Consider the following 569,216-nt stretch of genomic DNA (forward strand, 5'->3'; position numbering starts at 1 on the left):
TAATTAGACTGTAACAAGCACATTGCACTGTACAACGTGCAGTGTGATATGCACGTTGTAGACTGGGGCAGTGTACAATGAATGCACTGCCCCAGTCTTATCCTTCACACAACCCAGATGATTTGCACTTGACTCACCCTGTGGTTATTGTGGAGCCCCATAGGGAATATGGGGGGATTTCTTTCTTTTGCATTGTCTCACACAAGTATTGCATTTCTCCACAATACTTGTGTGGTACTTTACCAACGTTTTGTATTCCCTCATACAGAAGTTATGCATTTCCTTGCAATAATGCATCTACTCATCCAGCAGTTCATGCAGCATTTTGAATAGTGAAAGTTTTTTTTCTGCCATATAAGGGCTTTCCCTGAATGTTAGTATCTCATTTGTGAGACATCTGATGATGATGTTTTTGGATACAAAAATATCAATCACTTTTGACACATTTGACATATAGATATTTTGTCTCGTTGCTGTTTCAACAGCAACGAGACAAAGCACTCACTTCTGTGTGTGAACTCCAGTTTTCTAAGAAAATCCTGTCAAATGTTGTGTTCATCTGACATGATGCTGATGTATTTACAAATAGACATCACTCAAAAACAAAAAAAAATCTGAATAAACACAAGACCAAACATTCTTCTCAAGGATTTAGTAATGGGCAGAATAATTCTAGGTTTTCTTAATTCAGTTGCTTAGGTCCTAAACTAATAGACCCATACCATCACTCTCACCTGAAATGCTGAGATATTTTTTACAACATATTTAACAAAAACCAACCGGCAAAAATTTTATTAAACATTATCAAAACTTACATAGGAGGATTATGACCAGAGGATACTGTCATTGAAAAAATTTTCTGTCATTGATCCAGATAATATTGTCCCAAAAGTCTTGTGGACCATGAAGATCTTTTTTTGGCAAATAAGAGAATTGACTTTGTGTTTGTTTTTGGTCAGCACTGCTTCTCACCAATTACCTTCCCCAGATCCTACTTGATGAGTCTTATTGTTGACTCATGAACACTGATCTCAACTAACACAAGCTTAGAAGGTTTTATCTGTTTGTAGAAAATGACTGCATCTGGTTTGCTGAACTTTCTGTTTTAACAATTGCATTGTAACCTTTTGCAGAATTATATTTCTTTGCTTATTTAACCCTCCTGCAATCATAGCTGGATGCTCAGAAACAGTGAGACAGATGTCATAGTCTGAAAATGGGAAAATAACAGGGTTGTCCTGTCAACCTGTCAGATCTCAAAATCACAGAAAAAAGAAAAAGAAACTTGTAAAAGTGCCCATGGTGTCAGTTTTACCTTTTCAAAATGGTAAGGAGGAACAATGCGCAGGGTTGAAAAATCAGTCAGTTATTGTTAAAAGGGAAAAGCATATTAATAGACATGAATATTTAAATTTATTGCAATGTGCAAAACTTAGATGAGACAAATGTTCTACAGTACCAGGTAGGTTTATGGTTTAGAAAAAGGTCTATGTGCTATTCTTCAGTTTTGTCTGTAAAGTATTCTAAGTATGAAAAATAACTTTTCCTACAAGAGATCCAACAGTATCCTCATAATCCTCCTGTGTAAGTTTTGATAATGTTTAATAAAATTATTCAGTGGGGCAGCACCCCAAATGTAACATTTTGTACACTAATGAAATATCAGCAATGCTCCTTATTAGTGTAGATCGGGGTATGATGTGTTTCTTTTTGCTCTGCTTCATGTTGTCAGACAGGTTTTATTTAGGGGAATTCTTTATTTTTTTTTATTCAGGTCTGACAAAAATTATGCCTGGGTTTCAAAAGAATTGGGTTGATCACAATTATTGGAAGTTTTGAATATGGTATTTGATAACTCTTACAAATAGAGTCTACATGCTCTACGTTTAGTTTAGTTGGAATGTTTTTCTTCCATTAGAATATGAAGTCATCATTTGAAAACCACCTTGTGTGTTTACTCAAGTTAGATGTCTAATTGTAGGAACGAATCTGGTGACAAGAAATATGAAAAATAAGCAAATAATAAAAAAAGAGAGGCAGAAAGAAGTCTGTCAGGTGGCAAGTATTTATTCCATATTTGTACTGCTGGAGATCAGTACTGCACATAGATTAAGAATTAGCCATCTCTGAAACCTCACAGCTATTTCTTCTTTGTAGACTGAAAAAGCAAATGCAAAATAAAATGTTAAAAACACAAACAGCAGTGGTTCTTAAAATATTTCTGAATTTATTCGTTCTGACACGATAGAACTATTTCAAACCAAAATTGTAGGTAACATTGCCATTACATTGCATCTTTCACAACAGAAATACTAGATAAACTTTAAGCAAACCAAACATTATCTTATTTGTATTCCCCAGAACTGTCTCATATATTTGCTGTCATCTTTTCCACATAACGCTTGATGTAGAAAAGACAACATAGCATTTATGAAACTATCCCAAAATTCCAAATTATTGACTTTACCAATGGTTGCACAAAGGCGGTTCTAAAGCTGCATGGAAATCTAAATGAATATATAAAGCCTTGACTGTCAGCCTCACTTTCATCTGCTTTGGGACCGCAAGCCCCACAGCGGCAACCATGAAGTGGACAGTGGTGTGGTTGTGTTTCTTCAGTTTTTCTGTTGCAATTCAAGCCAAACATGGTAAGACTTACATATTTTAGATTTTTTTAAGCTGTTTTAAGGACTGCAAAACTTGATATTCGGTTTCTACAACAGTTTGCTCAAGATGCTTGATGTTAAATTTATTTTCCTAAAAAATAACATTTCTTGTTTTTATTTTATGCAGGGGGGAAAAAAATTATCATTTATATTTCTCTTTTTAATTTTCTTTTTCTAGTTCGCAACCATGTCAACAACATCTGCAGCACTTGGGGCACACAGCACTTCAAGACCTTTGATGGCTATGTGTACCAGTTTCCTGGCATGTGTGAGTACAATCTGGCCAAGGACTGCCATGGTTCTGACCCCAAGTTCTCAGTGAACATTAAAAGGGAGGAAAATGATGGAAATATCACAATAAGTTACATAATAATAACTATCAATGAAAATGTATTCAACCTAAACAAGACCCATGTCACTGAAAACAGCAAGCTGTAAGTATAAAAAGAAAAATTGCATATTTTTATGAAATAGAAAAAAGTGAAAATACTTTTGTTCTTTTTTTAATCAGGGTCAGCCTTCCACATTACAGTAGAGGCGTAAGACTTGACGAAAGAACATTTTACATCAGTTTTCAAGCTTCAAGAGTTGGCATCAATGTCATGTGGAACCGTGAAGATGCAGTCATGGTAAGAATTGAAGGTTTGTGGGTAAGAAAACCAAACCAGATCTACAAACAAAAATGTAAACAGGATTTTGGAGCAAAAGTGGAAAATAGCAATACATTTTGTGTTTCCCGTCAATAATATGAAAAACATATCCATCCTTCCATATGCAAACACAGTAAGTTACCACATGCAATGTGATTTACTAAATCTGAACCAAATTGCTAGGTACTCTTTTTGAGTCTGTATTTTGCATGTTTGGAGAAAAAAGGTATAAACTGGCATGCAAAAATGACTATGGTCATTTCAGCAAGCAGTCCATAATGGCAGTCAATAGCACTCACAAAATCTCCATTAAAAGAGGGTGGTGTGCATCACTTTTGCTCCTGGAATCAATTCCAAGCATGAAGCTTTTCTGCTCACACAATTTCTGTTCATTATTTGGAATCCTTGTAGATATTACTTGGTAACACTTTATTTGACGGGTTGTGAATAAGACTGTCATGCCACCATCATAAACATGACAAAACACCTGTCATGATCATGAGTAAGTCTTCACGAATATTTATGAATGTTGTCATAAAGTATCATTTGGTAAATCATGTCACTTTTAATACAAAATTGACATTATTCAAAATGTCTTCTTTATGACAACTTGACATGAACCAAGAAATTATAATCTGATAAAATTTGTTATTGAGATTACTCAGTATTACTGATTAAACTTTAAAAATTATGGAGCTTTATGTTATTAAAGCTAAAGTTTAATCACGTCATCTGCATGACACAAATTCGATCTGATCATTTATTATGCCCAGAATACACATTGCTGTAGAATACCTGAGGTATAATGAGTGTTATTTTAAGTAACAGAAAAAAATATGACTGTCCTTTTCTTCTTTTGTGTGTATTTCAGGTGGAAGTTTCAGAGAACTACAGAAGCAAAACCTGTGGACTTTGTGGAAACTTCAATGGTGATCGAGACAATGATGACTTCATTGTCGATGGTATGTTGTTCAACTAATACAATTTATGATGAAGATGATAATCTATCATCTGTTAATGATCACATTCAGATCTTCTTATATTTTCATTATCGTCATGATCAGGTTTTAAAATCAGCCCCATTGAGTTTGGAAATAAACATAAAATTCATCTACCAAATGATGACTGCAAAGACCCCCATGAAAACGAAGATGAATCATGGAAGTATGGAAAAGTTTCAAGTTCTTGCAAGAATTTTGTGAGTTTTTCACCAAGTACATTTGGTAGAAGACATTGTGTTTTGCTTACAACTAAAAAATGAATATTGTTCCTGTTTTCTGTTCTTTTTCTTTTTTCTTTTTTTTTTTTTTACCAAACCAGCAAACCATCTGTGAAAATGCATTTCTCTCTGAGTCCTGGAGTTCATGCAAAGAACAAATTGACCCTAAAGATTACATTCATGCATGTGTCATAGACATGTGTGCCTGTAACAACGGCAGTAGTGACTTCTGTGTCTGCAGCACAATGTCTGAGTTTTCTCGTCAGTGTTCGCACGCAGGAGGACAGCCACCCAACTGGAGGAGACCTGATTTCTGTGGTATGATTCTTGTTTGTCTCTTTATTTTTTGTTTTATGACTGTAGTTTAATGCTTAGGAGGATACTGGAGTCATAAAATGTTAACATATTGTTCTTACATGACATTTTGCCAAAATGATTCTATGAATTATTACTGTTCATTATTTATGGCACCCAACTGGAGATTTCAATTGTGTGGTATGTTTTATGTTGGACTCTACTTCGTGTCTTTTTGTGAAAATGTTTTTAAACAGCTCAATAACCAGCTTAATAATTCAATGAACCCATTGGACATATTTCTAAAAAAACAAGCAAAACAAACAAACACAACACATAGAAATAGAAAATAATGTTTAGCTTTAATTAAAAACATTTCATACACCGGTTTTTAAGTGGTTAAAATGTTTGGAAGATTAAAGCAATTCTTAATATTTAGCAAAGTGGAATATTTTAATTGAGACTGATAAATGATGACTGAATTGTAATTTAGTAATAAGAGCAGTCTGAGATTTGAAAATCACAAGTCATTTCCTTGTTTTATTTACTGCCTCATAGCATGATTAAATTACTACCTCCCTTTTTTTATTCCACCATCTATCTTCACAGGTAAACAGTGTCCCTACAACATGAAGTTTGAAGAAAGTGCTTTTCCTTGCATGGATACTTGCACACATGAGGAAACAAGATTAATATGCGAGGACCATAAAACAGATGGCTGCTTTTGTCCTTCTGGTTAGTTCTCTTCACATTTAAAATGTATATTGTGCTACTGTTAATTCACCTTCACAGAATAAAACTGTTTTTCTCTCAGGAACGGTGTTTGATGACATTTCTGAGAGGGGCTGCGTCCCTCGGTCTGAGTGTCAGTGCAAGCATGACAAAATCTACAACTCTGGAGAGACTTACCGTCAAGAAAATACAAACTGGTATGCATGTATTAAGGTGTCTAGAGAATAAATTTTTTGCATTGTGTGTTTATCTGGTTTGTCACACAGACAATTGTTTTCTTTTAAAGTACTTGTTCAGAAGGGAGATGGAAATGTGAGAGTTTTGAGACACCTGTTTCCACATGTGCAGTTGAGGAAGGTTCACATTTCACAACATTTGATGGTACACCCTATACCTTTCATGGAAACTGTCGCTATACCCTGGCCCAGGTGGAAAGCAAGGTAAACGCATAATTCATAATTTATTGTTGTTAAAAAGAATGCAGTGTAAGGGTGAACTTTAAAAAATAAGTTGATTTATCTTCTTCATGGAGTATATTCATATGTTTCAGGATGGAGCAAGTCCAAATTTTACCATCCGAGCTTTGCTGGAACCATGTGCCCAAGAAAAGTATGACACTTGTTTGAAGGATTTAAAACTCCATCTGCATGATGGCCATGTAAGTTAAACACTGACATTTTTGTATTCACTTTCTAGATTCACACTGATATTTAAATCTTATTTATGAAACACTATTTCTCTAGGTCTTAATGTTCACATCTGATGGCACAGTTCAGCATGATCAAAAAACCTTGACTTTGCCCTACTTCTCAGGTAGGTGAGACAATTAAAAAACTCACTTTACCATGCGGTTCTGAGCTTATATCAGGACCTGATCTCTCTTACTTCATTTATAGGGGAAATTAGAATATTCCATGCTTCTTCCATTGACATCTTGCTTTATGCCACATTTGGACTGCAAATTCAGATTCAGCATTTACCTGTCATGCAAGTCTACATCAGTTTGGAAAATAGCTACAAAGATAAGACAAAAGGTAGGTTTGATATTACTTTTGAAGTCACCCAACTTTATTTAAGGATCACTTTTCAAATGATGACTGAAAACTCAATCACTTATCCTAACACACTTTAGAGTCCAAGCATTTGATGTTTGAACCATGTCTTTCAGGTTTATGTGGAACCTTCAATGATATCTCTAATGACGACATGATGATTCCACAGGGGGTCACCGAAGGATCTTCATTAACTTTCAGTAACTCTTGGAAGGCTAGCACACAATGCTCAGATACAAAGGAAAGACTCAATGATCCCTGTGATCAGAGTTCAAAGACTGGTAAAGCTTTTCTTTTAGTTGAGCAAGTAACAATATGACTAAAACTTCTTTTAGCATTTTGAAAGTAATTAGACGTGTAAAAAATCTATATGTATTTTTTGTATTTACTCAAAGTGGATTATGCCAAACACTGGTGCGAAATGCTTCAAAATCCAAATGGTACATTTGCAAAGTGTCATTCAGTATTGGATCCTAAACTATACTATCAGGTATAGCATATACCTTTTTTATGGACTTTTACTACCTATTTTGGACTGTAATTTATCGAGTGTATTTGTCTTTATCTGCAGCGTTGCCTTTATTCAACTTGTAACTGTGAAAAGAGTGAGGACTGCTTGTGTGCTGTCCTGACCTCTTATGGTCGAGCTTGTGCAGCAAAGGGGAAGTTTGTGGCAGATTTTGGAAATGTTTGTGGTAAGGTATTTTTAATTTTTATAGGACTGATGACTATTTGATCATTTGTCAACCAGTGAACTCAATTAGTTAACTCTCATTTGTAAGCCACGAAACAGTCCAGTAACTATCCCCATTCTATCCACAAAACAGAGAAACACACAAAGAGCTGTCCATCAACTCAGATCTTCACTTACAACCACCGCAGATGCCAGCTGACCTGTAGGTCACTGAGCTCAGATCAGAAGAGCTGCACTTCAAATTTCTTGCCTGTGGTTGGCTGTTTCTGCCCCGATGGTCTCTACCTGAATGAAAAAGACATTTGTGTACCCAAAGAAGAATGTTCCTGTTCCCATAAAGAAGATTACATTGAAGCAGGAAAGTCTGTCGACATCAATTCTAAGCACTAGTAAGTCAAAATAATTCCCTTGATTTTTATTTAGCATATTTGCTAAGCATTCAATTTCTTTGTTTTCTAATTATTCTTTGTGCTTTTTTAGTGTGTGCACAAATGGAAGACTTGTTTGCCATTCTTCAGAAAACAGCCCCCCAGGTCAGTCGTCAAGCTGCTCATATCTATTCTTGCCCATATCTTTCATATTTAGAAGAAATTCATTTATGTAAATAATTTAGGTAACTATGAATATGTAACATGTTTTTTCTTTTTGTTCAGAATGTAAACATCCAAAAGTGTACTTTAACTGCTCCAATGCTACCCCTGAAAGACCCGGACCACAATGTGCTAAAACCTGTTTAAATTTGGACAATATTTGTGTGAGTTGCCATTATGTTGATCTTCTCTGATTTACACATACCTCTACGCATCCATCAATGACATCATTTCAATACATCTTATAAACATATCTTTCATTTGTTATTTGATCCTCCTATCTCCTAACATATCTTTCATTTGTTATTTGATTCTGCTTTTGTGAAAGAGTTATATGGAAACAATTAACCACACAAAACATAAATTGTACCCAAATATACAATTCTAACACCATAGATATGAAGACCACAAGTATTAAAATACGCCAAGACATCAATTATGGATTCAGTTCAACAGTTTGCTAGTTGGACTCCAAGTTTGTGCTGGAACATTAAAGAACAGTATAATTATAAATGAGTAGATCAATAGGCCTATTTGTCATGTTTCTTGACATAAAAGCAGCTAACCTCCACCATCCAGTTTCCCAAACAATCCATAATAACAAGGCAAGCATTATACAACTTAACAAACAGACTAACATAATTATAATTTTTTTCTAGAAATAAGCATAAAGGAGAAAGTGACAAAGGGCGTAGGAACAAGGATTTAAAAAAATTGGGAATACCTTCTCAATAAAAAAATTAAATAAATCACACAAAAGGTATTTGTGTTTCTATTCCAATTTCTTTTTATTCTTTCAGGACCCATCAGAATGTGAATCTGGCTGCATGTGTCCACCCGGTCACATTGATGATGGCAATAATTCCTGTGTAAAAAATGTAAAAGACTGCCCATGTCAGCATAATGGTCAGTTTTATAATCCTGGCAATCACATTTTTCAAGATTGCAACAGATGGTATGTATACTTTAATACCTATTCTCAATCATTTTAAATTAAAGCTCTTGTAGAAATGAATTTTCAACGCTCCAAGGTGATGGTAATTTTATTTGCTTCCTCTTAATGCATTTAGTACTTGCAAAGGAGGAAAATGGATCTGCACAAATAATAAATGTCCAAAATCCTGCGTTATTTATGGAAGTGGGCATCACAGGACATTTGATGAGAAACAGTATGACTTTCAAGGAAAGTGTTCCTATGTTGCTGTCAAGGTAAATTCATCATGTAACAGTAACTAAAATAACAATTGCTCTCCAGATCTTCAGACAAGCTCCACTAAAAGAGCTTTTTGTTAGGTTTCTTACTGATTTAATAGCACGAAACATTTCCACAACATTTAAAAGCCGTTTTGTTTTAATAACTATTGGGTATGGACAAACTGACTAATTGGAATAGTCAGTAGTATATGTGAGTTTGTGCCAATGGAGTACTGTTCTGTAACAAAAAAGCATATTTATTTTAATTTGTAAAAACGGAAAGGTTAAAAATACACTGTTCCCCACTATTATAATGGTCTGGTGAAAGAAAGCATCTTTACTATTTAGCCATTCATGACTTTGAATTCTATGTGTGTAAATTACGGTAGATTATTTGATCAGTTGATGCTGTTTTTCTGCTGTAGAGAGGCACAATATTTAATTAACTTCTTTTTGTTTAGAACAAATGTTCCAATGAAACAGTAAAAAACAGCTTTCAAGTTATCACACAAGATGAACTATGTGGATCTACAGGCACAACTTGTTCCAAAACTGTAATAATTCAGCTGGGGGTAAGAACAAGCATCTGGGCATGAAACTTAATTTTCAAATGGAAGTTCACAAGCAATTAATATAATAAAAATATAATTACTACAAATATAAATGTATTTCAAAATGACTGAAATCTCCTTGTCATTTTAGACAGCTGAAATCACGCTCTCAGGTGGAAAACTCGAAGAGAAAGATTTGGGAAATAACAGCGAAATATATAGTATACGAAAGCAAGGCTTATATTTTGTGGTGACGTCCGAGATTGGTTTGACGGTGATATGGGATCGCAAAACATTTTTTCTGATCCAACTGGACCCAAGATTCAACGTAAGTCATATTGATTTTTCTATGTAGAGCAGAGGAGGTAAGATTTAGTGAGGATGTGGCTTATTTGGGGACTGTGGTTTGAACAGAGATTTTTTCAAAAGGCATGGTTCAGCTGCAGGAACCCTTTCTGGGTACTGTAGTAGTTTTCTGGGGCCATAATTTAACCCTCTCCGTTTGTCAGAGGAGAACTTTTTCCAAGAAAATCCCACTTAGGGAGGTAGTGCTTTGTCAGTAATTAGAAATATTTGTACTTTTGAGCACACTACTTATAATTATAATCTTTTCAGGATAATAATTTCTGACAAGACATCTCTTAGTAAAATCATCTCATAAAGTCATTTTTTTGCTTAAGCTGAAATAATTTGAAGAACTGTTAAAGCAAGATAATAAATATGTGTTGGGATGTTTAAACTGTTCTGGAAACTAACTTTACTTTTCGAACTATGTTTGAGGGTGTTAACATTTGGGGAATAATCAACACCCAGTTGAAATTCCAACCAGAGCTATGCCACCACTTCTTAGTAAAGTTGCTTTAAAATTTGTCTTACTTTTTGTGGTTTGTTTTTCTAAAAGTCAGAGCTTTTTATTTTAACAAGAGGTGTCTTTCTGTCTAAGCAATTGAAAATGACATAGGGTGACATTGCTGTGCCCACGCATATAATTTAAACACCCAGGGTGAATAAGAAGCTTAAGAAAAATAATAATTCTGGACAAAAATGTCCCAGGGCTAATGATCCTACCTTTGAGCTATTGTTTCAGCTTCAGATATTGGAGCTGAAACTATTTTTAACTTCTACTAAAGAGGCTTAAGGATATGTATGCATCAAAGGTTGGCAAAATGACTGGCATTGTAATGCATGTTTTATATATTATTAGATTTTTTTGCCTACTCTTTTTTTCTTGCTGTCCTTACAAATGTTTGTGGAAAGAATGTTGAAGCTAAGACAACCTATCTAACCTCTGACCCCCCCAAAAAATTGGTTTAAAATGTTTGAGTTTGCAAATCATCAAAGGTCAACCAGCACATTGTACAAAGTTGGGGTCAAAGTGACTGCTGTAAAGTGACTGTTGTGTGTTTGCGCAGGGTGAAGTGTGTGGCCTCTGCGGAAATTTTGATGAAAATAGAAACAACGACTTCACTACTCAGAGTGGGATGTTAGTGACCAGCCCATTGGAATTCGCAAACAGCTGGAAAGTGGATAGCGCAGGCCCAGATGTGGAGGAAAACATTGACACATGTAAAAAAGCACCCCATCGAGAGGCTTGGGCGAAATTGAAATGCAGCATTCTAAAAGATGAATTCAAAGCATGTCATAATGAGGTAATGATGGCACCGTCTTTGCAATAGCAATGTCAATCTGGAATTATGAAACAAATTGCTAATGTTAAAAGGATCACTCTGAATAATTAAACAGGTAGATCCCCATCCATTCTATGACAACTGTGTGAAAGACACATGTGCCTGTGATTCTGGAGGAGACTGTGACTGTTTCTGCTCAGCTGTTGCAGCTTACGCCCAAGCTTGTAATGAGGCTGAAGTATATGTTGCATGGAGAACTCCAGACATCTGTCGTAAGTGGATCTGTTTATATATGTGTGTGTGTGTGTGTGTGTGTGTGTGTGTGTGTGTGTGTGTGTGCGTGTGTGTGCATTTTGAATTTGCAAAGTTATTACAAATATTTTGAGTTAGTTTCTGCAGATTACAAAATACCTGAGTATATTAAGTTGATCTTAAAGTATCAATAATATAGTCTTATTTGAAAAGGAGAGAAACAGATTTTCTTTTTGTTTCATTCTAAAACAAGGTTTGCACCTCTTGTTCACATGAAGGGTTTTGAGATTTTTTTAAAAACACTTTACACAATGGGTAATATTAAAAACTGAATTTGTGGAAAATGTATGTATACTTGGAACACAAAGATTTTAAGACACATCTCTGAGCATTAACCTGTTTTGTGCATATCCACCATTATTGTCTGCATCATTGACTATAAAGAGTTGCCTTAAGGAATTTTTCTAATCTTCTTTGGTTTGGCTTGATACTACCACTATTGATTTCAGGTGTAAAGAAGTTAATAACTGACAGGAAATCGTTAGTTTTACGTCTGTAATAAGGTCTTGTAGAAATAAAATGGGACAATTTCTTGCCAAGCTGACAAACTGTCAAACAAAAGGGAATAAAATCTGTCTTGCTGATGTGATCCGGGCATAACTAACCCCAAACGTGTTAATGACTTATAAACAGATGAATACAGACTCCAGAGGTAAGTTCAGTTGCTGTTTACAATCAGAAAAAGACACAGCAGAGATGGCTAATCACATGTTAAAAACAGCATAATATTGTTTTTGGATTGTATAAACTGTGCTTTTGAGAAGTGCAGAGGACTTTAAATTTAAATGATTACCAAGTGCAGCAATCATTTAAATTAGTTGTGCTGGACCACAAACATATTTAAAAGATCTCTGCTATCAGAAACTTTTCTGTTTGTGGTGATTTTAAAGGAATTTTTGTCAGGAAGACTCTCTCTTGAATCATTTGTACATGGACATTCTTACTACCAACTGGCATGAAGACGGACACTCAGTTAATTTTAAGTATATCAATAAAGCTTTTAATACTAAAACAGACAATAATCTTAGTTAAGAAAGATACAAAGAAGTCAATCCTGAACTTGTGATCAAAATATATAGTACCTGTTTTTGCAGTGACATCTGACAGGACATTTGAAGAAATTTTAAAAGACATAGTCCATTATGTTTTTTATAAGCATTTATTTATATCCCCAAAATTTTTTCAGCTATATTTTGTGATTTCTACAACAATCCAAATGAATGCAAGTGGCACTACTCCAGCTATCCTCCAACGCACTACACGCCCTGTTTGAACGACAGCCAAACTGTGCTAAGACTCGAAGGTGAGATGTTAATTTAACCTGCTTTACGTTAAAGCTATCAATTCAGCTGATTAAACTTTTTAAGTTTAATTAGCAGAAGATTAAATTTATGTTATCATATATTAACATTTTAAAAAAGAATAAATGTATCAAACACTTTTCTTTTTATGTTCTGTTAACTTGGATGATGTTCCAAAGGCTGTTATCCTGAATGTCCAGAAGAAACACAATTTTTTGACGAGAAGAAACAGCAATGTGTTGAAGAATGTGTTCCAACTTCAACAATTGAAATAGCAACTACAACCCCTACAACCACTACCACCACAACTACCACAACAACCACTACAACGACAACTACTACAACAACTACACCAACAACCACAGAATCAACAACGACTGAAACAACTACTCCTACAACCACAGAATCAACAACTGAAACTACGACTGAAACACCAACTACAACCCCTACAACCACTACCACCACAACAACAACTACAACAACTACACCAACAACCACAGAATCAATGACTGAAACACCAACTACAACCACCACTACCACAACGACCACCACAACTACCCCTACAACCACAGAATCAACAACAACTGAAACACCAACTACTACCTCTACAACCACTACTACCACTACCACAACTACCACTACAACTACTCCTACAACCACAGAATCAACGACATCACCTACTACAACCATAACTTCTCCATACACACCATGCACTCCACCCCCATGTAACTGGTCAGATTGGTATAATGTACATGATCCACATGTAGATAGAAATGACTTTGAACATATGATAATATTAGAAAACATGGCAAAGAGGTGTGTGACAATCCTGAAAAAAATTGATTGTAGATCAGTTGAAAACCCTGAGATGGACTTAAAACAATATACGATGTTAAATGACCAAAAGCTTACTTGTAATCTAAGTACAGGTTTAGTCTGTAAAACAGCTGAACAAAAATATAACAAAAAGTGTTTGAATTATAAGATAAGGGTATGTTGTAGTGTATATAACCCATGTGAAAGTAGCACAAGTACAACCACCACAACAACCACAACCACAACGAATACACCACAACCACAGAATCACAACTGAAACTACAACTGAAACACCAAACTACAACCCTAACCACTACCACCACAACAACCACTACAACGACAACTACTACAACAACTACACCAACAACCACAGAATCAACAACGACTGAAAACAACTACTCCTACAACCACAGAATCAACAACTGAAACTACGACTGAAACACCAACTACAACCCTACAACCACAACTACCACAACGACCACCACAACTACCCCTACAACCACAGAATCAACGACAACTGAAACACCAACTACTACCTCTACAACCACTACTACCACTACCACAACTACCACTACAACTACTCCTACAACCACAGAATCAACGACATCACCTACTACAACCATAACTTCTCCATACACACCATGCACTCCACCCCCATGTAACTGGTCAGATTGGTATAATGTACATGATCCACATGTAGATAGAAATGACTTTGAAACATATGATAATATTAGAAAACATGGCAAAGAGGTGTGTGACAATCCTGAAAAATTGATTGTAGATCAGTTGAAAACCTGAGATGGACTTAAAACAATATACAATGTTAAATGACCAAAAGCTTACTTGTAATCTAAGTACAGGTTTAGTCTGTAAAACAGCTGAACAAAAATATAACAAAAAGTGTTTGAATTATAAGATAAGGGTATGTTGTAGTGTATATAACCCATGTGAAAGTAGCACAAGTACAACCACTACAACAACCACAACCACAACGACTACACCCACAACCACAGAATCAACAACTGAAACTACAACTGAAAAACCAACTACAACCCCTACAACCACTACCACCACAACAACCACTACAACGACAACTACTACAACAACTACACCAACAACCACAGAATCAACAACGACTGAAACAACTACTCCTACAACCACAGAATCAACAACTGAAACTACGACTGAAACACCAACTACAACCCCTACAACCACTACCACCACAACAACCACTACTACAACAACTACTACAACAACTACACCAACAACCACAGAATCAACAACGACCGAAACACCAACTACAACCACAACTACCACAACGACCACCACAACTACCCCTACAACCACAGAATCAACGACAACTGAAACACCAACTACTACCTCTACAACTACTACCACTACCACAACTACCACTACAACTACTCTACAACCACAGAATCAACGACATCACCTACTACAACCATAACTTCTCCATACACACCATGCACTCCACCCCCATGTAACTGGTCAGATTGGTATAATGTACATGATCCACATGTAGATAGAAATGACTTTGAAACATATGATAATATTAGAAAACATGGCAAAGAGGTGTGTGACAATCCTGAAAAAATTGATTGTAGATCAGTTGAAAACCCTGAGATGGACTTAAAACAATATACGATGTTGAATGACCAAAAGCTTACTTGTAATCTAAGTACAGGTTTAGTCTGTAAAACAGCTGAACAAAATATAACAAAAAGTGTTTGAATTATAAGATAAGGGTATGTTGTAGTGTATATAAACCCATGTGAAAGAAGCACAAGTACAACCACTACAACAACCACAACCACAACGACTACACCCACAACCACAGAATCAACAACTGAAACTACAACTGAAACACCAACTACAACCCCTACAACCACTACCACCACAACAACCACTACAACGACAACTACTACAACAACTACACCAACAACCACAGAATCAACAACGACTGAAACAACTACTCCTACAACCACAGAATCAACAACTGAAACTACGACTGAAACACCAACTACAACCCCTACAACCACAACTACCACAACGCCACCACAACTACCCCTACAACCACAGAATCAACGACAACTGAAACTACAACTGAAACACCAACTACTACCTCTACAACCACTACTACCACTACCAAACTACCACTACAACTACTCCTACAACCACAGAATCAACGACATCACCTACTACAACCATAACTTCTCCATACACACCATGCACTCCACCCCCATGTAAACTGGTCAGATTGGTATAATGTACATGATCCACATGTAGATAGAAATGATTTGAAACATATGATAATATAGAAAACATGGCAAAGAGGTGTGTGACAATCCTGAAAAAATTGATTGTAGATCAGTTGAAAACCCTGAGATGGACTTAAAACAATATACGATGTTGAATGACCAAAAGCTTACTTGTAATCTAAGTACAGGTTTAGTCTGTAAAACAGCTGAACAAAAATATAACAAAAAGTGTTTGAATTATAAGATAAGGGTATGTTGTAGTGTATATAACCCATGTGAAAGTAGCACAAGTACAACCACTACAACAACCACAACGACTACACCCACAACCACAGAATCAACAACTGAAACTACAACTGAAACACCAACTACAACCCCTACAACCACTACCACCACAACAACCACTACAACGACAACTACTACAACTACACCAACAACCACAGAATCAACAACGACTGAAACAACTACTCCTACAACCACAGAATCAACAACTGAAACTACAACTGAAACACCAACTACAACCCCTACAACCACTACCACCACAACTACCACAACAACCACTACAACGACAACTACTACAACAACTACACCAACAACCACAGAATCAACAACGACTGAAACAACTACTCCTACAACCACAGAATCAACAACTGAAACTACGACTGAAACACCAACTACAACCCCTACAACCACTACCACCACAACAACAACTACAACCACTACTACAACAACTACACCAACAACCACAGAATCAACAACGACTGAAACACCAACTACAACCACAACAACTACCCCTACAACCACAGAATCAACAACAACTGAAATAACAACCACTCCTACAACCACAGAATCAACAACTGAAACTACAACTGAAACACCAACTACAACCCCTACAACCACTACCACAACTACCACAACAACCACTACGACAACTACTACAACTACACCAACAACCACAGAATCAACAACTGAAACTACAACTGAATCTACTACTGAAACACCAACTACAACCCCTACAACCACTACAACCACAACTACCACAACTACACCAACAACCACAGAATTAACAACAACTGAGTCTACAACTAAATCATTGTCTACTACAACCATTCCAACATCAACTGAAACACCAACTATTACTACACCCAGCACATGTGCATGGTGGGGTGTGCAGGTAAGTTGCATCATTTAAAAGCTCTTAAATTAATTTTTTTGGCCTGTAATTATGTATTTATTTTTCTGTCTTTTTTATTGTTTTCTTTTTATTTCTGTTTACATCCTTTCACTGTCTCTCTTTTTTCCCTTGTCTACAGCAAAATGAGACATTTTATTTTTTCAACTGCACCATGGCAAGATGTATTGAAGGCAATAAAATTGAAATAGTGCCATATGAATGTCCAACTATAAATCCCATAACTTGTGCCAATGGGAAAGACCCTGTTCTTGTATATGATGATTATCATTGCTGCCAACATTATGAATGTGACTGTAAGTTTTCTATTTAAAAATTAAGACATTTATAAACATCTAAACATTATGAGCACTGATAGATTAAATTATTCTTGTCCTCCAAGAAAATACCCATGAACATAAAAGTATGAATAGCAACAGTTGATCAATAACAGCCCTGGGTTTCAAAGGCATTTGATATCATAAACAGCTTCCATATCAGGGTGAAAACATTTATTGCCAATGTGCTTTTTCTAGTTGCTTCACTTGTGGGAAATGAAGAACCGAATTGTACTCATGCAAGGAATCATGTTATTGAGACTGTTTAGTGAATCGATTTTGTTTTTATTAACTATTTACATTTCTCTGTCACTGTAGGTGAATGTGAAGGCTGGGGAGATCCTCATTACGTTACTTTTGATGGCAAATACTACACTTACCAAGGAAACTGTACCTATCATTTGATGAAAGAAATTACACCAATGCATGGCTTAGAAATTTTAATTGAAAATGTCCATTGTGACCCTACTGAAGATGTTTCCTGTCCCCGAGCTTTAACTGTAAAATATGGATCACAAAGTATCAAACTGATCAACTTTAATCTTGGTGCACGACCTGATTTGAAGGTAACGTGATGACATTCTTTGAACAATAGCTTTTAAACTACATACACATGGCAGGTAAAATAGGTATTTAACACATCAAAGTTTTTCTCAGAAGGTACATGGAATGACACAAAGAATACGTGTTGAACACACTTGAATAAATATATAAAATATTTTTGGAAAAAGCCCATCAGTATCAGTGTTTTGAGAATGAGGGGCAATTGTGGTTAAGCGAATTACTTGTTATTATTACAGATATTGATATTTCTAGATGTTTCTGAAGTTCTGAGTCTGCCTAAGCTCTTGGGAAAAGACATCATAAGAGGGGCACCTGTCTTGTTACAGCTCAAACAACAGCTAAATGTTCACTATTGTGAACATTTAGAAGTTTATAAAACTATAACTACTGTAAAGATTTATTTTATAATAGATCCACTCTGGAAGGAATAATAAGTTATTCCTTCAATATCTAAATTAATAGATATTGTTGCAAGTTATCAACTGATATTAAAATAAGCTTTATTTGCACATAAGAGGAGGAATGCTTACCATAGATTTCAGGCTTCCTATTGCTTTTTGCATATTACCTTCAGATGTTCAATATTTATCCCATGCTCACTTCATTATATATAAATTTATACACTAATTTATTTAGATTTTATTGTGTGTATATACAAATTACAATACACAATCAAAATATTAGCTTCATACTAGATATTTTTACTATCTGTACTTCTGCTTTTTTCAGGCATTTAAAAATGAAGATGTGGAAAATCTAAGGCTCCCTTATTGGAAAGATGGTGTTAAAGTGATGGGCACTGGTGTTAGCTTGGTGTTAGAGATCCTTCGTCTAAAAGTGGCTGTTAAATTTGGAAGAACTGCCTTCAGTATCAACCTTCCATATAAGTACTTTGGAGGAAACACACAGGGTCATTGTGGTAAGAATGTCCTCTCAGAAAGCATCTGTACCCAGATATACAGATAGCATCTGTATACACCTTTCAGTTTGTATGGAGAAAATGACACTAGGACATTTTTTATAGGAACTTGCTCCAACAATCGAGATGATGACTGCAGATTGTCTGACGGTACAGTAGCAGAAAATTGCGGTGTGATGGCCGACGACTGGCTTGTGGAGAAAGATAAGGGAAAAACTGGCTGCATACCGAAACGTACTCCACAGAAAAAATGCGAATCAAATCCAAATTCTGTTTGTGAATTGCTTAAGGACCCAGCAGGGTATTTTACAAATCATCTTGATCTGTATCATTTTCTTCAGCTTTTTAAAAAGTCTTTTTACTAATGAATTATCATTTTCCACTTTAGTGCCTTTGCTGAATGCCATTCCCGGATCTCTCCAGAAAATTTCTACAGAGGATGTATTTTTGATAGCTGCTATGTTCACAACCGATCAGTGGAGTGCACAAGTTTGGAGACTTATGCTGCTGCCTGCGCTGAGATTGGAATTTGTATTGACTGGAGGAAGTTCACTAATATATGTGGTACAATATTTTTTCTCAATGTAGAAAATTCAAAATAAAAAAACACATTGTGTTTAGTTATCACTTCCTAGGCCTGGAATTTTACATTTTGTTTTCATATCTTTCTGTTCTTTCTGTTTGCTTTTTACCAATAGCCAGCAACTGTCCATCAGGCAAGATTTATAGATCTTGTGGACCTGCAGATCAACCAAGCTGTGAGGACAAGTGAGTTCTAAAAATAGTTCATTTTTTTGTTTTAGCATACAATTAACTAGCAAATGGAAAAAAGAAACACAGGAAAACTAAAGGAACAGTTAAATCAACCCGGTTATGTCACAATGATCCCCTTTAACTCAAAATTAGTTTGAGAAAAACTCAGGTGATCTTTATTAAAGGATGAAATAATATCACATTCAATAGATTAGAATATTAATCCACGTTCCTGTAACTCAGGAACTCAATTTACTCAGCAAAACACATTTATATAGATTTATTATTCTGAAAAATAATTGTAATTTCCACTATTTTCCATTGGGAGATTTTAAAACTAATTCTCAGATATAAATTCTTTGTCCCATTCAGATTAGATCTAAATTATGCCTTTGCTTTTACTTTATATTTTCCATTGGTATGAAATGCTAAGATCAGATGCAACATAAATAACAATTTTAACAATAAAACATGTTTTTTGTGTCTAAATCTTGCAGTCCTAACGATCCTGTCATGAACTATACTACTGAGGGCTGCTTTTGTCCTGAAGGAATGAAACTGTTCCGCAAAGAATCAAATATATGTGTTAAAAGTTGTGGTAAGTATGTAAGAACAATTCTGAACATCTGTTTCATAATTAAGATTCAACATCTTTGGTTCCTTTCATTTGCTTACATTCTGAGGCTGTTCATCAGTGTGTGCAATATGTTCACATTTATGTATTCAAAATATTTTGGTGATTATAAATACTGCTTTCATAGTTATTATAGTAACAGAGCTCAGTTTGTCTTTGAATGAACCAGTGTTTTATGTAAAATCCAAAAAGAGTGTAAACAAATAATTCACCTGCTTAACCAATCATTTGGGTTTCCTCTTCCCAACAAACTATTTCTGACATACAGTTTGCTTACAGCATTTTCAACTATCTGTCAGAGTACTTCTGGGGGATTGTGTCTTTCCTTGAGACATTTTAGGACGTATAAGAAAGCACATGAAGCAATAGTGTATATGTTTGCTATTTCTATGAAACTGTAAATCAAAACCAGTTTCTTTAAGTTCATAAATAAATGTTACTTTATTTATTTACTTTTTGCAGTGATTATATAAGTAAAAGAGTACCACATAGTTGAATCCAAATTAAAAGTAAATTATTCACTAAGCTATTTGGCAAGAGCATTAGCATATAGAGACAACAGAGAGACTCAAATAAATATGTTTGTGTTGTTTAAACAGGCTGTCTTGATCCCAATGGGCAGGCCCGTGAGGTAAGCCACACTTGATGTTCATGTACTGTTCTCTACTTCTTTTTTTATACATTTAAGCCAACATTATCTTCTCTTTTCAGTTCAACGAGACATTTGAATACAAATGTCAGACCTGTGTGTGTGACGAGTCCACCAAAACTGTGATCTGCAAGCCTAAGACGTGCCCACCCACTGCTTTACCAAGATGCATGGGTCCAGGATATGTTATTGTCAATCAAACTGATCCATCAAATCCCTGCTGCAATGTCCATGTTTGCCGTAAGACACAGTAAAGATGCTGATTATTGTTTGCTGCTCGTTAGTGTTTAAATTAGAAATAAACTAAGTTCTTCTTCTTTGTGCAAACAGAATGTCAGAGCCATGCTTGTCCGGAAATAAACATGAACTGCAATGTTGGCTTTATGCCAAACATCAGTATCCCAGAGGGAAAATGCTGTCCAGAACGTAGATGTGGTGAGTCAAAATCAATGTGGGCCAATGTGGGCCAGTGGATAAAAAATCCATTTGAGTGATATTTGTTTTTACATAAATGTCAACTTTCTTTCCTAGAACCCAAAAGAGTCTGTGTGCAAAATTATATTGAATATTGGGTAAGGGATATAGAAAATATATTGAAGAGATAAATATTTCCCTTTTAATATTTATTCATTGTTAGACTAAAATTTGCTGGCTAACAATGAATTTATGTGATTTCTCAGCCTGGTTCTTCTGTGCCTGGTCCAAAATGTGAGAACTGCTTCTGTTCCTCAAATTCTTCATCTGGTGGTCTGATGGAAATAAAATGCGAGAAGCAGCAGTGTGAAGACACATGCAGAAAGGTGAGGATGACAACGTAACATGTATGACAATGTATACATACATACATACTCAACTGGCCCTATATTTCCCAAAAGCCAGTTGGGAATGAAAATAATTGCAAATATTAATGTTTTACTGCCATCAATGTTATTGCATCAACATATATGGCTACCTGAATCAGAACAAGACAATATTCGATACTACAGTTGCCATTAAGTAAACACCAAAAGTGTTGTACATCATTCCTGCACAAACTGTAAAAAAATAAAACACATTCTCCACTAACAGAACAGATTAACAGAAAGGTTCATAACAGCGATTAAAATTTGCAGTTTCAAACGTTTTAAGATTCTCCACTTAACAGATAAAAATCTAGTTTTTACATCTGTTTGGACTACTTAAGATGTAAAATCCTGTTTTATTTATGTTAAAAAAAAAACATTTTGCAAAATGAACTGTTTTTTTAATTACATATTTTGATGAGTAATTTCCAGGAGCCACGTCCACGAGTCCCTCTGGCAATCTATGAAAAGTGTTTAGAATCTCCCGACAGAAACTAATAAGTTCTTTAAGAATGGTGGACACATTTTTTTTAATACTAAAGAAAGAAAAACACAGAAAATCATAATCTATACTGTTTTTAACAGTAATATTGCTATTACATATACATTATTTTCTGATATTGTGCAGCCTCCTTAAAACACTGGCATGTGTATCTAGCAAAAGTGCCTCTGCGAAGCATTAATGTGGGACTGGAAACAAATGCAGCCTTGACAAATTGTCTGATTTAGAAATAAAATATAAAAATTACATCACAAATAGTCACTACATTTGTTGTAATTTATTTTACAGCATACACAAAGAATATTTGGGGTGATAACATAAATGTTGAATGAGTTAATTTATAATTAACAGTTTTTATTATTATTATTATTTTACCATATGGATGCATTGAATTTGCTATTTTTTCTCTCAGGGATTTGAATATAAAAAATACAACGCAGATGATTGCTGTGGGAGGTGTGTGCAGACCCAGTGTGTGTTCATTGTTAATGGCAATGAGACACTCTTAAAGGTAAACCAAATCATCTGTGTGCATGGGTTTGTGTGTATGCGTGTGCATGTGCGTGTGTAGGTGTGTGTGTGTTTGTGTATTCCTTTCTCTAAGTGTAAAAAACCTAAGTATGTGGTTATCTGTGTGATAATTTTCAGGAAGGAGAAACCTGGTCACCACCTGAAAATAAATGTGAAAGTAAGACTTGTGTCAAGAATGGTGAGATTTTTACAGTCTCCAACAAACAGATCATTTGCCCACCATTCCAAGAGAGCAACTGCAAGAATGTAAGTACCTGGTTTAATGCATAAACCCACACTGGATCACATACAAAGAAAAATTCAAACCTTTTGTTGTTTTGTTTTCTATTCAGGACACAATTCAGACTGCAGCAAACGGCTGCTGCAAAATCTGTGAGCATGATTAATTTCTTTACTTTAGAGTTACAGATACTGAAACAAGCACAAAAAACTGACATTTTTCTTTCCTTTCACATTTTAAAAGGTGTAGAGAAAGAGAAGGCCTGCAGACTGGTTAACCAGACAACTCCTATCAACCACAATGGCTGTCAGTCTAAGTTGAATATGCCGTCATGTGAGGGATCATGCGACACTTTCACCAAGTAAGTATGACATTACGTTTAGTTTTGTCTTCCTCTGGAAAGTCATCAACCCATTTGTTAAGCAGTTGTGAAGCACTGAATGTGCTGATTGTTTCTGTCCTTGATCCTTTCAGGTACTCTGAAGCAGCAGGTGCTATGGAGCATTCCTGCTCCTGTTGTAAGGAGAGACGTGCCAGCAACCGCACCGTCACCCTGGCGTGTGAAAATAGTGCTGCGCACGTCCAGTTCACTTATGTGCATGTGGAGGAGTGCGGCTGTGGTCACACAGAGTGCACCACACCTGCTGCACTGCATGTTCGCAGAAAGCGACGCTTCACACTGCAGTGACAGAATGCTCTGTCCTCACATGTGGGATACAGATGTATCTCCAAGAATCATTTAATTAATCATTGAATCTCTATAAGGTATAGCATACTTTGTAGAGTTCATTTATCAGTTGATTGAATAAAAGCATGCATCTAAGTTTCAGTCTCTTGTCTAGTTATTTTGATTGTGGCAGTCATCACATATTCCCTACTTGCTTGTATATATTAATAATAATGAAATGTTTGAAAATTTACAATTTCAGAATAATATCATCAGTTGTTCTATGAACAATAAAAAAATCTTCTTCTCTATAAAACATTGACTCTTTACAGTCCTGCAAGGGTAAGCGTGCTCAATAATGGATGAATGGAAATAAAACATATATAAGAGATACACTTTTTCCCAATCTGATCATTCATTCGGTCATCAAATTTAATTAGTCAATTTTGCGGGGCCTGACCTCTTTACCTACACTAGGAATCCTAATTGCCCACAAAGACCAATCCATGACGATACAATTTCCTTTGTTTCTCTTCCAAAATAAAACTTCAGGAGATCACGGTGAATGTGTGAAAAGATTATGTAAGAAGAGACGTGGCAACAACCGCACTGTTACTCTGGCATATTAAAACACACCATCTTCAAATGCAGATTTATCTCCAAGAATCATTTAATTAATCATTAAACTCTTCAAAATAACTGATATTGTGGAGTTCATGTATCAGTTGATTGAATAAAAAGATGCAAGTGAAATCATGTCTGTCTTTTCTTATTTTGCTTTGGCCAATTATTTCAGTTAATTCTTGCTTTTCTTATTTATTAGAAAAAGTACAATTCATTATTTCTGAACAATAATATCATAATTGCTTCACAAACACAAATCAAAGTTTAAGTCTACTGCTCGATATGAAATTATTTGCTTAATGGTCAGGTTGGGCTCTGCCTTCTCTTCTGTGGTTTGTATGGAATAGTCCTATAACAAAACAGTCCAGAGTACTTGATATAAAGTTGTGTGAATCTACTTATTAGTCTAGGAGAAGGTAATTTACCCTGCTGAGAAAAGAAAGAAAAGGTGCAGAAGTTAATTAGACTGTAACAAGCACATTGCACTGTACAACGTGCAGTGTGATATGCACGTTGTAGACTGGGGGCAGTGTACAATGAATGCACTGCCCCAGTCTTATCCTTCACACAACCCAGATGATTTGCACTTGACTCACCCTGTGGTTATTGTGGAGCCCCATAAGGAATATGGGGGGATTTTTCTTTTGCATTGTCTCACACAAGTATTGCATTTCTCCACAATACTTGTGTGGTACTTTACCAACGTTTTGTATTCCCTCATACAGAAGTTATGCATTTCCTTGCAATAATGCATCTACTCATCCAGCAGTTCATGCAGCATTTTGAATAGTGAAAGTTTTTTTTTTCTGCCATATAAGGGCTTTCCCTGAATGTTAGTATCTCATTTGTGAGACATCTGATGATGATGTTTTTGGATACAAAAATATCAATCACTTTTGACACATTTGACATATAGATATTTTGTCTGGTTGCTGTTTCAACAGCAACGAGACAAAGCACTCACTTCTGTGTGTGAACTCCAGTTCTAAGAAAATCCTGTCAAATGTTGTGTTCATCTGACATGATGCTGATGTATTTACAAATAGACATCACTCAAAAACAAAAAAAAATCTGAATAAACACAAGACCAAACATTCTTCTCAAGGATTTAGTAATGGGCAGAATAATTCTAGGTTTTCTTAATTCAGTTGCTTAGGTCCTAAACTAATAGACCCATACCATCACTCTCACCTGAAATGCTGAGATATTTTTTACAACATATTTAACAAAACCAACCGGCAAAAATTTTATTAAACATTATCAAAACTTACATAGGAGGATCATGACCAGAGGATACTGTCATTGAAAAAATTTCTGTCATTGATCCAGATAATATTGTCCCAAAAGTCTTGTGGACCATGAAGATTTTTTTGGCAAATAAGAGAATTGACTTTGTGTTTGTTTTTGGTCAGCACTGCTTCTCACCAATTACCTTCCCCAGATCCTACTTGATGAGTCTTATTGTTGACTCATGAACACTGATCTCAACTAACACAAGCTTAGAAGGTTTTATCTGTTTGTAGAAAATGACTGCATCTGGTTTGCTGAACTTTCTGTTTTAACAATTGCATTGTAACCTTTTGCAGAATTATATTTCTTTGCTTATTTAACCCTCCTGCAATCATAGCTGGATGCTCAGAAACAGTGAGACAGATGTCATAGTCTGAAAATGGGAAAATAACAGGGTTGTCCTGTCAACCTGTCAGATCTCAAAATCACAGAAAAAAGAAAAAGAAACTTGTAAAAGTGCCCATGGTGTCAGTTTTACCTTTTCAAAATGGTAAGGAGGAACAATGGGCAGGGTTGAAAAATCAGTCAGTTATTGTTAAAAGGGAAAAGCATATTAATAGACATGAATATTTAAATTCATTGCAATGTGCAAAACTTAGATGAGACAAATGTTCTACAGTACCAGGTAGGTTTATGGTTTAGAAAAAGGTCTATGTGCTATTCTTCAGTTTTGTCTGTAAAGTATTCTAAGTATGAACTGCTTAAAATAACTTTTCCTACAAGAGATCCAACAGTATCCTCTGGTCATAATCCTCCTGTGTAAGTTTTGATAATGTTTAATAAAATTATTCAAAACAGCAATTTTCAGCTATCTTTTGTGATTTCTACAACAATCCAAATGAATGCAAGTGGCACTACTCCAGCTATCCTCCAACGCACTACACGCCATGTTTGAACTGCAACCAAACTGTGCTAAGACTCGAAGGTGAGATGTTCATTTAACCTACTTTACATTAAAGCTATAAATTCGGCTGATTAAACTTTTGAAGTTTAATTAGCAAAAGATTAAATTTATGGTATCAGAAATTAATATTTTTTCCAAAGGCTGTTATCCTGAATGTCCAGAAGAGAAACAATGGTTTGATGAGAAGAAACAGCAATGTGTTGAAGTATGTGATGTGGAGACATGTGTTACAACTCCAAACAACACTACAACTCCACGACCAACTACAACCATTACATCAACTGAATCTACAACTACACCTACTACAACAACTACAACCACTAAAACTACAACCATTACATCAACTGAAACACCAACTACTACAATTACAACCACTACAACTGAAACACCAACTACTACAATTACATCAACTGAAACACCAACTACAACCATTACATCAACTGAAACTACAACTACACCACTACAACTACAACTACAACTGAAACACCAACTACTACAATTACATCAACTGAAACACCAACTACAACAACTACAACCACTACAACTGAAACACCAACTACTACAATTACATCAACTGAAACACCAACTACAACGACTACAAGCACTACAACTGAAACACCTACTACCATCACTTCAACCGCAACCACTGCTCCATGTACTCCTGGTTGTAAATGGTCAAAATGGTTTGATGTACATAATCCAACCACAGATAAAAATGACATTGAAACATATGACAACATCAGACACAATGCCAAGAAAATATGCGATAAACCTGAACAAATTGAATGCAGAGCAACCGAAAATCGCAACAAAACCCTAAGTGATTATTTGAATGAAACTGGATAAAGGGTGACCTGTGATGTTAACAGTGGACTAATATGTAAAAAAGAAGACCAGCCAAGACCATACAAGTTTTTTAACTATGAGATACGTGTCTGTTGTAGCACTTGTACCCCCACACCTGGACCGTCAACTAGTACAGCAATCACCACTACAACTAAAACACCAACTACAACCATTACATCAACTGAATCTACAACTATATCCACTAAAACAACTACAACCACTACAACTGAAACACCAACTACAACCATTACATCAACTGAAACTACAACTACACCCACTACAACAACTACAACCACATCAACTGAAACACCAACTACAACCATTACATCAACTGAAACTACAACTACACTCACTACAACTACAACTACAACTGAAACACCAACTACTACAATTACATCAACTGAAACACCAACTACAACCACTACAACTGAAACACCAACTACAACCATTACATCAACTGAATCTGCAACTACACCCACTACAACTACAACCACTACAACTGAAACACCAACTACAACCATTACATCAACTGAATCTACAACTACACCCACTACAACAACTACAACCACTGCAACTACAACTGAAAGACCAACTACAACCATAACATCAACCACTACAACAACTACAACATCAACTAAGACATCAACTGTCCCCTCTACTACGTCAACTGAAACACCAACTCCAACCACATCACCTCACACCAATGGCTGTCCTGACTGGGATAAAATGGTATGCTATTTTACTTTTTTTCATATACTGTTTGGTGTCAGTAATTATTGTAATGTTCTTAAAGTCCTGTTTCTGCAATTCATACATGCAAGGTCCAATTAATTATCTGCTCTTCTCTTTTAGGCAAATGAAACATTTCAGTTTTGCAACTGTACCATGGCCAAATGTATTGGAAATAACACAGTTAAAATAGTTCCCTATGAATGCCCGCCGATACAGAACATAACTTGTACTAATGGCAAAAAACCTGCTGTCAACATTATGTGTGTGACTGTGAGTACATTGGTTAAAAACTATATGAAATGTACACCAATAAGCCATAACATTATGACCACTAACCACAAGTAAAAAGCAAGTTACAAAGAGCATAGGCCAAAGAGTTATAACATGCAATAGCAAATTTGGCAGTCCTCGACTCAACATTATTAGTTGTTCTCTGTCTTTTCCATGTGAAAAGGACATTTTGTTGACAATTCATAAAAAGTTAAATTTATGAAGGTGATAATATTGTGGCTAATCATATGTTACATATGTCCTATTTGAAATTAAGTCAAAATTTTATGTCACTGCAGGTGAATGCGAAGGATGGGGAGATCCTCATTATATTACATTTGATGGCAAATACTACAGTTACCAAGGAAACTGCAGTTATCACTTGATGAAAGAAATTACACCAATGTATCACTTAGAGGTTCAAATTGACAATGTCAATTGTGATCCCACTGAAGATGTTTCCTGCCCTCGATCTTTGACTGTCATTTATAGAACAGAAAATATTAAACTTATAACTCATAATCCCAATGGATGGCCAGATTTGGAGGTAAAACAAGAGATCACTTCAATTTATTTATGTATTTTATCATTTACTTTTTTTTTTTTGCATGAAACACTATTCTATGTTATATGAAGGGATATGCAATAATGTCTTCACAAAGATCATTGTTGCTATTCTGTAAATATATATTCACAGCCATTATTTTGAAAGTATATTTTCTATTTGAAGGAAATGTTCATTTTAATCTCTTAGTGTTATTAATCTATTTCTTAACAGGCACTTAAAGAAGGAGTACGTCTAAAGCTACCTTACTATCATCGTGGTGTTAAGGTGCTAAGCACTGAAATTGACCTAATTCTACAGATCCCTTATCTTGGGGTGATCATTAAGTTTGGAAGAACTGGATTTAGTGTCCTCCTTCCATATGAGAAGTTTGGAAGAAACACACAGGGTCATTGTGGTAAGAACAGCCTTACAAAAAGCCACATTTTTACCTACATTTTTAGGGGTGGAAGTAGGCTTAAGGATGTGTTTTTTTTTTGTGTGCGTGTGTGTGCATGTGTGTAGGAACCTGCACTAATAATCAAGCTGATGACTGTGTGTTGCCAAGCGGTGAGCAAGTTAGTTGTGAAAAAAAGGCAAACCATTGGCTCCTATTGCCATCAGACAAGAAAAAACCTGGCTGCACAACCCCAGAAATTCCAAAATCAACAGTACCACCAAAAACACACACCATTTGTGACCTACTTATGAGCAGGTACTGTAGACAGTCTATTATGTGGTCAGACTTGAGGTGATTCAAATATCCGTATTGCAATAGTCATGCAGATTTAATAATTGATTTGTTATCCTCTACCACAGTGTCTTTGCAGAATGTCATCCACTGGTCTCCCCATCCAACTTCTACAAAGGCTGTGTTTTTGACAACACTCATGTGTCCAACAAAGCAGTGCTGTGCAATAGTTTGGAAACTTATGCTGCTGCCTGTGTAGAGTCTGGAGTTTGTATTCACTGGAAGAATCATACTGAACTATGTGGTACAATATTTTTGATCATTTCTTTACAAACATATATAAACACATTTACCTTTAACTACATTTCTACTTCTATGTTTTATCATCTGTATTGGACAAACTAATTTCTGTTTTTTTTTATCAATAGCCAGCCATTGTGATTCAAACAAAGTTTATAAGCCTTGTGGTCTTGCGGAACAGCCAACTTGTGAGGAAAAGTAAGTTTTTGACAATAATTTATCATTAGGTTTATTACACAGCTGAGCATCTTAGATTGCACATATAATAAATAGGGGAAGTGCAAAACAAAGTAATGTACAGAAAAGAAAATGGAACAATCAGAGAAACAGTGCTAGGAATCCTGTTATTTAAAAACTGGCCTCAAAAACATATACTTCTAAACAGCATAATATATTTAGTTCCAGCAAGATTGTTTTTGGCTTTGGTTATGTTTACATTGTCTTTGTTAAAATCCCATTTTCTCATTTTATTGGCTTTGCTAAAACTAAGCTTGGATAGCTTCAGAAATGAAATTGGACAACAAGAAAAAGGGACTTAAATACATCCTGATGCCCCAAAATGTCATTATCATCTTAATCAGATTTATATTTATTCATATTTTTTGCATATTGTGCTGACTGCTCATCAGAAAGAATTTGATTAAAATACAGGGTTTCTAACAAGAAAATTTCTTCTGGTTGTCTCCAATCAAATAAAATATGGTTTGATGTTTTTTTTATCTTGATGAGGGCTTAAAGGGGCAAAGTTCATCCAATAATTCTTAACTGTGTTCCTCTTATTTCTTATATCATCAACTTTTATTGATGTCTTAATTTTGATTTCATTTCATTTTAAATTTTTACTGTGGAGGTTATGTAGCTACGTGTTTTTAAAGCTCCTCTAAAATGTGTGAATATATTATGACCCCGGTATTGTGCAGAAGCAATATAGATAACAGATAATGCTTTGAGAGAAATAATAGTTTTTATTGATATTTGAACATTGCAGTTCCAATGACCCCAGCATGAATTACACTACTGAGGGCTGCTTCTGTCCCGATGGAATGAAACTGTTTAGCAAGGAATCTGATATATGCGTTAAAAGTTGTGGTGAGTATTTATTTAAATCATACAATGTTGACAGTAAAAAACAGATAGCAAGAACACACATTTTATTCTTTGGATTTGAGGTTCATTGTTTGGGACATATTTGCCATCTTTGAGTCATTTTTGGGTCTTTTTTACCCTGAGGTTGTGCTGTAGTTTTCACCCTGTTCTTTTTAAAAAGGAAAATTCATTTCTGCATTAAAAAACAACACAAGATAGGTGTCTAATGCCACATGTGAAAGAACCTGATGTTTCCCCCCAAAAAATCATTAAATAGTTAAAATTTGCAAATGGGGAAGATGGAGTTTGAAATATATTTCTACTATTCTTCTTTCAACAGGATGTCTTGATCCTGATAAGAAGCCCCGTGAGGTGAGCCAAATAGGATTTTATCCAAAGTCCTTAATTATATTATGAGATATTATAGAATGTTCTTTTTCATGCTTTCAGTTCAACGAGACATTTGAATACCGATGTGAAAAGTGTGTCTGTGATGAGTCCACCAAAACTGTGATCTGTGAACCTAAGGCATGCCCAAGTCAAACTCCAATACTATGCAAGAGTCTAGGACGAGTTCTTGTCAATGTAACTGATCCATCAAATCCATGCTGCACTATTCAGACTTGTCGTAAGTCATTGGTGTTAATTACAGTCTGTTACTGGTAATTCTTGAACTCTAATAAATTGATGTTTTTTTTTCTTCACCTTGTCAGAATGTCAGAAAAATGCTTGCCCAACCAGCTGTCCAGTTGGATTTGAGTATGTGCAACCAAATTCTGATAAAGGTGAATGCTGTGGAAATTGTGTTCAGACACATTGTGTGATCAGTATAAATGGTACTGAGAAACTCTTGAAGGTAAATTGGATGAACGCTTTTGGCTGTTTCTCTTTGTTCTGTTCTTGATTATAAAATCTCTGCGTTAAATGTCTCTATATGCTAATGTTTGTATTTGTGTGCCTGATTTTCAGCCAAAAGATGAGTGGTCACCAACTGAAAATAATTGTGAGCATTACAAATGTGTTAAAAATGGTCAAATTCTCACAGCCATCAGCTTCCGCATTGTTTGCCCCCCCATTCCAAGAGAGCAACTGTAAAAACGTATGTGGCAGTTTGACTGAATTAATTATGTTCAATGATTCACAAACAAGATCTAAAACTTTTTTGTTGTGAATTTTTCTGTTCAGGACACAATTCAAACTTTAGCGGATGGCTGCTGTAAAACCTGTGAGTATTATTTTGAGAATACTGCTTTTCTTTTTAAGTTGAAAGTAGTTAAATCTAAGCCATTTTTATTTAAACTCACTTTTCAAAAGGTGTGACAAAGCCCTGCAAACTAGAGACCATGAAAACTGTTATTAAACACAATGGCTGTAAATCTGAGGTGGTTATGCCATACTGTGAAGGATCATGCAACACATTCTTCAAGTAAGGACATTACTTGTAGTTTTCCTTTTGTCTTTTTATACTTAAATCCTTGTTGTAGGATTTAAATATAATAATACTTTTCCCCGTTTTGTTCAGATACTCTGAAGAGGCAAATGCCATGGAAAATTCATGTTCCTGCTGTAAGGAGGCACGTGCCAGTAACCGTACTGTTGACCTGGCATGCGACAGTGGTGGAACAACACCTTTCACCTATATGCATGTGGAGGAGTGCAGCTGTAGTCACACCCAGTGCACCACACCTGCTAACCAACATGTTCGCAGAAAGCGAAGCTTCACACTGCTGTGATAAAATCATCTTTTCTCGTATTAACAGATGTGGGATACAGATGTTTTTAACATTACCATTTATATAATCATTAAATTTCTCATAAAGTATAATCAACTTTGTGTAGTTCATTTATCAGCTGTGATTAAAAAGATGCAAAGCAGTTCTTGTCTTCTGAGTTTTATTGTCTTGTTTGTGCCAGTTTATTCTGCCAAAGAGCTAACAAAATCACAACTAGGTTTTACTTTAAATTCTTGTCCAAAGTTTAATGTTTAATTTAAAACTAAAATCCAACCATTATAAATGTCTTCAAATTTATTTCCCTCCATTGAATGTTCAGTAACTGGACTTGCAGAATTGCAAAGTTGATGGCAGTCTTAGCATAGCATCCGAAAGGTCAGGGGCTCAAATCCCAACCTTAGGTCTTTCTGTCTTGATCTGAGAGGTTAAATCTTACCATTTGAGTTAATTGGAATTACTCCACTGAATTTACTATGATGCAAGACTATAGTCATGACACTTCAAACTTTAAGATCTTGGAAAATGAAAAAGAAATCATACAAGATATCAGGAGGAGAATTGAAGACATCCAAAACTTTTGTCCATCATTGGGGACAATTTCCAGATGCTAAAAAGTTCCAAGTTCAAACAGTTCCATGTAAGCACAGACAATGTAGAAATGCCCAGCCATAAGGCAGGTCAGGAATGAGACAAGTTCTTTGTCTGCAAACCGAGTATGTTGTGGTGAGAAATGTATGTATCAACGCCAGAAGAAAAGATTAGAAGGAGATGCTGGCTGATTATAGAAAAATTAAGAAAAATAAGAAATTTTTAACTGTCACATTTACCTACCAAGCAGACATCATGCATTTTTATTCAACCAGTACTTTGATTCTTGCAAGAATAAAAAAGAAGTGCCACTAAATGGCCTTAGAAAACCATTTCATATGCAAAGTCCAGGATTGACAGCATCATGTTGTGGGGATGCTTTATTGCAGGAAACAATTGATACAATTAACAAAATAGATTATATGATGATGAACATTATGCAGATATATTGAGGCAACATCTTAAGACATCAATGAGAAGTTGGATTATTGAACTGTGTAAGTTTTCTGCTGAGTAAGACTGTTGTTTTAAACTTCTTAAAAGATTGTGAGGGTTATGATGCAAAAAACGTGCGCTTCCCAAAATATGTGACTGGCCCTGAGCCAGAGTATCCTATTTTCTGTCCATCAGGAGACTGGGCAATTGTTGTCACAAATTAAGCTTGTCACTGGTGCCAACTCCAGTCTCATAACTATATGGCAACATCTGCAAGAGAAGGGTTTTAAGAAAAGAAGATGTCCATGTCTCCTTCAGTTACATAAAACTGCCCTTTCGGAGTTTGTACGAGAGCATCAAACTTGGGACACTATCTTCAGTTGTATTGATTACTGCAACAGTCCCTTCACAGGTCTGCCTAAAAAAATCTATCGGGTCTATCTACATCTAATCCACAAAACTACTACTTGGGTTCTTACTAAAACAAGGAAGGTAGAGGACATCACCCCAGTTCTAAAACCCTTGTAGCTCGTAGAATTTACTTTACAGTTATTAGTTTATAAATCACTTAGAGATTTAACACCAAAATATATTAAAGATCTCCTGCTGTATCAACTTTTCAGATCACTCAAGTTTCTTGGTTCTGGTCTGCTCTGCATTCACAGAACCAGAACCAAACATGGAGAAACAGCATTCGGCTTCAATGCACCACAAATCTGGAACGTCCATAACAACTGACACTGAGTTCATTTAAATCAAGGCTAAAAATCCACCAGTGTAGAGTTACTTTTGAATCTTAATAAATGGAACATTGACCAAAGTATTTGATGTGTATTCATAATTTTGATGATAGCACTAACCAAAATGTAATGTTTGTTACTTGTTTCTCAATTGTCGACAATATGTTATGACTTTTTGTTGTGTTTTTATGTTTTTATGATGTAAAGCACTTTGAACTGTTTTTTTTTTTTTTTTGCTGAAATGTGCAATACAAATAAAATTTGACTGACTGAAAGGCAGAAGAAATTTTTACTCTCTGAGAAAAAAATGATCTTGACAGCCCTGATGGCTTTCAGTGTTATTGGCATGAAAGGGAAACCCCACCTTAAATGTTTTTTACACAGCAAAGGGGAGGGGCATCGTCATGATCTTTTTACTTCAGTGGAATAACAGCTTCAGGTAATGCAGACGCATAACCTGAAACCACGACAGTTAGCAGTTGGTTATGTAGAAATCTTTCTTTGGGGCATCCCTCATGACTGAGGGTAATGTGGTAATGAATTAGTTTTTCAACAGAACAATGCTGAAGTTCACAACACCTGCCTAACAGAGGACTTCTCCCCGGGATCTAAATCTAATTGAGAACACTTAGGGTCAGATGTCCAGGAAGGTTTACGAGAATAAAGATCAGTTGCAGATAGTGGATGCCTTCAGTGAAGCTTTCTTAACTACTTGGAGCAACAATCCCTCTAGATCTCCTGGAAACAAGTCTTTATATAAACAAAGATGGAAAGGTCTTAGTGACTCTAATACCTTTTCGTGGGAGTGATATTCATGAAAACCAAAGTCACAAACGTTGACACCCAGAATATTGTTAACCCCTCCTAAACTGTAAACACCACAGGAGTATATAATATAACTCTAGTGCACTAGTTGGCTCACGTATCCAACACAGGACAGGGACGACTGAGGAAGCATGAGAGGAGTCAGGCTCCTTTTAGGATGGGCGCTACCTTGGCTCATTCTAAGCCTTGGACTATCTGCAGTCGCCTCTGGTACGTAAATTAATAAGAATTGATGAGAGCCCTATACCTGCCAGCGGCTACATAAAACCTTATTCTCATATTAATTTATCATTTTTGTCTAACTGAAAAAAATTCTTTCTTCTTTTTAAAGTAAAAGTTCAAAAAGTGGCAAAAATGGCAGTGATTAAAATGATATATTTTTAATCATATATTAAAAATATATGATTTATCATATATTAAAAATATATGATTTTTAATATATTATTAAAAATCATATATTTTTAATCACTGCCACATAGGCAGGACCTGAAAGATAAAAATATTTGTGTCCTTTGCATTTCTTTATAAAGAAAATTCTGTCCTTAAAAAACCAGAAGAGAGAGGCTCCCACAACCAGTTCTGCAGCACATGGGGGAACTTCCTTTACAAGACTTTTGATGGGACTTTCTTCCACCTTCCCTCCACCTGTAACTACATCTTCACATCCCAGTGTAAGAGCAGCTATGAGAGTTTCAATATTCAGCTCCAGCGACAGGAAGTGGACGGGGAAATCTCCATCACCAGAATTCTGATGAAACTGGATGGGATTGTGGTGGAGTTTGCCAACACTTCGATTAAGGTCATGAATAAACCGTGAGTTCTTTGGGGTTTTTTTTATGTGTTTCTTTTTCCAAATACAAGTTAATCTAAAAGTTTATTCCTATGATTCATGTTTTATCATCACACTCTAATTGCTTATTCTTATTTTCCAGTGTCTCCATACCATTCAGTGAAGGTGGCATTTCAATTATGGAAACCATGTCCTATATTAAAGTTGAGGCTGCGTTTGGTCTGACATTCATGTGGAATCAAAAGGACTCTGTCTGGGTAAGTTTAGTTTGTTTTGTTAAACATTTTTTAAAATCGAGGTAAATTAACTTTTTTTATTATTCAGTTCACCTTATGTACTGCTTACAAGAAATTATTTTGCAAGGCTGGTTGGTTGAATTTGTACTCAGTTATGTATAATCCAAATTATTTCAAACTGACCCAGTAAATTTTAATGCAATACAATTCCACTGTAATTACATTTCATTAGATCTAAAATTAGTTGATTGTAAAGTGCAGAATGGTCAAATATTAGAGAGATTTGAAAATTCTATCTGAAAAACGTTTTTTGGCACGTCTAGAGTCAATTGAAGCTGTGACACTTTAGCGCCTTCATTAGTGACGTGTAAATAATCCTACATTAACCAGATATAAGGCAAAACTCGTGATTATTCATTGACTGACAAAATAGCAAATATATGGCCCATCAAGATCAACCACAAGTCTATAAAATAACGTTAAATCACATCTTCGAATAAAAAACTATAGCACTTTAAAATACATCTCTGTATTTTATGTTTTGCTGAAATATTCGCAATCAATCATTAACATATTCCTTACCAGTTCAAATTCCTTTGTTATTAAGTTTGTAAGATCATAAAAACATCTTCTGATGATCAAGAAACATTTAGAAGCATTTTTAATGAAGATGAAATGTGTTTGAAAAGGAAAAGCAAACTGCTTTTGAATGACAGCATATTAAACAGGTGTCAGAGAATGTTTGTACTGCTGTTTTGTAAATGTTTGCTCTTTGAATTTTTATCCAACTGTGTGCGCTGAGCACTAATAGAAAAGTCAAGCCAGGTGTAAACAGACGGGACAAGATTCTATCTGAAGGTCTGAATTTGACTTAAATCTCAATTTCATATGCATTTAAGGTGGAGCTGAATGCCAAATTCAAGAATCAAACCTGCGGCCTGTGTGGTAACTACAATGAAATCAATGATGAGTTTGTCCAGTCAGGTATGTACTTAATGCAAACGCTTCACACACAAATGGGCATGCATGTATTAAAGTTGACAATCCTGTTTTTCTTCTCAACACAGAGGCTTCCATAAGTCCTGAAGAATATGCGATAAACTGGAAAGTCGATAGTCCCACTGAAACTTGTAAAGTGATTTCTTCCGAGGCAAAGAAGAATTGTTCAGATGGGGTAATTTTAAAAATTTTATATTTTGAAGCTGTTTTAGCTTGATAATTTCATTCAATTAATGCATATGACAAACTTAAACTTACAGATAAAACTCTGCAAGAATTTGCTGTCAGGACCTGAATTTAAAAGCTGTCGCAAACTAATTGACTCTGAGTCCTTCATAAAAGCCTGTGTGAAAGACTTCTGTTACTGCAACAGCAACAGCAGTGCATGCTTATGTTCGACTGTGTCTGAGTACGCCCGGCAGTGCAGTCATGCAGGTGGACACCCAGAAAAGTGGAAGACAAAACAATTGTGTGGTAAGAGATAAAAGAAAAAGTTTTGATCTGTATATTTTGTACTACAGCTACATTAGAGTAATTTAATACATTGTGAGACATATATTTTTTTTATGTTCTGGGTAGAAAAAACATGCTCTTTCAACATGGAGTATAAGGAGTGTGGTAGTCCCTGCATTGATACCTGCAAATACCGGCAGAAAAGTCAGCTGTGTGATGAGCAATGCATTGACGGATGCTTCTGTCCTTCTGGTTAGTTTCACAGTTAATACTGATTTGTAATTTAACTGTTTAACATTTTATAGTGTGATATGTGCACATTTGTCTTGTTATTTATGTTCCATAGTTAGATTGTCTTTGTTAAGCCTTTGTTAAATGTGCACTCTTACCAATATCTAAGCTTTAACAGATGTATTTATTTTGCTAAGTACACAACAGTGCTCTGTTTACAAAATGTTATTTAACAGAGCTCTTACATGTTCTCATCTTTAGCATGCTACCTTATTCAAACAGTAGTTGGCAAACTTTCAGATTAGAAAGATAAGTAAAAACACAGACAGAGCAGTAAAACTATTTTGAGTGTTGAAATATAAAATAGAATAGAAGCTTGTAATAACTTGTACTGTTTGTACAAGTTATTACAATGGGTCACTATACAATCTATTACAAAAAGCTATTCATAACATCTCTAACATTAACATTGTCACTTACAGTAAGATTATAGGATAGTTGGATGACCCTTTTGATTAAAAGAGAATAAAAAAAAACCCAATGTAGCAGCCACTTAAATAAATCTGAACTATCCCTTTAAAATTTCAAAGCTAAAACCATTTAAAAGAAATGTACATCTGTTACAGTCTCATAGTGTCACAACCCAACACTCCAACTTATATAGCACTTAGAGAATTTGATCTGAATTATATTTGTGTCATAATATTGACAATGATAATTACCAACTAATGCTTGTCTCCTCTTAGGAACAATCCTGGACGACATCTCAAACAATGGATGTGTTCCTGCTGAGCAGTGCCCATGTTTCCACAAAGGCAAGATGTACAATACTGGGGAATCAACCACGATGGCGTGTAGAAACTGGTAAAAATAAATAAATAAATGAATATTACAATATGATTTAATATCTGCTTCTGAGATGGGAAATCCAGTGCATTGACAACATGTGTCTTTCTAAAGCACCTGTTCAAAGGGTGAGTGGAGCTGCATAGATGCAAACTGTCCTGCTATCTGTTCCATCAGAGGAGGCTCTCACTTCTCCACATATGATGATAAAACATACAATTTCCATGGAAAATGTTCCTATGTTGTGTCCAAGGTAAAGAGATATTAATAAAAATGCATAGAACTAAATAGAAAATAAATGTTTCTTTTAAGCTGAATTATATTGACTTCCATCAGACAATTATTTGATATCTGAATGTATTTTTCACCTTGTGGCTTTAGATTGAAGAGAATGCTTTTACTGTGCTTGGTGATTTCGACAAATGTGAAAGGTCTGATAAATCAACTTGTCTGTCTGCCGTCACTCTGCTGTATCAAAATCACACGGTAAAATATTTGTCAAACATACATGAGACTATATATTTGGATATCTGTGTGTATGTATATACATAAATTTACTGACTTGTGTTGGTAACTTCTGTTTTCCCAAAGATAATTGAAGTTAAAGACAAAGATCAAGTCTCATATAACCAACAGATCTTTAAACTTCCTTTTTTCCTGGGTGAGAAGATGTTTTTATTAGTGTGCCTTTTTCAGTGAAAATGCAACATAAATTAGTTTTGCTTGGAGTTTCATAAAATGTTTGAGATTTTATAAGTTTCTTTCAATTTGCAGATGACATTAAAATCTTCCGTCCTTCTACATTCTTTACCATAATCCACACAAACTTTGGGCTTGATCTCGAGATTCAGCTCGTACCAATTATGCAGCTCTACATCAGAGCCGACGTCTCACTGAAGAGTAAAGTTATGGGTATGTTTATTCTTTAGGAGTTTCAAGATTGTGTGTTTGAGTTATTAATTGGGCATCAAGTTCAAGTGTTATATTTATGTAGGTCTTTGTGGAGATTTCAATGATAATTCAGAAGATGACTTCAAAACTACAAGTGGACTTCTTGAAAGAACACCAGAGGCATTTGCCAACACATGGCGGACCAAATCAAATTGTCCAGATGTGAAAAATGACCTTGTAGACCCCTGCAGTTTAAACATTGACAAGAGTAAGTCATTGACATAGTTATCCATATATCATCCATAGTGCTCCAATTTACTTTTTTTTTCTTTTGTAGGCAAATTTGCAAAAGCCTGGTGCTCCCTCCTGTCAGACACAAAAGGGATTTTTTCCCATTGCCATTCTAAAATAAACCCAGAAGAATATGTTGCTGTAAGTCTTAAGTTGTTGAAACTTTGGTTTCACATTATCAAAATGAGGGTGGATTTAAAGTGCACATCTAATTTCTATTTCCTTTTTGTTTTGCTCTTCATTTTCCATACCGTATAGTGTGTAATCTAGTCCCATGTCATTTACCTTCACAGACTTGCCTTTATGACACTTGTGCCTGTGAAAACAGCGAGGAGTGCATGTGTGCCGCCTTGTCCTCGTATGTCCATGCATGTGCTGCTGAAGGTGTATTCCTCAAAGGCTGGAGAAAAGATGTTTGCAGTATGTCTAAGATCAAGAAAATAGATAGAAATGCACAGTGTAAATAAAGCAAAAACGCACCCAATAATTCTTTCCTTTTTCAACAGACAAATACAAAACATGCCCTGCGACATTTGTGTACGATTACAAAATGACACACTGCGGTCGAACTTGCCGCTCTCTGAGTCAGTCGGACGTGACTTGCAAGGTTAAGGTTACCCCAGTTGACGGCTGTGGTTGTGCTAAAGGATTTTTCCTAAATGAGAAAGGAGTTTGTGTATCAGCTTCAGAGTGCTCCTGTCATGCAGGAAATCAAGTGATACAACCTGGGCAGAAGGCCAATGTCCAAGGACAAACATGGTAAGGAGATCAAGGTGTCAGCAAACGCCATACTGATATGTCATACTCAAAAGACAAAATAAAATGTAGATAATATTTTGTAGAAATGTAAGACTGCTTATTTTTGCTGCTTCACAAATTAAGTAAAGGTTTTGAAATCACATATTGTTTTCAGGAATATATAATTGGTGTATAATATATAATATAATATATAATATATAAATATACAGAAATAACAAAGTTATTCCTGTATATTTAACTATTATTTGTTATGTATCTGCTTTGAAGTCTAAATAAATACTTTTTGTGGGGGAAAAAGGTATAAAAATAAATTTAAACCCTCTCAGGCTCAAATTACTTGCAAAAGACTGGCAAAGTTGTTGCAAATCTGCAACACCTGCCTGGTTTTTTTATTTTTTATTTTGAATCAATATCAATTTAAAAACTTTGTAATGACACTATTTTAATTTTGTTTAACATGTTTGTTTTTTTCTCTCTCTTCCAATTCAGCACCTGCCACTCTGGAAAGTTAAGTTGTGAAGGAAAGCCAGTAGTTAAGTGTAAGTATAAAGTGCTTCAGTAAAAACAAGTTTAAACACCAGAATGCTTTATATTGCAGTTTCTTTTAACGCTGTATCGTTGTCATCAGCATGCAAGAGTCCCATGGTTTTCTTCAATTGCTCCAAAGCACATGAAAAGGGGTCAGAGTGCCAGAAGAGCTGCAACACAGTGGATTCTGAATGCGTAAGACTCAGATGCTGGCAGTTTAATACTTCTAAATAAAGAGTACTTATATGTTTATGCAACTAAATAAACTGTAAATTAAATTAAATTAACCATTTTGCACAGGTGAGTTCACAGTGTGTCCCAGGGTGTGTGTGTCCTGATGGCCTGCTGTCAGATGGGAAAGGAGGCTGTGTGAAGGAGGTAGACTGTCCTTGCCCCCATGATGGAAAATACTATCAACCAGGAGATAAAATCCAAGTGGACTGTAATACATGGTGAGATTTCATTCGCAGATTTAACACGTATCAGATTTCTACACATTTCACACCATTTTGTCTTTTTTGACTATTAACTTCATATATTGATTAAAATCCTAGCACATGCAAAAACAGGAAATGGAACTGCACAGAAAATGACTGTGGTGCGACCTGCACCATATATGGAGAGGGGCATTACATTACTTTTGATAAAAAGAAGTTTGTCTTTAAGGGGGATTGTGGCTACATCTTCTCTCAGGTATAGTTTGATGTGTTTTTTTTTTTGATAGTTGTTCTTGTGTCAAAGTAAGTTTTGTTGAACTGCCTTCGAATTGTTGCAGGATTATTGTGGAGACGATGTGAACGGTACCTTCAGGGTCCGAACTGAAAACATCCCATGTGTTGAAAGTGAAAGCATTTGCTCCACCAGTATTAAACTATACTTGGGGGTATGTAACTTTGGATAAACACTGCATTGCATTCACAAAATACTAAGTCAGTGCTTACATGCAAGAAAAAGATACTAAACTATAAAAATATAATTTTTTTAAGTTGTAAAAGTAATAGTTTAAACCAAGAGTTTTCAAAGTGTAGGAAATCTAGTTGTATCTATTCTCAATAATTTGGACTCTGGCACAGGCTTGGTGAAGCCTGAGCTTCAGTAAAGCAAACAGTTAATTTGCAGTTAATTTTTCTTGTAAATTTTTTCCCCTCAGTATGACACCCTGAAGAGGTTGTCATGCTGTTTTTCTTTTAACAAATTATAATTTAGAAAGAAAATAACTTTCCTTTAAATTTTCAGATATAACTAGTGTCTCCAGCTGTCCACATAAAGCTTTAAGCGTCTAATTAAGTGTGAATGTTTCATTTGGTGTTTATGTGCTTTATTTATCATTTCAGAGGAAAGAAATTGTTCTGTCAGACGAAAGTGTCAAAGTTATCAGTCAAAGTAAAGGGATCGACATACCTTTTAAAGTCCACACCATGGGTATATATGTTGTCATTGAGGCAAATAATGGCCTTCTTCTCATCTGGAATAAGAAAACAACAATCATGATCAAACTAAGCTCCACATTCAAGGTGAGTGAGGAGGACATCCAGAGTTTCTTGAATAAATACTTAAGAACTTTCAATTCAGAAATGAGCATGCTTTTTATTTTATGGCAGGGCAAAGTCTGTGGTCTGTGTGGAAATTATGATGGAGGTGTCAAGAATGATTTCATTACCAGAAGCAACGAAATTGTAGTTAATCCAACAGAATTTGGAAACAGCTGGAAACTGTCACCCTCCTGCTCAGATGTAAATGCCACACTGAACCCGTGTGCTCTGTACTCTCACAGACGAGCATGGGCAGAAAAACACTGCAACATTATCAAAAGTAAAGTGTTTTCTGCCTGCCATGACAAGGTGAGAAAAACTAAAGATATTAAATACTAAAGATAGTGTAAATAAAAAGATGTTCTTGCGTAACCAACTAGAGAAGAATACTTTTCATTTGTTACCTGCATTTATAATTATGTTTTTCAAAAAAGGTGGAGCCAGAACAGTACTACGAGGCTTGTGTGGCAGATTCTTGTGCCTGCAACACTGGAGGAGACTGTGAGTGTTTCTGCTCTGCTGTGGGAGCATATGCAGAACAATGTAATGAGGTTGGGGCCTGCGTGAAGTGGAGAACCCCCACCATCTGCCGTAAGTTTGGATTGGGTTTCTGAAAAGGCAGAAAATAAATTATCCCTGTTGGTGCTTGGGAACTTTGATGACTTATGGGTAGCAATTCATGTCTGAAAAACACAGTAAAGATAACAAGATTGCTTTTTCTTGTGTGTATGAACTTAAAAATACAGGCTCTTGCTATTTAATTTATTTTCTGAAAATAAATTACAATGTCATATCTTGAACAAATACTTTTGATCTCATCAATGCTACATATATTTGAGTAAAAATACTAACTTGAATTTATATTGTTGATTTCACAGATTCAGTTATGATAAATTTACTTCACCACAGAATTTTTTTTTTCAGTGTGAGTTAAAAACAGACATGTGGAAAAGTTTTTAACAGGAAGTGTTCTGTTGGACCATTAATATCTTCAGTTACTACTGAAGAGTAATGACAGTCAATTAATGAGGATTATGAGTCATTGAACTTATAAATGCCTGTATTACATATTCACACAAAATATTCAATTAACTTTGATTCTGTTTTATCAGCTCTGTTCTGTGACTATTACAACCCTGACGGAGAGTGTGAGTGGCACTACGCTCCATGTGGAAAATCATGCATGAAGACATGCAGGAATCCTTCAGGCAAATGCTACAATAAACTTCCACCACTGGAAGGTATGAATGATAAGAAAGAAAAGCATTTTAAATCTTTAATTTTATTACATTGGTAACAAAGATATTTTATGTCAGATTTTTAAATACACTTCAGTTAAATCCCATTAAATTATCACAGTTAAAATTGTGGACACTTACTGAGATCAATAGAACGTTTTACAAACTTCTACTGCTCCAGAGCCTCTTTTCAAATCATACAAGTGCAAAGAAAACACAAACCCAAAATAAGTAAGTCTCTTCGTGACTTACTTTATTTGCACAATAAATGTCAAATCCCATATTCCAAGACTGTGGTCCCCTTTTGTACTCAATAATGGCAAAGCCCTATTTTGTTGCCTGTCAAAATGCACTAAGTGCTGCAAACAGAAACAAATCTTTATTTCTTCATCTATATCCTCACGCCATGACAGTGCTTTAGCAGATCACCTAGCCATACAGAACACATGAAGATTATCTGAAATCTGAAAAAAGGCTAAAGAAATTACTAAACCTTCTGTGTGCCTTTCTAAATTAATTTACTTTTTAAGGGTGTTACCCATCATGCCCGTTGGAGCAGCCTTATTTTGATGAATTTAGCATGAAGTGTGTGTCTGAGAAAGAGTGTGGCTGCTATGATGAAGATGGAAACCGTTACAAGGAAGGAGAGTCAATGCCTACAAGTGAAAATTGTCACAAGTGGTAGGATCCTTTCGAATATACAACTTTTGCTATGTTTAGTAAATGAACAAGTTTCAAAAACAACTTCTACCTAAAGTTTCAAAATAAACTATTATTTCCCTTTCTCACAGTTCTTGCTCTTCAACACAGCCAACATGTACTTACGATGTAAATGGTAAGGCAAAAATGTGTCCATATGTTTTGCAATCCAGGAGCTAGATTGTAACACTGTCTGCAAACTTACTGAGGACAAGTGATGAGCCATGTCATTATTTTGCAGCTTGCACCTGTGTCTACCTGAATAAAACCTACAAATATGACACTAAGGTCTATGAAACACATGATGGAGATGGAACCTGCATCTATGGTGTTTGTGGACCAAATGGAACCATTATAGGAAAAATGGACAAATGCATTACAACTACAACACCACCTTTTACATTTACCACAACTGGTAAGATAAGACACACTTAAATGCTGTGTAAGGATGAATTTTAGAGTGTTTTGAATGAACTATCTTTAATTTATCTTTGTGATCATGTTTCTTCACAGCAAGTACTCTAGAGCAGTCTGTAACTACAACTGGACCTAATCCTACAGTCACAACTCAGGCAGTAACATCGATTCTGACTTTTTCAACTACAAGAGTTTCAACAAGATCTAAAACTACAACATTGACTTTGTCCTCCATATCTCCATCTTCATCAACCTCTACAATCACTGAAAGCCCCACAACTGAAATAATATCATCCACAATACCTTATATAGAAAAAACTACTCTGACAAAGAGCACTGAAAAACACACAACTACCAAGATAATTACACAAAAATCTACTACAACTTATACAGAAACTCCAAAACAACCTAAAACCACAACCATTATTACAGAAAAGGTCTTCACAACACCCTACATAGAGACACCTACTCCAATTGAAAGTACTACCATCAAAACTGAAGCATACACTACAGCACCCAGTGACTGCTATATTTGCAAATGGTCAAATTGGATTAACAATCACTACCCCGCACCTGATAGAGATGGAGATTATGAAACATTAGCAAATATTTCTGCTCAGATTTGAGTGTTTGTAGAAAACCACTAGAAATTCAATGTCGATCCAAAATATATAAAGATGTGCCTTTAAAAGATTTAAATCAAAATGTAATCTGCAGTCCTACTGATGGTCTAATCTGTCTTAATAAGGATCAAACACCTCCAAAATGTCTAGATTATGAAATTCGGGTAAGATGTTGCACTTACATTGGTGGGCATTGCACAACAACAACTCATACAGAAACTTCAACTACCAGCACTACAACACCTGAAAGCACAACTATTATTACAGAAAGCGTCTCCACAACACCCTACATAGAGACAGCAACTCCAACAATGGAGCCTGAAAAATCCACATCAATAATTACACCAAAACCTACAACACCTCATACAGAAACTGCAACTACTGGCACTAAAACACATGAAGCCACAACCATTATAACAGAAAATGTCTCCACAACACCCTACATAGAGACACCTACTCCAACTGAAAGTACTACCATCCAAACTGAAACATACACTACAGCACCCAGTGACTGCTATATTTGCAAATGGTCAAATTGGATTAACAATCACTACCCCGCACCTGATAGAGATGGAGATTATGAAACATTAGCAAATATTTCTGCTCCAGATTTGAGTGTTTGTAGAAAACCACTAGAAATTCAATGTCGATCCAAAATGTATAAAGATGTGCCTTTAAAAGATTTAAATCAAAATGTAATCTGCAGTCCTACTGATGGTCTAATCTGTCTTAATAAGGATCAAACACCTCCAAAATGTCTAGATTATGAAATTCGGGTAAGATGTTGCACTTACAATATTTTAGATCCGAAATGTCAAATTAGCACAACAACAACAACAATTCATTCAGAAACATCTACCCCAACAATGGAGCCTGAAAAATCCACATCAATAATTACACCAAAACCTACAACACCTCATACAGAAACTGCAACTACTGGCACTAAAAAACCTGAAACTACAACCATAATTACAGAAAAAGTCTCAACAACACCTTACATAGAGACACCCACTCCAACAATGGAAACTGAGAGAAACACAACAATGTTCAGAGAAAAATCCACAACACCTCATATAGAAATTGTAACCCGCACCACTGAGAAACCAAAGACTGCACCAGTAATTACAGGCAAAAAACCAACAACACCCTACGTTGAGACACCCACTCCAACAAAGGAGACTGGAAAACCCACAACAATAATTACACCAAAACCTACAACACCTCATACAGAAACTACTACTACTGGCACTAAAACACCTGAAGCCACAACAATTATAACAGAAAAAGTCTCCACAACACCATACATAGAGACACCCACTCCAACAATGCAGACTGAAAAATCCACACCAATAATTACACCAAAACCTACAACACCTCATACAGAAACTGCAACCACTGGCACTAAAACACATGAAGCCACAACCATTATAACAGAAAATGTCTCCACAACACCCTACATAGAGACACCTACTCCAACTGAAAGTACTACCATCAAAACTGAAGCATACACTACAGCACCCAGTGACTGCTATATTTGCAAATGGTCAAATTGGATTAACAATCACTACCCCGCACCTGATAGAGATGGAGATTATGAAACATTAGCAAATATTTCTGCTCCAGATTTGAGTGTTTGTAGAAAACCACTAGAAATTCAATGTCGATCCAAAATGTATAAAGATGTGCCTTTAAAAGATTTAAATCAAAATGTAATCTGCAGTCCTACTGATGGTCTAATCTGTCTTAATAAGGATCAAACACCTCCAAAATGTCTAGATTATGAAATTCGGGTAAGATGTTGCACTTACATCGGCGGGGATTGCACAACAACAACTCATACAGAAACTACAACTACTGGCTCTACAACACCTGAAACCACAACTATTATTACAGAAAGCGTCTCCACAACACCCTACATAGAGACACCAACTCCAACAATGGAGACTGGAAAACCCACAACAATAATTACACCAAAACCTACAACACCTCATACAGAAACTACTACTACTGGCACTAAAACACCTGAAACCACAACCATTATAACAGAAAAAGTCTCCACAACACCCTACATAGAGACACAACTCCAACAATGGAGACTGGAAAATCCACAACAATAATTACACCAAAACCTACAACACCTCATTTAGAAACTGCAACAACCGGCACCAAAACACCTGAAACCACAATCATAATTACAGAAAAAGTCTTCACAACACCCTACATAGAGACACCATCTCCAACTGAAAGTACTACCATCAAAACTGAAACATACACTACAGCACCCAGTGACTGCTATATTTGCAAATGGTCAAATTGGATTAACAATCACTACCCCGCACCTGATAGAGATGGAGATTATGAAACATTAAAAAACATTTCTGCTCCAGATTTGAGTGTTTGTAGAAAACCACTAGAAATTCAATGTCGATCCAAAATATATAAAGATGTGCCTTTAAAAGATTTAAATCAAAATGTAATCTGCAGTCCTACTGATGGTCTAATCTGTCTTAATAAGGATCAAACACCTCCAAAATGTCTAGATTATGAAATTCGGGTAAGATGTTGCACTTACATCGGTGGGCATTGCACAACAACAACTCATACAGAAACTTCAACTACCAGCACTACAACACCTGAAAGCACAACTATTATTACAGAAAGCGTCTCCACAACACCATACATAGAGACACCCACTCCAACAATGGAGACTGAAAAATCCACACCAATAATTACACCAAAACCTACAACACCTCATACAGAAACTGCAACTACTGGCACTAAAAACCTGAAACTACAACCATAATTACAGAAAAAGTCTCCACAACACCTTACATAGAGACACCTACTCCAACTGAAAGTACTACCATCAAAACTGAAGCATACACTACAGCACCCAGTGACTGCTATATTTGCAAATGGTCAAATTGGATTAACAATCACTACCCCGCACCTGATAGAGATGGAGATTATGAAACATTAGCAAATATTTCTGCTCCAGATTTGAGTGTTTGTAGAAAACCACTAGAAATTCAATGTCGATCCACAAAATATAAATCTTTGCCTTTAAAAAGATTTAAATCAAAATGTTATCTGCAGTCCTACTGATGGTCTAATCTGTCTTAATAAGGATCAAACACCTCCAAAATGTCTAGATTATGAAATTCGGGTAAGATGTTGCACTTACATCGGCGGGGATTGCACAACAACAACTCATACAGAAACTACAACTACCGGCTCTACAACACCTGAAACCACAACTATTATTACAGAAAGCGTCTCCACAACACCCTACATTGAGACACAAACTCCAACAATGGAGACTGGAAAACCCACAACAATAATTACACCAAAACCTACAACACCTCATACAGAAACTACTACTACTGGCACTAAAACACCTGAAACCACAACCATTATAACAGAAAAAGTCTCCACAACACCCTACATAGAGACACCAACTCCAACAATGGAGACTGGAAAATCCACAACAATAATTACACCAAAACCTACAACACCTCATTTAGAAACTGCAACTACTGGCACTAAAAAACCTGAAACTACAACCATAATTACAGAAAAAGTCTCAACAACACCCTACATAGAGACACCCACTCCAACAATGCAGACTGAAAAATCCACACCAATAATTACACCAAAACCTACAACACCTCATACAGAAACTGCAACTACTGGCACTAAAAAACCTGAAACTACAACCATAATTACAGAAAAATTCTCCACAACACCTTACATAGAGACACCCACCCCAACAACAGAGGCTGAGAGAAAAACAACAATGTTTAAAGAAACATCCACAACGATTCATATAGAAATTGTAACCCAGAGCACTGAAAGACCAAAGACTGCACCAGTAATTACAGGTAAAAAACCAACAACACCCTACGTTGAGACACCCACTCCAACAAAGGAGACTGGAAAACCCACAATAATTACACCAAAACCTACAACACCTCATACAGAAACTACTACTACTGGCACTAAAACACCTGAAGCCACAACAATTATAACAGAAAAAGTCTCCACAACACCCTACATAGAGACAGCAACTCCAACAATGGAGCCTGAAAAATCCACATCAATAATTACACCAAAACCTACAACACCTCATACAGAAACTGCAACTACTGGCACTAAAAAACCTGAAACTACAACCATAATTACAGAAAAAGTCTCTACAACACCTTACATAGAGACACCTACTCCAACTGAAAGTACTACCATCAAAACTGAAGCATACACTACAGCACCCAGTGACTGCTATATTTGCAAATGGTCAAATTGGATTAACAATCACTACCCCGCACCTGATAGAGATGGAGATTATGAAACATTAGCAAATATTTCTGCTCCAGATTTGAGTGTTTGTAGAAAACCACTAGAAATTCAATGTCGATCCAAAATGTATAAAGATGTGCCTTTAAAAGATTTAAATCAAAATGTAATCTGCAGTCCTACTGATGGTCTAATCTGTCTTAATAAGGATCAAACACCTCCAAAATGTCTAGATTATGAAATTCGGGTAAGATGTTGCACTTACATCGGCGGGGATTGCACAACAACAACTCATACAGAAACTACAACTACCGGCTCTACAACACCTAAAACCACAACTATTATTACAGAAAGCGTCTCCACAACACCCTACATAGAGACACCAACTCCAACAATGGAGACTGGAAAACCCACAACAATAATTACACCAAAACCTACAACACCTCATACAGAAACTACTACTACTGGCACTAAAACACCTGAAACCACAACCATTATAACAGAAAAAGTCTCCACAACACCCTACATAGAGACACCAACTCCAACAATGGAGACTGAAAAATCCACAACAATAATTACACCAAAACCTACAACACCTCATACAGAAACTGCAACTACTGGCACTAAAAAACCTGAAACTACAACCATAATTACAGAAAAAGTCTCAACAACACCATACATAGAGACACCTACTCCAACAATGCAGACTGAAAAATCCACACCAATAATTACACCAAAACCTACAACACCTCATACAGAAACTGCAACTACTGGCACTAAAAAACCTGAAACTACAACCATAATTACAGAAAAAGTCTCCACAACACCCTACATTGAGACACCAACTACAACAATGGAAACTGGAAAATCCACAACAATAATTACACCAAAACCTACAACACCTCATGTAGAAACTACTACTACCGGATCTAAAACACCTGAAACCACAACCATAATTACAGAAAAAGTCTCTACAACACCATACATAAAGACACCAACTCCAACAATGCAGACTGAAAAATCCACACCAATAATTACACCAAAACCTACAACACCTCATACAGAAACTGCAACTACTGGCACTAAAAAACCTGAAACTACAACCATAATTACAGAAAAAGTCTCAACAACACCTTACATAGACACCTACTCCAACAATGGAGACTGAAAAATCCACATCAATAATTACACCAAAACCTACAACACCTCATACAGAAACTGCAACTACTGGCACTAAAAAACCTGAAACTACAACCATAATTACAGAAAAAGTCTCAACAACACCATACATAGAGACACCTACTCCAACAATGCAGACTGAAAAATCCACACCAATAATTACACCAAAACCTACAACACCTCATACAGAAACTGCAACTACTGGCACTAAAAATCCTGAAACTACAACCATAATTACAGAAAAAGTCTCTACAACACCATACATAGAGACACCCACTCCAACAATGCAGACTGAAAAATCCACACCAATAATTACACCAAAACCTACAACACCTCATACAGAAACTGCAACTACTGGCACTAAAAAACCTGAAACTACAACCATAATTACAGAAAAAGTCTCAACAACACCATACATAGAGACACCTACTCCAACAATGCAGACTGAAAAATCCACACCAATAATTACACCAAAACCTACAACACCTCATACAGAAACTGCAACTACTGGCACTAAAACACCTGAAGCCACAACAATTATAACAGAAAAAGTCTCCACAACACCCTACATAGAGACACCAACTCCAACAACAGAGGCTGAGAGAAAAACAACAATGTTTAAAGAAACATCCACAACGCTTCGCCTTGTAACCCACAGCACTGAAAGACCAAAGACTGCACCAGTAATAACAGGCAAAAAACCCACAACACCCTACATAGAGACACCTACTCCAACAATGAAGACTGGAAAACCCACAACAATAATTACACCAAAACCTACAACACCTCATACAGAACTACTACTACTGGCACTAAAACACCTGAAGCCACAACAATTATAACAGAAAAAGTCTCCACAACACCCTACATAGAGACAGCAACTCCAACAATGGAGCCTGAAAAATCCACATCAATAATTACACCAAAACCTACAACACCTCATACAGAAACTGCAACTACCGGCACTAAAACACATGAAGCCACAACCATTATAACAGAAAATGTCTCCACAACACCCTACATAGAGACACCTACTCCAACTGAAAGTACTACCATCAAAACTGAAGCATACACTACAGCACCCAGTGACTGCTATATTTGCAAATGGTCAAATTGGATTAACAATCACTACCCCGCACCTGATAGAGATGGAGATTATGAAACATTAGCAAATATTTCTGCTCCAGATTTGAGTGTTTGTAGAAAACCACTAGAAATTCAATGTCGATCCAAAATGTATAAAGATGTGCCTTTAAAAGATTTAAATCAAAATGTAATCTGCAGTCCTACTGATGGTCTAATCTGTCTTAATAAGGATCAAACACCTCCAAAATGTCTAGATTATGAAATTCGGGTAAGATGTTGCACTTACATCGGCGGGGATTGCACAACAACAACTCATACAGAAACTACAACTACCGGCTCTACAACACCTAAAACCACAACTATTATTACAGAAAGCGTCTCCACAACACCCTACATAGAGACACCAACTCCAACAATGGAGACTGGAAAACCCACAACAATAATTACACCAAAACCTACAACACCTCATACAGAAACTACTACTACTGGCACTAAAACACCTGAAACCACAACCATTATAACAGAAAAAGTCTCCACAACACCCTACATAGAGACACCAACTCCAACAATGGAGACTGGAAAATCCACAACAATAATTACACCAAAACCTACAACACCTCATACAGAAACTGCAACTACTGGCACTAAAAAACCTGAAACTACAACCATAATTACAGAAAAAGTCTCAACAACACCATACATAGAGACACCTACTCCAACAATGCAGACTGAAAAATCCACACCAATAATTACACCAAAACCTACAACACCTCATACAGAACTACTACTACTGGCACTAAAACACCTGAAACCACAATCATAATTACAGAAAAAGTCTCCACAACACCCTACATTGAGACACCAACTACAACAATGGAAACTGGAAAATCCACAACAATAATTACACCAAAACCTACAACACCTCATGTAGAAAACTACTACTACCGGATCTAAAACACCTGAAACCACAATCATAATTACAGAAAAAGTCTCCACAACACCCTACATAGAGACACCAACTCCAACAATGGAGACTGGAAAATCCACAACAATAATTACACCAAAACCTACAACACCTCATACAGAAACTGCAACTACTGGCACTAAAAAACCTGAAACTACAACCATAATTACAGAAAAAGTCTCAACAACACCATACATAGAGACACCTACTCCAACAATGCAGACTGAAAAATCCACACCAATAATTACACCAAAACCTACAACACCTCATACAGAAACTGCAACTACTGGCACTAAAACACCTGAAGCCACAACAATTATAACAGAAAAAGTCTCCACAACACCCTACATAGAGACACCAACTCCAACAACAGAGGCTGAGAGAAAACAACAATGTTTAAAGAAACATCCACAACGCTTCGCCTTGTAACCCACAGCACTGAAAGACCAAAGACTGCACCAGTAATAACAGGCAAAAAACCCACAACACCCTACATAGAGACACCTACTCCAACAATGAAGACTGGAAAACCCACAACAATAATTACACCAAAAACCTACAACACCCTCATACAGAAACTACTACTACTGGCACTAAAACACCTGAAGCCACAACAATTATAACAGAAAAAGTCTCCACAACATCTTATGTAGAATCACGTAGCACAACAACGGAGACTGGAAAACCCACAACTACAATTGTTATTGAAAAATCTACAACACCTTATATCGAAAAATCTAGCTCCTTCATCACTGGAAAAACCACATCAGAAATCACTGCAAGTCAGTCAACTACTGTGGTAATAACAGAGAAACACAGTTTTGAAACTACAACTAGCAGAACGACTTTGTGCTCTTGCACATACATGAATCAGGCTTTCTCACCTGGTAAGCTTTGTTCTTTTTTCATCATTCATTGTTGCTATACTTGATAGCTATTTAAGTTTAATTAACAAATAATCGAATTGTCATTGGGCCCTGGTGACACTCAGATTCTGTGGTTCTGAGAGCAGAGGGAAAGGGGAATAATTGTAAAAGGGGCTAGGTATTAAAGGATGGGAACTGGGTGAGGTTCATGTCACCCCCCACAAAATGCCAATTTCACCCATATGGAAAATAGCCACTGTACAGATAGTTTCACCTGGTTTTACTCTTGTATTTATTAGCAGAATAAATACAGATGCAAATGATGCTCATTTTGCCATCGTATTCTTACTTGATGAGGGCAATGTTGAACTGTTTATGAAATATTCTATTATGATTTATCAAGAAAATAACATATCAACAATTTCCATTTTTTTCTGGCATAATTTATTAATTTTATCTCAAACTTTTCTTTAAACTGTACATTAGGAAGCTTCATGTACAACAAGACTAATGGAGATGGCTATTGTTTCACTGCATACTGCAGTTTGAACTGTAGTGTTGAAAAGCATGCCAGACTGTGTCACACAACAACTCCGCCAAGTCCTCCACCTTCCACAACGAGGGCTGAAAGTACAAAACACACCGTCAAACCAACACCGACTGTGACAGACTGCCAATTTCTTACACCACCAAGAAAGGTAACCAGCCTTATATACTGTACGTACTAAAAATAGTGTTGATTTAAAAAAATACAGCTGAGAAGATCTGTAAAATTAATTATTAATTAATTTGCTTGACCTTGTTGGCAAATGTTGGCAAAAAAACTTGCTCGATATACTGCAGCAAGCAAAAAATATATTTTCTAGTTTACAATCTCTTCTTCTGATCAGATTACATTGCCTTTAATGGTTTGACCACCATGACCAACTGTTTAATAAAATGTAAACAAGCATTCAAATTAACGCCAATACGATTTTGTATTGTACAACTTGGATGTATGTCTGGAGAGAGTTTAAATATAAAGACAGTGGTTGTATATTGCTGAAAGTATTTATTTTACAGGATGGAGAATCCTGGAATCCAGACAAATGCACCAAAAGCACCTGTGAGAAAGGAAAAGAGGTCAGAGAACATGTGCCATGTAAATCAGTAACCAAACCAGTTTGTGACAATGGTTTTGAACCTGTTAAGGTTTTTGATGAAGGAGGCTGCTGTTTTCACTATGAGTGCAAATGTGAGTTTGATAAAAAAATTTCAGAGCTCCAGATAGCTACATTTTTTTTGTGATTAAACACAATTTAATCTTAATGTAATGTTTTCAGGTCTTTGTACAGGCTGGGGAGATCCCCATTACAATACATTTGATGGCCAATACTACAGTTTCCAGGAAAACTGCACATACGTCCTGGTCAAAGAGATAATTCCCAAATACAACTTAAGAATTCTTATTGACAATGAAAACTGTGATCCTTCTGGAACTGTGACATGCCCCAAAGCTTTGATTGTATATTACAAAAACTATGTAGTAACTCTTACACAGGAGAGAGAGCCAGAATTTCAGAATTTGGTACGTATGGCTATCTCTAACCTTCTCCACATATGTTTGTACTCCATAAATGTAATCATGCTTTTTTTTCACCTGTCATTCATGTTTAGATATATGTTAATGAAAAGAAAGTGACTCCAACCTACTCAAATGAGGACTTCATTATTACAAGCTCAGGAATTTCGATGGTTCTTAAAATCCCAAAAATAGAAGCCGTTGTTTTATTCTCTGGGCTTCAGTTCAGTGTTGAGTTGCCATTTTCATTTTTCCACAACAACACAGAAGGACAGTGTGGTAAGCAACCCTATAACTTGTGACAAACTAAAAATAAATGGTGATTCTTATCGTCTTTGTAGGTAGAAAAATATAATGTAATATAAATATCAATATAATTATCAATGGATAAATGCTTTTAGTTGAAATCACTACACCTCCCAAAGGAAACTTTAATTTCTAGCTTTATGCAAGAGATAATGAGAGGGAAAACTCTCGCTGCACAATACCACAATGAGGAAAACAGTCAATACAAAAGCCTCCTCACCCCTGCCAGTCTTCATGTTTTAAAAACAATGGTCCATAATGAACCCTTTCAGCACCTTTAATGTGATACACATCCTGTACTATTCAACTGAAGAACAAACTAATCTGCCCGAGCTAAAAATGTAAAAATGAAAGAAAGGATAGAGTGTTGAATACCAAGATTACACTTCAAATAAATAGCATGAACATTTATATTAGGGATGTTAGAAATATTTTCTATTTTTGAGTTTGTAATCTATTTCCTGTGGATGTTTCTTCTTTTTAACAAGGCTACTGTGACAATAATAAGACAAATGACTGCAGGTTACCAAATGGTAAAATTCATCCATTATGCTCTGAGATGGCATATGATTGGCATGTAAACGTTAAGAATAAACCATACTGTGAGTCCAAACCTACTCGACCTCCTCCTCCACCACCTGGGCCAACGAAAACACCATGCAAACCTGCCCTCTGTGAAATCATAAACCACGAGTGAGAATTTACAAAAAATTGTTGAACATGTGAAAACATTTTTCTGTAAACCCAATTTAACTTGTTTTATTTTCATTTTCACAATAAGGATGTTTAAAAGCTGCCACAAAAAAATTGCGCCCGATTCATATTATGAGGCTTGTAAATTTGACGTATGCCACATGCCAAATACCACCGTGGGCTGCACCAGTCTGGCAGCATATGCCACGATGTGTGCTGAGGCATCTGTCTGTATAGACTGGAGGAACCTGACTAAAGGAGAATGCGGTAAGACGATTTTGCTTGTGTAGAAATTAATTTCCTTTCAAATGAAATTTTCCATGCATGTTATTGTTAATGGAATATACTTATTTTTGTTGCAGACTATAAATGTCCACCAAATAAAGTATACAAGGCCTGTGGGCCAAGTATCGTTGAAACGTGCAATGCAGGGTAAGGACACTGTTTTTGCAGTTTATAATTGAAAACTGACAAACAACAGTGAAAGGACATTTTTTTGCATTTTAGAATGTCTGTCTGCTTAACATTGACTTATGCAAGCAATAAACCTACTAACACATTCACTTGTCTTTTATAATCAGAATGTACAAATACTGACTAGTGAATTCTCAAATACACTTTTGCTTCAAACAAACCATTCTCAAATTCACATTGACAAGGAACTTTCTATCCATTGTGGCTGCCAACAGTTTTTATCAACACCAACAAAAAATATTTGACAATAAAGTATCACATACAGGTTAAATATTTTCTAATTGTCATTAAGAAAAAAAGTCAAGAACATTGAAGGAACTATCCAATCAACTGATAATCATTCACTTTGCAGTTTCAAAGTCTAGAATTTTTAGCACCAGGAGTGGTGTAATTTGGTTTCTGTCCTGTAATCGGTCAAAACCAGAGAATAGTTCAACACAGATGATGTTTTGTAGGTGATTTAAACAGCACTACCAGCCTGTGATAGAGCTACATCTGACTTCCTTCATATCTGAACCCAGACATATCCCCTCGAAAGGAATAAAACAAACTATGTTGAAATAATACATTTTCAAAGTAATTTTATCTATTGTTATGCCAACCAGTTTATAATATCCCCAAGCGATATTAAATTGAAACATAACTGTGGTCCCAAACACAGTTTATAGTTAGCAGTTATACTGTAAAGCAGAGCAGTTTTCTGAAAGTTATCCATGTAACATGAAGAGTCATCTCTGTGATTGCTTTTGTTCCTAGTGTATTTATAATGTTTGACAAAGTGTTTAACTAAAGCAACATGGTGAACGGTGAATCAGTGGTAACATTTAAGTAAGAGTCCTTGGAAATATTTATTTTTCGTTTGGGATATTTCCTAATGCTTACTTGAATGCACTGAGCTGCATTGTGATTCCATTGTTCTGGACAAGTTGGAAGTTGAATTTTAACTGTCATTTGTTTTACATTCAGATACAATAACAAGCTCAAAAAGCAGTGTGCCGGAGAAGAAGCTATTTGCAATGGATTAGTGGAGGGATGTTTCTGCCCTCAGGGGACGATGCTGTTTGATTCAGGCTCTGATACCTGTGTCTCATCCTGTAAGAAGAGTTTTTGTTCTTTTCCAGAATAATGAACAATGTATTTTTGTTTAATATTCAATTAAACCATTTTATTGTTTATTAAGGTTGCACTGGACCTGCTGGTGAACCTAAAAAGGTATATATTCTCATACACTGTCTTTTTTTTTATCTGTTTGTCTATTGCTGTAATGTATTTTTTTCCTAATATTAACAGATTGGTGACACATGGAAAAGTGGCTGCCAGCAATGCAGTTGTGACAAAAATTCTCTGAGTGTTAAGTGTGAGCCTCTGGTTTGCCCGACACAAGAACCAATAAAGTGCACAGAGGATGGTGAGGTGTTGGTGAACCGAACAGTTAACTGCTGCCAAGAACTGACGTGTGGTAAGCAATTTTAATTCGTAAAACTGCATTGATGACATATAACGTGTTAGCGAAAAGAATCTAAATCAACTAACTGACATTCCCCATGTTCACCAACAGAGTGTGATAGAAAACACTGTTCGTCACAGACACTAAAGTGTGAACTTGGCTTTGAGTTAAATGTCAAAGTTTCCAATGTAAGCTGCTGCCCGGTCTTCACCTGTGGTATGTTTCTTACTGTCACTACTCATCATTATTTATTACTGATAATAGTAACAATTATTTCCCAAAAAGTATGAAAAATCATCTTTATATTGATTTCATCTAGTCAATTATTGTAAATACCCCACACTGTTTAATTCAGCTTTCCATCATTACCTTTTTCCCATGTTAACTTTCTCTCATTAAACAACCCAGCAGTTTTTCAAATGCAAAAACTAATCTTAATATCAACATAATCCCATTTATTTTCTTGTGTAGAACCAAAAGATGTATGTGTCTACAATGATACAGAGTACAAGGTAAAAGCAGTTTTTTTGCTGTTTTAATATGTAGTACCTTGCATGTATAAATACTTTTCATTGTGTTTCCAACAGCCAGGTACAAACTTTTCCAAGAACCCATGTGAACACTGCCACTGCACCAGCAAACAAGACCCAAAGACTAAGCTGAACACCATAGAGTGTCAGCAAGTACAGTGTAACATCATTTGTAAAGAGGTAATTAGATGATGTTAATGCCAGATAAGTTGTATATTGGATAGAAATATTTTACATTATAGAAAACGTTGCTCATAAGATCAGATAAGTAACTTACAAATTTATTTTCTAAATATTAAAAGGTGATGCTCTACGTATGACTATGTGTGTCAGTTTGGTTTTGGTACTAATAGCATCAGCTTTATAATGGCTCAACATTTCTAAGTTATTTCAAGTCATACTCTATAATTTAGATTATTTTTCCTGATACATTTTTTGACAAAATGTGCAATTATCCTGTTCAATAAATTTTGATGCATGTTAGTGTTGCAATGGAATGGATGTTATTTTATATCTTATTGCCAGATAGCATTCCTTTGCTAGAACTAGAAGTTGTTAAAATTACATAGACTAAATTATTTCCAATTAGAAACTTATTAAACTGTATATTTTTATAGGGTTACATGCATGTGGATCAGCCTGGAGAATGCTGTGGATCATGTAAACAGACGCACTGTATTTTTGATGTCCCTGGCTTGAACTCACCAGTGATTCTTAAGGTGATTAAAGTACAAAAAAATGCTTAACAGCTTGCAACCTTCATCTCAGTTGTAAGTCAGTTGTGACAACACTAACCCTACTCTTCTACGCATGTTCACAGCCTTCACAATCGTTTTCACCACCAAACGACAACTGCACCCAATATGATTGCCAGAAGGTGAAGGATGAATTCATAGTTATGAGAAACCAAACTACATGTCCTGCATTTGACCCAGAAAACTGTGTTCCAGTGAGTATTAAGTGGCTTAAAGAAAGTTGATGTCATTGTTTTGGTCTAAGATGACAATATAGTATATAACATTTTTATAAATCTAATTTTTGTTTATGATTAGTTGGCTTAATAGATGCTTAAAATATGGCCAGTTTAATGTGTAAAACAGTAATAGCAATAAAATGTGAGGTGGGTCATCATTATACTTGAGCAAACAATAGGCACTGCACACTTCCAACACAGAAGTGTGACTTTATGAACACAGTCACGTGTAATTTTTTAATGTATTTCAGGGAACAGAAAGAAGTGACATGAATGGATGCTGCAGAACCTGTAAGTATCAGGTTATGGACTTGCAAAATACTACATAATGTTTCAAAAGATGTTAGTTTACAAAAATGTCAGCCTCCATTTACATTTTTCACAACTATAAATACAATTCGGTTTTAATTTTAAACTACTTTTAGGCAATAATTTATTTATTCCCTTAGCTTTCTGCAATAGAACGTGTCAATTGAGGATAATGAGGATGTAAATGCTTAGAATTTTGTCAAGCAGAGTAGAAGCCTAGAAAAGCAGAACATTCTTATTGATCTAATGGCCTTAAGCTCAAGATGGATTCTTTAGGTAGTCCATTATGTTTTCCTTCAAGTGTGTGTTTCTAAAACAAATTATTTGTGGTTCACAGGCACACCTCGCTACAACTGTGAGCTTCACAAGAACACTACCAAATTGTACGTAAACGACTGCGAGTCAGTTGAGCCAGTGGAGATCACATCCTGTGGGGGATCCTGTGAATCATCCTCATATATGTAAGATTTGTAAAACATTTAACTAAAGACTATGCAGCAGAATCTGATAAAAAATAATATGTTGACATGGATGTCTCTATCTTTATTTACAGGTACTCAATGGAGGCCAACAGTCTCATGCACTCTTGTACCTGCTGTCGAGAGATGGTTACCACCAAGAAAGAGGTGGAGATGAAGTGTCTAGATGGCAGCAAAATTAAACAGTCCTACATTACAATTGAAAAGTGTGGCTGCCAACCTGCTAAATGTAAAGAGTGGGGCAAACGTTGACGGGACACACAATTAAGGCAAACAATGGAAATTTTAACTCTATAGGGGAAACAAATTAGTACTTGTTTACAAACACTATGGGTGCTTTCATGCTTTGAAATATGCAGCTCTGTGGATCAAACTGATCCAAAATATTTTTAAAAGCAAGTGCTTATCTGGAAATTGTATTTAGGGTGAAATAGCTTTGGATGTATATTCATCTTTTGAGTAATAGTAAATTGCTGTATCTGCTGTTTCAAACTTCTGTCTTTGGTTCAATAAATTTCTAATGCATCAATGATCTGAGTGTTTTTTTACTATGTTAAATGTGTAACTCTTAGTACAATGCAATAGTTTTTTTTTATTCTTTTGCAATAACAGCATTTTAGTTGTCTGTTTTCAGTTGGCCATTATTACTATTTAGTTTGTTATAATTTGTTAAAACTGCATGATCTCAACATGTGGAGGGAGAATTAAATACTTTTACTTTATACATTCCTAAAAGTATTTTCTCCTTGGGGTACTTCTAAAATTAAAATTAAAATGAAACAAACTAAAATTACCATATTTATGTTCAGTTATTCTGTTTGGTAACTGTTTTGCTATGTCAAGATAACAAGGTCTCTTTCGTGTTTCTGAAAGATCCCCATTTAATAACTTGCACCATATTTTCAGAATGTAGAGTGGGGTTTTTCATTAAATAAAGAGACAAAATACATCAAGGTTTTTTTTTTTCTTCTTTCCAGTAAAATAAAAAAGTGGTTGTGACATAAGGTGCCAACTATTAACTTACCCACTGACTTTCCTAAGAAGTAGTCTTAAGCTTTTGACCACTCGTTTATTGTGTCTTCTTGCTCTCTAAATGGTCCAGAAGAAAAAAAATAACAAAGCTTGTGTACAAACAGGAAGTCTAATTTTTACGTAAATCAGATTAGTCTTGGTTTAAACAAGCTTCGCCGCTATTAAAGTTACTCGGAGTTGGTATAATTATCCAGGAATATAACTAAAGTAAGAATAGCAATACTCATACTAATTAAAAGTGAAACGCATGATGTAGTACATTTTTACATTTTTTTCCCTGTAAACGTAAATACAACAGTATAAGTAAGTTGCTCCTACTCACCTCTGCGTCACGCATTCTCAATTGGAAAAATGTATTTTTCTCAAAACCCCAAATGGCTGCAATTAACTAGAAACATGACTGCTTTCCTAATTATTTATCTCTGAAGACAGCAACATAAAATATTTTTATTGGAACACGTTGCTACGTTGTTTGAAGTTGCAACAAAACATAACGGCTAAATAATATGTTGTTCTGTGGCTCTACCTCTGCGTGGCGCTGAAGTCTTCTGTGGGGGAACGTTTCTGTGTGGAACTGTTTGTTGCCAGTTGTTCATCCGACTCGGAATCTTTTCAGTGTAACACGGCCTCTGGCAGTTATGTCGCCCGCCGGCGCAGGAGTCAGATCGTTGCCTGTTAGAGTAGTTTAAATAAATCTTAAAATTGTTCAGTCTGCAGTTTTGTTAGCCTGAAATACATATTTTCGACATTATGTGTTCCGTTCGAAGGACGTAATCGTTGCAGTATTGATCTATTTTAAGGTAAAGTAAGTTTGCTGCCGACTTCATCCTGAAGCTTTTTCTTTCTCTCTGTTAGCTACCGTCAGTCTGGTTAGCTGCTCTAAGGAGATGAAACTGTACACTTTACAGAGAATATATTAACTGTAAGGGGAAGAACGTATGTATTTAGCCTTTTATCATTTGTTTGACATAAATGTTTTGCTTATAGCTTTAGCACAAAGTTAAGTGCTGTAGTGAAATCTCCAGGCTCTCTTTGTGGCTCTTTGTTAATAAATTGTTCTTTCTAAGCTTTTTTTTCACGCTTTTGCATATGACCTGTTCTACCAGTTACTCTTTTGGGCCATGGCATCTCTGTCAGAGGAGGTTCTGCTGGTGGTGAAGAAAGTCCGTCAGAGGAAGCAGGATGGCACACTCTACCTGATGGCTGAAAGAATAGCCTGGGGTCCAGAAGGCAAAGACCGCTTCACTGTCAGCCATCTGTATTCAGACATCCGCTGTGAGTCCCTGCAGAAGTAAACACAAAACCTCTGTGCGTTTGTGTTGATTTCGAAATGCACTTTACTGTTCCATGTGTGCAGGTCAGAAGATCAGTCCTGATGGTAAAGCCAAGATTCAGCTCCAACTGGTCCTTCACACTGGAGATAGTACCACATTCCACTTTGCCAATGAGAGCACCGCACTTAAAGACCGAGACGCTGCCAAGGAGCTGCTGCAGCAGCTACTGCCAAAGTTCAAGAAGAAGGCCAACAAGGAGCTGGAGGAGAAAAACAGGTAAAAATCCTTCTGCAGTTTCAGACTGATCACATTCATCTAACTGGATTCTTTTAATGTTTCATCCTCTAGCATTCAAGAAGAATAACTCTTAAACATTTATCAATTGGAGACCCTGTGCTAAATATTTTATAAAATCATAATTGCACTCTATTGGGGAAACATTATTACATTGTTGTTTAAGATTGCAATAGTAGTATTGGCTCCAACATCATGGTGTGACCATTTTCAGCTATCTTGAACATCTCAATTAATAAAATGTATGACAGATTTGGGCATGAAAGGTAATAATTGTCAGAATTATATAGAGAATCTGGATGTATATAAATTGGATATTGTATTCAGATTCTCAATTGTTACTGCACTGCTGCACTTATTGATATTGCAATTAAGATTACAGTTTGATGTCTTCTGCTGCTCTAAAGTAAATGCTTTAATAGAACCACTCTGTTGTATGATAACGATTACACACTTAAGAACACTTAATTCTTTATGAACAAATTTTATTTGATGAAATACAATGACTCTTCAGGAAAGGAAGAAAAGTCATTGTATTTAAGTTAAACAGTTTGCTAAATCCTACCTTAAGCCAGTGTTTGTCCCTTTTTTTGTTTTTTGGTTTACTCTGTCCAAGAGAACGTTTTCTGTTGCTAAAGATTGACATGAGGACAAATGAAATACTTGGCAAAAAGTATGAATTGTCAGCAGCACTAAACAAGATTACTAATTAGATATCTAGAGCTGTCCCTTCTCTTTCTAAAATATCTGCCAAATAAATGTGGAGAAGATATTAACTTTCTGTTGGGCTTAAGCTAAATGATTGTGTAATGTTGGCCAGGTATTGCTGAACACTCACCAAACTTTATTTCGAGCTAATAAATGTATTAGCTCGACACTGTGTTGACTAATTTAAAGTGAAATGTGAGTTGGATGTGGGAATATCTGGAGGAATAATTTTTATATTTGCAAAACAGAAATTGTTTCATGTTTTAAGTGAATTTTGGTTGATGAAGATCAGAAGCATTAAATAGCTTTTGAGCATGTTGCAGAAGACAAAATTATCCACAAGACATTTATTTTTGTCACAGGAATTTAACAACTATAACTAATTAGTGTTAACATGGGCAAAGTTTAAATCTGAAACATTTTTTGTGTGATCAAAACAGAATAGAGGGTTGATTTTATGATATATCTGCAGTCATTAATCTTACGTAACATTAATTTGAGAGTGAATTCAGATCAGATTTGCTCTGCAGCTTTGTGTGGGAACTCACTGCTTACCTCTGGTGTTTGCTGCTGCTCCGGCAGGATGCTTCAGGAAGATCCAGTGCTTTTCCAACTGTACAAAGATCTTGTGGTGAGCCAAGTGATCAGTGCTGAAGAATTTTGGGCCAACCGGTTAGGAGGCATGAATAATGGCGAACCTGCACCTTACAACAACAAACAGGAAGTTGGAATATCTGGAGCATTTCTGGTGAGTACATCTAATATGATCCAGAATCACTTTATGCTTCCTTATGACTGTTTTGAGTATGTTTAAAAAAACTGCTGCACTTGAAAGGGCTTTATGTTTTTGCTCTACAGGCGGACATCAGACCACAGACTGATGGCTGCAATGGCTTGAGATATAATTTGACTGCAGACATTATCGAGTCCATATTTAGGACATATCCTGCAGGTAAACAAAAACAATGTCTTGTAAAAGAATCCATACCACTTGAACTTTTCTTATTTTGTCTTTTTTACAATCATAAACTTCAATTTTAACTTATTGGGATTTGATGTGTTAGACTAAAACAACGATGTGGAACAAAAGGATTATCAATATTCTTGACAAATAAAAACCTGAAAGGTGTAGCATTCATTTGCCATCAGCTCCTGTGATTTGGTGCTTTGCATAATTAACTTTCATTACTGTTAAAGCTGCAGTTCTTTCCTGGTAAAGATCAAACGGGTTCAGAGATGTAGAGACAGAAGTTTTTTCTGTAAAATAACTTGAACCCCGATTGATTAAAAGTGGTTGCAATTTTCAAGTCTTGGTCCAGATCCTTAGTTGTATTTTGGACTGAATTTTGACCAGGTTATTCTAAAAAAAGAATACACTTGTGCAAACAGATGTATAGCTCTGGCTTCATATTTAAAGTTAAAGTTGTTATCTTTCTGGATGGTGACCCTCCACCCTAGTCTAAAGTGTTTTGCAACCTGTTAGCAAGTTTTCTTCCATAGCATGACTACTGCATGTTGCTGCCATTATCATATTTCATGGGAGGGACAGAGTGATCATGGTTAGGATTAATACTGAGGTTAGATTACAAACAAGTTGACTCTATTTAGAAATGACATAACTTCTCAACTCAGTTAGTTACTCTAGATTTTACTTAGGGGTAAAAGCCCATTCAGCCCTGAATATAAATCCATCAGACTTTAATTTGTACAAAAAATTTACAAAAAAAAAAAAAAAAAAAACCCTTTCAATCTAAAATAAATTGCTTATTTCTAAACCTGTCTTGCAGTGAAGCAGAAGTATAGTGAAAATGTGCCTCATAACCTGACGGAGAAGGAGTTCTGGACGCGCTTTTTCCAGTCTCATTATTTCCACAGAGACCGCATCAACACAGGTTCACAGGACATTTTCTCAGAATGTGCCAAGCAGGATGAGAAAGGTAGCTGTTGACCACTCACACTGAAAGTGCAGGGTTATATTTTTCTTATTTAGTAATAATATTATACTGTTTTCCTAACATGCAGGGTTAAAATCTCTGGTGACCCAAGGAGTGAAGAATCCATTGGTTGACCTTTTGTCATTGGAGGATAAAACATTAGATGAGGTGAGAAAAATGTCCTATGTATTAACTAGTAACTTTATTCTATGTCCACCTTGAAAATAACGTTTTATTTTGAAACAGGGTTATGGAATAAGCAAAGCCCTACCTTCAACCTCAAATGCAAACAAGTCAGTGAAAGAGAGCAGTAACTCTGCCATTATAAAGCGATTCAACCATCACAGCGCTATGGTGCTGGCTGCAGGCTCACGCAAGGGGTAAACATCAACATTTCAAACAAATTAAATACGTTTGCTCTCTTGTCATTTCCTTTCTGCTAACTTTATTTTGGTTTTAAAGAGATTTTCCCACCGACCAAGCCAGTGAGACCAGCAGCACAGACGGCAACTCCAAAGATTCTGATTTTTTTCAGCCTCCACTGAAGAAGGTATGATGCCTCTATAAACTTCTTACCTATTTTTTCTCCCACAATGATTGCCACTATTAATTGATTTATTTTCTTGGATGTTTCTTAGGTTAAACTACAAGAAGCCATAGAATATGAGGATCTGCAAAGGGAAAATACTCCTAAGACAGTGGCGTTAAATCTGAAGAAGTCTGACAGGTAAAGTCTGTGTGCGTTGTCTGTTTTATTCCATTTTAAACAGGTTGGGTTATAACTTGAAATTGAAAGATGTCAGGACATGGATGCTTTGGAAGTTACGTCTACTATATCATCAGTAAAGCAGCATGGGAAAGGAATAAGACTTTTTTTCCTCAGTAAATAAAAATATTATAAAAGTATCATCTATAGATGATGCTTTAAAATTTTTTATTTATCTTTAAATTACTTCTTTTACCTTTGAAGTTCAAGATTGCAACTTGATTTAAAGTCAACACAACAACAACAACAAAAAACAACAGATAAATGCACAAAAACAAATCATAAGGTCATCCCTCTTAGATCATGGTTTTATACAAGGCCTGTTTAGATTCCAAACAGGGCAGTGACATTTTTATTATTTTGAATTTTTATAAACAGAATGTAACTTCCAGAAATTGATTAAATACTGATTAATATGTTTATTGGTGAGTCCTGGGAATTAATATTAATTGCTGTTGGTTCTTTCTCAGGTATGCTCATGGTCCTGTTCCACTTCAGTCCCAGCAGTATACAACCAGCCAAGACATCATCAACTCTGTTAGCTACATCCAGCAGGAGATGGCCAATTACAAACCCAACCTAACTCGGGTCAGATTATGTTTTCTATTTCTGGGTATTTGTCACACGTTTTGTTGCTAAATGAAAATCACACTTCCCACATCTTTACAAGGTGTTTCAACACAATACCAAAAGACAATAATATAATTGAGCTTAGAACCACCATTCGAGATCATTTACAATTGCCTGTATATTTAGGATGTTTAAAAGCATCTTAGAAATTACAGAACATGAAGTTTCTGAGTTTTAAAACACAATCTGTGTTACTGTACAAATATTTAGGTGTTGTCCAGCAGCACAGCAACCTCTGCCATTGCAGCGCTCTCTCCAGGAGGCGTTCTTATGCAACCTATTGGACAGCAATCCATAAACCGTAAGTATGCAATAAAAATTTGATTTAAAAGATTATTTAATGAGGCAAGGAAATTAAGTTACTCTACTCCTTTAATTATAGTATGTTTTTTTTGTTTTTTTTTTGCCAGAAATGGTGCCCAATGACATCCAAGGAGAGCTGAAGCACCTTTACATTGCTTCAGGGGAGTTATTGAGACACTTTTGGTCCTGTTTTCCCGTAAACACACCATTTTTGGAGGAAAAGGTGACTGATATTAATTTGTTTAAATTCTATATGCTTGTGATTTCTGTCTAATTTGAATTTTTTTTCACTCTTTATTTGTATATTTATACCATACAGGTGACAAAAATGAAGACAAACTTGGAAAGATTTCAATTGACCAAGCTTCGTCCTTTTCAGGAGAAAATCCAACGTCAGTACTTGAGTACAAATGTGAGTCATTTATTGTGACACGGGTTTTTCTACTCAGTACTAATTAAATTCAAAATGTGCCTATACTGTGAAAGAAATCTTGACTATCTGTGAGACAGCCTGTACATATAAAGACCAAGAAAAGGAAAACAAAACAAAAAAAAAACTTAATTAAAACTCTCTGATGTTCCAACAGCTTACAGGGCACCTGGAGGACATGTTTCAGATGGCCTATAGCAAGTTTCATATTTGGCAAACCCGCAGGATGATGAGGAAAACCTGACCTGGGAATTTCTTTGTCAAAGAGAAGACGAGAAAGACTTTTAAAGTTTAGAAGAAAGACTTGGGAAGATCCTCTATGCCGTGAGAAGACCCAGTGGAACATAGTTCACAAAGGGTCATTGAGGATATAGAGGGAAGCTGCTGCAGCCAAAAGTGTTTAACAGAGTGTAACTGCATCTCAGTCACAGATAACTATTAGTTTGTTTTCTTTGTGTTTCCTTAATTGTTGAGCGAACTCTGCTTGTAACGGGTTAGCAGCAGGTCTTTGAAAGTGGTGTAACATGACCAAACTTCAGCTGGAAGTCGGACAGAAGGCTCCCAGGACAACACACTGAGACGAGATGCGGAGGATGGCTGTCGTGCACACGGCAGAGAAAAAATGTTTTGGCACACAAAGAAACCCCATAAAATTGGGGTGAATTGAAAGTATTAAAGAAAATTTGGAGCAAGAAGGTGCGTAAACAAAGCAATACTGTTAAGACAATTCACACTTGAGTGCATTAGTGTGTATGACTCAGTGGAGATTGTCACTGGTTTCTAATGTCTGCAATGAGGACAAAAAAAATAAGAGAATTAAAGTGAGGTATTTGTTCATGCCAGTGTCTTCTCCAAATTGAGTGCTTCATTCTGTTTCTTCATCTGCAGCTTACAGTTTCTGTATTATTAATGTAAAGAGTAATAATTTATCTGTCTGGGAGAGGAGTTTGTCTACAGCCATGGTTCTGAACTGTGGTATAATGGTTGTGGTTGAATTTTCTTTAATGGTTCTGAAAAGAAATGTCAGCACCCGTCATTTATAAGGTTATGAATTAACCATGATGTGGAGTTAAGGTGGTTTTTACATAAATGGCTTCCAGGACAAGTTTGTCTTCCTGTCAACCCCACACTGAACCAAACACATTCCAAGTACAAAGTGCATTTCACGAAGAAAGAAAAATAAAACTTTAACTTATTAAAAAAGATTGACATTTCCCGTTTGGATTTAAAGAAAAATAATATTGAAACGGTTTGTTTATATTGTCATAGCGCCCCCATGTGGTTTTCCTGGCCTGGTCAGAAAGCTCTATTCCCCATATTAAAAGCACTAAAAAAACAATGGACTCATGCAGGCAAAAAAAAAAAAAAGGTTTTAGTACACTGCTGTTGCAGTGTACTAGAACATTTATTTTATATTTTTTACTGCCACTATCAGTAAGCTTTATGAAAGCTATTTGGATATCAATGTTTATGACACCCAACCTATTGTCTCTTAGCAACATGTGTTTCCCCAAATTGACTTAAATAGCAAATGTGTGGTGGATCGTGCTGAAGATTAAGGTGATGGCAAATAAACTTTCCAATCTCAAAGATGTGAATCTCCTAGCTCCAAAGATAAATTATGAAAACAATAATGGAAATATGTTACACATGGTAAGGTTTGATTGCTGGACATATTTTTTCAATTGGTTATTGAAAATGATGACAGAAAAAAAATGACATGCCATTTTAATGAAATATAAATAAAAACCTTTTGTACTCTGTTGTTTTATCTGTTGATGGATATCTGAAACAAACTTTTTCACATTTTATGTCAGGAATAATTTTATTGTGTGAAATAGGCCTAGTTTTGGGAATTAGATTTAATTTTCTGCATAAAATAACGAGAGAGAGAAAAAAGACCCTCTCTTAGGACGTTACATTTTGGTTCTGAGTGTAGACTGTTGGTTTCTGCGCGCCTGTAGGAAGCTGCAGTTAAGACAATTCACACTTGAGTGCATTAGTGTGTATGACTCAGTGGAGAAGCTTTCAGGAAGTGTCAACACATCAGCTGATTTCTGTGGACGGAGCTGTCACGGGCGTCCTGGCTGACCCCCGGTCAGAAGTCAGTGGGGCTGACCACTAACCATCTCCGGGGATGTAACGAGAAGCGCTAACGCCACACAGAGTCGCCCCGTCCATCCATCCGGTGAGTTCGGGTGTAAAAACATCTGACGGTTGATTCCAACGGCTGTGTTTGTGCTAGTAGCATGCTTGCTAACCCGTTGGTATCACGGTTTAAAATGAGACTGCGGGGAGCTGACACTGAGCAGATGTTCACGCTTTCTTCGTGGAAATAAAATGACATTAAGTAGAAAATGTTTGAAAAATCAAAAGCCGTGTTTTTTTTGTTATTTTTTTTTGGTAGCAGTGCTAGCAGCAGAGGTGTCGAATGGGTCTCGTGATCCAAACTGCCTTGAATCAATGGCTCCGTTCTCAGCTCACAGCAAAGTTCAGCTGCCTTTCCACTGAAGACAGTGGACGAAACGAAGACTTCATTTAAAAAGCAGTCATTCTTAATTCTATAGGCAGACCTTTTGTATTTGCTGCGATTTAGACCAAACAAAACTTTTGTTTGTCCTGTTTTTAAGGTTGCAAAATACTTTCTTATAGACAGAATCTGATGTTCATACTTAGTTGATTAAGTCAGCTAAAACACCAAGGTGAAATTATACAAAACCCTTGAAAGTGTGAGATTGATGTTGACTTGCAATGTGATTAAATGCACATTTGTTTTATCTTAAAGGAACATTCAGGACACCTAATCTACAAACACAGAGAGCAGTGACATGGAAAACAAGATGTAAAAAAAACATTTTTCAACTTTTCATGCAATACTTTCCATTCTGGCTTCAAAAGAAACCAGAATCATTACTTTATAGTAATGATGAAGACAGAATTGTAACAAACTTACAATTTCAAGAATTATAAGTATGTTTGAGGAATTTTGTGAACCTCCTTAAAACAAAATGCAATCTTTACTGTATAGTGCTAGCAAACACCAAGAGAGTGGTCGGCGGGGACTTCTTTAGTATCTCCTCAATTGCTTTTTCAACCACTGTGAGTTTAAGACACAGCTGATCAGTGTAATGTTTGTTTTTGAAGCATTTCTCAATTGCTCATTATCAACTGTGTCCCTACAGTACAGGTTAGAATACATGTAGTCGGTCACAGTTTTAGTTTCACTTCTGCTTCCTCATGAATTCATGCAAAATCAAAAGGACTCAATCTAGGACACACTGTATCGGGGTGTAGCTTGTTTGCTGTCACAATGGTGTTAGGTTTTTGTTGATTTCAGGTTCTCCTTTGTGGCTTCGATGAGTAAAAACGTTCCTGGATTGCAAAGAAAGTCTCTACTAGGTCGTGGTTTCTAAACCAGCTCACTGTTTTACACAAGCTGCTTCTCCTCAGGCTGCAGAGTAAACCACAGTCACGGCTGGTCAATTTACCAGGGCAGGACCTCTGGTGAAAGTCATGTGACAACGTCACATGTCTCCATGGCAGCAAAGACACACTCTGACATACCATGTTATTGTTGATGTTGTCACTCTCTTCTCTCTCAGACATTGACTCTATTGTTGTTGGATCTGCAGCAAGGATGCCTGTGATACCGGTTGTTCCTGAGAACCACAGTCACCTCCTGGCAGAGTTTGACTGCCTCGATCCGCTTCTCTCTGCTCTACGTTTTGACTCAGGCAGGCTCAAGGTAGAATCAGCCATCAATCACATGTAATAAATCCAGTTGAAGACTTTATAGTAATGATTTGCCATTCTACAATATTTTTCAGTAATACAGTGATGCTCAATAAATTGATGTATTATTGAAAGGCTCATTTATGTCAGCAACTCAATTTAGATTATGGTTACTGAAACACAGATTAATTGCATACACACTGATGTTTTCAAATGGTTAATTATAATGATTTTCTGCTTACAGCTAGTTTAAAAAATTAATTTTCTTAGAAGATTAAAATATTTACATGAAACAGATAAAAAGCCTTTTAAAGACAGAAAAATGTGAGCTTAATAAAAAATTATGTTTAATATCTGCTTAATGGTAATTCTCAAAAGCTGTTTTTAATCTGACAAGCAGCATCAGACTGCATATTCTAATTTACTCAATATGACTGATTTCTTTTTCCAAATCTACCTCTGCAGTTGAATAAATGTCCAGGCATCAGTGATTTATTCCTATTATGAATGAAAAACATTCATAATAGAAAAAACATGCAATATGTTGGTGACTGTTGTCATAGCAATATATGTTACGACACCTAAATTATTAAAAAGTCTATTCAACTACTGAAATAGAAAAATGTCAAAATTTCCAGCTCAACACCAAGGTTCTATTGAAAGCATTTTCTTCTGGTTTTAGTTGCGGCTATAATTGGGATAAGTTGTTTGAGTTTCTTAATAACTTGACCACTTGCTTATGTCTGGAGCAAAAAAATCCAATGCTGCAGTAAACACTTATTTTTCGCCAAATATGTTAATAGAGACACTTACTGGACAAAAAGCTTACATTGTTCCAGTGCAGGTTATGAAAGAATATATTGCGATTATATTGTGCATCTGTACTGTGAGAATGTTTGGTTGTTTTGGACACTGAACGTCTCGGTTGACTCGTTTTAATGTGACTGTGTTGTATTTCAGTGTACCTGTCTGGCGGTGTCCAGGAAGTGGCTCGCATTGGGAACGTCAGCAGGAGGGTTGCACCTCATCCAGAAGGAGGGCTGGAAACAAAGACTCATTCTGACTCACAAGGTAGATGTTTGAGTTCTTTGCCATTTCAACTCCATATTAAGTTAACTCTGAACTGATGTTCTGTTTGTACACAGATTATGGCTATCGGCAAAATATGAAAAAAAGATTAGTCTTTTTTCATATTTTCTAACATTACTACCACAAACTGTATTTTATGTGATGGACCAACATATAGTAGGGAACAATTCTGATGTAGAGAGAAAAATGCAATCAGTTTTCTTTTGTTTTACTCAGTCTCACTAAAAATTCAATCCAAAAGTATATTTGACGACACTAGTTGTTTAAGGCACCATAATTATGTTTTTTGAGGTTAAGAGGTGATAAAGTTATTAACTATAAGCAAGAAGTTGTTTCATTGCCAAAATAGCAAATGTCAACAAGAAACAGCATCATGTTATGGGGATACTTTATGTACAGTGGCGATAGAAAAGCTGATTATGGTTGATGAGCAGATGGATGAAGAGAAATATGGGGAAATTTTGAAGGAAAACCTGTTGGCATCTGTAAAAAAATTGCAACTGGGGAGAAGTTACAGCTTTACATCGGACAATAGCTCAAATCATAACCAGAGATAAAATGCTATCGATGTCGTCGTATTTATATTACGCTAAAAAAAATTATGAAAACCATGCATCATCCTCCTTCCAGTTTGCAATTATACACTCCTTTGTGTTTGTACAAATAAAACATATTCAAATTCATAGTTAAAGATCAAGCCTAACATTAAGCCATGGGACATAGGAACATTGTATCTAATTTAACCTGGTATAACCTTCCTCTATCTCAGGAGGGATCGATCATACAAGTGGCATGTTGTCCTCATGATGAAGATTTTATTGCCGTTGCAACAAGGTCAGTCCATTTTCATGAGTGAAAATGGAAATAATTTTTTTATTCTTACATTGCCTGTTCTCTGTATTCTGATGGCTGTTGTCCAGTCAGGGTCTGGTGGTGGTGTGGGAGCTGCAGCTGGAGCGGCGAGGTCGTCCAGAGCGCGTCAGCGTGTCGTCGGAGCACAGAGGACAGAACATCACCGCCCTCTGCTGGGATACAAGCACACTTAGGGTTTTTGTTGGGGACTCTGCAGGCAAGGTGTCGTGCCTGCGGGCAGGGTCATCTAAACTGGGCAAGGTACTGACAAGAATTATCTTTTTCTTCTACAAAAGAAACCAAATAAAATGCTCTTATTCATACAACTATAAACCTTCTTTAACTTGGTAGATGCATTTATTATCTTTCTATACCTGTTTGACTGTGATGATTTTCTTGAGCCTACCAAACTGAATTAGTGTTGCTCCAACTTTCTGTGTTTATTGACATTTCCATTTGATTTATTGTAGACTTGTCAATTGTATGGCTAATCTAATTATTTCATATTCTTCCTTTCCTCAAGGGGTCAACATTTGTTATCTTTCCAGTCCAAACTGTTACTACTGTTGACTCCAGAGTGGTTCAGCTTGGATATCAAGATGGGCGCCTCCTAGTGTCTTCTCTCAGTCGCTGCTACCTCTGTGACACAGAGAAGTGAGTATCTTTGAGCTTTTCTCTGTCTTGGGAATCTTTCCTGAATGCAAAAACTGTAATTTTACAAAGATATTGATTCAGTGTCTGAAAATCAGACAATTTTTTTTTTCTGTTTAAGAGCATTGTAGCGCTTGGTTTTACAAAGAATTTTCCATTTGTTGTTTTGACATTTGCCTTTTTTAAATTAATTGGAAACTTTGGTAATCATTTTTTTCTAGTTGTAAAGTTTCAAATATAAAGTCTTTCTCGGATTTATCCTCAGGAAAAATCAGAGAAAGACTAATCTAAGACTTAAAGTAGTATTTGTAGTATTTGATTATTTTTGTCTTTTTGTCTGGCATAAATTAGTAACTTCAGAGGTTTTTTGTGGGTTTTTTTGCTTGGTTTTCTGCCTGTAGGGAGAAATTCTGGCGTGTTGGAAATAAAGAGCGTGACGGGGAATACGGAGCCTGCTTCTTGCCCCAGAGTAGGGGATTATCAGTGGGACAGCCCCCGCTGCTGTACTGTGCCCGGCCGGGGTCCCGAATATGGGAGGCTAATTTTAACGGCGAGGTTCTGAGTACTCATCAATTCAAAAAGCTGCTCGCCTGCCCACCACTCCCTTTAATCACTTACAGGTACATTTTATTTTTAATTTAATGTGCTACAATTAAGGAAGGACTTACAATGTGCATTATCTACCTCTTTCTGCAGAAATGAGCCAAATTATAATCCAGCACAGAGTAGTCCGCAGTCTCTCGGCTTCCCTAAACTGCTTTATTTTGGGTAAGATCCAAAAGCTTTTTAGAGTGTTGGTTTTTATCTGAGTTGTGTTACTTCCTGGAAACCTGTCACTGGGGCTTCATGTGTCTTTACAGAGATCAAAATCTGCTTACTTGGACCGATTCGGCCATTTATATCTTCACACCTCAGAATGGACAGGTCCTGCTGTGGACTGAAGTTAAAGGTTTGTGTTCCCTCCTAAATCGCTGTAGTACCTGTTAGGAGTAACTCAGCTGTGAAATTATTCTTTCACTTCAAACTTTTTATTCAGTGATGGAATTAAATGTCATTTTGACATCCTTATTATCCAGTAATACAGTTCCATTTGATATCATAATCATTAGAAAACAAAATTCAGAATAATCCCTTAAGTCCTTTTGCAAGAACGTCATGCACACTTTGAATATGTTTGAATTTAACTTTTCTTGTAGACTTGGCTGACATTGCAGTCCACCGCAACGAGCTGTTCTGCCTCCACGGCAGTGGCCATCTATCCCACCTGTCTTTGCTGTCTGCGGAGCGCTGTGTGGAACGTCTGCTGCGTAGAGAGTCCTGGACTCTTGCTGCTATCGTCTGCTGCATGTTCCAGCACATGATCACGACAAGCCGGGTAAGACGTACAATGAACGATTTCATCTCTGTGTGAAGTGTAAGAATAGATTACTGTCCAGGCTTTCCTGCTTTTAAATATTTATATTCTTGCTGTTCTGTGCGGCCAAATACAAAGTCTATCTAACTATTAAGCCAAAAAGAAACAATAGACAATTCTATTCAATTGAATAAAGTTTTTCACTTCTAAATCACAACAAAATGTAATCCAGGTGCATCTGTGGGAAAGCTACAATGTCCAAATAAGTTTAATTAACCAGGTGCCATTCGAGGTGTAATTTAAAGAATCTGTCTTATTCAATTCAGGCCAGGAAGTCCATTCCCATTGATCGCCTGGAATACCTGAAGTCTCAGCTCAGTTCCACCGCGCAGACGGAACTGATTAACCAGCTAGAGGAAGTGATCCTGAAGCTGGAACCACTGGATTCTGCATCCAGCAGCCGCAGAAGCAGCATCTCTTCACATGTAAGAACAAATCTGGTTCAAGAGTCCTGTTTATGACAGCAACACACTTCTTTTTAATTTTATGATTTTTCTTGGCTTATTTGCAGTGGGTACTCGTTAGCTAGCAAGTGAAAAAGTCTTTTGTTCTAAACCATTTTGCATCAAATACCAAAATTATACTTGAAAGTTTGATTGCATCACATTTTTGCAACTAGAAACCAATTGTCTAATCTGTCATAACCTAGGAGAGTTTTAATGTCCTGGACTGTGGGATCTACCGTGTGATCAGCCGCAGAGGAAGCCAGTCAGATGAGGAGACCAGCTCCCTCATGAATCAGTCCGTTTCAGAGGAGGAGCGACTGAAAGAGTTCAGCTTTGTCCAGGAGGAAGACCAGGTGGATAATGGTAAGAATTTCAGCTGTTACATCTGGTAGTAATCAGTGTTTGTTAGCTATCGCCATTCTCATCTGCTTTAGATGGTTCAAATTTAACATTTTGACATAGAATCTGGTTCTTGTTGCATATTTTTTAACTTAATTTTGTCTTAATTAGGACATTCTTCTGCACTGACTGAAATCACAGAAAAATCTCTTCACCTAAACATAGACAAAATTAATACTACTAGTGATATCAGGAAGCTTTCAATGTGTCTTAAAGAGAATTTTCTCTAAAAAATAAAAGAGTTAAGGTCATGTATAAATACTAAAAATGGTATCCTGTTATACTTTGTCTCATTTCTTTATTTACTCGTTACTTTTCTCTTTTTATGTCGCCTCTGTATATATAATTGTGATTTGGATGAATGCCTGGAGCAGGAGGAAACTTCTGTTCTGCCTCTAATTACAGTGTTAAAAAAGAGTGAAGTTATTTTCAGTTTTAACACTGTCACACAAAATAACACCAAAACCTTTTTGCTAAATCAGAAATTGGAATTTGAATGAATGACTGTAAAGTGGCTGATAATAACTTGGCTCTTACTTTTTGCAAATCTTTTTTCCTTTACTGTTGCACCTCCTGAGTGTGTTGTAAACAAAGCTGAATAATCACAAAAGGGCCTCATTTCTGCTGAGTTGTTGACGTAAAATGTCTCATCTGTTCCATTGCATCTCACATTTGTTGCCATTTTTGTTCTGTTTTTTGTTTGTTTTCTGCGGTATTTGATTGCAATCTGTCTACAATCTTCCTCCGCTTGCATCGTTGTCCACTGCCTCTCATCATTCCCCTCCAGCACTCCATCCATCTGTGTTTTTCCTCCCACTCCTGCCCCCATCTTTACTCAGATCCACAGAGCAGTGAGCGGCTGGAGGCCGATCGACCTGACCAAGGCCTGCAATTCCACCTCCCACTTTCATTCTGCACCAAACCCTCCCGCATAGCTTTGCAGGCCGTTAAAGACAGGTGAATGAAAACCAAAAGAACGCTTGAGTTATACATTTTCTGGTTTATGATACTGTCATAAATAATTTTTAGCATATCAAGAAATGAAACTATATTGCAGCTGTGCTTTGGGCGGTCTACTTCCTCATTCCAGTGAAAACAAAAATCAGTTGTTTTTTGCCTATTTATTGACACATTTGTCAAATTTCGTTCTGAGCATCCCACTTTCATTCTTCATACGAAACAGTTGGATGATAGTTCTGCTTCTTGTTTAACTGGTGAATAACGTGATTTATTTTTTCTCCTTATTTCTTTTCATTAGTGTTTCTAGTTTTGTCAAGAAGACAACGGAAAAGATCAACACCCTCCAGATGAACTCTGAACTCCGACATCGGCCTGAATTTAAAGAGAGCGCACAGCCTGACACGATAGCCAGCGTAACATCCTACTCGGACAAAATGGAGAATGAGTAAGAGATCTTGTTGTATTAGGCAAGCTTCATTGTGTCTCATTGGGATTTTATGTAATAAACAAACACAGCTGATGAGGCCAAGTCAGAATAGTCGTCTAGTCTGCTTTGAAAATAAATGAGCTTATTTGCACTATGTCAACTTGCCCATATTCCAAAAAAAAAAAAAAACATGACAACATATGTACATATTGTTTCTTTAGCTTGTATTTCTTTCCTCTAATGTTTACAGTATATATTTTGTATTTATCATTTTTAAATTCCTGATATTTTTTTTCAGAGTTTATAACGAAATATCAAATGCAGAGGCTGATATGGATGAACTTCGTTCAGCAACAGAGCAAGCTGTGTAAGTACTACACCACATTTACCATATTATTGGGAGTTTTATGTTATTATTACTAATGGCACCTGTTCTTTGACTAATTATTATGTTTTCCAACCATCAGCTCACAGATACAAGATCCTTTGGTGCTCCTGGATCCAGTCTGCCTTAGAGAAGCTCTGATGGAGTGGCTCCCTGTGTTGGAGAGAATTCTGGGCCCTGCTGTTCTCGTGACTTCGTCTGTAACCAATTCCAGCCTGGATGGATCAGGAGAAGAGAAATGGGACAGGGAATATCTGAGCCCATGCACAGAGCAAGAAAGAGAATCATCAGAAAGTGTTACAGAGGAGGCAGAACCTGGAGAAAAAGAAGTCCTTTGTGAGAAACAGCCGATGGTCGACACGACTGAAAATGTCGCTTCTCTGGAGAATCATCCGGAGCCCATCCGAGTGGCGTCTCCTACACCTTTACCATCAGATCTGGAAGCTAATCTCAGTGAGCTCGCCACTCTTTACACAGAGCTCAGCTGCTTCAGGAACCAGCAGGAGGTGCCGGAAAGCGCAACTTTCCTGCGTCGCTACTTCTTCCTTCTGGACCAGGAGCGAGTGAGAAGAATGTGCCTTCTTTGTCACCAGCAGCGACCCGAGATGATGAGCTCGTTCTCTGAGGCCATGCTAGGTTAGAAACTTGTCTTTAAAAGGGATTGCACCACAAAAAAAAAAAAAACTCTTCAGTTTAATTTATTATTTAAAAAAAACAACTAATGTTATGCAAAATTGTTTTTTTTTCACCCAGCACTCACTCAATCCAGCAAGGTGGTTGAAATTATTCAGAGAGGAGATTTGCTGAAATCTCTACGAAGCCTCAGAGAGCTGCAGCCTTGGGGTGCACCGCATCTCCTTGCTCACTTCCACAGGTACCAATATGTGATTTTAAGGTATTAACGCATCTAATATACAAGGTGTCCATTCATTGTTAAAAATGTAGGTATTTAAAATGAACAACTTAAAATGTCTTTTGTTTAAATTAATTTGCCTTTAATAAGATATCTTAAATGTTATTTTTGCATGACTATATAATAATATAAAGTGTATCATATACTTTATATTGGAGGATTTTGTCACTCAAACCTTTCTGTCAGACAAATACCTAAGTGGCGCACAAACATCATGTTCTGTGACTCGAGGTGGTTGATGCTACTGCTAGCTAGCTGCTAATATACACTTGCTAGCTATCTAGCTGCCTTTTTGGTGTCTGCTATGAGTAAGTTCAGTTTTATCAGCAGTTGATTAGATGATGTTCTGTTGCCCAGGCGAGGCTGGGTGCATTTTGTGCAAAAAACCCCAACAAACTTTAAGCTCTAGCGGTTAAGGCTGTATGTGAAGCACAAAGCTGCTGTTTGCTTGATTGTAACGGAGTTGGACCACCCAAACATCCCCATATTTCTAGTTTTATTGGTCTTAAATTTCATTCAAGGTTCCATTAAAAGGATCTTAAAAAGTCTTAAATTTGACTTACTGCTGAAACTTTCAAATGCCCTGATATATTTACTGACTTGCTGATGTTGATTTTTAAAAAACAAGACAATGTGTTTTAGACATTGTTGAAAAAGGTGGTTTATCCCACCTACAAAACATACATAAAGAACATGAAGCTTCTTTATACTGTACATAAAATGTAAAACTTTTACAGATGAAGTTTTCTCTTATATTCCAGGCTATATGAGAAGCATGGTGAGGCAGCTGTACGCTCATTTTCCCAGTTCTATCCCATTATAACTCCTGCTGACGTGGAGACGGTGGCTCAGCGAAGCCACTTCCTGGCGTACCTGGATAATCTTGTACATTCAAGAGCTAAGGAGCATAGGTGCGTCTTATATGTTTGTGTTTTATGTAGGTTAACAGACACTTTGCTGAGTGAATCTATAATTCAGCAAGTTGTTTCTGTTAGGTTGTCATTTCTTCAGTCACTCCTTGAACCTGAATCACTGAGACAGGATTGGCTGGAGCTGGTCCTGACTCACGATGCCCCTCAACACGCCGATACCCTGACCTCTGATGGAAGGCCCAGGTATTCAGCTTTTATGTATTCAGTCATTGGACCAATCATTTATTTATTTTTTTAAGGTTTTGTTGGCTCTAGAGGCCTTTATTTGAAAGTAGTTCAACAGGAAAGAGGGTAATGAGAGAGGGGGAAGACATGCGGCAAATGTCACCAGGCCGGGAATCGAACCGGCGACCACATGGGTTGTGCTTTTCTCCTGCACCACTACAGCTCCCCGGAAACAGAATTTGTAGAGATGCTGACAGAAATCAACTGGTGTCCAAAGTTAGATGATGTTCAGTTTGATTGACCTTGGTGGGAGACAGTAACACTCTTTGGTTGTGAACTGTGTGATTGAGTGAAGAACATCTAATGTTAGCAATTTTTAGTTTCAGTCATGTTCAGAGTAAAGACAGAAGCACAGGAATGTGAGAAGATGTTAGTGTTTAGCATTTTTTTTTGTTTGTTTTTCAACCTGGTCCAGTTTAAGAAAAGAAAATGAGAGGGTAAAAGTGTGTTTGCTGCTGCAGGTGGCGTTCGCACTGTTTCACCTGGGGCTACGGACGTCTTTTGTCTTTGCTCATTCGTCTTCCTGCAGACATTTCATCTAAAGAGAAGATGAATGAAATGTGCCGCAGTCATGGGTATTTCTGATTATTTTTCATCAGAGGAAAACTGTCTAGTCTTCATGATCTTGGCAGTACACTTCAACATAACATGTCCATGCTTGTGCAGGTATTGGACCGGTTACCTCTACCTCTGCAAAGAGCTGCAGCGTCGCACTGAAGCATTTTCCACCATCTGTCAGCTGGATGACCTCAGCCTCCTGGAGGATCCTGATGGTAAACTGTTAACAATAATTACAAAAATAATCAGCCTTTGGGTTGTTGTCACATGACAAACATCTAAGTTAAGCATTAGAAACCAGCTCTAAAGTGAAACGACCTCAAGAATCCAGAGAAAATCTCCTGTTGCCTTTTATTTAAGTTCAGGGATAACAAAAAGATATTGTTAACCACTTTAGTTTTTTTCTGCCTTAATTCAAATAATTGGTCAAATTAGGCATAGTTGTCACCTAATCTCAAATGTAACAGCAATCAGTGAAACTAATATACATTTAATGGAAAAGTAAAAGGACCTTTAATAAACTTATTTCTCTAGGGCAGAGACTACATGTTTGTTTTTGTGTAGCAATAACTCATTTTTATTTGGGGCCAAAACAAGAATGTGAATATTCTCAAAGAACTGGTTGTGGCAGAATTATTAGCAAACTGGTAACGTACCAATAAATAGCTACCTCTGCGCTTGATGAGTACATCTTGATTTTTTACATTTATGTAATTTGCTTTGATTTCATTGATAAAATAATGTTTTAAGCACACAACTGGTTTTTGAAGGTCTTTTTTTGTGGCCCTCTAGAAGGAAGAGGGCTGCTTAAAAAGCTGCTGTGGGCCAGATTTGGCCCTTGAGCCTTGAGTTTGACACATGAGCCTCTAATCATTCCACACGTTTCCAGGTGTTGAACCTCAGAACCTGGACGAGTGGAAGCTGCTGATCCAGCTCTCTCAGCAGTATTGCCATGTGGCAGATGCACAGCCGGCCACAGATGTGAATGGGAGCAGCTGGTCCAACGGCTCCACAAACTGCGAAGGACGGATCAACCCGGAGAGTGTGACCCTCCTGCTGGCTCGGACGCTGGGGCCTGACCGGGCCCTGGAGCTGCTGCATGAATGTGGAGTGCAGGTGGTCCTTTCAGCCCAGTCCAAGCTGGTGTGTGACCTGCTGAGAGTCGCAGAGAGGAGGCAAAGGTGGGTCAGACTGTTGATAAAATAATGTACAACAAAGCCCCCACTTTTTTGAAACAATTTTTTATTTATATAGAAATAGTCTAGAAAACAAATGTTTATATCCTACTTTGATCCACCTGGTTTTTTTCTTGTTTGGTTGAAGCTAAGAGTAGATATAATCTATTAATTTTTCCCTACTAATTTAAGATAATTCTTTATTAGTGCCCCAAGTGTGACTTTTAAGGCTCTTTTAAAGATATTTTATCATTTTAAGATATGACATGCAGGTTTTGTGTTGTGATTAGAAGCTAAAACACATTTGAAGTGTCTATGGTAACAGGTTGGTGCCTTAAAAGGATCTTTTAAGAGTCAAATATGTTTTTTTCTTGTTTTTGATTTTCAGGGCGATGATTCAGAACATGCTGGAGCGCTGTGATCGGTTCCTCTGGTCTCAGCATGCCTAAAACCTGATTGGTGCATCAATCCCTAGTTTAACACCTTTGTGATTTCTGTCTACACAAAAAAGATACTAAAGCTTCAATTACAAGTGTTGTCTTTTTAACGCCATACCATTGACTATCAGTATTCATGCATTACTTTGCATCATTGTTTCCTGCCTAATATTTCAGACTGTTTTTGCATGCTTGCACATTAATCTATTATATCTATGTATTAAAGGCCAAAGAAATTGTCTTCCTCCTTTGAAAAAACTATACTTGAATTAATTAAATGATTATGTGAAAAGCAGTTTTTATTATTTGAATGAAATTGTGAAAACAGTTTTGTTTGTTTTAGAGAATGAACACTTTTTGTGAAAATGATTGTAACCACATGAAAGTGTTTTGCTTTCATGTGTTAAAGCCACAGAAAATATTCTCTCCCCCATTAAAATTAATCTACTATAAAAAAAATATCTGTTGTTGCGAAAAGGGAACATGAACACAGTGAGCAGAATATCAAATATTACTTCTCTGGCTATATTTTATTAATTTTAAGGCAGTTTGTTTCTCTACTCCCAACATTAGAGGATAGGTAATCTGGGTCAAATGTGATCAAATTAATAACAGAGTAATGAAATGAGGTCAGTGACCCATTTGATGCTATCACACACCTGGAGGATCAAAGAGGTGATTTTTTTTTTCACCACATCACGTTTGACTTTTAAAGGCTCCAAATGGGCAAAGTCGCTGAGTGAAGACTCCCACTGTAATTAACTGATATTGTTACGGATTTTCCCTCCTATTTTTGTAATGTCATGTTCAGCTTCCTCATTATTTCCCAGAATCCCTGCCTCCCTCATCTTCCCGCCCGTCCACCTGTCTGAGTCATTGGCACAGGGATGATGAGATTAATACTAGGAACGACACAAACACGATTGTACTGAACATACAGAGACCTTCAAAGATATTTTGCAACAGTACATCTGATTTCTCCCTTTATTTATTGGGACTTTTTGTGATAAACGTGAGGAAAGAAAAGGTTACGTAGTTTTCTAATATGCTGTGTGCATCTGTTTACTCTGACCCTCATGTAAAGTTATGGTGACTTGAAAAGTTTGTTAGAATTTATTAGTGAACAAACATCATGGATATCTAAGAAACAGCAAATGGAGAAAGAAAGTTGTGGAGAAGTTTAAAGCAGGACTATAACTCAAGCTTTATACATGTCATCATGAAAACTGATATGCAAGATGCGTCACTGGTCACTGTAAAAGAATCCACTCTTTAAAACATGGGACAGTGCCAGAAGAGAAACAACCAATTCAGTGTAAGTACATCAAGAAGACCCCAGAAGAAAAATTTCCTGCAACATGAATTTACATGACTTCAGAATCATCCACTGAAAATGTGGATGAAAAACATGTTCTGTGCTAGAAAAACAAGGTGATGAGGCAGACTGCTTGGAAAAGGAGAATGTCATCTCTCATCCTCAACTGGTCACTGAAAATGAATCCATCTCTAAAAACACAGGAGACAGCAGATGAGCTAGAACAAGAACAAAACAATACAATGTCTAATAGTCTGAACCAGACAACCTCCAGGAGAAGAAGTTAACTGAGGTCTCTAACAACCAAACGCCAGAAGATTCAGACTACAAAAACCAAAATTACAACTCAGTCCCCATCCCTTTACCCTGATCCAACACAACCACCAAATGTATTTAAACTGATTATTGACCTTCAACAACATGTATACATATTTTTACCATTATCTTTTTCCAAAAGACCATGTAATGTTTCTAAATTAGTTTTATTTCACTGGGTGAAAATGGTTCCTTTAGCTATAAATGTATACTGTTTTACTCTAAATTTAATCAAACCATAAAACCTCTGGCTACCTCAGTGTTGCTCTCTGTGTTGTTATGAGTGAAATGTACAGTTCAGGAATTTATTGGAAATGTTAGTTTGACAGAAGGTTTTCATCATGGGCCAGAAGACAGATTTGAAAGGTTTTTGGGTGGAGGTTGGGAGTCTGGTGTTTGATGTTGCTTCGCTGTCACCAGAGGCAGTGATAAGGGGATTCTGCACATACCTGTGATCTCCGCTGCCTGTTTATCCGCGACACTATAACACCCGCTGCCTCCAGGGACGAATAAGAGTGAGGACTGCGAAGATAACAACTCATTTTCCAAGCATTGCTGAGGTTTGACGACTTACTGAACGGCCATAGTGAGTTTCTCTCTTTACTGTTTTTTATCCAACAGCCTCATGCAGTTTGCTTGAATCAACCACGTCTCATTTCAGATGTCAGCATCTCTAATTGGACTTGCTCTTGTCCTGCTTGCCTTTCCGGAGCACACTGTGATGAGTACACCATTTGGCAACAACTCAGGTAAGAGTTTCAATAGATTACTTCTAGAAAGAGCTGCACTAACTGCACATTTCTTCTCAGAAACTGCCTATTTGGGTTCAGCGTACATCCATCAGGCTCTTCAGCGAGCCATTGAGCTGACTGATGCTGCTTATGCCCACACGTCTGAGAGGTAAAACCTCTTGATCGTGGGTTGAGATAAATCTGAAAAAGTCTCATTGGAAAATCATATTTTCAGGGTGAAGAAGTCTTATACTGAAGGTGCCCTCAAACCCAGTGACCTGCTGGCCCAGTTTAAACAAATTGAAACCAGAACCCGGACTCACATTCGAGCTGCTGAGCTGCTGGACATCACAGTGGAGCTGATCCGAGAGATGGTCTACACCAACACGATGACGCAGTCCAAGCCGTATGGTACCAAACCCATTTCAAATCAAAGCATCTGAACCTGCAGCTCAGATTGTTAAATGACTCTGTGTAGTGTAACAGTTGCACATTTTATTGTAACTCGGTTCTAAATGGAGGTTCAGGGAAATTTTTAGTTTTCATAAAATGCTGTTTGTATTTATTTCTTAGAGCTTTTCAGTGAAGGGGATGTGGAGAATCTGCTCCAGGTGACCGGTTGCTCTGCTGAGCTGCACACCCTCAGCTGTCAGACAGACTGCATGTCTGAGCGCTACAGGTCCATCACAGGCGAATGCAACAACAGGTGAGAGTGATATGCAAATCACTCACGCACCTTTAACTTTTTATTTACATTTTAGAATGTTAAAACTACAAACTTCGAGATAGTTTATTTGGATTTCATGTGATAACTTTTACATTTACAGAAAGTAGTGCATAACTGTGAAACTGAAGAAAAAGACAGGCATTCTTTTCTAAATGTTTTACAGATAAAACATTTTGCACATTTAAATACTGAGAATTTTTCAAATTCCTCTTTGCAAAGCAGCTCAATCTAAACCCAACACATTAATATCTAAAACTGATTTATTGCAGTTCGGGGTGTTTATGAGAGCAGATGAGCCTCTGCCCCAGTCTCTTAACAGGGTTTATTGCACTATCGCCCTGCATGTAGCTTCATCCATGTTTCCTGTGACCAGCTTTCTTGTCAGTGCTGAAGAAAAACATCTCCATTGCATAATACTGTCACCACATTGTAGATCAAATTATTTGAGTGTCAACAGATTCTCCCACCTGAGCCGTGGCTCTGCAGCTTTTTCAGCGTTCTTCCGAATTGATGCACTCCCTGTCATTTTGCTCAGTTTCACTTTCCATTTCCACATGATGAATTTAGCAGCATTTTTACAGTGGTCTGTCACATACAGTCCAAATAAATTATGTTTTGTTTCCCGTTGAGACAACATCCAAGATGGGGCGCTGCAAACATCCCATATTCCCGCTGGTTGTCTCCAGAATATGAGGATGTGTGGGGGACGCCCAAAGGCTGGGACCCTGAGCACACCTACCATAACATCAGCCTGCCTCCTGTAAGGCCCCCCACTGCAGCTCACGCTCCCCTCCCTCTTTGCCTCCATCAATCTCCATCTTTTTTATCATCCAGGTGAGGCTCGTGTCGCAGGAAGTGCTGTTTACTCACAACGATAAAATCTCTGTGGACTCCACTCTGTCCCACCTGCTGGTGGACTGGGGTCAGTGGATAGACCACGACATGGTGCTGACCCCTCAGAGCCCCAGCACATCCGTCTTCAAGACAGGCGCTGACTGCACCCGCAGCTGCAGCCGGGACTCGCCCTGCTTCCCCATTCAGGTGCACTTCACTCACTTTTCTAATTTATTTAATAAATTCTAATATGATACATTATGTGAAGTTTTAGAGGATGATCACTAAACGTTTTGAATTATGCTCTGCTTTTGTGCAACATGAACTATTTACTGCTCAGTGTGAAGTATCTCCTGAGAGAACTAGGTTAGAAAAGAGAATTCTGTTCCTCTTTTTAAGCAGTAAAGTTATCCATAAAACATTGAACTCTTTTGCTGTTCAGTAATTTAAACAAGGTCCTTAAACAAGGATATGTTCACATCCCTTAAACTTTTTTGCTATGTATTATTTTACTGAGGTTTTATGTTCTGGGCGAGGCATCTGCACAAATCAAAGAGCCGTTTTTGCACTCAATCCAACTAAATAAAATTCCCTCAAAGTTGCAAACGTCACATAATCTTTTGTGAAAAGAGAAGTTAAAACGTTTTAATGAATGACTACTGTAGGATGCGATGCTTGATTACCAAGCTGTAAAATATCTCAAATGTACGATGTGAGTTTTCATTCAGCCTCCTTTACTCTGATACCCCTAAACAAAATCCAATGCCACCTGAAGTCACTTGAAGTCGTTTTGTGCGTGATCCTGCTGTTGTGCAAATGCCTCAGAGGTTTGTTGGAGACCCAGAAGCAAAGCGGATTGGTCAGGGAAGAACAGCTACATCCACAACTGTGAAAACAAAACTTTGACAGAACATGAGTTAGTTTGCAAAGAAAAATAGGAGTGAATTTTAGTATCTGGATGTGTCTTTCACAAAATCTCAATGAAATATATAAAAGTTTTTCTGTGAGAAATTGTGAGAAATACTGCATACTTTGGCAAGGCTATTTATTTCACATGAGGCAAAGAGTAAACTCATCTAATACTAAGAACAGTCAAAGAATAAATGGAGTCATCACTTTTGTTCATTAGACTTCTGTCATGCTGCTGTTCTACAGTTTAGATGGCTGCCATATTTATTATGGTTAGATGAATTAACATGGAGCAGATTTCTGTGCAGCATTAAAAGTTATCATTTCCCTCTCAGATCCCGCCATCTGATCCTCGCAGCGGCATCCAGAGCTGTATGCCTTTCTTCCGTTCTGCTCCCAGCTGTGATATCGGAGTCCTGCCTCCTCGCCAGCGGGAGCAGCTCAATGCCATCACCTCCTTTGTAGACGCCAGCATGGTGTACGGCAGCTCCCCTGGTTTGGCCTCTGCCCTCAGAAACCACTCGTCTCCTCTGGGCTCCATGGGCCTCAACTCCCAGTACTGGGATGAGGAGCTGCCGTATATGCCATTCCTGTCCCGGGTGCAGGCTCACCTGGACCCCTGCGGTCCCCGTAACTCCTCCTCCGCGGGGGCGTCGAGCAGATCGGCACTCAGGCAGAACACCACTTCATGCTTTCATGCCGGTAAGCAAGTGAATGTTGTGAATTATTCTGCAGACTTGCATGCAGGTAAAACATTTTTATTTATTTATTTTTCCAGGGGATTCAAGAGTCAATGAACATCTGGGACTGATTGTGCTGCACACACTCTTTCTGAGAGAGCACAACCGGCTGGTGAAGGAGCTGCACCAGCTCAACCCTCACTGGAGTCCAGAGACCCTCTATCAGGAAGCGAGGAAGATCATCGGAGCCATCCACCAGGTGTCTGCAGCAGGTCCACCCGGACTGGGCGTCTGCACACTTTACATCCAAACATTCAGTTCAGCTAAACAGAACTCACTTAAAGTCACAAATGTTGCCTTTAAAAAAGTGTTAGGATCATTGATCCAGACACATAATAAGGTCCATAGAATAAAGACAAAACAAACAAGATGATAAAAATATTTAAAGAAAAAAGATTAAAAAAAAAAACAAGACACATAATATTGTTCACTGAGTCACAAATAAATGATGATGCCAATCATATTTAAGATACCAATTTCAAAGTGTCAAATTACAAAGTCACATTTTCTTTTTAAGTTATGTTTATAACATTTACAGTATTTTCTTTAACAATTGAAGGCCACATAGTTAGATTGTGCTATAAAATGGTGCAAAGGGTCTGGAAAAATACATAATAATCCCCTTTAAAACCTGGTTCATCCACATTCGAATCGCTCCAAGCCGGTTTCCCATTTCCTTTTTCAGATCCTAACCTGGGAGCACTACCTGCCACGGGTGCTTGGTGAGAGCGCCATGTCCCGGCTGATGCCCCGCTACCAGAGGTACGATCCAGGCGTTGACCCAAGCATCGCCAACACTTTTGCTACGGCGGCGTTTCGTTTTGCTCACGTCACTGTTCAGCCAGTAGTGAACCGTCTGGGTCCAGATTACACCTTTAACCCCGAGTATCCCCCTCTGCCTCTGCATCACTCACTGTTTGCTTCATGGAGGGTCATACAGGAAGGTAACCAAGGTCCGATCTGAAACCATTTTCGTTAGGTTTTAGTGTTTGCATTTCATTCTCTCTTGTTATTGTTTAGGTGGTATCGACCCAGTGCTGCGAGGCATGCTGCTGTCTCCCGCAAAGCTGCAGACTGCAGGTCAGATGATGGTGGAGGAACTTACAGAAAGGCTGTTTCAGGCACAGGGGGGGATGCCTCTGGACCTCGGGGCCCTGAACCTGCAGAGGGGCCGGGACCACGGCCTGCCTGGTAACCAGCTTCCTCACCTCACAGACACACAGCATGGCTTCTTCATCGCATTACTTTGAGACCAAAATTAAGCAGGCAAAAGTTTAGTCAACATTTAAACTGCTAAATAAGGAGGATAACTATTTCCTCACATGGAAATGTGGAGGAATGCATGATATTATCAGCATGGTATCTGTATTGATGTAAGCTGTAAAATTTAATATCAGACATTGGCCATTCTGTCAAAAATAACTCACTGATAAAAAAGGCATTTTTTTCTACATGACAAACCAGTAAAAATGATGCCTGCAGCACAACATCAAATTGACATTATTTGAGCGTTATGCATAAATGCATTATGTTGCATTAAACATAATGCAAGTTGAAAGAGTTCCATCATTTTCAGTCTTCTTTTTAGCATTTGCATTTGGTAGCAGGCTAAATTGGCAAAGATAATATAGTATTTTAATTCCACATTAGAGAAAGCCATATATTTTCAATAAAAATATTTTAAAAATCAGTTTTGTATGTTATCGGTCGAATGAGTTTTAGTATGTCAGCAAATCGGATAGCAACAAAAAATCTAATATCATGCATCCCTAATTTTAATTTTGTGGGAAAAGTTCATTAGGTATCCACAAATCATGTGTCTCTATTTTGTGTTTGAAATGTATTATTCTCATCTTATGCTCTTCTCATCCATCAGGTTACAGCTCATGGCGCCAGTTCTGTAATCTTTCTGTTCCCAACACAATGTCAGATCTGGCCGAAATTTTGGGGAACTTGACTTTGGCTCGTAAGTTTGAGCTTTTATACGGAACCCCGCACAACATCGACGTGTGGGTCGGGGCCATATCTGAGCCGGCTCTACCCGGAGGACGAGTGGGACCGCTCCTGTCCTGCCTCCTGACCAGACAGTTCAGAGCACTGAGAGACGGGGACAGGTAGGAGTCAAAACAGCTTAGAGTGATTATACAGAAAAGTGGAGAGTGTAATCTGTTCTTGTCCATCCAGATTCTGGTGGGAGAGAAATGGCGTTTTCACCAGAACCCAGAGAAGACACCTGCGCAACGTCTCCCTGTCCCGCATCATTTGTGACAACAGCCACATCAGCCGTGTCCCTGTGGACCCGTTTTCACTCACCGAGAGCCCTGAAGAGATGCTGGCCTGTTCCCACCCACTCATCCCCCATCTTGACCTCGGCCCCTGGAAAGAGCCTCACACAGGTGAGGAAGTGGGAAAAAGAAAATCTGCATTTTTATGTTTATTTTTATACAACTGTCTCCTCCAGATCCCGTCTGTGGCCCGATACCCAGGATTCACTCTGGCTACTCTCTGCTCTGCAACTTCACGATCCTTTATCAGTGTCGGGTTGGATTCAGGCTGCTGGGTTCTGCATCCATCAGCTGTGATGCAGAGAGCCAGAAGTGGAGCTCCCCGCCTCCAACGTGTCAAGGTAGAAGAGACATTTCTGCAAATGGTTCATATAAACCAATAAGAATATTTGTGAGGCCTCTTTAACAAAGTTGATACTTTCCTCAAAACCCTGCTGTGTCTAATTCTGTCGTTAGATTACGTCCTCTGATGGAGGATTGAAGTACTACAGGCAGCAAGTGCCAATTTTACTTTTAAGAAGCAGAATTTTATGTATGCAAAGTCCATTTTTGAAATGGTTACATGGAATAAAATGTAAAATAATAATAGTATTAAAGAGCAAAATAAATTGAATGTTATTGATTGTTTTACAGAGAAAATGTGACAATAATTTCTATCTGTTACAATACACTCTGTAGGCAGGTTTAATTTATAGCTCAGTGCAAAAGTTCTTTTCAGTAGATTTTTTATTTATTCAGTATTTTACATACAAAGATAAAAACTGGACTAAATATATTGTTTCATTTAGATTTGAATGTACTGAAAGGAATGACTGACAGTTTGTATGATGCAAACTGTCACTGTATAATTTTGTTTTGATACGATGCAATATATTTGTCGTAAAATATAAAAAGTACAAGTGTTCATCTATTACATGGTTATATCTTTTTCGTGTAGATATTAATGAGTGTGAGGATCTGATTTCTTCTTGTCCACAACATCTGGAATGCCTGAACACAGCAGGTTCCTTCGTTTGCTCAGGTCGGTTCAGAACAGTGAAAACATGGACATAGCACTGAACATATCAGGAACATGTGTCTGTTCTAATCCCAAATTGGTGTGAAGCAGAGCCCTCCCCGCTGTCTGCTGTCTCCATCGTGGCTGCAGTGATAGTGGTGATGGTTGGTGCGGCCGGCCTGGTGCTGCTCCTCATCTGTTATCGAAGGTGAGCTCGCAAAAATTGAGAAAGAGCTCATATAGTTTTTCTTGCAAAGGTTTTCGAATATTTTTACAGCAAATTACTAGATCAACACAAGATAGAGAACACATGTGAAGTGGGTGGAAAAGGATGCGTGGTTTTAATGTGAAAGTTGAGGGAAGTATTGGGCTCTACTCCACTACATCTGCAGGATTTACAGCAAAATAAACTTCCCTCAGAAATCACAGAATAAAAAATACAATCCACCTGAATGGCTACATCTCTACATCAACCCACTTTACTCTTGTTATAGTACATAATATGCTGAAAGGTTGTTTTTTTCCACCAGGGAGCCATATTAGAGCCAAATAGAAATGGATGGCGCTATTAAAATAGGAATTATTCTGATCCTACGCCTTATTCTAGAAGATATAACCAGTAGATTTAAACATGAAATCTATAATACAAATACTATAATACTAATAGAGATAGAACCAATCAAACCGACTGATCGCCCTGCAACAACTGCCCCGGAAATTTCATTTTTAGGTTATTTTAGACCTGAATCCAGTTGAGAATTATTTTTCAGTCGCTCTCCATCAAATTTGGCTGAACATTTTTTAATTTGCAAAACAGAATAGACAAAAATGACTGCCTGAATGTGCAAAGCAGGCTGAACTCCCCAAAACACTTACAGCTGTAAATGGAGTAAAATATAACTGCATATAAAAAAATGATGAAACCCATTTCCTTCCGCTTCACAAGTGCGTGCTCCTTTGGTCTGTGGCATCAAAGCGCAACAAAATATGAGTTAATAAAATACTATTTAAAATATTGTGTACACTTCTGATTTAATGTGAATCAATTTGTTTCTTGCAGATATTTTCCAAAGTCCGAAGAGTTGATCTCTGCTGAATGTAGGCGGGAGAAGAGCTGACCTCTTTTAATCTTTTTTGATATTAATCTGACTTCTCAGATGTAAAATGTTGTCCCTTTTATAAATAATGTCTTCACTTATTGTCTGAATAAGTTAGCGTTCAACTGTAAGCGCCCTCCCCACATGTGACATCACGTTTTGTCCCCACGTTGTGACACCGTCCGTTCAGAAAACCCCGGGCCAAACCATTCGTACTCGTCTCCGACGGTTTGTGTAAACAAGTCGTGAAAACAGAAGCCGTTTTAATCCGGAAACTGTAAATCTTACAGGAATGATTGCTCTAAAAGCAGATTTCCTAATCTTAGTGTGACTGAGCCTGCTTACCGCTTACAAACTTGTTGGGTAACCGAGGGCCAGAAAGTGTTCCTGTCAGGGTGACCGGAGAGAAGAGGCAGCCTGAGACACCGCAAACATGTCTGCCATATTGTCCTGCATGCCGTCCAGATTTTGGAGCAATCATTCCTGTAAGATTTACTCACAGTTGACTAATGAGCCAACCAATTCACCACTTTCATTTTGCATTATTTATTAAACCATTAGAACTTTGGATGGAGGTATCACACCTGAGTGAAGTTGCCCCCCCACCTTCTTCAAATCAGACAAGATTGGTGTCAAACGTTTGTGCTACGTTTGTGCTGGTTTGTGCAGCAAAAGTTTTTGTTTGTGCTGCTTTGGCTTTGAAGACATAAATGAAAGGTTAAAGGTCAAAAGGTCAACCAGCCCCCCACTTTCATAAAATCAGACATCTTGAGCAGCCTTTTTACTAAATACGAATAATATTCTTGGATGGCTATTTTTTACTTTTTACCCTCCTTTGCAAGCTGTTGAGGCAAAACTACACCTTAATGTTTTGATGTTGTGATATTTAAACGCTCCTCATTGGTGGAGTAGATAAGGTGGGGTGAAAATTAAGTTGCTGTGCTTAAGAGGGGTGAACTGGGAATTAATTACTGATATTCCATATAAACAGTTACACTGTGAATCAAGTGTGACCCAGAGACATTTTTCCTTTGTATGTTCACAGTACATAGTACAAAAAAATTTTTTAATCAATTTTGAAAGTTTATAGTTTTAACAATTTTTCAGGGCAAAAATTCTAGACTTTTCTAAAGATTTCCAGAGCTTGAGGCAAGTCATTTGCACTTACCTCAATATATAACATACAGGTTTCCTGTAAATTCATGGTAAATGTTAGCATCTAATTAAAGTATAAGAAGGGAACGTGGAAGGAGGACACAAGAAAGAAGTGGAGGTGGAAAATAAGAAAGAGAACTAGAACAAAAAAAATGAAAAGGATATATAGGTGCAGGATGGTCACATATGGACAAATAAAAAAAGGAGGAAGGAAACAAGGATCCAACAAAAGGCAGAAGGAAAAGACGTGAAATAGTCACATTAACAATTACATATTTTCCCACACTTTATCGCTTAGTTTGCTTATACCTCTGGCCTGCTCTGACAGGCAGTTCTTACAAATGAACCTGAAAGGAAACCAGGGGCCCATTTCTGAGTATTGCAATTAGAGTGAAATAAACACACATGTAAGCAACAGTGTTTTATGTTTATTGGAGTTTTTTCATCATCATTACATTGACTTTAAAAAAAAACAATAATTTGGCTAAGAAGCAAATATTGCACACTAAATCCTTCATGTTTTGTTCAAAACAAAAGTGGGCTGCAATGAGAAATTTACACTCTGAGGTAAATCATTGTCTAATATGGCTATGTAATTTATGGCGTGTTTATTGTACTGTTCATTGAAGAGTGCAAATGTACATTTGAAGCGTTGTAATTACCTGTAATAAAGCCCTTATCTTCTGTACAATGTAAAGCTGTGACTGCTGAGAGTAAAGGTGTGATTAATGAGAATACATCTGATTAAATGAAGGAGTCACATGGAGCTGCAAGAGGTTGAAGGTGACAGTTTATGATGTTATGAACATGCAGAGCAGGAAGTACATGCACACGAGAGACTGCCAAGACGTAGGAAGACGTGTTGAATTGTATGCCACCTGAATGCAGGCAGGAGTTGAGCTTTATATTTCTGTGAGAAACAAATGTTGCTGAATTTTTCAAGTGAGACAAACTCCATGTAGTGGTTCTGGTCTATTGAGCTCCAATCAGACGTTCTTTAGAATATTTATTTAGAAGATAATATCCTTCCCATTTCCTAATGGAGCTCATAAGTGACGATAACAGGGGGAATCCCACAGCAATATTTCCATAATTATTCTCAGGCCGTAATCCAGCAGGTGGTTTGATTTTCTCATCACCTTCCCAAAATGTAGCACATTTTCTGCTTCCCTTCACTAATGATGTACAATCTGGTCATGAACTGAACTCCCAGACCTGTGACTAATCAGGACTCAGTCTGCCTGGGAAGTCTTTTAGCCCTGATCCGTAAGGTAGAAACCCAGCTTAGCGACAGCCATCTCTCTGCGAAGTCGCATCACCTCCCAGAATATCTGCTCCGCTGAAAGGTGCCGGGAAAATATGCCATCAGACAAGATCAAAGTTAGCAAAACAAAGTTACACAACAGATTCTTACTTTAACTCACCATTTTGTCTCACTAAGCCCTGCAGGATGTACCGAATGTACGTGAAAAAATTACACACAGCCGTGATCTGGAAAGATAAGAAGTGTTTAAACTCTGTAGCTCTCCACGGCAGCAACAGAAAGATTTCTAATTTAGTTCTGAAAATAAAATTACCCGAGCTCGGCTTGATGGAGAGATGTAATAGTAGCTCCCCTTGTCTCCCAGCTTGATGCGATGTTGGCAGACTCGTGACAAGCCACTCAAAGCACATTTTCTACAAACAGAAAAATCAGCTAAGACATTTCTGCTCCAACAGTGTTGACAGTACTTAACAGAGTCAGACTCTGCACTTTTTGACCATTTTGTCACTTTGAAACCACAAATTGAAGAATTAGTGGGATTTTACGAGACAGTCAAAACAAAGTGGAGCATAATTGTGAGGTCGTAGAAAAAAAAGGACAAGTTTTCACAATTTTCTTCTACACCACACTTTTCAGATTTAGAAAAATAAATAAATAAAAAAACTTTTGCTTTGTGTTGGTGTGTCGCATACAATCCCAGTTTAATACAATGAAGTTTGATTGTAAAATGACAAAATGTGAAAAAGTTAAAACAGCACAAATACTTCTGAACAGAGATGAGTTATTTTAAAAGACATTCATGAAAACAATAAACACTTAGAGAGTTAGTCACAGAAGGATAAGGAAATGGTTGTGGATTGCAAAGATATGCAGAGTTTAAAGATTGGATTTTTAACACTTAAATCTGGACAAGACGACAAAAACACAAGTTAGTGCAAATTATATAGTGTGACTGATTACTGAGAGGACTTACGTCTCTACTGAAGCCCTAAATCCACTGGAAAAGACAAAGATTATAGATGAGACAGTGACTATTAGTGTGCCCACGGATTCAACCGCTCGATGAGAACAGAGTGGAAAACTACAGCTATAGGATCAGAAATCATCAGTGAATGAGTCCAAAACAAAAACAGTGAAAATGATTTGACCACCATGTAGTGAAACAGAGGACAGAACAGCAATCGCTACAAACAAGCAAACTCACTTTGGACCTCCACACTCTAAAGCTGACGCTTTGACCAGAGGTAAAGCCGACATGGCCACAGGTTCGATGGTCAGGGAGTTGTTCTCCACTGCTCTCTGGACCAGCTGGGACAGCTGTGGAAAACAGGAAGTTAAACATCCACACACATGCACATATTCATGAGAGGAGCAAGGTTTGGCTTCTGTAAAGGAGGCTCTGACCTCTGATCGTGTGAAGGAGAGACACGGCCCGATGTCTTCGCGGTAAACTCGACTCAGGAAGGCGGAGGATCGGTCCAGGCCCGGATGTTCCCTCCACAACAAAAACTCTGCAAACAGAACCGAGTCCATCTGCAGGGAGAGACCAAACAATCACCAACACAGTCAGTGAACTGAAAATAAAAAATTTAAAAAAGATCACAAAATAATGGCAAAGTCTTGGAAGGACTCAGGGTTCTTGTAGTTCTCAGTTACAGAAACAATAATTAACTTGTTAAAACTGATACAGTCGCCTTCTGGAAAAGAAAATATGAAGTTCAAGAACCACCACATTTGGATTTTTATTTTATGAGAACTTGGTGAAGATTTTGGAATTATTTCTGATAACTTCATTATTTCATTCACTTTACGTAATGCAGCTGCACCGCCAACAGCGGTGTATTTAATTAATGTTTTAATTATACATTTATTTATTTTAATCCCTTTTGACCGCCCATAATATATTAATAATAAAATAATAAAATGCCCTTTAACTTTAACTTACAATAACTTTGTAAGGAAAGTTATTTATGGAGCAGAATTGATATTGTTTCCAAAACTTAAAATTGATTCTACATAAAAATAAGAATCTGGCTTTGCATTGATTCCAGGAGGATGTTCTGCACCATAAACTCCTGAAAGGGTGAAACCTCGTGGAGGAATTTTTTTTTTTTTTACATCAGTCCATAAGCGTGTCTCCTCTTTAATCATGAGATCCTTCACTAGAATCATATGACCTTCATCTCTGCTCAATAGCACTCAGCCTTAGTAGGTATTTTCCAAGTTGCTTTCCACACGACTAACATTACATCTCCTCCTTTTTTCTAATATTTGCGTCTTGTTTTTAGTCGTCGATGTCACAGATCTCTATGACATCAAGGCATCATTAAACTTTTAATGATGCGTTTAAAAACCTGAAACTAGAAAAATTACACTTGCAACGCATGATACGCTAAAGCAGCGGTGTCAAACTAATTTTTGTTTTGGGCCAAATCGTGATCTTAAAGGGCCGGTTGTGCCAGAATGTATTGATAAACCTGTTCACAAGCTGTTAAAATATCAATGAATTCTTCAAATTAAATAATATTATTGAACATCTTTTCAGTCCTTCCAGGATTTTGTGATACTTAATTGTAATTTTTGGCAATAAAAAAAGTCAAAGTGTTTGTGGTATTAATTTGGAAATATGTACACTTATTTATGACAGTAAATGTGACTTTTTACTTTATTACTCGTATAGATCTTGGACTACAATCTGACATCAATTAAGGTGGAGGCAGCTGTTTAGTACAAGTAAGAACATTTTTGACAATTTTTGAGAAAAATCTGCAATAAACTCCCAATTATGTATGTGCAGGGATTTGTTTATTTTGTGTGAATTTCCACTATAGCTCTTAAGAAACTGGAGGGACTGTTTGATATAATTTGGCAGTAGATGGACAAAAACTGCATTGATTTGCTTGGTATTTAAAATCTAAAGGGCCACATAAACAGCTATGATTTCACCCACAGGCCTTGAGTTTGACACAGTACAGTGAATGAACGTCTTGCGCGCAGGTTACCTGTTTGTTATCAGTTCCTATGCCCTCTCCCTGGTCCGGGCCAGCATTTACACTTATTGACTGGCCTGGCAGCAGACAGAGAATCAGAGAGAGGAGAGCAGGAACAGCAGGCTGAGAAAGGAAGAGAAAAACAGCGGCAGACAGGAAGAAAGGGTCAGGGAGAGGTTAGCGGCTACAGAAGGAAATCCGAGAAGAGAACTCAGCTCTCTGCGATGGAGTTCATTGAAAAGCAGATGAAGCTGGAAGAAAAAAGGAATGCGCAATGTCGGGAACAAAAAAAAAGGTTTCTCCCATTTACCTCTCGCTCCTCTGTAGCCACAGACTGAATGGAAACGGTAGAAGGTTCCAGTTTTCCAGATGAGGTCTGGAAGGGCGCGCCGACGCTGTTGGTGCGGATGTGGCCCGCACCGCGCCTGTGGGAACCCCTGGAGCCCGACGACTGCAGCTGGGGGTGCAGCTGCCGGTTCGGTGAGGAAGGTGTGGACGTCAGCACCAGAGTTTTGAGCGCAGTCACCTCGGCTTGCAAAACGTCAATCTGGTAAACAAAATCCAGACAAAATGTTCACTAACTGTGTGAAATAGAAGAGTAAAGTGGACAAAAGAGCTTATTTTTTATGATGTGGAAATAGACAATAACGTAGCACACCTTTCCTTGAGCCTCCTTCAGTTGTTTCTCTGCCCCTGCTTGTTTCACATTAGCTTCACGCACCATCTTATGGGCTTCCTGTCAAAATAAAGTCACCACATGAATAAAATCAAACAATGCATTTCCACATTTTTGCAGCATTTTAAAAATTATGCTGCTACCCCTTTTTTATTCCTGAGAAGTACTAAGGAAATAAATTTATCCAGATTGACACGCAAGCATCTGAGCTCATTCCATAACTAACAGTGCGGCTTCCTGTCAGCAGCTAGCAGAGTTAAAGTCCAGTCAGCAGAAAGCGGCGAACGCTGCTGACCTCAAACAGACTGGCAGTCAGCTCCTCCAGCTCCTGTTCCAGCTGATTCCTGACTTGCGACAGACGTTCGCACTCCTTGTCTTTTAGTTTCAGTTCCTGAGATGCGAAGAAGCAAATGACAGGAACACATTTTACTGCGAAGAACATCTGCATGGTCAGCGTTTTCTTCCCGCCCGTTTTGAACTATATTCAGTATGTTGTGTGTGCAAACACTAAGTAGGTTACGATACCCTCTTTGCTGCGTCTAGCTGTTCCCGGAGGATCTCTGACCCCTTCTCTCTGATTTCCTTTTCTTTAATTTCCAGTGAGGAGCTGCGGAGCCGGCAGAGGTCGCCGTGCGGTCTGCCTGAGATGGGCCCATCCCGGCTTCCTCCCTCCACTGTGGTCACCGGCTCTGGATCCAGATCTACCAACCTGCAAAAAACACAACATCATAAATGTTGTCATCAGAAAAATACTAACATAAAAGAGGAATAGAAAACATATGCTGTTGTGTTGAGTACATGTCATAAACTTGTGCAGAAAGAAATTATGTTATGCTGTTTCAGAAAGATTTTTATTTACCACCTGAACACCTCAAAACATTTGGCATCATTTAATTATTTGAAATACAGAAAACTAACCCCAGTATTCTTATATTTACAGCCATGGAGTTCAATAATTTGTAGAAATCTTTACTGCTCAAAAAGAGGAACGCATTTTTCCTTACTAACCTACTTACATCAACAGATGATATGCAACATTTACTGGGATATCTGGTATAAAGATGTGTAAAAAGCTATAACATAATTACATTTTTATTGCAGTAGTATATTCTCACACTGAACTTTGAGCACATTTATTTAGAGGGGGATTATTTAGACAAAATTATTGCCACAATTGCTCCTCGGAGTTAATAAAAAATGAACAGGGCTGAATTTCTTGGACGTATACTTTAAACTGATTGCTGTATTTAATTAGAAAGCCATGACTTCCTGTTTCCCTGAGAAATAACAATGGCATGATTCAGAGGCGCAGTTCTCTCAGTTTTTAAAATATGAGAAACACAAAAACACAACCTTCTTCAAGGTTCTGATTGAAGGAAACTTTTTTAGAAAATGTCAAGGTTTTGCTTTGTGATAGTATTCTCCTGATTATAAACAATCTACAATACAATCTTGGAGTTTTGGTGCTCTGGTAACAGATGCCTGCTCCTTGTCCTCATCTCACTCCTCTCAGAGTCAACACTAATAGTAATAAGATCGTTAACACCCATAATGTGTCTTCCTTTCATTGTTGGACTAATGGGTCTTTTATGATGTGATTCTGCTCCAGGAGCAGTTTGCACAGTCTGATATCTTCCATTGCACAGTGTGACAAATCCAGCCTTTATCAAGCTCAAAAAGTTTGACTTGTTCTAGTGCTTTACAGTTTTTGAAAATGAACAGTTTGAACAGATATTTAAACATCAGAAAATTGGGACAGGAAAAGAAACGTCTGTAGATTCAACCATTAAAGTGTTAATTAAAAAGATTAAAGAAATTGGAAGTGTGACAAATAAGACTACATGATAAATCTGGTTCATCTCACCACCAAGCATAACGATGAAAATGGTAAGAAAGATTATAGAAAATCTTTAGAAGGTTATATTGAGCCTCCTAGTCTCCATTAAAAGTTATATATTTTAGGAAATTTGTGCATTTATGACACAAAATGAGAGAGTTGTACACGTTTTCCATTGTGATTACATAATTGAACCGATATGTTTTACTATCAGCTTCTTGTGACAGTAAATAAAACTCAGAGCACATTTCATACCATCTGTGAGTTTGCATCTTCAAACTCACAGATGGAACAATAGTAACTCTTTGTTCCAATGTTGACAATCAAAAACCTAAAGGTAATTGTCAGACCAGTGATTATGCTACAGCTGTTGTCCCCCCAAGTGCAAAAATAGAAAAGAAAAAAGGTGATGTGGTATCACGGGCTGCAGTTTCGAATAGTCACACTGAGAATGTATGCATGCACAAAATACCATTTATTTCTTTGTTTTTTCCCATTCCTGTCAATGTCATTGGCTGATTGCTGGCGTTTTGATCCAGTTTAACTTTTTTTTTAATTTGAGGAGCAGAATTTTAAAATCGACAAAAGACAAAGTAGGATGATGATTTTGAGCACCTGTCTACCAAAAACACAACTGAATTGAGGCATTTCAACATGCTTTATTCAAAAATTGTAAGTATGTTCTACCTTTCCAGGCTGATTTATTAAAAAAAAAAAACACCTCATTTAGAAGTAGGTCTGAATGAAAGGAGATCATGGGAATTTTGTGGAAGAGTAGCGAGTTATATGTCACTTCTGATCCACTCCAGTTCTGAATAGTGCATGCATATGGGATCAAGGTTGTGGACTTTTCAGTGTTTTTCTGCATCAGAACTGGCAACATTAATCTCGATGTGATATCACTGACATATCTGTAAACTAATCCTAGAATGATTCTAATTCCGAGTTTAATAAGAAAATATGCATTTCATAACTTTAATATCACACATTGTTACCGTGTTTTGCTCTGGGGTTATAATCTATCACGTTTATAAGAATCAACTGGTCTAAACAGGGATTTAGAGCTAAACTAAATCGAGAATAAAATGTAATATGAAGTTTTCAGACAATGTACGATTTTTCCATGCAGTGAACTTCACTACAAAATAGCCTTTTGTTTGTTACAATTAGAGCAACGATGTTTATGTACAAAGTCCCTATAAAAATAACTGAATTAAGTGTGAGATTTGGGGATATATATATATTTTTAATACAGAATGAAATTTGTAATTTATGTAAGTAGGAAGAGCAAGAAAGTGAATCTCAGTTGGTGGCAATGTGAAGTGACTTTACAGCACCGTAACCGTCTTAATTTTTAACCCGAACACATGATTTCATCATGCATGCATCAGTTGAGCATTTGGATTTCCTTTGAGCATTTTTTAAAAATATTCTTTTGGTGAAACAGCCTGAATCGTTATATATAAACCCCGTGAATTTGCTGACATGTTTTAGCTTTAATATCTGGCCTCCTTTCCCCCAGCCTCGGACCAAAGACGAACCACGAACCATAGTTTGGAAAACTTTGATTTTTGCATTCGCAGCCTTTGGACGTTTTGGTAATATTCGAATTTAAGTTTGAGTCAAAGAATGGACCAATAAGGTTTTTAAGCAGCCTGAGCTAGTTAGCTGTCAATCCCAATTCTTTAATCCTTAATGCCCAGCCTTACCCTGTCAGAGTCCAGGACAGCAGACAAATACCCCCACTGGTGTCCTCACTCGTGTCAGCCTCCCCTTTCCTCCTCTTTTTCCTCCACTCTTCTTGTTGTCAGACAAATAAACGACGGGACAAAGTGAGATAAGAGCAGCGAGTTTCGCTGAAACTAATCCCAGCCGTTTTAAATCACAGCGGAGGAATGCGGACGCTGACGTCGACAAGAAGAAGAAGAAGGACAGCAGCAGCAGCAGCAGTGAAGCAGCAGGACTCAAAAACAAAAAAAAGGGACAGAAAAACTGTGCGGCAGCTTGGTGCTAATATACGTTCCCAGCGTGCCGCTCAGCAGGTCCTATAAAATAATCATTTCCTTAGACAGAAAACAACTTTCTCCTCTTCTTCTGCCCTCCTCCCTGGTCACATGACAGCACCTCCACTCCCAGTTTCCTGTCAGTCTCATCCCAGCAGACAGACACCGTCACAACACAAAACAACTGGACTATAGGCGCACTTTTAAAGCCCCTTTCAAATCCAGGATATGTGTTGTTTAATGCTAAACTTTAATATCAAAGGGAAAACCACAAACATGAGGATTACAGAGCCATAAACTTGATCAATCCTAACTCTATTTGTGTTGGCTTGAGCTGATAAATGGAGGGAAACCTATAGTTGGCATCTCCTTCTGGGGCCCAACACAACAGCATTCAGTAGAAATAAAATCTATTTCATTGTCTTATTTATCAGCAATGTTAACATTTAACCAGAAGGACATAGCCTCTTATGACACTCACTTTCTGTCCTACTTTAAAATCAAAGGTTTATTTCAGAAACTTGGATTCCTACATGTTTTTCCACTGTGCTAAAAAAAAAAAAGCAAGAGGTACTGAGGTTGATTCTTCCCTGAGCAAAGTTGTTTCTGATTTTGAGGTGTGATGTCATTTTGGTTTAAAACGTAGGCCAGAATGTTCAACAATGCAAAGCTCTCCACATGTCACTCACTTTGACGCAGCACAATCTCGCTCTGTTGTGGAACAACAGCACAATAATAGATGCTGTAGCAGTGCACACCGCCCACCACCTGCTACGTGAAAGCATACCTCTCTTGCTGTACAGCAGGATGTCTTTACAGTTCTACATTTTGCCTGACCTTGTGGCATTTTTTTATTTCCACTAACTGAACATCCAAATAACCAACAGAAACTTGCATAACCTTTGTATTTTTTGCAACCATGTGAGATGCCGCCCAGGGCAGAAAGCCACACTGCCTATATCAAATACCATGTTAGAATAGACTTTCAATTTTGGTATTTAAGCCAATGAAAAATGTTCCCTTCTGCAGATTTTTTGCCACTGTTTGCTCACAAAGTGACACTTACTGTCCAACAACACAGCGTTCCTCTGCAGTGATCCTGCTGGACTGGTGTTTGACTGCAGGCACTCTAGATGTCCCAAAGAAAACTGGAGAGGAGTAGACTGATATTCCGGACCGACCTGCCTTCAGGACTTCATACCCTGGGGTGGATGAGGCTGAAGTCGGTGGAGATGAGGAAATATGGACGCTGTGAATTCCCTCCAAAGCATCCATGTGGTTCTCTCTCTTTCTCAAGCAGTCCAAGTGAGAAGCAGCAAATTATCCTTTGTGAAGAATTACTTTGGCAAATTGTTGAAATTGAGCTGGATATACCTGATGTCTGCGTTTTTTAGCACTTGACAGAGAAGAAAGTCAAAAACAATATCTTAAAATCCACACAAGAGGGTGAAATACTTTTTTCTTCACAAGCTATGCTAAAGAAATACATTTTCGTCCAGATAATCAGACGTAAGTTAAGTACCACACTTGTAAAATATTCTAAATCTACATGTTTGAAATAGCTTTATAACTAAAAAATACAAAGTAAATACTCACCAACATGATTTCTTGTTGCCAGAGCACAAAAATCTGCAACACAGCACTTTTCTGCTTAGTTAATCCTGTGAGTTTAGCTCACTAAACTCTCCGCACTTCGCCCTGATCTGACTCTCCTGGTTTGGCAGGAAGGGTTAATCACTAACCTCTGCTGACCAGTAGCAACTCAGCTGTACACATTTTTTCCAGCTGAGGGGGTCGAACATAGTTTTCACCTGAAGGCTCAAAGCCACTTCAGTCAAACAAATCAAGTGTGCTTTTAGAGATAATGATATGTTCTGACAGACTTTTTTTTAGAATAGTACAATTAATATGTGTGCATGGAATAACAACTTGTACGATATGCTCCTCAGATCACAGCACTCAGCATTCATGTCTATCTGAGCAGTATGGTGCTCAGATTTGCTCAGATTAGCAGGATCTGGTCTCACAATGCAGCTTTGTTGCACAGACAGATTAACACATCAAGTGACCAGAGGTGTGGGAGAGCCTTGCTTACTTTTTCCTCTCCTTCTTTGCCGTTTCCAACATTGCCCCTGGGCTCTGCCTTCCCACATCTCGAGCAACAACAAGTAGGATGGCCAGGTGTTTTTTTTTTCCTATTGGTGAGTGCATCAATCAGTTCTGAGCGTTAAATATAAAGACTCTGAAAGGTGAACTTTAAAAGGCAACTTTCAGATTAATTTTAAAAACATTACTGTAAATAAAATCACGTATTTAATGATAGGTTAACTAAATAATATGTGTTTTGCATTAGAGCAATGTGCTAAATGTCAGCTCATAATAATAAAAGTGTCATATAAATCATAAAACTAATCCCTCTGTTCATTTTTGTAGATTTGTTTCCAGGTTGGGCTTATGAGTTCCACTTCAAACACTGAAGTTGAAGCCCAAAAAACAAAGACGCTCCATCGGGTTCTCTCATGTTAGACTACATTCTGCCTACAGCTTGGTCTAGAAGAAGCAGCGACAAACAGCAATGACAGTGACATACTCTCGAAGAGTTGCTGACGCAGGTTTGGGGACCTTTTTTCACCTGCTCCTGCGATGGAAAGGCAGCATCTACAAACTGCTGTACAGGGAGCTCATCATCTTCACTGTACTCTATTACTTCTTCAGCGTTGTTTACAGGTAATCATAGGAGTCGATTAATCATTTAAAACCTTCATTTAAAAAAAGAATGTAGTACGATTCTGTATAAGTGCAGATAAAAGCTCTAATAATCATGTATGATGCTTGGTTATTGAATATGTGTGAGAAAGACAAGGAACAAATGCAACCAGATGGATTCTGCAAAATAATTATTATTGAGTATCTAAGAAAATCAGGTGTTTCCTCTCACATTAACAGAAGCAGTTGTTTTTCTTTTATCCATTTTGGAAACAAGACTAGCTTTTTTTTCAATTTTTTTATGTAGATGTGCTACCTTAAAGCATATTACTGTGAATGAATTAACTTTAATATAATCAGTCAACTATTTGGACTACATGAGCGAAAAAAAAATTCCCGCTGAAGAATGAATTTATTACCTAGCCCACTTAGTGATTACATAAGTTTGTGGAAAAAGAAAAGCAGATTTAGAATATTTCTCTTAAATACTGAAATATAAAAACAATACAGAGTGTATATAGCAGCATAATCAATGATTATATTGATTATTAATCACTTCAATTATTTATTTAATTAAAGAAACAGAAAGCAAACACAAATTCTATCATTTACATCTACACAGTAAATGGAGGATTTCCTAAATAAAAAGTAAAATAAAACTACAAACACAACAAAGAAATATCTATTCTAGTGGGTATTTCAATTTGTAATCATCAAATAAAAATGCAATATTTAGAATTAACTTAAGTTCTTTTTTTATTATTATTTGCTTTTATTCACCTTATCTTTGATTTAAAAATGAGTTTGAAATGTAGAAATGTACATATGAGGAAAAAAAAAACAAGTCTGTAAAGGGGTAAATGCAGATCCACAGGATTGTACTATGACACATATTTACAGGCACTCAGTCAAAACTTCTTTTTCCAAAACACTTCAGGGTTACGGCACAAACATCAGTCAAGGATATTTTGAAGGCCCTCTGGGTGAACAGTCCCTGCAAGTTTAAGGATTAAGAGGCCTTGAACCGACCTGAACGTAAATCGAGTGAATATCTTTCCTAAGCCTCAATAGTCAGTCATTTAATAAGCAGGTTAAAACATTGTTCTGAACAACTGAAGGCAGTTAATAGTTTCATTATTAACCATAAATCTGAGACAACAGTTAATATTAGGTTTTGGCGAACATTTCTAAAAACATTCCTGACACAAAGTAGGAGGATTATGTAGAGAAAAAAGCTTGTTTGTGACCACTTGATATGTTGCTACTTGTGCAAATCTCTTCAAAGGAAAATGATGTTTGACAGAAGCAGTAAGCCTCTTATAAGAGTTTCAGCACACAAACTGAGAACCACTGACAAGAAACTGAAATAACATTTGAAAAGATATTTTGCAGGACTGTTCACATCAAAAAAAGGTTAAAAGCCTAGTTAAGGACTTTCTATGTGGAGTTGACATATGGGTGTATTCTCTCCACAGTCCAAAAACACACATGTTGGGGTAACTGATCACACCCTCACTGCTTATGAATGAACTTTGTTTTTTTTCACCAGGTTTCTACTGAGCAGTGAGCAGAAGAGGCTGTTTGAGAAGCTGTCAATATATTGTGATCGCTATGCAGAACTCATCCCTGTGTCGTTTGTGTTGGGTGAGTTGGTTTTGGTGGTTTTAAAGGTGAACTGTTGTGCTTTCTTGAACAGATGTTTTCTTGAAAATCACACTTTTTTTGCATAAAATCTTTATGCAAACGATTGAATGGATTAAATGAAATTTTAGTCTGCTCAGTTCTAGAACCTCTTGCCACTTCAAATCCAAATAAGCTAATGTTGGCCACGTCTTGCAACTCAATGTTTACACTCCCACATAAATGGCTGCAAAGAGATGGGCAGTTATACAACTGTACATCTTTCAAATGTAGAAATAGAGTTTCCTGCACAACCAACAAGAATGAAGCAATTGGATTCTGGAAGGGAAGTCAATAACAAAGCACCTGTCTTTTCCAGTAGCCATTGTACAGTTCATAAAGCAGTAAAACCATCTGACCAAATATGCTCCAGCACCTCTTGTGGGTAGATATGCTGGGGTTCGCTGCTGTTGCTTTTGTAGGTGAAGGGCACTAACATTACATTTTGAAGGTTTTTAAAATGGCTCATGTTCCAGATAGCAAAAAACATTAACTTATTGCCAAAAAGTGGCTCTGTGTTGTTTTACGTCTGTTTTTAGAAGTAACAGAGATCCAGTGGAAGTGCAAAAACATGCAAAATGTAAATTTTGCATAATACATCCTCTTTAAGTCAAGCAAAATTCTTAAAACTGCGATTCATCCCAGATGTTAAATTGTTTTTGTTTTTAAATAACAGGTTTCTATGTGACTCTGGTTGTTTCCCGTTGGTGGGGTCAGTTTGAGAACATACCCTGGCCAGACCGTTTGGCAGCACTAGTCGGAGGCCATGTCCGTGGAACCGATGACACTGCAAGGCTGACCCGAAGAACACTGATGCGCTATGTCAACCTCTCAGGAGTTCTGATCTATCGCTCTGTCAGTACTGCCGTCTACAAGAGGTTTCCAACCACTGAGCATTTGGTGCAGGCAGGTACGGCAATGCAGTCCAGCAGGCTTACAAATGAAAAACATCCGACGCGTCTTGAAAGTATCTTGGTGTATACTTACCTAAAAAATACAGTCACACACATTTACCTCCATAATATATTTCTTCCTTCCAGGTTTGATGACCTCAGAGGAACTGAGGCACCTGGAGGATCTACCTTCCCCCCATAACAAGTTCTGGGTGCCCTGCACATGGTTTGTCAACTTGGCTTTGAGAGCACGGACGGAGGGTCGCATCAACAATGACGTGGCCCTCACAGCCATTCTCACTGTAGGTCTTTGTTTTACATCAGCCTGTTGGCTAGACATGAATTAACTTATAAACATCCTTCATTTCAAAAAAACACTTTTTAATTTTTTCCATTCAGGAGCTGAACAGCCTGAGGGCAAAGTGTATGAAGTTGTACGGTTATGACTGGATTAGCCTGCCTCTCGTCTACACTCAGGTTGGGGGGATTTATTTTCTACAATGGGGATCTTAATAACAGGTGTAGCAGTTAAATAAATGACTGATGCCTTTGAATTAGGTGGCAACAGTTGCTGTCTACAGCTTCTTTCTGGCTTGTCTGATCGGCCGACAGTTCCTGGATCCTGCGCAGGGATATCCGGGACATGATGTGGATTTCTACCTGCCGGTTTTTACCCTGCTGCAGTTTTTTTTCTATGTTGGTTGGCTGAAGGTGAGACAAAGTTAAAAGATTATTATCACTTCTGACTTTTAGCTTTCAATAACATGATCTGTTGTTCTGATGGTCTCAGGTGGCGGAGCAACTCATAAACCCTTTTGGTGAAGATGATGATGACTTTGAAACAAACTGGCTAGTTGATCGAAACCTGCAGGTGCAAACTATTTCTTAGCTGTATTTTAAATTTTAAACAGACAGCAGCTATTGTGTTTGACTTGTGGAGGTTTCCATCGTGTCTCAGGTGTCTCTTTTGTCCGTGGATGAGATGTATGACAGCCTGCCACTGGTTGAGAGGGACATGTACTGGAATGAGTCAGAGCCCCAGCCTCCTTACACTCCTGCCAGTGCTGAACACCGTAAACCCTCTTTCATGGGTTCTGCTCTAGATATTAGGTAAACTAATGTGTTTATTACCTGGAATACAATCAAAGAACACTTTGCAGCTGGGTAATTATCCACTTGTTGTCCTCTAGTGTTCCTAAGGAGGAGATGGAGTTCCAATCCAACTTGGAACAAATCAAAGAACATGAAGAAGCCAATTATACCACGCCATTACTTGGAGGGTTGGGCCGTCTTTTGGGCGTCCAGTCCCCAAACTTTCCTCGCTCGTCCCGGGTTCCTCTGCTGCGCCGCCGCCCTGGAGCTCCACTGAACCGCTTCCCTCTTTACTTGCACCCTGAAGCACCATTAACTCCTACTCAAACCCGCTACCCTTTGAACCAGGACCGGGATCCGGACTACGCCTTCTCCACTGTTCCCATGTATGAACGGCCAGGATTTTACAGCTGCCCCCAGACACCAATTCACTGTGTGCCCCCCGCAGTGCCTCGCTCTCGGCATCCCCGGCGGACCCAAAACGACTGGGATCGCAGCTGCAGCTCAATGGCCCCTCCGACAGTAGGCTCCCAGTTACTGGCTCCTGACACGCCCAACCATCTCCCACCACCTCCATCCTCTGCATTTCCATGGTTGAGTGGGGAGGGAGATTCACAGAGTGGACCAGCGTTCTCCTTCCCTGACCCAGCACCGGAACTCTGCCCAATATCTAAACTCAGACCAGGACATGGCCTACTGTCCCGACGCCCTCCTCCCCCTCGCCTCACTTTAGAAACCCTCCCAGCTGCTGACAGCCAGCCAGGACCGCTGAGTGCTCGGGCAACGGGAGCTGGAGGTGAACGAGTGTTCTCATTCACTCCCCCCTCTCACACAGCAGCACCAAATCCCTGTAATCCCAACAGTAGCTCCAGCAGCATTAATGCAACAAGCACCAACAGCGCTGCCACAACAGGAAGTCTTTGCAATGGAACAAGCCACAGTGGTTTAAGCAACCATGGAAACTTCACCTCAAATCCGAGGATGAGCAATGGGAGCGGAAGTGCTGGGTCGAGTTCCAACATGAACACGGTTTCTACATCTGCACCTTCACAAGAAGCGAGTCAGCAAAACTCAGCCAATGACTCGGGAATCTCATTGACTGAGGGGGATCTGCTGGGAGTTCTGGTGGACGGTGGGATGAATAAGGAAGAGAAAGGGAGCAGGACTGAGGAAAAAACTAACTAATTTGAAGCCTTTTATATAATTGATTCTGGAACTATGTTTAGTTAATGAAATAACAAGAAACATCATGGTAAAAAAGGAATTAGCTCTTTGTGACTCTTGTTGAATTAGTTTGTTGATGACAAGAGATATTTAATGTTCAGCATGTCTGAGTGCTGGTCATAAAAGTACCTTATTACATATCTAATATGAAATCAATATGTGACACATTGCTGGATTATGTCAAACTCACATCGGCAAATTAAGGACTTTGTGTTAAAGCCTATTTCCTGAATTAGCTCAGAATTGACCTACTTATTATGCAAAAATCGCCTTAAATGAACTGACACTGAGCCACAAAGAAATTTCAGAAACTTGTACACGTCCGCTGAAAACCAAGCTTAACTGTTTATATCCCAATTCTGAGCTTTGTGCCCATCTGTATGCTATTAAATTATATATTAAATAACATGCTGTGATACTTTTATCAGTTTATTTAAATAAAAACAAACCCCACAAATAATTTGAATATTATCGCTTTATTTTCATACGCTTTTTGTACATACAAGACTATTCAATGTTGTACAGTAACTACAGAATACTGAACTCAAACTTTAAAAGTTATGAAGAAACTGACCAAAAATGAGAAAATTATAACAACAAAACAGCTTTTCAATAATGAACAAACATATAATGTAATGGGTGGTCCATCACTTTAAATAATGAAAAGATCAATTTAGAAAAAAATACATATGATCCTTACTATTTTCACAATCTATACTGAGTACAAGTTTATATGGCTTTGTTTGTAGGACTGTAATTCAGTTCTAAGTGCAGGTTATGGCTATAATGCTAGTGAAAGACACCATCATCGGTTATAAGTAAAACAATTTTACAGCTGGAAAATAAGCGTATCTTTCAGCAAGTTCTCCTTCACACTGGTCTGAGACTGCACCACATCCCCAAGAGTCAGTGGTCCCTATAATGCACAATGCAGCTTAGCAATGTTTCTCCAGACATCCTGGTGGTTGGACATTATTTACAAATTCTACAGGAAGGAGCCTGGAAGCAGCATTGCTGCTCTCAAAAAAAGAAATTCACATTACGCTTGTGCATTTTGCCCAGAAAAGTCTTTATGAGTTGTGCTCCTCATGGAGTGTGAACCCTGGCGTTTTAGAAGCAAATAAACTGTGAATATAGGTAAGGAGATTGTTGAAAGTTCATCGTGCATTGATGTCTAACGGTAGTCGTGGTATTGTATTTAGATCTGGAGGGCGGCGAGTAGGATGAGAAGGGTTTCTGAAATAATTTTACAATGAAGACAGCACAATTCTAAAAATAAACTGAAACAGTGATTATAAAAAACCCATCTTGAGGACGTTCTGTGTGGATCCTGCACTTGCGAAGTATCTCAGATAAATATAATTACACATCACAGAGAACCCTTCAAATGCATCCTCTTGTGCTGTCAGAAAGCTGATGAAGATAAAGTTTGTTCCTCTCACGCTGAAACTGATGATTTAGGACCAGAAACTGCATACAATTATAGGTAAATTCTGCAGATTATGAGGGCAAACCATAGTGTGGCGGTATTCCCTGTGGCAACTCCATTGCAGTAGGATAGCCAATAATGGAGCAAGAACAAATACAGCTCTGAAAAAAAAATGAAGAGCCCTCTGGACTGAGCCCTATTTAAAACCTCCTGGTTATTCCACCAAATGTTGATTTCTAAACTCTTCCTGAGTTAAAAAATTGGAATTGTTGTTTCTAAATCAATATGAACTTGTTTTTTTTTCTTCTTTTTTTGCATTATTTGAGGCTTGAAAGCACAGCATCTTTTTCATGATTTTGACCGTTTCTCATTTTCTGCAAATAAATACAAAATCTTTGGTTGGAATCTAAGAGAAATGTAGTCAGTAGTTCATAGAAGAAAACAACAATGTTCATTTTACTCAAACATATACCTATACAGAGTAAAATGAGAGAAACTGATTATTTTAAGTTGTCTCTTAATTTTTTCTGGAGTCATATATGTGACTAACAAGGCAGTATGGCATTGCTTGCCTCCTCGCTACAATGAGGTTTTCTATGATTTGAACGGTTTTGTAAATTCTGGAGAACATAGAGTGGTCTTAATCCAGCTGTGAAGGTGAACTTTCTTTCCCATCATACAACCATTGATAAATGTTACTTTGGCATGGTCTATACTCCAAACACATATTTATCTAAATATTGCCACAGAAGGTTGATTCATAAATAGCTCAATGTCATGAAATGACATTTTGAGAACAAAGAATGCTTCCCTATAGGTGAAGATAGATGATGATTTGCTACTCAGTTTAACTGGCTTCTTCTCCCATGGTGTGTTTGTCAAAGAGGTACTCGGCCATCCCATTCTGAGGAGCGCCCATGCGACGCAGGTTTGAGATCCAGTCTGCCAGCTGCTTGATGGATTTAACCTGCTCATCTAGGAAATGTGTTTCTACAAAGTCACACATCTGTATAGGAAGACAAAAGACATTGTATTGGAAAAATGTCAGATCACAAGGACAGATCTGAAACAGCTTGTTCTTCTTGGCTGTTTCTCACATGAGGATCATTGTGTTCGGCTGCCATTTTCTGCAGGTCCAGCAGGGATTGGTTTACACTTTTCTCTAGCTGCAAAGCACACTCCAAGGCTTCCAGGCCGCTCCCCCACTCGTCTCTATCGGGTTTCTAACACACAAATAATTCATGATGACTCAAAATTGAGTACATATTCAAGAGGACTTTTTTCAACCCACAAAAGTGCACCACTGGTTGTGAAATTAGGTTTTACATTCTAAAACTGACCCAACTGCTGACAATAACAATTTATATCCATTAATTAGTAAAAGTCTCTTTGCGTACCTTAATATCCTGCAGAAAAATTCTGCCTCCACGCTGGTTCTGCAAACTCATCAACTTCTCTGCATGCTCACGCTCCTCTTTTGACTGGGCATTAAAGAACTTAGCAAAATTTTCTAGGGATTTATCATCCCTGTCAAAATAGTATGCCTTAAAGAAAAGAGAAAACAGGATAATAAAGTAGCAACACATTTTCCACTTAATTATAAAATAATACACAGCAAAAGTGGCTTTTAAGTGTTTCTCACCATTGAGAGATAAACATAGGAGGCATACAGCTCCAAGTTGATCTGTCTGTTGATTGCAGCCTCGCAGTCCTGATGGAAGTTTTGTCGGATTTGGGAAGTCATTTCTATCAACGTTACAACTATGAATGAGAAAATGATCGTCAGCGTGTCTGCAGGTCAAATCCAAAACAAAATACACCAGGCTAGAAAAAATTGAAGTTTCCTTTTGAGATGCCATCCAACATTTAAGGGATTAATCTGGAGAAAAGGGTCACTTATCAGTACTGGTGGTGCACACAAACAAATCTCACAGACAGACCATAACATTATTTGCATTGTGGTAAAAGCAGTCTGCACGCAAAAGTATTTACATCCCGTGAACTTTGTCACTTTATAACCACAACCGTCAATTTATTTCACTGAGATTTTATGTTGCGTGCCTGATTGCAAAGTAAGAAACAAAAAATTTTACATGACAAGTGTGGCACGGATTTACATTCACTCCCAGCACCTATTTGTAGAACAATTTCTCTCTGTCATTATTGCTGTAAAGTCTTTGGGAGTATATATCAGCTTTGCATATTTAGAGCCATTCCTCTTTGCAAAATAACTCAAGCTAACGATTGAACAAAAGCAAAGAACATCAGTTTTCAAATCTAACAAAACTTATTCAACGCATAACTATGTGTTGATACAAACTTTGACATGGTGGTTCTGGTTGTACCTTTGGTTTTACTGTCTTATTCAAATCCTCTATGGTGTACAAATCCTCTAACCGTGGACATAGTTAAGTTAAAGTAACTTAACTATGTCCACGGTTGCTTCACCTGAAAACTTCTCCACAATTTAATCCCAGTCTGTTGTGTTGATGCTGTTTGTTCACTTATATGCCCCAACAATCCTTTGAGGCTTTTGCAAAGCATCAGATTTGACTTTTGAGATTAAAACAAAAGTAGGTAGCATTTAAAAGTCTGCTGCACAGGATTTTATTAAGAGGCAGCAGAGAATAGGGGTATAAAAGCACCTGATTGCACGCATCGCCTTAAAGCTTTACTTTTTATTGCCCCGTCTTTTAAAATCCCAAGATAATACAATAACACTTGTGGTTTTAACAGTCACGTCCCTTATTTTATTGCACATTTAGATGCATCCGTATTATTAAGGGATGCATCTGTTAATAAACCGCGTATCAACTATAAATAAACCTTTATGGGATGATTTCTATCTTAAACTTGGAGCTGGTAAATTATTTCAAATCATGTTCATAAATCTCACAGAAACGCCCAGCATTAACGTATGCTAGCTAAACAATGCTAAGCTAGCTAAACAATGCTAAGCTAACCCGCTATTAGCTGTTAATAGGAGCAGAAACCTACCTGTTTCAAATACTTTCAAATCTCCTTTTCACTTTAGTAATAATTACTGACTGTACTGCAGTGCAATATATTTAATATTAAAGGTTTAAGAGATACACGCCACCTGAACGTTACTCAGTCACCGCAACCGTTTAGCAGAGTAGACCACCGTCTAGTGTTGTATTCACTGACAGTAGGAAATAAGCGAAACTCATTCGCAATTCCTCTTCATCGTTCACCCCCATTATTATCGCTCTTTACTAGACATTAACGAATTACATGCATTTTAATCGACAGAGCCTGCCAGCGACATGTAGCATAATATTGTTTCAAAACAAACTAATCAAACAGGGTCACGTATGAGTCTTCCGAGGTGACTGAAAAGCAGCACTAAATCAATTCAGCGTTTTTTCCCCCTTAATGCGCAGTTGTGAAAACTTTGCAGAATAATGTAAAATGTCTAGTTCACACCCTAAAATGAGCAGATCAGATTCTAATATCAAAGGCAACATTAATCAGTGATGTTTATTTTTTTATTTTGAGGTGAAAACGCCACCAAAACCAGACAAAAATAATTTCCACATTTATACAAAACTGACTAGTCTTTTGAAGTTTTACAAACAAAACAAAATTCAACAAATTTTTTCTCCATAAAGTTTGCTATAAGAAAAGAAAAAAAAAACACGCCAGGCACTAGAATCTCCAGATATTTAATGTGAGATCAGTAGGATGTCAACACCACATCAAAGTGTGCAGTAATTCGGTACATTTTCCCATTTTTCTCAGACAAAATGGTCCCAAAGATGTTTTTTGGGTTGAAAATCAACTCCCAAATCTGCTGTTAGTTTTTAGAAGACACTTCTTTCATCAAACAGTGGTGCAAAAAGTCTGTATCTTTCTATAAAACCATGATTTTTATGCTGGGCAATGTTCCATAGCATCCATCAAAGTATCCTACAATGTAATTTTTCCACAGACCTTTTGTGGGCTGTCAGATATGTCAATGGGATGAATTGGCTCTAAAAAGTCAATTTATTTAATGGAAGAATCATAGCAGTGTGTTTTTGTTGTTGTTGTTTTTTTACAGTACTATCTCAAATTGCCACTAAATGGTGTTTTATTAGAAAACCTCAAAGAAAAACAAATTACACTGGAAAAACTTTATTTGAAACATACAAAAAAAAGGATATAATACAGCAGCAAACACCACACTGCTTTCAGTTAAAAGGTCTTACTTCCCTCCAGCTGGAGGCGAGTGCCACACTGCAGAGCTGGTGCGTTTAAAGTAACGTGGTTTGCTTTTGTAAAATATGTTCTCCAGTCTGGGTGGCTCAATTGGCCCAAAGATGGAGTCCACATCAATAGGGTTGAAGTACTGCTTCATAATTAGCTGCTTCAGATTGGAACCTGGAAAAGTAAAAAAATAAAATAAATAGTTTGACAGTTTTTAAATGGCATGCAAGCATGTACAGATGAACATGCACAAACTAATATTTTGAAACCCCTACACTGGAGGGGTTACAAAGAACCCCAGACAAAAAAAATTTTTTTTGACCCTGCAAAATAAATAATCAAACTGCTTCTACACACCTTCGGCCCAGGAGGGAATGGGTTTTCTGGGGGCAGATTCATCATCTGTTGAATCGTCACTGTTCTGGTCCATTCCGTAATCCTCTGGATTCTTTGAAATAGTCAGCGTCTTACTTCCACCGTTAGGAGTGATGGCGTACGACTGAGGTGACATTTCCTGCAGGGAGAAAGTGGAAAGCACACAATGAGGCCTGAGACAAAAAGTAGAAGTTATGCTTTTAGAAAACCTGTGTCAAAAAATGTTTAAAGAAATACCTGTATGTCCACAGTAACATTTAGACCACCCTTTCCTGTTGGCGTTTTCATTACAGATTTCTGGGAAGAAAGAAAACAAACCACAAAATAAAGACAACAGTAGGTCAGGAAAAAAACGTACAGGTAAGTTGCATGAAATCTGACAACATAAACTGGGTTAAAAGAAAAACAAAACATAACTTTGTATACAAGTTTGTTTGCAATCACTGAATGAGTGAATGCAAGCTCTAAATTTGAGTGATGCTTACCTCAAGGTCAACTGTTTTATTCAGCAACTTCTTTAATAGAATTGAGAGGAGAGAGAAAAATGTTGGGTTTTTAAGATCAGACAATAACAAAATACTTAAATGCACAAAAAACATCTGGATTTAATGAATTTTGCATCACAAAAACATAATTTAGAAGGATTTTCCACCAGATTTGTGCCTGTCAGCTTACTTGTGCCTCAGCAGCAACAGCTTCTCTTCGTTTCGCTTCTTCCCTCTCTTTTAGAGCTTTCTCTTTTGCAGCCAGCCTCTGCTGCTCCTCCTGAAATAATTTCCATGATTGTCAAATATTTCCAGTGCACAAAAAAGAAAGCATTTTCCTAGTGCAGAAATTGGAATGCTGATAGTTCAGTCTTCACAATAAAATAATTTTGATTTGGCCTGAAAGCATCACAGCACAGATGAAAACATTTCTTACCAGTTTCCTTTTGTCTTCCAATGCCTTCCTTCGCTCTTCCAGCTCTCTCTTTTCTTTTTCTCTGGCTGCTCTCTCTACCTCTCGCTGTAAAGCAAGAGCCTTTTCTTTTTCTACCCGCTCTCTGCACACACACATTAAAAAAGCAATTATTATAACCTGGCATCGCTAAAATAACTCGGGTAAATGTGACATACATCTTGACCTGTTTGCTCTTTGGCGAATACAATTAAAGTATGTCGGAAAGAAGAGAAGGGGAAAAAAAATAAATATTCAGCACCATCCCTGCCTTACTCTGTGATAGTGCCGTCTTACATACTGTGATAATTGTTGCAGTAATCAATTAACTGCATGATAAGTTCAAATGAGCTCTAATTTCTATTCTGATGTTTAATATTTTTTGAAGAACAATTCTGTTTACCGGATATTTAGAACATCTTCTAGTTCCACTGCTAAAAGTTCTTTACATAATTAAAGTTTATTGGTCTTTTGAGAAGGTAAACCTGCATTATGTCAACCTGAATGTATCAGTTTAAAATGGCCTCTGAACAACATTATTGTTTAGCGCAATTTATCATGCAGCAAAATTTATCGTGACACGCCGATCCCAGAGCAAAGTTGAAATTTTATATCTTTTATTTCACCTATTATATGCTGCTTTAGTTTTTTTTTGCAGTGACTCTCATTTCTAACAGACCTTTCAGCAGCAGCTTGCCGTTCCCGCTCCAGTTCTTGCTCCCTCTGGCGCTCCAGAGCTTTGCGAGCTTGCTCCTCCTCCTCCTCCGCTTTCTTTTTGGCAGCCAGCTCCTGCTGTCGTTTCTCCTCCTCCTGAGTTTCAAGTGCAGGTGAAATTTATAATTTTATGAAATTTATGAAAATGTTGAAGGTGAATAATTAACTTTTGTTATGTGGATTAAATTGTCCATTTTATTTGACTTGCTGTGTGCATGCTTGGCAAAAATAAAATGTTTTTCACCAATGTATTAAAACATGTTTTAATACATTTTGTATACAGTAAGTTTATAAACATTTCAGTTGGGTGATTAAAGGAAAAAAAGACCATATAAAATGGTAAATGAGCAAATTACAGGGATAAAATAGAAAAAACACATTTAAGTTTTCACCTGCTGAATCTTTTTCTTTCTGGCTTCTTCTTCTAGCTTCTTCTTTTGCTCCAGCTCTTCTTGACGCTTTGCTGCCAGTTTCTTTTTAGCTTTCTCCTCGGCCTGACGCTGTGTAGGCAAAGAAATAAATGAAATGAGTATTAATGAACCTATGAGGAAATGGAGAGCCACCAAACCTTTTACATACTTTATCATTTTTCTCATCAATTTGAGCCATCTTTTGTTCAATCTTCTTTTTCTTTTCCTCTTCCCTAAGCTCTTCCTTTACCTTTGCCTCAAACACTCTTTTTATCCTCTCTTCTCTTTTTCTGTGAAAACAGATTTTCGGAGTTAAATTTACATAAAAACATCTTGCCTAAATGCAACAACTACTTTTATTTTTCCCCCCCCAAGTATGGTAAACCTCTTCAGCTCTTCTTGCTTTTTCTTCTTTTCTTCCTCCATTTTCCTCATCCTTTCTTCCTCTTGTTCCTGCTTCTTTCTAAGAGCCTCCAGCTTGTAACGCTCTTTGGTCTGAAAGAAGGGGAAAAAAATATGAAAAACTAATTACCAGAGATGTAAAAGGCAAAAGGTTACAATTAGTTGCAAGTTTTAAAGAGTTAATAATTTTATCGATAAACATTAAGATAGCTGTGAGGAGGGGGACAAAAAATGAGAAACCAGTGAGTTAGAAACACGAGTTGCATTTGGATGCACAAAACTTCTGCGCAACTAAGAGGCATGGTAAAAAGCTACACAGCTTTTTATTCTGCAAAAAAATATGAATTGTTTACAAGCTAAATACTTTAACCATATTGATAAACTTTTTGGGAACAAAAATGTATTGAAAGCACAAACTCCATGAAGGAGTGTTAAATTTGTAGTGATGCATTTTAGCCAATACTAACAACAATCCAAGTGAATGCTTGATATTTATTGTGGGACATTTTCATTTGTAAATAAAATTTCATGACGATTAGCAGGAGAGCCTCACAAAACCCCCCCAAAAAACTATAGATTCTCTTTGATGCTCCATCAACGCCTAGATGGATATTTTACAAGATGGATGGGTAAAAGTCTTTTCCAAAGTGTGAAAAAACAAAATGTGAGATGAATAATCAGCAATTAACAAAAATAATTATAACTTAGAGGCTCACTTCATACTTGATAAATATATATCATGCTAGAAACAACTCAAGAGGAACTGTTGTCTAGACAGATTTAACTGAACTTTAAATGTTAGACTGAAAGAAAACAGCAACAACTACTGAAGAAAACAGTTGTAGCTGTTTTCTTCAGGATTTTATTGTTCCTGTTGACATCGTCTCCACCTGCTGGCACAGAATGGGGACTAAAGCCGATTTAAAAATTAGAATAAAACAAATTCAAAAAACACACACACACCCCAAAAACACCCAGAGTGAACCGATCAAAACAAAATATTGCTAATGTTTGGTAATGGTGAAATATTATCATTTTATAAATCAACCTACTGGAAAAAAAAACAACTTATTTTCAGCCCCTTCCACACCTAAACAGTGTTTCCATTTCACTGTTTGGGATTCACTTTTAGCCTCATTTTCAGAGCATGAATAAACTAGTTTCTTAATTTTTATGAAGTGTTCGCCAAAAACGATATTTGTAAACACTTTTTAGGACACAAGAGTGGGGAAGGATTTTGTTTTTCTGTGCAAGTGAAATTTGATCTTTCACAGTATGGCTGTTAAAAGACACCACCCGATTCCTACAGACAGTGCGTTAGCATGACACTTACCACAGTCCCCATGTTTATCTGAGGAAGAAACAAAAACATTTAAGCCAAAATTTTGCAACTAAAGCAAACTGGCACTAATGTTAATAGGATTTCAAGGTTGTTCTTTTGCCTTGTTTAGGAAACACACAGACTCCAACTTCAGTGATGAGATGCAATTAATTCATAATGAAGAATTTGTGTCATTTCTTCTGACTGGACAAGATGGGATATCACGTCAGAGCCCAAGTTAGAGGGCTACGCAGTTAGTCAAACGTATTAGTAAAAGACTTTTCACAGGTCTGCCTAAATGTCAATCAGAACGCTTCTGTTTGAGTTCTCGTTACAACTATTAAAACATCGGCCCAGTTCTAAAGCCCTCACGCTGGCTCCCTGTATCTCAGAGGACAGACTTTAAAAATACTTTAGCTGGTTTAGAAATCACTGAGAGGATTAGCACTATAATATAACAAAGATCTGTTATTGTATCAACCTTACAGACCATTCAGGTCTTCCGGTTCTGGCCTTCTCTGGATCCCCACAATCAAAACCAAACATGTAAAATCAGCATTCAGCTTACAATACAGCACAAATCTGGAAAAAAAATTCCAGAAAACTGAAAAAAAATGCTTTAAATTGAGGCTAAAATCCAGTTGCTTACAGTTAACTTTGGTTGATAACTGAATCATTAATTTTAGTCTGTTTAGCAAATTTATATTCTTTTCCTTTATTATAATGTTTGCTGTTTTTATCATGTAAGGTTATTTGAAATTCCCTGTTGCAGTAAAGTAATAAATTGATTTGAGAGTCGTTGTTTTTGTAATTCCAAGGACAAGTGAAGCTTTACCAGCTCTTCATACAATCACGACAGTGATGAAACATTTTAGTAGCAACAGTCGATGTATTAATTTGGCAGTCAGTGAGACTGGAACTTACTTTAGGATCAACTTTCAGAGGAGTGGTCTGTTTGATAAAGGATTTTATCACGGCGGTTCGGCCAATGGAGCTTGGGGTCATCATCAGCATCTGATTCTTATTCACAGTGTGAAGAAAAGATCTCATGTTCGGTTTGATGGTCTGTATATTGGAGAAAAGACAATGTTCCACGTATTACTTCAATAATAAACCCACTTAACAGTTTAAAAAATGCCCCAGTAAGATTGTTGTCGTACACTTTGGCTTTTCTTTGGTGGAGAGAAGCGCTTCGAGGGGCTGTCCTCAGTGTCTGGGGCCTTTCGTTTTGTGCTGAGGCTCGATCTAAAGACAGGAAAACATAAATACTAAGTCAATTTGCATATTCATGTATATAATGTTACGCATAGCACTGACATGTCTATTATTGCTAACATGACTGTACTCTTATTTCTTTGCAATTTGGGACAATACCCAAGTCCAAGTGTTAAAAAAAAAACCATCAAACCAAAACTGAACATACACACCTTCGAGTTGCCTGGCTTTGTTTCCTAGCAGCAGCCACTGGAAGAAAAAAAATGCAAACATCAATTTCATACCATCTGAAAAGTTGCATGGTAGTGCAACACTGCAAAAAAAAATAAAATCCTAGTCTTTCAGTATTTTTGGTCTAGTTTCTAGTCCAACTATCTTATTATATCGAAGATACAAATAATGCACAAGTGACTTTTCAACAAGATATAGGAGATTGTTTTGAGCCACCAGTTCTTTACTATTGAGTAACATAAACTAGTTACAGAGGCAGATTATTTCAAGCTTTTTGTAAGTTAGTTTTGTCTTAGTCAATTTCAACATACTTCCACTAGAATATTTTAAGAATTTGTGTTTTTTTGCAGTGAAAATTATAATCAACAGAGTAAAATCAAAAATATGACAGGATCTCATACCAGACTTTTTGGCAGGAGTGCTCATTTTTACCAGAGAGCAAAACAACGGAGGGGGAGCCAGTTTGGGAGAATTAGCAGCTACAGAGCGAGTTACTCGCTCAACAGCATGCACAGGAACATGGCGACTGCTTTCAGGCTTGTTTGAAGGAAAGGGAGAAAGAAATTACATAGAAGACAACTCAAAGGAATAAGTTAAACACACACTAGACAAAGAAAAGCTACCTCTGACGCTTCACTTGCTTTTTCTGACAAGTCATCAACAGTGTCTTCAGTTTCTGCTTCTGTTTTGCTGCAAAAGTGAATAAAATAGTAAAAACACCGGATACTGATTCAAAAATTCAATTGCAGCATCTGGTGGAAGAGGGTAGATTATAAAAAGACAAGTAGAGCCATGGTTCTACTGTACCACTAGTGGTACTTCAGGAATCTTTAAAAAGAATAGAAAGAAAATATAACATTTTAACTATTCATGAGGTAAATCTGATGTAAATAAACTTATCGGTTCTAAACTAGATGCGTTGAATGCATCAATACTAGGACTTTCCACCATTTGCAGTACATAAACACATGTAATATGCACATAAAAATATAAGGTAACTTTCATATCTAGCGTCCTTAGTAAAAAGATTCATTTCCACGAGATGGGTAAAAAAAAGCTCATCTATTAAAATGTTATTTTTTTCTTCTTTTCTTTTTTCATTTTTGTGATTTATTGTGTTATTAACCTTAGAGTTTTCCATTCCTACAACTGCATATGCACAAAAGAATGTAAACTTCCCAAATGAAAAATTGATATTAAATGCAAAGAAAGCGGTTCTACTCACACTTCCTCAATATCCTCATCTGCAGCGTCCATGGAAGAGTTCGCTCCTATGCAAACAAAACAAACGAACAAAAAAAATTAAAGATGAGAAAGAAGTTAAATCAAAGTGAGGAAGAATCGGTTGAAGATGTCTGCATTTGGGAGGTTAAATAACGCACCACCAGTGTTGGTGCTGCTGCTTGTAGAGGTGCCCATTCGAGTAGACATCCTCTTGAGCATAGAGCGGCGTGAAGCCCGGCGGACGGATTCCTGTGTCATACTGTGCCGAAGACCAGCCAGTGAGTGCCGCAGTTTGAGGGAGCAGCGTGCAGAGCTCCGCCTTGACCTCCGATCAGCTGCAGCTATTGCTATCTTTGTAGCTGTACGACCCTGAGACGTCTCTGGCTTACTGGCAAGTTCGGCAGACAAGCGATCCTCTGCTGAGATGTTGACGACCAACTCCGGTGAAAGAATCTTCAGAGGAGCCTGAGAAGTGCTGCTTGCTTCGTCAGATTTGGTTTCTGCATCACTAACTTTTTGAGCTTTGTCCACTTCATCCTCTTCCTTACCCAGCTCTGGCTTCTTGTTCTGCACCTCTTCCTGCTTGCTGCCCTCACTGGATGCCAGGCTCTCATCTACATCTTCAGGCTTTGTCTGTTTGTTTTTACGGGTAGCACGTTTTGGTTTTGGAGGGTTACAACTCTCAGAGGTTGAGACCTCAGAGATCGCTTCTTCTTCAGAAATCAAGTTCAAGGATTTCACAGATGATCCACGAAGATTGCTACGCTTTCCCTTTGAGAACCTGCATCAGACACAAAAAGTTGCCACAGACACAGGTAAAACATAATTGCAGGTATTTACCCTTCATAAAAAGAAATTATCAAACAAACCTCCTTGCTTGACCTTCCTCTTGTCGACCTGCAGACACCCGCCTCCTGCGGCTGTTCTTTTTCTGTGACGGCGTTTTCGGCATCAGTTCTGGTTCAGCATTAAAGTCTCTGAAAAAAAAACAAGAGAGATGTATGTATACATATATATATATTTTAAGAGTCTGGCAAGAATCCACTTAGCAGACCGTCACTGCATTAAGGCAAGCCTACCTAGAGAACATGCGGTTTGCTTCTTGTTGTATTTCTTCCAGCCAAACCATGTGGACATTTTCAATCTCACTGACAAATTCCTGCGTCTTTCCCACAAACATCTCCGTCAGGGAGCGCATCGACGGCAGCACGGAGTTCATGGTGGCAGCTATAGAAAGAAGATCGAGTGATTATTAAACTGTTGACTTGATCGCATATGCTTTCACAGAATGTGAGATTTGTTAGTTTTTGAGAAGACAGCATGTAAGGAAATTCTCTATAATTAAATACTAGCTATCCAGGTCAATGTCTTGCCAAAACTAGTGTGCTGTAAAGCAAGTACAGTACTGTAAGTACTGTAATCAACTGCAATGTTGATTCTATTTAATGCTAAAGCTAATTTACTTCCAGAAATTTAGTTAAGCTGAGGAGTTGCATGTTGGGAGAACAAGCTAGGCCTGTCACAATAAACAATAAATCAATTAATCGGATGTTAAATGAAGATTATTGACCTCATTTTAATTTATTGGCTTTATTGTCTCTTCCTATTGATGACACTGGATGAAAAAGGATTCAACTCTGGTGCTCTCCAGTGATCCCTCCCTTCCCCGTTCCCTTAGCAAAAGGGAGGAATGAACTATTGCATCAGGTAGTCGGATATGCCCATCTTCTCTATACAAATCTAATGATTATTGAAGGGCAATATAGTACACAGACTTCATAACCTGCGCTCTTTTAGTTGAATGTAGTTTTTATTAACACTTTGGTTTTATGTTGCGTTTAGTTTTTATTCAAGTCCATTTTTAGTTAACGGAAACTGAGAGTCCAATTCATTTTTGTTTGTTTTGTTTGTTTTGTTTACCTGTTCTAGTGTTGTGTGTTTTTGAAAATAAAGTGCATTTATGTTTGGCAGGATGTGTTGCATTATTATGTCATTACATCACATCAGTTTAAAATGGTCTTCAAACCATAACATCGTAATCATTTTTGAGACAATTAATAGCTCAACAAAATTTGCTATCGTGACAGACCTGTGATAGCTTTGTTACTTTTAGAGAAGCAAAAATGTTGGATTGAAAGGAAATTCTCTAGAATTACTACCTCTCCAGGTAAGTGTCTTACCAAAAATAGTGTGCTGCAAGTTGGTTTATTGTACATCGCAGTTAAAAACTGCAATGTTTATTCTATTCAATGCTAAATTTGATTTATTTCCAGAAATAATTTAGTTCATCTGAGGAGCTGCATGTTGGGAAACATGTTTTTTTTTTTCTTTTGGAAGTTCATAAAACTTTAAAAACCAATAATAATATGGAGATTTAAATTTAAGAGTGACATTGAATGGGAAAACACAGTTGAAAAACTTAACCTGTTTTTTCATCACCATTTTGTTCCTTTGATTACTGTTATACATATTAATAGCATAATTTAATAATATTGTTATACTTTATATACTACTTTGTTATACTACACTATGTACATTATGCTTTTTGCACTTTTGTAAAACTTCTTCTCTCAATGATAACAGTGATCATGAAACTTCAATGTTGTAAAAGTGGCATTTTACCGTACAGTCAAAATAAACGTTTTAACTAAGCTCTTATGCTTAGTTAATATTTTTTACAATGGTCTATAACTAAGAGATGTGCGTTTATAATTATTAAATTTTAAATTTCCTAAACAAATTATGCAAAATTCCGGAATCGACTATCAGTCAATTCGCACACAGTATGTTCGACGATAACAATACTTGTAATTTTCTGCACTTTCCCCGACAATAACGCGTCGATAGCATCAATAATACATTTGAAACACTCGGGGGGGAAATTACAGTTAACAATAGCAACTACCGGTTTGAAAGTGCAGCATGCTAGCTCGGGGTTGGGGAGGTTTGTAAGAAAATCATAAGGGAAACTACAAACAGCAGCAATTCAACCGGGAACAAAAACAGACCTCGAGTTGTAAGTAACACCAGCATTAACGTTTGAATTTCTACCCACTCCAAAAACCACCAGAAGACTAACGTTAAAATGTTAGCAAGGTAACGTTTACATAGACGAGCATCATTATTTACCTTTAGTATCCGCGTTTCTTTACGTCAACAAAGACCGTTGGTCTGTTAATTATAGTAAAAAAACACACACAACCTAAATCAATCGCATATCTGCACTGAACAAAAACGAACTATTAATAATCCCCACGTTTGCGTGTAAATACTTCGGCCTTGGAAGTGAGGGAAGACAACAGCTATTCTCCCGATAACCCGCTGAAACCGTTTTTAACTTGTTCAAACCGCGGCTCGACAACCAATCACAGAGCAGAACAGCTTTTTCGAGTGGGTCGATGTTTTCACCGGGACATCCAGGACAAGCGGAGTTAACCTTGCAAATGGCAGCGGCGAAGTATGCGGGGAGTGGCAACGGCGGGGTCTGAAGGAATATAATATAAACACTGCGGAAGTTTACGGGTTACGAGTCAGATTTAAATCGACCAATCACTGGTTAGAATTTTTCTTGTTCCTCTTTCGACACCTTTGCCAATGTTTACGGCAAAGTGACAACGTTGTTGTTTTCTCTGATTTTGACCTAACTACTACTTTTATACTATATTAAAATAGTATGCACATTTGGTTGACTATTTAAAGTTAGAAAACAGTCCGTGTTGAGAAAGGTCCAGATGAACACATCCTATTGTGAAAGCAAGATGTGTTACTTTCTCAGAGTTTTAGAGATTTCTATTCTAAAGAGTTCAGTCTGAATGAGTCGTAATGATTAAATGCAAGGAAGTCTATAAATGGGAGAGAAAATTCCCCAAACAGCGGATATTAATAGCCATAATAAAGGCTTTTATTCACGGTAAAATGATCAGCTCTCAGTGAGATAAGCAGAGTCCCTCTAAATGAGATGAACATGGTGACCAAAAAGGAAACCAGAACAGGGTTTTCCTAAAATATAAGTTTTCATAAAGAGAGGCGATCTGCGGTGTCTGCAGGATGTAAATTATTTAATTAGCACAACTGTCAATAGTTTAAATAGTTGAATAGTAGTCTAAAGGCAAGTGGCCAGTAGAGTGGCTGCAAGTCACGGGACTTGTTTGGGTGGGTTTGAGGCCTTTGGTGGCGATGACGTGCAGGGTCTTCATTACTTCATTCTTTTTCTCTAACTGCCACTTTGCACTTGCTGGTCGCAGAGCCCAGATCTGATCTCGTTCTCGCCATTTTAGCAGCATAAACCTGAGAAGCAATGATGCCCAGAAGTTCTCTATCTGCAGAGAGCGTTTCCATTGAAGCCTTGGAGGCGGTGGTCGACCGCGTTTTCATCGACATGACCCCAGAGGATTGGTTGAGACTGGAAGCTGCACCCTGGGGGAGATTTGTGGAGAAATCTTGGACATATTTACATCTAACATTCTGGAAAATCTCCACAAGCAAAAGTTCACCATTGAGGGCTTGGAGGCGGCTTTAGGGAACAAAGTTCCCGAAACCTTTGCAGAAATCATGGACATCGATGGAGACTACCATACCGAGCACACAGAGTACTTAAACCAGCTGATAGTGAAATATCTGTTGGATAAAATTTATCACAGCTTGAACTCAGACAACACGCCAACGAATCACGTCGAGCAGGCACCCTCTATTCGCATAATCATATATATATATATATATATATATATATATATATATATATATATATATATATATATATATATATATATATATATAAGTTTATAAATATGAATATGTACAAAACAGAAGAGGAATGGTTTTTCTTTTTCCTTTCAGTTGACGTTCTTTTTCTTGGGCGAAGTACTGCTTTGAAAATCCATATTTAATTACCCAGCTGGGATTTTTTAATCCTCAGTGTACCTTTGTTCATTAATTTAAAATAAGTATCTTTAAACATAGGTGTAATTGAAGAAATAACATTAAAATATGTTTGCATGGTTCTTTTTTAATGAAACAACCTTACATTTGCAAGATCATTTGTGACAAAGGCAAAAAAAGAGTCCAAAATAGTGTTTTATTGTTTCTTTATAATATTACCAATAATTTTTCATGTTCACTGTTGAAAATTCCAACACATATCGCAGACATAGTAATTTTGCATGTTTGTCTGTGATTGAAATGATGAGGAGGAGTGACAAGGCTCTTGTTTCAAAGCGGCCAGCAGAAAGACGGGGCACCCATTTTACAGATGCAGCCTGCTTCTCGAGGAAAAGTGACCGGCTGTCCTGAAATGACAGATGTGTAGTATTCATTTTATTTTTCTAACTTCAATGTTTCTTTAATGAAGCACAAACTGTGGCTGCATGTCACTGCTTGTGTGTTACCTGGCATTAGAGGGATTTTAGCTCCTGATGCTTTCAGGACAACTTGCAGCTTATGAGGATTAGTGTTTCCAGCTCTGCCAGTCTGTTCTCTGAGTATGACGCAGACATCATCTTTCCTGAGCAGCCAGTCCATCTGATTGCCCAGATAGTTGATGCCACGGACACACAGTTCACAGATCTCATCCGGAAGCAGCGGTGCAAAGGCCAAGCATTCTTTCTGGACTCTAAGAAACAGAGAAGCCTTTCAAACACCGTCGGTAGACATATGATCATCTGAGCATGTTGGAGGGATAAATAACTGACCTGAAACCTGTGTACCCAAACAGCACAGCCTGCAGAAATCCTCCCATACCTGTGAGGAAATTCACCGCCCCAGAGCCATCTGATGATTCACTCCATACCTGTGAAGAGAAGTGATGAAGTGTTCACTGAATCATTGTTGGTGTAAGGAGGGCGTGAGTCCCTCTGCATACCTGAAACGGCCCCTGGATGTTCTTGAAGCACTTTTCAAGTAAGCGTTGAGCTTTTTCTGCTTCGCCCAGCTCCAGCCAGCCTATTGCAAACATACCCTGCAGATGGAAAGGAAAATTAATTTGTTCAAAACTTAGGATGCTATGTTGTGTACGTACTTTTCAACATTTACAGCCACAAATTTTAAAGCATTTTATATTGCATGCCAACATCAAGAAATCCATAATTTCTAAGTGGAAAGAAAATTATATACAAATTTCCCAATTGAATTTAGGTTTGATGTTCTTTAGCTAGAACATCAAATAGGACTGGATATATTCCATTTTATTACAGCTCTGGTTGTGTGTTTAGGATCATTAATATGCTTCAAGGATAACCTCCACCAGAGCCTCGGGTTTTTTTCAGGATTGTCCTACATTCACCTCCATCCCTTGTTTCTCCCTGACCTGTCTGAAGTGTTTAACACAGAGTTAAATTGTAGCTAAATTGTTTTTGAAGGTAACTCGTTGAAGAGGATTTTATATATGGGTCTCAGAGTAAACTGGGGTGAACACAAATGGACCTTTTCTCCAAAAAATACCTTTAAGTTTATGGTTGGAAGATGGAAAAATAAGAAAAACTTCAAAAGGTAAGAATGCTTCTCCAAAACACTGTTCATATTTGTAAAGGAGTTTGTAAATGTGCTGAACGTGCAACTCCTTGCGCCAAACTTACCCACGTCATGGCTGGTCCGTTTGGGTCCGTGACCGGCTCGTAGGCTTCCAGATCAGTCCTCCTAATTTCCGGAGGCATCACCAGGCCAAGGGGATACCCCAGCATCACTGTGTCTGCCTGTTTCACCGGCTGACCTGTGTGGCAAACAGCACAAAGTTTGGATGTTTTCTGAATTCTGGATCCTTTTTTTCAGGTTTGGTGTGAGAGAAGCACAGACTTCAACCTTTACTGTAGCCATCAAACTCCGGATGGTACTGCAACTCTTGGTCAAAAGGTATTTCCATACGCTCGGCCACTTCCTGCCATTCTTTTGGAGCCGAGTGTTGGAGAAGATCAGCCAACTCGACAGCAAACTGCAGACTAAGAGAGGAGAAACCACTTTTTCGAATAACATTCATGACCTAATCTGTAATGTAAAGCAATCTTCACATTCTTTGACTGTCCTGCTAAACATGTGAAAAGAAACCCTATTTTTCTGTTGAAGCAAAATCAGTAGAAATAACTTTTCTTGTCAGAAATGTTCAGTTATGAAGATAAACACACATTTGCCCGATTTTTCTTTCCCATTTTGATCTGTTGACTCATTTGCCACATTATATTTATACACAGTGAAACAGCAAGTCGTGGATTACTAAAACGATTCTGATCAAAATAAAGCTTAAATGGCAAACAGGCTTCAGCTACACTTCATGAAGCTTTTACAGGGAAGCCAATCACTGAGGGAATTTTGAATGAAACAAATGTTTCTTATTTTTCCTCATTTTATATTATATATATATATATATATATAGGTCTTTTATAATGTCTAAACTCTCACATAAATACCTGAGTTTGGCCACTGTGTTGGTGTACACTGAGTTGTTGACGTTGTAGTAATATTCATCTGGTGGCATAACACCTAAATGCAAAAAAGAGAAGCATTTTGCAAGTATTCACTAAATGTATTCTAAGTATCTATGACAATTAATTTATGCTAAGCACCTAAAAATGTGATGAGCATATTTTCTATAACATCTTGAATCTATTAATGCATGCAAAATTGTTTTTTCAGTTGCAATTTTTCTAAGTTCTGAAACCTTCCACAAAAATAAAAAAAAGGCACCCAAATACTTAATTTCTGTTTATGGCCATACGTTGATGAGGATTTGTGTTTTTATTTAATAAATAATATTAGTATTAGTAATAGTAATTTTACATAATCTAGATACAAATATTCAATAGTTAAAAAAATCTTATGCAGAATATTAATGGAGAAAAGGGTCAGAAAAATTTAAGGTAATTTGATTTCATTTATGCTTTTTCTTGTAATTCAAATGAATCGTGATGGGTAGCAGTGAACAGGTTCAGTTTGCATTGGATTCTAGTCCAGTCATCATTTAATTCAATGTATTTAGGTTATCATTCAAGTAGATATGCACATTCACAAATTCTTCACCATTAAAGCAATTGGATGATACGACTGGATACACAACAGACTCAGGAACCCGAGTCCTGATTCTTTTAAAGCAACGTTACTCCAAATAATGATTCTAACACAAAATCACCAGGGCTTCTGTAGTTTGGGCCTCTTTAATGCAGCAGGTAGTTTCTTTATTCTTACCCAACAGGTGATATTTCTGATCGTCAGGGTTCCACTTGACCCTGGAAACCCAGTAATCAGCCACCCCAAAAATCACCTCGCTTCCTCTTCCCTCCATGAACATAGACAGATCCTGCAACAAGCAACTTAGTCAACTTCTCAGAGGCAGAAAACGTGATGGGAAGTAGGGTAAGTGGTCGTTACCTCAGTGAGGTAGAGATAGTGTTGGAAGGCCAGTGTAACATCTCCGTTGATGTGAATCTCTTGTTTCCCATAAATGTCATCCGGACACACCTCTCTCCCTGACACTGCACTTTCCCATGGGAACTTCAGCCCCTGGAAGATAGCATCTGTGCTTTAGAAGACTCAGACAATGTTGTTGTTTTTCATTGTTGAAATCTGGAACCTGAACTGCATTTGGCAGGATTCCTTTGCCTAGAAAAGCTTTGATTTCAGCATTTTCCTTGTCTGAAAATGTGTGAAAAAGTCTGACTTTATTGTCTAAATATTGTCTTTCATCTCTTTAATTTTCATTTTTCCAAAACTTGTCCTCCCTTCTCTACTATTTCCTCCTTCCTTCCTCACATCCCTACTTTCTTACCCATTTATCCTTCCATCCTTCTCCATTTCAGCTAAGTCAATAAAAATGTCTCATTGGTTGAATTTTATTTTATATGTTTTAAGTGAGATTTTAAGCAGGGTTTCCCCCTGTATATTATAAGCCTGGGGGCCACCAGGCTTAGCGTTGCTTAATTATTATTTTTTTATGGTTGCATTTTTTTAAGACTTTGTAGTTGGTGTTTAGATATTAATCTTCAATAACACATAATTATCAAGTGATATTTTCAAATTTCTTGTCAACTTTAAACCTTTTTTTAACTCAAAAACACGGCAGGCTGCTGGATGAATGACTGCCAAGTGCGCAACCACCAGGCTTAGCCTTGTTAGTATTTAATCTATTTGTAAACACAAGATCATTTTTTATGATGTCCTAATAATTCTGTATGTACTTTCTTTCCGTTGTGACTATGTAAGGCATACCCAACATGTCTTTAAAATAGTTTACTTCTTAGTTTTGTAACAGACTGGTACTTTAATACATAATGTGTTCAGTGTGTCATGGTTTACTAGATGAAAACAGAATGGAGAGGCACCACCCTCCTGTTGATCAATTTACCTTGTAGCCTTGCTTCTGGGCATTGTCTTTTGCACCGTCTATCGTCCCAACTCTGTACTCCAGCACGGATCGGGCGAGCTTGGGGTAGAACAGGGCAATTCCTGGATACATCCAAACATCCTGTCAGAAAAATAGAGGTATACTGTGTGATGTAGACTGCATAGCAAATAAACAAGCTGCAATCAATATTCTGGAGCCTCACCTGATCCCAAAAAACATGACCCCAGTAATCCTGTCCGTCCCCGCCGTTAGAGAGCCCTCCTGGACTCAACCCACCAAAATAGCTGGAGGTGTCATGGATGGATGGGAAGGCGCTCAGGAGATAAAACATGCAGCCGACAACAGCTTTGCTGAGGGTTTCAGACCCCGTGACCGCCACCTTGCTCTGCAACCACAACTCCTTCCAGGCCTTCTCGTGAGATGGTCGCAGGTTTCCAGTCGCCATCAGGTTCAGGGCCTCGTCGTAGCTGGACTTGGCAGCTTCCAAGCTGTTGGCCACGACCAGGATGAATCCCCAGCGAGCTTTTGTCTGCTCTGGTGGCAGCGACACAGTGGAAGGCACAGGGGTCCAGATCAGGTGGACTGTGGGACAGACCCCGCCTGGGAATTCAGCTTTAGCCGTTTGTCCTTGAATATGCCTGAAGTGTAAAAAATCTTAAACAACTTGAACTTTTTCATATGATTTTACAACTTCAACATATTTTTACTCAAGTAAGAGTAAAATAGAGCAGTTCAAGATATTATTAAAAGTAAAAAAGCATTTGGTGAAAATGTCTTCTCAGTTACTAATTAACTGTTCAAAACATCAATCACCTAATACTTATAATGACATCATCAGATGACCAAAATGTAAAATTATGTAGAAATGTTGGTGTACTAAAGACCAAAATGAAAGCAATTCATAGAAATAATATAATAAAATGACAAAATCAGGCAAAAATGTTTTCCAAACTAATTTATTTCAATATAAAACTTAAGAAACTTTAACAAAAATTGCATTTGCGTCTCTTAATCTAGCAATAGTTTAAAACAAGATTAAAACAAGCTTGTTCTTCCATTCTTCATTCATTGAAGAACAGAAGTAAAAGTAAAAAGTTATATATTTTTCAAAAATACTCCAAAAGGTAAATATTTTTGAAAAGGTTCTTCAAGTAAATGCAACTGAGTAAATTCATCCAAACAGCCACTAATATGGAGTAAAAACATGCTGAAAGCCTCACCTTCCACCTTTGTAGTCAGGAGAAGACTCAAACTGGATGTCTTTGCTCCGAGGGGCGAATGAACTGACCAAATTAACTATAACTGGCTCCTCTGAGGTCACCTGGCGCTCCAACAGAACCTCCATCACCAAGATGTTGGCATAAAAACGGTGACAGTAGAGAGACTGCGAGGCAGTCACACTGGCTGAGCTCAGAGTGTGGGAGAAAATACCTGAAGATGAGAGGAAAACATTAAAAAAAAGAAACTAACAGCATCACTTCCTGCTGTAGAGACTACCTGTGTGGGTGTCCAGGGTGTAGTTGTGCTGGGCAGGTTCCTCTGTCTCAATCTTCACAGCCAGAGGGCAAGGAACGTCAGCTCTGTGGCAATCTCCAGCCTCCCCATTATAAACACCACCCATGTGCATGATGCTGTCGAACACCTTCCAGCCCAGGAGCCCATTTGCAAGAGGAGGCAGGAAACGAGGGTCGCTGGGAAGGGTGTCGGTGGTGAAGACGTAAGGGTCCGAGTCACAAGACATGCTGTGAAGATGATCCTCTCACAGTCACTTAATGAAAGCGATGCAGAATGATTTTATCTAAAGAAACCACAGTCAAAGTCACTATGTGTTAGGGTTAACACCTGTTAAACATACATTAACAAAGACAGAAAAGACAAAAGAGTTAGATTCTTTTTCACTCGCGAGGAGAACGGACAGAGATGTGCTTCAGTTACAATCTCCTACCGCTCTGAAGCACATTTTGTCTGCTCCTCTATTTTATTGTTTCTAGGATCCCTAATCACAAGGACGCTGTAGCTCTAGAGGGAGGGGGCAAACAGCTACAGCGTCAAATGTTATTCACTAACTAACACACAATCATTCTGTACTAGATAATGTCCTTCCAGGCACAAAGATTAATAAAATATGTAGTGATCTTAGCAATGATGGTTTTATTGGAGGCCAGCAACTCAACCGAAGCAGAGCTCTTCACCAAGAGGTAAACCTGCAGGAAGATTTTGTTTCTACTCTCTGTCAGTGAGGCCTTCTGAGAAAGGAATCAAAGTAAATCAACAATACAAGAAACATTCTTAATTCTATAATGAGATTAACTTTAAGGAAAGCATCAATTAAAGATACATTATAAAGATCAATGAGAATAACAAATAATTGATTAATAATATCACAATTTCTCCAACACTATGATTGACATATGAACAGTTAGGTTGAAAAGTATTTACCAACTAACAGGTTTTACATACAGTTTTGTATATAGTTCAGCTTTTTGCAAAAAAAAAAAAAAAAAAGCTGAAATAAAAGGAAAAAGGTCTTCACATAATTTTTGGAAAAGTCATCAGACTCAGTTACACATCCATTGGATTGCAAGTCTGATATTTTTCTTTGTAATAACTTTGTAATTCTCCATAGGTGTGAGTGTGTGCGTGCATGTCTGTCTAACTTCCTCTAGGAATTCTGGGAATGTTCATCAGTGATCCATGTTATCTTCACGCTCTGGTTCCCTGGAGTCCCAAACCCTTAGAAATTACATTTTAAACCTTTCTAAACTGATTAATGCCAGTTACTATTTTTGCTCATCTTACCTAAATGAATTAAATAACGGTTGAATAACTGCTTTTTTTGTATTTTCTCTGTTTATCTTTGCTTACATTTTGTCAAAAGGTTTGAAATGTCCAAGTATTTATTTGCTTCAAGCTCATAAAGCAAGAAGACACCAAATCAATCAGGGGGCGTGAACTTTGACCCGGTCAATATCACAAGATGACCACATGTAAACTTCAGTTATGAGCTTTCATCAATTGCATACAATGAGACGCAGACTAAGCAATAAGCAGAAGTAGGACAAGGTTAAAGAGTATCTGTAAATTAGCTTGAAGACATTCCTCACAGCTCAGTGATCAAACTATTGTAAACACAGTACATCAGCAAAGTTGCATTGTTTCATTTTCACATAAACAGGAAGGATCTGTTTCTAACACAAACAGGAATGCAGATAAAAAAAAATGGTAAAACAACCTGAAGAAGTTCCCGAAACGACTATTCTTTACATGATGAGTTGAAGAATGCTTCCTCTGTGCTCTGATTTCTCTCAGCTTTTACACAGTCACAAAGAAAAGCAGTGCAGAGATGTTCAGAAAGTGGATCCAAGTTTTTGTTTTTTTTTTATCTCTGCAGAAAGAGGAGGCCTCTCTTCTGTTATTGTGCTGCAGGGAAAATCTGGATGTAGTTTTGGTCTGCTGAAAAACCTGGCATGGATTTCACATAGAGGCTAAACATCAGTCCCGACCCGGCTGTGCAGCAAGGATTCAAAAGTTTACATAGATTTTATTCAAGTTTCCTCCTTTCATGGCTTCTCTGGACTTTAATTGTGTCGTGATCTTAAAAGGCTGCTGTCTGTGTGTTTACAGTTTGAGCAGCAGGATGACATAAATTGGCAGAGGCAGCAGAAATACTCTGCAGGTCACACTAAGAGTATTTCTTTTTCATCTCTTCACTCAGTCTGAACTAAATAATCTCTCCTGTCTGCAGCTAATTAGTGGCTTTGAAGGCCTTAATGGCTGCCACTGCTTTGTTTTGTACTCTGTACTAATAGAGTTTGGCAGCCGTAGAGAATGCTTGAGATCTGTCAAGCACACAAAGTTAGAAAAGGGGGTGCTTTCATGTACATCCTGCTATAGGTTTTAATGTTTCCTGCTGATATGACAGAGAATACATGCAAAACCGCAAGTTTTTACCACCAAATAACATCAGAATATCTTGTGCCGACCTGTTTAGCAAACTGCACACATTTAGCTTTATGTCAGAATGAAAAGTGATTTTTCCTGTTATCACCTGTAACCAAACAGTTTCCTATGAGGAACCACAAACTTTCAGCTCCAGTTCAGAAACTATTGTTATCTATTTCCAGGTCTAAGTCTGAACTTAAAGCCCACGGTGACTGAGCTCTTTCTGAGGTGGATCAGAGACTATAAATCTGCACATAAGGAAATTTCTAATTATTCTTAGAGATTCACTGTTATGAACAGACATTTAGCAGACATTTTATCTTACAGCTATAGTTGTTCTTGTATTTTTAATGCTTTTTATAAGTGATTGTAGCGGTGTTAGTTGCATTTATCTTGTAAAGCTTTTTATTCAGTTTGAGTGATAGAAATATTGTCAAATCAGCCAGATTATAGTGCTGCCATAAAGGGTAATTTCTATAAGCATGGTGTACAACGCTATAACACTGCAAAGCAGCTGGAGTGATTTGCAAGTGTCTGCTTGAGGCACTAAAACATAATTCAACTTTGTTTAGATTGGGATTTTATGACTACAGGTCAACCCATCTGTATAAAACTGACAGTCCTAACTATACATCTTCCCAGTTGGCCTGGAGCATTACATTAGCTGAACCTCTTGGTGGCACCAGGGAGCCATTTTGTGCAGCATCTGGCATCATGCCGGCTGTCAGAGCCACAAACCCTGGGAAAAGCAGCGCTTTGTCCATATAAGGCTGCAATCCATCCGCTTCCCTCTTCCTCCCCAGCTCCCTTCCTATGCCTTTCTCAGACCTGAGGGATATTTACAGAGAGCGCGCCTTGGCCGGCCTGCTCTTCCTTTTTAGGAGCTTCGCCTGCTGTCAGATCTCCTACCATCCAGGACAGTGGTCCATCTCTGCTCTGGATGGGCCAAACAGATGGATAACTTGTGTCAGCGCTGGTGCCAAAAGACATCAGGTCTCACGCAGCTTTGCCCCAGATGTGCTCCTCCAGCACACACACACACTCATTCTGTCCCTCAGACTCCCATGATGAATGGTTCACCTGGGAACAGCAGCAGAGTAATGCAACAGTACAGACATGCTGTAAATACATCTGTGTAGCTCCATTTCCTCTTTTAGTCTCAGTTAGTGCTGCAGCTGTTGTCTTCTTTTTTTCCTCCCACAACTGATACAGGCCATCTGTCCACCATACAGAGAACCTCCGCACTACATGCATGGATGATGCGGTAAACCACTGTCAAAAGGAGCAAACTGATAACCAATACACTTTACAAACACATTTCAACAAATTAAAGTTAATTTTAGACATTTAATTTTGAAAAAGCTCAAACATTTAATTGTATATTCAAATTTTGCAATATCTTTTTTAAATGTTTACTTCGCTATTTTTTATGATTTACATCTGAGAACCCGAATAAGTTCTTGGAAATTTTGATTACATAAAATAAGTCAAATTACCCTTTGGCTTTCAAATGTTAGGTTTACTTACTTATTATTAAAAATAGTTTAGCAGACATTTATTTGCAACAAAAAAAACCCCTCTAAACACCACAACACTGTAAACCTGAAAATTGATCTTAAAGTTTGAAATAAAAATTTATAGTGAATCTGAGGCTAACTTTTTTAACTGAATTATTGAAAAAAAATATATTTGATGGTATTTACAGCAATGAAACTATAAAATAACAGACATCTTGCTTTGAATGCAAACATCTGATGGATAAAAGCAACAAACGTGACATGTTCAGAATAACCAAGCAAACTTTGAAAAACATGTTTTTTTTATTATGGTGCAGAGATCCATATTAGAAAACCAAGATGTGAAGCAAGGCTACATGAAATTGTACTTCAAAGGGTAACATTATAGACTTACATTTACATACATAACCATGCTTCTTAGTAAAAGAGGAAGTGAAAATGAAAAAAAAGAGAAAATAATATCAATGGTAACAATTAAAAACCATTCGTAGCATAACAGATCTGGATAAATTAGTCATTTCAGCAACTGTGCAACCTTTGAACTTGAATATTCTCAGGCTGCATCCTCAGTGAGGATGGCTGCTGTGGTTTAAAATCGTCTTTCTAAAGGACCGGGCAAAAGGTCACAGATTTATTTATTCTTATTGCTTTGCAGAGAGTAAAGTGCTGTGGTCCACTGACCTGGTTCACCTTTAAGAGCATGGAGTATGTCTGTGATTACAGAAATAAAACAAAAAGATGTAAGGAAGTGCATAAGTGGAGAGAGGTAGGTGGGTTCAAACACTTGCATGTGGCAGCAAAACAACCCAACAGAGCTTCACCGACGCCCCTCGCCTTCATGGCATGGTTTAATACCAAAATGTAGAGCCTAAGACGTGCCCTGGAGATAAGTGACAGAAGAAGAAAACACCAAAACACTTGGACCTGGTGAGGGGAAACTTTCTCAACTTGTGACGTGAAATGTGTTCACAAAAGAATACATACAAAGTGGATGCTTTAAGAACCAAGCCAGGTGTGCTCAGTGGAACGTGTATCGTGGGAAGGAAGGAAGGAAGGACGCACTCAGTAGGACGGTGTGTGTGCAGGTTCCCTGACGAATAGTCACAGTACGTCGACATGATGGGAAAGCGCGTGCACAGGTCCCTCCTGTGGCAACTGAGCAATAAGGCACTCAAAAGACACTCCAGCTGTTCATGAAGAGGCATCACAATCCAAGTGAAGCTGCAGTGCTCATGTGCGTAGAACTTTCCATTGCTTCTCTCCCCCCCTCACCATTTGGCACTGAGAGGAAAGGAATGTATGAAAGCTGTGGGATGGATGAAAGGAGTGAGGAGGGGAAGAGTTCCCTGGTGGTCATCTCTCTCAGTCTATTTGGAGAGTTTGCTGATGACGCGGATCAGTGCTCCATTTTCATCTTTAAGACGCTGGTTGTCTGCTCTCAAGTCAACCAAAACCTGCAGGTAGAAGTTAAAGCTCACATTAAATCAAGTCCAAACAGGGAGTATGTAGAGTCAAAGTGTGTCACTTGGTATCTTTCACAGCGATTAATCAGACTCACCATCTACTTTACATGAATAATCCCATCTGGTAGAAGTACAAGATAAGGATCGCAGAACTTTGAAACTTTAGTTTTATTAACAACCAATTATTATGTTTGATAAGAGGATATAAAATAACTAATGGTGGACCGATTGCAGTTTCCTGGCTGATCAGCAATCTTTAAAAAGCCTGATCTGCAGATAATGATTTGGCTGATATAATTTTTTTTTGTGTGTGTGTTATAAGGGCGCAATACACCTTTAATGCACCAATCTTCAACATTGTACAATGACAGTGAAATCAGATTACTCAAAATTAAGGAAATTGGGGCCAATCAATCAACCGGTCGATTGATTGATTAAAAATAACAGCCCCATATTAAAGTGAACAGTAAAATAATAAAAAAATATATATATGCAATGTGATGCCCTTATTTTTTTCGGGAGTGTTCTTGAATTTCTTTAAAATCAGAGCACAATGCTAATTTGTAGTTTATTTCATGTGGTCAGCTGGATTCTGCCTATGTATTCTTAAAAGGTAAAAATTATTATTTCATCCAAAGATAAATGAAGCCAAAGCACTCAAAACTATTTAACTCGTGTTTAAATTGATGGCGTTGAACAAGGAACCCTAACCAACAGCCCATTAAACAAAAGACACAAGCCTGTGTTTTGTTATGTACAGCAATTGTACAAGGGAATTAAATACACCTTGTAAGTAACAAGGATTTCCTAGAAACCAGAAGATCAGAAAAACAAAATCACACCAACCCTGGTAGGACAACAGTGTGTATTCCAGCTGATCATACTGTGCTAAGAGCAAACATTTGAATAAACTACCAGAGATCTCCTGTGGCGCTACTTTAGTTTGAACATAATAACTGTGTGTTTCATGAACAAAAATATTTCAAAACAGCCAAATTTATCTTTCCTGTAAGTAAGGAGGAAGTTGTAACTTCCTTTCAGCCAGCTGACCAGGAATTTGCAGGAACAGGCAGGGGAGGGGTGACACTAGAGCTGGACAAATCATTACTATGACATATTGAGCATTTCACCTCGATAACGATAAATGGATGATGACTACTTCACAGCCAGATGTTTCGATGGTATGATTCTGCTGGAGAGGTTTTTTCGCAATAATTTTTATTGTCACTGTAAATGAATTTTAAAACTACAGTGTCTGAAAATAAATAGAAAATGTATACATTTAATTGTTATTGAATAAATAAAGTCAACTGAACAAGTTTAGAGGGATAAAATACTTAACTTCTGATGTCCTTGCTGAACCCAAAATGTTGCGCCTGTACTGAAGCTCTAATGGAAAATGGTTTTGTTGTGTAACAGACTATGAAACAAACACCACAGGAAGCCAGAAATAACTCAAATTGGCTTCGGCTAAGCCACAACATTCAGTCTAGCCACAACATTTCTTAAGAAATAACTTGCATTGTTTTCCCAGTGGTTTTGCTAAACCGTCATGGCTGTCTCAGCATCTCAGCTCAGAAAACAATCAGGTAAAACTGGGTAGGCAGGTGCCAAACACCAACCTTATCACACCACCTGACCACAGTGAGAGGCAGCTCTCTGCAGCGTGCTCCCACAAGCCAAAGCCAGGCCAGTCGAGCAGAGAAGCATGCAAAGTGTCAGCGGTCCTGATAAGTCTCCCTCCAAACCGTTCCTCACCTTTAGCTCCTCCTCCAGCTCTGCCATGCGCTGCTCCAACATCCTCCGGTCCTGGTGTCGGAAAAAAATGTGAGGGGAAGGGAGGGGACAGAGAGGAAGCGACGCAGAGAAGAAGGACAGAAGTTGAGTGAAAACAAGTGAGGAAGTGGTTTAAATGGGGGAAGAGAGGAGAGTGTGTCAAACGGCAGGGGTGGCACTGGTGAGGCACACGAAGCTACAAAAACTACAAAAATACAAACCAAGCAAGAGAAAATATCGGCAGGAAGGATAGGAGTTAGTTTTACCTTTCTCTCTAGGTCCAGTAGTGCTGAACAGTCAGTGAAGCGTTCTTGTCTCTGTTGGGCAAAGAAAATACTTTTTTTAAATCAACAACACCAAAGATTTTTAAGCAATTAGTAAAAAAAAATTAAGTAAATATGTTACCCTCAGTTGTTATAAAAATGCTATAAGTATTTGACTTTGTAATTTAAGTGGGTCTTGTCTATTTAAAAACTCTTGCTCTTTATGAAACTCTGCCTTCAGGAAGTCAATCACAACAGAGCTCCTCTATTAGGCCTTGAACAACTTCTTTTTTTTAAAAAAAAAAATCAGCTTTGCATTGAGAAGTAGCTCAGTGCAATTCCAAAAGTGGTGTCTACTAATTACTGCTGGCTAGTCTGAAGGAGCCGAGTTGTGGGGGAGGGCTGCTCTGTGAGGCGGAAACGTGGAAACTGCAGCTTTGAGGACGAGCTGCGGCTTGAAGGCGGAGCTACGCCCAGCTAGGCGTTTTGCTCAGCTGAATGCTTACCAAGGGAGATTCAAGGATTTCTCAAACATGAAAGCATAAAAGAATCAAGAAAACACTCCAGATATGCTTCTAATGAGGGAATAACTTTACAACATGATGTAAAGCTCAAAATATTTTACATAGTATTGCCCCTTTAAGAAGGGAATTGAACTACTTCATCACCTGCGTTGCCTTCTCCAGCTCCACCCTGGTCTGACTAATGATCCTCTGTGTGTCCTGCAGTTGAGCTTGGAGCTGGCTGTTTTCTCTGGAAACCTCCTCAAATAGCTGTTACACACACACACGCACACACACACACACACACGCACACACACACCCACACACACACAAAGGCAATTAATAATAGAAGTATTACAATGTAGCAAACCAATCAACTCCAGCTGCTGACCTTTTTAAAATCTTTGCTTTCCGATCCTTCTCTCTGGGTGCGGTTGCTATACGAGGTGTCCAACCTTGAACTCATGTCTTTGTCTTTCTGCATACAGAAAAACAAAACAAAAAAAAGGTAAACATGGCTGCTGTATTCATTTAATTATATTTGATTGCGCACATCAAGTACAACCTGTGGATCCAGCCCACTCCCTGAGAACTCCTCCTCTCCACTGGGCTCAATGTCTTCACCCTGAAGGAGACAGATGGTATAAAACCAGCTTTTAGCTGCTCCAATCCTGCAGCAGTTTTCTCCATGAAAACGGTTTTGTGTTTACCTCCCCGGTTCTCTGTGCCTTCCTCCTGGCTCGGGCCTGCCTCCTCTCTCTGCGCTCTCTGGCCCATTTTTCTGTATCGCTCTCTCCTGTGATGGACTCAACATCTGAGCAGAAACACACAGCATGTCAGATGTGAAAAAGAAAAGAGAAGAATCTAGGCTAAAAAAAAAATTATATCAAGTGAACTTTTTTCACTTGAGAACCCAAAACTTTTATGTGTTTTATTGGGATTTTATGTAACAAAGAAACACAAATTGGTGTGTAACTGGGAAGTAGAACAAAAAGCACACAAGTACATTAGAAATAAGCTAAAATTAAAACAAAAACTAGTTGGAAAACATTTGAGAACACTAATTTTCAAGTCCTGCATAAGATTCTACATTGCCTTTGTGTCTGGACTTTAACTAGGCCATTCTTATGCTTGCAGCTCTGCTTTTAAGTTTAGGGTTCTTATCCTTTTGGAAAGCAAAGTCCCAATTCAGTCTCAAGTGTTTTGAAGCCTCTAAAAAGCTGTTTCGAGCATTGCCCTCCAGTTAGCTCAGTTATGCCATCAACTCTTACCAGCTCTTCTGTCCATGCAGTAGAAAAGCGTTCTTCCAGTATGATTCTAGTTTTCCACAGCAGGTAAGTAGGCCAAAAAGTTTTCATTTTGGGCTCCTCTGACCAAAGAGCTTTCTTCCACATGTTTGCTGTGTCCCTAAACAAAACTCGTGGCCAACTTTAACTGGGACGTCTGATGTCTTTCTTTCTTTCCTTCACATCTTTTTTGCCATTAATCCATAAATGCCAGATTTGTCAATGGCAAAACTAATAGTGCGTTGTTGACAGATTCTCCCTGCCTGAGCTGTGGAGCCTGTAGCGCCTCTGGAGTTAAATTCTGCATTTTCACTTCTTCTATGAATAACATAAATTAATTTCAATGGAATGAAAATAAAGAATAAATCCTGGAGAGAAAATGGGCTGAAAAATTACTTTTTATTTGTCATTATTTTCCTTCCACTTCAAAATTATATTCTTTCTGTTGGTCTATCATATGAAATACCAATAAAATGTATTAAACTTTGTGAATGTAAGATGCTTTTGGAAGGCAGTGACAACCTTTTCTTTCAGACGCCGGAGGACGAGCTGAGCCTGCAGGCTGAGTGAGACCGAGCAGGTCCGACTTCTGCAGGCTGGCAATACGAGATCTCCAGCTCACTTCCTGTAAATGCATCATTTTAGTGTTGCAAGATTACAAAAACATGAACGGCAGAGCCAAACCGGTCTGTAACCATTTCAGAGGGCATTTACCCCTTCATCTGCCTTCTTTTGTTTGGCTTCCTTCTCTTTCTCTTCTTCCTCATTCTTTTCTCTTCCTTTGTTGTCAGTCTTCATGGTTTTAATTGTCTTCTCTGCCTCCTGCAAATCTGTTAGCGTAACTCCCTTTGAATAAAAGAAAACAATGATGAAGCAAACACAAACGGCGCAGCCAAGGTTCAAAAGCAGAGAACAGGTGAGGAGGTAAATCCTGACCTGGGTGGAGCGCCGGGATTGCCGCGCATGCCGGGAGCGGGCTTTTCTCTGCGCTTCCGCTTCCTCGTCTCGTACAGGTGTCAGATACGACCTTTGTGATCAGAATCACTGTCAGTGACAAAGCCAGATCACCGTCTTTGTTTGGTTAGAAGTTTTGTTCTTACTTGCGCCTCTGTTTGCTCTCCTGTTCGCTTGTCGTCGTGCCTTGAGAAATTGAGGTGATGGTGGACGGTGGTTCCTTCTTTTCCGTCTGTTCCTGAGGAGTTCTTTGGGAAAATGTTTTAAGGTATTTATGTTCAAAATTAGGTAAGAAACACACATCTGGTCATATTTTTCACCCATCAAACCCTCAAATATTGAAAGTAGGGATTATAAATAAATCTAACGTGGCCTTTATATTATTCTTAAAAGCAGATTAGTAATTCCAATTCCATTTTGGCAACAAAAAGTCCTCATAACCACTCTTTGTAATAATGCATAGTCATCACCTTGATTGGATGATGATTTGACATCTTCGTTTGCAGTTTTTATTTTACATAAACAACACTATTGTTTTTTAGCAAAAAAAGGTTTCCATTGACTGTCTGGTCAATACTTGATGACTTTTCCTACGAAAGCCATTCATTTAGAAAACCTGTGAGCGCCATGAAAATGAAATGGGTGAAGATTTCCTCTTACCCACCAAACGGCCTCTCTGCTATAAACAACTTTTGCTCTAGAATCATAAAAAATTGGAATCCTGGAAAGAGGGAAAGAACAACCCAAAGCTGAGGGAATAGTAAATAAAGCGTCTCTTGCTGCAGCTACTACAGATTGCTTGAGCAGCATGTAACCAGCCTGAACCCCAGTACAAGCTGTTGTTTATAATCATAAGAAAATATATTTCCCCGCCACTCTTTTTTCCCTCCTGTGTGAAATATCTGCTTATTTCCACAGATTTCATTAAATGAATAACGACTCTCTTTAAACAATCTTCCAACATAATTAGCTTCTAAATACAGTGTTTTTTCCCCTCCCTGTCTGAGCCAAAGTACCCTTGCTATTGCCTTTCTAAGCGATTCTGCCCGATTCTCATCTATCTTCTCTGCTTCGTTTGCAAATTTTCCCATAGAGCTGGATTTCTCCAGTAGACCTGGAGTGTTGAAGTCTAAAGAAGCGGTTACTTGTTTTACAGTCATCTGAAGTCATCTCTGTGGTTTCCACCTATTGCCCTTAATAAGCTAAAGTACCTTTCTTATGGAAGGTTTGGCCCATGATTGGACAAAATGGGCCAATCAGCAAACAGAAAGATGGATTGTAAACAATGACGTCAATTTTCTGTGCTGTTTTAGAAATGTAGTCCATCTATGTTTGTAGTTGCAGCAGAGGAAGTCAATGTAGCCTTTCAGACAGTGTTGACCACACTTCAAAATATAGTGCCATTTAAGTCAGAGACAGAGGAATGTATAAGACATTTTATCGCTGGCAAGAATGTGGTTCGGCTCAGCACTTGGGGATTGGTTGTTTATAGCATGCGCTATTTCTGGTAAGCTTCATAGCATAACTTCTTTTGCAGTCGTTATAGCCAAACGTCAGCAGTTGGGTAAATTAAGATCCAATCATTTAAAACTTCAACAGAGTGCAAGCCCCCAGGAAGCCATCATTTCCTAACAGCCGAGGTTCATGGTGGATGAAGCGGAGAATACAAAAAGGGCTGTTTTTTAAACTAGTCTAGAGCCCAATAAAGGAGAGAGAACTCAGACTGTTGGTAGCATTGGAATATAGTGACCTATGAAGAAACCAACAATAGAGTTCAAGCAGTGTAACGGATGGTGTCCTGTGAATAATGTTTTGCCAGAAACATTACTGTGGTGCAATTAAATATAGGTTAATTGTGTAGACAAAAGTGAGACCAACACAATCACAACAAAGTAGGTTAATATAAAGTAGGCCGTTGACACACTTGTTGGGTGGAAAATGCTGCAGCATGTCTGCAGCATTTTTCACAGATTTTATAAACATTTTAGAAAAATATGCTAACCACCATTAAACATGTCTTTACTTCTATGTTAAAGGAAATCATCGGGGAAAGTGAGATTTCAAGTGTTCCTTCAGAGAAGGTATTGTAGAAAACTCTTTGTAGCACACATGGCAGTGGAGAGGTAGTTTCAACAATTCACTGGAACCTTCTTTAACAGTGACTTTTCCACTTGTTTCAAGCATTTGAATGACATAATCAGAATCAATGAAGTACTCTTCTTGTTTTAAATTGCCTACTTGTTTTAAATTGCTCACCGGTCTGCGTATCGGTGCATGAATGTGTGTGCGTTTGTGAGTGCGAATGGGTGAATGTGACTCGAGTGTAAAGCACTTTGAGCGATCAAAATGACTGGAAAAGCGCTATATAAGTTCAGTCCATTTACCATTCACATCAGAGTAATGATGGTGGTCAGAACTGGAGCAGAAACTGCAATGACTTTTTAAATGCTAACAAATTTCAAGCAATTTGAATATTGTGATTTCATTTACAGGCGGACTAAGAATCAGGTACCAGTTTTTAAGGTCTCCAAAGTACTACCATCAAATACATTTGACTTTCTCCTTCCTGGATAAATAGGCAAATCCATTTTCATTTTAGTCTGAAGACTTAGATGTGGGTATCCCTAACTTTGCCTCGAGTGGACAAAATGTTATTTATTGATGCTTTAGCCAGGCTTTCCAAATGTAACATTATCACTCTTCAGTAACTTTTAACTTATTTTTTGTGGGTTTTGACTTCTCTTTTTAAATATTTCTGATATTAGGCAGAGAAGTGAAGATAGTACTTTGTGGCTAGAAGTCTAAAAAAGAAAAACTTAATATATCTGCAATTTTAAGGTAAAATACCTCTGAGCTAAAAGACTATTAAGGCGGCTGAGAACAGCAGAGCTTGTTCCTGTACTCGATGAGGTCACGTTGGCGTCATCCAGTCTCTTTACATAAGACGAGCTAATAAAAGAACAAAATAGGAAAGGTAAACAAAAGCAGATATTTCACTGTAACTTTTAAACATATATTAGTATTTGCAGCTACAGAGGGAAGGATGGGAGGGTGGGGTTGCTGTTGTGAGCTGTGACAATGCAAGCACACAAACACTTAAATGGCAGAGCAAACACATACGAAACAGGTGGTGAGCAGCGTGACTGACCTGTGCAGCAAAGATGGTGTGGAGCTAGTGAACTCATTCCCTAATTGACTATGAAGTCGTCGAGTGTACGACGAGCTACGGCTTAGCCAACTGAGAGAAAAGGGAGACAGAGTGACAGGGACACATACGCAGTGACTTCAATTCTGCTTCTCTACGTTGGGCCATTAAATCCCACCTGTTGAAGCTGTCAGAGCTGTTATCTGGAATACTGAATAGTCTCCGTGTCGGAGTTGGCGGCACTCGAGCGAGCCTTGGCTCCTGGGAAAATGAAAGAGGGAGACTTTAGTCTGTTTATCAGTTATTTATGCAGCTCAGTGAGAAGAAGCTCTAAACGACGCCTTTATTTGGCTCGTCATGTTCTTGTTAAAGGCAAAATAACCGCAATACTGTCATGGGCGCATAAATTTTGGAAACGATTGCGTACCTTGGTGTCAGCGTCAGAGCTAAGGCGGGGGCTGGAGGCGGAGCGGCTCATTCCGAGTCCAGACTCTGTGACTCTGCTCGGGTCCTGGACGGAGTCCGAGAGCCCAGCTGAGCCCAGAGTCACAGAGCTGCCCGCTTTCCTCAGGGACGTTCTCCATGAGCCGGGGGACTCTGTGGCTGGAGGCTTGCTTGGTTCCTGCCACATGTGCAAAAGACTTGGGTTACAAAACTCTGTAAAGCACAATAAGCACCTGGTATCCATGCAACATCTCTAAAAGCTACCTTCTTTAGCTGGCCTGCAGTGGTAGTCGCTGACATGGAGGTAGAAAGCGCACTGGTGGTATTTCGTTTGTTGTTCAAGTTGTTTATGATTTCTCTGTTTTTTGCTTTCTCTGCAACGGTTAAAACATTATGCAGGTCAGAAATCCTCCATACGGCTTCACAGAGACACTGTCAAAACAAAACACAGCAGCTTCTCCCGTCTCTTTCCTCTCACCTGACTCCGTGTCACTCTCAGACTCGCTCTCCTCCTCTGAGCTGGAGCTGCTGGAGGCTTTCGCCTGGCTCTGCCCCGTTTGGCCTTCCTCCTCCTCGTCCTCGGCCGGACTGCTCGGCAAGGCGGGAGGCGGGTGCTTCTCCCGCTCATGAAGGCATATCTTGTCCCTGCTGCTCATGCGGGAGATAGAGGTCCTGCGGTGCAGAGGGGGTGGAGGGGCGGAGCCCGAGTCGGGGAGGGACGACAGGTGGCATGCAGGGAGCTGATCAGTGAGGGCGACCGTACAACGTGCAGCCAATTAAAGCGAGCAAGCAAGCGTCAGTCGGCACATCAACAGGTAGTACCGCTGGACTCTTTTGGTAGTGCATTGTTTTTGAGTTGTCACCAGATTTCTAATTGCATCTTCAATTTACAATTTCTTTTGCTTCAATTTGTTTTTTTAAATAAAGCAAAAAGGCACTAACTCAAATGAAAAAACAATGCCTGATCTCAGTGTCATGTTAGCCACTTATGATCAACTAAAGTATTAAATTTTTTACATTTCGTCATTGTAGAGCTACGAGTCTTTCCAGAAAAGTATCCCCACAGCATGATGCTGCCGCCAGTTTCCTCTAATGCGAGTGATTGATTTAGTCTTTATTGTGACAGGCCTATGTACAATCTAACCTGGCTGCTTCCACATGTTAAACCTTAACCTGCACATTTCAGCAACAAGGCAGCTTCTCGCCATAAAACCGTTATAAATATTCACAGGAAAAATGAATAAGAATAAGAAATTTACCTTAACCTTACACAACAACTTTGTGCTGGTCTATCACCTGAAACACATTACAGGTTGTGTTCGTAACAGGACAAAATGGTTTGCATAGAGTTTTAGTACAGAGTTTTGTAGAAATAAAACTAAATGCTTTCAGTTTTATGACTTTCAAAGCAATAATTATTGGTAATTACTGGTTGTTAATAGTTGTAGTAAATAAGCTGCTCTCAGGAAGGCTCAGAATGTTAATTTAAATCATTTAAAAAAATGATTTAATCCCTTTTTCTCAACTGAGTCATGTTATTCATAAAGCCGTATAATTAGCATGATTGAAGTTATACTAAGTTAAAACTAAAGAACACTGTGTGCAGCTATAACGTTATAAACAGCAGGCTCTGAGAGGGTGCTTAGTGGTTTTTGGAAAACAGACAAATAATCCCTGTCCAGATTTAAAACACTGATGTAGAGAAAAGTCTAAGAGCCACAAATACTGACAGGAAAGTGGGATGCGCCCTGATCTTATGTAATGGTCACTGAAACGCATTATTCAAAGCATTTCATGTACTGTATGTTGTCATTGCCTAAAGGGCATTGCAAAGCATTAAGACTTTTAAATGGCAACATTTTCAGTATTTAAGACTTTATAGTAGTAGCTTCCATTACTTCTTTCTGACTGCATGTCATGTGGCATGACTATGTTCACTGACACTAGTCAAAAGTGACTAATAGCTATGTGGAAGTACAATGCATTATGTCCAATCACTTAAGCTAAAAGAAACCAAAGAAAGTCAATCATGATGCTTGAATTATTTGGAATTATTAGCGCACTGAGCTGCAGGAAAATAATGTCTCTTACTTTGAAACAAACCACAGTTCTGTGGTTAAACAGAATATAGACCAATCATGTTTTCCATTTCCCTTCATAAAATGTAATTGCTAACCTCAGAAATTAACATTAAACTTGAGATTTTCAAAAAAAATTCACTCTTTTTAAAACTTACATTTGTGAAATCTATTTTTGAGCTATTTTTCTTTACAAAGCATTTCTTTAGAATTGTAAAATATTTACTATGGAGCTTGAGAAACCACTCACTTGACATATAAATAGATGGATCGACAGATAAAAGAATAAAGGGAAGATGGACAAAGTCAAGGATGAATCAACAAACAAAAGGATGAGTGGACAAAAAAATATATGGGCAAAAGGATGGATGAATGGACAGACAGAGGGACAGAGTGAGGGATCAGTAAATACAGACAAACGAATAGATGGATGGATGGATGGATAGATGGATGGATGGATGGATGGATGGATGGATGGATGGATGGATGGATGGATGGATGGATGGATGGATGGATGGATGGATGGATGGATGGATGGATGGATGGATGGATGGATGGTAGAAGAACATACTGATTGACAAAAGGCTGGATGAATGAAAAGATGTATGAGGAAATGGGCAAAAGCATGAACGGATGAGAAAATGGATTGGAGGAAAGACGTTTGGCCAGACAAAATAGACCAATTGATGGACAAAAGGATGTAAAGACCAATGGTTGGGAAAATAAATGGAAAAATGGATGGCCGTGCCAGTGGACAGAGAAAAGAATGGATGGATAGATAAAGACAGATATGGGTGAAGGAACCGATAAATATATGAATATAGATCAATGGACGCACAGACAGACAGATGGACTATTTTTTAAGATTCAGATCTGCAATCTGTCAAGCAGAGTCTCTGACAGGGAGTCCAGATTCAACTTCTGATCCACAATTATCCATATCTGGAAAATACATAAATTGTCTAATTCCCCCAGATTACACTGAAACCCAGTAAATCAGACTAACAGCACAAAGCGTCCTCTGCCTCTTAAAGGTTTGATCTGCAGCTTCGTCCACGACTGCACAGACAGTTCTCAGTACAGGCATCGAAAAGGAGAAAAGCCAGAAGCTTCTGACAGCAATAAGTAGCCACTTTAAAACTGCTGATCTAACACCGATAAAAAAAGAAATGTACCAGATGTTTTACTTAGAAAGTACTTCATACAAAGGTCCTGATTACTTCTACACAAACGAACTTGAAACAGCTATTCAGAATGTTTATGACAGATGAAGGACTTTCCACAATAAAAAGATCAGAACTGCCATTATTTATGTCCAATTTTCCATTTACCTTCTACAAAATCATGTTATAAACTGATTTTTTTTCTTAACTTCTAACTGGCTTAATCCTAAATTACAAATTGAGACCAGTAAGTATGCAGTATGACACTAAGACAGACAAAGTCACTTCAGCAGTACATCAGCTCACAGGTACGCTTGGACCGTTAAAATCAGACTTGCGTGCATGCAGACAACTGGTACTGGGCTTTATGGGATTCAGCTAAGGAAGGGCAAAGTGTGTACCAACAACACACACATATAGTGGCACTAACCTGCGAGTGCGGACTGGTACCATGGAGATAGGTTGATTAGTCTCAATAACAGGATTCTGTTTCTGTTTCTCGCTGCGTAACTGAAGAGGAATATAAACAGACAGACTTTAAACACAGAGAACATTCTGTGCCGCAGCACCATCAATCAGATGGAGTTTATCTGAGCGGGTGATAATAGCTGCAGAGCTCGTTTGAAGGCAGACTTACAGCGTTCTGTTTCTTCTGCAGCTCCTCCAGGGTGTCCACGAGGTTCTCGTCTGCAACATCAAGAGGCGTTTGACCCTATAAGGAAATTAAGCCATGTTTTATCAGCTGCAACCGACGATAAAGCTTCAGCGGCTGATTTAGGAGTGAGCAAAGGTCATTTCAGTCGGCCTCACCACGTTGTTGACGGCGGCCATATCGCACATGTGGTCAACGAGCAGGGTGCACACCTCCTCCTGTCCCCAGTGAGCTGCTGCATGCAGAGGCGTCCACCCGTCTATGTCCCTACAGTCCACATCTACCCTGCACTGTAGCAGTACCCTGAGAAGGTGAGGAAGAACAGGGGGGTGGGGGAGCAGTCATGACCATGAATAAAAGACAAAAACAAAACAAGACAAAAAGTCTGTCATTTGTCTTCTTACTTGAGGACTTCGATGTAACCTTTGGCTGCGGCGACGTGCAGAGCTGTAGCCTTGGTGTTGGGGTGAGGCGTCAGGGAGCCGCCTCCTTCCAGCAGCGCCGTGGCGTCCTGCAGCATGATCCTCTCCTCCTCCTTCCGGGCTTTATCCACATCTATCCCTGTGAGGCGGATGTGAACAACGTGGGAAATCTGTTTTTTTTTTTTTTTTTTATATGCATTTAACTAAAATCGTTTCCAGAATGAAACCATAAAACATTCCAAAGGGAGATTGGACTTGGACTTTTACAGACCTTGATATCGAAATATGATGCATATCTTTTGTAGTTGAGACACAACAGTTCAAATAGAGGTGAAAGTCATGAAGGAAAAAAAGTCTGAAAAATGTGAGTTTATTCAGTATTGACAATATTCAGATGCTTTTCTGCTATCACAGAGCTCTCGTTTATATTTGCATATTTTTATTTATTTATGTGAACTATGATAAAACAAACTGAATTACTTTTGATCAACTTGTGGCAAACTTTTACTTCTTTAATTAATCTACATTTATCCTCAAAATACTTCAACACTGTTCAACTCACAATATTTGAGATGCAATGATAACTTGGCTCGTGACCAGGATTGGTCAAAAAGTTTCAAATGTAATCATTTCCTAGTGACTGAACATACATGTTCATAGATGTCACTGAGGGAAGAACACTCAAAATTACCTGCTAGAAAAATGAAGACAGAGGAAGATGTAATTACATCAGAGGAAGACATAATTAAACACTGAAAAGCTTCAAATAAAGCAATGGGAGTAAAGTGGATCTCTGATTATGATTCACTTTAGGTTCAGAGTGAGCTCCATGACTCAGCAGGGCACCTTTGATGGTGATGTGTTAATGAGCTCACCTTGTTTTTTGATTTCAGCTCTGAGAAGCCTCTCCATTACGTCTTCGTTGGCCACATCCAGAGGAAGCTCTCCTTCGCTGTTGACAGCCCCAACATTAGCACCGTGCTCTATCAGGTACCTTCAAAACAAAGAGATGGTCCGCTAGCAGTTAGAAAAAAATGTAAATACATTAATCTATAATTTACATACTGAAAAAATGTTGATCTGAAACAAAACACAGAGTCTGCAGTAGCCAGGATGATGACAGTGAGGAGGACTCACTTGGTGATCTGGATGAAGCCGCAGGAAGCTGCTGCGTGCAGAGGAGTCCAGCCCTCATTGTCCCCTCTGTTGACGTCGCTCCCGTTTTCCACTAGAAACTGCACCATCTCTGCGTTTTCATCAATGCATGCCTGACAGGAGACAAAGAAACACATCAAAATCACTGTGTTTGATATGTTTAGTTTGATTCATAAAACTTCTGAAGCTGAGAACTCAAACGGATAATGCAGATGTTTGTTTCAGAGGGTCTCCAACTCATTAAAAATCAGTTTACATTTTCAGTGAGAAAAGGGGAAAACTCCAGACATTTCCAAAATCTATTAAACCCAACTAAAGCAGCAGAGCTAAAACAATGACCACACTGTATACTTGCTGTAATGACTTTCTGCTAAGTGGGCTGCTAAAAGCCCTCAAGTAGTTTCTAAAACCGTCAATTTTGTTCCATGAATGAAACAGTGGATGTGTCTGGCATCTTTTCCTGGGGAGAAGTCTATTAAAGATCTCAATGTGACCCAACCAAAGTCCCGAGTTAATCGCGTGTGAATCTCATGGGATTATTTTATGCTTTTTAATATTTATGAATAAAATCACAGATTTACCTATTGTGAAACAATTTGCTTTGTATTAGTCTGTTAGAAGTTGCACACTTAAAGAAAATAAGTAAAGGAAATGCAAACGTGCATAAAATGCTTGAAAAATTACTGTTACCCTAATTGAAACAGATCAATGCGCTGAACTAGTTACAGTCCTGCGTATTTGTATTACAGGTATTTGCCAACATTTATATTTATTTTTGCTTTCTATAAAGCTTAAATGCTTAAGAACTTCAAACCAATTTGGTATAAGATAAAGAGAACCGGATAATTGTAAAATATAATTTCCAAATGTTGATTTTACTTATTAAGGAACAAAAAGAAAGCAATTACTACTTAAAATTTTTAACTTTGGTTCAATTTTACACAGGATTTCTAATATATGTGAATTTCTCCACCTTAAACATTTAAACATGACAAAAAAAAAAAGACAAGAAATTTACAAGTGGGAAATACTTTCAGACCATTTTGTAAACATTCCCATAAAATGAAATGAAACAGAAATGTTAATTGCTTTTCGCACTTCTTTATGCATGAAGACACAGCTACGTCTATATTCATACTTCTGGAAAACCTGACAATCAAGCCAGGCAGGATTCTTGGTGCAAGAAGATAACGTGGATCATAATACTAAAGAGTACTTTAAGACTCTGGTTATTACATTTTCCTTGCGCTTATCGTATGTTTTATTGTGTCCTTTTGTAGTCCAACATTTCTCTGATTAAAACACGGCGGGAGAGAACAAATGCATGACAGAAAGTGTCCAACAAAGATATACTTGTTGGATCCTTAACAGAGATCAGTGCAATGAAATTGAAAATGTGCATTATTTTGATTTAAACTTTGTAAAACATTTTATTTCTTGCTTTGCTGTTGTTAGCCATTGCCAGCGAGCTGGAAAACTGCTTTTGTATATCCAATTTCTATTATTTTCTTTTTTAAAAAACATCACTTTTCCTCCTGTACATAGCCTGTAAATATGTATTACAGAGTGTGCACATTTATTTCAATAACAATATAAGTGTTTTTCGCCCATTACAATGACATTCCCAGTGAACAAGAGACTGTACTGGCTGCTGCAGTCTCCTGTCCAACTATAACATTTAGAGGAAAGTTTATATAATGCATGCTAGTGCTAGTCTCCATTTAAACAAATTGCTCTGGGTGAAAACATTGTCCAGGAGGAAAAAATTCAAACAGAGCGATACTATTCATCTATATTCAGATAGTTCCCATTTTACCTTGAGCACATAAACCTGTGTGTCACCCATTTATCAAGAGAAAAAAAAGATTTGCTTTAACTTTTAACTGTGTACACTGTGGTCCAATCGGAAAAAAACAGAGAAAATTTTATTTGACAAAGTTTTAAAGTTCAGAGTTATTTGATTAAACAAAAAATATAATAACAAATTACTAAATGGGCAAATTAGCTAATAGATATTTTGTTGAATTACTGCACTCGTAAATAATGAGTGTTTAAGGTGGAGTTGTGGCCAAACATGACCATTTGGAGCATTTTTCCATCATTAATCTCTGATGACGTAAATGAGCAATCATGAAATATAATCTACCAGAGGTCACATGGTTGAAGTTGGCTTCCTCTGCTCAGGCTGTTGGATGCAGCGGTTGATCTGCGAGCCACACCTACATGCTGCACTGAATGCCTCACCAGGTGACAAATATTACACACCTAGTTTCACATCATGTAATGTAAAAAAACAGGATTCTTCTTCCACTGAATTGTGCTCTAACTTTTAGTTTGGACTTATTTTTCCATAAAAAATTTGAAAAAAACATACAATGTAGTGCTTTTCTGTGGAACCTTTCCAATAAAACCATCACAAACCTTTCCATTGTACAAAAGCTACCTCTTTTGTTGGCCAACTTGGACGTGCCTTTAGTCCACAAAAGCATCACAATTCGTTTTGTTGGAAAGAGGATATTTGAGACAGGAAGTTTCCTACAAACTCTGGGCTGCTACCCAATCCTATCACAGTGTGGCTCCTTTCAGGTCCAATCCAATATTTACATGTGACATTTTCTCCTGCTTTTAGCAACTGAGTGCAAGTATCTCTACAGAAAGCTGCAGACTGTTTCACACCCACTGCCTTCAGCACTTGCAGCACTGTATAGCCATTAGCAAGAAAATCAAGATTTGTTACTTCTTCTCACAGCGCTCCTAATGCTTTTGCCAACTGAGTACACCTGAGGCAGTTCTTGATTTTCCAAAAAAGGGGCCCATACTTAGTTCTTTCTCTCCGACTGGTTGTATATGTATCCAAATGTATTGACACAAAAAGTGGCAAACAGCTGAATAGAAAGACCAGATTAAGGCGTTTTAATGTCAGTCAGCTGTGTTTTTGTCTTAGCAATGAGTCAGAAATTGGCACTACAAAAGGTTTCAACCAGCCCCAGGAACAAGAACTCTGTCATCGCATAGAAATAAAATCATAGATGAGACAGCCTCCTTGAAGCGCCTTGCAAAAATATTCACTTTCCTTAAACCTTTTTTTTCTGTTTTTCACCTCAAAATAAAATATACAGGAATAATTTAAAGACATCTTATCACAATAACGTCCACTAGTTGGTAAATTAATTGATGAGAAAGAGTATGAGACCTGCAAATTAGGGCTGCAGCTAAATGATTTTAGCATTGATTTTTCTGTCAATTATTCTTACGATTAATTGGATTTAAAAAGTGGCATAGTCTCCAGATTTTCCCATTTGACCACTTAAGCCTATTTATGCAATATTAGATACATGAAAGATACAAATGAAAAAATCTAATTCCTTTTTTAAATAAGAAAATAAACATTTTACTGCCTGAGCTGAAATAAGACAGCGTATGCTTGATCATTTGCAGTGAAAAAAAAACATACTAACAACAAAGTGAAAACCTTAACCCTTTCTGCTTGTCCTAACAGTGTAGGGATGATCTGTTCACTATTGTTTGGGATTTACAAGTTAATAAAATCACAGGAGTAGGTGCTCAAGTGAAGGTGAAGTTAAAATTAAACCACCTGAGGAGTTCGGGGTAGAATACATTCACTGACAATGTTTTTTTTTTATCATTAAGGCAAAATGTGTACATTTTTGCACAGATTTCTCTTAATTACTGCTTTGAAGATGTTGTTCTTTCAACAACTGGCCTTTTCCAATTGTCTATACTCTAGTTAACAATCTATCACTAAATTAGTTGATGATTATTTCAATAATTGATATATCAAGATTAATACCTTTACAGACCAGTGGAAGGAAGGAAGAAACGTGTTGCAGAGAGAAACCCCATGAAAATCTGTGAAGGAATAACACTTCACATCATCCCAACATGCTGTGGGGAAACTTTTCTTCAGCAAAAACAGTGAAGATGGCCAAAGCTGATGATGGAACAAAACGGTTCACAATCCTAATGCTGAGCAGGAGCTTCACTCTGCAGCAGAACAATGATGCAAAAACAATTAATGGCTTACCAGTAATACCTGAATCTACCTGGGAATTTGTCAGAAATTACTCAACATCTTTTTTTTATGACAATTAATCCTTTTGCAATTTCAAACAAACAAACACTAAAATGAATAAAAGAGTGAAAGATAGTTATTTTCATAAGAAACATACTTATGTCATTACAAAAACTGGAGATGAGTCTAGGTTTGTCACAATCATACATTTTACTGAACGATAAATTATCCCAGAAATTATTGCAATAAACAATAATATTGTTTTTTTTAGATAATTTTCAAATAATATATTGATTTTAGCATAATAATGCAAGTGCAAGAAACTAATACACCTTAATTTTGCACAGAACAGCCAACACTGCAATAGGAAGTTATATTAAATGTCCAAAACAAAAGGCAACAACTTAAAGCAATGAATTAAGATAAAATAAAAACCACTTTCAACCAAAACCATAAACAAAATTGATAATAAGACTCTTAGCAAAATTGGCCTTCAAAAGATAATCATCAGAATGAAATTTATGAGGCTCATTTTAATCCATCATGCGATTAATTGATTAACTGCTCATTGCAACAGGATTAGGTAAATCTTATTTAATTTGTTGACTGATCCTTGTAGCACTGACCACCCAGGAAGTTGTGACCGCTCTGGTCTTCGCACCCCACAGATGCATTCTCAAAGTTTTCTAAGCCCATACATAGGCTGCTCTGCTTAAAAATAGCTTGATATCACAAAACGAAACAAAAACAGTGAAGACACGAGGACGCTGTTAGTCTTGCAAATGTTCACTCCTGAACAAATGACATTTTGATCTTCTCCCAGCATCAGATGATAAGTTACGAGATCTCAAAGGTGATTACAATTAATCGTCATGACAACAGAGATGTCTGCAGTAAGTTTTAACATGATAAATATAGAAGTCAAGACTTTTAACTGAAAACCACACATATCAAGCAGTGGCCTGAGAAAAGAATAGGAATCATCTTCTGGGGACATTTTCTGGCAGTTGCTGCTGAGAAACTTCCTCTTTCTCTTTATTTATTTGGATGTGGATAACAGAATGTGCTAACCTGAAGTAAATGCCGTCACATCAAGATCAGTAATTACAACTCCTCAACCTGAGTTGAGCGTAATGAGAATGTTTACATGATGCTAAAGCCTCACACAGAGCCGTTCCCCTCCAGGAGTGACTTAAGCTACCTAAGAGGCTCTTCTTTTGGTCTAAATCAACTGATCGCAAAGCTACTTTCGTTCCTCGCAATATGAGACAATTAGTGGGAAGCCAGGTTGGGGGGATAGAAATTTGCTTGTTGTAAGAACAGAAGATGACGCTTGCAAGCGATGTGTGCCTGTTTGGTGGGAGGGTATCGGAACAAGTAGCTGAATGAAAGAACAGAGGGCACTTCTTGCCCCTCTGAAGGCTTCAGAGGTGAGCGCAGACCCTCCACGCAGAGTCTTTCTCCAAGTCATCAAGTGACTCATTGTGGAAATCGCCTTTGACAGCAGCAGCTTGTGCTGTTTGAGGAATGTTTTCCATTTCTTCATCTGAAATCCCCGAAGTCCCTTCCACAGGGTACTGGCAGAGAGGAAGGAGGAAGAGAAAAAGCGAGCGAGGCAGTCGGAGGAGGAGGAGGAGAAAGACAGCGTTGTGGAGAAAGTCTTTGGTTGGTGGGGACGGAAAATTTGGAAAGAGTGGGCCTATATTTGATTCAAGTAGCCAGGCAACAGATGAGCAACAGGGGAGGAACTGGATGGAGGGATGTATAAAAACCTCACTTGGGTACCACCTGGGGATCAAACTAAAACAGGAACACTTTACACAACTTTTATCTTGGGGTTACTTCCACTTCCTTAAATATAATACCCAGTAGTGCATCACCCCTCCCCATGACAGCGAGTGTAAAAACAAACTTATAGTTCTTCTTTGTGTTAATTTGAGTCAAAAAGATCACACGTTGTGAAGGAGGACCGACATTTGACAAATAATGATTCTAAAAGCATTCAAGTTGTATTTAAATTATAAGATGATTCTGTGTTACATGAGCCAGAATTTGACTCTGCACTGTAAAAAAGGAACCTCAGGGGTTATCACATTAACAAAAGAATATCATGTACTGTTAACTAAATAATTGCATGTTTGAGCCAAAAACATGATACAATCATGTTGCATAAAAGATATTCCACAACTTCAACGTTTATAAAATGTAATCATGTTGAGCGAACATGATTCATTATAGTCAGACCGATCCTATGCTGAAGACCACGAGTGAGATCACGCGATATCACAAGTTCACGCAAGCTTACGAGAAATCACGGGATATCACGCGAGAATACGCGAGACAATCGGTTTTTTCTCGCAAATGGAATAAAATGTATTCAAGGTGAGATAACGTGATTCAATTACGTCAGCTATATCTTCCGCCAAAAAAAAAGAACGTCGGGGCGTATTACATTAACAAAAAAATATCATGTACCTTTCACACAATAATGTTGGGTTTGAAACGAAAACGTGATAAAATCATGTTGGATAAACAAGATATTCCACGACTTCACATTTATAAAATTGAATCATGTTGAGCTAACATGATTCATTATATTTAGACTGATATTGTGCTGATGACAACGAGTGAGATCACGGGATCACGCGAGAAAACGCGAGACAATCGGTTTTTTCTCTCAACTGGACTAACGTGATTGAATGACGTTATCTCAACTTGAATACATCTAATTCCTCAAGCTCCCAGGCTTGAGGGTCCTGCGCAGTATCATATATATATATATATATATATATATATATATATATATATATATATATATATATATATATATATATATATATATATATATATATATATATATATATATATATATTTGAAGAAGGTAAGAGTCAAACTATTTTCCATGCCCACACATAGACTGTCCATGTACTTGTAAGACATGGAATGCTTTGCATATTCATTTAAGTAGAAGGATATAGACTGTGTTGACCATTCTGTACTTTTCACATATTTCTTTGGTGATATATATATATATATATATATATATATATTATATATATATATATATATTATATATATATATTTATATATATATATATATATATATATATATATATATAAAAATATATATATATATATATATATATATTATATGTGTGTGTGTGTGTGTGTGTGTGTGTGTGTGTGTGTGTGTGTGTGTGTGTGTGTGTGTGTGTTTTTATTTTATTCAATATCAATATTTGTCAAAGTTAATCTAATAAAAAAAACCACAGTGACGTCAGTTCCAAAGCGCTATTGTGTCAGACTCATCTCTCGCTGAAGAGGATCCAGCGACATCAAGAGATTACGGAAAATCACGCGAGATAACTGGCTTGCACCTTGTTGGGTTTTTTCAAGGGCAGAGGGGAGATTCCTGGCGTGCATCTACTTAATTTGAAGAAGGTAAGAGTCAAACTATTTTCATCTAAATCCATATAAAAATATGTAACTTAAAATTTCTCCACCATTTGCACCATTTTCTACTTGTTCCATACTTGTGTCACATTATTTCATGTTCTGTAGATTAAGTCGGTTAGGTTAAGGCAGATAGCTTTTTGTTTACATTTATCGCCGCACCATGTTAGGTACATTCTGTGCGAAAAAACTCTGCAGAGCCATATGTAGTGTACAAAGCTGCTGCCAGTGACACAAATGGACCCCAGAAATGTCACAGTTTTGTTCCTCCTGAGCTCCCTGGAGGTTTAGAGGATTTTCAACACACGGATCTAACATCAGTCTATTTCTAACTATTTTAATTCTATTTCAGTAATGTTACTATGGAGGTAAATGTAGATACACACACACACTTTGATACCTTTCTATCATCATCGAGATTCTTAATTAATTATGGTAATAAAAAGTCCTACATTTCAGTCGGTGAAACCTGCAGAAAGCATTGCTTTCTGAGCTTTGTTAAATGTTCCTTAAATACCTGTTAGTTATGGATTTCTAGTATATTTTGTCAGGCTAAAACTCTCAATGGATTATCCATTATTACAGACTTGAGCTTTCTATTTTTTTTCTTTAAAATACATATTCCTCTGCTGTAAAGATGTTGGGGTTTTTTGGACTCTTCTTTGTTGTCCCCAAATAATTGTAGCTCAGAAACAATATTGAAGTTCATTGGTTTAATTTTGAAATGTTGATGTTTTTTGTGTTGATTGTGCTCATTTTGACCTATGTTACTATTACTTTCTACCATGTTCAATTCACCATTGTTCTGCACATATGTGCTTGCATGTGTCCAGTGGTTATATTCATGAGGCATTCAAGGGACTTGTACTAAAAGATACAACTCAGTTCAGTATGAATTGCATATTTTAATGGCTGAAAATATATCTGATCTCTTTCAGAACATCACCTGTCTGTAATCCACCTGCGTAAGTACTGGTCAAGGGGCTCATCGGCTATCAAGTTATAGATTCAGTGGCTAATAGTAAGTTTTGCCAGATCTAAAGTGACTGAATGTAGTGTTAGAGAGCTTATAAAGCTAGGGTTCAGCTAAACATTTATTTGGCCAGTCTGTTTTATTTGTCTTTATTTGCGTGGGGATGTGGAAATGTAAGGAGTGTAGTCTCTTTCTGTCTCGTAGATATGACCTGTTAAAACATTTTACACTTAAACACGGCATATGCGACGTTATCCATGCCCACACATAGACTGTCCATGTACTTGTAAGACATGGAATGCTTTGCATATTCATTTAAGTAGAAGGATATAGACTGTGTTGACCATTCTGTACTTTTCACATATTTCTTTGGTGATATATTCATGTCTTTATTTAAACATCTAACAGCTTCAGTTAGATGTTTAAATGAGATGTTAAACTCAATTTTAGTCATGGCACAATGAAGGGATACTAACAATTTTAAATATCTTTCAAATAGACTGCAAGCCACTGATCACTTTTGTTGTCACTTCCTTTGAATGTAGCTATGTTTTCAAGTGTGTGAACCTATACTGCTGGTTGAGATTGTTCTCATTGTTTTTTGATCTGCATATTTAGGAAGACACTGCTGAGGTCAGACGAGAGTGCATCCTCAAAGGTCTGTGTGTACCTAAATGAAGATCCAGAGAAGCTGGTGAGGGAGTACATGGTATGTTAAATTCTCTTTGTGTTTACAATAGAACTCCTAAGAGTTGTTAAAATACTTTCACCAACTAAGGTCCATGAGTGACTCAATCAATGTCAGTCTTAATTTATTTATTTAATTACATGTGAATTGTCTCCCCCAATACCCTTCCCTAACTCCCTTAGGACGTTGATGAATGAAATGGCCAAAGCCGAGACTGTCCTCGGAATCGTCATTTGAGCAGAGGGTGCAGAGGCTGCCGATGCACATCTGGATGTTGGGATTGTCCTGGAGGAGGTGGAAGTTATGAACAGCTTGGGCAGTGTATCTTCTGCAATAGTGATGCTGCTGGGACTAATCAACGCACTAAACTTGAGCTACCCTCAAGTTTAGTGCGTTCAGCACTCAACTTGCTCAGTAACTCAAGCATATCTTTGAAGTAATACAGAATAATAATGAAATTGGATGGAAAGAACTTATCAAAGAAAGCACAAGTTCTCAATATGAAACTCGCTGCTAAGTTGAGTAAAGTTTCATATGGAAAATGAGTGTTTAAAGTCTGCAGTAGAAAAGATTTATATTGTTACAGTTCTCTAAGTTGAGCAACTATACTGACATGTTTTATGTTGTAAAGAATTGGCTGGGAAATGAAACTGTAACCTTTTTGCAGTTGTTTTTTTATTTCAATGTCCAACTCGGCTGTGTTTTGTGCTGTGTAAAAAAACGATATATAACAATTCTGAAAATACAATTGTGTTGTACCTTTTCTAATTGTTGAGTGTTCTTCCTACACTTTCACCTAGTGCTATCTTAAAATGCTTGATTAACGCTTGAAAATATGTCTTTGAATTAACATCATGAAATAATGGAAAGGATTTCCACACGATTAACTAGCTGTCTTTTAGCATGAAGCATATTTGTTGAGCTAACTTGCTTTTAGTGAGTTGGACCTACTGAATCAGGTAGTGTGAAGGTACCACTGTAAAATAAGGTTTCAACTAGATTTACATTCATCTTAATGAAGTTACATCAATGATTTGGTCCTAAACATTGCAGATTAGTTGGGCGGGCTGTACGCTATAGTAACTGAGTAAAGGAACCTTTAAAACATATGTTGAGTCAACACATTTCATTTGAATTTGAATAACCTTAATGAATGGAGTTGAGCCAACTCATTTGATTTACAATCATCCATTGCATTACCATAATTCTGGTTAAGCCCAACATATTTGGTTTAAATTAGAACAACCTTAATGAATTATGTTTTGCCAACTCATTTTATTTATATAAGAATAACCACAATATATTACGTTGAGCCAACATGTTTGATTTAGAATCACCCATTGAATCACCATTGTAACAAGTTGAGCCAACACATTTGCTTTACATTGGAATAATCTTAATAATTAGGTTGACCTAACACATTTGCTTTAAATAGGAGTAACACAAGTACATGGTGCTGAAATAAAGCAAAGTAATCAGGTGGAAATCCTTTCCATAATTTTTTTATGTTCATCCAATGACTTATTTTTTTCAGTGTGGTGACCCTCAAGTCACACAAGCTGCAGAAAACAGAGGAGGTGAACTTTGACTCTTACAAATCTAGTTCTTTCTATCTAAATTGTATCATGTATTTTGGGGCAAACTGGTAGAATTGAGCTCATTGTGAGTCTTATGGTTTTGCTCACTTTCATCAGATGATGCAGAAGTACGAAGTTTGGATTTGAAAATCATCTCAGTGGAACACAAACAGTGAGTCTGGGAACAAATAATGATTTACAACAAAACGGAAAAAATGAAACCTGTTCTATAGGTAAAAAACTATAAGACGTTTTATTGCTTTCACAGATAAGTCCCACTGGTAGCTTTAAATGACTGGAGCATTTGCAGCTCTTTTGGGAACCTCAAATATGGGGGGAGAAAAACAATGTTTACATCTTCTTAAATATCACATATGACACTTGCTGGCTTTGTCTTCAGCTTGCGTAATGAGACGAGGACGTGTTTGACACCCTGTGTTATAAATGAAGAGGAAATACAGCATCACTGAAGGTCTGTGTGACAGTGATGATGTCCAGAATGCAGCCCACTGATGACACTGAAGTAGAAAAGACAGAAGAATCTCTAAGAGCAGTAATCCTCGGTCAGGGGACAAAAAAAAAAAAATATATAGCTAATTTAATTCCCTCGTCACACAACGCAGGTTTTCCTGAAGATCATGGCACTTCTACTGCTCCTATAAAAATCTTCAATATTCTTAAAAAAAGCCCTCGATAAAAAGCAGTGACATCATACGCAACTGGATTCCTTAAACGCCTCGGATACCAGATTTTTTTAAACAAGCAGTTGGAGGGTTTGCAAATTAGCTTCAAGACAGAACCAAGATGGTTCAGATAAACATGCCAAACATGCAAAAGGGGTTCCACAAGGCTTATTTCTAAGTCCATTATTGTTGTCCATCTAAAAACAACCTAGAGCTCATTCTGAAGTCACTTCAATAACAATGTAATTTCTTGCTCTGCGAAGTCTTCTGAGTAGCTCCAAAAACTTGGTAAAATTAACTTAAACTTCCTTTGCAACAAATCTTTTCAAACGCAGTTGAATTGATCATTAAAATTAATTTGCATTTTTGGAAATGAAGTGTTTCTAATTCGTAACACTTTCTGCTCCTAGGTTAGTTAATACATTTCTTATGACCTCAATGGAACAAACCTAGTGAAATAAATAAAATTAAAAAGTCCACATGCTGAATCTATGAACTGTAATTTGAAGAATACTTTATGGAATAATTTTCTACCCTTCCTGTAGTTATAGATTTTCCACACGAGGAAATGTTTGTTCACTAGATTATTACAATATATTACTACACAGGGAGTGTCTGCCTCAACCCTGCAAGTCTGCGTCTATAAATGAATATCATCCCAGCAGCATTGATATGACCTCATTTTACTGTGTGGCATAAAAGGTTTAAAAACAAAACAAAACAAAACCAAGAAGTATTGAACTAACCAAGGGGTGAAAAATAAAGTGGACGTGTCAGTCTAAAGTAAAGAAACTGTGACACAGGCCAGAAATTCTGCCTAAACTTCCCTGAACAAATCCAAGCATTCCGATGAAGCTGCAGAACCTGCTGCGGTAAATATAAAGCAAATGTTTACTTTGTTTCCTAGAAAGCAACACATTTTACCTAACGAGCTTTGTAACCTGAACGCCTCATTTTGTGAGGCTCATTAACTGATCAATGTCGCGGTAAGTTTAGAGACAATCGGACGCCTGTAAAAAAACCGATCAATTGTGTCCTGATCACAGGCACAAAGTTAAAACTGCTCACCTGGTGAAGCGCTGTCAGCCCGTCTACGTTGGCGTGGTTGATGTCAGCTCCTTGTCGGAGTAGCGCCGCCACCTCCTCCCGGTCCCCGGCGGAGCAGGCGGCCATAAACACAGCTCCCTGCGCGAACTGCACCTTCGCGCGCCGCGTCCCAGAACCGCCCGTGGTTTTCCGAGTGTCCGACCCCGTCCGGTCCGTTTCCGAGCCCAGCCATCGCTGGAGCTGATCCTGCCGTCGCTGTTTGGCAGCTTCGGACCGGGAATGGTCAGTGGCCGCCATCTTCCCCCTGGTGAGTCCACGGACAGATTCAGCTCATGGTACGAGGAGGAGAAGCAGCGGACTGCCGTGTTTAGATTGAGCCTTCTCACCCCCTGCCCGGGCTGCGCCACCTGGTGGACGATCTCTACAATTGAAACCGCAAACTTCGCTGAGAACTTCTACGACAGGCCCCTGGTGCCTTCAGGAATGGCTCGGAATTTACTTACTTACTGCCACACAAGTGTATTAAAGACGCTGAACTTAGTTTGAAATTCGCTACTTCAGCTTCAGCGCTTGACAAAATGTTTTTTTTTTTTTTTTTTACTTCTCGCCACCTTTGATCCACTAAAATAATTAGAATGGACAAAATGTCGAAGTTGGTAGCATTTTGGCCTTGCAAACAAGAAGGTCCTGGGCTCAAATTCCATCCTGGACTATTTCTGCATGGTGTTCAGATGTGGGGATTCTCTCTGGGTACTCCAGCTTCATCACAGCCCAAAAACACGACTATTAAATTTAATGGTCTCTCTGAAATGCTCTTCGATGCGTGTGTGCATAGTTATGTGTTTCTGTGTGGCCTTGTGATTGGCGACGTGTCCAGATTCCAGAGTGTGCATGTATGTGTAGGACTCTCCATGTAATCCTACAGTCCACGACATAACAGTTTGGTCAAAATTGCCCTTAAAATTTAGGCCGATTGACGACATGTCCAGATTCCAGGGTGTGCATGCATGTGTAGGACTCTCTATGTATTCTGGCTGCCTCCTGCAGCATAACAGTTTGGTCTAAATTGCCTTTAAAAGTGAGCAAGGATTGACAGATGTTGCTACTGTTAAAGTCATATCAAAATATTTTTTTTCTTACTCCAAATATAACAACAAAGATCATTATTAAAACAAAAACTTGAGAGATGTAAAAAGTGATACACCTAAAAAAGTACTTTGAAAAATGTATGCTTCATGCCAAATTGCGTCTTAATACGTGGTTTATAATGGAGGAATGATAAATGTAGTTTAACTTTTTTTTAAATGACTGAATTGCTAAAAAGCCACAAACATCTAGCTATGCAATCCAAACCTACCGTGGTTTTAGAGGTCAGGGGAATAAAACTTAGTCTAAATTTGGTGCATGAAAAAACTACTTTTTTCTGTTTTTCTTTTTTACTACTTGACATTTTTACTACTTGACATTTTTGTAATTTTCTACTTAATTGTCATAATAGTTACAAACACAGTTTATGCCAATCCTACACCACGAACAGTGAAAAATCTTCTGTAGTTTATAATTAAACTTGGCTGGTTTGCAGCATATGCCTACTGTTGCTCCTGTTTGTCTTTTTATAAGATGGAAGTTTTTCTGTTGTTGTTCCTGTTGTTGTAGTTATATGCTGTAGTTAATCGTGGGGAGTACCAGTTTATTTTATGATCACAAATTCTAAACATGATGACACCTGGTGACAATATCAGCACACTACATTGACTTGGCAAATAACGTAAGTTTTCAGCATATCAAATGTTCTATTAAAATGAAACACACTGTACATGACGAGTATTTAAAGAGTTTGGTTACTTAAGAAGTAGGAAATGTGCAGATCTGAAAAAAATGATTGACACTGAACAAAACACCAAATATATTTTAAAATAATTAACTAAAGAAAGAAGCAGTGAAAAAAAGAGAAAAATTATAAAAAGTATGATTGGAAATATACATGACAACTACATGACATTCAGGTACTGCATACACATCAATTTATTTTAGCCATTTACATGAGTACATTTGTTAAAAACAAAGTAAGCTTTCTTTAAACATAGTGCATTGGAAATTGCATCACGCAAATGGAGTAAATGTTTTTAACAAACGAACTCTAATGTTTTCCGTTTGTCCAGTGCTTCCTGTGAGCCAAAAGTAATTGCAGGCAGGAAAATGCTGCTTCACTTTGTGGCTGACTGCCTTCCACTAAAACCATCAACACTGTTTTTTTTTTTTTTTTTTTTTTTTTTTTTTTACTGTGCTAAATCTTTGTGACATCCTGTAATTCAAGTTTGTGCATGACTGACTAACTGTGCAAATTTTAAGTGTGCTTCTGTTGATGTAGTACTCCATGAGTGCCTGAAGCTAACGGCTTATTTCTGACTCGGGCATTGGTCCAAGAACGTTGAAAACCCAGTAAATGTTCTTGTGCCTCAAAAAAACTATTTATGGTTCTTGAAGTTTTGTAGATTTTTGCCTCGTTTTGAAATTTTAAGTAGAAAATGAAACAGTCGACCATAACTGTGAAGTAAAAGAAATCTTCAATCTTCAATGCATGGCTTTGAAGATTATTTACAATTAAAGACCTGAAAAGTGTGGTGTATGGCATGTGGCATGCTTCATGCATTTGTAAAAAAAAAAAAAAAACACAGTGTGGCAGAGAATAACCAGACAGACAGTGAAACATTGCAGTACCGTGATGTGGAGATGGTTCTATTCCACCAGGTTAAGAAAGCAGGTCATAAGTTGTAAGACTTGGCTATTCTTGAAGAAAACATGTTAGAGGATGTATTAGACCTAAAACCGAAACATCTTTATGTGTTGGAAAGGCCCAGTCAAAGTCCAGACCTAAATTTGGTTGAGAATCTGAGGAAAGACTTGCTTTTCACGTTCCCTTTCCATCCATTCTGACTGGGGTTGATGAATGGGTGAAAATGTCAGTTTCTGGATATCTAACGCTGTCAGAAACATGTCGCAAAATGCTTCCAGGTATACATGCAGGGAGACGTTGCCCCAGCAGGGATGATTACAAACACAAGCTAAAAAAAGTGAAAATCATAAATTTTTCTTCCATTTCACAATTATGCACAACTTTGTGTTGGTGTAAACTTAAAGGAAGCATCAATTCTTTTTCAAAGTTCTATATCACTGCTTCCAAACAGTACGCAAAGTAGCTGACTGCATTTCAAATGCAATATCGACATTGCAACTTTAACATATCTTAGTGTAATTTTTGTTTTTCACTATTCCAGCATCAGGATTGTGATCACAGCTGAAGCCTACCAAAAGCTCTTAGATCGGCTCAAAGGTTTAGCAGGTTTGCCACCTTGAGGATTATTAAAATAATCTTTATGATCTGCAAAGTCTTGTTGGAAAAAGCTGGCCATGCGGCTGGTCTCTGGTGGGATCTGTCCGGTTTTGAAGGAGCCTTGAAGGTCCACGTCGATGCAGAGAACCCCAGACAGCAGCCGGTTCTTGTACCGGTCGAACACGTCCTGCATTGAAGAGCCACTGCTGTTCATCCAGGTGGGAAATAGGTTGCTGGAGCTGGACTTGGATGAGAGGGACCTGTAATGGTGAAGCTCCAGGTGGCAGAACAGCCTAGTAGAAAAGATTGCAAATGAAAAATTAGCTCAAATAATTGTAAATAAATATAAAATAAAATATATTACTACAATTGAGAAAAGATTTTGTACTGAGCTAACTTTACTCACAAAATGCCATGTTCTGCTTTTCAGCAAAAAAAAAAAAAAGACAGAGAAGCTTTAAACTCCTTCAAATTATCCTAAAAGGAGCAGAGTTTTGCAAGATTTGCAAGACTAAAGTAATATGTTTACTGTCTAAATCTAATGTCATGACAGCAGAATGTACAAAAACGCAACAATTTTTCATCCAGTGTCGGCTTGATTGTTGACATATCAGTCGCTTTGAGTTCCTGCCACCTTCAAAAGGCTAAAATGATATGCTTCTGCAGGTTGTACAAAGCTGAAATCCTGCCAGGATCAAATACTGCAGAGAGAAGCCTCTGTCAGTCCGCTGTGTACAGACATGCCTGACATGTTATGCAACATTAGACTGTGACTGTAACTGTTGATTTTATGAACTACCTGGCAGATATGTGCTGTGAAAAGTTTCTGGACGCCTGACGCAGAAGACGTTGCAGGATTTTCTGTATCTGCTCTCGGATCCAGCCCACATCCTCCTGCACATCTGGAAGCCACTCCAGAAGCCTGTATATGGAAGACATCATCATCAGTCGGTGCACAACCTAGCATCCCCAGTAACAGCGATAGACATTGCCCTCAACTATCAAAATGGTGCACCTGCTAAAGTTTGCAGAAAAGTATTACAGTAAAGTTAAGTTAAGAGACCTGGTGATGAAGAGATGTCATTTTTATGCAGTCCTCACTGTTCATCGTTTTAAGAAAAGCTCAGGTCTTCATCCACCTTGTTTGTGCCAGAATTTAAATATGGACAAATGCATGGAATTATCTTTTTTCTTTTAGCCTTTATCACCTGAACACACATTTTCAAACTGTGAATGAGATGGTCAAATGTCTTTTAAATTTTGAGGTCAGAGAAAAGGGCAACTGTGTCGGAGAAATAGTCCCTTGAGGATTACTAATTCATACGTTTATAAAAATTGTGAACCTGTAAAAGGAGAGTGATATTGCTACAGGTACCAATGAATGTTGCAGCTGTGACAATAAACAAGCATACTTTAGCTAATAGTTGCATTTTTCAAAGTATTCAGTGTGATATTAAGCATCTACATTACAAAAAGCAAGTTATTCTTTCATAAGGGGTGAAAATAATGCTCGCCCAAAAATGGATGAAATAAACTTCAAATCTACAGTTTCAATACTTTCAAAACATTGTTTCCTGAAAAATGGCTTTGATTATAAAACATACAATAAGACACGTACAACATTATCAGAAACAGTAGGAATGAAGTGTAATGTGATGAAGTCACACATCACCTGAGAGTCAAGGACATGGCAGACTCCAGAGGGAGAGTGTAGGGGAGCATCATGGCTGATGCCATCCTGACAGGGAGCAGGTTGCCCAGAGATTGCACCAGGCTCCTCCTCTCTAGGCAGGCCTCTAGTAGAGCTGCAGGGGGCGCAAAACATCAAGTTATGTAACTAAACACTTGCTCAATTTAGTGGATATATTTATACATTTAGTGAATATAGTTTGCCACCGCTGTTAACTTTGGGGTTTTGATGATGCATCTGAAACATATTTTCTCAAGGTGGATGGGTAACACAACTTCATTTTCAAAATAAATAAATACTTGGGTGCATAATTGGATGAATTTCTTGTGAATTTGTTTCATTTCACACCAGCTTAAGTATATTAATACACACTGAATGTAAGCAAGTCTCAGCTTGATCTCAAGTTGTCTTGGCAGAACCGGTAGAGTTCACTCTTTGCAGAGACTTTTAAGCACAGGCCATACATTTTTAGCCACATTTGTTAAGTAGTTTCTTTGGGTTGACTCATTAGAAAACTTAAGGTTGGCGTACAAAACCAGTTTTGATATGTATATGGGATTCTTGTCCAATTAGAACCTATCAAGGAAATAAAATGTTTTTCATCTACAAAGGCATGGATAACAAAGGCTGGAAATGTGTTTTTACAATAGCTGCAATTAAAACAAAAAATGACTTAAGAAAACATGTTTAATAATTGTTTTAAACCTGAAAAAAAGTCTGATGTTAATGAAGCAGAAAAGAAGAACAAAACAAAAAGGCTACTGAAGACTTTCACACAAACTGCAAATAAATATTAAATATGAGACACTGTCAAGTTGAGTGAAATCTTACCTTTGTGCACGGCAGGTGGAAGATACTCGATGATATGCTCATCCAGTGAGGAGCTGGCATGAAGCACCACTTTTGCCTCCACCTGTGGCTTCTCTTCTGCCTCATTGTTTTTCTCAGCCTTCCCTTCATCACAAGCCTTATGTTCTTCTCTGTTGGCCAGCAAAGCTTTGTCTGTTTGAGGCCCGGTGTAATTAAGCAATCCTGAATTTCACACAACACAGATATAAACCTTACTGATTCATCAATATATTCTATGAAAAATATAATATCTTTGGTAAATCTGCTTTTTAACAACCAAATATACATTTCACTGCTTGTGTGTACTTAAATAACTACAGTGAGTAATTTGAGCTTATCACAAGGAAAAAACAGCCAATTGATTTGCTGACATGGTAAAAGGAAGCATGAGTTTTGATAATGTATCAGGATCAACACGCTGTGTACAACCTAAACATTTGTGTTCATGAGACAAAAACAAGGAATCAATAATGCTAGTTCATAGCCAGATTTATTCAAAGTAGCTTTGAATAAAACAAGTCTTACCGTTTCTCTTTAAAAAGTGGAGAGCATCTTTATATCCCTGCTTGCACATGGCCTTCATGACCTGCATTCAAACACACATTTACGTTTATCTTTTATGTGTCAAAGTAGTGCAGTGTGATCTCTTCATCTTACATGCTGTTACATGCAAACATTACCTTTTGTAATGTTTGTAAAATGTTTAAATTGTTGAGGCGGTTGACTTGAATTTTATGTTTTGATTTTGTTTGTGTCCTCAGATATTTCATAATGTATTTTTCTTGTAATTTTTGTAAAAGTATGATTTTATTGTAATGTGTGTGGTGTGAGGGCCCCAAGAGGAATAGTCTCTATTACAGTAGAGACTATTTGGGATTCTTAATAAACACAATAAATAAATAAATAAATGTACAGAAATCTCAAATGCTGCAATCATTAAAACAATTCAACAGCAACAAATACGGACCATAAAACACAGATCAAAACATTAAAAGATTAGAAGATTAGTTGGTTTTTCTCCAACTGCCTTGCACTTGCATGATCACAATCACAAATATCAAAGTTTTAGCATGACAAAATGTGAAAAAACTCTAGGGGTCGGAACATTTTATTAGAGAAAGGCCTACCATTGGATCTGGTGGGAAAAGCGCCCTAGAGACTCTGTATAGGTTGGTGAGGGTGAACTGGATGCTTGTGTTGGTGAAACGTAGCTCGTGGATGTTGGTGGAAGTGTCTCGAGGGCAGATGTCGCTCTCTCCGGAAAAGGGGGAGACTGTGATGGTGTTCTTCAGCTCGTACTGTGGCAGGTTGTCGGAGATTCCCCCGTCAACATATCGCTGAATGGTAAAAGATAAATAGAATCAGAGCAAACAGAGTCAGATCAATGAATCCACAAAGTTTCCACAAACGGAACTGAGGGGGCATTCATCCACAGTGCAGGAACAAAACAGGATGCGATAATAGTGACATCATATCCCCTGTATTGATAAGGCAGGTTTTTCTCAAAGATTATGAAATGTCAAAGCTACAAACCAGGCTTTTAAATGAAATCAATCAAATAAACTTTAGATATTCTCCCCTATAAAACAACATCTTACGTTTATTTTTGTTTTTAATCTTGATTAGATTTTTAGAAATTCACAGGGTTCAATGCAAACAATATTCTTTTAGTAACATTACATGAGGTACAAAGCAGCTGTTCATTTATTATTATTATTTTTAATAATAAATTCTTCATTCTCATGTTTTTTAGCAAATTTCTTCTTCTGGAATGTAATCTTGAATTCTGCAGAGCTGCATTTAAGAACTGGAACCGAGCATGAGAATAAATTTATTTATAATTTAATAAATTAAGAGTCAGAACTCTATCTAACACATAGAATTAGATCATTTGCAACTCTAATTCTGTCAGAATTAGTCAAAAGTTGCTTGTTAACTATAATTTATGCTAATGCCAGAGGATTAGCTGATCCCAACCATCTATCTACACACAAATCAGTTTTTTTCTGCAGGGTGTTTTTCAAAATTGTAGCATTCTGTGAAATCCTGCAGTGCAAACCCATACATTATTGCACAACTATTTTTTATCATCAGTGTACATTTGTGAGAAGAAAAACTAAACCACTGGTTAGTCTCTTTACACAGTGTGTGTGTGTGTGTAAAGAGACTGTGACATCAGGATTTAAGTCATGAGAGGGCAATGAAGAAACATCAAATCACATGAGGCCACCTGATCACATTTTGGCTCTGCCACTCTCTAAGTTTTGCCTCAATCCAAACAGACACACACACACACACACACACGCACGCACGCTCACACACACCCACATACATACACACAGGCACACACACGCTCTCTCTCATGCAGTTATACTCCGAAAAACTTGTCACAAAGTTCACAGTGGAGAGCGATACTGCTTGCATCACTCAGTGATATTTCTCAGAAAAAAACCTTTGCACTAGAAACATGGCGAACAAAACAGAAAAGAGGAAAAAGAAGACTTTCCAACATCCCCCCTGAGAGTAACATTTCAGACAAACACTATCACTAGTGGAATTTTATAACCACTGTTTACACACATGTGCCATTAGGAACAAACACATTCTGAAGGAATGGAGGGCCTCAGTGGGTATGGAGACAGAAAAAGAAAATGTGCTAAAAGCAACAAACATAAAACAAAATTAAGTTAGTTACATCACATTAGAAAAATCAGTTTTAATGTAAATCTTCCCAAACCACAAAGTTAAATTAAACTTAATTAGTCTGAAAACAGAAGAATGGCAACAACAGGAAAAGGAACAGAGAATTTACTCACCACGCCTTGCAGTGTGGGAGGAATGAGGCCACAATACACAGGGATGTAGGCACTGCAGACACATGCCTAATAAAAAACCAAATAATTGCAAGTTAGTTGAGCTGCGACAGGCTGGCGACCTGTCCAGGGTGTACCCTGCCTCTTGCCTCTTAATGTAGCTGGAGATAGGCACTAGCAACTCCCGACCCGCGAGGGATAAAGGTTGAACAGAAAATGGATGGATGGATAAATAGTTGAGACTGTTTTGGAGTGAATTTGTCTGGGCAGAGTAACAGTGTGAGAGTTAGAGGAACTTCACTTGTTTCACTCCAGACGAGTGAGAATAGGGAAGTAGCTGTAAAGAGTGTCTAGTCTTAATGTTATTTAGTATACACCTGAATCAGCTCCTCCTTATTGTTGAAGTGAGACACCAGGACGTTTTCTCCGTCTGCCACTCGGGTCAGAGAGATTCCCAGTCGTCCGTTGGCCCGATGGGGGCTATCGGTGGGCAGAGTCCGCCTCAGGACATGACGGACAATCTTCACTAGATTAAAGGAGGGATGCATGGGTCCGAGGAACCGCTTCCTTGCCTCTTTGGCAACTTCAATTATGCTTGCCCCAGCATCTCCTGCAGTTAATTACAGGAACAAAGGTTCACAATCATGTAGCTCACAAACATCAGGGTTAGACATTTATTTCTTTAGACTGTTTGAATGCTTTTCTTTGTATACAACTTTGTTCATTCTTTTATTACACTATGTTCAATAAAGTCAAACTCTACTCAGCTCAAATAACTCCCAAAATCTTTATTCTTAAGACACTTATGATAATTTAAGGTGACAAGAAGAAAGATTTTATTTGAGCTGAAACTAAAAGTGAAATTAAAATAGGTTACATTCTCATTTGTTTGTGCCGGTTGAATGTTACAATTCATGCAACTATTGCGACTAAAAATTGAAACTGGATGCCATAGTCTTTCCATCCTACGCAGGTGCGCACAGACAACAGCCGGTACATACCAAGACACACTCCAGTGACCAAAGCAGTGGCGGTGAGGGCCCCAGCAGAGGCTCCATAGATGTGTCTGGCGTTCTGCACCAGGAAGGGTGCTTGCTCCTGCAGACAGCTAGCCACACCGATGTGGTAGATCCCCAGGAAGCCGCATCCTGCGAAGGAGATGTTCCAGGGCGAGTCTAACGGGAACATGCTTGTCCAGAGCTGGGACCGGGGACGCAAAAGCTTCACTTTCAATTAAAACGTTCCGAAACAGCTTACACGTTTCTTTTGCAATAACAGACTCTAAAATTTAAATCATTCCCCTTTCGCATGACTTACTCAAAGTACTAAACCTGTACCAGTTAGTATTGCTATTGCCTCAGCAAGCGATTAAAAATGAACGTAGCTTAGAAAGCGACGCGCAAATTCCGTAACACTGAAAGTTCTTAGCAGCTTTTTAAATAAACTAGGTCGGAGGAAATTAATAAATACGTAGTAAACTTTAGGCGATTGTTATTATTTCACATGCTTTGTTTGCGTAACCAAGAGGGAGGATACAGGATGAACAGCTTGACCAATCACATTTTAGCCGGAAAAGGACCTTGACCAATGAGAATTGTACAAAGTTACATTTTGTCCAATCATAGTTTTCATCGCTGAGTTACAGATGAAGTCAGTTTGCGGTCACTTTTTTCTGACATTGTCAAAAGTTATTTCCCCAGGCGGAACTCCACGTTTTGTTTTGCTCAATGTTTATGTTCCTAAATGCAAAAAAAAAAAAAAAAAAAAAAAAAAAAAGATTCAGAGAGCAGATGTCTTATTTTGAGTTTGTTTCACAAAAGGATCTGGAAGAAAGGTCAACTGATTTCTGGAAGCCTCAGTTTACATGACAATAACTGAAATCCACAATGCGCTGCATGAAGCTTTTCATTTCATAATAGAAAAGCTGCACCACCAATAGAAGGTGACTTTAAAAAAAACAGTGCCTGTATATTTCATAAGGGATATGTAACTTTAACATTTACTGTTATTAACAAAAATCTTGGATGTTTTTAACAAAAGGAAATTTGAAGCCCCAAATATAGAAAGTGCACTGTGCAATATCTCTGACTGATCACTTTCTTTGAATAAACTGTTCGCAGAATAAGACAAAATGAAGTCCGTGTTGAGAAAGGTCCAGATGAACACATCCTATTGTGAAAACAAGATGTGTTACTTTCCCTGTGTTTATAGATTTCTATTCTAAAAAGAGTTCAGTCTGAATGAGCCGTAATGATTAAATGCAGGGAAGTCTATGAATGAGAGAGAAAATTTCCCAAACATCAGATATTAATAACAATAATAAAGCGCTTTTATTCAGGGAAAAATGATCAACTCTCAGTGAGTTAAGCAGAGTCCCTCTAAATGAGACGAACATGGCAAACAATAAGGAAACCAGAACAGGGTTTTCCTAAAATATAAATTTTCATGAAGAGAGGCGATCTGCGGTGTCTGCAGGATGTAAATTATTTAATTAGCACAACTGTCCATAATTCAAATAGTTAAATAGTAGTGTAAAGGCGACATGCGCAGTAGAGTGGCTGCTGACGCAACGTGACTTATTACATGAGGAGATAAAAAAGTGTTGTTCGGGTGGGTTTGAGGCCTTTGGTGCCGATGACGTGCAGGGTCTTTATTTGTTCATTCTTTTTTTCTAACCGCCACTTTGCACTTGCTGGTCGCAGAGCCCAGATCTGATTTCGTTTTCGCCATTTTAGCAGCATAAGCTTCCATCGAAGCCTTGGAGGCGGTGGTGAAATAATATCTCATAGCATATAATGAGATAGGATCTCATTACATATCTCATAATATCTATTATAGTGAGATATTGTCTCATAGTATATAATGAGATAGTATCTGATACTATATTGAGATACTATCACAGTACAATGTCATTATAATGAGATAATATTATCATAATTAGTATCTCAATACAGTATATTGAGATACTATATAATTATATACTATGAGATACTATCTCATAATATATAATGAGATACTATCTCATTATATTTAGATCATTGTCTCTTTATCTCATTATCATGAGATAATTTTATTATAATGAAATAGTATCTCATAATATAATTATCTCTTTATAATGATATATATTTTTTTGTATCAGAGTGGCGCCGTCACACTGATCATGTTTCTGCAATAACAAGAGAGCAGCAATTCTTCTGGTCATTAATGTGTGACATAGCCCCACCCCCAAATAAAGTGGGCAACACTGAATTTCCTTTTGGGATAAATAAAGCATTTTTAAGTTTAACTGAAAATAACAAACCTTGTATACAAACAAGAGGTCTCAGATCTGAGACCTCACGTCAATAAAATTTCTGAATTGGTCTACTTTAGTACAGGAAAATGTTTTCTGATCCTAATGTTTTTTTCTTTCTTTTTTTTTGTACAATAGGAAAAGTAAATATTTCATTCAATATCAAAGATCTTGCCAGAATGTGTTCAAATATATTTTGTACATCAGAAAACTTAATATAATTTATTGCAACACAGGCTGAAATAAACATTACATCAAAGATGCCTACTGGTTGGCACAGTAGATTTCCAGAAAACATAGTTGGGGCTCGCAAACTTAAAAAAAAAACAATAAACAAAAACATGTAGCTAAAATTATTAACAAAGATATTTGATAGCTGAATGTTATTCCTGAAAATGCTTCAAAGGTTTTTATTGTTTCAGATTTTTCATGTCATGTTTTGGGACAGCAAGTTTAATCTTGATTAGATAACCTTAAATAATAATAATAAAAAAGCTATGATTTTGGACAAACTATATACAGTGTTTGACTGCTTTTACATAATAGTCTGCTATGGAAATTTAAGTTAATTTGTTATTTATTTATTAAATCACTCATTCTTTCATTCATTTTTCAGTCCCATTTATTTTAATTTCCCTTTAAAACAATATTAAATATTAACATATTCTACCTTAACTTCTGATGGGAACCCTCGCACAAGAAATATAGATTTATGTTTTTGCTTAAAATACCTTTTTCACGCTTCCGGGTTTTAAAGCGGATGTGGAGTTAGACAACTTCCGGTGGCTATAGCGTTAGCATTAGAAGGCTAGGAAAATGGCTCAGTCTCGGCGCAGTTGTTTTTGTTCAGTCCCTGGTTGTTCATGTAGGGCAAGAAAACAGCCTTATCTGTCATATCATGCGTTCCCGACGGACCCGGACCAACGGAGGCAGTGGATCCAAGCGATCCGAAGAGATGAAGGTCCGGACTTTTGCATAAAGACGGGGAGCACTTTCGTATGTAGCCGCCACTTTACACCGGAGGATTTTGTCAGCGGATCCACCACCAGGCGCCTTAAAAGTGGATCTGTTCCTTCCCTGTTTGCCTGGAATAACTTCACTGCACCGACAGTGAGAGAGTCTGTTTTTGAGAGGGCTAAGAAACGGCAGTTTGTCCTCTCTCAGAAAGCTAGCCACGCTGAAGATGCTACTGCGGACCATGACTACACGGCACATCCATCCGCAGGTAAAAGATAGTACATTGTATATATTTTCCATGTAAGATAATTTCAGTAAAATATAACTGTTGCTATAATAATATTATTATTGTTATGATCATATAATAATGAAATTATGAGATTATGTGGTTCTGTATTTTGTGGAGAGATTAAGTCAATGGCTGTATACATACATGCTCTGACTCACAACATGTATTGATCTTCACAGAAGTAATGTTTCAAATATATAATTAAAACTTATTGCTAACCGTATGTTTTGCTATTTTATTTTGTGGTTTTACAGGTGCACTTGATGAAGCTCTGGATTATATTAAGGAGTTTGGAGGCCAGACTTCAAAAAGTGGATTTGTCTGCCACACTTTTTAGCCGCTACTGTGCCTCTGATGACCAGATCCGGTTCTACACCAAATTTCCATCTGAATGTGTGTTCCGGATCTTCTGGGAGTCCATTGCACCCTCTGCATCACACCTGGTGTACTGGACCAGAGCACAGAAACTTGGAGAGGAAGCATGTGCTGAAGCCAGCCCTGCCTGCTGCATGCCTCTGATTGATGAGTTCCTGATGTATCATTCAGGGTAGCAGTGGCATGAAGGAGCAGCTCATTGCTGACATGTTTCAAGTCAGCATAGCTACTGTCAGCCGAGTGACCATCACCTGGGCCAACTACCTCTTCATTGTGTTCTCTTCTATCAACCTGTGGATTAGTCGTGAGAAGGTAAAAGCCAGTATGCCTCAAAAATTTCTGAAGTTCTCTCCAAATGTCCGTGTCATCTTGAACTGCACAGAAGTTGCTCTGGAAATGCCATCATCCCTCACCTTACAGTCTGAAACGTTCTCTGCCTACAAGAACCACCACTCTGAAAGGGCTGATTGGAGTTGCTCCCTGTGGGTTGGTGACATTTATTTCAGCGTTGTACACAGGCTGCATCTCCGACAAAGAAATAACGAAGGTCAGTGGAATCCTTCCTCTGCTTGAGCTGGGAGATGAAGTCATGGCAGATAAAGGCTTCCTCATTCAAGACCTCCTTCATGAAGTTGGAGCCAAACTCATCATTCCACCATTTAGGCATCCTGGTCAAATCAGCAAGGAAGAGACAGAGGAGACCCAGACCATTGCTCGGCTGCGGATCATTGTAGAGCGAGCAATCGCTAGAGTAAAGTGCTACCACATCTGGGATTCCCCAGTGCCTCTCACTTTAATAGGATCTGTCAATCAAATCTGGCACAACTGTTGTGTTTTGGCAAATTACCAAGGCCCATTTTGTGTTGCAGACTAAATTATTTCTGTATGTTAATTGTTGTAATGCTATGTAAAAAGTTAAATGTCTAGACTTTTGCAAAAAATATTCAATTAAAACACACTTTGGCAGCACACTTGACTTTCTCTTTGTATTAAGTTGAATTGCAATGAAAACAAATCAAGTACAATTTACAATATCTAGTAAAAACAAAAAAATCCATAACTATTTCATATTTTATAATTGTACACCATACATTGATTTAAAAAAATACTTAAGGAGAAAAATTTTAAAACATAAGTTTCAAGACAACTGCAGTTAAGAAAACAAATTTTTGTAAATTATCCAACTGCCTTTGCATTTCAAATATCCAATCTCAAGCTGTGTGAATCACTGTAAATAGTTGTTACTCATGAAACATACAGAGACGTGCAAATGTCTTTAAAACTGGGAGTGCTTAATATAAAAAAAAAGTCTTTGTTCAGTTTTGGTTTACCATTAGATAGTGATAGTGAGATGAAGCCACATGAGGCATTGAACCACTTGAGCCAAATGGTTCGAGAAAGGGTTGATTTCTTGAAGCTTCATGTGCACACAAAACCACCGACTGGCCAGTTTGTTATTCTGCCAGAATAAACAGCGACTCCAAGCGCCTAAATGTGAAATAGCATCGACTAGACACGTTGACAACGTTGTCCCGCCCTTAGTTGAAACTTTGGCGGTGCTACTAACTTTACGCTTGTTGTATAATGAAAGAACCAGAGAGAGGGGCGGGACCGTCAGCACCAATTGGATTCTAATATCCGCATTAGTGCCTTCTCTATCCGGAACCCAGCGAAACTTAAAACAAGCGCGCCACAGTGACGCAACGCATTTGCTTTAAAAACGTTCTGGAACCAGGAAATAGCGTCACACAACAATAAGTCAAACCTGATTTTAAAATTTCCCGTTTGTATCCCGGAAAACTGTGATGGCTAGGAGAAAAAAACATATATTTTAAAGTAGTATGCACATTTGGTTGACTATTTAAAGATAGTTATGGCTTATATTTACTTAAGATCGGTGTATGCGACTTTTATACTTACACTTTCTTCGTACATTGAATTTGTCTTGATAAGGGGTTCTCACCACTTATCCTTACTGCCATGAAGTACCAATTTGCCTGTAATCAGTCATGTGACGTATTATGAAAAGCGAGAACCCGAGAAACATCACTGCAGTAGTAAAAGTGTTTTATAAACGCTTTTTATGGAGAGAGCCTCATGAGGAAAGTGGAGACCTTGATCTTCGTTGGACTCTAAAACAAAGCAGGTCAGAAGATGGAGAATAACGCATCCGAAAATCTAAACGTCCCCCCAGCATTGCTGGCTTGTAGGGAATCGGTACCTGGTTTGAGAGAACCACATCATGCGGCTGGAGCTGAGACTGCTGAACCAGAGAGGGAGGCTTTCTCAACGGATCCCAGTGATCGCTCCATCTCAAGCCTCTCTTCTTCTTTCTCGTCGATGTTTCAACCTCTTTCTTCATCTTCATCATCTTCCCGTGGCTCAGTCCTGTCTCTGTCGCCACCCTTGCCTCCTTCTGTGGAGCTTTCTGCAATCATGACAGACACCAGGCTGACCCTGGATGTTTACCTAGGAGGAGCAGCTGCGTTGCCCTTGGTATGGGGGTATGACCCTGATCATCTGAGGGGCATCAAGTACCTCAGACTGGGCTCCGAGGACAAACCTGGGCTTGATGCTGCACTGGATGTCCTTCCCCATATGACAGGGCTTCACTCTTTGGCCATCCGGGGTAACACAAAGCATCACCAACACATTAGCATGCATATTGCCATATTTTAGTATTTAGTTTGGACAAATTCTTCTCATATAATAACTAGCACTGCTTTGAGAAATTGTGATTTCGTCGTCTCTGGCAAGTTGATGTAACACAATCAAATCACAGTCTTGTCTCTACTTATTTTAGGATTTCAGTCGCAACAATCCTTCCTGTTAAAATGACATTGTCTGTTACCAGAGACAACTGAGAATAAAGATATCTAAAACTTTCTGGAACAAACTTCTGGAACAAAGAAGTTTGTTCCAGATATCTACAAGTTTTATCCTAATTATCTAACTGTCAACACATCTAAATTAGAAAAGTGACACCATTTATTATTGTAAGAAATATATAGATGTTTTAAAAATAAATATCAAAAATTGTTTGTAGACTGAACAAAACGTATTTTGGATAGCTAAAATAAAACACCTGCTCTGAAAATATTGCGTTCACTATCTTTTGTATTTACTTTTCTTTCTTAAAGGACATCGTTTTTATGACTCACGAGGTGATCCCCTGCCTGGATTCCTCACCAGTTTGCCAGACTCCACGTCAAATCTGTCTCACCTGAAATATGTGGATCTCTCTTTCAACCAGCTTACCTGTATGCCATCATGCCTGCTCCAACTGCCGGCACTGTCCATGTTGCTTCTCTGCCACAACCACATCTCAGCTTTGCCTCCAAATCTAGGCCAATTATCATCCTTAACCTACCTGTCTCTGATGGGGAATAAATTGGTGTCTGTTCCCCCAAGCGTGGGCCAACTAAAAGCGCTGCAGAGGCTCGATGTATCAAATAATGTTCTCCAGCATCTGCCTGATGAAATTGGTTTCCTGGGGGAGCTTGTTAAGTTGGAATTGTCTCGTAACAAGCTGAAATGGCTTCCAGAGAGCATGGGTAAGAGGTTCAGGGTGAATTACAATTTTAGATGTAGACCACTTTAGAAATAAACAAGACATTCTGTTTACTGGGAGTTAAGTTGTTGACGAGGTTTTATTTATTGCACAGGCTCTCTTGTTTCTCTCAGGGAACTAGTCATTTACAGCAATGAGTTCCGGGTAATTCCAAAATGTCTGAATGAACTCCCTCTGCTTACAATGGACGTTCGCGATAATCCTTTGGGAAAACCTCCGACGCCGCCTCCTTTGCCTCCCGCACCGGGTGAGCAAACATGAATTGGTTTATGCTCAAATTTCTTTTATTGTATCGTCCAATACACTTTTTGTATTGTACTCATTGTAATTGTCTTACCAGATCACCCAAAAATCCCAAAGTTGCATCTTAGATTCAACAAGCACAGGTACAGCTCTGCAGTAACATGATCAAATTTGTAAACTAACACTGTCTGCTTAAGCATTGCAGGAAGAATCCAAACATGTCCCTCTCCTTTGCTCTTTAGCTTCTTTGTTTCGTCTGCTGGTTGCCAAGTGTTTCTCCCAGGAGGGGCTGAGCTGTTGTTCCCCCCTGGATGCCTGATGACAACCACCAAACTCATGTGGGGTGAGAAAAGGCCAAACAGGAAGTGGGTGTGGCTGGAGGAACACGACATCCTCCTGAGTCGGCCCCTGGAGCTTCGTCCTCATGGTGTTACGTTTTTAAAGGTGTGGAAATGATTCGTTATAGTTTATTACATTTACACAAATTTCCAACAGACAAATTTGTTCAATTAGTTTGTACACCCTCTGCAGCTGCACAAAAAAAACATCTTGATTATGATACACTGTATGATGCAAATAAAAGATTTTCTCTTTAAAGAAAAATCTACTTCACACTATTTATTAGGAATGTTTTTGGGTTTCTCAGTTCATGTTTTTGTTGTTCAGCCTGTGGAGGTGTGTGTGCCGTATCATCGGACCAAACGAGGGGAGGTGGTGTTGCGCATGTTTGATGGGCAGACATGGAGCACTCTGCCCACTGAACTCAGGAGAGGAAGTGAGGAGCATTGTTGTCATCCTGGGGGACGTCCAGCCAGGGTAAACGAGAAAATCTGAAATTGATCCGTAAAGCTTGTTTTTCTATTTTAATGCAGATCATAGTGTTACTTGTGGAATAAAATAAGCTTTTATGTTTTTGTAGCTGGCATGTTCCTCTGTGAGCCACTTCTCTTGGTTTATGGCAGTGTCCAGACCGGTAAGGGATACTTGCTCTGTCACACCAGCAGGAGCTCTTCTGGTGTCCAGCTCCAACCCTGGAATAAAGCTTCACTTCCCTCCTGACTCCACTGCACAGACTCGCACTATAACCCTACAGGTGAGGTCAGCAAACAGCAGTGAAAAGAGCACAAACTTCTAAGATCCAAAACCAAAATTATTCCAAGAAAAATCAATGGGTGGCAACAGCCGGTTTGTTTTTGAACGCACTTTTCACTTGATTGTTTGATTTCAGTGTCATTGTGAGTGAAAAGTACAGAGTAAACCTTGTGGGATCCAAATGACCCATCTCTTAAGACCGCAGGAGCGTTAAAAATCCTCCCATCATCACACCGGACATTTGACAAACAAAAAATATCTCTTATAATAACAGGAGTCTCTAAAAGTTACTGAAATAATCATAACAATTCCAAATCCAAAAATTAATTACAAACTTTGGTTCTAAATTGACTTCAGTAGATCCTAAATGCCTAAAGAAAAAACTAAACAATAGAACTTGTGACTTACAAGAATTCAATGTAAATTGCCACAACAAGCTGGAACACCAGTGTTACCATGATCAGTCGTTGATGCGTCTCTCTCTCTCTGTAGGTGCTGCAGGTGTCTGAGTTTGAGGTGCAGGCTCTGTGTGGCGATCCTCAGGCCAGAGTCAGCCCCCTCCTCTGCCTCTCCCAGACTCCTACCTCACAGTTCCTGCAGCCAGTTAAAGTCCAGATCCCTCTGCCACCCGGAATCACAGGTTCCATTGGCCATCATGGTTTTCACATGCGAGCATGATCAGAATATTTTAGCATGCATTAACATTTACTGTGGATCCACAGGGCATGAAGCCGATGTGTCTCAATTACATGTGCTTCACGGAGATCCAGCTGCTCAAACCTGGACTGACATTACATCACAAGTGTCTCTGTATGTTACCCATCTGTACGCCATTTTCTACATTACCCACTTCTCCTGGTAAGCTGCTGTGCTTTGTTATGCAATTTCCAATTGACATACTTCAGATTGTTTGCTGGGGGTGTTGTAACTTTGGTTTATCTGCTCTATTACAGGTACTGGCTGTGGTACACTACGCAGCGTTGTGTTAGCGGGGTGGTCAGGAAGGTTTATCAACGGTTAAAACAATTTAAAGTCCAGTTTCTCGTCCTCCAGCGGAAGACGGATCCCGCTCAGGTTCTGCTGCAGTGCCTGCCTGCTAACAAGGTTTGGCATCTCACCTTTTGACTTTCTTTGGAACCTGAAGTATAGATGCTCAACAGTAATTGTGTGAGTTTTTTGCTCAGATGGAGGGCAGAGTTCAGTCTTTGTCTGAGCAATATGATGGACCTCACCCCTCAGACCTGTGTGACCTGCTGGAAGGAGAGCAGTTCTTCGCTGGTTTTGAGAAGGGCTTAGACATCGTCACAGGTTGGAATTCATCTGGGCTGCCATCAATGTCAAATTATGTGAGATGGGTAACATCTGTAAACATGTTTTTTTTAACATGTTTATTTATTTTCCTCAGACCGGCCGGATTGTGTTGAGGGGCGTCTATGTTTTGTGTTTTACTCCAGTCTGAAAAATGTGAAGGAAGTGTACATTTGTTCTACTCAGGGGCAAAAAGGGCCGGTGAGAGGACAGGTAAGAACCACAGAGCAGTGAATAACAATGAATATTACATTTATTAAAAATTTTTCTTCTATGTGTTTCATATATATCTCAACTTGACTCTGAAAGTGAAAATTTTAGTACAGAAAGGGCTTCAAATTTCAGCTAAAGGTTACTTAAGACTCCTGTGCAATTGTTGTCAAACAGATTTCTTTCTAGATGTCATCTTTACTGAACTTGGATATAATCTGTTTGGTAACCTATGATAGTGTAGGGAGGTGGGTGTTCTAATTGAAATATTTTTGTGTTAAGCTATAGTTGGCTCCCTTCTAAAGTTGTTAGGAAAATAATTTAATATTCTTTTACAAACATTCTGGGAATCCTTCATGCTGTTTGTTTCATTCATTTTCTCAGTGATCTCTGTCATATATTATAAAACTCTTATGCTGACGGTTTGTGCGGAGGATGTGATCTGTAATTCTATGGTACTTTAAACCTACTGAGATTTGCAAGGTGCTATTTTTGCATCTGCACAGATTGCAGGTGATATCGGTGAGGATTGCTGCTCCTGCTGCACATAATAAATCAGATTATGTCATTAAATATGGTGGTGTCCTTACGCTGGGTTTACCTGTACTTCTCCACTGACTGCCATTAGCAGCCAATATGAAACTGATACAATCAACTCATCGAAATGAAGAGAAAACAGGATTAAGCTCAGTCCCACCTCACCTTACATTATTTGGATGACGGGAATAAAGATAGACACTGGTTTTTCTCTTTGGAGTCCTTTCATGATACTTGCTTGCCGAGCCACAAGATAAAAATATATAGTTGCAGCTTTAAAAAACTTTGGACTGCAGGCTGTTTTTCAGTGAAGTCATTCTTGGAAGCTGGAAAGAGCATAAATAAGTGTGCTCTTAGGGTTGTGACTGAAACATGTCGTACTGTCGTTAGTGGGGTAAAGGTTGAAAGAGGATAACTTTCTGTACTTGTTTATAGGAAACACATTGCATAATAGGAAGTAAGTTAGATGAAGTGATTTGAGGCCTTTTGCACAGTTTATGTTCTCACTGAACCTAGTGTCTTTCTCTTATGACTTAATTTTGAATTTAAAGGGAAACAAAAATAGCAGAGTTTGAACAAATAGCTGTGGGGATGTTTGCTGAGCAAGTTGCAGTTTTTCATCTAAATGTTTGTGTTTGTAATTCTTTTTTCAGGTGTCATTCTACAGAGGGGAGATTCCCAGTGATCTGCCAGACAAAGTAGCCAAAAAGAGGAAAGGACTTGACACCCAGTGGCTCGCTACTTTACCATTAAGACTTCCTGTTAGTTAAAATGCCAGACATTGTTGCTTCCCACTTTTCACTTACACTGTTGCTTTTCTTTATCATGTTTCTATCTAAATTTTTTTACCTTTATATGTAAAATATTTGCAAAAATATTCACACTATTGTTTGAGTTGCTCTTCTTGCTTTTTGTTTAATCCACTGACAAAAATACAGCTTTTCTAAACCTTTTTGGCTTCTTTCTATGAATAATAGCACCACCTTAAGGGGAACATTTCCATGTTTCACTTACAGGCACTGAATTCAGACAACAGTTTTAACATGGAGGAGCTTCAATATCCTCCCCTGAACCTGGGTGACCCAGAGAGTGGTTACCTTACAGAAGCCAACCTGCTGTCCATCTCCCTGCAGATTGGACGGGACTGGCGTGTCATTGGTATTAACCTTGGGATGAGCTATGAAGAGTTGGACCGCATAGAGTACAAACATAGGTGAGAATAAATAGTTGTCTTGGATTACTTTAAAAATAGAATTATAATGTGTCTGACCTACAAAGATGTTGGAATTTTGTATTTTTTTTATTTCAGAGCTATGTGATATCAGAAAAATGTTAGATCAAAGCAGATCAGTTTGATTATGGATGATATAGATTTGAGCCTTTTTGGTTGAATCTGATTTATTTATGCACATGCAGATACTTTGTGAAAGTGGGATTGTGTTTCTTTTTTAAGTCAGATCAGTAACTTGTTTTTATGGTGTTTGAGATGTTTTCAATGTGTTTTTGTAAAACAGTGAGACATTTCTCCAGTGTTGGTAAAGGAAAATCTTTTGCTTTTATTTAAGAGATGTTTTGATACCACATCAACTCTTGTGATTGGTTGTTATCTTGCAGTTAGATGTTTAACTTCTCTTTTTAGGCAATATTCTCTTTTTATGCAATATTGATGCATTAAATTAGTTTAATGCATCAATATTGCATCAATATTGATGCAATATTGATTACTCCACTGTTATGTGATATACCCACACTGTTTTGTGTTGGTATGTCACATAAAACAAGTTTTATGTGACATACCAACACAAAACTGTTCAAATTTGTGAATTGGAAGGAAAATGTTTTATAGTTTTAGTAAATGTTTTGAAGTAAAACTCAAACAAGTGTAGTATACATTTGTAATTAACCCTGCTTTATCCTAAATCCAATTACTGCTCTAACTCAAAAGGCTTGCAGCTGTAATTGAGTTCAATAAAAACTCAATCAGAGGTCTGAATAGGCTACTCTTTTAGTTTCCCACCTTGCTCCCAATTACGCACTTCTTTAAGACATTCTATTGCATAAAGTAAAACTGAAATACATTACAGTTTTGAGTTGCAATTAGATAACATGTAAAAATCTTCAATTCACTTTTGCATATTCAAGATAATAATTGGGTAACAAAACGTGTCTTGATTGTGGAAGAGGTTGAAAGTCATTCAAAACTGCAGCTTAAATCTTGCTAGAATTTATAACTGCTGTAAAGGTAATTTATGTAATCAATGTGCAAACATGGTAAAAGAAAACCTCTGGAATCTAGGTAGACTGAGGTGGTATGTAAATACAAGAGAACCAGCAATAGGAGACAATTTTGATTGTTTTAATCTGCACTGTCAGCCATCATTGAGCCATCTGGGACACTGCAGGAGATTACACACAGGCTGTTTACTCATCTGGCCCTCCCCCTTCTCCTAAGCCTAAAAAACCCACTCATGACGCATCATGTAGATGGAAAAAGATGCGTTATGTAAAGTCAATGTACATTCCTGCTGTAATATCCTTACAGCAGGAATTTGGTGGTTATTGTATGGAGATTAAAATTTCTTACTTTTAGGGGGCCGTTTTATTTAATTACACCTCTGACTGCAGATTACACTAAATGATACATTGCTAGTGATTGAGTTGTGGACAGATTTATGCATGCATGGTGTATTTTTACACCATTCTTTTCCACTCAGGCAGCTGCAGCTGGCTGCTTCATAACGCAACATCTCTTGTTTGTGTTACTTGCCAGGGACAACCTGGGTGCCTTAGTGCTGGACATGCTGTTTCACTGGGCCCGAGGACAGAGGAATGCAGGACCTGGGTCAGTGTCCAGGCTCATGGCCGCTATGACAGAAAGCGGCAGGAGGGATCTGGCAGAGGAGATCGAGGACATAGTCAGTCTTGGAAGGAGAAAGTACACAGAGTCGCTGAAGAGAGTAGGTCTGGAAGCAGAGAGCTCCTCTGTTGGGGAAGCACAGCAGTAGATCAGCCCACACTGGGCGCAGATGGCTTCTTTACATTTGAGCAACCTGCTTGTTTACACTGAGGCCCCATCATCCTGTCCGGCTCTCTGATCAACTGTCATAATGTGCAAAACCGTCTGAGATACCAGCCTCCAAATGATGGGGCTTTTATAAGACTTTTTTTTTTTTAAGTCAACAGCATTAGGACCAGTTTCACGGTCGGCTGCCATTTTGAAGATTCAATTTAGAAAGCATAACGCTACTTCTAATGTAATATATTTGTATTTTTAGAATTATCCATAACTTTGTGTAAATATTTTTGACTCGGGGATCAAAATATTTCTGAAGTGCTTTTGACTGGCATCTACAATTGTTGAAGATCATTTGATAGAAAACTGGGATAATTGAGGGGTTTTTTTTGTCCTGAAAATTATGTTGGTAATAAAAAGAAATAATGCTCCAATGCAATTTACAAAATGTGACCATATGTTGTCATTTAATGATAATAAGTAATTTGGTTATTTATTAGCTCCCTATTATTATAGTTTATTAGCCAAATTTAAATGTTATGAATAATGATCACATTCATCTTCTGGAAAAGCCTACTCAAATTTCTTTCATAAATCTGATCGAGAATCTGTGAAGGAAGCTAAAGATTAAAATGATAGCAAGGAGGCCTTCCAACCTCCAAGAGGTAGTCATCACAGATAAATCCTCAAAATTGCATTGGTAACATGTAAAAGCTTTACAGCAATGATTAAAAGTGTTTACAGAAGTGTTTTCATTATTTATTCTACTCCAAACAATTGTCTTGATAATGTTTGTGGTAGATTTTTTTATTTATTTTAACTATTCACTATTGATGAAATAATGATCATCTGAGCTTTACAACATAAATTGTATGAGCCGGGTTTGTTTATAAAGCAAATGCAAAAATAAAAACACTCACTAATTATAAAGGAATTCCCATTAGATCATCAAGATCATCTTATGACATCCTAAATAAAAAAAGCAATTAGCTTTACAAACTTTTTTGTAAATTCTGCCAAGAAACATTGCACACACATCAAAATGAACTGTATGTTTTTGTCTTTGTTCTGTTTTTTTTTTTTTTTTTTACTTTTTAAAGTAAAAAAGATGCACTGACTGGATTGTCAGTGCATCTGTTAGACTAGATCACTGAATAGTCTTGTGAAATCCATGCATTGTTGGGCCGCATTCTCAGTCTCAACACCAATATAGCAGCTCTTGCCATTTTTATATTTTCATCCCACAAGGTCACTGTGCAGCGATGAATCGTCATGATGACGTAGGCTACCATCCCCCTGGCCCCTTACACCTTTACTGCGCTTGTGAAATGAATGTGTAATTCTACTATACGCCACTAGAGGTCTCATTCAATTCCCTGCTATGGTTTGCAGTAGCTTCTCTCTTTATCAGCCAGTCTGCTCCCCTCCCTCCCTGCCTGCCTGTCTGCTTGCCTGCCCGCTTGCTTTCACTCCCACCTCCTCCACTGGACTCAAATGCGAGTAATTCCCGTAGGTTACTGCTATTGGAGTATCAGTCAAATCCACAGAGTGAATCCGCATTGATTTCACCCCAGAATCACCCCGGAGGCACAAGCAGCGGAAACGACTCTGGTATGTACATAACGGGGGATGCTCGTTGACGTTTCCTTTGCAAAAAAATGTGACTGCTCTCCAGTGCAGGGAGTGTATATCTAGAAAATATCACCTGGAGATAACCGAAATACTTAGCCTAAATTTTTAGCTAGGTGTGCAATGAAGATAGCTGCATGAAGCAGTGGCTGGTTCTGCTGGGCTAAGATGCGCCTGACTATGAGGTTGTCATTGAGTAACGGGAAGGAAATCGTTTCCCGTCATGCAGTAAGTGTAGCAATTTTAAGCTAAAGCGGATTAAATATGCATACTCAGCAGCAACGTCGGCTTTAATATTTATCTAGAGAGAAATGGCTTATTAAAGTGTTATACCGGGGCCGTTAGACACGTACAGGTATATTGACTTTCCGTCTATAACACAGGAGCGGCTGTCATCTTTAAGGTTTTGGTTAGGCGTTTTTAGTTCGCTTGTTATCAGCATTAAACTGGCCATTCTTTCGTTTTGGTAGAACAAAAGAGGGAGATACTTTCTGATTGTAAATTAGAGTTCTCCTTTAAGTTGCAAAGTTCTTTCAAAATATACAAAATGAATAATCTCCCTCGGATTGTTTGATATTTTCTCAACATGCATTCATAAATCTCAGTATTTCCTGGACCACCTGACCTGCAAGTCGTTTGCATCATGGAACAGCTGTCTCCATCTTTTTCCATTAACTCTTAGTTTCATCATCTCTGCTGAATGAAAGCCTCTCCACAACATGAAGCTGGCACCGCCATGTCTGATGATGGAAATGACCTATTCAGTGTAACCTGGAGGATCAGTTTTGGGTTTTGATTGTTGGCACATGGATTGTGGCAAATGGGAAATTCTGATTGTTTTCTTTCCACAATTGAGCCCATGTCGGTTGAGTGCTGGTGAATACATCTCCACAGAATTGAAACTCCAGTTACCATAGTCCTGTAATTTTGGAGAGCTTAACTGGACAGCCATGACTTGGTAGGTGCGAAACTTGAAATATTATTTCATAAACTAAGCTTGATTTGAACTTGCGTGATCTTCATGAGGGTCTTTGTTTTCCAACATCTGAGGCCTTCATAGAACAGCAGGAGTTTGCATTGTTGCCTTCTGGATTCAAATCCCAATCCAGGGTCTTTTTGCATGGAACGCTCATGTTCTACCCAAGAATGGTGGTTTCTCTCCAGGTACTCCAGGCCTCCTCCCTTAGTGCAAAAATGAAAGGTTAATTTATTACTCTGTGCTACACAAAGTGTACACAAAGTGTTAGCTCTGTGTGTCTCTGTGTTACCCAATTTGTGACCTGTCTATATTCCACAACCAGCAGCAGCAGCTATATGACTGCATAGAAGATTAATACTAATATAAGCCACACTTCATTTGTAATGTCATTTTTCAGATATGCACTACTTTGCATTGGTGTAACACATAAATACCAGTAGATTACTTAAAAATAAAATAATTTGAAAAAAGTTAAAGTGGCATGCATACTTTTACAAGCTACTGTGCCATGAAGGGTCATTTTTCTGTAACCCAAGGCATCCACTGCAAAGGCTTCAAAGCCTTGTGAAACATACATATGGGAAATTTTTTCAGCTGAGCAGGATGGCAGAGGAACTTGCAAAAAATGATTTATTTTAAAACTGACACTGGGAGCCTTACTTGTACATATATGGAAAAGTTCAGGCTATAAGTGTAATAAAGCATTCTAACTGCTTGGAAATAATTGATGAGGTGAGTCATTCTTAGGTGTTAGGTGACATCCTGCGGTATCTGCTGGAACTGTTCAGCATTTTAGACCAGAGCTTAGAAAACAGCTTTACTATGACTCATCATACAAACCTCGTTTTATTTTACTAGCATGCACTCAAGACCAAAGGGATTTCACAAAAATGTGCTAAGTATCCCACAGGCAGGAGGTTCACTGCAGGAGAAGGATACTTTTGTATCATTCCTGTGTGAGAGTTGTACCTTCATGTTGCAGTCTGCTGCGATCTGCAAGCTGGAAGCAGTTGCAAAAGATCCATCTTTTTTTTTTCCCTCCACAGAATATATCCCCAGATGGTTTACAGAAACAAAGCCTCCATGTACTACCTGTGGAGTCGGAGGAAGGACCAAACTCTTCACCTTTCATCTGCACAAAGAGCCTTTTTCTAAAACATAAAAGCCTGACTCAACCTGATATCATTGGCCCGCAACAGGTGATTTCAAAAAGCACCCTGTTGTACTGTTTTAAAGCCTGCAATATGATCTCAGAGCAGAGAATCAGTGACACACAATGTGTTTCTATGCTCAGATCTCACTCTTTTGGCTCTAACAAAGGGTTGGGAGTGAGCTCTCATAAGTATGTATTAAGTTTATAATCCTGATGGTGTAGGGAAGAGGAAATGTTAATCAGATTTGACATTATAAGTGTTATCCCTTGGTCCTGCACTGCTATGTAAGACTAAAAATATTCAGTATCTCGTAAATATTTGCAGCACTGCAGTAAAGCATTAAAACAGGAGAACACAGATAAAACAGGAGAACACAGATGGATGTTAGTCTGGAGGATTATTAAAAGCATTCCTTTCATAAACAATACGAGCAATATGGACACACTGTCATGAAGCTAAATCAGATAGAAGATTTAGCATGAGTCATTTTATTACAATAGCCCTTTTAGATTACTTTCTGTTTATACCTCATGTCTACATTTTTTGGCCTTGGATCTGAGTAGATTGTGAAACCCTGAATGGTTGCTGTGACTGCCTTTTTATTTATTTTCTTGTACTTTACACATTATTTTATTTTGTATATATTTTTCTTTTTTATTTGTCTTTAAATGTGGAAAATGAAAAAAAAATCTATAATGGTGTAAATCACACTTACATATTTTCTTAAAAATAACGAACTAGTCAAGTCATATTTGCCAGCAAGAGCTGCCAAAAAAAATAAGCTTTGTACGTAATTGTGAAAATATTTTGGTCCTCTTTTCCTTGCAGAATTGTTTTAATTCAGCCACTTAAGTTTGTGGAATATTTTCCCAAAAGATGTGATTTAGGAAAATATGAGAATATGATGTTTGTATTAGTTTTTGCCTGGGAAATATTCCATGAATCACATTTTTGTTAGATCTCTTTCATAAGAATACTGATCTCTACAGAGACAAATAAATCAGACATCGCTTTAGATGTTCTTTTGTGACTTTAGTTAAGTCATTGGTGCGCTCTGTGGTGTAGCCACTACTTGTCCATTTGTAGATAACGGCTTTCAATCGTTTGTCCTGGAGTCCCAAAGTCTTACAAATGACTTTGTTTGTCATCTGTTCTTGAATATCTATAGATTTGATGTGTTTCTTTTACCTCCTTAATTCAGCCTGACATTAAGTGATTTCTTATTGCTAGACATTAGTCAGAAATCAAGCCTGAATTTGACTAAGGAGACTTAACCAAAACATAAAGTTAATCCCAATTATTATTAATTAGTAAGAGGGACAGGGGTGGGGCCTGTTTCTTTAATAAATAAATCATGATCATACTTTTGATTTTTGCTCAGTTATCTTTAATATTGCAAAGCTGACACATTTTTATAACAGTTCATATTATAAACAGTAATAGAAATATTAATAATACAATGTAGCTCTAAACAGATGGAACTTTCCATTAGATCTGACCTCTGTGATCTTGCAGCTCATAGCATTACCCAATATAGCTGCAGAAACACACTTCTGCTGTTGGGAGCTCAGTGTGCAGTGTGTTAATGGAACCAGCTCATGTGAGACAGATGAACTGGCATCTATTGCCTGCAATGAGCTAATGAAGAAGCTGCATTTGCTTTTCATTTTCTGTGCTGTCTTCCTTAGTCACATGGGTTCGTTTATAGTGCTGATTGCAACAAGGCTTTGTTGTCATAGCCACTCACTTCCTTGTGTCTTTAGCCAAACTTGAAAGTCATTCATTCACCAAGACCTTTACTCAGTCGGCACTTAAGAAGAGAGGAGCAGCACTGGAGCTTAGATTGAGAAGGTATTTGCCTCGGGCTGGTTGACTTGTGTGAAATTAAATATAATTTGCATTCAGTTTGTGTTGGAAATAAATCAAGAAGGAGTAGTCTGCAGATTCTTAAAGCTTGATTTCATCTCTTCATGGTGAGATACCTTAAAGCAGTAGCTCTTTCCAAAATTATCCAGGCATTGATCCTGTTTACTTTTCCCTAATGCATCTAAGTGCAGACGTGCATCTGTCCATTTACTTAGCTGCCTCTATTCACGACTGGCAGGCTGCCATAGGTCTTCTGCAATAGTAAGAAAATTAAATAGAGAAATCATCAAACTTTTCTAATAAAATAAGCAAATTATTCCACTTGAAATTAAATATATTTAATTTGAATCCACCTTATTATTCAGACTTAAAAACTGTGAACTTAACTGATGTCCATGAAACATGTTTATGTTTGATATGTTTAATATTAAATGTGTTTGCATGTACAAATTACTGTGTTTTAATCATTGATACTGGATGTTCTCTAACTAGCAGCTACACGTTTTCATATTTAGATGTCATATTATAAAGAAAGAGTTAACAGTCTTTTTGAATAACTTGTTCAGATGAACAAGGGTCACAGACTGAACTGCTATCTTTTTCAGTGCCTTCATTGTGTGTTAGCTCTTTAATCAGCTTCATCCAATAGCTGCTTTAGTAGGTTGGCTAAAGTTAAGTTCAAGGTTCTGGACTGGTTGCATAATCACTTATTGTGTACTCATCAGTACTTATCAGCTCCTGTGGTGCAAACATTAAAAAAATGACCTTTGTTTAGAAATGTTCAAGAAGGTGAGATTTTTTTAGGCCTCACATGAACTGCTCATAATTTTAGGGGCAGATATACACAGTTTTATTAACTGGGTGCAGAATTTGTACTGCAGTTACTTTCCATTCCATTGTCAAAATAGAGACAATATATACAAAAAAAATAAATGAATAGGAATAAAGATAAGACCTGTTAAGAAAGGCTTAATAGGACCCATCAGAAGGTACGTAGTGATCTCATTACATGCTGGAGGTTTTATTTAATGTTATGATGCATTATTTAACATCTTATACACAATAAAGTGGACACCCAAGAAATTTTTTTTTTATTGTGGCACAGACTTTGTCTCGAGTTTGATTTGATAAAGTAAAAATTTCTGTCCGTTTTGAGTGCAATAGCATCAAGATCTATCAAACCGCCACTCTGTTGTTGGTTTTAAAGTGCTGTGTGGTCAGCTCACTGTGCCTGAAGTTTATCTCAGTTTGTCAAAAACTGGATATTTTGCAGCATTCAGCTTGATGTATTTATGCTCCAGTTCTGAGCATCATTGTTACTCTGACACACGTTCAGTTATAAAGCAGTTCAGTGAGATTATAACAGATTCCTTGCAGCCTTGGTTGATGACGAGTTCCTTCTTTTTTTTCTGTAGACACTTCACAGTGGACCTAGTTGTGTCCAAAAACAGAGTCTGATTGTTGTGACAAGATACTGCAGCCAGGCTTGGGGACAGTCCAAGCGCAGATGCAGTCGTGTGGATTAAAGTCGACAAGTAATGTTGATGGCGTGGTGGAGAAGGATGGAGATGTCAGCTTCATGCTGCATCTCACAAGGTGACAGGAATCTGGACTACTGCTACATTTAGTCTTTGGTGCGTGGTTATTCAGTGGTCTAAAAAAATGAAGTGCTGAGTATGGAGTTAACACGTGTTTATTCATGGGGAAGTAATTGTCAGAGAACAGAAACCAAAAGAACATACTGTGAAAGGAAAATTTAGGCTAAATGTCACTGCTATGAGAGAAAACAGAGCTAGATGTGCAGCAGAGACACTCTCTCAGTGACCTCCTCTGAACTGCCTTTCTGCTCCTCCTTCCTCCACCCCTGGAGCAGCCATTAAAAGCCTCCAGTCCCCCATCCACCTAAACACGCCAGATGCTGCTGTGCTCAGTGCCAGCTAAGGTTACCATGAACCTAAAACTTTCACTTCTGCTGTTGAGACTTTCTTGAGAAAGAAGATCTGGGAGAATTTAGGACATTGCAGTTAGCGTGTGCACACATACACTTCACACTGCAAACCCACCAGTCAGCAAAGATCTGAGATGCAAAAGCTGCGTTTACTGAGTCGTGACTCGTGACTGAGAGAGAAACGTTGGGGGAGGGATGGTGGGAAGGAGAGAGGAGGAGAGCAGAGGCAGGTTTTGATTGGTGTATGGAGGGGTGGAGAGGAAAAAAAGGGGAAATTGGAAGCATCTTTTCACAGTAAAGACCCTCTGCGTCAAAAAATAGTGACACACATCTTGGATGTCGTTTTTCCCCCCCCCTGTTTGCTCTGTGCATGCTACATCTGAAGCAGACAGCTTTAGCTGTGCTTGTTTTGCTCCAGTTTCCCAGCGAAAGTGTGTTTGCATAAAGCACGAGGCTTCAAGGTCACATGATGAACAGATGCTGTGGTGGTTAGAGTTGTTTCACCGAAGCCAGTACAGCTTTATGTTAAGAAAACTGTCAGAAACATTTTCTTCTACAGCAGGACTGCTTACAGCGCTCTCTGAACTGTAGATGTTCAGAGAGGAAATTATTCAAAATGTCTTTGTTATGACAATTTGACATGAACCAAGAAATCATAATCTGACATAAATTTTTTATAAAAGTATTTCTGATTAAACTTGAAAAATTATGTAGCTTCATGTTATTAAAGCTAAAGATTCATCAGTAATACTTTTATAACAATTTTATGTCCGATCATAATTTCTTGGTTAATGTCGAGTTGTCATGACAAAGACATTTTGAATAATGTCAACTTTGTATTAAAAGAGTCATGATTTACTGAATGACACTTTATGACAATAGTCATAAATATTCATGAAGACTTACTCATGTTCATGACAGGTGTTTTGTCATGTTTATGACAGTGTCATGACAGTCTTATTCACAACCTGTCAAAAAAAGTGTTACCTAACAATTTTTGTGCATTTTGTTTTTGAGTTTTTCATTACTCCTAGTTGAATAGACTTTAGAATCACTGCCTACTTCGTGCTGTTTTAGTGCTGGTTGCAAAAGAAAATCTCTTTTGAAATGTTTGTTGTCGGTATGCTGGTTCTGTTTTCTGGACCAGCACACCAGCATAGAAGGATATTTCTCTATCAGAATCACTTTACTCAAGCAGGTTTTTCTCTCTTTTCTGTCAGACTCACTTGAAGTAACAACAACTGGAGTAAATCGAGTGGAAAAACAAAGGACCACACCACTTTGTCTCACTTAGATAGCAGAACACCACTGGAATTATCATCTCAAAGAAAATAAACATCTCCAGAGTGAAAAGCTAACCAACGTGTTTTACTACGACCAGCCGGGGGTTCAGATAAATGGCTGATAAAAAAATCAGGTAAAGATAACTGGGAATCATTATATTTTGATGATTTTGTGATATTTTATTTTTCCTTTAATTCTTGTGACTTTTTTTCTTTGGTCATGCAGTTTGCCTGCCAAATTGATCAATGGAGGGATTGCTGGGATTGTCGGAGTGACCTGTGTGTTTCCCATTGACCTGGCCAAGACTCGCCTGCAAAACCAGCAAAATGGATCTCGCCTTTATACCAGCATGTACTGTATAGAAGCTCTTGCCTTAAATCCCAACAGAGTTTACGGTTGTGCCAGCCGTATTCAGAAATGATCAGTGTTGTCTTGCAACTTGCCCAACAGCACATGACCCCTGTCATTGTTGTTGTTTTCTTTCAGGTCAGACTGCCTTATTAAGACCATTCGATCAGAGGGGTATTTTGGGATGTACAGAGGTATGTCGAACACTTTTACTTTGAACTCTGAAACACACAGTTTTTCTTAATGACTTTCTGTTGTTTTTATCCTCCCAGGAGCTGCGGTGAATCTAACACTGGTTACACCAGAGAAGGCTATCAAATTGGCTGCTAATGACTTCTTCAGGCATCACCTCTCCAAGGATGGGTGAGGCATCAAAGAGCCTGACTTACATTCACTTTCTCCTCTAATTCACTCTGAAGATTATTGCCGTGTTTGCTAACATATCTATAGTCGAACATATTAGCTGCCTGCACTTCCACCCCAAGACTCCAGTTAATCCTTTACCTTTTTGTCCTCTTCTTGAATACTCAGAGGAGTTTAAGACTCTATGAACTGTGTGGCTGATAATGTGTCTTATAAAAGACACATTATTTATATCCCTTAAATTGTACCATATTTTGCCACATTACAACTATAAATGTCCATGTAATTCTCTGTAGCATATGACTGTTCATTCCCCTTTACATTTCTGGATTACTTCATGTGGCTTGTCACATAAGTACCCAATAACATACATTGAAAATTGTATTTGTAAGGTGTAGAAGAGTAAATAACCCAAAAGTAGTTAAACAAGTATTAATACATTTGCAAGACACTATTAGTAAAGTCAGATATAATATGTGCCAGAACCTTCTTATCAGAAATCTGGTCACCAAGTGACAAATAATGGTTTCATATCTCAAACATTAGCAACGATGATCTGGTTTTACTGAAAGCAAGAAACCATTGTCCACCCCTAAAAGCTGCATGCACCGATAAACCTGAAGCTTTCAGGACATCTATCTCAATCTCCATGGAAACAAACATGCAGGCTGATGAATGATTGACTTGTCTGGTCCCAGTTGCTCTTCTTGTGAATTATTAATCTGTTCCTGTTTCTGACATGTTGATACAGAAGACAAAGATTAGCATCACAACAACAAGCATTTTTCTGCTTTCAAGGAAGTTAAGAAATAAAGTTGATGTTTGCATTTCATCTTTCTTTTCCTCCTCAGAAAGCTCACTCTGGTCAAAGAGATGCTGGCTGGGTGCGGAGCGGGTTCATGCCAGGTAAATGAGGAATACGCTGGTGTAGCTTAAATTGCACCCTACTTTAGCACACTCAGGTTGTCTTGGGCTGCTGCCTCATTTGTCTCTGTCCCTGCAGCTGCAATCAGCCACAACCACATTATCGCGGGACATGGGAGTCAAAGAAACACGTTTAGAGTCTGTAGATGGTGTGATCTGGGTCTGATAGTGTACTGTAATGTTCTGTTCTAATGAGAGATCTACAGTAAGGCTGTGCTGTGAGCAGGAAGATACACAGCCAGCTGCGTAGATGTGTGTGATCACATAGGAGACATTGTGAGAGTGCTTAGCCGTGTGTGCTGAGTGAGTGAGTCCGAAGGAAATGCTTCTCGTCAATGAGGGCAAAGACTTCAAGCCTTAGGACTGTGATTAGATTAAGAGCAGCAGATCTTGGATTACAATCGCAGCTGAGAATGTGGTCGTCTCACCCTTAATCTAGTTAACTAGTTACTATGGTGTAGCGACAGGGAAGGCCAACGCTTGACATTGAGCCAATTGGTGCCAGTAGATTTACACCAGATTTACACACACTCTTAAATTCATTACTCCTCGTAATGAATTCAGTATTTATCTAAATCGAGCTGAGTGAAAAAAGTGAAAAGTGAAAAAGTCTTCAGACCACATTTGTCATTTTGCAACTATCAAATTTGATCTTTTTAATTAAGATTGTATTTAAAAAACCAACTCTAAGCAGTGCTTAGTTGAAAACTGGAAGGAAAACAGTGAGGGTTTTTCAGAAAGCTTCACAAATAAAACTGTAATGTAGTTTTATTTAAATCTCCTTTATTCCAGTCCACCTAAATAATTTAGTTTAGTTATTTGAAACCTTTCTCAGTATAAATACAGTAGTTTTGTGAAAGTTTTAAAGGATTTCTAGAGTATAATCATGTTAAACAGTAGTGTGAAGACCAAGGAACACAGCAGATAAGTCATGGTTAGAGTTATGAACAAGTTTGAAGTAGGTGTTAAAGGATTATTTTTATTAATCACCAACTGTAGTGCTCTGTTAATCCAAAATTTGAAGAAACCTCAAACATAAATGATTATATGTGCAAAATTATTGGGCAGCTATTATTATACAGAATTATTGCACATCTAAATAAAAAAAAAACACATTTTCTCGCCTCCTATTTTATGTTATAGTGAGAATTATAAACAGCTTAAAGTTTTCCCATAAATATTTTTTACTAAAAAAAAAAGAAACACTGACAAATGTAGCCCTCCTTATCTTAACAGTGATAGGGCTTTTTCATTTATGAAGTTTGTCAATTTTCTTGTTGCTGATCAACGTTTTATTCAGTTACCAAGACGCTTCAGAGAGATTGAACTGCCTAAGGTTTTAGTTAAGTTCAGGTGAGGCAAGAACTGGTCGTGTTATAAGTGTTTCAAATTTGGCGCCTTTAATTTAATTGGGTTCATTGTTTTGCAACAAAATGATACTCTTTTTGAACGATGCAGATTTATTCCTGTCCCTCTGCTTTACGAAAGTGTCTTTTAAAAATTAGCAGTAGGTTTGGGGGTTGATTTTGAATCCATCTTCAAAATCAATCAATCAGAAAAGGTTCCAATAACACATCTTTAATTGTATCACCCCATCCATACCAGTACCTGTAATTTGAAGTGGATCACTGATCCAGTCATGTCTCCATCCTTCTGGTCCGTAAAGAGACATAAAACCTTTGATAAATCTGATATTTCTTGGCTCGGTCTTCATCTTTGTTAGTGGTGGTTGAGTTTCAGCCCACCTGACCATGGCCATGTCTCTGAGCTCTAAACATCTTATACTTCTAGCTATTAGAATCAGATTGTAGTTATAGAAAAGGACAGTGCTAAAAGACAATGGCTTCCTTGTATCTTAACACTTGATTCTTCTTTTCTTTGTCAACATGTTTCTTGTGACCCTGTTGACTATTTGCAACAAGACATCTGATAGTTCTGTGATCACACCCTGATATCTTATACATTTCAAGAGTCTTCACTGCTCTGACAAACGTTTGGTAATGTTTGACTTTTCAGAGTTGGTTAAATCTCTTTTTTGGCCCATTTTGCCTAAAGAAAGGAGCTGCTTAAAAATGATGCACACCTTGATATAAAATGTTGATATCCTTAGGCAACACAATCTTTTATTACGAGGTTACACATCACCTGATATGCTTAAATGCATTAGGCATCCAAGTGTATCCAGCTTGGAGCTAGAAAATATGACATACTGAAAATACTGACTTACTTAATAAATGTTGATATAGTGTATAGTATTAAATCACATTTCAAGGTTTAAAAAATTTAACAGAGCTTCATTAAATCTAGCAATCAAAGAGTATAACACACCTGTTAACACTGCAAGACATGGCCGTCCACCTAAACTGTGAACTACACACATCTGCCCTTAAGAAGAAATATAGTGTTGAAAGAAACCCATCACAATTCTTATAGGGAACACAGCAGATGTAAAAAAGCTCTGGTCAGATGAGACCATAATTTTGCATTGCATGTTTGAAAACTAACTCTGTTCATCGCCCTTAATTCACCACTATGTTCTTGAAATATGGTGATGGTAGCATCTTGTCGTGGGAGTCTTTTCCTTGAGCACTGGGAAATCAGTTGAATGATGTTGAGAAGATGAATGAAACAAAGCACAGGGAAAAGCAGAATACCTGCCACAGCCTACAAGAGACTTAATACTGGGTTGGAGGTTCACCTGCCAACAGAACGACAACCCTAAACACACAGTCCCAGCAACAAGGCTGTGGTCAAAGTCTAAACCTAAAGCCAACTGAAAATTTGATGCTCTCCATCTGTTCAGGTTAAAATTGAGCAAACTTGACAACAAGAAGATGGAAAATGGCAGTTTAAATGTACAGAACTGGTAGAGACGTACCCCAAGACTTGCAGCTGTAACTCTGGTATTAACTCAGGCGGACTTAATACAAACTGATGCCAGACGTAAAAAACATATTACCATACCTGATCCTTTCAGTTCTTGATTATAAGCTGATTTGTTGTGGTCTATCAGGTAAAACTTTAATAAAATAACTTGAGAAATGTGATACTGACTTGACAGAATGAGGAAAAGTTCAAGTAGCACTTCTACTTTTTGAGAGACAAAGCTTGTGGTGCATACGTGGATGCTTTATTTGACACGGTTTATTTCTGATTTTTCACAGGTCATTGTAACAACTCCTATGGAGATGTTGAAAATCCAGCTGCAAGATGCAGGGAGGCTTGGTAAGAGGAAATTAGACATATTTTACAAGATCACAGCTTTAAGTGTCATTAGGAGAGAGCGCCCTCATGTGGTGTTGTTAGAGAATACAAATACACATTTTGTATTGGATAGCATTAGGAGGTTGAGATGTATTTTGCTTCTCATGGACTTCAGCTGCTCAGAGGAAGCTCATGCCAGAGACGGTGGCAGCAGGAACAGTGGAGACAAAGTCCCCGACAGCCATGCAGATCACTAGACAATTACTGAGGGAAAAGGGTATTGCTGGACTCTATAAGGGCCTTGGTGCCACACTGCTCAGGTAAATTAGTGACAGTTTCTAAAACAAACTGTGGCGCATTTTCCTTGTCCAGGCCTGACTCTTCTTTTTGTTGCATAATCAGGGACGTTCCTTTCTCCATCATCTACTTCCCCCTTTTTGCTAATCTGAATAACCTGGGGAAGAAAGACGCCGGGGGCACCGCTCCTTTTTACGTGTCGTTCATATCAGGCTGCGTTGCAGGAAGCACAGCGGCTGTTGCAGTCAACCCTGTTGATGGTGAGCTGCCATGTTTTGAAGCATTTTCAGCAGCATACTCACCGATACTTGACGTTTACAGTCTAACCTGGGCTTCCTGAATTTCAGTGATAAAGACTAGACTTCAGTCCCTGACTCGAGGAAGCACAGAAGACACGTACTCTGGAGTGATCGACTGTATCAGGTGACCTCATTATGTCTGTACAACTTAAGCAAGTGTGAAGTCTTCATCATTATCTCTGCAGGCAGATTATTAATGCTGCTCCTTTGTTCTGGTGCAAGTAATGACTTATGTCTTCTCCAGAAAAATCATGCGCAACGAGGGTCCGTCAGCCTTCCTGAAGGGAGCCTACTGTCGCGCCCTGGTCATCGCACCTCTGTTCGGCATCGCCCAGGTCGTCTACTTTCTGGGTGTGGGCGAATATATCCTCAGCTTCTTGCCTAAGAAAAACAACTAAGACGCACCTCTCTTCTGCCTTCCCTCCCATGATGCATTACATCAGCTCCACGAGGATTCGTCTGATTCTTAGAGGTTTTTATTTTTATTTTTGATCTCATTTATTTTTGTTTTTAAATTGTTGTGCTGAATGTTTAAAAAGTTCAGAGGGGAGCCTTTGTTTTGCCAAGATGCCTGTGGCAGCGCACAAGTTTCCAGTTGGGAAGCTCCGCCACAGCAGCTTTCTGGAAATCATGCTACAAACAGAGGTCTGTAATTAAGTGATTTTATTGTACTTTAAAATATGATTGTCAAACTTAGCAAATTAGATGTACTGCCCTTGGCTGTAGCTGCTTTACAAGCCATTCAGTAATGCTCTTTGGAGGCTTCATTACCCTTTTAATGTCAGAACATCCTGTTTCATTCAATGGGAAATTTCCATTTTCCACTGACCTAAATTGAGCAATAAAGTCAAAATCTTCTGTTAGAAACATATAGAAAATCTGGTGTAGGCATGGGCCAGTATGAAATTCTCATGGTATGACAAAAACCATGTTATTACTGGTTTAGACATAAATTCTGAAACAATTCATAAAATTCTTTTAATTTGAAGTTGAAAATCAAACAAGTATTGCTACTCCTGCTAAAATTATACTACAGTGAGTTATAATATTGTTAAATATCAAATATTTTATGATTAAGAATATTCATATTTTATTGATAAATGGACACAAGCAAATATGCAAGGATTTAGCTTATTATTATGCAGAACATAAATTATACACATACTTTTGTGGTTTTGTTGTTTAGAGAGAAACTATAGGGTCTGATAATGTTATTAGCTGGTTAATTAGATAGCTAGCCTGCAGCCGGCTGCTGAACAGACAAGTGACAGGTGGAAATCAGTTGGCTTTCATGAACAGCAAATTTTGTTCTTTCTTGAACACAAGGGCAAAAGATCATGGCCTTTTTCAGCTAGCTGACCAACAGCGTGCAGATTTAGTTTGGGGAGGAGCTTTGAAAAATGTGTTGTTATTTCCGGTGCTCCTTCTTGACTTTTAGTTGAAATAACTGTAAATCTTCAGTGAGTTTTAAGCTGTAACTTTTTAAAACCATCATAATACATTGATTTTAGTAACCAGCCCATGCCGAATCTGGAGCTTTAGTGGATCACTTAAAAAAAAGCCACACAGTTTTTATGTAATGAGAGAATACTAAACAGTGGGAGTCTGGTTCATGCCAAGTCCCAGGGCAGCGTGTTGATGCGATACCAGCTCACTCCCTGTAATCTTTCCAGGGAATCCACTTCCCTCTCCCTGTACAGTAAGTGGTTGTAATGAACTCAGCGGTTCAGCTCTGAGCAGGCTTTGATTGCCTTGGCTTTTTAAGGAGATCAGGTTCCATTTGATATTTAGCTTAGCCACAGTGGTTCGACTGTTTGGCCTCCGAGAACAATGTCTGTTTTTTGTTCTCACACCATGCAACTTCACACAGTAACTATGTGTTGCTGAAGTTTAAATTTGAAACAAAATCACAGTTGAGTGATCAACGAGGGGATTGCTTTTGAGCTTTAAGACCCTTGTGTGCTGAAATATTCTGCAATCTGTGATTTACTGTGGATTTCTAGCTGGTCAGACATCATGTTGTGAAACCCGTAGGCGCAGACTTATTGTTTTTCTTTTTTTGTTTGTTTGTATACACAAGAGTTTGCTCTTCATTTTCCAGCTTTGTCCAAACTTGCATTCAGTGGCAGGACCCAAAGAGCTAATGAAAAACCTTTTCATTTATTTGAAAAGTCAGACCAGAGCTCTCTCAGTGATGTGCGATTTGTACCAAACATTTCTGCTTGTTTGCTTTAGAGGTTTTGTTTGCTTTAAGCCACCGGGTGTAAAAAAGAACAGTCCTGTCGTATCTTGTTTACGCAGCACAACATTGAGGCGCCCTGCCATTGGTGTATTTAGTCGGAGATCAAGGTGACTTTGATGTGTACTATCCAATCACATTCCTTCCTTGCTCCCACTGGTCAAGCAGCTCTTCACTTGTTCTGTTGCACTTCTGATGCAACGTTTTCAGTGTGATTAAATTTGTGGGAGTGAGCTTTATTTATAGATATTCCCTCCTAGAAGCAGTATGGTGTTTTATATTTGTATGTTTGTTTGTTTTTTTAGTGTTGTATTGTCTACTTTGTTATCTATATTGTACATATTGAGATGAAATGAACTCTGTTTTAGAATTTGTTTTTGTACATTATGGCTTATTTGCACACCTACCTCTCCTCCTCCCCCATTCAATCCATATTGTGGTAATTTTATGTTCGGAACATCAAAGATTTTTTTTATTACTGTGCACCAACACTAGCTGATCTTCAGATGAATTTTTTTTTGGGAGGTGCCATTTTCCCTGGACTATGAGTTGAATCTGTGGGTTCAGCCATTTGTTGTAACACAGGACCAAATGAAGAATCTAACTGCTGAAGTTTAATTTCAAGTGAATGGCATAATGATAAATAAATGCACATGGAGGAAGACGAGCTCGAAGGAAGCTGTTATGTCAACGTCTGAATGGTGCGTCTTCTATGAGGCTGCTGCAATATATGAGAGGCTGCACTAAAAACCGAGGCGGCTAAACTCAGCCTCTCTCCACGTCTTACTGTAACCGAAAGCCATAAATCAGGGAGGAGACCGCTAGACACCAAGTGGAACCTTTCAACAGTGGAAGCAGACAATAGGGAGGTGAAAAGGGCAAAAAGACCCACCAACTCATTTAAACTTGCCTTTATTATTAATATTATTTTCTTTGACATTCCGACTTGATTTTTTATGCATTTCTGTTCAGAAATTTATATGCAGTTATTGGGATGGATTTAATTTAACTTTTCTTTTTCCAGGTTGGAGAGATGATACTTTGTACAACTATGGTTTTTAAGAACAATAATTGGGTGCTTAGTATAGGTATGGGTCTAAATCCACATAGGGTCAAAATTATACATTGCATTGGTTAAATGCTCCATGAGACAAGCAGCAAAGCAGACCCTTACAAAAAAAAATCCCATAAAAATCCCATGTGCCACATGAAAGCCACACATGTGGTTCGCACAACTTTTCACATATGAATCACATGTGAAAGCACATGTATATGTGAGTTTGGAACATTTTGTGGTATGCACATGAACTAAGGCACATGTGATGCACATGGGATACACATGTGATGTCCAAGGGAAAAACATGGGAATCACATGGGTTTTTACCACAAAATATTCCAAAATCACATGTAAACATGTGAAAATTTGTGTGAACCACATGTGCTTTTTTATGAGGTACATGATTTTCAGATGTGATTTTTACATGTAAAATGAATGAGATTTCTTATTACATATTCAGTATAATCACCGAATCTTCACAAACAATCTGATCAGATGTGGTGCACATGTGTGAAATATGTGATCACATGTGATACCATGTTGAATAAACCATGGATCACATGAACAAAATGTAGAAAATGAGAGCCACATGTGGAACATGGGATTTTTTTGAAAGGGGACTCTTAGCATGATGCTGCCTTGGTGCTATCAGGGATGTCACATTGACTCCACCGAGCCTTTTTTTTAGTGTTGTGATAAAACTATACATTTCTGGAAAGGCCTTGATATCAACTCTACTAAAGATATGAGAGTAATTCTTTAATGTGGGAACTTAACAAGCCAATAAGAACATTGATCAGATATCTAGAATTATGCCTGAAGCTTGTTGAAGGTCTTCGAAAACATCTAAGTGACTCAAGACATTTTGCCAAATATACATAATGAGAAACAGAGAAAATTCACGCTGTTTTAAAAACTGTAAAACTAGTTTTGAGATGTATTATTGTTCCAACCTGGAAAAGAGAAGAGCTGAAATGCATCATTAAAAGCCCAACGTTAAACATTTCTGCTCTAAGTAGGTGAATGTAAAGTTCTGTCCAGAACCCGTATGCTGTGATTATGGTGAAATGATCTGTTGTAGTGTTGTTGATATTACTGCTTGATTTATTTTCAAACCTCATCCCTCCTCCTTCTCCCTCTTTAGATTGTTTTCATCAGTTTTCAGCTGAATCTTGAAATTCTTCTTGCTTTCTTTTGTTTTGTTTTTTATGCACCTGTGAATTGTTTCACCGACCTTGTGCATTTGGTTGTGTATGTGCGTGTGTGTTAGTGTTGCGTCTGATAGTGTAGTGCTGTAGTTGAAGTGTAGTTGTTGGTGTGCTATGGTTTCTCTTTTTTTTCTCTCTCTGTTTACTCTCTCTGTGTGTTTTATTTTTGTCACAATCCTCTGCCAGTATGCAGGTTGTGTGCAGAGAAACTTCTAAAAACACCAAATGTACTATTCGGAGTGTGTACAATCGAGAAAGCACAAGGGACTTTTAGGTATAAGATAGCACATGTTTCTCTCTAAATACTCCACAAGCTGTTTTGGAGAACATGTATCAAAGTGATTTATTTCTTTGAATCTGTTGCTATGAATTCCTGTATAAAAGAAACATATTTATCTGCAGTGCTAGTCAGAACTTTGCGTGCACTCATCAAATCATTACACTTAATTATTTGAGTTGAGGTTTTGCCTGGATTCCGAAAGGTAGTGATGCATTGTCATTTGGGTGCACAAGTTTGAATTCAATTTGATTAGGTGACATTTTTAAACCTTTATTTCTGTTAATTGTAAAAGTTGATGAAAGATTGTCCTTTAATTTCTTGCAAGATTAGAACATTACATTGGACCAGTACAAAATGAAGGTGAACTACTTGCAGTAATCAGACGTCTGGCTGAAATCTAAGTGTTTTTGACTATTTTAACAGACACATTAAAACTGTTTTTTAAAGATGTACAGCAGGTTAATGTTAAGTTTTTAGAAATCCTTGACCTCAACTATATAGAAATTTTTTTTGCAGTGCTAATCTTGAAATTAAATAAACATTTAATGACATTGATTTGACCATCATCAAGAAGTGAGGTCAAAAATCTAGGCAGAAACATGTCAGACGCTATAACAGTCATGCTGTCAAGGTGCAAGTAGCGAAGAAGATAATGGGACTCAAATGTAAATTTTTTCACCCTGTGTGGGCTAGAAAAACAATCCATGATAAATTCAAACTTGCTGTTTTTAAAAGACTTTAAAGTTGTATAATTACTCCTCCATGTGCAAAGATTAGTTTCAGTTAATCAGAAAGCGTACCCAAATTATTCGGAGTGTATGCAAACATCTGACCAGCACTCTGTATTTATCTATGTCTGTAAACCTAGAGGGCTGAGACAGAGACCCATATGATAGTGTCCACTATGTTAGCTATAAGCAGTAAGCCACAAGATGTATATCGCCTACATATTCTATATGAATCAGATATAAGAATGTAATATTATGAGATGTATTATAATTATTGTGAAGAGTTTATAACATTTTAATCTAAAGATTTGTGCTTTACACTTTCACTGAACAATTCATGAGCCAGCTTACTGTTATGCAATAAGTAGCCACACACACTTGGTCATTAAGAGAGGAGGCACTGAATACAATCATGTAATCACAGCATCAATACACACAGAGAGTATTATTATTGCAACCATGAAGCTCAGAGGCCGTTTGGACTCTGCGCTCACCTCACCGCCCTTGTTCTCTTCCTCCAAGAGGAACTGTGCAATGAAGCACTTTAAAAAACGAGGACCCCCGCCTTCGATCTGCTAAGCCTCTCTATCACAGAGGCCGTTTATGAGGTAGTGTGGTGAAAGGCACAGTTGTCTGTTAACATTTGTCTGCAACGCAGTGGAAAAGAAAAAAAAATGTGTTCTGTGTCACAATTTACTGTTCAATAAACTGACTGTCCTTAAATTGCCCGTTGTAGTTGTCTGTTCTGAAGGTTGCGAGCCTTCCACTCATCACTGTATCTGCTTTCAAGGTCCAGCAGTTTTTTGACAGAATACAAAAGAACTGACAGAGTGTGTTTGTCTGTAATACTGCTGTGGAAACAGGAAGGGGAATGGTTTTGAGGAGACCAAGGACGACTGTGTGACTCCTCGAGGGCATCTGCAGTAGCTGCCTCATAGCCACTAGGTGTCACTGTGGGACTGCGGAGGAGTTTCTGGGAAGAGAGTGAGCGTCACCATCAGGCACTACAGGTGTCTGCTCATTTTTAGGTGGTGTGACCTGTAAATCACACCTTCTACCTGCTTTCTCTAATTTTGTTCCCTAAAATATGCAAACGTCTACACACTGGAGGATTAAACACAAATGCCCTTCTTACCTGAGCTCCTTGTACTTTTGCTTGATTAATTAAACCTGTCTAAAAACTGAAAATATGCACAAAAATTTGCTTTCCACCACATGTTTGGTTTTTGACTTAACAGATCTCTTAAGAGGGGGTGCTCATTCATTTTTAATCCTGTTTTATTTATTTATTTATTTATCCAGCATTGGTTCATGGTGTTAGCTTGCAGAGTGCTATTTTGCACATCCCTGCAGCATTATTACATCATAGCACTTTCATGTAACCCTGGACGCATACACACACACACACATGCACACGCGCGCTCCCTGCAGTCTCTGTGCGCTTCTGTCTTCCTCATTTCTGTTAGAGTCAGATTTCATATTGAGAGACACCTTTTGTCAGACCATCTACTCCAGTGTTTACTCGTTCACACACAAACACTCACTCACCAGAGAGAGAGAGAAAGAGAGATTAGAGGAAGGCTCAACGAGACTTTGAAATCTGGAAATGAGCAGCAAGCCACTGTTCCTGTGCACACTCAAAATCCTTTTCATGTGTCATGACTTAAGCTTCCACCGTGAACTATTATTAGCCCTTTCTTGCTCTTGGTGGCAAGTGGAAGAGGAAGGGAGAGGCAGTTAAGTTGAGCTGAGTGATGGAGGAGAAGCAGGAAGCAAGAGGTGGAGAAACAGCGCAGGGACCGGAGGAAGTGAGGGGCTGGTGCTGATGTGTATATAGGTCACTAAATCAATGGGAATCAGATTTTTGAAGGTGGTATTTATAGATACCAGTGGAGACAGATGCATCAGTGACAGGCACAATGTTGCTGGCAGTGAGGGGCTGGGCGGGAGGGGAGGATCTGGGAACCGAGTGCGGTCAAATTAGTCTGCTGAGAATTCTGCCCGACCAGCGAGGAAAGATGCTCAGCGGAGTGCAAATAGCACGGAGAGCTCGGTGCACGGCAGAGTATGATCAAATGAAAATCACTACAGGATGCTTGGGGTAAATGACTTTTTCGGCTCTATTGATAAAATGCAGGGAAACTGTTCAAAGCATTTCCATCAACGGCGATGATTTACTCACATCCTACTGAGTTTCTAATCTGCGATATCACATGAGCCACATTATTGAATGGAATATCGGGCCTCTGTTCCGCGAGCTTCAGAGGGAAAAATGTGCAGATTTATGAGTCAAAGTGTCAGAAGTCATTTTGGGATTTCTACTGAGTTTCATATTATAGATTTATTACACAGCATCTGTTTTAACAAGTGGCAAAAGTAGTGAGACATCCTTTTTGCTGAGGTTTTTAATAACTGTCATGCCTCATCTCATTTATTCTCTATTGCTCCATGTCTCTCTCGCGCTCTCCACCAAGAAGTTCCATTACGAATTGGTAATTTGCTCAGAGAACATGAAGGGAAAGAATAATTAAAGAAATTGTTTTAAATTGCTTCCTAAAACTGGCTTTTTCTGGGACTGTGTCAAGGTCAGGGGCAAATCAGTCCTCCTCCACTTCCAGAAGTCTGCCTGAGTGTGATGTAAGACCGCCTGGATACTGAGGGCTTAAATAATCTGCATCTCATTCCTGTAGCTTCTTGGAGGAGATGAAAAGTAACTATTTTCCTTTGCACCAAATGGTGGTTGGCCTATTTGCTTCCTTTCTGGGAGTTCCTGATCTGTTCACCTCCATGCACCTGTGTTTCTGCATGAAGGACAGTCTTGTGCATGCAGGAACACAATAAGTATGAATATATATAGAAGATAATGCAAAATAAGAGATTGTAAGAAAATATGCGTTTAAGTCAACTCATTTTTTACAGAAACTAGCGACCAGACAAATGACAAGAAAGAGATTTGTCTGTTAGATTTGAACAGACAAATCTAGTTCAAATTCATTTTTTAAACTAACTTATTAAATATTTTAACTTGATTATTTAAAAATTCATATTTGGTGGAGAAATCGAGATTTTTTTTATCACATATTTCTTGCATGGTGGCAAGCACCAGATTTTTTTGCTATTTGTCTCACTCCTACTGCTATTTCATACCTACACACTTTAAACACTGAATATCATTTTACTCATCTAGTTGTTTTAATACTTTAATTAATTATTGCGGACATGATTAATAAAAGTTACACAATGCTTTTAATTCATTACATATTCTCTGAAAACATTTAGATACATTTCCATTTATTTTCATTGTAGAGTTTGGTCCCATATAATCTTCTGAAATATTATGTATTTAGATTCCTATCAAAACCAAACAAACTCTAATCAACCTCCTGCTGGTAGATGTTTCCTTACAGTAGACTATGGGTAAATCTTATGAAACTACCATTAATTATCAAAGTGGCTCTTCACCAGTCTGTTGTTGTACTGACAGCTTGTAAATCTTAAAGACAGTTCCTCACAAACCAGATTCAAAATATTCTTTTAAGATCTTAAGTAGAATATGTGCATGTATTGGAATGTTACAGATAGTCGAATTAAATTGTTATTCATATAGAAATGTTTATTTCTGAAAAAAATGTTTTGGTCTCTTGCTTTTTTGCGGGGCTGCAGACAAAAAGAAGGTGAAAAGAAATTGCATAATAGGTCTCAACATGAAACGAAAACACAAGGCCTCCCCAGGTGTTCTCTAACTGAACCATTAAAATGACTCAGTTTTTGCTGTTGCAACAATAACCAAATGATACCAGAGTGTAAACTCCATTCATGTTTTGCACATGGATGTTTTACTTTATGACTACTTACATTTTTACTGAACCACTAATGTAATGTATTTATTTGTTTTTAAATTTGAGGTCAGTCTGCAGTTTTTTTTAAACATGTTTTGAGTTTTACAACACAAACACATTATTGTTCAAACATATAATATTTACACGACATGCCCCCACCTACTAGTTTCTTTATCTATCCATCCTCTTTCGTTACCCACTCGATTCTGGCAGGGTCACAGGGGGGCTGTCGACTTGCTCATGTGGTCAGTGGTCATCAGTCTATAACACAGAGACATGGGACTAATAACAATGTATGCTCAAACTCAAAGCACCTGATATACTGGATTTCATTTTATATTAATTGGGGAAAACACGCACAGGTGGTGTAATAAAAATCCTGGATCTTCTTGCTGTGTGGCAACATAACTGTTCTACCATAGCCACCAGTGTCTTTAGTAATATCATCTTCCAGTTGTTATTTCCCTTTTGATTTACGTTGAAAATGCAATATTATTATTTGGAGTTTGAGCCCCAGCAGAGATTTATGGGTAAAGAGCAGAAAACAAATAAACACACATTGCAAACGTATGCTGAGTGCAAGGAAACAGAAAAACGATTGTCAGAAAGGTAAATAGGACACAGAACAAACGTCCATGCACACACACAGTTTCATCAGAAGACTTCCAGTCTACTTTAAACTGAACTAGGAGGTGCTGCTGTCCATGGTGCTGAAAGGCCAAGTTCACCTAGTAATTAAATAAAATGGTGAATATTGAAACATGTTCCAATAGCATAGTTTTAATAATAATAGAAATGAGCTTTATTAGCAATTCATTCATATCTACGCTGTTTTTCTGATAAAATCAATATTTTAATATTTTATTAGTGTGTTAAAAAAGTGACCAGTAATGAACTGACTAAGGTTTTGTTTAGATTTGGCCCTTAAATAAAACTATAATATACTCCTAAAAATATTGTAAAATACCACAGGTATTTTACAAGTGATAAATGTAGGGACATCTGATAAAAAAAAAATATAATTTAATAGTTGACTTAACAAAATGTTGTTAGAATTAATGAAACAAAGTTATAAATGTTAAATTAAATATGGTGCAATTTGTGTAAACTGGAATTAATTCCAGTAAATTCCTTCGATAGTCATTAAGAGTTTCCACTTTGGAATATTTCCCAAACCCGCCTCCTCCTGGAAAGCTAATACATTTATGTGAAGTCTCTGGAAAGTAGACATTTTCCACTACTTGTTATTCCAGCAGCAGGATTGTAGAATGACAGGAGGGCAAAACTGGTGAAACACAAATACCTGAAATTGAACAGGTCAAGAGACCATGGCTTCCAAATAACCAGTGGAGAACTTGTACAGGTGCAACTGGACATCGCTTTCTTTAACCATTCCTGACACCCCCCTCGTCAATGCTGCCCTGGGTGGTTGTCCATTTCGTCAATGTTAAGAAAAGCCAATTTTTTTTATTATAGTTTTTCTAACAAAAGTGAAGACATTTCAAATTAATCTTGAACCAATTCAACAAGCTGTGACTCCATAACGCACAAAACAAAAATCCAACAATAATATTCAGCAGCAGCAGAGAAAGGAAGCACTGGAGACTTTACGCAGCTGCAAAAGTCACTCTCCCCATTTTGTCCTCTAAGTCACAGTACGGAGAGAGAAGGAGGCAGCGAGAGAGGAGAGAAGAGGAGAGAGGGAGGGAGTATAGTGAGAGTCTCGGACTGGTTAGCCTACCTATCCACTAGGAGGAGAGGAGAGGCAGCCGAGCAGCAGCAAAACAATAAACACCCACTACTACAAATCACATCGGCGGAGTTCACGGCGCACGCAATCAAAAAGAAAGAAAGAAACAGGAGTAATACTAAGAGACAACTGAGACAAAACGCCATTGTGTTCGGCCGGGAGTGAAGTCACACAGCCATGTATCTCAACAGGGAAGAGGACATCAGCAAAGGTAAGGAGATCCTGTCAAGAACTGCCACTCTGTGCTGGGGGAGCGTCCTGACAGTTTCAAGGTGTTTCATTGCTTAACGCGCCTCCTGTGCTGGAGGTGACACCAAAAAAAGGTGGGAATGTTCTGTCACACATCCTCCCCTTTAATGTGGCTCGTACTGGGAAGCCTCGTCCTTTCTGCGCGGACAGGGGATGTTGCTGAAAAGTGTGGGCTGTCATTATGTAATATCGGTGCAGTTAATTGCCCCCTAAGAGGATGCGTATCTGCACGCCCGATCCTGTTTTCTGCTTCTTTACTAAACCGATCATTTGTGAACCTGTTGTGGGCACATCCACTTTAGTCGTGCACGAATTTTGCAAGTGTGCACCGGCTGGATTTGTGCGCTTATTTAATGTTGTGGACGTTACGGGTAACGTAGCACAAGGTCAAAGCCTTGAGCTGCAAAGAAAAACCCCGGTCTAAATAGGTTATTATCTTGTGCGCTCTGCAGCATCCTGCAAAAAAAAAAAAAAAAAAAAAAAAAAAAAAAAAAAAAGATTCAAACGGAGTCGGCTGCAGCTTAATGCTTGTAAGGAGAGATAACCGTGCCGCAGCGAGAGGGGTAAAGAAGGGTACAAAGGAGGAATATTTGAGTAATCTCTCCCACGTGTTTTTGAGGCGTGATTCCCCTCTCTCCACGGCTGCTCAGAAACGCACTCGACTCTCATCCCCTGCTGCTCCCCACGAAGCATAAATAACTCCCCCCGGACTGAGAGGTAACACTAATTACCACCTAAATCTTCAGGTTGTACGGGAATAACACCTGCTGCTACTGGGTACCAGTCGCTGCAGGTGAGGAGGTGAGGGTGGTGAAAGAGGGCGCCAAAGGTGGAGTGGGAGGAGCCGTTTTTGTTCAGTTTCCCCCCGTGTGGTGTGAGATGTGATCTCACACGGACCGCAACACCGTGGATACTGTACGGGGAAGTGTTGAGAGGGAAGCAGCAGCAGATCCGTGAGATGGTGATGGTGGTGGCAGCTGGAGACGGAAACAAGAAGATACACAGAACCAAGATTACAGCACCAAACAATCCTCTCATTGACGTTTTGTCTTTCTTTCTGTCTTTACAAGAACATAAAGGTAAAGACAATTACTTAATAGACAGTAAATACAATAATCCATCACTTCTTAAGGTCCAGGTTCGAGACATGTTATAATTCTTCGCAGCATAAATTCAACAAGCTGTCAGAATTATTGCTGTCCTTATTGACACCATCACACATCTGCGGATTTGCTGTCTGCGTCCCGTTCTGTCACATCCCAGTGGTTATCCCAGTGGGATCTTGTGACTATGGAGACTACTGGAGTACAGTGAACTCATCATCAGATTCAAGATGTCAGTTTGAGATGATTTGAGCCTTGTGACTTGGTGCATTATCCTGTTGCAGGCAGCCATCAGCACACAGAAAGAGATGGATTTGGTCCACATTGAGACTCAGGTAGTCTGTGGCATTTAAACAGTGCTCAAACACTCATTGTCCCCAATGTACCCCCAATGCCAGATGGACCTGTGCTTTTATGTTGTTTATACCTAATTCTTACTGTGGTATATGAATGCTGCAGCTGAAATCACAACTTATTGGACCAGGCTGCGTTTTTTTTTCTAACCTATTATTGTCCTTTTATGATGAGCCTCAGGTTTTTGTACTTAACAGACTGCAGTGACTCCAGATGTGCTGCTCTGGGGGATGAGCTTAATTGAAAAACACAACTTTTAAATTGTGAACATTGTTTTTGCTTTTGATCGGCTCTCACAAGTTCAAATTTTGTATGGTTTGCTTTAAAAAGCTGTAAGTATCTGTCAAGGGAGGTTGCCAGGTTGCCCAGAATAGGACTCGTATCAAATATCTAAACCTTTTAGTTTCAGTCTGATTGAGCAGTTGTAAAACTTGGGGGAGAAAAATATATTTAAAAATCATTTATCCGATGCAGTGCTGCACAGTGGAGCAGATGCGAGCACTGTGTCCATCTGCAAGACAATGGATACAAGACAGTCCTGGATTTGAATCTAGTATCTTTCTGAATAGAGTTAGAGTTTCTCCCTGAGCATGGGTGGTTTCTTTCTGGGTAGTCTCACTTCCACCCACTGTCCAAAAGCATGACTGTTCGGTCAATTCAATATGCTGAATTGTGTCCTCTGTGTTTCTGTGATGAACTGGTGACTTGACCAGCTAGAGATGGGCACCAGTTCCTCCACAAATGGGCACTGAACATAGCTGGACAGATGATAATTCTATACATATGAAACCCTTTTATAATTGTATACATAATAACAACAATTCATGATTTAAAAAAATATGAAGCAGTCTGGTTCTGCTTTTGAAGTTGCAGTATCTTTTGTCTGCTAGTGAGCAGAAGCCTCGGTTCATCCTGGACAAAATCTAGAGATATTCTGCTCCCCTCACTATCCTCTGTTGGGCCCACTTGTCCACCATAATTCAGCTGGAAGACAACACTGAAATGCAATACATCAAAAACACCCAATCACAGCTCTGTAGAAGATTTTTTCTTTAAAAGCTCAGTCTCTGCTGAGTGCTTCACACTCCCTGTGGTGTTCTTCAACCATGGTGGGGTCATCAGAGATCTGCAGTTTTTGGAACTCAGCGTTATCAACTCTTTCTAATTCACGGATGCTGAGGCTGCAGGTTGTGACCTCAGGTCGTAACCTCTGGAAGACGACAATGATCTCCTTTACTTATTCATGTTGAGCACCAGGTTGTTGCTGCTGCAAAGGCTTTCTCGCTGTTTCACTTCTCCTACATATAATTACACTTGATTCCTATTAATGACTTCTAGTACTGTGGGAATATTTTTGCAGAACTCGAAACAAAATGCAGGAGGGAAACTTATGTTTGTGGATGCATTTACAAAAAGGGGAATTTTTTTATCTGTTCAGAAACATTCAAAGAGCAAGAAAAGCATAACTTTGATTCCCAAGTATTTCACTTCTGGAAGGCAGGTTAAAGAAAAACTGGCTAACTATTGTTTCTTAATCTTGTTAACGACTGACTTGATCTCTAAGCTGGTCTGATTCCGAAAGTCAATACAGTATGAGTCAAAATACCACTAAGGCTGTTGACAAATTAATACTGCATTAAAATTTTGACTTAAATTAAAAAAATCTTGATGCTGCCATGATGATTTTTTTCCTTTATGTCAGTGTTCATTCAGAAAACTAAAAGTTGACACCTTAAACTCTATGGTCAAGTTTGGTGTAGTGGCTTATCAGAAGGTAAATACATTCAGAGTTAATTCATGAGTTTGATTAATGGTAAAATTTTCTTCAGAACAGAGCAAGATTTATTTATCCTTGTTTCATTCAGAGTGAACCAGTCAATGAAGCTGGAGACAATAGCTTCTCTTTGACTGACACATTCAGTGTATTCCATAGCTGAGTGGGTTACATCACAATGGATGCATCTTTTACACACAGTCTTTTAGAAATGGAGTTGTTTTCACCTCATCAAACAATCTTTATTGAAATCCGCTGGTGGATTGAAAGCTGGAGGCAGCGTTTTTTGTTTTTATAAATGTCTATGTTGCAATTTTGTCATTTTTAGTAAGTACATTGACTTAATTTCCTCTTTAATGAGTTGAATCTCTCTCTATGTTGTTATTTAGTTCTTATGAGCAAACAACAAAGTTTGTTGACATTGTTAAATTGACATTATTACAAATTTTAGCTGAAAAAAAAAAACATTGTACCAATGCACCCCAAGAGTCTTTTCTGGCATTTAGGCTTGAAAAATGGCCAAGTTTGTTTCTGGTTTCCTGCTTTCCAAAAACACTTTGTGAGAAAAATAATGGACAAAATTGCAAAAGTGAGAAAAAAAAACTGCAACTCTGTCTTCATTTCTGAGCTCAGTATTTTCATTTTTGTCATTTCCTTTTTCTTGAACAGGAATCTCATTCTGAGTAAAACAATCAGTCAAGGTTGTGGCCACAATGCAAGGCTTTATTGAACAAAATACTTGTTTTGTGAGCTGGGTTGAGTTGAGTTGTTTTGAGGTTTTTTATTCATCTGTGTTCTTTAGTCTCTCTTTTTTGTTTCTGTTTATTTAGTTAAATGCTTCTTAGTGTTTCTAGTTCATTTCTTGTCTCTAGTTGTCTCTTGTTACTCTTTTTAATTGTTTTTTAGGTTTAGTCATTCTTTAGTGACTAAAGATTTATTTCCCAGTCCCTGTGTACTCTTTCTCTCTCTCTCTCTCTCTCTCTCTCTCTCTCTCTCTCTCTCTCTCTCTCTCTCTCTCTCTCTCTCTCTCTCTCTCTCTCTTCTGCTACAATCAGCACCACACCTGCAATCAGTTAGCCAATCAGCTCAGCTCCATTGTTCCTCATTCACTCTCTCAGTACTTAAACACTTCAATTCCTCTTGCTCTTTGTTTCTTCCCTGTTTTACACTGCTGGATTTTTTCCCCCCCTTCAATTTAAGTTCTTTTTTTTGCTCTGGTTCCCTGTTGACCCTGTGATTTTTGTAAGTTTGTCCATTATTTTTCTCATTAAGGATTCTTCATTTACTTCACATCTTTGCCTTTCTGCTTTTGGGTCCACCATCAAAACACACATCATGACAACTTGTGCTGTTTATGTTTTCCTTCTGACGAGACAAAAACTATTGATTTCAGTTAAAGCTGCATTGAACTAGAATGGCACAATATCAGGGAAACGTGACTGGGATACTAGACCTAAAAACTGTGATGAAGATATTGATTATGATTAGCCCATTCTGTTTTTTTTCCTCCTTTTTCACAATGATCGCAACACTGTGAGATTCAGGATCTCTGTACTTTCATTCCAATTGACTCCCATGTCAATTCCCATGTAGAGATCATGTTTATTTGTTAAAGCTGACTTCTATTCATCAATAATCCAAAAAATGTCAAATTTTAAGACATACTTCAGTGTTATTCAGACATAGTTTTGGGCAGTTTGTAATTTGCAGCCCGCCATGGACAGTACCTTTCCTTTTAGTTGACTATTTTAAATTTCGATTCATTAAATACATTCTCATAAAATCAACTGCAATATGAAGGAATCGTGTGATTTGAAGGTGTTATGGTCAAGGAGCAGAGCACATATTATGACCCATTGTTGTGCATTGAAACATGTTTCCTCTTAAGCTGTGTTATCCATGCAGCTTATATGCTTGCCAATTTCCCAATGCAACCCCCAAACCTCATTGAAATCGACAATATGACCCCATCAAATTCTGGAAATGCTACCGATAAATGCAGCCTCAACCATATTTGAAAACAGTGAAATATCTCTTAAATCTAGCAGAGGCAGGAAGCCCTGAAGCAGATGCTAACTTTCGGTTAGTTGGCATGGTGTTTATTTTGCCTGTCAATGTTTTCCTTTCTTGCTAAGTGGTATTGCACAAACAATTTAAAAACAGTGGGGGCCTCATTGATGCTTTCTGTGTTGTCAACCAGTCTGATGGAAAATCTTTATAAAACAAAACTGTCAAAACACCAAGACAATTCAAGAACTACTTCCTCTCTTCAAAATAAGAGTCTCAGACGTAGGTACAAGTTGTGAAGCTTTAAGAGCTCACCTTAGTTCTTTACTGGGCTAAGTCAAATATGAAAAGCAACTTGATTACATTTTACAAGACAAACTTTACTTTGACAAGAAACATCCTAAAGTTGTGAGGTCCTGTGTCGCATATTGCTGCATGCTGTCCTTTTGGCTGCCTGAAACATCCTCTGTCTGCTGACCTATTCCCTATTAAGACTTACTGTCAGACACTTCTGCAACTGCCCGATCCCAACACTTTTTGTTGCTGGTTCTAGATATGCCAGTTCTTTGCATCAAATCCTTCATGTGTACATACCTGACTCTGCTTTCCAAGTGTACCAAATTACCCTCCATTTGTACTGTTCTTCTTTGATCCTACAACAGTTTTTGGGAGTAACTGTTGTACTTTTGGCCTTTTAATGTGATTCTCTCTTTAAAATTGGCCAAGAACTTGGTTTACGAAAAAGGATCAAATGGCTGAAGCATTTTTCAAATTTGCCTTTTACAAATTGTTGGCTCTGATGATTATTACGTGCTAAAACAGGCTCAATGTTTTGCTGATGTTTTTACTTGGTTCACATATTGATGACAGAGGATTAGAGGGGAGTCTGGTCAAACAAGTTGGTCATATGTAAGCTTAAAAGTCTGACATGAAGTGCTCCTTGACCAATGCTGTCCTTAGCAAAAACAGTAAATTACAGTTTGTGGAATGATGGGAATGAACAGGATATTGTGGCGTTCCATAATTTACTCAGTCTGATTGTGAAATGGGTTATTATTTATACTCTCGAGAAAACATTCAACAACTACATTGAGAATTATGTAGTCTGTATTCAAAATGTTATTTTGAAATGTCCTGGTTGGAAAACTATTCAGGGCCGACATTCTTCTTGCTACCCTCACTTTCACCCATTGACCACTGAAGGCACTCACCAGTCCCCAGGTGACCCTGCAGGATTAAGTGGGTATGGAAAATTAAAGAATGGATGCACCTAACTGGCCAAGATTTTATTTGACCAAATCAATATTTACTGGAATTCATCAGCATAGGTCAGCTGTGCGCTGGTTTTCTGTGTTGCTTTCCACAGTAGCTGGTGTTTTTCCATTTTAACAACCCCATGCGTGCGTGAAAGTGAGAGTGCAGGAAGTGTCACCGCCCTACACATAACCAGAACTCTGTGCCTGCTCATAAAATGACTGCAATGCTGCCATCACAGGAGGGTTTCTGGCAGCGGAAGACTAATCTCCTCCTAAACAGCAGTGATATTTATTTGCCAAAATGCCACAGGGTTAGAAATATCGGACTTCATTTGTTGATGGCTTTTAATGAACTGATGTTTGTAGGTAAGCAACTTTAGCCTTAAATGCATTTAACCACTGATGGAACAAGGCTGGATTTTGGAAAAAATCACAAGATATGGTGGCTGTGTTTTTTTTGTTTCTGGTGACTTTAGTTTTACTCCAAAATAGAGTGCAATTTAGTGGAGACAAAACTCAATGCTGTTTCTATCTGAGAGCAACAACTCAATGCAATGATTCATACTTTTTGTCTTTTTATCTTGTTCTAACAGAATTTGTGCATGGGGTAAATTTGCCTTAGCTTTATTTACTGTGTGGTCTTGTATTGAATCTGGCAGCATATACAGCTTGAATATGAAATGTTGTAACACCAACAGTTTTGCTATTGATTTAGGTTGATACTTTATTTGGTTTTGGGCCCGAGTTCAAACTTCTGGTCAAGGCCAGCAGTCTAAATGACTTATGTTTGGCATGCATGAGCTGTACTAGAGAGAGCAAGAGGTGGAATCTGTTTGTTTATTTTGACATTTTTGACTTATATGCAACTAGGAAAATATGCAGCAGATGGATGCTATAAGGAATACGTATTGTGAGCTGTCTGTTTTTTCTTTTTCTTTAGAAGAGCTGGAGGTTCCAGTGTTTGTGTTTAGCTCTATTTCTGTCGTCTAGAGAGTCACTGACTGAGCAATTGCTGCCATTAGATTTCTATACTCTCGTTATTTTTCCTACTAGCTCAGTGATTATTTCTTTAACTGTGTTTCTTTCCTGCACAACTATTTTATGCAAGTATTGTTGCCATTAACTCCTTGTTTTGTTTCACATAGAAATTACTCATTAAGTCACTAACATAATTTCAAACTGAACTGGACTATATATAGCTAGATATGAGTTGGATCTGTTAGTCTTTTAAAATACCTTCAGGTAACATTTGTTTTGAATCGGTGCTACTTAATGAAACTGAACTAAAATAAAATAAAAGATGCATGGATCTTTAATAAATCCAGTTGAACATGCAGTATGTTTAGACAGTCAAACCTGTGGATACGGCAAGAACTTACCACTTAATTAGAAGGTCTTCAATGCGCCCCGGGATTTTACACTATCTACTTTCTGGCTTCTGTAAATTGATGGTGAGCATCAAAGGATTTTAACTGTAGAGGAAATGAAATAGAGAACTGAGTGGATTTCTGGGGCGTCTTTAACGTGGTATGAAGTTTAAGTGTGAGCAGAAGATTGTGAGCTCTTAACCTCTTTGTTATTATTGCCCTGTAGAAATTGATGATGTCCCTCTACTTCATGGCTGTTTTACTAATGTGTGATGGGAAATTATTTGGGGGCAATTGCTCCAGCAGTGTTGTAATGTCCACGCCTCTTAGGGCAAGATGAATTGAAACAGAGCTGGATGGCAAGAGAAAAAGGTACTTGGCTTGGCAGCTGGGCTCAACAAGTCTCATTTTCTTTGATCAAAACTTTAAAGGAGGATTAGCCGAGATCTAAATTCATGACTCCCTGACTTAAATTCTTTACAGCACAAAGCAGCTGTGAGCCACCCTGTTGTCCTGTCAGCTTGCTGCATTGATATCAGATGCAAAGCCTGGATTAAACACAACACATTCACCCCTGTGCACATTAAAACGGGGAACACAATCATAACAGAGCCGGTTTGTATAAAAGGAACATAAACTGGCAGAGGAAAAAAAAAACAAAACATTTTGGACACGTTTTTCACCTTGATCAAATGGCTAATGGCTCCAGTTAAGGTTGCAGATGTGGGCTGTGAGTTAAAACCGCAGGGAAAATATGAAGGATTGCAAGAGTAAGAGGAACAGGCTGCAAAAGAGTGCAATTAGATGCTTTTGTAGAAACACCTGCAAAGAAACGTGGGTTTGAACCTGCTGTGTTTGTCGACCCCCCAGTGGAAAGAGGAAGCCAGTCACCTGATTAGAGCAAAGTCTAATCAAAGTTTGAATCGAGTAAAAAGCACCGCACAAGAAAACTGAATTGCATTTGTACCAAGTTCCACTAGTTGTTATTGAGGAAGTGGAAGCCTTTTATACTTCTGTATGCTGGAATCAGTCAGTCGATAAAGAAATACAAGCTAAACGTTTTTTTCCCTATTCATGTCTACAGTGCCTTTCACTACTTTTTCATATTTCATCATGTAAAAACACAAATCTCAATGGATTTTATTTAGATTTTCTGTCATAGACCAGATCTGAGTTGTGTAAAATTTATATTTTCTTTAACAAACACAATGTGGGATTTATTTTTTTATATTTCTTACAATTGAAAGCATGAAAAGTCCGACCTACACCGAAATTATAATTCATTGCAGCTTCTGCCTCCAGAGGTCACCTGATTAGCAAGTAGTCCGCATGAGTGTAATTTAATCACAGTAGAAATCCATTTTTTCTGTGCATCATGTAAAAACTGTAAGGTTATGGGACAACCTGCAAATCCACAGTGATACCTAAACTGTAATAGCCAGTCAAGGAAAGTGTTAGTTGGCAAGAATAAAGCAGTCAGTGAAAGAAAACCATAAGTCTTGCATGCATTTTGGCACAAGATGCTCTGGGCAGATCAGGCCAGAATTGAACATCCTGCTCTGCATGCAAAACACAATGTTTGGCGGATAAGTAATGCTACACATCATCCACAAACTACCGCTGCAGTGACGAGTGAGGGCTCATCATTGTGTTACAAGCATTGCTCAGTTCTGAACAGAGCAATCCTTTTAAAGAGACTGCAAAGACATGGCTAACCTGCCCGGAGGTCATTGACCCTGAAACCAAACTTGTACAACTAGAACTCGAGACTTGAAATCTTGTTCAGAAATCCTCTACATAGAAACGATGGCAAAGCCCTCATTGTCTATGTAAAGCTGACAACAGAGAGATTCCCCATTAATTTTGCAGCTAGAGATGCAGCGAAACAATCTCATTTCAAGCATTGATCAATGGAGACTAAAAACACATCCAAATCATAATTCATAATTTTAAAAGGTTTCCTTTCACTTCAGAATGATGCACTACATTACAATAGACTAGCCCATAACCTTCCTCCACTAACAACTAAACAAAACAAAAAAGTGATTTGCCGTTGTAACATATCAAAATGTGAAATAGTAGAAAGTAGCTTCTGTTCTAATAGCAGACTTGTTGATACAGTATCTGAATACTGGAGTTATTTTTATAGTATTCTCGCTCTGGTGACTCAAGGGGAAGGGGAGGTCCTTCACTTCTCCTTTCTCTGCCATCTTCCATTCCCTTTCTCCTGTGAGTCTCAGGGAGAAGGAGAAAAAGGATTGCGGCGGTTAACATTAGCTAGCCACAGGAGGAGTGATAGACAGGAAAAGCTAGACTGGCATACAATAGAGTGGGGGTGAACTGGGGGGGAAAAAAGAAGCAGAGAATAAGTGAGACGGGAGGACGGGATAAGCAAAGAACAAGCCCCGGAGTGCTAGCAAGTCAAGGTCACACAGAGGATAGCAGGCCCTGTGTGTGTGTGTGTGTGTGTGTGCGTGTGTGTGTGTGTGTGTGTGTGTGTGCGTGGGTGTGTGTGTGTGTGTGCGTGTGTGTAGAAAAGCAAAAGTGCAGAGATGGACAGCTAGTACAGAAATTAGCGACGGGCTAGTGAAAGCCGACTGGTTTAGCTTGGGAAACATGAGGGATAAAAACAGCAAAAGCTGAAGAAACTTAATGCCATACACAACATTACTTAAAAAAAAATCAACATTTTTAGAAAATGTGGTCAGCAGAAATATAAATCCACAACAAGAGATAGTTGTTTTTTTCCTGACCGTTCAACACATACTGGCAAGCCAAACTTCTTAAAAGACATAGGTCTTTAAATTCTTTTAATATTACTTTGTCTGAAGTTGTCTGAAGTGCCATCTAAAAACTTTGTTGTCCTTTTTTATGCCATATTATCAGAATTTATAGCATCTATAAAAAACTTTTAAGTGTTAAGTCAGTTGCCTAATTGAATATTTTGTCTAAATTGTCCATGTTAGCTCTTATTGCATGTTTATGGGACTTTGTCCCACTGGACGGAGAATCAGTCTGAAGTGTACTGCAGCCTCTAACATGGTTTCTTCCAGTATTAAACTGTATTTAGTTTCTGCCTTTTCATAGCAGAAACGATGTGGGGCATGAAGAGATTTTCCCACCAGATCTGTGGATTTATGCAATTCCTTCAGAGTTACTGTTGACCTCCTGGCTGCTTCTCTGCAGCGGACCTGTAGGTTTAGGCGGACGGCCATGACTTGGTAGGTTTATAGGTCTGTCATAAACACTTCATTAGCAAACGGTGGATTAAACAGAAGTTCTTGCTATATTTAAAGCTGCAGATCACACTGCTGCAATAAGTAATAAATCCATTAATTGCACGATAAATTGAATAGTTTGATCATTTCCATTTGCATGATTGTTTGTGTTTCTCGTGTCTGTCCTTCTTTCTACCAAAGACTGGATGACAAATCTTCTGTCTGGTTCAATTGTCTCAACTAGTTATTGTTATTGTTTATCACAATTACTTTTTGCACAATTTTCTATGGTGACAGGCCTGGCTGTGAATATTGTTTTCATTACCTTACCCTGCTTTATACGTCTCCACAGCTTCATCCCTGGCTTGTCTGTTGTGTTCATAAAATCTTGATTCACTAATGATCTCTAACATTTTGTCATTAGACTGATATTAAATTAAACATAGTCTCTAATTACTAATTAAACTAATTACAGGGGGCTAAATACATATGTGTATTTTTTTTTTGTACTTCACAGCTATACATGCTTTGTGCTAGTCTATGACTTATGTTTACCATGATATACATTGATGTATGTTGTTGGATGAAAAAATGAAATAAGTTTCTTGGGATTTTAATGTTGGTTTCATGTTTTGTTTATATACACAGACACAATAAATAAAAGTTTTTGCATATTTTCAGTGCCAATGGATGCTTCACATGTATATCTATCCTTCTCTCCTGATATGGTCTAATGTCTAAATCTCACTATGGTTGACTGGAGTAAGAGGCAGCTGTGGTACATTTGTCCTGTTTATGGTGAAAGGATGTGCGTGCAAGCTCAGTGAGTGTTTACACATCCAGCTCTCACAGTGTTTTTCCATTATGCTCTCTATTCTTCACGTTGCCTTCAGTGACCTCCACCGTCTCATTGTAGGTGCAACTGTCAGTACGTGAATTTGTTTTGAAAATGAATAGTTGTAGCTCTGGTTGTATGTCCCCCTCTTCTGTACTCTAAAAGCAAAGGGGGAAGAAGAAGAGGCTTCTAATCCCAACCTGAAGCCTTGCTATTATTTTGTTTAGTGCTGGTGAAAGACTTGGTGTTTGGCATTTTAGTAATTTTCTTTTATCCACTTACTCGTGCATGATGCTACTTTAGAAGTACAATCTCCGTCTCTTCAAACATATCAGCTTTGTTTATAGTTCACACCCAAGAGAGATTACGCTTGTGAGCTGTTGCCATAGTGTTTTGGAGCACCAATGAAGTGATGCACAACATCTGAGGTTACTCTGGTGCTCTGACATATCTCTAAAGAGCATTAAGCATAAAGTCATGACAGGGTATGATCCGTCTGCGTAGAAGTCACCCCATGCTTGACCTCTGAGATCATGTCCAGCTTTTGCTGCTTTAAAGAAGCTTAAACACTTGCTGCATAGATCTTAGGCATTTTCTTTTTTCCAGTATGTCAGTCTCGCCATTAATCCTTGCATTGAACCTCAAATGGTTACACAATCACATCCGGGTTTGTGGATGTGATTGTGCTGGGTATCATCCGGTTTATGATACCCGGCAAATTATCTGCAAATATTCAGTGTGTGATTAATCTTCTAAACGTAATGATTTCTTACATGTCTTCAGTGGCAGCTTTGTTAAAAAATGGTTCAGGCCACCGAGTTTAATCATGCATATTCTGAACAGACAATGTTCCTGAGAGACAAGGAGCACATGGAGCCGAGTCCGTCAAAGGAAGTGCTTTTCTACATGAGTGTCTACTGAAAGTAGGGAAATTTACACTTGCATATAAAAAATAGAACCACCCAGTAATTATGCAGTTATTTCTGCAGACATATTCACATTTCCCAATCAATTTTTATATATTTTTTGTTTCTGGAAAAATATGAAATAGAATTACAGGCAAATACTTGAAATTAACTTTCTTTACCCCTAACTAGGAGATATCAACAAGAAAGTGTGTTCGAAAAAGTTATGGCAGCCTACCCTGCCTGTGTTTTAGTCCAGCATCTTAGTGCACATCAAAGGAGGAAATGAACCAGAGCTCATTTTAAAATGATTGAAATCCTTAGGTTCAAAGCATGACATGGTAGCTTTTAGTTTTGGTGCATTAACTTTGTGGAAAAATATCAGATTTATTTTAGTTTCCAGAGTCATCCAATCATTGGTCAAGTTTGATCTGTTTTTACTTACCAGCCAATTTCTCACTGCATCTCTCGAGTCAGTCTTGATGTTGTTAGTAATTTTCTGTTGTAAACAACTAACATCATAGGAAACAACAACCAAACATTGTTGGATGTGCGGCCTCAGTTTAGGTTAATATAAGAATAGCACAGAATCTCTGCAGCAGCACCCACCTGGACTCTTCCTCAGTTGTTATGAAAAAACATTAAAAATATTCAAACATTTTTACTCAAACAGTGTTACAAACTAATTCAGTGCAATTGTCACTTTATACTCCACTGCTGTTATTTGTTCTGAAAGTAACTACTGGCTAAAACAGTCAAAAGTGAAGCGTCTCATATCATTGCAGCTTCACACAAGAGGCAACAATAAACAGGTGATGAGTAAAAAAATAAGCAGGTCAAAAATGGTCTATGGTGGAAAGTGAAACACAGAAGAGCTGGGCCAACTTGAACCGTTCTGTTCTCTGGGGCAGAAGAGACTATTTTAGGACTCTGTGTCCTTTGGATGGCTACCATGCAGCTCACCTGCCGTCAAACCACTGCTGTCTTTCAGCTACAGTTTTATGAATTCAAGATATGTAGAAAAAACTGTCAGCATGAAGTGTCAGTGAAATCACAGGATCATATGAGAGCATTTCTGTAAATCTCCCTCATTTGGCTCCGCTCACCAAAAAAAACATGTTTATTGAACTCAAAGAATGTCTGGCTTCTTACATTTCCAATTCATCCAAACTACCAAAAAAAAAATATCTTGCATGTGTTCATTGATATATATTTCAGCACAATCATGATACAACTTTCAGTTATGCAATAGTTTGATTATGTTTATAACTTCCTAAAACTAAAACTATTTTAATATGAGTGTCTGCACACCTTCCTCTTCTGTTCAATATCACCTGAAAACTGGAGCACTACCTCTGTTCCAGTGGACCCTCGTTTGCTCTTGGACCTGAAAATGAGATTCTGGTCTGTTACCACACCTAATTAGCTCCCTGAAATCAACACAGTTGGTTAGAGGCTTTGGACGTTGCCCCAACGTGGCAGTTAAGCTGTGAACTATATTCCAAATGGGCATTCAGTCAAACTGGTCTTCAAAATAGTACCAGTAAGAACGGTTCTGATGTGACTGAGGTGAGTGCTTGGGCCTTGAAATGCATCAGCTAAAATAAATTGTAATCTATGTTTGAGTCAAATATCTTTTGAGATATTTAACTCAAACATAGATTACAATTGAATCCAAAAATATTATTAAACCTCCACAGCAGTTTTTTTCTCCCCCTCTTTTTTATGTTGTAGTCTTAATAGAATTAAAAAAAAGAAAAAAACAGAATATGTTAGAATCATAATGTAAAGGTCAGAGTGAAGGAAGTTGGAAATGGGTATCAGCCAAGAAAAGCCTGATCAGAGCATCTTGTCCAATTAATACAGCAGAATTGAAGTTGCTGTCTGGAGGGTATGAATCTGAAATGCTCACTGACAAAAGTAATGAATGTTGATATATTCAGTGTAACATGTTTGCTGTGGTACACCATGTTCCATGACTTAGTGTGTATGTTGGTTGTTGGAGCATTAATTTCTCTGTTTGTGTATGTAGCAGCAGCCTCTCAGTATTTAGCGGAAGAAAGAAAATAGTGTGATTCTGTGTGAGGCACCCTGTATTTGGCAAGGTACTCAGACTGACAGATTGGGCTATATGAGTGCCATCTCTTCGACTTGGCTGACTGAGCCTTTCTCCCTCATTCCTCTCTCCTGGCTTTCATTTCCTTATATCCCACTTCAGTGGTGATCAGCGAGGGAATGGACAATTTTTCTTTTCCTTCAGGTCATTCAGGTGTATATTTTGAAAAAGGAGGAACCAAATGCAGGCAAACAGGGAAGGCGAGGGACACAAGGTCCAAGAGTCCTGCAAGTCAGGAAGGCAAAATCTAAAATCCAAGTAATCTAAAAAGGTGCTGAAGAACAAAAAGGACAAAACAGGACATGATCAGAAAAGAATACAAAGAAGACAAAAATCAGTAACATGTCAAAGTCTTAAACTGTTTTAATGAACCCCAGACATATACACAAAACCATAAACCATGACAAGAATCCCCCTCTATGGAGTTATTTCCTGTATAAATGTGGCCTTAATTAATGAGTGAACAGCCGTCCCGGCGTGTCTTCCCTGTGGTCGAGCCAGTGAGTTCACTTCTGACTCTGAGGTTAAAGTGTCAGAGAAGACAGCTAGCACACGGCGTGCCCTTGCTTTACTCTCTTCCATTAGCGGCTTTTGGATGTGCATCACGACTGAGTAGAAATTACACACAATATGTAGATGATGAGCCAGAGAGATATTGTTCTACAGCATCTGTTATGAATAGGAGTCGATGGGAGTCATAGTCGTCTCTGTGTGGCTTGTTGTCGCAGATAATGAATGTTGAGAATTTGTTCACAAAAGATTTTCATCAGGAAATTTAACTAAATATATTCCAACAAACAAAGTAATTTCATTGGATTTATCAACACAGTTGTTTTCAAATTTGCACAATGTGGAGTCTTGCAATTTCTCTTGACGTCTTAATACTTTCAGTATTAATACTAACTTTCTAAATTTTGTCATACTGCAACCACAAATTTCAAAGTATGTTTTTGGTCATTCATGTGATTGGCCACCAAAAACCACTGCATAAATATAAAGTGAAACGCAGAAAAGTTTTCAAAATTTACACAAAAAAAATGATAATTTGGGCATTTGGCATGACATGTACTCAGGACATAACCCTAAATCAAAGAACACTTTGAATCTTTGTTCATCAGGTACAAAAGCAAACTTGGATTTGGACATATATATATATATTAAGATTTTTTTTCTTGGTGAAAAAAAATGCTACAGAATACAACATAACATCTTATGTTGTATTAAGTTTTTGTTGTTGCAAAAGCTGCACAACAAAATTTCAGATTTCTTTGCAAACATTATGTAGACAAATATTGACTTTTTTCTGGGGTTCACCCACTTACTTGAAATCTTCACCTTACTGCCATTACAACTGACATTGCTGTCATTCATCTTTGTAAATGATAGCTGTGGAGTTTTTCCTCCACTCTAATGACTCTGGCTCATTGTGAGTTTTCTTCTGGTAATATGCTTCTGTCAAGGAAAATAAGGCAGAGCTTCTTAATGAATTGCTCAGAGAATCCACTGCTGATGTATGAGAGGTCCCTCTTCTCACAATTTTGAGCACCAGCTGAGAATATGATGGAAAGAGTGCAGAGAATTGACTGAGGAGAGGAAGGAGCAGGCAGCAGACAGTAATGAACCCAGGGAGGGGGGAAAGACAACATAAGAAAACCCAACAAATACAAAATAAATGCACAGCGTCGAGTCATATGGAATCTTTGGCTTTTGATTTACAAATGGAGTATTTGCTTCGGACTGGGTATATCCAGTATGAACATAAATAAGAATGCAGGGAGACTTTTTGACTGTTTTGTCTATTTTTGACACTCTCTTTTTCCAAATTACCTGCATGACCTGCTTTTTGTGGCTTTATCTCGACACCTCCACCAGTCTTGGAACTTCGTTGGGGTCACCGGCTCATCATTTGCCGTTTGCCCTGGCAGCAGCCTGAATTTGTGCAGCTGGAGGAGCACAATGAATTGAATTCAAGCAATTGTGCATGCACGGGTGTGAGGCGGCAGAGCTCAGATTTGGACTCAGTGGAGCTGAGACACACCAGATTGGACTGAGTCGTCCGAGCAATGCGATTCTGATTGGCTTGGCCTACGGAGCAGAAATGTGCCTTTTGTGGAAAATGCACTCATATACTGTCACCAGTCCCCCCTTTGTTTACATCCATGGATCATGTTTCATTTACACAACATTCATCGATTAGTGCCAACCGCCCTGAAACCGTTCTCAATGATTATGACTCTCGATGCTTGGGAGGAGCGACTGATATCCGCAATGAGTCATAAAAGGCAACAAATTATGCACTCTGAAAGCCTGGACATTGGGTGATATTTCAATGTTTGGCCACTCACTCTTGGAGTCTATTTGCTCTCGGAGTTGGCACGTGCTCAAATACCCTTCAGACGTGCAGTTGCACAAGTAAACAGTGAAATCTTGACTCTCCAGTCTTATGGTGTGTTTTCTGTGCACCCAAAGGATTGCAGGCAGAATCCTTTTGAACTTCTTGCAATAAAACAAACAAGAGTCAGAGAGAGGTATGTTGAAATACGTCGTGACTCTGGTCAGCTCGTCACCACCAAACTGAAGTGCACAATTACACAATCGGAAAAGGATTCTTGAGTGCAAAGCTCTACTATGTGACATGTCATAGTTAGTTCACTGATGTTTTTGTGAGTCCTGCCTGGGGGGGCCATTTTTTTCACGGTGGTATTTTTTGTCATTATAAATTTTAGGATATTAACCATGTGTTGAGTTACATTACAGTTGATTTTGTGCTTGGTTTTACTCAAAGATATGAGTGTAAAGCAAAAATAAATAAATTGTTCTGTGATAACTCTTGTTTTATTGTAATTTGTATACAATAAAACAAGTGTATGAGCTAAAGAAAAGACAATAAATTATTCATAATTACTTTTTTAAATTAATTAGCTTTTTTTTTGTTTTTTGTTTTGCTGTTCACTGTTTTTACAAGCTGTTGTTTATTTTTTTGTCATGTCCGGGTGTTTTGTGAAGGGTAGAAGTCTGCCAGCCTCTGTTACTCCCTTGGTTCACTAAGCCAGGAAGTCACAGCGCCGCATCAGCTGACTTCCATAGGAGCAGGATCGGCTTTGTGGTCTAAGGGATGATTTCAGTGATGAGGTGCAACCAGGCAGCAGCAGCAGGGTTTACAAGAGTAAACAAGATTCAAGCCATTTACAAGTTGAAAATATCAGGAAAGTGAGAAGTGTGATTTAAATTTGAAGCACCTGCTCAGGCAATGGGATTGCTACACTGAGTTTTGAAAAGAATGGCATGGGGGAGACTTGGAATGAAGATTTCATGCACGATGCTGAGGCTGATGCAACATGACACAGTCTGTCGTCCCACACTGCCCGCTAACTTTTTATTACACTCACAGCTGTGCAGTATATCACCGTATCGCCGTTAGTCTAACAGGGGTCGAGATCAAGTCAGCTTTTTACCGTCCTGTAACAACCGCCCTTCTCAAAAACGTCATGGCTGTTTATGCTAATGCTGTTTTATGAACCCATTAACCAAAATTAGGTTTGCAATGGATTTTTATTTGCACAACACTGCTGATCATTTCCTCATACCCATATCATAATTAGGAAGAATGGTCAAACAATTTTTTCTCAAAAATGTTACATTTGAATGAAAAATCCTGCACAGTTAATATGTTGAAATTAAATGTATTTGTAGAGAGAATAATTACTGACACGTTTTACTGACGCATTTACAGTGCAATGCTGTATGCATTCCCTTATCAATGTAACTTATGAGTAAAACAGGTTTACACGAGCTTCTAGTGGAAAACAATGACATACATCAAATCCTTCATAGATTGCATTTAAGTAAATTTGATAATTATTCAGCATTGGTAATCAACATACTTCTTGTTGAATTGATGGCAATGTGTTATCAATCCTAATTCTAGGATTTCTTTCTTACATCAAGGCAAATTTATGCTTGCTGTTGTTGGCATCCTGAATAATGAGACGTGTTCTGTTCTTTTGGCTGGTTATGCAGATCCCATTTTTGTGAGAAAGCAAGTGGCACTTAGCAGATAGGAAGAGTGATGTCTAAAGGCATAAAGATGCAGCAAAAACAAAATTGGGTTCAGGAGAATAACACAAAAGATTTCAACAATATTTTTCGGATAAATAAGAATACTCTTTTTGTTGCATTCAAGTAAAACTTACTTTCTTTTTTTTTAAAAAATCTAACTGTTTCAAAGAATATGTATTTAATGTAAAATAAACCATTTCAAGTTCATCACCCTAAGTACATTAGAACTTAAAGGTTTTTTAAGTGGGAAATGTGTTAAGAGTCGGTGATGTGATGTTATGAGGATGGAACGTGAAAAGCAAATCCAGTCAGAAAAGTTATGTGAAATAAAAGTAAAACTGTGTGAATAGCCCAAAATATTATAGCTATTGAAGTGACATTATTTTATTGATATATAAACCAGTCTTACTCTATTCTTACATACGTACCCTGTCCATGAAAGCTTCACACACAAAGCTCATGTTTTATAGAGGAAGATTATTGGGCCACATGGCCTCCTAACTCAATTTCCGACATGTTTAATGATTGACTCCTGTGTTGGTAACCACCCAATGTAAATAAGTCAACAGTTTAAAGGTCCATAAACGAGTATTTCTCCAGTTAGATCCGGAGATGGACAGCATCATCCTTTTTCACCTGGCTATTGTGCTAAAGTTAGAAACCAACTTATCTTTTACAGAAAAGTGTATTTATGTATTAAGATAAATGTGTTTTGATGCAAGAAAACTTACCTGAACAATATGCCAGACTCGCCTGCACTTTATGTTTTATAGCTTCTAACTGCAGTAACACTCCTGGTCTCTTGGTGTCCCAACAAAAACCAGTTGTTGTAACTGGGCAATAGCTCAAACACTCCAGGCTGGTAACGCCTTTCCCTGCATGCTAACTATCGTTCATGTCTCGTATGTTTGAGTTGTGTCTTTGGCAAGGGGAAAATTACTAATGGAGCATTCTTTTCAAAATGGAAGTAGGATTATAACATTCTGCTATGTGGACGTGCAAATGTATAGAAAAGGGTCAATAAAAGGACAGTGAAATTCAGTGACAGTGCCTTTCAAGACACTCACAATGATATGATGGAGATCTTCACTTGTTAATTAGCCATCAGAAAGAAAAACAGCATGCATGGGTCATCATAATGAGTCTTTGACACCCTCGTTTTCTAGGGTTAATGTGTTATTGTCTGCCTCTGAGTCCACCGTCCTCTGAAAAACACTTCTTAATTATAGAAGGGAAAGAAAACAGAACAGGGGTGAACAAAATGGGACAAAAGCGGGAAATAAACCCTACAGATTTTAGAAATAGAAATGGATCCGTAGAAGTGGAAGGAGATGGTTTTAGAATACTTGTTAATGTTTGCAGACCAATGCGATTTGAGAAGCCCCACTGACCAAGCTCTCACTGTGACGGAAACGCGTAACGACTGCACATCGGACGTGGCTGAGGGTTGACAGCCATGTGGCTCCCAGCCTTCTTCCGACAATCCTTCCCTTTCTCAAAGCGTCTGACAGTCTTCATTAAGGACAGTTCACACTGAGTCTATTGACAGGAGACATACCAGGACAGTCATGTATAAAACATGAGTTCACCGTCGTCCTATAGAAGAACCCATAGCTGCAGCCGTAGTTCACGGATTCCAAGCGCAGTAACATATTTGACTCATGTTTGGTGTTTACTGCAAGTTAACTGCGTATCTTTAAGGTTGGTTCACATTCGACTTCCTTTTGTACCGAGTCAGTCAAAATTTAGGTCTTGTATGTTGGAGGTTAAAAAAAAATAACGCACCCTTTTTAATTGCCAAGCTTTTGTGAAATGAAAAATAAGACCAAGCTAAAACATTATAACTTTTCTCATCAAATATTCTGGTTGACTCAACTGACAGAGATAAATCTTTGGTGCATGACTGTACACAACCTGAAACCAGTATGGAAAATTCAAGAATTCCTCAAATATGCATGAATGGGTCAAGTCGTCACTCCAGGTATGTGTTTGAAGAGAGAATGGCATTATAACATGATACACAGCTTAAAAAGACTATTTTATACAATACTCATCCTCAATTAACAAAAAAAATATCATTCTTGGTTAAATTGTATGGCATGTATTATCATTCAAGATGTAAGCACAATTAGAATAATTCAACAGTATATATTAAATCGTATAAAAGCGGAAAAGAACTTAAAAATGATTTGTTAGTCTTTTTACTTCAAATAAAGCTTGGCATTTTACCACCATTGGAGACATATTGAGATTCACTGCCCCCTAGCTCCTTAACTATTCTAAAATATTAATATAATATAATAGGCTGTTTGTATTAAATATTTAGCTCTGTGTTATATTTATATCTCATAAGTTGAGGGTCAGTATAGCTGCAGATTACCTTCAGAAATGGAACAGGCAGAGAAGCAGATGATGGCTGTGAGAGGAGACAGCAGTGTGTAGTGTGCAGTGTGTGTTTGGAATTGCTTCAGGAAGTTCGGCGAAAACGCATCTTGTGTCCTTTCAGCTGCTCCATTTTCTTCCTTTTCTCCTAAACACAGAACTGCGCTCTGTTTCCCAGTGTTCATTACCCACTGTTTTCAGGAGCACTTTGTGTTTTGTGCTCTTGAAAGATTTGACAGCCTGGACAGGGACCATACAAAATCCTCTTTAAGTTCACTCTCTAGCAAGAGATCTGAGGAAAATGTTTTGAGTCTCTTAGGTTTTGAAGGAACAGCAGATGTAAATCGCAAACAAATGGAAGAAGCAGGTAAAGTTGCAGAGAATGTGAATCTGGCTCAACTTTCCCTCAAAGTCAAAAATGTAGCTGGGACAAAAATTATTTATGTATTGTGTTCAGCATATAAGACTAATTATTTAACAAATATTTAGAAACGAACAATAGGAGGTTACTAGAAAACCTTAAAACGTAGTAAACATTATTTAGCTGTTTTTAGTTAAGTGATCAAAAAAGGTCTGCAGTTACCTCTGAGTACAGTTTGAAAATAACTTGGGACTGAAGTCAATATATTCAAATCCAATTTGAAAATTAAGTCAAAAGAGTTGAAGAGGAAGGAACAGAATGTAAAAGTGAGAGTTTTCTCTGGCAGCAGTTACTTATGGTGCCTTTACTGGTCAGAATTGGATGTGATATTTGAGTTTCCAACTGGCTAACCAACCAAGTCTGGGTTTGTTGTGGTTGAAAGTGGTTTGTTTCTAGTTACCAGCAGATTATTTCCTTCTTTCTGCAAAATAGGCCGTCCTTTTTGTTATAAATAAATGCAAAAAAACCAAACCAAAACAAAACAAAAAAACAACTCAGTATTTCCTGTATATATGTAGCTCTTTGAAAGATATGTTTCTGAGTTTGACTATCAGGTTTGTTTTTCAGTTTAATTACACTTTGAGGTGACATTAGTAATTTCCCTTTTTATGTTCTGTGTTTTAAGTAATAAGTATTTTCATCTGGTATGTGTTCAGAGAAGCCAGGTCTACTTTGCAGTGGACAAATTTGTGCATTTGGCCATATTTGTAATCCTGACCTGAGGTTATTACTGTGTGCACTCATGGGGAAGGGAAGGCCGATTCCTGGATTCATTTTATCATGCTGTGTCAGTTGTTTGAGGCCTCAGTGTTGGATGTTTGATTGATCTGACATGTACTGTTTATTGCTTACTTAGTTTGCTTTATTCATACCTAGATGCAGAATATGCAGCAACATGCATTGTCCTTAGAAGTGGCTGTGGATGAGAGTTGATCCAGCACATATTCCTTGATTAAACTGAAATTGCAATATTATATTTGGTCCAATATGTTCATAAGATCTTATCCACTGTTACTCTGAGGCCTCTCTTTACTGTGTGCATGCTCATATCTGTGCATGCCCCCCTCATCACCTGGGAGCAGCTACAAATGCAGGTGTTGCTGCCCACAAACCGCTTTTATAGCAGTGATCAGTGATGCACATGGCTGCATATTCAGTGTAGTGTGAAAGCAAGTGTCTGCCTGACTCTGAGCAGGAACTTCAACTTCACCATTTCGTAACCTGCAAAAACATGGCAAGTTATTTGTTCAGTGGAAATAACATGGACAGTTTTGAGACCTCAGTCCATGAATGAATGACTCCAAATGCAATTATTGTCTCAGTGATATGATCATTTTCTTCTCACTGTATACTCGTAGGATTTTAGTTGCAAACAGGTTTAGATTTATATGTATATCCCATTACGCAACGGTTTTTATTATATGAACTTAACTGACATCACTAAATTGGGAGGAAAGTTTTGTTTTTCAATAGGGTTTTGGAAGAATATCAGTGAAACGTGTATTTTGGCTTTGTTGTTTAAGGCTAATGAAAAGCCCTGAGCATTGGCAGTCCTGCAGACTTGCTCAATGTCTGCCTCCAGCCAGGCTGCGTACCCACTTCCAGTCTTATGACCTCCTCCTCCTCCTCTTCGCCCCTTCACAGCCTTCAGCCTTGCCAGCCACCAACTAGCAAAGCCTGGAGGTAGGGCATATTGGCACCCCTCTGAGTTTGATGGTTGCACTTTTCTATTTCGAGTGCTTGTCTTTCAGCAAGGTTCACAAAAATGATTTGATCCAGATGAAGAGACAAAGGGACACTTTGGGACATTTCCCCTCCCCTCTCTGCTATTACATGTTATTGTATAATGTGGTTATGACCACTTCACTGCTCAACCATATTGCCTAGGAATGTTGCTGAAAGTGGTGCCAGTTGTTGCTGCTGCTGCACGTAGGCATACAATGTTCCTGTAAGTGGAAGCAGAGCTCTCTGCATTGTACACTCCATTGTATTTTCCTCCTCCTGTTCCTCTTTACAAATTCTTCTAGTATCAAATCCAATTCTCCATGATAGTGAGCCCACACAGGAATCCTCCAGAACATCCTGGTGAATCACCCTTCATCCGCAGGCTGAACACAGCTGAGCCATGCTTGACTCTAACACTAATAGGCACAGACACATACCCATCCAAACATGTTTTCCTCCTTGAGCCCTATCTTTCGGCCTTGTGTTATTTAGCAGTAAAGGGGTGCTGTTAGCCACTTTATAAACTGTCATTGTGTAATGAATGAGCTAATTTAAACTATTGTTTTTAATGCTGATTACTTGATGTAACATTTATTATGACATAGCAACATTACCCAACATGTTGAAATTACAGGATGATAATTTGTGGGGCTGCAGAGAACCTTTAAACATGCAAGCTCCAGTTTCAGCTTTGAGCTCCCCAGGGCGGCATGCCAAAAGGGGACGGTAAAACAAACAGTAATATCTTACCCCGAGATATTAGGTCAACAACAATGTATATTGTGATATATGAATAGATAATTACTGCTAGATTATTCAGTAACTTTACTAAACTGATCCAGAACTGCACAGCATTCTGGGATGTAGGCAGAAGACTGTTTCAGCTGCTCATCCTCTCACAGCCAGCCAAGCAAGATTGGTGACATCAACTAACTCACTCGCTCTTTGGTTACCTTGCAACAATGTGCTGAGTAACTTTCACAGCAGCAGTTTAAGATTTTCCCTCTGTGCTTCATAACTGCTTAGAAATCTGTGGATGAAACATGAAAGGTCATCCCACCAGTTTGGCAGTATTTCAGATGATAATGGAAAAAAAAAACTAATTAATAAAAATAATAGATACTAACTGATATGGAACGCTTATATTGTGATACATTTTTCAGCTATATTGTTCAGCCCTAGTTGCATCCTGAATGAGTTTTGTTAAAATAACTCATCAAACACTGGAGAATTATAGAAATCAACTGTCTAGTTCATATTTGGGTCACCTGGTGTCATACAGTGTTGTAAGGATGACAAGAGTGATTGTAAGCAATGGGATCCGATGTTTTTGGCTGACTTTAGTAAACGTTATACTGGAGAAATAAGTTCGAACTGATTCTGCCAGAAATTCTGACGCATTTTATTTCAGTCAGATGGACGTTTTACTGAGAAATGTTCAGCTCTGTGAGAGGGAACATTCCTGCTGCAGGCAGTTCTGCTTTTTAATGTTTGAGCAGGAACATAATGTGAGGAAGAGACTGAAACAACGAGGGAAATGTTCACAATCAGTGCTTAAACCAGCATAAATCTATTTATATTCCTGTTTGTTTTTCATTTTACTGATTTCCATATTCTGCTGCTGTCGGCTCAATTATATGACATGCCAGCACAGAAGTCAAAGAGATAACATAAAAACCTACTGTTATACATTCAACACAGAAGTGTATAAACACACATTTATTTTTGTTACTTCTTTATAGCGGACTCAAATAGCTACATAGGAAAAAAAAGACATTTCCAGATTTTCTTTGAGATCTAGCTCAGAGAACCTGAAGGCTCTGGATGTTTATGTAAAACAAGTGGAGTTGGGATAAGAGTGCCAAATACATCAGAAAAGAAGGCAGAACAATATTCTGTCAGTTCCAGACTTATTTTTTAAGACTGATATGAAAAATGTGAGTTTCAATGTTGATGTACAGACACAAAAGGCTGTGGTTTGGGGAGTGTGATGCACTCTCTGCGTATACACACTTGATAGTTGATAAGGATATCTTTTCAGGTGGACGAATCTTAATTAAAGAACAATTAAGGTTAATTCCTAATCTACAGACTCTAAGAGGAACACAATTTAATAGGCTTTACACTGTCATTCTAACACCAAAGGTTTATGTGTGCGAAGTGCAATATCATTTCTTATCTCTTTTGTTTAATAATGTTTCTCTTTTTTTTCTTTCCTTTTTTCAGATGTATTTTTTCACTTTTTGTCTTCTACGTTTATTTCACAATGTGACATTTGTTTTTAGATTCAGCCTCTGTTGTTGGGACTTATGTATTATTCTGGTGAAAAAAGTTAACTGCAAGCAAGACAATAGCAAGACATCACTGCAACCTGAGAAAAAGAAACTTTTCATGGTAGCTAGAAATTCAATATTTATATTTTTTCAAAACTGTGATTGGATGGAGAGAGGGGGGGGGATTTTTCTCTAAGCTTCTGACATAACAGCGGTATTCAGCAATACTTTGACATAGATATAATAAATCAAACACTAAAAGATTAAAATCAGCATTTCTAATATGATAATCATAAATGTCAATTGTCAAGACTTAATTCTGGACTAAAATAAGGGAGAACATCATTCTTCCAGTGACGGGAAATGTACTCTTCTAACTCTGCTCACCACTCTGAGCCCATTCTCAGCCGGAGACCTGAGCTGAAGTGTTTCCCTAAATACAACGACTTGAAGAGCAGAGGAGGTTGATCTAGAAAGGCCTCTGCTCAATTCAATCAAATCTGATTTAACAGGAACCAACGTTTTCAGACTGTTTGTGAAAGTGTTCTCAAGAGCCCCCTCGATTGGCTTAAAGGTCAGGTTGTATATAGATTGCACAGTTTCCCCGTTTGTCCTTTTAGAAATCTAACAGGCCTCATAGAGACACGGAGCTGAGAGGCTGCCTCAACAGCATCACTTGTTCCATCAGGCCCCATTACGCAGGACGAGAATTATAGCCCCTTCAAGTGAGTCAATTAATCAGCCATGGATCAAGTTAGAGCAGAGCTCTTTGTTTTTTTGTTCCTGTTACAATAAATAATAATTGCACTGCTGGGGAGATTGTTTGTGACAAGGTATTTTGCATGTTGCCGGGTCAGAATGAAGTGCCCTCGAGAGTATGTCGAGAAATTGAGGGAGGGATGGAAAGCGAAACTCTATCCACGATTAATTATATATTTGAGGCATTAATACTCTGTTGCTCATTATCACTCCGCCAGAAGAGACGTGTCCGCGGACGTGATTTCCATCTTTTCTCTTTTCTGCCTTAATTCCTCTCTAGGCTGATCTCACACTTCCCTCTATTATTTCCCACCGCCAGCTATGTCAGCAATAGTTAACCAAATGACATCCTTGTCATGATGATATGGTGATAATGTCAAGTAGCCCTGTCTGCCCGTGTGTGTGTATTGCTGTGCTTAATAGTGGTCAATTCTGCCATCAAATCACTCCAGCCTTGCTCGCTAGATGAGAAGCTCTACTGTCTCAGTAGGCGTGACAAACGTTGACACAGGGCACTGCAGTTATCATGTTCACTTCTTTGAAATAATACTGAGATGATACTTATGGCAGCAAGCTTGTCCTGTCTGAATGGCTCCTGTTCAAGAGCTTTTGAGGAAGAATTATTGGGAGGCTTCAAGATTTTTCACATAAAGTTCTGTTGAGAGTTTATTACCTGCATTTAAGATCTGCATCATCCAAGACCAGAGTGGACTTTTAACTTCTTTTACTAACTTCAATCTGAAAAATATTGAAGTGGCTCACACAAAAGTTATTTCATCACTTTGTAATGATGTCCAGATTTGGGTTTAAAGTAATCTTTTAGTTTTAGTGGAGTGTCCTTGTTTGAATCTAACAGAAATGATCAACAGATTTAGATAATAGATAAAAGATAAATCATCAAAATACCAATGAATAAACGCTACAAGCTAGTTGTCAATTATAAGCATAATTGCTATGACTACAATAAAGGTGTTTCTCTTTATTACTGTGAAAGAACTAGATTATTTTCAACAATAACAAAGAAAACAAATCCAATTAAAATACTTTTTTCCCCAAAATGAGACTGTTTTAAATATATTTTTTTTCTTGTGTCCTTTCCTGTCCAAAACAAATCAATTTCTCTCAATGTTGGTGTTTTGGGCCTAACTATTGTAGGTGGTACACAACCATTGATCTTCCTGTGGGAAACATTTACTGAAAACACCAGATTGATCCCTGTCCCATTAGCTTTTAGTTTCAATCTCCAACACCAGCTAATTTGGATTCACTCAATGGTGATGGGCTGGCATTAGATGTGGGCATAATAAATACAGAGATTTCACAGCTTTTTACATAAAGATGTGATGTTTAACACGATTTAACTGCTTTGTTTAAAAACATATGTATGTAAAATTATTTATTCTTTTCTAAAGTATAGTTAAAAATATATATATATACTCTTTGATTTTATACTAAATTTAATTGAAAATACAGAGTAGATGCTTAAGGTAGAAATATTTCCAATCAGGTTTTTTTTAACTAAGAGGCAGATATTAGATTAACTAGTCAGTCTATCTGGTTAGGTCAAGGCTACAGCAGCAGTGCTCAGTCACTGGAGCTGACTAGTGACTGGACTGAGCGTTGGTCAGCTACAGATGGGGGTGGGGCAGCCCTTTGTTACTCCATAGCTTTCTATAGCATCTCACGAAAAGGACTTTTAACAGAAATGACAGAAAATGCTACAAACATTGAAATTGTAACTTTAAAAAACTTTTTGGGCTGAATACAGGTCAAAACTTAAAGTAAAGGAGCCTCACTTTAAAAATCCTGAGCTACCCCTTTAAGACGAGCGAGCCACCACAACCAAAAGCCGGGTTAAAATGTCCTCAGGTGCTGTGTAATAACTGAGTTAATGTGGAAGGAAAATTACAGCATGTGCCCTGCAGAAAGTGAAGGCCACAAGGGCCAGTAGTGGTGGAAAACTATATTTCCCATGGGCTCCAGACTGCATCCTGCTGTGAGCGAGCAGCTGCGTGGCATCATCAATAAGTCTCTGTCTGCTGGGTGCTACCCAGCTGTAAACAGTTGACAGCTATACGAGCAAACACATCAATGAGCTGTCAGGCAATAGACAGCAGTGCTGAAGGCCTCTCCAAGACAAGATGATCCCCATGCTTAGTATTATAATCATTTACTGCTAATAATATTTGAAGAATTACGTTTTATGCTCAGTTGACTTTCTGCTTTTATGTCCGTCTTTGATTATGGAGAATTCAAGTGGGATTAATGTAGGTGGTTGGGTATTTTTCATTACTGGAGTTTGCCCTTCTTTTGACTTTGGTTGATGCTAATGAGGGTTATTTTCTGTGGTGTCACTCCAGCTGGAGTCTAAAAGCAGAGGGATATTTAAATCTTCTCCTGACATGCAGCCAATACATCGTCGTCCCTGGAGACGCTCTTCAGTCCACAGCACTAAAGAGGACAGGACCCGAGCAGTGGTACCTATATAACACCCAGTAAAGTGATGAGATTTGTCACCTGAAGGGATGGGCTGCTTACTGATCTGAAAGTTTATGCGACTACAGTTTCACAAATGCTACAATTTCCCAGTATGAAATCCTATAAATAACAAGCAGGGTTTTTGCTCGGGCAGTAAAGTAGCAAGCAATATTGTCCTGCCCATCCCCAACATGTTGCTGCCCACTGCAGGACAATTGGCTGAAAAATTACTGCAAAAACCAGACAGTATGGCTGAAAAACATATCATGATATATAAAAAGGACTTCTCAGGCTGATAATAGTTAATTGTCAGTATCAATAATTATTTTAGTTTTTTTGTTTTAAATATCTGAAATGCCACCAAACTGGTGACATGACCTTACCAGGTTTACCTATGGGAAGCAAAATAGGGCCAAACGCTATCATCAGTAAAAGTTACTTTAAAAATGATGTTGTGTTGTCAATTTTAAGAATAGCGAATACATCCTCAGAGCAATAAAAGGCTAACAAGCTGTTCAGACTGATCCCACGCTTTAAATGATCTGCTTGACCCGATGTTAAGGTCATTTCTCCAGAGAGGTATTGGCTGTTTTCATCTGGCCCAATCCTTGGATGTTTGATGGTTCCTCTCTGGAATTATGAACCGAGTTAATGACAGCAGCAAAAAACAGCTAGCTCTGTACTGTCTGTACTGCTAAGTAAAATAAATCTCGCTCCAAATGTATTAAGATATAAAACAAAGACAAAATGTTATTGTGGAGAAACTTGCCTCAATGTCCTTGAGTCTGTGTTTTTTAGTCTTGTCTGTCCATCACGCTCTCTGGCTCTCTGATTCAGGATTAAGGCCAGTACAAACACAAACAGAGAAATGTTTTCTCAGTGCTAGCGCTGCAAAAACTCATCATTGTGTTGTTACAGGTCGCTCTTAGAGCTTGTGGTTGACACATTTTCTGGGCAAAACCATTTTATTTGTGGTGTCTGACAACTATTGTGTGATTGGTCTGAAATTTGAAGCATTCCTTGTTACTATCCTGATAAATAGTGCTGGAGGAGGGATTTATGAAGACTTCTCACAAATTCTGCACTTGATTATGAAATGTCATGGCCAGAGAATTTTTTTTTTCTTATTTTTGCCACCTCAGTAACAGAAAACATATTTCTCTGTTGTTGCTGGATACTCTTAGATTGCTCACAGACGTTTCCCCAGCATAATGTTACCTGGTAATGATCACTGACTAGTTTAATAAATGTAACATTACACAATCTAGGTAGAAATATAATCTATCTTTTCCAATCTTTCTGTTTGTCCGAGAGGACAAACTGTTCCAAAACACACAGCAACAATATCACGGAAACCATACAGTCATGAAATGTTCACACATGTATATTCTTTACAGTTTTTAACATTCATAATGTTGTGATATGTTGCATTATTTTTGCAAAAGTATGAATAATATTTGCTTTTCTGTTTTAGATTAAAAGAATTATGTGATTTAGAGATTGTATTTTAAATTCTGTGTAATTTTACCTATACCTTGAGAATACTTTGGAACGTCTGTATTCTGTTTACTGTGTGAGGAAAGCAGGAATCACCATTTATAAAGCCCCATATTCTGGAGTTAATATGTCGTTTCTCGTAAGTTCCAGTTTGGCTGCCTTTTCTACATGCAGTCACTAGATCCAGTTCTCTTTTCTGAACCCTCTTACTCTTTCTCACTAAGCTGTCGCACACTTGTTCATCATCCTCTCATCAGCAATTCCTCCTGACACCAGTTATGAGAAGGTTGTGGTTACAGGCGGGTCGTAGTGATCTCTCCTCACACCATTTTAAGTTAGTCAGTGTGTGGATTTGACTGCAGGGAATGTGTGTAAAAAGACTAAAACACATACACAGGAATGGCGTTGGGTCACTTAAGGTCTGTGTTTTAGTGGATTTTTTATGGACTCCACAGGCAGAGGACTTTGACTGGGCTGTGGCTCAGTCAATATTCCAACCTCCAGCTACTGATTGCAGTTTGCAGGGTTTTTTACTGCCTGCTCTGTCCAGTCTGGTAATAAATTGACTTTTACAAGCTATCTTTATTTGAATTAAGAGGCAAAAGGTAGAGCCCTTTATTTCATCCTGAGTCAAAATTAATTCGTCTGCCATGCCCATATGAACTTTGTTCATTGTTTGGTGGACACCCGTCACTCCTGGAAACTGGATAATCACATGAAACCCCTTGAGCTGTAAGCTCATGCTTCGCTTCTGTTGTGTCTGATGAGACTTCACATAAACCATAATGGATATGCCGAGAATAGGCTGCTTCGCTGTCATTTGACTGTCATTTAGCTGCCGTTCAATTAAAGTTGCACTTGTCCTGCCAATAATTTAATTACACCATTGATAATTGTTTTCCTTTTTTTAAAAGGCAGAGAATATTTAGGCTAATATTTTGCACGTGACCAGAGGGGCAGGAATCAGACATTGATATCTAAGTGCAGGGGCATGCATGCATTCAACTCCGTATCCTCAGGCAAAAACAATTGACTTCGACTTGGATTAGATTTTATTATGCCACCCACATGATACATCTGGAGCATCCGAGACCTCTTTGTCTTGGTTGATGTCACCAGTAGCAAGCAGTTGATGTGGGCAGATGGGGACTGTAGGCCTGTATGCATATGCACAGGCTTCACAAATCGCTTTTCAATAGCATTACAGTTGAGTCCCTCTTCCCTCACTCCCACTCTTTTTTTTCCTGTGCTGCTTTTTCTCCATTTTCTCGTTTTCTTCACATCCCAAAAGTGCTCTGAGAGGATCCCACTCATGTCACTTGGCTTAGGATGTGTCAAGTGGAAGAGTGCGTGACTGTGTGGATGTTAGCAACTCTGAGCATGTGTGTCTACCCATTTTCTGGAAGGCGGTGTCCTTTTTGAAGAGGATAAATTAGAAGTTTGTATTGAGCACATTAGGTGAAAGTGATAAAAAGTTATCACTGGGTGGGTGTCGACAGTTGGATATGCCAGGATTAATAGCTGGCATGCTTTACTCTGCATTTAAACGAGGATAAGGAGAAAATGAATATTTATGGGTTGTTATTGCAGCAATTGTCCACAACTGTTCATACACCTATTAAAAATGTGTATCGTCAGGCCCATGCAAAACATAATCACTTTGATGTAACATTAGATTATAGCATAGCCAGTAAACTTTGTGTTTATGCAGTGAAGCTCATAATAATCCATTCCAATGCAAGATTTAGGATAAAGATCCTATGTTGATTTTACCAACTTGTTGAGGTAACGAGCATCCTGCATGAAATCTAAAACATCTAAAAAAAACCTAAAAATCACAAAACATTTTTTTCAGTGTTTTTCCAAGTTGAGTCATATATATAAACACTGTTTCTGATACAAAAGAGCATTTTGAAGGACGCCCTTCAAAATAGATTTCTAGCTGCTTATTAGTAAAGGATACAGCAAGCACTTTGCTGCAGAGATCGGTTTATGCAGGAAAACTGATGAGCTCCATAGGAGTAAACAGGTGAAAAAGCTTGATTTCTTCTCTCCCACCAGAAACAATTCCTCTGTTGGAAACAGTTTTTGCCTCAGGGTTATGAAGCAACTGAAATATTGGTTCGAATAGACAGAACAACCCAAAGCGGAGAGAGCAGGAAATAAAACACAGTTCATGCCATAGTTAGGACAGATCAGTGCATGTGTTCTAAAAATGGAAAAAAGTGACAAATGTGGTTTCCCGTTAGCTTTTGGAGATAACGAGCATTTGTAAAATGTGTGCAAGAAGACATTAGGGCAGATGTGTGGTTTAACAATTCAGAAGCTGGTTTATTGGAAAGTCTGACCCCGATTAGAACCAATAAAATAGCCAATTTAATGGCCCTGATTCCAGGATCCTGGTAGCCATGACAGACTTAATCTGGAGCTCACAAGCTCATTACTGGGAAAGACACTAGTCCACCTCCAGCATATCAACAGCCACATTGTGGACTTAAATCAACAAAGTCAAAGCCACCAGTGGGACTGGTAAATAATGGCTTATTTGGAGCTGTGTGGAGCAGCCATAATGGCCCAAAACTTGGGGGACACGAGAAGCTCATTCAGCTTGATCAGGTGCCGGTGATATATTGCTTATTTTTCTCTGACACGCAGGAGCTCTAAGGTGATACTTATAAAACAGGGTTAAGTCTGTATTTATCGCCTGTGGGACAGGAAGTCAAAAGTTACAGTTTATTAGAAGTTAAATGCATGATTTACTATTAATTCAGCACAGATGGACTGCACTGACAAATATTAAGATAGCATCCAGGCAGGTACATTAACCTTTGTTAGAGCAACATTTGAAGGGATTCTCTGATATATATCTCTAATCTATTATTGACGTGCGCTTCACTTAAGGCAACAGCACAAATACGTGTTTGCTCATTTGAAGGCGAGGGAAGCTGCCTTTTAATAAATTGGCTGGCTCTATGAGGCTTACACATTAAAGTAATTTATTTCAATCTTGCCGCTTAATTTTGTCATTCTGTGCCAGAGCTAGGGGAAGAAAATTATCCTAGGGACACTGATAGATTATCTGATATATGTTACGGTTTAATGTAACTCTTATCTAAGGCAGGGGAGAGATAGATGCTGCCAGAATGTTAGTTTTATCTCTTGATCAGATGGAATTGAAAGTAGATAATATTCAGTTACCTCCCACTGGGGTTATGACAGTGAATAAACATCGCTAAAAATATCCGTGCTGAGTTTAGGTTTGTGGATATGAAGCTTTGCATTTTTTTTAATTAAACCTCTATGTTTAGGGACATGACTGCTTTTCAAGCAAAGTGAAGTGTTAGGCCTAGTATTAGAGTTAGTATAACTCCTTGTTCAAAGCATTTATACACATTTTGTCACATTTCAATGCTACAATTCTAATGTGAAAGACCATGGAAAAATGCTGCATAACTGAGAAGTGGAAGAAAATCTAAATAGTGAGTTCATGCATGTATTTAGCCCCATTTACTCTGATATCTTTTAATGAAATCAGTGCCACCAGCATCTTTGAGTAGTCTTTTAAATAGAAAATAGGTGTGCAAAGGATTGTTAGAAAAAAATCTCTCTTAATGAACTCAAACTATTTAATAAATTACCTCAAGTTTCTGGGTGAGTGCTTGAATTTGGGGCTCCATAAATACAAATACATTTTCCATCCACATCTCGTATAAGCATTACTTTATGCTAATTTATTTAGCAAAATTCTAAATATAAACACTATGGTTTTTGATTGTAACATCTATGTGAAAAAGGTTCACATGTGTTTTCAATCCAGTTCGTCTCCAAGGCTTGCTTTTGATGCCTTATTTATTATCTGGAGGTTTTCATACAATATTAGCTCCCTTTCTTACCCCGTTTCCTGTGCTTTTGTTTGTCCTGTTTGGATTTTCATATCCCTCAAAAATCAGCTTTTAATGAGAGCTTCCTTTCAAGTTTTACAGCGTTTGCCTGGCATTTGGGCTGGCTTTATAACCAACACAGAACAGATGGTGCCTTTCTAGGTGACGCCGTGCATGTGTCACATGATGCCTTGCTAGTTAAATGCACGCACGCCTTGTTACTCGGACGAGATGGATGTTGTCACTGAACCGAGACGTACAGGAGTGGTGGTCCGCTTACCTTTACTGTGAAGCGGCCTCTGTGAGGGGCACAGCGGTGCTGCAGCTGAGCCTCGGGGAGCATATTGGGACCAGAGAACAGGCAAAGCGCCCTGCAGCCTACAGGAGAAGCAAGAGACACTTGCTCTCACCACAGGTGTGGCCCACCTGTCAAAATTTCACTGATCTGGTACACATCCATGTGATTTCCTGCACATGGAGCTTGAGTATCTGCCGTGGACTCGGATTTCCAAAGCTTCAGCTTGTTTTTTTTTTCTCTGTCTCCTGAAAATAGCCTCTGTTCCTTGTTGTCAGTTCATCTGAAGATGAATTATTATGTAAACAAATCTGTGCCCATACACAATAAGCCTTTGCATTGTAAAACGTGGCATTCCTTATGTCTAAAAGCTGATCTTAACTACAACTCTGGCCACATTATCGGGAAGTTGCAACCTGAATAAAGATTGTCGAATTAATGTTCTATTTCAGTAGCATGAGACACAACCACAAAAAAGGGAAAGAAACAAGTTCTAACTTTACTTTTATTATGCTTATCTAGTGGGGCAAAAATAGTAGTGGAAATATTACCCGACAAAACTACTGATTCTACAAACGCTTCCACAAAAATGAATGTAACTGAGACCGTTAAGATATTAAGTAGAAAAAATGATGGAGGAGTTCAAACAAACCCCAGAACTATAAAAACTGCAGGGTGAGAATGAGCCATTGCACCAAAAGATGGCTTCTTTTTAGATCTTACACACATCTTTTCCAGCAGTGCTGATAAATGTGAGGCGTTCTGCCTGTGTAGCCCCACTGCACATCGTATCTTCCTGTTTTCCTGGGGTTTTTTTTGTGTCCGATTATTTTGGGTGTGATGCTTTAAAGATGGTCTACATCTTTGAGTTTCTTCTGTTTTTTTAAGCTTGGAGCTTCTTAGAAAAGTGTGCCACATTTTTCCTCCAAACCTGATAATAATTTAAATGATTTGCACTTTTGGCCGCCTGCAGTGGGAACCTGTCAGTCTATTTGTGATCAAAGCAAAAATGGCAGTTTGTAAGAAAGGCCAATGAACTGTGCTGGAATGGCAATGTTAAAGCTAAAATGTAGAGCGAATGTCAGAGCAGCAGGTTAGTTTCTGAGAAGATCGGTAAATTAAATGCCACCAAGTCAGCTTGACAAATTTCTTACCTCTAAACTAGACGTCTATCTTTAAAAAAATTAAATTTAAGGTTGCTCTTGCAGTTGCAGCTCAACTTAATACAGCAGAAATAATTCAAATCTGCTGATTGCAATCAGCTATGTATTAGTCCTCAGACTCCAAAGGGAAAAAAAAAATCTATTATGTCAAATTTGACCAGAAAGTAGTCAGAACACATTTGCAAAACTCAGCATTGTGCTTTAGCTGCAGGTAAACAAAATTTTGCTGAAACATCCTATTTCTGCTCCTGAGGCAGAGGAGACGATGGAGTGACATCTGAGGTTTGCCCCGCCGATCAGTGGCTACAAAAAGTGCAGAACCCGGGCTCAAAAAGAAGAAGCAGGCTCTTTGAAGTTACTTATAGGCTACGAGCTTTGAATCCAGATCTCCTGAGGCGCAGTCCTCTCCACTTCACTTAGAGCACACAGATATGCTTTGGCAGTTTTGATGACTGGACACTGCTCCAGATCCGCCTGTCCAATTAGCAAAGCTTTTTCTGCCCCTGAGGACTGGCACCTGCATGTCATTGGGCCTGAGATCACTCCATGGGGACCAGATCACTACACAGTCACAACAATGCTTAATGTCATAAATAGGCATAAGCTAATCATTGCTATCAAGATTTACTAATGCTTCATAAAAGTACAGTTTTAAAGCTGTCATCATGTGGGCCCTGTTTGAAATTATTTAGTGATTTGACAAAGAAAATACTAGTTTTCTTTGGGTTAATGTAACACAACCCTGGTTAGTTGACTGGCCAGAAAAGGCAGCAGCACATTTGCTTAAAATGCAACATAGACAGATTTGGCATTAATAGTCAATACCAGAGATGATCAATCTTTTCTTTTTAAATACTGATTTCTGTTTTTCCTAGAGCTTTAACCTGTTAATTTTGATAGTCATTAAATCTGATAGTCACTAAAAGCATGTTGCATAAATGTACTAAATGTTTCTTACAATTTTGTCTGCTTACATGGCAAGAAAGAAAACATTTTACTAAATTAAAAATAGAAATATGTATTATGTATTATTAGAACAAAAACGGTATGAACTGCTAATGGTGGCATTTGATAAATAGGAAATTCTTTTGGATTTTTCAGTTTTTCATTGATCAAGAAAAAATTGATCATTTTTAATGAATGTATTATGTAATATTTAGCAGCAGTAGGACCAAATACATTTCTGTTTTTAAAAAAGCATAATTAAATGATGTCATATATTTGAATTATTCACGTAAACAACATGAAGCCATGGTGTGTTCACTCAGAGTTTATCATACGGGAGTGAATCCAACGTCAGTCACAACTTCACGCTTCGGCTCCACCTTTCTTGTTGACTGTCCACACTTAACCTCTTGCATGAATTCGGCCTTTGTTTTTCTCTTCAGTGAGACGGGTTTATTACAAGCTCATTTGCAGCATCATTGGAAGCACTTGCCCCAGTACACAAAGCCATTTATTTTCTCTTTTATGAGCATCTGAAAGAGAGAGCCACTGAAATCTAAAACAAGCAAGTGACTTTCAAGTTCAAGAGTGGCCTGACTTCTAAAGGCCTTTGATCAAAGGCTTCAATGGCTTGTTCACCTCACTTGTCATTTCTTACTGAGTAGTGCCATTGTAGATGAGATAAACCACCCTCCCTTTGCTATGATTTCTTTTTTTTTTTTTTTACAGTGCTGGTTTAAGCTATGTGTATGTTAGAATATTGCTTCTCTGTTTACATATTCAGAATGCAAACAACCATTTTAACCTTTCACCCTTCCAAAGCTGCACCTGCTGAAGTATTTCAAGCTGTGAGTTGTGTGCAGTGGGAAGAATAAATTTAATTTACTGAGCACCGTGATGACTAGAGGTTTTGCATGCTTTTCTTCCTCTAATGATGCAGGGTTTTTTTTCCTGCACAGGCGTAGAAGATTTGAATATATCTCTAATACCTCCACACAGTGTATTTCCTTCCTTTTATTCCTTTAGCCAAGTTTTACATGCTACAGATGGCTGTAAAAAAAGGGAACCATGAAATGGGAAGCAGAGTGGAACTGTCTCTTACTTGAAATTACACCTTTTCAGTTGAAAGCCATATGAGTGATACAGCTCATAAACTCTCTCCTAACCACCTGCCACCTCCCCACCTTCTGACCTTCAGAGAAAACACAGGGCTTGATGGCTGTACATCAGCTGCTGGCTTCCATGGATCCTGACACATCCAAACATTCATCTCCGAGCCACTCGGCACCGACTGCCTCTCCCACATGCCCAGAGCTTCGCAACAGTCCGACTCTACTTGTTTAAGATTCATTGCTACTCGTGCTAATGCCATGCTTTCTAATGGACTCAACTTTATTGACCTGCTCTTAGAATACACAAGCAGACCAGAGAGGCTATTTTTGAACATCCGTGAACAGAGATATTCATCATCCAGGAGAAAGCTGAGCTCTACAGACCCTCTCATACTTAGAGCTTGTCTTCTGCTGGGCACCAGATAAAGACAGATAAATAATGGACAAAACGCTTGTAATGAATGTTATGCTGGTTGTAACTTTACAATCAGATAAAGGTCAGGGGAGTACGATCAAGTGTGTTTACTTGGCTGGGTCAACTTCATTTGTAGTCAGGGGATGAATAGAGATAGTGTAGTGTTTGTTTTAGACTTCTTGATCTGCATTGATAGCACTGTTGGATTCTAGAAGCAGCACAGAAAACATCTGAAATGTTCTATCTCTACTGTCTTCTTTGTCTGGCTACAGGCTAACACTTATTGGAGAGGTTGGCAGTTGTAAACCATTGACCAGAGAGACTCCACTCCTTCTACTATTTTATGTAGAGGTTTATCTCCCTGGTTATTCACACCCCTCAGGTTTATAAAATGTTTGACTTCTGCTAAGACTAGAAAAAAAGTATTAGTGTTAAGAACAGCTTTCACATTTTCACAACATCGGAACGCCTGGATCTTTTAGTTGAGGCAAGCAAAAATATGTAACTGCGGTTTCCATAAATTTAGCTGACTGGACTGCAGTATTTCTTTAACTTGCAATGCACAATTAATGCTTCAGTGTTGTCATATGGAGGCCGTTGTTTTCTGCTTATTTAATTGTGCAAAATTGACCAGATTTTTTTAATCTATGTCTTATGTTAAAATATTTGATTTACTTTGATTTTCATGCATGTTTGAGAAGTCCCTTAATTTCTCACAGTAATTACTCTGGGGTGCCTAAGCCAATGGCCTTCCCAGATCATAAGGTTAATACACTGCATTCCCAAAGGCATTTATTCACTTGAGTGGCATCCATTTCGTAAACCATCTAGTTTATTCAGATGACTGTCCACTCTTTACTGCTGCAACAACGTTTGCTCTTTTGGGAAGTATTTGTACAAGGTTTTGGAGTTTATTTACAGAAATTCTTGACCATTCTTCCAGAACCACATTTGTAAAGTCAGACACTGATGTTAGATGAGAAGACCTGGTTTGCAGAGTTCACTCTGATTTATCCCCAAAACCCAGTAGGCTTTAAGTCAGCCAAGTTCTTTACATTCAAGCCAATAGTTCAGTCTTTCTCCTTGATGAAGTGCAACATTTTATGGCAATAAAAAACCTGGGTCTTTAAAAGTACTTAGTAGCTTTGCACTCAGCACCTGTTATAATAACCACTGTTATTTGCACTTGGCACAGTTCAAACAAATGCTGGTAAAATGTTTCCAATGTTTTAAATCCCATCCCATGCAAAATGTGGGTTAATTACAGCAAAGGCACACATTTTGTTCCCAAGACAAGTAATATCTAAAATCTTGTTTATTTTCACACCTGGTGGTTAAAACCAATCAGCGCCAAGTAAAATAAATAATGCTCTGGGATTGGCTGATTTGCAAATCTTGGTATTTCAGCCTCTTGGGCTGCTTTTCTTTATTTTATAATACTTTAGATTGCAAATTGACAGGTTTATAATTAGAAGTTTTGTTCCACAGAAAATACTCAAGTTCATCCTATTCCTGTAAATTTTTAATTCTCATCCGCTTTAAAGTGATAAAGCACTACATAAGTCTGATCTCCTTTCTAAAAATAAAAATTGCTTATCCTTTGTCTAAGAGGACTTGCTGTTTTTGCTCCTAACCAGCTGAATGGTGTCCTTGAAATAAATGTGCACGTTGGTTGAATGTGTGAATTCACGGTTGCTTGCCAAGCAACTGTGTAATCCACCTTCAAAACACAGTTGGTAGATACCGTTATAATGAATAAACACCAACCATAATATAATGAATACAGAGGAGCAAGCCGTGTTATCTATTTACTTACGATTCAATTTCTGCTTAGAAAACATTTACTGCTGGAGGTATTTTTGAAAAAGTATTTCCAAAGATTCTGCTTATGCAGGTCAATGTCTTAATGGTCAATAAGAGCATTTATTTAGGCTTCAATCAGTGGACAGCATCTAAAAGTTTGCCTGAAATATAAATAGGTCTTTAGTAAATATTGAACTCCCATCTGGTAATGAGGGGGCAGGGATATCACAGAATGTGTTATCACTTATTCCCAAACACTTTCGGTTATAATCACTCACTGTGGATGTAAAACAAGCATGAAAAATAGATAATATATTATAAAAATATTGGATTAAAGCACTGAATTGTTAGTGAGGAATATTGGAATGATGCTAAATGCAGGCTTACTGACTGAGATTTGGATAAAAGCTTTATTTCACTTAACAAAAACCCAAAGCAGGGAATCCAAAATCATAAATCCAACAACAAGAGGAACACAAAGAGAAAATCCACTGAGTGAACGAGTTCCAACACTGCTCATGGATTTGAAGAAGGAGCAAGTTTATATGCTGATGGAGTAGATGACGAGAGGAATCCAGAAAGGCCAAGAGATTTATAGAGAAAAAAGCGATAATGGAACATTTTTAACCAAATAAAGCAGCAGATAACAATACTCACCAACTCACATTTAAATAATTTCCATCTTAAAAATCCCCAGCAGGACAAAAAAAAGTGTAAAAATGTAAAAACTCCACATGTTTTTAATAGACTAATAGGTTTGGTATAATAGTATAATAGAGGGCAAAAATAAAGAAAACATGTGGCTTAAAAACGTACCACAATATAAGAGTTTCATGTCAGTCAGTATCAATAAATATTGATAAATGTTTGGTTTTAAATATCTGAAATCTTGCATATTGGTGGTGTGACCTTTCCTTTTCTTTGCCTACATCTCCCAGAATGCTGTGCGGTTCTGGATTAGAGTTTGGTGAAATTAAGCTGTGTGCATAATACTATAGAGAAAAAAAAATCCTCCAGCAAAGAGTTGTGTCCTATTTTTTCCTATTTGTTGTATTTAGTGCAAACTAAAAGTCTTTTTGCTCTTGGGGAAGCTTGTTTGGATCTAGTAGCCTAATTGCTGTGTGCTTCTCATTAATTTCTTCCTCTTTTTTTTTTCATCCATGTTCTGTGCTGGCCTGTGCGGGGTCATGGTTTCTGAAGTGGACTCACGCTGGCTCTGAAACAGAACAGTAGCTGAGGCTGAATAGAAAAAGGCAGCTTTCCCACATAAAACAACTTCACTGCCACTTTTTGCTCCTTTCTGAGCTAATCTGCTCCCACGGGTCTTGGTGTGGAGGAGAATAAATGCAAGGATAGAATGGAGAAATATGAAAAGGCCAGTTGTGACAAGCACAGAAAGGGAGAGAGATAGCTGTTGGGGAAACGAGAACAAACCCAGTTGGTGTAGGAAGGCTGAGCTGTTTGTCGGTTTTTGTCGTTGAGCGGGCTTAGAGGTGTACTCTGGCATATTGCTATTTATTTAGAAACTATTAGGTAATGATATCCCAATTTCCACATATTACCATCTTTCCCCCATCATGTAGGCTGAACATCTCTGTCATCCAAAAAATGAAGATATTAAAATGTGGATTCTAAAAAATTTCACACACCAGGGGAAGCAGTGGATGGTGTTTTTTATCAGTCTTCCAGAGGCACCACATTCCCTGGGCATCCTCTGCTGCCCATTAATCATGAGCTCTCTTGCATTGTCACCCCAGCCTCCCATCCACCCCACCACCCACACCCCACCCTTTCACTCTCAGCCTGTCAGTTAACAAGCCTCGACACCATGACAGTGACGTGTGTGCGGCTGACTGATGAAAAGGTATTGAAATGCTCCTCCACAGAGGCCAGTAAGATTGTATTTCTCAGCTTACGATGGAATGTAAAAAAAAAAAATAAATAAATAAATAAAAAAAAAAAAAAAAAGGAAAAGGCAGCCCGGCTTGGCGATTCAATTAATTGTGCAGGGGAGAAGGTGCAGCTCTATTTTGAGACGCTTTCCGTTTGACAGCATTTACAGTGGCATGTAATCAACCCGTGTTTTCGTTTTAAGCACCTGTATGTCTCCTTTGCCAACCCCCCAAAAAAGACATCACTGATCTTTTTCCTCTCCTGTGTGTTGTTTTGTGTCCAGGCTCGGTGTCCCTCAGTGTGTTCCTGGTCTCCCTCGCAGTGACGGTTTGTGGAGTTTGGCTGGTGGCTCTTTGTGGCGTCTGTGGTTGGTGTCAACGGAAGCTGGTAAGTTTATGAACAAATACAAGAAAAAGCTTTAAATCTACACTGCATTACATTACAACTTGAAGTGTTAAAGCTGAAGATATTGAATAATTTCTTCTTTTTTTTTTTTTTTTTTTAGCTTTGTTTCATGTTAATCCTCATAAAAAACATCCCTTGAGTGAATCTTTCATGCTGCAGTCTCCTAATAGTTCACTAAAGGCCCCTGCTTCCCCCTTTCAGCTCCTCCAGACTAGTGACAGCAGGAATTAGCAAAAACCTGATGGAACTGTGCATCAGATGAACTACTTCTCAACTACTTCTCAGTATGACTCTCTTAAAAATGATTGCGAACGGCATAATGGCTGAACATGGTTGTGAAGGAGGCGTGTCGGAAAGAGTAGGAGTTTCTTAAAGAGATAGAAACCTGATTTCAAGGTGATCAATTGCACAATTGTTTCCAATGTACCTCACAGTAATAAATGGAGGTAACATAGTTACTTGATTGTAATATAAAATTCCACTATGTACCTGAAAAATACATAATTCCATCCCTTTAATACACCTAGATTATCAGTGAAACATTGAAAACAAAAGAAAAAAATTCATGCGCATATTCTGAACAACCTCGTTTATCCTTGATGGATAAATGTGCACATATAGTATTTGTTGATGCATCTTTTAATTTAATTCTAAATTTAAATCTTTTTAATAAGGTCAGCATTGAAGGCTAAAAAAAATGTCCATTTTGTACATTACCCAAACTTGCTGTTTGTGAACTTTAAGCACCAATGGGTACAATGTGAATCTTTCTGGATGACAGAGATTCTGCATTTATTGTTCATAAACAAAAAGTTTTCCATCAGTAAAGTTACGAGCTCATGTTCTTCCTCCCTTCATAATAATTATTGTTGAAATATAGATGATTTAGGCTAACATTAATTTATGGTATAAAAATTGAAAGTTCTCATTTTGGGTAATATCTTTTGTAACATACAGTATATATTAGTCATTATTACACCATTAGCTTGTCAGTATTCCTACATTTGTGATATTTTTCTATTTGTGCAGCTGTGTGAGCTTAATTTTATCAACCCAATTCACATTTATTTACACTTGAGCAGATAAATCCGGTGGCTGCAAACGTAAGCTTTCTGCTGCCTGGATTCATGCCGTCTGTTTAAATGCCTTTGACAGAGGGCTCCAATGTAATGAGCTTATTTCTAAAAGGCATCACAAAAAGGTGTGAAATGCTGGTTCTAATTTCAAAAGGGGTTCTTATGTTACATCAAATGTTTGCGATGCAAAATTTTTCTAAAGATGTTACAGTCAAATAATTATCAGTTGAAGGGATAACTTTTTCTCCTGAAATATTTTTTAAACAAGAACACAAAAGTCATTTGTAGTGCAAAAGAATTTTCCTGTTGTCTCTTTAGGACCAGATATACTTTAGGCTTTGATTTGAATGTTCACATTCACGTGAAGGTTAAAGCTAACAAAGACATGCAGATGTAGTGGGATGCCAAAACGTATGGAGGGCAAATCCTGCCACAATTGGCAAGAAAAACACAGCTTGATAAATTCATCAATGTGGCAAATATTGCATCCAAAAAAATGAGAATTTTCTCAACTTACTTGACTATACAGTGTCAATTTTTCAGAAATTTTAGCAGGATCTCCTGACCAAACACAGCAGCAGTGGGTTCGGGTGCAAGTAGTTTTTAGTTGATTTCTTCAGGTATGAAAGGAGTTGACTGTCACTAAGCTTATTTTTTTCCTCAATTTAATACTAAATAAGATTTGCTTTGGAAACCAGTGATTAAAATTAATGTTCATAGTTTACTACAAGAAAATTAACATACTCAATATCTATTAGCAAGGGATTACCTAAACATACTCCAGTTTAATCAGAAACCAAATCAAATGAAATTGGAAGAGGTATAAAATCTTACTAAATTAATGCAAAATTGAATTTTACTACATAAATGTATAAACCAACATGTGCTTGGATTTTTTTGGGTTTAGCAAACCAGAATGCTCTCTAAGAACTAGCTGTGCATTGACTTTGTCAGTGCAACATCAGAATTAGCATAAGCCAAGCCTCATTGGTGCAACTCTATAGTTTATAGTAGCTGAGTACTTTAAAAACACCTCTTACCTACATGATGTTTACTCTTAGCTACGCTTACCTACATGAGTAAACAGTGCAGGCACAGTGTGTGTGTAAAATTGTCTCTCTGAGCCCAGATGAGGCAGACTGACCTCTGACAGAGGGTGTGTCATTGGAATTATGTGGTATGAAATGTAATTGATTAAAGAGGATCCCCCATTCATCACACAGACAGACCTATAAGCCTGAATGCCACTTCTTCTTAAAGGATTCTTTTCACATTTTTATGCCTGTAAAATTAATTTATTTCTTTTCCACCCTGGTAACACCAACAAAAACCTGCTTCAAGTTTAATATCGCCTCAGTCTCTTTTTCAGCTCAACGTTGCTATGCCAGGTCACTCTAATAACAGAATTTGACAGTACAGCAGGTCCTACACACACTATGCGCCGCTATATACAATCACCAAGAAGGTGGCCGTGCCTGAATTACCTGCTGATGTCATTACAATATATAGGGGGTAAATGATCCTTGCTAAAATGTAAAGGAGGTTCAGGACAAGCTCTGTGTTGTTTCAACATCACATTATATTTGATATTCCACCTTAAAATAAATGGAGCAGTGAATTTCTTCTAGTTTCCTGTGGTGAGGTAGCTCTGCTGCCAGTGTCATGGGAAGTCTCTGAGGTCCTCCTCTGAGCGCCGCTGCAGATGAATCTTATTTTTATCCTCTGATGGTGCTGTGAAGCAGTCCTGCTGCAGCCGCAAGTTGAGATTAAGTGACAATTTTTCTGACCTCACAACACGGTGATGGTTGCCGTCGACCACACAGAACGATTCTCTTCCCTATTCCATGAGACGGCATTTAAAGCAACCTTTTTGTTTTAATATCAGTGGATCTAGTTACCTTCTGGGTTTGTGTTTGTGTGTGTAGTGGACAAGGTGGGAGGAATTAAGACATCAATTAAAGCGCTTTGTAGTCTTTGGACCACTTACTTTGGGGAAAAAATGTCAGCAGCCCACTGGTGTGAAACCACTTTAAACGCAGCTGTTTAATGTACAAAATAATTAAGTGTGACCGAGATGAATCGAGCTCATTTCTCTGATGGGAAATGTGTTATTGATGACATGCTGCAGTTTGAGGAAGCACAAATAGTGTTAATCTGGTTAAAAACAGCTTTTTCACATATCGTGAAAATATTAGTTCATTCAAAAGTATTCATACCTCCTTAAACATTTTGCCTTTTGTAAAACTAGAAGCTAAAACCTGCTTGTGGCAAAGTGCAAGCGACAGTTTTCAAGGCTTTCTTTCAAAAGTGTCTTTCTTCTTTTCACTCTTCCATAAGGGAAAGATGTTCAGAAGTGCACAATAGACACATGTCCTGTTACCAGATTTCCCACCTGAGCTGTGGATGTCAGAGAGCCATGGGCTTCTCTGATTAATGCTCCTCCTTCTCCTTATCTGGCCTATCAGGTTAGATGATTGGACACTGGCTTGTCTTGTTGGGTTTGCTGTTGTTTTACGATCTGTCAGATATGCTTCAAATGGACACGGGGCTGCTTGTTCAGTAATGTTCTGCAGGACTGTGCAGTAAGGTAGCAGAAATCCAATTTGATGTTTGTTTAACAGCTTAACTTTCCAGTAGACAACATCTTACTGACTTCATACAGAATCAAAAAACACACCTGCACTTCACTCATCTGTACCATTTGGAAATAGGTTGAACTAAACAACAAATTTTAAACAAGCAGGAATAAGACTTTTTAAAATCTAATTTACAAATTAATTTACACAACTGAATGTTCTGCAAAATAAAACATTTAATACAGGGCAACTCATATTGTTATTTAAAATAGCAATACAATACAAAAAAAGACAACCCTCTATTTAGTTGCACCCAGTCATGCCATCAGTGACATCATAAACCAGTAGAAAGGGGAGATGCTGCGCCGGCCTTCTCATGCACCAATACCTGAAGGGACAAAAAAGAAACAAACAGAAGTAATTTACCAGAAACTTACCTTTTGACAAAACTTTCATCTAATAGTGAAATAAATTAGAAATATTTTTAAGGGACACGTTGTAAATAAATACAATCTTTACCACTTCAAATGATGGACGGCACTGGTACATTGCAAGGTAGAACTAGCCTGTATGGGCAAACAATTGCTAATGGATGATGATGTTCTTTAATAATCTGAGTTGTTCACATCACAACTCTTTTAAACTTAGATTATAATATTCACATGCAGACTAGTAATTTACTAACTAGGTATATAGAAATGCACCTGTCATGTTTCAGATCTATGTTTGTTCTCTGAGTACATACCATAATTTACATAATCATGCTCGCTTTAAGCTAAACTCTTTTATTATAAAAAGGCTTCTGTATTTCATTTCCCATAAGGAAACATTTGGGAATGTTTATTAACTCATGTCCAAGACATTCGTTTTGGATATTTCCGAGCACACTCTTACACAGCGTCGGCTTTTATAAGAGCAAGCGGCTTGCCTGGAGCCTCACGTGTCATTTGCGAGTGGACCCATTCCAGTTTCTGGTATGATTCATAGGTTAATAGACAAGATGTTTTTGGGCAAGTGTTGCTTTTGGTATTTTAGCTTTGGCAAACTGGTGCAGTGAGTTTTGTTTCAACGGTCCTCACATGAAGTCATCCTGCTTAAAAAAAAAAAAGCTCCTGTTTGAAGTAGAACACAAAGAACACTTTAGATTCATAGGTGTGGTGAATTTCGAACACGTACATAGCGTTGTTTAATGCCTGATTTAATCCCAGTGGAGACTACAGCAAGAAAACAACAAATACTAACACGATAATCTCTTATAATGTGATTATTGAGCTCCTGTGTGGTGGGGCTGATAGGTGTCAGCGGGGGCCTGTGCTGTCGGTAGTGGGAGAGATTTTCAGATTTCAGAAGCGGTGCGGCTCTAACATCTGTTTGAGCAGCAGTGGCCGCTTGGCATTCAGAAACCCCCCACCTGCTCCTGTGTACCTTGTTGCTGTTTGATCCTTGACATAGTTGTGAGTGGGGTTAAGATTGAACAAGACCACATTCACAGCGCTCACTCAAGGTTTCCCTTTCGTATTTTGCCAACGGCTGTCGTATGAGAAAGAAATGTTAGAATTATCAATGAAATGATCATGAATCAAAGACATTTAAAGGAAGATGGTCATGTAGCTATGAAATGGTTCCTGGAGGATGTAATACAACAATAAGTGTAAAACACAACAGCAGAATGCAGGCAAATAAATAGGATTTTGACAGATCCTAAATATAAATAACTTGATTTAACGTCTATTTTAATAGTTGACTCCTATTTAATTGTGAAGGGTTTCTGGTAATATCGAGTGAGCATGTCTACTCTTGTTGCCTGTTAATTCATGGGAAACAAACACAGCTGGGTGTTGGAAGGCGAGTGCACTGCTGGGCGAGACAGAAAGAAAGCCATGCTTTTAACTCTGCCTCCTCTCATGTTGGGACTCTTTCAGAAAACTCTCAGCATCGCCGCAGGCAGTCCAAGACCACATCTCTTCTTACTCATCTGCAGCTCTGCAGCAGTAACTAAACTTCCTGCTTCCTTCAAACAAAGCATTTGCTGACTTTCTGTCCCTTTTATTAAGTCAAAACATCCTCGTCAGTGCCTAAGATTCGGAAAATGTGTTGTGAAGTTTTTTTCTGTATTGCACCATCCTGCTGCTTCCACTTTATTTTCAGAGTCATGAAAGAGGTGTGTGCAATGTGGAAAATGGGAAAATCTTCTGGATGCAGCATCACCTGAAAAACGTTGTTGTCTTAGGTAGCATGAAACTGTATCAATGTTATGTCGGTTTTCCTAACATTTTGAAGCACAGGCAGAAAACCGGCGTCTATATACCAATTTGTTTTAATTGCCAGCCTTGAGACAACCACACCGGTGCTACCTTCGGTAGACAGCAGAGGTGCCAAAACGTGTAATGTTTGTAGTGATTGAACTTTGCAAAAGACTTCTTGATGGTGAATGCTACATAATATCTTCCCCAAAGTCAATACGAAATTGCTTTTCCTTAAAAATAAATAAATAAAACAAACAAATAAGCAGGCAACATCCCTCAGAGATTTTGGTCCAAATTAACTTTAGAACATCAGGCCATTGCTGCAAATTTGTCAGCTGCACGTCTTGATAGAAATTACACAACATCCTGAAGGGATTTGACATTATGCAATGCAATCTCATAACTTCCTTCTCTGTTTCTGTCATGACAAATATTACAGTTAGAAAGTTTTGTCTGTTAAATTTAAGTTGGTTCTTATTTTTGTTATTTTCTAAATCAAGCACTTGTCCAGAGAAACATGCTAAATTCATAATATAAGCACAACTTGTATAAGAAAATGTAGCATAATTTAATACAGCCAATTCAGAACCCGATCAAATATTTATTTTAGTTCATTCATTAAACTAATTTGTTTTCTTAAAACTAATTATTGAATTCTTTCAAAACAAATGCTTTTTTTCTGGGAATTTGTTCGAACTGAATGTGACTAAATGATCTGAGCCTTACTAATTAACTGCAACACTCCCAGCAGAATTTAAGTCATGATATGGTTGATTGCCAGAAAGTATTTTGGGGATTATTTCATTATTTGACCCATTGTTTTGCTGTGAAATTTATTATGAAGTGCTGACTCAAAGCAAGACCTCACTGAAGCCTTCAGTCTGAAAAAAAAAAGCCAGGTGGTGAATTTTATCACCTACTATTGGTTTTCTGTAACCCAGATTTGGAGGTATTGACTTGATTTTCTCCTTTGTTTTCCGTCTTATTTTGTAATAACTGCTCAGCTTTGTCATATCAGCTTTTATAGATTTCTGCTGCCTTGCTGTGTTTAAGGAGAAGAAAATGACTTTTAGCTATCCATTCTTGTGAATGAGCCTGAAGGATGCTGCACAGTAAAGTTCTTTAGTTTTTATTTTTTGAAGCTGTGTGTTCTCTGCGAGTCGGCTGTGTCTCGCTGCAGAATGGATGACTTCTTCCTCGTTTTGAACCCAACCCACTGGGGACCGTCTGTCGCTCACTGTTTCACTCAGTTCTCATTTGCACCTGTCTCTCTCTCCTACTACCTTCCATGCCATTGTTTCACAAGCTGCCCTGCGCCATCATTGTTTTTCACTCCTTGTGGTCAGGCCTCTTTTTTGTTTTTCAATTTGATTTCCATTTTCAGCTTTCGCTCGTCTTTCTTGGCGCGGGTCCTCCGCTCATCTCCTGGGTCCTCCCACAAATTTTACTATTGCAATGAATGAAACATGAGTTTTGTTTGATACTTTGAAAATAAAAGCACAGTTTTGCTCTCCAAAATTATTGGTTGCAGATTGAAGAATTTGTTGTAGATTAACCAAAATGTTTGGAAAAGGGCACTTCTTCTTCTTAAGTTATATCTTCTGCAGTTTTCAGACACATTTTGAGCTCCTGTGGGAGCACACACACAGATACATGCACATTTTTTTGTGTTTTATAAGGAGTTAATTTGAAATTCATAGTGTCATTCTCTGGCCCTTTCTGTTCTGAAGCTTTTTAACTGGTTATTCTGTCATTCTTTATTCATTTGTTGACCTTTCCAGTTTAGATCATATCTGAACACACAAGACTTGAGCGGCTTAATGTCCGTGTATGTATTAGATATGATCCTGTTTGCTACTGGGCTCTTTATCTTTCTTTCTCAGCAGAGCTTTTGTAAACTCTGACTTTGCAACAAAACCAAAATCCAAATAATTCTGGGATTTGGTTGCAGTTTTTGGGTGAGCTTGATTCTCGTAAACACAAACTACAAAATGTGCCGACCAGCAAGAAAGAAAAAGTTTTTAGGAATGAAAAGCATTTGAGAATAAATATTAAAAATGAATAAAATTAAACAACGCAATTAAATTGCCTCTGTGATCGTCATGCATTTTTGCAGCATAATTTATTTCAGTGAACTTATTGCTTTTCAATAAGGTCAGCAAACTTCTTTTTGACTTTGTTTAAGTTGTCCAGACTTTAGTTTTTATAACCTAACTCTGTTCTAAAACATTCCACACTTTATGCCAGATCTTTTATGTTCTCTGATCTTCCTTGTTGCATGTTAACTTATGTGCTTCAGCAACTTTCTGGGACCTTCACAGAGCAGCCATGTTTGAGCTAACATTCAATTGCTCCCTGATGGACTCTGCTTGTGACAAGATTTATGCAAGCAATTGGTTTCACTGGATTTATTCAAGATTGTCAGAGTCAAGAAGGCTAGATTTTTCAGATTTTTATTAGTAAAAACATTTGATCCCCTCATGTCATGACGTGATAAGGCGAGATGGAAATGTGGCGAGAACTTTAGCTATTTTTTGCGCCATAGTCATATGACCCTGGTAACAAGTATGCTGCTTTATGCTACACCAAAATGCCTAAGGCTGTAAGCTCAATTAACTCCCAGTGAAACAACTGAGCTCTGAGATCGTACCTTAAGTCAATATAAAGAGTTGAACTTCTAGCATGGGGGAACGTACCCTCTTCTTTGTGTGTATCAGAGCATCACTGTTAGTGTTACGTTCATGGCTTTTTGTGTGGAAGAGCAGCATTTGATTCCTAACTCGTTCCACTCGTATAAAAGTGTCAGTGGAGATTACCTGCAGCAGGACACGTGCTAGGCGCCTTTAACAGTAATGAGCTTTTCCAGAAGAAAGCGCACAGCAGAACCTACTTTTTGAGCCCTTTAAATTGCCATTATTTCCATGGTTACTGCAGGTCATGCTCCAGCTGTTTGAAATCAGGTTTGTGCAGGACTTTTAGGAATGCCACTCTCCAGGACCCGGCGGATTACCTCAAAGAGGCAATTGGCATGTAAATGTCAGGGTGGTGTGAATGATAATCATAGTCAGAAATGACTCTTCACAGCAGATTTGATTTGACTTTGATTAGTGTAATCAGAGTATCATGAGGAGTGACGGCACAGTGTTTCTGAGATAATGGGAGAGGCATTGACACTTGAAATTAGCACAGCAAAAACACAGCTACAAAGGAGAAATCCAGGCTAACCATTTTGTGTCTTTGTTTTTGTCTTCATCCCGTCCCTTCTCCGTTTGGCTCCAGGGAAAGAGGAACAAGCCGGGAGTGGAAACAGCCGACACTCCAGACTCTGCACGTGGGCGAGGGGAGAAGAAAGCCATCAAGTAAGTGTCTGGTAACTGGTTGGGGTGGAACAGTCTGGTGATAATGAGCTCGATTTGGTTCGGCTTTGAGTCCCCCCAATAAACAACAACGCAGAAAATGAGCATTAATTGTTTTTGTTATGCGACAGTTTCCACAAAGATAGTGCAAAGATAGAGCAGTGTAACACCAGGACAGTGATTTAATCAGTTTAGATTTAATCTGCATTATTTCATATTTGAAGATCTTTGTTGTGGATAAAATCCTTTGACGGCTCAAGAGGCTGCAGGTTCAAGGCAAAAGACGTCTTGTGAAATGCATGAAGTCTGATTGTTTTGGGGAGATATTAATCTCACATTTCTTACAGGAATGAAACTGAGATGAAGGCATTTTATCATCTAGGTAAATGAAGCTGGTTAGGGCAGGTTTATATTCCTGTATGTGCTGCTGTATCCCACGTGATAACCTGCTCGTTCTCTTCTTTAGCCTGGTTTTGCCTCAGCTACATTAAGTGTGTGTTTTATTCATTTCTGTATTGATGGTTTTTAAGCACTGAAATGGGCTTCAGCTTGTAAATGCATTCTAACTCGGTTTGTTGGATCTCTTAAGTTTTTATTTTTTTATTTTTGTTATTTTTTTTCTGACTGGCTCCAGCAGCGTTTGTGTGCTCTGTTGGTCATTTCAGCTTCCAACTCCTTCCTCCTTTCTGCTCTGTCCCTGTGCTACAACTCTGACCGCTGCTGTGTGACTTGTACAATATTAGTGATTCTGCTCACTGCACTCTCTGACTATGTGTGTAATTTCTCTGCACTGTGTTTCTTGCTTTCTTTCTCACTTCTTTTAACACCAAGGTTGGGGTGCAGACTTCACTTCTGCTTCAAGACTTTTCAAATTTTATGTGTCTTTTATTAGTTTGAGTCTTTTTTTTTGCAAATATGTCTGTGCAGTTGGCCACCCTGAATAACCGCCAATGCATTTTTAAATACACCTTCTACGACGACTTATCTGCATCAGGTAGAGAAACAGACTTTAAATCTGGGCCTGCTGTGTTTTCCGTCGATGCAAGAACAACCTTCGTCCTCCAGCCAAGCCCCCGGGACGACCTGTGATGCGAATGCTCGGTTGGTGCCAGGTCTGTCCGTAGTTGTGTTGCTCTGACCTGTCTCTCTCTTTGGTCGCAGTGATCTAGACAGAGACTTTTGGAATAACAATGACAGCAGCACAGTGCAGCAGAGGTGGAGCTCCTATCCGCCCAAGGAGTTTGTACTAAACATTTCTCCCTATGCCCCATATGGAGATCCTCGCCTCACGCTCAAGTGAGTCTTGATCCAAGTTTGGTAAGAGACTTCCCTCTGAGCAGGGCTGTAATGAGGCAGGGGCAGCACTGCTCTCTTTCTATTTCTCATTTCCCTTTTTCTTTTCCTATCTTCTCCTTCCCATATATTCCCTTCACCTGCTTTGCTGTCATGACCATTAGCAAACACATCCAAATTATGATTGGATGTGGATAATTTCCAAACGTAAAGACCAAATCTTCTCACAGATAACGGGATATTTACTGTAACACCCATTTTATAAATGCAATAAAAATGTGCATATTTGTTGACCTGCTTTTGTTACACAACGTCATTTCCATCATCGGTAACAACAACAACAACAACAACAACGATGGTAATAATAACCCGACCACTATTGGCACACTGGAGGGCACAAATGATTGCTAATGATGGCTCTGGTTGGGAAATCTGAGCACAGCAAATGCCACTTATGCACATTATAGCATCCTGTTAAAGGCATTTGTCTATTAGTGCATCAACAAAATAGCACAGTCATAAAGCCCCCCAGCATGTTTCTGCTGCTTCTCTTCATATTGCGCCTCGCAAAAGTATGTACATCCTTTCATATTTCAAAAAATAAAAATAAAAGCAACACAAAATAAAGCATAATTGTGAATTGGAAAGAAAATTATAAATTGTTTTAAAATATTGTGGGAAGAAAAAAAAAGAGTGAAAAGGCAGTTGAGCATTTGAACCCACCCCATTTTACTCTGATGCCTGTATATACATTTTAGTGCAGTCAGTTGTCATCTAATTAGCTTGATGCTTGTTTGTCTCCTTTTTAATGTGAAGACCTGAGAGGTAAACGAGGTCAGACAAGTCAAAGAGCCAAGAGTCCCATGGTAACTATGGAAGAGCTGAGGAGATTCACAACTTAAATGAAATGGAGGATAATGCTTCAGAGGGTCAATGATCTTACACATACAGCCACATTTACAGGGTAGTAGTTTAGATTAACGCATACTCTTGTTTGAATGGACTAGACAAAGTCCAGACCTTCATGAATGATTTATAAAAGATGTTTGCAGATGCTATTCATCTAATCTGGCTGAGCTTCAGCTGCTTGGAAAGACGAATGAGCATAAAATTCAATTTCTTGATGTGCTACACTGATGAAGGTAAAAAGCGATTTTAACAAATGTTGTTTAAATGCAAATCCATGCAACATATTTCAGATTAACAATACATTTTCTGCCACTTTACATATGTTTTATTTAGTGTTGGTCTTTCCCATAAAATCAAAGTAAAACACATTTCAGTTTGCCAGCATCACCCGACAAAGGAGTGTGAATACTTTTGCGAGACCACATGTAATATCACCTTTAAGTGACGTTCAGACGCCCCCTCACTCTCTACAGCCCTGCTGTTCCACACTAACTCCTGACCTATAACCCCGCCCCTCTCTGCCCATGGTGTGACCATGGAGACGGACAACCCTCATTTTCCTCCTCTCGAAAAACACTTTTAACCAACCTTTCTCGATGATGTTTGAAATCTGCCTGTTTCTTATATCTGTGTGGCGTTGTTGTGGTTGCTTTTGTTGTGGAGGGTTGACCGTTACCACCAGGTTGCAGTGTGGTGACAGTTCTCACCTGTACTTAACATCCATTTGTGGCTTACTCTTGAATTCTCCCCCCATTGATGTAATATCAACAGTGTGTGCTGCACTAACATTGAGTCACTTGAACTGCATCTGCTCTCTGTCATTTTTGGGAGACAATATAACACTGTTTTCTTTCTCCTTATTGCTATAAAAGTATCACTTAATTCCAGTGAAACTCCAGCAAGGTCACCTCTGGGCCCTGAGAGGACATTCCAACTCTGGGAACTGATCTGACAAAACTCCTTATAATTTGTCATCTTAACCAGATTGCCCGGAAAAAAATCAGTATTTCAGTATTTGAGAAAGCATTCGAGTTTTTCATTTGTTTCCTATAAACATCTGAGTCATTAGGTCCTGCCTTTATGTGTGAAAAGTGGTGAGTTTTCTCTTCGACACAGTTAGCAGAAATAATCTGCTAAATCACTGGTGTGTGGGCCTGAAAAAAAGTGACATTCAGTCAAAGTGAGACTATATAATGATAAGTTTCTCACAGGGAGAGACGAGGGCGACCTCTTGACTCCCACCAATAATACGTGGCTAAAGCCAACAGACAGCTGGGAAATCATTTCCTTTCTGAGACTCCCTCAAGACGAGCAGCTTTCCGTCATCGTAATGACACCGGGCCTCATTTAGTCAGTCTCCCTGTAAAAAGGATTTAGTGGATTTAATAATAATTTTTAAACATTTTCAACAGCCATAACATTCTCTTCACAAAAGGTTATAGCTACGGAAATATTAAAGTCATAATTTAATAAAACCTGTTCAGGTAAGGAAATTGTATTTTTACTGGCTTCCACTTTTATTGGCAACCCAAGTGGAGCAGTGTAAAAAATAACAATTATTTTAAACGTTTATCGAAGTGACAGACAATAAAAATCAGCAAACCCAGCGTTTATTTTAAGTACTTATAGCCAAACTGTCTAAAAATTGCACAAACACATGCACACACACAGAAAATCATCATTCCGGTGCTGAATTCATAGATCTTGGTTTTACTGCCCTTCAATTTGCCCCTTTTGCAAGTTAGTAACAGTGATTCTTAATGTCTTTCTGTCACTCGCTACCTCCATTTGTACCTTTTTCAAACCCATATGTATTCTAATAGCTTTTGGCTCCAAACCTGGATAGTTTTTATAATAAAATAATAATAATTAAAAAAAACTGTAATATTTATGCAGCAGTCTGTCCACTCTGAGTGAAATTTGGAGACACGAAAGTTATATTTGAATTTCCAAAATAATCCTACTTGTTTCTGCTTGTGTTAAAGAGTAAATATGCATTCACCTTGTGCTCTGCTCAGATGAGGCTTGTGTCCCGTCCTGACCATCGCACGGCTAAAGTTGTGATCGATAATGTATAAATATGCAGGATTGTGGCAGGTAGCGAAAGTCAAATTTGAAAGGTGACCCTGGTGCAAGTTTAATACCCTTAGCTCACAAGCATGCACGGTGAAATGCAAAGTCTTAGGAGCCTGGCGTTTTGTGTCTCCTGGAGCGGAGATGCCATGCATATTAATGAAATGCAGTCATGTCACCAGAGGGCACTAATGTTCTTTTAATTTTGATCACCACTACACCCGTTTTGAGATTAAATTTGAGTTGACATCTGCCTTTAATGGGGACGTTGATTAATTCCGGTACCTTGTGCCTGTTTTTGAAGGCCGGTGTGATTAGCACAAGACTTTCTGCTTTGCGTGTATCTTTCTGAATAATGTCACAGACTCTTAAGTGCTGCCTAAATGACAAGTAGATATTTCAAAAGGGATCTTTTACACATCAAGAGTGGCTTATGAGCACCAAATATTTCTCATGACATTATAGTTTATTTAATAAGTAGCACATCTCAAGGCCTAGAAGCTCAAATTAAATAAAAAGGAATAACTAAAAAGCCAATCTGCTCACTTTTTCTGCTCAAATCTGTGTCCTCTAAGCCCAGAGGAGGAACTTGTTGCTGGTTTTTCATCCTTCACAGGCTACCTCTAAATCCCTCTCCTCCTCCTCTTGCTTCACCTAACCGTCCTCTCCCCATCCCTGTCCTATTCCACGCTGGACTCCAGACCACTTTCATTCACCTGCTTTCTATTTGACCTTGAAACCTGGGTCTGCTCCTTCACACAGTCCACCGATCGGTCTCACCACCTTAACCATGTGGTTTCTCAATCTGTTTTTTTTGTGTGTGTCTGTGTGTCTCTCTCACTCTCTTTGGTCTTTCTCTTCTCTGCCCATCATTGTCCCCCTCTTCTGAACCCTTTGTCAACTTTGGGATCTCTACATCATCTCTTGTCCCTCAGTGGGGCGGTGTCAGGGGGGCAGAAGGGGGCTGCCGCAGCTGGGCATGGGGGTACTAGGGGGGGTCCTTATCGCAGCGACAGCATGAAGAGCATGGTGACAGAGGGAGTGAAGGCTGGGAAGTGGCAGACCGTCCAAAGCCACATGCAGTCCGGAGGATTAAGACCTACCAAGTGAGTTCAGAACCAGAGATTATAAAAATCAACACTTCAGTTGCAAAATGCACACCTGACTCGCAAAAGATTTAGTTCTTTTGGGTTTATCCCTTTAGCTGCATCAATTATTACATGAATGACTTTAATTTGGGAACAAAGAAACAAATGATGTGATATTAACACCCTTCAAGCCCCACTCAGTATGAAGCCACTTTCCTTTCAAGCAAGACAGTTCTTCCTGTTGTTGCTATGCACATTTTTTATTGTGTCATCACTACGTGTTGAAAGACGCATTAACAACTTAGGCAGACATTGAATATGCTAACATTTTCTCAGTAGATATACTTTTAATTGGAGCTATTGATTGGACCGAGAAGCTTTTTATACCTGATGACTGCTTCTTTCTAGATTTTGGGTACATTCGTGTTTTTTTTCATCTTTAGTGGAGTCTTGCGCAGAATTACATTGGAGGTTTTCCTACAATGATTGTGGGAAAACCTTTTCTGCTAATCCAGCTCTTTCTCAAGTGAACCTGAGATGAATAAGGGTAAAACACGCTGAAACAGATAATTGGGATTTGAGGTTAGCCGGAAACCTGATACCGACTTTTTCAGAGCCTTGAGACTGTAACTACTTACAAAAGCATTCTTATATAGACTTAGAGACTCTTTGGGTGTGTGTAATATCTTCATGAGAGTAAAACTTACATGCTGCCAGCAGGTTAAGGTAGCTAGAAATACATAAATCCTCTCTTTCTCCCAAACTTGAATTGTTGCATTATGTTACTTCTCTTTTTAATTTAGACTTGAACTTACAATGTGAACTGTACAAATACATCAGCTGTGACGTGTGATATGATGCCGGGGCTATATTCAGTCTTCTGTAAATGAGGCAGTTAAATGCAGGTGCTGTGATTTTCTTCACATTCCGTTGACACTTCATGCCTGCGATTTCTTCCTCCACAACACATTTACTCTCATCACTACCTCGCTCCCTCCGTTTCTCCTTCTCTCATCTTTCTTTTTGCCCCTGTCTGTAATTGGATTCTATTTTCAGGCCGCCATGAGTGTCTGTGTGTCTCCTGTGTTTGTGTCTCACACCCTGTTTCTTTCCAGCTCCCCTCCATCGTCACCCTATGCTCCCATCGTTCTCCACTGGTGTGTCACCATCTCCTCTGCCCTGCCCGCTCTCCATTGTTTACCTCTTTCTTACTAACTGGTTTACTTTTGCAAGGCATCCATTGAACTTTTTTTCATCCTCTCATGTGTAGCTGTTAGGTACGGCGAATATCACAAGAAAAACTGCATGTAAATTGTGCTGGATGAGGTAATGCAAACGGCACAAACTGATGGGAATAGCTCTCTCATGACCTAGTTCTGGTAGTCTGGGTTACACAGCGATCCAAGAGAGGAAGTTATATTTAGTTTGGAGAACAAAGTAGAAAAAGAGAGGAAGAGAAGTACGGTAGAGTTTGCAAAACACAAGAGTGATGTACATGTAGGCAGACAATAAAATTCTAATTGCATTGTGGGATAGTGGTTTGAGTCATTTTAGGCAAGGCAATTAATCAGTTAAACAGTATTTAAGAAGGGGAGGAGTGGAAATTAGGAGCCTGACAGAGGGAGGGAGTCTTGCTGTAGAAGTTGGTTGGCTGTCAGGATCTCTCTAGAGGTCCTGCATGTGTTTAAAAGACCAAAAATACTTAGAGAGAAATGAGGAGAGGCTATCAGAGGTGGAAATGTTGACAGGCGAGTAGAAGAAATGGGGATTTCTCGTCGGACCACAAAACTCTCGACGGCGAGGCCTGGAAGCAGTAAAACCTCGACGCGCACCCCGCGATGCGGATGCGCCGCTCAGAGCCGCAACACGACTGTACGGACGGTCAACATCCGACCGCTGCCACTGCGAAGCTCACCTCCATACAAACAGCATGCTCAAGCCACACATCCACGCAAGGCGCACTCGCGTCTGACGCAGACTCACTGCTCGACTCAGCACCACGAGCAGCACATGGCGCATGCCGATCATCACTCAGGCTGCACCTTTTACTGCTATTTTTGTTACTGCTGTTACAGCTGCTGCCTCATGTTGCTCTCTTTTTCTCTCCTCCTCCTCCTTTCTCCGCCTCCCAACGCTCCTTTCTCTGATCCCTCCTCCACTTTGACCTCAAATACCATCACACCTCCTCCCTCCTCTCCAATCACACAACTTTCAACTTCCTGTTTGGATGAACTTTCCTGCTTCTGCCCGGATGCCAACCTGACTTTGTCTCCAATACTTCCTCATTGCCCTCGACCTCTTTGTCTAATCTCGGATGATTCCTCACCTCTCCGCCTCACCTCCTGCCCTGCCCCAACCACCTCCGCCTGTCATGGTTCCTCATACTCCTCTACATCGGACTCCCTCCCACGTCCTCACAAACCTATTCTCTGCCGGCCCTGGCCGTCAACCCGCTCTCTTTCCTCGCTACTCCTCTGCCCTCCCAGCTTTGGCGAGCCGGTCTTATCCTATGCCTCCACCCTGGAGCACATTCCCTCCCGGCCTCGGACGCTGCTGCGGCAGCAGAGTCTGCAGCAGCCCCTCATCCACCCACCGGGCCCGGCTCTCAGCCACCCACCTACCACATCCCAAAGCTTGGGACAGTTACACACAGGACCTGGACAGCCTGGGGGAGGTGGTGGGGCAGGGAGAGGAGATGGTGGCGGAAACAGTGGTGAGGGTGGGGGTGCAGGTACACGAGGCAGTGGCCGGGGTGCACGGGGCGGCTCAGCGGGAGCAGCCGCCTCACGTTATAGGGGAGGCGGAGCAGGAGGGCGCACTCGTGGCAATCCAGGCAGCTGGGATTACATGATGGACCAGATGAAGAACCGGGGCCTGGATGTCAAGTCCTTCCTGTAAGTCTCTAAAAGCCTTTCTTTGCTCATAAATAGACAATAATAGCTGTTGTCTGTCAGACTGTGCTATGTATATATTGTTTTATATTTATGTAAGGTATGTCTTTAATGTGTACTTCTTTGCAGAATTGAATAGTTTTCAGAAAAATGACTTTATATGCTTAAGTACTACAGCCTATAGATTCTCATCCTTCAAGTGTTTTCTGTATGTGTGCATCAAATATCCAGGGAAGGATATTACTTGTTTTTCTCTAAATATAATGAATTATATTTGTCTTTGCAAGCCTGCTGAAGTGTGTAAGAGAACATGGCAGTGGAGTTCAGTTCAGAAATTACTTCTTTTGTAACTTTTAGTAGATATCTACAGTTACAGTAATAGATTTAAGATATATGAACTTATCTCCAAAGTATAAAAATGTATTTACAAAATATTTTAGCCTTCTGTTAAAATAATTTTATTAACAAACTCTAACAAAGCTTGTAACAATGAAAGAATAGGGACTAATAAACCAACTAGAGGTAAAACAGCAAAAGGGCCCACAAGAATAAAGCAATAAAATGATGCAGTGATATCAAAGTTCACTGTACGTGTTTACATATACATAATTGAGATTCTTTCTGCAGGAGTTCAGATAAGCTACATTTAGGCCTATTTTTCAGCCTAGTACAGTCACTGGTCACCCATACATTTGGTTTATGGTCATGCTGGAAACTTAGATGAAAATGGGTAAATGCAATTCTTTCTGAAATTCAGTTTTTACCAGTTTCTTTTGTTCAGTATATCATTCATACCCATTTTTCCAGTCATAGCTTGGTAGCACACTTTAGCCATTATTTCCCACTCCAGCATGGAAATAAGTTTAAATTTAAGTTGCTAAGTTGCATGACAGCCTGCCCTTAACACTGGATATTTTTAATGGATAACTGCTAGAATTTGAGGACGATGTTTATTGTGTTGTATTTTGTAACCCTTAGCCTTTTTACTTGAGCGTCTTGAACTGAAATCTTGGGATTTTGAAGGACAGAAACCATTATTTTGGCAACTTTTGCTTTTCAGTTGTGTGTATGCTTCTTACGATAAAGAGTTATGTTGAATTTCTGACAGTATTCAGTTAGACTTTGTAATTTCTGTGCCAGTCTAGCATTCTGACTCTGATATGCACAGACATGTGTCAGCACCTTACTCCCAACAATTTACCAGAATAATTTACCTTATATAAGCTTGACGTGAAGTGTTTAGGCAGCTATCTTCTTATTTTTTTACTTTTAAGCATGTTTTAGTGTTTAGCTGTGCTATTGTGATGTAGCTGTCAAAACATGTTCCTAAGAAACCATTCAAACTCTATCTGCTGTTAGTTTTTCTCGCATTAACTTGGTTTTGCTGTAAGTCACTTCATGCTAACCTTACATGTGGATCAAAAGAGCATTAAAATACTGATACATATATAACCAGATTGAAGTTGTATTGAGACATTTTTTTCATTTTGCTCTGACACTCAGAAAAATTTAAGCTGATGTCTGTGGACATCAGACATTTTTGCACGGACAGAGGACATAGAAAAATAAAAATTGTTGTGGAAGAAGGCATTTTATTACCTGGTTAACTTTATGCTCAGATACAGTCCTTTCACAGTCTCACTGTATTACTGGAGATTTCATTAACTGCTATTTGTCCTTCTGCAGCTTAAGGTTATTCCTTGCTTTAAATCCAGGAATCCAATTGTTTCATAATCTTGTTTCTAACAGAAAGGCTGCTTTTGGGAGGTAGGAAGAAATCTGTCCTCTTGACCTGTTTACTTCCACTGAGCTCACCAATGTTTCCTGCATCGATGATCTTTGTAGAAAAATTGACGCATTGTTTCGAAAATGGTCTGTCTTTTTAATCAAGACAACAGTCCGTACCCCATTCATACAGTTTCGATATTTCCTGGTTTTAAGAGAGCTTACCAAGCATTTTTGTCCAGTTTTTTATAAAAATGTATTGGTCCACCTAAAGAGGGACAAAACCAACTTACAAGTGACCTTTCAGCAAGATATAGAGTATCTTTTAAGTCAATAGTATTGATTAGAAAAATAGTTATAAGTCCACTGGCAGATTTGTCTTCTTATATGTGAAGAAATCTGCCAGTGGAACTAATACTTTTTAAAATTAAGGAATTATTGACTTACAACAAGCTTTTATATCTTTCTGAAAATTAACTTGTAAGTTAGTTTTGGGTTACTTGAAGTGGATCAAAATATTTGCTCCAGAAACTAGACAAAAAAAAAAAATGCCTAGAAAGATTTAATACTTTTGTGATTTCAAATGCATCACAGATAAAAATCTGTGGCAAGAAGAATCGGTATTAAAATAATTCATTCCAGACTTCATCGGTGTAAAGTATTAAAGATTTTGAAAAAAAGCTGGGCTAAGCCCCTGCGCTTCACCCAATTCATTACAGGAGCTGATCATGATAATGTGAGATAATGAAGCTTAAAACAAATAAGGACTCAATAAACGAGGCTATAAAAGTGCAATTAAAAAGGCTAATAAGCATAGAGCAACACATGTAAATATGTAATAAGACGTTAAATTTGAGCTTTATGGTTGTAATATGGATTCTTCCCTTTATTAAAATCAGTTGATTGACTACATTTATTCACCTTAATATTAGATTCCAGGCATACCAGGGAAAGCATTTAAATGTCTCAACAATGTCAGTTTACAACATTCACAGATGATGTGCCTCTAATGAGCAGTGATAAAACAAAAAGCGACTCCTTGAAAACATAAAAAGTGCTATTTTTTTTATTATTTAGAAAGTCCTGCCTGAAGAATGACAGGAAAGTGCGACATACTGTGGGTTCTCGTTCTGTCGGAGGATTGTTAAATGGTTCCACTGCATGCTCTGCTAAACAGTAACATCTGTTTTGTTGGCATTCAGCCTGTCTGCTTGCAATCGCTGCAACAGAATGGCGCTTACTTAATTACATTCCTGAGATGGTGGTAGGAAGAGCTAGAATATATTTATCTTCGCATATATCTCATCCAGTTTGGTTATTTTTATCCACGTTTCATATGAAGCAGAAGTTTAGTTAACCTATCTACTTCTTGTCTCCAATCTGTTCAAACCTTTTGTAGAAGTATCAACACCCACTGAACGTTTCAATTTTCTTCCTCGTCACGATCAGAAGCATCTGTGTTTTGCTAGAAAAAAAAAGTCCTCAAAAAAGCTGCAATCTTGAAAGTTTTTAAACACATAATTTTTCCAACACACCTGAGTAATATGAGTATCTCCATTCCAGGCCTCTGCACATTCGGTATGATAATTTTTCAGTACAGAGTAAAGTTATGTATCCATCCTTTATTTAATCAGGAAAAATATCTCAGGGAGATTAAAAACCACTTCAACAGTGACCTGGCCAAGATAGCAGCATTAAAAATACAATAAATCCCAAAGTACAAGACCAGACATACAAAATGAATAACCAAGAGCAAGCACATCACCAAATATTAAAGCAGTTACAGGAGCAAAGTAATCTGATCTCTTGGTTTTTTTTAGAATTGATTTATGTTGCCCTAAGATATGATGTGATTTTGAATCCTTCTGCAAATTATTCTAGGTGGCTGGGTGGAAAATTTAAAAGGGGTTTTATCCAGTTCAGTTCTGACCTTTTGAAAAATAATGTCCCGAGAGCACGTTTTGCTGTATGAAAAGAGAAATAACACTGTCCATCTAATTCACCCTGTTGTGTGACGATGCACGGTAGTGGCCACATTATGTTGTGGGTATGCTTTCCTTCAGCATGGACAGGGAGGCGGCTCACACTTGAAAATAGATGGAGCTCCAAGTAGAGCAATCTTGGAGGAAAGAAACTGTTAGAACCTGCTGAAGACTCAGGTGACAACAAGAATTACAACCAACCAATGGGATGCTTTAGATAAAAGTACAATACTTTTTCATGTTATAATGGCCCAATGTCCAGAGCTAAATCCAGTGTCAAAACTTGAACATTCACATTTTGGTATCCTAAAGATTTGCTCCTGTAATTGCAATGAAAGATGGTTCAATAAAGTATTGGTTATACAAGGCCAAACAATATATTTTAAAGTTTTATTTGTGAAAATAGAAAAAAAATACAAATAACATTCGTAAGGTATTATGTCCCCTTCACTTTACAGTTATGCGCTACTTAATGTTGGCTCATCAAACCAAATCTTAACAAAAAGCAGAAAAAATGGTTAATTTACCACCAAGGTTTAAAGAGTATCAATGCCTTTGGAAGTCAAAAGGCAGCCTGACACGTCACTGTGCATCAGTTTAGGAACAATGGCTAAGCAGCTGTTGGTAGATTTGAGTTAACCCTCTCGCATTGATCTTATGTCACTAGCACCATTGCTTCTGCAACATATTGTAACTCCTTGCCCGGAGGAGGTGGGAGGGCAGATAAGAGAGGAGGAGTGTGATGAAGGGACAGATGAGCAAGGACACTGTCAAGGTACAGCATGTGTTCAGTGTGCACTGAATCAGCTACACTCTAGCCTCTCTCCATCCATTCCCTCTTTCTTTGTGTTCTCTGAAGCCTTCCCATGGATGTCACAGCTGAGCTAATGCCGGTGGCTGAAGTGGGCATCAGCGATGCAGCACAGCGCGCAGCCTCCAAGGTCACTGACAATATGGTCCATGATCATCAACCGTTGCACTCATTGTTGTAAATGCGAATTTAAGGTCATTGTTGGTGTGTTTCCGCCTCTGGAACATCAACGTCTCGCATGATTGATGGCACAGAGAGGGCAGTAATAGACATGACCCTTCGCTGAAGACAGTTAATTTTAATCTTGGCGAGATTCCCTGTTTGGCTGAATCATTGCCTAATGAAAGTGTTGATGTCATTGACACAGATCTCTTGCCTTTGGAGAACTTGGACTAAATGGATTACTCTGAAGACCTATCTCCATTCTTTTTGGCTGGAAATCAATAATTCACCCCAGCTTCATTGACATCCCCTCCCTCTCTCACCTCAGTTTTCTTAATGTCTGGTGCGTTGAGCAAAGTGCTTTCATGAGAGTCCTCAGTGTAAATGCCCGTACTTAAAGAATAATGAGAAAAGAGGCACGCAACAGCCATTATGCTTACTGTATCAATGTAAGCACCATATCATGTTGCATAATCCGGTGATTTTTAACCAGCACTACAAGTAGTCGGCAAGTGCTTCCCCACAAATAGATGCAGTCAGGTCCATTTGGACCTGGACGCAGGTTTTTGTTGTCTTAGTTATTGATAGTATCAAAACACTTATTATAATTCAGTTATGGGTTTAAAGCACAAAGTTTTAAATGTAATAATAAAGTTTGCAGTTGGAGGACATTTTATGATGCCGTCGCTCAACTTTTTAAGGTGATCAAATCTCTTTTAAATCACACTTTGTCAAAATGTTGAAACGCTTATTAGAATAAATGTCATATTAACGTAAATGTTAGATTTATTTTACTTTTTACTGTAAATTTAAAAGTTTTGAGAAATTTTCTTTAGTATAAAGACATTTCTGACTAAGTTCAAACATTTTAAAACATTTCTCGTGACAGAACCAGCCGTAACAGAGTCCAGTCTGTAGGCTGACCTGATCTCACACACCTTTTTGTCTCTGTCCACAAATTTCCTATTAGACTGAGACCAGAACATTCAAACCCTTAAAAAAAACCTTTTAATTCCTACATTCATGATAATTATTAATAAATGTAAACTTGTCAGATCAAACGGCTTATAAACAAAAGATTAGAGTTGGATAAGTCCTTGCTAGGAACTGTAGCAGTCAATGACCACTTGACATCTTGAATCTACAAAAGACACTCTGACCAATGGGTTTGCATTGTGCAGCTTTGTCATCTTTCATTTCTCTGCCCAGAGTTTTGCTTTGAGCATTTCCATCACACTGGATGAGCTGTTTGGCTCAGCCGTCTCTAGATTATGCCCTATTCTTCTTTTAGAAATCCCGGGCCTACCTTCATAGTATTATTTTGGGTCATTGCCTAGTTAGTTTGCGATCAACTGTCTCATCAACTTTGCAGAATTTAAATTTGAGCAGACACCCCCTCCTTACAAGAAATGGAAACTTAGAATATTATTTACCAGGTAATCAATGAAACCAGCTGGTATTATTTTCTATCTACTCTTGTTCCACTCTATGATCTGTTTTCTTTAAATCAATCTGGTAACTGTTGATAAGCTGTATCTGTCCAGGTATATTGTTCCAGAGCAGGTACGGCTTTTCAATACATCTCTCTTTGGCTGACTATAGCTAAGCTTTTCTATGCTTGAGTTTCATGAATGATTTGCATAGTAGACATTGAAAATGATATGTTTACCTCTTGAAGAGTGTTTTTCACCTGGCTGAATGTTCTCAGGGCTTTATTCATTCATTTTTTACCCTAAAAAACGATGCTATGATCATCTTTGAATGCTGTCTTCAGTGAGAATCCAGACCTTCTCAGAGTTCCTGCCATCTCGCTTGGTTTCTTTTTTTTCTCATTAACTACAGCGCGCCTTGAGCTTCTTAATTGCATATTGTGAGTTCACAGTGACAGCTTCCAAATAAACATATCACACTTCGAATCAGCTTGGACCTTTAATGTGCTTGGGGGCGGAGGAAACAATAACGCAACACACTTGCCTGTTCACAGCTTTTAAATGTTCCAATTTGCCCCTTGAAAAAGAGGGTGCTTCATTGAAACAAAATTTGTATGTGAGCAGCCTGCAATTAGAATTATAGCCTGCACTTTAAACCTACATTCATTATTCAAATTGCATCTAAAATGAACTACTTTTCTAAATAGCAGAAATAGCAAGTTGTGTTTGTAGCAAAGACCCGGTTCTCACCAAATCACACCAAGGCATCAAAAATAAAACTCTTAATAGCCTTCAGAGTTTTGGCTAGGTCATCAAAGGCTCATCAACTCAACTTAATGTAGCGCTTCCAAAATTAGAAATGCCCAAAAAACTCCCCAGGTGGGGACAAACACACACAAAGGAAAGCTGTGCAGATCACATGCAAAAAGTATTTGTATCTTAGGCTAAGGGACACCTCTGAATTATATTTTGCAATGACAAGAGAGAAGAAGTGAACAAACATCCTATCATTTTACAATAGCTGGTAACTCTTAAAAAACAATTTCAGGCTTCAGAGCCGAGGTGTAATTGACTTAATTTTCTGTGCATGATTCTCATTTGCAGCCCTCTTTGAGATATAGATACAAAGAATTGTGATGTGATAGGTTTTCTGAAGGATGTGTGACAGCTCAAAGTATTAACAGAAGATGGAGTTGCATGAGCAGAGACATAAGTGGTTCAGGGAACATTAACAAGCTCATCTCCTACTCAGAAGATGCTAAAAGTTAATTTTTTCCCCTTGTTTCTTTTGTGGTGGTTTTGCTCCTGAACTGATAAATCAACGCATAATCTTGATTTCTTATCTTCCATCACCTGCAAGATAAAAGAAGGTGATAGAACTTAACAAATTTTGAGGTTTTGCCACACTGATAAATTTTAGATTTTCAATCAGTTTTACATGTGGTTCCTTGTTTCTTGATTATTAATCCTTTCTTAGAAATGTTTGTACAGTAGAATTAGTGATGTGTGTGTCGTTGACATTTATTTAGTGTTTTAAATTTTGTTCAGTTTTAGGTAAGCTTTAGTTAGTGGATATAATGTGGCTCATAATGGATTTGACTCTTTCCATTGATTTTATTTCATAATTTTTCGTTGAAATGTTTAGTGCCGACTCCAAATATGTTCTTGAGAGTTGAACATAAATAATATTATTTTAAAATGTGATAGAGATTGGTCTCTGGAGAGAAAAAAAGGTTCATATCCATCAGATATTTTGACAGTTTTTTTGTCAGCTTGTGATTAACTGGTTTCTGAGCATTAATGTCATTTAGCTTAATAGCACTGCAGGTTTAAAGAAGTGTGCTGACTACAGGTAGAGTGTGTATTCACATTTCATAGACAACAAGCTGATTATTTAATGATTCCTAATGGATGTGATATTTAACAGCTTGCATTTTTAAGGCGTCTACACATCCACACACACCTTCAGTAATTTGTCTAGCTGTTTTTTTTAGGTTCCTTCTGCTTTCCCTCCACATTCACCTTTTTACACTGAACATTTGGGGCGTCTTTCTCCACAGTTAAGATTTAATTAAGCCTCATTAGGAAGATCTGGACTAATTGTTTCTATTTGAAAGATGGAGTATCTGGAGGTGTACGCCGTGTGTCATCGTTTTCTGGGTCACTGCTCTCTCACTCTTCTCATTTCATCTTCTATAGACGGCCACAGCTGCTCTACAAATCCTACCACTTTCCCTTTCCTCATCCCCTTACTCCTTAATTCCCTGGCCTCCTAATCATTGCCTTCCTTCTCTGCTTACTGTCATCCAAACCTGCTGTTCTATAGCTTAAGCTCCTCACTGCGTTGCTGTATCTCGGCCGAGAAAATATGTCGCCGTCAAGCTGTGGGGGGATATTAACCTGAACTTCAAAATTTCACCTCTTTTTTTCCGTGAATGAAACGTTTTTGCACATTGACTCTAAGTTTGTTAAATAATCTGCCTGTTATTCATCAAAGACTGTAGTTCCTGAGCTTTATAGGTCTCATAAAAACCTTTCAGATTAACACAAGTTCCTGACACCCATCAAATGCGAAACTTGGTTATTTTGCAAATTATTTTCAAAACTTTTTGGGTAATTTACGCATCACTTCATATATTTATCAATTTTAACTCAATGAATATATTGTGAGCAAACCATATATTTTGTGAGCAAATAGCTCACAAAATGTTTATGCATTTTAACATGTCTACTTTTAGACTTGATCAAATTTTGATCAAAATTTGGTTTAAAAATCTTCAATTCCACTTGCTTTATAGGATCCAACATGTTTTATGTAGTGAGTTCAGACTGTAATGGGAATTACATCTGACGGTTCCTCATATAGTTTCCTGTAAATATGGGATTTTCCTGCACCTCCACCTTATTTAAGTTAGGTGAATGTTGTTTCTTTCAAGCGCTCTGCACAGCTCAGCATGCCATTCTAAAACCTGGCAAAGCCACTAAAAAGAAGCTCCTGTAGGTGAAAAGCCAATTATGAAGTGTGAATCTGTGTGCTGCAAAATTACTTAGAAATTCTTAAATTTGCCCTCTGATTTTCTTCTTAATATCCTTCCCTGGTCAGATTGCTTACTGCAGGGGTGTTTGGTAGTGTTGTGTTTTTTGTTGTTTTGATCGCTTTGTCTGTTTTCTCTGATTTTGGTCTTTTGTTCCACTACCTCTTTCAAACTTCCCTTCTTTCTTCTGCCAACCTAAAATGATCTCTCCTTCTTCTTCATGCTCAATTCCTTTTCTCCGTTGGGCATCCGCATTCTTTTTCTTGCCCCTCTTTCTATCTGCTGTATTTTTTTTGTCTTTACTGGGAGCCAGTGAAGGAAAGCTGGTGGTCCTGGCTTTGGCCATTGGTGTGGCAGAGCAAGATGACTTTGCCAATATCCCTGACCTGCAGGAAACGGCGCAGGCAGCACCACCAGCCAATCAGGAGCCCCCTCCTGAGAAGAGGTACCAGATATTGTATGAGAGAGAGAGTGTTTGTGAGTATGTGTGTGAAGCAATTGCATGAAAGGAAAATGTGACATGATTTCAGAACTTACGTAGAGCAAAATCCTTTTCTTCCCTCAGTGATTGTGCACCTGAAATAGCCTTTCATAGTCTGTCGCAGTTATAAAAATAAGTCGAGACTTTGTAACGTACAACTGAAAACACTCATGTAATGGTGAGATCAGTAAAAGAGATAAAACGTTTCAGGTTTTAGCTGTAAAGAAATAATGAGTTTCTAAACCACTAGAGTGAGATGCTCACAGTCACTAGACTCCTTTATTATGCTTTTAGAGGAAACATTTTAAACAATCAGATAAAACTGTTTTCCCGTACCAGTGGTCTTTCATTTTCCATGATCACCATAATCATTTTCTCTATCACAATGACATTTTCTCTCACCATTTTCCTCCCTATTTTTTTTCTGTCTTTTTACTCCTGTCTGAGACCTCCCGCTGGTAATTGTCGTATTTCCTTTGCATTTTCATGCTTTTTATTATCCAGCCCTTTCCGCGCCTGTGTTCTTCTTTTTCCCTCGTGCTCATTAGCTTCCTTCAATCACCCTCCGCCGCTCTGAGAGTCTCGTCTCTGCAGCTCCGCAGAGGGCCCAGAGAGGCTCCTCATTATTCCACAACACGTTAGTCACTTACATAAACATGCAGCCAAAAATAGCCCCTTTCCTCGTCAGCCAAGTTACACATTCCAAGTCAAAAATATTTCCACTCGTCTGTGAGGATGCACCAGCCTTGCTCGCTTGCAATCTTCCCATCTCCAGAAATAATTATCTCTGGATTCTGTTGTGGAATCGGACCAGTTTTAATAAGCGACTACAGGGGGAGGGCCATGTTAGGCAAATAGCTCACGCCATTTTTTATCCGCTGATGGTTGTCCAGCTTATCTGGATTTTGCACCACAGAGCCGATGTTGAATCCTTTCTTTCCTTCAGCCTTTTTGTGCATGTGAGATGCTCAGTTTTCATCTACAGTCCAGTTAGGTTGATTTAACCTCCATCTGTTTTTGTAATAATTTGGTGACACGCCTTAAAACCAAATGGTAGAAGAGGGTGAATTAATTCTGAAATACATCTTGAATCTGATAATTATGTCTGGAGACGGGAAGAAAATGAGGGTTCTGTCAAAACAGAGTTTTTTGGGGGCGGGATTTGATGTGATTGGCCAACACAAAATCTGATACGTACCACATGGCAATTATTCTTATAAATTTCACTATCGCTGTTTCAAGGAGTCTCTTAAAAAATAGATCTCCCTTCCTTATCATACATTTTTACCTTTAAAGCATCCCTTTGCCAAAATCTGGTTTGCCTTTTCATCACTGTTTTTCAAACTGTTTATTGATCATCATTGCTGCAGCCTACAAACGATTCTCTTCTGTGCAATTTGCCATGCATACGGCATTTGTCTTTTCTAGCTTTTTTGTGTAAATTGAGAAACCTTTACAAATGGATTGTGAAATTTGCTAATAGACTTAACAGCAAGTGGGAAGCAGCGTGTGGCCCCCAGGATCCACCTTGATTATCAGCGACTGAGTGCATTCCGGTATTCGCCGGATTAACCTGTGGCTCATTTAATTTCTTCGACTTGCAAACAGAACGACTGACAGCTTACAGTCTGTGTGCAATAACAAACTGCTGTAGACCCAGTCCATGATTTATTTGAAATGTAAAGTATAAATGTATAGAGAATGTTTTATCCCTCTTGGCCCCAGCGCTGCTTTCACAGATGTCTAAGAATGACATTATCGATCTCCCTTATGGCATATAGAGACAAAACCACAATTTCATTCATCCCCATCCTGTTCACTACTTTTAAACACAAACTGATCACTCATCTCCGCCTGCATTGAGTTCACTGGTTTCAGTTTAAATATATCACTGGTACAGTCAAAAACATAATCTCTGCAGTTAATGTGATTGGATAATGCAACTATAGCATGTTAGTACAGTCAGTGCCAGGGTCAAAATTCAATTTCTCTACTAGCTGATGTATCCAACTAAAACTGGTTGGTCAAGCAGCCAATAGCAACTTTAATATAGTTTATTCAAATATATATGTTGGTTCTTGTAAGCAGCTCTTGCTTCATGCAGCTTTCAAGCAGAACCTCGATAAAAAATGTAAACGAGGCTTTGATGCATGCAAAACCTAAACTTAGTTTTGACATGTCAATTTATTTGTATCAACTGTTGATTTTTAATCCATAGCAGGTCAAATTTATCACTAAAAACTGCACTTACTGTAGATTAATGAATGATGAAATATTTTTACATTGCTGTGTTGGTGCAATAATTCAATTAAATGAGCTTGGAGATTGTTGCTTCACTAATACATTTATTTTATAATGTTACTCATATTATCTAACCTTGGTCACAGTGAAATGTAGGGCTGCAGCTAAAAAATATTTTGGTAATTGATTATTCTATTGGTTATTCTGATGATTCATTGATTAATTGGAAAACAAAAATTTGGTACACTGCAGATTTTTTATTAAGCCATTTTCACACTATATTTAAAAGATACAAATACATAAATAGTTAGATTCTTTTTATGAATAAGAAAATACAATTTAATAAGCGCTCCCTTTCTGTAAGCTTGTAGCAAAGGACGCATTTGCAGAAAAAAAATTACTGACAATTATTATGTCTTTAAAAATTGGATAGCAAAAAGTGCTTAATAAATTTATTTTACAGAATTTGAACTCAGTGAAGCTAAAAATTCCTCTTGAGGAGAATGCAAATGCAAAATACTTTTGCTGTACAGTTAATTACTGCTCTATGTTTTTGTTTTAGCAAATGCCCTTTTTAATATTCTATAGACTCCAGTTAATGATTAATTGATTATTAAATTAGTTACTGATTATTTCAATAACCGATTAATGCCATCAATCGTTTCACCCCTAGTGAAATGTATCTAAAGTTTCTGAGGCCAAAACAAATATAACTCTTTTGTTCATATTTCCGTGTCTGTGGTTAAAGGCAAAATGGCATTGCTGTGTCCAATATTCATAATTCACTGACCTTGTGTGTGCTGTAGCTGGGTGAAAGTGCTCTGTGGTGGCATGTTTATGAAGTGCAGCAGAGCAGACTGACAGTTCGAACTGCAGCAGACCCGGCCCAACTGATAAAGACTTTCTGGCCAGTGACAGGGCGGCAAGGTTGTATGATGAGAGGTTTATCTACCAGGCATCCGTAAGTTGTGTTTTCTAAGAAGGCCCAATTAGTATGCTACAGTTACTGCTTAATGCCTCATTGGTCTTCGCTCAAACAATTCAGTTACAACTCAGTGAACATATTCTGCAGGTTCTCTTCGGCCGCTCATCGCTGTAAAGAGAGCTTTCAGTCCAGATCCCCTCAGAGCAGTGATTGAGCGGTCCAATGAGAACCGGGCCACAGTACCAAGTAGGAGGGATACGCATCTTTGTGCCACATTAACATTCAATCCACTTGCCTGTGGTCCTTTAATTATTCATCCCTGCATGTTACATAATTCTGTGTAAGCCCGTAAAGGCAGTTTTCTCAACCTCACGGATATTATTAGATAGGGATATATATTTGTGTGCCGTAAAGACACGGTGCACTCAGAGAAATTTTATTGCTATATGGGCCGTGTAATATAATTCCATTATTAATGAGCTTAAATTGATCTGAAAGACAGTGGATCGGGATTATGAGTTAAATCAATATTAATGTGTGTTTATTTAAGTTCATAATGGGTAATTAATTTTATTACTCTCATAAAGAGTGAAACCTTTTTCTTCTGTGGAACGCTGTGTGCAGCGTAGCTGTCGGTCATCCCCAGGGGAGCTCGGAAAAACAGAACTAACAAGCAAACAAACAAAAAAAGCATTAAAAATGGAAATAAAATTTACTTTGGGAAATGTTTTCTGCTTTGTGTGTGTGAAGAGAGGTTATTCTCTCCTCTTTTGTTCTATATCTTTATTTTTTATTATTTAATTCTTGATTATTTCCTTGCATTTATTTCAACATTGTGTACATTTTGAATCTGTTTTTTTTATAATAAAATGTCTACCTTGTTTATATATGTATATATTTTTAGTGTTTTTCTACATTATTTTATTTTCTGTTTGGTGAAATATACCTCTTTCTGTTGTTTTTCATCTGAAGCAGTATTTTAATTAGTATTTATTACTTTACTATGGACTGCAATGTTTGTTGTTTTCTTTTTCTTATGTTTTGCTTTTTACTTGTACATGTTGGTCACTGTGTTCTTAGTGGATCTTTACAAAACAGCTTAAATATTCCCCTACAAGCGTTTTTAAATATTACAAGAAAAAAAAAAGGCTTGTAATCTGTATCAGAATTTGTACGTAAACACATAAATTGATTATTCCATGCCTTGCTAGTCTGATGCAGCCGTCCTCCTGTGACAAGGGCTTTCTAAGCCTGACTAATCAACAGGGTCTTCAGGGGCTCTGCTTAAGACTGTCCCCAAGGCAGTGGCTCCCTGAGGCCGCCGCGTTCATCCGGACATCACTGGAGAAATGTCGAAATGTATTCAGCTGCATGCCAAGACAGCGGTAGGAAGATAGCATTTAGCCACGGCAAAAGGAGAGGATGAAGAGGAGGGGGCAGCCTGTTCATACACCAATGCTTACAGTTACAGGCCAGTGGAGAATGGTAGAAAGTTCAAAGTACAAATCCGTCATCCTTCAGAAGGAGCGTTGAGAATTGAGAGAGTCGACTTCACATTTGTGTTTTAGCTGAAGGTGGATCTCCACCCATCATGTTTGTTCAGAACCAGATTCTCACATTTTTTTTTAGCTAGATAGATGGTGAACTGGGAGAGGAGCTATTAGGAGCATTAACTCAGGACTTCTGTGCCCCTTCTCAGAGCAAGTTTGATACATGCAGCTGCCTCATCCTCAGGCAATCTCTGAGATAAATAAGGATTCAAAAAATTTATAGCAACCTCTATTTTGGATCTAAAGTCTTAATGGACCTCTAAAAAATTGTCTTTTTTTTCTCTCACGACTTTGTGTTGCTGATATTGCTTGGGATGAGGAGGTAGTTGCTGTGACAGACTCTGAGGTATGGATGCAAAATTACAGGAAGTATCGGGAGGTTGTGAAAGAAAGCAGAATAGGGAGCTGTGGTACATAAAGAAGGCACGAAACGTTCGTTAAGTTACAAGAGTAATCACACTTACCATTTATGATCAATTTTTGTGTGCTCACTGAACAACTTCAGGTTTGTTGTAAGATCATTAAAGACCCTTAAAAACTCCAATATTTACAGCATTTTACAAAAGTATTAATATTGTTTGAGCATTACCTTATTTTGGCACAGTGCAACACAAAAACAAATGTCAGTGTTTTCTATTGAGAGTCAATATGCTAAACCAACACAAAGTACAATTTTAAATTTAAATAGGAAGAAAAGTTAGGAATTGCCTTCATCTTCTTTTTTCTTTTCTTCTGACCTATAAGAATCTAAAAAGTGTGGCATTGTTCCCTTGTTCCCTATCTGCAACTCACAATAGGAAATTTGTAATTTTTATGTTTTGTGTTTTTGGCTAATCTCCAATAAAAGAATCACAAGTATCTGATGTTTATACTGAAACAGGATTTCACTAAATGAACCTATTTTAAGGTTAATTACCGTTCCAGCATGCAGAAAGTAATTAGGTGAAACTGAAAGTAACCTTATTTATTAAGTCATTCCAAGGATTTGCTGCAGCTTTTAAAGAATGACAGCAGGTCTGACTCTAATGTGAGTGCTGGTGTGGTTCATATGGATGATGACTTACATAAGCAACAACGTGCGGCAGTTCTCACTATGATCCTTGGAAGTGAGCTGCACTCCTAACGCATGATAGATCAAGTGGGTGGCAATGAAATTGAGCATAGATGTTGAAATACTTCACTCCATGGTCTCAGCATGTTTGTTTGAGTGTTTGCAGAAGAGCGGAAGACTGAATGTTTGAAAAAAGAAAAAAAATAAAGAAAGAAGTGGGGGGTGGAGGGTCTGGGTTGGGCTCTCTTTCTCGCGTCTCTCTCCAGCCTAGAAGTGGAGTGTCTTTGCCCCCCTTGCCTCTCTCTTCGAGCTGCTGGCCCTCGGTCAGGTAACGAAACAGGATAGTATCACAGGACGGTGAAACCCAAAGTATGCCTGCCTGCCTCCATATGTCCGTTCACGTGAATATGTGTCTGCGAGGCTCTCACCCGTACCTGTCATATATCCTAAACCTTATCTTCTTTGTTCTCAGTGTGTTTGCTTGTGTGTTGCACCCACCCCTCCCTGTGCCCACCACCCCCTTTTTCAAACACACCCTTGAGTCCACTCCCAACAGCCTCTTGTCAGACACACCCCAAACATCCTCCCAAACCCATATATATTTATATATATGGTCCATATTTCAAGAGTTGTTGCTATGCCAACAGCCCACTTTCTGTGTCTTCGCTGTGGCAGAATCTGATCTGAACCCACTCTGCCTCCCACTGGACACTATAGACTACTGCAGGCTTTACAGAGCCACATCTACCATAGCAGCCCCCTGAAGGGTTGGATGACAAAGAAAGCATTGGCACCAAAATTATATCAGTCGCTGTTCTGCCATCTGCCAAAATTAATATTGCTTTCTTGGAAATATAAAAGAAATTGGAATCAGATCTTATTTTGATGCAGAGTGCAATCTGGAAAAGGAAACTTGGTTCCTCCAGCAGAGCTGCAGCCCCAGCCACTTTGTTTCAACAGCCTGGAGGCAGAGAGCTCAGGACCACCTTTAGCTGCTCTGGCTCTTACCTGAGAATGCACTGAACTCCTGAATGAAGCATGAGAGAGAATTAATAATTGAAGACGTTCAGTCTCCCATCGATACTTGGGAGTCAGAGGAGGCGGGAGGTGCACTGCTTTACTTCAATCCCTGCCGGTCTCTCTTTGCTGTAGAGTAGATTGTCATATCTTCCCCCAGCATCTCCCTCTCGTCTCTCACTTTAGCTTAGATGTAGTGCAAGAAAGTGAAACAAACAAACAAACAAAACACCCCTTGGCAACAAATCCACAATACAGTGGATTTCAAGTGTGCACAGTCTTTTTAAATTCACAGGTGTTGTGATGTGAGCAGTTAAACCAAACCTTTTCCAACTTGTATTTACATCCTGAACTGTTCAACTGAAGGCTGGTTGTAGCACTCTGCACTTCTTTAAAATAATGCTTAATTGAAATACTTTATGATTCAATTTCATAATTTAATCTTCTTGCATTGATACCCGCCATCAATTGTAGTGACTCTGATTAACCAGGAATAAGGTTCTCCTGACACATCAGATTGTTTTTATGTTTTCATCTGCTGTTGAAAATCATAATTTAGAGACAAAACTAAGCAACAGAAACCAAATGTTATTCTCTAAGCTCAATTTAGAGGGACTTAGAACAATAAAAAATTTGCAGTCAACAAGTTCATGTTGTAATAGTTGTAAAGCCTTTTTAAACTCCAGCTTAGCATGTGGGAAAATCTCTAACTCTGAAAGGAGGAAAAATGACATCAGGGTGCAATCCATCCCAGTGGGTTCCTTGTCTTTTAAATTCTCCATAACCTTGAATCTGCCACTGCTCAGTAGAATGAACAATTTGTAGCGGAAGAATTCAGTCTTACTTTTGTCCTGGCAGTGTGATCCAGCATCCCACTGCCTTTTGCTGAGCATCCTTTGAGTTGGCCTTGAGCATCGCTTCAGAGCGTCTGATGGGGATTTCATCCAGAAACGTCCAAGCCTGAGTAAAATCTCCCAAATGCTAGTTTAGATACAGACTAACTAAACTAAAGTTGAAATTTTAAGACATGTTAGACATTCGATGGAAATAGCTGATTTTGCAATCTATTTTAAATAAGAGTTATAATCCACAGCCTTCAGTTGTCTGCTAGAATGCTGAAGGTGATAACACTTCTCGGTGAATCCATACTTCTAGCTCAAATTAGGAATGACTTCAAGGGAGATAAATGAAAGTTTTTGAAATGGCCTCACTGGAATCAAAAAGTAAATTTGGTAGAAAATCTGTGGGATCACACAGGTAAGGTTGTAGACTGTCAGCACCCCCACAATCTGATAGATTTGGAGAACCTTATTTTGACAAAGTCACGACATGCTAATCAACACATAGCAAAGCACACTGACTGAAATTAAATCAAAAGGAGCCTGAAAATGTGAAGAGTGCAGTTATTCAATCATGTTATACCTTTTTTATTCCTTCTATCAGTTTTTTTGTTGTTGCTTTTCAGTTGAATAGCACAGAATAAATGTCACACTAAATGTGGAAAAGGTTGCTTTAACTGGGGCGTGTACATTTTAGAGCTTTTGCTACTAAACCCAATCGCTGAAGAACAACCTCTGTCCTTGAAATTGTAATTTTCCTCCCTTATTTTCCCCCCCTGCCAATTTTTTTGATTTTCTTTGCTGGTTGAAGTGTTTGCTTGTCTTGTTTGCTTGCCTTTTCTGTCTGTCTATTTGTCAGTATACTTTCCTTCAGTCAGTTCTGTCTTTGTCCTTTGCAAAAATGCACACATTATTGCATTCAACATCGATTCTCATCCAAATTTGGAGTTTTTTGGCGCAACCAACAAAGAGCGCGCTCTTCCTCTCAGCAAAAAGCTCGATAGAGAATGCTGGCCAGACAGACAGACGTTTTATGGGCTCCTTGTTTTATGGCCTGTCCAGGGCATTGCCTTCACTCGCTCTGAGTGACAACTACTTGCATATATTTAATATGCACATGTAGCCAATGCCGGTTTGTGCTTTGGCCCCGTGTTCCCACTCCACACTTTTAGAGTGTTGCTAAAATGCTGGAAAATCAGGCTAGTTTAAAAACAACTTGTATCATCTGCTGAATTTTTAATGTCCTCTTTTGTAACACTCTAAATGTGCTCTTCCTATGTTCTTATTATTTGTCCCCTTTCATGGTTTTAGTGAAGTTATAGTTTTGAATGGTATATCACCTTATTTCTCTTTCTATATCTTATTTCTAAGTTATTTTAAACTCTCCGCATCAAAAAACGATATTTCTTGTTCGCTTTATCCTGATAATCAATTGTATTTATTGTCTTTTTCTTTTTTCTTTGTGCTCTCTCTCTCCTTTTAGCATGTTTGTTCCTTTGTCTTCTCTTAAATATATTGTCTGTAGCTCTGTGTTTCATTTTAATTTTTTGTCTTTTATTCTTTGATTCTTATCAGACTGACAAAACTAAGCCTATCTTGTGTTTGCAGGCTTTCCTTCCTTCATTCCCTATCTTTTCTTGCAGCTCTGTTTTTCTCTCTAACGTGCTGGTGTTTGTTATGATCTCACTCTCTTTGGTTTTTGTTTTCATACTGTTCATGCTGGTAATACTTGCTATCTCTTCTAAAACAGATTTCTAAAAATCAGCTTGCTTGTGTATTTCTCTCCTTATTTTTGGTCTTCTTTTCTGTCGAAAGTCTTTATTATTTGTGTCTCTTTGTAATTTGTGAATCTTATATCTGTCTGCTAATTTTTTCTCTTTCTCCATGTTTCTGTCCTCGCTTGTTTGTCACTTAACTGTTTTTCAGTGTTCAACCCCTTCATGTGCCTTGACTAGTCATTTAGGTGTCCATCAATAAGATCCTTTGTATTTTCCTCTATTCATTTCTGTCCTCTCTCATGCTTTTTTGACTTATTTTTCTAAGTCAATTTTTTCTTTGTAATTTCTATTTTCATGATTTATAAACTTAGAGGTTTTGTTTCTCCAAGCGTGTGTGGAAGGGAACTAAATGTAACATCTATTAACATTTGTACCTCAGTGCCAGCCATGCCAGTGAAGATCTCATGTCTCTTCTTTTTTTATTTCCGTAAAATCAACTGTTTGTCGATGCAACTGAGAGATTTAAACATGCAATGTCTGTCCTCTATATGTTGCTATATGTGTTTGTCTGCGGTTTTTATATATCTGTATTTCTGTCATTATACGTGTGTGTCATAAACTCTCAAAGGATTTGGGAAAATAATTTGGTTTCTGTTATTTTAAGTTAATTGATTTTGTGTTTTTTGTCTAAAAATGTGTTTATTATTTTACTAGTGGAGGTAACGTTCTTTTTGAAGATGTACTTACATTTCTTATGAGTTACACCTCTCAGGTCTTGTGCCCATCATTAATCTGTGGAATACCTGGCAGATTTTATTTGGCTTTTGTTAGCAATAGCTGTTAAAAAACAAACCCTGTTTCACTGTGAAGTGACATCAATCCGTAGTGAAACTGGGACTGAACGATCATTTCAGAGAGGCAGTTTGCTGCTAAACAGGTGGAGGCTGGACTCCCTGTGGGCTCAAACGCTTTCTGTAGACGAGTAAACTGCTCATTAATGTTTGAGCTCTTTTACGTTTGTCAACCTGATTTTTTGTTTGCAGGGGCAACAAGCCAGCAAACAGCCCCAAGGGTCACCCTCCTGATGCTGATGGGCACTCTTCTGTAACTGACCTGGCCAACTCGCTCACTGGAGACATGGTGATGGTAAGTTGACCTTGTCCACCTGACATCCTCCCTCACTTCCTTCCTTCCCTCCTGCTTTACGTCTTGGTTTTCCATTCAAAATATGCAGCTAAAAGCAATTTCTGTGAACCAGCCATATGTGATTACTTATTATTACTACTACTGCTTAAACAGGGGGTGAGTATTATTTGATATAAAGCTTTTTTGAGCTTTGTATGATCTAATTACATTTTTCCCTCATCAAAAAATTATCCTGGAGTGTTGCTTTGATTCTTTCATCCATGTTTGAGAAATCCTAGACTCTCACATGACAAACATTCAGCGGTGTCTGAATTCCTGCTCTACAAAGTACTGCCCATTTCCACAAACATTTGCCACAAAGCTGCAAACTCCTCCAGACTAGTGGCAGCAGAAACTTGCAAACTCCTGGTGTAACTGTGAACGACATCATGACTGTTATTTCTGGCTAGTGGTTAGATTGAATGAGGAAAAAATGTATTGCAGAAATGCTTAACACAAAAACAGGAGGAAATGCTAAACACAAAAAGAGGTACAAATCATGGGTTTGATGGTACAACAAAGAGGCTACAGTCCTCGGTTCGATTCCTGGTCCTGGACCATTTGCTGCTTGTCTGCTTGTCTTGTTGTAGAAAGGCCACCAGTGCCACAAAAACCTTTAAAAAACAAATAAGCTCTAGTGTTGGGCAGTAAATAACCTTTAGTGTTATTAAGTTCTGAGTCATGCTGTTTTCAAATTAATCACTGGTGTCTCAAATACGCAGTGACTTGTGTACACTGCTAAATAAATGTTTTGCAAATGTTTTAGGGTTTTTACATTTTATATATTTTTTACAGCAACATTAGGACATTAGTCCTAAATGACCTTTACTCTAAGGTCAGAGGATGAGTCAGGAAAACATAGTTTTGTCAAACTATCGTTCTGGAAGATGATTTTGATAATGGTTAAAAGGCTAAATTGTAGTGTTTGTATGATTTATACAGTACATATAGGCAATATTGAAATTTTATTGCTAATTTGTAGTTACTTCCAAACAAATGATTTTAGAAATTCAACAATACATAGCCTGTTAGCTGTAGTTTAAGCAAATGGGCAGGAAGAAAAGATAGCTTTGTTGGAATCTGTAAGCCAAACCTTTGGAAATTCTGATAAGATATTATTTGATTTGTTCTAAGACATGGAAAGCATTTCAGCTAAGTTACATTTGTCAAGATGAATAAATAAAATTACATTGTTCTGAGGTAATTCTTGCCACCAGCAGGAGTTGTGCTGCAAAGTCATTGTAAGTTTATAAGGCAGGTTGATCTAAAGCTGCGGATGGTAATGAGCGAGTCATAATAGAAAAAAAAATAAAAATAACACACCAGCCGTTCCCACAGTGGCAATCAAGCAAGCCAAGTCATCCAAGGTGACTCATACTGTTTGACAAATTAGAGTTGAAATTCTCCCTCTTTCTGAAACCCGTATTGATGAATCAGAAGTGAGCCTTTGTCATTTTAGTTTTGGATGAAAGCTTTTTTGAAAAGTATTATTTCAGGTAATTCTCTGAGAAACACTTTGCATGCCAAACAGCACCTGAGTTCTTTCACAAAAAGGTTTAGTGCATGCTTCTTATCTCCGCATAACTTATGTAAACTTGTATTGCAATTGTTTTTTATTTGGGAAGGGAAAAAAAAACAAGTAGACAACAACGGTGGGACTAATATGTACAGTTGGGAATGTTTCACGTGCAGAAAGCTGACATTAGTCCATGTTTTACGTCTCACTGAAAGCTTTTTTCCTCCTCTTTCTGTTTCTCTCTTGCCCTCTCTCTTTCCCTCTCGCTGGCTTTTATCAGATATCTGCCTTTTAGTGCAGAGCAATGATAAAGCAGTCAGAGTGGCTGTGAGAGAGCGCGAGTAGTCTAAAGCTCCATATCTTCAATCTGAGCACCTCCTGCCTCTTAAGAACATTAGTAAGGAAATTAAACTCTCAGAGTCTTCTTAACATCGCACCAATCTCTGTCTCTGAGCAGCTGCTCGAGCATGCCATGATCAAAATGTGACTCTGAATTTGTTCCCCCTCACAGCTATTCTCTGTCGAGGTCTGGGTGATGCAGAAAGTCAGTGCCTTTAGGTCTGACTTGTACCTTGTGTGGCTCTTACTGGACACGTGACGGTTTACATTCACTGCTTTGTCTTTTGTGGCCTTGCAGTTGTCCCCAGGTTCAGAGGACGATGACGGTGAAGGGCCCGTCAGCGAAAAACTTGGTCGTATCCAGTTCAGCATAGGCTACAGCTTCCAGAATACGACCCTTACTGTCAAAGTTCTGAAGGGTCAGGACCTGCCAGCCAAGGATTTCTCCGGCACCTCGGACCCTTTTGTCAAAATCTACCTGCTGCCTGACAAGAAGCACAAGCTGGAAACCAAGGTCAAGAGGAAGAACCTCAACCCCCACTGGAATGAAACCTTCCTCTTTGAGGGTTTGTCATATTTCCAAGTTTTAAAGACCTGAAATGTAATGTTAATCCCAACGGATTCTATCATTTTCTCTGGGTTTAAATGTGAATCTTAAAGGGGAAGTATTGCATAAAATTCACATTTTGCATGTTTTTAGGGTCTCAATTGCACAAAAATAAATATTTAAAATATAAGTAAAAACTGATAATTTTAAAAAAAGTCAATTTAATAAGAATATGCCAAATAAGGTAAAGTTAATGCATACATTTTCATCATCTTTCCAGTTAGAAGATGCAGTGACACTTTATTTGGAGGAGTGTGCGTAAGACTGATGTGACAGTCATAAATATGATATAACACCAGATTCATTTCTTCTTAATGAATCTTTCACTGTTGTCATGAAGTATCATTTAGTAAATAATGATGCAAAGTTGTACTAAAACTTGTATTAAAAGTCCAATAAAGTGTTAATTTTGCATTTAAAGTGTCATTATTTACAGAATGACACTTTAAGACAACATTCTTAAACATTCTTGAAGACTTTTTCCACGTTCATGACAGGTATTCTCTCATGCTTATGACATTATGATGTCACTCTTATGCACACCACTTCAAATAAAATCTTATAGAAGATGCACTTTTGGTTATAATTAGTACTGTAACTATGTGAATATGTCTCTATCAAGTTATAATTTCTTTTCATTCTTGCAGCTCAAACTCTGTCAGGTTGTTAGACAGCTCTATTCATGTTTACTAACAAATTCCTGACTAGACTGATATCTGGGCTTTGACTTGGCCACTCCTCAACATTGACTTTGCTTTTTTTGAAAGATATTTCTGTGAAGTTTTGCATCATACTTGAAGTCACTTTTCTAGTTTGGTTATAAACTCAGATCACATGAACTTACGATTTTTCTGGAATTATCTCTTGTGCCTTCAGCTGGATTCCTGACTCGATTTGTACGCTCTTTAGAAATGTTTTTTTTTTTTTCTTATTTGAAATTCTTTGACATTCTGCCATGCAGTTTTGATTTGTAAGAAACCATGAAAAACATTTCTTAAAGCACACTCTCTTCTCTCTGAGCACTGGAACCTTTAACTCCCTCAGATTAGACGTAGATGTCTCTATGGCTTCCCGAACCAGTCTTATATTCTCGGTCGCTCACTTTGTAAGGACAGCCAGCTCTAAAAAGATGTAGACAAGTCCCAAACTTCTTCCATTTTTTAAAAGATGAATTTAACTGAACTCTTTGGTATGTACATTGAGTTAGAAATGATTGTGATTTCTTCAGAGTTATAATTTCCCATTAAATAGCTATGCAAGTTTGTTTAAAAAGTAATAAGGTTTACTAATCGTTTTGACTTTGAGAGCAGTTAAATATTTGATTTTGGAGATTATACAAGCATAATAAAATGCTTGTATATGCTTGTCTAATCACTCTTCTGTGATTAGACTGAGTCACTGTTGAAATATAAAAAAATATATTCATCTTAATTTTGAGTAATTTTATACCCTACGTTGAGTTTTTATTAGATTTTTTTCCTCAGTTTTCTGCTCTTTTATCTCAGGTAATTTCATCTGCAACATTTTATTTCAGAGACAGTTTTCTACCTGATTAAACCATCAAAGACCTTAAAATTACAAAGATAAATGAAGTTCTCTTGTGGAATAAGTGGGTTGTTTGAGGATAGAGTTTTGAAATGAACAGTTTTTGCTGTTAATACTGATTTTTCTTTCTTTAATGTTTGTGTATTGGGGGAAAATGGCAGAAACAAATAAATACTTTACTCTAACCTCTGTATCAAACAACAACAAAACTGACAATAAATTCATGTTTACAGAAAACGTTATAAAAAAAGCTAATCAATTTTAGTTGTTTTATAAACTGGATAGTTATTGTTCGACAGGAACTTTTTGTTTGAACATGTCACTGTTGTATTAAAAATTTACTTTTTATTTTTCTTACAATATAAGCAATAGCAACCTCAATCATGTATATTTTAAACTCAATGTATAACTAAGAAGCTGGCATTGTGAATAGAAATGTAAATATTGTGTTCATTTTCCATCTGTCAGACACCGCAGTTTTCAGACCATGAACATTGCAAAGGTTTCTTTGCTTTTTTTATCAAGCAATACAGAGATAAAGCTCTTTTGCAGCAAGCTTGGCAGATTCCACAAAGACCTGTTTCTCCATTGAAAAGGAGCTTTGTGTTAGTTGTGTGAAAACTCAATAGCAAAGTGTGAAATTAGAGCAAGTTTTTATTGATTAGACCTCCAGCCTAGAAACAGCAGACCAATATTCTGTCTTGCTGTAATAATAATCATCATCTTGTAAGCTGCCGAGGCTGTTTGTCATCGGCAAAGACAAAAGTGCTTTTTTCTTCTGGTGAGGAACATGTTTTTTATGAAAATAGGGCGGAATATTCTCAAAGCTTTTCCAAATCCACAGCCCATTAAGCTTGTATGCGATTAGTTTTGTGACAGGAGTACAGCTTTTGCTCCACACATTGGCATTTTTGTCATATCCTTCCCTGGAAGCATGTTGCACATTTCTGTTCCCTCTGTACTGTCAGGGACATGCCTTTCACAATCTGCCACTTACCTGTGCCTCTGCGCCCACAGTGTCATCTGCTTCCTGTGTCTGCTTTAGGCTTCCCTTACGAGAAGGTGAGAGAGCGCACTCTCTACCTCCAGGTGTTGGACTACGACCGCTTCAGCAGGAACGACCCCATCGGAGAGGTGTCAATCCCCCTAAACAAGGTGGAACTGGGCCAGCTGAAGACCTTCTGGAAGGAGCTTAAGCCCTGCAGTGATGGCAGTGTAAGAGGGCCGTTAGACAGAACCACGGCTGATGCTCACTTTTAATCCCAGTGTAATTTGCTAAAGCAAGTGTGACACGTTTGGTCGCAGCCTTCATCATGTTTGATGTGATTTTTGGGTGAGCAATGATCATAACTAAGCCAGCCCGGTCACTGGACCATCTGTATTTGGCACATGGAGTTAGAGCAGAAAGGGCAGTGATGTAACATTGCACAACGAGGCAGTGAGTAATCTGGAGTTTGATATCCCCTGATGAAATCTGATTTTAGACCAGATGATTCACCCTCCATTGTTTTTTTTTTTTTGTTTTTTTTGTGGGTTCGTTTTTGCAGGGGAGACGAGGCGACCTGCTGGTGTCTCTCTGCTATAATCCCACTGCCAACACCATCACTGTGAACATCATCAAAGCACGCCACCTTAAAGCCATGGATATCGGGGGAACCTCGGGTAAAGTCTTTGCTGTGCTTGTCCCGGTCTTAAATCTGTGGTTTTCAGTTTGGCGCCTTAGCCTTGACTTTCAAAGTTTTGAGGTTTTAGTTTGAATTTGTAGTGACTGACCAGTCAACACAGACGAAAGAGTACCTTGCGAATAATTTCTTTACACCTTTTTCATATTACAGTGTTAGAAGGTCTCCTCACTTTAAGTACTAATAAAATAAATCGAGCGCTTCTACAGATTTGATCAAATCAAGGAAAGTACTTTCGATGCGCACCAATGTTTTCACGTTAAGTGACTGAGGAAATCAGTGACTCAGCATCACTGAGCTGCAGCTCTTTCTGCCTTTGTAAAATTTATGTAAATTTATGGATTTTATTTGGCAAAAGTCTATAATTCCTTTCTTTACAACTTCATAATAATGCTATGCTTTGTATTGCTCTGTCATGTAAAATGCCAACAAAGTACACTGAAGGTTGTAATGTGAATACTTTGGTACTCTGGTTACTGTCCTCAGTTCATAGTCACAGCAGCAAGGTGACATTACATCAAGCATATCTGTTGACCTCTATCTTTCTGTATATCTGAGGATCTTGAACCTCCCAGCTAAATGTGCATCAGTGCACTCTGGTCTCTTCTGGTTAAAAAAGTATGTATCCAGTCCTGCTGTGACACGCTTTCTGTACAATTTTTTTTTTTTTTTTGTAAAATTAGAGTTTCCTACAGTTACTATTAGCAGATATAAAATTGCTCCAGAATTTGCTATATGAATCCCAAGCCCTATTTCCATAAATACTTCCTCATTTGTATGTTTGCTAGCTCAGGGAATAGGTTGACCTTGAACTCAATCGAGGTCTCTGCTTCCCTGCTGCCTTTCTTGTCTATAACAATCAAGAGGGTAATTGCAAAGCTGATCCCAAAAGCAAAAAAAAAAAAAAACAAGAAAAAAAAAACATCCATAGGCATTTTCTTAGTTACCGTAGTGAAAACTTGTATGCACTTTCTGCAGACCCTTACGTAAAGGTGTGGCTCATGCACAAGGACAAGCGTGTTGAGAAGAAGAAGACGCCAGTGATAAAACGCTGTCTGAATCCAGTTTTCAACGAGTCCTTCCCCTTTGATGTCCCTGCCCATGTGCTGAGGGAGACTACCATCATCATCACCGTCATGGACAAGGACAGGCTTAGCCGCAACGATGTCATTGGCAAGGTAATTTATGACATAAGAATCTGCGGGGAGTCTGCAGAGATTTTTAGATCGGTGTCATGGGTTAGCTCCGTGTGTTGTAGAGTGATAGAGCCAATGGTACTTGTGGGCCAAGAAAGTAAAAACAAATTGAAATCAAACTAAGTACAATGACTTATTTTTATTTTTTCTTTCTATAGGAAAGGAATATTATTCAGCGTAGTTTCAAAACTTAAGAGATTGGGCATGTTTGCTCAAATTGACCTGTTATTAGACCAAATCTGGTCTAATAACAGGATTTGGGTCTCTTTTTTTCAAATTGCTTGCCGGATTTAGCAAAGCTTAATTGAATTCACTAAAATCTGACTTGGGTAGTGAGTTGACGTTTCAATCAAAGTCTCTGGATAGACACGGTTCTGTTCATAATAAAAACTTGGTTATAGAAAGATGAATACTTTCGGTTGTACCTTCTGCAAATCATCAATTGCTTGTGTGGAAGGGGTCAAATTTCTGCAAGCAGGGTTGCTGAATAGTGCAGAGGGAAAGTTTAAAAGAAACACCAACGTTGACCGCAAGGCCAAAGCTTCACTCTGCACATCCTGAAACTGTTTCTTCTTTAGACGAGCCACACTTACAAGCTCAGTTGATGTTAAAATTACCTTAAGTCACTAGATGGGGCCTTCTACTGCTGTTAATGGTTCAATTTGGTCTGTGTTAGGAAAATGTCACCCATTGTGAACCTGAACAAACCAGTTTTGTCATGACAACCATGCCACTTTTAAGCAATTTGAACAATTCTATTGAACACCAACCAGCTGTCTCCTCCTATGTGTATGAGTTAGCATTAATCTTGCAGATACTTAAATGAGTAAAAGCTCAACTCTCTCCTTTGTTTGAATACTGACTATTTCAACCTCGAGCTTCATTAATTTAGGCAACAATGGCATTAATAATGCAATGCTATTAGTAATACAGCCTGTGAGTGAACAGGGACAGCTATTACTGCTTCACCTCACAGTTTTTTGACGTGTTGCTGCTCTTTAGCAATAACTGATACCAAATACCATCGTTTCCCATCACAATACACTTATTGACTTGGAAGAGATGGACCATACGATGATTTTTTTATTTTTATGTCATCAGTAGTTTATAAATTTTCATGGAGTGTGCATAATGGCTTCTTTCCCCTCTCTCAGATCTACCTATCGTGGAAGAGCGGGCCAGCAGAAGTAAAGCATTGGAAGGACATGCTCGCCCGGCCGCGTACTAACGTCGCCCAGTGGCACGCTCTTAAGGCCTGATCGCACCACCCAGCTTCCTCCATGGCCACTTCCCTTCTCCTACTTCCCACCCCTCTTCCCTCTCCCCTTCTCCCGCTCCCGTCCTTATGCACAAGACTGACTTGCTGCCAGGCTGCGAAACACGGGTACAATTAGCCATCTGCTCTCTTAAACCTTTAAACTCTTCTCTATTTTCTTTTAGAATCTCAATTTCCTCTTCCACTTCTCTCTGAATTTCTCTCCCCTTGTGCTGTTGTATGTTTTTTTCTGTGTCGCCACTTTGCCAATAGTCCCCCTGTTTCTGACTGTCTGTATGTCTGTCTTTCTGTCCTTATGCAATCGGCCCATGGAAGTCTAATGATCCATTTATTTGTCGCTGCAGTCCCTGACCAGTTAAACAAGTTGGTATCTTACAGAATCATAATAATTTGAACTCATTTAATATTGTTGTATAAATAGTAGTTACACAATATAATACATTAGGCACTGTATGAACATACAAGTTGATGTCAATAAATTACAAAACCATTGTAAAGTTAATTTAGTGATTCAGCTCAAAAAGTGAAACTCACTGCATACCAAGTCAGTAAACTAGAGTATTATATATTTCCAGTCTTTATGTCTGTTAATTTTGATGACTCTGATGTATAGCTAATATGAACCCCAAATTCTGTTTCTCGTAGAAGTAGGTTTTTACATAAGACCAATGAAAAAAAGTAATACAGCATTGTGGTGCTACAATATGTACTGTATGTACCCAGTAATTGACCGGGGCCCCCAGCCTGTGGCTCTGCAGATGTGTGCGCCAGCCTTCAATTCATCCTCATTGTTGGCTCTGGTGCCTCGACAATGTTTGAGCTTCAGACCGGGAGAGTTTGCACTTTTGCCATATTGTGCTGGAAAAATAAAATATGCACTTCTATAAACCTTGTCAGCAGAGTGAAACATGGGGTGCTCAAAAACCTTTTTGGTAAGCTACCCTCCTGACATTGGACTTTATAAAATACAATAGAACAACCTCAACCAGCTTGAAATCCGTGCCTCTTCCCTTTATCTCCAGACTCTGGGACCTTGATTGACCAATGAAAAATAAAATCTGCTTTTCTAATAACAAGAGGACTTTGGACAAGTCCTTTTTAAGAAGAATTTGTCAATGTCTTGCATTCAGCAGTGTCTTAACACAGGGAAGGCAGCAGTTGCAGAATATATTCTGGAAAATAACTGTGTGCTTCGACTCTTAAAACTCTGAATCCAGCCACAGTCAATCCCTTGTTATTCTCACCAAAAATCATAAATGAGTTAGAATCCTCTCAAGGCTTCACTTATCCCTGTTGCCTGTGCCAGACTTTCTGCCACCCTTTTTCCTTCCACTCAACTTTTCAATTAACAGCACACTCTTGTGGTTTGCTACCTTTGTACAGAATGTCAGCTGTTACTGCTCTGTCTGCTGCTACATTCAATTTATTTGAGAAACAGAAATTTGGGTTTTTATTAGTTGTAATTGTTAATGATGAAAATAAACAGACATAAATGCTCCAAATATATGATCTTTGTAGTGAATCTCTGTTAATTATTAATTTTATTAATTAATTAACGTTTCTGTGACGTTAGGATGCACCTGTGCCCATTTTATGAAGCTATAATTTAGCTATGTAGACTGGCAGGGTTTCATCTCTGAAACTTGTTAACTATACCTTAGCCATATTCTGTCATCTGTTTCCCTGTCCCATTAGTCTTTTCATTGACCCTACTGTTCTCGTTATTTGTCTCAAGTGTATTACATTTTTCTCTCATAACAAACCTTCTCTCCTTTACTCAAGAATGGTTTAATGTTCAGCTGAAGTCTTTGAAAGTGATCAATAATAGGTTTGTGATGTAACAAGCTGAACTCAGGATGAATTTGTTCACACTGTTGTCTCTTCTCTTTCTCCTATTTTCCTCTCTGTACTCTTTTTCCCTCTTCTCTTTCTTCTGGCACAATATTAGTGACTTACTTTGCCCCACCACTCCTCTTACAACAACCCTCTTTCTGGAGCCTTCCTTGTCGTCTGTGTGCTGTGGGTGCTGTGCTGTATCTCCAACAAAAATAGAGATTAAAAAAATAGCAACTAAACTTTCCAAAGCTGGGAAAAGAGGGGACACATACTTGTGACATGGATTCGTCCTGATTTTTCCAGAAAGAAAAAAAAAAAGACACGGAGAGAGAAAAAAGAAGATGAAATCCTAGGATGTCACTTTTCATGCATCACCAACCGACGAAACTAATTGAAATCTTCCAATGTTCACAGGAAAATCGAGGATGAAAGCAAAGTTTGTGCACATGGATTCAGCTGTGTGCACACACTTCTCTTCACCCTGTGCTCCTCTGTCATGCTGGTGGGTGTCCACCTCCAGCAGGTTGGACTGTATAGTTAGACTGCTGTGTTAATGTATGCCTTCTGCCAGCTGAGTGTGCATTTACAGGAGCAACAGTCTTTGAACTTTACAGAAATCTTCTTCTCTTTTCTCTTTCTTCTCTCGCGCTCTTCTTGCTCTTCTTACTGCCATTGTTTCCCCATCCTCTACTGCCCTGCCTTCTGAACGAGGGCACAGGGAAGTTCATTTTGCACTTTTTTGAAAATGTAATAAAAATAATAATGATGATTATAGTTTTTGACGATAATGGTGATGATTATAGCTGTGGTGAAAATCAAGGGAGGAGAATCTGGAAGGGTTGGCTGCAGTCGGGGGGAGAGGTGACGTCTGCTTGGTGTTTTCAGGGTTTGGAGTTGAAGCGGAGGACACAAAGGATGCAGGGCTCTCATCCTCTTCTTGGTCTTTTTTGTGCTTTTTTTTCTAAATTTCAGAGTACTTATGTGTGCTTGTGTGTGTATTTGGGAGGAAACTGCAGGACTCCTGGTGGGAGTCCACTGATGTTTGAAATGTCAGGCTGGGATGGAAATGCAAGGCACGTTTGCTTGTCTCACGGAGCCTGGCCAGCACAACACTGCTATTACACAATGTGTCGATTAACATCAAGCTTGTCAGAGCTCAAAGCCACAGCCTGCACATTGTTATTCTGAATGAGTCCAAGAAAGAACAGTTCATATACTTATAAGTATATATGCTGACAGGAAAAGGTAGTTCTTAACCAGGTTCTGAATTTTAGTTGCACTTCATGGGAATTATAAATGATGGACAGCGTGTGTAACATTAGATGATTGGAGTGGATTAGAGGTTATCTAATGCAGTAATAGTTGCCTAATTTTCAGAAACATTCAGCTTAGCTTCATACCTGCGGAAATAAATCTGTCATAAAGCAACAACAATAAAACTTAATTAGATGCTCATAGATACCTAGTTTCCCATTTATCCCATTTGTTTGCAGTTCACCTTTAATACACTCTTGTAAAGTTTTTGCTTAATTCTGTCCCAGGGTTTTCCTATAGTGCTCCCCAATCTTTCTACACTTCTGCACTTTATTCAGGAAGTAGCAAAAATATTTAGTTGAATTATTAGTACTGTGCTTTTCAATTATTTAGAATTTAATGACAAATGTACTCTAATGCCAATACATCTATTTAAACATATTTAAATTTCTAGTATAATATCATAGCTTTCTAAACCAAAAGTATGTATGTTCTAGAAATGACTTGTATTGAGTTATATAAACCTCACTAAAGTAAAAAAAAACTATTTAAGAAGACTCATATCACTGTATATTACTCTATAATACTCTTTTAGAGTAATATACATGTTAAAGTGTTAAGTACATAAGTTGACCAATGTTTCATTGGGGTAAAACATAAGAATACACTATGTTTCAAAGTTTTGTTCTTAAGGTCGTAGGAAAGTAAATTCAGCTTTATTTATATATCATATTTTCACACAGATGTCACAAAGTATATCATAAAAAGATTAACTTTAATAAACCTCACAGAGGTGTACAATACAGAATCCAATCATCTTGTGACAATCTATTATGAGTAAAAGAAAAACACATGTTTTTCTATTTTCTGAAGTATAAACAAATAAAATACTTTAAACTTTACATCTTAACAGGAGAAGGTAGAATATTTTGAAAGTTTTAATTCTGCTGTGATAACAATTACTAACAGCAATACCAAATAAAATATAAAGAAACATTTGTATTTAAAAACTATTGCGGTTATTTGGCTGTTAAAAAATGGTAAATCAGAAAATATACATTTTTCACTTCTGAATTCCAAGCTCAGCTGTTTTGTTTCCATATTTACAGGCTATGAGACAATTTCTATAAACCTCAAATCAACTCAGAAAACTAGGAAACCGTACGTCATAAAATGTAGGCTTAATTGCTAATACTAAGTCTGTAAGCAAATCCAAAACTAATTCTATATAAATACTATTTTTTGAAAGATGATGCTATTGCTTTAATATTGTAAAACCTTCTTTCCTGGAAGTCATCTATCTGCATATATGGATGATCTATTATTATATATTTCAGAAACTTTGAAATGTATCCACAGTATGAACAACTATTAAAGCTGACACAATTTTTATGGCGTTACTGTTCTAATTTCCTGTATCTGCTGACTGTGCTGCTATGCTAATGATAGTTCACACTTAAGAAGGGACAAATAGAGAGGGAGATGGTTCCATTGTGTATTTTTTTTTTTCCTTTGCTTCAAAAATGAAAAACAAATTTCGTCTTTATTCTTAAACTAGGGATATGTAATGCAATGTATGTTTTTGCTGTTTGAGAATATTGATAAAGTTTCATCTTCCTTTAGAGACTAGAGATTAAACAGCAGCTATAAAGAGAGAAGCATTTACTGCATGGCTTGATGCCCAAACAGTAGGAGGATCCCCTATCTGCCTTTACTTAATTACCAATGGCTTCCCACCACCCTGTGTTCAGTTTCCTAGATAACCAAGTGCTTGATTGCTTAATGGTTTAAGGCAGTCCTCTTGAATTCTGTTTACTGTTCAAGATGTAACGCAGATATCGCCCCCAGCATTAGAATATAGATTTTTTTCCCTGACGCACATCTTCTTTGTTGCCTATGTGGAAGGATGTTTGTTCGTAGCATCCAAATGTACATGTTTCTTTTTGACTGTGTCTATAGTGATGTCTCTAGATTAGTTTGCTTTGGAGATGAGCAACTGCATAAAATATATTTAGATGAGATGACAAACAAAAGCACAGCAGTCTGATCTATGAGGGTGTAAATGTTCAAGAAGCTGTAGCCCCACATTTCTTGGGCTAATAGTCATGCACCAGACTAACTGGGAAAAAAGACTGCTGGTCACCTGGGGGCCTTTTTCTGTATGATGTCCACAAACATCCATTGTTAGGCATTGGCTGTCCTTGGCGCCTGTCCAGGCTAATTCTAGCTGGGAAAAGCTCCAAAAGTTGCCAAGATAAACCTGACCAAGCTAACGGATGGGTGACAAGACTTTTACTTGCATGCATGTTAGTTATAAAACCGCTCCATGTCTCTTTTTTCTTAGCCAGAGTTATTTTTGCAGATAGTGAGCCCCCCCAGGTTCAAGGAAGCAGATATTGCTCCTTTCTGACCACCTAATGGGAGTGTAATGTGCTGTGACACTGCAGGCACTGGCTGTCAAAACAGTGAGCCCTGTTCCAGGGATGGCCAATTGTTCTGAAGGGCACTGGACTGGATCAGTGCATCACAGCAGCCAGCACCGAGGCCCACATGAAAGACGGTGCCCAGAACATACTCGGCACACCGCATGCTGTCCAGAAAAGCTTCCCGACACTCATGAGGAGGAGTAGTTATACGGCACTGGCCAGTTTACAACAGCACAGTTGTGTGCTGACACCATCTTTAGCGTGAATCAAAAGAGATAAAAAGGCAGTGCTAGCAGAAGTTGTGCTGTGTATGGACTCGCTTATTAAACAGTCTTTATGCAGTGGGTTTCAAATTAAGTGATTCAGGTCAGCATCGGTGGATAAATGTCAGAAGAATCTCAATGTAGAGAATAAAGAAGAGATTTGAGAAGGAATTAAGCTAACAACTAGTTATGTCAGTGCAAACCGCTGCTCCACCTGGCTTGTCAGGTAAAGACAGAAACTAATCAGTGTAATCAGTCCTGAAGGTGTGAAACCACTTTCTGGACCTATTAAGGCAACAGTTTCTCAGCTATCTATTTCCCTTTGATTGAGCTACATATTGTTCAGAAGGCTAAGCTTTAGAAAGTAGTCCTCAGTCACCATGCGAGCTTGGAGATACTCTGTTATTTTTATAACGAGACGGACTGTGACGTCACTCATCATTGAAAATAGACTGCTGAGAAGACTTTTGGACTTTTAGAAGGATTATCTGCTTTTTAATTCAGATGACTGAATAAAAAAAAATATTGGTCAGTGTTGACAGGTTGCATAAATAACTTAACTGGAAATTTTATAACTTTTCTTTTGACCACAAACTGATTCTTCACATTTATGACTGATGGTATCATTATAGCATACTAAAAAAATTGTTGCTTATTTTTTTAGTGATCTCAGACCTAGATATTTATAAGGATTACTTGTTCAAAACAAGATTCAGCTAAGATTCCTTTAGTGGTTAAAATAGAAGAATCATTGATGCTCTCAGTTGTGACTAAATGTTTGACCTTACTGGTGGGGGAAAATGCTGCGCGTTTGCTATAAGGCCTGTTCCCTCCTGGTATATTTTGTTTGACAACATAGTGTAAATCCATCAGAAAGCTTCTATCTTTAAAATAATAAGAATCCCGACATTTATCTTTGTTTTCTGCTATCAGCTCAACCACCAAAACACTAAAATGGATGGAAAGTTTAAATCTAAACATATGGAGACATTAGTTCCCAAATACCACTTTTTAATTGCACTGCCACCTCTCTCACACCTTTAAATGTGTTGCTCTTTCTCGGCACCAACAATGTCAGCAGTGACCTTCAGCAAGCCAGGGATCATGAATACACCAAGAGAGGATTACAGATGTTCCCAGTCAAGACTTTTCCCCCCTCAGACACATTGGAGTGTTTGTTCAGCCTCAGTTCTGTCTCTCATCATTATATTCAATTCCTGGCAGAATCAATGACCGGGTGCTGGTGTGGGCCCGAGTGAAAAAAGTTTAATTCTGTCCACAACTTCACTGCATATTACTGTAAGTTTATCTCCTTTTTCTGCAATAAGTAGATTTGTTTGTATCTAAAACAATTCTCAGACATAAATTGTCACCTGTAGTCACGGTGTATAAAAGCTTTAAAATAGATTAATCTTTTACTTCTCTGGTTGACAAATATTGAAAAATCTAACATTTAATTTTAAAATATTTGCAAAGTGTAAAAAATAAGCTTTATTTTTAAAATCTATTTGTTTTATGTCCTCTCTTTTAAACTACATAACCTCTCTTGATGTGGTTCACGACTTAGGCTCGGGGACTGGAATGACGATGGTAGAAATCATTTTTGTATTTTAAGTCATTATTATATCATAAACCCAAATTAGAACCCATTTCCAGATTTCTGGCAGAACCCACCAAACTTAGTTCTTAAATGTTCTGGTATTTCAAGCAGTTCCAAGTGGGATTTTGAAGACAAACAGGCCACCGCCATCACAAATCTGCCATACTTAACAGTGGGCCTGAGGCACGTTGCCTCACATTCATCTTTTGTTTCATGACAGGTCAACCTGGACTGTTTGTTGCAGAAAAATCCTGCTCTCTATTTTAAATTTGGCACAGACAATCATAGTTCCCCAAAGATTATCCTAACAGACATATTTATGGCTTTCTTAAAATTAAATAAATTCATGTTAGCTGAGTTGAATTTTAGTTATTCTTTTAACACTAGACTTTGTGCACTAGAGTATAAAACTTACCGCTAAAGTTCAATATCTTGACAACTTATTTTGTACATTTCCATGCATTTTTAAAAATTGATTTACATTTACTAAAGTTATATAATTAGCTTAATTCTCTCACAACTGGAGAGGTCCTACCTGCTCCTTTTGTTCCCTTGAGATTTATGATGATGTTTGTCCTTGTCTCATTCCTCCTTCCCTTAATATTCCATCGTAGTTTTCCTTGATGGATTTCTTAAGTTAAGCATCAGTGACTCACTCTATTGGAAAGGTGCCTGCTCTGCTGTAGTCTTTGCTAAATTAAATTAGGGTTGTTCTTTCTCTTGGAGACCTTAATGTCTGTGAGTGTGGATTAAAGTGAGGCTGTGGTAATCCCATCCTGGAGGAACGTCTTCGCTGCCTGTGCTTTATTCTGCTGAATCATGTCGTGACGCCTGAGTAAGTTCAGGACTTACTTGGCTCACCTTCGCTGTTTGTCTGTGCGTTCGTCCTGCCCTGCACCGACAGACCTCTCCTCTCCCGCCGACTCACCCTTTCAATTGTTTTAAGCATCTGGTGAAAACCAGTGTGACTCCTTCCATTCAGGGTTGTATGAATAGTAACTACACAAATATGAAAAACAATGAGTAATAATTTCCTTTCTGTTCACATTTGACTGTTGGTTAGTGTGTACGTATGTGTGTGCTTGGTGTTCTTGTGTTTTTATTTCTTTACAGAGCATTGTGAAGAATAATTATTTATTTATTTTTTGTTTTTTTAAAAAAAACTTAATGTAAATATTGTTGGTGAAAATTAACATTTATTGTACTCCGAGTTTTCGTTTGTCACTCAAGTCGATGAAGAAAACAACGATACACATGAATAACAATGGTGATGTTGATGATGATGTTGATGATGATGATGATGATGATGATGATGATGAAGCTGATTTTACCTGCCCTTCTTGAATAAGGGCTTTTGATGTCTGCTGTATTTTTGTTGGGGGCGTCGTGAGGTCAAGGCAAGACAAGCGACAGGGAAGGAGTGGTACCCGACACATCCCAGGTTCTTTGTAGCAACACTGCCACAAGTCCCCGAATACACACAGGTAACTCAAAGCGACACAAATTGTAGCCATGAAGCATCATAGCGTTCTTACAGCATGCTTTGCGGTGTGTGAGAACAACACACTCCTCCTTGTTGAGTCACTCTGACCCAGTCGCTTGGCATCACATCCCACCAGTCAGCTTACAGGCTCTGGGATTTACTGAAATGCCATTGTGTTAGATGGGATTGACCCTGTCCTGACACCCATGATGCCTTGCTCATTGAATTTGGAGTCATTATTTGGAGCCATACATAAGGATGGGTACGGCTTCCATCATCCTACAGCAACAAGGGTAATTTGCATGCATGTTTTAGTTCCCAAGTGAGCTTATGTGAACTTTGCCAAATAACTGGCTTGTCGGTTGCTTTGTGAACTATTTGCAAGAGCTCTCAAGCGCCAGCAAGGACAGTCCAGGATTAGAGAGACAGCCGAACCATAAACTGCCATATTGTGATGTAAAAAAACCTCAAATAATACTTGCACCATCTCTCCTCTTTAAAACAGATTTTAGCTGTGCCATATCACAACATATTTCTTTGTTTTCTCCAGGACTCGTCTGCAACATCATGTTAGACTTCAAATCATGTATTATTTGTAGTTTCAGAGAATGCTGAAGGAGCTTTTTTTGTGCTGATTGATCAATAAGTAGTGAGGAGATAAGGTGATGTCACAATCTGTGAGACAGAGAGCAGTTGGTGTTGCATATATCTGCAATTTACCAGGATTTTGGAAATGTGTCAAAACATTTGAAAATATCTTTGCACTTTGAACTTAGCACACTTAGTAAGATTAGCTCACATAGCTTTGCAAACTATGATCGGTTATCATGTGTGCTCCCTGAAGACTGAGCAAAAACTGTGCAGAAGACCAATCCAGCTTGTTCCTCGACAGACAGCGTTGAATTAAAACAGCTATTTTGCTGCAATGCATTCAGCTTTGCTTTTAAAATGCTGGTGCCTCTTGTGACTTCATTTTCAATGCCTCATCTGTGCTGAAAACAGCTAACTTTGCTCAGTAACAACTTCCAAACCAAAGAGAGTTTTTGTCAGTGCGACATGTTGGGCACTTGTGTTTTCTGAGCCTGAAAAAAATTAGATTTTTAAGTTAATCAGTCACTGTTAAGAGCTGGGTAAGTGTAAATTTGAATTCTGGTCGGTAGATGATTTCTCGGTGCATCGCTGCAATTTGTCCTCGTTGAAATAAATGAGGAATTAAAATGCACTTTTATTTATGTTCAAAGCATGCTATAACTTTGTAAAACATTGGTAAAAACAGGATTGTGGTCAACTACCATAAATCCTACTTCATCCACACAGTGCAGCGGCGGAGCTTATCAGTTTCAGGTTTCTTTGAGGAGCGTCTCTGACCTGACATGGTTTAGCAGATACTGCCGGCAGCTGTCTCCAGGAAAGACAGTGGATACAGTTCTACCTTCGTCTGTAATACCATCCCTCTGAGAGAGTCCCACAAGGACACTGAAGCTCCACACGCTAACCAAAAATAAAGCCCAGCTACTTTCTCCTCCAAACTCGATCTGTTGCTGATTGCGAATGAGATGCAGGCCGAGCGGTGTCGAAATCCTGCCATTTATACAGAGATTTTTAAATCAGGGAGGTAATAAGCAATACTCTTAACTGACCTACTGAATCTAAACTGAGAGGGGTTTTATTTTTGCATTGAGGGATGTCCAGGGTAACACTCCTGCTTTTTGGTTGGGTTTTTAACTCCTTTCTCCACTTGCCTTGGCCCGCCTCTTCAACAAAGAGTGCTCTAACTTTAAACACACAATTGTGATGTGTACAATCTGATTCCATGTATTTATTTATGTTTTTTTTTTTTTGCCAACTTTGTATAGTGTACAAATATCTATAAATATACAAACCATGACAGTACTGTATAGATTTTAGCTGCCTGGTAAGGTTAATAGTATATACTTGGTAGACTAAAAGAAAAAGCGTAGAGCTGTTCAAAAGCCAGTTACTGAGAAAAAAAATGCTTTCTGTAAGACCCGATGCCACTGGCTCTTTTTTATATTCTAAGTTTCTGCTTTCTTTTTTTATTGTAGCCAGTGGGATCTTTTTTGTCCATTTGTTTTGCTTTTGTTTTTTTTGTTTTTTTGACAAGACACAGCAAGGTTCTGGCAGCCAGGAGAGTGCAGTGGAACGCAGACTGGAGCCCTGTGCAGTTGTACGTGTTTTTAGGTGTGCGTCCGTCCATCGTAGTGCTTAGTGCTCTTTGTGCAGTGCCTCCCTCCTCCCTCTTTTTCTCTTACGCAGATTGCTCGCTAAGATGCAGGATGATTGTGTTTGCCGAGGCTAGCTGATGCCCTCCTCCTTTTTCTTTTTTCTCCTCACATCCGCTCTGTTTCTTCATTACGCCGCTTAGTTTTAATCCTCCACTAAGTATAGATTTTCACTTCCTCTGCTCGATTGTTCATTTACTATCCCATTCAGATGATAATGCGCACACCACCAGAGTCTAATTTCCTGGTAATCCATTCCATCCCCCATCATCTATCCTGGATTCTTTGTCCATTAGGATCTCCCATTTGTCACCTTCCAGGTTATTTTTTCTATAGAGCTCTGTGGACCAGAGAATAAACAAAAAAAAAGGAGATCCATGATCCTCATCCCAAGTCATAACTACAAACTCAAAGGAGAAGGAACAGTATCAGCTCAGCACGCAGCAACACAAAGCAGCCATATTAAAGTCAAGCACAGATGTGAGCGTTTATGTTGTGGCAGCTTCACTGCTGCCTGTTTGTAGCAAGAGCGAGAGGAAAAAAAAAACGCCTTAAAGATCGGACCAACCACACATATTAAAGATACTGGGATGTGTATATTTGTGGAAACCCTCCCTTTTCCTGCACCACTTTTATTACTTGGTATTCCAGTGAGCTGCTTGGTTGCTCTGTACATATCTGTGTAGTACTTCTGTTGATGTCCCAGTACTGGTATAGTAAAGGGTTCTTACTGGGTGGCCTCGGCTGACGCCCTCCCTCTCCTGTTCTCGTCTCATTCTCCTTAAACGAAAACTTCAAACATTCCATTTGAACCGAATAGCTACTAAAGATGATTGGATCTCACTGGGAGCTAAAGAGAAAGGACCGAACTGCAGACGTCTCTCACCGGAGCCATGTCAATAACCGAGACGCCTTGGTCACGTCCCTCTGAGGGCCGCAGAACCTCCACACATCTGCACGCGACTCTCTGCTCCTTCCAACCCACCTCCTCTCTGGTCGGCCCTGGTTTGCAGCAGAAGGGTCAGACAGCGGGACGGGGTTGGGAGAGCCCTGGGAGGCAGCAGAGAGCCACGTCTCTGCGGTCGCGCCCAGCAAAGGGAGGGAGGGCGTCAAAGGGCAGAGCTCAGTAGCACTTTGGTTTTGCGTTCCATGTTTATTTTTTTCAGCCTCTCCTGTTCTTTGGGCCGAGCGGACTGTGATCTTACTGGGTTGTGTTTTTTTTTTGGTTTTTCTGTTCTTGCTCTCCTCCACTCATCAGTGTTACACAGTGTGCTGAGTGGACGGAGCCTTGGAGCTGAGCTCTGATGTTGTTCCATATTAAAGAATCATTTTTGCTACACTTGTGTTCAGAGCCTCATTGGTCTGTCTCGTCATCCTTTACTCGGTATACTGTAACCAGAACCACACTGCATGGCGAGAACATTATACCTGCTTAACATCTTGTTCTGTAATCAGTAATTATCCTGATTCTGCACCAGAAAGCAGCTGATTATCTGATCGTTTAATCTGCAAAGTTTTGATTGTTCATTAAGCATTTAATCATCTTAATTTCAAGCATTTTCGTCAGGCTGATGCATCCCAACAACTACAAAATGTCCTTAATGTTTGTATAAATATTAAAGGCCAATAGAGGATCTACTATTAGAGAGTTGAAGTCAATTAAAGTAAACCTGCTGTTGTACATATTTTATTGCTTCAATGCCGACAGCAACTTGGAAATGTTTTGCTCCATCACAACCACAAACCTCTGTGTATGAAATTGGCATTTTATTAAGAGAAAGTAGTTCTTAACTATGAAGTGTATCCAAACTCAAACATAATTTTTCAAAATCTCATGATAATTATTTGTGCATTTCTATTCAGCTCCCTCATTCAATGCTTTCTAGAAACCACATTGCTACTATTACAGCTGCAAGGTTATCACAACTCAAAAACTTGATGTTTATAAGAAAAATTCTTGAAACATTTTTCAGCATGCCTGAAAAATGTTTCAATCTTTTTGAAGGCAGCAGATTCTTGCTGATGAAAATAAGAGAACTTTTATTTCGCATGATTGTGTTTTCATTTTCTTTCCTTTCTTTAATGGACTCCTGTTTTAAAAATCACCATAATCTCTTTTGAGCTGAAAACTAAGATTGTGAATAAAAAAAGAATACCTTCATTAGTGAGATACGTCAGCAAAGTGCTATTTGATTCAATACATTCCAAAGGAAACCCTCCACCTTGAACCCCTCCAATCAAAAATATTTTCATCATGGTATTAAAAGTGTAACACATATCTATATACAGCGCCTTGCAAAAATATGGATCCCTTTAGAAGATTTACAGAGATTTTTGTCATAGCAACAAAGTTTATTTTATTTTATTCGGATTCACGATTATGTACATATTTGTATTGGTCTGCAATATCCAATCAATAAAACTTATTCAGTTTTATTGTCACAAAATGAAGAAAAAGTTTAAGATTCATAAATACATTTGCATGTCTCTGCATTCTTGCAAATAAATTTGTTACTGATGGGTCAGAAAGTGATGTTTGGAGGAAAATCAGTTTGATTTAATGGGGACTGCTGTGAAAAGTTTTAACATCATTTGCTGAAGGAAATGGGATTTTGCAAAGGTTGTTTTAGCCTTCAAGACCAATTAAAAATGTGTAGTGGACAGCTTTGGCTCTGAGCAACATATTAGTCAGCATGAAAGAAAATGAATCACACAGTTTCATGCTTTAATCTGGAGGAAACTTTCCTCTGTTTCTTAGAGGTGATGAGAAACTGTTTTTGTAATTGTGGGTGAATTATTTTGCAGGTTTAATTTGTTTTTCTTCTGGAGCATCTTAGTCATCCGTGCACCTCTCAGATAACTGAGATGTGTGTCAAAATGTTTCCCTTGTAGATGTTAGAAATGCTGTTGTTTTCACTCGAAACGTCTTATTTCATGCCTTAATTTTCCACACCACTTTTCGGTCACCCTCCACATATTCACCAAAGCTGAGTGAAACATAGAATGGAAGAAGATGACAGTGCAATTTGCTCCAAACCATGCATGGAAGATTTGTCCAATAAGTACAGAAGTTAGAAAGGAGGCTACAAGGAGATAAGCCTTGCAGAAGTGAAGCAGTGAAGCAGAGGGAGCACCTCCGAGACCCTGGCATCACAAAGACAGGTCTGAGCGCCTGAGCTGGCTCTTTATGTCCTTAAACATTAATTCCATGCTTTTTTATGGCAGACAAAGGGAGCTGGTTATTGAACTGACAGGGAAACCTTGGAGAGCCGCCTCCCAAAGCAGCAGACTATCAGCAGCAGCAGGAGAAACAGGTGAGCCCCTGCAGACAGGGTCTGAACCTCAACAGACGGCTCCGGGCGAGCCGAGTGCATCATCACGACAGGAGACCCTTGCTTGCATCACCTCAGTCTATTTTTAGAACAACTGCATGATCCCCCCCTTTTTTGTCTTTGCACCTTTTCCTCAAGTGCAAGTTGTTTATCTTGAATGTTTTGATCAAAAGCTTGCATGCAGCTGAGTGTTTTGCTGAAGTAGTCACTTTACATGTGAATTATGCAGATGAAGAACAAACACCGGCTGCTGCTTTCGCAGGATGAACAATCAAAGGAAAGCCGAGAGTCTCTGGATCCTCATTCAAATCCAGGACAGCAGGTGTTTTATCTGTTCCCCCACTCTGACTGTCAGATTGAAGTTGCTCAAACAAGTCAAATCATCTGGTGTAATCTTGAACTGGAATGAAAATAGGCATCCGGTCTAACCCTGCTGTGTGGATCCCCCATTGAATTTATAATCATAGATGCCAATAATGTGCACATTGTATTTAGAAGAAAAGAAGCAGGAAATGAGATGTCAGTTTCAATGATGCCAGCATTTCCCCGTAGTTATTTTTTGAAGGAGATAATAAACAGTTCCAAGTTTGGCATGACAGGATGTCAAGCAAGAAAGCCTGCGAAACAGAAAATGCAAGCAACAGCTTGGTAAAGACGGGCTCTATCCATGCACTGCTGGCGTTCAGCAGATGGAGGGAAGGAAAAGAAAGCGAGAAGTTATGCAGCAGAGAGGTGGGAAAAAAAGCCGTGCGAGTCCAAAGAAATTAGACGGCATGAAAAGAAATGGGAGGTGAGAATTAAAGGAAAAGTGTAGAAATAGTGTGATGCTGCAGTTTTGAGCCCAGTTTGATGAATGATGTCTGAAATAACATTGTATTTGAAGAGACACATAAGCAAATAGGATTTGCATATGATTTTCTAATTAAAAGTCATCTTTCTATGTTGCTTTTTCTGAAGTCCAAGAGTCAGTTTTAAATTAAAAAGCTGACATGAATGTATGTTTTCTAAAAGTGTGTATGATTTTTAGACATTTTCTGCTGCTATAAACAGTGAATTATCACATCCTGTCCTGGATGGACTTTTTTTTTTTATCAAGATGTCATGCAAATTTCAAACCATCCATCATTTTTATATAACCTTAGACTGAAGTCAGAGCCATGGTGGCATCACAATGCCATCCAGTGGACACATGGAGAATCAGTCCAGACCGGTTCTGTACAAAAGCTGTTTTGGTTCCTGCTGCTCTTTGCCTGGCTTGTTTTAGTTCATCCTTTCTGCAACCAACAGTATTCAAAGAAATGAATGAAGCTGAACAGAAGGTTATGGAGTTCTGCAAAAATGTGTTAACCTCAATTTAAACCAGATCTTTTAAAGAATATTCTTCTACGCTTGCAGAGCAGATATAGGCTATGCATTGATTTTCCACAGACATCAGGTTTTAAGTAGGCTTGGCATAAGACAAAAAAAAAAAAACTTAAGAGTAACTTTTCAGCAGGTTGCTTGTTTTAAGTAAATAATTATTTAGTACTGATATTTTTTTTAAATTTCTGGTTCCACTTTCAGAGTATTTCAGTTGGACTTTTTCATCCTCTTGTGAAAAAGATTTTGAACTCAGTGGATTTTTAACGAATTAAATAAAGGTTTAATAAAATAAAAATCAATGTTAAGAAATTAACTTGAAACAATTATTTGTAAGTCAGTTTTATCATATTTTACATATACAAAGAAATTTGCACTAGAAGCTAAACTAAAAATGTGTAAGATTTTGTGTTTTTGCAGTGTATTGAGAAAGTGATGTGTGTGTTAATGGTTTCAAACAAAATAAAACACATGAGATTTAACCACATGAATGAGTTCCTCAGCATTGTTTTTTTTTTTATTGAAAGTATGAGTGGCTTTCTGTGCTAAAGAGATAACTACAATGACAAAGTGAAAGTGCTGAAGAATGACATAAATGTCATTCATCTATCGCTTTGATTGGCCTTCAAAAGTAAATTGAATAAAAAGAATAAAGAAGATCCAACTGCTGTGATATTCATTCACATAAAAAACCAGACCTGGAAAAGGAAAGTACAATGTCAGAGACATTTTGTCTGTTCGCTTCTTTTTAAAAGGCACCCGCATAATTTCACCTTTGATATTTACACATTTCAATAATTACATGTGCCTTTTCTTCTTTCTTCACTCTCTAATGGCGCCTATTTTCCTATCTGAAACCTTCCAAGAAGCCTTTGATGGTTCTGTGTAACATCGAGCTGTCTGCAGTGTTTTGTGTTATTACAGTACAAATTGCAGAAAAGGAGCTGAACTGAACAAATTGCAGGAAGGAAGAAAGAGACTCTTAACAATGGATAAGAGTCCTTGTGGAATAGCATTACGCTCACACCTGAAATAATTTCTTTGCACTTCAGTTGTAATGTTCTGCCCTTGTGTCGAATCTCCTAGCAACAGCAATTTGTTTACCTACAAACTGGCTCAGGATAGAGAGACGAAGAAATAACTTAGTGTTTAAACACAGGTGTGTCCTGGGTCGAGCTTTTTTCACACTCACTTTTAACTCATTATATTCAGAGGAAATAAGGTGAGATTGCTACCCTTTTGCTGACTTCAGCTGTCTTTTTAAAAAGGAGATTTCTGTTCTTTATTACAAACTGCTTTTTTTCCCCAGTTGATTGTGCAGTCTGAAAAATGCACTCCTTGCTACATTTATTTCAGATAGCTGCAGTGTCAACATGCCTGAAGGATTTTTTCCAACCATCTCTGTTCATGCCGAAGGTTTCATTTACAGCACACTGCAAAAACACAAAACCTTACCAAATACTTCTTGTGGAACTTCTAGTGCAAATATCTTAGTACACTTAAAGTACGACAAAACTAACTTTAAAGTCAGATACAGGAGCTTGTTTTATTTCAGTAATTCTTAAATATTGATAAAAAGTACGAGTTACACTTATTTCGCTCATAAAAATGTCTTGTTAAAGTGAAAAAAAAAATCTAGTACATTTTTTACTTAAAACAAACTCATATCTTTCTGAAAAGTTACTCTTAAGTTATTTTTGTAGTATTTCATGTGTACTAAGATATTTGCACTAGAAACTAGATAAAAAATACTTGGTAAGATCATATGTTTTTGCAGTGCATAAACAGATGTTTGGAAAGCCGAGGATTGTCATACCACCTCTTGAAGAAACTGAAAAATGGGGGTTACTGAACAAAGCCAGTCTCTCATCCTCTAAAGGTCAGCTGACGATGAAAAAGTCAGAGTGAAAAACTCAAATCGATCTGTTTTAGATTTGTTTTTGGATTATGACAGACACGTTGTTGGTTGCAGTTTCAGGCAGGATGGGTTTCGATTCCTGCATCGGAGCCCCTGTTGCATCCGGCTTTATATCGAACCAAAGACCCGTCCTATCTTATAAGCCCAGTTTGGACCTTGTTGACAACCCTCAGTTTGGGTAAGTGTCAGGGCAGGTAACGACTGTCCGCCACAGCGTCAGCTTTCACTGTCCAGTGTCATCACTGTCCACCGGGAAACACTCAGGCAGAGATGTGAGTCAGGCTTTGGTGAAAGCAAGCTATTTCTCACTCTTGCTCTTACCAAGTGACCAAGTTCTGCTGACTTTTCTTTGAAAAACTTATCCAAAATAGAAAACCAATACCAATTCAAATCAATTTTTATTTAAAAATATATTTATTTGTTTCACTGTGTATTTATTCATTTCATGGCCTGTTTGCACCCTGTGAGGTGTATGATTATGTTTGGTAAAGTCAAATACCAATTTTGATTTATGTCTATGGACATTATTAAAGCACTGTGCTTTGAATCTCATATAGTTTCATCGCTAGTGTTTTAGCTCTTCTCAGACTTACAGAAACTAACATTTTCTACCTTTTGCTTGTGAAACAATTTACTGAAGTGCTGGGCCATGACACCATGGTAAGCTTGATCATTAGAAAAAATCCAGTGAATTTGTTGTTTCGTTCTAAGTTTCCCAAAATACTTTTTTAAACAACCATTACTTCTGATGTGTTTCTTGAGACGCGGTTGTATTTTTTTTTTTTTTCTGTCTCCAGAGTGTCATTAGCCGACAATTTCGTAACTCAAAATATGATGTACTACCAGCGACCCACTTTCTCTGATGGCTCCAAGCCTTTGCCAGGCCTCCTTGACATACCCATGACTAGTGGCTTCCATCAAGTGAGCGCTGTTTTCCACACAGAGCCAGTTCTGGATAAGGTACTAGAGGTTTTCCTTTACATTATCCATACAATTCAAGAGCATGAGCATGAGCTGTCTATCTTCTGCCTTTCTTCAGACAGAGTACCAAAGAGTGTATGTGCCCCGTCGCTTACCACCAGGTAAACACTTAGGTTTTGGCTGCAGACAGATGACAAGATGGGACATGACAGAGACACTAACAGATGTCCTTGCTACAGTTTCTCGCCACATGAATATGGGTCCAAAATTGGAGACTGGATGCACTGAAGGAGAAGATTTACAGTTCATCACTTTTCGGGACAAAAAATTTGCCACCGTGAGTATTATTTAATAGTAAGCAATCATATTAACATGTAAAATACTTAATTGGGATTTCATGTGTTAAAAATCATCATAGCTTTGATGATGATTTAAAAATCTATTCTTTGAGGTAGAAAATTATCCATAGCTTTGAGGTATAAGAGAAGGGATCTTGCATGATGCATGCGTCTACAAATAAAAAAGTGAAATGTATGACACTCATTACAAGCCTCTGGATCAATACTTTGTGGAATCACCTTTTGCTGCAGATACATTCTGTAATAGGCTCTAACAAGCCTCTGAGGCAGAGAACAGAGAATAAATTACATCCAGGTGGACTATATCAACGGAGTTAATTTGATATTTTAAAATGAAGGTGGCTGAATTCATATACATGCCTCACTTTTCAAATTTCTATTTGCAAAGCATTGTATAGCAAATAATATTGAACTTTTATTTCTATTTCACAGTTTAAAAATTATAAATATAATACTATACATACACACACACACACACACACACATATATATATATATATATATATATATATATATATATATATGTATATATATATATATATATATAATATATATCCTACTCTTTGTAGCATATATATGTGCTATACATGCTATATGCATATAGTAGCTATTTGCATATAGTAGCATATATGCTACTATATGCTAATTTGAGAAAAAAATTGAAAAAAAAAGTATATTATAGTATTGAATAAAAAAATCCTTCATTGTCCCAAATGGTAAAATTTCTTAATTTATATTCAATGTTCACAAGCAGATGCTTTCATATTTTTTCCTCACCTGAAGTCTAATGTTACCTTCTGTCACTCCTCTCTGTTCTCCTTCTGGTGCTTTCAAAGCTTAGAGAGTAGACTGACGTAAAAGTAATTTATACATGTCTGAGCTATAATATTTTCCACGAGCTGCAATATTTTGGCGGAAAACAGCTCAAGGAAAAAGTTTCATATGTGGCAAACTACAAGCAACATCACAGAAAAAATGCAGTTTGAAAATGGTATTCAGTCATTCCTCAAGATGACTACATTATTTGGTGGTATATGTGTCCTCCTTTAACTCTGAATGTGACTTTGTCTATTTGTGAAGTGTTTCCCTTTCAAAATGTGGCCAATTTGTCCAGGTGGATCCGCGTCTGACCCGCAGCACAGTGATGATGAGCGACTATCTGTCTCCAACTTTTCCGCAGGTTGAGCCACATTCACTGCAACTCTCTTTATACTGAACAAAAAAACACAAATATGTTTTGATATGAAACATTAACATCTTTTTCAGGGAAATGAACGCTTGCCACGTATATGCGGCTGTTCCTGCAGAGAATCAGGGTATACGCATGGTGCCCAGCCCGTCTTAGTCGACCCAGTAAGTCCATATACTCTCCCTATACTCTGCTATTGTACAGCAGTTTATTTGCACAATATACTGCAGTTATTGTACAAATTTTTGACATGTACTGTTTTATAATATTCTAGCGCCTTCATCTGCCACCAGTGAAACTGAAAAGTTATATACCACTTGTGAAGGCTACTGGAAACAAGGTCAGACTTTTACTTTCTCTTTTTTTGCCAATGAATAAATCATCTCTTTTTGATTACACTTTTTATCTTTACTTTTATTCCTTTCTCCTTTAGGAGCCCTCAGGATTTTGCTTAAATATGCCAAATGAAATTTTCTCAAAGGAACCATTTGATCTGTCACACTTCACTACACATTATAATGACAAGTAAGTGTTTTATTTTTTTATACTTTTGATTGTAGTTTATAATTTTTTTAGACGCTAAAAAGAATTAGTCAGACATGCTGGCTTTGAAATCTTTTGTTGATAAATTTGAATTAGCAAAAAAATCATTTGTTCATCATTATTCATCATTCATATAATTTATTCTTCTACTGTTTAGAGTGATTTGAAAAAGTACAGATTTCTCATGTTTGATCTTTCTCTTGTACAAAGTGAGCTATGGAAATTTAGATTAGATTTTTATTTTTGTAGAATTTTAAAAAGGAAGTTTTTCTTGTTTCTTGTTCATTTGTGGTTTCTCGCTGCCCTCATTTATTTGCGTTGTGCATAAGAGAGAATTTTAACATGACAACAATTATATTACAGCTTCCGTTATGGCCATCAGAAGGACAGGGACACTTTTCATACTTCATCAATTGTCAACGCAAGCCAAACAAAGGACAATGGCTACAACAAACGAAACACAGACAGGTAAGGTTTCTTCACATCTTTCCTTGGATAATATAACATTGTGCTCATTTTTATGATTCATGTGTCCTGTTTTATTTTTTTTATTCCACAGGTTCATATTGAAGCATTAGATGTTTTCACTATTTTAAACTATTCTGCATTTCTTCTCATCTGTAAAATAAAATTCATTATTCAAGCAAATCATTTGGTCTTTTTGATTGTAGCAGAATACAAACTCCAGATATACAAAGAGAAGATGCAAAACTGCATTTTGTTTTTAAATGCATCTTGTTGTCACTGACCCACAGAGAATGAGAAGACTGTAAACTAAAGTGAAAAATGATTCCACTCAGACTCTGATTTGCATGAACCTCTGAAAACTGTCAAGCTGTTGTGCCACCCACGACTGCATGCAAAAAAAAAACGACCAACAAATCTGGACTAAATACAGTCTCCAAGTATGACAAACTGTGTATAATACAACTTTATACCACCGTACTACTGCATTTTCTGTGCTGACATCAGAATATTTGACTTCTTCACATTTTGCAATTCTACAATAACATAGTGCAATTTTTTTTCAGGATTTGTATGCGATAAATGTGAGAAATTTCACTACATAATTCTAATTTTAAAAGTAATTTCACTATTTTTTTTTCAACAAAGCTGACATTTAAAGCTGAAGGGGAGATCAGAGAAGTTAAACACAGGGAAAAATTGGAAGAAAGTTGCAAACACTTCCTGACTAGGGTGGAGGTTCATCTAGGAGGAAAACAACCCTAAATATGAAACCATAGCTATAATAAGTTTAGACAAAAGCATTTAAACATGTAGCTTATTTTGTGCCAACATCTAGATTAAATGAGTGGAAAACATTACTCTCCAATAGTGTGATTTTAAACCAATTTTTAGAGACAAACTGGCAAAAAATCCCAATCTCTAGACAAACAAAGCTGACAGAGACTAACACCCAAAGACTGTTGCCTTGCAGTAATAATGTCCAGGGGTCTTCCTGCATCATGTGCGCTTCTTCTTCCTATGCATGTGTGGTATTTTGGCTTCTTTTTGTTGAGAATGCACAACTGTAAGTTTAATTGGTTTAATTGGTGGAGACACACAGAGACATCCTGTGCGTCTCTGTGTTGTAAATGCTCCTACAAACCTGCAGGGACAAGTAGGCATGGACAACGGATGGAAAGATGGTTTTACAAATTATTGACCAATACAAATGCACACCACACTTCTGTTCACTTCACAGTTATCCACTGCTTGGTGCATTCAGTCCATCAGTTGATCTGAGGGACCAAAATATGAAGTAAAATACATTGATTTTTTTGTCGTTGTACAACAACATGTGCAAGAAATTAAAGTTGAAGAATGCTTCAGCAGTCCCACCTGTCTGAGAGGAGAATCGATCCTGTCATGACACTGAAAAAGCTTTAACCAGTCAGACAGGAGGCCACAAACATCTGAAGAAATTGTAGCAGGATGTTAGCATCAGATCCTTTGGGTCCTGTGGGTTGAGGTTGGGTTACTTCCCACAGATGCCATCAGATTCCTATTAGGGGAATTCTGGAGACCATTAATAGTATTTTGGAGTTCTTTTCTCACATTCCTGCATCTTATCTATTAATACCACCAATGTTATTAGACACAGCGATAGAAACTATTGGTGCATGAAAATTTAAAAGGAGCAGTGTGTATGTTCTGCATTGTCCCAATGCAAATGAAATGAGATACTGTCACATGAGTACACGCATTAATATTCTAACACCAGATCAATATTTCACTCTTTTAATGAGATACGAGGAAAAAGATCTGTGCAGACACAAAGGACTGGATTACGCATGAGCCCTACATGAATAATGTGTTCAGAGATGAGAGGAGAACAAGGGCCTGGCCTGTATAATGTCAAGAAAAAGAGTAATGTCATCGTCTGTGACAAAAAGAAGTGCCACAGCATTCATGACACAGCTGAATTTCTGCTCAGCAGGGTTCTTCAGGTTTGTTGGGGCATTCTGCTTTATCATTTTCCCTGTCCGCTTCATGTTTGAAGCTTCTTTAAGGACTTACCTTTTATGGTCAGGCAGCCCAGCTATTCATCCCTCTAACGCTCTTTCTTGGCACTGACACTCATGTCGTAAATATTTTTTTAAAATCTTTGACCAACACACTCATTTAAATGCAGAGACAGTCGTGCTTTAAAGAAGTAGTGCTGACAAGCACATAACACAGGTACTGACTGTGATGAGCAGAAACGACTCTTGAGTAAACACACTACGTCTTCTGTGACAAAGGACTGGCAGCGGCTTCATTCAGCTGAATATTTAATAGCAAAGAATCAAAATAACCTGATACAGCAACCTGATAATGTGCAGTTGAGAGAGATGACACTGGTATTGCTGCTTTAAAGAAATATAATGTTAAGACAATTGATTTTCACAGTTAATAACAGATCATTAATTAGCAGCACGTCTGAGAATAAGTCGTATTCACATATCTACTGTACTGTCCAACATCTGTTTCCACCTGAAACCAAATTGTCTCGGTGTTAGAGGGGCTTTTTATGCTCCCTCATCTTGTCTTCTTGTGTCTTCCAGCTCCCCCCCATCCTCATACTCATAGTCCATTGGAACGTTCTCATACTCCAACCCTTCTCCTTCATACTCAAACCCTTCTCCCTCACATATCATCTCTTCTGTCTCATATTCAACCAATTCTTCATCATATTCAAGCTCAGCACCATCATACTCTGTCACTGGCACTTCTACACAGTCCTCCTGCTCCTCGTCCTTAACCAATGTTTCTTCTTCTCTAACTTCGGAGTCTTCGATGTTCTCAGCAGCTTGGTCTGTTGCCGGTTTTGAGTTGCTGTTCTTTAGGATCCCATGGATCACTGGTTCCTCTTCAGCCTGAGCCAGCTCCTCAGCTTCTTTCTCTGCTGCTTTGCGAAGTCTCTCCTTCCTGGCCTCACGGATCTCCATGAACTCAGCAGCCCCTTCCCCAACCAGAAATACATCCTCACCTACTTTAGGAGGTTCATTGACGGGATTGTGGTCATAAGAAAATAGGTGAAGGGTCCGGAGACGCTTCAGACTGGGAAGCTCTGTTATTTTGTTTTTATCCAAGTCTAGGATCTCCAGGGACTCCATGCGCAGCAGGACTTTGGGGAAGGTTTCAAAGCGGTTTCCATACAGCCACAATCCCTTTAGTGACTCCATGCGGCAGAAGTCTTGAGGCAGCGCTTTCAGCCGGTTGTCCCCCATTTGAAGGGACTTGAGGTTTGGCAGGTCGTAGAGCTCCCGTGGAAATCTCTGGAAGTAGTTGCTCTCCAGCCAGAAGCACCTTAAATTCTTCAGGTTGGTGAACTCAGGCGGAAGGGTCATGAGTCGGTTGCTGCCGAGGTAGAGGTGGGTGAGGCTGGTGAGCTCGCACACGGCCAGGGGAACGTCTTCCAACTTGTTGAAGTCAAGGGCGAGCGTCCGCAGACCCTGCAGCTGGGAGATGCTGTCAGGCACCTTGCGAAGTCTGTTCCCGCAAACATACAGCTTTTCCAGGTGCATCAGCTCACAAACACGCAAGGGTAATCGCTTGAATTTGCGGTAGCTCAGGTCTAACACAGGATCACCGCTCTCCAACAGCTCCTCCACTCCCAGCGGAAGCTCTTCTTCTTCCTCCTCCACTACTTCCTTCTCCTTTTCCGTGTCCTCTTCCTCCTCACCATCTTTTGCCCCCTCTTGTTCTTCTTCTCCCCCCTCGTCCTTCCTGGAAGAGTTGCCCATGCTGTGCCAAGCAGACCCAGAGTCTGACGTGAGTCAGGGCAGAGTCATTTGATAAGGCAGTGTCTGTGACAAGTGAACTCTCAGTTTGGAAGCTACTGTTGTTTCGTATATGAAACCACAGGCTGCAACCAGCATCATGGTTCAGGCCAGTTAACACTTCTGCAGCCATGCCATGCAACAGCAGTGCCTAAATGCCCCTGTCTCCACTGGTTTATTAGAAAATTATCACATGGTGTCATCTGGCAAACAGAATGAAAAAAAATAATTAAAGGATGAGGTAGAGTTGATAGAGAAAATTTAACTTTATCTTTAGTTTTTTTTTTTGTTTTTTTTTTGTCTTACCGTTGTCTCTTTAACATCCTGGGGACTTTGAAGAGAAAAGTGTCCGGCAGCTTTGAGGTCATGTGATCAAGAAAAGAAAGATTTCCCAACCCCCCTGAAGTCGTTCTTCTGCGCCTCTTAACTCGCCTGCAGATGTCTGTGGATAAACCCAGAGTCGGTGCGCCGCTCAGTGACCTGGCCGGCGGGAAAGAAAATAAGTCACATGAAGGTCCGTGGAAGAGTTAATGCAGCTGCTCCCTATTACAGGCCGGGTCTCACCGCGGGAACTATAATCCGCGCTGGGATAGAAATTGCATGTTGTAAAATTACAGCGCACTTACTGAGTGACTGACGGACCGTTCCTGATGTTGGCTGCTTCTCTCCATTAGTGTGAAGGCTTGCATTCAGCTGAAGCCTCCCTCTCTCTGTAACCCGAACAGGGGGGCATTCACATCACATGGTCAGTCTGTGCGCGTGTAAGAGGAGCGTGAGTAACACTAAGACTCAACTTTTAAAAAAACTTTTTGTAGCTTTTTCAAAAAGTTATTATTATTATTATTATTATTATTATTATTATTATTATTATTATTATTATTATTGGCTGTATTTATCTGGTTGCATTTTTTTTAGTTGAAAATGAGATTATATTTTTATCCACATCTTTATTTGAGAGGTCCCTCCACAGATTTAAATTGGGACTCTTGCTGGGCCACTCAAACATTTTTGCTTGACTTTCTGTATGTTGGTAAAATTACTTTTTAAGTAAAAATATGCAGTGTTTTTTCCCCCACAACTTCTCCATTTGTTGTTATTCAAAGGGTGCTTTTGCAGAAGCTTTGAGAACTGCTGATAATTTAATCTGAAATATCAGTCGTAGCTGAATTTCTCCCGAAAAAGGAGTGCTTCATCCACTAAAGACATCATAGCAGCAGGAGCATTTCATATTAGCAGTTAAGTAAAGCCCAAAAGTTTCCAAATGTACCAAAGTAAATTGAGACTTCTATTAAGTCAATCTTCTGCTGAATCCATCAACTGTTTGACAGTGAGCTTTCCTGGGTGACAGTATTTTTTTTTCCATTGCGATGGAATGAAAAGCCTAAAGAAAGCTGCTGGGGTCAGATTTTTTGGGCTTCTGTCAGCCTGATGACTCATGGCAGAAGAAGCGGACAAACAGGGCCATGGGTCAGCGTGCTGCTTGAGGATAATTCTGTCTGATATGCTGAAGACCAAAAGAGCTGATTTGCACATTTTGGTGTTGCATTCAAGTGACCCTGAAACGACACGATGGACTGGAAGCAGTAGATAGGCAAGCAGACAGACAAAGACCTTGGGTGGAAAAAGGACACAGCTGCCGAGGTTAATGTGTTTCGGAAGCACTGCATGGCCCATGCAGGCAGTACAGGAAACATATGGAAAGAAGAAAGCACAAAATTATATTTGTTTGATGAGGTGCAAAATCATAAAAATGAATAAAATTGTCGGCCTGCATACTGCATTTAGATTTTTTCACATATTAAATACATCATGAAAGAAGCAGAATAGGTCTGCAATAAATTAAGATAAGAGTTGTGTGATTTAAAGAAAAAATAAAACTCTCACTTGCTGGTAGCTATTGGAACTGCAACAGGCATGAAAATAACTTTCAGAACATTTTCAACACTTATTGGCACCTGTGGTGAAGATGTGAAAAAAGCCTTGAAATAAATTCATTTATTGCTGCACCAAGGCAAATTCTGAATGCTTAAAATAAGTAAGTTCAGCACTTTGGGCAATCCTTCTTTTTAAATGTGCTTTATAAATGAAGTGGATTTGGAATTGGATGAGAAAATGAGATAATATAATTAGTAACTTTAACTTGAGTATTTTTGGTAGTAAAGAAACATTCCACATTAAGAAAAATATGCTTTTTTTCACAAAATCCCACTGTCACAATGACACTGATGCTAAAACCTTTTGCAACCTGCTTCCATCAGTAAGACAGCTTTTTATCTTCACCTGTAACATTTCAAGGTTTGATAATACAGAGAGAGTATTATTTGAAAAACAATCTCTATGCACCCTTCATTTTGCCACACAGACTCACTACAGGCTTTAAGCCTGAGGTGGCCATGGGAAAGGATAAATAATGTCAAACTATCACTGTGTTGATGTCACATGCCACATGTTTTTGCTTCATTATCTCCCAATGATGAACCACTCTTAATTTACTCGCAGAAGTCACCAAAATCTCATCTTAAAGTGTCCAGGTATTTCACTGAGTTTGTGTTGATATAAACTCTAATATGGTTCCCAGGCCTTTGGAAAAGAGACCCGTGTCTTCTACATGTCCCTCCTTTGTTTCACAAAGACCTACCTGCAATGTTTATTACTGAACAACTAAATCTTAGTCTCATCTGATCAAAACACAAATGGTTTGTATTTGTGATAGCAGTGATTAGTGAATTCTTTCAGCCATTTAGCAAGACTAGATACCAGTAGATGGTATCTAGTGGTCGTTATGAAGCCTTGGTGACTAAATAGATCTTTCTTTTCTGAAGTTTTATAACATTGAGTGTTGGATATATATATTTTACCTTCTCCTCCTTTCTGACTCACTGTGTGTTGTTCCAATATATTGACCAGTGATTATAAGAAAAAAATGTGTCTGAAAAGTAAGGACACAGATGCTTCACTGAAATTTTATGAAGACTTGTCATTTTTCACCTTATTTAAATAGCTTCACTAATCATACAGATCATTCACAAAGTCTAAGTGAAGGTGCTGGATGTTTTACCCTTTTGCAGTACAGTTTAAGCAGTTAACACATTAAATTAAATTCATTCGGTTTACTGAAAAAAATTCAGTTAGGTGGTCATTGTGTCCGGGTTTCAGACTGGGACCTGGAGAGTTTTGAGATCGAGTCACAGACTTTGATGTTCCTTCAGTCATTCCTCAGCAGGTTTTGTGAGACCAAACACGTAAGTGTCAAAGTAACACCCACGTCAATATCAAATCGCTGCACTGTAAAATGATTAGAAGCATTACTCAGTTTCTCAAAACACACTGTAGCTGCTCATAGGTGTTCATGGAAAAATGTTTTAGGAACTCATGTATTAAACTTACCAGACCTGTGACTAAAGGTGTGTGTGAATGTTTTTGAAGGAAAACCAAAGCTGGCTGTACAAACCAAAGCTGGCTGTTATAAATTTGACATGTTCAAAAATAAAGAAAAATGGCAATGAAGCTAAGTAAATTTCAAGTGCTAAAGACTTTAAATACTGAAGTTATCAAACATAAATAAACTCTAACCTGCCTTAACACTGGTTTTAAAGGCAGGGAGTATTTGTAATGCACTTTTTGGAAACAACAAATCTTTTGTAGCCAACCTTCTCTTTTCTTAAAATGAACAGTGAGGCAGATTATAGTGTTAGTTTATCAAGCTATAAATGTTGCAATTTCTTGCAAGATTCACCACATTCACTTTATGAATTTAGTTTTTACTGAATATACTCAATGTGAGCTTCAGCCCTAAAGACAGCTTGACGTAAAATCGTAATGGGAAACGATAGATATTAGAAATGCAGGTGAAAATACAGATTTTGACAAATAAAAGAAATTACATAAAAACCCAAGAAAATCACGAAAGAAAACACAAACGTAGCTTTGATTTTAATTATTTTATTTTTATAAAAGAACAAGAAAATCACGAAAGTGATAGCAATTTAATTGTAAGAAAGTTTAAAACACACATTTGATAGGAAAGTCGGTCTCACGATTTGAGAAACGTGTATATCCAAATTAACGTCCATCCAAATCAGGATGAACGTGATAAACAGGCTAAGCATCTGTTTATGCTTTCTGAGAATGCCACCGCATCTCCTGCAGTCCGTGCATGGGCCAAACCCACGCCCCCAGACCCAAGCCCACCGAGATCCACGCCCCCCAGCTCAACTTTTTCCAGGATCACGGAGTTGACCCGGTAGTGTCGAGAGGAGCAGTTCTCTGAGCCTATCGCGTATTTAGCAGCGGTTCGGCACCTGAGAACTGCGTGCCGATTGGCCAGAAAGGCTCGAATGATTCGCTCGAAGTTCGTGCACCCGGTGGGGGTGAATGAGACGATGAGCGCAGCCTATGAGGGAAAGAAGCTGGAGAATGGATTTTATGATGCTCGCAGTTAGAAAATGAATTTGTGCTGAGCTGGAGCAAACTTATTTAAACTGATCTGGTGACCAGGGACTTAAATCATCCAGATCTGGTTAATAGCTACAGTAAGTTTTAGACATTTTTCCCGCATTAGGTGTAAGCCATGCTTGAAGTGTTTTTTTGGTTTTTTTGTACAGTCATAAATTTAAAACGACGACAATTCCTTTTTGTTGCTTTACTTAACTTCTGTCTCAGTGTGTTGCAGCGTTTTTAAACAGACTATATTCTAAGGTTGTTGTTTTTCCCCTCCAGGTGTGGCAATCTGTGGTAGAGTGGTCCTGAGCTCCAAGTGAGTCCAAGCAGCATCAGCAGGGACGATGGGAGGTGGAGGACAGCAGACTGAGCCTGCAGAGCCAGGCAGCGGGAAAGCTTCAGGTGTTTACACCTGGGAGGAGGTGCAGAAACACTGCAGCAGAAACGACCAGTGGCTGGTGGTCAACCGAAAGGTTTACAACATCACCCAATGGGCCAAACGGCATCCAGGAGGGTCTCGGGTCATCAGCCACTATGCTGGAGAGGATGCCACGGTAACATCTCTAACCTCTCTTAAAAAAAATTTAATCTTATTGCCTGCAAATAAAGCTGTTTTTTTTTTCTTTTAGTTCCAACTCATCTTGAATATAATCAGATCTTTACTTACTTTCATTAATAGGTCAACAACCTCAGCTAAAGAATAATATATAACACATTACAAGTTCATTATTCATTTTATTGTAAAAAGCACAGAAATGGACAGAAGTAGTCGTCCTCTCTCTGGCATTTTGTTATGAAGAAGCTTTGGTACATTTTTTTCTGTTTTTCATAGTGTCACTCTGAACTTTGAATAATCGCAGCTTTGTGCTTTGGATAATTTTTACAAAGAATGATCCAAACTCTGCCAAGTTTAATTGTCAAACAAATATCTTTACATCTTTGCATCTTTACATGCTTTGTAGAGTTTAGGGTAAAATCAACAGCTTCAAGGTTTTCTCCAAGTCTTGTGGCTGCAAAGCAAGCCCCCATCATCACCCCTCCACTATCATGCTTTATTATTTCACTCAATTCTGTATTCTTTATCATGCCTCAAAATCTCAGTTTTAGACCATATTTCTCTGAACAAAATATTTGTTTGTTTTTATTTCTGTGAGACTTGATTTTCTGACTAAACTTTCATAGTAGTTTTCATGTTTTCCCACCAAAGCTAGGCATTCCCATACACATCATCTAGATGCTGATCTGAAACCACAGACGTCTTTCATGTATGAGCTAATACCTGCCCTGAGACACTGATAAGATAATGACCCAGCTGGCTGCTGCATATTGACTCATTCCTTTGAAAGCAGCAAGCATGTCTCTATTATCCCACACATGGCTTCTGCACTTTGGCTTTGTTTTCTGTTAAATAAATAATGAGACGGTGTAATATGTCATGTCTTGTTTATCTAAAGTTTGGCTGACCTCATTAAGACCATTAAGTATGTCTAGGCTATATATAAAAACCTGGTCTGGCTTAATTTTTCTTTGCCAAAACAGCAAAATTCACAATGCAATGATAGCTAAGCATTCATAAAAGATGGTGAAAACAACAAAAAAATCTTTCTAACACTAAAATTAAATAATAATGTCTCCTAATAAATGCAACTATGATGTTAATAGTGAATGTATCAGCCTGTTGATACATCCAATCCCTGCACATCTTAGATACAGGTCTATCTTAATAAATTAGATCATCCTCGAAAAGCTAAATTATATCATTCATTCAGTTTAAAAAGTGACACTGATATTATGTAGATTTATTACATACAATGATATGTATTTAAGCATGCAAATATCTACAAATTTAGATGATCAACTGATGAAAACCCCCAGAAAAAAACAGTTTATCAAAAGATTAGACCAATGCAAATATTTCTATTGTGAAATTGTCTTATCTTGCATACACAATAGTACGGGGGACTGTTGACGTAACAGTTGTCCAACAGACAGTCATGTGGCTTATTCTCCCTATAAAATGTCATTGCTACAGAAGCTGGCTTCTAGTTCCTCCTGAAAGCATATTCATCTAAAGTTCAGAGGAAGTAGAAAAGTACAAACAACACTGCAGCATAGAGAAGCAAACTTCAGTCAGAATTATAGGGTGAATTCACAAGGCATAAACTGTAATTGCACTCATTCCTTCAGGAGCCACCATATCTCAGAAACTGGCTACAAATGTAGTATTTTTTGCATCAGGCCACTTCTAAACCGCAGATATCATTGGGCTGAGGAGAAAAAAGACTGGACTATCCCTCAGCAATCCACAGAACTACTTTTAGATCAAAGTAATTTTTTTAATTTCACTTAGAAATCAAGGTCAAATAGTCTCCAGGAGGAGTGGAGAAACACAGAATCCAAGTGGTTTGATCTCTAATTTGAAGGTTTCAAGACAGCTGTAATTTGAGGTGCCATGTCATCAGCTACTGTTTTTTTTTTTCTTAAGTCCAAGGTCAGAGCAGTCGTCTACCAGAAAATTTTGCAGCACTTTATGCTTCGTTGTGCTGACAAGCATTTCTGGTTTAAGGACCAAAGAATCACATGCCTGATTGGCCAGCAAACTCTCCTGATCTGAACTCCATACAGGATCTCAGGGATCTTATCAAGAGGAAGACCATGACGATCCAACAATGCAGATTTGCTGAGGGTCATCTTTTATGACATGTGCTTCCTCAATGCCACAGTAGCTCCACACAGTGATCACCTCCATGCCATTCCACATTGATAAAAGGAAGTAATTCAACACTTCTTTTAATAGGTTATTATAATTTACTCTTAAGATGTATTCCTGAATGAATCAGGTTTGATCTTTGCCCAGTCATGTCACGTGAACATTAGTGTGAACTTTAATAAACTCATCACCCCATGGCTAGTATCTCTGAATATGAGTCAGACCAGCTACAGTTTGTTTATGCTCTTCTTTATCGCCAGTCTAGATAGTAAGAAGGAAAACTTACTTAGATATGGATTGTCACCTAACAATAATTGCCAATAGATGTTCTTATTTTTCCTTTCATTAATTATAGAAAGTAAAATCAACTCTATCAAAAACAGGTTTTCACACTCACTTGTTCCTGGCAAAGTTACAAAAACAGAAGATGAGCATTCTGCATTCTTTTGGATATGTCTGTAATTTTATTTTTTTCCATTTTATTCATGTCCTTCATTAAATATTAATTAAATTCCTATTTGAGAAATATTTACATGTATTGTATCTACAGAGTTGACTGATAACGATTCAGTTTGTGTGTGTCTTGTGATACCATTGATGCAAATACACACTAACCAGAACTCTTTAGTCCAAATTCTTCATTCATGACTCATTTCAGAGGTGTTTTGTTAGTTCAATTAATAAACCTCAAGCTCTTTATCTCAAATATGAACAAATTCTGTGTCTTCAAATAGCAAAACATTATAAAAAAATATATAGAAATGTTTCATACACCATAAATATAAACAGTGCTTTGTTTTGTGCAGTCCCTTAGTATATCAGCTCATTTTGGTCACTGTTGGAGGGGTAATCGTGCAAAAAAAAATGTATTTGCTTTCTCTACAGGAGGCTTTTACTGCCTTTCATCCAGATCTGAAGTTTGTGCAGAAGTTTCTGAAGCCTCTGCTGGTTGGAGAGCTGGCGGTGACAGAGCCGAGTCAGGACGGGGAAAAAAACGTGAGTGAAATCTGATCTGAGTTTGCAGCATCAAAACACCATTGTTTCGAACTGAATAACATGTTCTTAATATTCTTATTGCAACTGAAGTTTTTGCTTTAGTTCAACAGTTTTACATCTTAGTATAGCTGTAACAAAAAAACTATTTCATTCTGTGCTTCCAGGCAGCAATCATAATGGATTTTGAGTCTTTACGCTCCCAGGTGGAGAAGGAAGGACTTTTAAAAGCCAAACCTTTATTCTTCTGCCTCCATCTGGGTCACATCCTGTTGCTGGAGGTCCTAGCTTGGCTGATGGTCACGTACTGGGGGACGAGCTGGACGATGACTCTATTGTGTGCAGTGATGCTGGCAATATCTCAAGTGATTTAAACTCATAAATTACTTCAATTTTTTGTGGTTTAGAAACTAAATCTCATGCTAATTTACCTTCTTCTGTGCAGTCACAGGCTGGATGGCTGCAGCATGATTTTGGTCACCTTTCTGTCTTCAAGAAGTCAAAGTGGAATCATTTGGTTCACAAGTTTGTCATTGGACACTTAAAGGTGACTGCATAGGTTTCCGCCCTTTGAATAATTTCTGCATGGATGCTAACAGAGAGATTTTATAGGGAGCTTCAGCCAACTGGTGGAACCACCGACATTTCCAGCATCACGCTAAACCAAACATCATCAAGAAAGATCCCGATGTCAACATGTTGGCTGTCTTTGTACTGGGAAAGACTCAACCAGTGGAGGCAAGCAGCTGAAAGGAAAAATGTTTCACACAATGCAAACTGTCATATAGCTGCTCAACCATCTCTGTCCTTCTCTCTGTCACAGTACGGCATTAAAAAGATCAAACACATGCCCTACAATCACCAGCACAAATACTTCTTTCTCGGTATGCTTGTTGGGAGTCATTAAAAGCTAATTAGAAAATTATAATAGCTTTCCAGGAATAATGAATATTTCTTTTGCAGTGGGACCTCCGCTGCTCATACCGATTTATTTTCACATGCAGATAATGAACACCATGATTACTCGTCGTGACTGGGTGGTAAGAAGCCAGACACCGCGCGGTGCAGAATCATTACATAAGTTGGAATAGGATTTCAATTTAAGCCTACATAAAACACATATTTAGCTACCACACAAGATGAAAGACAAATTATTCTTAACCAGAAACAAGTTTTTAGATGATCTGATTTTTGTTTTGTTTTGCAGGACTTGGCTTGGTCCTTGTCGTACTACTTTCGCTATTTCTACTGTTATTCCCCTCTGTACGGCTTTCTTGGCTCATTTGCACTCATGATGTTTGTCAGGTAAGTATTCTGAAGAAAACTGAAAAGATTTGATGGGTGAGGTCTGATTTTATGTTTGTTTTCTGTTAATTGTAAATGAGACAACCTCTGATTTTAATTTTGTTATATTTATGTTAGTTCCACATAAATATAGTTCTTATTTCTTTCTCAAAAGCATCATTATATACTAATTTGCTATTATAAAATAATTTTCCATTTTGGGCTTTTGGCTCACATGAACGCAGTGTTTGCTTTTCGTTGTTTGTTTTGCAGGTTTTTAGAGAGTCACTGGTTTGTGTGGGTGACTCAGATGAATCACATACCAATGGAAATTGAGTATGAGAAGAACCAGGACTGGCTGACGATGCAGGTGCCTGATTTATGAAAAGAAAACCATATAACTGTCATAATAAAGATTTGTATTCTGCTGATATTGCTCGTCTGCCGAACTCAACCTCCCAAACAATTTGGCGCCTATAATCTGCTGAGCTGCTTCAAACACAGGCTAGATAATAATTTAAATCAGTGGCTTTGTAATGCTAATTTAATGAAAAAAGTTGTAATTATTTTTTTTATTTACAAGCATTTAGAACAGTTTGGATGTTTTACTAAAACTTTGGGTAACATGGCGTATGTTGTAAATTGCCTTGGATGGAACTCTGCAGTTTTTACTGCAGTTCTTCTGAAGCATATGTCTGTTTTTAATGCAATCTTGGCAGCAGGTAATAAACCTAATCTCACCAAATTAAGATAGGAAACTATTGATAAAGTGTAGATATTGCCTGACCAAAAGGTTTCTTGTTCTCTGCTCTTTAGTCCGTCTGTTGCACCCTGTCTGCTGAAGACACCCATCAATACATGATCATTGAGATGTAATCTGTTTACAAAGACTGCACACCCTAAATATTGACTTTTCTCATTCGATCTTTTTCAGTTACAAGCCACATGTAATATTGAGCAGTCCCTGTTCAACGACTGGTTTAGTGGACACCTCAATTTTCAAATCGAACACCAGTAAGTCAAACGATTATGTGCGCGAAATGAGTGTAAGATTTTTCAAACTCATGCAGGAAAATGCTGTGACATCATAAATAAGGACTCATCTGTTATTTACTGTCTTCAGTCTGTTTCCCATGATGCCGCGCCACAACTACCACCTGGTGGCCCCTCGGGTCCGTGCAATGTGCAAGAAGCATGGGGTCCCTTATGAAATTAAGTCTTTGTGGCGAGGAATAGCTGATGTTGTCAGGTAATAATTCACTGGGTGAATCAACAAAATGTGTAAATATAAAAATGTCCTTAATAAATAGAAATGTCATGAGAATAAATGCACAAAACCTTTTTATTACCAGTCTTTATAGAAAACAGCTGCTTGTTAGATATTTTGCAATGTACCAAAATTTTGTTTTGTCTCCTTTTTTTTCTCTTTATTCTTAGCTCATTGAAAACTTCGGGGGAACTCTGGCTCGATGCATATCTTCACAAGTGATGAAATGTTTCTGAATGGACTGAAATTTTTCTCTATCTGATTTGCGTGGCTAAAAGTCAAGATATACCTCTGACTTTGTTGGTGTTAAAATTAGAACTTTAGAGGTTTTTTTTTTTGTTGTTGTAATTTTTAATAACATAGAGGCAATGCTTACCATGAATGAAGCATTTATTATATATTTTTTGATTAACCGTAGTGGAATGTGAACTGGACGATACAGTAATTTTTTTTTCTTGTAAAAAAAATAAATCATTTTTCAGATAGACAAATATAAAAGATTTTTTTCAATCAAAAACATACAATATAAACTTTCTTCTGTCAGTCCTTCAGTTGTAACTGTATGTGATCTTTGAATAAAAAACAAAATGCTGACCTCTTCTTTTTTATTTTAGCTGCTATACTAAACCATGCATCTTTTTTCTTAAGGATGACAGGTGTGCTAGAAATCTGCTTTGTGGCTCTTGCAATGGCTACTTTTACAGAAAAGTATCAAATAATCTTTGAGCTGCATTATAATAGTTTCACATGTGCAAAACTGCATCTGCATCGGAAAGTTAAGAGGTTGAATTACAGTTAGAAGTGTTTTGCTTTTACCATTTCAATAAGAAGCAAAAAAAAATTGCAGTCAGTCTGAATTTTCTTCTGTTTCAACAGAAGTTATTGAAGAAGTTAAAACAAATTACATCTTCTTTAAATATATTTTTTTACAGAAAAGTAAATGGTTGGAGAATTATTTAAAAACACAAAAACAGCACTGACCACACTGCTTGCATTCAAAACATAAAACCTTGCACATTTTATAAAGCTAACATGTTTAAACAACATCAATAAAAGTAACATTGAGGAATGTTTTTTAAATATGTGGACTACATCAGGTGACCACGGTGACCATGGCATGACCGATTGTGCACCAGCCTTATCTTTATTTCTTCAGGAAAGTTTTGCAAAGGATAAAGGTGCACATGTGTACAGTACATGATCTTACTGCATGATAAACTTGTGACCTACGAAAGAACTTTCTTTAGGTCCAGCATGACATGGCACGGTGAGGTAATATTGCTCCTCATTACATTTATTTTGGACTTTGTGAATCTTGCCAACTCAACTTGAGATGGTGCAAAACATCCTCAAAGCATAACTGATAAAACTGTTTGATGAACATAAATTCACATTTTCAGCCATCACATAGTAGTACATAGAGTAAAGTGCACCATCTATACTTTGCAGAACCAACTTATCTTGAAATGTTAGCATAATTTCCATGGTGTTTCTTAAGCCTGCCACAAGCAGATTTTTAGAAATCTATTTCTATTCTCTATTTTGTTTCCTTTTTTAAACCCATTTCTGTTGTAAAGTTGCTCAAGTAAAAACCGACTGAATTCAATCGGTGAATCTCAATTTCCAAATCTTGTGACAGATTCCAAACAGAAGTTTCACAATCCAAAGAGGCATTTTCGCTCTTTATCTTAATGAATAAAATTGTACTAAGAACATGATCCAGTTTTCACGAGAACCTAACATATAAAGTCCTTGTGATTGTTGAATTAAATAATAAATAATGCATATTTCAGAGATTCGGAGCAAATAAAAATGTCCTACTTCTACAAGAACACAGAAGAACAATTTTATTTAAATGGAATGCTCTGTATTTATGGAAAGTGAAGAAATAACAACTTTACAACTTAATGACAAAACAAAAACCTTAAGAAAATATTTTTTCCATCACAACATTATGTTCCCCTGCAATTATCTACAAGTTTCTAGCTTCGCAGCTATTTGTCAAAACTCAACAGCCCTTTGGACTCATTCTTATTATCACTAAAATGCTTTAAACGTGTTAAATGAATAATAAGGAGTCCAACAAAACAAGAGGCTGAAATGCTGCATATCTGTTTATTTCAGTGAGTTACACCCAGCAGTTGCTTCACTGCTTTAGTTTATCTTTTTTCTGGGAAATGTCCAACATCTCCAGAGTTACATGAGACACCACGCCCCTTCTGGTTTTTTTTCTCTTTGCGCTCTCAGACGACCCTGTATGTTTCTTGCGCCCCTAATGGCCCGACCAAACCATCCGAAATGTATGAAAGGTGCGCGCTGATTGGTCAGAAAACCTCGAATGATACGCTCGAAGTTCGTGCTGGGGAAGGGGGATGACTAAACAGAGGGAGCGAGCTGATGGCTTTGTTCTAATTAAAAGTTGGTCTTTTCGTGAACAGGTTTGTGGACGTGACTGAAATCCGGAGAAAAGCAACAGGAGTCCGGATTGTGTAAGTTTACATTTTTCCTCTAATATTGCTTAATAGCCAGATAATGTAAAAAAACAATCTCTATTGCATACCCACAAACCAAATATTTAGAATGTATTATGCATGTTTAAAAAGCACCCAAAAAGGCACATTTTCTTCTCCTGCTTGTGATTTTACACAGATTTCTAGATGCATGTATGCATTATTAATTATGTCGCGCCATTTTTTGTTTAACTTCCCGGATCCAGAGACAGCATTAGCAGCAGAGAGCAGTATGGGAGTTGGAGGCCAGCAGACTGAGGCTGCAGGTGTTTTTTCCTGGGAGGAGGTCCAGAAGCACCGCAGCAGAAATGACCGGTGGTTGGTCATCAGTCGAAAGGTTTACAACATCACCCAGTGGGCCAAAAGGCACCCAGGAGGGTCTCATGTCATCGGCCACTATGGTGGAGAGGATGCTACAGTAATGTCGCTTCTTTAATCAGAATAAAAACAGGATGCATTCATGAACTAACTGTTGACATAAAACCTTATTTAAAAAAATACTGTCTGGTGTTTTGAAGCAGTTTGATATAAACTACTTCAGTTTATATCAATGTGAAATATATTCCAATGTATCCCAATGTAAAACATTACATTGGGATTCAACAAGAATGAGAGAATATGACTGGCTCATACAGTACAGCAACTATTTAATATGATAAAATGTACAGTTACAGAGAATTACAAAATGATTTATTCAGTCTCTGATTGCATGGTATGACACAGTGGACACATTATCTCTGTGTTTCAGGGGAAGACATTCCTCCCATTTGGTGGATTGTATTTACACCTGAAACCTCAAAAGCTGTTTTGTGAAGTGCAATATTCTCACCATTAATTTCTTCCCTCTGCAGGCTATTTGATGCAAAGGAAAGGATTACTTGAGCATTAAATGTTGCTAACACAAGATGGAAATGAATCTATTACATCAATTTGACTGGCAGTGTGAATTAGGCTGAAACTTATATTGGCAGTAAACAAGACCTTTTTTTTCTTTCTTTTTTTTTTACATAGCAAGCTTTCTTAGATTATAAAACTCAATGCCAGGACATCATATTTGTCTGGTCCTTCTGAATACTTTAGAGGGATCAAGTGATGCCTCTGAAAAAATTACATTTTTAAAATTTAATTTAAAAATGAAAGAGTTTTTCAATTAAAGTTTTAAATACAAAAAAAAATCTAATTTAAATAAAAATTAAAAAAATATATTTTGTGCTATTAAATTGTACATTTTTGTATTTTAAAAATGTAAAATGTCCACATAAAGGTTCAAGACCCACCATTTATAAATATTAGCATTTCTAACAAGCTAATGTGCTGTTAAAGTGTCATTGGATCATTTACATGACTGAGGATGATTTTCTTTGCTGACGTTTTAATTTAGCCCTGCATTTGAGCACAAACAAAAAGTAAAAACAAAAACAATCATATTTTCACAACTATACTTCATGAAGAAACATTTTTATCATCAGACTTTACCAGAAAGAACACCAAAGAGAAAACTGAGCTAGTGATGACCACTGAAGGCATCATAATAAAGGACCAACAAAGGGCAAAGAACTGTTTAGTGGCAGATGTTGAATAAGTGAGGAGACACAGTGACCTCCTGGGTTTCAAAATTACAGACTGGTGAAGACGAGTCTTCATATTTTTTGGCGGACATTTATTTATGCACAGAGCCTGAAACTGTAGCTAAAAATGGCCCAATTTGCATACAGTTAGGGCCAGAAATATTTGGACAGTAACACAATATTTGTGAGTTGGGCTCTGCATGCCACCGCATTGGATTTGAAATGAAACCGCTACAACAAAATTCAAGTGCAGATTGTAACGTTTAATTTAAAGGGTTGAACAAAAATATCTGATGAAAATGTAGGAATTGTACACATTTGTTTACAAACACTCCACATTTTAGGAGCTCAAAAGTAATTGGACATATAAACATAACCCAAACAAAAAAGTTTTTTCTCAATATTTTGTTGCGAATCCTTTGGAAGCAATCACTGCCTTAAGTCTGGAACCATGGACATCACCAAACGCTGGGTTTCCTCCTTCTTAATGCTTTCCCAGGCCTTTACAGCCGCAGCCTTCAGGTCTTGCTTGTTAGTGGGTCTTTCCGTCGGAAGTCTGGATTTGAGCAAGTGAAATGCATGCTGAATTGGGTTAAGATCTGGTGATTGACTTGGCCATTGCAGAATATTCCACCTTTTTGCTCTCATGAACTCCTGGGTAGCTTTGGCTGTATGCTTGGGGTCATTATCCATCTGTACTGTGAAGCGCCGTCCGATCAACTTTGCAGCATTTGGCTGAATCTGGGCTGACAGTATATCCCGGTACACTTCAGAATTCATCCGGCTACTCTTGTCTGTTATGTCATCAATAAACACAAGTGACCCAGTGCCATTGAAAGCCATGCATGCCCATGCCATCACGTTGCCTCCACCATGTTTTACAGAGGATGTGGTGTGCCTTGGATCATGTGCCGTTCCCTTTCTTCTCCAAACTTTTTTCTTCCCATCATTCTGGTACAGGTTGATCTTTGTCTCATCTGTCCATAGAATACTTTTCCAGAACTGGGCTGGCTTCTTGAGGTGTTTTTGGGCAAATTTAACTCTGGCCTGTCTATTTTTGGAATTGATGAATGGTTTGCATCTACATGTGAACCCTTTGTATTTGCTTTCATGGAGTCTTCTCTTTACTGTTGACTTAGAGACAGATACACCTACTTCTCTGAGAGTGTTCTGGACCTCAGTTGATGTTGTGAACGGGTTCTTCTTCACCAAAGAAAGTATGCGGCGATCATCCACCACTGTTGTCTTCCGTGGACGCCCAGGCCTTTTTGAGTTCCCAAGCTCACCAGTCAATTCCTTTTTCCTCAGAATGTACCAGACTGTTGATTTTGCTACTCCAAGCATGTCTGCTATCTCTTGATGGATTTTTTTCTTTTTTTTCAGTCTCAGGATGTTCTGCTTCACGTCAATTGAGAGCTCCTTTGACCGCATGTTGTCTGGTCACAGCAACAGCTTCCAAATGCAAAACCACACACCTGGAAACAACCCCAGACCTTTTAAACTACTTACTTGATTACAGGTTAACGAGGGAAAGGCCTTCTGAGTTACTTGCAGCCTTTAGAGTCCATTGTCCAATTACTTTTGGTCCTTGAAAAAGAGGAGGCTCTGCATTACAGAGCTATGATTCCTAAACCCTTTCTCCGATTTGGATGTGGAAACTCTCATATTGCAGCTGGGAGTGTGCACTTTCAGCCCATATTATATATAAATTGTATTTCTGAACATATTTTTGTCAACAGCTAAAATAACAAAACCTGTGTCACTGTCCAAATATTTCTGGCCCTAACTGTATATTGTGACAAGGTTGAAACTCCAGCCAGACTTGTGGCGGGTGGAACAACTTTATGAGGCTAAAAGGTTTTAGAGTCTGGCCTTTTTCAAGGAAGGAAATAAATCAGCCAGGGGCATCCTTCACTTGCAATAGGTTCCCAAGGGAGAACTTGAATGGTGTTGTTGAATTCTTCAATTAGTGGTCATATAACATTTTTCTCATGACATACATCTGACAATTATATAAAAGCCCAATATAATCTTCTTGTCACAGTTTGCCATTACAAAGCATTAAAGGTAAAGGTTTTAGCACAATGAGTTTTGTTTATCATTTCTTTTTATAAATATATCATAAAAGCTGAAAGTGCAAATGAGATTAAATGAACCTAAATCTGAAGATCATATTTTAATTATCTAAGCAGAAGTGAAAATCAGAATGTGATGGTGTATGAAATAACACAAATTTGAGGAAAATATCTTCTGTGTTACAGGACATTTTCTTCTACTCCAAGCTGTACTGATAATATGATTATTCTTTTATATTTTCCAGGAGGCTTTCACAGCGTTCCATCCTGATCAAAAGTTTGTGCAGAAGTTTCTAAAGCCTCTACTGATTGGAGAGCTGGCAGCAACAGAGCCAAGTCATGAGGGAAACAAAAATGTACAAATAGTTCAAGTCTCACAAAGATCTCAGATAACTCTCAATATTTACTCATTGACCTTTTTTTTTTTCAGAAAAGGTATTAACAAAACATTGTTACAGCTTCCCTTTTCTCTTCCACAGGCAGCCATCATGCAGGATTTTGAAACTTTACGCACCCAGGTGGAGAAGGAAGGACTTTTTAAAGCCAAACCTTTATTCTTCTGCCTCCATCTGGGTCACATCCTGCTACTGGAGGCCCTCGCATGGATGATGGTCTGGTACTGGGGGACTAGCTGGACTCTGACCTTACTGTGCGCTGTCATGTTGGCAACATCTCAAGTAAGTTCAACAAAGTGTCCTGTCACATGAAGATTAAATCACCTTAGATAATAGAAAATATTACTTTTTTTTGCCAGGCGCAGGCTGGATGGCTGCAGCATGACTTTGGTCACCTCTCTGTCTTCAAGAAGTCCAAGTGGAATCACCTGGTCCACAAGTTTGTTATTGGACATTTAAAGGTAACCTTTTTAGTTTTGATGTTTTACATTTTTTGGTAATTTTTTCCTGTTTTTAAGAGTCCTATGCTTTACAGGGAGCTGCAGCCAGCTGGTGGAATCACCTGCATTACAATCATCATGCCAAACCAAACATCCTGAGCAAAGATCCTGATGTCAACATGTCGGGCGTCTTTGTTCTTGGATCTGTTCAACCTGTAGAGGCAAGCAGCTGGAAGATTTGTTTTAAGTATTTTAAGAAATTCGTAGCAGCTCACAAACTGTTTTTTTCATCTCTCAGTACGGCATGAAGAAGATCAAACACATGCCCTACAATTACCAGCACCAGTACTTCTTTTTATGTATGTTTGTCAGAAGTCATGAACAATATTTTATGACAAAAATAAATAAATTACTCATAATAATAAACCTCTGTTTCAGTGGGGCCGCCTCTTCTCGTCCCAGTCGTCTTCAACCTGCAAAATCTACACGTCATGATTTCTCGCAGAAACTGGGTGGTAAGATTTTGGACCGTTTGCTTTGCAGTGCATGTAATTATTTACATTTCTAAAAAAGCCACAAATGATAAAGGTTTCTGTAAACATATCACTTTAATGTATTGTATTGGTACAGGCCTACATAAAGTATTTTATCATGGTAAATTGAAAGGAAAATTTTGATTGAATATTTCTTAGAAGCAATAAATTACTTCTTCTGTTGTTAAAAGTCGCACAAGTCCAAACAGTTGCTAATGAAAAATAGAAAAAGTTTAAAGCTGCTATTCAATATTCTATTATATGTAATATCTATTTTTGATCTGTACCTTTTAAAGATAACTAACAAGCTTTAAGTGGAAGAGTTTGAAACAGATTATCATGTAAAAATTTAATAAATAAGACCAAACGTCCAGTAATTTTGAAAATTATTGAATAATCTAAAACATGTTCAAGAGTATTTTTGTCTTTATCAGAATTTGCAAACAAAACTTGAGAAAAAATGTTTTAAACAATGAAATTGTGCTTTTCCTCTTTTTTGTCATTTGAAGGATCTGGCGTGGTATTTGTCCTTTTATATTCGATATTTCTCCTGTTACATGCCCCTATATGGCTTTTTCGGCTCTGTGGCTCTCAACCTCTTTGTTAGGTAAGAATTTGAATTGTTGATTATTTAGTCATTTGTTGCTTGCTTGTTAGTTTCATTCATTTAGCAACTGATCGAAAAGATTCCCAACTGTTTCCAAAAGTTGTTTTATGCGTATGACCTGTGTCTAAAAAACTGTTGAAAACTATTTATATTCTATGAGTAAATAGTACTTTTTATTATGTGTTTCATATTGTTGTCAAGTTTTTTTTTCTGAGCTTAGAGTAATTTAGACTTTCACCAAAGCAGACCATTTCCTAATCATCAACTGAACCACAGTGTAGCTTATTTTTTTCTGCAGAAACATTCTTTTTTTTTTATAATCAAAAAAATTATAATGACAATGCTAATATTTAATTAACAATTCATGTAGATATTAAATATTGTTTGTATTTTGCACACAATTTTCCTAAATTGTGGCTCTGACCCTGGATGGATCAGGCAGTTTTAACTGATTCTGACCTGTGAGTCACATCTTGTTGATGTTTGTTAAATTCTTATAACCTTTATGAGTGCATAATAGACCATTATGTTAGGTTATCTGCCACCAAAATATGTATGTTATTATTAAAGGACATGTCTTAATAAGAAATGTCAAAAACTGTAAATGTATGAAATGCAGAGTCTTTAGATGATATTTTTAAAATTGCTTATTTTTCAGGTTTTTGGAGAGTCACTGGTTTGTCTGGGTGACTCAGATGAACCATCTTCCAATGAACATAGATCATGAAAAGAACAGAGACTGGCTAACTATGCAGGTACATTGTTTTTTTTTTTAATCAAACGTATATTTAAAAAATATATATATCCATAAAATATATTTTTTAGCAAGGAAACATTTAATCTTGCATGTGATAAGAGAGACAGATCAAAAATATTGACATTCTGATGTGTCCAATGCAGACAACTGGCCTTGGCTAGTTTTTATTATCCCTTGTGCTTTATTACTTTGTCTTGCCTGACCTGTAAGGTCAAACTGCCATAAGTTTCAACACAGATAAAGTTAAACCTATCTAGAAACGTACGTATTTTCCTACATTCCAAGTTTTAATTCAGCAAAGGTGTCTCTGTGAATCACTGACTTGGGTGGCCAAACCACAAATGCAGTTCACACATTTTAGATTTCTACCTAACGATTGTTAAACATGTATTACTTTTCTTTTGCACTACTTTGTGCTCCATTATCACATTTTTTTGCCTTCTACCTCATCAGCCAAGCAATTACAGCCTCTGTGATTTACAAATAGATTAAATAAGCCAGAAAATAAGTTGTGTAATTCACAGAGAAAGTTTGAACAGACTCCTCAAATCGTGCATTAAATTGAAAACATTGCCTGTTAACCTATCATTTAAAACACTAAAGACTCAATTTTGTGCTGGTAAACTGAGCATAGTGTGTCATTTGCCATCCAAACTGGCATTTAAGGTCTATAAGCTCATTTCAGAGGCTTCTATTCATCACACTAATTGGGATACATTTATTAAGCAACAAACTTTGTACTAACTCATATTCCCACTGCAGCTACTCAAAAGTTCTTGACTTATTTTAGCTGAAACAATCAACTAAAATGTTAATTATTCAGGATATTATGTTCTCATAAATTTCACAGCAACATTTTTTGCTCTGTTAGTTGTGGAAATGCTCCACTGTGGTTCTAAGAATTGTTTTGAGACATGTAAAGGAGTTTACTGTGTGTTAAAAATCAATGAGTGTATATTAGTTGATTTGAAAGGCCTCATTTGTCTCATCAGAAAAGTGTTTATTGTCATTTTGTCCCTCTCTAAGGGAGGAGCATCGTTAACAAGCTTCTGCACTATTTTCTGTTTCAGTTACAAGCCACATGTAATATAGAAAAGTCCGTTTTCAATGACTGGTTCAGCGGACACCTCAACTTTCAAATCGAACACCAGTAAGTCGACAGCGGTTTATGAAAATGCTGGCCTCTCGTTTGCAAGACAAATCTGGATACTAATACCTTTTTCCTATTAATCTGTTGTTGCCACTCAGATGAAAGACACTGCCAGATATCTTACCTGGCATTAAAAATGTTATGCGTGGCTTTCGCGTTGTTAACACTTTGAGTTCTCTATTGTTTCTGATTTAATAATGCCATTCTTCAGTGGGTGGGGTATGACTTTGGTCTTAAACTATTAGACATTTTAAGCTACTATTAATTAATTAGTTGGTTTGACTTTGATTCTTGTAATAATTTGATTCAAAATTTTTAAGTCTGTTTCCAAGAATGCCGAGGCACAACTACCACCTGGTTGCTCCGAGGGTCCGTGCGCTGTGTGACAAACATGGGATCTCTTACCAGATGAAAACGTTATGGCGAGGCATGACTGATGTTGTCAGGTAAAAACTCAGACAGGACAGGCACTTGAAGCAGAAATCACACTTATTTAAACTAAATTGAAAATAATCCTTCAGCTGATTTAAAATGAATGATGCCAGAGCTAATCTGTCTTTTTCCAGTTCACAGCACACTGCTTGCCTGCTCACCAGCCTGGTTACAAACTGATGTTTTCCCATTTTTTCCCCTTTCTTGCTTTTTTCAGTTCGCTGAAAACTTCAGGTGATCTCTGGCTTGATGCTTATCTTCATAAATGAAGAGCTGCTTATAAATCAAGTGATCTTCTTTTGCATCAAAAACATTGTGTGTGTTGAGAATTAAACAAAACAAACTGAAACCTAACTAATTTATCCACTTTTGAAGATGGTGTAGTTAATTGACTGAAAAACTATTTAAAGCTAATAGGATTTTAAATGTGAAGCTTAAAGATTATTTCAGTTATCTTAATTTAAATAAGATAATTAACTAAATGTTTTTTGGTAAACATTTTCAGTCAGACTGACTGATTGTAAGACAGTTAATATGATGACTTTTTTCCAATAGTAAGAAGTAACTTTACTGATAGAATGATTGTCCTCTTATTTTAATCATTCTGTCATACAAAAGTTAAATATTGTCATTTTGCTTTCTTCAGTTGTAGACCTGCAACCATTTAAATAAGTTTGTTCTTTGTTACACAATAAACAAGTTGTTGTCTATTACAACATTTAGTGTTATTACTGCAGAGGCAAACATAAGAAATATTCGTTAAAAAAATAATAATCAAATTTTTGTTAAATTTTGTAAGTAACTTTCTATTGTATACTTATTGATGGATGTGTTGTAATATGTAGGAACTTATAGAAAGAATTTTAGCAATCATGACCAAAGTTATTGAATGAAATGATTTATGCACCCATAGATGTTGCAAAATATTTTAGAAGTACAAATAAAACATTTTGTATTTTCCTGTTTTCCTATGTGTCAATTATTTTTGTCATAAAACACAAAATCGAGTTCAATGTAACACTGCAGAGTGATAGCCCGTGCTTTAAACGGAGCATATTTTAAGTTGTTGCAAGTTTCAATCAATAACCATGCCTACAAAAATGACAAGTTTAGAAGAAATGCATAAGGAAGGACATTTTGGGGAGGTTCCCTCAAGACAAAACAAAATGAATTATATAGTGGAAAAATAACATTTGACAAGCATTTGTTAATCTGAAAAATATATTGCCTTCAAGACAACAGTTAGAGGAATCACAAGAGGGTGAAACTTTTATAGCACAAAAACCTGTGATTTGTTTGGTGTTTTATAAAAATGATGTATAGTTGAGGAAATGAGCACTTCTCATCTGAAGCTGATATGTTTTTGTTCTATCTTTTTCTCCACTATCATCTCCTCATGGACAGCATGATGTGAAGAGATTAAACACTATGAAGGGACATCAACATCTGCATCACAAAGCAGGTTTAGGAACTTCTCCGCTTTCCAGTTCAGACTGACAAAATTAACTTGAGATAACAAAATTCAGTTTTTCAAGTAGGTTTTCATTTATTAATTTTAAAAGGTCATTCAGAACAAGCTGGCCCTATGTGAAAAGGTAATGTCCCCATTTACATAGTTGCTGGTTGTGCTACCTAGTGTAAGTTTGAATTTATTGTTAATTATTATACCACACTGTTGTAATCACTCTTAACTTTGACTTTGTCACTTCAAAACCTTCAATTTCTTTGGAGGTGGACTTGATAGGGCATTTCAGATTATTGTCCTAGTGCATAACTCAAGAGCATAAAGTTTGAACAGATGGATGGACATTTTTATTTCTGTATTCATGTGCCATCAATCATAGCAAATTATCCACGTTCAGAAGCAAGAAAGCATCCCCAGGCCATCAGACAAATATCAGCATGTTTGATTCTCAACCAGTCTCTAAGGGAGAGCCCAGATGACCTGCAGAGAAAAGGTGTGACCATTGATGACGGTAGAAACATAGATTGATCTGTTAATTGGCAGATTCGCCTTACAGCTCAGCTCTCTTCACCACAGCAGAACGGTATAGCGCTGGCATCACTGCAAACGCCACGCCAATCTGTCTATCGATCGCCTGCTACATTATTTTCCCTCATTTGTGAAAAAGACCTTGAGATGCTTAAACACCTCCAAATGAGGCAGGACCTCATTCTCAACTTGGAAGACAAGTTTCTGGTTACTTGCTAACCTCATTCTTTGAGATGAGGTTACTAAGTAGCCTTTTAGTTACCTTGTCCCAGATGATGAGGTTACTTATATTTTGTTGACAAGAAAGTGTTTAAATAGCAAAAACAAAAGAGATCTGTAAGGACTGTAGTGCTTTTTCATAGTACTATAAGTACATGAAGGCAGTACTATAAGTATAACCATTTGTATAATTATTAGGGTGAAATGTCTGTAAATAAACATCAAATTAATTTGGGGCTCCTGGTGTTTAGAAATACATTATTTACTGAAATATTCTCTTGTGGCGATATGTCTCTTTTAAAGTGAAGGCAAAGCTCACTTTTTCCAATGTAGTTTGGAAGAGAGGATAAAACAATCCCTCAACAATAAAAAAAAACATTACCCATAGTAAATACATGCTTTTTTCACATCTCTTCAGCCACATGAAATGAACATAAATAGCTGATTGTTCACTGTGGGAATCTGGGTCATGCTGCGGCTGCCTGGACCTCCCGATGAATGCATCGTCTCCAGTTACCATTTCTTTATTAGCAGATCGCGTTTCCTTGCAGCACTGACTCTCCACTGAGTAGTAATGTCCATAAAATTTGTATTTTTCCCCACTAATAAATATTTTGCATGATACAATAAGAATTTAATCACATTTTTCTTTAGATTCACAATTTTGCTATAAGACTGTTTTTTATTGATTTGATGTAATATGCGAATCTTAAATGCATGTTTTGATTAGCTGCAGGCAAGAAATCGTCATCATTAATAGAAATGCCCAACTAACAAGCGAATGTTCAAACGATATTTGAAAGTCAAATGCGCTCCTGATCTCCGACTAGAGCTGCGGTTCATTTTTCGGCAGGACTACACAAAACATGCAAAATCTCAAGGGAGTGACTTCTGAACCACTCTGTGAATCTCTGTAGAGATCTGAAAATGGTTGCATGTGCATCTCCCATCCAACCTGATGGAGTTTGTCAAAATGTAGAAAAAGTGAAGAGCTGTGAATGCTTTCCAGATGCACTGTGTCGTGAGTTGAAAGGGGAAAACACTGTCACTGTTCTTAAATAGCACATATCATTAGCCAAATAATCAATAAGTTAACCAAATTCAAACACGAGTAAGGGTTACACTAACCATATTCAAAATGACAGGATTAGGTTTCTATCCTCTTTTTTATAACACCGAAGCTTAGCATTCATAAATATATTAATAGCTTATAATGTGATAGACTAAAAACAGAGAGACCAGTTGGTGAAAGGATCAAATTAAAGTTTTGATTGTATAAGTAAAACAGTGATTAACTGAAAGTTTGTATTGAATTCTGGCAAATCCTATCAGACTTTAATTACTAAGACATCTAATTACGTTTTACCAGATAAAAAATAAAGTGGAAAATGATGGACACACTTCCACACTGTAATTGCAGATCTATCTGCAGTGCTTAAATTAATAGATTAAAGTAATTATTTCACATGATCTGCTTTTAGAACCGCAGTGAGAAAGTGTCAAATAAAATTAAACGCTTTCAAACATGGAGCAAATGCTGAATAACACCTAGGAGACAAAAATTAACAGGAACTTACAGGAGGAAGAGTTGATAAGCACATAAAAGAACTGCAAAGAGACAAAAAAAGACATTAATTGACATTTAGAAAATGTCCAGAAAGACAAGTTTCCACAACTGGACACAAAACTGAAACAAAATGAAAAATGAAACTAAAACTCAAAGTATGTTGTGCATATTATTAGAAAAGGAAAATTTGCCGAATATTCAATTGATCTCAAATGGCACAGCAGATAGAAAATTAGAATATTAGAACAACAAAGCCAGGTGAATTTTTATTTGAAACAAGGTTCTTCTTCATTCATCACAGTTACTCGCTGTGGATAGAGTAGTCAAGAGTAAGAATGTTTTGTGTTGCTAAACAATAACATTTGATATCACACTAAATCTGTCATCATGGTGTGGGAACGCTCTAATTCAGCAGGGATAGGAAAACCAGCCAGTGATGTTAGACATTTACTGCAATGGAGAGCAATTTTAAGTTTCTGGATGGTCAATGCTGAAACAATTTAAGTTGTAGTACATTTTAAGTATTGACTCAGTACTGTAAACATGAATGTATGCAATACTTATAAAAAATTGACCATTTCACTTAATAATTAAGTTATTTTTTATTGTTCTGCCACATAAAAATAATAAATTACATTGAAGTTCAACCAAACAAGGAAACGTCCAAAGGGCATGCATCGCAAGGGAACATTTTATATCCACCATCTGCTGCACAAAGGCTATTAGAAAGACATAAAATGACCACACAGACAAAACCTAGCTCTGTGTGTTGTATTGTTTAGTTATATGTGTTTGGCAGCCAGCGGGGCTCTGGTGCTAAGAAACGAGAGGACTTGTAATCTGCACATTGTGTAACCTGTTTTGTAAGAAATATGTGCAGGCAGTCTGTGGGAAGCTGCCTACTCCTTGTCCATTCTGATCAGAAAAAGTAAAACATTTGCATTTATTGTAAAATTATAAATCATTGCATCATTCTAATAGTCACTACTTTAGATAATCCCTAACCCATTTGTATAATCTGTGTGAACCACAAAGTGTCGCAGCTGCAGCTGGAGCTGAAACACACAAACCGTTATGACCCATGGCCTATTTAATTCACCCCCGTGTTAAACAAGCAGCACTTCCGGGGTTCGGCCTCTAGGGGGTCCCTGCAGCTGATTGTCCATAGTCTGATCCGAACCCGCTCCTCAACATTGGCGTTGCCTGAGCAGCATCTTGTCCCATGGTGCAGAGGCAGCGCTCCAACGAGGCAGAGCTGCTCTTCTCCGATTGGTCAGAAAGCCTCGAAAGATCCGCTCGAAGTTCGCAAGGGACGAAGAAACGTGTTGGGAGGAGGGTGAGTGAGTGAGTGACCGGGGCCTATCAGGGAGGACTGCCAACCTGGTCGGCTTTTATGATCGCCTTCCTGCTTTTATAAAGCAGCTGGACGGCGCTGAAGGTGAAGGGCTTGGTGTATGTGTGTGTGGAAAGCAGATCCGGATCTGGATGCTGTAAGTTACAAATATTTGTTGTAATACACCTGATCGCCGCCATATTTGTGAGTCAAAAGTGAAAGCATCATCTGAGAGGGTTTATGTTAAGCTCAGCCGAACAATGCATGCTTCATTACTGCTAGCTGGATCTATTGTGGAGTTTTTTTTAAGCGCGTTCACACCTGATTAGATTGTGGTTGTATGTTTTTTTTTTTCCTTTTCCCCATCCGTCTGTGAGGGCAGACTGGTCCTCTTGTGAACAGGTGAATCCAGGAAGCAGCAGCAGCAGCAGAGAGGAGGATGGGAGGCGGAGGACAGCAGACGGAGCCTGCAGAGCCAGGCAGCGGGAAGACTGCAGGCGTTTACACCTGGGAGGAGGTGCAGAAGCACCGCAACCGAAACGACCAGTGGCTGGTGGTCAACCGAAAGGTTTACAACATCAGTCAGTGGGTCAAAAGGCATCCAGGAGGGTCCAGAGTCATCGGACATTACGCCGGGGAGGATGCGACGGTAAATACGCTTCCTTCATGCAGGAAAAGATCATTGTTTTGATGCTGATAAATTGCTAAAATACAAATGACAGTTTGTGAATTGCTGATGCTTCGCTATCAGGAAAGTTATGCCAGTCTGTATGCGTTCTACTTTATGGCTTCTGTTATAATGATTCCTTTTGATAAAATGATAAAAATCCACACTTTATTGATTTGAAAGTCATCACTTTAAAATTATGGGAAGTTTTATTTTCCATGCATTTTAGCCCATCAATTGTTGCAACTGGAAAAATAAATCAGTCTTTAAGGTTCAGTTTGTAACTGCTGTGTGGTTTACACACTATGTTCATGTTGGAGGTATGAATAACCTTTAAGTGCAAAGTTACTCAGGCTAAATTTTGCCTAAATATGGATATACAAGTCTATATCAGAAAATATATTTTTTTTGCATTGACTTGAATATCAGTGAGGTTTAACTTAGAGCTTTCCTTCAAAATGGATGTCAAACTAATTGTTATGTTATCTTATTTACATGTTATCACTTTTCAAGTTTTCACATTTTTATTTATTATCCTAATTAATATGAATCACTTTTAAAAACTAAAGAGTTAAAAGTTGTGTCTGATTATTTTTTAACCTTTTTACCCATACTGCACATATGGGTAAAAAAATGGCACTATAAATGCCATTTTTGGTATTTAATGTAGTGAAAATTGCAACATAAAATAAAAAATCTGCTATATTAAAACTTAATATTTAATGTAATAGAGCTACAGGGAATAATTTGGACATCTTTATAAGATTGTGCAGTTGATTTTTCTGTTATTTCATTGTTAATATTTGAAATTGCAGAATGAACCTCGCTGTGACCTTTGAACAGAGTCACTACGTGTAACTGCACATGATCTGTGATAAACATATTACTTAATGCTTCTAAATGCACGACTCTATGTCTCCAGATGTCAGGTTGACATGTCTAAATATAATGTTCTTATCTGTTATTATAAGTACTATAATAGATTAAAAATGTATGAACAGAATTAATGTTTGATTTAAAAAAGATTCAAATTTGACATTGTAAATACTGGATTTTGGAGCAGCTGGAGCGAGCTGGATTACCAATGGCCTCGTTTTTTTTTTTTATTGGGTTAATACCAGATGCCTCTGGCAAAAGGATATCCACATGTATTCATTAATTAATGAACTTTTTCTGAATTTATGTTATTCTCTTTTGTTTTTGACTTCATTACTAACAAATTTCCACAACAAATTCATTACTTGAACTTATAAAAGGTTTTCTTATCATGGAAACCTATAAGATTAAAACTTCCAAATCTTTATTTGAGATCTTTTGATGGATTTTTTTTCTTTGACTTCACTATAATGCACATTTTTCTACAAAAATAGAAGTGAAAAATATTGTACCAGTTGGTTCACACATTTGCACAACCTATGGTTGTAAATAAAGTTGACTTTTTCGGCCCTTAAATACCTCTACTTTGCACTGGTCTCTGCAGATGACTGCAACTGAGTTTGTGGAGTTTTGCAGGTGACTGTGGTGGGAAACAAATCATGAACATGTGGAAAAGCACTTCATGTCCACTGTCTAATATGGCGGAGGGTCAGTCATGCTTGGTTCTGATTACCTTCCACAGTAACCTTTGTAGAGTGCCTACCTGTAACGCTGTTAAAGGTAAGTCAGTAGGTGAAAATTAAGTGAAACAAAGGCCAATAAATTTGGTTCCAGGGATTTTGCATATTTTTACCAGAGATGAGAACAGTTCTGCAGAAGGTAACTTTTATCTGCATGTTATGATCAGCACATTGCTCCTAGACCGCAACATTACAACTAGACATTGTTAGTTGTAATGTTGCCCTCTGTTGGATTCGGCTCAGCTGTGCTCCAATATATATGCAATTTTTTTAACAGCTCTCAACTTTGCTCAGCTTTTATTCTGATTTATGCCTAAAATGTCAAATGTTTCTCTTTCCAGGAAGTTTTTGCTGCTTTTCACCCTGATCAAAAGTTTGTGCAGAAGTTTCTGAAGCCTCTGCTGATTGGAGAGTTGGTGGCGACCGAGCCAAACCAGGATGGAAACAAAAGTGTAAGATTTTACATTTAACCCTCCTCTTGTCTTCGGGTCATTTTGACCCGAAGACAAGAGGAGGTTGTTCTTATTTTTTTCGTCAAGTTCACATTTGAATTGCTGCAGCAGAAAATTCCATCTGAGTTGTGAACACTGTAGGTCTGATTCAGGACTGTTAGATTTCAAGTTTCTGTATGCAGTTGCAATTAAAAAAATGTTTTATAAGGGCTTGTCCTCGGGTCATGTCAACCCGAGGGCAACAGGAGGGGGGAAATTTGAAAAGATATCAGTTTTACGGAGATCAATGATGCCATTCCATACTGTTTGCCTGTCCAGCTGTGATTTCCTTAGTCTTCCGGTCAGTCTGACCTGAGGCCTGGGTTTGGTTATTTTTATTTCTTTTGTAAAGTTCACATTTGGATTGCTTGAGCCTAAACTTCCCCCTGAGTTGTGCACACCATAGTTCTGATGCAGGACTGTTAGATTAAAGTTTCTGTATGCAGCTGCAATTGAAAAACATATTTTTTAAGGGCTTGTCCTCGGTCGACATAAGCCGAGGACAACAGGAGGGTTAACGGTGGTGGGGGATCCCTGCTGGCTGTGCAGTGTTTTCCACAACAAATTTTAATATCCTTGCATACAGCACCCCATGAACACCCAATGTCTGTGGCAAATACATTTTGTAACACACCCTCCTCGTGGAGGTTGTTAATAACAACCCACTGGACTTCAGTCACTCTTTTTATTGCTGCTATATACTTTTAAGTTTTTCTAAGAAACTGAATCTTAGATTTTCATTAACTAAAAGCTACTGTTATCAAGATTTCCAAAAAAACGAGACTTTGAAAAATATCCCCTTCTGTGTAATGGATCGTTAGTTTCGCTTTTGGAATTGAATTTTTTTGGAATAATTTCACATTTGAATTAAACCACTGTGATGCTCAACTCAAGTTCTAAAGAATGCATGCATATTTTAGATGTTTCCTGAGTCAATCTATCTGAATCACATAAATGGTCCATTAAGAGGCCTGTGAATAACTTTATGATGTACTAAGGAAGTAATTAAGCCCTTAATTCTGGAAAATCTAAAACATATAGGGCAACAGCTCTCGAGGGCAGTGTTTGGCTACCCCAGGTCTTTATACCTCCATTCAGGTTTCACTGAGATTTATAATATTAAGGATTGCACAAATGTCAGATTAAATTTTATAGTAAAAGTAACTTTAAGTGTTTTACTTCTCTGCTTGCAGGCAGAACTCATTGAGGAATTTGATCGTTTACGAGAACAGGCAGAAAAAAGAGGCCTTTTTCAAGCGCGGCCTTTATTCTTCTGCCTCCATCTGGGTCACATCGTGCTGCTGGAGGCCCTGGCCTTTCTGCTGCTCTCGCACTGGGGCACAAGCTGGACGATGACGCTGCTCTGTTCAGTACTGCTCGCAACCGCTCAAGTAATTTCAGCAGCACTAAACTGTCCTTATTGTTGTTGAGTAACTTTAAATGGATGAAACAGCTACCTATCCTCTCCATTAGTCGCAGGCTGGATGGCTGCAGCATGACTTTGGTCACCTCTCTGTCTTCAAGAAATCCAAATGGAATCACTTGGTCCACAAGTTTGTAATTGGACACTTGAAGGTAACTCAGAATTTATTCTGTTAACTGTCTGGACTTTTCTAAGATGATTGTTTTTAGGGAGCTTCAGCCAACTGGTGGAACCACCGACATTTCCAGCATCACGCTAAACCGAACGTTTTCAAGAAGGATCCCGACATCAACATGATGGATATCTTTGTACTTGGGAACACCCAGCCAGTGGAGGCAAGTACCTCAATAAAGGAATGCATTTCTAATTCGTTCTGAGCTCTAATGCAGCTTAATAGCTCACTGAACTCTGTGCCTCTCACTGTTGCAGTACGGCATTAAAAAGATCAAACACTACCCCTATAACTACCAACACCACTACTTCTTCCTTGGTATGCTTGCTTTAAGACATTTGGAAAGAATCAAAGAAATCTAAAATTGTTCCAGAACTAACTAGTTTATCTCTTTCAGTGGCACCACCGCTGCTTATTCCAGTTTTCTACAACTACAATATAATGAAGACCATGTTTACTCGACGTGACTGGGTGGTAAGTTAGTTTAGAATAAATATATTTTACATAAAAGGAAGTTGTAACTGATTTTCTTTGTAAAGAAACATAAATAATATATATATATTTTTTCTTTTTGTTTGAAGGATCTGGCCTGGGCTTCCACCTACTACATTCGTTACTTCTACTGCTTTGTTCCACTGTATGGTGTGTTTGGCTCTCTGGCACTCATGATGTTCGTCAGGTGAGCTCATTGGGAAGGATTTAAAATGGTTCACACTCTGACAGCTTCTTTTAAAAATGCATGCGTCTAATTTAGGTTGCAAACATGTTCGGGTTTGTTTTAGTTCTGAAATAAAGAGGAAAAAAGAACAATCATAGCTTGATTATGCATTTGCATTAACTTTTTTTATAAGATTGCCTGCATTCTTTGCCATATGCTTTTTTTACTCTGCTTTCAAACAGAATACAATGCATCGAAATGTGTTGATGTTAAAATCTGCAGGTTTTTAGAAAGTCACTGGTTTGTGTGGGTGACTCAGATGAGCCACTTGCCAAAGGAGATCGATCACGAGAGGCGCCAAGACTGGCTGACCATGCAGGTACCTGCTTTATGATCAACTAATATTAGAGTCTCGTTGTATGTACTGCTTATCAGAGGTGGAAATTAGAGCCAGTGGCTTATCTTAATTGAAAATGAAATTGGATAAAAACCAGATCAACATGTTTCAACACTCCAGATAATTTGATTATTTCATCATAAATTTTATGACATCTTATTCCTGTAAGGTCACACAAATTTGCTACAGATTTTTGTACTTACTGTATTTTGTTTCATAAATACTTTACAGAACAGGATCTTTGTGGTATTTCAAACTTCTTTGTATTACATTGGGACTGGCCAACAGAAAAAAGTGCATAATTACATTTTTTGTCACAATGAGAAATCTGAAAAGTGTGTCATTCTTTTAGAGTCTATCTGTACAAAATGTAATCTCTGTATATTCTGTGAAGGTACTTGAGGTTTGGTAAAGAAAACAATGGTGAACAAGCAGCATTATGAAAACCAAGGTTTATGACACAAATAAAGCTGTGGAGAAGTTTAAAGTAGGGTGAGACTTGGGGAAAAAAAAAAACAAAAACAAGACCGGAGTATTGTCTCACCTTTCCAAATTTTGTGGGGGGAAAAATTGTTTTTAAAAATGTGCCTATCATTTCACATTTCATTTAAAAATGGTGCACTATTTTACATTTGTTTACTACATAAAATAACATACTTTAAGGTTTGTGGTTGTAACTTGACAAAATGTAAAACAGTTCCATGTTGATTCTTGATTCTGTTTCAGTTACAAGCCACGTGTAATATTGAGCAGTCCTTCTTCAATGACTGGTTCAGTGGACATCTCAACTTCCAAATCGAGCATCAGTAAGTCAAAGGATTTAAACTTGGACTTTTAACTTTTTGCAACGCACTGCAATTTGGACAAAGCCAAAGACTGATGAAGAAATAAAACCAAGTCAGTAAAAACATTTATACAATCACAGTACTTGTTTGCTAGGTATTTACTCTGAATCTGCAGTGGATTTGATACTTACAAAGAGAATATATTGTATTCAGAAAAGCTTGTCCTATTCAGCACTTTGTTAAAAATAAGTATTTTAAATTATATTTGCTCGATGTTTTCTGAATGTAATTTTTATTTTTCCTATTTTTAAATTTTTAGTTTACCTCTAAAACTAATGCCTGTTCATTTTTGAGTCCATTATTCTGCCTCTCTTTCAAGTCTGTTTCCCAGGATGCCGCGCCACAACTACCAGCTGGTGGCGCCGCAGGTCCGCGAGCTGTGTGAAAAACACGGGATTCCTTATGAGACGAAAACTTTGTGGCAAGGAATGGTTGATGTGGTCAGGTAATAACATAGAGCCACTGTAATAAAATAAACAACATATTTAGAAGGTAACAAGAGACTCTGGGACATTATATTTCATTAGTTTGAAAGTTGTATTCATTCACTATCCTGAGTTGCTCTACTTTATTTCTCCTAGTCCTCCTTCCAACCCTGATTCTAACCCTCCTTTCAACCCTTCCAACTTAATTCCAGCTTTAATTGGATGTTCCAATTACAGCAGTCACACTGCATTTTCACAGAAAATGCTAATTTTTTTAAAGCTATTAGTCTTTCTTTAAACAGTTATACAAAACAGACTCTTAACTGATGTTTTTCTGTTCTTTTTCAGGTCTCTGAAAACTTCAGGGGAACTGTGGCTTGATGCATATCTCCATAAATGATTATCTTGCTTTTTCACGTTTGTCATATAATATGAAAATCTAACAGACAAAACTGGAACGATCTGTGTTTTTCAGTGTTTAATGTAAAATACTGTTCTAATCTTTAGTGAACACTGGATTTTTGAGGACCAACCATAATTCAATGTTAAAGGTGAAAGTATAAAATGTGACTGACTCATTAAAGACTTTCAACAACAAATAGTGCATCTCTTTTAAACCATTTGAATAATACTCATGGTAACTTGAAACATAAGAAAAGGCCAAAAAATTATGATGAACACAATAAAACATGGACTGGAAACAGCACACAATAACTATAGAAACTGCTGCTGAAATAGTTATTATAGTTTGACATAAATATAAATATGGTAACTTATAAAACTTAGAATAAACCTTGAAACTCATAACTGGGCATTGCATATGTTTTACATTTTCCAGTGAAGCTGTTGGTTCATTAGAGTTATTAAATAGTATTATTAAAAAAGTGTTTGGGGGGGAGGACTACATAAAAATCTGTTGCAGAATATTAATGGTAAATTCTTTAATCATATTACGATACATATTTACACCGAGAACAATTTATATGAATCTTCATGTCATTTTTCATACCAGAGAACAAATTGAGTTTATTCTTCTTAACAGTTTGTGCAGTTTACATTGCAAACACCAGGTTACAACAGACACTAACATACACAAATAATAGAAAATGTGCAAAAGCCCTTAAAATTGATTAATATATTTTTGCTGCAGCATAATTCAACACTAATTAAAAACAAAAAAACTCAGTTGAAAAAAATTCCATCATAGCACTTAATAGCTTTTTAAAATGTCGCCTGTGTCAAATTTATAAGGCCCTAAAGGAGGAGTAATGGATGTTTTGATCACAAAGTTATCTTTCTTTTTTAAGTTGTTCAGTGTTGAGGTTGTTGATTTTGTCATTTAGTATTTTACTGCACTTGGTCATTACAATTTCACTGAGAAAACAAATGATTTAACGGTGCCGTAAAACAGAAAGTCAGATTGTAGAGTGAATGCTTTAGGGTTGATTATGTTAATCCAATAAGAACTGAAGTTCTTGACAATAACAAATTGTGCAGGGGCTGCCTTGGTCTATTTGATTTTGTTCTCTATTTTGCCCTTTTTACTTTTATGAGAAGTAAAGGAGCAACTGGTTCTGTCACAAGTAATCAAATTTAAAAAAATGAAAAGATTATGAAACACTATATGTACAACATAATACTAAGAACTAATGTCTGACTTTTCCATGGAATATGAAAAAGACTTCACTCTTAAAAAGCTCCAGAAAAAGTTTTCAATGTCAAAATATGCTTCAGCAATAAAAGATATGCCAATTAATTTTAGAGGGTGCCGTATAAAAGATCCCACAATTACTGAGAAAGGCATATTGTTTTATTAAGTTGCCAAAATGTCAGATAACATCAAGAAGAATAAGAACATTTATTTTAATACTTGTGAATGATTTATATTTACCAACCAGATACAAACTTCTGCCATACACAACAAAACATATGCGTGCTTTATTTTTTCTGTTAGCATTAACATGAAAATAACTGGCTATGCAATAGAAAATATGTCAAACATCCTGGCACTGATTTTAAAAAGCAACTGCAAAGATTTAAAATTTTTACAGACAAATTTTGTAAACAGTACAAAACAGTATTATTAAGAACATACACTAACCCTGCTCTCTCATGCACACGTATGTTGTATGCATGTCCTGCACATACACCAAACTGTACACGAGTTCCCCTTCTTAGCAGGTCATTTCTTCAATAATTTCATCAATTGAGAAAAATGGAACATAATTTGAAAACACTTGAATAACAAACATCTAACATTTTACAAAATAAATATGCAATTAAAAATAAGTGTATTTAATCTTGTTTGTTTCTTTTTTTATCTGAGGATCACAAGAAAATGTTCACTGATTTAGCGAGCTGCTGCACTTGGAAAGCAGTGAGGAGGGAAAACATCTGCTCCACGTGTTCAGTCGCAGCTGCTTGTGGAGTCGACCTTCTCTTTCCTCCGCATCATGATTTCCTTCAGCTCAGAAGGAGCCTTCTGGAGAGAAAACACATTTGATGCTTTATATCATTTTGTTCTCTGAGGCATTCACATAACACAGCAGCTACTTTGTCCATAAATCTGCAACAACATGTTGCAAAAGTTGAGCAGAGACTATAATATCTTGAGCAGTTCTAGATGTTTATGTTAATAAATACTTTTATAAAAAGGCAAACTTTACCAATCCAGCACTTATCTTTGCTTCGTCGAACATTTTAAAATTTGTATGTATTGTTTATTATATTGTTTATGTTACATCTGAGTGGTCTGAAGAGCGGTGTGATTGCAAGTTGTTTGCTGAACTATTGTTACAATAACTCTCCTGAAGGTGGCAGCAAAGAGAAACTTTAGGAATGACTGGGAACTAAGCAATGTCAGCACAAACTATTAAGCTGCAACATATTTGACCAGATTTCTGCTTCATCAAGATGTCTGCTGTTGAAGCTAACCTATTTTCAAAGTTTACTTTATGTCTATAATAAAACAGAAAATATTTTAAACCAGTTCAGGGTTCAACTTAAGAGTTGTAAAAAAATAAAAAAAACAAAGAACCATCTTGAGTGAGAGTTGAGAATACAATGGCACCAGTCTGTATCATGTGTTGTCAATTTCATTTTCAGTCTATTTGCTATAAAACTTGAGAGCAGAGGTGAATTTGAGTGTCGATGTTGGAAACTTTGATTTTACAAGTGCTGTCAGATAAGTGATTTTAATCACCTCTGAGTCAGTTTTTTTTACTAAACATGTATAAATTTGTTTTTTACTAAACATGTATTAATTTAAGACTATCTCCTGCACTCTGAAAGCTGTTGACAGCTCCTACATTTCTGAATGCACACTTTGTCCCAACTTGCCCAGGTATAGTATGAAGATTTCACACAACATCAATAAAAAGACTCCCAGAAAAACAGGTTTTTAAGCAGGTTGCATGCAGAGGATTGTGACCAACCTCTACTTGTCCTTTCTGCAGAGACACCTGATTGAAGACACGGCCCCCTTCGTCCCCACACACGGCCTTCAGCTCCTCTCTGTTCAGGGAAAACAGCTGCTCTCCTGTCAGGATTCCCAAACATTCAACCGTCCTGCAGAAAGGACAGTAAGACAGTTTAATGTAATAGCATTTGAGATACATCTGTTGCATTTATTAGTGTGATATTGCTCCTAACTGAGGGCACGTTGTTGCCGGTTGAACAGCGGAGAACCAGATACAGTCTTCTCAAGGCTTTGTGGCATGTTGCAGCAGGAAAAAACTTGGTGTCAAAGTGGCATAAGAAACAAGTGGATTCCTCTGAAGTGAGTTTGTTCTGTCCCCTGGGGGGATGCCTCTCGAATATTTCCACATTTAGAAAGGAATTACACCTTCAGCTATGCCTTCTGGTGCCTGATCTCTGAGTCATCTCTTCCTAGCAATATAGTCACATAAAAGCTACCTCTTCAATCTTCAATCAACGATTCTAAAAACTTGCGCAACAGTCATTTAATGACTCTATACTTACTGCATTATTGCAGTTGCAGATGGTGCAGAATATGAAGGCGCTGCAGTTAATTTTCTAAAGTGACTGTGCAGTTGTCCACACTCAAAGTAATTGCTCCTTTCTGATTGCTATCAGCATCAGTAAGATGGAGACCCTTGCCTGACTTAAAGAAAACAGACATGAACCCCAGTTCTTCTGACTCCTCTGACAATTCATCATGCCTCACCTAAAGTGGATACCACGGTCTGCTACATTCGTTAGCCACCTTGGATAAGCACATCTACTGAATGATTAACGTTATGTAAATGTAATGCTGCTGTCATGACTAATGAGAGTCATCTGAACAATAAAATGATCTCACATTCTTGGGCATTAATATACTGTATTTTTACCGTTTATTGTTGCTGAATCCTTCTATTCCCACGTACAGAGCCTGGGAAGGTTTTGATACTTCTTAAGCCTTTTAATTTTTGCCCTTTATATTACAAACTTACAAAAAATTATGTAATTAACTAACACAAACTAGTGCAAAACTGTGAAGTGGGAGGAAAATGAGACATGGATTTAATTTTTTTTTTGACAGATTCTGAAATAGATTTTGGTCTGAACTTTGGCTAGGCCATTCTAACACATGAAAAAAATGTAAACCAATCTACTGTAGATCTTGTTGTATAACTGAGTCCAGTATGCTGCAGTCTGAATGAAATACCTTGTTGATGTTAGCAGTCAGAAGGGAATCCAGAGAGTCCAGATGATAGAAAGGTAACATTATCTCAAATAACTACTCATTACATACAAGGTATGTAATGATGCAGAGGCTATAAGAAAACCTTCTTATAGAAAAATGATATTATTGTAACCTGGAATATAATAGATAAGAAAACCGATTGGTTTGTCCAATCGGTCTCAGTTTCACCTGATTTACAAAATGATATATGATACATCAGTGTTTTACAACTCTGGTCTTCAAGGCACACTACCCTACATGTTTTAGGCATTTCCCAGCTTCAGCACTTATTACCTCTACTGATTGCTGATTAACAGGCGTTTGCTGAGTTGCAGTCATCTGAATTGGGTGTGTTAAAGCACAGAAACATTTAAAACATGCAGGGTAGTGAAGCCCTGAGGGCTGGGGTTGGTATAGATTACAAACATTGCATTCCACTTCCAAATGTGCAGCAGTATTAGTCTAAAACAAAAGTGGTTTGGGAAAACCCCCAGTAATTTTATGACTATAAAGACTAATCAAAAACACTAAAAGCATCACTGCCATTGGGTTTTTAAGTGAGCAAATAGAGGACGTATGCAACGAAGCAAACTTACGGTTTAGAGAAAGCTTTCGCATTGAGCCACATTGTCACCTGCTCTGGAGATGACTGGGAAGTTAATGGCACCTGTGGGGCCGCCGGGCGCTCTACTCGGATCTTTCTGGGTGGCGGGTTTTTGTTTGCTGTGATTTTCATCAGTAGCTCATTATTAACCTCGTCCATCTCTGCAGAACAGAAACATAATAGAAACAGAAGTAAGAACAAGTGTTTTGTTTAAACATTCTTGGTTTGTTGTTTTCGTTTTTGCTGTGCGCATTGACTCACTTTTGTCTTTCTGTATTCCCCCTTTGAAACTATCCCTCTTGTGCAGCGGTTCAGTGGGCGAACTCCTGTAGTCGCTCTGGAATCACACAGCCACACATAGACGCAGTTCAAGACAGAGAAACCACAATGTTATCACAAAAACCGGTTCAGCTTCACTCTTTCGCCGGCCAATTCATTTTTGAATCAAAGCCAGAAGCAAAATATGTGAATGTGTGTTTTGATCAAGGAAGAGGAGCTGCATGCACGAGCTGACGCAGGATCTTTGTTGTCCATGCCGTCTGGAGGAAGTGCAAATTGGAATGTTACGTAGGAAGTGCTGACAAGTTGTGCAGAGCAGCTTGCAGCTAACACTTCGATATTTTGTCTTTTCATTGTTTCAGGTCTATAAGTGTCTAAAATCGCCCCACTTACTTTGTCAGGAGATCCTACAGATTTTCTCTCAGATTTAGTTCTGATCTCCAGCCCAGTCATCCAGAAAACTTTAATTGTGTTCTCATGAAATCATTATTTTGTTTGTTTGGAGGTAAATTTGCACTTCCAGTGATGCTCAGGAATAAAATTTTTTCTAAGCAGATGCTTAAAATTTTGGGGGTGAGAAACTACTCACATTTAGTAAAAAGTGACCCTAAACAGAGTAAAGACATCATATTTGTTTTTTTCTGTAGAATCACGTGGAATATTTATGATATTTCATGTGGAGGTTATGAAATAAATTTAGTCTCTTTTACTCAACAAAAATAACATTTTAACAGTATACACTTTCTGTATACAAAAAAACATTTAGTGAAAGGAAAGTGTGTTTTTCTTGCCCTGGCATAGATGTAGCAGCCTCTGCATCATCTCTCAAAGCCTGAGCCAAAGTATTTAGGAAATCAGAGTGATAATCTGTGTACGAGTTTGCAGTGTCTCTCAATATGTCTTGAACAGAGAGGACTGCAGTAAATGTTGTGCATGCAGAGTTGGCAAGTTACCGGGTAGGGCTCTTCTGGTTCTTCTAGCCTTACAACATCCAGGATGTTATATGGGACGTAGCCGGATTGGCCGCTGCGATTCCGCAGTTTCCACCATTGTTTGTTATCTTCCAACACCTGCGAGAAAGATTCAACAGCTCACGCCACAATACAGGAAGCTGGAGTAGATGTGATACATTATCCCCCTAGATTTTTCTTTAACAAGTCTAGGCCACAGTTCTGATGCAAAAGTAAACATCTCAATTGAAAAAACAGGAAAGTGTTTTGTTACAACCTCAAGGATTTCATCCTGCAGCACTGACAGCTCGTTGGGATTCCGCGCCACAAAATTATAACGGATTTTGGCATATTTGCGGCTACTTTGCATCCCATTTGGTGGGGAATGATTGACGTAATACTAAAAAAAGAAAAAACAAAGAAAACAGATACATATTTAAAGACATAGCTATATGTTTAATAAATCCGAACTGGTGTAGGGAAACAAAAGCATTTTACATCGTCAGGCGAGTGTCTTCTGTAGTCAGGGCTTGTGGGAGATGCAGTTGGACTGGGTGGTCCCTCGGTTTCCCATGGAGAAGTCAAGAAAAACTCTGCAGGTGGCTCCCATCCATTTCGAAACTTGGGGTAATAAGGAGGCGCACACTGATCTCTGGGCCACTCTGCTCTGTAAGAGGAGGATTGTTTAAAAGTGATAATAAGCAGAGAAAACCAGCAGCAGGAGCGGCAGCACTCCACATGTAAACACACCTGGGTCTGGTCCATCCGTCACCAAGCAGCTCAAACATGGTCATCTCTTTGGGGGTGAGGTGTCCGCGTAGGAAGTCGACTGCATCCATCGAAAGATGAGGGGAGATGACGGAACGCACCAGGTCAGGACTTCCACACGTCTGCAGGACCTGAGAATATGGTTTAAAGATTCACAGTTGGACCTGACTGAAAGAGTAGAGCTCATTATCTCCTCTGACTACTCCGAGTTTGGCATGCACTCATCATTTATTGCCGCAATACACCCTACATTTAATACAACATCAAAATTGACCTTGCACAAATCAGAAAACAGTGTCTATTTGTGGACAATTTCAGCTCATAAAAAATACAACTATCCTGTGAACTTACAGCAGCAAACCTATCAAGACATGCCTGTCACTCTGGAGAAGCTGCAGAGGTGCACAGCTCAGGGGAGAGGATTACTACAATTAGTCGAGCATGCTACAAATCTGACATTAATGAACACATTAAGAAAGGTATTCAGATCAAATGATGCCAAGAGTAAACATTCTGGTTAAAGCCCAGAAACAAATCCAAAGGAGAATCTGTTGCTACACTTCAAATTATCTGTTTATAGATGCTCACCATACAATCTGACTAAGCTTGAGCTAGTCTTAAAAAAAAAGCTAAAGTGTTAGTCTATAAGATGTGTGAAGCTGGTAGAAACAAGACAGCATGAATCGCAGAAAACAGTGGTTCTAAAAAGGGTTTTCACTTTTTTTTATTTGTGTCCTTTAAAAACATCTATTTTAATGTGTTAGTTTACCACACAAAATCTCAATAAAATACAGTAATGTTCACAATGTATGGAAACCTTTTGTATTTCTCGACTACATCGCTTTAAAAAAAAAGCTAGTTAATCATATAACTTAAGCTTGTATAAAATGAAACAGTGAAAAGCAATTAATGAACAGCGTTAAAAAACAAGAAGCACATAAAAAACATCTGAATAAAAATCAGTTAGCCACTGCTTTACAAATCCATATACCATCTTGTGCAGCACAGTTTCTGGAGAGACACCCCTGCTTGGGCAATGCTGAAGTCAACTTTCAGGTGAACTTTTCTAAGAAATATCACAGAAATCTCAAGAATTTACAAATCATTTTCTGTCCTGCAGTATCGAAGGAGTGGCTGAACACTCCAGCTTTGAAAGCCATGAATGTCGCTCCAGTTGGATAAGTGTTTGAGCAGAGCACCAAGAGTGGGTGTGGTGCCAAAATAATAATAGTAATAAAAAAAGCAGCAGCAACAACAAAGAAACCACAAATATCTAATGTTAAAAAAATGCAAGCGATGAACTGAATGTGACTGAGGAAAGCCGTCTTTCTCTCACTAAAATATTTGTTTTGGTTAAAATGAAACTTGGATGAGCTGAGAGGCCACAGGCAGACTGCTCATTACTCAAACTCAAACGGGTTATGGTTTTTGACTCTTACCAGCTCCAAAGGTCCAAACAGGAAATGAACCAGCTCTGGAGCACTTGGGTTCTGTAGATGTTTCTTCAGCTTGGCCTGCAGGGGGCAGAGTGGCAAACAATCACTGAAGAGTCGATGACCAGAAAGCGGCCGTTCACCGACGGAAGTTAGAAGCTTTGATATCTCACCAAGAGGTTGAGGGCCAGCTTCAGTTTCTGCAGGCTGTCAATGTACTCTGCTTCAGAGGGGGGCCTGGCCCGCAGGGTCAGCATGCCCTCTGTAAGCAAGAACAACAGTGACCACACACAGAGGCCAGGGTTACCAGCTGCTCCACACCCCTACTGCAGACTACATCGCAGGTTTCACTTTCTTGGCAAAGGATCAAAGTCACAAATGTTTTTTTTTTTTTTTCATGTATTCCAGAACATTTTATAGCTGAAGCGATACAACGACGAAAGGTAATAAACAGCTCACCTTGACCAGGGCAAGAAAAACTCCTACAGAGTTTCATAACCAGTGACTCAGCTGACTGAACAAAAAGTTTATGACGCAGGAAACGTTGGATATAAAATGGGAGTTTGAGATAAATGTTGACCGCTTTCGTAAATTGTCACTTCTGTAGTATTTACTTTTTCGTTGCGTCATTATTTAGGGATGGGAGAAAAATAACAAGCTAGCCGTAATAATTTTACCAGTATGAATGTGAACGAGAAAAGTCTCTCTTCCTCTTGCTGGTTATTGGATCTTTGTAGATTGACTTGCTTTCCATAAATTCTCAACTACAAAGAGTTTCCAAGCTGGTTGTAAATCTCATACTCCTTTTTATGTTTAATGAACCACTCCACATTTCTTTGAAAGGTCTTCAAAAGCATTCAGCAAGAGTCAAAAAATGCAAGCGATGAATTTGCATGATGCTGACATGTTTATGTCTCGTTACTAGTCACATATAACTTCTTTGCATAAGAAACTGTTCACTTGTGGTGTATTCAGACATCATATGCATTTCTTATGGTATTTTTTTTATAAAATGTCAAAAAGATAATCTGGAATAATGAATAAGATTACATTTGAAAATCTGGTTAAATGCAACTGTTTGGACATGATTTTGTAGAGTTGTAGCTATTCATTATTTTGCTTTCAATATCATTTCATGTTTGTTTTCTTTTTTGTTTTTTTTAATTAAAATCTAAAACCTCAAAGCAGATACTAGCTTCAGCCCCTCTAACCAGTCACAGTATTCCAGCAGCGCTTCCACGCTGATCTTCCAAGCTGTCACTGTTTCTTTTTTTAACCGTGATACAAAAAGGTCTCCAAACAGACATTTTAATTGAGACCTTTTCAATACCTACTTAACTGAGTGTGCCAGTCTGATCATCAGTTTTAGTTATAATGACACCTATTGAACTAAATATCTCACACATAACAACTGTGTAGAGCTTCCCTGACAGACAGTTTGATTAGAAGTATTGTTATATTTGAATACTGCAAGATCTTGTCATACTTGATCAAACGAATCTTTGTTTCATCTATAAAATGTTCTACATTTCAAATGTTAAAATTAAAAAACAACCCATAAAACAGGTAAAGTGTAGACAAACATGCAGAAATATGATAAAATGATCAGCACACAGGACACAAAGAGAACCACACATTGCAACGTGAGCAATATGTCCATATTGTCACGCTGATTTAGCCACTGCAGAAGAAGAAAGGTTGACAGACCTGCTGGTCCTTTCTTCTTGTTCTTCTTACTCTTGTTGCGTTGATTGAGCTGATAAAAAGCCTCAGCTGCCTTCTGCAGCCGCGCCACAAAGATCTCAATGTCGTCCAGGGCACAGTTGAGGATTTGCTGAATAATAATAATGAAACATGTATGCTGTAGTTGTTATGATGTCATGAGAAGGACAATGATCACCACCACAGTGGATATCAAAGCTCACCACATCCTTCTCAATGCGCTGGGCCAGCTTTTCATGCGTCTCTCCATCATAAGGATCTGCAAGTGTAGAAACTATCATAAACCACAAAAAAATACTAACACCATAACTGCTAAAATGATGTTGTGTTACTAAAATGTGTGAGTTTGCATAACTCTGCGTGTGTTCTTACCATGAGTGTGTGCAGCGGCTGCTGCTCGTCTATTTACAACAGGTGGCGGGCCCCTGGGGGCCGAGGGAGGGAGGATGGTTTCTCTCTGACGCTTCATTTTTTCCTGGTTCACCCTGAACAGGGAGAATGGGGCAAAATGCATCACTAGCAGTCATTATTGCCACAAAAGTAAAGGTAACTAGTAAAATAAATATATATGTGTGTGTGTATGTACACTTTTGTCCTTACTTGAGGGTTTCCAGCCTCATTTTTTTCCCATGTTTGTTGTCACCAAGTGCACTGTCTATGTCTGCGTGAACCATCTCAGCCTGTACGAAGCAGAAAGAGACACACAGGGAAGAAAATAAATGTTTTTAGAAATCACAGTTCCAGGTGAGTGGTTTTGAAATTATATCTAAACTTCTTTTCTTTTTTTAACAATGACATTGAATGAATTTGCTCAACAAGTTCCATTTTGTAAAAGCTCTTTCACACAAAAGAGTATGTAGCACTAATCTGTGACTTGAAATAGTATTTTCTGTAACAAACTTCTATCTGGAAAAGCATCAGTCAGGTTCTGATTTGTGAGCAGTGAAACAAATAAGTATCTTTTTTCAACAGCCTGATCTTTGATGTGTTTTGTTTTGATGCATAAATAATAATAATTGAATTGGTTTCCTAAGTTTGATTTAAATTTACTACTTCTATCAAGGAAGCTGTGGATTTTTATGGTCCAAATGTGATAATAACATATTTATATTTTTATATTGTTGAAGTAAAACAGAATTTGTATTCTTAAATAGAAAATTAAAATCTGTTTAGACACAAGAAAAGAAAAATCTTTCCTTCCTTCGGCCAGAAAGAAAGAAACTGTAATAATATGATATCAGTTGTATTTCCCATTAAATTATTGGGATTAGAGCCGTTTTAAGACGGTAGAAATATGCTTTTATTTCTGCCCTGGTCTAATTTACAATGTCATCAGCCCTGGTAAAGATCTGATATCTAGTCTCCATAACAGCCATTTATTTTACCACTACTGATGCAGGCCTCATTGTTCCAGTAGTTACACAAAACAAAGAAAATAAATGCTGCACATATGTTGCTTAAGGTCCAAAAGCTCCATTCAAAATTCTAAAGCATCAGTATAACTAGAATTTTGACATTTAATTGAAATGTTTAATGTGTTTTAATTTGATCTAAAGAGTACTTGGTTAAAGAGAGGTGAAGAAAAATAGTTGTATTATTATAGTGACTTTGACAAATGACATTACGGGTTCACTTTATATCTTAAAATGTGATTATTTGTCTAGGAAGTGAGACTCTTTCTACAGTAGGTTAAAACTTATTAAAACATGGAAGTCAAATCTGTCCAAAACAACCAATAAAAATAGCTGAATATATTTTTTTATACCAACAACATTCAAGGGCGCCTGGACAGGAAACAACACACTTCAAGTCTTGGAAGAAAAAAACACTCAGACACACACCTCCACTTGGTCACAATGGAAGAAATGGATGTCGGGTTTGTGTTGGTCCCTGTCTTGACACATGAGCAGCAGCACAGATGGGTAGCGTGTCTGATTCAGCACCGTCTGGCAGAGGAGGACTGTGGTGAGGGGGAAGTTCTCCAGTTCTTCCTGCATAACGACCAGAATGGCATTGTTATTGAGGAAAAAAAAATGTAATTTCTAGAAAGTTTCCAAAATGTATAAATAACTTTATATTTATCTAACAGCTTAGGAAGTCATGCAGAACATCTACATCTGTTTAAATCTGACCTCCTTATGGGAGCAAACTTGATATCAGAGAGACATAGAGACATATGCAGAGCATAATGTGTGAATATGAACAAACCTGAGTGTCACAATCAAGAAGTCTGAGCGCCTTGTCTGTGACCTGCAGCAGCATCTCCTGTGTCCAGATTTTACCCCTGGAGTCCAGAAGAATCAGCTTCTTGATAGCATCATCTACTGTGACAATGGATTCTGTCTTGTCCATAACAAACGTGGAGAGATGCTGAAGAAGAAAAAGAGCTGTTAGTAATTAAAACCTGGAGTTGGGTAAAATAAAATGAAAATGATTCAAATTGGTTAGTTTTCTCCTTTGCCAAGGAACTTTCTGTGTCCTTTACAGCACCTGCAGAGCTACCACTTACCTCTTTGCTGCTTTTCTAACTTATATACCCGCCCAATCTGTTAACTTATGGACAATCACATATCGGTATCTTTGCAGTTGTATTATGTGGAAATTTGTGGATTGAACTGAAAAGTGTTCGGTGAGATGTTCAGAGATTTGTGCAAGGTTTCATAACCTAACCCTGCTTCATTTTCTCACAGGATTCATACACAGATTCAATTACACAGGTGTGGATTTCATTTACGAAGCGAAAGTAAACTTGAAGGGAACTTCAAAGCTTTGTTTACAGGATGAGATAAAGAAAAGATCGGACTGCTCAGCCTGTTACATTTTTTCAGATTTAATAAAGACAGGTTCATAAACTATGTATAATTTTATTTCCACTTCACAAGACATCACAATTTCATGCTATTGAATTAAATAAAATCCAAGTAAATCTATTAAAGTTTGTGGTTGTAACATGTCAAACTTAGACAAAAGTTCAAGGAGCATAAATGTTTGTGGAAGATAAATTTATTCTGTCCAAATGCCTCTCAATTTCAGTTGGTTCTGCATAAAAATTGGCTGAAAACAAGAGATCAAATGAATTTATGTGTTTTATTGATGTGACTGACTTATACATTTTACCAGAATGTGGTAAAACATAAAAGAGCATATATAAAACATATATGTTAGCATATTTTTACAAGCTGAATTTTCACATGATGCTTTTAGATTGAAGAGTTGAAGTATTACTGACACCAAGGTTTCGTTTCTGTGATATTCGAATATCTATATTTTATTGCATCTGATGCAATCCAGTTACAGAGATAAACTGTAAGGTCACAATTAAGCGTCTTTCAAATGAGGGTGTTTCACATCTTAGACCTGCTATCGTGATGAAACATATAAACCTGAAAAATGAAACTTAAAAAAAAATTTAAATGCAAGCTTATTTGTTTTTTTGATTATTAATACTGACAAAAATATGAGCTAAAAATACAGATTGTAGCAGTTCCTTTAGCTAACAGTTAAATCTTATCTTGTGTTTTTTTTATTCCTGCTCTAAAACATTTGGCCCTGCTTCTTTCTGCATTTATTATGTTGGAGTATGTCTTTCAACCTGCCCAGGTGTGATAATGAATGAATTTGGAAAATTATCAAGATTGGCATTGGACACAGTTCAGATCTGATCACTGACCCACAGCACATCTTTCACCTGTGCATATCCGCCCCACATAGCTGCACTCCGAGGGCTGATTGTTTTATCAGAAGATCTCATAATCTACTGAAACTAATCACGATGTGAGCTTTAATCTCTGGTCGAAGGACAACCATGGATAACATCATATTTTGATCTTTATCATTTTCTGCTTCGATCAGGCAGTCTAAACAGCTAAGATATTTAAATAAAAGTCAAATGTTAGCAAGAACAATACTTGCTTCCAAGAGTCACACTATACATAATTAAAATTGGTCTTTTAAGGTTTTCTTTAGACTTGTCCAGAACAAACTGTTTGAGTTTGAGTTTTCTATCATGTTAAAATATAACCTTTGCTTTAAAAGACGGGATTTCAAAAAGGTAGAGGACAGAAAAAATATCAGGTCCCAAATTTTAAAATTACATAAATTCATTTGATATTTTTTTAAAAATGTTTTTAACTGTCAGAAATTTGGAAACAATTTTGCTTATACTAAAATATAAACCTTTGCGCATCATAGTAAGTTTTGTCATTTATGTACTTATTGTAACTTTTACTTACCTCCTACATAATTGTAATTTTAAAACTTTATAATTTTCCAGATTTTGCAAGGTTTATTGGGGCATTAGGGCACAAAAAAATATCTGCCCAGGCTTTATTTTTCTGTATGATGCTAGTTCTGCAGCAACATACTTAATTTTAACTTTTTGACAAACTAAATCAACTCTACCTGAAATCTATAAAGCTTATGATTTGTGAAATCTGGACTAAAGTATTCAAAATAAAATACAAATTCTACACAAGCAACTCGCAGCGTTTTGACATTCTTTTAAATGCACTTTTACCTGTCAAGTATCAGTAACACTTAGAAAAAAGTCAAGTTGAGATTTGGTCATTTGAGATGAAAGAGTTCAAATAAATATAAATCCCTGTAAAAGTCAATTAAACGATTCAACACGATGAAGGAGGGAATATGGATTTACAGATTAAGCTAAAAGTTTTTTCTAGACTAAAACTAGCATAAAATTCATACAATACAAAAGGCTCAAATTGGGACTAAATACTTTTTTACACTTATTACAGATGATTAGATTTTTAAACTTTTGCTTTTTTACAAGAAAAATATTTGTTTCTGTTTTTCCTTTTATTAAATAAAACATATATTTATATGTTATCACTCGTCTCCCCTGTCATGAACCCTGTAGCACACATTGTCTCATGGACTGGAGAGACAATCATATTCTATTACACAGCAACTTCAGAGCACTTTAAAAGATTACAAAGAATGCATGTGGTACAGAGGTTGTCAAATCTAAAAAAAATATATAATTAACCTTTTTTATTCTCTATAAAAAATGTTACAGGTATCAACTATGATGACAACTGTGACTGAGTATCAAAAATGTAGGAAACTTTAAGTTTTTAGTTGTAATTCTAAACTCTTAAATCGAATCATAAAAGAAAGGCTTTACCTCAACGTGGTACTGCGACGTCTCTTGCATGATGAAATTTGAGTTGGAGTATTTTTTCCGCTGCTCTGTAGGTAACAAAAAAAATTATTATTCTATGCAGTCAAAAAGCTAGTGTAAAGTAGATTTCTCCATTAAAAACCAGCTCTGACCGTAAGTCCACATGTTGGCGTTTCAGTAGTGAGTCGAGACGAAGAGGAAAAGTAATGCGTGAGCTTGAAGAGCACACAGCAAATAAGGAAGTGACAGCTTTTTACCTTATGACCTCACAGTCAACAACTCTGCTAATGATTCAGGTTTGTGACACACTTAGCAAGCCAATTACTTTACATTATCTATTTGATAAATGTTTTTGTCCTTAAGCTAAACAAAAACCATGTCAAAAAAATGTGTCATATTAAATATATAAGTCCATATAAGTAAAATAGCCCCAAAGGCACCAAATGTGTACTTTGATTTTCTATTCTGGTACTAGTGGCCTTCATTTCCAATAGATTATACAGGAATTGGGCAGAGAGTGAAAGGGGGAATGCAGCAAAGGTCTCAGGGTCGGAAAACAAACCCCAATCAAGGACTTCAAGCCTCCCTCTACACCGTACGCCACCCCTAAATAAGTTAATCTTAAATCTTATACCGTAGGGTTGCATGTATCTTAATTTCTCCTCCCACGTTTCATAATGTAGTCAGAGTTGGCACGAAACAGCCAGGGCTGGACTCATAAGTCCAGATTTATTAGAGGTACAAAGATCAATGACAGCACCAGGAACGGTTCCACCTCTCTGGCACTTTACCCTCTTGTTGATAGTTGAAGTCTGACTATAAATCTGAGACCAGTTAAAGAATGAGCCTGAGTCTCTACGATAAGAATGATTCTTTGCAAGACAAAACATTTGAAATGTTCAAAAATGTAACTTAGAAAGTTATAATAGGGAAATCTTAAACTTTGCTGATCTTTGTAAATGTTAAGTTTCTTTAATAGGACAGTCTGAAAAACTGAGTTTATATTAACAGGGACTCTATGAATAAATCAATCTGTATAAAATCTATCATGGATCAGGTTTATAAATCCTAATCAATATTTTCAGCTGATCACAGAATCTCATTGCAGCGTGTTCAAATATGGAGATTAGATGTTAATGGCCCAAAAGCTAAAGCTCACTAAGGAGGCCATTGGTCTTCCTGCTGATGCTTGGATTTATTTGGGTCATTCATATTCAGTAGCAGAATAATAAATTATCGACAAACATACAACACAATAAATAGGTAAGAGAAGAAAACAATCAAGGTGGTTTAGTGACGTGCAGCTGCTACACATTGGAGATTCACATAAATAAAAGACTATAAAACACTGATACACCAGAATAGAACGGGACTTATCAGGTCCTATGGATGATAATGGAGTCCAGTGATACAGGTGTTTCTTCAGGTTGTTTTACAGCAGGCTGCATGGACACTTTGTATCACACAACCTCATCTTAGTTTGATTTAATATCTTCTTGATTTAGTATTACAGTTCCTTTTAAAGTCTTACAGTCTTGCAAAAATACACTCCTAAAAGCTCCTAACACCAAACTTTAAGGGTTCTTATGATAAGACTAATACAAAGTATAATTGTGAAATTATATATATAAAAAAAATTCCCTTCTCACCCACCGCGGGTGGTTCTTATCCTCTGAGCTCGGGTCCTCTACCAGAGGCCTGGGAGCTTGAGGGTTCTGCGCAGTATCTTGGCTGTGCCAAGGACTGCACATTTCTGGACTGAGATGTCTGATGTTGTTCCTGGGATCTGTTGTAGCCACTGCTCCAGTTTGGGGGTTACTGCCCCGAGGGCCCCGATGACCACAGGCACCACTGTGGTCTTCACCTTCCAGGCCCTCTCCAGTTCTTCCCTGAGGCCCTGGTATTTCTCCAGTTTCTCGTGCTCCTTTTTCCTGATGTTGCAATCACTTGGTATTGCTACATCTACCACAACGGCTTTCCTCTGATGTTTATCCTCTACGACAATGTCTGGTTGGTTCGCCATTACCATTTTGTCTGTCTGGATCTGGAAGTCCCACAGGATCTTAGCTCTGGCGTTCTCCACCACCTTTGGGGGTGTTTCCCACTTTGATCTCGGGGTTTCCAGTCCATATTCTGCACAGATGTTTCTGTACACTATGCCTGCCACTTGGTTATGTCGCTCCATGTACGCTTTCCCTGCCAGTATCTTGCACCCTGCTGTGATGTGCTGGACTGTCTCAGGGGCCTCCTTGCACAACCTACACCTTGGGTCTTGTCTGGTGTGGTAGATCTGGGCCTCTATTGCTCTGGTGTTTAGGGCCTGTTCCTGGGCGGCCAGGATGAGGGCCTCTGTGCTGTCCTTGAGTCCAGCTTTTTCCAGCCATTGGTAGGATTTACTGATATCAGCCACTTGGGTTATTTGCTGGTGGTACATCCCATGTAGGGGCTTGTCCTCCCATGATGGTATCTCTGGCACCTCAACCTCCGTTCCTGTTGTCTGAGACATTCACTGAGCACATTGTCTGTTGAGGCTTTGTCCCTGATGTATTTATGGATCTTAGTTGTTTCGTCCTGGACAGTGGTTCTCACACTCACTAGTCCTCTGCCTCCGTCCTTGCGGCTCGTGTACAGTCTCAGGGTGCTGGATTTGGGATGGAACCCTCCATGCATGGTTAGTATATATATATGCATGGTTAGTATATATATATATATATATATATATATATATATATATATATATATATATATATATATATATATATATATATATATATATATATATATATATATATATATATATATATACACACACAGAAACAGTAACTAATAGTCAGGAAAGATGGCTTGCCTTTGCATTGAGCTTCCTTCACTTACTTTGTGACTTTGTGAAACCACCTTCACTGTAACCAGTGTAACATGTTTTACAAGCTTTGTGCATCAATACTGTTCTGTCAGAATTTATGAAAAGTGTCTTTGGGAATCATTTTTTTAACTAGACTTTGACTGGAGCGTTCTAATACAAGCAAGCTTTAATCTAATCGCTTGGTTCTGGTTGTTTGCTCAGGGTCGTTGTCCTGGTGGAAGGTGAACCTCCACTACAGTCGCGAGACTTGTGCAGCCACAAGCAGATTCTCTTTGATAATTATTCTTAATTAAATCCACCAGTCTGCCTGTTTGCGTCATTTTCTAATCCTAATAATTATTTTTGTTCACTAACAATCTCTAGAAAACCTCTGAGGAGTCCACAGAACCGAGGTAGTTATGTGGAAATTCAATCACAGAGGAGGTGGACTCCACCTGTTATATAAAAATCTGAAGCAAATTATCTGCAGTGAATTTTATTGCAGGGTATCCAAGTAATGATGACTTAGTAATCCCATACTTTTTATGTTTTTGTTTTTAAAACTAAAAATGATTTACAGCAAATTCAAGACGCACTGCCTTTAAAACTTTCACAGCAAAATATTGTATGGTTGTTTTCTCTTTTTTTTTGTGTTGTTTTAATTTGAGGCCACAGAAAAAGCCAGAATAAAACAGAACAAAAACACATTAATCTTAGCAATTATTTATGTCCACATGTGAGCACCAGATGTCCTCATAGAAGCTTAGTTGATGTTAAATGAGGACACCAAAGTGATTGGACCCGTTTAGCAGATGAACATTATTAAAGGCAACAATTACACTTCAACAACGACATGTTCCTATAAACTCTAGCAGTAGCTTTCATATCAGATCGCTCTAAATTTCCATAGCCCATCTACCAAAGTCAATATTCTGATGTCACACCGAGTTTTGTCTCCATACAGATACATTTCCTATTGTTCACTTTATGTTCACTGCAGCACAAAAGTCATGTTGTTTGCAGAACACTTAAGAAAATGTATGTCAAGGCTCAGTGAGTAAATTCCAATATTTACCATTTTTACCTTCGTGACAAAGAGCTCTTGATGGAGCTCAAGCATAACATTGAGTAAAGATTTAAAAAGGGGACAACTTTATACCGTCCAAATGATGCCACCAATTGTCTTTCCTGTTCCTTCCATTTCCTTCCTGCTTGGCTCTCCGCAGGTGAAACAAAAGCGTCAGGTGTCACTCTGAAAGCCGAGCTCGACTAATGTCTTATTAATGACTGACATTAATTCCAATCAATTCACAGCCCTATGACCGAGTGCAATAAGAGCCACTTAGTCGGCAGATGGGCCGATCTGCAGAACTCTCCAGAGTCAATGGTCGGTGATAAAAACACAGCACCCTGGCAGATTATCAGCCTCTTACATGACCCAGATCTGTCGGACAATCACTTAAACTCCACACAGTTTGATATTTCACCTCAAGCAATTCAATCCTTACAAAACTGGCACTGCTTTCAGAGATAAATGCTTGTTTAATTAGACTATAGAAATAAAACTTGTGCTGCAATGAACAAAAAAGATAAATTATACAGCAATCTGACATTTGATTTTTACTAAACTATTTTGTTCATTTTGACCTTTATGAATAAATGCACCTATTCAAACTTTGAAGCTAATTTCTGATCTCTGGTTTTACAAAGTCTTGATCTGCCAATTTTGGCCACTTCCTTTTGTTCTTCAATAAGATGAAAACAGCCTTAGCAAGTGATCTTTTTACAGCCTTCCTGTCATGAATGACCAATAATTATTTGTATTAGTGTGATGTCACACAGTGTGCATGAGAAAGAAGTTGTAAAACATAATCTTGGATATTTTAAAACAAATACATAATTATTACAAAAAGTGGATAAAAATTATTTTTGGCATCTTATGTTAGCCTGTGTGTATCCCCTCTAGACTGGATATAGTAGATTTACTTTAACTCTGAGGTGTTCTATTCTGGCATGTTTCATGACTGACAGACATTGAAAGCGCATAATAAATACAAATTTAATTTATATAATTGTCTGACTTTCTGCTTCTTTTGAGTTGTAAGTCTTTGCGACTTGGTAAAATCAGAAAAGTTGCAGGTGAAGGCGTGATCTAGAAGAAGATCACGCCTTGAGTTGCCAGCCAATTTTTTGGTTCCCTTCTTTAGATCTGCATCCACAAAGACACCTCACCTGAAAGCGTCACCATCAGCATCCAAAAAATAAAAAGTAAATATGGAAATTAGAAGAGTCAAACCTTTCAGTTAGAGACCTCACATGACAGAGACATTGTCCAGAGAAGCTTCGGTAATTGTCTGAGTGTTTTGGTCTCTCTTTCTGCTTCAGCCCACAGAAGCTGATAACAGATCAGGCAGAAGTACCTGATCTGATTTGCATCACTTTTCTACTGCACTGTTTGAGTTATGGGGGAAATTTGCATATGTGAGATTACTCTGCTGCATGTTTATTAAACACTTTATCCAGGTCTGTTACAGATAGACTTAGTCCACAATATCATCTGAGCAAAGGGAGGACAGGAGATCACCGCTTTGCTGGTAGCGGTGACCATCTGTTGCTCAGTAGGAGCGGAGCAAGAAAACAACAACTAATCACACGTACAGTAGGGTGTCACACAGATCACCAGTGGGTTGCTTGCTCCCTGCGGATATTTGGAAGACAGATGGCTTCATTGTGTTTCAGGTACAGCAAGAAATACTCTGAAGATACTTTGCGGCCGTTCAGCACCATCTCCAGATATTTGAGTCGATTCTAAATATAGAAGAGTGCAACCATGAAAGAGCGTTGCCCCGTTGCACCTTTGTGTTGTTTCTATTTGAGGCGACTCATTGACAGGTTGGAACATTTTTCTCTGTAGAAGGAGGTGCCGACAGGGACCAGTGAGCTCATGTCTGAAGCAAAGAAGGGAGGGTCAATAAGCGAATGAGATGGAGAGTCTGCCTTTTCCTTTCCACTGCTCAATGTGCCTTTTATTCACCTGCCATGCATGGTTATCCCCACCCTGTTCCAGCCGCACAGGAACAGGCACACCCTGCACTTCAGCTCTTACTCCCTCACACACACAAACACTGCGTTTTTCCATCTCCATGAGGACCTTTCACTGACTTCCATTCATTTTTCATTTATTTCTATTGCTTAGCCCTATACTTAGCTCAATTTAAGTCCGTCAAGATAATATGTATTAATTGTCCCGGAAATTATTGCTATAACCGATAATATTGTTGTTTTGAGACCATTTTCAACTAATATAACAATAAAGGTTTAAAAATGCAAGTACATGCTCTCATAATGTCCAGAGAGCATTTAACACTGGAACAGGCAGACATTTTAAAAATACAAAATAAACAATACAATTAAAACAACATATAAAGTGGATTATGAAGTCTCAGCAAAACAAAAAAGCATTTCAAAACATTCATTATTAAGCTCAGACAGGGAAGATATGCAAAACTGGCATATGGCACTAATTTTAATTAATCATTAATTGATTTATTGATTATTGTGATACACTTAATTCAACTCCCCCTGTAGTCTTTAAAAAGAACAGCACTTCTTTTTATGTGGTTTAGGCTGTGGGTCTTCACAAAGTAGTATTCGTTGGCAGAATGGGCCTCACAAGATGAGAAATGCTAAACACACATTATAAAAAACAAACCTTAGGTAAGCAATGGCAATAGTCAGAGATATTTAATCTTATTTTTTTTGCCTGCACAAATATAAATGAATCACATACCACACCCTTGTATTAAAAGAATGCACTAAAACATGAATGCATCCGTTCATATGAGAAGACACACAGAAGTCGATGCATCCCACTGCTAATCCTTGCTGTACCACATGGGGAGCCAAAAAGTCCAGTTTCCTTCAAGAATTCGTTCCCTCCTATTGCCCTCATTTTCTAACTGCGTGTATCCAATGGGACTTTTTTTTTTTACAGTCAGTGATTGTTCACATGTGTTTAATTTGGGAGGGATTGTGTTGGTGCGGTAAGGTCGTAAAACTCCAGTTACACGTCACCCATGGCGACCTCTGGGTTTCCTGATGGGAGTCATTTGCATTACAAGTGCAATAGTATTATGATTTGTGTCCATAGCAGAGCAGAGCTACAGCAACAAAAGGTGTGGAGGATTCAAAAGTGTAAGGAAGGCTATCTTTTGGGACAAGGGACTGATTTTAAAACGTAGCAGGTGTCAAGTTATTCTTTCCAAGTTGATTTATATTGCTAGCACTGAAATATTGTCTTTCATAAGTGTTAGATTTGCTTGGATTCATTCCACATACCTTTCTTTGGCATACCTGCAACTTTTTATCAGTGCAATTTTACACCATTCCTGTCAGGTTTGTTTAATTAACGTCATTCAATGACTCAATGGAACTTGGTGGGTTCAGTGAGAAAACTTTTGAATCTAATTTGAATAATAAACAGAGCTTAATTAATTATTTGACAACTAGGAGGAGCAGTTAGAATGTATGCAAGTTTTTTTTTTTGTTTTTTTTGCAGAGTGCCTTGTAACATTTGTTGTGAAATGACACTGTAAATAAACTGAATTGAAAATGATTCATAGGCAGTGGAAAGACAGTAGAGACGCTATGTAGGTGTATGAAGAGGTTGCTTGTAAATATTCAGATTACTTAAATTACTAGAAAAATGATAGTGTGCTGTATTTACAATATAACAGATCTTGACAAGAAAAATAAAGAAACTTGTTTGTGCTTATTGTTGTTCAGACAGTAATCATTTGCTTAATTAGATGGTGAATAATAAAATAGATAAATTGCAGAACTTGCACGCATATAATGTGCTCGCTTTCACTTAAAAAAGTAAATAATTGTGGCTCATAAAGTAGCACATTTAAATTGATTAAAATAGGCAAATAAAATACAAAATGAAGAGCAATAGTCTTTTCATAGGACTGACCTAAAACTAACCCAAAATCATAAATCACTTAATATTTCAACCAGAGCAACAAGAAGATTCAACTTGTTCTGGATGCGTGAGTTTAATGCTAACAACTGAGGATAGAATAATTTTTTATTCCTAAATAAATTTTTTATTAATACCTAAATCGGGTAGGTTTACAATTTTCAATGCTCTTTGCAACTAGGATGTAAGTTTGCTTAGGTAAAGGAATTCAAGATAAAGTTGTTTTGTTTCTATAAAAACTATTCTTTTTATGGTAAATGTGTGCGCCCCCCTAAATTACAGGTTTTTAGCTGTCAGCAACCTGTTGTGACAACATCCAGCATTAAAGGTAAGCATAGGCACAGGCAAGAGGTGTGTGAAAGCACATTCTTGGAAAAAATCCAACAGTAAAGAAACACCTCTACAAGCTTACCATAGAGGGCCTTGGCGCTGATCTTGCTGTCCGATCTGGCCACTCCACTGCAATGACAAGAGGAGGAAATGGGGTTACGCTGGAAGCCCTTCATCTTCTCTCCCTGAATATCTCGGTCAGATACCCTCAAACGCTTCTGATAAACACTGATACATAGGAGAGGGAGCAGACTAGACTACATTCAAAGTGAAGCATATGGACTGGAGGAGAGAAAGAGAGTGGAAACAGGAGAGAGGGAGGAGAAACAGAGGGGGAGCCCAGGCAAAGCAAATAACTCTGAACAGAGCGGCTCTGTGCCCAAAGTCCCTGACCCACACAACCTTCCACAAACTTTGTTAGTGATTCTCTGCAGCCAACGCAACTCAACTCAGTCTGCACGTAGAAAGGTTTGGAGTGTGTGAAACTCACTTGGCTTGCCTCGACAGAGGACCTGGGGCGTTCATGATTTCAGGCATCCACCTGGGTGAAGAAACAGAGAAGAGGACAGTCAGAATAAAAATAAAAATGAGAGACTGAAGAGAGGACGCATCTGGAAGACAGGGGGGATATTTTCTCAACACAATATTTTCTTAAAAACAACATTCTATAATTTTGTAATCTAATGAAAACACACACACCCAAAATTGGGCATTCCACACTGAACGACCTTCAGCTTTAAGAAATGCTTCATATATCTTTTTAGAGTAAAAACACAACCACAACTTCCATTTAAAGTTTTTCATCTGACTCCTATTTAAATGAAATGACAGTGACATGAGTCACTGACAATAATAACAAAACCTGCTGAATAGTTGTCACATAAAAATTCAATGTTCCATTTTCACTCATTTTGAACTATTTTCAGTTTTTTACATGTAAATATTTCAGACCAAACCAATCTCAATAAATCCCTTACAGAGATATCCAAAGTAACACAAAGTGCAGCTTTTAAATTATGGGAGAAAAGCTCAAATGTGAAAAAAGTAATTAGAAAATGAATTTTGGAAAGCCAAAATTAACACCTAATAACTGTCTGGCATGTGGAATTTGGAAACATTTAGTAGAATCTGTTTGGCAACACAAAGTAGACCGAAAGATGTCAGACAGCAACACATCATACCATATAGTCTAGGAAAATTCAGGAACAAATGGAAAGCAAAGTTAGTTACATCCCTTAGTCTGGAAAGGGTTACAAATTCACTTCCAGGGCTTCTAGCCAATAATTAGCCAGGCGATAACAGCATTAATCCCAAGGAGAAAAGCAAGCTCATCAAAAAGGACAAGAACAACTTTGGCACAAACATGTCCCCAACACAGTAGAAATACTGTAGCATAATACTGTGTACAGTCTAATGTAAAATGTGTTTTCTTGCAGAACTATTTATATCTTTTGAACATTTTCTTATTTTGTGAATTTATAACCACAAACTTCAATGCATTTTATTGGGACAGAATAAAAAGGAGAGCAGAACTATGAAGTGGGCAAAAAATTATACCCATGAATAATTTTCAAGTCTCAATTGGATTTAGGCTTGCACTTTGACTGAGCCATTCAAACACATTAATATGCTTTGTCACAAGAAATACCTAAAAGATCCAACTCTGTGATTGCTTCATGAAGAAAGTATGAAAAAGGTGAATACTTTGGCAGGCTGCTGTCTATTCACAAGTTTTAAACATTATGTTGTAAAAAAGCTGAAGGTGTTTTATCAAGTCAGATCTGAAGTTGAGGTGTGCAGCTTGTTCTTCTGCAGCTGCAGGTGGGGGAGACAACAGCAAACAGCAGGTTGATACAGTCTGTGAAATTAGATCCAGTCCATTGAGGACTATGCGTGCATAACGAAAAGCGCATTAATTTAGACAGATTTTTCACACTCAGACACACAAACTAGTTGTTTGGCATTATTAGCGCGACTTTCAAGAACACAAAGCAATGTGTAACAGAGCCCAGCTCCTAAATCTGAAGGATGAGGAGGAGCAGAGAAGAAGAAAACAAAACCTTCCCACGCCTTTCCTCCTCAGGGCTTTGGCTCAGCTGTGAACACGTGAAGAGACAGGTTACACATAAAACACCAGGTCTACAGGGCTGCGTGAATAGCCTAATTTTCCTTATTTATCATCAACTGAAGCCAATAATATGTGCAGCAAAGCACAAGTGAAGTCTATTAGGTCTTTGCTTTTATTACATTATTTAATACCAATAAACATTTGTTAATGAGAAAGGTGAGCTACAGTTAAGACCGCAGATAAAAATCGTCTTATTTGACTTTTAAACACCAAAGAGCCACATACTGCTGTTGTAAGATAGAAGCTCTGTTTGTATTATTAACAGGTAACAAGAGGTTAGGATCCTGTGTCACCAGCAGATGTTGGCTGAAGGAAACTGGCCTTGTGTTCAACCTTCTAACATTGATCAGCCGTAATGTGTGGCAAATCTTACATTTGCTATACCAAGCAGCTCATGCTGTAGGTGTTGGGAGGCCATAAAAATTCAGTTGGAGGTGTGTTTAAACAACATTCTTCATGGAGATTGTAAGGAAACAGCTTAAAGCAGTAATCTCAAATCCTCTGAAAAACATAAAATGAAAGCTCACACCCATACTTTTCACAGCTTGACCCCCCGCTGTGTGGCTCCATGGCTTAAATCTGCCATGACAAAGAGTATTTACTTTACTATAAGTGAAATCTGCTGCAGACCGCTCTTCCTGCTCTTATCGCTCTGGTCATCACCTTTCCATGCTATTGTTCATGGCTCCGGCCTGCTGCCAGCGTTCAGGAGGCGCTCGAGGCCAGAAGAGGACAGGCTTGGTGTCATGTGTTGTCAACCTCGCACCACAAGGCCATCTGTGCACCTGCATTTGCTTTTTGCTGAACAATGACAGCTTTACCTTTGAAGTACAATGTGCTCCATGATTACTGGAAAGGATCCCAAGACAAAGAAAGAAATGATACAAGAAAAGAAAGACTGAAAAAAGGGAAAAACACAAGGAAGAGAGGCATATGGAAGGAATTAAGAAGAACATTAAGAAGAATCATATCTTGTGTGCACATCTATACCAATAGGTGCCAATGGGTGTGGAAGGCACTGTGAATGCCCAAGATACTAAAGAAAATGGCTTGTGATCCAGATAAGCAGAACTTTACAGTATTTTAAATTTTACTCTTTATCTACTCATGGTTACATCAAGAGGCTAAGTTTAAACTGTTATGTAATAAGGTGATAAGGCAATATAGATTTTATAATCTTCTACCTTTCAAAAATGACAAATTATTTGAGCGAGTATGTGATAAAATGTGACATTAATCACCTTTGGTTGATAATCAGTGTCAAACACCAATATATAACATCTAATTAGTAATGAATTACTTACTAATAAATAGTAAATATATTATACATATGGCATACATATAATTTATATAAATTATTATTATCATTAAAAATAAGAAATTATAAATAATACTATTCATTTCTTATGAATGTACAATGTTCAAGCTCTTACAATTAGACATGAAAAGGCAGGCTATACATATATAAATAATTGATAAATTAATATTAATCACTATATCACATTATTTTAACCTCATTAGGAAAAAACCAAAGAGTAGGTATAATTCAGCCCTTTTCTAGAAAGAATATATCATTTAAAACTGCCACTACCCCATTTGACAAAACAGTAGCGGAGACACAATTGTTAATATCAACCATGGAAGTATGTACCTTTGAATCAGATGTGCAATTATTTTATTTTATTATAAGTGCATATCTTTAGAGATCACCTACAGCAGCTGGTTTGCATGGTATTCCACTGCAGCCTCCAACGCCGTTGAAATTAAGTAGAGGTCCACACTAGTTTGTTTACTTGGTGCACCATCTATTTCTTATGGAACTTTGACAGTTTGAGCTTCGACGTGAACATGCAAGCTTTTGACATAGCACATGAAAGCTGAAAGATGTTCAACTTTTGTTACTGTTGCGACCTTCACTATCGTGTCCCATGTGTTGAGTTTCAACACAATACGATACATTGGGTGGCGAAGACCTTCGTCTGTTGCTATCGTTCATCGCTCGCCGTGTGTTGAGTTCGATATTGTTGCAGTAAGAAGTGCAACAACTTGGGCAAATGTGAATGGGTCAGTCAATATTGACTGGGATGCAAATGAGTATTTTTGGAGAATTCATTATTCTTGTTTTGATTATATCAAAATATCGATTATTTTGAAAACCCTAATCTAAAGGCAGAAATGCAGTACGTTAGCTTAAAACAATGGAAGTCGAGACAGAAAAAGGTCACAGGTCAGTGGTGTGGATAAATGAGGCTGTTTGTAGAAATAATATGAAGAACATTTCAGAGTGCATAATTACTTGCATCGAATCTAGACAAGCATTTTAAAAGACTACGATATTTACAGCTGATGCACTGCAGAGCATGAGCTTTAAGCTAAAACCAAAGTAATAATACTACGGCTATAACCTCATCATAATATGGATTTAAATTCTGAGAATTATACTTCACAACTTAGTCAACACTAAATAAATCATTGCAGTGAAAAATAAGCCAGTACTTACAGCATGTGTTCTTAAGAAGCTTGTTTGTTCAGCCACCCATCAACAACCCTTAACAAAAAGCAGAACCAAAAACAGCTGACAGCGATAACTTGTGTAATCTCCATCAAAATCTAATTTTCTTCTTACATGAGCAATCTGGACTTTGTCCCACAGACCCTGAAAACCATCTGGAAAGAGATAACACATATCTGATCTAAGGCCATTTAACTGAATCAGCTCAGGCTGTTGTAAATGCTGGTGATTTTTCCATTAAAAGCACAGTGTTTCTCACGTCAGTGCTGGAAAATGTGTTGGATACTGGGCAGTTGTATTTACAAAGAGTAAAACCACATGACACCACTTTCCTCTGACCACAGTACTGAATGCTGTAATTAAGACTAAATGTGACACTGAATATCCTGGTGAAATGCTGGAAAAACAGCACCAGATAAATGTCACAACTCCAAAAATAATCACATATGAATAAAATAAGACTTTTTCAGTGTTCTGTGATTGCAAAACAAATCAAGCAGAAGCGTTTCATATGCTCAATGGAGGTTCAAAAGTAAGAGTTTAAAAAACTGAATATATTATTTATATTTCTAATAAATTTTAAACATCTGAGACAAAGACGAAATATACCATAAGATCAAAAATGTATTACAATATATTTTGCTACGTAAATCAGTCAAAAAGCAGATATATTTTTACAGTCAGTCAATTACTGCAGGACATAATTTTATTTCACCTGTCAGAGTTAGGGGCGGGACCAGCACTGCAGAAGATACAGATGATTGGAGTTCCAGTGATCAGATGCCTCTCTCTTTTTTTAACCAAACCTTTTCATCAAACCTTTTCATGGTGCCATGCAGCATGACAACTAAGAAAGATTTGACTAGTACTGAAAAAAATTAATTATTTTCAAAAATATAAACATATATACATATATGTATTTTACATTTAATTATTTTAGATGAGTTATTTAATAAAAACTAACATTTTAACAAAATGGTACTTTTTATGAATTAATCATAGTTATTTGAATGACTGTTTTAGTATATTTTATTGCATCATGAAACTTTTATCAATCAATTTTTTATGAAGCTGCCTTTCTGCAAAATTAGTCAATTGCTTTGTGCTTATTTGGACATATTTTCAATCTATTAAGGTTTTCAGAAAAAGTTAAATTTGCTCCCTTAAAATGCCCTTAAAAAGACCAAAGAAACAAAACAATGAAACTAAGATGGACTCAAATAAAGTCGCCTTATTCCAAACTTGATTAATAGTCAGTTATGTTAATCATTTCTCTATTATATGTTTGGTGTGTTCTATATGCAAAGGTGAACAATGGTCCTTCATCATCATGCTTCATCAGAGTTGGTGATCTTAGCTGAACATTATGTCATAAACACTTGTCTTCAGATTAATTATGGCTTAATCCAAAACTCCAGAGTTTATTCAGGATTACTAGCTGATCAATTATTGCTTGGAGCATTATGTGCAAGCAAAGTTTTTCTAAAGAAAGGGTGTGCCTAAAAGATATCTTAGTGCTGCGTTTAGTGGTACTAAAGGCACTAAATATTATAGTGTGACAATAGTATTGTTACGTTATTTAAAGTAACGATACTTTAAATAGCGTTAAATAAAAGCTGAAGAAACAGTTTCTCTTTGGTTGAACTGTCACAGGAACGGTGCCGTCTCTCGGCGCGGTCCGTTTCCTGGAGTGTTGCCAAATAAGTAGGATAAATACTTTAAACAAGTACTTATCCTACTTATTTAAAGGGTAAGTGTTTTTCTTGCCATTCTAGGCATTCAAGCTCTGTTGTGACCTAACAGAAGATGGACAGTGCAGTGAATTAATAACATTTTTAAAAATGACACGACTTCAAATAGACATCTTAATTAATCCATCTCTGTCTTAAACAGGTGGTAGCCATGTTGGATTTTGAAGCCTCGGTTGATGGAGAAAATGTCCACCTTTGCGACTGGGGATTCCTAATGAGTTCAACTATAGTTGTTAATCAACTAATCAAAGAAGAAACTTTATGTTTAGTTTGTTACATAAAACAGGAACAAATGAAGTTGTACTGTCTCTCATTGTAGTGGCTCTTAAAACTTCCGCTGTTGATTATGTGCAGACATATTTGAATCTTGATGAAACTGTTCATCCTAAACATTCACCATGTTTTCCACTGACATAGCACATCAACAGATTCCGTATCCTGCAGACTAAACAGGGTTTATTTAAACCTTCAGGTGATTATAGTAAACACTTTAAAGGCACAGCGACGTCAGAAGAAAACCAAACACACTAAATGGCGTTTATGATTTCAAACAGTGCATTTGTCACCGCCTTAGCAACTCACGGCGAGGTTTTGCAGACGAGGCGTTTAAGTTGACACACGTGGGTTCAGACAGCGTCAGCCGACCATCCTGAAATCTTCTGTGCAGAACCGCAGAAGGAAAGGTAACTCCGCGGGAGGGGAAAAAAAGCTGCCGAAGCTTTGGTTTAGGAATGAAAAACGAAAACAGGTCCGAATGAACCACCTGTCGGAAGCTGTCACTTCTTAGAAAACAGCAACTGAAGGAGGAGAGGCGGTGCAGGTGAGAGATGGTGACTGAGCAGGTAACTCAACCCAAAGAGGGCGGGACTAACCTCACACCTCACTTTGCTGGTTGACTAGAGGTTAATTCGTCTCAAAATTTACTGACATTTAAAGACATTTTTTCCTCTTTGATAAAACAAAAGTGTGTGCTTTATTTCCTGCATGCTGTTATGTACGTCAACTTGAGGGCGGTTCCAACCCTCCTTGTCTCACGATTTCATTTGAAGAATTTCTGTCGACATGATGGGGAGTTTCCCTTTAAATATAAAAACGATGAGTTTTTTCCACTTTAACTGGAAAACAAGTATAGTATATAATATAAAATAAGTATGTGCAATTAAATTAAATTAAGATATAATATTTTATTCTAAACAGTTTGCTGTAGTTTCATCTGACTATAACCTTTATTTCAAATAAGAAACTAAATCAAGCATACAATAAAACTATGTCTTGCAGGCTTAATAGATCATTTAATTTAAATTAAATTACAGAAGTGGTAATTTAAAATACATTCACAATGATATGTTCAACGTTTACAAAGCAACAGACAATATTAAACAAACAAATAAGTAAAATCACTTCAGAAATGTGTTGCATTGTTTTATTATTCAGAGGCTTCTTTTGTACAGTAAGCAGAGACTGGTCTAAACTGACTGGATTCCTCAGGGTGATTGCATGGATGGCTGCCCAGGTTTCGGTATCACTCACTAACAATGACCTCTCTTTGGTCCCTCCAGAGAAATTCATCCACACAATGCTGTTCTTATGGAGTGCAAATTACATGAACAAGCAGTCATAGTGCTTAAACTAAAAGCCAGAAGAAAAGGGCACCTCTTGGGGCATCAAGGACAGACGTACAACGTGGCCGCCCCACAGTCAGTGTTTATCTGTACTCACTGTTGCTCAACCACAAGCACTCTGATATGTGATTTGTTTGGAAGGTGGTTACTTTAGGAACCTTGTCACTGGGATTGATCATTAACCTTAGCTGTCAGTACTGAGAAATCTGTTTGAGGAAAGTGGAGCCATAAAGGACAAACACTGAAAATGCAGTTGACATTAAATGCAACCAGGAAGGCGTTGTAGAGGACACAGTGTGAAAACATTAAGGCCATTCTTTGGTATTTCATATGGGCCGTGTCACGTTATCTCACAATACTGTTTAGGATTTAGGCTATTATTGCTGTGCATAAATCCAGACTGTGGACTTTCACATTGACTAAAGTGTGACAAAACCTCATTCGAACACTAAAAACAAGCATTATAATAAAAAAAAGGAACTAAGTACTAAAAATCTGTCATTTTATCACATTTTAAAACTATTCTGCCCTCTGCTGGACAAATTAGGTAACACATTGAAACTAATGGTTTGTCCAAGTTCGTTAACTAAATTTTTTATTCATAACCAAAGATTGCTGTGACTTTATGTCAGACATTTTTACAGTGTGTAAATATTGAACCCACAAACCAAGAGACTGGAAAGAGGGACAGAAAGGCAGATGAATGATTGTATGGATGAATGAACAGAAGATGGATTTAGACATGAGGATAATGAATTAAATGTGAAAATGCAAACATTTTCTATATTCTCTCCTGTTTCAACATGTATCCAGACACAGGAATGATTTCAATTAGACTTTTGACTTTTCCTGACTGATCAGAAATCCTGGGTTTGACTTTGAACACAACCAACATTTCTATTACTATTGTTTCACTTCCAGCTGCATACATACTTACAATTAATTAGATTTCAATAAATGTATAATATAATTCACATTTAGTATTTTTTTCATACTTAGCCTGCAAGAATGAAATAATTAAAAAAGAACAAAAGTTTAATAAAAAAAAATTACAATTATAAACACTCAAACTGTCCAAACAACACATTAATTTCATAAATCTTGTTTTCTATCTGTGAAATATTAACTATCTAGTTTGCTGCAGGACAATATGGTGATGAAGTCTTCTTCACAAATACTCTCTGAAACAAGAAAGAAAGAAGATTTTATTAAAACCACTTATACTTATATCACATAATTATGTTTTACCAATAAGGTAAAAAAAGAAAATGCACTATCTAAACAATCCACACTGCAAACAACAGAGCTATTCAGCAACATTTTGGATCCATCTCTGCAGTTCCCACATGATTTAAAATTTATTTTAGAAGGAAAAATACTAAGAATGTGCTGACACTCTATCAGGTATATGTGTCACTGGGATAAATGATATCCATATTAATAATGCAGGTGTGTCTTAAAGGAGCCATACCTGAACAATAGCCTGAGAAACAAAGAAAAGCTCACTGTAGTCAGGTCATTCAAAACAAACATTTGAGATGCTAATTACGTCAGGATATCTTGTCAATCACCATAAATTGAGACCTGGTGTCAATATCAGATAAAGAAGTGTTTTGTCTAATGTTTGACACCAGATATTATAATTTGCCAGACTGTATTTTATTTCTGGTAATAAATAGAACTTCCACGGTCATTTACCAGATAGTTTAAATTTCTGATAGAATAAATTCTAAAGATTTTAAACCAGATCTCAAAAGAGTGACTTGTGTAACCTTAGAATTTTACCAACAACTTCAATACTTAACATATCAGCAAATCTCATATAAGAGTGTAAGGTAAAATATTGTCAACCAGAGGTGGTTCTAGACCAAGTTTACCAGGCGAGCCGGCGTGGGACACGTGTCTTTTTATGAGAGCGCAGGACAAAACAATGAAACAAAACAAATAAAAATCAGGGCACTTATTTGTTGTTTGAGTTCAGAACCTCAAATTCCAGAACCCTGACCTAGAAGATGAAAACTCTAGATCAGAAAAATAAGCTTCAGTCATTTTAAACTGGTCCAAGAGACCAATTTGTAATGAATTCTGTCCCAGTGTTTATCATCATAAGAAATAGATTTAGAATTGTCCCTTCATTCAGGGGTGCAAACATCATCTCAGAAGTGAGGGGGACACATTTTTCACAGTTCAATTTAATGATACGTTGTCTTTTCAGATTCAGTCACACTTCTCCTTAGTAGCTAAAAACACATATAATCACCAACCTGTTTTTAGTTGTTTAAGCTACACATTCCCAAGGTCTAAAGTGTTAGCAGTCAAACTCTGGTTGAATTGAATTTGAATTTACTTTATTCAACAGACTCATGGTCCACAAGATACACAACAACACAACATAAAAAAACAAAAGAAAATGAAAAATAAAATACAATAAGTAGTCATAAAAAATACAAATATAAATCTTATAGAAGACTTGTATACCAATGTTTCCAAAGAGCCGACTGGTATCTTAGCACACTAACAGAAGGCTGTGAGAACATTACAAGAAGATTGTTCGGTGAGTTACCCAAACGACACATAAACTTGTATATCAGATTTCTCAAAAGGGCCTGAAATGTTCTGACATGTGCGTTACAGAACATTTGACTTGCACTGCTGAACCTGGGTTTCCTGATCAAATTCTCAAAGAGTCATTATAAGCAACCTTAAGCTTCTGCATACTAGTTTTTTTAAATTTGCACCACAAAGGAGCTGTATACAAGGATGTACAGTAAGCTTGTACAGGCTTATTTTTACCTCATCAGAGCACATATGAAATTTCCTCCCCAAAACGTTTGCCTGGGCGTATAACATGCGACACTGCCTATAGATGTCATCATCATCAGAGAGCTGGTCTGTGATGTAGTGACCCAGATACTTAGTTTTGGAACAAACATCTAACTTTTGCCCTGACAGAAAAAAATCAGGGAAACAGAGTTGTTTGTCAGCTTTAGTTCTACAAACTAGTACAACTGTTTTCTTAGCATTATACTGCACATCAAATCTCAACCCATAATCAGAGCAGATATTCAATAACTGCTGAAAACCAGCACTACTGGTGAGAGAACAGCCAGGTCATCAGCATACATAAAGTGATTGACCAAAGTATCACCAATCATACACCCGGTTTTACAGAGGTTCATTTCTTTTGATAGGTCATCCATATACAAGTTAAACAGGGCAGGTGAAAGAAGCCCACCTGCCGCACACCATTACTAACACCAAAGGAAGCAGAGATGTTATCTCCCCATTTTACATGCATTTTCTGGTTAGAGCACCAGTAAACTAAAATTCGTATAATAATATCTGAAACACCTCTTTTTTTTAATTTGTCAAATAACTTATTGTGATTAACACGATCAAGGCCTTAGAGGCATCAATAAACCCAAGTAACACAGATGAATTTTTCCTTAAGTATGTTCTTACAGCTTCTTTCAGGCCGTAAATACAGAAATCATTCCCAGCTTGGCTTTAAAACCAAATTGATTATCTGTTGTACTAATAAACTGATTAAGCCGACCAAGCAAAATTTTTTCTAATACTTTAGATAACACACTAGCCAAAGCTATGGGTCTGTAGTTATCAAGGCTGCCAACCTTATTAGTTTTGTCCTTAATTACTGGCACAAGGGTAACAGATAGTAAGGAATCAGGCAACTGCCCATGGGTCATAAACCCAGAAAAACACATTGCAAGCAGCACAGACACTTTTTGGCTAGCATATTTCAAATGTTCTGCTGCAATGCCATCAGAACCGGTTGCTTTATTCTCACACAAATTTACTATAGCCTGCTGAATTTCACTAGGGGTTATTATAACCACATCATTCTTAGCAATGTTTCCCAGTCCATAGGGTTAATTTTGTACACAGTTAAATAAGGCAGAATAGTGCTGTCTCCATAGATCAACTATATTATGAGCCCCAGATATGCCCTCTATGGTATTGGGGAGTAATGCAGCAGACCTGTTTAAGGCTCTAACATCATTCCAAAAGCCAGTGGAGTTATTACAAAGTGTTAACATGGTGGGTGAGTTTCCACATGTTAACAACAGATCATTGTAATTCCCACAACTTTTCCCTCTGTTGGGGAATCAGTGCTGTAAAATAACAAAAGAAAGTAACACCAGAGTCTAAAAATGTATATTATTGAAACCAACCTCCTAAATTTGGCCAGGGTGCTTAAAGCGAGGACTCCATCTGCACCATAGAAAGTGATCAACACACTGCTGATTATTACGTCTGCTCTCATGACGTAGGTCTGCCACACCAGGAAGTACACCGACAATAAGATGGTTGTTACTGTCATAATGAGGTTCCCAAACATGTAGCTGTCACTCTCCGTCAGATTGCCCCGCACACCTGCAGTGGATTCATCCAGTGAGTTTCAAAAATCTTATTAACACGCTGCATGAAAAGTGTGTGTCAAAGTGACTCAGTGTGCAAAGTGTGAACGTTTTCCTCACCCCAGTAGAAATGCAGAAACTCCAGAGCAGCAAAGAGGAGCAGGAGACCTACATCATTTGTCAACGCATCAGAAGGATACGGCAGCTCCAAGCCTAACATGAGCAAATGTTAGTAACTGTCAGTAGTTACATAAAACACGTGCTGGATAGAAATATAAAAGAGTGTCACATGGCATCACGGACTCTTCTTGATAATTAGGCTGAGAGTGAAGAGGAAATAGAAGACGAAGTAGATGCTCGTCAGGTTCAGCAGCAACTGCAGGGTAACAGAGGACAGCTGCAGGCAGAGTTAAGTATTACTGTCTCTTCCAAATATCAGGTTGGACAATGTGTTTTCATTATTTTCGATGTGCATCTCTTTAACAACATTAAAAAGGATACCGAACCCGCAGACAATCCTGCAAATTAAAACACACACGACAAAGTGAAGCAAAACAGGAACAACAAGCTAGCGTATGTAGATACACTATATTCATTTTTATAAAGTTTACGCATGAGAACGGTCTATAACCATAGCAACGCGTCCGCCTACCTGGTCGTGGAATCGCCATTTTGATTTTCCTCCTCGAATTTTCAAAACAAATACGTCTCCATCTGCTGGCTGGAAGACGTACTACAACATGGAGACACTTTCTCCAAATAAAGCTAAAATAATCATGCATTCACAAAATCTATGACTTCTACGAGCCACATTTATCAGAATAAATGTGCTTTAAGATTTAAATAATAACCTTTAACAATACTAAACACACGTTTCACATCTTTTCAATGGTATATTGTAGTATTCTAATCTTAAAATGGGATTTTCCGTATAAATGGAAAATAACAAATAAAAGTTGGCTAAGATAATCAGGCTATGTGTAATGAATCTATATAATGTGTTTAATTTATTGAGATACTAATATTGATTAACTTTCCAGTGATATTCAGAGTTATTGAAAATAACAGTTCATATAAAAATGACAGTTGTAGTAATAAATATAGCTGTGAATCTGCTTATTTGAGAATTGACTGAGATCCTTGTCAATCCATTCAAAGCAATTTTTTATAGTGTACAAGAAAAAACACAAAACAGCAACAATCATTAGAAAAATACAACAATAAAAATAACAGCTGATTATTTCTCTGATGATCCTTTTAACTTTATCCGGAATATAAACTGAAAAGCATGTCCATGTGTTACCCAGGTTTACATGGCTTGTGGCAAAGTTCGAATTAGATTTCTCCTGGCTTTTTTACTAATGATGGCTGTCTTCTTGTGGCATTGGACCACACAACTAACTGCCCTGTGAGCAGCCATGAATTTCTGCAGAATATTTTGTTTGGTTTGTACATTATTATTCTGTCTTGTCATAAACCAAACCATAAACGGAGGTGTGCAAAGGAGAATCTTATTATGCCTTAGTTAAAAGAGCATAGAATCAAACACATCAGGAGAAACGCAATTTACTTCTGCTCCTGCTTACAGTTGCTTGTCTCTATGAGATAAGAAATACAGAATAGCAAAATGAACTGCTTTAGAATATCCAGCTGTTTCATTGTCCTCTGGAGCCTCTGTCTGTTTCTCTTTCTCGCTTGTCCTCTAAAACAATCTGCATAGTGTGGCTGGAAGAACGGAGGCGTTGTTTTGGTTGAATGGAGGAAAAGCAGAGGGGTGGAGGGGTGGACAGCGAAATGCTCCAGCTGTGGGGGGACAAGACAACACAACAGCATCTCACATGTGGGTGACGGAGGGGGTGGGTGTCCAGGCTGCGGGGGATGCACACAGTGGCATTGTTATAGGAGGGTTGGATGTATCTGATAATGTTGCTAGAAATGGATCATTTGCTCAAATGCTCCCTTTAGGAAGCCTTCACACAGAACACTAATGTTGCAATGTCTTTGTCTAAGTTCAGAAAAATTTTCTCCTCCTCCGAAAAATGGACGTGAGGTAACACAAGTATTTTAGTAAAGTTCTGAATTGTGTTAGAATTAGCATAATTAAAATAAAGTGAATTATAATGCAAACAGGCTCAACTGTTAGGTCCTTAAAGATGATTGTTTGTGGGCTTATTGAGAGGTAAACAAGCATTGTCTTCTCTTTTATGATTTTTTATTTATTTATGGTAAAGCATTATTAACTCATACAGGAATAATGGAGATTACTGAAATACTGTGTCCAATATTTGTCTTGGACATTTCTGAAGGCTGTTCACGAAAAATGTAAGTTAATTCTTACCACTACTCATTGGCCATATGTTATTACTTTGAGTCTCATTTTCATAATTTTGCAACCATATCATCATAATGCAGCACAAGTCATTCAGATTATATGACACTATTTGGTCTTTTCCATATCATTTGTTTTTCTGGTGTCAGAGTTTGATTTTGAAGTGAAATCTCTCCTTAGGCACAGATTGTTCCAAATTAATCTTATTTAATACTATTTCTTCTTCAAATCATTAACTTTTTTCTTATTGACTTTGTTGTTGTTGCTATAAGAATAAATTATTCTAGCTTGATTTGCACTGACAGACATTGCCCTGATTCATTTGTCTTTGAAATAATTGTACTTACAGCCAACCTTTGTTGTTTGTAAAAGTTTGCATACATTTTTTTCATGATAAACTGTTTTCCCATATCTGTTCCCTTCATGTATAACTGCATAATATTTTTGCGTTGCACCTCAAAATTACCGGCATTCAACAACTGGCAATGCATTAAAGCTTTCGCCTCTGTTTTCAATATTATTGTGATGCTTAACTACAGTTTATGTTTTATTATCCCCACAGTTTGCGAAATGAGTCATCAGGTCATTGTTCAACAATTGCTCTGGAAAGTCACAGAAGCAGAATCTTGAACCATGAAGACTTTTGAATTTATACATAAAATAAGAGTGACTTTTCATAAACTTTCAAGACTCTTCCCCCCAGATATAATTTTTCAGCAGCAGCAGCAGGCTGTCGGACATCCCTCACCTGCCTCTGCTCCTCTCCTCCGACTCTCCCTGCAGCACACACCCTGTCTGGGAGGGAGAGGCGCAGGAGGGACACAACTGGCCTCACAGACTCCCGGAATCTACTTTAAAGTCATTTTCACGCTTTTGTTTTTGACTCTTATACAAAGAAGAGTTTTATTCCTTCTTTTGCAGGAGTCATACGTTTTAAGGAAGCAGCCGACGTCACATGTTTTTTTTTGTTTGTTTTTTGTTTTTCTTTATTAAGTTTATGAGAACTGAATTTGCGCTGTTGAGGCGACTTTTTGAACGTTATGTTCATGTGGAGCGCTCTTTGTTTTGTTTAATTTTTAAAGTTTTATCCCGTCACGTAGAGGCCTTTAATTCGTGCAACAAGGGAATTTTGAAACTTTAAAACTGGCCCTTTAGATTTGTGCCAAGCTGTTTTACTAAAGCCGAAAAAACTTCAGCGCATTTAAACCGGCATTTGTGCGAAGAAGTGAAGTGAAATAAAATCGGGATTTCGTAATGTATATGTGAAAGTTCCCCCCACACCCCCAAATCCGAATCGGTGTCGTTCGGAAAAGGGGAGAATTTGATGGAGGTTTTATGTGGGACCCGCTAGGATGGACGTAGTAGATGAAACGGAGGCTTTACAAAGATTTTTCGAAGGTAAGATGTTTTCTGATCATCTCATTGACTTTTTACGCATGCGTCACTATCGAAACAAAACAAAACTTACCTTTTTATTTGTAAGAGTTCGGGCTTATAAATTACTTGAAGTCATTTATAAAAAAGACTCTTTTTCTACATTATTTTTTGCGACAGGGGCGTTGCGAAATTTAAAGCTATACCTGGGCTTTTTTAATGTGAAGAAAGTCCTGACCCAAACCTCAACGTATTTGTAAACCTTTGGCCATAAAGTTATAACATTTTTGTTTTCAGGCAAATTCATCTTTGTAAATATAAATATCCACTTTAACAGTTGACAATAAATAATATTGTCACAATCAGTTAATAAGAAAAAGTTTTTTTCAGATAGATAGATAGATAGATAGATAGATAGATAGATAGATAGATAGATAGATAGATAGATAGATAGATAGATAGATAGATAGATAGATAGATAGATAGATAGATAGATAGATTCAATAACGTCTAAATGGTTTGAGATTTATTTAACACAACATAATACTTTTGTTTAGACATTTTAGGTGATGTACATTTCATTTTTGAGAACATTCATCACTTTCTAAATTGCACATTTTTAATAGCCTATACCTAGTTTCATAATTACATCACCTGCTCAAAGAGAACTGTGCATAATTCTTTAGTCTCCTTTAACTTTTCCTTTAAGGAGTAAATATATTTTGGTTCTGGTTTGGGCAGCCACCTCTTCTTAGTGTGAGTGCATGGGCAGCAAAAACAGCAGAAGTAAAAAAAATACATGAACAAATGTCAGGGACAAGACGTGTTGTTCTCATCAGATATCATCTGTAATTTATTTTCAACAGTCAGTGTGCTCTGATTTGTTGCTTTGAAGATTTCTCATTCACTGCTGAAAACAAGGGGATTTCAGAAATGTTAACTGGTGAGGGGAGAAAAAGTGCTGCTGATGGGTAACAGATTGAGGAGAAAAGTAGGAATCCTGAAGGAGGGGGATTAGGTGGAGGAAGGTGGGGCTAAAAGGGTGTAGGAATTTAAGTCAAGATAAATGGTGTGTTTTGTAAGTGCTCTGTTGGACCAGAGCCGGCTTGAGATTTAATGGGACCCTGAGCAGAGTTTAATTTGGGGCCCCAATTTTAATTCACATTATTTATTAAATAAATTACAGTAGTTAAATAGTGCAGAAGAGGTTATTTCTCTGAATTACCTCTTAGTTCTAGAGTACTGTGACTTTTTATAAGCTTGGTAAAGTCAGGAAAGAGGAACCAGTTTACATTTAGTTTGCAGCTACATTGCAGATGAAATATTACTCCAGAAAAATGTTAGTTTCATGTCAATTTTATTAATACAGGATGTTTTAAATAGAGATATTTAGGGTGTAAATAATTAGATTTTTTTTAATTTATTGTCCGCACTAGCAAAAACATAAAACAACTATGATAAAACTAACTAATAACTGGGTAAAACAAGAAGACCCCAGAGGATAAAGGACTTGATAGGACTCGATCTTTGCTGGACTTTGAAGCCAATGTAAAAACAAAAAAGAAGGAAGTTTTTAGTTTAAGACACATTCTGTTTAAGAAGTCAGATGCTATTGGGGTCTGCTACAATTTGAGTCCTAGTTTAAGACTTTTGACGGGAGCAGACCCATCCCAAAGGTCCCATACTGGGGGTCCTTCTCATTTAATACTGAAGCCCCTCGCAAACTCAGATTACAACAACTGATGAGAATGATTATCTAAATACACAAATGACAGAGCTACCAGGTGACTATGAAGACGATGAGCACAGAGCAGATGCAAGTCAATGTGTGGACCTGACATAATGTTCTCCAGCTGAATAGAAACAAAACTGAAGTAATTATTTTAGGACCTTAATAAAGGACGGCCCAGACAACTCTCTTCATGAGTCTGCCTTGGGAAAACAGAATATTCTCAGTCAGAGGCTTCTTCAGATTCGCTGTAATACAAGAGATTTTTCCTGCGAACCACCTACAGTAACTCTGAAGAATCTAAATTAATGTTACATCATTTAATTTCCCTTTGGGATCAATAAAGTCTTTTTTAATTAGAATTTTAGAATTTTGAATTCAATCAGCACACAGCTTGAGCTATTATAATTAGAGATTAGTGAGGCCTGAAATTTTCTATGTTGATGGACCCATACCTGAACTTTCAGAGTCACATAAAGGCAATTGTAAAGTCAGCTTTCTATTATATGAAGAACATTTCCAAGATAAAAGGACTAATGACCCAACAAGATCTTGAGTAACTTATCCTTGCATTTATTTTTAGTCATATTTATGACTGCTAGTGTCTTCACAGGTTTGCCTAAAGAGTCAATCAGACAGCTGTAGCTGATCCATAAAGCTGCTGCTGGCAGTAGAGTGCATCGTCCCAGTTCTGAAGTTCTTAAATGGGATTCCTGAAGCACAGAAAATGAACCTCAAAATACTTTTGTTAGTTTATAAGTCACCAAATGATTAGAACCAAAATACATTAACGGTTTGTTGACATATCAACCTTCCAGATGGCTGAGGTCTTCTCGTCCATTTCTACTCTTTATCATTCAGCATTCAGTTGTTAAGCTTCCAGAAAACTGCAAAAATGTTGAAACACTAAGTTCATCAAATGTTGTCTGTTTTTCAATCTGTCATCGCCTTTCCTTACTTTGCACCTGTGTTATAATATAATGCTTTTGGCTTCTTTGTTGATTTCTTTCTTTCTTATGAAGTAAAACACTTTAAATTAATTTGTTGCTGTATGTAACTGAATTTCATTTATATAGCATCTTTCATAAGTTAGAAAACCACAAAGTGCTTAAGATTAAAAAAATTTGAAAACGCAAAACATAAACTATTACAAATAAAATCGCCTTACCTTGCCTTGCCGTCACCATGCAGGTGACGGCAAGGCACCTGCATGGTTCCTCCTCCTTTTTTTCTCAGTGTATTTTTGACATTTTCACTTTCTTCTGTCTAGTTTTCCTTATTCATGCTCTAAACCTCCTATAAGTCATTTAAACGTGGTGTCAGTCCATAATACACCATGCAATTAACTTTTCAACACCCACTTTACTGATTCAGTTTTTTTTCAAAGTTTTTCAGATGTCAGGTGTGCATAAACACAATCACACCCCAAGAAGAGAACTGTGAGGAAATTTTGACTCTTTATTATTGTGTGCGCAAAACACCGACTGAAATATACACAGCCATCCATGACTGTCAAATGGTTCCTCACTGTTCTGACAGGAATTTAGTGTGTTTACATTCTTGCCTTGGGAGTAAGAGAGATGTTATTTCTTTGGCTTTATTTCAGCCACTATTTCTTGGTTTAAAATGTCAACTTGTTCATGAGAGATACACGTTAGGTGTTTTCCTTGTTTTAATCCTGAGCTCAGGATTTCCTTCAACCAACTTTGTATGGGAGTCAAAAAATGTTTTGTTTTCTTTATAGCTGATCAGTTAAGACAGCTCTGTAGAGAAAAACACTCAGATATGCAGCAATATGATTGATTTGGGTACTGGTAAAGTGCGTTTTAAGGGGTTTAGTGAAATATATATGTGTGCACATTAATGTACATTCCTGGCATAGTCCTGGTGGCTGTTAAAACACTATGAGGTGAGACTGGAGTTACTCTTCGTAGTCTTAGGCCTCTCGCTCTGGCTCTCTCTGACTCCATTAGAGTGACAGTGAGCAGACAGGGTGAGGAGGTGAGATAGTGCAGACTCAGGGTGGAGAGAGGAGCCAACAGCAGATCCCCCTCGAAACTTGACCTTCTCCTCTCTGACTCACTTCGATAGCAACCAGTCCCTCACACAAAGATGGTGTGTGCGCCCACAGAGACTGGAGTCACAGCTGTCTGCAAGTAATCATAACGTCACCAAAGATTTGATGAAAAGAGAAGATGTAATGTAGTTTTTATGATGTTCTTAACACTAATAAGGGAAGAATTTTCACTTAAAATACACAAAATTATCTTTATGAGGGCACACTTTCAAAAACACTAATTGTGGCAGATGCAGATGTTTTTGATGAGCAAGAACTATGTCCTCAGCGAGTTCTGTCCCTGTCTGTCTTTCAATGGGATGTGCCCAAACTACTTTTAAAGGGAGGCACTCATCAGGTCTCCTTATCATATCAGCAAAACTTCTTAATTGACTTCTTTCAGTGCAGAGGAGCTTTCCCCTCACTGAACCTCTAAGTTCAGCCAACCTGAGGAAACTCATTTCACTCACTCTTTCTTTTGGTTATGGTCTATTTGTCGCACGGGTTAATGAATATTACCTTTTTGGTCCGCAAGGTCTCAATCCTTAAATTCATCTCCTTCTGAATCTTCACTCCCTGAGACTTGAGGCAGCGACTGATCCCCAACTTTGAGGGAACAATTGTTCTTTCTTTGGTTGAGAACCATGGTCTCAGATTTAATCTTTAATATACACTGGATGCCCTTAAATTGTTTCATGTGCAACGTCATTATGACTGATCACCATAAACACATTAAAAGATTTTGTTAATCTGTATTTCCTGTACTATACAAGCTGATGGGACAGCAGTAAATCTGTTCTTCCATTACTCAGTTGTCGCCATCTGAATAATTTTATGAAAATTCCTGCTTCTTTACTCCCACAGTAGCTCTGAGTAATGGGTGTAATTGCTGCGACTCATCATGGAAGTCCTGCAATAAGTTTAGCTGAGTTCTCTGATTCATGGGTTCAGCAGAAAGTTACTGTCAGAGCGAAGCATTGTTTCTAGCTTGCAGAACAAAGCAACGTGCTGCAAGCCATCCAGCTCCCCTGCATACATTGATAAACTTGACTTCACTGATTAATTTACTTTTGTTTCCACATTCATTTTCAATGATGTAAAGTCCTGCCAGAAAATTTTAATGACTGTTTTTCATTTTGTTGCATCTTATCAACAGTAACCACTGTAGTCTTGCAGTGCTCTGTATCGTTGTTGTGAAACCAGAAACAACTCTGATCTGTACCAGAACATCTTTTCTTCCTGATTTCCTAAATGTTCCTTTACTTTGTCTCTGATTATGTCCTGTTTAGTTCCTCCTCCTTTTTTTCTCAGTATTGAGTATTTCAGCCATTGGCACTCAGCCTCACATTTTACAGTTTCTCTTTGCATCCAGCTCGCGGCCTGATTTCTGTTGTAATCTCCCTGAGCCAGGGCCACCGGTGCGGCCAGTGCTTGTATGCGACAAGGGCTGTGTGTGGTAGCCTGGTACAGCCCTTTCCCATGACTGGGAACTAATCCTCATTAAAACACTCTATTTCACACATACACATAATATCTTTAGCACACAAAGATACACACACACATTTTTCACACTGTTCTGTGACTCTCAAGACTTCGTTTCAAAGTCTTTGTGCCCGATGGGAGAAACATGTGAAAGATAGACAGGAATTGTTTCTCTCATCTTCTGTTTCAGGTGTTGTCAGCTGAAGAACGTCATCATGCTTTGGCTTCGTCCAGGTACCCTGTGCTGCTCTGTCTGCTCTGCTTCTGTAGATGTGGTTTCTTAGACTTGATGAGTGGCTTTGTGTTTTTATTAATGTGTCAAAGTGATATGCCTCAGCAACTTTGTCATGAGAAAATATGCAAGACATTAGCATTGGCGATGGCTTGGAACATTTTCTGTAATTTTTGCTTTAGTATGTGTGTACTTGACTGAATGCTGTAGACACAGTATGAATGTTTCTAAATTGAGCTGCTGTGAAGGTTGATTACAGTCTTATTTGTCTATGTTGACGTAGATCTTTTTTGGCAATGACAGTTTTAACAAATTTGTAACAAAAAAAAGTTAGTCCCTACTGCTTTAAGATTACTCAGGTTAAAATTGAATCAGTTCATGCTCATACTTTATTAACTGAACTTTCAAATCTAAATTTGCACACAATACAAAATATGGTTCTTGATTATTTAGAATAGAATAGAATAGAATTCAACTTTATTCTCATTGCACTGTCACATGTACGAAGCAACGAAATGTAGTATCAATTTTACAAGCAATAAAGTTATGAAAAATACAGAAAAGTTGGAAGTTATGGGTTAATTAGCAACTTACCATGTTATCATGTAGCTATGGTAACCTGTCCTTTATAGATTAACACTTATTTAATTTTTCTACTATTCTCTTTGTTATCTGCAATCTTGCCTGACTTGCTGTCATTCTGTGACTTAGTTATCAGAAAGTAAAATAAGCCCAACATTTTTATTGAAAATATGTCCATTTAGATAAAGTTTTTAAATTATGGGTAGCTCTTATACCCTCCAAGGTTTCTTTACTCTGTTGTATCTGTAAATCACTCCATTGCTCTCCCTGCCTCCAGCAGGCTATGCACGGTAAGACAAGGCCTGAGGTTACAGAAACCAAGATGAACAAGAAAAATAGTTTGTTTAAGCAGTTACCGTAACTGCTTAAACAAACTATTTTTCTTGTATATGTAGTTAATTTTATAGAGTGGGAAGAGAAAAACATACTGTCAGTAACCGGCGTTTGCTTAGATAGATATTTTCGTTCCAGTTCTTATATACACAAAGGTCACAATTCCCCTACCATTAAGGGAAACACTTTCCTGTAAAAGATGCTAAAATGGTCTTACAACATTTGTTTACCACTGACTGGCAGATCATTTAATGATGCTTGACTCAAGGTCAACATGTAAAAAACAGCTTGGATGTTCAAAGTTCTCCTTAAAAGTTTATGCCACTCATGAATGCACTCATGTAAATGCAATTTATGGTGTGATAAATACAAATAAGAACTTTATGCATTATATAAAATGCAAAGATTACCTTAGGGAACACACTGTATTGCTACATTTTCTACTCATGTCTGGAACTGGACAAATATGTTCTTACTCAAAATAAAACCACATTTTTCTGAATCATATTCATCAAATCATCTTTAATCGGAACTCGCACACTCTGTCCTCTGTGTGACAACCAAGCTATTGAAATGGTGGCATAACACACACACTCACGTAAAAACAAACAAATGCGTGTTCACATGGGCACGCGTATGCTCACACAACCCTTAATCTTTCCAAAGGCACGTCTGTATCGAAGTCAGGCTGACAAGCATTTCACTGTTCCCCGCTGGACACAGCTGGACAGAGAAAAACATAGAGGACAGGGAAATCTACACATTCAGTCCACAGCCAGTTAAGATGATTCAGTAATTTGCATGTTACACATGCTTGATCTACGTTTCTGTCAATCTTCTCTCTAAACCAAATGACATTGGCTCTTTTAATTACTATTATTCATTAAAATAAGCATATAAACAGAAGAATCTTTTATTTAATTTTATTTATTTTTTGCTTTGGTGTGACATAAACCCTTTCTCTTCATTGTTGTATTAAAAAAAGCTATATCACAACAAAATTAGATAACAAAATAACACAACACCAATTAAATAGAGTTTATATGTTTACTGTGAAACTGTACATTTTCACAGTTTTAACTGTGAAACTTCTTTTTTTGGAGTACCCCATTCTTACAAAAGAGCAGTGATCTACCAACAATAACATTTACAACTAGATGGGAAGGACTCAGTTTATTTCCATAGTGAGTTGATTTCTTCAAGATTTGCGTTATTTTACCAATTAATAAAAACAAAAGCAAAAAAACAGCGAGCAGGTTTAAATTCTCTTTGTAAATAATTTATTTCTCAGCTCTTTAATCAAAACCCTTTACGTTTTGAAGCATTTTTTGTATCAAATGGCGTCTTTGACACAAACAGGACATTTTATGCTGAGTTGTACTGAGAAAGAGCAGATCACTGGACTTCAGCCACAGAATGTTTTATTTAAATGGGGTTGACAATAATAGGAGTCACTTATGTCTGTTGTTTTTAATGCTTTTCTGTCACTTTCTGTTGCTGTATGACTCAATAATAATAACATTTCATAATTGTGTTATGATGTGCAAAGGTCCTGTCAACACTGAGGAATATTTACTCAACTCAGCATGCCAAATGCATGAAGTAGCTTCAAAAGAATGACAGTTTGATCTTTTTTAAATTTATTTTTCACTTTTACTGGATTCTGTATGGAATGTTGAGTTATATTTTATATTTGAGGTAATTATTAAGTGTAGGGAAGAAATAAGATGCTGCTGCCACAACAAAAGAAATCGACTTGGTCATGTCTTTATTTTTACTCTCTTCATCCTAAGTGTTTGTTGTCAGGACATTGTTGTAAAAGAGGTCTTTCATCTCAAGGAACTTTATCCGGGTTAAATAAAGGTTAAATTAATGACTTTTTAAACACACTGAACATGACCCAGTTATATGAAAATCTTGACTAAAATACTATGATTTAACTTTTCCCAGAATGAAATCATGGGAAAAGTAAACTAAAATGAAAATAAAAATTAATATCTGCAGTATCTAAGTTTTTTTCTTTCTTTGAATGAAAAACCAACAGTATTCCCACCTAAATGAAATAATATATTGATTATAACTGCAACAAAAATGTTTCCTATAAAATTTGTTATCATTATTTAATTCCTAAATTTTAGCAGAATATAGAATAATAACTCAGTGAATTTAATAACAGTTTTCAGATCCTTAAAAATGCTGTGCAAATTTGCCATTCTGATCTTTATCGAGTTCCACCAATAAGAGACGGGGACATCATTAACAAGTGAATTTGGTCCTTATACTCATCAAACCTTGCCAACTGTAGAATTAAAAAAGCTCTTAAGCTTTTCCCCTCTTTATCTTTTGCAGTAACTGTAAATATTTCATACAGCTGCATTTATATGAGTCGTAAATGATGGGAAATTGTACTAGCCTTTGTTCAGCTGATCAGCAGAACTCAGCAACAGGTGGGGGGAAAGTCCCTTTGCATTCCTGGATGCTATTAATTGGCCAGTGACAGGGCTTAATGTTTTTGTAAAATGCACATTTTGGCTTTGCACTTTGTCTTTTAGGCACATCAACATGGCAAGATAAGCACCAATGTGACAGAAATCTAATTTTAAATACACTTTGGAACATGTCTATATTTACATCTTTGACACTTAATCACAGTGATGGATTGCATGGATACTAACTAGTCATTTCAATAAAAAAATTATAAACCCTATTATTAGTTTTCAATGCCATCTTGTTTTGAATACACGTTTCCTGGGCCACAGTTTTAAGTGTTTTTTTCACTTTCCTTTGTTTGTAAAGTCTTTCCAACCTTGAACATCATACCTTTTTCCTCTCTTTTCATGCCCCAAGCCTTCCTTAGGCCCTATCAATCTTCCCTCCTCTTTCCCCATATCTCCCTATTTTCTGTTATCAGTCCTGCCAGCTTAAATTTACTGCCTCTTTGGGTGGGGTGCACATCTGGATCCTATTTAAAAAGAACCATCTTGCCTTTCTTCCTTCTTTTTTTTTTTTTAACTACCATGCATCAAGAGACATTCACCAGCTGTTTATTTTCTGAGAAGCAAGATTGTTTTTTTGTCATCAAAATGGCAACACAAGGATTTATAACTTTAAATCTTAAATTTAATTTAATTAGTCTGAGACAAGTGCTCAAGTTTGTGGGTTTTTCTGGTTGAAAGATATGCGATATGACTGTTCACTGGAAATGTTCTCAAACGGGGCTTTTTTTTCAGGATGATATAACACATTAGTCACCTTTGTTGCAAACAGTAGATCTCGGTAATAAAATATTATAGGAGCTGCGACTCTAGCAGCATGGAGCAACATTTGTGTTGTGTTTTGATGGCAGTTAGAAATGGATGGAGAAAAGGGAAAAGGTGAAATATTTTCTAATTCTAACACAAAAATTCCTCACATTCCCAAGTTTCGAGCTGAGGACCTTCCTAATCTATTGGAGGAGGAGTGAATGCGTGCGCGTGGGTGCGTGTATGTGTGTGTTTATGGGGGTGGTGTTTGGGCTTTAAAAGAGTGGGGTGTCCCACCTACCCACCCACTTGTAGCAAGTCCGTTTTTTCCTAATTTGTTCTGTTTGCACAATCTTAGAGGTTTTTTAAAAAAATATTTACTTTTCAATTATAACATTTGGACTGATGGTGATTATCTCTATAAGAAATATATTCATAAGCAGGTGTTCATTCTACGTCTGTGTTTTCAAGACTAAGTGAGGTCATGTGTTTGGGATTTGCAAGGCTTTGCCAATCAAAGGCTGAAAATGACCCGGGGGAAAGATTGGGTTGGATTTTGGAAATACTTCTGTGTAGAATTATTTGTAACATTGTCTATATATTTATAGGAAAAATAAGTCAATTGACTAGTGAATACTTTAAATGTGAATACAATAAATAATAGAACTATTTGGAAATATATTGTATTTTTGATATCCTTTTGATAGTTTGGTAGTTTTAGTCATGAAGCTTATAAAACTAAATTCATTTTCATGTGGTTACCCATTTGTGGTTACCCAGAGTTGCCAATTACAGGTTGTAGTTAAAATATTTCACTGAAAAATGAAAAACATAAGATTTCTCTCTGCATTTGTGTCTCAATATGTCCACTTGAAAATGAACATATTTAACCATGAAAACTTTATTTCACAAAAATAGCTGATATGTCATACCCTTTAGGATCTGAAGGTGAGCTCTACCAGTATGGTGCATAGTTTATATTGCTCTAAACTATGTTTAAAAACATTTTAACATATTCTTCTCTTAAACTATGACTGCTTGACTTTTCTTTACTCGTTAGGGGACATGAATAGAAGCCTCCCCCAAAGAAATGTATATATCTCTAGATACAGCAGGAAAGTACTAACTTTATTGAAGATATAAACATCTGTTATGATGTCAAAAATGATACTTTTGGAAATATAGGGTTAATTTAACTCAACATTTTTTCAAGTAGAACAAATGTAGCTTCAGTACAAAACAGTTTGTGTAACAAAGTTGGAGGCTCTGAATCATCACTATGTACACATCCTTTGACTCCTTGTCACATCTGAAATCTTAATCTTTACACTTCCTGTTTGCCAATCACAACCTGCCATTTCACAACATCATAATTAAGTGTTCAAGATAATGTCATCAGGTCTCACTATCACATTTTACACCTTGAAATCAACAGAGCTCTCACAAAGACATTTGTGGGATAAATCTGTCAGGAAATTGTTGCAACACTTGGACTGAGCAGTTGTGGCATTGTGTGGAGCGGCTGATGGATTCCTGTTGCTAATCCCCAGATGCTCTCCATCTTCTCTCTTCACGTTCCCAACCCTCCCTTCTCCACAGGTCATGATATTACCAGTTCTCTGGAGCCAGCCAACATCGACACCAGTATCCTGGAAGAGTACATCAGCAAGGAGGACGATAGCACTGACATGTCAGTAGGGACTCCAGACTAACCCAGCAATGTCAAAACAACATGCCCCAACCAAAGCAAACCATGTTGTTACAAAGGAATTTGTTTTTTCTGATAAGGCTAATCCCTTCTTTCTTCTTTTTTCCCTCTCCCAGCTGTTTCTCAGAGGTCCACAGCACCCCGGGACCAAATTATTCGTCTCCTCAGGCAGGAGTGTCCTCCTCTGGAGGATTGGTGTGTGGTGTGAGTCCCCCTATTCCTCTGCGTCAAGGTGCCCCTCCAGCCGGGCCACCTAGTTGTCAGAACGCCTACCCCCAGGGTCCGTCTCTCGGACTCCGGCACGGTTACCCCTGCCTGGGCCAGCAGCAGCAGCAACAGGCTCACGTCAAGCCAGAGCACCGGGGCCATTACGCTCCAGGGTGAGCACAGTAGTTCAGAAAAAAGACTGGGAATTTATTATCAGAGGGTTGCTTAAGTTATTTGGAAATTATACTTACTTCTTTCCCCAAAAAAAGCAATTCAATTACTTTACTGATTGCTTATCTTCAAAAGTAATTAGTTATTTGAATTAGTTTACTTAGTTTATTAAAAAAAGAATACAGAGCCTGAATACCCTTCAAAGAATAAATTTTTAGCCTAATTCTATTTTTCTGTGTATTTTATCATATCAAATTTAGTCAAATGAAGCTGTTCCCTTTTAAAACTTGTTGATATCTTACCACAGAAAAAGGGGGAATTATCAAAGAAGGCCGACAACCAATCACAAAAACCCCTTGTTTTTGCTGACTTTATCAATATAAAACAAGCTAAACTGAAAGTATAAATTTTCATGAGAACAAAAGACCATGTTATTAGATATTAAGGAACTACATGCTTGTATTTTGTTAAATTTGTTGCTGATTTGCTTCTGTTTCATTGTTTAATTCCACCTGATCATTCAAGCAAACAGCCTTCGTCAAACACAGAAACACAGACATTGTTTGACTCAGTGAACAGTAATGAACTAGCAAGTGTTTCTTCCGATAGCGCTGGTGACGCCACTCTGCTGCATTTCTCATTTTGCTTTATGTTCTGATAAATAATATTCATTTTAGGCATTCTTCAATTTCAGCCATCTCATGATTTCAACATGTATTTATCTTTCTTAAATATCATGTTCTCTTGTCTTTCACATTTTTATAAAAATGGCATTTGGCCTTTTTTACAACTTATATATCAAAGAAATGTAATACCATGGATCATTTATTAAACATTTGTTTAAACTCTGATCAACTTAAAAAAAGTAAAGTATCAATTAAAAATTTTAAAATACTTATTTTATTGGTGGGAAAGAGAGTATGTTTTCATTTACAGAATTAATATAACAAAATTAAATGTTCTCATATTATTCCACAGCTGTACCAGGTTGCTAATAATTGGAATTTTGATTAGTAATACATAATACAATACTCTTACTTTGCCATTACAGACAAAAACCAACTCTTCAAAGTATCATTAACAATGATACTTTAGTCATTTAAAGTGTTAGTCAAGATGAGAGAGATGATAACAGAGATAAAGAGTCCACCTATGTCCTCAAAAACATAAAGTCTGACCTTGCTGGTTATGAGAAAGTGCAGAACAAGAAAAAAGCACAACAGATGAAGTGGTTAATGCTCGATATTTAAATAGATTTAACATTTCTAGAGACTAACATGCCTGTGTTATAAGTTTTAAATTAATTCCCATTATTTTTCTTTTCTTCTTTGAATCTTTGCTGCTAGGACTCTTCCTGAGTCCCCACCAGACTCCAGCTCTGAGCCTTATTCCCCTCAACAGGTGAATGGTGAGTAGCTCGCTTTTTGCTTTAGAAAATAGGACTTCAAACGCCAAACCTTGTGTTGGTTTATTTTATTTTAATTAAACTAGACACCGACTTTTCAGCCAAATATATTGTTTCATTGTTTTATTAATCTCACCTTATTTCAACATTTAGATTATAGTTAGCCTCTTAAATAGTATTCTTGCATTCTCAAATCTTTGGTTTAGATTCTCACATGATCAGAACCATGACTCCCGAGAATATGTGCCAGATGACTCCAACACCGCCTCTCCCACCACACGGCCACTATCCTGGCATGCATCGAGACATGTACCTAAAGCCAGAGCCCATGATATCGCAGTATCATATCGGCCCAGCAACTAGTGGGGGAGGGGAGATGCAGCAGACACAAATGCTCCATCAGCTGCTGCAGCATCCTCAGGGGCAAGAGTGAGTCGGTGGATAAGGTCTTCGCCAGCGTGTGTTGAAACATCAGACACGATCAGTTCTGATTTTGTTTTTGCAGCAGCATCCCTGTTCATCAAACCAAGAAGAGGAAGCACTCTGAATCTCCCAACAGCACCTTGAATTCCCAAATCCTCACAGGTATCATCAAACAGGAACCAGGTAGGCAGGCATCTTTCTTCCCTCCCTCCCTTGCCTCCTCTACCTCACGCTCACCAGCTCTCACTAACTCTTAACACAGATTTACAGAACAGAAAGTTCATTGCATGAAGCTTCAACCCGTTAAAGTCAGCTGTTTTAAACGTGTTTGTCACAGGTTTAATGCAGGATGCAGACAACACCTACCTGGACCCAAACTATCAGTGCATCAAGTGGCAACCCCACCAGCAGAACAAATGGACACCCCTTTATGATGCCAACGGAAAGGACCTGTGCGTGGAATTCATCTTTGCTATATTTTGCAGAAGCAAAAAGAGATTAATGGATTTTTTAGAGTCAAAAATGAACTATGATTTAATTGGTTACTGGTATAATTCAACAAAATGCACGACAGGAGTGGAAAAGTAATGGCTTTCCACAACATTCCTGCGCAGTGAGGTATATGTGGGAGTGAACAAGAGCAGGGTTTCAATTTAGACAGACACCGTCGACGAGGATAAAGTGGGGAAAAAAAATGTGTTGCACCTCGTTGTGCTTTTGCAGTGCCAAACAAGATAGGGAGGGAGGTGGAATGAACTCCCAAGACCTTTGAGATATGTTATCAAAACCACCTGGTTGACCATTGAAGCTCTAAGCACACAATGCTTAAATTATGAAAATATACGGGGGTGATTTTTTTTCAAAGCTACAAAATTTTAAGGGAATGTTTCATCTGAGGTGACCTCCAATTAGCAGACGTATACAGATGAATAGCCATGCTAATGCTTAAACATAAAATTTTCTTGATAGCTTGTGATTTTTCTGGCTGTACAGCTCAGTTTTTCTGAACTTGTATAATTAAATCTATATTTTCCTACGTGGGAAAAATAAAAAAAGTATTTTTGGTCTAGTTTCTAGTGCAAGTATTTCAGTACACTTGACATAAGACAAAACAAACTCTTAAGATATAGGAGCTTGTTTCAAGTCGATTATTCCTTAATATGAATAAAAATGCTAGTTCCACTGGCAGATTTTTCACTTATAATATGTTAATAATTGTTAATCAAGTGAAAAAAAATCTGTCAGGGAAATTAGTAGTTTTACAAAAATCAATATCAAAGAAATTTATTTACTTAAGCTGAAAGAAAATAATTAGTATTTTCTGGAAACATAATTAATAAATTTTTGGAAAGTAACTTTTTATTTTACTAAAAGTAAAATAAACACAGGTTTACATAAAATAATTTAAAGAAAGTCACCTATAACCTACTGAAGTGCAACTTAATTACAAAAAGTAACAAGTTCTGTGAAAATTACCTGTAAATTCAGCAGATTTTCTTCTTCCCTATTTAGACCGATGCCAACCTACCGCGTCGATGCTGACAAAGGCTTCAACTTCTCCTTGGCTGACGATGCCTTTGTATGTCAGAAGAAGAACCACTTCCAGGTCACAGTGTATATTGGGATGCTTGGAGACGCTAAATATATCAAGACGAATGAAGGCCTGCAGCCCATAGACTGCTTTTATCTCAAACTCCATGGAGTGAAGGTGAAGGAAACATGCTGGACAGTCAAAGCATGATTTCAGATGTATGTATGGTACCAACTTGGCTTGATTAGGTCCTTTGATGATGGACAACCTGACATTTATCACTTTCCATATTCTATAAATTGTAGATTTATGAATGTTTTTAAGGAATAATGATATGGAAAAACACTCACACCTTTAATTTGACGCCGAGTATAAGGGTGTGTATTTATTAAGTATTCAATTTTTGTTCTTTGCTGGCAGGTGGAAGCCATGAATCAATCGATCAGTGTGGAACAGTCACAGTCTGACCGCAGCAAGAGGCCTTTCAAGCCAGTGCTGTATGTCCATGCTCCTGAAATCTCTGAATCAATCATGAGCTCAATTATGCCATCATTATATGTGTCTTTGTGTGCCAGGGTCACGTTGCCCCCTGAGCAGGTCACCAAAGTTACAGTGGGACGGCTCCACTTCAGCGAGACCACAGCAAATAACATGAGGAAGAAGGGCAAACCGAATCCTGATCAGAGGTAGAAAAAGTGTGCTACATAAACATTTGTACGCATTTATGACCCTTAGGAGTCTCTTGTTTTTGACTGCATTAATCTTTGCAGATATTTCATGCTGGTAGTGGCCCTGCATGCACAGTCCCACAGTCAGAGCTACACTGTGGCTGCAAATGTGTCTGAGAGGATCATCGTCAGGGTAACGTCTGGCCATGTCTGTTTCCTTCTTACAGCAATCATATCCCGTGTGAATGTGAAACTTTTCTATTGATCAGCTCCTTGGCCCTTTCTAACTGCATCCTCTCCATTCCTTTAACCTGTGTGAATGATCTTACCTTTTCATTTTCGAAAAAAAAAAATTGCTCCCCAGAGCTCAGATGATGAAAGAATACATGATGCTGCTGTCCTGTAAAAAGTGAATTCACAGAATTTTCTATTTTATGAACAAAATGTGGTGATGTAGACGCAAGGTGTGTCCAAATTACAGGCTGCAAACTTTGAAGTTTGATTATGTCAGCAGTGATGCAACAAATAATAGCATGAACAAAGAGATGGAGTACAGTTCCAAACATAAGTAAAAAACTGGTGGTTACAAAAATGTACATCTAAAAATTAAAGCGGTTGCGTATTTTTAAGCACTTTTTAATTCCTCATGGTCCTTCATCCTTCACCATTTAAAACATCACACCCAGTGTATTATATACTGTAACTGCATTTCAAACAGTGTTTCAACACTTTTCACATTAAGCTACTTTCTGCATCATACTTTTTGTATTCATACAGTGCTGTTATCTTTCATTAGGTTAACACCACGGACAATTTGAGCTACAAATACAACAGTTATTTGTAGCTCGGAGTGCTATATTAATTTGTACGTCCAAAACCTAGGAAGAAATTCTCTAAATAGCAACAACAATGTCTCTAGCTTGAATATGAGCTCAGAAAGGCAAAGGCTGATTGTCACTTATCAAGTGAGAAGACGAAAATCAGAAAATAAATGTTTGGAGATCTAACAAACCAGCACCACACCCGGAATTTAAAAGTGATCTGTGAAAATCCCAGGCAAGTTTGCCAAAGTGGTGAATGACCACTCATGGCCTAAATTATTATTTAAAAAGCTTTTTGCTGGACAGCAATGTTTGTTGTATTTATTTTACAATTATTTATCATAACTGCTTGAGATAGAGAAACATAATGTGTCTTTTTTGTGACATTTACGTGTTTTGGACATTTTGCTTTTATCATTGTGATATAAAAATGAGATTTTTATTATGTAAAAATGTGTAGCTGTGATAATCAAAAGTGTATATAAAGCAAACACAACCATGGTAAAAAAGAAATGTTATTTAATTACTGAGGTTTTGTATAAAGTTATGATTTCTGAGCTGTAGATTTTGCAATGTTTCTTCTTTTCATATTTCTCTCAATATATAAAATAAAATATATATTGTATTTGGGTTTACAAATTTAAGGCTAGATTTAATTGTCTTCAGCACACAGTAAATGCGAGATTGTTTTTACAAAACGTAAGATGGACATACTTTTTTTTTACCATGAGTGTAAGCTCAATATTCCAAATATGTGTTTTACTTCCACTGTGTACCACATTGCTATTTTTTAATATGTGAATCTGATTCCCAGTGTACATCTTCCTTTGATTTTTTTGCGACAGGCATCCAACCCAGGCCAGTTTGAAAGTGATAATGAGGTTCTGTGGCAGCGTGGGCAGCTGCCAGACTCCGTGTACCACCACGGCAGAGTCGGCATTAGTACAGACCGTCCAGACGAGGCTCTCGTTGTGCACGGCAACGTCAAAGTCATGGGATCCCTTGTCCATCCATCAGACATCAGAGCAAAAGAAAATGTCCAGGAGGTCAGGATGAGTGTGTGACATAAAAAAATGTCAGATGTCATACTTCACCTCACTGCATAAAACATGATATTGGGTTCATGAGAATAAGATTCTAGCAAAAGTAGGAGAAATCTAAAAATTCCTGCAAATTTGATTTCACAGGTGGAACAAATTTGAAATCAAATTTCAAATTTTATTTGAAATTTGATTTCAACTTTAGTTTAACTAATCAGACTAAGGTTTGATTAGTCACGATCTGTGATTTATAGATTTTTAATTGGTTTACAATATTCCAGGCCTGACATGATTAATTCTAAGTTGGTCCTATACCAAACAAGAAGTGAGAATGTTCATTTTTTGTGTTTGTGTTATACATCCAGAAATTTCTATCCTATATTTTAAGAGTCTTAGGCTGCTATGTTTTGTTTGCCTGCCTGGAAAGTAGTCTTCATTTTCATTTTCTGTAAAAGCAACAGATGAAAACAGGAAGTATATCCTTTCCTAATTCAAAATAAGGGTCTTAAACATGCATACATCAGAGGATTGAGCACAAACAAACACCCTCAAGTATAGATTTATAATAATAGCACACACTTGGTCAAAAGAAAGATGAAGCCAAAGAAAAAAAACAGACATCTAACTATTACCATCTGTCTAAAATAGCACAAAGACAGATAACCAATAACAAAACTCTGCAATGTTGAATTTCATCAGCCTATCCGCCTATTATATATTTGATCCTAGCATTATAATTCAGAAAAGTTTTGACACTCCTTTGTTTCCTTTTTGCCTTTTATAGATTAAGCAGTGATGTTTGACTCTTGGGGAGTTGGGGCGGACTATTACACATTTTGCCAACCTTTCACCGATCAAGTTGTGAAACTTTCTTCTGTTTTCTTTAGCATCACATAATTTTCCCAGTATTTTTCAGCTGTTATCTTTGCTTCATCACCTATTCTGATGTCAAATAAAAAATGAAAAGTTCACCATTTAAAACATCACACCCAGTGTATTATATACTGTAACTGCATTTCAAACAGTGTTTCAACACTTTTCACATTAAGCTACTTTCTGCATCATACTTTTTGTATTCATACAGTGCTGTTATCTTTCATTAGGTTAACACCACGGACAATTTGAAACGGATTTCTCAGATGAGGCTGGTTCATTACCAATACAAGCCTGAGTTTGCCGCGACTGTGGGCATAGAGAACACAGCAGAGACAGGTAATTATTTCTAATTCTGCAGCTTTATCTTCCTGGTACGATGTGTAATACAGTATGTGTCTGTGCGTTTTTCATCATCTACATGTTGCATCTTCTTGATGCTCTTTATACTTCTACTTCTTTCCATACAGGTGTCATTGCTCAGGAAGTTCAGCAGATCCTTCCTGAAGCTGTTAAGGAAGGAGGTGATGTTGTTTGTGCCAATGGAGAGACTATTCCCAACCTTTTAGTAGTCAATAAGGTAAGGATCGTACAGAAATACATTTTCAACCAAACAGAGCTTTTATATATTGTAGGGACTGATTGTGTATTGTTGTTTTTGAAGGAGCGTATCTTTATGGAGAATGTTGGAGCTGTGAAGGAGCTCTGCAAGCTGACGGACAACCTGGAGACTCGCATAGATGAACTTGAGCGCTGGAGTCGCAAACTGGCCAAGCTGCGGCGCCTTGACAGCATGAAGAGCACAGTGAGCGGCAGCACGGTGAGGTGAGAAAGAAACACAAATCCCTTTTGATTTTTAGGCGTAGGTCCATCTAAAATGTGCCACGTGCTCGATGAAAACACTTTTTTGTGTGTCTTTATAGCCAGTCAGGAAGCTATTTTAGCAGAACAGGAAGTGGTCCGCTCAAGAAAAAAACAGTCAAACCCGGGAGCAAGGTGTGTGCCTGAATTATAGCATTTTAAGTTACATAGTCCTTTGCAAAACTACCTATATATTGGTGAACTGCAGTTTCTACAGATATCATTGTGTTTAATCTGCCTGTTCCAGAGCTCACCTCTTGATCAGGGCTGCATCAGTCAGAGGTTCATGCAGGGAATCATCCTGGCTCTTCTTATTGTCATGGCCTTCAGGTTTGTACGCAGTAATGGGAGGCAGTAATGGGAGTACGTGAAAGTTTTTAATGCATACATCTGGTTTGATTAAGTCTTGCCTGTTTGCTTGTTTGTTTGCAGCGTCATTTCGATGTCAGTCCTTTACGTTCTTACTCTTCACCATAGAGGAGCCGTCACAGAGAAAGATGGGTATGCACTTTTCAGATTCAGAGACAAGCTTACCACAACATCTCTCCATTTCTATTTTTAAAATGATCCTGTTAACTATGTCTCTGTTTCCTGTAGCTATGTTTCTTCTTGTGTTCTCTACATCTCATGGATGCCTATCTTCACTGCTACTATAACTGTCTGTCCCCCTGTCTGCACATGGTACACCACCAGCTTTTCTACTACTTAGATTTCCTTGAGCTCTGTCATACCTAACTTAAATTGTTCAGCTGTTTCTGTTTTGTGTGAAATGGGATTATGTACCACATATCTTCATAATATAAATCACTGGAATGCATTAAAGTATGTTTATGATTGATGCAGGTCAAAAGCTGCACTGGAATCATCCCACAAGAATCCTTTAACTTCAGTCTCTACCACACCTGCACCAGGTACTATTGACTTCGATTTGATTGTGAAATTATTCAGCTTAATGAATTAAGCTCAATCATGTTGTTTCCCCCCCTTTATGTTAAACATCAACAGCTTGCTGTTCTACCACAGCTGTGAACAACCAATCAGCAACTACTCTGACATTGAGTAGTAACCAATCCACATCTGGTGAGAAAAATTTGTATATTACACAGCAGATGTGCTCACTTTACAGATTAATTATCTGTCCTCTCAAGGTTTGAGCATCCCAGTTCCCACTCCTGGCACCATCATCAAAAAGGCCAAGTCCAGGCAAATGGACAAAGACGGCCACAACAGGAACCGTCTCAGCCACACATCAGCACCCATGTACTTTGCCAAGTCCAAGAGACCTGTGTCCCCAGATGCAGAAGGCGTGGGAACCACCAACCGGTTGCCTCCAGGTCAACAGCCAGCACCACGGAGACAACGCAGCCTGCATGCTAAAGGTACCTGCATGACCACAACCCAGCTATGACACTTCTCTACACATTAGCAGAAAATGCACAAATAATATGAAGCATTGGGTTTAATGACCAGAAAATCAAGATTGTGTATTAAATGTATGACGGTATAAGTCTGGCTTAGAGAACATGATGCATTTTGTTTTTCCATCACAGGATCAGCGACAGCTCCATCTCTAAAAAGTGTTCACATTGTGGAGACAAACCAAGAAATTACCTCACAAAGTTGTGAGTCAGCAGAAAGCTGCAGGTCTGAAATCAGAATAATAATAATTCTTGGTTATTAGTGGACATATATAGAGATATTTTTGCTTTTACTTTCAATATCTCTTATTAATGCTTGTTTTGTGTCCCTCCGCAGCTACACTCTATCACTTAGGGGACAAAAAAATCATTCCATGCCACAAATTACACTACACATGATGTAAGTATAGCCTGGGTGCACAATAACACAAATAATGTGATTGTGTTAAATCATATTTGCTGGGTTTTTATTAGGTCTTAAAATGTCATGGATCTCATTATTTTGTGTTTCCAGATATTTTTTTCTTGTCTTATTTTCCAGGAGATTAAAATATAATCTCTTAAATAAGATTTTGCACATATTTTTATTATTTGTTATATCTTCCAAATACATTTGTAACAGTAAGATTTCTGACTTTCGTTTTTTAAGTTACTAATGACTAACAAAGACGTCAACACACTCATATCTGAAAAGGCTTCAATGACAGGCATTTCTCAAGTGATAAAAAGTGTAAACTTTGTTATGCTATTATGATAACTTACAAAATGTTACTTTATTATGGTGTTTCCAGCCCATTAAAACCCTGATTTCAAAGGTATCTGCTTCAACAAGTAAAAAATAAAACAGATACATTACTGAGTTCATATTAAGCTGAACAATTTTTCTGGTAATGTTAAGTTTAGTACTGACCATTTTGCCCCACTGCTCTTTCACATTTTATTTTTTTATTCTGTTTTTGTTGATTTTATCAATGTGATTTTGATTTTGGTTACCATCATTAACTTTTTTATGTTGTCTTTCTCTTTTTGACTATAGAAGATATAGTGGGATGCATGCTGTAGTAATGTTTGTATTTAAAGGCCTGTAGTTACTATAATATATTACAGGACATTGTAATTTGTAATAAATATAGTGAAATTAAACATTTTTTTAGGTCAAGAAATAGTGTGTGGGTGAAACAATGTGGAGCCACCAAAGGACGTTTATGTCCCAACCACACAGAGTCAGAGCTTTATAGCGGACAGCGGACATCTACAAAGGTACATCTGACCAAAAATGACAAGTATCACTTATATAAACTATTTATATTTTCATAGAATACATTTCACATTTGCGTCACGGATAAAATGTCTGCTTGTTTCTAAGGGGACTCATCACCTCTGGTCAGTACCCGTTTCGTCTTTCCAAGACGTGACCTATCACTTCCGTGTCTCTCACTCTGTGAGTAAAGCTGGCCTAGAAAAATAAGGGACTTACTCAGATACTAAAATTGTCATCTGACTCCCTCAATTTTCTAAATCTTGTGTAATAACTTCGATTTTCTGTGATTGTGTTGATCTTAATATATTTATTCATTTTTTGTTGACAGGGAGAAGTGAGTTGTGCCACAGAAGAGAAAATCCCATTGCACTCCGACTACCATTTTCTCATTCAAAGCAGCTGCGTGTGAAGAGGAAGTTGATGTGTGCCTGTTTCTTCACACTTCATCATGTATTTCCTGTTTATGGTTCTTGATGCAGATTGTGTATAATGGAATGATCTTTCCTTCTTACTGTATATTACTTTAAAGATTTTCATGATGAACAAAATTTACCACTGTCCCAACTGCAATCTGTACCAAATTATTTTTTAGTAAGTGATTCCTGATTCCTGTGATCACTGGAATACAGCGCCCTGCATTGTTGTTGGCATCCTTCATTCAAAATGTGTAAACATCCAGACAATAACTTCAGCTGTGATTGCTCTGGAGTGAAATGTGTGTCATGATTCAGACTGAAAGAAACTCTCATGCCAAAAGATGCATTCATGGCAATGTGTGAACCACTTACAGACAGAGGGACCTTTAAGCGTTACTCTTTGCATCATATTTTTACTTCTATATTGCATTTTGATCTGTTGTCTTTCAGTCATCCCACTGGTTTTTAATTGCATTCAGGGGCTGTTTTGGATCATTAAACTACTGAAAGTACCAATGATGATCCATTATCAGTTTTCACAAGAGCCACCGGATTTTACTCAAAACATTCTGGAAATTTGGACAGTTTATGTTGATATGCACTCAAACAAGGCCTTTGTTAGATGACCAGGCAAACAATAGTGTAGATCTGTTGTCACACTAAACAGTGGGCATTATGTGGCTTTACAAATATTTATCATGTGTTACTGATTTTTTGCTGTTACGGAGATTTTATTTTGGATATATTTTACGCCCTCTACCGTCTTGCTTCTGTGAGGTGGTAGCAAGATAATGTATTCTCATCTAGCCCTTTTGATTGCAGCTTAAATGGTTTTAATTTGTTTATTATTATTTCTCTATAAATAGATGATCGATACAGGGGAGAGATGTTCTCTTGTTTTTTTGTATTTTACGGGGTGACTAGGAGCAATGGGGCTCCTTGTGATGTCATGCTGAAAACAAAAAGTAATTTCTTAAAGTTATAGTTCCTAAGCCTTCTGATTAGCTTGCCAAGTATAATTCAATTTTAGTTAATTAATTATAGCAGGCTTGCTGCAGTCTCCATTGGTTTATTTCATTAAAAGGTATTATTTCTTAACACATTACTTTTGGAACTGAGTAAATGTTTTAAAATGTTTTTTTAAGAATTGAGTGAGATTACAGAACTGCAAGAAAGATTCCTATATTTTTACACATTATTTTTAGCAGGGCTGCCAGTGATTGTGGAGGCTGCAATATGACACACTAAATACTGTAACACTCATGATCCAAGCAATATCCAAAAATATATGGTTATCTTTACATTTGATCAAAATGTCTTCCAGCTATAGCATAAGCCCAAAATATATATGCCTTCAGTACTGAATATACCTCAGTTAGAGAACACTGGTAAATCCTTAGTCTCCACAGTGAAGCTTCATGTTGAGACTGCTACTGGCATCTACACTGTCCACTTCATCTTTATGGAAAAAATTAATTAAACACTGTACAGAGTTGTAACACTGAATGACTCATTATAAATGTTTATGCATTTGGCTACACTGAAGTTGCTCCTTATAGAAGTTGCTCCTTATAGAAAGATGGAAATATGAGATGATACCCCTGAGCCAAGTCTTCTGCAAAATCACTGGAAGATATCTGTGTAGAATAAAACTGGAAACAAACATGATGACACACTGTTGCTTTTAGGATGTTGCAGAGGAAAAAAAGTATTTTACTGACAATATTTCTACCAACACTGGAATAGCTTACACTGTACTTTCTTCACCGGACAATGCTGGTGAGGTATAATTGGTATAATTGCAAGTTTCAGGTGCAATTTCAGGTGCATGTCCAATCATTTCTCTAAGTACTACATTATGGCTTTGAGGGTAGATGTCTTCTGGTGTATTATACCTTTTAGATCATGGAACTGAGTATTTGAAAGGGCAATGATAAATTTGAAAATTTTGCACTGGTTTTACTCTTCTGTGTATTTTATTGGATCACTATTAAACATTTTCCCCATGCCTTAAACAAACTAAGACTATGCAGTGATAGTGTTTTTATTACATCTGTATTATATGTTTTTTTTATTATTATTTCGATTTTATTTTTTATTTCTAATAATTTTTTGACATTTTTCTGACATAATGTGTTGATTAAAAATTGTCATGTGTTGTGTGTTTGAAACATCTATAATCAGAAAAAACAACAACAACAAAAAAGTAACTCAAAGATAACTAGCAAGAAATGGAAGGAACAGCCATCAAACAGAGATTATAGCATTTATAATGAAGACTATGTGATTCTTTCACTGTACTCATGTGGGTAGAGGGTACTATTTTAGCTATTTAAAAAGCACCAGTTAGCATAAACCACTGTAGCACTTTTTTCACTGTATATAAATATATATATGAACTGCTTTTGCTTCATCCAATGCATGAGGCTGATGTCAGATTCCCAAGGTAGAACTGCATTCCATATTATTCTGTTGCATCATTTTGTACCTCCTTTTTATCTGATGTGCTTTATTTTTTCTGTTTTTTGTTATTCTTGTTTTTGTTTTGTTTTTATCAATAATATATTAACTTAGCGTTAAGATGGGCACACATTTGCAATTTTAGTTTTATTTGAAAAAAGAAGAATAGCATAAGAATGAAGCTTATTGCTTGAAATAATATCACTACTTTTAAACATTTTATTATTAAAACTTTTTTGGGTCAAAAATACGCTGTAATACTATGATTGCATGCAGCAAATAAATTGATTATTGCATTGTCTGAATATGTCTCCTTTTTCTTGGGTCATTTTTCATCCTGTCCACAGGATGGCAGTCCATTATTTAGAATGTCTACAAAGAAAATAGTATGGTATGCCCTGAATTTTGTCTGTCAGGCAGAATATACATAAAAGACTCATTGATGATTATTTCTTTGTAGATCACTACGTAAAAATTTACAGAGCAACAACGAACAAAATGTATATAGCGCTGAGAGATTCGAAAGGCAAATTTTCCTGAAAGGCTAATATGAGGGAAAAAGTATTCTGACGTAATGACGTCATCCCTACGTCCAGAAAAAACCAGGAACAAGTACACAGTACGTGGCCTTTTCATCTCGAACAGTAGCTGCGGGAATCTCGCTTCGTCACAAAATGGTAATGAATTAAGATATTTATTACTTAATGTATATCATATTTTGCTTTTATACATGCAACCTTGATATATTTTGCTAGCTTCACCTTTACACGTTATATTCTAGTTCCCCGATAAATCAATACATTTTCTGAATGGAGCAGCTAGCAAGCATGCAAACGTTGAGAGCAAGTCATTAAATGTCTTCATTATTTGTGTCACTTACCAAAGCCGGAAATTGTTTTAATGTTGCGTTACTTTGATAAATGTCAGTATTTTTAAGCTGCTTGTGTGTGGGCTTAACTGTTTATTGTGGCTGCAGGAACTAGAGGCCATGACCAGGTACACCAGCCCGGTGAACCCAGCGGTGTTCCCCCACCTCACTGTGGTCCTGCTGGCCATCGGAATGTTCTTCACAGCCTGGTTCTTCGTGTATCCTTCCGCTGGTTCTGCTACTGTACCTTATACTGTCCGTTGGACACAGCATAAATGACATGCGAGTATTAAATGTGCATTGTCTCCGGATGCTTCTGGGTCAAGATTATATTGTTCCCATATATGGCAGCTTAAATTTTCTATAACTTGTAACTCTTGTGTCAAAAAATAGTAATGTAATTTGAAATATCTCATTTATTGATTGGGAAACAGCAGAGTTTCAGTGTTTCAGAGTTATAGACAACACAATTTGCAGGAACTGAACAAAAATATGTGATGACATCAATTCACTGGACTTGAGGTATATAAATGTTTGAAATCAAACTCACAGCTGGAGGATGTAGAATAGACATTGAAAAAACAAAAAAAGGATACACACAAAAAATAGACTGTGCTGTACATAATGGCACATCCACACAAACTGTTAGCTTGTGCCAAAAAAAAAAAAAAAACACCAAAAACCAATTAGAAGATCGAGCATTTCTCTGCCCATACAACAGGTCCAATGTCATTAAAAATCCCAATGTTGTGATGAATTACAGTGATGAAGTGGAATTATGACATATTGTGGCAGTAAAAAAATAATTACGGACATTTAAAACAAACTGAGGAAATACAAATATTAAAATTAGAATAAAAAGTCCAATTGGTGGGTTTGATATTTTAATGCTTTCACCAGACCATTTTATATGTATTAGACTGAGAGAAATTATATTTTTTGTCTTTGTGCTTCAGTCTGAGTTTACCTGAACTTTTCATCAGTTATGAAGTAACATCAACAAAATACACAAGGGACGTCTACAAGGAGCTGCTCATCTCACTGGTGGCTTCACTTTTTATGGGCTTTGGTGTGCTTTTCTTACTGCTGTGGGTTGGCATCTACGTATAAAGGTACATGTAACATCTTGTCTTTTACATTCTTAGTAGATTTTTATGTTTATTAAGCACTTTTAACTGAATTGTATCTGTTTTTCTGCTGTTTTAGGTGGCTAAGTCAAAAGAACATCACACATTCCAAGGGGACAAAGAACATCCATCACAACATTTACAAGATTCTGGCTTTTAATTTGATGGCACTGACGATATTATTTGAATCACATGGACTCTGGATTTCATTTCACAAGTAAAGGAGATTTGTACAAATTAAGGTGTTGTTCTTTAAGTCTCGTGTGTGGTGATTCTATTCATATTTTAATAATACAATATAGACAGGTTAGGATTAAAGTAGGGTCATGTTGTACAACAATAACGCATGCTCTGTTAAATCTGTAATTTAATTGAAATAGACTGGCATGGCTGTCAAGCTAAAAGGTAATTAGTCATAAAGTAATTCAGAGTTCAGATATAAAAATCTGTTAAGATGGCCCTCAGTCATTCACTCCTGATGCCAGAATATTTCTACAAGATGCAAACCGAGCAAAAAAGGCTTTAATCTTACTTAAGTTTCAGCTACTTTGCAAAGAAGAGGCAAAGGTGTCTTTTTAAAAAAAAATTTTTAGATAAACTACTAATATTCCTCTAACGACAATAATCCTTATTGCAGTGGAAGGTTCTATGAAATATCAAATTGTTTCTACTTAATGCAAATGCACAGCAATCTTCAGATTTTTATTTATAGAAATAAATATAAAAGCCTTGTATAATTTTTCACCCTTTTTACAATTAAACTCCATTTTCTTTTGGGCAATTGCATAAAAAAATTAAGTTTGTGATATGAACTGGACATAGTGGGATAACTATATTATCACACTTAACAATGTAAATGATTTTGGACAAACTTTACTGCCTGTCTCGAACAGCCTCACAGCTTTAACCAGGTTGATAATAGTAAGTTATTTTGACACACTGAAAGCTATTTGTGGTGTGTTTTACTAGTGGCACCTTAAAGCCTCAATCCCTGATTAATCTTTGGGTTAAAAATAGGGCACCCTGCTTCACCTTGTCTCCTAGATAATACTGACTAGCCTACTAATGAAGGATTACACCGTAATTAGACCAGGATTATTTAATAAAAAAACATTGAACACAATACGAAGATTCCAACTAAAAACCCAACAGTTCAAACAGAAATTGGCTTGTTTAACTCACTTTTACAATGTAAACAACACAGGCTAACATTTTATTAAGGCGGAAAAAAAACAAACATCTGCTTTCTTTCTTTGAGGGAAATAATAAAATTCTACCAAATGGACAGGGTTTACGTCTTAGAGTTGATGGGTAAAAAACATAAAATGAAATGAAGGCAGGCTGAACTTTTTTCATTCTTTCGTTTGCAGTAAGTGTGTAGTCGATTGTTTTCAAAAGGCCACAAAGATTAACAGGCTCAATCCTGATTAATACTATACTACATGCGCCAACCTTGGCTTGCCTGCCAGTGTAAACCATTTAACTGCCTGTCTGCCTCACTTTGAGAAGCAGTTAAAACAAACTGAAACTTTTGAGTCATTCACTAACAGAGTGTGAGTTCAATCTCTGCTCAATGGCAATTGTCTTGGAGTCCAACACATCACAAGCATAAAATCTAAGGATTCAGATATCAGTCACTGGTGTGCATGCCCAGTTTTGTCAGATGGCAGTTTCCACAAGGAGCCTTTATTGTTTCTCTCAATAGTGTCCCGTTGTCACTGACGAGCTCTGGCAAATTGATCACGCAGCCACATAGAGTCCTCATACAGCCTCGGGTCCCCCATGTGCTCGGCTGTGCGCTTGTATAAGTAGTAGTACAACACAGCCGCTGTTAACAGACACAAGCAGTAAGGAAAACCAAGAGTAACTGTGTTTGTATCTGTTTTATCTTTGAATTAATTACCTGTTCTCTGGAAAACAAAGAGAGCCAGAAGACCATCTGTCCACACAAAACGGTTCGAGTCAAGCCATCTGAGGTTCTGGGAGCAAAAAGATAAAATGCTCACAATGCAAAGCAATTACACAGGGCTGTGAAAATGTATTTGCCCCATTACAGATTTCTCAACATTATTTTTCAATGATGATTTCATTGAATTAGGGGAAAAATAAATCCAAACAAACTTAATCATTATATGAAAAAGGAATCGTGTCCTAAGTCTTATAATTGGCTGACCCATCCATGAGAATATTTTACAAAATAAAAACATTACATTTTTGTTTTTTAGTAATAAACACAAATTTTGTCTGGCAAACATCAGGGGTACAGCTTTAGACTTTCTGGATTCTTCGAGTGATGAGGCCTGGCACTTATTGAAAGTCTTGTCATTGCTTTACACAATTTTTTTCATGGTAATGGTAAAGGGTTTGCTCTTGTATATAATTGTATAAAGTCAGAGGACTCAAAACAGTCTCTGGCTTGTTTAGTGGCACTAATGTTGATAAGCTACATTGTAGCCACTGGGGCAGTCTGACAGAATAGAGGCTGCCACTTAATCGGCACCACCTCTGACCAAAGATACAACAGTAAAGTGACTCAGACAGATGGAACAGGGGTTCAAACTGGCAACCCACCAATTACGACATGAACCCCTGCCTCTTGAGCCACATCCTACTTGATGCTGTCAGACATGTTTTTGTTCAAGTCAGACATGTTTTTGTCAGACATGTTTTTGTTCAATAAACCAACAGTTTTTGTTGGTTTATTTGAGCCAGTAATCAGGCAGATATGGCTTTCCTGGAAAATGTGGTTAATTAATGGTTGAGTTGATTCCTCAATAAATAAAATCATTTTAAAACTGTACTTTGTATTAAAATCCCAGCCACAATCTTCCTCAAATCCCCCTTCCCCCAAAGAATCTATAAGTGGTCAAATATTTTTTCACAGCACTGTACGTTGAATGAATGGAGAAGTAAAGTCAGACATGTCTTAATTTCTAAGTTTCTGTTTGCAAACAACTGTCTGAGAAGGATGGAGCATACCAACACCCAGCAGTGGAAGCAGATGCTGAGGGTCAAGTAGAGAGCGGAGAAAACGAGCAGAGCCCTGAATCTGCCCAGCAGCACAGACACAAGGCCGACCTGGAAGACGTAGGTGTTGAACATCATCAGGAGGATGATGATGACATTGAACAAGATGGCGATGTCCTGGATGCTGCGAACACAGTTTTTGTTGGTTTATTTGGGGTGTTGATTTTGGTCTGGTGACAAGAACACGAAGTGGGTTTTTTCCAGTCACTGATTCTGACAGGCATCTTTAACAAAATAATCTGCTGCTTTGCAGTCCTGCTCTTTATATAGTAACACAACAATAAGCTTTATGTTTGGGTCGAGCTTTCAGTCTTAATAAGAATGACAGATGGTTCTCCTTTGGTCACCAGGTGGAGGAGGGGCAGGTCAGCATCACTCGATGTTCTTACACTAATTTTGGTACATACTATTTTTAAAACCCTAGTAGACCTAGACAATGGTGGAATTAAATATTATCAAATCAGATTTTTATCTTAAATTGAGAAACACCACATTGGTTGGCACCAGGAGAACTATTGATCTTTTCAGTAATCATATTAAGAATTTACCCACCAGCAAATTTGGTGCAGATTATCAATGATCTGCAACATTACTTTTATATATCTGTATATATTTATAATTTGCTTATGGTTTTTCAGTAATTTTTTTGTGTACTCTGGCAGCCAAACGACATTTCATTGCCAAATTCACTGTTGTGTCTTTGTGCAACGACAATAAACTAAATCTAAGAAACTGGATTTCTCATTGAAAAGGCTGCTTCAGATCCTGAAGAAACTCCTGAAACATCTTCAGTTAAGACAAAAATTAACCTTCACCTTAAACACCTGGAATTTAGAAGCCAGTAATAAATTAATGTCAAGATAAAAACTAAAATAAACGACAGAGGTATAATTTCTGAAATGCCTAAAAAGTTCAGAAATAAAAAAAAAACTGAACTGTGATTTTTTTCTCACATCGGACATTATTTTTCTTGTGTATAGAGCTAAATCTGTATTACTTTCTAATGAAAGTCACTTTCATTTCTTTAAAATCGAGGCTAATTGTATTAACTGAAATACAGTATTAACTGTACAGTTAATTATACAGGTAATTGTATAAACTGTGTCTCAGTTAATACAATTAGATGAAAACCAACAGTAAGGTTTCTAATATATTTATTACAACAGATGCAGCAATCAATTGGTCAGATTTAAGACTTGATCGACTATTGATAAATCCTGAAAACTTATTCAGAAAATTTTGCTTTTGAAAAAAAAAAAAAAAAAAATCAGGTAAAACTTAGGGACAAGTAGGCTTGTCACAATAAGCAATAAACCAATTAATTGCATAATAAAATAAAACAAGCTTGATCATTTCCATTTGCATGACTTATCTTTTTTTTCTCTTTCTACCAAAAGATGGATCAGAATTAAATATTTGTTAGAATTTAAAGATTACTGATCTTTAAGAGGGTGGACTTGCATTATTATGCCACTACCATTATATTATGTGAAAATAGTCTAAAAAGAACAATATTATCATTTATCACAATAACTTCTGTGTCCATTCAAATTTGTTATTGTGGCAGGCATAGGGAAATAGGCTGTGCTTTAATGTACAAATTGGGATTATTAAGCCCGTCCTTAATTTTTTGTTTGATTACAACCTCGAAGACTCAGATACAAGTCATTTTTTTCCCTTTATGTGTTATAATTTCTTAACAAAAATGCAAATCATTCAAAATCAGATTTGGAAGCTCAGAAATAAAAAAATCTCAGAAATCCTATTGGTCAAAAGAACCTAAACTTTGCATCTCTCATATCTACCACTATTTCACAGTAATCTAGATGAAATTTAAAAGATTATCATACTCTGTGACTTACATGAAAAGCACAAGTTGGATGACAGGAGCTCCTCTCAGAAGTTCACTAAAGGAATTAACGAAGAGGTCATAGGCCAGCAAAACGAGTTGGATTAGAAGCACCAGTGAGTAGTTTCCAGTCTGAAGCATCTTTCACCTGATCTTCACTGTCCTCTTTTCCTTTGGCTGGTTACCTTCACGCTTCTGATTAGTAGATCTATGCACTCAGCATGAACCCCGTACATTCTTCAGTACAAAAACACCATCCATGTGGTTATACAAAGTGGAAAAGTAGTCCATTCACATAACTTATTTGGTAGTTTTTTTTAAACAGATGTTCTGAAATATTTTTTGGCAGAGATAAAAGAAATCTGAGGACACAAGTTTGTCCAAACTGTCAGCGAAATTCTGGTACTTGAGCATTTTTTGTCCTGTATGATGGCATCCTTCATGTAGAAAATCCCCTTGAATGCATCACCTACAAAGAAAAAAACAGAGCCAGTAAAATAATAGGAACGTTGCAGAGTGATGCAAAGCTTCCAGAAGAACATAACATCCTGGGTTTCGTGTAAATCTCCACCGATACGAGGAGTTGATGTAAGCGCTCCTCTGCCTCAGACAGCTAAATTAGAAGTAAACCCATCCATGTAAGGTCATCATGCTGTTACACAGGCAGGCATGTGTAAAGGTCGCTGCTGGGATTATGGCTCTGAGCGAACTAAATTTACGCGGGCACGACGACAATCTCTTGTTTTGTTGCTGTTGTTCTTCCATCTGCTTTTATTCCCCTAATGACGACTGCCTGGCGCTGCTTCTGGTAGCGGATAATCTCGGAGACGGATAAGTGTGGGATTTCTACAAAATCTACACAACTACATCGACTGTTATACAAGCAGAGTTTAAGAAATTGTCATTGCTTACTCACCTGAAGTAAAAGTAGCTCTTCATTTCATCTCTTTCTACTTTTTCCCCCCAAAACGATGATAGCTCAATGCACCCCCCCAGCCCTTTTCAGCAGTACCGCATGTATTTCCGTAATTCCATGGTAACGTTTCATTTTTACCGTAATGGCAGCAAAGCAAGGGCAAGTTCATTTGTGTAGCACAACAAACAGTAAGTGAAACTTCTTTGAAGAAAAAAAAAAACAGAAGTTAATTCATGTGAATGCATAAAATGGAATTACATCAAAAGAGCTAGAATTTAATTTCAGCATAGCATTATTATTATTATTATTATTATTATTATTATTATTATTATTATTATTATTATTATTATTCAAGGAGCCAATTATTTCTGCACATCCCTCACTTTTATTAAATGTATTGCAGAGTGTGGTCTCTGATGACTTGGATAGTCAACATGCTTCATTTATGACCAGCAGCTCTGAAATTTATTAAATGCCAAGACTATCCAGTGCCATATAGACAAATATTTGTTTGAAAAATAAATATTATTTTACAAACAGTGAAACAATGCTATGCTTAATGTAATGTAGCAAGATCCAAAAATTCTATTTTCCTGACTACAATCAACATTACGGCAAATATATGAAACGTGCAGTCGCCCTCTAGTCTCTAAGACAGGAACTTGAGTGACTGACTTAAGTGATCAAAGGTAGTGGACTGTGTAGTAACGCGGCTGCTGCAGGTGAGTAATCTAACTTTTTCCAACTTCGGTTAGCTTATTATGCGACATGTGTTTCTTAAATTAACTCTGACCTTCTTTTTACTTCACTAGTTCACTGTAAGTTGTTGTCTCTGCGGGGGGCTTCTGCTTTAATTAAATTTTAATGGTCTACTGTGGGGAGTTTTGTTTCTTTTGCTTGGAAATGCTGCCCTAAATTTCAAGTTTCGCATTCACTTTAGGGCATGAAATGTGTCCTGAAGGCGTTTAACAAAATTATATGTGCAATTATAAGCGTTTTGTTTGCTAAACCTGTTTTATCTCAAGTGCTCTGGTATTTTTTGGGAACATATGTTTGACGTTGAACAACATAGTTAAGCGGAACAACTTCTGCCACCTCTTTAAAATTAATGTAAAATGAATAGAGTCTATTGCAGTTTATGAACTTTGGTGTGGCTTCTGGCTTGTTTCGAGTTCGACTGACCCACTAAATCTCTAAAACACACTGTTTGCTCAAGGCTCTTATCTGGTGTAGTATATCCTTTAGTTTTGAAAACTTCCCAGACCACCAGTTAGATAATTTACAACTATCGTCAGCGTTTTGTTTTATGTATCAACAGATAGCGGAGCAGAAAGATACAGTAGAAAGGTCAAGACATATTATACTAAGCCTGACTTTAGTTCAGCATATGAAAGTCCAAAATTGCTTTTGTTAGACTATAATGAAAAATGTGACTTATGTGAATTCACTCTTACTGTAAAAAAATGCATAGCTCATTGTATTCAATAGAAAATTCCAAATGTTGATGTCGCTACTAATGCTGTTTCCCTGTAGCTCTTTAGAGTTAAATCTGCTTGTAATTGTGGTGGCTTTGAGAATGCAAACAACTGCAAATGTTAAATTTGCATCTCTTTCCCTCGTTCTAGCTGCTCTCCCTTTCAAGAACACATAATTCTTCTCATATGACACCATCCTGTTTTTAATCACATACACATCCTGCTCTCCTTTTAGGGAGAACAACTTGTTGTGCTCTGCAAAACTGTATTTGATCTTGACACACCTTGGATTGATAATTTTGCAATAAATATGAAGGAATAATTTCTTGAGCTATCATGGTGTGATACAAGTTATCTGAAATTGTTTTGAAATGTGGTGGAGATCAAACTGACAGCCTTTGTGTCATGTGCTCAGTCACAGTTTACTCTGCACTGTGTTTAACAAGGGAGTAGTCTCATGGACACTTTCTTGCTAATTTAATACAGCATTTTCTACTATCATACAAGCAAGACATTGGTTCCAATTCATCAACAACTTAAAGTCCTGTTGTGTAGACTAGAGATGGACAAAACATAATCACTGAATCATTTATTCCTCTTTTTTGTCTCCTTATAGGAATGTCTATGTGGCTGAATGATGGTGAAGTGCTGGTGGGCCAAGGCAGGGGTGAGGCGGTCCCACTAAGCCCCAGACTGAGGAGCCTACCATCTGGCAGCCCCAGGCTGAGTCAAAGACGTAGCCCGCTGGCTTCACCACATGCCAGAGAGGCGATGCCGCTGAGCCCACAGGCAGAGACCCTGGGCAAAGCCAAAGAGCTCTTTGTCCTATGTGACAAAGAGGGGAAAGGGTTCATCACAAAACGAGACATGCAGGTATGATGGCTGGTTTGGTAGAGAAGCAACTTTAAGGACATTCATTTTTAAAGTGTTGATTTTTATGTTTTTGGTTCTGTGGTCAGAGGTTAGAAGGCGAGTTGCCGCTCTCCCCAGAACAACTGGAGACTGTGTTTGAAAGTTTGGACCGAGAGAACAATGGATTTCTCACTCCTGTTGAGTTCAAAACAGGACTTGGTGAGTGGGCTGTGGAACGAAGCAAAGCTGTTTGAGACACATTGCCTTGAAAAATTTCCATAATTTCCTTGTATTTTCTTTTTTTTTTTTACATTTTTGTCATAATAAATCACATTTGTATGTAATACAAAGTAGTACATATTTATGAAGTGGAAGGAAAATGATATGTAACTTTATTTCTATTTTCTTCTACAAATAAAAATCTGGAAAGTCTCTGCATTTGTACTCAGCCCTTCTGGGACAGTATTTGTAGAATCACCTTTCTCAGCAGTTCATTTTGGTTTTGGCTCTACCAGCTTTGAAGACTTTAATGACTTAAAATGTTTCCCTTTTTGCAAAATGGCTCAAGCTCAGTCATACTGAGATATACATTTTCAGGTAATGCTACAGACTCTTAAATTAAATTTAGATCTGGAGTATCTCTGTCCTATTTTTGGTTGTTTTACAATATCAAACAGCCATACTTCCCAGCATCCCCACACCATGATGCTGCATCCTCCATGTTTCACAATGGAGATGGTTCACTCTGGGTGATATGCAGTGTTAGTTTTCTGCTAAATATTTCATTTAGCAAAAAGGCCAGAAAGTTAAGTTTTGGTCTCATCAAGACAGATCTCCCTGTTTCATGTTTGAAAGAGGATGCTAGAACTAAGTAATGTGTTGTTTCCACTTTTCCAAAAAGACCAGGTTTGTTTATCTGTAGACTCTTCCAGAATTAGCAAGGGCCTTCTGACTGGTTCTCTAATATTATCTTTGGCTAGCCTGCCAGTTTAGGTTAAAGTCCATTTCTTGGTGGGTTTATAGTGCTTTTCAATTTTGATTCAACTTCTTCACAATTCTTTCTCTGACCTGTCTGCTTTATTTCCTGATCTTTGTGAATCGTTTTGTTCACTAACAAACCACTTAGGACTTGACAGAAAATCTGGACTTTTTTTGTTGTTGTTGACACACAGGTGAACTCTTACTAATTTTATGACCCCTCAGTGCAGTTTTTTGCCCTGGATTTTAACACTATCAGTGAAATGCTACAAATGTATTCCACATATTTCACAGTTTTCTTTGTCAAACATTCCTTATTTTCCTTCCACTTGAAAATTATGGAATACTTTGTGTGGCTCTCCCATGATTTACCTTGAAGTTAGTGACTTTAACACAACAAAAAGTTGAACATATTATTGGTTCCTTGGCTCAGGTGAACTGATGGGTGTGGATGAAACAGCTGAGCTGAACCCAGATGGATCAGAGGCATTGCGGGACGATGTAGACTGGTCCCAGGACCCCACCGCAGCCAGATTTGTCAACATACTAATGGAGCTCGGTGCTGACAAGATGTTCAAAGAGTAAGATGTGTTTAGTTGCAGAATGTTGGTAGAAATGTCCCCCAGTGAAAAAAGGTTGTACATTGTCTCTGATAAGGGAGGGTGAGGTGCTTAGCTGGATGGCAGGGCCTCTATGCTTTGAGCACCTGAATTTAAGCGTTTGGTTCTGTATTTTTAACAGCCAGCAGGAGCTTTTTACCCTGTGGTGTGATCTCCAGAGAGACAGCCCAGAGCTGCTCAGTGCCCTGGAGTCCCTGTTAGTCCACGCTGTGTCCAATCTGCAGGACGCCATCAAAGAGAGAAACACTCTGGAACAAGCTCTTCTCAGGTCGCTCCTTCCCCCTGCTGCTTAAATGCTCTGCAGTTTATATGTAAACTATTTGAAAAGAGTTAATCTTTTAAACCTGTTTTGCTTCAGAAGGGAGAGCGAACATGACAAGATGGTCCGATCCATATATGAAGAAATGGAAAGCCAGATCAGGGAGGAAAAAGAGAAATGGGCCGCTCAGGTACAGGTATACAATGCTCTCAAGTTCTGGCGTTCTTGGCCAAGATGTGTTTAAAGGTCTGGTTGTTATGGAGATTTAGTAGTCCCGCCCCCGCCGCACCTCCAATGGATCTTATTTGCTGCACTTCTCACACTTTAGGAGATCTTCTCCATCAACCGTTATTTAATCAGGATGGAAAAAAAAATCTCTTTTTACAAGAATGTCCTGGCAAGTAACGGAGTATAGTTACGAGCAGTCAGTCACAGATTGACGCACTTTCACTCAATAACAATATAATTGTTAAAAATTAAAAACCTAGGTCCTAAATCACCTTAAAGTCAATGTCACGCTGCCTGGTTTTTAAATTTTCATGAAAGAATAAAATATCTATAAAAATCTGAACTTTTTCTCATCATATTTACATCCCAGGGAATAAATACGAAGGAATATTTGAAAACTCTTTTTAATCCTTGCTTCATAAATATACTTAACATAAGTTTTTCTCCGGTTTTGTGTTGCTTATGCTAAAAGCTAGATTTATTTCAATCTTTCTACATCTACTTCTAGATGTAGAAATAAATTAAATTGAGTAATTCAACCAATGTATCATTCAGCAATAAAACGAAATTGTTTTAATTTATTTTTGCTCCACTTTAAAATGAAGGACAGCTTAAAGGAGAAGCAGAGAGGCCAACAGCTGGAGGAGGAGCTGAAGATACGGGAGCAGGAGTTGGAGAACACAATGAATAGGCAGAAAGAGGTGGGGGCATCCCAGCAGTGGTAAATGCATCTCTCTGTAAAGTGTTTGTGTTCATGGGGCTCTGCCTTCACTTTCAGCTCGAGACCAGAATCCGAACACTGAATTGTGAGCAAACCAACATCAAGGAGCAGAACCGGCAGCTGCGAAGCCTCAACCACCAGTTGCAGGAGCAGGTGGAGAGCAGCAGAGAGAGGCTGCAGTCCGCACTGCGTCAGCTCAGCCTGTTGCAGGCCAACGCCGCTCAGGAGCAGGTGGCCCGACAGAGGTCAGCACCAAAACGCGTCAAGTCTGATGAAAGTGATCATTTAATGAATTAACTTTATCAGTTAATATCTGGCAGGTTGGTTATTCATTAGCACTGTTTTTTTTTTATGTATCTCTATAGAAATGTAATGAGGGTATCAAGAAACATTAAAAAGGAAAAGGAAAGTCTGATGAGACAACTTGAGATATTAAGGTAAGTTTAATCAATCTCTTATTCCAAAACAATTAAAAGATAGAAGCTGTATTGTGAAGAAGAGAGTTTTAACCACCGTTGCTTTTGATAGTCATGGGTTTGCATTAGCTGCTTTTATTGTTGATGCTGTGACGCATTTAAAACTAAACAAATCTGGTTGAATGTAAATGTTGATACTTCTAATCGATGTTGCTATCTTGCAAGGTCCTGTTTGGGGAAAAAAAGATTCTAGATCTCAATGTTTTTTTGTTTTTTGTTTATTTTAATCTGGTTGGATTAAGATTGTCATACATCAGTGTCACTTTATCATGTTTCATTTTGACTCATGACTATATAAAAGTCAAATTATGTTCTCTGTTTGATATAAATGTTGTTTCTGTTCTCTTAAGTTAGTTGTATTAAATGACAGGAATGTGAGATTCTACCAGCTAAATAACAATTAACTGCATATTTGGTGTCTGGCTGCATTTAAATGAGCACTTATAAAAAAATATATATATATGTATATATTACAGCCAATCCAAAACAGTAAAGAACAAAAATCAGGTTTTGAATCCCAAAGAACTGTTCTTTTGCTTGGTGCTTTGGTGGAGGAGACATTAAACTGATAGAATGGATTATGACTTCACTATAGGGAAGATATTTCCCTCAGTAATCATTTTGATGTTTTCTCTCCATATTAGCTGTGTATTTACAAATTTCTGTTTTTTTTTTTGCCTTTAGGGATATGAACAGGAGGCTGCGGGATGAGAAAGACGCCCAGCAATCACTTAAGCTGGTTAGTCACCGACACACTGTCCTTTCTTCCCAGCCATTTCCTTATCTCTTCAGTGAAGACCCTTGTCCTCCTTGGACCCGGCAGGTTTATCCAACCTGAGCTAAGTCTTGGAAAAAGCACTGTGCTTTCCTCCATCCCCTGGACAATGATTACTCAAACAGGCAGCTCCTGCTAATGACTTAATAATCTAAGTTTTCTGTGGAAGTAGTCAATGAAGCGAAGGATTGTGCTTAGTCACAATTTACTGTCCCTTGTCAACAGGAAAAGAAAATTATTTTGTTATCCTCACTGAACACAACAAGTAAACTAAACTGCCTTGATGTTTGTTACACCTTGTCAGTAAATTTGCCTTGAAGTGAATGCCATACATGTTTAATTTTCAGTCACAGAAATGTCTTGAGAACATGCTATGTCTTGTATTTTTTCTTAAATTATAATTTATGAAAGAAAAACTGTATTATTGGAAAGAAACATTGTGTTAAATTATTTTGCTGGAGAATAAAGTATTTTTGACTCCATTTCTGTCTTTTTAAATGTGAAAAGCATCCAAAGAAAATACTCATGTTGTCCACGTAATCTTCTAGAATCCAAACGTCACCAAGTCTCTGCAGAAGAGAGGGTCAATATTAGGCAACTACTTGCAGCAAGACAAGCCAGTAGGAAGGTTTGTATGATTGACAGTCTCCATTTCTTTTATTTTTTTACAGTAATGAAGCAGATAAAATTCAGTTATTTTTCTTTGTTGATTCTGAAGACTGCTGAGCTCTTCTGGAGAGTTGGAATTGACTGATACAAAAGAGGTCACAGATTCATCCAAGACCTGTCTACCGTCATTTAAAGTCCTAGATGAAAATGTTGAACAGATTCAAACTCAGGTGGTGAGAATCTTAAATATTCCCTCTTAAAAATATAACACTAGATCAAGAAAAGTGTCAAGTTTGGTACCTTTTACTTTGCTTTTAGAGCAGACTTGTCGGTCTACAGCGAGTGTTTAAGGTGGTGTTTCTGGGTAACTCGGGGGTGGGTAAGACCTCCTTCATCCGGCATTACTGCTCTGGAAACTACTGCAGTAAAATGAGTTCTACTGTAGGTAAGCAATTCTCTATTGCACACTAGCATTCCCGTAAATGTGTGAGAGGCATGGGTATCACAGGGCAGTGTAGTTTTTACTAAGATTGTTAGTGCCACACTGAATTAATTACTATAAAATATATTTTCCTGGAGCATTTTTTAATGCTGAACATCATTTTCAAATCTCTGGAGAACTACACTATCTGGTTATTACTGGTCACCATGCTTTTTTCATGTTCTACTAATGGAAATGACATTTAAAATTTGTCAATCTGGGACTGTAGCTGTGCTATGATCTGGAACTTAATTCTGATCTTTTCCAGACCTGTTTCATAAGACTGGAAATAAGCTTATATTTCCAGACTGGAGTCGGCATGCCATTGTCCAAAAGTTCTTATTCCCTTCTTGCTTACTTGGAAAACATCTATTCTTGAGACTTTGAACAGTATAAATGTCAAAGTAACAATGTGCATCTTCCCTTAACATCCAGTCTTTGTAGTTGGTTTTAAGACATTTTACAACAATATAACTATTATAAGAACACCAGAGTTTTACTGAGCATTACTTTAGTACATAGGTTTTAAATTGACATACAAACGAATATACAAAAGGATATATTACTTCAGTTAGTTTGTCAGTGGTTCGACTGTGTGTCAAACCATTTCCAAAATGACAGCTGAACTTAATAATCCACTGCCAACTCAGTCTGAGTCAACCTTAAGTTTCATGCTTCATTGCAGACTTTGAGTCTTAAGCTCCAGTCTTGCACAGGAGATTTCTTTCTGCATTGACCAGTTGAGGTTTAAGAGCTTTGGGTAAAACTGTGTTTATGTTCAACCACATAACCAGATAAAAACTTAATTCATTGCCTTATTATTCTGCATAAATCTAGAGTTTGGTGACTAAAAACAGAAGTGTTGATTTTACTTGAATAATATTAAAAACTTGGTTAAAGCAACACTGTTTGATTAATGCGTCATCCTTAAATACAATTTTAAACAGTCTGTCCTCGAAAGGACAAATACCCTGCTGTGTAAACAGTCACATGGAACGGTACTCTGTCATGTCTACCTGACAAAAATACACACCTAGTATTTACACTTTGTCACATGTCTGCTGCTTGACATCAGAGAGGAGGGATTAGGATAATCACTCACTCACTCTGAATTTTTTAACATTTTGTCACATTACAGTGCAAATTCTTAAAGTATGTTATTGGAATTTAATAAGTGAGAATGTGGAGGAGAATTAACATGTTTGACTTTGTGTTTAAACTTACAGCTTGTCTGAGTGAAGACAGATTGGCTCAAAGTTATGCATAATTGTTTGAAAGAAAAATTTTTTATATTTTTCTAAATAAAAATCTTATTTTTTTTGTATTCAACCTCCTAAGTCAGTACTTTGCAGAATCATCTTTCAACATAATTACATCAAGGAACTTTGGTTCAGCTCTCTGCTAGCTCTGCTTCATAGACTCAAATCTCTGCTTTATGTTCTTCTGGTAACACCTCATGCTTAGTCAGATTGGGTAGAGAACATCTGAGAACATCTATTTTTAATTAGAGCCTCAGACCTCATGAGGATTAAAGTCTGGACTTTGACTGGACATCCTAACACAAAGTTGTACTTTGATCTAAAGCATTCCAGTGAACTGTAAGGTTGCCTGTTTGTTCAAAGCCATAGTCCTGCTGGAAGCAAAAATACACCACAGTCTTTTGCATCTTCTAATATTATATCGTCCAGGATAGTGTTGCATCTGGCTCCTCCCATCTTTTAATAAACTCAGCTCTCCTGTCCCTACTGCAGCATTATGGGGATCAGTTGGGGGTTAAATAAATATGCAACATTTTTCTGATTATTTTATAAAAGAAAAAGAAAAAAACATCAGGCTAACATCAAGCATCACATGCTTTGGATGTAACTGGACTGTTGGAGGGTGTTGTGTGTGATGATGTTTTGTTATTTCTAGGTGTAGATTTCCAGATGAAGACTTTAATCCTGAACTCCACCACTATCACGTTGCAGCTGTGGGACACTGCGGGCCAGGAGAGGTCAGATGAGTGCTTTTAATTTGCAGAATCTTTGACCAATCAGTTATTAGCTCAAGTGACCTACCTACCTATAATTTAAATGTTTGCATGCTTCCAGGTATCGCAGCATCACTGAACAATATTATCGAAAGGCAGACGGCATCCTTGCCATGTATGACGTAACTCAGAGCGCCTCCTTCAGTGCGGTGAGAGGATGGATGGATTCTGTCAGGGTAAGAGGGCGTACATGTTCTGGCAAATGCAAATCAGTCATTTGAATACGCACAAAGGTTATTGAGGAAAATGATCATTTAGAATCTCAGTGGCATAATAATTTTGTTTACCTCAACAACTTGTATGGGGAACCTCTTGTTTCTTTTATGCTTGAGCAAACATAATTAAGTCAGTGTGGTGGATTTTCCCTCCAGGATAAGATGTGTGAAGGGACTGTGCTGATGCTGCTTGGAAACAAGCTGGACTTAGCAGACAATAACAACAGAGAAATCACGAGACCGGAGGGGGAGAGGCTGGCAGAGGTGAGCTGCATTTGAATATTCAAAGAGCTCTCTGCACTGATTCACATAAAGTAGCTGGCTAGATTAAACAAACTATATTAAAATATTAAATAAATACAAGTTTTTTTTTTGTTTGTTTGAACAGGAGTACCAGGCTTTGTTTCATGAATGCAGTGCCATGACTGGGTATAACATGGAAGAGCTGATGGTTCACCTGGCTGAGTATGAAACTGCAAAATACTTTTCTTCCACTTACAGGAAACCTCAACTTATTGGTTTTAATGACTTCAAAGTTATCCATTATTTTTTTAATGATCTAAAAAAACAACAACAAAAACCCCTGTAACATACTGAAATTTGTCATTTCATTGTGATTATATTGCAATAAAATGTGAAAAGGTTCTAGTGGTGTAAATATTTTAGAGAGAGAGATTGTTACAGGGGACGATTAACATATTCCACATTTTGCTTTTCTTTATTTTGGATTTCTACAGCTTCTTAAAACAACCCAAACTTTTAGCAGAACCACCCAGCTGTTTTTTAGCAATACATGACATGACCTTCCAAAATTCTTCGGAAGGTCATGTCACTAATTAGAAGGCACTGCCCCTCACCTATCAACCTCAGCAGTTCTACCTAGCAACCCAAGCTAAGCTACAACACGATTGGTCTACTGGTTTATTTGGATTTAAAGAAAGAGGCCCTAAAACAGCTCATTCTGGAAGCAGAATTGAGCAGACTAAAATCTCATTATCTAAGATTGATTTTGTGTAAAAATATAAAAAACAAGTTCTGGATAGCCTATAGTCATATACTAACCTTTTAAAGGAAAAATAATAGTTCCTCTTTAAGAAACAAAAATGATAATAACAATAATAATAATAAATAATTCCCCCAAATATGAAACCACAAGCAAATCTTGGTTGCACTAAGGTTTTTTGACAGCTTCATTCGAGTTGTTCCCCAAACCACATGATCATTTTGAAGTTGCAGGTTTAAGTGCCTTTTTATTTGTTAACAAAATGCAACACAGCTTCAGGGTTTGTCTTTAAATATGTATGAATAAATTAATATCTGAAGAAAACCAGGACAAGTTCCTCCATCTTGTGTAAAGTAAATATAACAAAGCTGTTAGATCAGTAATAAGCCTTCCAAACTGTTTCGGATTTATGTTGTTAGCATATAAAAAAAACAATTAATTTAATTATTTCAATTTTTATTTAATTATTCCATTAAAATTCTCGTTTCTTACATGTACATTGTTGGTGTAAATGTTACTTTTGAATAGGCTGTGGTTTCTCCCGCACAAGATGACAGTTAGAGGTTCAAAACAAAAACTGCATAAATGATGTGGTTTATTTTATTTCTGTTAATTGTTTAAAAATACATTTTCTTCTTATTGTAGGATGCTGATGACCAAGGATGATCGGCAGTGTGAAGACGTTTTTTTACTGACAGAGGACACTGCTCAGAGAAGTTGCTGCGCTCTCAGTAAAAAAAAGATTTGATGCTTTTGGAAAGCTTTGTTACAAAAATTTTAATAAAAAAAAAACATTTCAGTTCAGTGTTTCACGCCAACAAGGACCGCCCAAAGTCACTTCATTAAACAAGAGGCTCTTTTCTATTTTTTGACCAACTTCTATAATATTGTCATACTTTGTATTATCAAGTCTTTGTTATGAAATATATATTTTTATGATTTTTTGTGTCCTTTTTCTGAGTTTTACTGTATTGTAAAGCCTGTGTGAATATGTAGCCAGATGGGGGCAGACAAGCCTTCTGTGTTGTCCGTGAAGGCGGTGAAGTGTGTGTGAGGCCAAAAGAGGAGGACAGACGCTCATGTAGGAGGCTGTGAGCGTCAATTGAAAACTTACACTGTTGCAGTTCTGCTTCAACAACAGTGTCGCAGTCACAGCGGGGTGAGTGGGATCTGCTCAGTTACCCTGAGAGTCATCATCCCTCTGGGACACATCCTCTGAATTCAGGTAGGACTGTTGTCCTTTCAATAACAAAAAAATGAGAGAGCAGCTTTTTCCATTACAGAGTGGGTTAAAAATAACTCAGGACAAGCATCGAGGTAGTGTACTTTTTAAGCTAAGATGAGATAAATTTACTGCTAACTGAAATATCTACATATTCTTTTTTTTTTTGTTTTGATCTACTTATCTTTAGAATAAATCTATGCAAAATCCAAGGTTTTGTATTTTTTAAGCTCTACACTTATGATAGTTCAGTTTTAAATACATAAACTTTTTTATCCTAAAGTCAAATGTTAAACATACCAGGTGTAGAGTAAAGGGGTCAGCTTGCGTTACTGAGATGGGGAGCATACGACTGTGCTGGCTGACATGTGACACAAGTCGTTAAGTATGTTTTCCCCACAACATATTTGATTTCATCTCTGAGCTCTTTCCATGTCCCCTTGAATAAATTTGGTGCCAGCTTTTTTTGTCAGTCTACGGTTTAGTCAAAGGAGGGAAACTGCCTGTATGTCGTCAGATAGGTTCATTAAACCTACAGCTGAGATTTAACTCGTCTCAGTACATCACTTCTTCATTTTGAAGGTTAAGCCCACTGAAAGAGGAAATTACTGTATCCATTTAGGTCACAGCGAAATGCTGTTTTAATCAGAGACAGAGTTTGTGGTAATTAGGCTTTATTTACCCTCAAGCCATGAAAGTTTACTGGAGATAATCTTATCTCCAGTAAAATTTGAGGTGTGACCTAAATTCAGAGTCTCTTAGGTTTCTCAGCTGTCTGAATCTTTAGTATTTGGAAAATATTACATTGCTTATGATGCTTGCAGACATTTAACATATGTTGTTTTACAGGATGGAAGCTCATCGTGAAAAGAAGAACACATGTGGAACAATTTGCCTGAAGTATCTACTTTTTCTCTTCAACATTTGTTTCTGGGTAAGTTTACGAATAAGTAGGTTTACAAACCCTTTGCCTGTATTGATTTAGGTTTTACAAATGTACTAAAGTTCTCGAGTTAGATTCATTGTCATTTCAGCAATATACACAGTGCACAACAAAGCAAAATGACCAGGACGCCAGGCTAAATATATACTAAAACATACTTCTAAACATAACCTTAGCTTAGCTTTAGCTTGGTTTAAGATGAAAATATATGGCAGCAATAATGCTGAATAACATTAAAACAACAACAAGTCACAACTGACAATCATTGGTCAGGGAGCTAAACAACAAAATTGTGAACGTGATCAAGTGTTGATCAGAATTATGGAGCTTGATTATAAATAAATGAATGCATATTCTGGATCAGCTATTGTTTGATCAGTCTGTAAGTTCTGGGACATGTTTGAGAATCAGTTATTGTTCAGAAGGCAAATTGCTGTTGCCACATGACCACATAGTATAAGAAAAAAAATGTGTAATGCCTGCTTAACGGTTATTTTCAAAGGGACTTTTAATTTGACAAATGAGTCTCATTGAACACATATTCTAATTTAATTAGATTAAACACATTAATTTAAATGCATCTTAGAAAAAACTAATTCAGCTAAAATCTTTAGGGGTTTACATCGATTAAATGAGATGTTGTGTGGTTTGCATAAGTGAAGTAACATCTACTTAAGATATGCATGATTGTTGACATGTGGCTTGTTGTGTCTCAGGTGGCTGGAGGGGCCGTGTTGGCGGTGGGAGTGTGGACTCTGGTGGATAAGAGCGACTACATCAGTTTATTGAACTCCAGCTTCTACTCAGCCTCTGCTTCCATCCTGATAGTCGCTGGAGTCATTGTGACTTTCACTGGAATAATCGGATGCTGCGCCACTCTGAATGAAAAGAGGACCCTATTGATTGTGGTAAGATTGTAGAGCCCACAAAAACACAGGAAAAATACAACACCTTAAGTCAGTTAGCTTTTTGTGAAGCATGTGAAGTCAGATGGTCATGCACAAGCTCTTCATTACAACAGAACATGACTCTGAGAAGTGTGTGTTGAAAAATAATCCTTGGTGACCTTCTGTCTGGTCTGCATCCATTCAGGGTAGCCTGATATGTGAGGCATGTCTGTCAGATATGACAGATAAAGTCATGTAGTGTGTCTTTAAGAGTTTAGATTTAGAGCTCAGCTCATGCCAGAGGAATGAGGAGCATCACAAGCGGCCTCTCGGACCACAGAATGATAGAGAGAGAGAGAGAGGCAGACAGTCGCAGTGAAAGGAATACAATTCAAAGGCAAACCTGAACAAACTCTGTCATGTTATGTCTATTTTTATTCCCCCTTGGACCTCTGCCTTTTTAAAGCGACACCTTTTCTTCATCTTGTTGATTCAGTTAACGGAACTATTACTTTTGATTCTTTCCACTTTATTTTCAACTTCAATCATATCCAAGCTTTTCCTTTAAATTCTATTTAGCCCCTAAATCTGTTGAACAAATATAAAAATAAAGATGTCTGAGTTTGAATTGTTTTTCATGTGATCTGTTTTCATGTCTGTTCTGTAGTATTTGGTGTTGCTGCTCTGTATCTTTCTGCTGGAAATCACAGCTGGAGTCCTGGCATATGTTTACCAACAACAGGTAAATTTAGCTTAGCTTCTAGCACAGCTAGTAACTGGTTTTAATTCAGTTTAATATAATGTTGAACTGACAGTTCTGTGGAAAAACTATTTGCCCCTTTAAAGATTTATTCTTTTTTTGTCAGTCCTAAATCTTTCAGATCAAAAATAGAAACAAAGATAGCATGAGTAACTCTGGGAAGGTTCAGTACTGTTCCACATTTTCTCTGTTTTGGATAGTTTTTCTCCCTGCAATCCAAACGCCTTAGAAAACATCTGTTTCTAAGTTATTTGATATATTTTGCATATTTTCCTACTTCATTTTGTGAGACAGGTTCCAAAACTTGTTAATTGATCTTTAAGCAGCTTGTCAATCACCTTGTTAAGATGCAGAGTTAAAATAGGTTTATATTAGTAGGATAGTGAAATTGTGTTTAATTGCAATTTATGATTAAAAAAAATTATGTATGTATGTAGAATTATGTTATCATGCAAAAATAGCTATTCATTGTTAAAACTTAACTCTGTAGAGATTCTCTTTGCATGCTTTTCTCTGCATGTTCTTTTGGTTTTTCTTCACTTTCTATTCTTCTCACACCTGTTTCTTTTCCCCACTTTGTCACTGCAGTGTTTCCCTTTCTGCTACCAGGTAATCTCTTGAGATCTGTTTTGTTTTGCGTCTGTTTCTCCTAGATGTTCATACATAATTCTAGTAAAAAGTTGACATGCTCTCCTAATGGTTTTGAATGTCATTGTTTCTGAGTTTAACGAGTGTTTCTTTTTTCACAGTGAAATAAAATATTAACAAATAACTACAATTAACGTTAAAGCAATATCTGAGTGTCTAGATGTCAAATCGAATGATACAAAGGCAGGGGAAAAAAGCGAAGCGTTGGATTTTTTTCTTCCTTCTCTCAAGTATTTCTCGACTCTCACAGCTGGATGATGAGCTCAGACAGAACCTAAAGTTAAACATGCAGCAGAAATACCTGCAACCAGGCCAGGAGAGCATCACACTGTCTGTTGACAAGCTACAACAAGAGGTGAGAACATTTGTTTCTACTACAGCTGCAAACACTGGCTCAAATAAAAGAAATATGAGAGGAGCAGAAATAACTATCCTCATCCTTAAAAGATTTAATGCAGTTTTAGTAAAATAAAATCTTTCTTTGATCCTCCCACTCAGTTTAAATGTTGTGGAAGTCACAACTTCTCCGACTGGAGAGACAGTGAGTGGATCCGGAGAGAAGAAACGAAAGAGCTCGTTCCTGACAGCTGCTGTAAAACTCCCAGTACCCTCTGCGGTCGCAGAGATCATCCATCCAACATCTACAGGGAGGAGGTATAGCACCTCGCAAAACGCTTCAAAATTACCAAAGTTTCTTTATGATTACAAACTTTAAAGTATGTATTTCATTGGGATGTTATGCAATATTTAATGTCTATTGCTTTTTAACCTGACTCTGATTTAGAGTGTTTTACCAAGATCTTCATGATGTTGTTTGATCTCTAACTTACATCTGAGGCCTTCCAAGAACAATTGCATTCATACAGGGATTAAATTACACACAGGTGGACTCTGTTAAGTAACTACGTGACTTCTACAATTTCATTCAGGAGTATCAGAGTAAAGACGGTAAATAGCACAAATGCAAGCAAAGGTTGTCATATTATTTCTAGAGGATTTTGAAAATCTCCATAACATGAATTCACATTGAATTGCATTGAAGTTTGAGGTTGTAACATTAGAAAAAGTTTTGAGGCGCTAAATTCCTTCCTTAAGTAATTGTTTCCAAACATTTTAGATCTTCATTTCATTCTGTTTTATTCCCACCCAGGGAGGATGCATTGAGAAACTTGAGGATTACATCAAAAGCCAGTTGTATATTCTTGGGGCAGTGGGGGTTGGGATTGCATTTCTACAGGTAAAATTAGGAAAATACAAATGACTATTCACAACCTATAAAATGTGAAAGAGGAACTAACAAGTTTTATGTTTCTGTTTCCTTCCAGCTTATAGGGATGATGTTCACCTGCTGCCTTTGTCGAAACCTGAAGGAAGATCTGTACTAACGTTGGGACACAGTCAATAAGTTACACATTCTTGACTGTGTAACTTTTAGTTGAATGATGTAAAACCCAACATTTCCCACAATGCTGCTGTAGAGTTGGAAGCTGAAATGATGAAAAGTGTTTCAAACGACAAACACCACGACTATACTAATGCTGCTGGACAGCACCAATCTCTATTTCACAAGAGGAAATTCTAGTTATCTTACATTTTACGATAAAGTATGAGATGTAAATATACTTCTACGCAAAATAAAACACACACAAGATAAACACTGTTGATAATAAAGAGGTGTCTTTATGTGGCACAAGGAATTTAGTAAGGGCTTTGGAAGTCCCTCTCCTCCACTGTACTTACTTTCATAAGTAAGTACAATAATATATACATAAGTATTTCATAATTATGGATTTACCAGCTCTTATAAGTTGTATCTTGTCATTTTGGCTTAATTGACTGATAATGATGTCATACTACCTCGTCATTATGCTTTAGTATCTCATAATGCTACTATCTAATAAATGTATAGTGTTATTATATTAAGAGAGGAGGCCTCAGTTAAATTATTGTCGTAATTCTAATGCATTATCTAAGCTTGTTTTAGTTCCAATGCGAATAAAGTTGAATTATTCCAGACATCATTTTTAAGGCTTTTATTCTGAAATGACTTTTACGGATGTTGGTGTCAGCTGACCTGACTTCCTCTGTAGATCTTTTTTGTTTGTTTTTTTTTGCACGCCTATTATCTTCTTTGGCAAAAATAATAATAAAAATGTCTGCGAAACCAACCTGCTTAATAGTGACCAGCGCTTCTCCTCAAGGTGAGTCCACTGCGGCTTTCACTGCACAGACCGCAGCAGAGCGTCATTTATGCAGCCTGTTGGTTGCAATTCAACAATGTCATCCAGGGTTCATTTAAACTGTAGCCGAATGCGCTGTTGTGGAGCATTATTGCCTTTCTTAAGTGTTAAATTGGTGTGTTTTATTCGTTCAGGGGTCTCCGCCAAATCCTTTCTGCACTGCTTCAGTCTTTGCAGCACAGCTTTCAATCTGCAGACCGCCACACCAGGGGTAAGAGCTTCAATATGAATGAATGAGCGAATGCCTAAAAAAACGAGGGCAAACGTCAAACAGCGCCCTGAGTACAAGTACAGAAAATATGTGAAAGCGCAATACGTCTTGCCAGTTATCTCAGAAGGTAAAGCTATGTAATCATCTCATAGTGGTGTCCCAAACCTGTTTTGTCATTTTGATGATTATGGCTTACAGATGATGAAAATACAAAACTGGAATACTCTGAAAAAGGTAATTAATAGAAACAAATGGACACTGCTGAAGAAGCTAGCTGTTCATGATTTTCTTCTGTATCCAAGCATGTTAGAAGAAAATTGGCCGGAAGGAAGAAGTGAGGTAGGAAAAGATGCACCGCAACCGGGAGAACCTCAACGTTGAGAGATTTGTGAAGCAAAATCCATTTCAGACACACAGACGAATATTAGACATAGGCAACATCAGAGAAAAGAAACAGGACTGTGGCATTATGGTCCAGAGTACTGTATTCAGATAAAAGTAAATTCTGCATTTCATTTAGAAATCAAAGTTCCAGGGTTTGAAGGAAGATTGGAGAGGCAGCAATGGACATGTTTTGCATAGAAATCGACATACTTATCAGAAGTCTGACATTTGTGCTTAAAACATCGTCTTTGATCGGTCTAATGTGATATTTGTACTTTTCAGAGACACTGAATTTTGGGTTTTCTTTATCTTGGTTTTCTCGTTAAACTTATCAGTATATATACTGACAAGAAGCATTTCTCTTGCATGCAATGTTCTATTTTGAGATATCCTATGTGTGTTATTAAGGTGACATCCTGCTACCCGCTAAGATGGTAAAATGATCTCATCCCTTCAGTTCAAAATAGCACTATTCATCCGGTGAACGAAACAGGTTTCTCACCTTTTCTTGTTTCTTGAGAAGTTCTGATCACATCAAACCTTTCTGGTCTATTCACATTTGCAATTTTCTTTCTAACACTATAACACATACTTTGTTCATTTTGGTTTAATTCAAGCAGTGATGCCCCAGTTGATCAGCCAATTCTCAAAAATAAGATGGTTAGGTTCGGTATGCTGTTATGTATAACTGGGGAAAATATATTTTTTCTGCCATGTTGTGGTTCATCCAAATCTACAATTTCTATTTAAAAAAATCCATTGCAAATGATTTTCTTTTTGTGAGCTTAGAAAGAAAAGAAATGCGACCATTTGGTGAGAATAAGAAATCAGTAAGCCAATTTAGTTTTTCAGTTCATTTCTTCCTTAAAGGCATTTTGATACAGGAAATTGATTTGAGTCCAGCAGCAAATTGTGAGATTGCAAGATAACACCTTAATGCAGACATCAAGTGATGTCTGCCATCTTCTTAGTATTTTTAGTAAACTAAAACATTGTGTCAAAGAACAAGCTCTTTGATGTGTTTATATAACAAATAAATGTTTTTTTCTGATGCAGACATTTTCTTTCAGTATTTGAATTGCTGATTCGAAATGGCAAAGATTAAATTTGCAGATCTCGAGTAAGATGTTTACCGAAGCCAAAATCTTTTCCACTGAGAGTTTTTGTTGTCTTATAGCTGCCAGTTTGATGTCAATACTTCATCTGTTCTACTTTACTATGATTGTGTGTTTTTTGTAAATACAGGGAAAGCCAATAGACTTTGTAGGAGTTGATGAAAGCACAGCGAGATGGGTGCAGGACTTCAATGTGAAGTCCTACGCAACACCAGCCAAACTCGAATCTATCGATGGTGAGAAGAGTTAATTCCACAACCCAGCTGCTGTTTTTATCTCTGTTGCTGACATTGGTTGGGCTCTGCTCAGTTTTGATCCGCCGATCTTTTCCAAGGTGCTAGATACCAGGCGCTGCTCATCCCTGACTGCCCCGGAGCGCCGAATGACCTGGCACACAGCGGCTCCATGCACCGAATTCTCACACAGTTCATCTCCCAGCAGAGTGAGTTCCAGACTTGTGTTAATGTCTTTGTTAACAGCCTCAGTGCTCGCTGTATTTTTGTTTTGTCCGCCTTGTGCAGAGCCCGTGTGTGCTGTTGGACAGGGCGTGTCAGCACTGTGCTGCGCCACTGAGGGCCAGAAGTGGATCTTCAGTGGTTACAGCTTAACAGGGGTCAGTCTTCTCTTACCCGGGGGGATGTTTACTCAGGCCGATCACATGTGTACGAGCTACCTAATAATCAATGTTTTCCTCAAAGCCGTCTGTGTTTGAATTGGTGCGACAACCCGACTTTGCCAACCTTCCCCTTATTGTGGAGGATTTTGTGAAAGACAGCGGAGGATCTTATACAGGTGAGCAGCTGCGCTGCACAGACACTAAACCAATACGATTACTGTTCCTCAAACCGCTTTAACGCTCATCTCCGTTTCCCAGCGAGTCAAGAAGACGCCGTGCATGTAGTTGTGGACAGACACGTCATAACTGGACAGAATCAGCAGTCGACGTCGCTGGCAGTGAATAATCTCATCCTCCTTTGTAATGCCAAATAAAAGGTCACTGTGTCTGGATTTGTTAGTAGGAAGCATTTTTCTTCAACAAATCTTTGAAAGTTATTGTTTCAACTACACAACTACTTGTTAAACTTCTCAGTAAAAAGTCACAGATGCAACAAGAAACTAACTCTTTCCAAATTAGGGTCCAGTGTTTTGTCTAAATGCAGTAAACGACAGGAAAAAATAGTCTTTTATTTTTGACAAAATACATTAATTTAGCCAGCATGCCTTGTTTGAGAACATATTGTGTTTAAGGACCTTTGGTATTAATCTTGAGAGTTCTCTTAAGAAAAAAACTACACTTTTTACTTTCTACAGTAAAAACCTGCAGAAAGGAGATCTGTCCAGTCTGACAGTTTTGGTCTCTCCAGAGACATTAAGTTGAATGTCATAATGCATAATGCTGCCACCACTGTGCATACAGAAGAGACTACTGCATCATTCCATACATTTTCTTCAGGAAAAGCTACACTGTGAACAGCAGACACATGGATCAAAGGATGATAGTTACAAATAAGAAAATGTGTGTTTTCTGATCTGTAAAATCTCAATTGTTTTTAATACTGAGGGGCTTCAGTCTGGTTGTTTATCATGAAGGCCTGTTTGGTGGACTGTGTTAGCAATATTTGAGATCTGTTCTGCACACGCCCTCATCCTCATTATTCAGGTCATGGTTCCTCACATATTTCATTCTTGAAAAGCAGAGGTACTTTCCAGACATTTAATGTTTGAAAACATGTTTTTTACTATGTCACAGCATATTATTTCGCTTATTTTTAAAAGAAAACAATATTCAGATGTATTTTACAATAAGTAACAAAATGTGAGAAGTCAATTGGTGTGAAAACATTCCTGAAAAACTGTAGTTGGTACAGTCCTGAACATCACAATTTCTGAACTGTACAAATTACAAAATCATAAATTAACACAAATGAAACAAATCTGAAGTACCAATGTTTTCTTTAAGTGCTTTTTCAAAACAAGCCGTCCATGTTTTCATGAACCTCAAAGCAGCTGATTATTTTTTGTCGCATTATTTCTTTCTCCAGTTCAAAGAGGCAAAAAAAAATTATGTACAGACAACAAAAACACTGTTTTCTTTACGAAAAAGTCCACCGTTTATAGGAGATCATAGAAATAATCCAGTCCTTGTCCCATTTCCCATAAGGATAATCCTGTTCCCAGCTCAGTAGCCAAAGAAATCCTCATGTGGATTGACTGCAAAAAAAGTAAAATAAAATTGTAAAAAATTACAAATATTTTGCATTTATTTACTGGTATAAACATAATTTACACTATAATTAAAAAAAGTTTACCTTTAGTGAAGGATAGTACACCACATGCTTTGCAGCACTGCTTCTGGGGAGAAGGGAAAAACATTTATTTAGGAATCCTTCTCAGTGTCAAACTTTTTCAAGTGTTTTATTTATTTATTTATTCATTTATTCAGTACCTTTTGTAACTGAAGTGATGCTCAGCAGAATATTCATCCCAGATCATCTTTGGTCTTTGTTCTCGCAAAATCTCGATGTACCTAAAGAGATCAGACGGGAAATGGAAACTGTAGAGCTCCTGAATGTTTGTCTTCATGCTGCATTAGATTCCTCTTAGCAGTTGAAATTTTGATCTGAGAACGGATTTACACCTGAGAACGACCTGGTAGCAAACCATGCAATTTAACCCGGGTGCTTACTACCAGCAATAAAATGTCCAGCAGATATAAAAATGTTCAAAACTGTAAAAATGTAAAGGTTTTGTCACATAAAAAAGTCTGAACTTTTTCTTTCTTTAATGAAACATTTATCTTACATTATTCAACTGACTGAACAAAAAAAAAATCTGTTAGGGTGAGGAAAATAAGCTATGGTGAGCTTGCTGCATAAAAGGCTCCACCCTTAAGCTAACATTTTGTTAAAGCACCATTTGATTCAGTTCTAGCATTCAGTCCAGCAATACATTAAATATTTGAACTAATCCTAGAATAACTTGATCAACATTTGTTTAGTCTGCAGAGAGGAAGGATCAAAATAATTTGGTCCAGGAGCCAAATTTGACCTGAAATGTAATTAATTATATTTGGTCAAACAGGTAATTCCACATCCCAAGAATCTGGGATGTGGAATTACCTAAACGATAAGCTTAAGGTTAGCGACCCTTCTCTTTGTCTACTTTAGTAACTGAGATACAAAATAAGTAACTGATAGGAGTTTATGAACAAATAATTTCTCTGATTTTGCAGCAATAACTAAATCCTGAAGAACGACTCGATAAAAACTGAAACAAGCTAATTTAACCAGCAAAAAACCAACGGTTCTACCTCACCTCCCACCCAGGACTGGCTCTGTCCCATGGGTTGAAAAATCAAGGCCATACAAATTCATTCCAAGCAGGATCTTTTGTCTCCATTGAGTGTTTGGTGCAAGCTGCAAAACACAGTCTCTGATCCAGGGCAATGGTGAGCTTGGACCCGGTCTGTTTGAACAATAAAAAGGAAAGGGTTAATTTCTTAATTTTCTCTGCCTGCTTTCAAAAAATAAAAATCCTCTCATCTATGAACTCACCTGGTTCCACTAGAGTAGTCGTAGGTCATGAGGCTGAATCCATCAACAACAGGGGCCAACTCATCGAACTCCTCCCTGCCAAACATCCCTGGGCTCCCCGTACTGATAATAACATAAAAAACTTTTTTTCTTTAGCTTGGAACAGTTTAAGGTTTTGTTTTACACAAAAGTTGTTGTTGAATGTAAAATAGTTAGATTCACCTCGTCACGGCTGGTGGGATAACTAGTATGCAGTCTAACTTTTTAGCACTTAAAGTCTCACACACATGTTTCACCAAATGAACAAGTTCCCTGTTAATAAAAGAGATTAAAAAATGTTTAATCAAATCAAAATGTTAAGAGTTTTCCAATATCCCATTTCAAAACAGTAACTCGCTTTCTCTTGTTCCCGCCCAGCTGACTCCAAAGTTCCAGGGTAAATCCATCGAAACCCTCCGTCTGAAAGGCCACAATGTTCCCATCAAACTCATATCGACCAAACGACAAGAGTTAAAAGATAAACTTAATACATTTATTACCTTAGCAACATCCACTAGTTCACCTGACAGCTCCTCAATTTCATCCTCACTCCCAAACACGCTCATGTAATCCTGGTAGGACCAGCCGTCAAACAACACTCTGGGCACTGGATATAAATAGGTTGAGAAAACCATGAAACAACCTCCAGATCTCAAATGACATCCAATAACAGACGCCATCTGCTCACCCATCCTGACTTTTTTGTTTGACTTGCGTACAGCTTTAACCCAGCCTAGAGAGACAAAAACATGTCATTTTACTGTATAAAAATGAGCGGACATTTAAAATTTGGCTGTCAGTGAAGTGAATTATCTACCGGCGTCGTGATCATGGAGTCCTGTAACGTCAAACGTCCCAGGAGCTCGTCGGCGGAGCTGAAGCCAAACTGGAGAGACCAATGACAGCTTGGAGCCAAACTGCTTGGCGATATCATAGCCATGGGAGTTCCACTGTAGAATAACAACAAATGTGAAACGAGAGGACTGGTCAGACAAAAATGAACAAATACGTGTCCACTGGTCTGTCATAGAGTATGTGAAGAGAACTTAAGAGAAAGGGAAGCCTTAAGAGAACCACAGATCTGCATCTCCAGTTGGAAAAAAATAGCCTCAATTTGCTATGGAACATAAATGTTGGACTCAAACAATGGAAGGTCTTGAGGTGTGATGAGCCCAGATTCACCTCTTGACAGAGGAAGGGGAAAATTAGGACAAAAAGACATAAAGTTAAGAAAAACATTGTTCATAACTGAATTGTTTTCTGATTGTTCAGGAAAGCTTCAAGTACAAAATGTTATGTTCCACCCTAGATTCAGTTTGATTTATTATCAGTAAACACAAGACACATGGTAATTATCTCGACATCAGGTTGGGGTCAGAATAATTGACATTTAATTGCATTTCAGCACATAAGTCCTCATAAAACTCAAACCGAAGGCAAACTTCTTCATCTCACTAAAGTTTCAAAACATGCCAAACTTTTTGTTTTCAAGCAGCTCTACAGAAAAGAATGGTTTAGTTCTATTATTCTCATTAAGAATTTAAAAGCTGCTAATAATATCCATTTGTCTATGTTATAAGTGTAAACAGCATTCTGATTCCTTCCTGGCTGTGGTAACAACTGAACCTCTGCACACCAATTAAGATACACATTTGTTTAGACAGAGACTTACAGGCGTGATGTATCCCAGCACTGGTCCTTCAAATGTCTTCTTGATACGAGCACAGTATCTCTTTTCTTCCTTCACTATGTCCTTCCACTGCACATCGGTCACAACAAGGCCTCTGTCCAACACAGACAATTCATCTGGAGAACTCTAAAAGGCGAAATGAAGGAGGGAAACGCGTTTGAGGCTTTGAGCAAAAGCATCGAGTGTTTACACTTAAGTCATAGGTGGAGAGCAGCTGCTACTTACCTGCGCTTCAACTTTCGGCGACTTCTTTGAATCCGTTTTTGACAGAGTGGCACCGACCAGCCAGCAGAAAGAGCTGACATGTAGCAGAAATATCAACATAGACTTCATTTTTTTTAATTGTCAGTTAATAATAATCTGGCTCTAGTATGTCAGTGCAAGTGCTTTCTTCCTTCCTTCCTGTCTGCCTCGGATGAAGCAGATTAAAAACCATGTCCTGATGTGTGACGTCACGTGAGCCAGGGACCGCAAACGGTACGGTCGACATTCACCCCTTTCTATAGGAAAAAAAAACAATAAACGCGTTTATATGATTTAAAAACGTAGCGTCACCACAGCTAGGCAACTTCCGCGTCTAGTGGTTTTCAAAATAAAGGTTCTGACCAATCGCAGAAAGATATCATCCCAGTCGGTAGGTGGCAGTGTGGTAGACTTAAAAACCGGATGACAGGAGTCAAAGCAAGCTGCTGTAAACGGACGCAGGGGTATTTACTGTGCAATGTAAGAGAAGACTTTTGACGGGTATTTGAACAACTACAGTACGTTTTAACCATCTTAGACTCCAAACTGAACTGTGAGTTATTTCTTAAAACTTCTTCCCAAATGTTGCCGTGTCAACATATTTATTTCTGTTCACGTCAATGACAAGTCAGAGTCTAAAAATATGAGTTCCAGCATTTCGACTCTCTAAAATAATGGTTGATAGATTGACTAAAGCAGTATAAATTGTGCCGTCGTGTTTTGATGTATTATAGGTGCACTGAGCGATGGCAGTGGAGAAATTTGTGTGCAAGACTCTGGAGCTTCTTCAGGAGGAGCGGGAGGCTGAAATAGAGGAGACCAAGTATGAAATGTTTACACGTTTTTATTTGTCATTAACAAAAAGAGCCACATGCAATCTTTTGAGGAGGAAGTTAACAATATAAGCATTACATGAATTCATGTTTCTCCGTGACACAAGTGTGAAATAAACAAAATACATCAATTTCCTTCAGCATTTGGCTTGTAGGCTGCACGCGTTTATTTACAGCAGACTTGGAAATGTAAAATAATAATAATACTGCTGAAGAACACATTAACCTTCTAAAATGCGAACTTTCAAATACTGAAACTTTTGAGATGTTTCTTCCCAAAGGTCAGAAGTAAAGACAACCAGAGATTTTACAGAATCTGCTGTTTATTTTGTTGTTGTTTTTTTTTTAGAGAGAATGTGCTGAGTGATTGAAAAGGTGATCATTTTACATGTAAAAGTGAACGTTTTAGTTGTGTATACTATAAAGTCTTTCATAATTTGAGAACTTTGATGAAGATGCTGATTATAGATTCAGACTCTCATTGAGGGATCGGGAGAAGTGAATATTTAAGTTTATTTCTATGATGAAGACATGACATTCCTACTTAAGGCTTTTTTAAACAGACTTGATTTAAATAAAACATGACTGAAATTGCTAAACCATTTTGGGTGTAGAATTCTGTCTCATTTTTTTAATTTAACTAGTTAAATAATTATCATGATTACACATAGGATTACAATATAATAAACTCTACATGATAATTTTGACTATCTCCTATAAAGTGGAGTTTCTTATTTTTTTCTGTTACTACTTTTTTTTTTATGTTTTAGTCCATATTTTCCAAAGTACTAATTGTGCTTGTGAAGCCGTAGGTTGCATACTCTCATAGATTAAAAACACCTTTTAATCAATGTAACCCTGTGATGAAAACTGATACATTTATCTTGTTTTTGATGAGCTTCAGTTTGGCCTAACTTTCTGTGTTCAAAATATGATTAAAAAAATAAACATTTTTGTCATATCATAGTTGTGTTTGTAAAAAAACTTATTCAATCCTCAGGATATGGCAGGAGAATATTTCCTTGAAGGATCTTCAGAATAAAGGAGTTTGCCTGCTGAAGCTTCAGATAGGGAGTCAGTCCACCGGCCTATACGGTCGCACCGTCATCATTTTAGAGCCCAGGAAGCATCTTGGCTTCTCCTCACTTCCGAGCAACAGCTTTGGGCCAGGTGATAAAGGAGCCTAAAAGTATTACTGTTGCTTTGATTTTAATATTTCCTAAGACTAGGGTTCACATCATTTTTTTTGTTTTGTTTTTTAGGCGATATTGTTGGCATATATGATCCTTCTGGATGCAGTGCAGCCTCACAGATTTGCACAGGGATAGTAACGAGGATCAGCCAAGCTTCTATCAGTGTGGCCTTTGATGACCTGAAGGATGGAGTCAGTTTTGATTCAGATGGTCTTTATAATCTCTTGAAGCTGGCCAATGATGTTACTTACAAACGGATGAAACGGTGAGTAAATCCAGGGGTTGAAATACAGTTTAAACTCAGCTTCAGTCCATCTTATGTCTATAATGAGTTTATTTCTGCAGGGCCTTAAATGCATTAAATGGCTACAGAACCGGACCAGCTTCCTGCCTGATACATGTTCTCTTTGGAGATGCGCAACCTTCTTCTTACTCACAGTCAAGTGAGTGAAGCTGGTCATCAAACAAGTTTAAAGATCACAGTATTCAGATTAAATCTGTGTATTTTGCTCTTTTGTTTTATCAGATGAGTTTGAGTTCTTTAATTCCGAATTGGACGATTCCCAGAGAGAAGCTGTAGCCTTCGCTCTTTCACAGAGAGAGCTGGCTGTGGTTCATGGACCTCCAGGCACAGGAAAAACCACCACAGTGGTAGAAATCATCCTGCAAGCTGTGAAACAAGGCCAGAAGGTGCAAAGAGTTTCAATAATTTAGCAGAATTTAAAAAAAGGAAATGTGCTTCTTAAGTAATCAGATGCTGGATCCCTGGTATAAGTATGGTCCTGTTCATGTCCAGGTCCTGTGTTGTGCTGCCTCAAATGTTGCTGTTGATAATTTAGTGGAGAGGCTTGCTCGCTGTAAAGCCAAAGTCCTGAGATTGGGCCACCCCGCCAGACTACTGGAATCCATCCAGAAACACTCACTGGATGCCATCCTCGCTCAGAGCGACAACGCAAACATCATCGCCGACATCCGGAAAGATATCGACAAAGCATTGGTCAGCACTGGAGGTTGTATTCTTGCTCGGATGGAGATTTGTTAATCCTGTAAAGGCTAAAAAACCCGTTTTTTTTTTTTCTTTACTTTTCAGGTGGGGATGAAAAAGAAAAGTGAAAAAGGAGAGCGAGGAAACTTTAAACGTGAAATAGGAGAGCTGAGAAAAGAGCTAAAAAGCAGGGAGACAACAGCCATTGCTGAGATCCTGAAGAGTGCTGATGTCGTGTTGTCCACAAACACCGGTCAGTGGAGTGAAGCGGTCATCGTCCTTCAGCTGTAGCAATGAAAATAATGGAGGCTTGTGTTCACAGGTGCATGTGACGACGGTCCTCTGAAGTTCCTGCCGGCAGAGCATTTTGATTGGGTGGTGATTGATGAGTGTGCACAGGCCCTGGAGAGCAGCTGCTGGATCGCTTTACTCAGGGCGCGCAAATGCATCCTGGCTGGAGACTACAAGCAGTTACCACCAACCATCAAATCACAAACGTAACAAAACAAGTTGTGTTTTGTTTTCATTAACTGTCAAGAATTTATATATGACTTTTAGATGCGCAAAGTTGATCTGTTCTCTTTAAAATACACTCACTCTTCACTTTTATATGTACACATTTTCAACACAATCAATGTAAAAGGAGGGTTTATGATGGAAATTTCACTTTTACATCACATAATGTTAGTACCTCATCAAAAACCTATCTGGAGTCTTGCTTACATTTTTAATGCATATTTTAATGCACATTTGCGGGGTACCTAAATGCTGGCTCTCACAAAGCAAGTCCCACGCTAAACCTACTTTAGTGTGGGATTGAATTCACAGAGAAATCTGCAGCATCTGCATGAAGGTATCATGTTAAAATGGACCAAAATCATTGATTTGTTGACTCTGTCTTAAGTAATTAAGTACTATTAAGGGGTATGTAATAAAATAAGTACAGATTTTATTTGGGTCATAGCAAACATGAATCAGGGTTAAATTGCACTTAGATGTATGTGTTGTGAAAATAAACGTAAAGCATTTATCAAGCTCATCAAACCATCCTGTTGTCTTTGTGTCTTTTCTGTACAGAGCTGCAGCTAAAGGCCTGTCCCTGAGTCTCATGGAGAGACTTATTCAGATGTATGGGGACTCAGTGGTCCGTATGTTAACAGTTCAGTACCGCATGAACAGTGCTATCATGGAATGGGCCTCCAAAGAGATGTACAATGGACGATTAACCGCTCACAGCTCCGTGGAGAAACATGTATTAAAGTAAGTTTCCACACTCTCCTGGAAAATATCTCATATTCCCAAGGCAACGAAGGCTGACTTCTGAAACTAATCATACAATATTTTCTCCAACAGAGATCTGCCAGGTGTTGCCTGCGTCGAAGAGACCAGCACACCACTTCTTCTGATTGATACCGCAGGATGTGGACTGAGCGAAATGGAGATTGCAGACGAGCAGTCCAAAGGCAACCAAGGTAAATGTCTTTCCTGGAAGTCTGTAGAAAATCTCAATGGGTTTATAAATAAATTTTTATAGTGTAAAGTCTAACTTTTACTGACTGTGTCTTTAGGTGAGGTCGACATTGTTTCACTACATATAAAGACCTTGACGGAAGCTGGAGTAAAGGCCAAAGACATTGCAGTTATTGCTCCATATAATCTACAAGTAAGTCTCTGGTTTGAGAAGAGCTGCAGGTACCAGTGATCTTTAGTTTCACAAAATGAAACTGAACCCGGCAAACAACGCAACATTTTTTTACTGTGCGGAAACATTATAAGTCATCAATACACTTCACAAACTAGAGCACAACAAAGAAAATATCGTGGAAAAGTAACCTGAAACAAATTTCCTTTTATTTATTGATAACTCAAATAAGGGACATTATTTGTCATTTAAAATTAATTGATCAGCACAGAACCAACTAATTTAAGATAAAAGTAAATACATGGGAGGACAAAAGAGTTGGTACCTTTCTGTTAATGACTAAAAAACCATGATGAAAATGGTCACTGAAACAGGATGGAACTGAGAAAATTAATAATTTGTAAATGATAAATAAAACTTCACTAAAATGAATTAAAGCAAAGAAAGTCATATATTTCTAGCACATGATATACCATTATTTTTTTCCAGACCTCTTTCATTAGTTTCTTTTTAAAAATTATTCTGGTGAACCACATTTCAAAAACAATGTCTGATTTTTATTTGTTAATTTTCAGTAAGTTTTAATTTATTATTTTGTTATTTTTGGTCATTAACACCGCGGGGTACCAATAATTTTATCTACATGTTTAAAATGGTTGGATTGGATGGATATGAGGTCCGTACATGGATATAAGAGGAATATTTAGAAACTAAATATTATTACCATGTAAAAAACGTATTAATTTTGTTGTTTTGTTAATTCTAGATCACTCATATTTAGACTATCCTGCCACTGAAACAGAAAATCAAATTCAGACCCTAGGTTAATGGCTGAGTGACCAAATTTGTTCCTGTTCATAAATCTGCACAGGGTGGCCTTTGGGAGTTTTCCTCTGAATCTGGGTTTTAAAACATTTTAGTCTATAGTATGTTTACATTAATAACAAATAAGAATGTGGGCAATTAACATTAAACTCCTTGTATGAATTAACTAAGTTAAATCTTTGTATTTTTCTAGAAACAGTTGTGCTTTTTTATATTACTTGATTTGCAATATGATGAATATATGATGTATCATAATGTATACTATTAACAATATTTTATTTAATTCCTGGATCAAACCTTTTATTAAGGGATTAAATGTTTTCAAATAATTATTTTTCTAAAGGTTGATCTTCTGCGTCAGAAGCTTTCTGCACGTCACCCAGAAATGGAAATAAAGTCTGTGGACGGATTTCAGGGCAGAGAAAAAGAAGCTGTTGTGTTGTCGTTAGTTCGCTCCAACAGAAAAGGTTGTTTCCTAATATAAATTTTTTATGATTTTTGCTAAATCATAACCATGAGTTGTTTTGAATATATATTTTTTTCCTCTTTAGGTGAGGTGGGTTTTCTTGCAGAGGACAGACGGATAAATGTCGCCGTCACACGCGCAAGACGTCACATCGCGGTAGTGTGCGACACGCAGACAGTTAGGAATCACGCTTTCCTTAAATCTCTGGTGGATCACATGACCGAGGTCGGTGAGGTCAGAACTGCATTCGAGTACCTGCAAGATATTGTGCCGCAGAACTACACCCGGGATCATAAAGACACAAAGACCAACACTTCCTCCACGTCTAGCAAGCAGAAGAGTAGAGATCAGGCTCCAGGTAAAGCAAAGGAAGGCCAGAAAATGACCAGCAGCTGTAAGAACAACACTTCTGGTTCACAGAATCACACAAAGTCCCACACACCAGTCCAGAAAGACCAAAAAGACAAGAGCAGATACGCTGAGATCAGACTGCAAGTGGAGAATTTTATGAAGGATGTAAATATGAAAAATTTACAGTTCCCATCAACCTTCAACTCGCACGATCGCCTGCTAGTCCACCAGATCGCTGAGGAGCTGGGCCTCATTCATGAGAGCAGAGGAGAGGGCGGCGGCAGGTGCATCACTGTCTCCCGGCCCGTGGCATTGGAACCTGTCGAGGAGCCGACGCAGGAGGAATCCCAAGAGGAAGAACCAGCTCCTGCTCTGCAGAGTGAGCCGCCACCATCCCAACCTTTAGTTGATCTGAAGACGTTACATCTGGAGAGAATGCAAAGGGAGCAGCGGAAGAGGGAGGAAAATGTCCAGCAAAAAAAGCAGAACTGCAACTCTGCAGCTCAGGGAACAAAGAAGTCTAAAGGTTTGTCTCAAACCATCTGGAAGTGTTACAACTCATCTGCTCACAGGATAACTCTGGATTATTTCCCCTCAGGAAAGAACAAAACGAAGGCAGGGGCCTGTGACATCGCTGCCGCCGCTGTTCCAGATGATGACTTTGATGCTCTCATCAGCGCTGTCGTGAAAGCTGACAGTGTTTGCAGTTTTGTGAAATGCAAAGCATCTGTGTTAACACTCGGCCAGCTTTGCATCTTCTGCAATCGGCAGTTCTGTCTCAGTCATCACATACCAGAGGTGAGAAGCGCTGTGTGTGCTTTCTGACTACTCTACGGCTCAAAACTTGTACTACAGCTCTGCACAATAAAATATTGTAAAAAAAATTATTTACTTCAATCATTTATTTTTATTGCTAAACTCCTGAACTAAAGAGAACATTATAAGCCTCTTACTTGACTTGTACAACCTCCTCTACCCCATCAACATAATTTCAAGTTGGCAAACATTTTGGCATTGAAAATACTACTGTAATATTCTAATAGACACTGGATTTTGAGTTTTCTTTAGTTGTAAGGCCATAATTATCAAAATTGGCAACAGATCATTGAATGTTATGAATCAAAATCACCAAAGTTCCACATTTTAGTTAAATTCTTGAAATAATCAACTTTTCTGCAATATTCTGATGTATTGCTGTTTTCTAAGTGCTGTTTTGTTTTGTTGTTTTAGGTTCATGGCTGTGGAGATAAGGCAAAGTCTCACGCTCGGATGAGAATAAGCAAAGAAGGGGTTCTTTATGCCTGGAGTGGAAAGAAAGACAAATCGTTGGACCCTAATAAGAAAGTGTACCTACAAAGAAAACTGGACTCTAAGCTGAAAGACATGGCATCGCAAAGGAAACCAAAAAACAAGGAGAAAGATACTTAATGTCGTAAAATGTCCTTTTTTTAGTTTATTGAATGTGAAGACTTTGTTCTGACTAAATAAAACAGCTAAAATATTCAACTAAAATACTCCAATGTCCCTCATTTGATGCAGAATGTTGCTTAGTTTTAATTTTCTGTCAAAAGAATTACATTTAGCTTACTTCTGTCACTTAAAGACCCAACGCCATGCAATCCCACTTCACTTAGAGGCACTTCCTAGGCCTTCTCTAGAACCACTTTCATTGTCTGAGCGCAGACTGTGAGTGGGCTCGAGTTTCTCCAGTCCTCACACAATCCAACAGAGAAGTATGGGAAGATTTTCTCTGTGAATTTGTCTTTGAATGTGTATATCACGGCTGAGTCGGCAGCATTGGTGAAAACCACCCTTCCTTTGTCGCAGTCCAGCTGCACGGTAAGCCTCTCCGGCATCTGCTTCACCGACACCCTGGTGCGAGGCGAGGTCTGAGCCCAGAGGGAATCTTTGCTGCACTGGCCGATCACCCAGTAACCTTCTTCGGGGCTCAGGAAGGTGGTGCTTTTCCTTTTGATGCTCTCACGCGCTACCCCTACGAACCAGTCTTTGCCGTGGCCCACCTCCACGGTCCAGCTGTGCTTCCCGGACGTAAAGCCAGTGGCGCCCAGCACACACATGCGGCTGGTGCAGCGCTCGGGGTTGTTGGGTAGAAGCAGCTTGTTGCTGTACTGCACGCTGGTCAGCTCCTGGGACAACTTCAGATTGGAATGGGCCGTGTTCGGGTCCAGAACGACTGAAGCTGCAAAGCAGGAAGTTCAGTTGAAGCTGCCGTATGTAGCTTTTATTAAAAATAAATAATTCACATATTTGTTGGACCAGTTATGACGCGATAATAGTATGAAATGGATAATCTGAAAAAAATCGAGCTCCTCTCCCTTTTGCCAGCGCTAACTAGAAACAGCCAATCAGAGCCAAGAGGAGGGTCTTGGTGCTGTCAATCAGCTCTTCCTTTGCTCTCTGCTACCACACAGCTTCTCACTGTCTGCAGAGCTCGATCTGAATGCTAAGGCTAGTTAGCATGGCCACCGATGACAGTGGCCTGCAATGGTTTGTTGTTTCTCCACCGTTAGCACATTTAGCGAAGACCCTCCTCCTGGCTCTGATTGGCTGATTTTGATCGGAGTGGTGCTTTTCCTCAGATGCAATAGCAGCACTGGGAGGATGTGATCTCTTCTCATGTTACATTGCTCATGTTAAATTGTCACAACATAATGACTGTTTAATGAATATATAAAAAACATTTTTTAAAAGGTTAATCGGTAGTTTTATAAACCTAATAGCAAATGTACTTACCATATTTGACATTTTTCAACATCTTCTGGCAAACTGTAAACTTGAGTATTCCCAGATGCTTGGCAGAAGAAATCAAAATTTCTCTCATGGTCTCAGGTTCCTGGATGTTGCGTTTAACGCTGAAAAGTGAAAATCATACCAATATTGGTTTATAGAAACGTTTATTACTGATTTTTGCAGATGAGAGCTTACACATACCTTTGCTTTGTTCGCTTGTATTCCTAAACATGAAGTAAAAAACAAAAAACATGTTTAAGAAACATTTTTATTAGTAAAAAGATTGCATACGGAAGATGCATTCCGTATGAAGTCATTGGAAAAACATCCAAAACATCCAGAGGAATCATGCAAACACTAATTAGATCTCTGCTGATAGGTATGCTGCACAAGGCAACCATGATCAAATGCACAGGTAAAACAGGTCCTTAGTTAAGTGTTCAGTCTGAATATGACTTTACTCTTTAACCATTTTATAATCTCCATGAACTAAATTCATCTTTTTTTACTGGCCTGGGCCATGAGCTTAAAGTTTTTGTTTACCCAAGCAGCATTTCTGACTTCCTCCTGTCAGCATCATGATGTCGCTGTATTTTGTACAACACATATTTGGATGTGTAGGGTTAGTTTTAGTAAGGAAAGTATTATTTGTTTTGCAAAAAGAAAATATGAAAACTGAATCGTGCCCCTTTTAAATCAGATTTTCAAATATTTCCACATGGGCTGATACAAGTAGAAAGTCATAAAATTCAAATTCCATCTGAAAACAAATTATTGTGAATTGTCGATTTTCTGTTTTCTTGGTCTAGAATTTAATTTTGTTATCAGCAACAAAAACAGGATGTGGGTTACAGTTTCTGCAACAACGCCTGGAACAAGCTAAGTGTAATGAATGCTTGCATTCTTTTTGCTTTGAAGTAAACAGCGCTGATCCCATTAATGACCGGATTTAAAAAGAACCCAAAAACTGTGGCTATTGAAAGAAAAATACTTTGTGTTGAACCCAACAATTGTCACGGTAAGAATATTTTAAGCTGTTTCTGAAAATATCACTCTTAAGCAATTTTTACAAGTTCACATCTGCACCAAGTTCCAGTGTTGATCATCCAAATTTCTGCAGTTTTCAGAGCTGTTCCGAAACATTTTGTACTTGTTTTGTTCCTTTCTCTTGCCCCAATTACTGGTAATAAAGCCCATTCATGCCTCAAAATCTTAAAAAAAAATAAAAAAAAACCCACCGAAACATGTAGTTTAATGTGGCAAAATGTGGAAAAACCTGGATGGGCAGAAATACCTTTACAAGCCAATGTAAGTTATGCATTTGGGTGCAGCCGGTATATAAAACTAAGAAGGTTCTGGTAACGTTTAACCATTTATGGGAATCACGACCCTTTGAAAGTTTTAGATTTTATTTGTTCTCCTTGAGTGATCAGTATTTTCCATTTGGAATGTTTACAATATTCTCTTTCGCACCAAACTGCAGTGTGAAGATCACAGAGAGACATAGCTGGAAAAGACTTTACTCGATTAAAAGATGGTTCAATTCTACCATCAATTTGATTTATCCCCTTGTTGGTTTTTGTGTATATTTTAGAAGTCGGTGTCATTTCCTGTGAGTCTGTATCCACTAATTCACCTAATTTTATTTTAAATGTCTAAATTGCAAATTTTCTGAAAAGAGAACATGCAACTGTTGACTTAGAATTTTACAGTTTTGAAATTAATCTTTATCAAAGAAATAAGTCCATAATCAATAGAATGTACCTGTAGGAATGGTAAATCCTTTGCTCTGAGGACAATATCCACTTTGCTGATGGTGGAGTTGAGAGCCTGGATCTCCTTTTGTATGTCTTCAATCTTGTTACACATGACCTGTATTTTTATTTGCTCTTCCTGTTTGAGCATTCTCAGTCTCATGTCTTCTTCATCTTTGAGGAACTGGTGAAGCTGCAGAAATTCCCCCTTTATCGCCATCTCGATTTCATTACTTTGAGTCTGTAACATTGGAGCAGGCTGGTTATTCTGGTTAGTGTTTGCTAAGGAGGGACTTTTCCATCCCTACAGGAAAAAGATAACTTAAGAGTTCAACATTAGGATTAAAACAGCGGAAATGGTGAAATCATCCAAGAAAAAAAAATCTCAAAAGCTTTTACCTTTATATAAGTCTTGATCTCCTCCCATTGGTGTTTTGTTTTACTCATTGTTCTTACTTTCTTTCTTAAGGAACCAAGGATGTTAGAAATTTCTGTCTAAAATGAGAGCATGAATAACACTTTCAAAATGCTTGACTGAATTGCTAAATTTCATTTTCATAGCAAAGTAAGATACAATGTTGGTACAATTCTGGTCATTACGTTCTGATTCTTTACACACAAAGAAAAAAATCTCTCTATCCTCAACCAGAAAGTAGCTCTACTTGTCTTTCTTATCATATTGTTATCTCACCATGTTTGATTCTTACTTGTTTTTATTCATACTATACCTTTTTCTGTTGAGCTGCTTCATCCACTGGGCAGCACTTGTGCATTTTATGGTCCCTTGATATTTGGCAGACGAGACAGATGGGAACCTCATCATTGTCGCAAAAAACCTTCAGCTTCTCCTTATGAAGCGCACAAATCTCCTGAGCCATAGCCTTTTTGTTTTGAAACTGATCCACGACTAACTTCAGGTCCTGGTTGACAGGAGGGATCCCAGAGGAAGACTTAATGCCGCACACGGGACATTCTTGACACTTTTTCCACTCCCAGAAGTTGTGCAGGCAAAGTTTGCAAACGTTGTGTCCACATGGTAAAAGAACAGGGTAAGTATAAATGTTGGAGCACTGAGGACAGGATATCTCTTCCTCAGAGACAGATTTCCTCGTTGATATCATGATGGTGTCCGCCTACAGAGTGACTAGATAAGAAAACATCGTTGTTGTTTCTACACTGACTGATTCCAGCAAATGCGGCCAAGCTAGTCAAGCAAGTTAAAGATCCCAGCATGTTCCAGGTTCCATGCAATTACATATTTAGGGCTTCACCGTAAAGGTGTCTGTGTGGTGCGCGAAGAGTTTAAACAAAAAAACACACACACACACATTCACTGTAACTGCCCTTTATTTTCAAAAATAAAACACTTCCATATGAGACACAGTAACATAGTTTGATCAGTATTCCAACTATGCCTTTGAATCTGTACCTCATTATGACTAGAAAACCCGAACAGAAACAGAAGTTGTGGCTACTCTTGTTTCCAAGACTGGTGGCAAAAAAAGAGGTAGTTCATATTGTTAAAGAAACTGACAGGGTGATCTTTATTTATGGATCCAAGTGATCACCTTGAATAAACTGCCTCAGCAGGTACACTCACAATGAATCATCTTTTTTTTTTCCAGTAAGCAAACGTTTAACTGGCTGGCTTTCAAAGGTGAAGTCAACTTCCTGAAATTCTGACATACGTTTTTGTTGTGCAATAATTGTAATGTCGTTGGTGAGAAAGAAAAAAAAATCCAGTGATCTCTTCTTTGTCAAGCTGCAGTTTGTAAAACAAAGACAGCAGTTGATTACAGGGTTCCTACAAATTCCAGATGTAATTTCCCAGAAACAAAGGATGATTTAAGTAATGGAGCAGGAATAAAGTCAACTTAAATATGCATCACTTTTCTATTTTTCCATGTTATTTTCTCCTGTTTGTCCAGGTAGTGAAAATACTGAATTCAAATTTGATTCTTTTTTTAGATTCCTTAGGAACCCTATATTCTAAAGCTAAAGTTCTCAGTGTAAATAGCTGCACTGGCAAATTACCTTCAGTCCCTAAAATATCTGTAGCCTGGCTGCAAACAAAGCACATTATTTAGCTAAAGATATTTTACCTCCTAGGTCAAAATAATAAAGCTAAAAGTAAATCATTTACATGGAATATTGATATTAAATCTGAAAGACTGTTAAGAAATACTCTAATAAACAGTAAAGTAAAATAAATAAATGGGTTCATTGTTGCTTAGTTATTCATTTAGCTCATGTAAAAAGACCAGATTTGTTTATCGTTTTTCCTTTATCCATCAAAAAAGGCCAATCTCCTCAATGTCTCTATAAGTAAAATACAACCAGTGATATAAAAATAATAACAATGTATCAAACTGAAACCATACATCTTCCCCAAGAAACTGAGTGCCTACATGACTGATCAAAGGTCTGATTTTTTTTTAAATCTCTATAAATAAATGTTACAACATATTAATACAGCTGCATGAACCTGTTTGTAAAGACATACTAGTTTTTCAAAGGTTAAGAGATTTTAGTTAGTTTTACAAAAAGTACATTAAATCAACCAAATGTTTACCAGAAAATGACATGAGAACATTATGTACATGAAAAAAAAACAACAATATTATTCAAGATTGACTGTGCTGTTGTGAGGAAAACAATTTCTATAGAAAGACAGTGGTGAATTTTGACATATGCATTGATTTTAGATATCAAAGACTCATCTCATTGTTTTCAAATGGTTCTTACACATACAACAGCCTCTGACATTGACGAACCTTATCCTGTTGCAACAGATGTAAAGTTCATCTGATTTTTCAGCTTATCTCACAACTTAACACAGTTAGTTATACACTATCTCCTCTGATGGACTGAGACTGAAGTCTCAGTGAGACTGAGGCCCTAATCTGGGTTTGTGAGCCACAGACTCGGGGACGCTCTTGCGTTAGAGTAGCCGTCCCGTGTGCAGAGGACCAAACGTTTGTGCCTTTTTGAAATTCAGCACATTCTAAGGCTCCCTGCTGCCTTCACATCAGTCCAGAGCCTTGAAGGCGTCATGCCGTGTCTGCAATACCAACATGCAAACTGACGGTGGCAGTCACACAAATCCAGGCTTGATGGAGGATTTGAAACACTTTGGGCAGCCCTTTGTCCCGTTTGTTTGCAGACACCTGGAGATGGGACATAAAATATAGACACTTTATTTTTATGTCACTGCTAGACCAATACAAATCTGCACAACATTTTCAATCATAAGGATAATCATACATAGTTTTAAAAATGTTTAACACATGAAAGCTTATAAGTAAGGCTCGGATTTGTTCTCATTCTCCGTTACTTTAATAGCAATAAAGAAAAAAAGTGCAGGACAACCAATTCCTCTGACTGATGACTCACCTTTATACACTCCACAAATCTGGCACTTAATTAAGATGGCTTCAAAGAAATCACCTTTGTATTTTCACACAAATTATGCACAGGGCAAACACGTGGAAGCAGGTGATCGAATCAAATGAGACCAAAAATCCACCACTTTGGCCTACATACAAAATGCTGTGTGTGGCCAACATCACAGGGAAACAAGGAGGTGGTGGTATTATGCTTTCCATAGCAGTGATCACAACGCTGGTCAGAACAGATAGAGATTAATGTAGGCAATTCTTAGAGGAGTTTTGAGGTTGTAAAAGATTTGAGAACCGAGAATGTTTATCAGCGTTGGCTGAGCTCTCTAGAAGTGCAAAGAAACATACCACGAAGGATATTTTACAGCACACTTCTCAGATTTTTATTTGTAAAACAAAAACAACAAAGTTTGAGGGGTGTAAGCACATTAAAACACGCATCCACCTCCTTGATTTTTTTTGTGATGCTCATCACCTTTGTAGGAATTAATTGGGAGAGAGTAAACACCTACTTGAGATGGAAAATGTGGGAACAGGGTAACGCCTGCAGCTTTTGGTCCCTGTCCCCGATGGACTCCCCACACATGCCACAGTAGAGCTCCAGCTCCTCCACACACTGCAGGAACTTCACCACCTGCTCTCGCAGCTCCTCCTGCTGCTTGTTGTTGCGGTAGATGCCCTCACGTAGGGAGTGAACCTTCAGGCTGCACAGCTTTGGTACAAGACAAACATCAACATGTACACTGATAAAGGCTTTGTAGCTTATATGTAAATTTTGCTGATTTTTTATTTTTTATTTTTTAATAGGCTTCAGTTACCTTGTTTCCCATTCCGTCTGCAAGCTCCTGCGCTCGCTCCAAAGATTCAAGAGCCTGAAAATTTATCACAAAAGTTGTTACAGAAACCAATTAAACAAATTCACCTGATTCACAAACAGGGTACAGGTGTTTATATATCTAACTGCACAAACCTTGTCATATTCTTTCTGCAGAAGCCAACATTTTGCAACACCCAGATAGACGTGCGCTTGTCCAAGACGGTTTCCAATCTCGGTCATAATGCCCAGTGCAGACTCGTAACGAGGGAATGCTTTCTAAATGATTTAAAAGAACAACATCACGTATTTTATACACATTTCTCAAATAAGTAAATGTGCTAGTATAAGAGTAAGAATAAAAACATGACAAAACAAAAAGGTGAACCACATCAACGAGACTGGTAAGATAGGTTCACACGAACACAGAAGCATTAATGTCGTCTTACATTAACGTCATGCCTGCAGCGGTGGATGTCTGCAAAGTTCAGTAAGCACAGAGCCTGCAGGGGCCGGTCGCCATGCTGCAGAGCAATCTTCATGGATTCCTGTCAAAGCACAACACAAATGATGCTTAGAAAGGCTCTCCATCTTAGGTTACCAACATACACCTCTTCTATTTTCAGTTTTTCATGTCAGTAAATGTTCGTAGGTTTAGGATGTGGATCCTCCGGTATCTGAAGTATCCCAAATTGTGTAATCTGTTAGGTCAAATGTGATAAATCTGAAATGTCTCTTGTTGCTATACTTCTACACTCCAAAGCAATGACATCAAGTTATTTTTCACCCTCTGTACATAATTAGAACAGGGCGGGGACTCAAGCCGCCCTTTTTATTAACTCTTTAAACCAGCGCCTCTGTGAGAATATTTCTGTAGTGGTCTGAGGCCTGGGGACGGCAGAGCAACTGGAGCTCCCACCTGTCAGCAGTAAGCACAACGTATATAACAGAATCCTGGTGAGGAAACCTAAATTGGGAGATTCTTAAGACTGTGAGGAGATTAATATGGTGTGGTTTCCTTTGAAACAATACCTCGCAGCACCCCATGGCGTCGGGCAGACGCTCCAGCTTCCTATAGGCCACAGACATGTGGAACTGGCTCATGGCGCGATACTTGAGGCTCCAGCTTTTGCCGTAGTCGTTGACGAGTTCAGCTGCCTTGCAGGGGAAGAACAGGGCTTTCTCGTAGTCCTGTCATCAGATATGCAGAACTACAGTTCTTCAGTTTCAAATAAATAGCGTAGTACACCACTTACGCACTAGTATTAAGAGTCCTGTTTGGCTTTGTCTGCCTTCTTTTGACAACACAACTCATGCCAGAGTGACCCAAGCTTCTTCCAGATGTATTTGAGCAAAAGAATAACAAATGCACTATCACTCTCCCTCCCCAACCTGTTTCTGTGCACAGCCAGTCAGCTTGCGAAAAGAAGGCAACTGTTCCTCTTTTACAAAACAAGCAAATTCAGCTGGAAAGTAAAGCTTTTAGTAAATAAATATTATGAGCAACATGTCTGTTGATCTTCCTAATGATCACTTTACTATGGTAGATAATGCTAGTAATTATCCACCTAGCATAAACTTATAAGACTCTGTTAGTCTGTCAATTAACAAATAAATAATCTCCTTAAAAAGACAGTTTTTATTTAATTTGCTTTTGATAATCAATTGTGTTATTTCAGCTGTTATTGGTGGAACGTCTGTTGGTTTTCTGTTTAAAATATCTATTATTTTTATCTAAATCTTTTTGTACATGGCATCACATTTTTATTCCAGGTTATTGTTGTGCATGATACACTAGTTCAAATACAATAATGTCCAAGCAGATAACTGAAATAAGCACATGGCAATATTTATTGACGAGCAGGGAACAACTCTTCTTCACAGGTTCAGGCTCACCTCTCTTGTCACAGCAAGAGCGCCACTAACTGCGAATCGTTATATTTCCTTTACCTTGATAACAAAAACAGCCTCCAACACATAGGAGCATCATCAGACCAAAAGTGTCTGCAATCTTAACAAAGGTTCAATTATTCATTTTTCTGGAACAATTATAGTTAGAAAATCTCACACCAGCCCATGCCTAGACCATGTTAGGCATTTAATATTTATCTATTTTATCACAATATCACCAACAACTAAACTAAACCAAACTAATCATCTAAGGATTATTTAGGATGTGGACTTTGTGGTTTCTCTTATGTGTTAAATGGAACCACAGCAATGGAAAAGTTTTGGGTTTTTCTTGCAGTCAGCTGTTGATCAGTGCACAACAATCCGTTGGGGAGAGGTGGAATAGTATTATTTTAACTTTATGCAAGCAAAAAAGACTCTGGGCACTCTGGCACTTTCAATGGCATCAAAACAACTAAGAAAATCATAATGAAAATTGTTTTGAATTGTTGGTCCTCAGAATATTTGGACTACATTCTTAAAATACATCTGGAATAAATAAAACTGATCAACAACCAGGTTGAAATGAAACATTCTTCAGAGCTTCAGCACATTATTTTCATAAACAGCAGTATTCAGAACACCTTTAGCTGCACATAGATGTTTCCCAGACTGCAGCAGACTCTGCACTCCAGCATCTTGTCATCGTTGTTGTGTGCATAACGCAGGGCCTTCTCGTAGCTCTCCAGGGCCTTCTGGAAGACGCTGAGGCCCAGGTAAGCGTTGCCCATGCTCAGACACACTTGGCCATTGAGCTGCAGGCTTACAGTGGTGCCTTGCATGTTTAAGCAGGTCTGGCAGTAAGACACCGTCTTCTGGAAGTCGCACAGCTTCTCGTTGCTACGCGCCAAGTTCAGGTAGCCTTCAGTTAGGTAGTCTGGATCCTCCATTTCCCGGGCTGTGTCAATCTGTTCAAGGGCGTACTGCAGAGGAACGTGTTGGTAAAGAGAAACAGATAATATGGAAAAATCTCATTTGAAATGCAGAGCTTTAAGAACTGTGCTATAATGCGGGAGCTGGGAAACTGCAGCTCAGAGGAGGAGCTGCGCCTCGAAGGCGGCGCCTGGTCACCCCCAAGTATCTTGCACAGCTGAACGGTTGCCACAGAAGATTAAAGGATTTCTAAAACATGCATGAAAGAATCAAAGCAATACCCCTGTTATGTTTCTGATGAGGGGATAACATTATAGTAATGCCACATGAACATTATAAAAAAGTTGATTTATCAAAATGCTGCCCCATTATTTCAGTCACATTGAAGCATTTATGAGTATAAACAGCCAATTTAAGGATATGCCACAACATCTCACTCCTATTTATGTTCAAACTATTTAGTAGGCCACTCCAAAACCTTCTTGTCATTGTTTTATTTTTTATTATTTTTTAAATCAATGAGAGAATAAGTTGCTGTTGTGCTTCAGATCATATGGAAGGGTTAGGGTTATGGTAAGTGTTAGGGATAGACGTGTGTAACACAAGCACACCTGAGTTTGAGGTGACAACCTGGAAGTCAGAAATTCTCCTTTAAGAATTCCTTGTAAAGACTAGAAAATATGACTGGCATTTTTGACCAAACACCATTGTCTTTAACCAGCAATGCAACCCAAAATACCTTTTGCTTTAATGCAAAGTTATGTAAAGTTTTTCCATGAATGTTAATATCTTGTTGTGCACAATCTGACGCATATCGTTTTCTTTGGTATGGAAATGCCCCACAGACACCTGTAGGAAAAAAATTAAAATACATCCAAGCTGTTTATTGTTTCTGAGACATGATAGCAGGGTAATGAGACAGCTTTGATTGTGTCTCTATTGTACTGAACGGTTTAAAGTTTTCAGTTGCACCTCAGCCTTACACAGACATAATCATGTAGTGAGTAAAACGAGTTTCAATCATTTTTTGCACCAAAGAGTTAATATTAGTGAACCCGTTTTCACCGAGGCTCTGTAAAAGCCATATGAGTGAAATAAATAATTATTGATATGACAGGAGCACGCGGCTTTGACACTTGGGTGGTGGGCGTGTCGATGTGGGCGCGACGTCACCAGGTATTAATGAGAAGGTTGCTGCCGTGCTGGCTTTGTGTGTATGAGGAAGCGGCACTTGTGCATTGTTTGGCCTGGTCAGTCTGTGTTGCAGTCCTTGTAAAGTTTGAAGAATGATAATCAAAATGACATAAATAGATATTTGTGACAAAACAAAGAAACGGCCTGGAGCTGATTGATACACGCGTCGCACAGACGAGATTCCCTGAGTTAACCCAGTGTGGCCCTCTACCACCATTTGCAGCACATTTAGCCTCTTTAAATATGTATATATTTGAAATGTTAAATTGAAATTTGTGACTGTGTACAAAATATACCGGCAAATATTGTATTAAACATATTGCGAGGGAAAGCAAAATAACATTTTTCCCATGTCTCCTGGAGGGCTCTGCAGTTTTTGCCTTGAAACTGTTGCATGAATGCCAGACATGCTGAGTTTCTTTCTTCTTGTTGAATCATGAATGCTTAGTGAGTCACCTGATCACCGCAGTGCTGTAGATGTTATTCTGGATTTTTGGGATAAATTTGACTGGCCAGATACTTCTGAACATGTTTATCGCTGCTCCACAATTTGCCCTTTTTCAGATAATGTCTCACACTTTGGAGTCCCGAAAACTTAGAAATGCCGTAACTTTTTATGCACTTTTAGATCTTCACAACCTTGTTTTCATCTCCTCTTTAAGTCCTTTAGATGATTCCTTGAATTTCTGCTTTTCATCTGTATTTATCTACTCTGTCTTGTCTGACAGATTTTATTTAAAGGATTTTCTGATTCTCCAGATCTGACAGTGATTAACCCTGAGTGTGGCCATGTTACTGAAAACAACTTTAAGAAAATATGAACAATCACAGTTATTTGAGTATTTAAGAAGTGTGATTCATTTTTTGCACAGTCTGACTTTAATGACTTTTATGGATTCAATAATAATTAGAAAAATTGATTTCATAACAATCAGGGGATCTGAGAAACTGAGGAAAAGCACAGCTGAAAAAGCATGTGACATGGCAGATTTTCACTGCACTGTATCGTTTTGGTCATTAGACCTCTTCTTTTTTGAAGCCCTCATTAAAACCGTATTATTAAGACTGGGTTCTTTCTGAGTGCAGATGATTATATCAACAAGACACCCTACACTGACTCTAAGGTTGCAGGACACTTATTTACTCTGCATCGCTGGGAAGCCCACAAATGAATCCATGTTTCTCAGGATGGCTGTTAATGGCAGGTGGTTACCTTCAAACTCCTTAATGGAAATATTTAAATGCTACAACAGCAGAAGTGAGCTGACATGTTGACATATGAGGTGATGGGACACTCTGTAACATTCACTCTTCGGATTTACAACCACTAAGTTACACGGTGCAAATAGAGCAGGACTTATGCAAATACTCATTTGGCTGTTCAGAGAAAAATGCCTTAATAAAAGCATGAATTAAAATTACTTTATTGTTAGTTTACCTTTAAAGAAATACTAAAGAATATTCATCTGTACACGTTGAATTCAAAGTGTCAGGTTGCATACCTTAAGCATATCTTTGTACTTTCCCATTTCTGAGTGGGCTGTGATCAGGCACCCAAGAACTCGAAACTTCCCTCCAGGGTCTGAAGTCTTTTCCAGAACTTTTGTCCAGACATGCAGGGCTTTATCCGTCTGATTGGACTGATACAACTTCAGGCCCTTCTCTATCTGCTGCTTGGTTTGGTCCTGGCCCATTTCTGGTGCAATGCGCAACGTGAAAATATTCATTCGCTTAGGCCATGCAGTTTCAGCAAGGCAGAAAGAAAGCAGATCCTTCCTGCACAACGCCAAAGAAGACTCCTCGAAGATGATCCCCTCGGAACGGTCGGTACCAGATCCAGCTCTATCAGCTCCGGCCGAGCTGAGATGGAGACGAAACCGGATCCAGTGAGGAACAGTGGTGGCACACCAAGAACATTATCACAAAAATGCCCTGCTCAGAGCTGGAAAACTGATCCTGTTTCACCTCAGGAGCGCAGAAAATTCTCCTTTTTGAATTCCCTTGGAAAAAACATGAACGATACAAGTATCCCTGCTGAGAGCTGGCAAAGGTTTCCCAGAATATCTGCTCCCTCCACACCCCAGCAAAAGGAATTCTTAGCACCCCCTTCGACCAGCCACCCCACTCCACCTTCCTCCTGCTGCGGCTCCAGCAGATGGCCTTGTCACTCCAGACCATGTGTCCCTTCAGGAATTAATGTTCTGCCCTCAGCAAACTGTCCCAAGGTCACTACAGCTCCTCACAATCTACCTTCACATGAACCAAACATGACTGAGAGTTACACACTGGATAAAATGGAAAAGTATGGAGCCTTAAAAATTAAGGGAGTCATGGGAGAGGTCAACCACTGTCCCAGGAAGCAACACACTGCTGTTTCAAGTTTTTTTTTTTTTTTTTGGTTTTTGTTTGTGGCAAAAGAGCTGCGTTTCAGATGGTGTTCGTAGTGGCTATAGGTTATCGGTAGTTCTTGTGTAGGCGCATCTGAACCCCGACACCCACCCCGCATCCCGCCGTCAGCAGCCGATGCTCAGAATAGTTCGCACAGTCTGACATGTTCCTGAGCTTAGGTTTCAGCTGCACAGACTCCAGCAGAACATCAATGGGATCACACTGTTGGCCTCTCCGTAGCAACTCTATCGTTCCCTTCACTTTTTCACTCCCAAAAATCAATGCAGGAATTTTTATCAACTTTAATCCTGCTTCTACTGATTCAGAGACAAATATATATTCAGCCCCTTTGAGTCAGTACTTTGTAGAATCACTTTTTTGCTGAATTTACAGCTGCAAGTAATTTATATATCAACCATTTGGGACATTTTGAGTGAAACTGTTGCCCACTCTGCTTTGCATAAAAGATCAAGTTCTGAGATTTTGATACCTAAATTTATAATTCTCGACACAAATTCTCAATTAGATGCAGGTCATTCTAAGAATAGATGTTTGCTCATTGGAGATCGAGCTGTATGCTTAGTTCTGTTGCATAACTGACCTGTCAGTTGTGTTCCTCAGACTTTGTGACATTGTTTTTTTTTTTTTTACTAACGTTTTCTAAAAAGCCTTTGAGGATTTAAAAGAACAGCTGTATTGAAATTTATGCATTTGCTCACCATTTACTAATTCAGAAACCTCTGAATAGTTTCACTGGATTTTATTTAAGGGTATCAAAAAAGAGCATTAACAGCAAATGTACACACTTAAAAAAAAACATGTGGAATGTTTGTTCGACTTATTTACCTGCTACTTTAGATGACACACTGAGAATTACTCTAGAATTAGATAGTTTAAAAATCCTTCATTTGACCTTTAGTCTTATTTTTAAGAGTAGAACTGTTTGATTGAAAAACTGTTTCCAAATAAATCCCAGCAAGACTCAATGGTTCTGCTAATCTACCTCTTCTGTCTCTACCTTTTTGTTAAACACAGCAAGAAACCAAATACTAACACTGTGTTGATCTACCATAAAATCTCAGTAAAACATACTCTTATTTATAGTTCAACAAGTTTAAATAAATTTACAAGGCACTGCATTTTTTTAATCATATACTTTTGAAGGATTTTAGAAACGTCAACCATTACCTGAACACTTTGAAGGCTGGTTGACCAAATAAAAACTAAAAGTAATTCTATGCAGGTTTCACCATTTATCAGAACACATGAACTCGAACTAGTACATCATACATAAAAATGTAAACGTTGAAAAGCTACAAAACATTCTCTGATATTATGTTTACAGACTTAAAATGTGTGAAGATTCAGCTCCTTTCAGCAGCCTGATTATTACAATTCAGTGAGGAGTTTTTTTACTGACCACTAAAGCACTTCATGCATGTTAATATACGAGCAGTGCACAGGAAACAACAGCTTTGATCATCACTGGTCAGTCTTACTACACATTCGGTCCCCAGTTAAGAGATGCACAACAACACGCTGATACAGAAGCATCTCACAGACACAGCTGAGGTTTTGGAATGGCTAACACAGCTGAGTGGGAATCTTTTTAGCAGATCTGAATTCACTGTAAGTCACATCAACGTCTGTCACCTGATTCATTGTGATGATTGTGGACCGTAGATTGGAAATTCTCAGGCGAGTACAAACTGCCAGTTCGTTAGGAGGATTTTTATACCTTTGATAACCGAGACCACGGATGTGGCCGGGTTAAACTTTAAAGTGTTGGCGTCGCCTTTCTTACACTTGTCCCTGAAGACGTATATGCAGCCGTTACAGCTGGCCACCTTCCACAGAGAAGGGATGCAGCTCCACACCTCTGGGAAGCGCAGCCGCGTGAAGCTCTCCAGCAGAGGGTTGTAGCACACCAGCGAGTCCCCTTCGCCTACGATGAAGATGACGTCCATGTGGACGGCGGCGTGCATGCAGCCTGCAAACGGCAGCATGTACGGTTTGATCTGGCACTTCTGGGAGGAGGTGTCGAAGCACTGGATGAGACGGGACGGCTTTGTGAAAAAGTCCATGTCGTTCTCCTCGCCTCCAAGCAGATAAATGGTTCCTCCCAGGTTGACGCCGGCGGCCCCGGACACGGCTGTGTCCAACTGGCTCGTCTCTGTCCACATGTTGTCCTTCACTGTGTAGTAAATTATAGCGTTTGACAGCGTGTCCTGCAACGTCTTCCCGCCCAGGGAGTAGATGGCGTCTTCAGAGGCCACAGACACCATGGTGTGGTGGAGGCGATCTCTAGGCAACGGTGCACAGCGCTCCCAGTCCATGGTGTGCATGTTGCACTTCCACATGCGGCGGGGGATGGACCCCCCCACCACGTATAGGTCCCCGCCGTGTTTACAGGCGGCAGTGATCTGATGGCAGAGACTGTTCTGGCCACTCACGCTGATCGCATCGTCCTCATCACAATGCAGAGACACAGCAAGAGAGTGAGTCCTCGTCTCCTCTTTGCCAATCAGGTAGATGTGGACGTTTTCCCCGATTTCCTGCCATGGACCCAGAAATAAATTTTAGTGACAGAAATAAGCATAAAAAGAACCAATCACCTCATTATTATTATTACTTCTTAGATCTGTCACAATAAGACATTTTGCTGCACAATAAATTGTCCCAGTAATTTTTTGCCATACACAATGATACTGTTGTTTTGAGACCAGCTTCAAGTAACAGATAATCATAGCATGATAAACCAAATTTATTCTCTCATAGATCAATAAACTATACTGTTTTAAAGAACACTTAACCTGGAAGATATTATAAACATCCAAAATAAAACACAACAATAAAACGACAATAAAAACACACGTAGCCGAAAATGAAATGGATTGTGAAGACTTTGTAAACAAAACTTCAAAAAATATTAATTAATATTACTCAATCTATTATAACAACATGCTCAAGTCCTTCCCATGTCTACAGTGGACTGATGAACTGAAAAACTAGAATAATTCATCCATTTTCTAACACCCTTGTCCCCTAGTGGGGTCAGGAGGACTGCTGGTGTTTGTCTCCAGGTGACGTTCTGGGCGAGAGGCGGGGTACATCCTGGACAGGTCGCCAGTTTGTCGCAGCGACCTGTCCCAACTAAAATAATATTTACAGAAAGCCTTGCAACTTGACTAATGACATACCAATTGATTGATTGGGTTGCTGTTTGATTCACTTTTAGGGTTTAGTAAAAGTCAGATGACAGGAATAATTTTGTATTTCTTTTATTTTCTGTTTTTTTATTTTTCCTTTCAAAATTATTAGCTAAGTGTTGGAACCTGTAAGCCCCTTTCTTTCCTTCAGGTTCAATGTTTGACACATTGAAATGTTGAATAACTTCTTTGTTCTGTACCTTTTTAAAACTCTTGAAAAGAAAATGAATTATCAATAAGACGTGGAAAAACACCTGGAAATTTGACACTGGCTGAAAAAAATCAAATTGGCAGGTGTTCTACCTTCAGATTCTCCTGTAGAAGGCAGGAGAACTCCTCCCTCTCAACCTTGTTGTGGTTTATCCACGACTCGATGGCCATCGTTGGATTCTGGGAGCTGGGAACACCATCTAAACACAGAGACAGAGCCGACTGAGCAGCGTTGATCAAGAGACATTACAATTCTTACACTCTTAAATCCGTCTAACTGTAATACCCTTGATGATGTCCAGCAGCAGGCAGAGGGGCAGATTGAGATATTCTTCGGTCTGATGCAGCTGAGCCAGGTGGATTTTAGCACATTGCTTGGCTGCAGTATACAGCTCCTGGTCACTGTGTCTGTCTGCAAGCCACATCACCTAGAAAAAAAAACAGAAAAAAGGCTTAGGATGAATGTTCTAAATCAGCCTGGCCTGCAACACCAGTGACAAATCAATAAAGTCTTCTGATTCTGGTCTGCTCCTCATCTCCCAGGACCAGGACCAAACATGGAGAAGCAGCCATTCAGCTTCAATGCACATAAAACTGGAACAAATCTCCAGAAAATTATAAAGCAGCTTGTACAATGAGTTTCTTTAAATCTAAACTAAAAATCCACCTGTTTAGAATTGCTTTTGAAACATTATAAATGAAACAATCAACATTTGATGTGTAACGATTGACAAAATATAATGCTTCAAACGTTGACTGTGTTCTGTGACTTTGCTTTTCTGCGTTTTATGACGTAAAGCACTTTGACCTGCCTAGTTGCTGAAATGTGCTGTATAAATAAACTTGACTGATTGATTGAAATCACCTGTAAGCAATTCTTGACCTCCACCGTCCGTGAGAGGAAGCGGGAGCATTCCTCAAACAGAGCCGTCAGCTGGTACATATCTGCCATCTCGTAGGTATCCTGCAGGTCCTCCACCCGCAGCTTGATGGTGCCGTGGTAGATGTAGTCAACCAGCAGCTGGAAGACAGAGGCACTCACATCCTTCAGCTCGATGAAGCGGTTGTGGGACTCTTTGAGGTTGGAGGTGAACATGGAGCGGAAGAAGCTGCTCTGCGCTGACAGCACCAGCCGGTGCAGGTGAAACTGCCTTTCATCCACAGTGACGGTGACATCTGCAAACAGGCCATCCTCCAGGCACAAGTCCATGATGCTCTTCACCACACGGCTGGAATGAGAGCGGTCAGTGAAGGTGTATCCGAGGAAGTAGTTCTCCTCTCCCACAGAGCCGCTAACACTGACGCCGCTCTCCTCACCGGACTCCATCTTTGCTGCCTGCCATGTTAAAAACAAATGTTAACACCAGATTATCAGGGAAAAATAAACAGTGGATTAGATGGAAGGAAGTTAGTTATTTATCGATGGCTTTACAGCAACTGTGAATATGTAAGTATATTAAATGTATTAGTGGAGACATAAAATAGATGCTTATCTACAAAGAACAGTTTGTCTAGTGAACTGATCCACCAGTTGGTCCACATGTATCTCGGCGAGGTTTTGGAGAACAGGAAACTTTACACATCGACCTCTCTTAAGTATTGTAGCTTTTTTAAAAGATTCGTTTTTTATTCTTAGGGCGACAGTAATGCTACCTTTTTATTGTCCTTAATACAAAAAGTTATCATAGATTTTCTTAAATAATAATAATTAAACAGGATACAGCATGTTTTAAATGTTACCTTTTTAAAATCAGCAGGTCTGAACATTAAAATATTCATTGTACTTGAGTAAGACGGTTCGTCTGATAATGTATTAACCCCTGGATCGAATATGATGCTGTGATCGAGTGGAGTTTGTAGGTTTTATTTTTGTTTATAAAACTGCGTTTCCTCACTGACTATAATTCCTCAATTTGGACAATAAAGTATACATTACTGACTTCTGAGTTTTTGCAGAAGTATGTACTGCTCACAAGCTCACTGGTCTATTAAACTGAGACTCGTATTCAAATATTCAGACGTGTTTATTAGTTGTTGTTTTTTTTTACAATGAACAATTAAATGGTTCAGTCTACACACGTTTTCTAATACAGGGTCTTCAACATGCAAAGACCAACCAAAACAACTGATAAGTGATGCTGATTGGCTAAGCTAGGCTATCGCTAGCTGTGTTGTTGTGTTTGTCTGCCGCTAGCGCCCGCAGCAGAAAGCCGCCAGTTTGCTTTTCTAATAAATGTTCTGCCAAAATATTCTGAAGAAAACATGGAACTAAACAAATATCTCTTAACTGTGATAGCCATGCAGTTACTCTACCTTTATTTGCACTGTTGCAGCATTCGGAGGCAGCTGAACTGTTCACCGGAATAACTGTTGTAAAAGGTTAAATTAACATAGCGCCAAACGCTTACCGCCCCCCTGTGGCAGAACCTCATTACTGCAGTTTCTTATTGAAAACAACAGATATTGTAATTGTAAATAAAGCTGTTTGTTGAAGTCTTCACAGGTGTGTTAAAAACATTAACGAACACATGGTATGAAGAAGAAGTGGAGTTGAGCAGTTTTGCCAGAATTTCCTCCCTGGTATAAATGTTGCCTCGAAGTCAGTCTGAGAGGTCCTATTTATTTACCTCCATTCATAATTTCATGAAAAAATGTTGGTCATAATACTATGACTTAGAATAGCTAATCTGGGACTGATTTTTTCACTACAGTTTCCACGTGATGTTTTTTTTTTCCTCCACAGCATTCTAAGGATCAGAACTGAGAGAAGAACTCAGATTTCCCTTACCTGTGCTTTGTATTCAGATAAAATATTTAAGTGAAACTTTTCACTTTATTGTGTTTTGCAAGATGAAGGGGAAAAAAATCTAAATTAGAAAAATTTCCACAACCTAGACTTGCTCCAGAGGAGCCATCTGGTTTCTGCCCGTTTTCCAAGCTGAAAAAACAAAAATCTGTGGTATTCAGGGGACGTTTTCTTCTTTCCATGAGTAGAGAGGTAGGGCAGATGTTGCTTTTCCTCTTTTTGTTCTAGTCTAGAGAGGCATGAATGCACAACTAAGACTCTGGCTCCCAACTATTCTATGGCTTTGGCTTGGTCAAGTGCTGCAAGGTGAGTAAAACAAGACATTCTGATAGTTTATGCCATTGCACTAAGGTAATTCATGTATTGTCCAGTTTACATTGTAGATAATGAAGTAATGACAGTTATAATGGGAAATCAGTTCAATTTTTAGAACTAGTATAATTGAATCTATGACAATTTTAATTTTTCCTCTTCAGATGTGGCAGCAGGCTTAGGTCCAAATGCTGATCTCTCTGATGCAAACCTGATGTTTGAGGTAGCTTTATGTCCAACTTCCAACGTATCTTTGCCATTTCTTTTCTGTGGCAAAAACACATTTTTCATATTCTTCACAGATTTTACTGAGTGGGGTTGAGTTAAACCAGGATAACAATGTTTTCCTGTTGGACGAAGAGCTGGCATCGATGAGGAAAGGGCGGGAATTCTTGTCTCAGATTAATGACGGCATTCCAAGGACTCTAATCTCGACAGAGCTCATGATGAAGACACAGGAGGCTCGTCAGAAGACTCCTCTGCCTCGGGATCAGTTTGAGAAGCTGGTTCTGAGCATGGTGTACTCTGTTCTGCAAGTTGGGGTCCAGAGGAACAAGGAAGAGCGAGAGGCTTGGGGTGGAGTGCTTATCCAGCTGGCAAACATCACCACCTATGACTTACGGGGAGGTTTTCTCTACAATTATGCTTAAATAAATCATAAAGATGGAAGCTTGGATCTTGAAATTATACAGAAAACATTTTTTTAAAGAAATATTCAGCAATATACAAATGAAGATATTTATTATTATACAGCAGAAAAAGTGCAGGAAAAATGTACACAGCCCTGCAAATACAAATGGTTTATATAAAATACAAACCATCTTATATGGTTCATATTGTTTGTCAACATGCAAACAATTCCTGATGTTAGAAACACAAAACACTAAGATAAACTTACAAAAATAAACTTTAATTTTTCAGCTCTACAGTTTCCTCTTCTGAGTTTGTTTTTGTTTGGTGCACCCGGTTTTGGTTTTGGTCTCGGTTTCTTCCAGAGAAGCTAGCTTTTTCTTCAGCTTCGCATCCCGGGTCGGACCCCTCCGGTCTCTGCCAGAGCGTTGCTGACCCGTCCGCTGATCTCTGACCCCGTCTGCTGAAGCCGACGTTTCCTCAATCGGTTTGTGTCGGCCGCTGACCAGCGACTCGTCATGGTCCCAGATGAGTAGTGTTACACCTGAGAGCAATTATAAGAGTTTTACTGCTGAATTCAGCTTTTATTCCTCTTAAACTTTTTTAACATTTATTTTTTCTGCACTACACAAACTGAAATGAATTCACTGACATAAAAACACAAAGTAGTACATAACTGATGACTTTCACAAATATAAATGTGGAAGGGCTTTTTATGTCATCCATCCCTCTTTATTCTAATAAAATCCAGTGCTGCCAAAAGCCACATAAGAGCTGCAGCGAGCCAAAGCCCTTGTTGGAAAATATTAGTTATGTATGACTAGACAGCTAATTCTGGCCTTGGAAACAAAAAAGTGACAAAAGGACTAATAGCAGGATAACAAGCCTTAAGATATAGAAACAGTTACAATTTAGAGATTTAGACTAAATCATACTGATGTGTCAAACACAGATCTTATTTTCCAAAAAGAATGAGCAAATTATATCCCCCAAACCAAATATAATTATCCTTCAGTTATTCACTACTTTGTATTGGTGTGTCGTATAAAATATCCCAATAAAATCAACTGAATGTTGTAGCTTTAATACAACAAAATATGATTCAGGTGGAACTATGAAGACAACTCACCCATTCCAGATGCGATGACATCACCCATTGGACTGAACTTGTTGATCTGTAGAAAAAAAAAAAAAATTCTTGGTTTAAAAAGGTTTTGAATTAGTTTATTTTAACTTGACTTTTTAAATTAAGTGATACTCGCCGATTTGATCCCTGAGGCAGTGGAATCATACATCTGAAACACCAACTTCCCACTGTTGGAGTCAAAGACATCAATGGACCTCTGATCTCCAGTGCAGATGCGGTCATCGGGGTATCGGCCCGCCACAATCAGGTCATACAGGGGATGCCAAGTGGCCTACAGAACAATCTGTCATTATTTTGTTGTCACAGACAAACACTCATAAAAAATATATCTTTCTAGTGCCTAAAATAAGATTTTTTAGTCATAAAACCAGATAGATTTTTTATTAAATGTTTATAAAAGTCGTTCTCCTTTTATTCCCACTGAAATAAACTTGAGGAGAGACGACAAACCTTGATGGGTGTGAGGTGCTGAAACTGCCTGTGTGGGTGCTGAATGATGTGCTGAGGCTTTGACCAATCAGAGGAGGAGTACACGCGGATCTGATCATGCTGATCTGTTGTGAGCAGCTTTGAGGCGTCCAAAGGGTTGAAATAGGCTGCAGTAGATTAACAGAATGGGTTCCTTTAGGTTTTTATCTCTTAATAAAGTCTTAACTTCCAAATTCTTCAAATATTTGCTCTCATTTCTTATATTAAATTATGCTGAGAGATATGATCACAGCCCTTTGAGAGAAAGCAGTTTTTTTTTAAATACATCTGGTATGAAGTAAACTCGAATCCAAACATTTACTGTATGAAAATATTATTTTTATCCATTTAACAATACTTAGTAAAAATACTGAGTTCGGTTGTTTCTTTTTGGGGTTTTTTTGTTTGTATTTATTTTTCATTCTGGGCTAGCAGCAACACTCTGGAATGAAGCCTGAACAATTTTTAATCAGTCTAAAGATAATTTTTCCTCTGATACCTGACATCAAAAAGGTTGAATGGCTTCAGTATGAACAACCAGACTTTAAAACTGTTTTTTTAAAAACAGAATTTTACAAAACGTTGACCAAAGACTCTTGTTTCCAACCTGAGTTGACGGCTCTCTCGTGAGGCATTTCGTAGAGGAAGCTCTTCTTGTCCTTGATGTTCCTCAGGTCCCAGAGCTTCACCGTGTGATCAACCGAGGCCGTCGCCAGTAACCAGTCGCATCGGGAGTTAAACTCTGCATGCGTCACTTTGGCTTTGTGCAACTTACTGCTGAAAATCTAACAATTAAACAGAGCAAATGACAAACAAATGGTTTTTAATACAACCATCATATTTCTCTTGACTGGAAGCAATGCTGACTTTGCTTTCACCAAATTTCTTCCTTCTTCCTGAACATGAACAAAATGATTGATTTAGTCGCAACCAATTGCATACCTTTTACATCTTTAATCCTTTGCTTTAAATAAATTCTTGACTCAGATTTCTAAAATAAAACAAGAAGACTGCTGTAAATGGCTGTAAGAACAAACCTTTTTCCCATCCAGACCCAGAAGTAGAAGCTCTCCCATGTTGTCTCCAGTCACAAGCATCTGCCGACTCACAGACACGTCAACACAACAATACCAAAAGCTGGGGAAAAAAAAAAAGATCATTTAGAAAATGTAAGCAATAATCAGCAAAGTTGTGTCATATACAACATTTGTGATAAGTAGTGAAAAACATTACAGCAATTTAGAAAGCTACAGAATTCAGTCTACTCCATTATGTAACATTCAACACCCAACAAACTTTTTTATGCTTTAGTACTTAATCAAACAAATCAATAAAAATAAACTACTTTGTTTTGAGGTGTAGAGAATGACTTTTACAAAAAAACTAACTTAGGATAGCTTATATACAAAAACAGCAACAAACATAAAACTAGAAAAACATAAACAGTTTGTACTCTGCCTCACAAATATATCAACACAACTCTAATACTTTGTGACAAAAATAGTTCAAGGCTTATGAATACTTTTCAAGGGCAAATGTTGTTGCCACCATCAAGCATCAGTCTTCCTTCCAGTTTCCTCACCAAACATTGTGGTGATCATGACCGCAGTCTTGTGTTCTGGACAGCAGGGTGGGAGGGTAGCCCTCAAAGCTATGCAGGGTCAATGTCCCCTCGCCAGAAGCTGCATAAACTCTGGAGAAGTCTGTGGGGCAAAACTTCATCCCGCCAATAAAATCTCCTGCTCCGTTCTGCACACACAAATACAAATGCAGGCCAATAATGCATTCGCTTTGCATGGAAATGCTTAAATTTGCTGAGGGCCGCCTGATAAGAAGACTGATGCTAGACTGAGTGAGCTTACAGACCTGATGGAGGAAAAAAAAGGGCTGTTAGTCTTACTTCCGGGTGTCTGTGTATGTAAACACTGTTAGGGTTGTCCCATTGAAATCCTGCAGAGATGTTGTACCGCCCATAGAGGAGGTGAACAGCTGACTGGGATTTAACAGGTTAAACTTCATGTCTGTTACCGAGTCTCCAGCCCCCATCTAAGCAGAGAATCAAAAAAGGTTGTCGAAAGGCACATCAAGGATGCACACTTCTACAAATCCACCTGCTTTCTTTAGCCACAAAAAGGATTGCAGATGATTATAAAGATCAGCAGGGCCCTTCCATGTTGTTGAGATAAAGCCAATCAGACGCATCAACTCACCCCTCGAGTAAAGCTTTTTGTTTCAGACCTCTCAAAGTCCCACAGAAAAATGTCCCCCCCTTTTGAGGCTGCAGCCACAGTGGTGGGATGAGTGGGGTGCCACTCCACGCAGGTGATTCTGCGATCAAATGGACTGCTGGCGCCGTGGAAATGGTAGGATGATAGCGATCGAACAAACGGCTCCTGGAGACACTGCGAGAGACAGAAAAAGTTTTGTTTTGTTTTTTTTTTTAAACAGTCATTCAGTATGGTGCATAACGCTGCAGGAAAAATCCAAGCCAGGCCTAAACATGTCTGTTGTTACAGCTCTTGAACCGTTTTCAGAATGATGCATCTCAGCTTTTAGCTCACACCGTCAAACAGGAACACATTAGAGCAGTTTTACATTCATCCCACTGGCTTCCTGCCCATTTAAAAATAAATGTTAAACTTTTTAAAGCTCTTCGTGCCCTTTCTCCCTTTTATTTGTCTGAATTGTTGCTGCAAATTGCTCAGGCTGTAAGCATGAACAATTTTTATACAGCATAGGACTGCTGTTACAATAAATTAGTCTATTATGTGTCTGGCCCTATCAAGTAAACACAATAAATTAGGGATTATTTCACCCCTACATACAGACTGCTCTTGTTGATCCTAAACTAAGGAGAGATCTTTACCTGTCTCATCTGAGAGTGCAGACTCTGGCCCAAAGAACTCCTGTATATATAGTGCAGTATACTTCCTGGGCCATTCTTCCTCTGGACTCCTCCAGAACTGTAAGAAGGTCCTGCAAAACGAAGAGACCCATTCATTCAGCTATCAAAACTAAAGCAATACTGGCGCAATGAGTAACGGAAGCCGTCCAATCGATGCAACACACCCGCTTTAGATGTTTCTCCATCTATCTTGTCTCGCAGTTTTTTACTCAGCGACGTGTGTTCTTCAGCTCTTTTCTTCACTTTACTTTTTGATCCATTTTCCTGTGACTTGGTGGGCTTGCTTTTCATTTCTCAGCCTGTTAAATCGACAAAATAAAAACAACACGAGAAGAGTGATTTGACTCGAGAACAATGCCTTCATAATGTTCAAAGCTGCTGCTTACCTGTGGTGGGAAGCTGGGAGAGCTGGATGAACTGAAAAATCAACATAAGAAACTTCTGCGTTTGCGTAACACTGTACCACACGTGACTTCAATGGCTGCATGTTTGTGTTTTGTAACCTCTGTGTCATACAGTCGGAGCACCACAGGGGGCGCTGGTTACTCAAGATCACTGGACCTTCGAAAAAAGACTACAAAAGTGACGCCATAATGTATTTTTTCAAGATTATTGCTTTTTTCTGTAAAGAAGAACCAACAAGATATATAAATATATATAAAATATTCTGAACCTCTGAGAATATTCAAAGGCTGCGTATGGCTTTTGTTGTTTTAACTTTTATAAAAATAGTAAGTCAATATAATAATAACAACAACAACAACAACAACAACAATAATAATAATAATAATAATAATAATAATAATAATAATAATATAGCAGTCCATTTATGAAATGGAAGAAAAATTATACATTTTGTAGTTTTTCCTTAGCTGTTATCATTTGCTAGGTTAGCCAGAATGCTCAACTTGCTACATCAACATCACATTGTTTTTCTTTTCTGCGGACTTCACATAGTTTACATTTTTGTCTGGTGTCGTGTGTTTAATCGTCATACGCGGAAGAAGTCCAGCGGAAGCACGTGTTCTTGTTCTGCGATCTTATTGGCTCGTTTCGGCTTCTTTTCAAACAGTTCCGTCTGAGATTGAGGCGGAGGGAAGATTCAAATTTAGATCAACAGAAACGGTCAAACTACAACAGATTACTACTCTTTACAATGAATCGACAAGTGTAAGTAGGATTTATTTTTCTCCGCGCGTCGCCTTTAGAGTTTGTTTCAAATATACTTTGTGTTGTCATTAAATGTCGGAACTATTGATTTACTGAGTTGGAGAGACTTTGATGACTAGCTTAGCTGTGGGATAGTTAGCAGAGCAGCCAGTCATTACCGTTTACTGTTATGAATCACTAAAAGTAGCTACGACGGTTTGAAATGTGATCAATTTTATCCTTCACTACCAGGAAATGTAAAACGCCCCGAAAGCCTCCAAAAAAGCCTCCCAACAGCCAGAGAGACCCAGTTGGGGTAAGTATCGCAGGTTGATAAGCGAGCATTCCAACATGGCGGTCCAAGAAAACAATGTCTGTGATCTTATTAGCGTCTTCAGCGAGTCTTCACTGCATTCTGTAAGAAAAATCATTTTGATATATACATCAGGTGTATCTACGTGTGCGGCCTCTGGTTGCGGAGGACGAGGAGTGCTGCATTGAGGTGATCAGCAGCTCCACCGTCCAGCTGCATGCTCCCGAGGGCTTCAGAGTTAACCGCAATGGGGAATATAAAGAGGTAACCAGTCCAGTCATGCAGAGGTGTACCTTTAAACTACAGCAGCTATGCAATATGCATGGTTTAAATGTCAATTTTGGATGATTCAGTTCAGCAAAATCAGTTTAAAACCTCTTTCGAAATGTTATTTGGCCTTAGTTATGTGCATGGTTTTCTTCAAAAACTTTTTATAAAAAAAAAATCTTCAAATACTTTTACCAACTCCAAACTAGAAGATTAAACCATTTTAGGCTTGTCAAACATGTCTGATTCTGAGTTCAGTGACAAGCACATAGAAATTAGAAGGCTGTTCACATTTATTTTTAAAATGTATGCTTTTTTGCATAATAAAGTATATTCATATTAATGGATGTGTTTTGGTTTTTAGACACAATACTCCTTCAAAAAAGTCTTTGGAGTTTCTGTATCGCAGATGGAGCTCTTTGAGAACGTGGCCAAACCTCTTGTTGTCGACCTCCTTCATGGGAAAAATGGTAAGAGAGCAAGATAATAAATTGTAACATGCAGAAATCAGAGGTATCTACAGAACCCTGGAGCTGTCACCAATGAAAGAAAATGACAGCAGTATCCCATCATAGCACAGAAACTTTACAAATATAAATACGTATAAAATGTATTTTTAACTATTTATTTATACAATAAATGAACACTATCACCAAATATAGATATTGGAGATGCACAATATACCCAAACTAACATTGGCAATGTAACATAATATAGCTGTTTTTCTTTTGGTAGCTCTATGCTTCCACAGTTGTCCTTTTGTTCCTGCATTATAAAAGCATCAGATTTTTTTTTTTTAGTTTGCTGATGATTTGCTGTTTGCTGCAGGGCTGCTCTTCACATACGGTGTCACAGGAAGCGGGAAGACTTTCACCATGACTGGCTCTCCAGGTCAGGGTGGACTGCTGCCACGTTCCCTTGACATGATTTTCAACAGTGTCAGCCCCTTTCAGGCCAAAAGATATGTAAGAGAGCAGGACACAATAATATCTTTCAAGTCCACACAACTTGTCGCTGTATTTCCTTAGCTTTATGTTTATTGGAATCTCCTCTGCTCAGGTTTTTAAGACAGATGATAAAAATGGTATGGAACTTCAGTGTGAAGTTGATGCTGTGTTGGAGCGTCAGAGACGGGAAAACAACTTAACAGTTCTTAAAACTCCCTCCTCCAGGTAAATCATGTCATGCTCGGAAAAACAAAACCTGCAATCAACAATGTTTCACTAAATATTGAGGTTGTGTGTAATTTCCTACTTTTTAGACAAAAGGTTGACCCTGAAATTGGTGACATGCTGAAACCAGAGGAGGCCTGTAAAGCAGATGGTGTGGATGAGGACAGCTGCTACAGTGTCTTTGTTTCTTACATCGAAATCTATAACAACTACATCTATGACCTCTTGGAGGAAACGCAGGAAGACGCGATCAAGCCAAAGTAAGTGTCTAAAGTAAATGGATGTACTTGAAGTGTATGCTTGAGCATTATTATTCAAGAGTCTCTGTGAAGATTTTTAATAGTTTCATGACAGCGTAGCGGGAGGAGAAAAACTGTTGTCTTTTCTTTTTGCTAGGTGGAATGGTGGAGGCACACCTGTGCGCCAGAACACTGAGTTCATGTATGTGGCCAGTGAATACTAATCCAGTAGACATCAGATTAGCTGCATGATCAAGCTAAGCTGTCCAGTTGAACACACATGTAGAAGAGAATTCCTTAATAGTGATTTTTGATATTGCAAAAAATAATTATTGGCTACTTAATTTGTTGGAACAGGAGCCCAGGTTAGATGGATTAATTATAGGGGAAAATATATAATCTCAATTATTTTTGGTTTTGGCTAAAATTGACCTAATTATAGTTATTAGTAATTCTAGAAAACATTGTATCCATCCAATTAAGAAAATGGTTAAATGCCATTAAAAATGTTTCTCTGGAACCTCTTTGAGTGATCACTTCAAATAACAAATACATATTTGTTTGAATATGGATATCACACTAAAAATTAAGTAAATGAAATTTGCTTCAGTAATCTCAGCAGGCAGGGTAACATTTAAGTTATCATTCAGAAACTGATTTTTGTATTGAACTAGCTGTGAATTTAAAAATCTGCACTTTTCGTGTATATTACTCTCCAGGTTTGATACAACTCTTAATTATCAATATTTTTGTAATAGATCTGATCTACCACAGACTAGACGAGAAAAATCGAAGGAACAATGAAATGGCAATTTCAAAGAAATGGCGAATGTGACGCTAACTTTAGCATCGAGTCATTTCATGAAGATAAAAAAAAATCTTGAATAGGGAAATGTCTTGTTGAAAATGTCCAAAATGTGGACCATTTTAGAAGTTTGTGTCCAGACACATATGAAATTTGTCTTTGGAACATGTGATAGAGCCCTGATTATGACGGGCTACTAAGCAATAACTCACTACTTAAATCTGAGGACTCAGTTGATTTTTCAAGTTTTATCTTTTCGTTTCATTGAATTTTAGAAATCCCTCCACTTCCTACATGACTCACTTTCTGCTTGCAGTCTTTGCTTTGTGTCACAAGCATCCGTAAACTCATGCTTCTTGCCGCTCTATCATTATTTGTGTCTGAAACTTTCTGAATGCCTGCCTGCGCTTTGTGCTTCATGCTCTTTATGTGTTGCATGAAAAACTGCTCCTCTTTCCTGAAGAACAATTTTATCTAAAAACATTTTATCACTGCTACAGACCACCTCAATCTAAAATCCTTCGAGAGGATCAGAACCACAACATGTACGTGGCCGGTTGTATGGAGGTTGAAGTCAAATCTGCTGAGGAAGCATTTCAAGTGTTCTGGAGAGGTGAGGGTTTCTGTTTCTGATCCACAAATGATAGAAACATACATGCTTTTAGCTCCAATGCTGCAGTGATGATTTCTAGATCTGACTGACCTGGAATTGCTGGTCTCCGGGTCGGCTCTGTTCAGGAAATGACTTGGGTTAATCTTCTCTCTGAGCGGTTTCAGATCTGTTGCAAAAGATTAATTGTGTGCAACGAATTATTGAGATCATTTAACTTGCACATTAAAATTCTGTGTTTGATGTTTTATTTTTGTGTGTGTAACATTTGATATTTCTTTGCAGGTCAAAAGAAGAGAAAGGTTGCAAACACTCGACTGAACAGAGAGTCGAGCCGATCGCATAGTGTGTTCATCATCAAACTGGCTCAGGTTCCTCTGGATGCAGATGGGGCCAGCGTTCTCCAGGTTAATTGCATCCAAACTTCTCTCAAAGTTCAGAACATATTACAATATCCACCTGCTATTAAGTTATGATATATCCTGTTGATTTGGATTTTCTCCCTGTTAATTGTCAGGATAAGAACCAGGTGAGCGTCAGTCAGCTGTGTCTCGTTGACTTGGCAGGAAGCGAGCGCACTGGTAGGACGGGAGCCGAAGGCACGCGAATACGTGAAGCAGGTTTGTTAAACATAATTGTTAGATTAGATAAGACATCTAGAAATCTTTTGCTCAATCTAACATGTTTTTCTATGCAGGAAATATTAATCAGTCGCTCCTGAATCTGCGGACGTGCCTTGAAATCCTTCGGGAGAACCAAATGTACGGCACCAACAAGGTAAGTGTTACTAGATTGAAGCTAAACATTTCCATTCAGACCATGCAGGTAACGTAGAACGTCTGTTGTAGATGGTACCATACAGAGACTCCAAAGTCTCCCACCTGTTTAAAAACTACTTTGATGGAGAAGGAAAGGTCCGCATGGTTGTGTGCGTCAACCCAAAGGCGGATGATTACGAGGAAACGCTGGCAAGTTGATCCCACAGATCCACTGCACAGATCTGAAGATATTTCCATTCTCTAACAAGCCACCTGTCTGTGCAGCTGGTGATGCGGTTTGCAGAGATGACCCAGGAAGTAGAGGTGGCTTGTCCGGTAGACAGGCCCATCTGTGGGCTGACTCCGGGACGGCGCCATAGGAACCAGGCGTTTAGGGAGGAGATATCTCAAAGGTTGGAGGACCGCGGTGGTAAGGATGCTACTTAAATATAATTCTAAAACCTCATTAGATATATGTACATGAGAATTCTCCTCATGTACATATACATTTTTATACTAAAGCCAAAATTTTCTTTCAAAATTTTTTTTCTCTTAAAAATCGACATTTATAGAGGTTTACATTCTGGAGTACTATTTATGGATCCATTAATCTTTGTTCATACTTTTTGTTCATCCATCCATCTTATAGTATGTTTGTTCCATAAGTTCTGCTTTCAAAGCCAACGAAGAACTATATTTATAAGGGGCCATTTCCAGAATGAAGAGCTGGACTTGGTCTGAAGGAAGTCTTAATCCACAATTTCATGCTTCCAACTTTATGTCAACAATTTAGAGATAACACTGTCTTGTACCAACATGACTGCACAAAATAACTTCCATAAGGATATGAATGAGTAAGTTTGGAAGATCTTTACTCACCTAGAGAGAATAAACCTCACACTGATGGAACATCTATGGACTGAATTGAAGCAGAGCCTGAGAGTCAAGCTGTCTTGACCAGCATCACTGTCTGACTTCACAAATGCTCTTCTAGAGAATAAATACAAATGTTTATCTGCAAGGAGTGAGTTGGCATCATATCAAACTCCATGTAATGAAAATAGGATGTTACTCTAGTTCTTATATGAACTGTCAACAGTTTTGGCATCATAGTGTCATAAGTTCATACTTCAGAAACTAAAGTGTAAGAGGTTTTGAGTTCTTAGATTGAAATCGTGTTGATCTTTGACATAATAAAATGTTAACTTGTTGAATGGACATCTTCCTTCAGACGCGATGTCTGCTCTGAATGGCGTGGTGCTGAGCCTGCCACCTCTGCCCACATCTGAACTGACTGACCCGAATGATGAGATCACCATTCCTCGGCTGATTGAAGCGCTGGAAAACAGACAGAGGATCCGGCAAGCGATGATTGAAGAATTCAACAGAGCAGGTGAGAACTCAAAGCGTGTCTGTCACAGGTCAACAGTTTTTTTTTTCTTTCTTGTTTGTTTTGTTTCGGCTCACCTTCCATATCTTATTTTAGCAAGCAGGATGAAGTCTATGCTGCAAGAACTGGACTCCAACGTCACTTCCACAGAGAATGTGATCTTTGAACAAAATGGTAGACTTGCAGAGAAAGACAAAGCGATTCATAACAACCAAACGGAGATTGAACGTTTAGAGAAGAAGACCAAAATGCAAGAACACAAGGTACTTCTTTGATTTATAATCACTGACTTCTTTGACACGACTGGTTTGTAGATGTTTTGTAGTTTTTTAACTGTCTCTCACAACTTCCTTCCAGATTGACATCCTGCAGAAAACTACTAAAATCTACGAAGATGACAAGCGTTCCCTGCAGCAAGAGCTTGAAACCAGGGGTCACAGGCTGCAGAGAGAGCTCTCTGAGAAGAGACGCATGGAGCAGCGCATGCAGGGCATGGTCTCAGACACACAGCATAAGTGGGAGAAAGAGTGTGTAAGTTGGATCATCACCTGTGTGTTTGTTCTGGAGCATTGTTAGACTTGGAGTACTAACAATGCTCCAGATGTCACTAAATTGCAGTGACATAATTTAGTATAATGAGGCCACTTTGTCATCGGTAATGTTGTGCAGGAGAGACGAGTGAATGCGATGCAGCTTGAGATGCAGAACAAGCTGTGGGTGAAAGACGAAAAGCTGAAACAACTTAAAGCTATAGTAACAGAGAGCAAGACTCCTGGTCGCCCCGAACCCCAGCCGCGTCAGACTCAGCCTCTGCCTCAGCGGCCATCCAGAGAGGAGCGGCCGTCCAGAGAGAAGCGGCCGTCCAGAGAGGAGCGGCCTTCCAGGGAGGAGCGGCCGTCCAGAGAGGAGCGGCCATCCAGAGAGAAGCAGCCGTCCAGAGAGGAGCGGCCTCCATCAAAGAGATCAGCCTCACCTTCGCCTGTTCCGGTATGTTGTCAACTAAGTACTTTGCTCCCAGGCTCTTTTTGTTATTGAAAATTGTTCAAGGTAATGACTATCACAGACTTTTCTGATGATCTTTTGAATTTTTTCTAAGGTTCTCGTTGTGAGATTGAGATAAAGATGATCGACTGATGATTAATTGATAACATTTTCTGTATATAAAGAAGGCTCACTGTCTTTCCATAGCGTAAAGGTCGTGATATTATGACTATTACAGTGAAACTTAAGGAGCTTGTTGTTTACACACATAATACTGTTTTGGATCTTTTCAACTGGCTCCGCTTAAGGATGAGCGGTGCCCTCTGCTGGATGGCAGCTAAACTACAACATTAAAAAGCTCTAAGAGGTCATCAGTTAATTGATTGGGACTCATTTTAATCTAGTAAACCATTAATACACATTTAATTCCGAGTTGATAAATGGTTTGGATCTCTAGCAGGGGTCTATTAGTTCTAGTCTATGTATTTGTACTTTTGATCGTATCTCTTATTGTTTATTTCCATTTTGCTCCTCAGAATCTCAGTGAGTCTTGTCAGAGACTTGACGAGTCTTCTATGGGTCTCGATGAGGCTTGTCTGAATCGCAACGAGTCTTGTCAGAGTCTCGATGAGTCTCCTACGGTCAGTCCAGTGCCAGGGTCACCTGCAGTCAGAGCCACTAGTGATGAGGAGATTGAAATGAACCCAAGACCCACATGCCCCCTTCCCAGCAGTAATTGTTTTTCGTCAGTGGCCAATGCCATCTCCTTACTGGAGCAGCAGATGGCTCCAGATGAGGTTTTACGGTTACCTGATATCCCCAAAAGAACCCTGTCTCCCGCCAGCTCCCCAGCCCGCCAAACCAAGAGAAGAGCAGAGTGCTGTCGTACACGGGAGGCCTGTCTCCCCTCTCCCATTTTCCTCCTTGACTTCAGAGAAGAGAAAAGCAACAGGGTCAGAGAGGTAGTTGGAGCAGCATCAGGTTGAAGAATTAAAAACTAGATTCTCTGCTTACTGTAGTTAAATTTTATGTTATTCAGGAATCATTTTAAAGTGTTTCACATGTCTTTTGTTTCTTTTTTTGAATTGTTCCGCTTGTTATTCAATCAGACGACCATGCCAGTGCGGCCTCGCCACCGCCGTTCCCGTTCTGCGGGCGTAGAGAAATGGGTGGACCACAAGCCGCCCTCCAGCCTCGACTTGGGGACGGTCCTGCAGCCGGTCATCCCAAACGCCATCCAGGTATCCGTGCCCAACGAGAAGGCCCTGTCCAAGTGCGACAGATACGTGTTGACGCACCAGGAGGTCGCCTCTGACGGCGAGATACAGACCAAACTCATCAAGGTAAAGTAAAATGTAGTAGGAACGTAGATTTTTGCCATGTTTTTTTTAATGGATCAGTCCAACTATTAAGACAAGGCCAGTCTTAATAGATATTTACATCCATCTTGTTGCTATTGAGTTTCAGAAGTGGACCTAGAAGATCAATGAATTTTATTTATTTTTTTTACTTTAAAAAATTGCTGAGACATGGGGGCAATTGTTTGGAATATCTGTTTGTATTGCTATTTAAAGTTGGTTCTAACATTATTGTTCCTAACATTTCAGGGGGAGGTCATTAAAACCAGAGGTGGAGGCCAGTCTGTTCAGTTCACCGACATCGAGACGCTTAAACAGGAGCACACCTCTGTCGCAAGGTGACGAGAAAGGCAATGGGCTCACTACAGTGTCTTAGTGCTCAATGTCAACACTGCAAAAGGCTTTTGGGCTATTGTTTTCAATGCAATGTATTTATCGCCATTGCGCATTCTGGGAAAGTAGAGAATTGCTTTTCATTATTTTTCAAGGTCACTGTTATTTATTTAAAGAGAGTGTTTCCAAACTTTGGTCCTCATTCTGTTATCTAAAAGACAAAGTTGGATACCTTAACAAAAGAATGCGAAACAACTCTTTCAGTCATCTTTAGTTATTGTAGGCTAAATGATCTAATTTGATAAATGTTAGATTGTAAAGTACAGCTGATTTAACTCTCCCAGAACAAATTGTGAACCAGCGCAATTCCTCAGCATCATGTTGTTTCATGAATTTCTAAAAAAAAAAAAAAATGTGATGGAACCAAACAGGGTCAAATTTCTTTGTACTCCAATGTGTGGAATAATCTTTCAGATATGAGCCTGAAAAAGTGTTGAAGCCATGTGGATTCATGGTTTGTATGGTCAGATATACAGTAAATATGGGCAGTTTGATGATCTCACTGAAGGCAGTCCTCATATAGATGATGGTGGCTAGAAAATGTGATTTAACTGCAGTCAATATGGTAATCCCAAAATCCAACAGTATGGTAATTGCATATTTTCTGATGTTATGTAGCCACAATTCAATTAGAATTTTGTAAAGATTAAAGCCTTTTTAGCAGAGAAAATGCTTGCTTAACAAATTTCCATCACTGTTTTTCTGTGAAGCCGAAAAAGGAAATCTTCAGAAGGAGCTGCTGCTGCAAGTGGAAATCAAACAGATGGTGCTTGGACTGATGTGGAGACACGGGTAAGTTTAAAAAAAACGTAATGACTCTTTATTTAGTCATTCAGTTTTGAAGATGAAGTTTAAAAAAAAGTAGCAAGCAGCAGCTGCTGCATTTCTGTTTGCCTGTTCTTTCACACAGCAAATATTGGCTCAATGGGAGGAACTTTGATGCATATTTAAAGGCTGGACTTTACCTAGAGTGTCTTAAATGTTTCTTTTTAAAGTTTTCCATGAAAGACTTTTCATTTCAAATCCATTTTTCTCTCCTTTCCAGTGCTCTGTGGCCTTGGAGATGAGGGCCGGGTCAAACATGGGGCCTGGAGTTGAGCATCATGGGATCACAAAGTAAGCTGCCAGCAACATAATTAACAAGAGATTGTCTTATTGACATTGTAGGAAATGTCTGATTCACTCTACTCTGTTAAAGGCGCAGAAAACCCTGAAAGCTGCTGGTTGTTCCATCAGTATCTCCTCTCTCCTGTCCTCACTTGGCTGCTGTGCAATACTCTGAACTTGTATTTTGTATTTGGCTCTTGTTCTAGTATTTATGCTTTTTCATGTTTTTCTTTTATACATATATATTTGCAAAGGATTTCTAGACATAGGTCACTGAAGTGTTCATGAAACATTGTTGATATTGGTCTACCACTCACTATTTGTCTAAGTTTTTCATTCTAGATCTACTCTTGAATAAAACACCTTTTGAAGAGTCTTTGTGTGGGTGCGTGTGTGTGTAAAACATACAAGGAGTATGTTTTACTCCTGGTAGTGGGAAGAAATGATCAAATCAATACAGTTGATTAAAACTACAATGTCACTTAAGGCTAATTAAAAAATAGAACGTGTGAAGTTTTCAGTCAATGATGATTTGAGGAGTTATGTTATTTGTTGGAGTTTGCCTATTTTTGTCAAAAACAAAATCCAGTGTACATATAGTACACTGTACAAGAACATATTTTTTCACTTCATTTCTGTATTTTAATCATTTTTTGAAAGGTTTTGTGCAGTCTCACTTTGTTGGAATCTGAATCTTAGGTTATTTGTTATATATGAAAATAAACAGAACGAACACTTTAAATATACTTCTTTGAGTGGAATGAATTCATATAATTGGATTTTACTTTTTTGAATTTCATTTTTACATTCTTGAGGTTTTTAAAATTTACTTGGATACATCTACATAAAAATGAAACACAAACACCATCCATATAATTGGTCAGCGCTAGAGGGCAGCAGAGGACAGCATGACACTAGAAGACTCGCTGTGATCCGTCTTTATCCTGAACTGACCTGTAGGCAAAAAACACAAACATTTCAACAAAAGAAAATATTAAAATCTTATACTTGATTTTTATTTTACAGCACTGATGAAAGTAGAGCAGTACATTGTTATGGATGTCCAGTTTGACTTTGCTTTATTGTATTTGTCAATAAGAAAAAGTTATAAACAGCAGCTAGTGTTGGAAAAAGGAAGTTTGATGAATAAAATTCAACATTCATTCATCTAAAATGGTTTGAATATATCTGCACCCAAAGCAGTTCTCTGATTCCAGTGTGCAGAGGAAACCCCCTCCCCCCAGCATATTTGAGTTAGAAAATTACATCATAATCCCTCCCAGTATTCAATTAGTCATCTCTTATCGGCTGAACATCGCAGGTGTTCTGATCATCTCGTGCCACTGGGTGCAGTCATCCAGGCTTTGAGTAGATGGTTGAAAACTCATCTACTGCCAGTCTGGCTGAGTTTCAATTGGAAAGCACTGGAGAGTGACTAACATGGAGCCTCTTGGAGAGGGTCAAGAGCCCAGAGCAAGCAGTGGCCATTAAATTCACCTCTATGAGATATTGAGTGCTTTGCTTTTTGACCAGGCTCTGTTTGATGTGCTGCACCAACTCATACACAGCTCCTCACCGCAGGGCCCTCCACAGCCAAGTGGTGTGAGCTTTATAAAGATGTCATTATCAAACTCCTGATGAGCCTCTGATCAGCGCTTTCAAAAGAGACACTTGAAAGGAACTGCATCAAAAAGCCTGAAATACTCACAAAAAAAAAAAAACACTTCTTAAAACAATACCACTTATCCAACTGTATACTAAGAGTACACCATTCTGCCTTTCAAAGCCTAAAGCCCGTTATGTTTATGAATTATTCTTTTTGTCAGTGTTGATAAACTTGCTGGAGGGAATTTTGCTCTTATACTTGAGTACACAGTCAATTAGACTGCCTCAGATTTTTAAGAGCGAGCCTAATTGCAGTGTTTTATTGACTCTTTGCTTGAATGACTCTGATGAAGATGTCTTAAGCAGCCTTTGGCACAGTTGGGATAAAATCATTTTCGCATCAATCTGCAATGTAATTGAGGGTCGTTAATAATTCAGCGATTCGAATTTGTGTTGTCCAATCGTTCGCCTTTCATATTTTAATTTCTCTCGATTACAGGCTGATTAAATCTACACATATAAAATAGATGATCACACACAGAGATTCAGTTTGCAGTATTCAACGGCCTGGAACAACGAACAGTTTAAAGCTGATATATTGGTGCACAATGATCAGTTGCTTCTTGTGAGACAGACAGAAAGAGCAGATGTGAGCACTTTGGCAATTATCACTCTGGCCTGGTCTATTGTCCAGGTTGCAAATAGACGATAGACAAAAATTCATATGACATGGCTTTTACCCGGAATACGCAAACAGAAATGAAAATTTGTGTTCTCAAAGGTTTTTCTTGTGAAGACGTTTGAGATATTCTGTGTTGAATAGTACACAAACTTCTTTATGTAGCTGCAATGATAGCTTTAAAAAAAGACAAAATGTAAAATTTTCCATCGGCTCCACAAGTGTGCATCGCTTTGTGTTGGTCAAGCTCCAAAATAATTCCATTTCAGTTTGTTGCATGTTATGGTTGTGCATACCAAAATATTAGAAAGATTAATAGTACGGATGCTTTAGCAAGGCACAGTTGCCGTTTGATCTATTTTTAATTTACAACACTTTGATTAAAGTTGTCTCACTGCACATGTTCACTGTTTTGTGTTATTAAATCTGAACTTAGCATCAGGTACACAACCTTTTTCTGCTTACATGATTAACACCATTCTGAACCAGGCAGTGAAAAGTGGGCATATGTTTAAATAGATGTGATGGAGCGTAACCCTATCCAGCTGTGCACCACACTTGGATTGTAACAGGCAGCTGAGGTATGATGGTTTCCATCCGTCACCAAATCTGCATCGCATCAACTGAATAATTGCAGATTCGAAAGGCAAGTTAAAACAAGTGACTCAATCACAGCCGCGGCTGTCCTTTAAACCGCAGCCTATTACACGGCTTTCTGCTCGCTTTTAGCACAACAGTCCCTGACAATTAAAGTCAGTTAGTGGGAAGCGTCCATAAATGCTGCATGAGAGCAAAGCTTTTGTAAAAGCATACCTCTGATCGGGGTCAACACTACATCTTCATATGTCACGGATGTGACTGGCAGCCAGCTCAGTGTGTTGGTCCAGAAAACGAGGCAAACACACATCAGTGGGACTTGTCATCTGGCCCATCGCTCAGACATTTAAGGTTAGCCAGGCTTTACTTCTTTTTCATCTTACAACAATTTCCCTTTGGGAGAAAGCTTTATCTTAAAGAAGGTGGGACTTGGGGTGCTGTTGTCAACCATCACTGAGCTCAGCGTGATCTCACTTTGAACAAAAGATCGGTTTTGGTTGGGGAGTTTAATGACTGGCAATCCGGAGAGGAATCTGTTCCAAACAAGCTTCTGCTAGTTTAACATGGACGACGGACATTTGGTTTAAATTTGGAGCAGCTTCTCCAAACATGCAGTGAAGAACAAGATTTTCCTCTAAAGAAAATTATGTGTACATTTGGCTCTATGTGACTGGTCGCAGTTTATTTATTCATCATTTTATTTTAGTAAACACAAAGTTACATTGAAAAAGACAGGTAGCTTTTTCATTACATTCAAGCCAGTTTTCTTATGAACAATTATTTTGGACTTGAACTCAGTTTTTTTTTGTAAGGCTGTAGATATCAGTAAACTTTACAGAAGATTATCATCTTGGACGTGACAGATGATCTGTTTGCTGCAGCCTGCCACTGAAAGTCAGCGGGGAAAGAGGATACTTGGACAGTGCAATGAAAATAAGTTTACTTTGTGGGAAACTGTTGTGCAGTTTTCTAGAAGTTAGTTCCAGATTAGAGGAGCATAAAAACAGAATAGTGCTTCTACATGTTTGGTTCTGGTTCTGGTTCTGGTTCTGGGAATATAGAGCAGATTAGCACCAGAAGACCTGAGTGCTCTGGAAGATAAGATTGATACAATGACAACAGATCTTTAATGTCTCTTTCTAACTCGCACAATTTTCTTCCAAGAGTTGCTGTAGATGCCTGTTGGCAAGAAGGATCTCCCTGTTGGTAAGGAAGTAAAGTTTATTTATAAAGTGCTTTTTATAGACACAAATGTCACAAAGCGCTGTGCAACATTAGTCACAATTGTTACACAAAGTATAAAAACAGGCATAAGGCAATAAAACTATGACACAAAAGCTTGGGAAAATAAGAGTTTTCAGTTAGTTTTTAGAAACCTCCACTGCATTAGCAAAGCGAAGCTACAGGGGCAAACTGTTCCATGGTTTTGGAGCCACGACTGAAAGGCCTTGTGCCCCTTGGTTTTTACCCAACAATATGGAACAACCAGAAGATTCTGGGTTTGGAATTGGAAACCACGAGCAGTAAAGTGTTTAGTTTAATATCTGGGCTGCCATAAAATACATTAAAAAACCAAAGGTATTGTTTCAGATGGCTGCCTAACACACACTAAATTGCCCTGGTGGGGTTGAAGAGGGCATGAAGATGTCACTTCGCTGTAGTAAACTATCAATGAATCAGATTCGGAGACTGGAACCAAGGGGAGAACATTACTCTATCTTTAAAGTACTAAAGAAAATGTTTAATTGGTATATGTTTAGTTAATCAATAACCTTTTAAAATTGTTGTTTACATGAGCAAAGCACAAAAAGTGTGTAAGAGTTCCTCTTAGTTTGAGCAGAACCTGGACAGAAACCAGCTCTTCTAATTAGCTCAGTGACTTGAATGTGTTCTTACTTGCTGCCAAAATATTTCTTCCATAAATGTATAACTGCAAAATCTCCCTGGAAACTCATCAGAAATGTTCTGGAAATGAAACCAGAAATTCATTGTGAGGGCAGGACGAGCCCACTGTTGGCTTTTGATTTTTATGACATAATTGTCCACAGTTTGTTCAAAACAAAGAAACTTGGAATGGATACCCCAGTTTTAGTTTTTCCACCTTTTTTATTGCTGCAAGGACAGTAGTTAACAAAAATACATTGCGCCACTTTGGCTTTTAAGAAGTAGAAAGCCATTGCAGTTTGAAAGAAACCTTTCAGGGGACAAGAAGAAAACTTTAGGAAGAGTAAGCGCTGGTCAGATGAGACAAAATTGAAGTTTTTGACAGCATGCAAAACTCAGTGCAGTGAAAAACTATTTCTAGACAGAGACTCAAGTGATGACAGCATCATACTGTGGGCAGAGAAACTTGTCAGACTGGATGGGGAGATGAAGGAAGTTAAATATAGGATAACTATATATAACTCTGAAAAACATCTTGGTCTTTCTTTCTTTTTTTTTTTTTTTCTTACAGACATTCACCTGCTGCAGGAAAATGTCCTAAAATATATTGTCAGGGCCACAATGCAATGGTTTAGATCAAAGCATTTAAAACATATTTGCAGACTTGTAGCTGCAACAAAAGTCTTCCTGCAAGAGTAGTTGTTTAATAAAACAAAAGAATTTCAAGGGATATGAATATTTAAAGGGCACAAGTTTATGTTTGATGTGCTTGTGTGTGTTTTGTGAGGTACTTTGTGTTTTCATCTGTGAAAGGTGCTATGCAAATAAAGTTTTACTTTCTTACCTACCTAATGCTGTATGTTATGCATGCAAAAACCTGTTAAATTATGGATGTGAGTGAAAACTTGATTAAAAGACAGAAATGTTGATGTGGAACAAACTAAAACAAAATTTTAGGGACCCCCCCCAAAAAAAAAACACTGGTAAGACGTTGAAGACCTATTTCAAGTTCTCCCCTCATTAAAAAAAAGAGCCATAATTGCAACATCATCTATACAGGCGTACAAAGACAATACTAAGATAGAGAGAGAAAATTAGGATTCACTTGTTTCGTGCCCATTGTCTCCCTTCATTGCATCAAATCCTAAATAGTAGCAAAATGTGGGAAGATGTTAATACATGCATGAGAATTAGCTATGCTCCTAATTTACTAGATAGATTGGAGAAAAGCTGTAAGATTTTTTTGGACGTGTGACTCAAACAGTACAACTTGTGTACTTGCACTTAAGAATTTGAAGAGGTGTAACTGTTGTTTTGTCTGTGAAAGACTGAAAAAAATTAGACAATTATACAACTCCTACAGGATTTTTCTGAGCTACTTCAAGTTCGTGGTTGCAGTGCACAACCAAAAATACCCTCATTCTATACTGACTGCTGATAAAAGGTTAAAAACACACTAGCTCTGAAAAATGCATAAGGTCCAGAGATAAAAGACGTAAAAGCTCCCACACTCTCTTATCTACTTTGACAAATAGATGGGTCAAAGAACCTACAAGCTCACAGACACTCTTGGAGGTTAGGTTTGGTTTTTAAGCTGCTGAAGTACATTTCAGTAGAATTCCTCAAACCCCATCAGTGCATATGTAAGATGGTACAACACACATCTGCTGCCTCCACCTCCAGCTCTGATTTTTTAATTTATTTTTTTAGCCTTTCACAGAACATCCAGATGTTCATAGTCTAAATCACTGTGTTTGTTTAGTTTATGCACTTGACTGCTGTTCTAAAGATGAACACAACACACATTACATTGAACACTGTCCATTTTATATCCTTAAGCTATCATCAGTTGTTGTCCTCATGCGTGTTGCGGTTACGTTTTAGCACTGGGAAAAAATAAAAACCGACCACTGACAGCCGCATTTCAAGACATGACTGATTTCTTTTTGAAAATACTGGGAACTGCTGTTGTGTAGCCTCAGATTGCCAAATTGGGCTGAAGAGTTTTCCCTCCCCCTCTTTGTTCTTGGCGGCTGACTAAGTGCTTGCAGCTGTCACTTGAGTGTATTCTCCTTGCCCAGTATATGTGGCTTGGCTGCACTTTTAGCTGGCTGTTTCTTCACTGTGGTGACAGTGTGCCATGACTGATTTCCGTCGACTCACTTTCATTGTAACCACAATGTGTCCTTCACTAAAAAAAAAAAAAAAAAAAAAAAAAAAAAAAGTCTTGAGTGCTTTTTTACAAGTGCTCGATCTCATCTAGTTAACGCCACAGCATAACCCGGGGTTTGCGTGCAGTTGGCTGATTATTTAAGGAGCGCTGCGAGCAATTTGCTGATGAAAAGAAAGGAGATGAGATGCCAGAAATCGTTGTGCTGACAATGGTGCAATGCAAGATGATGTACGAGGCTTAAATGGTGTTTGAATGTGGTACAGATTGATTTACCTTTCACTAGATTAGGATGAAAAAATGTAAGCTTGTTAAAAATAGCTTTTAACCAACTCCTTAAGCTGATGTCTGGTGCAGGAAGGAGAATGGTATTTCAAACCTTTGTCTTGCCAATGTTATTATGCAAATTACTCACAGTAGAGACAGCTTATCTGTGAACAATCATAGGTGACAGTTGGAGGAGGGTGAAATTGCACCACATGATTTTCATATCTGCATAAAGCTCAGTCAGTCAGGTTCCTCCACACAAACACCTACGCAAAGGCAAACACAAAAGCCTCTTTCAAAACACACACGCACACACACGCACACACAAACACACACACACATCTGCAGTTTATATTAAAATAGCCTGGCCCTTTCCTCCAGACGTTGCCCTTCCTGAGTGTTGGTAATTATAACTATAGGCTAGGAAATTTTTTGAATAATTTCAGTTTCTAATGAAGCAGCAGTGGCAGAAAATTTAATGAAAGGTGAAATTACACAAAAAATGAATCTTTTCAAACATTTTTCATGTTATAACAACAAACTTCAAAATATTTTATTTGGATTTTATGTGGCAAACTAACCGAAAGCAGTAACTGAAATAAAAGGAAAATAAAACATGGTTTGTTCTATTTTCTTTTATACATAAATATCTAAATGACGTTGCATGTATGCTGTAAGGCAACCATTTGTGTTTCGATCCATAAATCAAAGTGGCTCAAAGGCTACATAATAAATAACGTGGAAATGTCTTTAACTCAAGTTCAACAAAAATTATACTAAAAACCCCTCCAAAATAACAGTTAAAAAAAAAAAAAAACGATAAAGAGATTTTTGACTTGCCAAGCAGTTAAATTTGAGATCTGGACCAATTCCCTGACTAACCAAATACTGAAACCAAAAAATAGAACTGCTAGAAACTGCCAGCTCAATAAAAGTCAGCAAAGGATCCAATTAAAGATTCTGGTGTTTGAAAAAATGTGGAAGTGAATCTTAAACTTACCTTTGCTTTCTTTTGTACTATATAAAAAAAGTGCTTGTTTTCCTTGCAATTCTTGTAGTTTATGCTTTCAGTTTTAGGATTTTTTGGGGATTTTCCTTTAATTTCTGCCTTATATCTAGCTTCATCCATCTTCCAGCAACTCTGACTGGCTTTCTTTTTCTTGCTGAAGAAAAGCATCCCAACACCATGATACTGTCACCACTGTATTTGAATATAGAGGGGGGATGTTTTCCACTACACATAACATTTAGTGTACAAGCCGAAAAATTTTATGCTGTGTCCTCATCATGATTTTTCTTGATCCTTTGGCTCATCAGATAAAATATGTTCTAGTTTAATATTGTAGAACCACAAAATGTGATGGGATTTGAAAATGGTTGCTGCTGATCTTAGCTTAATGTGCATAACAAATCATGCAAGTTATTGAATCGATTAAAAATCACTGAACTTTTGCACATGAGCCTTACCTGAGATGCCATTTGCACCGGCCTTACCACACTCTGATGACTCAGTGAATGCCTAATAAACTGAGGTGAGAATTCAAATGAGGCCCAAACTGCCTGCGAGGCTCGCTAAAGCAAACACCAGGACAGCTGGCAGAGAAATCGTTGTGACTAATGGTCTCAGTGTGAGACAGGAGCACGGCTGTGGGTGGCTGTTTCAGCACGCTAAGAGGAACAGACTTTGTTTGCTTTCCTATAGCATAAAGTGTGACTGTGTGATTGTGGAAGTGTTAGCTTTGTTTGCTTTGCTTTCACTGCCATCGCAGCGTGACACCAGACCCATCAAAAATATTTTCGACATTCTTTCTTTTTTCTTTTTTTCCTCATGATGGAGAGACATTGTAAAGTTTGAAGATATTAGGTCACATCGCTCTACACTGATGGGCAGTGTTTAAATCCTCACCTGTTGTCAGGGTGGAAGAACTGATTTGCTCTTCTCTTGTCTTCTGACTCAAAGCTGGAAAACGGCTGTGCATCTCTCATCCCTGCGGCATGGCTCAACGTGACGAGGGGGAGCATGTTTTTGCTATTATCTCTTCCATCTGATCCAGGAGTGAATGCTAAACCTCTACTGCATCCCTTTTTTTCTCACAGGCCACTGCTTGATCAATAACCACATCAAAGGCTCTGAGGAGATAGCAAGATTCTTTGAAGCATGTTTGTGGAGCTGAATTTGCTGAGCTAACACGGTCCACCCAGAACCCCCTTGAATAAGCTTGTTTGGCTAGCATCCTCTCTGTTTGTTGAAGAACTGAGTGGATAACACACAAGGCCCCTCTCTCTTGTCGTTTTCCCTCCTTTCGTGCAGCTAAACACGAAAGGATCTGTTCTGCCAGTGTGGTTCTTATTTTTCTTTTTCTTTTGCTCGTCTGACATATGCTTCATTGGGTGCCAGCTCAAATGTTTATCTAATATCAAACTGGCTGTCGTATTTTGGAAGCAGTAAAATGCCACAAAATAACTTGCATCATGTTCCACGGTGCCAAGTGAAAAATGCCTGTTAATAACAAATCTTAAAAGAGATGGCTTGCAGACAAAAGAAGCAATGTTATGGATTAGTACATACCTTGCAATGGTGTTCTTGCTTTTCCACAGTTTTTACTTTCACAGCTACAAAATTCTATTTGTATAACTGGGATTTTATGTCACAGACCAAATGTATAATTGTCAACTGTAAGGAAAAGAATACATGTGCATGGTGTTAAACTATGATGAGGTAGAAGTCTTACGTAGTTTTCCATAAGTCAGGTGGAGTTCACAGCTAATGCAGAAGAAGGTGTTCTCATGAAATAAATCTAAATGTTATTTTTTTTTGAGAAAGCACATTTTCACATCCCACCTTGATCTACAGAACTGCGCTGTGAAACACGGTTATGGCATTATCATGCTGTGGGCATGCTTTTCTTCAGCAGGGACAAGGAAGGTGGTCAGGGTTGATGGGAAGGTGGACAGAGCTGAATACAGAGCAGCAACCTGTCACCCTGCAAAATACTGGGTTCAGATTCTAGCAGGGAAGTGATGCTAAAAGAGAGCTACACAACAATGATTTAGATCAAAGTATATTTATGTATCTGCATGGCAGGCCCAATCAAAATTCAGACATGAAGCAGTGTTGCACATTGTGTCATCTGATCAGACTAAATTTGAACAATTTGATCTAAATTGGGACTAAAGGGGGAAAACTTTTAGTATGCAAAGATGGAAGAGACATATCCCCAAACACCTAACCATATTTTCTGCAAAACTTGGTTCTTTTAACTTTTCTCATTTTTACTTACAAAGGTTTTTGAAAATGAGGTATTCACTTCCTTCTGTTTCACAATTATTGACTACTTATTTCATTAAAATTCATCAAAGTTTGAGGTTGTCATGTAAAAAAGTTAAAGGGACATTAACACTTCTTCAAGGCAGTGTTGCACATTGTGTTTTGACATAAACTTAAACACACAGTGCACTCAAGGAAAACCACAACATAATAACTAAAGTGACCCTTTGACTCCTGAAAGTGAAGTCCATTTTAAGGGTGAATATAATTAGTGGATAAACATAAAACCTCTCATGATGATTTACTTTTCATATTCACAAGTTGTCACATCTTTTTGTCTGTACTTGAACTGTCTGGTATATATGCAGAGGGAAAGGTTTGATTCGCCAATCAGCTTTGGCTCATTTGAAAGTGAAATGTGTGGAAATGCTGACATCTCTTTATTTTTCCTCCCTAACACCGGGGGCACCGCAGGATTTACATCCTCATCTCTCTCTCAATCTCTTTCTTTTCTCATTTACATTATGGATGGTTCATTTAGCTTACATGACTGAGTGAATACATAACCCCAGGCAATTCAAAATATTGTCAGGGCCTGTAGGAATAAAATGAAACCACATTCGCAGAAAGGATTGCTGCAATGTCTTCTGTTGGATCCTGTAGCTCTTCCTCTTGCTCACACAGCTGAAAAACGTGGCCACAGCTGACCTAGAAGACAGAGCTGATCTGTGTGTTGGTTGTGTACAGAAAGACCTGCAGAAACAAGATTTATTGTTAAACCTTGTCTGAACAGTGATTGCGTAATCATGCACAGTACTGGCTTTGTTTATGACAGTTTGCCTTTCTCAGAGCAGCAGGAGAGTGAATCACTAAAGTCACCAAATCTCACGTTCATTAAAATAGTTCAAGGTCACAGAGGAGCTCTGGATTTGGTTCCCAACTCAGCTGCTGTACATTTAAAACACAGTGATTATTGATCAATGAAAAATAACATATCAATAAACATATTTGTAGTCGCGTATCAGGGACATAAGAAGGGTGTTGTATCCCTCAGTAATCTGTCAAGAAGTGAAGTTGCACAAGTTTTCTTTCACTTTCTCTCTGGCATTCAGCCATAACCATAAGTTTGGTGGATGCCACCAGTTCAGCAAGTTTCTGCCAAAATCCTGTCAAATCCAAAACCCTGAAATAGAAGTAATTTTGCAATAACAGTGAGTCTGATTGTCTGTTGAAATGCTCTTCTTGTGAAGCATTCTTAATCTCAAGTTGCCTACTTATCTCCTTGTCTGTTCTTAGGAGTACAAACAATGACTAAATCTGTTCAAATTAACTATTGTAGGTCAAATTTCTGTGTTTCCCTTCTTTATATTGCTGTCTTAAGCTTCAACTGTGAGGTAAATAATGGTAACTCAGTTGTAATCTTTCTGTTTGTGCATTCGCTTCTGCATTCAGGTTTTCCTAAATAGTGACTCAGAAATTGAGTATTATTGTTTTTAATTTAATGTTTACTTATCTTGATGTTTTAAAGTGTTTTGTGTCATGGTCAGGTTTTCCATACTGATGTGCAATGAATAATTAGGTGATGAAATATTTGGTTCATGCCAGCTTTGCCAGAGATGTGTGGCATTGTGAATCAAAATAACTATGTTAAAGGAACAATATGCAGCTGTTACTGACATCTAGTGGTCAAGCTGAGAATAACAGATGTTTTTATTTTTATTGAATTTTGGCATGAGAGTATAACACACCATTAGCATCTATGGACGATGACTATGTTTTATTCTCATTTTGATGCATTATTGTCTCTCTTGACATTCTGTAACATGATCACCGCCCTAAAAGTTGGTCTTAATTTTCTAACTTTGAATCAATTGAAATATAAAACAGCTTTGAGATGTTTTTGCTAATATTTATCTTTATTGTTTTATCTTTTCGTTTTCACAAGCACCCATATTGTGAGACTGTTAGCGAAAAGGACATGATTGCTGAACAACATCAGGGCATGAAATGAAAGGAATTCATGGACTTAAGGTGAATGATAAAGTATAGATATGGTGGACTGTTTAGTAAGAAATTTCAGACACAGTCTGGGAAATGTCTACGTGAGAGATAGAGATAAAAAGCCACCAAGCAGGTGAGTAGGCCTGCATGTGAATAATCAAGTAGGCATTTCTTATCTGTGTGTTTTTGTCTGCGTGTGCGTTTCACGGTTGGGCAGAGCTGTTAACATTATAGCTGCGATGTGTAACCAATGATAAGAATTTAATACCTGCATTCAGATGAAAAGCATGCTTTGGCACAGAATGCAAGCTTTTATCCCGGCTGCCAAGACGTTTGACAGCACCATTTTCATCACGGAGACGCAAACTGCACAATAATCTGGGTGACAAGCCAGTTTTACAACCTCAAGGCCTCAATGAGCTTAATGACAGAAAAAGCATACACATAAACACAGCTCTGCTCACACAAGAACAACAAAGGTGTTGAGTTTCACAGAAAGACACTTCACAGGTGATTGTTATTGTGCACTGGTGTTAAAAAAAAGAAGGAAAAACATTTGTTCTGGTTGTGAAGTTCACCTCTGCACCCTCAACCTCCATCATCAGCTGCGGTTCTCCTGCTGTGCCTCATGTTAGCGCCGCCGCTCCAGCCTGGACGGGTCCGGGGCTGTTATCTCAATGATGTTCTAATTCTAGTCAAACAGTTCTGTGTTTGACTCAATAGAGGCAGTGTTAGTCAGGAGAGTCAATATTAGCAGAGCACACAGAGCAGGGCTGGTGTTAGGAGACAGGAGTTATATGTGTGTGTGGGATGGGTGTGTGATAGCACACACAGTTAAGTGTGCTCTGTTAGTGAACCTTGACTGCCCACTGCATTAATAATAATATAGATAATAAGAAAACGGAAGAAGGCAAACCTCTGCTTACCTTTTTTTTTAGTCCTCTGTGGTTTCCGTGTTTAACAAGAATGACATGTCTTTTATCACCTGCCTCTCACATGGATGTTATTGTTAGACATCAGACTCTCTCATTCCACACCGTGACGCTGAGGGCGCTCTGCCGTCGAGCCTCAGCCTGCCGACGGGCCTGTGAGCAGCACGTCAAAAAAAAATTTTTTTTTTCTTTTTCAGTCACGATCAAATGGAAGCATCACTTGTATATGACCTGATAATAACTGTGTCACTTGATGCTGTGGTGGAGCAAGGGCAGAGCATAACCCCCTTATTGAGGCTTTAGTCCTCGTGTCAGTGGTCGCAGGTTCGATTACCGGCCTGACGGCTCTCTCTCATTACACTGTGTCCTTTCGAACTACTTTCAAATAAAGGCCACTAGACAACAACAAAACCTTGAAATAAAAAGACTGTGTCATTGTTAGTTTACAGACTTTTCTATAGAGTCAATGGAGTCTTGGCTCATAGTGGAAAAATTCCTAAAGGCAATCGTTTCACCACATAAAACATGTGGCGGCGTGAACAATATTTATGCCTCAATGAAGTTTTAATTACACATAGCAGCTAAAAAATGTGTCTGCTCTGCCTCATTTGTAATCATGAAGTCATAGGAAATTATATATCAATCAGCCGAGAGCAACTTCTGTTTGTTCATGGTTCATCCGTCTTTCTTATTTCCACAGACTGAGACTGGGTAAAAAAAGAAATTACCCTTCTGCATCTGTTTCCCATTCTTTTGTTTATTAAAAACAAACTTTCTCCAAACTTGAGAAAGAAACAGTATGAGCTGGTACTGTATTTTTGAAGCAGTGTTACGGACACATTTACGTCTCTAGAAGATTTAACAACTCTTTCTGCATAAATACCTCTGACACCTGTGGCTTATAGACAAATGGGGCTTAGATATTTACAGTATATGAGTATTTTTAAGTTAGTGTTTGCAGCTTACATTTCAAATTCACTAGATAGTTTGGTATTTATAAGACACATCGGCACAACTGCAGACTTTTATCAGATAACAAGAAGGCTGCACAGTGCTCAGATGAATGCTTTCTGATCATTCTGATCCTAGCTAATAGCTAATAAAAGACGCTGAACTTAGTTTCAAATCTCAACTCTGTAATCTTTTGTCTGCATCTTCTCTATCACACACAACACCAAGATGTATCTCCTGCAAATGTATTAATCTTTTATAGCCTTCATGACCTTGGCAGGAAGGCTATAAAAATGTAATCCTGCTCTCATATTTTTTCATATTATAGTTATGAAAGATAAAAACACAATTTACTAAAACTGGTATCAGCAGTACAACGTTGCAAAACAAAAATGTACTTAAGGAATTGGCCACAAAGTTCTGCTTAGCCTCTATGTCAGGCTTGGCACCTCAACCTATATAGCAGTCCATAAAATACCATCATTTTTTTACATTATTATTTGGTTCAACTTAATAATTGACCTTAAAATCAGGGGTGTGCTGGTACAATTTTCGACATGATAGATCACTTTCAAAGATTTGTTGATCGCAGTGAAACCAATATGAATTTTGAAACCAAAAGTATTGTGTGAAAAAAGCAGTAGGCGGAGAGTAACGTGGCAGATTAAACATGTTATGGCACTGCAATGGTGTGGCCAAAGCAACCTGCTTTGTTGGCATTTCAAAACAGCCTGGGGCCAATTTTTGGGGTTGATCCTGCAGCTTGCAACACAACACAATCTCAGAGGATCCTGGAAATGTATTGATTTTACTTATTTACAGCTCAGATGTTTCACCAAGTTAATGATACCTTAAAATTAGAAATACTGTAATAGAAGTGAGATTTTTGTCTCACAAGTATAACATCTAGTATTAATAGTACCAATCAAAAGTTGTCTCTATCTCATCATCAAGAGCATGAGTGGGATTCTAATTTTAGGCTTTGATTGATTAATTTTAACCATTCTTTTCGAGAAGGTATGATAACTAAAAACTATAGTGAATTTTAAAAGTAAGAACATATATTTTAATTTATTAGGAATTTTATGTAATCTGAGCAGAAATAAAAGATAGATATATATACACATCCCCACCTACAGTTGGTTGAATGTTGTTAGCAAGTTGCAAATAAGTCAAATGTTTTTGTAGTCATTTGTAAGGTCATAATTTGGGTAGATATTTAAGCAGTCTACCTAAAAAACAGACTTCAGTAGTTAGCTTACCAGATCATATCTAACTTCTATTATAAATCTTTAACTGTTTTAGTCACTGTTAAGGTTGGATCTGTTGCAGAAGCTAAATTCCAGCTTGTTTTAATTTTTTCTAAATAGGTTTTGAAAAATGTTCGGCATTATTGTTACCTTGGAAAACTAAAATGGGCCAAATTTCACTCATCTGATTGTAGACAAAAGGAAAATGTTTGGCTGTTTAGGGGACAACCGAGGCTCAGTCCTCTATTGAACTTGAAGATGCCGGAACACTGCTGTAAGTTTACACAGTGAAGTGATCACCATAAATTGAACTGTGCTCCAATAAGTCAACAATGCCCATAGACATCAAACCTGTATTTTAGGGGACCTTTTAAAATAACCATTCAACTTTTGGAATGGAATGAAGAGCAGTAGTAAAAATGTTGAGTTGTTGAACCATATGTTTCTTAAACGTTGGCTGATTCACGGCCCATGACTTCCAAAATGAATGACAAACTTCTCCACCTAAACTCAGCACATTGTAAATGAGAACCTGCACTTTGTCGTGCTTGTCGTAATTATATTTAAATGCAATGACAATGATGCTATCTAGAAACGTCGCTCAACCTAAGCAGTATTTTTCCCCATAGACTATTTGAATTATTTTGGGTCTTTGAAAGTTAGTTTTTTCTCTTGTATCCGTCATCACTATCACTTAAATAGTTCTAATTGTGAACTGTGGCATTATTATTGCAACGTTAACCTAAGAATGGTTATAAAATTGTTGAAGAATTTAACATCACAGATCCCTCCAACTTTACTTGCAAACAATTCAGTCTTGCCAAGTTGCTCTTTTTAATACCCATTCTACTATAAACACACTAAAATGCAATGTTTTTGCACATGAGACTTTTTCTTTTTCACAAAACCTTTGGAGGGGATGCTTGAACATTTCTGAAATTTCTAAAGAGAACTAAGTACAGCCAAAAACAACTTGTTCTGTCAAAACAGCAACATGAACACTTAACAATGACGCAGTTGCCACCACACATATGAAATAACTCTGTAGCTAAGCTACTGCTGCAGCTGTGATGGTTGCAAACAGTCAGTCATGTCTGACTGAGCTTGTGGCCTTGTTAGCAGTAATAACTAGAGTAAACAAACAGCAGCAGTGTATTTTAAGGTCATCACAGGCATTAACCAAAACCTCAGAGTCAGCACAAAACAGTGACTGGGATGTGGCAGCGTGCTTCTCCTTTATAAATCTGCTGACATGTGAAAAAGAGCAACATTAGCTAATGCACTACTTAAAGACCATAATTGCTCTTTCCCCTACTGTTAATGAATGCTAATTAGAAGTCTGGAGCAGTTTTGTGGTGTGTGCTGGCTGCTTCTCTAATGTGCCGTATTGTTCTTCTCCTCGCTCCAGCTCAGCAGTAATGCTGCTGTGCCAGCTATTAAAGTCAGATAAGCTATCCATCTTTAGCACTGCCAGCCAAAAAGCCACTAATAGCTTAGCCACAAAATTGTTAATTTCCACGGTTTTCCCTCTGCCTGTTTCCCTGTTTGAGCGTCGGCACTCACTGTACAGCAGATACACTGAGGCAGATACTCAACTTTGGCTCCATGGTATTTTCTTTTTTCAGCCCACATTTAGCAGCCTCATTATCGTCAAATACTCTTCCAGGGGAAGCAGGCTGCTATATCTGTGGGTCCCTCCTCCTCCTCACACCCCTCCTCATTCAATGTGACACTCTATCTTGGATGCTGTTGTGAAAGTCTATCAACATCATAAAGCCCTCTTTGCTAAATGCGTGACTGTGTTACGGGACTCCACCTTGTGGGTTGCAATAACACAATTCAATCCATAAAACACCTCCACTGTAATAAGGGCAATCACAACCAAGCTTTTAACGAGGATTAGGAGGCATATTAGCAGGCCATGTTATCCTCATTCTGGATTGCTGATAATTTTACAACTGGTTTTAGGGTCTGGCAGACGTCCATTCACCAGTTTTGGCAACATGATCCTCAGAAGGTTTGAAGAGAAAAAAATTATGCACGCCTACGCTTGTACAGAGTCAGAAAAAGTGTGCACACTATCAAGACAGAACATTTTGTCTGCCAAACCCAATGTTTGCTATCAACAAAGTGATTAAAATAGTTTTTATATTTAGATTCCAGAATAAAATCTTGCTTTTTTGGTTAATTGTCCTTCTTATTTTTGACAAATTATATCGTATTTTCGGGCATCCACATTTATTTCATGAGTGTCATGAATTTTTCCATTGTCTCATAATCATTAGCAGCCAAAGTTTGCCACTTTTCAAACAAAATTCACCTCGAGTGTTCCCAGCTGTCATTATTCTTATAGCTAGTTTATAAGTTTTGGGAAAGGTTTAAGAAGGTCTGTCAAAATCTGACAGGATGATTATTTATCCAAATACCTTGTTAGAAAACTGATGTGTCCCTTTTGACACCCCACATATTACATCATATGAATGATTCAGTCAGTAAATAAGTCGGTGACTAACATTAAGCTCTGAATGAATAACCACAGTGAGCGTATATATTTCACAATGCCAGATTTGTACTCTGCACAAATATGAAATAATCATCTTCATGTCAGACAATAAATAAGCCAGGAGGTGACTGGTTTATAGTGGGTGGGAGAGTTATAGTCTTGTGGTTTTGCAGTCATGCCTTTGTTCTGTGACTATAGATGCGGTACAAATGAACTTCTCAAGTTGTGACAGATTGTAACGTTGTTTGACATGTAAAATAAGTGAGCTTCGTTAATTTCTCCTGCCAGGATGGCCTCACACATAAAAATGCTCTTCAGCCATTTTTAATAAATTATGATATGTCAATGAGAAAATTAAAAATCCAAGCAGGTATTGAACACACTTTTCGTCTTATCCTTCTCTAACAATTTGTTTCTATTTCTGTAGTAAGAGCAAGTTTTTTTTATTGGTCATATGCAATGTTCTGAATAATGTCGTGTTTTCATTAAGTGCGAGTGGAAACTCATCATTTAAATATCCAACTGTGTGTAATTAATACATGTGCTTCACTTGGCAATTATGTTCTTTTCAATGATATCCTCAGTTACTGAATGTGTCAAAAATGGAAATAAATAGACCTTTACTTCAACATTAGCTACATTTTACACGAGATGCAACCAAGTTAGATTACAAAGCTCAAAGTTTAAAGATTTGCATTGGTACTTCCGATATAGGGAGCATTCTGCATAATTGCATAGATTTTTTGAATTGCAATTATGATTTTAGTGTACAACACATTTTCCAAGCCAGTCTTGCAAAGTGGATCAAAACCACATACAAATTTGACATAAACAGGAAGTGAACAAAAACTCAAACTGAACGTTACATTTTCAAACCTTTTCAATCTGTAATTTATTATGGATGACTTTAATTATAAAAGACAGAAATTTTATTATCAGAGTGTCAATAATTCTGAGAGCTTGCTTTTAATGGTCTTGTTTCTTGTTCTCTATATGCGTTTGATCCAACTGAAGTATCAACGAGATACAACATGCCTTATAATATAAACCCGATCCTGTCGGCTGTAAATCAAATAACGCTTGAAGAAATGTTCGCTCCTCCTCTTGGAGAAATCATATCCACCACATCCTGTGATTGTCAGCAGTTTCCCAGTGATGTGCCTGCAAGGTTGGGTGGTAATAGTGAGCAGATTGTCAGGTGCTTGAGTGGTTAGTGATACGTCACACAACTCTTCTCTCAGTTCCAGATCGGTGGAGCTGTTGACTCACACACATATCCATTTCTCCACCCTCCACTTCACAGCGCCGCTGCTAACAAACAACTCGACACGCCGTGGAATGTCGCTTTCCACTGAAACAGAGGCACAACAGGTTTAAATGAGCCAATGCAGCTGCAGGACTCCAGGGCGCCATGCAAAAGTCACTATTACGATTGTTATTATTTTGGTTTCTTCTCCAGCTCGTTATCTTAGCAGCAATCAGCTTTATGCAACCAGAGGGTATGTCCTTTAGATTCCTGCAAGCGATTTCACATTGGATTGAAGCGCTATGCTGCAGAAGGTGTGAGCATTCCTTTGCAGACCAAGAGGGGATGCAAAGATTGCTGTGTGAATGAGGGTAGGAAACCTGCTCAAGATTGTTGAGATAAGGACTACTGGGAAAGCGAAGGTCGTACAAACAAAACAAACAGCCACCTCATACAATCTCATCTCTATCAAATTTATCCTTCTGGAACAACTCATAAACAGCACATTCTCTTCTTTGTTATACCACTGACAACGATAATCCAGGACCTTGTAAAACCTGCTTTAAACATAATTGGTACCTGTCACAGATCTTTCTTTTTTCTTCTTTTTACTAGCTGAGAAAACAAATCTTGGTTGCAGTGTAACTCATCAACCTCACAGGGTGGATAAGTAACCCAGCAGACAAAAAGATAAGAGGCAAATTCTGTAAGTCAATTCAATGCAACCATTTTGCTTTTGTCAATGTCCTGTACTGTTATATAAAATGTTGAGGCCAGACCCAAAAGAACCAAAGCTACGGCAACAATGGCTTTTCTTGCCATACTTTTGCTACAGGCAGAAATCTCTCGCTTAGTAATTAGGTTTTGAAATTGAAAAATTTCTTCCTCCAGTCATATTGTGATGAACATAAACAGATTGTTCTTTGAATGAGTTGTGTATAGCAGAAGTGTTTTATGGAGACCATCCATGTCTGCTCTATTATAGCTGACAGTTTACACCAGGTATGTCCTGAAATGCCCAGATAATCTTTCACAATTATTGGTAGCCTATGTTTCAGTGTAAAAAAGTAAAGAAAAAAACAAAACAAAACAAAAAACAGATTCAAAATTAGTAAATTTCCGATAATTTGTAGCTGTTCTAAAAATGATACCAGGAATTTTGTAAAAATTACTGGAATTTTTACAAAATTCCTGGTACCATGATGTTGCATTCTTGCCCCTTCTGCATTCGAGGTTGTAATTGTTTATACTCCTTCAGTATCATTATGCAGCCATAATAAAAATTAATGAATTTCTTTTGTGAGGGTTTACACATTTTTATGATGGATGCCAATAAATGTGAATTGCAATTCATGTGTCACACACACTAAAACAATAAGAAAACCAGGAAACAGCACGCAAGTTGAAAACATACACCATTACAACCTTTTTGTAGGTCAGACGACTTGTACTAAGGCCAGTTATACAAAGGTGCACTAAACTTTTAAAAGTTTACTGATACCAGCCAATAAAATCTTGACTTTCTGCAATCAAGTCAACAAAGTTTGGAGCATGAGTAACGCAGCTCTTTCTGTCCCTCAGCTTTTGCTGCACTCTGCCACCCTGCTCAGAAAATGATCAAGCAGCACAGATTAGAATGATGTTTACATTAGTTATTCACACATAAAATAAGGTAATCCACTTACACAAGTAACACAAGAGGTCTGAAGTGAATTTGATTTGCAGGGAACTTTAAAACTGAAAATCTGTGTTTATTTAAATTAGGTAGCGTATCAATATTTCTGAACTCTAAAAACAGGTTAATTTAACATTTTTACCTGAAAAAACTTTCTTGGTGTACAAGCATAATTTCTATGAGAAACAGTTTGTAATTTGAAAGTAGTATTATGTCCCCAGTGTCAGTTTGTCCACACTGAAAGGCTCCTGTGTGCTACCGCTGAGTGGTGGTGAGGGGAGGGTGGAGACTCATTGCAACATTTCAAAGGTGAGTGATTTATATGGCAGCTGTTCCCCAGTGTGCCGTTCTCAATGCCCGTGCCCCATGTTTAACAGCTGACAAACACAAGCTTTTTCTGTCACGTCGCATTTATTGCTCCCCGCACAATTCTATCAGTGCAACCGCAGCCATACAAGGAGATAAAAAAGTTTTTATGGCATAGTTATCTCATTTAATCATACAATGTGAGTACTACGGCAATGGACACAAAGGGAACAGAGATTTTGTGACTGAACTGACAACAGCTGTGTGGCTTTCAAGGACAAAACCCTAAAACGGACGCTTTAACATGTTTTTTTTTTTTTTTTTTTTCATTTGAGACATGTGCTCCTTAAATTAGAGAAGGCTGAGAAGTACTTTTTAAAGCTGTTTGATATTTGAGATCTCTCCATTACATCCACAGCGGCGAACTGGGAAGAGTGTAACCTTATTTCACGCTGGATCTCAAATAGTGCTGAGAATTTGTGAGGCAGTTAGTGGCCGTCATTAATAACGGCCTCGGCTGGTCTGACAGCTGCTGATTGGAATGAAGAGCTGTGCACCGGCAGACAGCTACAAATTTCACTGACAGCCAGGTCTCCATTACTAAGCGTCAGCTGCCAAAACAGCAGTAATCAGAGAAGGAGAATAGAAAGAAAAACCCGCTCTCTTACCACACGATGCTATTCGTTTAGTCTTAGAAAACATTTAAACACGTACAAGCACACGCAGACTATTTTCTTGCACTGCATACCACTAATCGACCTCTAAAGCTTTGATAGATTACTCTTTTCTGGAGTGATCAATGGAAAGTGTTGTCCCAGACACACTTTGTGTGAAGTAACATAAGGACATTTTTTGAGTGCTTCGTCCATTTGATTTCCAACAGTTTTTGTAAGGCTTGAGGTTTTAACTTGTAATCAAACAGCAAAAAATTTACTAAAGTTAACTGTTCAGAAATAACGTAGGTAAAACCTGTTTTATAGCTGGCATGTGATTGACCATTTCAAGCTAAAAGTAAGAAAAAAAAGGGATAATAAATCAATGAACGAAGGAATGAATGAAAGATTTATCTTCATCAGTACAGATAGAGTGTTTGCATGGTGTAGATAATGTTAGTACAGTTATTATGTTAGTTCTGTGATATTGTCAGTAAGTTGCAGCAGTTGCGCACATGTGTGGTAAATATGGCACGACAAGCTGAGCATTTTTTCAATATGTCCAAAAGAACATGGCAGCCTGGGTTATGTATTAATTGCATAAGAAGGCAATACTGGAGTTTGGTTACCTAAGACACCATATTCCTGTCCCATTGAAATGAGATGCAGGCACAACACTGTGATGGTAATAAACTAAAACAAGATCATTTTAGCCAGTTACAGTTTAAGCTAGTCTGTGTTTTAGCCATCTGTACATCTCAATTCTGAATGTTTCCTCTCTTGGTATCGCTCTCTGTTTCTGTTTGAAATAGACAATCTATCTCTGTGTTTGTTACTTTATCTTGGCATTGCACTAACTGGTTTTGTCTCTTAATAAGAAGCTGTATGTCATGTAATATGTAGTTCAAAAAGGATAAATATGTAGACAAGGTCTAGGCAACAGCATGGTAAATGAACATTTTAATTATGAAGATGATGCAGAACTTACTGATGGAACACAAATAGAACAGGACACAGAGCAGATGCGGCATAACAATAGAAATACAGCAAAAACAATGAAAAACGGGGAGTTTAAATACAGAGGAGAAATAACCAATGGCATGGGAAACTGCTGTAAGAAGGTGTGGCAGAAGACTGAGCAGAGGAACGGAAGAAGACTAATTAACACAGATAACAGAAAATGAGCTGAAGACACCAAGTGGAACATTTACACAAGATAAATAAATTGATACAACATACAGGAAATCTGACATAAACAAACAGCTGAACCCAAATAATAAACTAATCATGACAGAAGTAATCTAGAACAATCCAAGATCATCAAAGTACAAATACCCGTGAAGTACATTGTATAAAACTATCTTAAACATAACCTCAATATTTAGCCATATCAATTTACATATTAACATCAAGCGTTAATCATCAACCGGTTCCTCAGTCCATCTGAAGAAGCAATAAAATGCTATAGTGGCAGCAGAATGAAGGTTAGCATAAATATGTCCCTGTCAAAACAGGAAGAGAAAAGCAATAAGGCTTCTGAACTCTGGAAAAGTGATATTTTACATGAAAAGCACAGCATTCTCTTAGAAACCTGTGTTTGCTATACGAATGATGTAAACAGAAACTATATTTACATAACAACATAACAATGTGTCTTTGTACACTCCATTTCAACTCAGGTATCCGAGAAACAATAAATACTCTATGTTTTTCCCTGTTTCGTCTCTTTGCAGTAAATAAGCATAATAAAGAAACAGTATATTTGGTTGTGCTGAGAAAAAACTTGTGGCGTGTGGGAAAATTTATGTAAGCCTCACAAACGAGGCATTCATTTTTATAAGATTCACTAAAACTCCATAATTTGATTGCTTAAATGCAACCATCTGCTACACTTTGAATTTGTTAGCTGTTCCTTTCAAAATAAATATTAATTTCTTAGGAACAAATTGTTTTTGCAGGAAAATAGAATGTCTTCATTCTGAAGGCACTGAAGTGAAATTTATATGCAGAGTTTTGTTAAGTATTTATCCACAGCCTAATACTGGAAAGCAGCCATGATTGCCTGAGCACAGACTTCAAATTCCTTCAACGTGTGACCAAGTCAATTTGATCGAAGACGGAGGGTGTAGTATTTTTCCAGTGGGAGGAGTAAAAGTGAAAGTCTGTGGCCTTGAACACTTTGATCCCTGTAATGACAGAGGGCTTTGGTATGGGTCAACTTGTCATCGCTCCTTTTCCACTGATCCCTGCTACTCCCGGCTGCAAAACATGTGAACAGAGTCACTGATCCACACTGTCTCTCACATATATACAAATAGACACACACACACACACACACACACACGCACACACGCACACCCACACACACACCCACGCACAAGCAAAGCTCCACACATTGGAAAAAAAGCACTCTGGGTGTGTCCCACAGGGAAGCTACATTTTCTGATCCTCGTGTTTTGAATAAATTGTCGGCTTTATAAAGCAAAAACACTTCAGTGATAAACAGCACTGCTGGCATGTTGTTTTATGGATGGCCCCATTAGCTCATTGTGGGTTGGAGGAAAAAAAAAAATTTGGGATGCTCAAATTTAGCCAAAGACAGATGTGGTGACACATTAAAATGAATCACAGATCAGACCTCCCGCTAATGTTGTTCTACACACAAACTCGTGTATCAGCGTGGTTTACAGTTACATGAGTAATGCTCGAAGAGTTATTCCAAAGAGTCAGCTTCCTAAGCCAACTGGAGAGACTAACCAACGTATAATTCACATCAGTCCCCTACAAGCACAAACAATGCTAATGCAACATGCATGAATGCAAACTGCAAAGCTTCAGGAGGTGGTAAGAAAACCAAGACAGGGACGCTTCATTTTATAGCTGCCTCTTGCATGTTAGCTTATTCCAGCAGCAATAAAACACTCCATAATAAAAGGCACTACCCCAGAGAGGCAGCAGTACTGCAGCTATAGATAATCCTCTCAGCTCACGGAGTGTTTGCATTTCTATCCTCTGGAAGCTTTCGCTCTGCTTGTAAGCATAATGGAGAGGAGGGAACTTTGTCTTCGCCGCACTATCAGTGTGAGCAAAGCAATATTGCGGCCTTTGCTGAGAAGTGTGGGAGCAAGCTGCTTAATTATCACCTGCTTCATTATCCAAACAAGACCTTTAGAGAGGATGTAATTAGACCCCCTGATAAAACTAATAAGGGGAAAAAATGCTGTCAGCTGGCAAAAATGAATATGTGCATGTTTGTTTCAGTCAATGCAAATAACAGTATACCTCAGTATGTAAACATACGCACATGAAGTACAGAGTTTGGTTAAATATATGAGAAAAATGTTAACATGTAATTCATAAAACATGACCTTAAGCACTTTCTGAACTTTTTGCTGAACAAAATTATTCGCTCTCGCTTGGTACTGTAGGTTGTTGCATTTATAGAACTTGTAATTCAAACACTATCTATGACTTATGCTGTCCCTGGTTAGAAGCCAAGAGGTGTTTCCCATCCTTTGACCCCTGCAAACTTGGTGCCTGAGGCTTCTAGATGTTTTCTGGAACATTTTTGCTTTTCTCCTTTGGGAGTAATGCAATACACTTCTGGCTTAACATACCAACTACTTTTTGATTGATTAATGCAATGTTAAGAGTAACAGCAGTCATTTATGTTAACTTCTAGCTCTGCCGGCAGTAAATTAATGTGAACTACTCTTTTTACAGGGTAGCCCATACACTATTTATATCCATCAACAAAGTCCTGACATAATTCTGGTTGGATATTTGACCACTCTTCTTGACAGAACAAGTAAATGCCTCCAGTTCTTCAGCACAGACCATACAGTTTTCAATAAGGATTGTGTCAGACCTATTTTAACTCCATAAGAACATGCTTCATCCATTTCAAAACCATTTTAAATCTAGCTGCTGAATTATTGTGAGGTCAGTCAATCTGAGTTACTCCTCATCTTTTCTATTCCAATAACTTTGTGGAAAGCTGCAGTTTCCCAGGAAGCTAAACGGCCTGTTAGCATTCTCCTACAATATTTGACAGCTTGTCACCTTTAGTCCCTCTGAGATTTTGCTCTTTTTTTTTTAAAAGAACTGATTGCATTTGGACAGCTTGTATTAGGACCACAACACAGAGCTCAACCATAGGAAGGTGAAATTCCATCAAACATTTTATATATTATGCTCACATCAATGACACGAGTCATAAGACACACCTTTGAAAAGGTCTGCAAAGTCACTTGATTTGTCACAGGAAGTGCTGAGGGAATGGGTTCATGGCAGCACTATGATCTGAGAGAAACTTTTAACAGCTTGGGATTGATGTCGGATGTCAATCGATATACTGTTCCCAAGATGTGTTACCATTAAAGCTGCTGTCACATTGCTTTCCAATTTGCTAGGATTATTTAATCCAATGAATTCAGATTGCTCCCTTGTTTTTATTATTCCACTCACTTTGTGGAATGCACCAGTGTCACTGGAAGCTCAAACGCCCCTCAACATGATACTCCAACCACCATGCTTCACATTTTTGTCTGTTGTTACAGCAACATTTTTCTCCAGACAGGATTTAGCTTATCCATGTGGGACAGCTGAAAATTCCAGTAGCATTTGACGGTTTACAGTTAAGGAGCAGGTGGTTATTTTGCGGTCGGGCTCCTCTCACTTCTTATTGATGTTAAACTGGCTTCACTGTGTAGTGTAACACCAGGGCTCCAGTGTCTTCAAGCCTTTGTGGTTCCAAGTTGTTCTTGAAGAACATCTCGTCTGGATCACACTGAAATTTGAAAGGGCGTTCCAGCAGGTAGGTGAGACCAAGCACACATCATAACTGGTTTTGGAAGTGCATTAAGATGAAGCTTTTTCAATCACACTTACCTTAGCCCTGTAGAAAATGTATAGACTATGTGTAAAGGCTTCTCCTGCACCACGAATCGAACTACACCTTCGCTCTGTTATTGGCTAAAAAAGGTTGTAATTTCTCTGCAGCTTGCTTAAAAATGGACTGATAGCAGATCTAAAGCTCAAGGTAAAATCTCAGAATTGCCTTTTTTTAACTAACCAAATAGATTGTATCTATGCATGTTATTGTAGATATTAGAAAAATAGTTTCAAAGCAGATGCTAACAGCAGAGCAAATTATGAGGTAATTCCAAATCAAATGTTTCAAATGCAGGTGCAGGACATTAGACCTGAAGAACTCACTTTTTATATCTTGCATTCATAAGACATAAAAAGTGATGAAGTCACATGATGGTAGCAACTAGGTCTCGCTTCATGAGATAAACTTTACTGACAAGAAATATTGTGGCGTTTAATTGTTGGGAGATCTTGTGGCTCTAGATTTTTAATGTAGTTTAACTATAAAGTATATTCAATTAGCAATTTTTAAAATGTCTTTAATAACACTTTGTTTTTATTTCCTTTAGATCACAACCATATAATTGACAGATATCATGTTGGATTGCTGCAATGTAACATGAGGGAATGGTGGAATACTTGTGCTTTTGCATAGATAACACAGTTGGGAAAAACATCCTTTAAGTTGTCACCTTCAGGTAACCATGTCCTAGTTTGCTGGATTTGAATGTCTCTGAAACATGCGGTAAAGGTAGGATTGGCCTCAGGGAGGGGACTCTAACAAGGCAGTAGTCCTTATTTAACATAGCATGAAAATGTTGTTAGTCATCGCTCGCCATGACAGCGGCTCTCATTATCACTACCTGGATATGCATGGCATGGTTGTCAGAGCGAGGCAGGCACTGGGGACAGTCACACATGATTGCCTCAAATCAACCAAGAAATGGGATTCTGATCACTCTCAGGAAATCTGATAGAAGGACACAAATTCACCTCTGGCAGTTTGAGCCACTGGATGTTATGAATGCAAATGCAAGTGTCTTATTAAAGTACAAATGCACGAATGCTGAGTTTGTTTCACTGTTTTTCTGAAAAAAATAACACAATCCTGTGGCTGGAAAGTATTTGGTGGAAAATGAGAGATAATTTGGCACCCTCCAGCCACTCAGATCAGGCCAAGCTCTCATCCCTGTGTCCTTATGTCAAGTGTTGTTTGGCTGCCAGTTCCTCTCCGCCTCCCACGGCACTGATGATTTTAGGACTGCAGGTGGAAAGGCTCTCTGCCCACTAGAGGTGGGACCAAGAACAACATCTCACACGTCACGTCTCTTGACTCATTAAAGTCTTCAGCTGTTCCTCCCAATATCATTTCAGATTTCATGCAAATGTGTCACACCCATCAGGCTTTGATTTACACCATTTACACCGTACTGTACACTGTACTCGTTGTGACTGTGGGGAATCTGCTGAATGGCCCCCTCTCTGGCCTTTGAGTAGCCAGCATCCTGCTAAATGCAAGCCAATCGTTTGATTGGCTGGAGTGCCAAGCCACAGAGCACCTCTTCCCGTTGGCAGCTTTCCCTGTGGTGGCTCTGATCACAACACAGTGTTAACAACACGTGACCTGGCCCTGCAGCCCACAGTAATTGAGGTTACATCCCAGGCAATACCTTGATGAATAATTAAAAGGCCAGAAACAGAACTCTGAGTGACTTAGCCAGCGCCCCAGGGTCTAATAACGTGCTTGGACTGTATTAGGTAATCTATCCACTGGTGCCAGTTAATGTCGCACACTCACGAATAAGCACACAATTGGGCCCAGATAAAGGCAGCACAACAGCATCAGTCATAGTCAGAGAAGTGAGCTGGCTGAGGCTTCGCAGGAACAACATGAGGAATTATTTCAGGGTGACTTGCGGGCACTTATCTTGCCAGCAATGTGAGGCACATTTGAAAATGCAGAAAGGATGCCATCTGTTACTAAACTGTTCAATAATGAGATGCTTTAGGACAAAGAGGTAAATCCTGATGTCCAGGACCTATAAAAGCAACACGTTTTTGACCTTGGCTGCATTGAAACCTGATCATGGAAACACTGGGCCCATTTATAAGTTGGTGTTAAGCCTGCAAAGGTGATAAAGATGTACCACCATACCAGGACACTCTGTTAAATCTACCAACGTCATTCAGAGGCTAACAGAGGTCACTCCCGCTATGCCAAAACATTGCTTACTTTACAGTCTGCAAGTATAAGATTAGAAACTGATCATCTGACTGAATCCTTTCCGGAGAATCCTCTCTTGAGACAAAATGCAGCAACAGTTGCTATGAAATTCTGAAAGTACAAATGCTATGTGATGAAACACTGAAATTAATGAAACGTATAAATAGAAAGGCCACCAGTCACTGCAAATGATTTTCTTGCTCTTTATTATGACATCGTTTCTCATTTTGCTTCAGTTACTAGACTTTTAAGCACACAACTAAAAACCTACACATATTCTACTAAAACAGAGAAATGATTCATTTTACACAACACGGCAAAACTAAGAACAAAGTTATTTCTGACAAGAATATTTCACATAACACAAGGACTCAAATGCAGACCAGATTTATTAGTATTGTACCCACAAGCACTTTGAATTTCTTACCAATCGTACAAAAGTTGTCGGACAATACACAGGAACAAAGCTCTGCCCAAAAAGCTGCATCACAGAAAAGCTGAGAGAACTCCTAAACCGGCTGCAACAACAGATTGACTTCAGTTTGACCTGAAAGACATTTCTCTGTTGTTAGGGAGTATGTATAGGCCTTACAGTAGAGACTGTTTATTGAAGGAAAAGGTGTCAACTGGTAATTAGCTTCTTGTAGTCCAGATATTTACTGACAGGCTGCTTCTGGGTTATAGTTTGTTGGGTGTACTTTAATAGAGATGTTTTTGCTTATTTATGAAAAAAGTTTCAAAGTCTGGTGAATTCTAATTAAATATTCCGTAACACCTGCTCATCACCAGCAGGTGGCGATAATGTTGACAGTAACTAAATAAACATTTAAAACAAGACCCTGAGCGATAACAGAGTGGTAGACTAAAGATTTTACCAAAAACATTTGTAAGTCAAATTTTGTTTAAGAAATTGACCCTTTTCTCCTTTTCATTAAACTTTTTAAGAATACATAAAACTTATTTGAAACAGAATAAGAACTAAAAAGAGACAATAACCCACAGAACTGCTCCACAGTTCTTGTGGTTTCTAGAACAAGAAAAAGAAAGGCCATATTTAACATAGTTCATCACAACAATATCAGTTTAAATAGTAATTAGAAACAGAGTACACATATTTATCCTTCAAATATTATTTATTCTTCTTTTTTTGGCCTACAGAATTGACTTGCATATGGGTTATAAACACAGCTGAAAATCTTTGATTTGGAAAATTGCTGTGGATAGGACTTAATTTATTTTCTTTTTTGCATTTTCAAATATTTCAAAATAACAAAACTGTCTCACTTGAAACCAAGATAAAATATAGTAGCCTTCTTTCAACCATCTAACCAGCTATAAATAATTCTGGGAGGGGGAGCACTGTGTTACTTTGGCATTTAATTTAATGGCTTCAGTTAAATATATGGTGCTTAAATGTGAAACTTTGATATATCTTTATATTGGCATCCACCCATGTTCATTGCAGCATGTGTGAGACATCTTAAAGTATTTATTACTTATCATTTCTCATTTTATGACTTCAAGTTAAAGTAAGTTTAGCAAGGAAAGAAAGATTATAGCTGTTGAATTTCCAGTGAAGTTGTGCCCTGACATACAAGTCTAAAATATTTACAGGTTAAATGTGGAAGTAGGGTTGACTGTGTTAAAGCCTGAAGTGAAGGAAGGTGAATACAAACCCCAGTTTACATGTTTCTCTTAGTTCAGCAAATAGAACAGTGTGGCACTTTCCTCTGACAGGGCCCTGTGTGTCACAGCTTCAGCAGTAAGTTGAGGTGAGCTGCCGGTGCAGAATAATTAAGACCTCTATGGAAGTGACAGGGTCACCGGGAGGTATGCAGCATAGCAAAGCTTCCCTTCTCAGCTGTTTCCTCTGTGAGCTGTCACGGCTGCTGCGTATTTATAGCAACATAGTGCGGCACACATGTCCAACCCTCCCACCTCCTCCACCTCGGAGACAGATGTCACCTTCAAGTCTCTATTTCTGGGGCTAAACACAAAGCTTTCAGCAGCCTAACAAGCCACATGCGCAGGCAATCAACAGAACAACGAGAGTCTGAGGACAACATCTACGTTGCCCCGTTCAGGCTGAAATCACCAGGCGGGTAGGTGGCAGTTCACCTCTCCCACTGGACTGGGCTTCTTTACATAACAGCTTGGCAGCTACTGGTGTTCTGCTGAGTGCGGATTGTTTTGACACAATAAAAGAAATATGGGATACTGAGCTCACTAGGATTAGACAACATTGTAGTATTTAAAACAAAACTAAGATGCTATTAGGATAAACATTTAAGTAATCTGTAATCAACTCAGAATAATCCATGCTGTTTTTTTCCTCTATACATTTCACCTTTTATACTGATGGTCCAAATTACAAGAAAATTATTTTTTAGAAAATGCCCGTTAAGTATAGATCTATTTCAAGTTGGTTTAGTTGACTATTTCAGATTTCAAATTAGATATAAATAATTATTATCATTAAGACTCATTCAGAAATGTGGAATAGCCCTTTAGTGCAAATGAGAACCTTAAATAAGATATTAACTTTTGATTTAAGGTTGAAGAAGTAATTGTTAGCTAGTGTTGGCCATTTTTTTTGCAATCATTCTTATTGGGGAGATGATAATATCTAGAGCAAGATGACATCTTAATAAACATCTACATTAAAGCAATTCTGTGAATAAGAGTGGGTTAAAATTAAAATTATTGCTGACAAGGAAGGCATAACCTACCTTATGGCTTATGCAAATCTCTCAAGCAATCTTTTTGAAAAATTGGTACATACCAATGTTTCAAATAGGATTGATAGGTTTTTTTTCTCCCTTAATCAAAATTATCACCAACTGATTTTTTTAGGATTTTCTCAGTTTATCTTGAGTTAAAACTAATTGTAAAATGTGTCAAACTTGAGGCCTGCAGGCCAAATCTGGCCCACCATAACTTTTTATGTGGTCCTCTAGACTTTACAAAGACATGTAAATAAACCCTCAAGAAAACAGTTGTGTGTCTAAATATTATTTCATCAATCTAATCAAAACGGTTTGTATTCTGCCAAATTCCATCTATGCGGCAAAAAGTTCAATGACGTTTAACTTTAAGAGCACTAAATGAATATAGAGACACCTACATATTCATATTTTAACAGTTTAATAGGTAGTTTTATCAATATAACTTGCCACAATAGGTAGGCCCTTTCCATTGATTGATGGGCTGGGTGTGGCCTGAAATAAAAATGAGTTTGACTCTCCTGTTCGAAATGTGATCCAAAAAACCTTTGCATGATGTATTGTAAAAAATAAAAAAGCAAAACTAGCACCGAAAATAAACCGGAAGCAGACTATTTAATACAATATGTGGTGCTTGAGTGGGTAAAGTGGTGGACAGTGTAGTTGTGCTCTCAGATAAGAACTGACTGTGGGGGATTAGGGGTGATGTCGGGTGGGACGGGATTGAATGTGTTGACATAGCTTTAATTCAGTTTGATACCAGACACCAGTAGTTTGTCTGAACCTCGGTGCACAGGGGGTGTTAACCTCTCTGGGATTCTCAAAATATACAAACACCAAGCACGACTGGCCACCAAGGATTAAAATAACTTTTATGAGTGCCAGGCTCCACACTTCCCTTTGGTCAGCAGTAAAACCCTTTTAAACATCAGAAAAAAGTCTTGGCTCAATGAGGAGAAAACATTCAGTTTAATTATCTATAAGGATTGTTTTTTGTAGATCTGTTTAGAATGACATTAACCATGCTGTAATCACCCTGCGTCATGTTTTAAAAAAGGCAATAAAGTTCAATTACAGTGTACAAATGCATAAACATCTTGTATGGGTAACAGATGCAATTTATGACTGGAGCTACAATTTGATCCTTTAACCTTAAACAGATTGCTAATGTGTCAGACTATCTGCCCAGTGGTGTGTTCTCAAGGCTAGGGTAACACGTTTTGAGCCCCTGGATGAAGTGTTGGTTACTCTATATGAGCATGTCTTGCAGGTCATAAGCCTGTCACTGCCAAAGTGGGTTTCTTTTACTGCCACACTGGCGATAATCAGCTGATGCTGGCTGTCAGTCGACATGGCAATGGTACAGACGAGGGACAGGCTCAGAGGACACATGATCGCCCTGCTGACAAGCATCCCTAACCCCAGCTGCTCCAACGGCTCCTCTGTCATCTGGGAGGACGAGGAAAAGGGGCCACAGGCTGAGAGGAAGGTGGCAACAGGGGCCTGCTGAGAAAAGGACAAGGAAAGAGACTGAGGAAAGCACGAGTTTCAGCACCCCCAACATAGCTGTGCACCACACCCCTCTCAGCACAGCCCTCTGTTGCCCAGCAATAGAGGTTCAAAAAGAGCCGAGCTCACAACGGGCGACGGCAGGTCCCACACTAAGCCAACAATCAGGTGCTACATTGTTTCACGGTGGTGACATGTCACAGTGGTGACATGTCACAAGATTCTTGTATATATATTTATACATGTATGTATGTGTTTGTCTTTGTTGTTTACACCTGTCAATACATTTCCTGTTGTTTGCCAGAGGAGACAAAAACTAAACTTTTCACCTACTTCACATCCAAAAAGCTTAAAAGATTAATTTCACCATGCAACATGGTGCAAGCATTAGCATGCTGTGGGGATGATTTTCTTCTGCAGTGATGAGGATACTAGCCAGATTTGATGTTAGAGTAGATTGAGCTAAATACAGAAAAATCATGGAAGTAGATAGGTTACATACAACAAATAAAAATATTCTGCACAATAAGCTCCTCAAAAAGTACTTAACATTATTAGTGTTAATCTATATGCTACATTATTTCAGCAAAAGGGATAATGATCAAAGAGGGATTCTCCTCAATGAGTCGAGTTTGAGATGCGCTGTGCTCCTTTACGTTTAGGGAGGAAGAACACCTTTCCTCTTGACATTTCAGTGGTTTCTCCAGTAGGCTTAGCAGTGAATTCTGGCAACCCAGATCCTCTTTGGATTTGTCCAGCTTTGCTATGTTGAAGTAAAGATATGGTCCTTTCTTTAGAGCCACAACCACTGACCACTCCACTGTAGCACCCTCAAAATTTCTTTGATGGCCTGTTGTAAGAATTGCCCACTCATGTGAAGATCTCTCATCAGTCTGACTGTAGATGTTGCATCAAAGCGGCAACATCTAACTTTCACCAGCTAGATATCTGCACTCCATCCTCACTGTCCAGCTTCTGCTGCAAGGATATTTTCTCATTGAAGCCTTCCTGCTTTGCATCATACCAAAAAAATGTGAGCTCAATAGAGTAAGCCCTTTTCAGGATTAGATGCATAGTATTTTTCTCTTGACCTTTACAGCTCTCTATAATAAAAGGTTTTATAAAAATATACATATATTTTCAAAATGAGCTGACAGACAAACATGCACACACACACACACCCACACACACACACACACACCCACACACACACACACACACACACACACACACACACACACACACACACACACACACACACACACACACACACACACACACACTCACTGACACACACACACACTGACACCTAAGGACAATTTAGAGAAACTGTGAGAAGAAATTGGAGTGCCTGCAGAGGACCAATGCATCCACATGGAGAACATGAAAACTACATTGTGAAGGATTTGAACCAACAACCATTTTGCTGCAAGGTTGAAAAATAGTCAAAATTTACATTTTGCTCTGTTGGGTTTATTTCTATTTCATCTTATTTTGTGTATTTTTTTAAATATGATCTTAAGTTTTTGAACTTTTGATCATATTATTCTGGTTGTTTGGAATAAAGTGCTCACTCATTTTTTATTGGTCTCACTCCTTTTGCGTAACTTCTTATGATCCAATAGTTTGCAGCTGTGGAAAAAGTTAAGAGACCATTGAAAATGTTCGGTTTCTCTGATTTGACTTTTTATAGGTATATGTTTGAGTAAAATTAACATTATTCTTTTATTCTATCTCTGTTGTTTTTCTTTTATTCTTATTTTTTAATTCATATTTATTTCAAAAAACGAGAAATGATCAAAATAAGAAAAACAATGAAGTGCTTTCTGACCTCAAATAATGCAAAGAAGACAAGTTTATATTCATTTAGAAACAACAACACCAATGTGTTAACTCAGGAGGAGTTCAGAAATCAATATTTGGTGGAATAACCACAAGTTTTTCTCTGGGGTTTAGTGCAATGATCTCTTAATTTTTTCCAGAGCTGTGTATGCTATACTGTATTATCATAAATCATCAGTTAGATATGAGCATGTATAACAATATTTTCCCTAAGCGGAACACAGATTAAGTCTGACCATCTCAACACACAGTTGGCAGTTTTCATTTTCATTCAGCAAAATGAGGTGTTGGATTGTGTTCCAAGCTCTAAATAACCCTGCTGCATCTAACATTTAAATATAGAATTGAGTCGTGGAGCTCCGAAAGCTATGCATCGCCTTGAAAAGTTCAGCACAGTTCTTAGTTTAAACTTAACCGTGGCCCCTTATAGACATGGCGTTGTGTGCACTTGGCCACATGCTGACGTGCTCAAATGATCCTACATGATCGCACATGTGGCAAAGTTCAGGCGTGGATGCGCAGCCCGTGACGAGCTGAGGCTGTGAGAGCATGCTATGCCCTGGGGAAGGATGGGGTGGGGAGGGCTGACCTCTCCAGCATTGATTGGCAGGTAAACGGCTCAACCTGAATCTTCTCTTCAAGAAACGTGCTTGTGTCTGTCAGAGTGAGGAGCAGCTGGCAGGAGTAAAGACAGAAGATCAAGTCAGCTTTAAGTGTTAGGATAAGAACCTCACAGCTCCCGGTGCCATTTAACAGCACACCAGACTCTCTCATTTTAGATGCTCATTAGCAAACTGAGGACTGGTTATTGCATCGTAGAGAGAGAGCCTGCTCACCGACAAGACTGTGATTACACTGACAGAGCTACTGCTTAAAGGATTCAGTTTAAAAATGTTCTCACTGCACATAATTAGGCATGACACTGTTTCCTAATCAATCTACAATCTAGAAGTTTCTGGGTTTTTGCTACTAGTAATCACATGAGGGCTGAATTATTCTGATAGCTACTTATTCAGATTAAATTTTGCAGTATTGCTGCACTGCATAAAGAAACACACACTCACAAACTGTAAGTGTGGACGTGTTGAGTGTTGATGTATGCATATCCCCTCTCACATACAGTGCTTTAATACCCAGCGAAGGGGCCTGACAAGCACCTCTCTCTAGCTCTCACTGCCTGAATTCTCCAATGAACTGAATTAATATCTATATTACATATAATAAAAGACATTTAAAGAGAGATTCAGTGTAATTTCTTCACATTAATACCTTTCACATCACTCTGAAACCGAGAGCATTTATGTTATGTGACCACATGTCTGTGAATGGAGGAGGCCAACATAACTCAGGAATAAGTCAAACTATTAAATTATCAATGTTGACTGAGGGGAATTTATTTCATTCAAGCATAAGTAAATCCAATGAAAAGGTCTTAGGATATGATTGCAGTCATTTGATCAGGTGATTGCTGGCTACAGGGTCTCGCTAACCCTGAAAAAAAACCTTTTTATCTTTAAATTCAACCACTCTCCTTTAACCCTAATCTATCATCTCCGTTATCCTGCATGAATAATTGGTGGCCTTAAATAACCACGGCAGGCGTGATTAATCGAAAGGGGTGAGGTGTTGAGATCTGGTCCTACGGTGAATGTGCCGAGCCAGCAAACACCTCGCACTTCTGTGGCCACTGCCATCTGTCTCCCAGTGGGACTCGTTCCTCCACAGCAACCCCTGCGACTATAACAACATTACCAACAATTTCCTGACACATATAACACAGATGTCTTCCAGCTACTGCAGGTTCTGCTATGTAAATGAGTTTACAATCGATTCCCGTCTTATCCACCTAATAGCCACTAACGTAAAAGGAAAACCACAATGACTAATTTCTGATCTCTGTCAGTTGTTTATTAGGTTAAAAATATCATGACTACTACAAAAAAAATCATACTAACCCTTTCTTACGTGTTTTAAATCATTAAGCTAATTAGCATTATATTATGAACAAAGTTAAAAAGCCCTCCAAGAACTACAGTGCTCGCATTTCTACAAATGGAGAAGAGATGGGATAATGGTGAGCTTTTCTCAGGACTGATCGACTTACCAAAATTACTCTAAGAGTGCATTGAAGACTCATCTGGCAGGTCCCAAAGAAACCAAGCTCAATGTCCAAAATGCTGCAGAACTGCATTACTCAGTTAAGGTCAGAGTTCACAATTATGTGGTAAGAAGAAACTGGGCAGAAATAACATCCATGCAGGAGTTAGAAGCAGTGAAGACGATGCCCTCGTTTTTATGGACTTATTGTGGTTGCAGTGGTGATTCTTGCCGGGATGTTGACCTGGATAAGCCCCTCCTTTAACCAATTAAAAGCCAAGCAATTATTAGATTGTTTTTCCAGCAAAAAGCAGGTAACCTAGTCTCCCAGGGCTCAGCAAAGGTAAGGGAAGCAAGGATCAGTAGTAGCTAACTTGTTGAGGGTATGATTGTCAGATGAAAAGTTTTATTTTCTAGCCCTAAAGCTGCAGTGGGCAAATACCCATATAGCACGTAACATCAAAAACTGACACTGTGGTTTAGCCTATGACACCAGTTATATCTGCTTGTAAGATAGTTGACACTAGTAGAAAATGGAGCTTCATGGAAGTCATCTGCTTAATGTTAAGTGGGACGAAAGCACAACAGTAATATAGACAATCTAAGCTGATTTAAGCTTAATATGTCATTGCACTGCATTCTAGAGATTATGTGTTTTGCTTGTGTTATTTGTTTTACTAACTCTAATTGAATTTATGACTGGGACTTTAAATCTGCAAATGCCTAATCTGAAACTTGAATAGATACTTAGATATCAATGTGCCGTGTTATAGATTACAATTATATGGTTTACTGTTGGTTAAGCTTGCTTCCATTATGGTTCAAAATTCTTTCAAAGCAGTTTGAAAAATATGTCTTCTAAAACTTCCAACCATTATCAGGCAAGATAATAATATAATTTCTACCCTCTAATGTCAAAGTGTTGAAGTTATATTGCTGCAGATGGCCTTTGGTTAACCAAGCATTCTTGAAAGGGACAATGCAGATTAACAGCAGTTCAAGATGTCCAGAACAGAAAAATCAGGGCTCTCATTTACAAACAGTTTCTTTCTTTGTATATTTATTTATTTTTTCAACTATTAATCCTGTTTTCTAAGCTGGTACAAATTATTTTTTGTTAAAAATGAAACTGTAACTTAGCTAAATACATAAATCTTAATACTTAGCGACTCTAAGGGCAACCTCTGGATGTGTAGCTCCATGTTGTATCTTTATTTTTAGGCAGGGTGAGGAAAGTTTCTCCCAGCTGTTCTCTGTCCTTCACTGTTAAAATGAAGTAAAACAATAATGTAATTAAAAGTATTGAAGAAATGTTTCACTTTATGCCTTTTAGAAATCGGGTCATCCTTTAATCGTTCAGCTATTCACAGTAACAGATATCTTGACAGGGCTTCCCAAAATTTCACATGCCACCACATGATATGATGCGTTGCTCGTCTTGGCACGCTGAGACTCCTGCGCCACTGACAGCTGAGGCAGAGGCATCCATGTCCAGGAGTCCAGATAGCAGACAGATAGGTCAGCCAGGTGATGCACATTAGTTTGTGGTAAATGTATGCTCTGCTGGCAGAGAATATGCTGCAAGCTGCAGAAAACATGAACTAATACTGCGTCAATACGTCTGAGGGTAAGGTGAAAAGTAAATCACAGATGCGTCTGTGCAGAGAATTTAGAAATGATGAGTCACGCCAAGAAAACTGAAACTTCTTGTGTATTTTCTTACGTAGCTTTCGTCCCGTGACGATGTCCATGTAACACAAATCCACTCTACTGTGAGCATCACTTATAAATAAACAACTTAATCACATAAACTGAGGTTGTTTTTCAGTGTTGGCAAAGACACCAACCAGTAGTTATTGGATTTTCAGATTCCCCTTTCAAATGTTTGGGTTCCAATCAAAAGGTTCTTCATTAAATGATGCTCATCAAGAACACTGACACAATTTTTTTTCTGAAAACATTTAAATATACAGATATTTTTCATGCATGACCAAACCAACTGCTACTTTAGAGTATTACTACATTAACTATGAGTCCACTAAGAGAGAGAGACCAGTATATGTAAGACAGTCAAAACCCAACCATGGATGTCTGGTTTTTTTAATTCATGACCAGCAACACTCTTTAGTATTGAAGCTGTTACTGAAGTAAAATGAATTTGGAAATGTTTGCTGTCTTTTGAAGAGCTTAGAGTTAAGGCACTGCTCTCTATTCTCCAGGCAAAACATACACAGACTAATATTTTACCACACTAATAGTAAATATAAGGAGCTACCCAACTCACCTTTATTATACAACACTTTTTAATCACAAGTGGAAGTCAAAGACTGTGCAAGAGAAAACAAAAACATAAAATCAACAAAATATAAAATAAAATAAATATTCTTTATTTTACCACAGAGGAGAAATTCAGGAGAAATCATGTTTGTTTTTTAAATAATTGTAAATACTTGTTTTACAGCAATTACTCTGTTTTTCCATCTCTTTTAAATGGTGTGGCATCATCTCTACTCGTAATTTTAATAATTACTGAGCTCTCAGTGAAGTGGGGTTGAAACCAAATTACCATTAAAATAACTTAATGACAAATCAGAATCAGATAAAACTCATATCGGCAGGTCAAGTCTTTACAAATACAGTAAATTAGGAACAAAATACAAATCTTTGTGTAAGTGTCCAGTCTGCTGATTTTCACTCACGAGCTTTAAAAAAGTAGATAGGAGTACTTAAGATTATTGAAGTTGTTTTCAAAATCTTCCTCATCAAGTCTAATTAACAACAATAGCAATTGCATTAACTAACACAAACAGCAAAGGCCTCTATTATAAAGCTAATGTACTGGAAGTCGCAGAAGTCACAAGCAACAGATATCTAATTAATACAACATAAAAAACCTAAACAAGAATAGAATAGTTAATTAGGTCCTTAGTGTAATTGATGTGACATGTTTAGCTTCTTTCACGGCAGACTTGAACCTCTCCATATTATTTTAGTGCTACATTTTCCACCCATCTCAAAGTGACACCACATACTGACCTAATGATATCATAAACACTGCAGTTTAATGTGGCTTTTAATACGCGAGGAGCTCCTCCAGTCTGCCTTATTAATTACACGCTGATGAAATTTGACAGCATTGCTCCTGGGTTGGCCAGCAGCAGCACATTATTACCACTGCCTTTCATATGTCAAGACAGTAAACATGAGCTAATATAATTCAGAGATACCCCCACTCTCTCTTATTGAAGTTGCCATTTTGTCTTCTTCACATAACAAGCCAATGCCAATTAGAAAATGAGTTTGAAGAGCAGAAGCAGTTTGTGTATTTAGCTGATGATGAATGAGAAAAGCAGAGAAATGGTGGTGTACTGTTTACTTTCAGTTTCAGTATGTCTAGCCATGGTTGCAGGAACACATCAACAGAGGGAAAATGCGACTGGAGTTGATCAAATCCCTCATTGACTTAAGACCTGGATTAGGACAAAAATATTTGAGACTTGAATTTTATATGACCCAAAAGCACTTGAAACAACTTAAACTTTGTGCAAAAGATTTTACATGGACTCTGAGTTGGACTTTCCCCTTGAGGTGTTGAGACTTGATTTAGACGTAGACTTTAGGAGGAAGCTTGAGGCTTGACTTGGATTTGAGACCTGATAATAATTTAGGCTTAAAGTTAAGGTTTTGAGACTTGATCTGGACTTGGTACTTAAAAACTTGAGACTTCACTTGGACTTGTCTCTCAAAAATATGAGAAACAAGTGAAATATTGTAGACTTGAGGTAGACTTGCTGTTCAAGAATGATTTGAAACTTAAGTTTGGGTGAAAGACTGGAGATTTGATGAGGACTTGAAGGAAGAGTTGAGATTTGACTTGTCAATGTCAATGTCAATGTCAAATTTATTTATATAGCACTTTAAAACAGGTATAAAACTGCACCAAAGTGCTGCACAGGAACAACAGGAACTTGAAGTAAAAGACTCAGCATTTGACTTGGAACGAAGTACTTGAGACTGTCTTTGGGTGGAATTAACCAGGACTTGGAGAAAAAAAACGATATAGTTTTATGGTTGGGCACAATTCTTTCCTTAGGTATAATTATAACTCAAAAGCTTTCTTTGATAACATTATATCATTACAGACAGTTGCTGGCCAGTGCCTTATTTTCCACTGTATGGGAAGCAACTGAGAGGAACATTCTGTTAATTGGACATCGAGTAAGTCTAACAATGAGGTATGCATGGTGAGATTTGCTCCGCAGAGCTGGGGCTAAGGATTGGGAGGAAGACGAGTTCTAATTGGCCGTAGAATGAGAAGCTCAAGCCAGCTGTACACGTTCTAGCTGTGACAGCGGACTACTCCCCTCATCTCCGTGAAAATGAGCTCAAGATTCACAGCCTCAGGAGACATAATACATGACAAAGCCAACAATAACGGTTAATTTGAAATCATGTAGCAGTCCTCTCTCTTGCCATCTCCCTTGCCTCCCTCTTTTCTATTTTGCTTCCTCTGTCCCTTCTTCTCCTGCTCTCCCCCTGAAATAACTCATTCATCCTAAAAATGGTTTTCAGTTTTTTCCCCTGCTTCCACCCAAGCCCACCCCTGAATACCATTAGTCCCATCCCTCTATGCTCTAATGAGCAAATGCATTTCCTAGATTTTCTCTGCAGCAGCCCTTATTATCCTGAAGCTAATGTTTTAAATTCAATTGCAACAATCCATATCCAGGCCAATTTACTGTCTCCTTTTTTTAAAGGCGGCCTTCGCAACGCAAGCTTTAGAGAGCACCGTCTGTGGAGTGGAGATAAAAGTGGCAGGCTCACTGTGCGTACAAGCCTCCAATCCCCGAACAACAGGACATTTGTTGTTGGTGTATTCACCCAGCGTCTTGACAATACCCCACCACCTCCTTGTCCACATTCATGAAACACTAAAGCAAATGTGTTCAAAGCATCCAAAACAGGTCTTGATGAATTCATAAATGTGCCCAAAACGCCCACTTCCTGCTCACTTGCACATTCACATGACCTGCACTGCTCTAGCTGCAGGCAAACTACCTATTAATGTTTCACAGTGTAGTGTATCTGTGTCTCTGTCTCAGTTTCGTTTTTTTCAAGGGCACACTGCCAGGAGGGGAAAGTGTAGGATGAGGGGCGGGGGGCTGGTGGAGGGTTGGGTGTTCAGATACAGACAATATTTCCCCCATCTCTTGTGCCTCAATGCTTCAGTGCTTGCCAGACTCAATCACATGTGCAATGTGCTTTCATGAATTAATAACGGGCACTTTGGAGGCCTGGCAGGAACATGGTGACCACACGCTGATGGAAGTTTAATGAGCAGCACGGGGACCACGCTGCCATGGCACCGTCGGGTCTCTCAGCGGACTAGGCCATGTCCCCGGCCTTCTCTGCAGAGGCACAGTGTTTGGACTCTCATTACCTAGATAAATATATCTGCCCTCTGGATCAGCCCACAGGCTTCTGCTTCCTCCTCCTCCTCCCCAAGAGATGCTATCACAGCCCTGATTACACTGCCCTGCCCTTGGGACGACGGCTGGGATGGAATCACAAGAACACAAACATCAGTCTCAATTCACTTCCCTGCTAAACATCAAACCCCTGCACAGCCGCTGATCTGCCACAAGTCTGCTGAGGTTCAGGACAGTCCAGCCAGAGATCACTCCAGAGCAGCGGCTGGAGAAAGGCTCAATGGTTTTTCCAATAGGCAATTATCTAAATCAGGTCACATTTGGATTCAAGCTGAAGCACGGGGTAATTACAGAGGTCAGTCACTAAGAGTGTACTTCTTTCCCCTCCCCTCCCTCCTCCTTATTTCCAATAACTATCTCCCTCCTACTCACCATTCAGCCTCTCAGGAACAACCCACTGATGAATCGCAGAGATTCAACACGCTCACTGATTTAAGGCCAGCCACAAGCATTGATTTGAAATGGCTGATGTAGCAGGGCGCAGAGCATCCTGCCTGTTCTAATGACTAGATCAAATGCATCACACCTCCTGAACCGATTGGTTCAATACCAACGAGATTCCAGACCAATTCAATCACACACCTAATTCCCTTTTAGACTCAGCCAGTTTTTTTTTCTTAAACTCCTTTCTTACTTCCATCCAAATGTAGAATAGTGATCATTAATTTAGCAAAAATGAGATTAAAGCGCAGTATCTCAGAATATTCCTCACCCTTCAATGTTTTCAGATGAATTTGTCAAGTTTTTTACAATATGCAATAAAATAAAGAGCACAATGGTAAAGTGGAATTAAAGTAATACATACTTTAAATATGAAAGAAAAAAAATCTCAGGAAGTACATTTCAAGGAAATTTATTCCAGCAGGAGGAAACATTTCAAAATCGAACATATTACATCAATAACGCTCTTACAGGTATTAAACATAATTTTCAAGTCATAATTTCTGTATTAAAAGGATTTTGTTAATCTGATGTAATTTCACAATCCTAAATGTCAGAATTTTCTTAACTTTAAGTGGAACATCATTATTATTAGCAGAAATAAATGCTTCGGTCTTTGTGTAATTAATCTCTAAAACACGTTTCACCTGGTGAATTTAGATACTGAAATAAATGAAAAAAATTGACAATTTTTTTGACTTTCACTGCATGTTGGTTTCTATCCATACTGCTACATGCTAGAGAAAAGCATTTCATGCTAAAATATATAAAATGCTTTGATTTAATTCCATCAGAAGCTGCAAATGTGACTGGAACAAGAAAAAAAGACGAACAAAAGATACTACATTTACTGGAAATACATATTTAGCAGCATGCTGTGGCAAGAACTGACAGAGCAAATGCATCATGATGCTCCATAAACAGGTTGATGTATAATCCAATCTCATTAAATATGGCAAATGTCATGCACATTCACGTCTTTCTTGATAACAGTGAGTCATGGGTCTGTCAGAACAGAGCAGTGAGAAACATTAACATGAAAGAGAGCTAATTGTGGATGACAGAATCTTTTAACACTTTAGCACATTAGTGAAGCCAGCGCGATATTTCATGTATGATACTTAGTAGGTAATTCTCACAATTTTATACCATTTATTTGTTCTGCTGGGTGTGATATTTAACTTGCTTCTTTTGTCTAAGCCAAAACCAAAAATAGTCTTTCATTTACCCAGTGACTGCATGTTTCAAAATTGTTCAAAATCCAAAGATTTACTCCACTCATGGAAGGAGTTAGTACAGGAAGAGTCGATTCTTTTTCACACATTCTTTCTAATTTCAAAACATGTTATTTTATTTTATTTTTTTCATTTTGACATGGCACTTTCCCATCCAGGTTGTATTGTGTTGTTCTGTCAAAGCAGCTAAAAAATATTCAGGTTTATTGCTTTCATGTTTGAATAATTCACTTATTTACTCTTTAGCATTTTTCATCTGCTTTCATGTTTATTTTAGATACAAAGTAACTGCAAGATTATCAGGAAAATGATACAACATTAAAAGCCTTTCTTTTCAAGTTTAAACTGTAGATGTATTGCTTTTAAAGTTACTAAATGAAAAGCATACAACTCTGTAGGCAGTCACCCAGATAACAGACATTTCCCCCTCTTTATGATGAAGGTCTACGCACTTATGAGACACTTAAAAAAACATCTTTGTACAATTTTTGCATCTGATGTTTTTGTAGATGTGTAAATTACCTGAATACATTCTCCACAACCACTGAAAGCAGAACATGGACGTTGATACATCTCAGTGGTCTGTCTGTGCCATTTGTATTCAAAAAGTAACTGATGGCTTTGGAGGGAAATGTAATATGCACTTGTAATGAAATGGAAGGGCCTCGTTGAATTCCCTCGTGTGCAGAGGTCTCTTCGTTTTCTTACCTCTTGCACCTCTTGCTCTCATGTTTATATAACAGTGCGATCTCAATCATTCTCTCCAGCTGGTTGAAGGTTACCAGGGCCAAGAGGGTAACAAATGGGCTCAGCGCACCATCTGAGAGCTAGCAAGCTGAAGGCTGGATAATGGTCTGTCATAATGGACAATATAGGCAGAGCCCTCCTGAGACCGGGATACCAAAGAACAAGTAGGCTGAATTATTCATGGTTACCATGGCGGCCCGCACAGCTGCATTACATTAGGCTCTTCATTAGCTGAGGCGTATTCTACAAAAAGCTCGAAACTAAAATATGACCAATATCCCCTATTGAGGGAAGACATTATCATAAACTCTCGAGGGGGTTTATTCCTGCCTAAATGTGCCTGAGTGCTGACCTTCCTCGCCGCAGTAATAATGTGGTGGGGATTAAAATGTGATTCCATCCACGACAAGAGCTCCTCATGCTTATTCTAATGATGGCTGCACTGTGACAGCCTGGCTACGTCTAACACTGCAGTCATTTCCCACTAATAAGACACTTAACACAGGGCCTCTTGCTCCTCTCTGCTCTTGAATTTGACAATGAGGTAGACACAAGTAGCTGAGGGGAAATTGCACTCGGTTATATTTGCTTTGCACGTATATGTACAAAGCTGTCATCAAGATGACATTTAGATGACCATATGTCAAGTAGTATAGCATTATGATATATAATATTATCTTGGTTTACGGTACTTATACAGAAAGTAAGTCAAGTTTTAATGACAGTAGTCTGTATTAAATGATTAAAAAAATATTTCTGTCTTTTACAGGTGGATTATAAAAATATTTTGCTCCTCAAAATTGTCAAAATATCTCTAGTTGTTTATTTGATTCTTTCATGAAACATTATCTGGTTTTTCCAAAATGGTTTGTATCATAGTCAATATATTAGCTAATACAAGTCACATTATTTGGCTATTAGAAGCAAAATTATAAATTTTCAATGCAAAAAACAAAAAGTAATTGCTTGAAACTAGTTTCATCAGACAACATTATGCATTTTCCCCTCCAGCTTAACTCTTGCAGTTCAACAAAGCAGGCTTCTGAGGAAAAGTAACTCTGTTTCTCATAAATACTCATCTGAAAATGATGCTTTTGGTGTTGCAGAGTTAATAATACAAAAACTTGTTAGTGTCTGACTTGTACAACCGTAAATTAGTGCTTGTCAAAAAAAAGCCTGATCTTTTCTGCCTTGATGTCCCATTAAAACACTAAGAAAAATATCAAACTACTTTGAACAAATTTTTTCCAGATAAATTCTGTTATTTTTTAGTGTTATTATTTGCCATACACTAACAATGTGGGACATTGGCTATATCAGTTGTTTAGATGTAAGATGCTTTTATGTCTATCAAAGCCAGTCTGGGGTGTGAATTTGTATTTGTAGGTATTTATTATTCAAGTGAAGAGGAAAATTAGCCTGTGAAAAATTGTGGATCTCAGTTGCCATTGTATTTGACATTAATGGCTGTGCGTATAAGGCAGCTTCTAAGGAACCAAATTCTGGACTTGAGATTGGTTCTGCCATTACACCTTGCTTCATTAGACTTGCAACATCCAACTAACTTCTGATTGATGAACTATTTAGCAACTTCCTTTTTAGCTTGCCTCCAACTAACTTTCAAAACTAACAACTCGGATCCTGTAGCCCTAGCTATGAAATAGCAGTGCAGATCTTTACTTCTTGTGAATTGGCTCGTTTTAAAGCTGCACATGTTTAGCTGTCCTCTGTAAAAAATAAATTCTTTGAAGCCTTTTATATCTTTAAACATCTATGCAATTGAAATCAAAACATTGAGGAAATGCAATCGTGATTTAAAACTGTTCACTCTTTTTTGGAGCAGGACGAGAACAACTGAAAGGAATTATTCCTCTTTTCTTATTTCTTTTTTTATGTATGATTTTTTGAAAAAGTTTAACATAAGTTGTCTCTTTGATCACTTTGAGCCATTTGAATCATTTCGTCATAGAAAAGTGCATCAAATAATTTCTTTTCTGGACTCTTGATATTCCTGCACCATGAAAACCTCTACAACAGACGTGTCTGTTTGTCATATTGTGTGTTGTTCTTCACACCAGTGAGCAGCAGCACCCATGACGGAGCAGTACATGTACAGACCTGCTCCTCTTGTCTGTCAAACTGAGGTTGTGAGAAATCTGTCCAGCTTTCTGTGTGAGCCACCGTTGTACATGTACAGCTGATATCCTGTTATCGTTGCCACAAATATGAATGTAGATACCGGAATATATTAGATCACCACAAAATAACAAAGTCCACTTCGCAGAGAAAAGTCTTTGTTCAAAAAAAGAACAAATACTTTATTTGGTTTATTTTATTGCTTTTTTATTTACAAACAAAGGTCTTTCATTTATTTCATCTTTTTTTTATTTTTAGCAAATGAAACAAAAGTACATTCTACGAGACCACCAGCTGTTAAAAAAGCGTAACATGAATAGTTTTGGGTTCACTTCTGTTTCACTCTTTGACCATAAAGCACACACGCTTCATAATTTAATAATAGGGAGCAGGCTGTCAGAGCAGAGGAGCTCATGCAGGTCACTGCTTCCAAACAAACCACAATTCAAGGTCACATGACCTGAAGAGTCAAAATGACCCACAGAGTGGCTTTTAAATCCACAATACTGGTGAAACTCATGTCAAAACTAAACGCAGAAATGCATAGATGCACACCTGATACACGCAGCCAGTAATGTATGCTTTATTGAACACAGTTAAGGATCTACTTTCCAGAGAAGGCAAAAGGATTAGTGGTGCTGAAACATGAGCAGTTATTGAAAAGTCAATACATTGTCATTAAAAGTGAAGATTGTTCCCTCAAAGAGAAGATATTGATCCATTCATGTGCTTACTGGTCATCAACTCAACCAGGGGTCCGTTGCCAAACGGGGATGTGAGGTTTCTATTTCCCGATGTTAACCCTTGCTGGTATATCCCAATAGTCCCAATGACCTTAAATGACTCAAATAGGTTAGAGGTCATCTTGGTTAAATAACTGCAAGCATGCAGCAATGTGAACACAAACAGATGTTGCAAGTGTATTCCTGTATTTCATGTTTTGCCACATTATAGCTACAAAAGTCAATCCACTTTACACATCTGGCCTTTAAGTAAGGGTTGGAGGAAGAAAGTCATTGTTAAAAACAAGCCTTGAAAAATCCTGTGTGCAGTTTTTCATGAGTTTTTGTTGCAGAAAAAGTATTTTTTCCTTCAGGCTCACATTACAAAATAGCAAGAGTGTTATAGGCAATATTAACAATGAACTGCAGAGACATTCACTGTAGAAAAAAAACAGCACTCCAGTGTACTTTTCAGGTCAGATTAATTGAGCACATTATTTTGGCCAGAGCGATAATCTAAAGAGTAAAAGTAAAAGCAAAAACAAATCTCTGCAGCTATGTCTTCCACAAAGCAATGAGAAACAAAAGCTCAAAAGCTGTTTAATCACATGATGCCTTCTGCACAGTGACTGTGGACTTCATCCTCCTGTGCTTTCACTAACCTCTCTGACACACCCTTCTTTTCTTAGAAACAATGCATTATTTAATTGGATATTACTCTGAGCCTCAGAGTCTCAGGCAATCCACATGCAGAGCAAATCATAAGAGAGACCTAGACGATTTATATTTTCCTTAATCCTTGGAATTTGTGTACACTGTGTGATTTAGCGATGCAGTGGAGCAAAACTCAATCATTTGAACAGAAAGAAAATGCCTTCTTTAATATTTTTAATCCTCTTTGAACTGTAAACTCCATCTGTAGTTTAAAGTGATGACTCATTCAAAGCATGATCTTAATCCGTTTTCACGCAGCTTAGTGCTGAAACCAAAGGGAATCAGAGGAGGCCGGGGGATTGAAAGCAGTCGTCAATGCAACAAACCAGAAACAGTTGAATTTATTTTCATAAAAGGGCATTAATGGTTTTCTGATGCCCTCCCTCTGTGTTGATCAGCACAACACAGTGGAAAAAATAAAACCCATAACCTCTTTTTAATAAGAAATTGCAAATCTCCATGATGTAAACATTAAGATTAATTGTTGATCTTTTTTGTCATTAATTGTTTTTAACTCTTCAAGAACTTTTTGTGAGGATCTTAATATTGAATGCTGCTATTACACCTGAATTTTCCCAATTTATTTCTACTCTTTTTCCATTTTCATTTCATAGATACAATTATCAAGTATGGTTTACAATAGATGACCTTCCCTTTGTTGCTATTTTGTGAAAATATCTTTCCCATGTGACTCCCATATCTTGCATTTTTTCCAAAGTCTACACTAAAGTAGACATATTAAAGGAAATTGTTTTCATTATATTTTCAGAAAAGATCTTGTAGATATAAAATGTTTTGAGAACACCCTATCTACTGCAAGTTTGGATTTAATTTCTGCTTACCTGCAATGACCACACAGCATCAGAAGACATATGTTTGCTATTTCCAATGAAACAGGTGCTTACTTGTTTCAATTATTCATACTCTGGATGTAAAAAAAATGTTCATGGGGTATTTAATCAAAAAATGACACTTCTTAATGTTTATTTAAGAAACATCTACCCTAGGTGTGGATAAGTTTTACTTCCATAAATATACTCGACTAAGAAACTATTTATTTTACCGTGTATGTGCTTGTAGTCTAATTTATGCACCCCATCTGCCATCTGAAAAATAAAAATGCAAAATATTTAATGATGCTCATAAATGCTAATTGTCAAATTAAATTTTGAATATACCTAACTCTCAGCTAGCCAGATTGCAGTTTGTGTATCACTTGAAAGTCATAAATGTGCCACTTAATGACTTTCTGAATGACAACTTTCATGCTGTGGTTGCAAGTAAGAGCTCACACACAGCCTGGTTTCCATAGCCCAGAGCCAAACTCCATTCTCAGAGGAGTTGAGAGGCAGCTTGACTAAAAAGATCTTCACTCGTCTGCATTGTTTTAAATCCCTTTTCTTCCTCAAACAGCTACTAAAAGGAATGTGACGTGTTCTTTGGGGTCAGATGACGCAAAACACCCCATCTTAGAGGTCGCCATTCAGATCTGTAAAACCATAAACATCTTCTTTCAGTTTCTGCATCTTTGGGTCAAAGCTGACCACAAATTCATTTTGGTCGTAAGACGGTTAGACATATTTTCCGCTGATTAAGAAAAGTCTTCTCAGTTCTTTGCTCGCCTCTGATCAATGTGAGGTTTGAGGCAGAGGTTTGGCACCTAAACTCAAAACTGTGCTTTCATACACGCGAAATGTTCCCTTAGGCTGGGTTCACACCGGATCTGTCAATGTGACACCTTCCCACATGGTTGTGCTGAGATGTGGGCAGTTTTATCAGTAACCACTGAGGAAGATCAATTTTACAGAACACTTGATTCTGCTTCCTATCATCTCTTCTCATCCCTTCTTAACAAAATAAATATATTAAAAGCCACAAACCTGTGCGAAAAACAAGAAGGTTTTAGTCTGAACATTCTCTGCAAGGCTTTGTTTCTCTCTCTCACTCAGTTTATGCAGGGATGAATGCAGCTCTGGGAGTTATGGATGGGTTAATTAGCAGTGAGAGCTCATCTCATTAGACAGTGAATGGCATTGGTGCTGAGTCTACAGCATGCTATCAGAGCTCTGATAACACATTCTTCCACAGAGCTGCTTCAGCATCTCTGCGTGTTTATTTTTCTCTTTATAGACGGTGACACACATCATTAACCCCATGCCTCTTTCACACGACAATGATCCAAACTCACACTTACAAAATGACTTTGCCTGCCAGCTTGCTACATCATCTGAACAAGTTGTCCATTTCTGATGGCAAGCTGTTATTGTCTTATTATAGCACTCCAAACAATATTTTTCTTGGCTAATTTTGTGTTATTAGTATTATTGCAAAGTTTTTAAACATCTAATTAGTAAACAGTGTGTACTGTTTAATCTGAGTGTGTGTTCTGTGAGGGCGTCAGAGGTTTGTTGAAGAACATTTGTGAATAAACGCAAAACGTTCACAATAAGCAGGTCAGGGCTGAAGTTTTGGAGATGTTTAAAGAACTGACATAGCATCTAAGCATTGTAAATCTCACATGGTACAGTTCTTTTACGGATTAGAAACAGTATGAGACAACCGCAAACCTGCAAACCTCAAAATAAAGCAATCAGACAGTTATCCTTAATACTAACTCAACCAGAGTTGCACTTATTCTGTTTGTAGTGAGCAAACAATGAGCAAAAGATACCAACACCTGAAAAACTTAGCCATCTGATCGATGTAATTCATGTTTTGGTTCGTTCAATGTGCCATCAATACAAATTAAACTGCTGCGGAGACCACTGCTTTTTGCACACACTATGAGTAGAGGAAAACCTCACAGACAAATGGGTTTTATTGAAGTAGCAAACTGTGGCAGAAGCCAGAGGAAAATCTGAAAATGTTACGTTTTGGGGGCAAAAGAGTGCAAAAGGTCTAGGCAGGGTAATACTGCCTCTTGTCAAAAACAAAGAACAAACATTATGGCAGTAAATCTGTAAGACAGGTCAGTTGTTCAAATTAGTCCAAATGAAATGTGTCCCTCTACTGCAGGGGGCCAGTTGGGCCTCTTGCAGATCTGCCTTGGCAGACTCTCACATTTTCTGTCTGGCATGTCTTAGTTTTGCTTAACACAGATTTATGAGAGGAGAGACCGTTTCCAGCTGAGATAAGGTAAATTAAAGGTGTACAGTCTTTAAAGGTCATGACTCAGCAGGACGACATAAAGCCTCCACAGCAACACTATGTTTATAAATGGACAAAACTTAGCGGAAGACATCTTTGAATGAGAAAATTAGAAAAGCTCTCTTGTGGGCAGCTCAAGTCATGTCACTCTCTGAACAGCTGCTTGTTCCATTAAACAAAATGACATTTCTAAATGTTTTGGTAATTACCTGGCCACTCCAAATAAATGACAGCTAATATGTGCTTGCTGTAAAATAGTTTTTATTAGCATCCACTAGCAATATGATATCGGTAGTAATTTATACGTGTACCAGTGGGCAGATGTTATAAATGCTTCACAAATAAATGAAATTAGGTTTGATGTGCTGTTTAACCAGTGAGTCCTAAAGTCATAATGGAGCCTTGTCTCATACAGAACATACAGCCATTGTCCACTTTATTAGATACACCTTACTGCTGTTGTCCTAAAACCTATCTGGCTTCAGGACAAATACGCTTGAAGCCTATCTGTCACCAACATTCATATCACTAACAAAATCACCTGCACACCTTTTTTACCCATTCTGATGCCTGATTTGAACTTCATCCAGAAATCTTCACCCACTGAAATTTAATTGCAGGTTGTACTGAGTCGCTGCCATTTGACTGACTGATTTCTAGACGTGTTAACATGAAAGGGAACTGATAAGCCTTAGAAAGTAGCACGAGTGCAGCTAAATCATATAACAATCCGTGGTTAGAAACCTAACTCACCTGAAAAGTGTAATATACCATAGTAGAGAAAACCTATAAGAAGATTAGCCACTTTCAGGTCATAATTCACACTCTTGATGCCCACTTTGATCACCATCATTGTTGCCTAATAGGCCATGATTTCAAAGAGTAAGCCAGTATCTCAGAAGAAATGGGACTCACTGATAACTCTTTAGTGCAATCATGATCTGAAAAGTAAAATTTTAACTATAATTTTCTGATTAGAACGATGCCCGACAGCTTTAGGACAGCCAGGAAGATGATCACAAAACAGAGTTCATTCAACATGATTCTTCTGAAAATCGTACTACGGCAGAAACGCCTGACACACATTTTATGCATATTGCTCACATCAAAGCTGTTGAGTTATGCACCACAGTCTTTTCCCTGGTCTCAGCTGCAAAAAATGTTTTTTTGTGTTTGCATGTTTGTCATAGTTCTGTTGTATGCACTAATACAGGATAATGCCAAGACTAAACTGGGATAAATTTGCACTGAGTTCACAACAGGAGGGGTAAGCAGAGAAAGTGATGTTCTACGATAATCAAACATTTCCCAAAAGATATCATATATTTTTAAAAAGGCTCTGCATATTGCTTTTGTCTTTTTAAAATTGGCTGTGTGGTGGAGTAGGTGTGAATGTCATTGATTTGCAACAAGAGAGTCCTGAGTTGAAATCTTGGCTTTTGGTCTTTCTGTGTAACTCGGTGTTTGTACTTCTGTCGATTACATGCCCATGCAAATATAAATAGATAGGGAAAAACACAAAATATATTTTTTTGCACATGATAAATCCAGTACCAAACAATAACTGTCGATATTTTAATTATCTTAACAACCTAACGATGTAAATGTGATGCTACATATTTAATTTCGCCATCTGATTATGCCCACCACGTCGGTCAAACACACATCATTTGACAAATCATTCTCCACCCGGCAGGATTAATGTCTCCTGCATATTTGTAGCTTTTTTCTTTTTTTCAGATTTCCAATCAAAGTGGCTGGCAGGTCTCTGGTGTGAGCCGCGTCTCTCAGTTCTCCATGAATCATTCATGCTGTTTAGCTCACAGTTGTTTGGGTGCATCTGGCTCAGGGAGGTATGAAGTTGGCCAAATGGAGAGGCCACATGGCAGCTCCAGATGTTTTGCTTTTGTATATGCACAGCTCATCAAAAACAACAAGCGGTGCCACCCTGGAGTCTGTGCCATCTGTGGGGGAGCAGACAACTGCTTCTCGAGTTCCCTGGTGAATAATTGGAGGACTCTCATAGAAAGTTTCAAGTTATTTTCAGACAAGCCCTAAAGCCAGATTCAGCAACTCGGAGGACAGGAAAAACGATTCGGATGATGTAAAAAAAAATAAATTTGGGCAGCAGGCTGCTAATTTGAAGTCAGCTCTTCAGCAGGAGTGCTTGGGTTTAGGAAGAAGTAAGCATCTGCACAGCAGAAGTGTCCTAGAGCAAGACAGCAAATCCCTGACAGCTGCTGGGGAAGTTTTACAATGTCTGACCTCCCTATGAAAAGAGGATGAAGCACTTCACCCTTCAGGGATCAATTAAAGAAAGAATAAGCATGCCATTATTGCAATAAATCCATCTGTAAGACAGGATCAGACTTTCAAATTAGCCCAAATGAAATGTTGCACAAGTAAGAATTTTATGTCTGATTCTAATATTTATGCTTTGTAAACTTTTGACTAACTAATATCGGAATAGATAAATTCTCTCTCTAGGACCTTCTATAAAAACAAAAGAAAATCATTTTTATATATTTTTTAGCCGTCCTAATGTAACAGCCCAATGACCATTAATGTTAAGCATAGAGGTGACAGCATGCCACTGAGTGGGATTCAGATTCAGATTCATTTATTTGTATCCCAAATGGTCAATTGATGTTGCAGCAAGTACAAAGAATTAAAAGACAAAGCATCAAAGATTAAAAAGATGAAAAAATAAACAAAACATACCAAAAGGACATAAAATACATAAAGAAAAAGCACAGCAGTGTTTACTTTACGAGATATAATATCTTTCTTGAGCTTCTTATGTTAGCGATAGATCTGTTTAGCACAGTTTGCATTACTAAATTTGCAGTTTTCATATCTGTATCCTTGAGAATGTTAATCATTACCTAAAGATTTCCTAAAGAAAACCATCTTTTTCAAATCCGACATTAATTTCTAAAGTCTCATTTTCTGTCGATCTCTTGCAACCTAAACAAACTTCAGAAATGTCTCAACACATTGTAGAGAATAACATTTTCTTTTATACAGCTTGTAAATGCTACACAATTTATGCTTTATGTGACATATCTCACCAGCATTAAACATGTCTAACTATTAAGCTACTTCCACACTGAAGAGGGTCGTCAGTGGAGCTGTCCAAACACTGAATGGCATTCTGAGTAGAATTTGCTTCTCGTTTAATCTTGACTATTCATTAAACTAGCAAGAGTTTCCTTTGTACTGTGACACTGAATGCATTTATCAGTTCTTTATTTTTGCTAAATAACATTTTTAATTGAAAATAATTTTCATTTCATGCAAATTCAAAATTTGTACATTGTTTTCAGTTTTTAAATGAAATTTATTTTGATTAAATTTGAGGACAGCTCAGAAGCCGAGGGCTCTAGGAGACCTCTGCTGTTCTGGGGACGATTAGCAGCTACTTAGTTCAGTTATGCCTGTAGTCAGCTCTGATTGGACAAGAGTTAAAATTTGAATTCTGACTGGCCAGTCACCAGCTGGGGATGAGCCATCTGAAAATAATCTAATTTCTATTTTGTACTCAAAGTTTTACATATCTGTCCGCTCACATTATTCTAAATCCCGTTCTCTGCGGGCTTTTTGTGTCCAGCCCCCTTTTGCATATCACAGCCATCCCAGATTTCTGCTACTCTCAGTAAAATCATTATTTAGTCCTTTTGTAAGCAAGCACTGTCCCAGATCACAAATTAATCTTTCATATGTTTCCAAGATCTAGCCTGCTGTAATCCCATCTGTATGAGACACAACAAAGCACAGCGAGAGAGCGCCCATGAATTATTCATTCATTTCTCATGAAAGGCTTTCGTTATGTCTGTCATGTTTCACTCTTGCAGGGAAAATCCATTGATCCTTGCCTTTTCTCCGACAACAAGAACAAACAACCGACATCACATGGGCTGTGCATTTTGCAACGCTCCGGCAAATAGATCTGAGAGAAAATGCATCTGCAATAGGTTGCCAGGTTATCTATTCTACATATGTGCATAATTCGAACACACAAATCGCTCACACATAACCGTCCTCACACCAGATTAAACATATCTCTTACCTAATAGCTGCGAGACCGGCCTGAGGGAAAATGCTTAAGCGAGACACAGTGGATGAAGTCAGATGAGCCTTGCCAAAAATCATTTATCTCCAGTATTATTATAATGTAACAAGCATGTCTTCTCTCTGACAAGTTGCCTCCATAATTCAGCGCTACAGAATAGAAAAAACAGCATTGTTAACAAGAAAAAGGCTTTAAATCACAAGCAGGAGTACATTTCCTGTGAAATATTAATGTGGAAAGTGTGTTTGTGTACAAGGAACAAAGGCCAGAGTGTTGTACATCAATGGGCTGACAGTGCTGCGGGCTCTGCTTACTCCAGCTATGGCACATTGTGTATGTATAGGGGATTGGTGCATTGGGGAAAGAGAGAGAGGGTCATTTATAATGTATTGGCCTGCTGGAGCATGAAGTGTTGAGTCTGCCTGGGTTAGTGTGCACCACTCAGTATGGCTGGTCTTCACCTCACTCCAACCAGTTGTCTTATTTACTTTAAAGGCTGTCCTCTGGTGACTTGTTTGGGATCTCAGGATGCCTGATGGATAAGACAGATCCAATTCATTTTTACTGGGAAGGCCCGAGAAGACATGACTCTCCCTTTGAAAGTCACCCAGTCCGCATTAGTGTCTCTTTACCTGCAGTGTAATGAGGCTAGTTGGGGAGTTGTCTGCAGGATGCTTCAGTGATGCTCAGCAATTCCAAAGTGGCAGACCTGGACTCAATCCAATCAGAACCAGTCCAGTTGCTTTCTGCCAAGCAACAGCTATGAAGACACACACTCATTCCACAGACTGGGCAACAAACTAATGGTTTAGACACTGTTGTCTAGTTAAGTCTGGGAAACTTAGAGTGGGTGATTCACAACTGAGAATAAAGAAGAAGAAGCTAAGAGAAATAATTTAGCACTTTAAAGCAGTTTAAATATAAAAAAAAGTGTGATATAAGTTGACTAGAATGCTATGATAGTTTTCAATCTCACAACAGACTATTGTTTCATTTCGGTATGTTTTGCTCAGCCAAACAATGGGCGTGTTTCAATGTTTAATTATTTATTTTCATTGATATGATATGATATTTCTATGGCCAGTACTGTTTATAATTTTCCACGACCTCTTTTTAAAATATACGCTCTAACAGGCTGTTATTAAAAACCTGCTTTTAAAATGATTGTTTATGTTTTTATTTCCATTTTTGTCTTTTCAAATGGCAATACCTATAATAAAATAGATAATAAAAATCCCACTTCCTTCAGGAAATGTGCCTTTTCAATACCTCATTATTAAAAAAATAATACATTTGTTTTTTGGTAGAGATAGCACAAAACATTCACAATTGCAACAGGGGTTATTATTGGAAAAACAGTTGATTTTGATGGTCAAGCACAGGAGTAACTTTTAGAACTCGGTAAACCCTAACAATCCAACTTTTACATATTTAACCATGTTGTTTTGAGATTCATGTCAGCTAATTAAATATTTGAAAGCAGTTTAACCTTTACTGTTAATCAAATTTTCTTTTTACTGCATTGGATGTTTTACATTTCAGAAAGAGGCACCAAAAATTGTTTCCTGGCTAGATTTTGAGTTTTTTTTTTTTAAGAGAAAAAACAAGATATAAACAAGTATTTGGATGCTGTTCTTTTATTGTCTTCTTTTACAATGCCCAGAAAGAAATTTGAAAACTGATATATGCAGGTTAAAGCATAGCCCACTCCAAACCCCCCAAAGAACAAAACTGGCCACAAAATGTATGTCTTGCTGTTTTGTGATATTCATCAGACAAAAGGCAAGAAAAATTAACTTATCATACCATTAAAAATACTACTAATAAGTACTTTTTTCCCATTTTGCACCTGTAGCTTGCTCTGTTCTTGTCACTCATGTTACTTTCATAGTTTGCTGCAGCTGATTTGACAAGTTACCCATGCTGATTGTGTGTACTTGACTATGTAGATTACACAGCAGCTTGAAGGATAAGAGTGTTGTTGTTAGCCTGGGCCGCCTCCTCCCTGCCTGTCAGCTCCAGGCGAAGATGAGCTTGTGGCCTGTTCTGTCTGTTGTTAATCCTGCCTGTTCTGCTTTGTCAAAGCCTGTGTTTGAACAATGGAGCTGTCTTCTTGTCTGCTAATTTAGGAACAAACATTTGCCTGCACAGCAAACAAGCTCTCCCAGGAAGTGCTATTAATAGGATAATTAAGCAGACGGTAATGAGCGGGATTACAGCTAATTATGACAAGATTTGTTTTGGCATTTGCCTGAGAGGCAGCAGAGTGTTAAAGTCTGCACAGGAGTTCATCGCTGCACTGAGTGAGCAGGCACCTGAGTAAACAGACTGGGACTCACTGGGGTGCTGGTGTGATGCGTGCGTGTTTTTCATGTGAATGTTTGTGGCTGAGTGTGAGGGAGTGCAGTGATAAACAAAAGAGGGTATAACAAAGGCTGTGTTGCCAGAGCAGGCTAGCAAGAATGAAAATTAGCCCAACGTGTCCCTACAAAACTTCCTGAGCCATGTGACTGTCAAAATGTCTGTTATTTTACCTTCCGGTTCATATTATTCATTCACAATATTATGGATTTCGAAAATATTGTTTTTACATTTATATCTAAAATGTAAAATTAAACAAATAGTTAGATGAAATAGCACTTAGAAGAGCAGGAAATGTCATATATCTTGACTTCCAAGCAGCAATATAACTTGCAGAAGACATCGTCAAGATTAAAAAATTCACAAAACACCCATAACTTTATCTTTGAGATAAGAGGATGTTAGCTGTGAGCACTGCTTGGTCAAACTTGATTAAAAACACTTTTTAAAAAAATCAGGTGGTCATTTAAAGGTTTTATTAACCTATAGTAATGAATGTAACAACTAGGCATTTATGAAAAAAAAAGTATGAAGACTGCTGATTTGGTGGCATATGATGAATAATAAAGTCCATTTTGAGGAAACCAGAATCTGCTGGGTTTGAGAGAGCTGAAGCAAAAAGTATTCTGGTTTTCCTGTTTTTACCCTCAGATAGACGTTTTTGCCACTCAGCCCTTACAAACCAAATAGTTGTCCATTTGCAAAGCAATTAGTTTGGAAAAACACATTGAGACAATAGATTTTTAACTTTCATTTTATGACCAGTGAGACTGAACAGTTCACGCTTTTAAGCTTATTTTATAAGATATTTTTATTGATCATCAATGTATTTTAACAAATCTCTTAAATTAAATGATCCTTGTGAATAAATGGGATATTGTAGGCATGCTAAAATATTTTTTGATGGATATTGTGTATTTCATTGTTGTTTACAAGCGGCTCTAAAGGAGCACTAAGACGAACGTTCTCCAGATAAAGTGCACATTTTATCCAACCCTACATCAGCCCGATTCTCTTGAACCGAAATAGGCTTTAATTGTTGCAGTATATTTGATTTGAGAATATTTTGTGAATTTGATGATATTGTTTTATTTCATGCAACATGTTAAAGCTTAATTATTATGCAGATGTTCAACCAAACAGCATAAAATCTTTTTATTACGTAAGGCAACTCAGTCATCTTAGATCTTGGCCTTTCCAATAAACTGATCTAAAAGAGATAAAAGGAAGAAGAGAACACCACTTTGTTACAAAAAAGGATGCAGAATTATTTTTAAAAAGGTTTTTACTGGTTTGTTTTTCATGTCATCAAAAAATAAAACAAGTGTCGATTTGAATGACAAAAAAAAAGTGATTTTGTTTCATTTCAACACTTGAGTCTTTATTTTTTCCACTTCTAATGATGGGACCAAAAGGGCAAATCTTTTATGTGATGCAAGATTAAAAAAAAGACAGCTTGAGTCCTTTTGAAGGTGATATATTCTTAGTTGCAGAATCAGTGTCATTTTACTCATGTGATAAGAGATTAAATTAGACTTCCTTCTCAGGGACTCAGCATTCAAAGGAATTAAAACTGTGGGGTGACTTTAAGCGACATGATCCTAAATTCACAAGATTCAATCAAAAACTGACAATAAACACGCCTAGTTAAGGTGACGGGGAATCTTAATGCGATTGTAGCTAAAGCTTAGACAGCAAGCCGCCTCCATTAAAGCGTGCTGCACAGCCCAGCAAGCTCCAGATAAGACAGCTGAGTCTGGGATTTAGAGCTTTGGCTTATCATCATCTTCACACCACTGTCTCACCACTAGCAGAGCACACAGACCCTGAAATCCAAGTTTGTCTTCAGGCTATAGGTGCAGTCAAAGTCAGGGGGGAGGGGAGCATTTAAATGTGTAACAACTTCTAATTAGGACCTTGATCTCTTTTTGCCTTCTTAAAAACACAACTGCTTTGGCACGACAGCAAGACTTTTCATTCTGCTGCTGAAGCTGGGATGAGATTACGGCGGGAGGGAGAGAGCGAGCTGTGTGGAGTACTGTTTCAGAAATAAAATTGCTTTTATTCCACCCAACATGTGTTCAGTGAGATTAAGGCATAATCTTGCGAGGTTTAATAGGAATGCGTTTGTGGTCTTCCAGCTGAGGCAGAAAAAGTGGAGCATGTATGCTCCCACTTCAAATCCTGTTTATTGAATTATAAAGAACCTTAAAGGATACAGAATGTGTTGCATACATTTGAATATTTTATGAAATATGGCATCATGTAAATATGCAATCTTTAAAAAGCTTTTTCTTTAATTTTTTGATAAGTGAAATCACTTTAATTTAGTTCTATGTTCAAAAATAGTACATTCTGTAGATTTTATTATAAAGAAGATTAATTTAATGATGATACAATGCATGAAATTTGACCAATTCAGTAGCATATCTCATTTTGCATAAATGATATATGCAAAGTGATCTTCATAATTTTCTGTCTTTAGCATCAGATGTATCATTGTTTTGATTCTAGCCTTTTGAAATCCCTACCTTTTAAACAACAAAAAAATACATCTGACACTTTAATTATTAAAAGGAAAGATAGGAATGGATGCAAAATATGATATTGTTTTGGTCATGTATTTTACACATGATCATCTTATTTATATAACGATATATGTATTTTTTGTGTGTTTTTCTGAAATCGCTGCTACTTATCAAAGTAACTTTTCTACAAAAACCTGCTTTATAGAGCAAAAATGATAAATGGTAAACTTTTGTAGTGTATAGAGTATAATCTATTCTTGATTACAATTACTACAGACATAAATTTCATAGTGTGTAAGTGTTTTTATGATAGAATAATGTGAGAAATTATCCTTTTATTTAAGAATCAACATGAAAGAGCCAAAGCAATCATAGAAATGCCACCGCAGACTACATAGTGCTTTACTCTGCAACATAAGAACATAGTGGAAATCCCTAACCTCAATTTATGTGATCCAAAGACCTTGCATGAACTTTAGTTTGAGCTGTGGCTTTCAAGAGGTATTTGGAAGTTAAAGTCTCAGATCAGATTTGGACAGATTAGAATTACGAGTTGGAAGTCTGGGAGGGGTGGATATGAGGATTTGCCCCGCTCCACGAGACGGCCCTGTCAGTGATAAGTTATACTGAGCCACGGGGTAAGAGGATTGCATGGACTAATCCGAATCAAAAGACATACCATGTGAATTACATCCCGAAACAGGTTCGCTTACAAAGATTAGAAGCCTGCATGTAAATCCTGTCATACTCTACTTGGCGCTGGAAGAGGAGCCTGAAAGAACAAACACAAACATGTGCTTTGTACCCCGCTGCAGTGTTCTGGCACCAGGTCCTCCTCAGGAGTCGGTGGCTTCCTGGATTGCAGCTTTCTCCTTGGTGTTCTTCAGGAGATTAACTGTCCGTCGTTGAGACAATCTAGGCCAGGCACACTAATTATTCACACAACATCTAAGAAAGTGCTTATACAGAGGGTTGAGAATAACCATCCCCGAGTGTGCTGACACCCACAGAGCCTCCTGCTGTTGCCTCCTTCCTCTTTATCCCTCACCATTCCTCCCTCCAACAATCTCTAAGATAACCTCTGGTTCAATGAAGCATTTGTTTCTCTTCCTGTTTGACATGGGCGATTGCATCAAGGCATCTGGCAGCAACTTACTATTAAGACGTCAAAGTCTGTTACTCTCTACTGCCGTGACAGAAGAAAATAGTTTTTAGGTCTGTTTTCTCCCTTTCTCTCTTACCTCTGTGGAAGTACTGAACAAACAAGGCTTGTATCCCTGGCCCAGAATGCTTCAAAGAGCACATGTCTGCTGGGACTGGCTGTGAAATGTAGAGCAGTGTTGGCTGCTTAGCTTTGCACTTCAGCCAGAGCAAGCTCATAAGAGCTCTGCAGAAATCCGGGCAGATCTGTAAATCAGGGAAGGCGCGCTATATGGCACAAGCTCCTTCACTGCAAGAGGTGTAAACATTTTATTGCCGTAGAAAGACAGAACTGCAGTTTCATAAATTATCCTTTACAGATAGTGTGGGTAATAAGACAAAGTGATGTCAGAAGCTTGAGTTACACGGGGTTATAACTCCTGATAAAAGCTGATGACTATCTCTGCATAAAAAGGGGAGTGAGTGTGCTGGGCCACGGTGTATATAAGGGAGATATACTAATATCATTACCCTACACATCAAGGCTTGCAGGAATGCAGTAAAGCAAAGCTATTTTGTTGCAGATTGAGTGGATGTAAATGCTTTAGGGCACGGTGTAAATGGGAAGCACTGAGACGAAAGCAGTGGGAGCCGGCGCAAGAAAAACTATCAACCGGGTAGTGCAAAACTCTCCGCAGCGCTATGAAGCATGCCGAATAGAGGTCTCTCACTGCAGTATAACGGCTCATAAAGCCGCAAATGGTATTTCCACTTCATTCAGTCTCAGGGCCATGTTCCAAGGAGCTCCCTCAACGATGGAATTGAACCCATTAGCAATCGATTAAAGAACCAGCAGGCAGTCACTGCTCCCGCCTGCGGGGGGAGGACAGCGTCTGGTGGTAGGGGCGAGAGGAGGCCCTGTAGCCAGCATACCTGCCCCGGGGATTGAGGTACAAATCTTTGTTTATGCAGAAATAGTGGCCAATATGCTGGCATTGGGTGACACCCCCTCAGGCTCCGATTAAGATATTGACAACGGAATATTACATGTCAGGGTTTGATTGACACCTCATGTCACTGATGGAAACGGTGCCCAGAGAAGGAGGCTCCCACAGGACACCTGCTTCTCCGCAAGACGTTATGAATTACGCTCCAGATAAGCATATTCATAAATCCTACCGAGTCTTTGAGATGTGGATGTTTACCCAGACCGTGATAGATATGAATGATGAGCAATTTGACCTTTGGCAACGGAGAAGAATTTTAATCAAGTGACATCATTTGACCAATCCATAAAATGATATGAAATGGAAAATACTCATCTAATTACCTCAGACCTAGAATAGCTTTACACATATGACCTAATTTGACCCACATCTGCATGTAAATAAATTAGAATATCATCAAAAGTTAATTTATTACAGAAGTGAAACTGCCAAAAGTGACATTTGTGCTGGATTCAACATCGATCTGGTCTGACCTAAACAGCATTGTCAAAAAGACGATGAGAGAATCTAATGGCAACAAAAAGAATTAAAAAGGCCACAATTAAAGCAACTCGAGTTTCCTGAGAACCTCTGCTGATCCAGTCTGATTTCCTTAGAATTTCATGCTAAAAAAGAAGCAATGGGAGTACAGATATACTTTTCCATAGGTGATATTTTGCATTAAAAATCATCTTCTTTATTGTTCTTACACAATATTGCAATTTTCTGATCAGTTCAATTTGAGGTTCTCATTAGCTATAAACCATAATCATCATAACCAACAAAAGTCACCTGGAACATCTCTGTCTCTGTATAATAAATCTATGTGACTTTCATATTTTAAAACTGAATTACTGAAATAAATTAAATTTAAAATTAGATTTGACTTGATTGAGTTGCACCTGTACACATCACTGTATATATTCAATGGACATGAGCCTGTCAGCTTTTATTCTTGGCTTTGACCTTTGTCTGCTTGGGCCTCATAACTGACATTTTCAATTACACTGCAAACAACTTATCAATATGCATGGATTTCCCAGCCAATATGAGAGCAAACAGAGTCGTTTGGAGAGCTGAGTCTGTCAGGGGAGAGAAACAGGGCAGACATGTCAAGGTCAGGATTTTGTTAATGAGGGACGGGCGGCTGAATAATTGAATGGGCCGAGCAGTATCGACTGTTGAAGCAGAAGCATTTAAAGCGTTGGCGATCGTTAAGAAAAATCCTCCCAGCACTTTATGTTCCATGGCAGTAATTTATGCACGGGCATCCAAGCGGGTGCCCTATGGTTCACAGGACTGAATGCACAAAGCAATGAGTGGATTAGCCAAGCACACTTTAGAGACAGCAGCCAAGCGTGCAAGTCATTCCTCTGGATGAAGTGACAGCTCTGGCAGAGCAATTATAATTCAGCTGTGCATTTTTAAATACACGCACAAAGGAAGCTCTGCATAAATGGGAAAATAACTAACAATGTCTGAAATGCAGAGGCTGAGAATTACCATTATCTAAAATTATGTGTCACATACGCTGAGAGTTCCCCTTTTACCATTTTTACGTTTTCACATTTCTATGTTCAAATTCCACCGTTTTCCGGATCAAGATTTTCAAAAACCTCAATGCTTTTTTCGCCAATTTGGTGAAGTATGACAGTAAAATCTTGCTCACATTGACACCAAAGTCTTCACGCTTTCAAAGAAATAGGGAGTCCTTAAGTGGTTAGAATGTAAATGTGGAACCTTCAAAAGGGGAAGAAAGAATGAAAGAGGACAGATGGATGGACGGATGAATGAATGGAACAGTACAATTAAATGCTTGTAAACAAGATCAGCAATTCTAGTTTTTCCTAATGCTTCCATTGTTTTGAGCTCAATCTCCGGCGTTTTTAATCTGCACCAAGAGCTGCTCAAGCTGTTGTTGTTGCAGCAACATACTCGAGCAGTTCTCAGGCCTTTAAGCCAGCACCCCTCTCTCCTCACAGTAGGTTGGCAGCTTTGGGAGGGAGGGAGAGCATGAGAGGGGGGAGCTAATCCCTCTATGTAATTACTGCTCCCTGCAACGGCCAGACCATCTCTGTGTAAATCAGATTAGGTGACCTAAATCGCTCTCGTTTCTCTCTACTGCATCAAACAATTCCTTATCTTTGACCATAGAGCTAAACAACACCACTACTCCAACCTTCCACCACCCCCCAAAGACATGGCCTGTTTATTTGATCAGCACAGGAAAGCAAACAGTTCCTCCATGATACACAAACAGGCTGGACTGGGCAGGGCCGGCCCCGCTGGGTGGCCGCAGAGAGGCTGAGTCACGGGCCGGGCCCGACGACATGCAGATAACCGGCTCCATCACGTCCGCAACTTTCATACAGCGAAGCCATTAAAACGAGAGGAAGCCCGGCAGACGCATAAAGATGTTGCTGAGCGCTCTGTAAATAAAGGTCAGCGAACATGATAGAGATGTATTACTGCTCTCTGTGCTGCCTCCTCACCTCCTTCCCATCCAATTTATTCCTCCGGTCTTACATTTACAACTCTGAGAGCAAAGGGAGGGAGGGGGGCCAGGAGAGGGAGAGAGAGAGAGAGGAAATGCTGCTCTTCAGTGGGAACAGAGACAGGCTAAAGTAAAGAGGGGGAACAAATGAGGTCTGTGATCCTGCCTGTCCCCCCTCCTCCATGGCTCCCTCCCCCCTGAGCCCCAATCAGGCTGAACCACTGCTCTCAGCGCGACAGCCAGGCCTTTGTTGCTGTCTGAATGGAGGTTAAATATCCCTCGAAATCAGAGCTCTTTGGCTTTCTGGACGCATAGTCAGAGACCCGGTGCCTTTCACATGCTAATGCCTGTGTTTTTTATTTCCTTTGTAACCATGGTTAGACAGTGGTATCATGCTAAAGGGTGATGAATAAAGCTGGTGAATTTGTTTTTTTCTCAGCTTTTTCCCTCCTTCTCCCCCCATTTTGAGCCTCGCTCCCTCTTTTATCACCATCTCTTCGAAGCCGGCCCACATTCCATCCCCCCGCCTCCTGCAGGGGTTTAAAAAAGCACAGATGGTCTCTCCTGACCTGCTATTCATCATTGTGTCAAAAGCTTTGTCAGAATAATGCTCCCCAACATCGCGCTGAAGGATTTTATTTGTTTCTATTGACGGGGCCTGTTAATTTCACAGATGTCTCATTAGACCTAAACCACCAATTAATTTCTTTTGTTCTCATTAAACGGCTAATTCTAAACATGAACCGTGCTGACAATGAACGCCGCTCAGTGCCAGAGCCACAGACATGGAGCTGCTGAAGCGTGAAGCGGCAGGTAGAGGGAGAAAATTGAAGACCAGGAGGAAGGGCGGAGAGAGTGGCAGTAAGAGGAAGAAAGTGAGAGAGGAGAGCCATGACAAAAGCCTCTGTTAATTTGGAGACACCCTTAACACCAAACATGGATGGCAGCTCATTAACTGATCACAGATTTTTTATATTTTGTTTTTTTTTCCTTTCGGGGACTCAAGTGGCCCTCAGGCGGAAAGGTTGCCATCATCTGTTGGTGGTAACAGCAACCAAATAACTCTGGACTGACATAAAAATGATAGCAAAAATAAATCAAAATACAAATGGGAACAAAAGTGAAAAGTGAAAAGCAAAGAACGGGAGCCAAGGTGGCAATTTTTCTATTGGAATGGTGCTCACACTCTATTACGGCAGTGCAGGCTGTCATTATGGCCGAAGATATATGGAAGCCTCATAATATCCAGAGATTGGTAGTTTGTTAGACAGCACTGTACAATTTGCTGCAGCCTTGAAGGATCCTTGAGCCTCTCTTGACAATTTACCGAGGGGAATTGCCAGAGCGTTGCCTTTTGTCTGCTGGAGACACAGGGGCAATTATCCAGCCTCCTGTAATGTTTCCCTGACTTTAATCTCCTGGCTGAAAGCGTAAAGCAAAATGGGTAAGGTTTCACAGTGCCTCTGGGTTCTATTAACACACAACTGCTGTTTCTGCTCAGGCCTGGACAGCTAAGAGAGGGCTGCCGTCTGACAGACAGGTTTCCCCCAGGGCTTTTAGAGGGAAAACATGATTATATCATAATATATTTTCAAAAACGGATCCTTTTTGAAGGATTGCCTCCTCTGTCTTTTCAATAGAACATGGCGGTGCTCTGGCCAGGGGCGGTGAGGGTGCCAGGAGTGACAGACACGTCAGAATATCAAGTTTTTAACTAGAAAAACTAAGATTTATGAGTTTCCTTTGTATTATTTAACTTTTCAATTTTTAACGTTTTATTTTTAAAACTTTTTAAGCTCGCCTCTTTAGACAGTATCATTTTGTCTCTTTGTCATCACCTTAATCCTTAGCCTCAGAAAATCCAACACATCTCTTTTCTGTAGGAACATACTTATTATTGGTGACTGCTTTTTTTTTTTTTTTTACAGATTCAAAACAAACCACCTCCATAGTTTTCATGTGGAATATGAGAACAGAACA

The 569,216-nt window shown here is 37.9% G+C and overlaps 39 protein-coding genes, 1 long non-coding RNA gene, 1 other non-coding gene and 1 pseudogene across 75 annotated transcripts; 27 read left to right on the top strand and 15 right to left on the bottom strand.

The window, feature by feature from the left end:
• The first annotated feature begins 2,584 nt into the window (after positions 1-2,584).
• Positions 2,585-23,909, top strand: LOC129363613 (mucin-2-like). The gene is made up of 40 exons (XM_055035816.1): positions 2,585-2,648; positions 2,845-3,100; positions 3,178-3,295; positions 4,188-4,278; positions 4,381-4,514; positions 4,637-4,853; positions 5,439-5,564; positions 5,644-5,758; positions 5,848-6,001; positions 6,112-6,219; positions 6,305-6,374; positions 6,458-6,595; positions 6,730-6,894; positions 7,009-7,103; positions 7,185-7,308; positions 7,441-7,696; positions 7,788-7,840; positions 9,816-9,970; positions 11,055-11,291; positions 11,386-11,542; positions 12,769-12,885; positions 15,474-15,768; positions 16,258-17,149; positions 17,289-17,463; positions 17,803-18,050; positions 18,778-18,967; positions 19,073-19,268; positions 19,356-19,531; positions 19,666-19,735; positions 20,218-20,318; positions 20,954-20,985; positions 21,066-21,243; positions 21,334-21,438; positions 21,535-21,575; positions 21,684-21,803; positions 22,760-22,858; positions 22,996-23,124; positions 23,211-23,250; positions 23,342-23,459; positions 23,573-23,909. The coding sequence occupies exons 1-40, from the start codon at positions 2,585-2,587 to the stop codon at positions 23,784-23,786; spliced, it is 6,369 nt and encodes a 2,122-aa protein (XP_054891791.1). The 3' UTR covers positions 23,787-23,909.
• A 4,381-nt stretch (positions 23,910-28,290) lies between these two features.
• Positions 28,291-32,785, top strand: LOC129371531 (intestinal mucin-like protein). Its single transcript, XM_055048185.1, is given in 16 exon segments — positions 28,291-28,402; positions 28,405-28,431; positions 28,731-28,978; positions 29,210-29,393; positions 29,501-29,690; positions 29,795-29,970; positions 30,095-30,164; positions 30,955-31,055; positions 31,393-31,424; positions 31,503-31,680; positions 31,766-31,908; positions 32,022-32,120; positions 32,122-32,151; positions 32,238-32,277; positions 32,367-32,478; positions 32,575-32,785. Coding segments are annotated over 16 exon segments (1,929 nt in total). The 5' UTR covers positions 28,291-28,314.
• A 2,695-nt stretch (positions 32,786-35,480) lies between these two features.
• On the top strand, positions 35,481-45,947 carry LOC129368678 (mucin-5B-like). The gene is made up of 29 exons (XM_055043789.1): positions 35,481-35,583; positions 35,904-36,186; positions 36,306-36,420; positions 37,299-37,383; positions 37,467-37,573; positions 37,659-37,872; positions 37,978-38,103; positions 38,829-38,946; positions 39,043-39,181; positions 39,310-39,414; positions 39,520-39,589; positions 39,703-39,840; positions 39,923-40,087; positions 40,157-40,251; positions 40,404-40,530; positions 40,617-40,869; positions 41,359-41,408; positions 41,498-41,592; positions 41,698-41,849; positions 41,952-42,090; positions 42,173-42,280; positions 42,732-42,911; positions 42,999-43,238; positions 43,364-43,520; positions 44,042-44,170; positions 44,698-44,848; positions 44,959-45,002; positions 45,108-45,281; positions 45,380-45,947. Exons 1-29 carry the CDS (start codon positions 35,505-35,507, stop codon positions 45,907-45,909), a joined length of 4,368 nt encoding a protein of 1,455 aa, XP_054899764.1. The 5' UTR covers positions 35,481-35,504; the 3' UTR covers positions 45,910-45,947.
• Positions 45,948-47,913: 1,966 nt separating this feature from the next.
• On the top strand, positions 47,914-51,367 carry LOC129363683 (mucin-5AC-like; annotated as a pseudogene).
• On the top strand, positions 51,343-53,915 carry LOC129371334 (mucin-2-like). Its single transcript, XM_055047931.1, has 2 exons — positions 51,343-53,225; positions 53,532-53,915. The coding sequence occupies exons 1-2, from the start codon at positions 52,268-52,270 to the stop codon at positions 53,855-53,857; spliced, it is 1,284 nt and encodes a 427-aa protein (XP_054903906.1). The 5' UTR covers positions 51,343-52,267; the 3' UTR covers positions 53,858-53,915.
• Positions 53,916-53,985: 70 nt separating this feature from the next.
• LOC129369915 (intestinal mucin-like protein) lies at positions 53,986-61,595 on the top strand. Its single transcript, XM_055045618.1, has 19 exons — positions 53,986-54,315; positions 54,781-54,992; positions 55,357-55,528; positions 55,617-55,861; positions 55,951-56,134; positions 56,650-56,854; positions 56,943-57,121; positions 57,217-57,286; positions 58,295-58,422; positions 58,509-58,540; positions 58,619-58,787; positions 58,887-58,991; positions 59,247-59,287; positions 59,363-59,485; positions 59,923-60,024; positions 60,126-60,254; positions 60,530-60,569; positions 60,925-61,048; positions 61,141-61,595. The coding sequence occupies exons 1-19, from the start codon at positions 54,294-54,296 to the stop codon at positions 61,316-61,318; spliced, it is 2,460 nt and encodes an 819-aa protein (XP_054901593.1). The 5' UTR covers positions 53,986-54,293; the 3' UTR covers positions 61,319-61,595.
• Positions 61,596-62,735: 1,140 nt separating this feature from the next.
• On the top strand, positions 62,736-69,340 carry gtf2h1 (general transcription factor IIH, polypeptide 1). The gene is made up of 15 exons (XM_055046928.1): positions 62,736-62,898; positions 63,205-63,373; positions 63,456-63,648; positions 64,957-65,122; positions 65,233-65,326; positions 66,162-66,311; positions 66,397-66,476; positions 66,555-66,688; positions 66,771-66,858; positions 66,947-67,035; positions 67,545-67,662; positions 67,915-68,005; positions 68,115-68,230; positions 68,327-68,419; positions 68,595-69,340. Exons 2-15 carry the CDS (start codon positions 63,220-63,222, stop codon positions 68,679-68,681), a joined length of 1,653 nt encoding a protein of 550 aa, XP_054902903.1. The 5' UTR covers positions 62,736-62,898; positions 63,205-63,219; the 3' UTR covers positions 68,682-69,340.
• Positions 69,341-70,401: 1,061 nt separating this feature from the next.
• On the top strand, positions 70,402-83,470 carry hps5 (HPS5 biogenesis of lysosomal organelles complex 2 subunit 2). The gene is made up of 23 exons (XM_055044019.1): positions 70,402-70,625; positions 72,070-72,182; positions 73,130-73,240; positions 74,028-74,092; positions 74,179-74,371; positions 74,634-74,764; positions 75,163-75,381; positions 75,458-75,529; positions 75,622-75,710; positions 75,958-76,136; positions 76,442-76,600; positions 76,825-76,984; positions 77,860-77,977; positions 78,279-78,425; positions 78,706-78,774; positions 78,875-79,428; positions 79,546-79,666; positions 80,467-80,616; positions 80,701-80,820; positions 81,324-81,437; positions 81,529-81,635; positions 82,310-82,601; positions 82,984-83,470. The coding sequence occupies exons 2-23, from the start codon at positions 72,075-72,077 to the stop codon at positions 83,042-83,044; spliced, it is 3,339 nt and encodes a 1,112-aa protein (XP_054899994.1). The 5' UTR covers positions 70,402-70,625; positions 72,070-72,074; the 3' UTR covers positions 83,045-83,470.
• Positions 83,471-85,323: 1,853 nt separating this feature from the next.
• On the top strand, positions 85,324-94,565 carry epx (eosinophil peroxidase). The gene is made up of 16 exons (XM_055045098.1): positions 85,324-85,411; positions 85,472-85,562; positions 85,629-85,804; positions 85,967-86,099; positions 86,751-86,880; positions 86,955-87,161; positions 88,199-88,565; positions 88,642-88,802; positions 89,289-89,547; positions 89,624-89,794; positions 90,480-90,717; positions 90,788-90,999; positions 91,065-91,229; positions 91,826-91,909; positions 91,997-92,093; positions 92,946-94,565. The coding sequence occupies exons 1-16, from the start codon at positions 85,324-85,326 to the stop codon at positions 93,001-93,003; spliced, it is 2,637 nt and encodes an 878-aa protein (XP_054901073.1). The 3' UTR covers positions 93,004-94,565.
• On the bottom strand, positions 94,551-102,706 carry rab3il1 (RAB3A interacting protein (rabin3)-like 1). Its single transcript, XM_055049342.1, has 10 exons — positions 102,614-102,706; positions 99,593-99,776; positions 99,363-99,458; positions 99,050-99,127; positions 98,702-98,938; positions 96,806-96,934; positions 96,606-96,718; positions 95,715-95,814; positions 95,562-95,628; positions 94,551-95,476 (listed from the first exon to the last, which is right to left on the bottom strand). Exons 4-10 carry the CDS (start codon positions 99,113-99,115, stop codon positions 95,391-95,393), a joined length of 798 nt encoding a protein of 265 aa, XP_054905317.1. The 5' UTR covers positions 99,116-99,127; positions 99,363-99,458; positions 99,593-99,776; positions 102,614-102,706; the 3' UTR covers positions 94,551-95,390.
• A 2,340-nt stretch (positions 102,707-105,046) lies between these two features.
• On the top strand, positions 105,047-110,869 carry best1 (bestrophin 1). Its single transcript, XM_055045515.1, has 10 exons — positions 105,047-105,108; positions 105,341-105,634; positions 107,163-107,257; positions 107,970-108,203; positions 108,334-108,488; positions 108,586-108,663; positions 108,745-108,897; positions 108,977-109,057; positions 109,145-109,296; positions 109,377-110,869. Exons 2-10 carry the CDS (start codon positions 105,483-105,485, stop codon positions 110,461-110,463), a joined length of 2,187 nt encoding a protein of 728 aa, XP_054901490.1. The 5' UTR covers positions 105,047-105,108; positions 105,341-105,482; the 3' UTR covers positions 110,464-110,869.
• Positions 110,870-110,959: 90 nt separating this feature from the next.
• On the bottom strand, positions 110,960-115,236 carry fth1b (ferritin, heavy polypeptide 1b). Its single transcript, XM_055037279.1, has 5 exons — positions 114,929-115,236; positions 113,574-113,692; positions 113,329-113,475; positions 113,029-113,154; positions 110,960-112,937 (listed from the first exon to the last, which is right to left on the bottom strand). The coding sequence occupies exons 2-5, from the start codon at positions 113,673-113,675 to the stop codon at positions 112,779-112,781; spliced, it is 534 nt and encodes a 177-aa protein (XP_054893254.1). The 5' UTR covers positions 113,676-113,692; positions 114,929-115,236; the 3' UTR covers positions 110,960-112,778.
• Positions 115,237-115,601: 365 nt separating this feature from the next.
• On the bottom strand, positions 115,602-126,412 carry incenp (inner centromere protein). 3 transcript variants are annotated; one of them, XM_055041164.1, is made up of 20 exons: positions 126,098-126,412; positions 124,048-124,195; positions 123,838-123,945; positions 123,127-123,749; positions 122,970-123,015; positions 122,368-122,434; positions 122,146-122,281; positions 121,726-121,762; positions 121,459-121,543; positions 121,223-121,363; positions 118,961-119,070; positions 118,826-118,865; positions 118,558-118,665; positions 118,131-118,261; positions 117,437-117,557; positions 117,191-117,280; positions 117,001-117,030; positions 116,753-116,812; positions 116,498-116,654; positions 115,602-116,314 (listed from the first exon to the last, which is right to left on the bottom strand). In XM_055041164.1, exons 2-20 carry the CDS (start codon positions 124,185-124,187, stop codon positions 116,139-116,141), a joined length of 2,406 nt encoding a protein of 801 aa, XP_054897139.1. In that variant the 5' UTR covers positions 124,188-124,195; positions 126,098-126,412; the 3' UTR covers positions 115,602-116,138. The 3 variants fall into 3 exon arrangements, with proteins under 3 accessions (XP_054897139.1, XP_054897131.1, XP_054897123.1); XM_055041156.1 differs by having other exon boundaries at positions 117,001-117,027; positions 118,745-118,865; positions 126,098-126,411; XM_055041148.1 differs by having other exon boundaries at positions 118,745-118,865; positions 126,098-126,411.
• A 1,611-nt stretch (positions 126,413-128,023) lies between these two features.
• pgghg (protein-glucosylgalactosylhydroxylysine glucosidase) lies at positions 128,024-135,664 on the bottom strand. Of its 2 annotated transcripts, XM_055042250.1 has the most exons (14): positions 135,526-135,664; positions 133,791-134,091; positions 133,514-133,724; positions 132,496-132,931; positions 132,294-132,413; positions 131,321-131,452; positions 131,138-131,249; positions 130,363-130,435; positions 129,761-129,897; positions 129,538-129,671; positions 128,826-128,921; positions 128,656-128,753; positions 128,353-128,576; positions 128,024-128,253 (listed from the first exon to the last, which is right to left on the bottom strand). In XM_055042250.1, exons 2-14 carry the CDS (start codon positions 134,032-134,034, stop codon positions 128,177-128,179), a joined length of 2,094 nt encoding a protein of 697 aa, XP_054898225.1. In that variant the 5' UTR covers positions 134,035-134,091; positions 135,526-135,664; the 3' UTR covers positions 128,024-128,176. The 2 variants fall into 2 exon arrangements, with proteins under 2 accessions (XP_054898225.1, XP_054898235.1); XM_055042260.1 differs by lacking the exon at positions 135,526-135,664 and having other exon boundaries at positions 133,791-134,702.
• A 2,372-nt stretch (positions 135,665-138,036) lies between these two features.
• On the bottom strand, positions 138,037-165,910 carry zmp:0000001167 (protein phosphatase 1 regulatory subunit 12A). 4 transcript variants are annotated; one of them, XM_055029093.1, is made up of 24 exons: positions 165,532-165,909; positions 153,039-153,169; positions 152,777-152,895; positions 151,884-152,040; positions 151,638-151,782; positions 151,465-151,539; positions 151,258-151,337; positions 148,065-148,258; positions 147,851-147,960; positions 147,570-147,764; positions 147,321-147,403; positions 147,146-147,235; positions 146,845-146,946; positions 144,144-144,245; positions 143,980-144,070; positions 143,758-143,889; positions 143,566-143,668; positions 142,468-142,571; positions 142,323-142,382; positions 142,149-142,235; positions 141,923-142,027; positions 141,258-141,308; positions 140,974-141,024; positions 138,037-139,206 (listed from the first exon to the last, which is right to left on the bottom strand). In XM_055029093.1, exons 1-24 carry the CDS (start codon positions 165,805-165,807, stop codon positions 139,120-139,122), a joined length of 2,730 nt encoding a protein of 909 aa, XP_054885068.1. In that variant the 5' UTR covers positions 165,808-165,909; the 3' UTR covers positions 138,037-139,119. The 4 variants fall into 4 exon arrangements, with proteins under 4 accessions (XP_054885068.1, XP_054885074.1, XP_054885075.1 ...); XM_055029099.1 differs by lacking the exon at positions 140,974-141,024 and having other exon boundaries at positions 165,532-165,910; XM_055029100.1 differs by lacking the exon at positions 147,146-147,235.
• Positions 160,372-162,582, top strand: LOC129359496 (uncharacterized). Its single transcript, XR_008605919.1, has 4 exons — positions 160,372-160,530; positions 161,481-161,507; positions 162,134-162,224; positions 162,386-162,582. It is a non-coding gene; the product is annotated as an uncharacterized LOC129359496 (long non-coding RNA).
• Positions 165,911-167,760: 1,850 nt separating the features above from the next.
• Positions 167,761-175,761, bottom strand: pnpla2 (patatin-like phospholipase domain containing 2). Its single transcript, XM_055042628.1, has 9 exons — positions 175,198-175,761; positions 174,574-174,806; positions 174,200-174,265; positions 172,511-172,720; positions 171,909-171,969; positions 171,366-171,566; positions 170,517-170,649; positions 169,644-169,766; positions 167,761-169,137 (listed from the first exon to the last, which is right to left on the bottom strand). Exons 1-9 carry the CDS (start codon positions 175,382-175,384, stop codon positions 168,816-168,818), a joined length of 1,536 nt encoding a protein of 511 aa, XP_054898603.1. The 5' UTR covers positions 175,385-175,761; the 3' UTR covers positions 167,761-168,815.
• Positions 175,762-180,846: 5,085 nt separating this feature from the next.
• Positions 180,847-189,821, top strand: pidd1 (p53-induced death domain protein 1). Its single transcript, XM_055027699.1, has 15 exons — positions 180,847-181,738; positions 182,250-182,663; positions 182,775-182,927; positions 183,021-183,066; positions 183,166-183,367; positions 183,590-183,739; positions 183,843-184,016; positions 184,508-184,655; positions 184,738-184,873; positions 184,969-185,119; positions 185,200-185,323; positions 185,421-185,536; positions 186,724-186,831; positions 187,087-187,283; positions 188,841-189,821. Exons 1-15 carry the CDS (start codon positions 181,264-181,266, stop codon positions 189,073-189,075), a joined length of 2,829 nt encoding a protein of 942 aa, XP_054883674.1. The 5' UTR covers positions 180,847-181,263; the 3' UTR covers positions 189,076-189,821.
• A 643-nt stretch (positions 189,822-190,464) lies between these two features.
• Positions 190,465-209,613, top strand: slc25a22a (solute carrier family 25 member 22a). 5 transcript variants are annotated; one of them, XM_055030456.1, is made up of 12 exons: positions 190,465-190,694; positions 192,738-192,890; positions 197,880-198,076; positions 198,169-198,294; positions 198,430-198,485; positions 198,564-198,654; positions 199,506-199,560; positions 202,743-202,803; positions 202,958-203,102; positions 203,185-203,339; positions 203,427-203,502; positions 203,623-209,613. In XM_055030456.1, the coding sequence occupies exons 3-12, from the start codon at positions 198,057-198,059 to the stop codon at positions 203,774-203,776; spliced, it is 939 nt and encodes a 312-aa protein (XP_054886431.1). In that variant the 5' UTR covers positions 190,465-190,694; positions 192,738-192,890; positions 197,880-198,056; the 3' UTR covers positions 203,777-209,613. The 5 variants fall into 5 exon arrangements, with proteins under 5 accessions (XP_054886431.1, XP_054886421.1, XP_054886450.1 ...); XM_055030446.1 differs by lacking the exon at positions 192,738-192,890; XM_055030475.1 differs by lacking the exons at positions 190,465-190,694; positions 192,738-192,890 and adding an exon at positions 190,737-190,940.
• Positions 209,614-214,354: 4,741 nt separating this feature from the next.
• LOC129367787 (synaptotagmin-7-like) lies at positions 214,355-271,625 on the top strand. Its single transcript, XM_055042411.1, has 4 exons — positions 214,355-214,690; positions 257,048-257,151; positions 266,347-266,426; positions 267,585-271,625. The coding sequence occupies exons 1-4, from the start codon at positions 214,657-214,659 to the stop codon at positions 267,721-267,723; spliced, it is 357 nt and encodes a 118-aa protein (XP_054898386.1). The 5' UTR covers positions 214,355-214,656; the 3' UTR covers positions 267,724-271,625.
• A 3-nt stretch (positions 271,626-271,628) lies between these two features.
• LOC129367751 (synaptotagmin-7-like) lies at positions 271,629-315,432 on the top strand. Of its 4 annotated transcripts, none has more exons than XM_055042410.1 (9): positions 271,629-271,804; positions 274,273-274,680; positions 284,136-284,267; positions 294,688-294,790; positions 296,983-297,250; positions 299,882-300,051; positions 300,384-300,498; positions 301,497-301,696; positions 302,869-315,432. In XM_055042410.1, exons 1-9 carry the CDS (start codon positions 271,716-271,718, stop codon positions 302,971-302,973), a joined length of 1,590 nt encoding a protein of 529 aa, XP_054898385.1. In that variant the 5' UTR covers positions 271,629-271,715; the 3' UTR covers positions 302,974-315,432. The 4 variants fall into 4 exon arrangements, 3 of the variants coding, with proteins under 3 accessions (XP_054898385.1, XP_054898376.1, XP_054898384.1); XR_008606736.1 differs by having other exon boundaries at positions 271,722-274,680; positions 302,869-303,098; positions 304,939-315,432; XM_055042401.1 differs by having other exon boundaries at positions 271,722-274,680.
• Positions 315,433-319,903: 4,471 nt separating this feature from the next.
• Positions 319,904-324,361, top strand: ppp1r32 (protein phosphatase 1, regulatory subunit 32). 2 transcript variants are annotated; one of them, XM_055036615.1, is made up of 13 exons: positions 319,904-320,008; positions 320,096-320,202; positions 320,564-320,665; positions 320,759-320,882; positions 321,502-321,664; positions 321,744-321,786; positions 321,865-321,962; positions 323,099-323,164; positions 323,251-323,337; positions 323,448-323,513; positions 323,607-323,698; positions 324,080-324,184; positions 324,276-324,361. In XM_055036615.1, the coding sequence occupies exons 2-13, from the start codon at positions 320,160-320,162 to the stop codon at positions 324,292-324,294; spliced, it is 1,008 nt and encodes a 335-aa protein (XP_054892590.1). In that variant the 5' UTR covers positions 319,904-320,008; positions 320,096-320,159; the 3' UTR covers positions 324,295-324,361. The 2 variants fall into 2 exon arrangements, with proteins under 2 accessions (XP_054892590.1, XP_054892581.1); XM_055036606.1 differs by having other exon boundaries at positions 320,143-320,202.
• Positions 324,362-326,503: 2,142 nt separating this feature from the next.
• LOC129363713 (leucine-rich repeat-containing protein 10B) lies at positions 326,504-328,641 on the bottom strand. The gene is made up of 3 exons (XM_055035975.1): positions 328,608-328,641; positions 328,288-328,461; positions 326,504-328,184 (listed from the first exon to the last, which is right to left on the bottom strand). The coding sequence occupies exon 3, from the start codon at positions 327,943-327,945 to the stop codon at positions 326,728-326,730; it is 1,218 nt and encodes a 405-aa protein (XP_054891950.1). The 5' UTR covers positions 327,946-328,184; positions 328,288-328,461; positions 328,608-328,641; the 3' UTR covers positions 326,504-326,727.
• A 3,694-nt stretch (positions 328,642-332,335) lies between these two features.
• Positions 332,336-339,269, top strand: fads2 (fatty acid desaturase 2). The gene is made up of 13 exons (XM_055027496.1): positions 332,336-332,513; positions 332,701-332,975; positions 336,017-336,127; positions 336,292-336,489; positions 336,570-336,671; positions 336,737-336,862; positions 336,948-337,008; positions 337,088-337,164; positions 337,332-337,429; positions 337,682-337,778; positions 338,343-338,422; positions 338,532-338,657; positions 338,846-339,269. Exons 2-13 carry the CDS (start codon positions 332,766-332,768, stop codon positions 338,895-338,897), a joined length of 1,338 nt encoding a protein of 445 aa, XP_054883471.1. The 5' UTR covers positions 332,336-332,513; positions 332,701-332,765; the 3' UTR covers positions 338,898-339,269.
• A 1,744-nt stretch (positions 339,270-341,013) lies between these two features.
• On the top strand, positions 341,014-350,107 carry LOC129358445 (acyl-CoA Delta-4 desaturase-like). The gene is made up of 13 exons (XM_055027508.1): positions 341,014-341,164; positions 341,392-341,603; positions 345,074-345,184; positions 345,308-345,505; positions 345,583-345,684; positions 345,759-345,884; positions 345,962-346,022; positions 346,102-346,178; positions 346,706-346,803; positions 347,462-347,558; positions 348,631-348,710; positions 349,031-349,156; positions 349,360-350,107. Exons 2-13 carry the CDS (start codon positions 341,418-341,420, stop codon positions 349,409-349,411), a joined length of 1,314 nt encoding a protein of 437 aa, XP_054883483.1. The 5' UTR covers positions 341,014-341,164; positions 341,392-341,417; the 3' UTR covers positions 349,412-350,107.
• A 3,987-nt stretch (positions 350,108-354,094) lies between these two features.
• LOC129361675 (acyl-CoA Delta-4 desaturase-like) lies at positions 354,095-361,547 on the top strand. 2 transcript variants are annotated; one of them, XM_055032686.1, is made up of 13 exons: positions 354,095-354,257; positions 354,637-354,903; positions 356,879-356,989; positions 358,222-358,419; positions 358,502-358,603; positions 358,661-358,786; positions 358,881-358,941; positions 359,021-359,097; positions 359,205-359,302; positions 359,564-359,660; positions 360,405-360,484; positions 360,843-360,968; positions 361,297-361,547. In XM_055032686.1, the coding sequence occupies exons 2-13, from the start codon at positions 354,694-354,696 to the stop codon at positions 361,346-361,348; spliced, it is 1,338 nt and encodes a 445-aa protein (XP_054888661.1). In that variant the 5' UTR covers positions 354,095-354,257; positions 354,637-354,693; the 3' UTR covers positions 361,349-361,547. The 2 variants fall into 2 exon arrangements, with proteins under 2 accessions (XP_054888661.1, XP_054888650.1); XM_055032675.1 differs by lacking the exon at positions 354,095-354,257 and adding an exon at positions 354,267-354,411.
• A 397-nt stretch (positions 361,548-361,944) lies between these two features.
• On the bottom strand, positions 361,945-391,882 carry eps8l2 (EPS8 like 2). Of its 2 annotated transcripts, XM_055031459.1 has the most exons (20): positions 391,658-391,882; positions 385,175-385,225; positions 384,767-384,813; positions 376,535-376,599; positions 373,600-373,761; positions 373,233-373,382; positions 371,992-372,071; positions 371,764-371,876; positions 371,595-371,650; positions 371,377-371,503; positions 369,843-369,931; positions 369,676-369,750; positions 368,219-368,367; positions 367,967-368,135; positions 367,746-367,868; positions 367,472-367,588; positions 366,501-366,576; positions 366,232-366,400; positions 364,383-364,515; positions 361,945-363,430 (listed from the first exon to the last, which is right to left on the bottom strand). In XM_055031459.1, the coding sequence occupies exons 2-20, from the start codon at positions 385,219-385,221 to the stop codon at positions 363,356-363,358; spliced, it is 2,022 nt and encodes a 673-aa protein (XP_054887434.1). In that variant the 5' UTR covers positions 385,222-385,225; positions 391,658-391,882; the 3' UTR covers positions 361,945-363,355. The 2 variants fall into 2 exon arrangements, with proteins under 2 accessions (XP_054887434.1, XP_054887515.1); XM_055031540.1 differs by lacking the exons at positions 384,767-384,813; positions 385,175-385,225; positions 391,658-391,882 and adding an exon at positions 376,684-377,047.
• Positions 391,883-393,714: 1,832 nt separating this feature from the next.
• Positions 393,715-397,731, bottom strand: LOC129361241 (transmembrane protein 216-like). The gene is made up of 5 exons (XM_055032018.1): positions 397,578-397,731; positions 397,366-397,473; positions 397,197-397,289; positions 396,891-397,092; positions 393,715-393,878 (listed from the first exon to the last, which is right to left on the bottom strand). The coding sequence occupies exons 2-5, from the start codon at positions 397,370-397,372 to the stop codon at positions 393,866-393,868; spliced, it is 315 nt and encodes a 104-aa protein (XP_054887993.1). The 5' UTR covers positions 397,373-397,473; positions 397,578-397,731; the 3' UTR covers positions 393,715-393,865.
• Positions 397,219-426,003, top strand: myrf (myelin regulatory factor). Of its 4 annotated transcripts, none has more exons than XM_055031668.1 (28): positions 397,219-397,304; positions 397,396-397,484; positions 412,035-412,125; positions 412,260-412,523; positions 413,868-413,929; positions 414,133-414,355; positions 414,432-414,532; positions 414,687-414,801; positions 415,862-416,057; positions 416,301-416,377; positions 416,456-416,566; positions 416,651-416,756; positions 418,215-418,415; positions 419,513-419,621; positions 419,753-419,862; positions 419,947-420,107; positions 420,206-420,278; positions 420,391-420,473; positions 420,576-420,644; positions 420,741-420,824; positions 420,987-421,054; positions 421,149-421,223; positions 421,292-421,522; positions 421,694-421,787; positions 421,899-421,961; positions 422,716-422,821; positions 422,928-423,002; positions 423,151-426,003. In XM_055031668.1, exons 2-28 carry the CDS (start codon positions 397,430-397,432, stop codon positions 423,229-423,231), a joined length of 3,084 nt encoding a protein of 1,027 aa, XP_054887643.1. In that variant the 5' UTR covers positions 397,219-397,304; positions 397,396-397,429; the 3' UTR covers positions 423,232-426,003. The 4 variants fall into 4 exon arrangements, with proteins under 4 accessions (XP_054887643.1, XP_054887814.1, XP_054887728.1 ...); XM_055031839.1 differs by having other exon boundaries at positions 414,432-414,511; XM_055031753.1 differs by having other exon boundaries at positions 414,435-414,532; positions 416,651-416,741.
• Positions 426,004-426,262: 259 nt separating this feature from the next.
• Positions 426,263-427,934, top strand: tmem258 (transmembrane protein 258). Its single transcript, XM_055041208.1, has 4 exons — positions 426,263-426,375; positions 426,675-426,784; positions 427,550-427,678; positions 427,773-427,934. The coding sequence occupies exons 1-3, from the start codon at positions 426,373-426,375 to the stop codon at positions 427,674-427,676; spliced, it is 240 nt and encodes a 79-aa protein (XP_054897183.1). The 5' UTR covers positions 426,263-426,372; the 3' UTR covers positions 427,677-427,678; positions 427,773-427,934.
• Positions 427,935-428,777: 843 nt separating this feature from the next.
• Positions 428,778-433,589, bottom strand: tmem138 (transmembrane protein 138). 3 transcript variants are annotated; one of them, XM_055041194.1, is made up of 6 exons: positions 433,486-433,589; positions 432,718-433,038; positions 432,583-432,627; positions 430,673-430,844; positions 429,597-429,672; positions 428,778-429,521 (listed from the first exon to the last, which is right to left on the bottom strand). In XM_055041194.1, exons 4-6 carry the CDS (start codon positions 430,796-430,798, stop codon positions 429,409-429,411), a joined length of 315 nt encoding a protein of 104 aa, XP_054897169.1. In that variant the 5' UTR covers positions 430,799-430,844; positions 432,583-432,627; positions 432,718-433,038; positions 433,486-433,589; the 3' UTR covers positions 428,778-429,408. The 3 variants fall into 3 exon arrangements, with proteins under 3 accessions (XP_054897169.1, XP_054897161.1, XP_054897151.1); XM_055041186.1 differs by having other exon boundaries at positions 428,778-429,492; positions 432,583-433,038; XM_055041176.1 differs by having other exon boundaries at positions 432,583-433,038.
• A 576-nt stretch (positions 433,590-434,165) lies between these two features.
• On the top strand, positions 434,166-444,993 carry cracr2b (calcium release activated channel regulator 2B). Of its 3 annotated transcripts, none has more exons than XM_055039065.1 (18): positions 434,166-434,207; positions 435,577-435,833; positions 435,920-436,031; positions 437,224-437,371; positions 437,532-437,678; positions 437,769-437,865; positions 438,503-438,598; positions 438,676-438,863; positions 438,984-439,055; positions 439,779-439,833; positions 440,418-440,497; positions 440,588-440,711; positions 440,797-440,923; positions 442,874-442,955; positions 443,053-443,167; positions 443,363-443,470; positions 443,595-443,671; positions 444,855-444,993. In XM_055039065.1, the coding sequence occupies exons 2-18, from the start codon at positions 435,579-435,581 to the stop codon at positions 444,955-444,957; spliced, it is 1,986 nt and encodes a 661-aa protein (XP_054895040.1). In that variant the 5' UTR covers positions 434,166-434,207; positions 435,577-435,578; the 3' UTR covers positions 444,958-444,993. The 3 variants fall into 3 exon arrangements, with proteins under 3 accessions (XP_054895040.1, XP_054895047.1, XP_054895056.1); XM_055039072.1 differs by having other exon boundaries at positions 440,588-440,708; XM_055039081.1 differs by having other exon boundaries at positions 437,769-437,859.
• A 154-nt stretch (positions 444,994-445,147) lies between these two features.
• Positions 445,148-453,627, top strand: gatd1 (glutamine amidotransferase class 1 domain containing 1). 5 transcript variants are annotated; one of them, XM_055039177.1, is made up of 10 exons: positions 445,310-445,434; positions 446,281-446,365; positions 447,091-447,282; positions 447,929-448,003; positions 448,610-448,630; positions 448,920-449,024; positions 449,168-449,323; positions 449,820-449,906; positions 449,995-450,870; positions 451,044-451,120. In XM_055039177.1, exons 2-9 carry the CDS (start codon positions 446,282-446,284, stop codon positions 450,052-450,054), a joined length of 780 nt encoding a protein of 259 aa, XP_054895152.1. In that variant the 5' UTR covers positions 445,310-445,434; position 446,281; the 3' UTR covers positions 450,055-450,870; positions 451,044-451,120. The 5 variants fall into 5 exon arrangements, with proteins under 5 accessions (XP_054895170.1, XP_054895186.1, XP_054895152.1 ...); XM_055039186.1 differs by lacking the exon at positions 445,310-445,434 and adding an exon at positions 445,662-446,013; XM_055039195.1 differs by lacking the exon at positions 448,610-448,630 and having other exon boundaries at positions 445,148-445,434.
• A 928-nt stretch (positions 453,628-454,555) lies between these two features.
• chid1 (chitinase domain containing 1) lies at positions 454,556-458,449 on the bottom strand. Of its 2 annotated transcripts, none has more exons than XM_055039164.1 (12): positions 458,107-458,449; positions 457,864-458,007; positions 457,009-457,141; positions 456,880-456,924; positions 456,692-456,798; positions 456,550-456,611; positions 456,375-456,464; positions 456,174-456,275; positions 455,935-456,084; positions 455,066-455,146; positions 454,929-454,968; positions 454,556-454,830 (listed from the first exon to the last, which is right to left on the bottom strand). In XM_055039164.1, exons 1-12 carry the CDS (start codon positions 458,212-458,214, stop codon positions 454,732-454,734), a joined length of 1,161 nt encoding a protein of 386 aa, XP_054895139.1. In that variant the 5' UTR covers positions 458,215-458,449; the 3' UTR covers positions 454,556-454,731. The 2 variants fall into 2 exon arrangements, with proteins under 2 accessions (XP_054895139.1, XP_054895131.1); XM_055039156.1 differs by having other exon boundaries at positions 454,929-454,971.
• Positions 458,450-458,541: 92 nt separating this feature from the next.
• ighmbp2 (immunoglobulin mu DNA binding protein 2) lies at positions 458,542-465,895 on the top strand. Of its 3 annotated transcripts, XM_055039053.1 has the most exons (16): positions 458,542-458,677; positions 458,859-458,947; positions 459,958-460,127; positions 460,220-460,415; positions 460,496-460,593; positions 460,677-460,840; positions 460,947-461,147; positions 461,241-461,388; positions 461,458-461,632; positions 462,213-462,395; positions 462,489-462,607; positions 462,704-462,798; positions 463,946-464,069; positions 464,154-464,945; positions 465,018-465,217; positions 465,650-465,895. In XM_055039053.1, the coding sequence occupies exons 2-16, from the start codon at positions 458,871-458,873 to the stop codon at positions 465,845-465,847; spliced, it is 2,940 nt and encodes a 979-aa protein (XP_054895028.1). In that variant the 5' UTR covers positions 458,542-458,677; positions 458,859-458,870; the 3' UTR covers positions 465,848-465,895. The 3 variants fall into 3 exon arrangements, with proteins under 3 accessions (XP_054895028.1, XP_054895009.1, XP_054895017.1); XM_055039034.1 differs by having other exon boundaries at positions 464,154-465,217; XM_055039042.1 differs by having other exon boundaries at positions 458,568-458,604; positions 464,154-465,217.
• LOC129365719 (E3 ubiquitin-protein ligase TRIM39-like) lies at positions 465,853-470,045 on the bottom strand. The gene is made up of 6 exons (XM_055039128.1): positions 469,653-470,045; positions 469,324-469,419; positions 468,935-469,165; positions 467,372-467,394; positions 467,174-467,292; positions 465,853-466,619 (listed from the first exon to the last, which is right to left on the bottom strand). The coding sequence occupies exons 1-6, from the start codon at positions 470,043-470,045 to the stop codon at positions 466,063-466,065; spliced, it is 1,419 nt and encodes a 472-aa protein (XP_054895103.1). The 3' UTR covers positions 465,853-466,062.
• Positions 470,046-470,253: 208 nt separating this feature from the next.
• On the bottom strand, positions 470,254-479,222 carry rapsn (receptor-associated protein of the synapse, 43kD). Its single transcript, XM_055039142.1, has 8 exons — positions 478,656-479,222; positions 475,671-476,009; positions 474,169-474,327; positions 473,586-473,684; positions 473,293-473,415; positions 473,141-473,194; positions 472,835-473,034; positions 470,254-472,091 (listed from the first exon to the last, which is right to left on the bottom strand). Exons 1-8 carry the CDS (start codon positions 478,878-478,880, stop codon positions 472,019-472,021), a joined length of 1,272 nt encoding a protein of 423 aa, XP_054895117.1. The 5' UTR covers positions 478,881-479,222; the 3' UTR covers positions 470,254-472,018.
• Positions 479,223-480,286: 1,064 nt separating this feature from the next.
• Positions 480,287-485,355, bottom strand: kbtbd4 (kelch repeat and BTB (POZ) domain containing 4). The gene is made up of 5 exons (XM_055039097.1): positions 485,274-485,355; positions 483,826-484,296; positions 483,247-483,388; positions 483,054-483,160; positions 480,287-482,096 (listed from the first exon to the last, which is right to left on the bottom strand). The coding sequence occupies exons 2-5, from the start codon at positions 484,285-484,287 to the stop codon at positions 481,236-481,238; spliced, it is 1,572 nt and encodes a 523-aa protein (XP_054895072.1). The 5' UTR covers positions 484,288-484,296; positions 485,274-485,355; the 3' UTR covers positions 480,287-481,235.
• Positions 485,356-485,946: 591 nt separating this feature from the next.
• On the top strand, positions 485,947-487,002 carry LOC129365761 (protein FAM180B). The gene is made up of 3 exons (XM_055039225.1): positions 485,947-486,072; positions 486,243-486,301; positions 486,381-487,002. The coding sequence occupies exons 1-3, from the start codon at positions 486,006-486,008 to the stop codon at positions 486,726-486,728; spliced, it is 474 nt and encodes a 157-aa protein (XP_054895200.1). The 5' UTR covers positions 485,947-486,005; the 3' UTR covers positions 486,729-487,002.
• Positions 486,803-491,710, bottom strand: ddb2 (damage-specific DNA binding protein 2). 2 transcript variants are annotated; one of them, XM_055039113.1, is made up of 11 exons: positions 491,615-491,710; positions 491,393-491,527; positions 491,190-491,299; positions 490,534-490,725; positions 489,906-490,072; positions 489,361-489,460; positions 488,931-489,108; positions 488,306-488,451; positions 487,971-488,126; positions 487,838-487,883; positions 486,803-487,252 (listed from the first exon to the last, which is right to left on the bottom strand). In XM_055039113.1, the coding sequence occupies exons 2-11, from the start codon at positions 491,517-491,519 to the stop codon at positions 487,002-487,004; spliced, it is 1,473 nt and encodes a 490-aa protein (XP_054895088.1). In that variant the 5' UTR covers positions 491,520-491,527; positions 491,615-491,710; the 3' UTR covers positions 486,803-487,001. The 2 variants fall into 2 exon arrangements, with proteins under 2 accessions (XP_054895088.1, XP_054895094.1); XM_055039119.1 differs by lacking the exon at positions 489,906-490,072 and adding an exon at positions 490,224-490,369.
• Positions 491,711-492,311: 601 nt separating this feature from the next.
• Positions 492,312-502,144, top strand: kif23 (kinesin family member 23). Of its 4 annotated transcripts, XM_055038997.1 has the most exons (24): positions 492,312-492,398; positions 492,630-492,693; positions 492,826-492,954; positions 493,322-493,427; positions 493,786-493,922; positions 494,017-494,129; positions 494,219-494,389; positions 494,526-494,570; positions 495,674-495,786; positions 496,069-496,190; positions 496,301-496,403; positions 496,481-496,560; positions 496,632-496,751; positions 496,827-496,971; positions 497,773-497,934; positions 498,028-498,194; positions 498,289-498,462; positions 498,601-498,918; positions 499,449-499,874; positions 500,022-500,255; positions 500,520-500,608; positions 501,374-501,455; positions 501,709-501,779; positions 501,862-502,144. In XM_055038997.1, the coding sequence occupies exons 1-24, from the start codon at positions 492,385-492,387 to the stop codon at positions 501,875-501,877; spliced, it is 3,201 nt and encodes a 1,066-aa protein (XP_054894972.1). In that variant the 5' UTR covers positions 492,312-492,384; the 3' UTR covers positions 501,878-502,144. The 4 variants fall into 4 exon arrangements, with proteins under 4 accessions (XP_054894972.1, XP_054894989.1, XP_054894981.1 ...); XM_055039014.1 differs by lacking the exon at positions 499,449-499,874; XM_055039006.1 differs by lacking the exon at positions 494,526-494,570.
• LOC129368142 (Z30 small nucleolar RNA) lies at positions 495,847-495,944 on the top strand. The gene has a single exon (XR_008606791.1). It is a non-coding gene; the product is annotated as a Z30 small nucleolar RNA (small nucleolar RNA).
• Positions 502,145-569,216: the final 67,072 nt, after the last annotated feature.

This window comes from Poeciliopsis prolifica, unplaced genomic scaffold (genome assembly GCF_027474105.1).
Source record: "Poeciliopsis prolifica strain line A6 unplaced genomic scaffold, Auburn_PproV2 SCAFFOLD001, whole genome shotgun sequence".
NCBI classification, from domain to species: Eukaryota; Metazoa; Chordata; class Actinopteri; order Cyprinodontiformes; family Poeciliidae; genus Poeciliopsis; species Poeciliopsis prolifica.

Coding starts and splice junctions, on each gene's coding strand:
- gatd1 (XM_055039177.1), top strand. CDS start 446,282: ATGGAAGCTCATCGTGAAAAGAAGAACACATGTGGAACAATTTGCCTG. Junction 449,025..449,167: donor TTGACAAGCTACAACAAGAG/GTGAGAACATTT, acceptor CCTCCCACTCAG/TTTAAATGTTGTGGAAGTCA. Junction 449,907..449,994: donor TTGGGATTGCATTTCTACAG/GTAAAATTAGGA, acceptor GTTTCCTTCCAG/CTTATAGGGATGATGTTCAC.
- epx (XM_055045098.1), top strand. CDS start 85,324: ATGTCAGCATCTCTAATTGGACTTGCTCTTGTCCTGCTTGCCTTTCCG. Junction 85,412..85,471: donor ACCATTTGGCAACAACTCAG/GTAAGAGTTTCA, acceptor ATTTCTTCTCAG/AAACTGCCTATTTGGGTTCA. Junction 87,162..88,198: donor CGCCCTGCTTCCCCATTCAG/GTGCACTTCACT, acceptor TTTCCCTCTCAG/ATCCCGCCATCTGATCCTCG.
- LOC129365719 (XM_055039128.1), bottom strand. CDS start 470,045: ATGATATCAACGAGGAAATCTGTCTCTGAGGAAGAGATATCCTGTCCT. Junction 467,293..467,371: donor TACAAGCGAACAAAGCAAAG/GTATGTGTAAGC, acceptor TTCACTTTTCAG/CGTTAAACGCAACATCCAGG. Junction 466,620..467,173: donor GTTGAAAAATGTCAAATATG/GTAAGTACATTT, acceptor CCTGCTTTGCAG/CTTCAGTCGTTCTGGACCCG.
- pidd1 (XM_055027699.1), top strand. CDS start 181,264: ATGGAGAATAACGCATCCGAAAATCTAAACGTCCCCCCAGCATTGCTG. Junction 184,017..184,507: donor CTCGCACTATAACCCTACAG/GTGAGGTCAGCA, acceptor CTCTCTCTGTAG/GTGCTGCAGGTGTCTGAGTT. Junction 186,832..187,086: donor CTTTACCATTAAGACTTCCT/GTTAGTTAAAAT, acceptor TTTCACTTACAG/GCACTGAATTCAGACAACAG.
- LOC129361241 (XM_055032018.1), bottom strand. Junction 397,093..397,196: donor GTTTCTGCATTTCTACTGGG/GTGAGGAAAACG, acceptor AATCCACTGCAG/GTGTGCGGGGCAATCTGACG.
- zmp:0000001167 (XM_055029093.1), bottom strand. CDS start 165,807: ATGGCGGCCACTGACCATTCCCGGTCCGAAGCTGCCAAACAGCGACGG. Junction 151,540..151,637: donor TGGCCGCCGTCAACAACGTG/GTGAGGCCGACT, acceptor ATTTCCTTATAG/GGTCAAACGCCTCTTGATGT. Junction 147,961..148,064: donor TGAGAGTGACACGGAGTCAG/GTGAGAGGAAAG, acceptor TAACCGTTGCAG/AGAAAGCAAAAAACAGAGAA.
- LOC129369915 (XM_055045618.1), top strand. CDS start 54,294: ATGAATCAGGCTTTCTCACCTG. Junction 54,316..54,780: donor GAATCAGGCTTTCTCACCTG/GTAAGCTTTGTT, acceptor ACTGTACATTAG/GAAGCTTCATGTACAACAAG. Junction 56,855..56,942: donor TGTGAAATCATAAACCACGA/GTGAGAATTTAC, acceptor TTTCACAATAAG/GATGTTTAAAAGCTGCCACA.
- LOC129363713 (XM_055035975.1), bottom strand. CDS start 327,945: ATGGGCAACTCTTCCAGGAAGGACGAGGGGGGAGAAGAAGAACAAGAG.
- hps5 (XM_055044019.1), top strand. CDS start 72,075: ATGCCTGTGATACCGGTTGTTCCTGAGAACCACAGTCACCTCCTGGCA. Junction 72,183..73,129: donor TTGACTCAGGCAGGCTCAAG/GTAGAATCAGCC, acceptor GTTGTATTTCAG/TGTACCTGTCTGGCGGTGTC. Junction 79,429..79,545: donor GTTCTCTGAGGCCATGCTAG/GTTAGAAACTTG, acceptor TTTTTCACCCAG/CACTCACTCAATCCAGCAAG.
- LOC129368678 (XM_055043789.1), top strand. CDS start 35,505: ATGAGAGGAGTCAGGCTCCTTTTAGGATGGGCGCTACCTTGGCTCATT. Junction 38,947..39,042: donor ACGATGGCGTGTAGAAACTG/GTAAAAATAAAT, acceptor GTCTTTCTAAAG/CACCTGTTCAAAGGGTGAGT. Junction 39,182..39,309: donor GTTCCTATGTTGTGTCCAAG/GTAAAGAGATAT, acceptor TTGTGGCTTTAG/ATTGAAGAGAATGCTTTTAC.
- ighmbp2 (XM_055039034.1), top strand. CDS start 458,871: ATGGCAGTGGAGAAATTTGTGTGCAAGACTCTGGAGCTTCTTCAGGAG. Junction 460,128..460,219: donor GAGCAACAGCTTTGGGCCAG/GTGATAAAGGAG, acceptor TTTGTTTTTTAG/GCGATATTGTTGGCATATAT. Junction 460,841..460,946: donor CTGTGAAACAAGGCCAGAAG/GTGCAAAGAGTT, acceptor GTTCATGTCCAG/GTCCTGTGTTGTGCTGCCTC.
- LOC129361675 (XM_055032686.1), top strand. CDS start 354,694: ATGGGAGGCGGAGGACAGCAGACGGAGCCTGCAGAGCCAGGCAGCGGG. Junction 358,604..358,660: donor TTGTAATTGGACACTTGAAG/GTAACTCAGAAT, acceptor GATTGTTTTTAG/GGAGCTTCAGCCAACTGGTG. Junction 359,661..360,404: donor AAGACTGGCTGACCATGCAG/GTACCTGCTTTA, acceptor ATTCTGTTTCAG/TTACAAGCCACGTGTAATAT.
- rab3il1 (XM_055049342.1), bottom strand. CDS start 99,115: ATGGTGCGTGAAGCTAATGTGAAACAAGCAGGGGCAGAGAAACAACTG. Junction 98,939..99,049: donor TGAAGGAGGCTCAAGGAAAG/GTGTGCTACGTT, acceptor TTTGTTTACCAG/ATTGACGTTTTGCAAGCCGA. Junction 95,477..95,561: donor GGGCTTAGTGAGACAAAATG/GTGAGTTAAAGT, acceptor GGCACCTTTCAG/CGGAGCAGATATTCTGGGAG.
- tmem258 (XM_055041208.1), top strand. Junction 426,785..427,549: donor TTCACAGCCTGGTTCTTCGT/GTATCCTTCCGC, acceptor ACTTTTCATCAG/TTATGAAGTAACATCAACAA.
- kbtbd4 (XM_055039097.1), bottom strand. CDS start 484,287: ATGGAGTCCGGTGAGGAGAGCGGCGTCAGTGTTAGCGGCTCTGTGGGA. Junction 483,389..483,825: donor AGGTCAAGAATTGCTTACAG/GTGATTTCAATC, acceptor TTTTTTTTCTAG/GTGATGTGGCTTGCAGACAG. Junction 483,161..483,246: donor GCTGCTGGACATCATCAAGG/GTATTACAGTTA, acceptor CTCTGTGTTTAG/ATGGTGTTCCCAGCTCCCAG.
- LOC129363613 (XM_055035816.1), top strand. CDS start 2,585: ATGAAGTGGACAGTGGTGTGGTTGTGTTTCTTCAGTTTTTCTGTTGCA. Junction 4,854..5,438: donor GAGGAGACCTGATTTCTGTG/GTATGATTCTTG, acceptor CTATCTTCACAG/GTAAACAGTGTCCCTACAAC. Junction 7,309..7,440: donor AGATTTTGGAAATGTTTGTG/GTAAGGTATTTT, acceptor TCCACAAAACAG/AGAAACACACAAAGAGCTGT.
- slc25a22a (XM_055030456.1), top strand. CDS start 198,057: ATGGCTGATAAAAAAATCAG. Junction 198,655..199,505: donor CATCACCTCTCCAAGGATGG/GTGAGGCATCAA, acceptor TTTCCTCCTCAG/AAAGCTCACTCTGGTCAAAG. Junction 202,804..202,957: donor GCAAGATGCAGGGAGGCTTG/GTAAGAGGAAAT, acceptor CATGGACTTCAG/CTGCTCAGAGGAAGCTCATG.
- ddb2 (XM_055039113.1), bottom strand. CDS start 491,519: ATGAAAAGCAAGCCCACCAAGTCACAGGAAAATGGATCAAAAAGTAAA. Junction 489,109..489,360: donor TGGGTCTGGATGGGAAAAAG/GTTTGTTCTTAC, acceptor TTTAATTGTTAG/ATTTTCAGCAGTAAGTTGCA. Junction 487,253..487,837: donor TGTCATCGCATCTGGAATGG/GTGAGTTGTCTT, acceptor AATTGCTCTCAG/GTGTAACACTACTCATCTGG.
- pnpla2 (XM_055042628.1), bottom strand. CDS start 175,384: ATGTTCCCGTTAGACTCGCCCTGGAACATCTCCTTCGCAGGATGCGGC. Junction 171,567..171,908: donor CCACTTTTTAAAGAGAAACG/GTAAGACTTGTT, acceptor TGTGAAATTCAG/GATTGCTTAATTACACCGGG. Junction 169,767..170,516: donor GCCATGTCCTTGACTCTCAG/GTGATGTGTGAC, acceptor TTCCATATACAG/GCTTCTGGAGTGGCTTCCAG.
- tmem138 (XM_055041176.1), bottom strand. CDS start 432,710: ATGCTTCAGACTGGAAACTACTCACTGGTGCTTCTAATCCAACTCGTT. Junction 429,673..430,672: donor GCTTCCACTGCTGGGTGTTG/GTATGCTCCATC, acceptor TTTTGCTCCCAG/AACCTCAGATGGCTTGACTC. Junction 429,522..429,596: donor CTTTGTTTTCCAGAGAACAG/GTAATTAATTCA, acceptor GTCTGTTAACAG/CGGCTGTGTTGTACTACTAC.
- fth1b (XM_055037279.1), bottom strand. CDS start 113,675: ATGACTTCCCAAATCCGACAAAACTTCCATCAGGACTGCGAGGCTGCA. Junction 113,476..113,573: donor CCTATGTTTATCTCTCAATG/GTGAGAAACACT, acceptor CTTTTCTTTAAG/GCATACTATTTTGACAGGGA. Junction 112,938..113,028: donor CCGAACACAATGATCCTCAT/GTGAGAAACAGC, acceptor CTTCCTATACAG/ATGTGTGACTTTGTAGAAAC.
- chid1 (XM_055039156.1), bottom strand. CDS start 458,214: ATGAAGTCTATGTTGATATTTCTGCTACATGTCAGCTCTTTCTGCTGG. Junction 456,799..456,879: donor AAACAAAAAAGTCAGGATGG/GTGAGCAGATGG, acceptor ATTTATATCCAG/TGCCCAGAGTGTTGTTTGAC. Junction 456,085..456,173: donor GACTACTCTAGTGGAACCAG/GTGAGTTCATAG, acceptor TTGTTCAAACAG/ACCGGGTCCAAGCTCACCAT.
- LOC129371334 (XM_055047931.1), top strand. CDS start 52,268: ATGGAGCCTGAAAAATCCACATCAATAATTACACCAAAACCTACAACA. Junction 53,226..53,531: donor ACCAATAATTACACCAAAAC/CTACAACACCTC, acceptor TTACACCAAAAC/CTACAACACCTCATACAGAA.
- eps8l2 (XM_055031459.1), bottom strand. CDS start 385,221: ATGCCTGAAATCATGAACGCCCCAGGTCCTCTGTCGAGGCAAGCCAA. Junction 372,072..373,232: donor TCCATTGTGACCAAGTGGAG/GTGTGTGTCTGA, acceptor TGCTTCGTACAG/GCTGAGATGGTTCACGCAGA. Junction 366,577..367,471: donor AACCAGAAGAGCCCTACCCG/GTAACTTGCCAA, acceptor GTGTGATTCCAG/AGCGACTACAGGAGTTCGCC.
- rapsn (XM_055039142.1), bottom strand. CDS start 478,880: ATGAATATTTTCACGTTGCGCATTGCACCAGAAATGGGCCAGGACCAA. Junction 474,328..475,670: donor ACATCTATGTGCAGCTAAAG/GTGTTCTGAATA, acceptor ATCTGATGACAG/GACTACGAGAAAGCCCTGTT. Junction 473,195..473,292: donor TGCAGAAAGAATATGACAAG/GTTTGTGCAGTT, acceptor ATAAATTTTCAG/GCTCTTGAATCTTTGGAGCG.
- kif23 (XM_055038997.1), top strand. Junction 498,463..498,600: donor ATAAGTGGGAGAAAGAGTGT/GTAAGTTGGATC, acceptor AATGTTGTGCAG/GAGAGACGAGTGAATGCGAT. Junction 500,609..501,373: donor GAGCACACCTCTGTCGCAAG/GTGACGAGAAAG, acceptor TTTTCTGTGAAG/CCGAAAAAGGAAATCTTCAG.
- LOC129367787 (XM_055042411.1), top strand. CDS start 214,657: ATGTATCTCAACAGGGAAGAGGACATCAGCAAAG. Junction 257,152..266,346: donor GTTGGTGTCAACGGAAGCTG/GTAAGTTTATGA, acceptor GTTTGGCTCCAG/GGAAAGAGGAACAAGCCGGG. Junction 266,427..267,584: donor GGGGAGAAGAAAGCCATCAA/GTAAGTGTCTGG, acceptor CTTTGGTCGCAG/TGATCTAGACAGAGACTTTT.
- incenp (XM_055041148.1), bottom strand. CDS start 124,187: ATGAACTCCGTGCTGCCGTCGATGCGCTCCCTGACGGAGATGTTTGTG. Junction 122,282..122,367: donor AAGCAAGTGAAGCGTCAGAG/GTAGCTTTTCTT, acceptor CCTTCAAACAAG/CCTGAAAGCAGTCGCCATGT. Junction 116,813..117,000: donor ATAAAACAGTTGACCTTGAG/GTAAGCATCACT, acceptor CTTTCTTCCCAG/AAATCTGTAATGAAAACGCC.
- best1 (XM_055045515.1), top strand. CDS start 105,483: ATGACAGTGACATACTCTCGAAGAGTTGCTGACGCAGGTTTGGGGACC. Junction 105,635..107,162: donor TTCTTCAGCGTTGTTTACAG/GTAATCATAGGA, acceptor TTTTTTCACCAG/GTTTCTACTGAGCAGTGAGC. Junction 107,258..107,969: donor CCCTGTGTCGTTTGTGTTGG/GTGAGTTGGTTT, acceptor TTTAAATAACAG/GTTTCTATGTGACTCTGGTT.
- gtf2h1 (XM_055046928.1), top strand. CDS start 63,220: ATGGCATCTCTGTCAGAGGAGGTTCTGCTGGTGGTGAAGAAAGTCCGT. Junction 63,374..63,455: donor TCTGTATTCAGACATCCGCT/GTGAGTCCCTGC, acceptor CCATGTGTGCAG/GTCAGAAGATCAGTCCTGAT. Junction 68,231..68,326: donor CACCATTTTTGGAGGAAAAG/GTGACTGATATT, acceptor TATACCATACAG/GTGACAAAAATGAAGACAAA.
- LOC129358445 (XM_055027508.1), top strand. CDS start 341,418: ATGGGAGTTGGAGGCCAGCAGACTGAGGCTGCAGGTGTTTTTTCCTGG. Junction 345,506..345,582: donor TCATGTTGGCAACATCTCAA/GTAAGTTCAACA, acceptor TTTTTTTGCCAG/GCGCAGGCTGGATGGCTGCA. Junction 348,711..349,030: donor AACTTTCAAATCGAACACCA/GTAAGTCGACAG, acceptor AAAATTTTTAAG/TCTGTTTCCAAGAATGCCGA.
- fads2 (XM_055027496.1), top strand. CDS start 332,766: ATGGGAGGTGGAGGACAGCAGACTGAGCCTGCAGAGCCAGGCAGCGGG. Junction 337,009..337,087: donor GCACAAATACTTCTTTCTCG/GTATGCTTGTTG, acceptor TTTCTTTTGCAG/TGGGACCTCCGCTGCTCATA. Junction 338,423..338,531: donor AATTTTCAAATCGAACACCA/GTAAGTCAAACG, acceptor TACTGTCTTCAG/TCTGTTTCCCATGATGCCGC.
- LOC129367751 (XM_055042401.1), top strand. CDS start 273,548: ATGGGGATTTCTCGTCGGACCACAAAACTCTCGACGGCGAGGCCTGGA. Junction 300,052..300,383: donor AGCCCTGCAGTGATGGCAGT/GTAAGAGGGCCG, acceptor TCGTTTTTGCAG/GGGAGACGAGGCGACCTGCT. Junction 300,499..301,496: donor GGATATCGGGGGAACCTCGG/GTAAAGTCTTTG, acceptor CACTTTCTGCAG/ACCCTTACGTAAAGGTGTGG.
- ppp1r32 (XM_055036615.1), top strand. CDS start 320,160: ATGCCTGAAGGATTTTTTCCAACCATCTCTGTTCATGCCGAAG. Junction 323,514..323,606: donor TGAAGGCTACTGGAAACAAG/GTCAGACTTTTA, acceptor TTTCTCCTTTAG/GAGCCCTCAGGATTTTGCTT. Junction 323,699..324,079: donor ACTACACATTATAATGACAA/GTAAGTGTTTTA, acceptor ATTATATTACAG/CTTCCGTTATGGCCATCAGA.
- LOC129365761 (XM_055039225.1), top strand. CDS start 486,006: ATGAATGCACAACTAAGACTCTGGCTCCCAACTATTCTATGGCTTTGG. Junction 486,073..486,242: donor GCTTGGTCAAGTGCTGCAAG/GTGAGTAAAACA, acceptor TTTCCTCTTCAG/ATGTGGCAGCAGGCTTAGGT. Junction 486,302..486,380: donor ATGCAAACCTGATGTTTGAG/GTAGCTTTATGT, acceptor TATTCTTCACAG/ATTTTACTGAGTGGGGTTGA.
- myrf (XM_055031668.1), top strand. CDS start 397,430: ATGCTCGTCAGGTTCAGCAGCAACTGCAGGGTAACAGAGGACAGCTGC. Junction 412,126..412,259: donor GAGGACGATAGCACTGACAT/GTCAGTAGGGAC, acceptor TCCCTCTCCCAG/CTGTTTCTCAGAGGTCCACA. Junction 421,962..422,715: donor CAAATTACACTACACATGAT/GTAAGTATAGCC, acceptor ACATTTTTTTAG/GTCAAGAAATAGTGTGTGGG.
- cracr2b (XM_055039065.1), top strand. CDS start 435,579: ATGTCTATGTGGCTGAATGATGGTGAAGTGCTGGTGGGCCAAGGCAGG. Junction 438,599..438,675: donor CAATGAATAGGCAGAAAGAG/GTGGGGGCATCC, acceptor CTTCACTTTCAG/CTCGAGACCAGAATCCGAAC. Junction 443,168..443,362: donor GATGGATGGATTCTGTCAGG/GTAAGAGGGCGT, acceptor TTTTCCCTCCAG/GATAAGATGTGTGAAGGGAC.
- pgghg (XM_055042250.1), bottom strand. CDS start 134,034: ATGTCTTGTGACTCGGACCCTTACGTCTTCACCACCGACACCCTTCCC. Junction 133,725..133,790: donor CACCCTGGACACCCACACAG/GTAGTCTCTACA, acceptor TCTCATCTTCAG/GTATTTTCTCCCACACTCTG. Junction 128,754..128,825: donor ACATCCAGGGGCCGTTTCAG/GTATGCAGAGGG, acceptor TTCTCTTCACAG/GTATGGAGTGAATCATCAGA.